This window comes from Eschrichtius robustus, chromosome 4, assembly GCF_028021215.1.
Source record: "Eschrichtius robustus isolate mEscRob2 chromosome 4, mEscRob2.pri, whole genome shotgun sequence".
Taxonomy (NCBI): Eukaryota; Metazoa; Chordata; class Mammalia; order Artiodactyla; family Eschrichtiidae; genus Eschrichtius; species Eschrichtius robustus.
In genome coordinates this window covers 80,189,450-80,737,758 of record NC_090827.1, presented here as the reverse complement: position 1 = coordinate 80,737,758, position 548,309 = coordinate 80,189,450, and the positions used below count along the sequence as shown (strand labels likewise).

The following is a 548,309-nucleotide window of genomic DNA, read 5'->3' as shown; positions in this document are numbered from 1 at the left end:
GGGTATATAAACTGTGGTACAACCAAACAATGGAATATTATTCAGCAATAAAAATAAATGAGCTATCAAGCCACAAAAAGACATGGAGGAATTTTAAATGCATATTGCTAAGTGAAAGAAGCAAATATGAAATGACTACATACTGTATGATTGTAATTATATGACATTCTGGAGAAGGCAAAACTATGGAGACAGTAAAAGATCAGTGGTTGCCAGAAGTTCTGGGGGAGAAAGGGGTTAGGGATGAGTAAGTGAAGCATAAGGGATTATCAATGGTTGCTAAAATCATTAGGTGCAATGTTGATGAGGGGCCTTATTATTACATGTAATGATGAATCAGGTTGACCACTTTTGAACCTATTGATTGACAATCAGCATTACGTGCCTTTTGATGTGATACAATAGGAAGTATACAGCATTATGAATGAAGTATCTTTGCCTAAATAAATAAACCTAAATCTAAACCAAGCTTCTAAATCTAACTGCAAGTTTATAGGAAATAACATCCCATACTTATCAAAATGATAAAACTTGACAAGTCTGACCTTAGCAAGCTTGGTGAAGATGTGAAACTTCGGGAACTCTCACACTGCTAGTAGACGTGCAAATTGACCATCCTTAAACTGTGGGTAAAATCACCTTCTTGCCACTAGATGGTGCCTATTGGCTTTTGAGTAGTTTATTGTATTGTCTTCTATTAGGTTGCTACATTTCTGTAATTACTCCGCATCATCATTGGAGGAAGGGACTAGGCACCAGCACTAGAGAAGTTGTAATCTGGACCCAGACAGCCATGTCTGCTTTCTGCCTGTCACACCATGTTGGCACTGGGGACACATCTCTGAAGCTTGCTGTTTCTCCAAGCCACTTATTTTGTTCAGTTCCTTAGCAATATCTATCTCTAATACTGTGTCAAGGATATTTTTTCTGAAAATTATGTTTTTCGATATTCAATAACTTCATTCCTATTTTTTAGTTTGAGATCAGAGTTATAGGAAATGGTACAAAGAAATTCTATACACCCTTCACCCAAGACCTAGATTCCCTCTTATTAATATTTCACCATTCTCTTGCCTCTTTCTCTCTCTCTCTCTCTTTCCCTCCCCTTCTCATTATCTCACATGTATAAATATATGAGATATCAATTATGTATAATTTTCTAAACCATTTAAGAGTAAGTTGCAGACATGGTGTCCCATTGGCCTTATAAACAAGGGGCACTGTTTGACAAAAACTACAGCATCCCTATCGAAATCAGGACAGTTTCTCAGACTTTCCTTATCTTTTATAGTCTTGGTATTTTTGAGGGCCAGGTACTTTGTATGACCTTCAGTTTGGGTTTGTTTGTTGTTTCCTCATGATTAGATACAAGTTATGGTTTGGGGGGCAGGAATATTACAGATGCGATGCTGTGTCCTCAGTGCATCATATCAGGAAGCACACAGTGTCAATGTGTCTTCTTACTGGTAATACTAACCTTTCTTATTTTGTTTCTCCACTCAGAGATAATTAATAAATATTTTGTCGTTACTAATTAACATATAATTTTTCAGTATTTTGTGGGGAGATACTTTGGGACTATGTAAATATCCTTTTTCTCATCAAACTTTCACCTGCTATTTTGCCTGAATAAATTATTACTATGGTTGTTACTAAATGTTGATTTTCTAATTCCATTATTCCTTCTACATTAATTAGCTGGCATTCTTTCCATTTATTTATTTATTTATTTATACCAGTATAGACTCATGGATTCCTTTTGTTCAATGGTTTATAATCCATTATTAATATTATTTATTTTGATGCTCAAAATGTCCCATATTTCACCACTGAGAGCCCCTTCAGGTTAAATTCTGTATCCTTTAACATGTTCCCAACATACTTTGGGAGCTTCCTTATTTTCTGGAGCAAGAAGATGTTTCAGACCCATCTTTACTTTCCATGGCACAGCCCTAGAACTGGCAACTTATCCAATGAACTCTGGTTCCTTTTAGTAAGCTACTTAGAAACCAAGATCTGGGTGTCATTGCTTGCAGGCCTCTCACCAAAAAGAGCTAGGATTACTCCTGTATCTACACCTATATCTGTTCTAACATTCTCTCTCTTTCTCTCTTTCTCTCTCTCTCTCTCTCTTTCCCCCCTTCTCTGCCCCTCTCTCATTTATATATGTAAATAACTCTGACTTCACAGCAATCTCTACAATTCCAATCCAATACCGCTAAGTTTATTCTAGCCTCCACCCTTTCCATATTTGTACCCCCTTCTCCAACAAGAACATTGTCTCCCATCATCATTAATATATTTGTTTTCTCTGTAAGTAACGAGTATTCAGATTAAGTGAGCCATCTCCTCCATCTCCATGGCTCACACAACCAAATCAAATGCACAGATTACCTCCTCAGGCCCGGCCCTACCATACCTGCCAGGTGTACCAGTTTAGTCCCTTTGACCCCAAATGGTCCCCAGTCATTTGCGATTTCTCCCTCCCCCTCACTGTGAACATATGATAAACCACTAAGCCCTGAATATCCTGCCTCCTAAATATTTCTTGAGTCTGTCTCTTTCTCTATATTCTTTATGTATGATTATATGACTGGGAAAACTGTACCAGCTGCCTAGCAAATCATTAATGTAATTGTGGGAGCTAGTATATTCTTTCTCCCTCTCCCTCTAATGTTTTTTGGATTAATAAGACCAATTATTAAGGGTCTTATTAATCATGGTTAAAGAGCAACATGTTCCCCAGCCCATGCTTGCTCTCATCCCAATAATTATTGAGAGGGCCCAAAAGTTGGATGTGAGGAGTTAAGCCTTGGTCCTGGTCCACAAAAATGAAGTGATACTCAGAAGGCAAAGCTCTCCTGATGGAGGAAGTGGCGGAAAGTGAGAGGCCACTTCTATCAGTCCAGCATCACTGGTGGCTTGGTATCTTGTAGCTTCCTAATCGTAATCTGCAACCTGAGTTTCTGTGGATAGGTGAGTGCACCTCAGTTTGATGCTGCACTCTCTTTTCTAGTAATGTGCTCCAGAAGTCCAGTTGGCTCTACTTGTCCTTTAAATATTTTGCATCGTCAGTGACCTTGCCTTATCACCTCAGAGTTGATCTAAGAGGTAGAAGTCAGGTAGGGTTGGGAAAAACACCTTTTCTCCTGATGATAAAAGAAATCATCACATTCTAGAAATTTGAGGAAAATGAAAGTAAAATGAAGAAAACAAACATCACCCGTAATACTATAACTCTCTGATATAATTTCTTCCAATGTTTCCTATGCTCTTATAAAACAAACTTGATTTTATTGTAGGCATTTACTTTTATATCCTGTTTTTTTCGTAATGTTATCATATAAGCATTCTTCCATTTCATGTAAAAGTCTTTGTAAGCATCATTAATGAAAACATAGATGTGTCCTAACCATGTCCTAATTTTTACATTGAGTTTGTTTCCTGTTTTTTACAATGCTGAGTAATGCTGGAATAAACATTTGTGTACATAAATCTCTGTTCTCATTGATAATTATCTTCTTAGGTTAGATTGCCAGACGTAGGATATCTGGTCAAAGTCTATGAATACAGTTAAGCTCTTGGAGCATATTGCCAAATTGTTTTCCAAAAAGCTTGCTATAATCTACCCTTTCAGCAGCTATATATAAGGGTGAATGCCTTTCTCACTCTGACACTGCATCTTAAAGGATAGGATAAGAAGTAAGAATAGGATGATAAAAAGGGAGATAAATGGAAAAGAGAGATCAAGTAGTCGCCTGAGGAAGAACATTCATTTCTAACTTTTATCTTTTTACACTAGGATGTGAGGTGATGTTTAGCCATTTTGATTTTCTTGGGAGCTTTTAGCCCAGTCTGATGTACACAACTAGGGAAACAGAAGATCCTAGATTCTAAGATACTTTGGTGATACTGGGACATTCAGCTTTATCATTTGGTGGGAAGGTGAAAGAAATTGAATTGCCCCATCTGGACACTTTGGAGCATCCTTCCTGCCTCTTTTTCTCTCACCCTTCACAACTGATCAATCAACAAACCCAGCCATTCTGCCTTTTCTCTGTCTGTCACCACCTTTTCACCCCTATTAGCTTCTCTAGTTCAGGCTGTCATCCTTCACTTGAATAAATGCAATAACCTCCTAACAGATCTCTCTCAAATCATCCTTTACATAAAGTAGTCTGTCTAAAGCATAAATCTAGCCATCTCATATTCCTGTTTAAAAGCCCTCAAGGGTACCTCATTGCCTACAGAATAAGGATCAAGCTCTTGACAAGGGTCTGCTGACCACTCCCCCACCTGTCACTACTGCTTCATCTCTTACTTCCTCCTGTCCTGAGCCTTATACTTCATTAATAGCAAGCTATTTATAGCTACTGCATAAACACCACTTTGTTTCTTGCCTCTAATATGCTCATTCCTACTACCTAGCATACCACCCCTCCCTGAAAATGACTTTAATTCTTTTTCCAAAATAGTACAATAATTGCCCCTCCTTGGAGTCATATCATACTTCCCTGTCCCACAGATATCAGGTTTGGCTACATGGTTTGTTTGGACTAGGAATATGTGAGCAGAAGTTATGTTTGTCACTTCCAAGCATAAGCTTTAAGAGTCAGAACATGGCTGGCTGTGCTCCTTTTTTCCCCCCATGCTATGAGATTCGTAATGTTTCCAGGTAGAAGCTGCTTCACCAGCCTGGGTCCTAAAGTGAGGACAATGTGGACAATCTACAATGGACGTGAACGAGAAGTAAACCTTTGTTGCTGTGAGCCACTGAGATTCTGGAGTTATCCGTTACTGCAGCATTAAGAATCCTATCTTGGGGACTTCCCTGGTGGTCCAGTGGTTAAGACTCTGCGCTTCCACTGCAGGGGGCGGGGGGTTCAATCCCTGGTCGGGGGAACTAAGATCCTGCATGCTGCGCAGTGTGGCCCAAAAAATAAGTAAATTTTTAAAAATAAAAATAAAAAGAATCCTATCCTGGCTGATACACTGGCCATCTCCTAATCATTCTTTCACACAGGGTACTACCTCCACTGAGGTTCTGTAATAGATGTATGGCTACCCAGTACTTGATACAAACAGACTTCCTGTTTGGAGAAGCTGCCATTGCATGAATTTTGGCAGGAGGCACTTTCTGCCTCCCACTGGGGAAGCCAAAAAGAACTGACCCTTGTTCTCCCAGATTCCTCACAGCTAGAGAATAGGCATGCGACCTAAGGTCAGCCATTTGGAAGCTCTCGACTCAGGACTTTGAGTCTTAATACAAAGAAGCAAGAACAGTATATTATAGTATCATTTATGTTGCTCGTGGCAGCTGCCAGTGTCCAGTGGAGTGACAGCAGTGAGAGTGCAGTCAGGGGTGTAACAGTGAGTGTCCAGTAGTGACAAGATAAGCAGACTGTTCCGGTGGCGTGACCTAGCTGTCTTCCAGACTGCCAAGTCCCCTCATTCCTGCTCATTTTCTGAGCCTGCTTTTCTAGTTGTCCTACCAATTCTTTGATGTACCTAATATCCTTCCAATCAATCCGTTTTCTTCTTAAATTATCCAGAGTTGCTTTCGGTTGTCTGCCATCAAGAAACTTATTCCTACCAATTCCCAGGGCTCAAAGTGATCTGGTCTCCACATGGAGTCACATTTTATTTTTATTTTTTCTTTTTTATTAATTTTTGGGTTTTTTTCTGTCTTTTTTTTTTTTAGTCACATTTTAATAGCCCAATCCTGCATCCAAAAAGAACTGTAAAAAGAGTTCCAATCCCTGTCTGATTTTTCTGAAGAACATTTAAAGGGATCTCTTTCATGACCCATATTTACTGATACGCATGGTCTTTCCTCCCCCACCTCCACCCTGAGAATGTTTCTCACTCAGAGCTCCTCTAGAGCATCACACTCACAAACTTCCCACCTCTCCACACCTGGACTGCCCAACCCCGGGACCTCTTTCCCTCTTACCCTCTCTCTCTCCCAGCTCTTTTTTTTTAATTTTTATTTATTTATTTATTTATTTATTTTTGGCTGTGTTGGGTCTTCGTTTCTGTGCGAGGGCTTTCTCTAGTTGCGGCGAGTGGGGGCCACTCTTCATTGCGGTGCGCGGGCCTCTCACTGTCGCGGCCTCTCTTGTTGCGGAGCACAGGCTCCAGACGCGCAGGCTCAGTAGTTGTGGCGCACGGGCTTGGTTGCTCCGCGGCATGTGGGATCCTCCCAGACCAGGGCTCGAACCCATGTCCCCTGCATTGGCAGGCAGACTCTCAACCACTGCGCCACCAGGGAAGCCCACGCCCAGCTCTTTGTTATCTAGATCCTCTTACCTCATCCAGTTAGGTCCTTATGTATTTTATTTCACCTCCCAGACCTTGCTTCTCTCTACTCATTTTTTCAATTCTGCAAAAGGTCTGGGAATCAAGCTGGCCAAGACAAAACTCTCCTTAAAGTAGAGGTGGCAAAATGGCAGCCCACAAGCTACCCCTAGCCCTCCAACCTAGTTTAAGTTGTAGAGTGTTGCTGTTGTCTTTATTGAGTTAGTTTCCAACATTTCACAGTGGGTGAATTTCACCTAAACATCTGGATTTCCAGATCTTCTGGAAAATTAAAAGACCTGACAACATTGGGATCCCATTTTCTCCATGGTGAGAATCAACGGGAGCTTGATAGCAGCCGTCTCCGTTTGTGGGGCATCACTCCAGTTCTCCATGATCCCTTCCCACTTTTCCTCATTCAAGTTGCATTTCTACCCCCTGTGGGCATTTGAATTTACTACCCCTGCTCTGTAAGGCACACCAGGAAGGACAGGAAGCATCTGTGAGATGAAAGAGCATATCTTCTTTAGGGATGGGGCATCAAGTGAAAGAAAGCATACAGGAGGGTAGCACTTGCACATTGTAAATCCTGTCCTGCCACAATAGGACAAAGGAGGAGAGACTAGTGAAAGACGAGCACAGAAGGAAGTGAGGCAGTTTCAGAGAGCATGGTGGGTAGGGGGACAAGACAAATGGATTAAGGTGCCTAGCTGGCCTGAAGAATAAAAGTGCAGTGTTTACAATCTTCCATGAGCTTGTGTTTTGGAGGCTTTCTCTCTCTCCTCCCACCCTCCACTCCTGCTAATCCTCCCCCCTTCTCTATACCTGAAAGGCATCATCCCTTGATGTTCCTCCAAGCTGCAGAGGAAGCAGTATAGTGCTCTTAATTTAGAAGCAAACTGCATTTGATTCTACTTTAATGCATAAGGGAGAAAGCTTTTGAAAGGAATCTTTTTTTAAAATCTATTTATTTATTTATTTATTGGCTGCATTGGGTCTTTGTTGCTGCGCACAGGCTTTCTCTAGTTGTGGTGAGCGGGGGCTACTCCTAGTTGCAGTGCACAGGCTTCTCATTGCAGTGGCTTCTCTTGTTGCAGAGTGCGGGCTCTAGGCGCACGGACTTCAGTAGTTGTGGCACGCGGGCTCAGTAGTTGTGGTTCATGGGCTCTAGAGCGCAGGCTCAGTAGTTGTGGCACACAGGCTTAGTTGCTCCGCGGCATGTGGGATCTTCCTGGACCAGGGCTCGAGCCCATGTCCCCTGCATTGGCAGGCGGATTCTTCTCCACTGTGCCACCAGAGAAGTCCCTGAAAGGAATCTTAAGGTGAAATATTTTGAAAAGAATAGTTACCTTCCAAAGTTTGCTTATATTTCTTTTATATAAGAATTTTTCTTATGCAGTGTTAAAGTTAATGTAAATTATCAAACAATTGGACTAAAATTTCTTACACTAAACATATTGTTTGCTTACAACTTTACAAGTTCTTCACTGAGAAAACTTACTTGAGACCTATATCTCTATATTATATCTGTATCTGTATGTGAAAGAGAGTTTCAACCCTTTAGTACTACATGATTGCGAGTATAAAACAAAATAGCAAGTTTCAGACTAGTAGAGAGGAAATCTATGGCAATGTTTAAGGAAAGAGGTAGTCAATGAAACACTGGATTGTGAAGGCACTCCTTTTTAACATTATTCACTCCTTCCTCTGGAAAGAATTCAGGGATTTTAATATTTATAGTAATACATCACATTCGTGCTTTTCAGGGAAGATCCAAGTGTTGAATATAGCTTGGAAGGAAAGGGAAAGGAGATGACGGTGGAGAGGGGAAAAAAAGCTGTGTTTCATCTTTGTTGCATGCACTTGGAAGGGAGAATTGATAAATGGCAGATTTGGGTTACTATACTATCCTGTTTAACTTCCATTTCTTGTCACCTTTCTTGGCATTTTATTCCACTTTCTTGTAGTGCTGGGTTATTTTTTATATTGTAACCAGAGACAGCAGAACTTTTTACAAGCTGATAAAGTAAAATGATATCATCATTATGGAGAATAATTAGAAATATCTAGTTAGTTTGAAGATGCACGTACCACGTGACCCAGAAATTCTTCCCGTAGATATATACCCTAGAACTCTTGCATATATGCACAGGGAGACCTGTACAAGAATGTACTTGCAGTATTGTTGGTTATAATCTCTATTAATAGTAGAATAAATAACTGAATTGTGGCCTATTGATTGAACAAAATACTGTGCTGTAATGAAAAGGACTGGACTATGGCTTCATGTATCATTATGGAGGAATCTTGCAAATATAATGCTGATGAAGGGAAAAGCAGGTTGCAAAAGAAACATAGTATAACAATATAACAGTATTTGAAACAGTGTGGCTTAGTCATGCAGATACTCTGGAGTCAGACTCCTGAATTCAAAGGCATCTCCACTATTTACTACATGTGTGACATTGGCAAGTAACTTAACCCATCTTGGCCTCAGTTTCCTTCTCTGTGAAATGGGGATAATAATTGTTCTACTTAATGTGGTTATTATGAAAAGAAAAATGAGTTAGTACTAAAGTACTGAGAGGAATATATAATACCATTATTTTTCTTACAGTGTATCTTCAGTCTAAAATCATGCAAAAAATACTGGGTATTTTGTAAGAATGTATACATGTAAAAGCACATAGACATGAATGTGAATGAAAATACAAATTAATGATAGCAGTTATCTCCTGGACAGAGAGCTATTTCTTTTTTTTTTTTTTTTTTTTTTGCTGCACTGTGCAGTTTATGGGATCTTAGTTCCCCGAGCAGGGATTGAATCCAGGCCCTGGCAGTGAAAGAGCCATGTCCTAACCACTGGACCACCAGGGAATTCCCAGAGGAACTTCCCACATCTATTTCTTGAGCTGTGGTAGGTACATGATTTTTTGTTATTATAATCCTTATGCCTTTGTGTATGACTAAACTATTTCATGATAAATTTTAAATCAAATAAATAAAGTTTAGTTTTAAAACTATACACACAGTGTAACCAAATTTCCAAAAAAAATTGGAAAATAGAGGAAAATTCACCCCAAATTATACCCTTAACCCACAATTTTTAAAAATTATGTAATTCTTATTATCCAGCAATCCCACTCCTGGGAATATACCTGGACAAAACTATAATTCAAAAAGATACATGCACCCCTATGTTCATAGCAGCACTATTCACAATAGCCAAAACATGGAAGAACCTAAATGTCCATCAACAGATGAATTGATAAAGAAGATATGGTACATACATTCAATGGAATACTACTCAGCCATTAAAAAGAACTAAATAATGCCATTTGCAGCAATATGTATACAACTAGAGATTATCATACTAAGTGAAGTAAGTCAGAAAGAGAAAAACAAATACCATGTGACATCACTTACATGTGGAATCTAAAATATGGCACAAATGAACTTATCTACAAAACAGAAACAGAATCATAAACACAGAGAACAGACCTGTGGTTGCCAAGGGGGGCGGGGGAGGGAGAGGGATGGACTGGGAGTTTGGGGTTGGTAGATGCAAACTGTTACATTTAGAATGGATAAACAACAAGGTCCTAATGTATAGTACAGGGAATTATATTCAATATCCTGTGATAAACCATAATGGAAAAGAATATAAAAAAAGCATGTATATGTGTGTATAACTGAGTCACTTTGCTGTACAGCAGTGATTGGAACAACATTGTAAATCAACTATACTTCAATTAAAAAAAAATTATATAATTCTTTCAACAACACAATGAGGTTGGTGAATAAGAATGTTATTTCTGCAGCATTATTCATAATAGCCAAAATCAACCCAAATGGCCATCAGCAAGCAAATGGATAAACAAAATGTTGTATATCCATACAAAGGAAGGAAATTCAGCAATAAAAAAGCAATGAAATGTTGATATATGTTACAACTCAGATGAAATTCAAAAACATTATGCTCAGTAAAAGGAGCCAGACACAAATGACCACATATTGTATGTTTCCATTTATATGAAATGTCTAGAAAAGGCCAAAAAAGTGCCTAAAATAGATTAGTGTTTGCCTGGAGCCATGGGGGAGGAAACAAAGTGCCTGCCAATGGGCACAGAAGATTTTTAGGGGGTGATGGAAATATTCTACAACTGGATGGTGATGATGGTTGCACAACTTTGTATATTACTTTGTGAGTTATTAAAATTCATCGAATTATAAACCTAAAATGGTTGAATGTTAGAGTACGTAACTTATATGTCCAAAAAAAACCCCACTGTTTTTAAAAAGTCTTTAAAGAAGAAACACTTATGCTTGGGGGAGAGGGAGGGAATGTTATTTTAGATTACAGACATAAACATAGATAGATATAAATCTGAGAAAGGACCCAGAACTCTACCCCATTAAACTATGTCAGTAAAAACCTTCCAGGTAGGTTGAGGCGGAGGCTGAAATCAAAGGCACCTTTCTGTCAGCGTCTCTGGGAGGAGGCCACCTTACAGGAAGACCCTCACCAACCTGGAATAGCCATAATAGAAAAAAAAAAAAAAGTAATGGTGGCACCATTAGGCAGAGAGAAATCTGGAGATGGTGCTCCCGGCGCTTCATGTTCTGTGGGTGGTTTGCAGGAGATTCAGAAGTTCCTGCATGCCCCAATTTGGGGAGGGTAGGCACCAAATCCTGGAAATTATGATCCTGGGACCATATACCATGTATCTGTTGATGACCCTCAAATTTATATCTCACATCTAACTCTAGGCTCCAATTTCCAATAGCCAACCTGATATCTTCCCTTGGGCATTGCACAGAAATATACAACTAAACATAGCCCCAAATGGCAATCTTGATTTCTACAGCCCCAAACCTCCCCACCCACCATTCCCCCAGGTTGCCACCTCCATCCACATCCACTGTCCCAGTCTCCCCAGTACACAGAATCCACTTTCTCTATCTCCACTGCTACCACTTGTTCTTGGCCACCATAATTTCTCTCCTGGACAAAGCAACAAACTCTTAACTGGCCTCTCTGCTTCCACTTTTGCTTTCCTTCAGCCTGTCCCACACACAACAGCAAAACTTGTTTTCTTAAATGTAAATTGGGTCCTGTCACTTAAATGCTTAAGACTCTCCAATAGCTTCCCATTGTACACAGTAAATCCCTGAATAATCTGGCCTAAGTCCCCACCTGGCATTCTTCCCATTCCTCACTACATTTATTCACATTTGTTCTTCTCTCAGTTTTCATATTTCCTAAGCTGTTCCCATCTCAAGGCTTTGGCACTTACTGTTCCTTCAATTTGTACCGATCTTTTGCCTTCTCATTCTTCACATTTCAGCTTAAACATGCCTCTCGCAAAGTCACCTTCTCCAATCACTTTTTGTAAAGTAGCCTCCCTTTTTATTCCCTTCTTTCATCTCCTTTTCGTTTTCTTCACAACACTTCTCACAATTTGCAACTATTATGTGTTGCTTTACTTATACTTTAGGCTGTTTCTCTTATGAGAATTAAACCTCTATGAACCACATGCTACTTACTATTGTAGCCCCAGCATACAGCAAAATACCTGGAACGGCTCAATAAAGATTTGTTGAATGAAAGCACTTAGAAAACCACTTGAATATTTCCCCCTATTGTTCAATTTTCAAAAAGAAACAGATTTTCTTGGCTGTATCAGGACTATTTTGTTTATAAGTAAAGGAAGCGCATTTAAGATGCAGATACAGAGATGGGAATAAAGATGCAGACCTACTAGAGAATGGACTTCAGGATACGGGGAGGGGGAAGGGTAAGCTGGGACAAAGTGAGAGAGTGGCATGGACATATATACACTACCAAACTTAAAATAGATAGCTAGTGGGAAGCAGCCGCATAGCACAGGGAGATCAGCTCGGTGCTTTGTGACCACCTAGAGGGGTGGGATAGGGAGGGTGGGAGGGAGGGAGATGCAAGAGGGAGGAGATATGGGGACATATGTATATGTATAACTGACTCACTTTGTTATAAAGCAGAAACTAACACACCATTGTAAAGCAATTATACTCCAATAAAGGTTAAAAAAAAAAAGTTGCAGATACAGGATTCTCTCAGGAAGCTGAAGGGCAAAGGTATAGATGTGTCTTAGGAAAGAACTCAACACAGGAACTGGGGTACTGTAGGGAACCTGGGGATTTTACCCTACTTGCAAGCTAACTAGTTAGCCTGCCGCCGTTACATTCTGGTAGAAGACAGAAGGTTCCTGAGTCAGAGACAAAGAACAGTATATCATTCATACCCATAGCAGTAGCCAGAGTATCAGCATTTGCACTGGTTCTGAGCTCCAGTTCCCACAGGGCGACATGAAGAGAGCCAGGTGGTGCTTACACACCCAGTGTGTTGTGTTACAGGTGAGAAACTCCAAGTTTACGGAACCCAAATCTTTTATAATGGGCAGGATGCATGCCTGACCTTGGCCCTGGGAGGAAACATTATTTTTATTGTATTGGATCGTAAACAAACCTTTTTGCTACAGAGAGACATTCTCTTTGTGTTCCAAGGTTGTTTGTTGTATAAACATCCTTGAAAAGATAATCCAGAAGAAGGGTGGCAGTGCCTCACTCACAAGATATGCAGAAATGCAAGAGATCCAGGGAGAAATGGCTCCCACCAGGCAGGTGAGGGGGACAGGATGCCCTAAGCCCAAAAAAATAACAGACATCCGCCAAAATCTCTGGAGCGTGGTAGCTTTTAGAATGGTTGTGGGGATAAGTTTAGCACTTTTTACAAATGAATTCAGAGAATATTTACTAGTTTTTATCTTATAGAACCTTACCATTAGAAACTGTTTTTCTTTTTTCTTTTTCGGCTGCGTTGGGTCTTCGTTGCTGCGCTCGGGCTTTCTCGTTGTGGCGAGAGGGGGCTACTCTTCATTGCGGTGCAAGGGCTTCTCATTGCGGTGGATTCTCTTGTTGCAGAGCATGGGCTCTAGGTGCGCGGGCTTCAGTAGTTGCAGCAGGCGGGCTCAGTAGTTGTGGCACGCAGGCCCTGGAGCGCAGGCTCAGTAGTTGTGGTGCACGGGCTTAGTTGCTCCGCGGCATGTGGGATCTCCCTGAACCAGGGATCGAACCCGTGTCCCCTGCCTTGGCAGGCAGATTATTAACCACTGCGCCACCAGGGAAGTCCCATAGAACCTGTTTTTCTTAAAAAAAAAAACTCTTCCCAAAAGGTATAGAATATTTTGAAAACAATATTAATGTGTTTTCACAACAATTGGTATGGAGGAGAACAATTTAAATTCCTGGCGATGATGCATTTGAAATAATTCTTTAAAACTAATTTCACTTTTAAAATTTTCTTTTTCCAAAGAGTATACTGTGGGGACTTCCCTGGTGGTCCAGTGGCTAAAGACTCCGCACTCCCAATGCAGGGGGCCTGGGTTCAATCCCTGGTCCACATGCCACAACTAAGAGTTTGCATGCTGCAACTAAAGATACTATTTCCACAACTAAGAGTTCACATGCAACAACTGAACATTCCACATGCCGCAACAAAGGAGGATCCCATGTGCTGCAATTAAGACCCAGTGCAGCCAAATAAATAAATAAATATTTTAAAAATAAATAAATAAAGAGTAGATTGTGGCAAAGGGTCAAGAAAGTTATTGTTTTATGTTTTTCCTGCTTAAGGGAATCTGAACTACTCTGATTCTGTGTGAATAAAAACAAAACTTGGAACATCTATAGCTGTCTTTAAAAGAAATTCGAGGCAGTACTAAGGGACTTAAATGCCCTCATTTAATCCCTCATGACCATTTCAGATTTTTAAAATTATGTTTGTACATGAATTTGAAATTCTGGTTACCCAGAACTCTGTAGATGAAGAAAGTCGTACAGTCTTAGGAAATAAACCAGCTATCAGAGTAACCTTATTCTATGATTTCCTTCCAATCAGTGATTATGGTATGGTAGTTTGTAAACAAATCAATGATTTATTTACTGTTTCTTCAGTTACACTTATTGATACATATGTCTTAGATGACGAAACCATAAAATACTGAATTAATCAGTTTAATTCACTTTATAGAGAACTTAGCATAGCAATTGAGTGCTCAAGTATTAGCTAAATTAGAAAATGGTCCACAAATCAATTATAGAACCAAGATTTTCAATCTTAATGAAAGACGAATACTTAGAAGCACCATTTCCTCTAATTTAGTGTTAGTACTTTTTTGTTGTCTATCTCTGAAATTTAACAAAATATATTTCCCTTTTCCCCTTGTTTGTCCCATTTCTAACCCAAGAGAAACTAGAATTTATTTCAGCTATATTTAGCAGTAGAGTTAATCTGTAATAGCAAATTTAAATAGAACAAATTACATGTTATCTTTTATAAAACTGAATATATTCTTTTTTTTTTTAATTTACTTATTTTATTTTATTTCTTTTTGGCTGCTTTGGGTCTTCGTTGCTGCGCGCGGGCTTTCTCCAGTTGCAGCGAGCGGGGGCCACTCCTCCTTGCGGCGGGCTTCTCATCGTGGTGGCCTCTCTTGTTGCGGAGCACGGGCTTCAGGCGCACAGGCCTCAGTAGTTGTGGCACGCCGGCTGTAGAGCACAGGCTCAGCAGTTGTGGCTCGTGGGCTCTAGAGCGCAGGCTCAGCAGTTGTGGTGCACGGGCTTAGTTGCTCCGTGGCATGTGGGATCTTCCCGGACCAGGGCTTGAACCCATGTCCCCTGCATTGGCAGGCGGATTCTTAACCACTGTGCCACCAGGGAAGCCCTGTTATGTATATATTGAAAACCCAAAATATTTGAGGTACCTGATGAAGTTCATGTGCTAACTATTGCCTTTTTGCCCATAATCCCTTCCTGGAAATACTATAGGATTCTGTTCACCTCTGCCCCTACCCCCCCCACCTCATCTTGTTCTCCCTCAGTGGACTAATCTTAGCCTAGTAGTACGTGAGTCTAATATTATGTCACCCAAGAGTCTGGAATTGAGGCACTGAGAGACTGAGTGATTAGGTCACAGTAGGCACACAAATGTCAACAGTTGTTACAACACCAAACAAAAACCCACATGTAAACTGATGTTGTGAAGGGAACTCACAAGCCATGAGTAAGCAGAAGTTTTGAGAGAGAATTAGGGGAATGGAGCAACTGGCAAACACACAAGAAGCAGAGACGAGAGGGCTCTTGTTAAAATGTAAATCAGGTCATGTCACTCTTCAGCTCAAAATCTTCCCTTTCCTTCTCATTTTAGCTGGAGTAAAAGCCAAAGTCTTTACAAGAGCCTAGTAGGTCCTATAGACTCCTTCCTCCGTCCCTCCGACTTTCATCTTCCAAGACTCTCCCCATCACTCACTCCAGTTTAGCCACATAGATGTTGTTCTTCCTTGAAACCAGGCACATTATTGCCTCAGGGCCTTTGCACTTGCTATTCTGTTGGCATGCTCTTCCTAAGTTACATGCATGTCTTGCTCTCTCACCTCCTTCAGACCTTTGCTCAAATGTCACCTTCTCTGCAATGCTTTCTCTAACCACTCTATTTAAAATTTCAATACCACCCCTGCCCACACTCCTTATTCTCTTCTCTGATTTATTTTTCTCCATAGCACCATCATCATATGGCATACTCTACATTTTAATTATGTGTTTATTGTCTGTCACCCATCAGTAAAATGTAAGCTCTGTGAAGTCAAGTCTTTTTCCTCTGATTTTTTTTGCTATATGCCCATTGCCTAGAACAATTCCTGGTACATAGTACGTGCTCAATAAATATGTTGGATAAATAAATGAATGACTCATTAAAGGAGATGGAGGACATTTCCTTGGTTTCTTACTTTGTAGTTCTGTTCCTCAAGTGGCCTGGCCACACTGTATTACCTACTCTCTGATGTTATAATACAACATTTTTTTTTTACTCATTAGATTTTTTAATAGTTGACATATACCACTAGCATTATAATATCCAGAAAAATCTTTTTTTTTTCAAAATAAATGAGCACACATGATACACAACTATAATGCTTATTTCTCTTACATGTTTTGGCTTCATCATCTCTGACTGCTTCTTAATAGGATAGCAATTTTGTAATATTAATATCTCAAGTGATAACTGGAAGATAATTTGGTCTTGTAGCTAATACAATTTATCTTTTTGCTGTTATTATTATCTTTTAAAAAAATTTTAACATCTTTGTTGGAGTATAATTGCTTTTCATTGTTGTGTTAGTTTCTGCTGTATAACAAAGTGAATCAGCTATACGTATACATATATCCCCATATCCCCTCCCTCTTGTGTCTCCCTCCCACCCTCCCTATCCCACCCCTCTAGGTGGTCACAAAGCACCGGGCTGATCTCCCTGTGCTATGGGGCTGCTTCCCACTAGCTAGCTATTTTACGTTTGGTAGTGTATATATGTCCATGCCACTCTCTCACTTTGTCCCAGCTTACCCTTCTCCCTCCCCGTATCCTTAAGTCCATTCTCTACGTCTGCGTCTTTATTCCTGTCCTGCCCCTAGGTTCTTCAGAGCCATTTTCTTTTTTTTAGATTCCATATATATGTGTTAGCATAAGATATTTGTTTTTCTCTTTGTGACTTACTTCACTCTGTATGACAGACTCTAGATCCAGCCACCACACTACAAATAACTCAATTTCATTTCTTTTTTATGGCTGAGTCATATTCCATTGTATTTATGTGCCACATCGTCTTTATCCATTCATCTGTCGATGGACACTGAGGTTGCTTCCATATCCTGGCTATTGGAACTAGTGCTGCAATGAACATTGTGGTACATGACTCTTTTTGAATTATGGTTTTCTCAGGGTATATGCCCAGTAGTGGGATTGCTGGGTCATATGGTATTTCTATTTTTAGTTTTTTAAGGAACCTCCATATTGTTCTCCATAGTGGCTGTATCAATTTACATTCCCACCAACAGTGCAAGAGGGTCCCCTTTACTCCACACCCTCTCCAGCATTTATTGTTTGTAGATTTTTTGATGATGGCCATTTTGACCGTGTGAGGTGATACCTCATTGTGGTTTTGATTTGCATTTCTCTAATGACTAGTGATGTTGAGCATCCTTTCATGTGTTTGTTGGCAATCTGTATATCTTCTTTGGAGAAATGTCTATTTAGGTCTTCTGCCCATTTTTGGATTGGGTTGTTTGTTTTTTTGATATTGAGCTGCTTGTAAATTTTGGAGATTAATCCTTTGTCAGTTGCTTTGTTTGAAAATATTTTCTCCCATTCTGAGGGTTGTCTTTTCATCTTGTTTATGGTTTCCTTTGCTGTGCAGAAGCTTTGAAGTTTCATTAGGTCCCATTTGTTTATTTTTGTTTTTATTTCCATTTCTCCAGGAGGTGGGTCAAAAAGGATCTTGCTGTGATTTATGTCATAGCGTGGTCTGCCTATGTTTTCCTCTAAGAGTTTTACAGTGTCTGGCCTTACATTTAGGTCTTTAATCCATTTTGAGTTTATTTTTGTATGATACAACTTTTTAATATCTCCCCTTTTTTACTTTTAATTTTTGTTTGTTAAGCATGTCAATATTTACATGGTTCCAAAGTCAAAACCATGTTACAAGATAAACTCAAGATAAATTCTATTTTATTGATGAAAAATTAATCAATCAATCTAAAAATGAAATGGAAATTTTTATTTGAGCCAAATTGAGTATTATCACCTGGGAACGGCTCCTCAGAAAGCTCTGAGAACTGTTCCACCTATTAGAAGCCAAAGTACAGTTATGAAAATTTTTTGAGACAGAACGCTGTACATTAAATGATGTATTATCGACAGTTTACACAATCCAGATCTGCAAGTACACAGTGGTGGATCATTGAGACCCCTTTAAAAGATTAAGAAGGAATGTTATCTTTAAAGGTGCTAGGAGAATGTTGCTCTTTATGCTTGAGCAGGTATTTCTGCCGATGGGGAGCTTTGGTTGATGCATAATGCAGATACACCATGCACAGTGAGGGGAGAGAGGAGGCCAAAGGGCAGAGAAAATTTTTTTCATGTTTAAATTTTTCTTGTCTTGCCATAAAATATGAAGTTTATTTCACAATTTCTATGCCCTTCACTCTGTTTCCTCCTTCCTCATTGGGTCACCATTTTTTAAAATCGATTTTTGGTTTAGGCTTCCATTGTTTATTTTTTATTTATATGTATATTTTTGTACATATATAAGCATATATGTATATATTTTATATCCCTCCTGCTGTTAACACTAAGCACCATTCTGAACCAGTTATCTTGGAGACATATGGAGATTTTTCTCTTTCCTTTTTATTGAGGCTTAGTCCTCCATTGTGTGGATGCTTCATGATTTTCTCAACTAGTCCCATATTGATAACATCAGGGTTGCTCTCAGTCTTTTGATATTACAGATAATGGCGTAAAAATAGTAAACGGCCTTGTGCATATTTCTGTTCATATTTGTTTCCAGTTTCCTTTTGGAATCGATTCTTACAAGTGAGATGAGATTAAATTGAGATTATTCAAGTGGTTTTCTGTTCTTTGCAACCAACAAGTCAAGATTAAAATAGCTACCTATCCCTGAAGGCCCATCTGAAATCACACTTCTTCTGGGAAAGCTCTTATTATCTCAAGGAGAAAGACTCCACTTCTATTCCCTTAATACTCTCAAAAAAAAAAAAAAAAATCAGAGGAAAAACAAACACACCAAAAAAGCCCTTATATTCTCTCTTGTCCATATGGCTCACATGGCACTTTTCACGTGGTTCTTTGTGTGTATTGTTATCTTGTGTACATTTCATCCCCTTAATTGGACAATAAGCTGCTCCAGAGCGAGGAGCACAGTCCTTATGACCTTTATCATCTCTGGCCCTTAACAGTGTACCTTGAACTAGTAACAGTGACCTTCAAGGGATGACTGAATGTTCTTGCCCAAATATAAGGCTCCAGAGCCAAGCCCATTACTACAGTCATGTGGAAGATCTGGCAACTACATTATTGTGCTCAGGGAGCACATCAGCTTCTGTGTGGAGGTGGTGGCCTTTATCAGCCCTTTGACTTAAGTGTAGGAGGAGTTGTTTTATCTGCCTGGAGTCTAATAGGCTACGCCCACTCTTGGAGGGGACCTTGTGCAACATTATGATGTAGCTCTGAATGCATCTGTGGTGGAGAAGTAGAAAAGCATCTCTTTTATCCTGCCAGGTGGAGAGGTTGAGAAATTTATTGCCTTCCACGCACACTGCAATCCCATCTTTGAAAGCAATACGCATTGCCCTGCTATCCCGTAGAATACATACCCTCTCCCTGTCAGGACCATTGCCAGCAACACCATGATCTGTCCTGCTGCCAATGCACAGCAGAATTTTGGTGGTTTTCTCAAGAGTTGTTTACAAAGATATCACATCATAATTTGGGTCCAGTGTTGAAGGACCAGAGGATGCTGAAGCAGAACTGCGAACTGACAGCTGTGTGTGACTGAAGGTTGCCTGACTACCTGGCCACACCTCCTGATCAACTGAGGGGGGCTGCAAAAACCAGCAATAGTGAAAGTGCAATCAATTTGGGAGAATGGTGATGGTAGAAAAGAGGAAACAAGTCTTCCATAATACTGGGGTAGACAACCGTGCCGACAGACAGAGCAGCTCTGTTTGAACTGAGAGCCACCTCTTCATGTGCAGGTGCCCTATCTGAAGGAAACCATACCCACTGATAACAGGGGAACCACCTGTGCCATGCCCTACTAGTCATCTCTTCCCTGCCCGACACCCTACCCTCGTTTCTCTAGACTAGAGTGCAGATGCGAGATGAGAGCTATCTGGTTTCCAGGAACTTTGGGGAGATGGAATCTGTTTACAGATCGACACAATGGTGGGTGGACTCCTGTGCATCAGGGAGCTCTAAAGAGCGGGCCCTAGTCCAACATATCTGGTTACCAGTGTGTCCCAAGACTAGCAACTCTCAACCCAGCCGGGCAGCAGCATCACTGGCCCTTTAAATGCAACTCTTCCTCCCGCACAACCTGCTAAAAAGCCTGCAACCACTTGGCTTTAGCAGAGAATCACCCCTCTCATCTACTGTTGAGACCATTCCTCCTATTCTCATCTGTTTCCCTGGCTCTACACTTTGCCTTTTGATAGCTGCTTTTGTCTCGCTTGTTTCAGGACCAGTTCAATTTTTCCTTCTCTCATGTATAGGCCTAGGACTCTTGCCATTAAATTCTGACCTTTAAATCTCCCTGCTTTGTTGATTGTGGTGGTAATATTACTGCCCTAGGTAAAAGACTCCCTCTGCTAACTTCTTCCCCATAAAACTCCTACACGCTGGACTAGTCTACCAGCCTTTCCAGTAAGAAGCTCAGATGCGGAAGCTTCATCTTAGTAAACTGCTGACTGGGGGTGGGAGGGACATGGTCTTCAGGACCCTTCCACCCACCTCTCTGGAGTATCTGGAGTACTATCGGAGTAAATGGCCTACTAGGAAGTCTTTTGAGCAAGAGATAAAGGAATTGCTCCCCTCTCTAGGGAACAGATTGTTTCAATGTGTTGAGTCCCAGAGGGGCTGAGACTTCACAACTGGCAAACTTGCTCTTAGAGCAAGAGGATCAAGTTGTTGGGTATCATAAAAGCAATAACCCTTGCTCCCAATCCCCACCCCAGATGGTAGCTGACTGAGGTATCAATATTCTTGTAAGGAGAACAATGGAGAACTCATCTTGGTCATGAACTATTGGAGATTATGAGTGCAGATTCTGAAGTCCGACCACCTGTGTTCAAAACCAGCTCTGCTACTTCCTGGCTATGGGATTCTGGGAAATCATTTAACATTTCTCTCTCAGTTTCCTCATTTGTAAAATGGAGATGATGATACTAATAGCTGCTGCCTCAAAGGACAATTGTGAGTTTTAAATGAATTACTACATATCATAAAAGTGGTCAATAATTGTTAGCTACTATTATTATTGGGCTAATTCAAAAAGACCTAGATATTTACAGAATTACACTTCCAGGGTACATATAACTTTGTTTACATAAGGATGATGATGAATAAGTAAGGAAATTTCTAGATGTGCTTCAGCAAATTGAATAGTTGATTACATCTTTCTGTCTGTGTAATATTCCAGGAGTATCCCAAAGACTCAGGAATGGAATTCTCTACAACTTCTTAGATAGAAAAGTAACTGTATAAATATCTCTATTACAGCTTAATTTACTTTAGCCTAATACAAGCCTCTGTTCATAGCCTATTATCTCTCTAGCATCTCTAGGTCAATACTCAGAATAATATATTTAAAATCTTAGATCAGATTACTGGGACTTGTATCAACTTGGAGATTTAGATGATTCTTAAGTTTTCTCCTATCCTTGAATGGTAGGTTCTCTAGAACATCATGGATATCCAGAAGTGGTTCATATTCTACTTTTCCAACTTCACTGTCTGATATACTACTTAAAGAAAGGGGGAAATAATAAATTTTATTTAACAACCTTATCCTCCCTCTTGCTACCACAAAAAGGGTGGGGGACTAGGTATTGTTCTATTTGGGGTTAAGACAGCAGCCTTCTAAGAGTCTGAGAGCCTGTTTACCTCTGCCCTTATCGTGGACCTTCCCATTTTACATCAATATAATACATGCCCCCAACAGTGTGATAGGGGGCCACCCTTGGCCGGAGGACCTTCTTAAGGAAGTGATGCCTGCCATTATGGTTACTTTTGAGGCAACCCATAACTTTAAGTTTTGATCGATGCTGACTGGAAAAATTCTAGGTTCAAATCCTGTGCCCCTCTTCTTTTGGTCCCCAAGATTTCAATTCAGAATTTCTTATACACATAGCCTTTAAAGTTCTTGAGATTCCTTCTTAAAGTTGCATGTGCCAAGACAGTAAAGAAGAGCCCTCTTGATAGACCAGAGGGAGATAGGTCTCTGGGAAGAATGCTGGTGAGGAATAGGTGAGAGGGAACATGTAGGAAATGACTGGTCCGGTGTGTGCCTGTGACGACAAAATAAATGTACTGGATAGTAAAGCTTTCGTCAAAGAATTTGAGCATTTTTTAAACAAATGCAAATATTTCTGTAAGTGCCTAGCAATTTCTATATTCCTTTTGGGCATGTGCTCGTATGCGCGCACCCATACACACACACACACACACACACACATCTTTGTTTAGGATTTTAGGATAGCTAAATACCTTTAAGCCATTGAGTAACAGTTTATTTACTTAAATAATTTTAATGGTTGTAATATTTTCCACTTTGTCAGGAGTTTCACCAAGAGCTAACATACAAGTAGAAACAAGTTATGGAAAGGGACACACCTGCTTAGAAAAAAAGCAACTCCTTCGTCCAGGAACAAAGCAAGCTTATCAAAAAGACCACACCTGAAGAGCCAGCTGGGATAATTGTGCATACTGCAGACACCTCCTAGCTTTACTCCTTATGTCTACCTGAGAGTCACTTTTAGAGTGACTTTTAAAAAACATGCTCTAACACTTCTGAGTCACCAGAGAATTGTAGTTAACCCGAAAGAGAAAGACAGGTTTAGGATGGAATGGAAGTATTCTTGTCCTTATACGTCTCAGTGAGAACCTAAGACTTTCTCTCCCCAGCAGTTCTTAAGGGCTGTTGGCATTCAGGATGTGGAGAATGACCTAGTTTTGAAGATGACATATGTAGTGTGACATGTTGCTCTTTTGAAAGAGGAAAATATAATTAAGAAAATCAACCATTCAACATTATTAGGAATCTCCACTTTAATGATTTGAGGCATAATGAACGCATTTATCTGAAATTCACTTGACCTAAATCCATCCATGCATTCAACATTTACTGAACACCTACCACACAGTAGGCACTATTCTAGGCACCAAGGATACATCAGTGAATCCTGTTTTCACACAGCTTACATTCCACTGGGGAGAGATAGGCAATAAACAAAGGAAGAAATAGATGATGTGTCTGAGGAAAAACGAAACAGGCTAAGAGGATGGGGAATGATAGGGATGTTATTTTATGAGGGTCATAATAATGAGGATAGTGAACTTAGGTGGTGATATTTGAGTTGAGATCTGAATGAAGGGAGAGAGTTAGTAATGTGACAGTGTGGAGGAAGAATTGACCCTAGACAGTGGGGATAGCAAGTGCAAAGTTCCTAAAATAGAAACATGCTTGCAGGTTTGAAGAACATCAGAAAGGCCAGTGTGGCTGGAGTAGAGTGACGGAGGGGAAGAATCGGGTAGTCAATGAGATACCTGCAGAAGTTGCCAAGTATCAAATCTTTTAGGCCAAGGAAAGGACTTGGGATTTTCAAGTATGTTGGAAATCAAGTAGAGGATCCCTAGCAAAGGAGTGACCTGATCTGACTTACACAAAGGATCATCTGGTTGCTACGTGCATCGCGGATTGTAAGCAGCAAAGTGGAACAGCCCATTAAGAGAATACCACAATAAGCTACACAAGAAAAGATGGCAAGTTGAACTACAGCTGTACCAGTGGTGGTGCTAGGAAGTATTCAGATGTATTTTGAATATAGAGCCAGAATGACCTGTGTAAGGATCAGAGATTAAAGTCAAGTACCAGATTTGTGGTATAGCTAGAACCTGCCATCCAGTGTTCTGATGCTCCATTCATGTTTCCACATTACACCAACCTCTCCTTGCCCCCATGAACTTCATAATGTTATATGAACTATTCTTTTCAAGGAATATATTTGAATGTTCTTGTTACAGAACCTGGCTAGTTGGGATCTATTTCACAAACTATTAAATGCAAGTGAAAGTGCTATACGTGAAGCAGCCGTGTTGTTTAACCCTCTGGTGACTAGTTCAGCTGTGCCAGAGACAGCAATAACATTTAGATGTGCATTATACAGATAATACAATTATTGTGACGCAAAGATATCCTTTGACGAGGTGTGCATAGCTAGGAAAATATTCTACTTATTTATTTATTGAGGCAGCTCCGGGTCTTAGTTGCAGCACACAGGATCTTCGCTGTGGCGTGCGGACTTCTTAGTTGGGGCAGGCGGACTCCTAGTTGCTGAATGCATGCGGGATCTAGTTTCCTGACCAGGGATGGAAACTGGGCCCCCTGCGTTGGGAGCGTGGAGTCTTAACACACTGGACCACCAGGGAAGTCCCGATATCCTACTTATTTATAGTTGGTCAGCAAACGTCAAAAATACTCAATGCTTTTTTTGCTATGAATAACCATCTATCTGGTCCTTGACCTGTCAGAATTTACATTCCTCATAACTTTCAACAAACCAGATATTGAATGTCCACTGTGTCAGACTCTACTAGACATTAAAAACTAAAATGAATGGTCCCTTTTCATCAGGTACACAGACAAAAACAATTGAAAGTGACAGAAAAAGAAGCAAAAATTTTAAAAGTGCAGACACCTGTTGAAAACTATTGATCAGGCAATGCTAGAGTAAACAGAACCACTAGATCGTTGTGGAATTGTCAGGAAAAATTTTCCTAGATGGGTGAGCATGAGTTTTAAGAAAAGGAATCAGATTTAGCAGAGTTTTATGAAAAGGAATCAGATTTGGTAGAATATTATAAGTAAGGAAAATATAGCACAGGAAGGCTAAAGGGTAGAAGCAAGTAAGACATGGCATGCGAGTCCCACACCCAGGTGTATGTAATAGGACTGGATCATTATTAGCAAAGGGTGGAGGAGGCAATTAGAGGAAAGCTGCAAACACAAACCAGTTCACAACTGACAACTCAAGAGCAGTGAATGTGATTAAAACAAAGAATTTAGGTGTTTTGTTTTGTTTGCTGTCAGTAGTACGAATTATAAACGGGTGCGACTGAAGGCAGATTCTTAGTCATACTTCTCTCAGCATTCATCAGTATTTGTCAACATGTTTATTAAGTACTTTCAATACACAACTTTTTTCAAGACTATGAAAAAGATTTTCAGAAGAAAACGATACAAAGAGCAGATTCTGCATCAATTAACAAAGTTGAGGGCTTCCCTGGTGGCGCAGTGGTTGAGAATCTGCCTGCCAATGCAGGGGACACGGGTTCGAGCCCTGGTCTGGGAAGATCCCACATGCCACGGAGCAACTGGGCCCGTGAGCCACAATTACTGAGCCTGCGCGTCTGGAGCCTGTGCTCCGCAACAAGAGAGGCCGCGATGGTGAGAGGCCCGCGCACCGCGATGAAGAGTGGTCCCCACTTGCCGCAACTAGAGAAAGCCCTCGCACAGAAGCAAAGACTCAATACAGTCATAAATAAATAAATAAATAAAAGAACGTGAATTTCTTTTAAAAAAAACAAAAAAAAACAAAGTTGAGAGAGGAGTTTTCTATCGCCGCTTCCGTGCCAGTGTGCAGTAAACTGCAGTGAAGTCGGGAAAACTATTCTAGATAATGCCTTTAAAGTGTACAGTGTCTCCCCGTAGTAAGCACTTAACAATTTATGGTTATTATTTTGACCTTAGACCTCTCTTAACCATTGCGATTCTACTTTCTCATTTTCAGAGGAATAAATGGGTCACAGATGGTCTGAGGATCCTGCCAGCCCCGACAATTTCCTATTTCAAGGAGGCATCGAATAAATATTCGCTGAACAAACAGACGAAGCAAACTGTCTCTCCACGGAGCCGGGCTGCGCGCCCACCAGAGAACCAGCCGGGAGGGAGGACAGCCTCGGATACAGAACCCAGAAGCGGGTGCTCATCCAAGGCCAACAGGCGGGGCTGAGGGAGAGTCTCGATTTGCAACCTTAGCCCCACCCGCCGCCAAGTCCACACTCCCCTGGGGCCCCGCCTGCGGCCGTAATCGCTCTTCTCAGCCACCAGGGCAACGACCCGCCTCCGCCGACGCTCCGGGCCGCCCCTTCCGGTTTAAGCCCCGCCCCCCTGGCCTCGCCCGTGGCACCGCCCCTCCGCGAGATCGGCGCCGGGTCCTCTCAGCGCCCGCTGCCGGCCGGTCCACCCTCCGACGCTCTGAGGTCACCGACGGGACCGGGCTGAGGGGGGCGGAGGGACAGAGAGAAGATGGCGGTCGAGGCCGGATATTGGCGCCGCCTCCCCCAATCCTGGAGCCGGCGCAGATGAGGCGGCTCGGCTGGGGCCAGCGGCGCGTCGGAACCAGAGCAGGGGGGGACCCTGGCAGTGGGGCCTGACCCTGATATATGCCGGCGCCTCGGCTAGAGTGAGCGGCGGCGGCGCCTCTTTCCTCGGCTCTTTCCTTGTCGCTGTGAGTCTGAGCGGGTGGCGGGCGGCCGAGGCGGCGGGGCCGGGATGGAGGACATTAACTCCAATGTGAACGCGGACCAGGAGGTGCGGAAGCTGCAGGAGCTGGTGAAGAAGCTGGAGAAGCAGAACGAACAGCTGAGGAGCCGCTCCGGGGCCGTGCAGGGCGCCGGCTCCCTTGGGCCTGGCAGCCCGGTTCGGGCCGGCGCGTCCACTCCCTCCTCCGGAGCGGCGTCCCCTAGGGGCTTCCCCTTGGGCCTCAGCGCCAAGTCGGGCTGCGGGGCCGGGTCGGGCCCGAGGCGGACGAGTAGCGAGGAGCTGCGGGACGCCACCTCCTTGCTGGCAGCGGGCGAGGGCGGCTTGCTGGACGAGGTGGAGCCGCTGCGGCCCGAGGAGCTGGAGCGCCTGTCAGGCTGGGAGGAGGAGGAGGAGAGCTGGTGAGCGCGGGGCTCCGGGCCGGAGCTGGGCGGGGACGGGCCCGGGGGCGGAGAGCGTCTTCCGAGGGCCCCCTGGTAAGACACCTCGCTTTGTGTAGCGGGGTCTGATTCGTGGTTTTCTTGCTTTGGCTGCGGAACGGTCAGCGAGAGTTGGGGGTTCGAGGCTTGCGAGAGGAACAGGCTTTGTAGCTAGTTCTCCTCTGGGTTGGGGACCCTCTGAGCTTTGGACCCCGTTGGGGTCTGGGGGCTGGCACAGCCTAGGAAGGGCTGCTCGCCGTGGGAGGAGTCGGAGATGGGAAACTGCTTTGTAGGAAGGGGTCCAGCTTTGTGTGAAATACTGGCTTTCGGATGGCGGCCTGGGCATTTTGGGTGTGATGAGGTGTCACCCGGTGCGCGGAGCAGACCAGGGTAACCTAAGTCCGGGCAGTGGTCAGTGTTTTGGACCCGTGGGAGATGGGTACATTTTTGGCGGCGATGGGGAGACCGTGTGGATCAGCACTCCCCCGTGGGTAGTAGGGTGACGCTTGCTTTGTGTGAAGAGGGCAGAGGATGGTGCTGCTTTGTGTGACGAGTCAAGGGTGGAACAAGAGCCCTGGCTCTCATTTTTTAAACAAGAATTGGGTCTGGCATTTTTCGAAGCTGTGAAGTGACAGTTACTTATCTTTCATTTCCATGTCATCCTAGGGGCAGAGAAAAACAGCCGTATTTAAAAATCTAAACCGAACTGTGTTGTCATAAGCTACTTCTTGATAAAATAGTGACCCACAGTGTAATATCACTTCTATATGTAGAAAGGACATGAGAGGCAGTTTCCCTCATGTATTATTGTAATTGCATAAAGATGTCAATGGGAAATTGTTAATTTGTCTTAATTTATCCTTTTTTAAAGTTTTAATTTTTAGCTAAAGTATCTCTGCTCTTTGTTGAAACTGAAACTTCTAACTTAGTGAAGTTGAAATCCTTCATAGACTCCGGTTTTGCAGGGCTGCAACCTTACAGAGTGTACTGAGGTAGTTAAGAGCTTTGCCTGGATTCAGGTCCTGGCTCTGCTACTTAGTAGCTGTACAGCTTTGGGCAAGTTAATCAGAGCCTCATTTTCTTCCTCTGTTTGATGGAGAAGATAATAGTTCTTACCTCTGTAGAGTTGTGAAGATTATGTGAGGTAATCCATGTATGCATGGGTCTGGTATATAAGCTCTGTGAGACTAGCCAGTATTACTCTTAAGCCTAGTTGTTTAAATCAAGAAATATTTAGTGAGTGCTTTCAGGATCATGTGGGAGATTCTTAAATGTTGATCCCTGTTCATTAAGGAAGTTATAGTCTTGTTGGGAGCCAAGTTTTATGGAGGAATAAAGAAATAAGCTAGGAAATACACAGTGAATTGCTTAAAAGAGTGATAGGGACAAAAACTACTGAGAGTGCTCAGAAATTGAGAAGAAAATAATAGTCTAGTTGGGGCAAACTTTGAGGAGAGGTGGTTTTGGAGCCTGAGGGTGGAGAAAGAGTGGGAAGGGCATGTTATGCTCTGACAACTGCTAGAGCAGAGTCAGAGATATTTGTAACTCTCAATTAGAAAGGTTTGAGTTACAGAGATGCTCTTGAATATATGATGTCAAGCCTTTATTTTATTGCCAAGTGATACCAAATATTATTAGAACGGACTGTGGTAGTGACAGTTTTCATATTAGTGTGAAATCACGTCCTTACAAAGGAATCCTAGGTATGTATACACTTTAAAAGAAGTCGGAATCATCTAAATATCACATGCCTCTTCCAAGTGATGATGATAATGATGCTCTTAATAATAATGAAGATTAGCTGCACTCAGCCCATTTTAGACTATGTATTCTTAGAACACATTGACTCCCCTTGGAGAAGCTGACTAAGTCTTTTGCTGCTTTGGTTTCTGATCACAGTGTTTTTGTTCAGGTAAAGCAAGTCTTTTAAAATACTATGCCAGAAGTTTCTTTTGGCCAGTTGGTTCCTGCTTACTACTTTGATCCTGGTTACATATCTTGATGTTATAGATGTCCTGTGCTTTTTCTGAAAATGTGTGAATTGAAAGTCTGAAAATCATATTTAAAGTGCTTTGGAGTATGTGTATGGAGTATAAGTTATAAGGGGTGGTGGGTGTTAGTAGCAGTGAGAGGAAGATTTAAAGAGTCAAGAGTTTTTCTTAGCAAGCTGAAAGTCTACTTTCTGTAACTTATACCCATTTCCTTCGTTTTCATCTAGAAGAATGTTTTTTCCCAAATGTATACCACAAAATGCCAGTCCTGAAGGTGTTAGTAGATATTGTGTGAAAAAAATAATTGTGGGTCTGAGATCAAATATATCTGGGAAAAACGAGGTTCAACAACAACAACCAAAAAAAACCCACCAGATTTCTTTAATGCTGGGCTTTTTTAATATGCTAGTATGTATTGAATATAGTAAGTCTCTAAGTGGTATGGTTTGTTTCCTAAACTTATTTGCACTCCCAAGGAACTAGAATCTGTAGAACACACTTAGAAAACAGCATTATACTTACAGCAGTGGCTTTCACGGTTTTGTTTTGTTTTTTTCTCAATCCCAGCTTCATGATAAGAAATACATTTTATACCATAGTATAATACACACATGTTTATGAATAATTGAAACAGAAGTTTCACAAAACTATACTTAATATATGTGGTAAAGCGCTAATGTTTTCTGTTCTGTTTCTTTAGAAAAAAATGCTGGTTACAGCCCACTGAGCTGATGTGGTGACCCATTAATGGCTAATTATTAGTTTGAAAAATGCTCTTATAGAACAACTCAGAAAAGTCTAGAGAAGGGAACTAACATTATTGTGTGTCACAGTGTGTCAGTCTATGCCAGGCAACATATAAACATTTTTACACTTAATTGCATTTAATTTTTATCCATTTATGAGGTAGGTATCATTTTCTAGGTAAGGACACTTCTCTCTCTAAGCATCAAATAACAGATGGTAAATGATGGAGCCAGGATTTGAATCTAGGTCTTTATGACATCATAGCTTATGCTGTTCCCACTATATTTTGTTTTCTCCCAAGTCTGATTCCTTTTCCACATGAATGGCCCCTTAGATATTTGAATACTACCATCATGACCCTGCTGACTCCTCCCCACCACACACTCTGAGCATTGTCATCTCTTCTTCAGAGTAATACAATCCCAGTTTACTTAATCATTCCTTAGATAATGTCATTCTCTGATCTTTCAACTGTAGTCATTTTTCTCTTAATGAATTCTGGTTGCTCCTTGTCATTAAACGTGGTACCCAGAACTGTACTCAGCATTTTAGATGATATTTGACCAGACAGTGTGTGGTGGATATGTCTTGCTTGAGCTAAATGCTATTATTTTGAAACCAAATATTTCATTAACTGTTTTAATTTCTGTTATTTATGCTTAAAATAAGTGAGTAGTTTCAATTACACTCCATATATTTTATACATAGGCTGTTACACTAAGTCTTCCTAACCCTGGTTTTCTGTAATGAATTTTTTTAGCTTGAATATTAGGCTTTTATATTTCATTTTGTTAGTCTTGATTTAGGCATTTAATATCTGTTCCTTCCAAATTTTTTTGTCATTTTCATATTTCATAGGCATACCTACTGGGTCTTCATTTAAGTTGTTGATAAAAATATTAAAATGACAGAATAAAGAGCTCTGAAGTATGCAGCTTGACTAGACTCCCTCCAGATTAATGAACATCATTAATCAACTCACACAGTGGTTGTTCAGTAACTGTTAGTACTACTTATTATTATCAAGCCCATATGCCATTTTGCCTGTATGGATATTATGAAAGATTTTGCCAAGTGGCTTGCTATAATTAAGCTATATGGTGCCTTACAGAGTTCTTACCTGCAATGAAGTAAACTTATCAGCATAGACATTGCAATTAATTTGGTTTGACTTGTTCATGATGAATCTTCTGGGTTTTTCCTTTTCTAACTTTACAAACATTTTGTTTAACCTAGTTTAGAATTTTGCAAGGAATCAGTCTGGTCTGGAATTTCTAGACATTGCTTGTTTTTCTCTTAAGAAATTATCATATTTTGTCTTATCCAGGCTTTTGAGCTTGCCATAATACTGATATTTCAGATCAACAGATTTCAGGTCAACAATAATTTGGTGGTAAAATTTCAGTTATCTTCCATTATTTGGAAGAGTAGACTTAAACCTGTTTCAAGCTACCTTTTGGCTTACTGTGTATCACCTTGCCTCATTTGAACTACAATTTCCTCAATTTAGCCTCCCCAAAATTCCAAGTTTATAGTTCAGTACTGTCAACTACATGCACATTGTTGTGCAACAGATCCCCAGAACCCTCCCATCCTGCATGACTGAAACCCTACACTCACAGAAGAGTAACTCTCCTTCCCCCTGCTCCTGGCAAGCACTGTCCTACTGTGTTTCTATGAGTTTATCCCCTTTAGATACCTATAAGTAGATTATGTAGAATTTGTCTTTTTGTGACTAGCTTATTTCATTTAGCATAATGCCTTAAGGTTCATCCATGTTGTAGCATATGACATGGTTTCCCTCTTTTTGAAGGCTGAATAATATTCCATTATAGTATATAACACATTTTCTTTATCCTTTCATCTGTTGGTGGACACTTGGATTGCCTCCATTTCTTGGCTGTCGTGAATAATGCTGCTGTGAATGGGGACCTACAAATAATCTGTTCAAGTCCTTGCTTTCACTTCTTGTGGGTATATACCCAGAAGTGGAATTTTTGGATCAAATGGTAATTCTGTGTTTATTTTTTTGAGGAGCCACCATACTGTTTTCCACAGCAGCTGCACTGTTGTACATTCCAACCAGCATTATACAAGAGTTCCAGTTTTTCCATATCCTTGCCAACACTTGCTTTGATTCATTCTGAGTTTTTATATGGTGTGAGGTAGGAGTCCAACGTCATTTATTTTGTATGTGGATATCCAGTTGTCCCTGTACCATTTGTTGAGAAGACTTTTCTGTTCCGTTAAATTGTCTTGGTACCCTTGTCAAAAATCAGTTGCTCAGAGATTGGTTCAGATGGTGGAGTAGAAGGACGTGCTCTCATTCCCTCTTGTGAGAACACTGAATCACAACTAACTGCTGAACAATCATTGACAGGAAGACACTAGAACTCACCAAAAAAAGATGCTGCACATCCAAAGACAAAGGAGAAGCCACAATGAGACAGTAGGAGGGGTGCAATCACAATAAAATCAAATCCCATAACTGCTGGGTGGGTGACTCACAAACTGGAGAACACTTATACCACAGAAGTCCACCCACTGGAGTGAAGGTTCTGAGCCCCACGTCAGGCTTCCCAACCTGGGGGTCCGGCAATGGGAGGAGGAATTCCTAGAGAATCAGACTTTGAAGGCTAGCGGGATTTGACTGCGGGACTTCAACAGGACTGGGGGAAACAGAGACTCCACGCTTGGAGGGCATACACAAAGTAGTGTGCGCATCGGGGCACAGGGGAAGGAGCAGTGACCCCATAGGAGACTGAACCAGACCTACCTGCTAGTGTTGGAGGGTCTCCTGCAGAGGTGGGGGGTGGCTGTGTCTCACTGTGAGGGCAAGGACACTGGCAGCAGAAGTTCTGGGAAGACTCCTTGGTGTGAGCCCTCCCAGAGTCTGCCATTAGCCCCACCAAAGAGCCCAGGTAGGCTCCAGTGTTGGGTCACCTCAGGCCAAACAACCCACAGGGAGGGAACCCAGCCCCACCCATCAGCAGACAATCGGATTAAAGTTTTACTGAGCTCTGCCCACCAGAGCAACACCCAGCTCTTCCCACCACCAGTCCCTCCCATCAGGAAACTTGTACAAGCCTCTTAGATAGCTTCATCCACCAGAGAGCAGACAGCAGAAGCAAGAAGAACTGCAATTCTGCAGCCTGTGGAAGGAAAACCACATTCACAGAAAGATAGACAAAATGAAAAGGCAGAGGACTTTGTGCCAGATGAAGGAACAAGATAAAACCCCAGAAAAATAGCTAAATGAAGTGGAGATAGGCAACCTTCCGGAAAAAGAATTCAGAATAATGGTAGTGAAGGTGATCCCAGGACCTCGGAAAAAGAATGGAAGCAAAGATCGAGAAGATGCAAGAAATGTTTAACAAAGACCTAGAAGAATTAAAGAACAAACAAACAGAGATGAACAATACAATAACTGAAATGAAAACTACACTAGAAGGAATCAACAGCAGAATAACTGAGGCAGAAGAATGGATAAGTGACCTGGAATACAGAATGGTGGAATTCACTGCTGTGGAACAGAATACAGAAAAAAGAATGAAAAGAAATGAAGACAGCCTGTGAGACCTCTGGGACAACATTAAACGCAACAACATTTGCATTATAGGGGTCCCAGAAGGAGAAGAGAGAGAGAAAGGACCAGAGAAAATATTTGAAGAGATTATAGTTGAAAACTTCCCTAACATGGGAAAGGAAATAGCCACCCAAGTCCAGGAAGTGCAGAGAGTCCCAGGCAGGATAAACCCAAGGAGAAACACGCCAAGACACATAGTAATCAAACTGGCAAAAATTAAAGACAAAGAAAAATTATTGAAAGCAGCAAGGGAAAAATGACAGGTAACATACAAGGGAACTCCCATAAGGTTAACAGCTGATATCTCAGCAGGAACTCTACAAACCAGAAGGGAGTGGCATGATATACTTAAAGTGATGAAAGGGAAGAACCTACAACCAAGATTAGTCTACCCGGCAAGGATCTCATTCAGATTCGATGGAGAAATCAAAAGCTTTACAGACAAGCAAAAGCTAAGAGAATTCAGCACCACCAAACCAGATCTACAACAAATGCTAAAGGAACTTCTGTAAGTGGGAAACACAAGAGAAGAAAAGGACCTACAAAAACCCAAACAATTAAGAAAATGGTCATAGAAACATACATATCAATAATTACCTTAAGCGTGAATGGATTAAAAGCTCCAACCAAAAGACACAGGCTTGCTGAATGGATACAAACACAAGACCCATATATATGCTGTCTACAAGACATCCACTTCAGACCTAGGGATGCATTTGGATTGAAAGTGAGGGGATGGAAAAAGATATTCCATGCAAATGGAAATCAAAAGAAAGCTGGAGTAGCAATCCTCATAACAGATAAAATAGGCTTTAAAATAAAGAATGTTACACGAGACAGGGAAGGACACTACATAATGATCAAGGGATCAATCCAAGAAGAAGATATAACAATTATAAATATATACGCACCCAATATAGGAGCACCTCAATACGTAACGCAACTGTTAATAGCTATAAAAGAGGAAATCAACAGTAACACAATAATACGGGGTGTGGGGGACTTTTAACACCTCACTTATACCAATGGACAGATCATCCAAACAGAAAATTAATAAGGAAACACAAGCTTTAAATGACACAATAGAACAGATAGATTTAATTGATATTTATAAGACATTCCATCCAAAACCAGCAGATTACACTTCTCAAGTGCGCACGGAACATTCTCCAGGATAGATCACATCTTGGGTCACAAATCAAGCCTCAGTAAATTTAAGAAAATTGAAATCATATCAAGCATCTTTCCTGGCTACAACGCTATGAGATTAGAAATCAATTACAGGGAAAAAAACGTAAAAAACACAAACACGTGGATGCTAAACAATATGTTACTAAATAACCAAGAGATCACTGAAGAAATCAAAGAGGAGGTAAGAAAATACCTAGAGACAAATTACAATGAAAACATGATGATCCAAAACCTATGGGATGCAGCGAAAGCAGTTCTAAGAGGGAAGTTTATAGATATACAAGCCTACCTCAAGAAACAAGAAAAATCTCAAATAAACAATCTAACCTTACACCTAAAGGAACTACAGAAAGAAGAACAAACAAAACCCAAAGTTAGCAGAAGGAAAGAAATCATAAAGATCAGAGCGGAAATAAATGAAATAGAAACAAAGAAAACAATAGCAAAGATCAGTAAAACTAAAAGCTGGTTCTTTGAGAAGATAAACAAAATTGATAAACCATTAGCCCGACTCATCAAGAAAAAGAGGGAGAGGACTCAAATCAATAAAATTAGAAATGAAAAAGGAGAAGTTACAACAGACACCGCAGAAATACAAAGCATCCTAAGAGACTACTACCAGCAACTCTATGCCTATAAAGTGGGCAACCTGGAAGAAATGGACGAATTCATAGAAAGGTATAACCTTCCAAGACTGAACCAGGAAGAAATAGAAATATGAACAGACCAATCACAAATAATGAAATTGAAACTGTGATTAAAAATCTTCCAAGAAACAAAAGTCCAGGACCAGATGGCTTCACAGGTGAATTCTATCAAACATTTAGAGAAGAGTTAACACCCATCCTTCTCAAACTCTTCCAAAAAATTGCAGAGGAAGGAGCACTCCCAAACTCATTCTATGAGGCCACCATCACCCTGATACCAAAACCAGACAAAGATACTTCAAAAAAAAAAATTACAGACCAATATCACTGATGAATATGGATGCAAAAATCCTCAACAAAATACTAGCAAATAGAATCCAACAACACATTAAAAGGATCATACACCGCGATCAAGTGGGATTTATCGCAGGGATGCAAGGATTCTTCAATATACGCAAGTCAATCCATGTGATACACCATATTAACAAATTGAAGAATAAAAACCATATGATCATCTCAAGAGATGCAGAAAAAGCTTTTAACAAAATACTTCACCCATTTATGATAAAAACTCTCCAGAAAGTGGGCATAGAGGGAACCTACCTCAACATAATAAAGGCCATATAGGACAAACCCACAACAAACATCATTCTCAATGGTGAAAAACTGAAAGCATTTCCTCTAAGATCAGGAACAAGACAAGGATGTCCACTCTCACCACTATCATTCATCATAGTTTTGGAAGTCCTAGCCATGGCAATCAGAGAAGAAAAAGAAATAAAAGGAATACAAACTGGATAAGAAGTGAAACTCTCACTGTTTGTAGATGAGATGATAATATACATAGAGAATCCTAAAGATGCCACCAGAAAACTACTAGAGCTAATCAATGAATTTGGTAAAGTTGCAGGATACAAAATTAATGCACAGAAATCTCTTGCATTCCTGTACACTAATGATGAATAATCTGAAAGAGAAATTAAGGAAACACTCCCATTTACCATTGCAACAAAAAGAATAAAATGCCTAGGAATAAACCTTCCTAGGGAGGCAAAAGACCTGTATGCAGTAAAGTATAAGACACTGTTGAAAGAAATTAAAGATGATACCAACATATGGGGAGATATACCATGTTCTTGGATTGGAAGAATCAATATTGTGAAAATGACTATACTACCCAAAGCAATCTACAGATTCAATGCAATCCCTATCAAATTACCAATGGCATTTTTTACAGAACTAGAACAAAAAATCTTAAAATTTGTATGGAGACACAAAAGACCCCGAAGAGCCAAAGCAGTCTTGAGGGAAAAAAACGGAGCTGGAGGAATCAGACTCCCTGACTTCAGACTATACTACAAAGCTACAGTAATCAAGACAGTATGGTACTGGCACAAAAACAGAAATATAGATCAATGGAACAGGATAGAAAGCCCAGAGATAAACCCACGCACCTATGGTCAACTAATCTATGACAAAGGAGGCAAGGATATACAGTGGAGAAAAGACAGTCTCTTCAATAAGTGGTGCTGGGAAAACTGGACAGCTACGTGTAAAAGAATGAAATTAGAATACTCCCTAACACCATACACAAAAATAAACTCAAAATGGATTAGAGACCTAAATGTAAGACTGGACATTATAAAACTCTTAGAGGAAAACATAGGAAGAACACTCTTTGACATAAGTCACAGCAAGATCTTTTTTGATCCATCTCCTAGAGTAATGGAAATAAAAACAAAAGTAAACAAATGGGACCTAATGAAACTTAAAAGCTTTTGCAAAGCAAAGGAAACTAGGAACAAGACGAAAAGACAGCCCTCAGAATGGGAGAAAATATTTGCAAATGAATCAGTGGACAAAGGAGTAATCTCCAAAATATATAAACAGCTCATGCAGCTCAATATTAAAAAAACAAACAACCTAATCCAAAAATGGGCAGAAAACCTAAATAGACAATTCTCCAAAGAAGACATACACATGGCCAAGAAGCACATGAAAAGCTGCTCAACATCACTAATTATTAGAGAAATGCAAATCAAAGCTACAATGAGGTATCACCTCACACCAGTTAGAATGGGCATCATCAGAAAATCTACAAACAACAAATGCTGGAGAGGGTGTGGAGAAAAGGGAACCCTTTTTGCACAGTTGGTGGGAATGTAAATTGATACAGCCACTATGGAGAACAGTATGGAGGTTCCTTAAAAACTAAAAATTGAATTACCATATGACCCAGCAATCCCACTACTGGGCATATACCCAGAGAAAACCATAATTCAAAAAGACACATGCACCCCTATGTTCATTGCAGCACTATTTACAATAGCCAGGTCGTGGAAGCAACCTAAATGCCCATCGACAGATGAATGGATAAAGAAGATGTGGTACATGTATATATACAATGGAATATTACTCAGCCCTAAAAAGGAACGAAATTGGGTCCTTTGTAGAGACGTGGATGAATCGAGAGACTGTCATACAGAGTGAAGTAAGTCAGAAAGAGAAAAACAAATATAGTATATTAACACATATATGTGGAACCTAGAAAAATGGTACAGATGAACCTGTTTGCAGGGCAGAAATTGAGACACAGATGTAGAGAACAAACGCATGGACAGCAAGGGGGGAAGCGGCAGCGGGTGGGGATGGTGATGTGATGAATTGGGAGATTGGGATTGACATGTATACACTGAGGTGTATAAAATGGATGACTAATAAGAACCTGCTGTATAAAAAATAAAATTCAAAAATTCAAAAAAAGAATCAGTTCCTCATAAAATGTATGGTTTTATTTCTGGACTTACAATTCTATTCCGTTGATCTATGACTCTCCTTTATGCCAGTACTACCCAGCTGTGATTACTGCAGTTTTGAAATTGGAATGAGTGAGTCCTCCAGTTTTGTTTTTTTCAAGATTGTTTTGGCTATTCAGTGACCCTTGTATTTCCATATGAATTTTAGGATCAGCTTGTAAATTTCAGCAAAAAAATAAAAGGCAACTGGAATTTTGATAGGGATTGTATTGAATCTGTAGATCAACTGGGGATCTTAACTATTGAGATCTTAACAATATTGATTTTTTTCAATCCATGAACATTGGATGTCTTTCCATTCATTTAGGTCTTTAATTTCTTTCAACTGTGTTTTCTAATTTTCAGTGTATAAGTGTTACATTTCTTTTGTTAATTTTATTTTCAGTCATTTTATTCTTTTTTTGATGCCACTGTAAATGGAATTGTTTTTCTTAATTTCATTTTTGGATTTTTCATTGCTACTGTATAGAAATACAGTTGATTTTTGTATATTGATATCATTGTTTCCTGCAGCCTTCCCCAAGTCATTTATCAGCTGTAATAGTTTTGGTTTTTTTTTTTTTTTTTGGTGTGGATTTCTTTGGATTTTTTATATAAAAGATCATGTCATCTGCTAATAGAGATAATTTTACTTCTTTTTTTCCAATCTGGATGCCTTTTATTTCATCTTCCCACCTAATTGCCCTGACTAGAATATCCAGTATCATGTTAGGTCCAAGTGGTGAAAGTGGACATCCTTCAGTGTGATTTTTATTGCTCTTTCATTTTTAATAATTGCTAACAATTATTTATTGCATTAACATGATAGATACATGCTAAGCAGTTTATATACAGTATTTCATCCTTTTAATAACCCAATATGGTCAGTCTATTATTAATCCCCATTTTAAAGATGATGAAATTAAAGCTTAGGTTAAATAATTTGCTTATAGTCACTCAAGTATATGGATGAGCTAGGATTGGAACACAGTTAGTCTGACTATATTTAAACATTTTCAGCCCTTACCTAATTCTAATTATCTGTATTTTTCATGTTATTCTTCGTACATTTGTATTGTTATTCACCTTTGGCTATTTTATATTCCCTAATTCTGTTTTTTGATCATTTGTCTTTAATGACCTGAGCCCTGTGTACATTTTTGTTAATTTCTTTATCTGATGACCTCTTTTTGTACTCACTATTCTTGTGCTGAATTGGCCTTTGGAGCCCCTGGGAGTCAGATTGTAGCTAAGAGCCATGACTCTGGAACTAGGTAGCCTGAGTTGAAATCCTTGCTCCCACCTTTGTCAACTGCATGACCTTGTCAGCCACTTACTCTCTGTGCTTGAGAGTTTTCATCATCTGTAAAGTAGAGTTAATTATTGTTATCAACCATATAGAATTAAACGTAATATATGTAAAGCGTTTAGAACAGTTGTTGATACAAATTTAATATATGTGTTAGCTTTGTCTTTATCATCACCATTTTATTTTAGTTCTAGACTGGTCTGTCTTTGAAGTGAACTTAAAAAAAAAAAACTTTTTGAAAAATTTCAAACATATACAAAAATAGAGTGAACAGTAAAATGAACCTCCACTTAACTTACCACCCATCTTTAACACTTACCAACTCATGCCATTCTTGTTTCATCTATACCATTCAAACCTCAACCCTCTGGACTATTTTGAAGCAAATTTCATCTCAAACTTCGTATCATTTAATTACTAAATATTGTAGTAGAAGATAAGGACTCTTTTTAAACATAACTACACTACCAGTTTACCCTCCCCATTAAAAATAATTCTTTAATATCATCAAATGTGCTCTGAATGTTTTTAGATCAAATTTTCTAAAAAATGGTTTGCACGTCTGTGTTTAGAATTTTTTTTCTATTTTGCTATAAACTCCAAAATGAAATGGCCTCTTTCTTCCAGTATTTTGATCATTTTGTTATCCCCAGTTAATTTGTTGGTGATGGTCAGAACAGGTCCATTTCTCATTTCTTCCTAAGCCTTTTGAGAAATTAATTGTTGGGAAAATCAAGAATTTCTTAGGTGTTCTCTGTGCAGGGTGAGGTTTTCAGCAGATGTCTAAAAACCTGAAGTGATCCCATATCATTATTACATATTTTCTTTGTACTAGAACTGAAATTTGAATTAGATGGGTAACATCATTCATATCTTCCTTTGGCCTGTTCGCCTGTAATCAGCTCCTGTAATATCATCCTTATTTTTACAGTTATATAACATTTTTAGTTAAATTTAGTTTTAGTGTCTCTGTGCTTTCATCCATGTACTTGTACTTTTATGCGCCCAGGTTTTTGTAAAACAAAATAATTTTAGTCGAATTTTCCATAAATCCTCATGTTCTTCATTAAATTTACCTAAAACAGGTATACTTTTACTGAGGAAAGAAACAGTAGTGGGTCTCAAAGAAAGGACCCTTTTTAAATGGTTTTTATTAGAATTTCTCAAGAGCCTCATATTAAAGAATAAACAAATGCATATAATACATAAAACATCTTTATGTTACTATTTAAAATATTCATTGTTGAGGGGGAGGATTAGGAACTGACCTCTCCATCTCTCCAAGTCTCCAGATTATTTTCTCCATTCCTAGTGTGAATTGTGCTAATTGAAAAGGAATTTACATCTGGGCAAATGGGGGGTGTATGTGTGAAATACTTTCTAAATGAGTTTTAGATTGTTTATTCATCCACTCTGCTGCATTTTTGTAGATGAGAGTTTAGTATTGCGTATATATGCATAAAGACTGTATTATCTAATCAGTATTTGTTAGTTAAAATTATTTGTCAGTATCTAGAAGTTTGTTGCCTTATTATTATTTTTTTCTTTGAGAGATTCATTATTGCTGACATACACCCCCTATATCTGTAGAGGAGACAACAGATTGAGAATAATGATTTTAGGGAAAATAGGCTTGAGCTGTCTGACTCTTTGTGGGACCCTTAGGAACTTTTGCAGAACGTAAAATCATAGAAAATAAAATTAGAAATGGACTTTGAGATGAGGTGGTCATGCCTCTTGTTTTTAAGCTGATTTAATATTCAGGCTGGTCAGGACAGATGATTATTCTTTTCTTAAAAGTTTTTGAGATTGGAAATCTAATAAGTTCCTTGTATCCCGTTAAATCCATTTTACTTTAAATCAGTTTTCTTTTAAGTTTATGAAGACACTTTAAACTCATGCTGACTTCTCATCAATAAATTTTATGGATAAACTTCCCTAACTCAGAGGTAGATAGGTCTGTGGTTTTTACTTACTGTGGTTTTTTCTCTCATAGCCCTTCACTTCTGAGAATGGACTTTTATTACTTGAACTTTTTGTTTTATGTATGCTTTTTGTAGGGGACCATTGGTAGAATCTGCCTGTGATTTAATATGATAAGCCTAGGTTTATAAAGCAATTTAATTTGTATAATTGCCACCACTTATAATTTGGCAGTCATTCACTGATTAACATCTTGAAGTTTTGTTTTCTAGACTCTTCTGTACCAAGGAGATGTTACTTTAAAGTAACGTGGTTCTTGTGAATGTGTGTCTAGATGAGCATTTTATTCCCTTCTTAGCAGTGCTTTTCCACTGATTCTAACATGGGTTTACATTTTTTTTTTTCTTTAATGGAAAAAATACTTAGAGCGCCTATGTGTGAGCATTGCAATGCTGGGAACACTTCGAGACATAATAATGCATTTCCTTGCTTTCTTAAAAAATTGAATTTGGCCAAGAAGGGCCACATGATTGGTAAAATATATTACAGTCATTATTGTTTAAGCATGTTCTTTATACCAAGTATTGTATAAGGCATTTTATGCATGTTAAATCATTTAATCTGCACAATTTTGAGTTGTAGTTATTGTTATCCCCATTTTTTTCAATTGGGGTAAAATATACAAGACAAAAATTACCATTTTAATCATTTTCAAGTGTACAGTTCAGTGGCATATAAATACATTTACATTGTTGTGCAGTCATCACCACCGTCCATCTCTAGAACTTTACAAACTGAAACTCTGTATAAATAGTAACTCCCCATTCCCCTATTCTGCCTGCCCCCAGCCCCTGGCAACCACCATTCTACATTCTGTGTCTATGAATTTGACTATTCTAGGTACCCCATATAAGTGGAATCATATAGTATTTATCTTTTAGTGTCTGGCTTATTTCACTTTTCATTGTCTCTTCAAAATTCATCTATGTTGTAGCAGGTGTCATATTATCCACATCTTACAGGTAAGGAAACGAAACTTGAAGTCACATAGCTTATATAGTGATCGAGATTCATACCAATCCTGAAAACTGTGCCTGATAAAACATTTGATCTTGATTTATTTCACCTGTAGATAGATTTTTTTAGACTTATTCTGTATAACTCTGGAGATCATTACTAGAACAATAGGTATACATTAGAGGTAAGCAAATATTTATTTAATATAAGGAAGAATTTTCTAGTAGAGCTGTTCCTAGATAGTATAGACTGCCTTTAAAAAGCGTGAGTAACCTTTAGCAGTAAAGACTGCTTAATGGTCCTGTGACAAGGGATGTTTCAAAGAGGTAAAAGTTGAATTTGGTTACTTCTAAGTGTTCTTTTAATCTGTGTTTCTGTGATTAAAATATTGTCATCTATTTTGGAACATAAGATACCCTCAAGACAAATTGCTAAGCTTAAATGTGGGAGAGATCTTTAGCAATGTAAGCATCATGGATTTTTCTTTTCCTAAATCTATGGCACATTTCTCCGAATAGCCATAGTAATAGCAGATTCTTTTCCTCTTGAGGGTAGCTTTGAATTTTGAAAACTGTTAAAGTCATTATTATGCCTTGTGAATAAAAATGGGGTAGCAAGATATTTGAAGTCCTCAGCAGTCCAACTCCAATTCACCTTTTTCCTAGATTTACTTGCTGTTGTCAGAAAACTTCATAAACGTTCATGCCTGTTACCTTTTAATTTTCGTTCTGTATAGAGTACCTTTTTTCTTTCCTTTCTGAAGTTCTAAACTTCCCACTTGGTTTACTTCCTCTTCAGTGTTACCCATCACTGTTTATATATCTTTTTAGAGTATATGTAACACCACAACCTCATACTTTGATCTGTCTTGTCTAGATTGTGAGCATTTTAAGCAGAGGGAACAGTATCATATTCATCTTTGTGTGTCGGAACAGGCTCTCAGAATCTTGTGTGTAGTAAGAGTTCAGTTATATTAAATTGAATCAATCTGATTGTCAATGATGTTAAGTTGAAACGAGGTGAACAAGGTAAAATAATGAGACCAAATTTCTTGCATGACTTGCATGACCTCTATGCCAGTTACAAATGAGGAATTTCATACATACTCTGCATAATGGCAATATTGAAACTGTACTCTCCCATGAATGAATTAAAGAAAATTCTGTCCAGATACAGTATCTGATGTTTAAAATCAGTTTTAAAATTCTCTCTTTTGTAGATAACAGTTACACCTTGTTTTATACTTCTTTGTACTTTTTGTAATTTCTCAATTTTCTGTTATGAACACAAATTGCTTTTATAATTTAAAAAAATCCTGACAAATATTACTGATTTAAGTCAGTTTCATTACTCTGGAGTCACATAGGGTAGGGATCATAATACAACATGATACATTAAAAAGCCATTGATGTTTTCCTTGTTACTTAGAATCAGTAAGATTATATTTCACAGATGAACAAATTTTGTTTAGGCATGTGTTTTTGATAGAACTGGAGCCCAAGTCAGCTGATGTGTATGATATTATCCGTTATTCTTGTTTTTAACTTTGCATTTTAAAAATGAGATTCCACAAGTGTAAATATTAACAAGTTTATCAGATTTACCTGAAGTATGTAGTCTTTTTTTTTTTTTAATTTTTATTGGAGTATAGTTGATTTACGATGTTGTGTTAGTTTCAGGTGTACAGCAAAGTGAATCAGTTATACATATACTTACTCTTTTTTAGATTCTTTTCCCATATAGGTCATTATAGAATATTGAGTAAAGTTCTCTGTGCTATATAGTAGGTCCTTACTACTTATCTATTTTATATATAGTAGTGTGTATACATCAATCCCAATCTCCCTTTATCCCTCCTCCTCCTTTCCCCCCTGGTAACCATAAGTTTGTTTTCTACATCTGTGACTCCATTTCTGTTTTGTAAATAAGTTCATTTGTACCATTTTTTTTTTTTAGATTCCGTATATAAGCAATATCATATGATATCTGTCTTTGACTTCACCTAGTATGACAATCTCTAGATCCATCCATGTTGCTGCAAATGGCACTGTTTCATTCTTTTTTTATGGCTGACTAACATTCTATTGTATATATCTACCACATCTTCTTTGCCCACTCCTCTGTCGATGGACATTGATTGAGGTTGCTTCCATGTCTTGGCCATGGTGAATAGTGCTGCAGTGAACATTGGGGTGCATGTATCTTCTTGAATTACAGTTTTCTCCAGATATATGCCCAGGAGTGGGATTGCTGGATCGTATGGTAGTTTTTGTTTTTGTTTTTTAAGTATTTATTTATTTGGTTGCGCTGGGTCTTAGTTGCGGCAGGCGGCCTCCTTAGTTCTGGCATGCGAACTCTTAGTTGCAGCATGCATGTGGGATCTAGTTCCCTGACCAGGGATCGAACCCCGGCCCCCTGCATTGGGAGTGCGGAGTCTTAACCACTGTGCCACCAGGGAAGTCCCCCGTATGGTAGTTCTATATTTAGTTTTTTAAGGAACCTCCATACTGTTCTCCATAATGTTTGTACCAATTTATGTTCCCACCAACAGTGTAGGAGGGTTCCCTTTTCTCCACACACTCTCCAGCATTTATTGTTTATAGATTTTTTGATGATGGCCATTCTGACCGGTGTGAGGTGATACCTCACTGTAGTTTTGATGTGCTTTTCTCTAATAATTAGTGATGTTGAGCATCTTTTCATGTGCTTTTTGGCCATCTGTATGTCTTCTTTGGAGAAATGCCTATTTAGATCTTCCACCCATTTTTGGATTGGGTTTTTTGTTTTTTTGATATTGTGCTGCATGAGCTGTTTGTATATTTTGGATATTAATCCCATGTCGGTCACTTCATTTGCAAGTATTTCTCCCATTCTGTGGGTTGTCTTTTTGTTTATGGTTTCCTTTGCTGTGCAGAAGCTTTGAAGTTTAATTAGGTCCCATTTGTTTATTTTTGTTTTTATTTTCATTACTCTAGGAGGTGGATCAAAAAAGATATTGCTGTGATTTGTAGTCTGTTTTTGTTGAGGGGGAAAAAACCCAAACTTCCTTATTTTCCAGGAATATCAGATAAGGAATTTCAAAGCTCACATTTTGTGAGTCTTCGGGGTTACTGATGTTGCTGTTCTCCTCAGTCTCATTTTTGGGACTACTCTGCATGCAAATCCCTATGCCAAACTTTCCAGAGTCCCTGGTGGTGCCGATGCCCTGGTAGCCTAAAAGGGCTCCTTCCCTTCTCTTTTATTTACCCAGATCCCTGCCTCCTTGCCCTTCTGCTAGGAACATATCTATAAGTATATCTGTAAATCAGTTTAATTTCGACATGATTTAAAATAAAATAATTTGGATAGTAAATAGCATTAAGTAGTGTCTCAATGTAAATGAATTGAGTTACAATAATGTTCTGTTCCTTATAGTAATGACTTGTACTAGCCAAAGCACACTGCATGTTGACTCCTGTTGTGATAGTTTAGTAGCAAAAATGAACTTGTAGAAGCATTTAGGTTTTAAGGCTTTCAGTAATATAAGTTCTTATTTTGCCTGTTCTATTTACGTAAAATCACATCCTCTGTGCTCTTTTATTTGGGAATCTAAATTATGGAGGAAATGGATACCTTTAGGAACAAATTAGCTTATTTAAGAGGAAGGCTCAATAAATACAAAACATGCAGTTTGCTTCGATCTTGGAAAAGGTTCAAATTCTGGAGTAAAATTGAAATTTCTTGAGGGTATTAAGGACTATAGGGAGGAAAAGAAAAAGTGATTATATCTCCTTGAAATGTGGGAAATAATAGAAGCAAGATAATGCAGTACCATGAAATTTATGAAAATATTTGGAAAGAGAGAAATAGTGTTTAGTTAAAAATTAGAGGTTTAGAATTCATGAGGATGAATCAAACCATGTCCCACTTCTACAGTTACTAGAAGGAAATCTCTCCCACACACAGCCCTCCACTACTCCATTCAGGAACTTCTGCTCATCTGTCTGTGAGAGAATTAGAAAGTACCCAACCATGTGTGGCTGTTAAGGGTTGTTTTGTTTGAAAAGCGTGAATAAGAAGCAGGGGTGGGGCTTCCTTGGTGGCACAGTGGTTAAGAATCTGCCTGCTGATGCAGGGGACACAGGTTCGAGCCCTCGTCCGGGAAGATCCCACATGCTGTGGAGCAACTAAGCCTATGCACCACAATTACTGAGCCTGCGCTCTAGAGCCTGCGAGCCACAACTACTGAAGCCCACACGCCTAGAGCCCATGCTCTGCAAAAAGAGAAGCCACCGCAGTGAGAAGCCCGCTCTCTGCAACTAGAGAAAGCCCACTTGCAGCAACAAAGACCCAACACAGCCAGAAATAAAATAAATAAAATAAATAAATTTATATATACAAAAAAAAAGAAGCAGGTGTGGGCCAGGCTAAGTCCACAAATGACCTGTGAGTCTGATAAATTTGAGGAATGGAATTTAATAGATGTTATCAAGTTAGTGAGGAGGTTTTTAAGTATATGCGTTTAGTGCCTAATTCGTACTGTATTTTATAATTATAGAGATTATATTTTATGTCTTTATTAATAACTAGTAGATATAGAGAGAGTACTTTAGTAATTTTAGGATGTGACTATCTTTTGAGTGAGCCTGCTAATTTCCCCCCTGGGAGGGAGATAATGGGTCTTGCGTTGACTTCTCATAGTGAAACTCTTGTTTGCCATTGGTTATTTTTAGCTGGGGTTTATCTGGAGAGGATTAAAAAATAAAATCCAAAAAAACAGATAAGTTCTAGAAACCTGAATCTAGAGGTTTGGAACTTGTTGAGCAGGCGCTGTAGGTTTCTATGGTAGTACAGCCTATGACTGAGAGAGCTAACAACCAGCACTATGAGAAGTATAATCATTTAATTTTGTCTTAATTCATTTTTGAATTCCTGTCGAGCACCATGCCTGGCCAGTGGTAGCTGCCACATAAACGTTTGTTTAAATGACTGATTGTGGCTTGATACTAAGCCTTCAAGTGCTTAGAGTTTAGCTTGGAGACAGAATGAACACAGAATTCAGTCCTCTCTGAAATCAGCAATGAGAGTTTACAGCAGAAAGGTTTATATGGACTTGAATGTGAGAGCTGAGACTTAGGATTTAGGTACAGATAGGTGGAAGGGTATTTCTTGCTGCTCTGTCAGAATCAAAAAATGCAGGGAAAAGAATGAGTGCTTTATTTGAGTAGGGTAAAGCGAAGCCTGTGAGGATACAGGTTTGTTGGGGAACAAGTAAGAAATTTGAATCATTGAGTTGGAGACCATACGGTGGATGGCTTGTGAAATCTAGGAGGAGATTTTTGAGTGTCGGAATATCCTTAACAAAACGGTGTTTTGGAAAGATTAGTGTGGCAATAGTATGTAGGTGGGAAAAGAAGGCGTAGGTACTTTTGTGGGCTAGAAAACTGAGCCTCTGATCTTTACCAACCTCTTGGGCCCAGACGCACATAGCAAAACTGGAATTCAAGCTAAAGTATTGAGTCCATAATGATAGTCTTTCCATCTCATCCCAACCACTTACAGTTGATTGCATGAAAACAATCATATCAAGCTAAATGAATAAAGATCAGATTTGTTTAGTTCCTCTTATAAAACATCTACATTGTTTAAAAATATCATTTTGATCTTGCTTTCTTATATAAGGGTATTGACATTTGGGGCCAGATAAATTCTTTGTTGTGAGGGCTGTCCTGTGTGTGGTATGATGTCTAGCAACATCCCTGGCCAAGCAAAAATGTCAGACATTGCCAGATGTTTCCTGGGGGCAAAATCACCCCAAGTATTGCCTTAAAGCATACTTACGGTGTCTACTTGACCAGAAATATTTAGTGCTGTATTGCAGGAATAAGTATCTTATTCTAGTAACTTTTCTCCATTTACATTTCTAAGTCATAAAATAATGTTCTGAAAATCAGGTAAAATTAAAATGATTGTGTGATTTATTGTACAAACTATTTGAGAGTCAAGGGAGTGCTGAGATGCCAAAACAACAGGTTTAAATGAGGACTTATACCTGGGCAAACTGGGATGAACAGTCACCATGGGAGTAATCATAAAACATTTATTGAGTACCTACTATGAGTAGAGCGCTATGTTAAGATGATAAGGAGTAGTCAGAAGAACTGTGGCAGTTGGAAAGCCTCATGAAAAATGGAAAGTCTTGAATTGGTCTAGAGGTAAGGCTTGGGTTAGACAAGGAAAATGGAAAGGAAATTATTTTTGCCCCCATAGTAAAAAGAGCTATAAACAAAGACACATCTGTGGTTTAACAGATGTGTGAAGTGAACATTTACTTGGCCATTTTGGCTGGACAAGAGGGTTTTTTACTGGAGTACTTGAGAGAGAAGATCAAGGATGTAGTTTTGCATCTAAAACACAGGATCTTGAAAATTAAGCTGGGGAGTATATCCAGTGAGAAAGTTTTTGAGCTGTGAAACAATGTTTATCCTGACCTGTGTTTTGGAGAGCTAAATGGTAGAATATAGAGGATGGATTGGAAGGTTGAAAGTCTGGTGGGTGTGGGGAAACCAGTTTAATGAATCGATAGAATGTGTTGATTGAATGTATGGAGTGAGAAAACAGTCAAGGTCATTATAAAAATTTTCATTTGTTGACTGGAAAAAATAATGGTGTCATTTTAGGTTTGTTTGAGGATATTTGATTTTGAGACAATGTCTATAGTAAGCACTTACAGCTCTGTGACTGACACCCAGGAGAAAGATTAGGACTAAAACTATTAGAACATATTGTATGTCCAAAAAATGATGATTGGTTATGATGAAACAAACAAAAGACTTCTTCAAATTAAAAGAGTTTCTGGGAATTCCCTGGCGGTCCAGTGGTTAGGACTCAGCACTTTCACTGCCAACGTGGCAAGGCCAATAAAAACCCAATAATAATAAAAAGTTTCTGGTAAACATAAAATAAAATAGTAGGAACAAATATATGGTTATATCTTGTGAGGCAGCAGTTGATAAAATAACAAAAATAATGTGATGTAGGAAGTGTGTGAAGAGCTCAGGTTTTACACTTCTAATGTGTATTTTCAGATCCTCATGTCATCACTTCTAGCTTTGGTAATTAATAGGTGATCTTAAGAAAACTAGTAGGAAAGGGAAGAAAGTTAAGGGACTGGAGAATAGGTTAAATTTAGCCTCATAAAGACACTGGGATAATTTGATTAGTGTCACTTGAGAGAGATCCTGGTTAGTGGTTATGGGTATTTTGAAAGGAATGAGGAGGGTAGAAATGGATATGAATTAAAACAGGAAGAATTTAGTTCTGCTGATCTTACAACTGCGGTCACCAACTGGTACATCAAGTATAACTGTAGAATTTCCATGATTATAATTTTTCAGGAAAAAGGCAGTGCTATATTACGAATTTTTTTATAATTATTTCCTTCATTCATTCTGCAGTATGGTGTTCCTTTTCTATAATACTGTGTGCCGGGCAGTCTTCTTTGGGGGTGAGGGTGAGGCATAAGGGATGATGTGAAATATTCCTGTCCCTGAGATGCTTGGAGTGCTATGTGAGAGAGAGTTAAACAATTATATATAGCTTGTATATACACACACAACTACTTTCCCCCATCCCCCCAAATGTATTTTATGTATTTTAACCATCTTGGTATACCATACACTTTAATAATAAGGAATCCTCACTTACCCATTCTTATCTTTCTGTGTAACTCAAACGAAAAAGAGAAGAGATGGGACTTCCCTGGTGGTCCAGTGGTTAAAACACCACGCTCCCACTGCAGGGGGTGCGGGGTTCGATCCCTGGTTGGGGAACTAAGCTACCGCATGCTACGCAGGATGGCCAAAAAATTAAAAAAAAAAAAAGAGAGAGAAAGAAAAGAATGTCTGGGCTGCTTTTTTTTTTTTTCTTTAAAGCGTTTTTATTTTATTTTATTTTATTTAGTTATTTTTAGCTGCATTGGGACTTCATTGCTGTGTGCGGGCTTTCTCTAGTTGTGGAGAGCGGGGGCTACTCTTTGTTGCAGTGCACGGGCTTCTCATTGTGGTGGCTTCTCTTGTTGCAGAGCACGGGCTCTAGGCACGCGGGCTTCAGTAGTTGTGGCACAAGGGCTCAGTAGTTGTGGCGCACGGGCTTAGTTGCTCCGCGGCATGTGGGATCTTCCCGGACCAGGGCTCAAACCCATGTCCCCTGCATTGGCAGGTGGATTCTTAACCACTACGCCACCAGGGAAGTCCCTTGGCTGGTCTTAATATTAACTTTAGTTCTATAAGCAGAGTATAGTGTATTATTCCCTCTTCCTATTCTGGCATGTAGCGTAAAGATATTGCCAAATTTTCTTCAGCACTTTAATTACCTGATATTTCATTTTTATTTATTTATTTATTTATTTTGTAATTGCTGTCTATGTATGCAATTGTAGCTAAGCAGGTATGTATTAGTCAATAGACATTAAAACTGTCTCTTTCTTTGCAGCTATTGCCACAATTTGCAGTCTGGTATAGTTTGAGACTTCCAGTCTTCCTGATGTCTTTTCTCAAAACGAAACAACTCATTTTCTGATTGCTACACTCCCAGTTGGTCTCCCAGCAGTACACAATTATGCCTCAACACTAGATGTTTGCCTATTTAAAGAAGTAATTTCCAACTTCAGTTCTGTGGCATCCCAAGGAATATCAAAATTGTTTTGATACTCTTAAAATTAAAAAACCCATGCCATACCAGAATGAGAATCAAGAGAGTCATGAAATGAAAATGGAAGCAGAGAGTGTCACTGTCTAAAAGTTTGGGATTTACTACTTTAAAACTTTTCTTCAGTCTGTTCTGCTTGCTCTGCCCTGTTTTTTGATTCACCATGTTGTGTTCTGCTCTCATACCAGCAATTTATATCTGTATCCTGCCCTGCAGCTATTGTCACTTCAGGGCTTGTAAACTGTTCTAAGACTTTATTAATGAATTTGCCTTGTAAATAATTACCACTATTATTTATTACTAAAATTTCAAAAAGACTCTTAACTACATATGAACTGAAGATATTTTTCTTCAATTGAGTTGTGATTTTTTTATTGTATTTAATAGTGGGATCTATTACAACTTTATATTTTGTGGTTCATAAGGCTTAGAAGAGAGCAGGGAACAGCAGGAGGCCATTAGAATGATTACTATATTCAAGCCTTTAAATCAAGGATCTTGTGCATTCTTTTAGAACAGTGGTATTAGTTGGTAAAATATGTAAAGTATTAGTTGGTAAAGTTAAGAGCTTAGGTTCTGAAGCAATCCTGGTTTTGCCACTTAACAGCTATGTCACCTTGGGCAAGTCATTTAGCTCACTGTGCCTCTGTGATCTCATCTGTAAAACAGGGATTATATTAGTACCTATCTCATAAGCTTATTGGGAAGATTGAAAGGGTTAGTATATTTAAAATACTGAGGAACTTCCCTGGTGGTCCAGTGGGCAAGACTCTGAACTCCCAATGCTGGGGGGGGCTGGGTTCGATCCCTTGTTGGGGAACTAAAACCTGGCGCAGCCAAAATAAATAAATAAATAAAATACTGAAACCATGCCTGGCATGTAATAAGCCCTTGATTAATAATAATAATAACAATTATTATTTCACATTGACTCAGGAAGCTTGTTAAATCATTATAAAGCAATGTATCCTAATAGTTTATTAAATTATATTTAGGTGTGGGTATGGCCAAAGATACTTTTATTAATGAGAGTTTAAAAAAAAACAACATATACAATGGAATATTACTCAGCCATAAAAAGGAATGAAATAGTGCCATTTGTAGAGACGTGGTTAGACCTAGAGCCTGTCTAGGCTTTTCACTTTCATATAAAGTGAAATAAGTCAGAAAGAGAAAAATATTGTGTAATTTCTCTTATATGTAGAATCTAGAAAATGGTACAGATGAACTTATTTGCAAAGCAGAAATAGAGACACAGATGTAGAGAACAAACTTATGGATACCAAGGGGGGAAGGGGGAGTGGAATGAACTGGGAGGTTGGGATTGACTTATATACACTACTATGTGTAAAATAGATGACTATTGAGAACATACTGTATAGCACTCGGAACTCTACTCAATGCTCTGTGGTGACCTAAATGGGAAGGAAATCTAAAACAAGAGAGGATATATGTGTTCGTATAACTGATTAACTTTGCTGTATAGCAGAAACTAACACAACATTATAAAGCAGCTATACTCCAATAAAAATTAACTTAAAAAAAACAGTAAATGAGTTCAGCATACATCTATTTCTTGTTCCTCTGCTCCCTTGTGTAGCTGACCAACTTTAGCCTTCTGCACCCCTTTGACATATCTGTCCGTCTTTACTCAACCCTCGGTCTTGTTCCCAGTGCCCTTTCTGAAGAAGTTACTCCACAGACCACCAACTCTGATCCATTGATTCCACACTCTGGGCAGACCTTTAAGCCTTTCCATCACTCTGATTTAAATTCAAGCCTTTCCTTGACCTACTGTATAGTACAGGGAATGCTACTCAATACTCTGTAATGACCTATATGGGAAAATAGTCTAAAAAAGAGTGGATATATGTATATGTATAACTGATTCACTTTGCTGTACAGCAGGCACTAACATAACGTTGTAAATCAACTACACTTCAATTAAAAAAAAAAAAAATTCAAGCCTTTCCGGATGGACCTAGAGATTATCATACTAAGTGAAGTAAGTTGGGCAGAGAAAGACAAATATATGATATCACTTATATGTGGAATCTAAAAAAAAAAAGTGATACAAATGAACTTATTTACAAAACAGAAACAGACTCACAGACTTCGAAAACAAACCTGTGGTTACCAAAGGGGAAATGTCGGGGGAAGGGATAAATTAGGAGTTTGGGATTAACATATACACTCTACTATGTATAAAATAGGTAATCAAGGACCTACTGTATAGCACAGGGAACTCTACTCAATATTCTGTAATAACCTATATGGGAAAAGAATATGAAAAGAATGGATATATGTATATGTATAACTGAATCACTTAGCTGTACACCTGAAACTAACACAACATTGTAAATCAACTATACGCCAATATAAAATAAAAATTAAAAGTAAATAAATAATAAAAATAAATTCAAATTTCCAATCTGAAAAAGCACCCCATAAAATTATAAGAATAGAAACAAAATTACAATCTCAAAATGGCCACTTTGAACTTTGTTATATTTCCTTTATCTTTTTTCATATGCACTTAAAAAACATTGTAATCATTGGTGTTTTGTTCAGGGTTCATTCAGACGCAAATATATGTCTGTAAATTTCATTACTATTGCAGGGAATATACATTGAACTTTGTGAAGACAGAGGCTCTGTTCTTTTGCCTTGAATACACCTTACTCAGTAAATAGAGAAGTATGATTTTGAGGTATTAAAATCTGATGATTTTCCTTAGCCTGTAAAAAGTTTCCATACCAATCTACAGAAATTTATTTCAATAACAGTTTTGATATAATTTTTATTTTTACTCTAAAGTTAAATCTTTGTTGTTCTTAGCTTTATTAGCCTACTTTCAGCTGACTGCAACATGAAAAGTGATTACTGTGGTTACTATAAATTCAGTAAAGTGTCTCCAGTCTCCCATCCTATCTCCATCTTTTAATAATATGTCTGCTATGTGTATGCATAAAAAAGTCACGAGAGACGTACTGCAAACTGTAAGTAACTTGGGAGGATAGAATTGGTAGGGGGAGGGAGGTTATTATCACTCCTTACATTTATACATTTCTGTATTACTAAAGTTTTTTTTTGTTTTTTTTTTTTTAATTTTTGGCTATGTTGGGTCCTCAGTGCCACGCTGGCTTTCTCTAGTTGTGGTGAGCGGGGGCTACTCTTCATTGCGGTGCACGGGCTTCTCATTTCTCATAGCAGTGGCTTCTCTTGTTGCTGAGCACAGGCTCTAGGCACGCGAGCCTCAGTAGTTGCAGCACACGGGTTCAGTAGTTGTGGCTCGCAGGCTGTAGAGCACAGGCTCAGTAGTTGTGGCGCACGAGCTTAGTTGCTCCACGGCATGTGGAATCCTCCTGGACCAGGGATCAAACCTGTCCCCTGCATTGGCAGGCAGATTCTTAACCACTGCACCACCAGGGAAGTCCCTGAAGTTGTTACTTTTACAAAATAGTTATATTCTTAGTTGTTTTTATCACCAGTCACATTATACAGGTATGTGTGACATATCGGACAAAATATGATTTGTTATGATCAGTTTCATAATCATATTCTTAATTACATCTTTACTAGTTCTCTCACTATTAACAATAGACATAAATTATATTTAATTGTGTTTATTAATTCCTTTGTAATAATTGTTCTAAGGGAAAAAGCAACATCTTGAGAGGCCAGTTATTTCTAACATTTTTTTAACAGCTTTATTAAGATAGAATTTACATACATAAAATTCATCTGTTTTTAGTATTGAGTGATTTCTAGTATATTTACAGAATAGTACAGCCATGACCATAATCTTGGTTTAGAATGTTTTCAGTATCCCAAAAAGGATCTTTGTACCCATTAGCAGTCATTTCCCATTTCTCTCTCCCCATCCCCTCTCCCATCCCTGGGCAACCACCAATCTACTTTGTCTCATAGATTTGCCTATTCTAGACATTCCATATGAATGGTATCATGCAGTATGTGGTCTTTTGTGGCTGACTTCTTTTACTTAGTTTAATGTTTTTGTGGTTGATCCATATTGTAGCATTTTTATTGCCCCAACACATTTTTTAATTTTTATTTATTCATTTTTGGCTGCGTTGGTTCTTTGTTGCTGAGCGCAGGCTTTCTCTAGTTGCGGGAAGCGGGGGCTACTCTTGTGTCGGTGCGCATGCTTCTCATTTCAGTGGCTTCTCTTGTCACGGTGCACGGACTCTAGGCTCTCGGGCTTCAGTAGTTGTGGCACGAGGGCTCAGTAGTTGTGGTGCATGAGCTTAGTTGCTCCGTGGCATGTAGGATCTTCCTGGACCAGGGCTCGAACCCGTGTCCCCCGCATTGGCAGGTGGATTCTTAACCACTGCGCCACCAGGGAAACCCCTAATGTAGTCTTATGACAGGTACTTAAGGAAGGTTTCCTTGAAGAAGCAACATTTGAGAATTAGCAGAAAGTACGAATGGGCTGGCCGAAGTTGGGCAAGGGAGGGTGAGGTAACCAAGAAGTGGAATTGAGTTTGTTTAAGGCAAGGGGAACAGCATGCACAAAATGACCTAGAAGCAAAAGTGTTGGGTTTTTCAGGAATAGAAATTAGTACCATATGGCTATTATTTAGATTTGAGTGGTGGAGAGGGTGAGAAATGTAGCTTAAAAAAAAAAGGTACTGCAACAGTTAGATCACTGCTGTGTTTCAAGGGCCATGGGGGCTCTGTTTTGGAAAAAACTATCATAAGAGCAAAAGGCAACTGGCATAGAATTTTTAGCAGAGGAATATTAACAGTCAGATTCATATTTTAGAAAACTATTTGGCTGCGATATATAGAATGGATTGGAAGGGAGCAAGACCAGAGATTTTGAAATTTAAAAAAGATTTTTCATTTTCAAAATTCTTCTGGCCATTCTTTGTCTTTACATTTTCATGTAACTTTTAGAATTAGGTTGTCCATTTCTATAAAAATGCCTGCTGGCATTTTTGTAGGGATTGTATTCTGTTGATCAGTTTGGAAGAATTGACATCTTGACAACATTGAGTCTTCAGATCTAGGAACATGGTACATCTCTCCATTTATTTAAGTCTTCTTTCATTTCTCTCAGCAATGTTTTATTGTTTTCGGTGTACAACTCTTGCACTTCATTTGTTAAATTTATTCCTAAGTATTCTTTTTGATGCTGTTGTGAATGGAATTGTTATATTTATTTCATATTTGAGTTGTTCATTGATATATAGAAATAAATTGATTTTTTTTTTTGGCCTGTTGATCTTATATCCTGTGACCTTCCTAAACACATTAATTAAGTCTAGTTGATTTCGTTTGCTTTCAGTAGATTCCTACAAAGGATTTTCTATGTACAGGATCATAGTGTCTGTGAATAAAGACAATTTTACTTTTTTCTTTCCCACATGGATGCCTTAATTTCTTGTTCTTGCCTTTCTGCACTGGCTAGACACTGTAGTACCACATTGAATAGAGATGTTAATAGTGTGCATCCTTAACTTTGTTCCCAGTCTTAGGAGAAGCATTCAGTCTTTTACCATTAGATCTGTTTTCTGAAAGAGTTTGTATAGGATTGGCATTACTTTTCCTTAGTATTGATAAAATTAATAAGTGAAGGCATCTGGGCCTGGGCTTTTCTTTGCAGGAAGAGTTCTCATTACTAATTCAATTTCTTTTTATAAATCTCTTCAGAGTCTCTATTTCTTCTGGAGTCCCATTTGATAACTTGTATCTTTCTAGGAATTTGTCTATCCAGTCCGTTTTGTTGGCGTAAAGTTGTTCAAAATATTCCTTACAATTCTTTTTTTTTTTTTAAAGATTTATTTTTATTGATTGATTGATTGCTATGTTGGGTCTTCGTTTCTGTGCTAGGGCTTTCTCTAGTTGCGGCAAGCGGGGGCCACTCTTCATCGCGGTGCATGGGCCTCTCACTATCGTGGCCTCTCTTGTTGCGGAGCACAGGCTCCAGACGCGCAGGCTCAGTAGTTGTGGCTCACAGGCCTAGTTGCTCTGCGGCATGTGGGATCTTCCCAGACCAGGGCTTGAACCCGTGTCCCCTGCATCGGCCGGCAGGTTCTCAACCACTGTGCCACCAGGGAAGCCCCTTACAATTCTTTTAATATTGGTAGTGTTTGTAGCAATGCTCACTCCTTTTTTTTTTTTTTTTAGTTTTATTGAGATATAATTGAGATATAGCACTGTATAAGTTTAAGGTGTACAGCATAATGACATGACTTACGTATTTTGCAAGATGATTACCACAATAAGTTTAGTTAACATTCATCATCTCATACAGATACAAAAAGGGGGGGGGGAGAAGAAAATTATTTTTTTCCTTGTGTTGAGAACTTTTAGGAAATGTTGGGCTTTTTGGTTTTGTTTTGTTTTTTAATTGGAGTATAGTTGATTTACAGTATTGTGTTTCAGGTGTACAGCAAAGTGAATCAGTTATACATACACGTATGTCCACTCTTTTTTATATTCTTTTCCCATAAACGCCATTACAAAGTATTGAGTAGAGTTCCCTGTGCTATACAGTAGGTCCTTATTAGTTATCTATTTTATATATAGTAGTGTGTATCACTCTTTCTTTCAGAGTTTGGCAATTCATGTGAAAGAAGCCAGACACACAAAACACACATCGTATGATTCTGTTTATATGAAATGTCTGGAAAAGAACATGGAGCAGAAAGCAGATTTGTTATTGCCTAGGGCTGGAGGTAGAAACGGAAAGGGGGTTTCTTTTTAGGGTGATAAAAATGTTCTCAAATTACATGGTGGTGATGGTTGGGGTAACTAAATATTAAATTCATCAGATTATACAATGAATTTTATGGTGCAGAAATTACACTGGCAAATTTTATGGTTGTAAAATCTTGAAAAAGTTGGTTTTAAAAAAAGTTGTAAGGTACTTTTAGCATCTTTAAAAATACAGAAACTACTATAAACTAAATGAATAAAACATCAATAATTCAAAATCAGTTAAACTAAAACATCATAATCTCGCCTATACCAGGTGAATGGTAGCTTTCCTGTTTTTGTCAATGGCACTATGATTCTTTCAGTTACAAAAGCTAAAAATTTAAGAGTAATTTTGTATTCTTCCATCTTTTTTTATTTCCTACCCTTATCAGTTTGCCTACTAAAAACATTTTTTTTCACTCTGACGCTTTTGAATTTCTTAAATAATAATATACAGTTCAGTCAAGAGGGACTGTGTTCTGATGGACACAGCCAATTTATTGATGGCTAATGTAACTTACAACAAATTGAGATTGTCAAGTTTTTACTTGTCAAGAAAACTTGAAAAATATTGCTTTATTCCCCTATTTCTGCTAAAATTATGTCATAGAGGCCCAGTGGGAGAGCTGAACCTCCACCTCTATGCAGCATCAACAAGACAGAAGGAGGCAATGTCAAATGGAGCGCTTTTTCTCCCTTTTCCCCATCCTCCATGAGTCAGTCAGGTGCAATAAAGGAGCTGATTTTACATCCCATCCATCTGGAAGTGTAGTAATTTTGTTTACATCATAGATTTCACTTAAGTGTCTTAATTTGGAAACCACTCTGGTTAGAATTCAAGTAACTTCACATTTTTCATATAGAGTCACATTTGAAATAAATTAACATCAATTGATGTAATCTGAATTAATCTGAGGAAAAACAAATGAAGTAGGAAGTATCTTCTCACCTTTTTGTTTTTATATACCTTCCCCCAGGAGCTTGTAAAATACTTTTCCTTTCTTCTTTACTGAAACTGAAGTAATTTCATAAATTGATTCATATTGTTATTAAGGATTTTTTAATGTATTGCTTTTCTCTGACGTATCATTTGAAAAAAGGGCTACAGAGTGGGTACTGCTTAAGTAAAAGGAATGCATTACTAATGGTGAATTTTTGTGTGGTTTGTGGTAGGAAGGGAACTGGGAGTTGGAAAGCAAGGCATTTATCTGCCTTCTAGACAGGACTTAATGATATGGTTATATTAGGGAGTTAAGAACTATTGAAAACAGAAAAAAAATATTGTAAAGACATGTTTCTTCATAGTTTTTGAAATGAGAGTAAAAGAGAAAAATAAGACACATTTTAGGACTGGACAGTTGGCCTCATTTGGGTTCATTTAATAGTTGAGATTTGGGCTTATATTGATGATTGTAGTGCCATTTTCTTCCTGTGCAGAAAGTAAATGTGGGTGATTTTAAACATACTCCATCATTTTTACTCCCCATCCCCCAATTTAAATCTGTTCCAAAGGATCCCTATTTTATAACCTTGTGCTTAATAATTAACATTACCCTTTTTTGTTTTTGTTTTTTGTTTTCTTCTAGGCTGTATTCATCACCAAAGAAAAAACTTACACCAATGCAGAAATCAGTTAGTCCTTTAGTTTGGTGCAGGCAAGTTTTGGATTACCCAAGTCCTGATGTTGAATGTGCTAAAAAGTCTCTTATCCACAAACTTGATCAAACTATGTCAGGTATGTCTATAATTTTACTTGTAAATTCATCTCTTTGCTTTGTTTAATCAAAAAACAGATAAATGTTGACTGGTATGTTTTTAGGAAGGCAGTTCTTTGCTTGGGGGTGTTTTCCAAATCACATTGTGCATGCCATCGTGAGTTTTTGCCATATGCACATAACCCTGTTCTGTTATTTTCTTAATAGCTTTTTAAAAAAATCTCCATATTTTTATTTAGCTTCATCCTAAAAAATATCCATGAAATAATGGATTTTATGTAATAAGGTTTTTTTGATGCAAGCTAAAATAAATAATTATTTTTTAAAAATGTTTTGTCTGGTATCATCTAAAATCATCTCACCAGCCTCAGGGAAATTTTGATGTGGTAGAAAGATACAGGTTGAGAACCAAAGAGCCCTCATTCTCACTCTGTCACTTAGTTGCTATGTGACTCTGCGAATTATTTAACTCCTATAAGCTCAGTTTTCTTATAAGCATGATGAACCCTGTAAGTGTTATTTAAGGATTAAATGATAATGTTGAAAGAGGCTAGCATGTTTTTCTGGCTCATGGTAGTGCTTAATAAATGTATTCATTTCCCCTCTCTTTTTTTTTTTTTTTTTAACTTGGCATTTTAAGTTAAATTGCTTTTATGTTCTATTGTTTAGTAGCATTCGCAAAGCTGACAAAATGTATGTGTCACTATTTATGGTATTTAATGTAGCATGCCAGTGTGTTAGAAATGTAGGAAAAATATTATTGACTCTTTCTTGGAATTACTCTCAGTCTTTTAAAAATATGTTTCAAAAAAAAAATTTAAAAAAAGAATATCAGTTTCTGGGAATTCCCTGGGGGTCTGGTGGCTAGTACTCAGCGCTTTCAGTGCTGGGGCCCTGGTTCAGTCCCTGGTCAGGGAACTAAGATCCTGCAAGCCTCGCAGCGAGGCCAAAAAAAAAAAGAATATCAGTTTCCTGGAATACTCATGTAGTAAAAGATTGATACATGATTACTAATCCTAAATAGAGTTTTGTTTTTTGCTTTACTTGGCATCCATGTCCTTAAAATTGCTTTTTTTTGGCTTTATTATTGAAGTATGTGCTCTTTTGTTAGAGTGTAAGCTGCAAATGGTCAGGGGAGGCAGGGGGGAGCCTACACAGTTAAACTGTCATATAGTAAAGTGTAGTTTGTTCGGCAGGAGCAGTGGTTATTATAAGAAAATAATGTATGGGATGGACATAGGGGAGAAAACCAAAGCTGTTGCACTTCAAAAGTAGCAATTGGAGTGAGTAGCTTTTTGCTTTATTATAACAAAGGTATTAAAGATAGTAGGAGCATGTAAGAAAAGCTGTTATTCTTGAACCAAAACTAGGTGTAATCAAGTACTGGATCTGCTTAACAGTGTTTAGATTTTATGGCTGTATGCACAGAGCAATAGCTATAGCTGTATATATTTAAAGAAAAATAATTTGGCTGTTGCAAGTTTGAACCTTGTAGTCCTAAACCTCTCTTTTCCCAGGTTAAAGGGAAGATTGTTTTTTAAGTGTATTTTTTTGATAAGGCAAAGCTTCCTAGGAACTTAGCTATTATATTCTAGCCCAGCCGTTTCTACTCCATCATACTCAGCTTCTCTTTAGTGTACCAGCACATGTTCCTAAGGTATTCTTCTCTTGTTTTTTTGATAGCGCATTATCTTTTTTACCCTTATTCTCCCTCCAGTTTTCTTTTCAGTCTTCTTTAAAGTTTCTCCCTTCTCTGCCCATCTTTTTGTATGTGTTTTGGGGGGGGTGGTAAGATTTATATAGCACAAAATTTCCCACTTCCACCATTTTTAAATATACAGTTCATACAGTTCAGTGGCATTAAGTACATTCACATTGCCATCACCACTGTCTATCTCCAGAACTTTTTTGTTATCCCATACTAAAATTCTGTACCCATTTAACTTCCCATTCCTCCTACCTCCCCCTCACCCCCGCCCCATCTGCCCAGGTGTCTCTTTTGCCCCATTTCTCTCTGTTTTGATGATTTCATCCATTCATACTATATCCAGTATCATCTTTATTCAAACTAATCTCCTTTATTTATGCATATATTCAATTAATATTTTTTGAGAGCCTGTTATGTATCAGGCGTTGGGGAAAGGGTAGCGGATACATGATGAAGAAAGACTAACACTGTACCTGCACTCATGGAGTTTATCATCTAGTAGGGGAAACATGTTAATACAAATAATTTTTATAACTGGTGATATGTAATAAAAGAATAATCTACAGTGCTTTGAGCTTGGAGAAATTAGAATTTTACTTCAGGAAGTAATGTTTGGCCTGAGTCCTAAAGATTCAGGAAAATTTAAGTGGGCTAAAGGGGAAGGCGACAGAGGGAGTAGAGTGTTCCAGGTGGTGAGAACAGCGTGTGTAAAGGCTCTGTGGGAGGCCTGTGGGAGCATATGGGCGGGAGCCTGGCGTACATGAGGAACTGGACATGAGATCAGAACAGTATGTAGGAGCCAGACTCTGCAAGGCCTTAGAGACCATGTTAAAAGTTTTGGACTTTATTCTAAAAGCAATGGGAAGATACTGAAGGGTTTTATTCAAGGGTATGGTATGTGTTGGCAAGAAGAAATTATAGGATTTGCACGTTGATGAGGACATGCTTAGCTGTAGTATGGAGAGTAGATTGGAGAGGGCCAAAAGTGAACCGTAGGATGCTTTTGAGGAGGGTTGATGATGATAGCTGGGTAGTGTGTGTTGGGGGGAAAGGGTCGTAGTGGACATGAAAAGGTGTGAAAGGAAAAAGGAATGAACCAAATATGAGGAAATGAGGGAGAAGAAAGTATCAGCAGTGATTTCTGGGTTTCCAGCTTGTGTAATAGGATGAATGTTGTTATCATTCTGAGATAGAGATCCCAGGAAGAGAATTTGTTTTAGCTCGAAAATGATGAGTTTGGATTTGGACTTGTTGGCTCTGGGGTGCATTTACCATACCCTCAGGGGAGACATTAAATGGGCAGCATATATGGGACTGAAGCTCATGGAAACTTAGGCCTGGAGATATAAGTAATGGATATTTGGGGGAATAGAGATAATAACTAATGTTGGGAGTACGAATGAGATTTCTCAAGAAAAAGAATATGGTTTAGAGTGAGAAGATAAAAGAGTTGAGAACTTGAAATGCTAGTGATTAAATAACCAAATAAAGAGAGACTGCACTTCAAAGGAAATAGAAGAGTAAAGAGATAGGAAGGAATGAACACCCCTATTTCTGCTCGTTGATATATTGAGATCATGCTACATACTACATACTAAATACGTTTAGTGGTGTCTTGTCTCATGGTGAATATGTAGAAAACTATACTGGCCAACTTAACCACACTATCCAACTAAACAGAAAACTAAACAGAAAACATGTGTTCCTCCTCCCAAAACCAGTGCTCTGCTTATAGGCAAACCAGAAACTTCAGAACCATCTTATTTTTTTTCCCTTTAGTAATCCTTACCGGTTTTTAATATTTATCCTTTTCTTCCTTTTTTTTTTTTTTTGGTCACTTTTATTGCCTAGTTCAGTCTAATCTATTTAACATTAGAATTTCCATCAGTTTTTTTTTCCTTAAGCTGATTTCATATTGCTCTTGCTCAAAAGTCCCTGATGGTGTTATCACTGCTACTGAACAAATTTCAGACTCCTGAGCATAGTATTCCAGGCCTCCTGTGACCTGGCCCCAGCTGGTTTTTCCTGTTTTGTCCCTCACCATGAGCTTTACCTTTCTAGATTACTCACTGTTATTCCCTGGACACACTATGCATTTTCAAGACGTGGCTTTAGTTTATGTTATAAACACAGATGAAAACATATACTTTCCCCATTTCCAGTGTCCTATCAAATTATTCTCTCAAGACTGCTCCAGTGCCTCTCCTTCCAAAAAGCCTTACTACCTACTTTCTCTCAGTTGTAATGAATTACTCCTATCTCATCATTTCCATTAGCCTCTTTGCGCCTTTATGATAGTACTCATTTCATTTTGCCTTGAAATCACTGTTTTTTCTGCCTGCGCTACTTGGCTTTAGGCCTCTTGAGAAGAAGAACCATGTCACATTTGTGTATTTATTCTGCATAGTACTTTGGTGATGGTCATAAATATGAATAAGCTGTAGATCTTAGAATAGGGTGAAGAAAAGAAAAAATATTTTAAGTATTAATTTTTCTTGTATATAATTGATATCTTAGCCCTACTTTCATACTATTTTTATAATTTTATATGCATAGCACACATTTTTCCCCTTTTTTGGCAGAGGTATTCTCCTTGGCCCAGAAAATGGGGCGGGGTGGGGGGGTTTCTTTTAAAAGAATTCTTGTGTGTTTGACCTTAATCTGGCCTAAATAGTATTGCTTTATTTTTTCAAAAATCCAAACTTTGGAAAGACTATTTTTAAAACTCATTATTTCATAGTTTTTTGTTGTTATTAGCAGTATGTATTTGTTATAGAAAAATGAGACAACATAAATATGCTTTTATATTCATTTTATTTTTAAAGGCCGTTCAAGGTTGATACAGTTGGAATAAACTTTCCAACAAGATAGAAGTAACGTAATTTAGTAGCTAATAATTTGTTGAGGAGATATTCTTCCTATAGTATTATTTCTGTTTGGTGTGGCTCCTGTTTTATTTGCATAACAAAATTTAAGATAGTGGAAATATTTTGTTGGGATTATTAATGTGATATATTTCTCTCCACTAGTATAGAAATGTTTCTGTGTTTAAACTGAGATAATGACTTACTGAATTTCCTAATTGGAAATTTTTTTTTTTATAAATTTATTTTTATTTATATTTTTTATTTTTGGCTGCGTTGGGTCTTCGTCGCTGCGCGCGGGCTTTCTCTCGTTGCAGCAAGTGGGGCCTACTCTTCATTGCGGTGCGCGGGCTTCTCATTGCAGTGGCTTCTCTTGTTGCAGAGCATGGGCTCTAGGTGCATGGGCTTCAGTAGTTTTGGCACATGGGCTCAGTAGTTGTGGCTCGCAGGCTCTAGAGCACAGGCTCAGTAGTTGTGGTGCATGGGCTTGGTTGCTCTGCAGCATGTAGGATCTTCCTGGACCAGGGCTCGAACCTGTGTCCCCTGCATCGGCAGGCGGATTCTTAACCACTCCGCCACCAGGGAAGTCCCCCTAATAGGAAAATTTTTGAGATGTTATTAGCCTTTTCTTCAATTTGATTTTTCCCCTTGTCATTAATGCAGCTCTCAAGAGGCAGAATTTGTATAATAATCCTTTCAACTCCATCAGTTACACAAGTTCTTACAGTCCAAATGCCAGTAGCCCATACAGCAGTGGTTTCAATTCTCCGTCCTCAACCCCAGTGCGACCTCCTATAGTCAAACAGCTAATACTTCCTGGAAATTCAGGTAAGGAGAAATGAAATGGAGTAATTAAGAAATGGTTTTTAACTTACTGCCCTGCCTCAGAAAATAGCTTACTCATCAGTAGTTCAAGTTCCTTTATTTATGAAACCTCCAACTGGTTAGAGAAGATATCATTGAGGTGCTACTTAGCACCAGGTAGTACGGTACTAGGCACCAGTGATACAGATAAGCCAAGTTACATTCATAAAGTTTTCTTTAGCATGTGTGTAAAAGTTTTTTAATGTGGCTTGATAAAATAGGGTCACAGGCTTTATTCTTTTAACCAATAGATGCTTACTGAGTAGCTTGCTTAGGTTGTAAAAGCTACAGAGTTAAAACTCTTTTAATAGGAATTTTAATAAGCTTTGATATTGTAGTTAAATAATAGTACAAGGCTGTATATGAATGTGCCAAGAGGGTGTTTAGAGCTCTAAATGATACGGGAGAGGGATAGATTGCTATAATTGGGGGAAGAATGTTCTGCTGTGGTTCTGTGACTGAGACTGTTATTCTGTAGCTTACTGTTCTTTAGATTTCACCCATTCAGTTACTCTTATTACTGCTATTGGTATGATTAATTATCATAGCTTCCTTAAAAATTAAAGTATTATTAACCACCTCAAACTTTTGACTTGCATACTCCCTAGTCTCATCACTTATTGACCCTGAAGTGTTCTGTACGTAGGTTGTTACTTGCTACTTATTTCACCCATGACTGTTGTACTAAAAAGGTTGATCTGCCATATTTGTTTAATATAAAGAATTTTATTCAGGCACTATTTGAGACTGACCTTATAGTACTTTTCCTGTCATGTGCACTATGCTCTTCTTGATAACATAAATATTAACTTTCGTATTCTTCTTGCTCTTTTTATGTGCCATTCGTGTTGGAGCTGACTCTTATGGTGAAGAATTCTGGAAAACAAGTTTCAAATAAATCTGTATTAGAAATATTAGTGACAGTCTTGGGATTTTTAAAATTCTTCATTAGAAGTTGATGATCTGATGAAAGCATTTCCTTAGAAACAAATTAGAATCTTTTGGATATGTAAATCCTTTATTCCTCTGACCTGTCTTCTATCCCCCTTTTGGTTTACAGTGATAAAATGAGTTTTTTCATCCAGTCATTTTCTTCATCCCATCTTTGTGCTTCGCTAGTAAACTTCAGAGAACTCCTTGGATCCCCATTACTAGTTTAGCAAAGGAATTTTGTAAACATGGCATAATGTAGGAGAAATGAGCTTAGTGTTCTTTTTTTGGTTTGTCCTAAATCTCTAAGGAGTCCTGATTTTCCTCAAATTATAGCTTTCTTGTTTAGGAAAAGTAGGTGCTTTTATTCAAGGGAAAAGATGGTGGTATTTGCTAGTGACTGAATTTGGGAGGAGAAAACACATCTTAAATTCATCTATTGATAGAGTAGTTTCATTGGCTACCTTGTAAAAGTTGAAATCCTCTAGCATGTATTATTGAACATTAACTACTTGCCAGGTACTGTTTTGAAAACTTAATTGTTTCATAAGAATATAGATAAGTTATAGCTATAAGAAAATGGGTTCTGTATTTCTCATTATATATGAAGGAGTCTTTGTAGCCCTTAACTACTTGCCAGGTACTGTTTTGAAAACTTAATTGTTTCATAAGAATATAGATAAGTTACAGCTATAAGAAAATGTGTTTTGTATTTCTCAATATATATGAAGGAGCCTCTGTAGCCCTCTTTATTCTTAATCAGGTCAATTTTTAATTTTAACATTTGGGAATTTTATAAACAGAAAAGGCAGAATAACAATGAACTGAATCCAAAGATATAATATCAAGTTAATTGCAACAGATGGTTATTCAATTTTTGTTTCACTGAAGTTTGAATCATTTTCTTTTTTAAGGTAATTTGAAAAGTTCGTCAGACAGAAATCCTCCACTCAGTCCTCAATCCTCTATAGACAGTGAATTAAGTGCTTCAGAATTAGATGAAGATTCAATTGGATCCAATTATAAGCTAAATGATGTAACTGATGTGCAGATTCTAGCTCGGATGCAGGAAGAAAGTAAGTATTTTAATTGTTAAAGTTGTGGTCTTTCATTACTGTATAATTTTGTTGTCGTTATTAAATATGTCAAAGTGTTGTGGAATAATAATGTAGTAAGAATAGAAATGTTGAAATTTCAGAGGCTTTTTCAACAAGTGGACTGGTTTGTTCATTAACTTGTTTTTAGAGTCCATAGTATGTAGAGCAGTTTGCTGTGTGAGGAGCAAAGAAAAACAGGCTATGCTCTGCTTCTGTGACTGGTAATCATACCCTGCATGTTACTCTACACTGTAACTCTGTAGTTATTACTCGGTTGCTCTGTGTTTTCTTAGTGTAGACCAGAGTTTCTCAACTGTTCTTTCATTATTGCCTCCCCAAGGAGCCGATTTAGACATTTTTTCCCCTTTTTACCCACCCCCATTCCCGTTAAATTTTAATACCATTGATATACTGTATATCTCTTTTTGTACTATAAGGGCCACAAACTATTATGATATCTAAGATTTTTTCCACACCCCCCCAAATCAGTTTTTTTCTCCTTGAGGGCAAATTTCATCTTTCTTAGAATGTTTGGTGTAGTCTGTATAAAAGACCTTCATGGGAAAATTGGAATTGTGACATTAAGTTAAATGAAGCATGTGATGTTGCTTTGCAAAGTGGTCCTTGCAACTTTTTAGGTCACATATACCTTTGAGAATCTGATAAAAGTGTTGTCCCCTGTCATTCCCAAAATATGCATATGCACAAAATTTTTCATACTATTTCAAGGGCTCATTAGTGCCCTGACTCTCATCTGAATGTAAGATGTTGGTGATAGTATTATTCTTGCCTGTATATTTTATTGTATGATGCCATAGGCTTAACTGTGAAGGAAGCAGTCTGTCTAACCTTCATAATGAAAAGGTCCTTGAAACACAGATTTCAGAGTCTTGACAGTTGGCTGAGGTAATGGAGCAATGCTATAGTTTAGTTCAAAAATTTTCTGTTTAGGTCCTTTCTTTTATGTAAATATGTAGTAAGTTTTATCAAGCTATAACATTTATTAAGAAACTGCAGTGTTTCTCACTCTGCTAATTCTTGTCTGATTTTCACACATCTTCCCTTAGAAAGATAGAAAGGTTTGGTGCTTGTTTTATCTATCTTTAGCCCTAAAAACTAATAACATTTTACCCTTTTCTTCTGTAACTTGTATATATAACTCCTCACTGGGAGTATGGTATTGTCAGCTAGTGAGGGGTTACTTATTATCATGTATGTGAAAAAAGAATGAAGAATGCTGTGTAACTACCAGTTAGAATAAACTCACTCATTTCTTCTTTGAACCCTGACTTTTTAGACTGCAGTATTTTGTTAGTAATTCAACCAGCTATTTGCTGTAGTTTTCATATTGTGTGTTGGTAATGCATAATAGAAATTTTAGTCTTACTTTAAAAATCCTTTCTAAGCTATTCACACGCACAAATATTTCTTTTCCTGGTGAATTAAAAAAAACAAAACAAAAAATGCTGAAAATGTGTGTGATACCTCCTTGAAAACACCAGCTTTTTTTTTTTTTTTTTTTTTTAAAGAGAGAATGATTTTCCTTTTTACAACATTGTTTCTCCCGTTCTTTGGTAACAAAAATGAAGAGTAACAGATTTGCGCTTTTGCCTGGTTAAGCTCCCTCATTTTTAAAATGAGAAACACACAATCCCATAGTGGTTGTGACTTCCCTAGGACCCCCTTGTTAATGGGGAACCTGCATTGGGATCTGGATTTTTCTTTTCTAAAACACCGCTCTTCTCACTGGTCTGTCATCTTTTGCTAGGTGACTTTAGTGCCATGTTTGCTATAACATGACACTAAGTAATTTGTTGGTTACTACAGTGGTCCCCAAACCTGACCAAAGGGCTAGACAGGCCCTAGGAATCTGTAGTTTTACAGGTACCCTGGTGTGATTCTCATCCACTACTTTGGGGAACCATGTTGATATCACTTTCTGTGAATGAATATATAACTTAAAAGTTTGATACTCCTGTAGAACAGATCTTTTGGGCTAAACTGCCAATAGTTAGCAGGACTTCCTCAAAATGTTATCTAAATTCCAGACGTTTTTTTCAATTGTAATTTTTTTTCTCGTTGAATATCTATCAACATTTGTTTTTATTCTAGAAGTTTTTATACTATTTGAAGGGCTCCTAAGGTTGCTTGGGTATTTCTGGAGATATCAAGATAAATAAGGGACTCCTTTGAAAATTCTTACTTGATGGCTTAGAATTTATCTTGTGTTATTGAAGTCTCTTAGGTTATGAAACAACTGAAATTATGTTTGTGCCCAAGTATTGAATTCCTAAGAGTGGAATAGAAGTTTCCTTCATCATCTTCTTGAGTAAGATTAATGCAAGGATTCAGTATCCAGGGAGTATATTTACTCACTGATGTATTCTTTACACTGGTTGGGCAGTAATTGTTTTCCTTCAGTATTCCTTTAATATTAATCTCAAATTTGGATTACTGTCTTTTGGAGTAGAAATATTTTTAAATTTATGGTTCTATTTTTAATATAGATTTTGGATTCAAGAAGAAATGTTGAAATTGGGCAAAAGTTTATGAATTTCATTTAATTTAAAAATAGCCTTTTAGATGTGGTATATGCATCCTTATGTGTGGGAAAGTCTAAGGTGAATCAAGTGAAAGGGAGTTTTCCTTTACACGTTATACCCTATTTGAATTTCTCAATGATAATCTTTTGCTTTTAAACCTTAAAAATATTTAAATGTTTAAAAATAAAACTAAAGAAATAAAATAACACATTCATTATTGTCAGGTCTCCGGCAAGAATATGCAGCCACCGCATCTCGGCGCAGTTCTGGTTCATCTTGCAATTCTACAAGACGGGGTACTTTTAGTGATCAGGAACTTGATGCACAAAGTTTAGATGATGAAGATGACAATATGCATCATGCAGTATACCCTGCTGTTAACAGGTTTTCACCATCACCACGCAATTCACCTCGACCATCACCTAAGCAGTCACCCCGAAATTCACCTCGTTCTCGATCTCCTGCTCGGGGAATAGAATATAGTAGAGTGTCCCCACAGCCTATGATTAGCCGCTTACAGCAACCTCGCCTTTCCCTTCAAGGCCATCCCACAGATTTACAGACAACCAGTGTTAAAAATGAAGGTAACTATAACGTATGGAAAAAATTTGTCCTTCATATTTCAGTATGAAAGTAACACAGTTTTTACCAAGGTTCTGTATTTCAGAAAGTAGATCAAGAATTTAGACAGTTTATTGTTTTATTAATACTGAGTCAGGGACTTCCCTGGTGGCACAGTGGTTAAGAATCTGCCTGCCAGTGGAGGGGACATGGGTTTGAGCCCTGGTCTGGGAAGATCCCACATGCCATGGAGCAACTAAGCCCGTGCACCACAACTACTGAGCCTGTGCTCTAGAGTCCCCAAGCCACAACTACCGAGCCTGCGAGCCTAGAGCCCGTGCTCCATGACAAGAGGAGCCACCGCAGTGAGAAGCCTGTGCACCGCAAGGAAGAGTAGCCCCCGCTCGCCGCAACTAGAGAAAGCCCACGCGCAGCAGCGAAGACCCAACGCAGCCAAAAATAAATACAATAAAATAAATAAATTTATTAAAAAAATACTGAGTCAATGCAAAAATAAAGGAAGAAGTGAATTTAATTTTACTTGATTATGTTAGTTTTGCTTTGTTATACTCATGAAGTGATCTGTGTATAGATTTTTTTTTTTTTTTTAATTTATTTTTGGCTGCTTTGGATCTTTGTTGCTGCGTGCGGGCTTTCTCTAGTTGTGGTGAGCGGGGGCTGCTCTTCGTTGCGGTGCGCGTGCTCCTCATTGTGGTGGCTTCTCTTGTTGCAGAGCACGGGCTCTAGGCACGCGGACCTCAGTGCTTGCAGCATGTGGGCTCAGTAGTTGTGGCTCGAGGACTCTAGAGCGCAGGCTCAGTAGTTGTGGTGCACGGGCTTAGTTGCTGTGTGGCATGTGGGATCTTACCGGACCAGGGAATCAAACCCGTGTCCCCTGCATTGGCAGGCGGATTCTTAACCACTGAGCCACCAGGGAAGTCCCTGTGTATAGATTTTGATTTAAGTAATTTATGGTTCTTTTTAACAGTTCTGCCCATTTATAGAAACTGTATTGTTTATTTTTATAAGACGTGTACTTCCTGTTAGCTCTTCTAAAATATGCAGAACACTTAAATAAAGAATTTGAGTTTTTAAAAATTTATTTATTTTATTTAATTTTTATTTTTGGCTGTGTTGGGTCTTCGTTGCTGCACGTGGGCTTTCTCTAGTTGCAGCAAGCAGGGGCTACTCTTCGTTGCACTGCTCGGGCTTCTCATTGCGGTGGCTTCTCTTGTTGCAGAGCACGGGCTCTAGGTGCACGGGCTCAGTAGTTGTGGCTTGCAGGCTCTAGAGCACAGGCTCAGTAGTTGTGGGGCACGGGCTTAGTTGCTCCATGGTATGTGGGATCTTCCCAGACCAGGGCTCAAACCTGTGTTCCCTGCATTGGCAGGCGAATTCTTAACCACTGCACCACAGGGAGGCCCAAGAATCTGATTTTTGAATGTTAATTAACATTTTAATTTTCTCCATTGGAAAGAATGTTTTGATTTTTTCTTTTAATTAAATTTCTGTTGTCATAGAAAAACTAAGACGCAGTCTTCCAAACCTGTCCCGAACATCTAATACACAAGTTGACTCAGTGAAAAGCAGCAGAAGTGACTCAAATTTTCAAGTGCCAAATGGAGGAATACCTCGCATGCAACCTCAGGCTTCAGCCAGTAAGTATCTTTTATGTATCAGTTATTTAAAGATAAATGAAAATTACAGATTTTAATTTTGTGCTGAATAGCTGTATTAAACTATAGTAAAATGTAGTGATTATCAATTGCTATAAGATGATCATAGCTGTATTAAAATTTAAAATTTGTCCCTATAAAATACCCAATTGTATCAATACTTAAATCTGTATGAAACTGTGGTCTCTCTAGAATTCTAAAATAAGCAAGTTCTAGCTGTTTAATATATAAATATATATGCCTTAAAAACCTTATATTCTGCAATACTGCACATTAAAAATGACAGGATTTTGGGGGGAAGTAGTCCTGAAGCAGACCACTTAAAACCCAAGGAGCTTTCTTACTAGAACATTAATAAAAACAATAATGATCCCATAAAAATAATAGCACAATTAAAGGCATGTTAAATTCTTAATAAATAAAATAAATACTCCAGCAAATGTAGAATTTCCTTTTTTAAAAAAGTTGAAGGTAACCTGATGGAAAGGAACGTTGAGACTGTTGAATTAAGGAGACATATGCAACATAAACAAAGATCAGATAATCATGCAGAAGGAACGTCTAAGACAAAGTGGCCAAACTGAGCCAAGAAGTGATGTGGGAGTAGATGGGCACTCTGTACTTTACAGAGTGACTAAAACAGAATTGAACACTTTCCAAAAAGTATTGCGTATTAAGTAGGGTAGATATGAGCATGCAGTCAAACCAATTTTAAACAACAGAGTTATTTCTACAATCTTAGAAATGCTCAATATGCATGCCTTCTATCCCACAGTTCACATCAGTTTTGTAGTTTGATTCATTCAGTTCCTTTGTAGCATGTTTACTGTCAGTGGTTGAAGTGGTCACTGTGATGTGTTCCTTCATTTCCTCAAAGCTGTGACAAAGGAGTGATACAAACATGAGGTTATTGACTGTCCATTTATAATTTGTGTATTGAGTAACACAACTTTGAAAGCATTCAACTCTTTTTAAATCCCCTTTCACTCTTCCTTGGCTCTATTGTGTTTAGCTGACTTTGTGTAGTTTGTATTAAGCTGCTGTTACTTGGTGGCTCAAAAATCCACAGTCCAGAAAAAAATACATTTGAACCAAAATGACTTTTGTGATATATTGATAAATTTTCCTTATTTACAAATTGCATATGATATTATTTATATTATAGAACTCACATTGTATGGTACCAAACATTCATAATTCTGTTTAATCCTCTGAACAATTCTATGAAGTAGGTTCAATTACTAACACATTTTACAAATTAGGAAATTGAAGCTTTGAAAGTTTACATAAGTTATCTATGATCATACCATGCAGCTTACAAGTAGCAAGTTAGGATTCAGACCCATGTTGATCCTGATGGAAAGCCGAAGCCCATTTAGAGAGATTTGTCACATCAGTGGTTTAGTACTAAGACATAAAAATTATCCAGAAATATTATTCTTTTTTTTCCTAAGATAAACTCTAAAATTTAAGGCGTTGTAGAAAACTGATACCTAGAGATTTGGGTACCTCATTTTTTTAGATGGAGGTGTGCAAAAACGTGTTTTTATACCACATTAAATTTTAAACACACAGACCACTTGAACTGTGTGTTTAAGAGTGCCATTATGGTACTCATATTGTACTCACAAATGGTGTAGAAAATAGAGATTCACAAAATTTTAAAAATGAAAGTAAAGGTACAGTTTGAACTCTTTAGTTATTGCTGAAGTGGTGAGGGATAGGTTTTGTGCCTTTAAACCTGCAAATTAAGTTAATTTGATTTAATAATATCCTGTTTCTGGGGTTTTCTTCCCCCTTGGGAAGAGCAATCCACAGTGTTAATACAACAGGAAAGAAACTTTTACATCATTAAGAATATTAAGTAACAAAACTCATGTATATTATAAGCTACACTTTTACAGTCTATGCACAGATAATCCAGAACACCATTTTCACTCGGCTTTCAGAGGTGCTTTAATACTTAGTTTGAATTGTTAAATTCTGAATTTCTCAAATCTTTCCATGACATATTTTCAGACAGCTTCCCAGCTCTTTGATGAAACCAGCTATATCTATGTCCTTTTTACCTCATTCCATTATTGTCAGTACCAACTCTTTACTCAGATTTGTTCCCTCATGCCCTCATACATGCTGTTTGTTTATTTAAACTATTCTAGCATCTTAAAGCTGTATGGAAATGAAAAATAACTCTTTACAAAAAGAGAAGGAACAATAGAAGATTGAGAACCTAGGATAAAAATGTTAATAAAAGAAGAATATATTGACCATATCTTAAACTTTATGATAACTACTCACCTTCTCTAGTGGTAGAATTACCGTTGTATAATCACCTGCTGATTCCCTAGAATTTTTTTTTTTCCTGTAGGTGAATTATTTTTTCTTTTTCCCCAGAAGTTGATAATTAAGGAAAATATGTAAAGAAACATAGTGAGATTCTAATCACTAATTTACTTTTAAGTGGGATATATGTATACCGTTTCATATTCGTGTATTTCAATATTTGAATAATGTATAGGCAGAAGAAAAAGTAAGGTACCATCCTTTTTTAAAAATTGCATATACTTGTTTATTTTTTATATATGTAGCTATAGTGAAGCTTATTTATGATGAAAATGTCACAAATATTTTAGTATAGAATCACACTACTCACAAGAATGTATTTGGAAAGTAGTAAATCCAGAATATTAGCAGGTTTAAAATTTAATGAAGTTTACTTTATAAAAATATTTAAAACTTGGGAGTTCCTTGGAGGTCCAGTAGTTAGGACTTGGGCTTTCACTGCCGTGGCCCCAGGTTCAATCCCTGGTTGGGGAACTAAGATAACGGAAGCCGTGCGGCCCGGCCAAAAAAAAAAAGAAAAAAAAATTTAAAACGTTTTGTTTAAAGTTAATACATTATGAAGCAAAATAAAATGTTACCTATTTTTCTGAAAATTTTACATATATCTTTGATACATAATATATATGTGCGTTTTAACTAGTGTGTGTATATAGGTGTACTGTTTTCATAATAGCCTTTTTATTTTGATATATAATTATGTACAAATATTACAATGGCAAGTTTTATACATGAATTAGCATTTTAAATATTTTATATAAACCAAATTTATATATTTGCTGCATTTTGTTTTCTTTTAAGTATTTTTCCAGCTCTTAAGTGGTAAAGCTTTGGTTCTTACTTGCTGGTCTGCATGAACCTAACTTTGCAAGGTTGCTTTATTTCCACCTAAGGGACCACTTCTTTTGCCTTGTTACTATGCCAATCACTATTTTTATATGCTTATTTGCTATGGCTGCATTATTGTGGATGTTGGCATTCAAATATGAATATTATGAGAGTTCTAATGTATTTTCATTTTGATAGCTATTACCAATTCTTGACTTTTATATTTGGAAAATGTGAGTAACTTAAAAAGTTTAAGAAAACCAGAGCATTGCAGAGGTCATGGATAACATGTAATTTTCTCAGATTCTCCAGTTAAAGGAAGGAATGTTTCTCAGGGACAGTTTTTCAAAAGACTAGTGCTTGCTTTCTAAGACCACTAGAGCACAGGTTTAATAGAAAGTTTAATTTTCAGAAAAATATAGGAATTACTGGTTCAGAAATAAGAGAAGAAAGAAAAACCCAAGGCAATCTGCTGGTTTTAAAAGAAGTAGTATGAGTTTACTTTCACATGTATTGTCCCATTTGAACCTCACAACATCTCATTTTTCATTTTTATAGAGAGGGAGAAGAGATCCATATAAATTATACGTACAATGTCAAGTAACTAGAAAAGTGACAAAACCAAGCCAAATTACTCCCTGTTCTCAACTCCTCCATGAGTCTCCTGATTTTCTCCCAATCATTGTTTGGATTACATCATGCTGACCTAATTGCAAATGAGGAGGCATCTTGGAAAATATTCTTGGATGACTCTACTGGAGCATGATTTGAGACTGAACTATAAATACTTTGTGAATTACCACAAAAGAGTAAAATAAGTCAGTGTAACATTTATCCACTTGCTTGCTTACATTTAACTAAATATATTTGAATAGGATACAGAGTATACTCCCAGAGAAGAGATGTATAGGATCAGTATTGTACTCTGGACCTCTCGCTGAAGAGGAAGTGTCCAGGGCAGTTGTCAGCTTATGCATAGGCCAGGCTGCACTTAGGCCCATGGGGAAGGAATTCTCATCCAGATTTCACTTGTAACCAAAACACTAAAAGGTTACACTCGAATTTGATATAATTATGAAACATAAATTGAAATAAATAAGTCATGATAAATCTGTGTAATTGGCTAATGTACAAATGAGTGAAATACTTGTAGAACTCCTGTTTAAGGATAAGTAGTGTAATGATGTTGTCAGTTATCACAAAGAGATTTTATAAATGTAGTTTTTCTGACCTTTACTTCTGGAAATGTTGATTGAATACATCTGGGATGGGGACCCAGAATCTATTTTTTAGAAGTGTCTTAGCTGACTCGGGCATATTTAAATTTGAGAACCACTCAATTGGACCTCAGCTGTGGAGGATCTCGAATATTTAGTTTGAATCTCTGGATTTTATCCAGTACTCAGTCACTTATGTGTTTCTTAATTATTCAACAGATATTTATTGGGTGTATATGTTCCAAGCACTGGGAATATAAATGTGAAAGAGACAGCTTATGCCCTCCAAAAGAGGAAGTGATAGGCAGGAAGTGATGTGGGAACAGGAGAGGCATTACACAGCAGTATGAAGAGGTTTTCAGGAAAGGTATTGAAAGATATCTCAGCCAACTCTGGAGGAGCTGTCACACGAGGAAAGGAAGTACAGCTTTTCCAAACAGTGGGACCAGTAATGAAGTCTTAAGAATGGCACCCTGATTATAGTGGTTTTGTTTGACTGAAGTGTGGGTCACAGGATGGTTAGTGGGTGCAGTGACCAAGGACGAGAGATGTAGGTAGGGGTTAGGTTGTGGGAGCTTTTAAATATCATGTTGGGAATTCCCCGGTGGTCCAGTGGTTAAGACTCCACACTTTCATTGCCGAGGGTGCGGGTTCGATCCCTGGTCAGGGAACGAAGATCCCACGAGCCGTGCGGTGCAGCCAAACAAATAAATGAATCAAATAAATATCATATTAAGGAGTTTAGAGTTCATCTTATAAGCATGGCGAGCCATCATAGGCTTTTAATCAGGGTTACTTCTTAAGAAATTCAATCTGGTAGCAATGTGGAGAATAGATTAAAGTTCTAGAAGGATTTGGAGACTTTCAGTTTAACTACTATAATTTATCTTTAAAAAGTGATTTTGGGGACTTCTCTGGCGGTCCAGTGGTTAGGACTTGACACTTTCACTGCCGGGGCCTGGGTTCGATCCCTTGTTAGGGAACTAAGATCCCGCAAGCTGTGCGGACAAAATAAATAAATAAAAAGTGATTTCGTCATTAGAAAACAGATCAAATTACGATTGATAATTCAGATTAAAATGTAGTTTTTGTTCTTATTTGAGTAACATTATGTGACTTTGTGGTATCTCATGAAAATCATTCATTTCATTCCATCTGTATCAGGCAAATTTAGAGTATACTGCCTGATCCTATTTGCTATAAACAGGATCCTATCTGATTCTTGGACTTACTATTGGACAGTTTTCACTTGTCTGTAGATGCTGTTCTTGTGGCATCACCCATGAAACTTGAGGGATAAATAAGGTCCATTGGAGTTATTGTAGCTATTAATTTAAATAAGATCTTTCCAGGACAGTTGATTAGAGATGATATGTTAAACCCTCGTTTAAAAAATTTTAGTGGTTAATAGATACTGTGGATTGCCAATATATGTACAGTTGGTTACCTTTTGCCCTCATTTACTCCACTCCAATCACCGTGGCCTACTTCTGTTCTTCAGATATACCAGGCACACTCCTACCTCAGGTCCTTACTGCTGCTTTTCCTTCCATATATAGAATGCATTCCCCTGATATCTGTATGGCTCACTTGCTCTCTTCCTTCAGATCTTTGGGCAAATGTCATCTCAGGGAAATATTTCCTGATGACTCTATTTGTAATTGCAACTTAAATCTCCTACTTCTTGTCTCCCTTTCCTACTTAATATTCTCCTTAGCAGCTATCACCATCTCGCAGGCCATATATTTTACTCTTTGTTTATTGTGTTTCCCCTTCCCTAAAATCTTAGTTACATGAAAGTAGGAACTTTGTCTATCTAGCTGGCTACTAAATCCATTGTTCCTAAAACAGTGCCTCTAATAAAGTAGATAATTACTTGAAAGAATGAAAGAAAGCAGGAATGAATGAATGAGTGAATGAATGAAAATATGAATGGTTGAAAGCATGTATGAATAAATATGTAAATGAAGAATATTCAGTGACGATAGCATCCTATTTTTCTGTGGGATAGATATGAGGTAATGCATTATAAAATTGGTATTTTTTAGGTTTGGAGAATTTTTTGCTTGTCTGCCTGGCAATATATTTAACTTAAACTGGCATACAATATTATTTAGCAGCAGTAATGTGTTGTAGTAAGTGTTACAGAAATTGAAATCAAATGCATTTGGTACTTTTTAAAAATGTTTACTATTAGGCAGTGAGAAAATCCTATCAGCATTGATACGGTTAAGCAATAGAGGGAAAGAAAAATTCTCCTTAATTCTTTTTGGTGATATATCAAGTAATCCATTTATCAACCCAATGTTTGTTTAAACTCTGGCCAGATTTATGGTTTGAGATCTCTTTTTGGGGGCGTTGCTTATAAATCCTAGAGGTATATGAAGTCTGACTTTCAAATGGGTAGAATGACATTTTAGAACCACTTAAATAGGTGACTGCACTGGTACATGTGGGAATCATCAGTTCATTGGAGCCAAAGTGAGATTTAACTCTAGATGGCTTTGAACTGCTGCTTAATTGCCAGTTACGAGAGTTTCGCTGCAGTTAATAGATTAGGAGTTCTGAAGAATGCTTAGAATTCCTCACTGATCACTTTAAAAAACAGATGCTCTGACTTTTCCAAGTCCCTCAACCCCAACACACACACACCCCTCCCCACCCCGTATGCATGTGTGCATAGTCCAGATATGTTGCTACCCAAAGTCTAAAGTGCAATTAGTTGAATTCTACAGCAAGAGGATGTTGAACATATTAAAGAAACTAGATTGTTTACTCCCTTGAGGACCTGCCTGGTTCTGAGTTTTCTTCTCCTTTTTGAGTATGGGGATTACTATTTCATGTTAGGACAGTTCATCTAACAATAACTGCTTTGCCAAAGTCTGCTTTTTGCACTGAACAAGTACTACATTTATTTTTTTTTTCTGTACTGTGTGCTTGCGTTCATCACTTATTAGCTTTGTATTCTTTGCATCCTGTAGCATGTTTGCTGGTGGTTTGTTTTCTCTTTGATATTTTGATTGGTTTACATATTATAGATGTTCTCATCTATAAGAAATAACTTTGGAAAGTATGCACTTTGCTCTAAGATTTCCATTCCCTTTCTTTTCCAACTTAATGCACTAAGCATCACTTTAAGATTCCTCTGCTTCTAGGATTCTAACATAGTCTCACCTTATCTGTTCCTTGATAAATTTTCAAGTTTGTATTAAAATATTCAAGTTTACAGAAGCTATAGTCTTTATCTTGTCCTTCCAGGCAAATATTACAGTTCCTTATTTTTCAACAGCTTCGCAAAGGCTGAAAAATTTGCCTCGTACTTCCCTCAAAGCCAAACAGTTGCTTCAAACTTCATCTACAAAAAGAGGTAACTACAGCCTCTTACTAAGTTTTAAATTTCAGCAAATGGTCAAGTTAGTTAAATCTTTTACCTTTTGGCATACTGAGTCAGTGATGTCTATAAGGCACATTTTAGTCTTTTTTTTTTTTTTTTTAATACTAAAATAATGTGTATTCATTCTCTGTTACTTGGATAAATCCAGAAGAAACTCATTTTCTACAGAGGTATGTATCGGGTTGCGGTTCTAAAAGGAATAAATGATATGTAGCATTTAATATTAGAGAATTTATCATTTTTCTTACCTAAAACTGAAGGTTATTGTTTTAACTTTGTTAGATAAACTAATAAATGCTTTAAAATGAACCAAATGCCAGGCATTCTGTATGTTATGTTTTTTCTTCTGTCTTTGGTTTTGGGATTTACTTATCTCTAGGATGAAACAGGCGTGTTTTCATATTAGAAATTGATTGACGTTAAAGCAGAGTTGTTAACTGATGATGTTTGGAATATTTATGGAATGGTAGCTTTTGTAAGAACTGACAGCTGAAGAAATATATGAAGGTTGACATCGAAGTTATCATGTTGGTTCCAAGAGATTGGATGTATGGACAGCTAGAAAGAAGTAGAATTGGGAGAAACACTGTGGGATTAGATAGACCAGCAGTAATAAGAATGAATAGAAACCTCAGAGGAAATGGGACAGAACAAATATAGGCAAATATTTCCCCTATCCAGGACATGTAGATTTCCTGCTAGCTTCAGAACTCAGTAAATAACAAAGCTATATAAGAAGGATAAAACACTAACAGGACATTATATGGAAAGAGGAGGTTTGGGATTTGATTTGTTGAAAAAACGATTTAGTTAATATGGTTATAAAAGTACTGAAATAGGTACTTTAGCAAGTTCATTAATGCAGATGTTTTAGCAATGATTTGGTGGATTAAGTATAATTTAAGGAAATAGTTTTAGATATTAGAATCCAAAGAAAAGAGAATAGTCAAATAGAAAAGTAGAATGTTGGAATGTTTGTGTTTTGGATGTCAGGGGCTGATTATAGGCCTCTAGTAAGGGTGTGTTTTGGTGCCACTGTCAGAAATAATAATAGACTGAATAGATTATGCTCTTTTGATGGAGAAGAAGGTGGCTTGTTAAGTATCATTGTAGAAAAGGTTCTTAAATTATTTGAGGACCTTAAACCTCTTTTTTGAGATTTCCAGATACTTTTGAGTACTTCTAGGGGTAGAAGGTAGGTGAAAACAGATGGTTATAAAAGGATTGTAGTATCTATACCAGGGCAAGAGAGGATTTTAAGTTTATATAAATTTTATTTTTTGTATGCCTCTATAAGCTGCTTCATAATGTTTTTTGGCATTAGGTACACTTAGATAATTTAAAATTTTTACTTGAAGATTTTATGTTGCTATTTATTAGATCGAGAAGATCATAACTTCTGGCTGATTTTTTTTGGGGAGGTGGGGGATGCCTGTGGAGGTTACATTATTTTTGTGATTCTGAACTACCAAACTGCCTACCCTCTGTGATAAGATAACAGGAAAACCCAGTCTCGTAATTCCTGGTACCTCTAGCTGTCTAGATGACATGGTAAAGAGAGAGAAGTTTGTGCGTGTACATGTTTGATTTTTTGTTCCTTTTTGTTTCATTTTGTTTAATCTCTCATTTATCTTAATCCAAACTCCCTTATTTTCTGGTCGTACTGTGGCTTGGTGATCATCATTTTATACTATAAGTTCTAAACCAATTGAAAAAGGAACAATATATGATAGGATTTAAAATACTAGTTTAATTACTGGTAAAGCTGAGTTGGAGAATATCTCTTGGATCCAAGGTCAAAATGGATTTTCTAATTTACCCTCATGTCTAGACTTTGAGAGAGAGGAGTCTGCATTGGACTGTGGGATTCTCTGCTATTGTGGGGATGTGAAGCAGACAGGATTCAGACACCACGTTTTCTTAGGTATCTTTGCACATTAATCCCATCCAATAGGGAAACATGGACTAGATAGTAAATTGCCACATAAATCAGTTGTTCCTCATCCTGGGGATGAGCCTATAACATTTTCTAGAAAGCTGATTTACTTATTTTAAGGGCTCACAGAATCATGGGAAGAGGAAGAAGATGGTTTCCTTAACTATTGGAAAAATGGTCACTTTGATTTTAATTGCATTTAGTAGTAGCTGGAGTTTGAAGATGTGAAGGGAAGTAAAACTGTGTTGCCTGCCACAAAGAAACACACCATAAACATTTGTTGATGAACACGATCATGCCACTAACTCAGAAAGGGCTGGACACATCCCTCATTGCGTTTTCTTCTTGCAAAGCTTTTGTGTTTCTTCAGCCCACTTTTCTCTTTGAGGGAAAGAACGCAGTGTTTTTTTAAGACTTCGTAGAAGTGACTGCTTAAACTGCTTTGATAAAGATATATTTTATTTATCTCCAGTTGCTGGGAACTCAGTCAAGCAGAGATAAACAGGGTAGAAACCTCAACAAGTCAGGGGAAGAAAATGAAGACTAATTAGAGAAGTGAATGTAGAGATACGGACAAATTTAAATGTACAAACATATTTTTATTTAGAAGGAAAGAAACAACTAAGGAGGAGTTCATGATGGTAGTTGTCTAATACTGCTTTAATTTTCTAATTCACTATGTTTTGAGATATTTAAGGTGACATAAGCAATATTTATAAGAGGCCTTATTGATATGAACCCAGGAATTTTGTCATTACCCTGGATCCGAAATTTAAAATTTCATGTTCCCTTTTCTGTCAGCTAACACATATTGAATCTGAAGCATAAACATTATATTATTTATGCATTATTATATATTGTTATATTATAATGCATTATTATGCATTATATTCTTTTCTATTTTTTTCTCTGTTCTAGTCCCTCTTTACTTTTTCTTCTGTTAACAGTTGTGATCAAAGCCAGCCTCTGCCATAAACAGTTGTTAGATACAGTTAAAATGATAGGAGTTGCTCTCCCTCCCATGACGGTTATATACAATTGGGAGAAGGAAAGCAGAGAGCATGGGGGCTGTTCTTGGCGCTCCCTCCAAACACACAAATTTCTGTTAGATCATTTCATGCTATCTTTGGAATGATACTTGAATAGGTTTTATTTACATTTAGACTTGCTAAGGCTGTTATGATTTTCTAAGATTCTTTTTTCCTCTTTAGTTAAATCTTGACTACATCTGTCAATTTCCTTTGCTGAAGAAAGTCCTAGATCAAAATTTCCACCTCTCTGAAATTTGTGCCTTGATTTTCCTGATTAAATAGGACTGCATTTTAAAATATTAAAAGCCTTTAACATTCTGTGGTTTTAAAAAATCACCTGATTCCAGTTAACCCTCATTATATTTTTATTCCTCCCTAACTCCCAAGTTTATAGATAAGGCAAAATGCTGCTACCATTAGAGGAGGAAACATTTTTTACAATAGTAAAACTACAGCTTAGTGCACCTCTTCATATACTCTAGTTTTCCCTCAATTTATACTTTAACCTTATTAAAGTATTTCTCTCCATATCTGGAGATTGTAGAACTTTTTGTCTTGTCCTTTCATAAACTCTAGTACATTTGTCTAAGAATATAAGGATTAATAAATTTAAAAGGATTTCTAATTTATAAATCTATTTTTTAATCTTTGTTATTTTAAAATATAGCACAAATTCAGAAAACCATATAATACGTAGAGAGCTTAATGAATTCCTATAAGGTGACCCCCTTGTAACTACCGGTCAGATCAGGAGACTAGAACTTACTACCTCAGATGCTCTATACCCATCTGCTTCCAAACACAACCCTCTCTTGACCCCCTCTCCCAAGAATAGCCATTCTTCCAAATTTTTATAGCGATCACTTCCTTACTTTTCTGTATAATTTTTATCATCCAAGTAATGAAATTATAGTTTTGCCTCTTTAATATATGTCTTTTTTAAGTTTCTCTTAATTTATAGTTTTCCTCCAACTCTTTACTCCCCCTTGCTGTTTGAAGAAACCAACAAATCACTTGTCCTGTAGATGTTAACACAGACTGGATTTTCCATGGTGTCATTTATCAGGTTCCTCTGTATTTCCTATAAATTGTTAGTTATCTACATGCTTAATTAGATTCAGTTATGTTATTTTTGGCAAGACTACTATATAGGTGGTGGTACTTCTTGGCCGTTGCCTGTTTCATGTGATATTAGCAGGCATTGATGCATAATGCCTATGTCCTTACTTTATTAGGAATTGCAGAATTGGGTTATTTCAATTCTAACATTCCTAAGAGAAACTTTTCCTTATTCTTTGGTTAACCAGCACTGAGGTTTTATTTCAATACTTGTTCTTTCCCTTTATTTACCAGTTTACAAAATAAAAAATTGGCAATCTAGGATCCTCCAAAGGTGACCAATATTTTTCATATATATATATATATACACGCACACATACATATATATATCTCATTATAAACTTACAGATTTAAACATTTTTTAATGTGTTTCGATCTGAGTATTTTCCCAACTTTGGTAGAAGCATCTTCAATTTGGCGTTCAGGTCTTTTTGACACAACCCTGGTAGTCTTTGATAACATCTTGATAACTGGTATGACAAGATAGGCTCATCTTATACATTTCCTGCCACAGACCTGAATTTAGTTATTTCTCAAAAAAAATCCTGATTTCTTTTGGTAGGAAATGGAATTTCAAAACTAAAGTCTGAGTTTTTAGTTGTGCTCTTTACTATCCAGTTGGTCATTGTTTCTAGTTCTTTTCAGTTACTAGAAATATATATGTGTAGATTTGTGTTTGTATATTTTTTAAGATTGAACGCCTTAATGAGTTCATGCTGATACTTCCTAATCAAATTTAGGGCTTGAGGGCAATTACTTAACCTCTTTTAACTTAAAGCTTTCTTTATTTTATTCTTCTCCGAGAAGCCTATCTCTCAGAAACACATAGAAATAGAGTATCATTTAATAATTGTTTTCTCCCACGTTTTACACAGAATCTTCTGGGGATAACATTAGTGTAATACCATACAATATGGTTACTAAAAGCAGTTTATAAAACTTTTTACATAAATAGGTTACTAGGGGATGAGGGGGGAAGGGATAAATTGGGAGATTGAGATTGACATATATTCACTACTATATATAAAATAGATGACTAATAAGAACCTGCTGTATAGCACAGGGAGCTCTACTCAATACTCTGTAATGGCCTATATTGGAAAAGAATCTAAAAAAAGAGTGGTTATATGTGTATGTATAGCTGATTCACTTTGCTGTACACCTGAAACTAACACAACATTGTAAATCAACTATACTCCAATAAAAATAAAAAAAGCTTTTTCCATAAATAACTATTATATACTCTCCTTTATATGCCTCATTTAGTCTCAGCCCTACATTTAAATAATATTTGATGCTTGCTACCTGTCTGTTGATATTGTCTCACCAGTGAGTTTTCTTGTTTAAAGCTTATCCTCTGTTAGATTCCTTAAGGAGTTAATGGGAACAATATCCGCTCCCTCAATTTTTGCATGTCGATGACAGCTTGTCTGCTCTTTTTATATTTGAAAGTCTTTAGCTAGATATGAAATCTTTGGCTCACATTTTCTTTCCTTGAGTATCTTAAATATATGACTCCATTTTTGTCAGGAATAAAAAATTGTTTCCATTACAATCGTTTGGTCTTTTTATCTGGATGTCCAAAGGTTGTTTTCTTCTCCTTCGAAGTTCAGTAATTTATGAGACTATGTCTTAGTGTTTGTCATTCTGAGTTGATTTCCCCAGATATGTGGTGTGTTATTTTAATTTGAAATTGCAGAGTTTTAAAAATTTTAGGCAAGTTCTTTACAATTATAGTTTTTTTTAATTGTGTTCTTTTGCTTTGGCTTTCTTTTTTTGTGGGGACTCTTCTTGTACACATGTTGGGTGTTCTTTGCCTTTCTTCTGTGTTTGTTGCCTTCTCTTGAATCCTTTTCATCTTTCTTCATTTCTTCTTGTTCTATAAAAGTTTATTTTCATTGTTTATTTCTTTTAAAGCATAAGATACTGTATATGGTGACTCTTGTGTTCCTTCTTTCTTAGACTTCATTTTGAAATGATTTATTTTATGTCTGATTCTTTTCTGTGTTCCACCACCTCCCTTTTGAGTGTTTTTTCATTCTGATTTATGTTCTTTCATATCTTGTTATTTTCATCTTTTTGTGCATGTGCATGGTGGACGTATTTGGCAAGGTTTCACCATTAGTAGAAATATTATTCTATTCCTTATTCTCTCTATTTTTTTATTTAGTAATTTTATATGGGATTTTGCCTTACTCTTTTTCTGTTGCTCATTTTTCTGTGAAATTGGTTTTTCTAAACGTTTAGAAAGGGAGTTTTAAGATTTTCTAATTTATGGCTCTAGTGCTCCCTCTTCTTTTGTTTTAGGAAACTGTTCAAAAATATGGCTGTTTATTTTCTGAGATTTCTTGCTTTTACTCCCCTCCCCTGTTTTAAAATTCATCCTTTTAAAGTGTATAAATCAGTGTTTTTTAGTACAGTTGACCCTTGAACAACAGGGGTTTGAACTGTATGGGTTCATTTATACACGGATTTTTTTCACTAAGTATGTGCTACAATACTACACAATCTGTAGTTGGTTGAATCCACAGATGCAGAACCATGCATGTAGAGGGCCAACTGCAAAGTTATATGTGGATTTTCCACTGTGCAGAGGGTCAGCACCCTTAACCCCCTGAATTGCTCAAAGGTCAACTGTATATTCACAGAGTTGAGCAACTGTTAACCACTGTCTGATTTTAGAGATTATCATCACCCCATAAGAAACACCATGCCCATTAACAGTCACTCCCATTCCCCACTCCTTCCAGTCACTGGCAACCACCAATCTTTCTGACTCTGGATTTGCCTGTGCTGAACATTTCATGTCAATGGAATCATACAATATGTGATCTTTGCAACTGGCTCTTTCAAACAAATTTTGTTTATCCATTCATCAGTTGGTGGACATTTGAGTTGTTTCCACTTTGTACCTGCTGTAAATAATGCTGCTAATGCTGCAAATGTTTGCTGGTAGCTTATTTATTCTTATCTATCAGTCTTTTTGTATGTATGGAAGAAAAGCTAGCGAAACCTGTTCCCAGGGGTTTCTTCTGCCTCTTATGTTTAATAAATATTCTCTTGATAAATATATGCTTACAGAAATAATGGTAAGTACTGTACCCTAATGAAAGAAGAAATCAAGGGATTCTATGTCTTGTTATTTTTTTATGATTACTTGTCAGCCATTACAAATTTGACATGCCTTGATGTTGTATCTTATAAAACCTGCATAGGATAGTAGCCCCACAAATAAACTTTCTGAGTCTAGTTGAAAATTAAAATGGTGAAAAAGACATTTTAATGTCTACTCCCAGAGGTGTTTCTCTTTTGGTATTACCGAGAGGTAAAGAACACCAATCTGGGAATCAGGAGACCTGAATTCAAGTCCTGACTTTCCTGTTTATTTGCTCAGTTGATTTCTGTGGTTGTGGCAATTTTCCTTCTCTGTAAAGTGGAAGGGTTGTAATAGTTACTAGTATCTCTTTTAACAAGGATGTCTCTTTTTTTTTTTGGCTGCGTTGGGTCTTTGTTACTGCGCGTGGGCTTTCTCTAGTTGTGGTGAGCAGGGGCTGCTCTTCGTTGTGGTGCGCAAGCTTCTCATTGTGGTGGCTTCTCTTGTTGCGGAGCACAGGCTCTAGGCACACGGGCTTCAGTAGTTGCAGCATGCGGGCCCTAGAGCACACGGGTTTCAGTAGTTGCAGCACGCAGGCTCTAGAACACACGGGCTTCGGTAGTTGTGGTGCTCAGGCTCAGTAGTTGTGGCTCGCGGGCTCTAGAGCACACGGGTTTCAGTAGTTGCTGCTCATGGGCTCAGTAGTTGCAGCACGCGGACCCTAGAGCACACAGGTTTCAGTAGTTGCTGCTCATGGGCTCAGTAGTTGCGGCACATGGGCTCTAGAGCGCAGGCTCAGTAGTTGTGGCACACGAGCTTAGCTGCTCCGCGGCACGTGGGATCTTCCCAGATCAGGGCTCGAACCTGTGTTCCCTGCATCGGCAGGCGGATTCTTAACCACTGTGCCACCAGGGAAGTCCTAACAAGGATTCTTTAACTCTGTAATGAGAGAATCATATTTACTTCATCTCTGTGGTCTTTAATAACAAGAAATTATTTTAAAGTCCTTATTATGTCAGTAACCTGTTGCCATCATTTATGGTGCATAGACCATTGAGTGACTGGAATGATATACCTATAAAGTAAGGGATAGTTGACAAGGAAGTATTTTTGTCTTTATTTTTTAAATAATTGAATGGCATATGTACTTTGCTCCCCATCAGTCCTGGTAGCCAGTGTTTGGCAATGTGTGTATTTTTATTGCAAACTGTGCATTTATTGGATATTTACATATTTTTTAAAAGTATACAATTAATGTAATTTGTAGTTTGGTTGACACATGACTGTGAAGACAACCACTTGGAGTGTCTAGTTTTTATATTGCAAGATAGTATTTAATATTGAGATATGTTATTTGTAAAACATTTTGTATTCAGTGAGTATCAAGCTAAAAACAGTATACAGTTTACTCAATTTCTCCATTTTAGAGTTAAGTGCCTGCTGAATTATACAAGCCTTAATTAGAAAATAAACTTACCATTTTTATTAAATGCTTATTGAAAGACAAAAATGAATATTCAAAAAATAAGAATCCTCATATCACCCACCATTCCATTTTAGAGATGACTTAGACACCACAGTTAACATTCTTAGTCGTATCTCAGTTTTATAAATAGAATTCTAATTCTTGCTTGGAGCAGATAACATTCCTTCATTTTGTGCCTTGATTCAGGTGTAATTCTCGGTATCCACAATGAGTAAAGAGAAACTGTAGCCTGCTGTCATAATTAATTTGGGTAATGGAGCCTAATTTACTTAATCCCTGTATTTTAGTTAATTTATAAGGACAGCTTAGGAGACTGTCCTGAGTGGCATTGTTGAATATCTTTCCAGATAACTGAGCTGCAACAGGCTGAAAAGCACCATATTCCTTAGATAAGGGAGGCATGGATATGATACGCCTTACAAATCCTATAATATTTTACATTTTACCAACAGTTTACTTACACATTGCTCATTTGATCTTTGCAGCTAACCTGTGATATTTGCCGAGATTTGTTTTATTAGATTTACATCTATATATCTATTTTCTCTTTTTTGGGGTGCCGTGCAAATGGTATTGCATTTAAAATTTTTACTTCCATGCATTTATTGCCAGCGTATAGAGATACAGTCGATTTTTGTATGTTAACCTTCCATCCTGTGACTTTCCTGAACTCAAAATTTCTGGAAGGTTTTTTTTGTTTTGTTCTTTTGTTTTTAGATTCCTTGGGATTTTCTGTGTAAACAATCGCGGAGAAAGTTTCTTTCATTCTTTCTAATCTATATGTCCGTTATTTCCTTTTCTTGTTTATTGCACTGGCTAGAACTTCCAGCATGTATTACATAAGAGTGGTGAGAGCCTATATCCTTGCCTTGTTCCGGATCTTAGAGGGGAAGCATTCAGTCTTTCATCATTAAATATAATGTTAGCTGTAGATTTTTTGTAGGTGCTCTTTATCAAGTTGAAGTTCCTACTCCCTGTTTTTCTGAAAATTTTGTCATGAATATGTGTTGAATTTTGTCAGACACTTTTTTTACATCAATAGATAGGCTCATGTGATTTTTCTTCTTTAGCCTGTTATTGTGGTAGATTACATGGATTGATTTTCAAATATTGAGCCAACTTTGCATCCTGGAATAAACCCCACTCAATCATGGTATATAATTTTTTTTTATGTATCACTGAGTTCTGTTTGCTAATATTTTGTTAAGGAGGCTTATGTCTATTTTCCTGACAGATATTGGTCTGTAGGTTTCTTTTCTGACACTATCTTTTTCTGTTTTTGGTACTGCTGGTGATACTACTTTCATAAAATGAATTGTGATGTGTTCCCTCCTCTTCTGTTTTCTGATAGAGAGTATATAGAATTGGTGTTAATTCTTCTTTAAACCTTTGGTAGAATTTTCCAGCAAAACCATCTGGGCCTGGAGGTTTCTCTTTCAGAGGGTTTTGAATTATGAAATCAGTTTCCTTAACAATTATATGGCCATTCAGTTTATCTGTTATATACAAGATGAGTCGTGCTAGTTTGTGCATTTTGAAGAATTGGTTCATTTCATCTAAATTGTCAAATTAATGTGTGTAGGATTGTTCTTAGCACTCCCTTATGATCCTTTTGATGTCTTCAGGGTCTGCAGTGATATCCCATTTTCATTACTGATATTGGTAATTTGTGTTTTCTCTCCTTTTTATTTTGTCAGGCTTGTCAATTTTATTGTCCTCTTGAAAGAAATCTTTATTTCTTTGATTTTTCTCTGTTTTTCTTTATTCAATCTCATTGATTTCTGCTCTTTATTATCTTCTTCTGCTTGCTTTGAGTTTACTTCTCTCTACTTTCTCTAGCTTTTTGAAGTAGGAACTTAGATTACTGATTTAAGACTTTTTTTTTCCTAATTATGACCCACAAACTTTGATATTTTGTATTTTAACTTTTATTCAGTTCCATGTATTATAAAATTTCTATCAAGAAGTATATCATTTAGTTTTCAAGTGATTTTTTTCATCTTTTTGTTACCTTTTAGTTATTGATTTCTAGTTTGATTGTATTATGGTCAGAGAAAGTACTCTTTGTAATTGCAGTTTTTAAAAAATTGTTGTAATTTACTTTATGGCCCAGGGCATAGTCTATCTTGGCTTATATTCTGTGGACACTTGAAAAGAATGTGTATTCTGCTGTTGTTTAGTGGATTGTTCTATAAACGTCAGTTAGATTCTGTGGTTGGTGGTGGTGATGTTGAGTTCTTACATGTTCTATCAGTTGTTAAGAGGGGGGTGTTTAGGTCTCCAACTGTTGTGGATTTGTCTATTTCTCCTTTCAGTTCTGTAAGTTTATCCTTCACGTTTTTATAGCTCTGTTTAGTACATACACATTTAGGATTGTTTTGTCTTCTTGATAATTTGACCCTGCTTTCATTATGTATTATCCCTCTTTGTCCCTGATAATTTTCTTTTTCATTATCTGATGTTAATATAACCATCATGCTTTCCTTTTGTGTTATTTGCTTGATATATTTTTTCCATCCCTTAACTTTCAACCTCCCTATATTTTTATATTTGGAGTGAGTTTCTTAAAGACAGCATAAAGTTAGATTATGTTTTAAATGCACTTCTACCAAATCTCTGTCTTCATAATTGGTGTAGATGGACCATTTACATTTCATGTAATTATTGATATGCTTAAGTCTGCCATTTTATTTGTTGTTTTTTGTTTTTTCTACTTTTCATTTCTCTATTTTCTTTTTCCTGCATTCCTGTGGGTTATTTGAACATTCTTTAGAATTCCATTTTGACTTATATATAGTGTTTTTGAGTCCATATATTTGCATATGTAGTGGTTGCATTACATTACATTATGTATACATAACATCATATATACATATCACTGTCTGTTAATGTTATCATTTTATCAGTTCAAATATGTAAACCTTACCTTTTTGTTTATTTTTTTGTTTGTTTGTTTTTTTGTTTTTTTTATTTTAAACCTTACCTTTTTTCATGTACCTTTACCCTCACCCCATTTATAATTGTCTTAAATATTTCCTTTAAATAATATTTCCAACAACATCAGTGTTATAATTTTTTCTTCAACCTGCACATATAATTTTGAAAACTCGAGGAGAGGGAAAGCCTATGTGTCTGCCCATATTTTTGCTTACCTTGTTCTTTCTTCTTTTCTGATAGTCCAAGTTTCCATGTTTTTATCATTTTCTTTCTGTTTATAGAATTTGTTTAGCTAGGGATTTTTTTGGGGGGGTGGGGGGTGCGGTCTGCCGGCCACAAATTGTCTTTGTTTTCTTTTGTCTGAGAATGTCTTGATTTTCCTTTAGTTCTTCTAGGATATTTTCTCTGAGTATAGGATTCTGGGTTGACATTTCTTTCAACTCTTGAAAAATATTTGCTACTTTTCTCCTGGCCTCTGAGGGCTATGATGAGAAATCCACTGTTCTTACAATTCGTTTTCCCCTATAGGTTAGGTGTTATTTCTCTCTCTGATTTCAAGGCTTTTTCGTGTGTTTCGTTTTCAGAAGTTTATAACTATGATGTGTCTTGGCATGGATTGCTTTGGATTTACCTAGTTTAGTGTTCTCCTAGTTTTTTGAATCTGCAGGTTTATGTCCTTTGACAAATATGGGAAGTTTTTGTATATGGGAAGTCATTATTTCTCACGGTACTTTTTGTCCTCTCTTTCTCCTTTCCTCCCAGTACTCCAGTGACATGAAAATGTGGGTCTTTTCTTGTAGTCCCACAGGTCCCCAAAAATTCTGTTCATTTTTTTCTTTTTTTTATTGAAGTAGTTGATTTACAGTGTTTTGTTAATTTCTACTGTACAGCAGAGTGATTCAGTTATACACATATATATATATATACACATTCTTTTAAAAATTCTTTTTCATTATGGTTTATCACAGGATATTGAATGTAGTTCCTCGTGTTATACAGTAGGACCTTGTTGTTTATCCATTCTAGATATAATGGTTTGCATCTGCTAATCCCAAACTCCCAATCCATCCCTCCCCTACTGCCCTCTCCCTTGGCAACCACAAGTCTTTTCTCTATGTCTGTGAGTCTGTTAATGTTTTGTAAATAGGTTCATTTGTGTCATATTTTAGATTCCACATATAAGTGATATCGTATGGTATTTGTCTTTCTCTTTCTGACTTACTTCACTTAGTATGATAATCTCTAAGTCCATCCATGTTGCTGAAAATGGCATTATTTCATTCTTTTTTTACAGCTGAGTAGTATTCCATTGTATATATTTAACACATCTTGTTTATCCATTCATCTGTTGATGGACATTTAGGTTGTTTCCATGTCTTGGCTATTGTGAATAGTGCTGCTGTGAATATAGGGGTGCATGTATCTTTTTGAATTGTAGTTTTGTCCAGATATATGCCCAGGAGTGGGATTGCTGGATCATATGCTAGATATATTTTTAGTTTTTTGAGGAACCTCCATACTGTTTTCCATAGTGGCTGCACCAACTTACATTCCCACAAATACTGTAGGAGGGTTCCCTTTTCTCTACACCCTCTCCAGCACTTGTTATTTGTGAACTCTTTAATGATGGCCATTCTGACCAGTGTGAGGTGGTACCTCATTGTACTTTTGATTTGCATTTCTCTAATAATTAGCAATGTTGAGTTTCATTTCATGTGCCTATTGGCCATCTGTATGTCTTCTTTGGAGGAATGTCTATTTAGGTCTTCTGCCCATTTTTCAATTGGGTTGTTTGTTTTTTGTTTATGAGCTGTTTGTATAGTTTGGAAATTAAGCCCTTGTCAGTCACATCATTTGCAAATATTTTCTCCCATTCTGTAGGTTGTCTTTTTGTTTTGTTTATGGTTTCCTTTGCTGTACAAAAGCTTGTAAATTTGATTAGGTCCTATTTGTTTATTTTCACTTTTATTTCTATTTCACTGGGAGGCTTTTTGTTTGTTTGTTTTTAAGTCTATTTTCTCTATGTTCAGATTGGGTAATTTCTTTTTTTTTTTTTTTAATTAATTAATTTATTTATTTATTTTTTGCTGTGTTGGGTCTTCGTTTCTGTGCGAGGGCTTTCTCTAGTTGCGGCAAGCGGGGGCCACTCTTCATCGCGGTGCGCGGGCCTCTCACTATCGCGGCCTCTCTTGTTGCGGAGCACAGGCTCCAGATGCGCAGGCTCAGTAGTTGTGGCTCACGGGCTCTGTTGCTCCGCGGCATGTGGGATCTTCCCAGACCAGGGCTCAAACCCGTGTCCCCTGCATTGGCAGGCAAATTCTCAACCACTGCGCCACCAGGGAAGCCCCAGATTGGGTAATTTCTTTTGTTCTATCTTCCAGTTCACTGGGGTTCCGCCAGCCCCCATTCTGCTACTGAGCTCATCCACTGAGTTTTTTATTTTGGTTAATGCATTCGTAAGTTTTAAAATTTACATTTGATTCCCGTTTCTCTGTGTCTTCTATTTATTTGCTGAGACTTTGTATTTTTGCATATTTCAAGTGTTTGGAATTACTCATTCAAGAAATTTTATGATAGCTACTTTATTTTTTGTTAAATATCTTTATTGGAGTATAATTGCTTTACAATGTTGTGTTAGTTTCTGCTGTACAACAAAGTGAATCAGCTACAAGTATACATGTATCCCCATATCCCCTCCCTCTTGAGCCTCCCCTCCACCCTCCCTATCCCACCCCTCTAGGTCATCACAAAGCATCGAGCTGATCTCCCTGTGCTGTGCAGCAGCTTCCCACTAGCCACCCATTTTACATTTGGTAGTGTATATTTGTCAGTGCTACTCTCTCACTTCGTCCCAGCTTCCCCTCCTCTCCCTGTGTTCTCAAGTCTGTTCTCTACATCTGTGTCTTTATTACTGCCCTGCCACTAGGTTCTTCAGTACCGTTTTTTTAGATTCCTTATATGTGATCGCTACTTTAAAATCTTTGTCAAGTATTTCTAATGTCTCTGTCATCTTGGTGTTCACATCTCTTGATTGTATTTCTTTATTTAGTTTAAGATCTTCCTGGTTCTTGGTATGGTAAATTGTTGTTTTGGTTTTTTTTTAATTGAAATCTGGACATTTTCAGATTATGAGAGTCTAAATCTTAATTAAACCTACCCTTTTATGAAAGAGTATGTCTTTCTCTGACACCACTCAGGCATTTGGTGGATGAGGGGCAGGGGATTTCATTACTGCTATGGGAATAGACGCCCAGGTTCCCCACTCAGTTCCTTTTGACACCCAAGGGGGAGGGACCGACTGGGTGGAGGTAGAAGTTTTGGCTACCCATATGGTCTCCACTGAAACTGTGATGAGGGTGGTCTTACTACCAGTGAGCAATCATCAAAGTCCTGACACTCCACTAGTCCTCCTCTGACACCAACCCAAGAGGAGGGAAAAGAGCACCTCATTACTTCCTTCTCTCTTACCTCCCTGGATAAGGTGTTTGTAGGCCTTGTTCAGTCTCAAAAGGATAGAAGTCCAGGCTCCCCACTAGCCTTTGTTGGCATGGGTGAAAGTAGTGCCACAGTTTTTTCTGTGGTGTTTGGCTGGAGCAGAGCACTTATTATCTAAAAGTTTTCTTTCCTAGTCCTTTGGCTAGAGAGAGCAGATTTTTTTTTGGTCTGTCATACCCAAAGGCCTTTTTGGGTTGCTGCCTTCTTCAGCTTTAATCTGGGATATATGAGGCAAAAGAAAATCCTGGGAACTCATTACCATGTCACCCCTCAGGTCTCAAGGTTCCTGAGTAGTGTTTCTTCTTCTCTCCATGTTTCAGTCTTATGTCTGTTTTATATACAGTGCCCATGGTTTTAAATTATACTTACTGGGAGAAATAGGGAAAAGTTCATCTATTCCATTTTCCCAAGTGGAAGTATGAGATTCACATTCTTAAAAAATTTCAGGAGACATCCATTTCCCTGGCATAACTATTAATAGTTAAAATGGTGGTGAGAAGTTTTTCCAGAGGAAAAGGCTTTCACAAAGCCTATTTTCAAGATAAGATTTGGTGAGACATTCCAAACATTATAGATATATTCCAGTATTTATAAAGCTGTGATGTAGAAATGAAGCACTCTCAGGGACTTCCCTGGTGGCGCAGCAGTTAAGACTCTGTGCTCCCAATGCAGGGGGCCCGGGTTCGATCCCTGGTCAGGGAACTAGATCCCACATGCATGCGGCAACTAAGAGTTCACATGCCACAACTAAGGAGCCCGCGAGCCGCAACTAAGGAGCCAGCAAGCCACAACTAAGACCCGGTGCAACCAAATAAATAAATATTATTTAAAAAAAAAAAAGAAAGAAAGAAATGAAATACTCTCAGCCTCATCAAGATGATCTGCCTGATTTCACCATACCCTCTACATCAGTCACCATAAGAAAGAAGCCTAGGACTCCTTGGTCATCTCTCATCTACCAGATTGTCATTCACAATGTCTTAGTGAATCTCTTAACCTGACCTCATTTCTGTCTATCCCCAGCTCTCCAGACTTTTCCAAAATACTCCTTGAAACTCAGTGATCCTCCTCTGAACTTTACTGTTCTTGCCTCCTATCTGAAACCTGCATCCCCACCAAAACAAAATCCCAGTCAAAAGGCTGCCAGTATGGTAAAAAAAACTAGGACTGAAGGTGGCTTTTCTGGAGTTGGTACTGGAAGAAGCAGGTCTAGGCACTACCCTTAGATAGTGGCTAGAGGATAACTTAGGCATAGAGTCTCAGTTATCCAGTGAGCTTCCAGGAAGACAGTGAAACAACTTGGGCAGAGACAAAGGTGGGACTGTAGGGAATGGAATTGAGAAAACACTTTCATAGTCACCTATAGAAAGGGGAAGATGGATTATGTAAGATAAAGAAAAAAAAAAAACTTCTATGAAGATCATGGAATTTGCAATTCAGGGTACTTGGGTCCTGTGGACATCTTGTCTTCAGTTTTCTACCAGAAGAGACTGTAACAGTTTGTTGGATATAATTGATTCAAGATATAATTGGTTCATAATTATTCTCAATTATGGTCCTACTTTAGAGCCCCTTATGGAGTTTTTTTGGTTGTTTTTTTTTTTTTTTTTTTTTTTTTTTTTTTTTGGCTGCACCCTGCAGCATCCGGAACTTCCCCAACCAGGGATTGAACCTGCACCCACTGCAGTGGAAGCCTGGGGAAGCACGGAGTCTTAACCACTAGACCACAAGGGAAGTCCTGGAGTTTTTTTTTTTTAATCAGCTTTACTCAGGTGGAATTTTAAATGCACAATTTTAATTACAAGAGTATAGATTCATGCAGCCAGCCCAGTAAAGTCATCGAACATTTACATCATCCCCCAAAGTTTTTTTTGTACTTCCTCCCAGTCAGTTCTCCCAGCCTCAGGCAAATATCTGATTTGTGCTTAGTTACCATAAGTGAGATTTGCCTAATTTTTGAGAATCATCCTTGTTGTATCAGCAGTTTTCTCCTCTTTGTTGCTGAGTGGTATTCTGTTGTATGGATATACCACAATTTGTTTACCTATTCACCTGCTGATGGACATTTGAGCTGTGTCCAATTGAATGGAGTGTTCTATAAATGTCAGGTTAGCTTGATTGATGGTGTTGGTCATGTCTTTGTCCTTTCTGATTTTCTACCTATTTGTTTCGTCTATTACTAAGGAGTGTTGAAATATCTAACTAATTCTGGACTTTTTTAGTTCCTTTCAGTTATGTCTGTTTCATGTGTTTTGTATATTTGTTTTTGGGTATACATAGTTAGTATTCTTATGTCCTCTTGCTGAATCGACCCCTTTAACTTTATGAACTCTATCTCTGATGGTAATTGCTTTCTGATATTATTATAAACACTCCATCTTTTTCATAATCGGTTTTGTATGAGGTAACTTTTTCTATCCTTTTACTTTTAACCTGTGTCTTTATATCTAAAATGTGTTTCTTTTAGATAGCATGTTGCTCTTGCTTTTTTGTCCATACTGGCAATATTTACCTTTTACTTGGAGTGATCACGATTCACATTTAATGCAGTTATCAATATGGTTGGTTTAAAATCTGTCTCACAACTTGTTTTCTCTTTGTCTCTTCAGATTTTTGTTCCTTTTCTCCTCTGCTTTCAGTCTTGCAATATCTGAGTACTTTTTATATATTGCATTTTATTTTCACGGTTGGCTTACTTTCTATCTCTTTTTTTTTTTTTTGCTTTTTATTAAGTGGTTGCTTTAGAGTGTGCAGTGTACATATTTAACTTATTACAGTTATCTTCAAGTAATATACCACTTCACTTATAGTGTAAGAACCTCAGAACAGTATATTTCCATTCCTTCCCATTCTTTGTGCCACATTTAACATTTACTTTTACTCTCTTTATATATATTATATTAAATTGCAGAGAATGTTTTCGTTAGTTTTATTTTACAGTTATCTTTAGGTGAAATTAAAAATGATTTATTAAAGATCTTTTATGTTTCCCAAAATATTTACCATTCCTGGCTCTGTTTATTGCTTTATGCAGATCAGGGTTACCATTTGGTATCATTTTCCTTCCACCTGAAGAACTTCCTTTAGCATTTCTATTAGTGAAAGACTTGCTGGCAACAAATTTTCTCATATTTTGTTTGTCTTTAAAAGTCTTTACTTTGATGTTAGTTTTGAATGATAATTTTGCTGGATATAGAACTCTAGATCGAAGTCTGAGGTATTTTATCTTTGTTCCTCTGTTTAAACATTTTTAAAAAATTTATTATTCACTTTTAGAAATCTGATGATGTTCCTTGGTGTGGTGTTCCCTTTGTTTGCCCTGCTCGGGTTTTTTTTGTTTGTTTGTTTTTTAAACTACTTAGATACATGAGATTATAGTTTTCATCAAATTTGGAAAATTTTCAGCCATTCTTCAAATCTTTTCTGTCCCACTTATAACCCCCTTCATCTGGGACTCCAGTTGCATGTATTAGACCCACATGATTTTGACCTGTAGATCATTGAGGCTTTATCATTTCTTTTTAGAGTCTTTTTCATTTCTTTTTTGAGTCTTTTTATTTTCTGTATGCTTTAGTTTAGATAATTCTTATTGTTATGTCTTCAGGTACCTCTTCTTCTGCAACATCTAAATTGTTATTAATTCCCATCCAGTGAACTTAGCACTTGGAATATATTATAAGTTTTTCATCTTTAAGAGTTCTATTGGGGGGCTTCCCTGGTGGCGCAGTGGTTGAGAGTCTGCCTGCCAATGCAGCGGACACGGGTTCACGCCCTGGTCTGGGAGGATCCCACATGCCGCGGAGCAACTGGGCCCGTGAGCCACAATTACTGAGCCTGCGCGTCCGGAGCCTGTGCTCAGCAACAAGAGAGGCCGCGATAGTGAGAGGCCCGCGCACCGCGATGAAGAATGGCCCCCACTTGCCGCAACTGGAGAAAGCCCTCGCACAGAAACCAAGACCCAACACAGCCATAAATAAATAAATAAATAAAATATTTTTTAAAAAAAAAGTTCTATTGGGAATTCCCTGGTGGTCCAGTGGTTAGGACTCTGTGCTTCCACTGCAGGGGGCCCAGGTTCGATCCCTGTTCAGGGAACTAAGATCCTGCAACCTTCAGGGCATAGCTAATAATAATAACAATAATAACAGAAAAAATGGTTTTTTTTAAAGTTCTATCTAGCTCTTTTAAAAATCTTTTCTTTCTCACCTCATATTTATATATATTTTTTATATCCTTAAGCATATGTGTAATAGTTCTTTTTAAAGTCCTTGCCTGGTAATTCAGTCATTCCTGTGACTTCTTAATCTGTTTCTCTTGACTAATTTTTATCCTAGTTTTGGTTATCATTTTACTATTTCTTTATATGTCTACTAATTTTTTATTGGTTAGTGGACATGGTGAAGTTTTATGTTCTGTGCTGGATTTTGTTACCTTCTTTTAAATCGTGTAGACTTTGTTGTGGTAAACAGGTAAGATTTTCATGGGTTAGTTTAATCCTTTATAGCAGGGATCAGCAAACATTTTCTTAAAGGGCCCGATAGTAAATATTTTAGGATTGTGGGTGATATGGTCTCTGTTGTAAGTTTTCAGCTACTCTTGTAGCTGGAAAGCAGCCATAGACAATATAGAAACACATGAGTGTTGCCATATTCTACTAAAATTTTTTTTTAAAAAGCATTTTACTTTTCCATGGTGGTAGCTTGCTGACCCCTGCTTTAGTGGCTTGTTTTTAAGTTTTGTTTGAGTGGATTTGGGGTAGCTTTATTCTAGAACTAGTTTATTCCTTTTGGAGTGTCCCCTGATTGCCCTGGATGTTTACAAGGATTCTCTACTCTAATTGGTTGAAACTCAGATGTTTCCTAGTCCTGTATGAGCTTTGGAAACTGTTCAGTTTACAGTGCTCCAGGCCTCCTTTGCCCAGTGTCATGGAGCTTCACTTGGTGCATTCACAACTCAATATTCCAGCAAAGGTTCAAGCAGACCTCTAAGCTGAGTTATAGAGGTCTTCTGGAGCACCTCCCTCCTCTAAGGTAATCTGCCCCTCAGATTCCAAGTTTAGTCTTCTCAAATCAGCAAGATAACTTTGATCTGCTCTGAATCCTCCTCCTCACTCTATAATCCAACCTCCCCCCCAAAAAAAGCCAGGGTGCCAGTAGAGCTCACCACATTTATTTTCCCTCTTTCAGGGATTACAGTCCCGTACTGCCTGTTGTCCAGTATTTGAAAACTGTTCTTATGTATCTTAACTGGGTAAGCCCTGTCCTATTTTTGTCAACATGGTTGGAAGTGCCTATGGTAGTTTTAAAATAAATATCTTGATTTCCATTCCAGACTAGATTCTCTAGGGGAGGTGCCTGGGCTCCCCCCACACACACCTTTTTTTAAAGTTTCTTGGGATTCTGACACACAGTCAGACTTTCCTCTACTCATATCCGTGGCAAACTAATGGAGGTTGAGAGAGAATACGGTGACTCTGATTCATTTCTCCCCTGCACTCTCCTCCCTACCTCCCCCCGCCGACCATTCACTCTGAACCTCACCCCAGAGTTCTTTGCTAGATAAAGCATGTTAAGGTAATATTTTTTTATTTATATTGTATATAGCCATTCATGGGCATTTGAAGAAACCTTCCAGAGATGATTTATCCAAATAGAATAAACAGGAAAGGATGAATGTCCCCCAGGACATCTGAACTTACAATGCTAAGGGACCACTGCAAGAATAAAATTTATCTGAAGTCTTATTTTGACTTAAAAATTAATGCAAATTGTACATTTAATTCTTTCATATATCATTATTTGTCTCAACATGTATTTTAAATAACCACTTAGTAGAATTGACATTCCAGCAAAATGTACCATCTTTATCCTGTGACTTCGTATACCTCTTGATATGCCCCTAACTAGATTTATAACTTCCCTACTTGGTGAAGCACAACAATAGAAGCAGGTTTAGTTTCTAAATTATAAGTTACACTATGGATGATGCAGGGCTTGGAGGTACACTCTCCAGATACTTGATACATGTTTACATGAATGTTTCTTTGACGGGAAAGTGTTTCAAATTCTAGTCAGCTGTCTAGTAGTCAGCATTTTTTTCACCTCTAGAATGTGGCTCAGGTTGGTTGCCACAGTAAAACAGAATGCTGCAGTGCCTTTTCTGGTATTGTAGATTCCTAGCTGACCTAGTTAAAACACTGTTGTCAAGGATAGTTGCAATCCTCTGAGTAAGGACTTGGTTACTTAAGAGCTACCAGTGATCGATCGATCGATCGATCTATCTATCTATCTCTCTGTTTCCCTAGAAATATTCTTTATTCCTTGCATTTCTGTAGAGTGAGTTTTCATGAATACAGATGTACTGCTGCCCAGTCAAGAAGCAGTGGTTTCACTTGCACTTGGTTTCCACTGAAAACATTGATTTTTCTTTGCCATTCTACAGTACCTTCTCCAGGCAAATTCCGCTCCCCTGCAGCACCATCTCCTTTGGCTCTCCGGCAGCCAGTAAAAGCATTTAGTAACCATGGCTCTGGTTCTCCTGGTAGCCAAGAAACAACACAACTCATGCAAACCACCTCCTCACCTGGGCCTCCCATGGTTCAGAACACAGTCCCAGCAAATCCTCCCAGCAATATCAACAGCACTACTCTAACCAGACCTGCAGGGACAACTGTGATGAGAAGTGGCTTGCCCAGACCCAGTGCCCCTTCTGCTGGGGGTATACCAGTGCCTCGCAGCAAACTTGCACAGCCTGTTCGCAGGTAAGTGGCAAATGCCCTGCTTTGACCTTCTTGAGCGTAGGGAAATGGGTAGACGGGAATTATCCTCATCTCTGCATTTGATAGTGAAGATCAAGAGTCCTAGTGGGTTCCCACTAGCATCTTAGTACAATTTGAATAAAACATTACTTTCCTTGCTTAAGAAATTCGCACTTGGGACATTGGGGTATTATATCACTTTGGTTCAGGTTAAATTTACCCAGATGCCTAACATGATTAAGCATCTTGGTGAACTTCTAGAAAAAATTGTTAGAACCACTTCATTTGGATGTGGTATTTGTTCATTTTGAACATAATGATATTCAATAAAGATACTAAAAGCATAATAGAACCTAGAATGAGATTTAAGATAAAACTTCTAGCCATCAGGTCTGAGTATATAATCCAGGAGGGTGGTTTTCAAACCTCGCTACAATTCAGAATCTTCTGTGGAATTTATGTAAATATAGAGGCCTAAGTTTTACCCACAGAGAGGAGATCTGGTGTGAAGCCCAAAATCTGTAGGTATGCTGTTTTTAAATTTGTTTGTTTAATCTTCAGATGATTCTGAGCCAGCCAGGTTCGGAACCATGTATCTGTAGTCTTCATCTACCTTTCAGGAATGTGCTTACCGCTATCAGTAAACTTAGGTGTCAAATATAATTAAACTTGAAATATTTATTTGCATGAAAAAAGTGCTTTTGTGCTGTAAGCATTGAAACTGAATTACCCATACTTCTTTTATTCTAAGATAGCATATTATGTTTCTGAATTCAATAGAGTATAAGCTTTTTGCTACGTACTATGCTAAATAACATATCTGTACCTTATTTAGTTTTTACAATAGCATTAAACATGTAGGTACTGTTATTATGCCTGTTTTTCAGAGGAGAATATTAAAATTTAATGAGGTTAAGTAATTTGCCTAAGACTTCAGCTAGTAAGACCTTCAGTTCCAAGTATGTCTGACTTCAGAGTCCTTTTAAGCACTGTCCCATTCTGCCTCTCTCGTGATGGTGACACTACGCCTCTAATATCACATTCATCAATTTGCCCCTCAAATAAATAAGTAAATAATAAGCTTGGTGATCCATTCGGTTGGAAAAGACAAGACAATCTTTTCTCTTACTTAAGTGGCTATGTTAACAAAAAAAAGGTTAGTGCAGTCACCTGATGCCCAGTGAAACTTGAAAGTTGTGGACATGTTGAGTGTGGGATGGTTGCGCTAATAGCTGTTTAGAGCTTTGATCTCAGCAGTGCCCTAGAACATTGGATCGTGATGCCATCTGCAAAGTAATTAATATATATGGAAGATAAAATGGTAATGTTCCATAAAACCTTGCAAATCACTTTATAAATTGCTTTATTTCAGATCCTTGCCAGCTCCTAAAACCTACAGTAGCATGAAAGATGACAGTTGGAAAGATGGCTGTTATTGACCAGCAAAGACAAGAATGCAGAGTCCACAGCTTCATGGATACCCCTTCACCAGGCTAAAAGACAACTTTTATATGCAGACTGTTCAGATAAGACTCTTGGGATTTATAAAATCCCAGCCCTCTCTGTCTTAATTAGCACAAACTGACAGAGATGATCAAGCAGCACTTTAATGACATTTAACATCAGATGTGTTTGGTAATCATACAATCACTCTCCATGGAATCACTTTTAGTTTTGTTTAATAGAAACTAGGTTGATTTTTTAATTTTTGACAGAGGCCAATATCTGGGCAAAAAACTAATGGATGCCAAAGAGAAATGCCCATTTGTAAATGAGAGAGTACCTTTGTGCACAAGAAAATGGTGAATTCAAGCTATCCAAAACTTCACATTCAACCTAATTTACTGTATAAATAGTATCAATAAATATTTGTGTTAATGAGAACTAATATTCTGACTACTTATCTAAAATGTTTCACTAGTGTTTCACTAGTTCTCCAGGAAACTAGATTGAGATGGCAAGGGGGCAGGGTGGGAAGAAACCTGGGCTAGAGATTTAAAACATGATACCTAAATTTGGAAGAATCCTATAAGTTATTTTTGCAGATTCATTAGAAAAATTATTTTGTTTAATCTTAAGTTTTGGGTGTAGCTCACATATCACCACCACCAGATAGTGTTACAGCATGCATCCATCATGTTGCATTGACACATCAGACTTCTGTGTGTTTGTTTTGATTGCCAAAAGGGCTTAATATCAGTTGTACAATCTTTCTAAACTTTATAGCTCCTGGCTCAGGAAAGATAGCCTTTGCTATTGAAGCCACCTTCTTTCACATGCTGTCATCTGTTACAGAACTAAGAGTTCTTGTTTTTATTAGCAGGTTTCCATGATGGGAAAGAGCAAGTAGTATGTGTGTTTATTATTGATATAAATAACACCACCTCAGTGCTTACAACCTGGAACAAAACCATACAATAAGAGGGGGGGAGGGAAATCTATGCACTTACCTTACAAAATCTCTGGTAATGACAGTAGTATTGTTACTGTTAATTGACACAATAGCCTATTATGTGGTGGGAAATTATAGCCTGCTGAATCCTACTTAAGTCGATCCACTTTAAACTGTTTCAAAACATCCTTTGAAAATACTGCCCCTTTTAGATTCTGCCTGACATCAATTTTTTGCATTTTTGGTAACAAATGAAACCTACTACATATGACTGTAACCTGTTAAACACTTGCTCTATGATGGCCCTTATGTATATCTTGGAAATCACTTATTTTGGTTTTATTCGACTATTAGCAGACTAAAACTTCCTTCTTCAGCAGGCTTCTCATTTTTCATGGTGAGGTCTGTTTTTAAGTATTTAATTTGAACAGCTCTAAAATACTGGCAGCTGGGTCACTAAAGGATTTTAGATATTTGAACATAAGTTCATTTCCTATTAGTCAAACACATTCTGTAAGTTGGCAAAAGAAATTGAGAGAGAAATGGGAAGCTTATATTCAGGATAGCACTGAGGTTGATAGGTTGAGAGAATGATAAAACTTTTAAAACCAAGACCCCTGTTCTGCCATGACGGACCCCATGGTAGACTTTATTAGCTTGACCAGTAGGTAGTCATTCAGTTAGCACAAACAGCTGGAGATTCAAAGTGCCAGTGCTAATGTATTTTGGTGTATCATGCAAGGAAGAAATTTTATTCTTGGATTTGAGGGTGATGGGGATGGGTCAGGAAAGGATGGCGCCAGAATTCCACATGATGATGAGCTTAAAAATGTTGCTTTTCAGAGGAAGATAAAGCATCTGTTTCGGGTAGAGGGGTATCGCGTGTAAAAACTAAGTAAGTAAAAGAAAGAACTAGCCACTGTCTCTTTTTGAAACCACATATACACAAAAGAAAATAGGTCTCAGTTTTCAGTGCAACATTGGAAAAAAAAAATGCTGCAATCTACTAATGAAAAGGAATTTTAACCCTATTACAAAACACCCATTACATTTTTAAGTTAGATTATCAGCTTCAAAAGGAATATTCAGGTTATTTAACTTTGTTTTTAAATGGCTGCATCAGAAAAAAAAATGTCTATTTTTTTTAATTAAAATATTTCATCACTTGTTAAAAACATATTTGGATCTGAGTTGGGTAAAGTATTATTTTACCTGCTGTTGTACTACCACAGACTATTGGCTTTTAGTTTCCTAAAGAGAAAAATTGCCTATTTACTAGAAAGCCTTTGTGTATTGCCAGTTTTTCTGTTTGGGAAAAATCTAAGGATTCACTGTGGTTAGTCTTACAGATGAAGTGTGGATTTGATAAACTAGTGCCTATGATTTTAACTTATGTTTGATATATAGTAGTAAGGGTTTTACGAATGTTGATTATTTTTTTGTGCCAACAGCGCAGAATTGTCACTTATATGTAAGCAGAAATCTGTGAGCTCTGCTTCCAAAGTTATTTAATTTTCTCAGTGTTTGAATGTTATTTTTTGTAAGTGTGTTAATAAAAGTGTAAAGAATTGGAAAAAATATAAATATTCTTAACTCAAGCATTTGCTGGATCATTTTTCTACAAAACTTGTTTGTATAATATAAAACACTCTCTGAAGGGTTGGCTTTTTTTGGTTTTCATACCCTGGGAATCACATTTTGTAATACTGGGGACCATTCATAATTGTCAGATACTTTTTAAAAATTATTATCTCAGTACGTCACTTTTATAAAAAAGTTTTTCTGAAAGGAAATTAGATACATGTGTCCCCAGATGTTTGTATAACTCTAGAATGATCTAGACTATGTATATTTAACTTTTTATTGAATGTACAGGCGTCCATTTTTGACGTTATGCATGGTCCTTTTAGATCACATGAAGTTTGATTTGCAAAAACATTTCTATAGCCGAACTTGTATGTGTGGTTGCCTCCTTAATAAACAACCTGACCATAATGTTTATTATTAAATTTATATTTGTTTTTTTAAGTGTTTTATTAATTTCTGGATATGGTAAGATCTGCCCCCCCTTCCCACCAGTTGCCTACAATTGGTAATAACAAATAGCTCAGCTGATTTTTTAAAAACACAAACCCAAATCATATTGCCCTTCCAGACTTGATCTCTGTGAGGTTGGAATGTATCATGTTCTATTCTCTCTGCCCTAGTTATTTCATATGTGGATTATTTGGGGGTAAAATTTGTAGTTTACTCAAAATTGCTATTTTCCTGGAACTTTTTAACTTGCTGTGAATTGATATCTAGTTAGAAAAAGGTAGCATACGTAAAACAAGCAAAAAACTATTATATAAGAGTATCCAGGAGGGAAAATTACATTTTCAAACCAAATATGAATATTTGTTTAGTTGATCATGTGCATCTTTCTCTTATGGATAAACAGAAAAAATCAAGACTCGTACACTGTTTTATTAGTTCCCCGCATCCCTTTTGGAAGTTTTTACTGTCCTCCATGTTAAAATTAGTCTCACTAATGAGTCATAAGAAATGACACCTTCCTGCTTGAATTTTCTCCCAAGCCAACCTAAAAACTTTTAAGAACCATTTAAAATTAAATGCCATTATACTTGTAAATTAATGAATGAAAAGTTTACTTAAACTTGTTATATACCCTGTGTAACAGGAAAATGTATATGGTGGTTCTTGTGAATTATTTGCTGTATCAAAGTTTAGCTTTGAATTACAAAATAGAATAAGAATAAATGATAGTGAAACTAACTTGGAGGGAGGTAGTGAACAGCATGTTCACATGAGCATGAAGCCGAAGTTAGCAACCACTAACATATTTGAATGATCTAAATAAAAGTCTGAGTAGATTAAATGGCCCTCTGGTTACTAGTATACAACTCAGTTAAAACTATTAACTGCATGCTAATTTCACACCAATTCTTCACACTGGATAACTTTAATGTTTTCTCTTTAAAAAGAAGGGGGGAAAAGCTTTATTTCTTCTGATTTTAAAAATAATAGACCCATTACTTTTTTACTTAACTGAAAATACTAAGAAATATAAAAGGGGAAATGATCCCACATTTCACCTTGGGATCCTGCAATCCCACCTTCCAGAAATAAATATTTAAGTGCTGACCTTAACATGGTTATAAAATGCAGGTATCTCCCGCATTTCAAAGGTTCACTGTATGCCACTTTGCTTTTATGAAAGACCTATTAGTAGATGTTTTCACTAACCAAAAGAAATCTGAAGAGTATTTTTGCTTTTATGAAAAAAGGGGAAAGCAAAAATAGCATTCAGTGTTTATTTTGCAGGGAGCAGTCCGCCCCACACTGTGAAGCTCCTTCATCAGGAACTACTCAGCATCTCAGCATCAAGCCACCATAGCTTGGAACTGTGTGAGCATCTGTGCTTTATCTTGATTTATTTTGTATACACAAAATAAATTAGTAAGTAAGATGTGTCCTCAGGTAATTGCTTCTTCACTTTATGCCATTTCAACTTAGGAAAGGTTTCATAGAAATGCTTCTACTTTCAGTAGCCGGGGAAAACTGTATTAAGTGGAAGGGTAAGAAGTCTAATGTTTAAGATGAGAAAATACTTTTCACTTACAATGCTGACATGAGTTTGCTTTTGAACAGAGGTGTATATTAACTGCCTACTGAAAGCATGACACATTTCTCAATTCCTGATTGTAGATATTCCTTGATTAAAAAAAATATATTGTTTGTATCCTTATAACATCAATTGGTTTCTGTTATGAAATATTATTTTAGGAAAGTAGAGAAACAGTAAATTATAAAGAAGAAAAAGCACTAATTCCATAGGTAATCACCCACTTAAATTTCAGGATATTTTTTTTTTTCCCCCTAATGAAATTGTGATTATATTCATGATTGACATTGTAACTTTTTCTTAACTCTGAGATCACTGAGGACTGCCATCATTTAGAGTGGTTCTGCTGGGGGAGAAATAGTTGCAGAAAGAGTATACAAATATTCCAAAACTTTACCAAATTTATATTCTCGTGTTCTTTATATAGTATCTTTTATTGACACTTGAGCTCCCCCCCACCCCCACCCCAGCCTACCAAGCCATGAATTGACAGTATTGGTTGAGTACAACTCCAGTTTCAAAACAAAATACCTCTGAAGAAATAGGCACAACCAAATAAAGAATCAAGATAGTCTAGATTAGAGTTCTCAGACTTTAGAATCACCTGACAGACTGCTAAAATGCAGATTTCTGTACCCTACCCCAAGCATTCCTGTTTAAAAATAGAACCTGGTCCCAAGAACAAAACATCTAGGAATAGGATTCCCCAGCACAGGTCAGGTCCCCATTACTAGGCTAATTGACTATGGCAGGTGATTGGGGTTAAGTAAAAACCACGTAGCTCTTGTGAAAACCATATGGAGAGAATGAGGGAAGACCATTTTCCCTGAAAGTGGTGCTATCCCCATTAAGTAGGCCTAGTCTTGAGCAAACAAAACAGTAGGTACTTACACAAATGTCTCAGTGTATATCGTATAGAATGGTTATTTCATGTCAGTGGTCATGTTTTCCTGGAGGAAACATTTGTAGTGAGAGGGAAGGTTCCGATAGTATTTTTGAGCCCTTGGCTCAAATTGTTCATGCAGCCTAGCATCATTCCTGCCTTGAATTCCACAAAGCACCTCAGTATCCTTATTATAAGTTCCCCTTAATACAAAGGTTGATTTAAGCTAAGATTCTGGCATCTGCCACCAGAAGGAAGAGTTAATTTTTAAAATTTTTTAAGTGTTTTTTAAATTGATACATAAAATATGTACAGAAAAGTGTACAAAACAAATTTTCAGCTGAATGAATTGCTGAGTAACTATAATACATGTGTAACCACCACGTAGGCAAGAATTAGACTGTTCACAGCACCCAAAAAAAACTCCCCTAATGCCATCTGCCAATCACTACTTCCTTCCTCCCCTTCAAAGATAACAGGTATCCTGACTTCCAACATTATAATTTAGTTTTGCCTATTTTTGAACTTCACCTAAATGTAACCAGACACTTTGTAACTTTTTTCTGCCTATCATTTTGATTAAAGGCTAAAAATGGTCTTTCTGTCAGACTTGGCAGTAAACAACAAAGATAATGTGAGATTCACCTATGTTGCTCATGTCACTGTAGTGTGTTCATTCTCCTTGCCATATTATATGCCATTGTATAAATATGTTATGATTTGTCCATTCTAATGTTGAAGGACAATTGGGTTGTTTCCAGTTTAGGTCTCTTGAAAGTAATGCAGATTTGGACTTCAGGGATAACCAAGATGGAGTAAGCCCTCAAAAGCCCTTCTCTCCCACTTACAACTAAAAATTTTGGACAAAATGCAAAAGACACCTACCTGAGGACACTGAAAAGTAAACAAAACCAGGTGGATTTGGAGGACAGTCAAACCTGGAGAAGAGACCCATACAGGGTTGAGTTTTCCATTTTTTTCCTCTTTTATCTCAGCCCTGAGCTCAGAGAGGGCACCCAGCAGAGCTGTCATAATGACTCCTCTGATAGTTTGAACCAGAGGAAATTCTGAGGGAAAACCTATGAAAGGAAAACCCCCAAAAATGAGGGGAAAAAATAGCTCTTGATAGCTAGGACATGTTGGGGGCTTTTATTTTTGCTTTTCTTTCATGATTTGTCACCGGTGAGCACCCCAGTTAAGCCCTGGTAGCAAACAGTGCCAACAGTTAAAATTGATGGGAACCGTGTTTTTCTGACAGAGGAAATGGGAAAAGAACCTCTGCAGTTTGAAGAATGTGAAGATAATCCCCATTTTTCTCTACTCTCTTTGTCCTGAAGGTAAACTGAGCTGTGGCAACTGCACAGTAATAGTGATGGAGCTAAAATTCTGAGAGAACCCTTATATCTGGTCAGAGCACAGGGCAAAGGTGCCCTTGGGGCAAGGGGGGAACTGATGAGAGAGCTGGAGAAAGCAGCCCTTTATGTTTTGATTAGTGCAAGCTCCAGGCTTAACCCTGAGCTACACATACTCAGACCCAAAACAGCACAGCAAAGCCTTTGAGAACTGAACTAATTTAAACCACTGAACATGACACAGCCTAACTGTGTCTGTCATGCACTGAGCAGTGCATGTATGAGGTAGATCCAACATAGCATGACGAAGCCTTTGTAAACTAAACTGACATTGGAACCACAGCCCGCAGAAGATGGAACAGAAGTTGCATTCTGAACCTATCTGGGTTGACTGTTCAAACAAACAAAAATCAACATTGTCCAGAACATTTTAATGGGACCTAGAGTCTAAAGTATAATATTCAAAATGTCTAGCATATAATCTAAAATTACTCAGCCTGTAAAGAACCAGGGAAATGAGGTCATTTCTCAAGAAGTAAGACAACAAATGTCAACACCGATATGGTTCAGATGTTAGAATTATCAAACTTTAAGGCAGCCATTATAACCATAACATGAGACAAAGGAAAACACTCTTGAGATGAATGGAACTATAGAAGTTCTCAACAAAGTAGAAATTTTTTTTCAAAAGAAAAAAATTTTAGAACTGAAAAGGTATCTGAAATTTTTAAAATTTGCTAGATGGATCCAATAGCTAACTGAAGATGACAGAAGAGTCAGTGATATTGAAGAGAGAGCAATAGAATTTATTAAACCTAGAGAACAGAGCGACAAAAGATTGAAAAAATGAGCAGAGCCTCAGGAACCAGAGGACCAATATCAAAAGGCCTAACATTTGTTTCACTGGAGTCTAGTAGTAAACTAGCTCTCAAAAAAAGTCACTTGTAATGTTTTCCAATGTCCAGGTAAATATTCCCACCATGGCCATTTTCAAGCTATCAACATGATGTCACTGAACGTAGTATTGGGAAGAGTTGTGCAAAATCAGCTTGTGAGTTGGTACAAGCTGGCTCTAGCAGAGCAATGTTGGGATCCCAGAAAAGGAGGAGAAAGAGCTAGGTACGGGGCAATTATTTGAAGAAGTAATGGATAGAACTTGCCAAATTTGATGAAAGACATAAATTTACAGATTCGGGAATCTCAGTGAACTGAACCTACCTGGGTTGATAACGGGATAAACTGAAAGAAAACCACACCAAGACACATCATGATTAAACTGCTTAACTCAAAAAGGAAAAACTCAAAAGAAATACACACAGAGACACATCATAATTAAAGTGCTGACAACCAGAGATAAAGAAAAAAAATCTTGAAAGCAGCTAGATTAAAACACTTTATGGGGACTTCCCTGGTGCAGCAGTGGTTAAGGATCTGCCTGCCAGCACAAGGGACACGGGTTCGATCCCTGATCCGGGAAGATCCCACATGCCGCAGGGCAACTAAGTCCATGCACCACAACTACTGAGCCTGTGCTCTAGAGCCCATGTGCCACAACTGCTGAGCCCATGCACCGCAACTACCGAAGCCTGTGTGCTCTAGGGCCTGCATGCTGCAACTACTGAAGCCCCTGTGCCTAGAGCCTGTGCTCCACAGCAAGAGAAGCCACCACAATGAGAAACCCCCACACCACAATGAAGAGTAGCCCCCGCCTCAACTAGAGAAAGCCCACATACAGCAACAGAGACCCAACACAGCGCAAAAAAAGAACCACTTTATGTATCGTGGAACAACAATGTAAATGATCACAGATTTCTCATCAGAAACTCTGGAGGCCAGAAAATACTGAAAAAGATCTTTAAAGTGCTGAAAAAAAGAATAATCAACTCAATTTTCTATCCATTGAAAATTTTCTTCAGTAATCAAAGCAAAATAAAGACATTTTCAGGTGAGGGAAAACTAAGAATTTATTGTCTGCAGACTTAAAGGAAATGATGCCAGAGGGAAACTTAGAACTGCAAGAATGAAGGAAAAGCAGCATAAATGTTAATTATGTGGTTAAAAATAAATGAAAAATTTTCTGAGTTCTTTAAATTATGTATGACTGTTGAAAGCAAAAACTAACTTTGTCAAAAGAAGTTTTCAATGCATTTAGCAATAATGCATATGACAACTATAAGAATAGTAAAGAGACCTGTATAGTTGTAAGGCTTCTATATTTTACTTGAAGTGACAAAATACTAACTCTAAATAGACTGTGAAAGGTCAGGTGTATATATCGTAATCTCTAGAATATGTGTATTGCAATTGCAATTAGAGAGAGAGAAAATAGATGTTATAATTTAAGTTCAAATAATCTAAAAGAAGGCAGGAAAGGTGGAATAGAAGAACAAAAACAGGACAAACAGAAAACAAATATTGAAATAGAAGACCTAAATCCATCCATACCAATAATTACATTAACTGTAAATGATTCAAGCACACCAAATTAGATTGTCAGATTGCATAAAAAGACTCAGCTATATGCTTTATAACTATATGTTGTATATAAGTATGAACATATAGGTTAAAAATACAAAGATGAAGAATGACATACAATGCAAACATCAATCAAAAGAAAGCTAGAGTGATTGCATTTGTCGAAGTAGACTTCTGAACAGGGAAGATTAGCCAGGAATAAAAAAGGGAAATTACATAATGATAAAAGGTCAATTCACCAAGAAGCTGTAACAGTCCTAAAAATGTACGTACCTAACAATCTTCAAATTCATGAGGCAAAAACTGATGGAGCTGAAAGAGGAAATAGACAATATTAGGATTTGGAAGACTTGAACAACACTATCAAACAACTTGATTGAATTGACATTTAAAGATTACTCAATCCAATAACAGCATAATACATATTTTTTTAAGTACAAATGGAATAGTAACCAAAATATATGCTGGATTATAGAAAACAAATTAAAAAGAACAACTTTTTAACACATTTTATTCTCTGAATAAAACAGAAATAGGCGCTTCCCTGGTGGCACAGTGGTTAAGAATCCGCCTGCCAATGCAGGGGACACGGGTTCAAGCCCTGGTCCGGGAAGATCCCACATGCCATGGAGCAACTAAGCCCGTGCGCCACAACTACTGAGCCTGCGCTCCAGAGCCTGCGAGCCACAACTCCTGAAGCCTGGCGCCTAGAGCCTGTGCTCTGCAACAAGAGAAGCCACTGCAATGAGAAGCCCACGCACCGCAACGAAGAGTAGCCCCCCGCTCACCGCAGCTAGAGAAAGCCCGTGCACAGAAACAAAGACCCAACGCAGCCAAAAATAAAATAAGTTATAATAAAATAAAATTTAAAAATAAATAAATTACAGTAAGATTGATAACTGGAAAATACAACTATCTGGAAATTTTATATAAAACATACATTTAAATAACCACACATCAAAGATAAAGACACGAGAAATTAGGAAATATTTTGAGTTGAATGAAAATGAAGGTACAAAACATTGATATTTGGGGAAAGCAGCTAAAGTAACTTGAAGGAAATTTACAGTATTAAATGCTTATATTAAGTAAAAATGTGGTTGGCAGAATAATAGCTCGCCAACGATATTCACATCCTAATCCCTAGAACCTGTGAATGTGTTCGATTTCATAGCAAAGGAGCATTAAGTTGTAGATGGAATTCAGGTTAATCGGCCGACTTTGAGATGGGGTGACTGTCCAGGCGTGTTCAGTGCAAGCACAGGGGTCTTTACATATGGAGGAAGGAGGCAAAAGAGGGAGAGATGGCAGCATGAGGACTCAGCCCAACACTGCTAGAGGAATGGAGCCATGAGCCAAGGAATGCAGGCCATCTCTAGAAGCTAGATAATCAAGGTAACAGATTCTCCTTAGAGCCCGCAGAAAGATAAGAGCCTGCCGAGGCCTTGATGTTAGCCCAGCGAGAGTTGTTTCCGACTTCTGGACTTCAGAACTGTGAGATGATAAATAAATTTGTGTTGTCTTAAGCCACTAAGTTTGCAGTAATTTGTTACAGCAGCAACAGGAAACTATAAGAGGTCTCAAATCAATGATCGAAGCATTTACCTTAAGAAACTACGAGAAGAAGCCAAAGGAAAGAAATAATAAAGAGCAGAAGTCAGTGAAATTGAACACTAAAACAACGGAGGAAATCAGTGGAGTCAAAGTACTGCTGCTATGAACTTTCTTGTACATGTGCATGCATTTCTGCTAGATATATGTATATAAGTGGAATTTCTGGAAAAAGTGATGTGCAGCTGTTTTCCACAGTGGTGTGCCAGCTCCCATTCCTACCTGCAGTGCTCCATATTGACAGTCTGTTTTACTTTAGTCATTCAGAGTGTGTTGTGATATCTTTGTGGGTTAAATTTTCATTTCTTTGATAATTTATGATGGTTGAGTACTTTTTCATATGCTCATTGATCATTTAGATATCCTCTTGTGAAGTTTGTTCAAATAGCTTGCCTGATTTTCTATTGAGTTTTCTTTCTCTTACTGATTAGTAGGAGTTATATATGTATCCTGGATAAGTACATTTAGATAGTTTTTAGTAAAGTTTTTCATGATTCTTTTTAATGAGTATATAATCTGAAGTGATGTCCCTTTCATTTCATGTATTGATATTTGGGGATTCTTGCATTCTCCCTCTCCTTCTCCCACCTCTCCTCCCTTATCAGTTTCACCAAGAGTTTCTCAATTTTATAATTGCAGCTATTAATTTGATGTATCCCAGGACCCAGTCCTTATTCCACTTCTCTCTCTGTACTCACTCAATGGTTCATAGCTTAGAAATCATCTATTATACGTCTGGAATTCAGACCCATCTCCTGAACTCCAGATTTACACACCCATCTGCTGATTCAGTATCTTCACTTGGATATCCAACAGAAATCTCAGGGTGTACATATGCAAAACAAACTTCTGATCTTGCAAACCTTCTGCATCCATCTTGGCTGATGGCAACAGGCTGAAAACTTTGGAGTCATTCTTGATAACTCCTCTGTCTCTCTGTCTCCGTCAGTCTCTCTCTCTCTCACACACACACACACACACACACACACACACACACACGATATAAGTTTCACAGGAGCAGAGATCGTTGATTTGTTTATCATCGTACCTCAAGTGCCTAGAACAGTGCCTAGCACATTGTAGGCACTTAAGTATTGAATGAAAGCATTGCTGGTGAGAATCTCTTGAGAGAGCAATTTGTAACACGACAAAATTTACAATGTAGATTAAAATGTAGATCCAGTGATTTCCAAGAATTTATATTACACCTGTATGTGTGCTTGTGTAGATGTGAATATAGAACATTTATTATAGTGTCATTTGTGGCAAAGGCTGAACGTAAATGACAATCAATAGGACACTGGATAAATTATGATACATTATTCACTGAAATATCATGTAGCCATAAGGAAGACCAAGATACAATAATTCTATATAATGGTGTGGAATTAGCAAAGATACAGTGTTAAAAGTGAAAACAAAGTGCCAAACAGTGCCATTTGTGGAGTGAAAAGGTTTGTGTGTGATATTTGTTTGATTAACAATGACTGTCTCTAGAGGAAAGCAAAAGAAACTGGTGACTGACCTGTGGAGAGGGGAACTGGGGACTAGGTTAATAGTAGTAAAAAGACTTATTTTACCAGCATACTTCTTTGTACTTTTGAATTCTTTACCATGTGCATATGTACACCTACTGGTTTTTCAAAAAGTAAGAGAAGTGTAGCTCTCCTTCTAACTTCCCCACCCCTCCTAAAAAAACTAAAATTTTGACTTTAGTTTAACGAGTAGAATCTGGTTTGTGGGACATGCTCTTCTTTGTCTTAGCCTTCTCATTTATGTCATCTTAAGTTTATATATTTGGGCCACAGAAGGCATTTTTATAAATTTTACTTTAATGTTATGCTTTGGGCTTTATCCAGAATTTTATGAAGAACAGCCACAAAAGCTGCTTCTCTCTGGCGTAAAATTATCAGGAGCATTGCTCATCATACGGCTCAACATCCCCTATATGAGGGCCCATGTGAGAACTTTAGTCTAGAATGCAGTACCTGGAAAATCATAGTCTCTCTTGAGGAACTGAGGGTGCCCCCTCTTGATTACAAGACCTCTGTGCTTTGTCATGTTTGCAGTTTTCTCCCTGTTGCCAGAAAGAGTAGATCTATAAATGATGCTTAATTGTAGTAACTGAATTTATTTCTTTATAGCCTACCTTGGTCCAAAAAAATATAAGGTGGTTTACATAAATACAAGAAGAAGTTTTTATTAGACAGGAAAAAATCATGAAGCTGAAGAAAATAGGAGAAACCTCATGTGGCATATTTGCTTCCTCTTCCTTTTCAGAGCACTGATTGTATTTTTATTTTATAATACAACTATTCTCTTAGAAGTAAGGTGAACATAAGTGAAGAATCCATATTTATATTTTTAACCTAAATGTTAAAATTTTCCACCTATTTTCATTCTTCAGCAAGCCAGAAAGTCTTCTGTAGGTTTAACTTATTCTGCACAGCCCTAAGCTGTGGACTGAGAAATTATGAAATTATATTCATGTAATTATATAATATAATTATATGAAGTTATACTATTGGTTTATAGTAAATAAAGGAGACTCTGACTACTAAATAAGTGTAAGCAAAATCTGTTAAAGTCCCTTACAAAAAGTTTTGCTATAGGAGTTTCTTTGTCTTGATTCCTTTAAAATAACATGAAAAAGTTTTAATTAGAAAACTTGATTTTCTATGGTAGACATCCTTCTTTTAATATACACTTTTAGAAATTTGCGGGGGAGAGGGAAAGTTATATTTGAGAATTGATAACTTGGCCAGCAGCTACTTAGAATGTTTACACTTCATCTTTCAGATAAAAGGAAGTACCTATAGGTTATTCCCATGTAGATGCTACCAAACCAGGCAGACTTACAAATAACTAGAAAGAGTTCTTTTTAACACTGTCTCTTTTATTTATCTATTTTTATTTTTATTTAGATATAATTGACATATAGCATTATATTCATTTCAGGTGTACAACAACATAATGATTTGGTATTTGTGTATATTGCAAAATGACCACCACAATAACTCTAGTTAGTTAACATCCATCACTATACCTAGTTACAAAAATTTTTTTTCTTGTGAAGAAAACTTTTAAGATCTACTCTCTTAGCAACTTTCAAATAGACAATACAGCATTATTAACTGTTGTCCCCATGTTGTACATTATATCCCTATGACTTATTTATTTTATAGCTGGGAGTTTCCACTTTTTAACCCCCTTCAGCCACTTCACCCACCTCCCACACCCCCTCCCAATTCCCCTCCCCACCTCTGGTAACCAGCAATCTGTTCTCTGTATCCATGAACTCGGTTGTTTGTATTTTGGATTTGTTTTGTTCTGTTTTAAATTCTATATATAAGTGAGATCATACAATATTTGTTTTTCTCTGGCTGACTTATTTCACTTAGCATAATGCCCTCAAGGTCCATCCATGCTATTGTAAATGGCAAGATTGCCTCCCTTTTTTATGGCTAAATAATATTCCAGTGTGTGTGTGTGTGTGTGTGTGTGTGTGCGTGCGTGCGTGCGTGTGTGTGTGTGTATGCCATATTTTCTTTATCCATTTATCTATTGATGAACACAGGTAGCTTTCATAGCTTGACTATTATAAATAATGCTGCAGTGAACATGGTAGTGCATATATCTTTTCAAGTTAGTGTTTTTGTTTCCTTCAGATAAATACCCAGAAGTGGAATTGCTGGATCATATGGTAATTCTATTTTTAATTTTTTGAGGAACCTCCATACTGTTTTCCATAGTGGCTGCACCAATTTATATTCCCATTAACAATGCAAAGTTTCCCTCCACATCCTTGCCAATGCTTATTATTTCTAGTCTTTTTGATAATAGCCATTCTAACAGGTGGGAAGTGATAGGTCATTGTGGATCTGATTTGCATTTCCCTATTGATTAGTGATTTTGAGCATCTTTTCATGTGCCTGTTGGCCATCTTTGGGAAAAATGTCTATTCAGATCCTCTGTCTTTGGGAAAATGTCTTTCAGATCTGCTGCCCATTTTTTAATAGAATTGTTTGGTTTTTTTGCTATTGAGTTTTACGAGTTCCTTATATATTTTGGATATTAACCCCTTATCATATATGATTTGCAAATATTTTCTCCCATTTGGAAGGTTAACTTTTCATTTTGTTAATGGTTTCCTTTGCTGTGCAGAAGCTTTTTGGTTTGATGTAGTCTCACTTGTTTATTTTTGCTTTTGTTGCCTTTGCTTTTGGTGTCAAATCCAAAAAAATCATCACTAAGACTGATGTCAAGGAGCTTGTGGCCTATGTTTTCTTTCTTTTTTAAAAAATTTTATTTATTTATTTGGCTGCATCGGGTCTTAGTTGTGGCATGTGGGATCTTTTGTTGCAGTATGGGCTTCTCTCTCGTTGTGGTGCATAGGCTCCAGAGCGTGCAGGCTCGGTAGTTGTGGTGCACGGGCTCTCTAGTTGTGGCACACGGGCTCCAGAGCGTGAGGGCTCAGTAGTTGTGATGCGTGGGCTTAGTTGCCCTGTGGCATGTGGAATCTTAGTTCCCCAACCGGGGATTGAACCTGTGTCCCTTGCACTGGAAGGCAGATTCTTAACCACTGGACCACCAGGGAAGTCCCCTATGTTTTCTTATTATAGAAGTGTTAATTGTTTCAGGTCATGTTCAAATCTTTGATCCATTCTGAGTTAATTTTTATGGTGTAAGATAGTGGTCCAGTTTCATTCTTTTGCATGTGACTGTCCAGTTTTTCCAACACCATTTATTGAAGAGACTGTCCTTTCCCCATTGTATGTTTTTGGCTCCTTTGTTATAAATTAATTGACCATATATGTGTGGGTTTTTTTCAGGGCTTTCTATTCTGTTGCATTGATTTATGTGCCTGTTTTTAATGCCCATACTATACTCTTTTGATTACTATGGTTTTGTAATATAGTTTGAAACCAGGGAGTATGATGCCTCCAGTTTTTTTCTTCTTTCTCAAGATTGCTGTGGCTACTTGGGGTCTTTTATGGTTCCATACAAATTTTAGGATTGTTCTATTTATGTGAAAAATGCCATTGGAATTCTGATAGGAATTGCATTGAATCTGTAGATTGCTTTTGGTAGTATGGACATTTTAACAATATTAATTCTTCCAATCCATGAGCATGGAGTATCTTTCCATTTATTTGTGTCTTCTTCAACTTCGTTCATCAATGTTGATGAAAATCTTTTTCTGACACTTTTATAAACAGGAGATGCTGATTATGATGTGAATATTGCTTAATGATTTAAGCTCATCAGTAAAATCAATGACTATATTCTGTGTTTGGTAGATTTGTTTCTTCTCTGGCTACCAGTTGTCAGTCCTACTGCCAGAAAGCCAGTGTTGAAGCCACCCTTACAAAGATGCTGTCTTTCTTCCTGTGGACCCAAATCAAACCATCCTAATTATTAGAGTTACATATAAGAATAGCCAGTAAGTTCTAAGTCCTTGACTATGTCTATTTCTGCATGGATGCCAAGTTTCTGTTTCTCTTTCTTTGGGACAGTTATTTCACAAGCCTCCGTTGCCATGCTTTTTGATTTTTCACTATGTTCAAATGTTTGAATAGCCAGAAATCTGATATCCAGTCATTGGGGGTGGGGAAGGGGAAGAGTGCTGCTCACTATAGTGCTCATCAAGACTAGTGAAGCAGACAGCACAGGCGTTGAATGCCTTACCTTTTATATTCATTAATCCTGATTAGATTAGATTATAATGAACATAAAAAATGTAAGCCCACAGAAAACTGCTCATTCAGTCCTTGATTACCTATTAGGAGGCGTGATACCGGGCCCCGTAGAGGATACCTGCTCGCCAACCCTGCTCGCTTTTACACGAACCCCCTACCGGGTCTGCAGCTCCCTCTCTCTTCAAGGACATTTTGTTGTTGAGGTTGTTTGCCATTTTTGTTAGTAGTTGACTGTGCCTTCTCTTCCTGTGGGTGATATTTAAACTATGATGTTTATCATCATTTCCAAAAAAACTTTTTTAGGAAGATTTGTTCTGTATTAGTACTAAGTTGGGAAGTCAAGGTGCTGTTTTCTATTCTAAACACTAGGGGGAGATCTTGTTTTCTCTTGGAGTGGTGGTTTTTTGTTTTTTGTTTTTTTGTTTTCTTTTCCACTCCCTCTCCACCAGCCTTACCCCCACCCCCCACAAAACTCCTGGAGCGTTTTAAATACCAACTCGCAGTCAGCTAGCTCTGAATTCAGTTTATTTTCAGTACAAGTGAATGTGTGAGATTTTCATCTGTATAAAAATAAAATGGTGCTCGCTTCGGCAGCACATATACTAAAATTGGAACGATACAGAGAAGATTAGCATGGCCCCTGCGCAAGGATGACACGCAAATTCGTGAAGCGTTCCATAAAAAAAAAAATAAATAAATAAAATAAAATGAAGATGCATGATGACTAAATGCAATGTGGTATCTTGGGTGAGATCCTGGAAGAGAAAAGGACATAAGGCAAAAACTAAGGAAATCTGAATAAAGTATGGACTTTAGTTATTAATAATGTATCAATATTGGTTCATTAATTGGGACAAATATACCATACTAATGTAAGATGTTAACAATAGAAGAAAGCGGGCATAAGGTATGTGGGAACTTAGTATTTTTGTAACTGTTCTGTAAGTCTAAACTGTTCCAAAATAAGTTTATTTTAAAAATACATTTTAAAAAGTGAGACCAGAACCTAATTTCCCTTCTTTTTCTTTTTGGAACCATGGAAAATATTTTAAAAACAATATATTTGCAGAACAAGTTGAATATTGGAAAGAGGGACTTTGTTAAATGAGCCATAAATATATGAAGATGTAATTAAATGGGATTAGATACATTTAAAGAAACCTAACGAAAGTCTGCTAAGTTTTCTTGAGGAGCTATCAGAGGGTTCCTCTCTGATATGTGTTGTTACATGGCAATCATCTAACAAGAATTCCTGTCGACCCTAGTCAGACCTCTCTCATGTTCTCTAAGTTTCTACTTCTCATAGGAAATCATACATTTCTCTTCTCTCTCTCAGACTCCAAACCTGTGTCCCTGGACTCACGGCTCCTTGCCCTCCCTCCGGCCTTCTCCTTATTCCCTCCTCAAGGACCCATTTGTTCCTCCCTTGAGATGGTGCACTTCTTATGTAAAGTTTCAGATTCCTTCCCTGTGGTGGGAGGGCTTGGGGGTCTGTGGTGGTCAGTAGAGTGTCTTTCAGCATTCTCGTCCTTCTCTTCCACCTGGACATAAGGTAGAGTTGCCTGTCCCTGCCTGTTCCTTGCTTTAGCCAATGGAACGTGAGCAGAAATGACATGTTATTTTCGGACAGAAGTCTTTCAGAGCTGGTATGTAACTCCCACTTTCCTTTCCCCTACCACAGAAAACACTGTCATTCCAGGTGATGGGGACTCCCTCCGCTTGCATGCTTAAGTGTGGACCCCCAGCCAACCCGCAGGACATACAGCATGAGAAAGAAAAATATCTTTGTGGTTATAAGTCATTGAGATTCCAGTGTTGTTAAGAAACACAACCTAGCTCATCCTGTCCATCCACCAGCCCTCCCAACAAAACATACTGTAATCTTCCTAGTTGTGCATGTGAAGAAACAGAAGACTGGGAGATTAATATTACTCAGCTACAAAGGAGGAAAGCCAGGATTTAAACCCAGGAAGTACGGCTCCAGCGTCTGTGCCCTTAGTAACCGTCCTGCAGAGACTCTCTGAGAAAAAATGCAGGAATACATCAGAGAGTCTATCTTCCATTCACTTCCCCTGAACAGCGCCATCCTGCTGCTCCTGTCTGCCCAGGTTGCTTCCTCTGCCTGCTGCATTGCTATTGCCCTGAGACTCACCTGTGAGAACCTTTTCCTGGATCTGTGGCTTTCCTTTCTTAGTTTACTCTCTTGTTTTCTGAAGCTTTCTAAGGGGCTCATAGGAAAGGATACATGGGAGGTTAACTTTTGGAGGCCTTGAATTTTTAAAAATATTTTTTTCTTCCCTCATTGTGATGGTTAATTTTATGTGTCAGCTTGGTTGGGCCACAGTGCCCAGATATGTGTCCAGCCGTTTTTTGGATGTTTCTCTGAGAGTGTATTTGGATGAGATTAATGTTTACGTAGGTGGATGTTCTGTCAGTCTCTGCCTGTTGATAGTGATGCTGTCAGCTAGGGATGCCTGAGGCACTTGCCTGGTCCATACTACTTGTGGTGAGGCCCCCACTGACATTTCCTTGACTGGAGCCAGTGTTGTGGCTGGACTGGCCCTTGTGGTTCTTACTATGATCAGAAGACACACCTAAGCAGACACCATGAGGGAACTTTGAAGAACAAAATGTATTACTCACAGGTCCTGAAGGGTACATGGCACACCCAATGGCCACACACTGAGGTCAAAGGTAGAAAAAGAGGGAGGGGGGCGCAGACCTGGGGCTCTGCCTTAATTGGGGTCTGAGGGTGAGGTGCCTAGGGTTCACTTTTTATTGGCGAATTTAAAATGTAAAAGTGGCAGTTAGGACACAGGAAGGGAAAAGTGGAACCATTCAAGTGGTCAGTCATCTAGGTTACCAAAGGCTTTCTGAAAAGGGAACTTCATAGGTAGGGTGGCCTGGGTTCTTATCTAGTTGTTTGACTAGTAGCTGTGTCATAGAGCTGGCAACATGCTTATTCGGCATGGAGGTCTTTGAAATGGATGTCTTGGCAATCAAAGCTTAATGTCAGGCAATACATTACAATTTAAAAAAAAGCTTAATGTCAGACACACTACGGTGGACTTGGAGTAAAGCAGAATGCACTCCATAACATGGTGAGCCTAATCGAATCAGTTGAAGGGCTAAATGACACCAAAGACTGATCTCCTGAGCAAGAGGGAATTCTGCCAGCAGATGGCTTTCTGACTTGAATTGGCTCTTCCCTGGTCCCCAGCCTTCAGGTGCACCCTAAAGATTTTGGACTTGCCAGAATCCATAATCAGATGGGCCAATTCCTTAAAATAAATCTTTTTATATATAAATACACAGACTGTTGTCTCTGTTTCTCTGAAGAAGCTGACTAATACACTCATACATAATTGCTAGTTTGAAAGACATAGTAATCTCCCTTGAAAATAACAATTCTTCGGAATGTTGACATTCTTCTATGGTCTTCAAATTTTACAGTTGGTACTAAAAGTCTTATTGTCATTCTAGTCCAGTTTCTTTGAATGAATGTGAAAAAAAATACTTTCTTTGTTCCAAGTCTTTTGGTATTTTATGATTTTTTTTCTTGGTCAGTCTTAAAATTTTATTGTTCTGGGCCCTTGGTGGGTCTTTTTAACCTGGAGATTCATGTTCTTCAGTTCTGAGAAGTCTTCTTCTTTTCTTATGAATATACTTCACTGAACTAGAAGCTTTATGAAGGCAGGGACCATATATATCTTGCTCATTATTCATCTTACGGTGCCTAGTGTAATGTAGTACCTGGAGCCCAACAGCTATTTGAATGAGTGGATGAAGGAATGAATGAATGCAGGAGAAGAACATGTATGCCTTTGGGAAGAACAGATTGTGCTGAGTTTTAGACCTGTAAAGCTTGAGGTGTAAGAGCCTGGAGCCTCAGAAAGATACCAGGGCTATAAATGTTAATTGGAGAGTTAACTGAATATATTTGGTAACTGAAGCCCTGGTCTTGAAATGATCCCCTGGAAAAGTGTATGGAGAAAGCTAAGAAAAGAAGGTGGGTAGTAGAAGACTATAAAGTAAATGATTCCTTTGAATAAAGAAATAATTTTGGGGACTTCCCTGGTGGTCCAGTTGTTAGGACTTCACTTCCAATGCTGGGGGTGTGGGTTCGATCGCTGGTCGGGGAGCTGGGATCCCACATGCCCCGTGGCCAAAGAACCAAAACATGAAACAGAAGCAGTATTGTAATAAATTCAATAAAGACTTTAAAAAAAAAAAAGTCAACATCAAAAAAATCTTTTAAAAAAGAAAAAGAAAGAATTTTGTTTCCCAAATCTTCCAAACAGAAGTAAAACTTGAAGAAGATGTTCCCTTGTCCTATAGTTTTCTGTACCTCCCAGCAGAACTTTGCATATTCTTTGAGAAGCATGATACTAGAGCACACTAATTATTAGGATCTGCCATCAGAACTCACCTCTATTTATATCCATAGTTCAAGTAAGCAGAGAAAAGCAGACCTACATGGGCAGGAAACAGAAATGGCAGAGAGGAAAAGCTGTTGGTAGACAAGATAAGTTGCCAGAAGAGAGGTACAGGGGAACAGTTCTAGCCCACCAAGCCCTTGGTCTCCTCTAGGCTATTCAGACCCTCATTCCCAAGCCTTCTGCACCTGAAAACACTGCTGCTAAACACTTCTCCCACCCCCAGATAACTCCCATTGCTCCACCCCTGCCAAAAGCAAATAGCTCCTGCAGACCCAGGTCTGTTCTCTTAACCACACCACACCACGCTTTCCACCAAGTCTTATTCCTTCTCTAAGAAGGTTCAAGCCTCTTGCTTGTTAAGCCTAGCTTCAACTGAAACCAATCTCCCCAGTTCCAGGTGAAGTTAGCTACCTTCTCTAATCACTGGATATTTAGGGTCCCCTCTAACTGCCTGTATCACCAGCAAGATCACCTGCCAGGAACTGACTCTCAGTCCAGGTTCTATCTCTGTCTCACCCTCCGTATGTCTCTGCAAGCTCCACACTCTCAGAAAGAAGCTCTCAGGGAAACCCCCCCACCCGACCCTGCATAGTATCTTCCTGCTAGAACATGCTTGTAGATGAGCTCACAATTGAATTTGTTTATTTTAATGGTTGGGGTTTGGGTACCTGGAAGCCAGTTTTAGAAAATGTATTGCCTGTTGGATGAAATGATGAAGTACAGATCTAGCATGCAGTTCTAAGATTCTTCACTCCCAGGCTAGCTGACTGGGGAGTGTTAAAAGGAAGTCGAAAGTTAGTTTGTGTGTTGTAACATCCTATACAAACAGTAATTCAGTTTCCATCATGATGGACTAGATAATAATTTTCTCTAAAATGAAAAATGTTGGATAAAATATATTTAAAATCACATTAAAAACAATAAAGAATTGAAAAAAGAGTGGGACCTGCCATGCTAAATTTGGGGGGAAAGCCTGAACCTAAAAAGTCAAGGGAAAGTATCTGAGCACCGAAACCTCTTTGTGCTCAGGTGTCTCCTAATGCTGAACACTCAGTCTTGAGTTCCCTGGTCTCATGTGGCAAAGGAGACAGTCAAGGTTCAGGGTCCACCCAAGAAGAGGAAACTAAGAGGGGATATAACCTACATCATAGGGACCCCAAAGGACTATTGTGATATTGTAATTTATAATAAAAACATATATTCTTTGTCCCCATTTCCAGCAAAGAGATCCTAAAACCCTTAGAATTTCCTAAGCGAAGAGAGCAACATAGGTGTCTTCTGTTATGTTAATGAGGTGACATTTGGATCCACCTAAGTATGAGGGCTGGTTGCCAGGAGAACAAACCATAAACAGAGGGTTGGAACTTTCAGTCCCATCCACCACCACCCCACCCCACCCCCCCGATTTCTGGGGATGAAAGAGGGGTTATAGATGGAATCATTCACCAATACCAATAATTTAATCAACCATGCCTACATAATGAAGCCTCTATAAAAATCCAAAAGGATGGGGTTTGGAGAGCTTCCAAGTTAGTGAACATGTGGAGAATTGGAGAGAGTGGCACATTTGGAGAGGGCATGGAAGCTCTGAGCTCTTTGCCCATACCTTGCCCTATGCATCTCTTCATCTGGCTGTTGATTCATACCCTTTATAATAAACCAATTATCTAGTGAGTAAACTGGTTTCCTGAATTCTGAGAGCCACTCTAGTAAATGAGTCAAACCCAAGGAGGGAGTCATGGGAACCTTTGATTTACAGCCCATTATTCAGAAGCACAGATAACAACCTTGACTTGTGTTTGACATCTAACATGGGGACAGTCTTGTGGGAATAAGCCCTTAACCCATGGGATCTGATGCTATCTCTGGGTAGCTGGTGTCAGTATTGAGTTGAATTGTAGGACACTAAGTTGGTGTCAGAGAGCTGCTTGGTATGGGGGGTGCAGGGGTGTGTGAAGGGGAACCCCACACATTGTAATTGGAGACAGAATATTAGCTACATAATTAAAGAAATGGTAAATCAGAACAAAGCTCCTACCTCCCTGAAGTAACAGAAAGGAAAAAAAAAGCAAGCAAACAAAAACAAAAAGTAACAAGGAAAGAGTCCCTAAGAAGTTATAGTGGACTTCCCTGGTGGTGCAGTGGTTAAGAATCCGCCTGCCAATGCAGGGGACATGGGTTCGATCCATGGTCTGGGAAGATCCCACATGCCGCGGAGCAACTAAGCCCGTGTGCCACAACTACTGACCCTGCGCTGTAGAGTCCATGAGCCACAACTACTGAGCCCACGTACCACAACTACTGAAGCCCATGTGCCTAGAGCCCGTGCTCCGCAACAAGAGAAGCCACCACAATGAGAAGCCCGAGCACTGCAACAAAGAGTAGCCTCCGCTCACCACAACTACAGAAAAGCCCGCTCACAGCAACGAAAACCCAATGCAGCCAAAAATAAATAAATAAATAAATTTATTTTTTTTTAAAAAGTTATAGTCATAGACTGGTCCTTAAAAGTATTTGTATCCTGCATAAGCATAGCCTGGGTGAAACAGAGAATCTCAAGGTGAGATGGTCCATGTCTGGGGTGCCTGTGCACTTGGCAGAAAACCTCTATGAGATAAGGTTCATTTAGCCTAGAAACCAGAGAACCCACCGAGTTGTTCTTAAAGGTGATGATCAGCAAGCAAACAACCACAAGAAAGCAAGGTAACATGAATGAAAACCAGTAGAAAAACGTGACAGCAGAAACAGACTCAACTAAATCTAAGATGTCAGAATTATCAGGCACAAATTATATAAATGACAAGCTTGAAAATATCTGAAGGAAATCATTAAAAGTGACATAGCAGATTTGGGAAATAAAATAGAAATTCTAGAAATGAATGCTACAACAATCCAAATGAAAACTCAAAGACATGTTTGATAACAGAAGAATTCATGAGCTGAAAGATGGATCAAAAGAGACTACTCAGGGGACTTCCCTGGTGGCGCAGTGGTTAAGAATCCACCTGCCAATACAGGGGACATGGGTTTGAGCCCTGGTCCGGGAAGATCCCACATGCCGTGGAGCAACTAAGCCCATGCACCACAACTACTGAGCCTGAGCTCTAGAGCCCGTGAGCCACAACTACTGAGCCCATGTGCCACAACTACTGAAGCCCATGTGCCTAGAGCCCATGCTCCACAACAAGAGAAGCCACCACAATGAGAAGCCCACACACTTCAACAAAGAGTAGCCCCCGCTCGCCACAACTAGAGAAAGCCCAAGCACAGCAACGAAGACCCAATGCAGCCAAAAAAAAAAAAAAGAGAGAGAGATTACTCAGAATGTGTAACAGATGAAAGGATGAAAAATACTGTGGAGAAGTAAGAGACATGAAAGACAGGGTGGGTAATTCTTACCTATTTGTGATTGGAATCCCAGAAGGAGACAGAGACTGGGAAGAGGCAATATCTGAAGAGATAATATATAGCAGAGCATTTTTCAGAAAAAAAAAAATGAAAGATACCAATCCACAGATTCCAGAGACTCAGAATATCTTTTTATTTTTGCCGCTTGGGATTTTCACACCTAAATGCATCATAGTTGTAAAAGAAGCCAGAGGGTGAAGGAAAGAGAGTACATCTTCAAAGCAATAGCAGTTAAACTGACAACTGAGTTCTTGACAGAAAAAATGAAAGCCAGAAGACAATGCCATAATGTCTCAAAGAAAATTAGCTGAAAGAAAATAACTGCTGTATTAGAGTTCAAGCAGAGAAGCAGAACGAGCAGGGGATACATATGAAGGGACTTGTTGCAAGGGATCTGCTTACACAGTTGTGGGGCCCGGCTAGGTAAGTCTGAAATCTGTATGGCAGGCCCTCAGAAGGGTGGACTGGAACTCACTGAAACAGGCTGAAACAGCAGTCCATTGGCAGAGTTTCTTCTTCAATCTGGGAAGCCTCAGCTCTGTTTGTAAGGTCTTCCCATTATTGAATCAGGCCCACTCAGATTATCTAGGATAATCTTCCTAACTTAAAGTCAACTGATTATGGACTTTACACATCTATAAAACACATTCAGAGCAATCCCACTTTTTTAAAAAATTAATTTTTATTGGAGTATAGTTGCTTTACAATGTTGTGTTAGTTTCCACTGTACAGCAAAGTGAATCAGCTTTATATATATGTATACCTATATCCTCTCTTTTTCGGATTTCCTTCCCATTTAGGTCACCACAGAGCACTGAGTAGAGTTCCCTGAGGTATACAGTAGGTTCTCATTAGTTATCTATTTTATACATAGTATCAATAGTGTACATATGTCAATCCCAATCTCCCAATTCATCCCACCCTCCCTTCCCCCCTTGGTGTCCATACATTTGTTCTCTACGTCTGTGTCCCTGTTTCTGCTTTGTAAATAAGATCATATATACCAGTTTTTTTTAGATTCCACATATATGTGTTAATATGCGATATTTGTTTTTCTCTTTCTGTCTGACTTCACTCTGTATGACAGTTTCTATGTCCATCCATGTCTCTACAAATGACCCAATTTTGTTCCTTTTTATGGCTGAGTAATATTCCATTGTATATATGTACCACATCTTTTTTATCCATTCCTCTGTTGATGAACATTTAGGTTACTTCCATGTCCTGGCTATTGTAAATAGTGCTGCAGTGAACATTGGGATTCACGTGTCTGTTTGAACTATGGTTTTCTCTGGGTATATGCCCGGTAGTGAGATTGCTGGGTCATATGGTAGTTCTATTGTTAGTCTTAAGGAATTTCCATACTGTTTTCCATAGTGGCTGTATCAATTCACCAACTGTTCAAGAGGGTTCCCTTTTCTCCACACCCTCTCCAGCATTTATTGTTTGTAGATTTTTAAATGATGGCCATTCTGACTGGTGTGAGATGATACTTCATTGCAGTTTTGATTTGCATTTCTCTAATAATTAGTGATGTTGAGCATCTTTTCATGTGTTTGTTGGTCATCTGTATGTCTCCTTTGGAGAAATGTCTATTTAGGTATTCTGCCCATTTTTTGATTGGGTTGTTTGTTTTTTTGATATTGAGCTGTGTGAGCTGTTTGTATATTTTGGAGATTAATCCTTTGTCAGTTGCTTCGTTTGCAAATATTTTCTCCCATCTGAGGGTTGTCTTTTCGTCTTGTCTGTGGTTTCATTTGCTGTGCAAAAGCTTTTAAGTTTAATTAGGTCCTATTTGTTAGTTTTGTTTTTATTTTCATTACTCTAGGAGGTGGGTCAACAAATATCTTGCAGCGATTTATATCAAAGAGTGTTCTGCCTATGTTTTCCTCTAAGAGTCTTATAGTGGAATGAGAGCCAAACAAAGATATTTTTAGATAAACAAAATCAGAATTCATCACCTGCATTCTATCACCAAAGGAAATACTAAAGGATGTATTTCAGGCAAAAGGAAAATGATCCCAGATAGAAGGTGTGAGTTACAATAAGAAAACCAGGGACTTCCCCGGTGGTGCAGTGGTTAAGAATCCGCCTGCCAATGTAGGAGACAGGGGTTTGAGCCCTGGTCTGGGAAGATCCCATATGCTGTGGAGCAACAAAGCCCATGTGCCACAACTACTGAGCCTGTGCTCTAGAGCCCGTGAGCCACAACTACTGAGCCCGCGTGCTGCAACTACTGAAGCCCACGCACCTACAGCCCGTGCTCTGCAACAAGAGAAGCCACCGCAATGAGAAGCCCACACACCGCAACGAAGAGTAGCCCCCGCTCGCCGCAAGTAGAGAAAGCCCGCACACAGCAACAAGGACCCAATGCAGCAAAAAAATTAATTAATAAATAAATAAATTTTAAAAAAAAAGAAATCCAAAGAGCAAAATAACTAAATAATGTAACAAAAGAAAAGAAACAGAGTATATTGTTCTAAACTATTGGGGAGTAGGGATTTGAATGATAAAAAAGTTCATTCAAAGGAAGGCAAGAAAAGCACGCTGGCCTCTGCTGCCGCAGGCTCTCCCCACACTCCATACCCCTCCCTCCCCCCAGCCTGAGTGAGCCAGAGCCCCCGAAGCAACTGCTACTTTAACCCCGTCCTGTCTGAGTGAAGAACAGATGCCCTCAGGCAACCTACACGCAGAGGCAGGGCCAAATCCAAAGCTGAATCCCAGGAGCTGTGCGAACAAAGAAGAGAAAGGGAAATCTCTCCCAGCAGCCTCAGGAGCAGCGGATTAAATCTCCACAGTCAACGTGATGTACCTGCATCTGTGGAATACCTGAATAGACAACGAATCATCCCAAATTGAGGTGGTGGACTTTGGGAGCAACGATATATATATATTTTTTTCCCTTTTTCTCTTTTTGTGAGTGGTATGCGTATGCTTCTGTGTGTGATTTTGTCTGTATAGCTTTGCTTTTACCATTTGTCCTAGGGTTCTGTCTGTCCTTTTTTTTTTTTTTTTTTAATATAGTTTTCAATGCTTGTTATCACTGGTGAATTTGTTTTTTGGCTTGGTTGTTCTCTTCTTTCTTTCTTTTTTTTTAAAATTACTTTAAAAAATTTTTTTAATAATTATTTTTTTGTTTTTTATTTTAATAACTTTTTAAAATTTAATTTAATTTAATTTAATTTTATCTTTATCTTTCTTTCTTTTTTTCTCCCTTTTATTCTAAGCCATGTGGATGACAGGCTCTTGGTGCTCCAGCCAGGCATCAGGGCTGTGCCTCTGAGGTGGGAGAGCCAAGTTCAGGACATTGGTCCACCAGAGACCTCCCAGCTCCACGTAATATCAAATGGCAAAAATCTCCCAGAGATCTCCATCTCAGTGCCATGAGCCAGCTCCACTCAACGACCAGCAAGCTACAGTGCTGCACACCCTATGCCAAACAACTAGCAAGACAGGAGCACAACCCCACCCATTAGCAGAGAGGCTGCCTAAAATCATAATAAGGTCACAGACACCCCAAAACACACCACCAGACGTGGACCTGCCCACCAGAAGGACAAGATCCAACCTCATCCACCAGAACACAGGCACCAGTCCCCTCCACCATGAAGCCTACACAACCCACTGAACCAACCTTACCCACTGGGGACAGACACAAAAAAACAATGGGAACTACGAACCTGCAGCCTGTGAAAAGGAGACCCCAAATACAGTAAGTTAAGCAAAATGAGAAGACACAGAAACACACAGCAGATGAAGGAGTAAGGTAAAAACCCACCAGACCTCACAAATGAATAGGCAGTCTACCTGAAAAAGAATTCAGAATAATGATAGTAAAGATGATCCAAAATCTTGGAAATAGAATGGAGATAATACAAGAAACATTTAACGAGGACCTAGAAGAACTAAGGAAACAAACAATCATGAACAACACAATAAATGAAATTTAAAATTCTCTAGAAGGGATCAATAGCAGAATAACTGAGGCAGAAGAACGGAGAAGTGACCTGGAAGATAAAATAGTGGAACTAACTACTGCAGAGCAGAATAAAGGAAAAAGAATGAAAAGAATTGAGGACAGTCTCAGAGACCTCTGGGACAATATTAAATGCACCAACATTCGGATTATAGGGGTCCCAGAAGAAGAAGAGAAAAAGAAAGGGACTGAGAGAATATTTGAAGAGATTATGGTTTAAAACTTCCCTAATATGGGAAAGGAAATAGTTAATCAAGTCCAGGAAGCACAGAGAGTCCCATACAGGATAAATCCAAGGAGAAACACTCCAAGACACATATTAATCAAACTATCAAAAATTAAATACAAAGAAAAAATATTAAAAGGAAAGGAAAAACAACAAATAACATACAAGGGACTCCCCATAAGGTTAACAGCTGATCGTTCAGCAGAAACTCTGCAAACCAGAAGGGAGTGGCAGGACATATTTAAAGTGATGAAAGGGAAAAACCTACAACCAAGATTACTCTACCCAGCAAGGATCTCACTCAGATTTGATGGAGAAATTAAAAGCTTTACAGACAAGCAAAAGCTAAGAGAATTCAGCACAACCAAACCAGCTTTACAGCAAATGCTAAAGGAACTTCTCTAGGCAGGAAACACAAGAGAAGGAAAAGACCTACAATAACACACCCAAAACAATTAAGAAAATGGTAATAGAAACATACATATTGACAATTACCTTAAATGTAAACGAATTAAATGCTCCAACCAAAAGACATAGACTGGCTGAATGGATACAAAAACAAGACCCGTATATATGCTCTCTACAAGAGACCCACTTCAGACCTAAGGACATACAGACTGAAAGTGAGGGGATGGAACAAGATATTCCTTGCAAATGGAAATCAAAAGAAAGCTGGAGTAGCAATTCTCATATCAGACAAAATAGACTTTAAAACAAAGACTATTACAAGAGACAAAGAAGGACACTACATAATGATCAAGGGATCAATCCAAGAAGAAGATATAACAATTGTAAATATTTATGCACCCAACATAGGAGCACCTCAATACATAAGGCAGATGCTAACAACCATGAAAGGGGAAATCGACAGTAACACAATAATAGTAGGGGACTAACACCCCACTTTCACCAATGGACAGATCATCCAAAATGAAAATAAATAAGGAAACACAAGCTTTAAATGATACATTAAACAAGATGGACTTAATTGATATTTATAGGACATTCCATCCAAACACAACAGAATACACACTCTTCTCAAGTGCTCATGTAACATTCTCCAGGATAGATCATATCTTGGGTCACAAATCAAGCCTTGGTAAATTTAAGAAAATTGAAATCGTATCAAGTATCTTTTCTGACCACAACGCTATGAGACTAGATATCAATTACTGGAAAAAATCTGTAAAAAATACAAACACATGGAGGCTAAACAATACACTACTTAATAACCAAGAGATCACTGAAGAAATCAAAGAGGAAATCAAAAAATACCTAGAAACAAATGACAATGAATACACAACAACCCAAAACCTATGGGATGCAGCAAAAGCAGTTCTAAGAGGGAAGTTTATAGCAATACAATCCTACCTTAAGAAACAAGAAACATCTCAAATAAATAACCTAAACTTACACCTAAAGCAATTAGAGAAAGAAGAACAAAAAAACCCCAAAGTTAGCAGAAGGAAAGAAATCATAAAGATCAGATCAGAAATAAATGAAAAAGAAATGAAGGAAACGGTAGCAAAGATCAATAAAACTAAAAGCTGGTTCTTTGAGAAGATAAACAAAATTGATAAACCATTAGCCAGACTCATCAAGAAAAAAAGGGAGAAGACTCAAATCAATAGAATTAGAAATGAAAAAGAGGAAGTAACAACTGACACTTCAGAAATACAAAGGATCGTGAGAGATTACTACAAGCAACTCTATGCCAATAAAATGGACAACCTGGAAGAAATGGACAAATTCTTAGAAAATCACAACCTTCCAAGACTGAACCAGGAAGAAATAGAAAATATAAACAGACCAATCACAAGCACTGAAATTGAAACTGTGATTAAAATCTTCCAACAAACAAAAGCCCAGGACCAGATGGCTTCACAGGTGAATTCTATCAAACATTTAGAGAAGAGCTAACACCTATCCTTCTCAAACTCTTACAAAATATAGCAGAGGGAGGAACACTCCCAAACTCATTCTACGAGGCCACCATCACCCTGATACCAAAACCAGACAAAGATGTCACCAAAAAAGAAAACTACAGAGCAATATCACTGATGAACTTAGATGCAAAAGTCCTCAACAAAATACTAGCAAACAGAATCCAGCAGCACATTAAAAGGATCATACACCATGATCAAGTGGGGTTTATCCCAGGAATGCAAAGATTCTTCAATATATGCAAATCAATCAATGTGATACACCATATTAACAAATTGAGGGAGAAAAACCATATGATCATCTCAGTAGATGCAGGAAAAGCGTTTGACAAAATTCAACACCCATTTATGATAAAAACCCTCCAGAAAGTAGGCATAGAGGGAACTTACCTCAACATAATAAAGGCCATATATGACAAACCGACAGCCAACATCGTCCTCAATGGTGAAAAACTGAAACCATTTCCACTAAGATCAGTAACAAGACAAGGTTGCCCACTCTCACCACTATTATTCAACATAGTTTTGGAAGTTTTAGCCATAGCAGTCAGAGAAGAAAAAGAAATAAAAGGAATCCAAATCGGAAAAGAAGTAAAGCTGTCCCTGTTTGCAGATGACATGATACTATACATAGAGAATCCTAAAGATGCTACCAGAAAACTACTAGAGCTAATCAATCAATTTGTAAAGTAGCAGGATACAAAATTAATGCACAGAAATCTCTTGCATTCCTATACACTAATGATGAAAAATCTGAAAGTGAAATTAAGAAAACACTCCCACTTACCATTGCAACAAAAAGAATAAAATACCTAGGAATAAACCTACCTAAGGAGACAAAAGACCTGTATGCAGAAAATTATAAGACACTGATGACAGAAATTAAAGATGATACAAATAGATGGAGAGATATACCATGTTCTTGGATTGGAAGAATCAACATTGTGAAAATAACTATACTACCCAAAGCAATCTACAGATTCAATGCAGTCCCTATCAAACTACCACAGAACTAGGCATTTTTCACAGAACTAGAACAAAAAATTTCACAATTTATATGGAAACACAAAAGACCCCGAATAGCCAAAGCAATCTTAAGAAAGAAAAATGGAGTTGGTTGGACCTTGCTTGGTGGTGTGGGAGAGCAGTGGTCCCAGACACGCCCATCACCCTCCTCTCCCCGCCACCCCCCCCCACCCCCGTGCCCAGCTGCCCACTGACACTCCCCACCGTTGGAATTGGCAGTCAGAATCGTTACCTTACAACTTCTCATCCTGCTTTTTAAAAAGTCTTCATTTTTAAAATAAACCATTATCATCATCAGGCATTTATTAGACAGCAAAGTGAATGTTTCATAATTTTAATGAAAGACTTCAAGGAAAACGTCAATGAGACATTTTACTTTCAAATTTAAAAGTCTGAAAAAGTAAAAGTAACCCAATTATTTAAACCATTTAAAATAGCTTGCTTTCAATTAGCAAATCATGATTCAACTCAGTTATGTAATCACTTTAACCCTTGAAATATAGACAGATGCACCTGGGACTTTATTTCCTCGGCAAACTTCCAACCTGAAGCATAACAATTGTTTAAAAATTGTGTGTGTCAGGGTCATATTAATTCATTTAAGACTAGGAGAATTTCTTGGCAGAATTTCTTCTAATGGTGTGGGCGCTAAAATAAGTATCTAGTGAAATTTATGCGGTAATTGACCCCACCTGGCTTTGTAATGCCGCTAAGTGCAGCCCGTCACAAGGAGGGAACCGAATGGCTGAGACACGTGTCAGCACAAATTGACTTCATGAATCTTATTTCCAGGAACTACTTGAATCATCAAACTCTAACTCACCAATCAGACAAGAGGAGGAAAACATCTGGATATCCTGAATTTCTCAGTGAGCCTTCCCCCTCCCCCATTAAGGCAGCCTTTATTTTGGATGGTGGAAACTCCCAGGAACAAAGTTGATAGTAGGCCTTCCCTCCTGCTGAGTCTGGCTTGGCGTTCAGCTCTGGGTGATATCACCGAAGGAAGGATTTCCAGGGCACAAGGCAGCCGGCAAAGTGTTTCTCTGGTGATGTTTTCCTGCTGGACAACCCCTTGGCTTTTTTTTTTTTTTAATTTATTTTGGCTGCGCCGGGTCTTGGTTGTGGCACGTGGGATCTTTTAGTTGCAGCATGTGGGCTTCTTAGTTGCTGCATGCATGCGGGATCTAGTTCCCCGAACAGGGGTCAAACACCGGGCCCGGTGCATTGGGATCACGGAGTCTTACCCACTGGACCACCAGGGAAGTCCCCCAACCCCTTGGCTTTTAATACTCCAACTTCACAGAGTGCAGCCTCTCAACACGTTTTTCAGCTGAAGTTTGTGGAGAAAAAAATTTTATTTATGCCCCTAAATCCAATAGCTTAAACAAAATTATACATAGGTAAAGTCTCAAATTACTTCCCCCAAACAATTAGGAGATGGCAGAATGACTTGAGGATGATTTGAAAAGGGCACCAAGTGTGCAGGTTGGATGTCGCTGGATCTCACAAGTCAAGGGTTTGCAACAGTCTTACTCATTGTAAGGTCCAAATAAGTGGTGGTTTAATTATCATACATCCTAATATCAGGGTTTACTTTCATGTAGGTATGTTGGTGTTTTACTGTTTGATTTTAGGAAATTGAGTTCTGAGAACTTTTAGGAAAAGAATGAGTTCTGGGAAATAGATGGCTGACCACAGTTGGAGCATCTGGCAGGGCAGCAGGGTGGTACATACAGATTGTCATAAAAAATAGTATCAAAGGAAGTGGGATGCCCTATATTTCCTACTTCTAAGATCAGATGACCTGCCTCCTGCTCTCAGGAGTAGGTCAAATCACCTAGGAATGAATGAGCTCCTTAGTGGATCCAAGCAAAAAACATGGAGGAGAGAACAGGAATTTTTATAGCAATGGTCAAAAAAAGTTAAGTATATATAAGACTATGGCCAGACGTTCTGTCTTCAGGTTAAACAAAAAAGGAAAAGAAACATAGAATGTTGGCAGAGATTTTGGTGATGATGGTTTTCAATATGTCTGTTTCTTGTATTGCACTGCTCCCGTAGAGATAGGTTTCCTCTGTATCTGGTGAGTGGCTATCATACTAGTACCTCCTTTCAACATCCTCCTGGAGATTCCCTTTGCCTCTCTGGTGTGTTGGATCTTCTGTTTTTTGTTTCCCATATCTTCTTTGTCTAGGGTTTGACTTTGATGGACCACACCCTACAGTAACCTCATCAGAAAGGGTGCATGAGAGGTAAGTTTTTTGAAATATTGCCTGTTGAAATTCTCATTATCCTAGCCTGGTAATTTATGAATAGTTTAACTGGGTTGAGAATTTTAGATCAGCAATCCTTTTCCTTCTGAATTATGAAGGCATGACTCTACTGCCTTTAAAAATTTTTTTTTCATTTCTGAAAATTCTCTTTGGTTCTTTTTCAAAACTGCTATGTCATTCTCACAGTGCCTTGTTTTCTGAAGATATTTTTAAGTTTAGTTCTTTAAACTTGATAAGCATAGTTTAAAGTTCATGACTGATCATTCCAACATTGATTCTCATTCGGGTTCATGTTCTGTTTTCCGGTGTGTTTCCACTGCTTACTGGACATCACCCTAGAAAAATGATTTGTTGTGGTTCTCTGAGTCCTTGATTGGATGTGCCTTCTTGCAGGGCTTTGCATATGTTTCTGCCAGGTGCCTACGGGCACTGTCAGGAAGGACCACATCAAGGTTTGAGAGTTCCTGGCCCAACCAGGTTGGATATATTCTAAATACAATTTCACGTGAGGACCAATCCATGGGTACCTCCCTAGGACACCTTCTTTTCCTTTTCCCCCCTTTTTCCTCTGCTGTCCTCCCCCCAGGTCCCTGTGGCTCAGGGGAAGGAGGGCGAGTCTAGTTCAGGTTTGCCATTATTGCTCTGATGTTCTGCTTGCCTCTCTGGCTACAAGCTCTAGTCTGAAAAGTGACCTGAGAGTTCCTAACTGCCTTTTTATATCTTTACTGTTTTTAAAGTGTTTTTATTTTCAAAAATAGATTTTATCCAGTTTTTCAGCAGGACGATGGCTCAGTTTCCTGGCGTGCCATTAACTGGAAACAGAAATGCTCCACTGATTTCTTGCTTCCAGTATTACTGTTAAGAAATCCAAAGCCATTCTGATTCTTGATCCTTCATATGTGATCAGTTATTTTTTGTTGTTGCTGTTATTTTTACTTTATCCCTGGAAGCTCATGTTAGTATTGTGAAATTTCATAATGTTGTGCTTTGATGTGTGTCTGTTTTATCCACTGTGCTGAGCTGTCAGTGGGCCCTTTCAGTCTGCAGATCACATCCTTAGATTCTGAGAAATGTCCTTGAATTACTTCACTAAATATTTACTTCACTCAGCTTTCTATGTTCTCCTTCTAGGAATGCCTATTAGATATTTTACCTCATATACTGGCCCTCTGTTACGGATTGATGTGTGTGTCACCCAAAATTCATAGGTTGAAATCTAATGTGATGGTATTAGGAGGTGGGGTCCTTAGAAGGTAGTTAGGTCGTGAGGGTGGAGCCCTCACGAATGGAAATAGTGCCCTTATAAGAAGAGACCAAAGAGCTAGCTCACTCTCTTTCTGTCATGTGAAGATATCAAGAAGTCTGCAACCCTAACCTGACCAGGACCAGAACCAGAACCCGACCATGTTGGTACCCTGATCTCGGACTTCCAGCCTCCAGAACTGTGGGAGATAAATTTCTATTGTTCACAGACCTCTCAGAGTATGCTACTTTATTATAGCAGCCCAAACTGACAAAGACACTAATTTTTGTAATCTTTTTCTCCTATGTTCTGCCTCTGTCATTTTACTTTACTTTTGTAGAAAAATTCAACATTATGTTCCAACTCTGCTATTGAGTGTTTCATTTCTGCTTTCATATTTTTAAATTTTAAGACCTCTTCTTTTTTTCCTTCTAAATGTTCCTTTTTATAGCATCCTGTTCTTATTTTGTGATTGCAATACCCATGTCTGTAAGGATCTTTTTCAAATTTAAAAAGTTTTATTTCCTCTGCTTGGTTTCTTTTTTTTTTTTTTTTTTTTTATGTGGGATCTTCCCGGACCAGGGCTCGAACCTGTGTCCCCTGCATTAGCAGGTGGATTCTTAACCACTGCGCCACCAGGGAAGCCCGGTTTCTATTTTTGTATGCTGCTTGTTTGTTTGCTTTCTTGCTTGGGTGGGCCTCTATCTTCCACAGTGGAGGTTTTCTTTAGATGTCTACTAATCTTTGGTTGTCTGCTTGTGCTTAAGAGAGAAAGACTAAAAAGCTGATTGGAAGCTCTGAGCACAGGGTGGGATTTGCCTTCCCTTTAGGGTAAGCTGGCTGGGCCATTTTATTAGGGAGACTGAAGGGTCCTTATCTTTTGACTCTAGCTGCCAAGTTCTGGGAACAAAGTGGGGGAAAGAAGACTAGGGTAGTACACACGCTCACCTATTGTTTTTGCACCCTCAACTATGCCTGATGTTCCCCTCTACAGACAGTCTTTTGCCCTCTCCAGAGAGGAAACCTCTAGTCTAGGGGAGGTTGTCTAGAAACCTAAACCAGGGAATAGATCTGGACATTTAACTCCTCCTCTTCCTCCTTCTCCTCTTTCTCCTCATCCTACTCTTCCTCCTTTCCTTCTTCTCTGAAAAAAAACTTCATTGAGATATAATGTACATACAGAGAAATGCACAGATTTTCAGGGTGGACCTAACTAACTGCTTCTCAAACAATCCTAATTTTAGCCCATCCTTCATCCTTCGTGAAGTATGTGGTACTGCCCATTCTTGAGCCTTTGGGGATTCTGGGGTGTATATTGAGTTAGTAATGTAATCAAACCCCAGTCTGAGTGAGGGGACTTATTCTGGTTACTACTTCTCTCAGGAGACCTATCTTTTCCTTTTTTTTCCTTTCCCAGCACCAGGACTGAGACAAACAAGTTACATTTTTTCATGCTTTGCCTTTGTTAAGGGGCAGAGAGTTTTCTCTCCTACCTTTGTGAGGAGGGTGTGACTCTTCAGGTTCCTGACTTTATGTGGGTGTCTCACTTCCAATTCCTGTCTCCTGTGTTCTGTCCCCCAGAAGCCCCCACCCAGCCTTACCCAAGGGCTCTGGGTTCCTAGTTTCAGCAAATGCCTTCAATAAAGCAAGGACTTCAGCACTGGTTCACCATTCTACGTTCCTGATTTTCAAAGGATAGTTATTGTATTTAATTCAACAGTTCTGGTATTTTGTAACTAGAGGATTTTTTAGGATATTTATTCCACAGTATTGCTGGGAACAATTCATCTTTTTAAATCCTATTCATCTTTACATGTTCAATGCAAAGGTCACTTCTTATGTAAAAGCTTCCTGCATTCTCCTGGAGGAGTAGACCTTCCTCTGAGCTTCCATGGACCCTTGTGACACTCCCACTCCAGGGCTGTAACTCACTTGGAAGGTTGCTTTATCTGTGTGCTCACATATCTGTCTTCACCACCAGTTATGAGTTACTCAGGGAAAACACTTCCAAACGCACCTCTTATCATCTGCATCTAGCATAGAGCCTGCCACCTGAGGGGTAATTAATACTCATTGAATTAAAAGAAAAGCAATTAATAATGTGTTAATGCCACAGTTCAAATTCTCATGAGGCTCTAATCACATTTTTCAGGAGATATTAGACATCCACATATTTAATGCAAACACATATTGGGTGCCTTCATTCTGTCCCTGAAACATGCCAAGCTTGTTCTCATCTCAAGGTCTTTGCGTTACTGTCCTTCTGCTGAGAATGCTCTTCCCCTGGATGTTTACATGGCTACCACCTTCCCCTTATAGAGATCTCAAGTTGAATGCTACCTCCAGAGAGAAGGCTTCCCTAACCACCCCACCCATATGCCCAGTCATCGTATCCTGTTTTCTCTTCCTAATAGTATCTACTAGTGTATGATTCTATGATCAACTAAAATCAACTTATTTATGTTTAAAAAATAAACACATAAGTGCAGTCTCTGCAGTAGCATCCCCAGAGCCTAGAACAATGCCGCAAATAACTTGTTGACTACCTAGCCTAATATGTATGGGTGCAAGAGATTTTAGAAAATGAATAATTGGCCCTAAGAGGTTCATTGAAAAGTTTATTTGATCAAAAATGGATCTTCTTGAGGACAGAAATGTCAAATAGAGGCATCTTTTACAGTGTATTGACCTAAGAAATACTTGTGGACAAAATGATGTGGTCTTTTTTATATTTGCTTCAAATTATTCCAGGGAAAAAAAGGATTGACAAAAATCCTGATAATTGCTCCTGGGGACATGAAGGTGCACTGTGCTAGGCTCTCTAAAGTAATTTTGAAATTTTTCCAAACAATTTTTTTTTTTAATTTTTATTTACTTATTTATTTATTTATTTTTGGCTGTGTTGTGTCTTCATTTCTGTGTGAGGGCTTTCTCCAGTTGCGGCAAGCGGGGGCCACTCTTCATCGCGGTGCGCGGGCCTCTCAGTGTCGTGGCCTCTCCTGTTGCGGAGCACAGGCTCCAGACGCACAGGCTCAGTAGTTGTGGCTCACAGGCCCAGTTGCTCCGCGGCATGTGGGATCTTCCCGGACCGGGGCACGAACCCGTGTCCCCTGCATTGGCAGGCAGATTCCTAACCACTGCGCCACCAGGGAAGCCCCTCCAAACAATTTTTAAATGAAAAAGTAAAATGAATTTAGCAAAGGGGGAGAAAAGATCTTCTTTTGGACCACTTTTGAGATTTTTCTATGGCTATGGTGGACAACTAGTAATATCTTTCTAGGCTAAAGTCATCTAAGTCATACTCTGTAATTCATACTCTGGTCATTTAATCATGTGTTAGAGCAGATTTAACCTTGTTTCCTAAGTACAGTCCTGGCTTTGTCTGTAGCTTGTACTAGCTTTGGTCCCTCTAGTCATGGAGTTAGGTCGGATCCTTCGAGGTGGGACTTTGGTTCAGCCTACCCACTTCTTCTAAAGGATGCACACCTCCCCACCTGCTTATCCCTACACCTCTACTGAAGTAGCGTGTGTGCTAGGTAGGAAGGAGGATGAGACTGTAGATGAGGGAGAACACCTTGCAGTGGGGTCTAGAAAAACAAGGTAGCACATGGCACCAGGGGGTGAGAAGAGAGGGTAGGCCTGAGAAGTGGGATAAAGGGGAAAAAAGACAAAGTGGAAAGGCCTCAGAAATAACTTGGACCAACTTTGATATTCAGTCCAGGGTCAGCTTTGCCCAGAATTGGTCTGAAAAGATGCAGTTCCTAACTTATCTTCGTGAGAAATCTTGTGTGAAAGTGTGGAAGCGGGGGAAGGAGGCTGGAGATGACACTTTTTGTCCTGGAACATGAGCTGCTTACCAGACAAGGAACACAGGGAAGCAGAGCATAGATTTCTCCTTCAATTCTAAGAACGTTATAATCTCTGTGGCCCAGTGACCACACTGCCTTTCACCTTTCACCTACTCCAGGAAGCCAGGTCATGGTATAAGCCAAGCTCTACCCTGCGTGCTAAATCAATGTTATTTGGAAGTGGTCTGATCAAGTCTAGCCACACATGCACGTAGCTTCCAGCAGTGATCCTTCAGCTTTGGTGTGCAAAGGGATTTGTTAAAAATGTCGGCCAGTCCTCCCTCAGAGGTTCCAATTCATTAGATTGGATGTGGGGTCCAGGTGTCCACGTCTTAACCCAGCACCACCAGTGATTCTGGTAAAGGGGATTCATGGATCACTCTTTTATAAAATTGGTTTTTAGAAAATAATAATAATAGTTACCGGTTACTAAATGTTCGCTATGAGCTAGGCATTGTGCTAATAGCTTATGTGTATTGTCTTTCTTAACCCTCGCAACCGCTCACCAGCTAGTCCGGTACTGTCATTAGATGAGGACTTAGACTCAGAGGTCAGCTGTAATTTGTAAGTGGTGAATCCTGGACTTAAATCCAACATCTCTGATTTCAAAGCCCCTGCTGTTTCATCGGGCTGGGAATTCTCTGTAGATTCCCTGATACCTTGCTACTCAAAGTGTGGTCCTTGGAGGACATATCTCCTAGGAACTTGTTGGAAATGGAGGATCTCAGGTCCCGCCCCAGACCCTGGGAATCAGAATCTGTACTTTAACGAGATCTCCAGGTGATGTCTATACACAAAAGTTTGAGAAGTGCTATTCTCATTTATTTTATTTATTCATTTGTACCCCATCTCATGCCAAAATAAATTAGAGGCATGGTTTCCTATTACATATATCATGGAAATACCTTATATCTAGGCAATATGATTCATATTGGTTTATGAGGTTTAATTCATCTATTCAACTAGATTTAGCTGAACCAGTTTTATTATTCTCACCCAGACTATTACAATTATCTCCTATTTGATTTATCTGCCTCCAGTCTCTCCCGTATTCTATCCATTTTTGCAAACAAGGTTTTTTCATAGCAGTGGAATATCTTATTGAAACAAATGTTGCTGAAAGACCTACAATAATAAGATAAAGGTGCGGCTGCTTTAGTTGAAATGTGTTTTGTGTGTGTGTTGTGGGGTGGGGAGGGGGGAGGGGGGTCCGGGCTCTGTCTTCTAACATGCCGCCCCCACCCCCAGTTCCCTAGACGCCTTCCCTGAACCCCCAGGTGTCCGTGAACACAGATGACCTTCCTTGCTCTAGCAGTTCTGAGCCGTGGTATCGTAACTCTGTCATGATCAGTTATGAGGTACATTGTAAATAATTTAGTAATAAAGTGCCAAAGTTTGTGATAAATTTAGATTAAAATCATCTGCATTTCAGTATGCTTTCCTGAAGATGAAAGCCCCCATGTTAGTTACACATGGGGAAGTGGGACAGTGTCATCATGGATGTCATGGTGGAAGAGGGTCAAGAGTCATGGATTCGGACTGGCCTTCACATTGCTGCCAGAGTTTCCTTAAAAATACAGCCCTCTTTGCTTAGAAACTCAGCCCTCCACAGCCTTCAGACTTAAAACCTTGCGAAAAGTGGATTCCTGACCTTCAGTGCCTGCCTCTAGTCCCTCCTGGGTCCAGCGGTTCTTCCTACCTTTGCGCTCTTTGCTGGTCTTTGATACCCTCCGTTGGGCCCTATCTCATCCTTTTACATTTGTCTGTGAGTTGCAGAGATCTCAGCTAACTCATCTTCGTACTCTCAGGGCCTGGAAAGCAGTGGGACAACAAGTCACGTATTTCTTCCTTTCTTTTTTTTTTTTTTTAATTGAAGTATAGTTGATCTACAATGTTGTGTTAGTTTCAGGTGCACAGCAAAGTGATTCGGATATATATTCTTTTTCATATTGTTTTCCATTATGGTTTATTACAGGATATTGAATATAGTTCCCTGTGCTATACAGTAGGTCCTTGTTGGATGTCTATTTTATATATAGTAGTGTGTATATTTTAATCCCAAACTCCTAATATAGCCCTCCCTCCCCCCCTTTCCCCTTTGGTAACCATAATTTGTTTTCTATGTCTGTGAGTCTATTTCCATTTTGTAAATAAGTTCACTTGTATCATTTTTTTTAGATTCCACATATAAGTGATATCATATGACATTTGTCTTTCTCTGTCTGACTTGCTTCACTTAGTATGATAATCTCTAGGTCCATTCATGTTGCTGCAAATGGCATTATTTCATTTTTTATGGCTGAGTAATATTCCATTGTATTAATATATATGTCACATCTTCTTTATCCATTCATCTGTCGATGGACACTTAGGTTGCTTGCATGTCTTGGCTATTGTAAATAGTGCTGCTATGAACATATTTCTTCCTTTTTAAATGGAGCAAAGCAAAGAAAGCTACCCTGTATTTTAGATCCCATTTTCTTTCCATTGTTCGAGGTGACACTTAGACATACTCCTTTGAGTAAAAATAAAATAGCACATGCTCCTCAGGGCTCTAACTTACCATAAAGATTTTTCAAGTTCTAGTTTTTCTTTATGAACAAGAATTATTTATGTTGATTCCCTAAAGAAGCAGCACCAATTTATCACCCCAGGCGTTTTCCATTTGCGTGAGATGCACGTCAGAAATTTCCGTCTTTGTGCTAAACCTAGCAGCTCACAGAGCCAGGCTTTTTAAACAGTAATTCATTAGTTTGGAAATAGGAAGTGACAAGCAGTAATTGATCTGTTTCAATTTGTTCTGGCAGGGGAGAGATTTTATTGCTTTGCCCCGTGGCCCCTTTTGATTTAGTATATGTATTTTCTAGAAAATTCTTGTCTTTTTTTTTTTCAATTCAATGGGGAGCAAATTTTAGACTGTTTCAAATCACAAATGTAGACCTCTCAGTCTCAACCTCTACTTTCCTACTATAACTAAATATAGAAATTAGGCAATACCAATGTCTCCCTCCCCTGCCTGGCTCCATCTCAGCATTCTGCCCAACCTTGTTTATTCTGTTTTCCCCTCCCCCACAGAGATTTTAATTTTGTTAAAACATTTTTACTGCGGCTGTGACTCAAGCGCTCAGCTAGCTGCAGAAACACAACGTCATTTAATATTCCAGCCCACAGCCCAGACAGTTTCACATCAGGTCATCTGGAGCAGAGCTGTTGCGATGGCTTTATGACAATGATTGACAACACCCTGCTGCGGAAATCAGACAGCCTGGAAACCCACTAGTGTGCTCTGTGCGTATTTCCATTTTCACACCAGACTGCAAATCACAGCCAATTTAACCAAAGTGAGTGTGGTCACAAGATGACGGTATTACAGTAAAGCCACACTCTTGATTCCCTCTGTGTTGGTTGGATAAGACACATCCGTTCATTAACCCACAGCCCATTCATTCAGCTGTATTCAAAGTGGGCCTCTTTCGAGATGGGACCCACACAAAGGCATTGCTCAGGACACAGAACAGCACTAGCTTAGCTCCCGCTGCTACAGACCTGTGTCTACTGGAGAAGGTAGACTTCAAAAAAACATTACGGGTGGGGGCGGCCATGATGGTAACCTGGGGAACCAGAGAAGACGGCACCCTACTCACAAGGAGACCAAAGTCACGTTACAGGGCCTCACAGAGGAAGTGAGGTTTGAAGTGAATTTTGAGGGATGAACTGGCTATTACCAGATGAAGAAAAGGAGTAGATGTATTTCCGTCTATGGAAACGCATCCATAAAGGTGAGAAACTGATGACGGCAGTGTCGTTAACTGAGGTCAAGAAGAGAGGACTGGGGTGGAGAGAATGAATTCTGCTTTATGCCATGTTTGCAGTATCTGTGATGGGTTTGGGGCTTAGAAGAGAGATGGGGCTAGAAGTAGAGATTTGAGAGTCAGTCTCTATAGTTCAGGGCTAAAGGCAGGTGAATGAATGAAGTCATCTAAGAATGTGAGGAGTGAGAGGAAAAAAGAGCCCCTGACTGAATCCTAGGAACGGCAACATTTAAGGAGGTGACAAGGGACACACAAGAGAGGCTGAAGAAGAATATAGATGGAGTACAAAAATAGAAGTGTGTGGTGGAGAGAAGGCACTGTTTTTACAGAAGCTGTCTCCCTCACTTTTACATCCCTAATACCTGATATTCACCCAGATATCCACTAAATGAATGATTTTACATATTATCCAGCTTAATCTTATCTAAAAATGAGAAAAGTAAAGCCAAAAGTTATGTAATTAAGATATTCTCTCTCTTTTTTTCATTTTTGCTATGATGTGTCTAGGTATGGATTTATTTCTATTTACCCTTTTCAGGACTCATTATGCTTCTTGAGTCTGGAATCATGTCTTTTTTCAAGTCTAGAAAATCTTTAACCATTACATTTTGAAATATTACTTCTTCTGCCCCCATCTCCAGCTTCCATAAGTCCTTCTGGAATGCCCGTTAGATGTACATGGAGGTTTTCCATTACTCTGTTGTGGACTTATCTGTGCCTTTAAAAGGATGTTTGTTACCTTTTATGCAGCGTATCTGGGTGTTTTTTGTAAATGAAAGATTTTCAGCTAGCCGAATCAATCATATTATCAGAAAGTGGAGGTAGGTGCGACAATTGCTATAAGTCTGACTGCTAATTTACATCTGTTCCCAGTTCTCTGTCTTAGGCTTCAGAACCAAAGTCCATTTGCGTATTAGACTCCAACTGGATGATCCAAACATCCTATACCCAATTATTTAAAACCCGAGTCTCAAACTTGCTATTGAATACTTTGCCTATGTTCTGTAGCTCAGTTAATGTTATTACCATGCACCCAGTCTTCCAAATTAAAACCTAATTTTGCTTTAAGTCATCTCTCTCCTTCACTACAATTATATCTTTTCTCAATTTCCATGCTTATTTTCCAGGATAAGCTGCCATTATTTTCCATTGACATTATCATAATAGCCTCCTAGCTTGACTCTCTCACTGTTCTTTATGCCTGTTCCTGTTCATTTACCCTAAGCTTCTGGAACTGTGTTTCTGAGTCTTGAATCTGGATATGTCATTTCCCTGCATAGAAAACTTAGCTGACTTTCTGCTGTCCACAGAATAAAGTTCAAGATCTTTACATGGCAATAAAGGTCTTAGATACTTTACCTCTACTACCCACATTTCCACATCTTGTTTCCTGTCCTTGCCACTTTGTATACAGTCTCTGTTCCTCTGAGGAGGTAATGTACCCATGACTTTGTTCAAGCTCTTCTTCTCTGGAATGTCCTTCCCTTCCTTCACAGATTGAAAGTCTAAGCACTCGTTGGTTAATGAGGCTTAGACTCCACAGCCAGAGTTTATCACCACCATCTCTATTTGAACTTGAATATATACAGTTCATCACAGTATGCCTTGCAGTACAGTTAGCTGTATATTTAGATGGAGCAGCAAGGTCCTTGAGAATATGAAACAGATCATATTTCCACCTCTATCATCCTACTGTCTCAAAAATTGTTGGGAGATTAATACACAGTTGTTGAATTGAGTTATTATAATACAATATTACAGGGGCTTCCCTGGTGGCGCAATGGTTAAGAATCCACCTGCTAGTGCAGGGGACATGGGTTCGATCCCTGGTCTGGGAAGATCCCACATGCCGCAGAACAACTAAGCCCATACGCCACAACTACTGAGCCTGCGCTCTAGAGCCCGTGAGCCACAACTACTGAGCCCGTGAGCCACAACTACTGAGCCCACGTGCCACAACTACTGAAGCCTGCACACCTAGAGCCCTGCCCTGCAACAAGAGAAGCCACCGCAATGAGAAGCCCGTGCACCGCAACGAAGAGTAGCCCCTGCTTGCCGCAACTAGAGAAAGCCCGCGTGCAGCAACGAAGACCCAATGCAGCCAAAAATAAATAAATAAAATTTTAAAATACAATATTACAAAAAGAACTCTGCAATTTTCAGAATCTATGTTTACTAATTATAGACAATTCTAAAGGGTCTAGAGTAATAGAAGAAAGCATATGTGTATATATATATATACACACACACACACATATATACATATGTGTCATATATATTCCAAAATATCAGAGTTTTTGAAAAGTCATTTATATTTGATCAGTTAGGAGAGAGTCAAAACACGTACAATAAAAATACTAGTACCAATTTTTAATCCCCCCACCTCCAGCCCCATACATCCTGTAAGCATGAGTTTGCAGAAGCAGTGTGGGGGAAGCAGTGACCTTATCTACTCTCCCCCAGTCAATATTCTAGACAAAGTAGGGCAATGGATAGTAATGGCATACTGGAAAGCAGCATCCAGGGGTAATAATTCTCAGATCTCTTGGATGGCAAGACTAATGCAATATTGAGAGTAAGAAAAGAACGTATGGAGTATAAAATTATTAACAGACCTCAGTCTTTTCTTAGGAAAGAGAAACCAGAATTCACTGTCATTCCACCAACACATATCACTACTTACCAAGGTTAAATGAGTGAGTAAGAGGTTGTTTTCATGATTTGCTTCTTGCGTAAGGGGCAAGATGCTTTAAATTATTCCAAGAGAAATCCAGCTTTAAAGAATGTTTCAAAATAACACTTTCTAAATTCAAAAATGTTATTGTTTTCTTCAACTTTGTATGGAGTGTTGGAAAAAAATTTTTTAAACCAAATTCAAACTAATTAGTGGTGTCTAATTTTAATAAAACTTAAATTTCACTTTTGCTATTTATCGTGTTGTCTGGTTAACAAGAGGTAATCTTTCCATTGGGAGCTTTTAAAAATATCACTGGAGTTTTTCATGTTTAGATCAAATAAATTCTCAGTTTAATATCCTGCTAGAGCTCTGTAAGATACTGTTTATTTCTTTTCAGTTTATCAGATGACAAATGCCTCCTGATACAAGCCTTTATGCCATACAAAGACTGCTATGTGAAGTCCCCAGGAAAGTCTTCTACGTATCAAAAGCACGTTGAAATATTAGAACTTCAAGAAAGCAACAGACTTCTCACCTTACAGGTTAGTTGACAGTGATAGGAAAGTTAAAGCATAGGTGAAAACAAGGATGGGACTGGTTAAAGAATGGAAGATTAGCAGAGAAAAGAAAAAGAAAACAGTCTAAACAATCTTCTCCTGTAAAGCAAACCCCTATTATTAAATCACTGAGGAGGTGAGTAGAATACTGAGGGCCCCTCTGGTACAGACTTTGAGATAACATGCAAAGGAGGACCTGGATTAAATCAAATCTCAATTGATGCCTTCTGTAGGGACTAGGAAGTGTGCATTGAATCATGTGATTGGAGAGCAGATGAGATAGTATTTTTACAAAGATGACTATTGGATGAGATCTGACGTGTTATCAGAGCCAGTAGGATGGGCTGGAAAAAGTCATGGGAGGACACAAGGAATCAAAGCCTCAAACAATGTAGCAGAAGGAAGACGGATCAGCTCACATAACCAGGAAGGTGAGGAGTGTTGTTGGGAAGGACCAGAACAGGGACCCGGTGCTGCCTGTGTTTTCTCTCTTCACCTCTCATCTGCTTTATTTAGGCTTTTATTTTTGGCTTTATTCTCCCAAGCTGGGTGGTTTTACAAAATGGAGCCATGGTTAGCATCAGTTTCTGGGTTCACAACTTCCCAACTTCTTAACATGTGAAGAAAGGGCTTTTCCCTGTGACTCTCATTTAAAAAAAAAAAGAATCATAGGGAAGAACCCTAATTGACCTGGGTTGGATCAATTTCCACCTTCTGGACCAGTCACTAAAGTTAAGAGGTTGGTTCCTGGAGTCACATCATATACACACTTTAACATTTACAAATTCAAGTCTGAGAGTTAAATGGGGGGAAAATAAGAGAGAGAGGGTGGTTGTGTGTGGGTGACACTGCTGGCCACTGAGTACAGTGGATGTGAGCCTGGAGAAGAGCATCTGCTGTGCCCGAGGCCCCAGTGCTTGTCATGGCCTGAGAACCTGGAGCAAAGGCCCAGAGAGTCATTTCATATAACCTGACCCTGAAATGCAAGCCGGCTACTTCATCCGGTAGTCAGCTGAAGAAACAGCCATCTGTTCCAAAACTGGGGGGACTTGTCACTGCAGCCTTCATGAAAAAAAAGTATACTGTTATGGGTGTTTAAAGGATTTTCAAGGACAATTTTACATGTAGTGAATTTCTCCTCAGAAGCTGACATTAAAACCTACCCCCTGCCTAGGATTGCTCCAAACTCTATTAAGATGCGTCTGGGGGCCCATCCCTCAACCAGCCCCTGACAGCTCAGAGGTGGGGGTCCTTTAGGAAGGCAGTGGCTTCCATATGGACTTTATGACAAGAGCTGTTGGACATGCAATTCCCCCAAAAAAGGAGGGTCTATCTTCCAGGAGAAGAGGGGAGGAGCACTGGGGAGCAAAACAGTTGGGATCCACTACACTGGAGTGACCATGTGGCATAAGGGTCGAGTGTCTACAAACACCTTCCTCCACTTTGACATCTTGGAGTCCGCCTCTCTCCTCTGGTCCTCACGGGGGCCTCCTTCATGGCTTCCTGGCCCTCTTTAGAGCCACTCTGTTAGTGTCTAATTAACGTGCACTTCATTCCCAGACTACTGCCTGCTATAGTGCTTGTGTATGTCAGTGGCTTCCTCCCGCTCTATGAGGCTGGAGTTCAGCTACAGAACATGTTTAATTGGAAACTGCAGTGCTTCTCTCCACCTGGAACCAGGCCAAGTTCCTCAGCGGAGGAGGAGGGGCCTCGCTGTCTCTTCATCAATCCCCAGGCAGCACCCCTAGCCCGAGTCTAGCACCTCCCCTTTGTTCCCTGTGATTTGGGGGTTGCTTCCTAACCACGTGGAGCTCTTAGCCCCCAGAGGCCACTGCTCCGTTTCCGTTTTCTAATCATCCTCTTTCTCCAGGTAAGGTTGCCTGATGAAATATTTGGGACATCTTTATACCAAAAACTTTATTGTTTATCTGATATTTGAATTTCACTGGGCAGCCTATATTTTTATTTGCTACATCTGGCAAATCTATCAGTAAGGCTTCCATAAATATGACCTCCGCCTGCCTGGGGCACCAGGCCACCCAGACATTCCTCAGCAGGTTTCAACGTGCCTGCACGCACCAGGAGCGACAATCCAGGCTTAAAATATTCAGATTTTCATCACATAAATGTAATACGGGTGTCCCCCACTTTTCCAAAGTTCACTTTACACCACTTCACTTTTACGAAAGCCCTACCTATTAGTAGTACTTGTTTTCGCTAACCAAAAGAAATCCAAAGAGGATTTTCACTCTCAGGAGAAGAGAAAAGCGAAAATAGCGTGGGTTTTGCAGCAGCCATTACAGAGGCAGTGCGTGCCCCAAGCAGCGAGAGCGGCCCCGCCAAGCTCCTTCCCGGGAACGGCACTCAGCATCAGGCCGCCAGAGCTGTGAACTGTGTCAGCGTCTGTGCTTTTTCTCCATTGACTTCGTACAACCGTTAGCAAGATGTATCCTAAGGTAAGTGCTTCTTTGCTTTATGCCATTTTGGTTTATCAAAGGTTTCGTAGGAAGCTCTGCTTTGGGAGAGTGGGGAAACCTTTATTGCAGACCAGCATTTTAAGTGTGGAATGCGTTTTGGACACAGAAGATAGTCCCTGGTTATATCTGTCATTAGCTAGTTATGAAGTATGATTAACACTGTGAGAAACTGACATTTATCTGTAAAATAGGCTTAATTATGTAAATCAGGCGTAATCACCAGGCCATGTTGCTTTTAGGTACAAACCAGCTGAGAGGAATATTCCTATCAACTCTCCCATTTGACAGCTTCTATTAAAAGAAAATCTTCCCGCTTCCTTTCAACGAAAGTGGCCAAATGTTATTGCAATTCAAGTTGCTTCAAGGAATTTAGAAAACCTACGTGTTTTATTACTTAAAACACAATAAATTACTATATACTCAATCTACTTGTTTGACAATTTCAGTTTCTTTGAGAGAGTGGTGCTGAGAGTAGAGATACAGCAAGTATAAGAATGCAAAAATCATCCATCATCCAATATATTTTGAATACATTGGCCCAATCTTTTTGAATGCAAATATATAAATATTTTTAAAGAAACTGGGGCCAAACTGTACGTACATTCTGTTATATAATTTACTTTCTTCCTATCAGATTTTTAAGCTTTTTAATAGTATATACTGTTCTATTATATGAATAAAGCATAATATACTCAACCAATTGCATATTGCTGAATATTTAGGTTTTTCTAATTTTTTTTTTCTGTTGCCACAGTCTTATTTTAGCTTCCTGCATAAATTGTCTGCAATTCAGATGATTTCTCTAAGTCAGCAGAGTGAGCATCTAATGTTTCTGCCAGCCCAAAATCCATTTTTCCTCTGTCTGTTAACAGCACCCAATATTCTTTTGGGGAATCCCTGGCCCAAATCTGAGTTCATGTGTCTTGAGTGGGGATGAGACTACCCCCAAGTTCAAGGGAGAGCATTCCATCTTGTGGCTATAACAACTTTTTCAAGGATAGGCACAGTTCCTCTGCCTGGGTCAAATTTATCCCAGGACTTTTATGAAAAGTGTTGGGAAGTAAGCATTCTCATTCCATGGGTGGTTCTGAGCTGGTGGATATTGTCCAGCCCCCTAGGGAGAAAGTGAATGTAAAAATGAAGATGACATAGTAGAAAGCAGAGCTGAGAAATGGACAGAGACCAGTCCTCACTATAACCTGGGAGCCAGCCACACCAGGAGATTTTTCATTCTCATGAGTCACTAAATTCCCTTTTTGGCTTAAACCAATTGGAGTCAGTGTTTCTGGCACCTCACTTGAAATAATCCTAATTTTTAAAAAAAAATGTCCATCAGAACTGTATTATCAAATTGCTTTCCCCAGAAGTTGTATCGAATAACCCCTACCATCAAAGCTGTGCTTCTATTGCATTTCCACCATTAAATGTTGTTACTTTGAGACGCTATTTGACTTTTTTGAAGTTTCATATTTTATGTTTACTTAAATACTAGTGAGGTAAAATTTTTCCTATTTAATAAATAGAATGTAATTTGTCTATTGTAAATTGTATCTTTTGCCTATTTTTCTCTATCAACCTATGGCCTATGGATTGATTACATGATTTGCCCTTTGATACTTGTGGAATGTATTTTTCCTCTAGATTTTAAGCTTTAAAAAATAACATTTACATTTTTCTGATTATAAAATATATTTACAGAGGAATTTGGAAAACACAGTAAAACACAAAGAAGAAAATAAAAATCACTTTTAATACTACCACTCAGATATAATATACACTGGAGAAATTCCCTCTAAGTTTACATATATTTAATATACTTACTAGAATATAAGTGTATGTTAATATGTGTTTATACTTTTTAAATTGCTTTATCACTTAAGATTATGTCAACAGGGAATTCCTCCCTTGTCATTAAATATTCCTCAAAATGGGTCTTGGACCCTCTGAGAAAAGTCATGAACTCACATTTCAGGAAAAAAATGTACATATATAGAGAAGTTGATACATTATTTCAGGAGGGTCACATATTCACCCTGGACCAGATTAGGAACTCTGGTTGTAAACACGATTCTTAGCATCTGCATAGCAGTCTTTTGTATTAGTACATTTGTATTTAATTATTTATTTTTATTGAAGTATAGTTGATTTACAATGTTTCAGGTGTACAGCAAAGTGATTCAGTTATATCTATATCTATATATCCATATATCTTCTTTTTCACATTCTTTTCCATTATAGGTTATTTCAAGATATTGAATACAGTTCCCTGTGCTATACAATAGGTCCTTGTTGTTTATCTATTTTATATATATTAGTGTATACCTGTTAATCCCAAATTCCTAATTTATCCCTCCTCCTCCACCCATTTCCCCCTTTGGCAACCATAAGTTTGTTTTCTATGTCTGTGACTCTATTTCTGTTTTGTAAATAAATTCATTTGTATCATTTTTTAAGATTCCACATATAAGTGATATCATATAATATTTGTCTTTTTCCATCTGACTTACTTCACTTAGTATGATAACTTCTAGGCCTATCCATGTTGCTTAGGCCTATCCAAATGACATTATTTCATTCTTTTTAATGGCAGAGTAATATTCCATTGTATATATGTACCACATCTTTATCCATTCATCTGTCGATGGACATTTAGGTTGCTTCCATGTCTTGGCTATTGTAAATAGTGCTGCAGAGAACACTGGAGTACATGTATCTTTTTGAATTAGAGTTTTCATCCTTTCCAGATATATGCCCAGGAATGGGATTGCTGGATCATATGGTAACTTTATTTAAGGTTATTCCTATTTAATGACATCGTATTCGGTTTAGGAGGACAGACTTTGGGATCCAAAAACTTGGGTTCAAAGCCTAGCTCTATCCCTACTAGGGGGTGACTTGGTAAATTTCTTTTTCTCTCTCCTTTTTTTTTTTTTTTTTTTGACTTGGCAAATTTCTAACCTCATTAAGCCTGTTATGAAGATTGAGTGAGATGATTCATGATTAAAAGCTTAGTAGATTGTCTGTATGTAAGCATTCAATGTAGCTATCATTTTTTTTTAAATTCCCTGATTGTTTTCTTGGATAAACACCTAGAAATAGAATTGCTGGATCAAAGGAGATGCACATTTTTAGGACTACTGTCATCTACATCAAGTTTTCTTCTAGAAAGTATACACCACTAGCAGGATGAGAGGGTATGCAGTCGATAGTATCCTTGCCACCATAACATAATTTATGTCAGTTTTTTCCGACAGTGGAAAAATGGCATCTATAGGGTTGGCCAAAAAGTTCGTTCGGGGTTTTCCAGAACAAGGAAAACCCCGAACGAATTTTTTGGCCAATCCAATCGTTGCTTCAGTTTAATTTCTTTGGTCTTTCCTTTTTGTGATCTTGTGTGTCTATTCATATCATTTGCCTTTTTCCCTATTGTATTGCTTGTTCTTGTTAATTTGTAAAACTGTTTTATAAATTAATGATATTAGCTCTTGGTTTTACATATGTTGCAAATATTTTTCTCATTTTATAATTTGCTTTTAGTTTTTTAAATGCTCTTCTGACTACACCAAAGGTAAAAATTCTTATATAGCCATATCTACTGAGCTTCCCATTATGATTTCTTCTGTTACTTTTTTGCTTGGGAAGATTTTCCCTATCCAAAGATGAGATAAATACTAGCTAATATTTTTCTCCAACATTTTGTTCCATTATTATTATTATTATTACTATTATTATTATTATTATTATTATTATTATTTCTTTAATCCATCTGGAATTAATTTTGGTGTATGCGGTGCAAGAAGGCTCTAAATTTATTTTCCCCCAAATGGCATATTTTCCATCTATGTTGTCATCTCTCCCTTCTATGTATTTTCTCCCTTCTGGGTGGGCCAGACTCTCCTTGGTGGCAGCAAGAGTAAAGGTAAGGCAATTGAGAAAGCGAAGTGACCCATGCCAGCTTGCCAAAATCACCTCATCTGGAGAACTAGCTCTGTTTTCTAATCCTTGGCTTTTCTCCTGAGCAGTGAAGGAGATCAGAAGGAAGAGGGGAGGCAAGAACATCTGCTTTATTTACAACAATCACACCAGGTGTGCAGGCCCCAAGAAGTCCTCAAGGCTGCAGGTTGAGCATGATCCTGCTGATTTACAACCCAAGCCCAACACTTTCTGATTTTTGCTCTTCACCCACTGCACAAATCGCCTCCCGTATCCCTCCCCAAACCCCAAGAGGAGCTAGTTGGATGAGTTTGCCTCCCTTTAACTATAGCTTACTTAATTTGATTGTGGGTTTTAATATCATTAACACAAGGAGGGGGCAAATTGGAGTGGTGTCTGCAGAGTTGGGCTTCAGCTCATGCTCTGCCATTTGTGTTCTTGGCTTATCTCATCCTGTGGTTCAAAGAATGTAAAGGTTCCGCAGTCCTCCTCCTTATCTTGTCTGTCTGTCCACATGTCTCCCCTGGATATAGTCACTTAACCGAAGTATTTGGGTAGCATGTTTCTTTGTTTATCTGCACATAAGCCTAAATGAAATCTTGGAATATTTTTGGTCATATCCCACTTCCTTCAAAGGTCTACAGATATTACTGCATTGTTTTCTTGGGTTTATTGTTTTGGGGAAGTATGAGGGTATATTATTTTCTTAAATGCTTGCAGAAGCACTGCTCTCATGGAATGTATGGTCTGATGGAGAAGAAAGAAATTATTCATTTGTTATTGAGTGCAGTATTCTGTGAATTTAATCATATTTTTCATATTCTCTGTCATTTTCCTGAGATTTGGGGAGGAGAAAATATAAACACACGAGCTCAGTCCACCATTGGGAAATGGAAGTCACCCAGTCTCCTCTGGTGTCAGAAAACAGGGTAGGGACAAGTTTCCGCGAGGAAGAATTCACTCTAGGATCTTGGCTCCACACAGACTAACCATGGGCTAAGACTTCACCCTAGAAATTCCCACTGTTGGCTTTCACAGATCAACTGGCTATCACTTTATGGTCACAGCCTTCTCCAATGGCTCTGCCTCCTTGGTATGAAGAGAAGTCCCTTTCCTTTGTAGATGCATCTAGAGACGCCCATAAAGTTGTTGAGTCAACATTTCCAAGAACTCTGCATTTGATTTGTTTGGGGATAAAGCTGTCTGAAGCAGGGAACCTCACAACTTTATTTCTCTTCAGTCCTTTAATCCTAAGGCCAGGGCTATACTCAAAACACTTCATAAATCTGTGGCCACTGAAGTAGCCTCTCCCCATCTGCCAATAACTTCCCAAATACACATTTTTCACGGAGACTGTACTTAGCAGAGCTCTTCAATGCACGCTTTAATACCATATCGCGGCGCACACTGAGCCAGCTGCTTCTGGGTTTGGCTGATGAGGCTGAGATTTCCCTGTGCCTCGGATTCCTGGTGTGGAAAAATCGAGCTAACAGTATCTCTCCCACGGCTCTGCTGTGAGAAAATCAAATGAAATAATGCACACACACATGCACAAGACCTGGCTCAAACCCCACCAATATTTTTATTACTTTCTACTTTAAGTTGGAACACAAAAATCTTATTTAAAAATTGTTTGTAAGTTAAAACCAGATATTGTGTCTTGCTACGAGAGAGCAGCTCCTATCAAGTCAGGCACCCCTCGGGATGCTAGCGGTTGCAGGCTCTTTGAACAGTGTGTATGATGTATGTGCGTCCATAGACAAACTCCTCTCTCTCTCTCTCTCTCTACGTCTGGCTCTCCAGATTTCATTATCAAAGACGCACAGCCCATCAGAGAACTTGGTCAGCAGCCAGGCACGGTTTTTTCTTCTTCTTGTCCTTTGTCAGGTCTTTGTTCCGCCCCTGGCTACACTCTAACAGAACCACTTACTGGTGATTAAAAGGAGGGGACTCGGTGGCGGGGGCGGCGCCTGCGGGCGCGGGGGCCCAGCGATTGGGTTCACCCTCGGGGGCTGCGCTTTCTTAAGTGCCAGCCAGCGGCCTTCGGCCGACCCCCAGCCGAGCACCGACCCGTTGCCCCGGACGTCAGACGCGCGCAGTCCGGCCTTGCCACCGAGTCCCGTTTGGCGGCTGCGGACGGGCGGACAGACAGACGGACGGCGGTGGCGACCAAAGGCGCAGAGTCGCGCGCGGCGGGAGGGCAGAGAAATCCGCAGGGCGGTAAGGAGCCAGACCCGCAGCCTCCCGCCGACAGCGCCATGGACGGCACCGGCAATGCCACCCTGCTCTTCGACCCGTCCTCGCTGCAGCCGGACAACTACACCTTGTCGCCCAACGCCAGCAGCCTGAGCCCCGGCCCGGACGCCCCCCTGGCGCCCGCCTCCAGCGCCGGCCCCAGCCCCGGGCTCAGTGTCGCGCCGGGGCCCGGCGTCAGTTTCAGCCCCGGCCCCACTCCGACCCTGACGCCGACGGCCGGCTGCTTCGCGGGTGGCGCCGCCGGCCCGAGCCCTACCTCGTTCGCTCACCCCGAGGCCGCCCACGAGCCCCCGTTCTGGGACACGCCGCTGAACCACGGGCTGAACGTGCTTGTGGGCGCCGCCCTGTGCATCACCATGCTGGGCCTGGGCTGCACGGTGGACGTGAACCACTTCGGGGCGCACGTCCGTCGGCCGGTGGGCGCGCTGCTGGCCGCGCTCTGCCAGTTCGGCTTCTTGCCGCTGCTGGCCTTCCTGCTGGCGCTCACCTTCTCCTTGGACGGGTCGGCCGCCATGGCGGTGCTCCTATGTGGCTGCTGTCCCGGCGGGAATCTCTCCAACCTTATGTCCCTGCTGGTTGACGGCGACATGAACCTCAGGTACGGAGCTGCTGTCCGGTAGGCATCTTTCTTCTCCCAGTGAACCGCGTGTACAGCCATGCGTTCAAGACCAAGGAGGGAGGAAGCAGAGGCGCGGAAGAGGGGAGAAGAAACTGGAGATGATGGGGACGCCCGGGCTTTGGAAGTCCAGGCAAACATGAAGAGGTAGGGTTGGAGGGGAGAAGATCTAGACAGGGACAGAAGTGCTCTGAGGGTCTTGGGGTCTCATCCACCCTCCCTGAGTGTCGGGCTGTCAGTGCAGGTTTGCAGGCCCCGGAAGACAAAGGAAACTGGGAAGTCTGAAGCCAGGACTCACGGGAAATGTAAAAGCAAAATAGGACTCTTGGCTCCAATAAAGAAAGTAATCTCATATATAAGACAATATAATTGAGGTTAATCCAACAAGTAGTATTCAATAGCTTTACCATGCCTTACAGGGTGCTTTGGAGGATTAAAAAGAAAACAAAAATGTTCCTTGCCCTCACAGTCATCCAGACTGTAACCAGCTCAATAAGGCTGTATAAAGCAGAGGGCAGCAGTCCTGAGATTTTTCTTCTCCTGCCTGGAGTTCATGTTTCAGTTGGGCTTAGCCATGCTGCTCTCCTGGTGCTCCCCTGGGATGAAGCAGGTTCTTCCCTGACTTCAAGCTGGGGGACTTGCAGGCTCCCCCGTTTTCTTCTACCCAATGTTCAAGCAAGGGTCTTTGGCTCCAAGCCCATTCCGACTTCTGTCCATTCCCTTTTCTGCAGCATCATCATGACCATCTCTTCCACGCTCCTGGCCCTGGTCTTGATGCCACTGTGCCTGTGGATCTACAGCCGGCCTTGGATCAACACTCCTCTGGTGCAGTTACTGCCCATAGGCACAGTGGTCCTGACTCTCTGCAGCACTCTCATCCCTATTGGTTTGGGCGTCTTCATTCGCTACAGATACAACCGGGTGGCTGACTACATTGTGAAGGTAAGGTCACTCTTCCCTTTGCATACTTCACACACGGAGAGAGTCCTTGGTCTCTGACCCATGGCTGAAACAGTGAGAAGTTTGGGAAAGAGAAGTAAGGAAGAAAAGGACTGGGTAGCCCTTGCATGGATAAACTTAAAAAAAAAAAAGAAAAGTTTATGCCACAAATATAACTTCTGTTCCATCTTTTGGAACTTCAAAAATAATAGCTTTAATTAAGACACTGGGTTAATTTAAAACAGCATAAGAGAACTATCAGTATTCATAGGAGGAAACAGATCACAGGGGGTAAAGATGACAGTGCAATTAAATGGCAATATGTTTTCCACTAAGAAGTCATGTATTACTAAAAATCAAAGCAGGTGAAATAAAATTAATAGGATTTGTGCAGTACTTTTGAAATGCATTACAGTACTTTTTAAAAGTGGAACTCTAATTCTGAGAAACTCTGTAGAAGTTTCCTTTAAAATGTTTCATTAATTTTCTAAAAGTAAGTTTACACTAATAAGACAAAAAGTAATTTAAAAATTACATCATAAAAAAATTACATCGTAGAATATAATAGAATACACAAAACATTGGCTTTAAAGCACAAAATAAAATCAGGTCCCGGGTAAATAATGCAGAATATATTCACATTACTAAATTTGTGTTTCTTTTTCCTTCCCCATTGCAATATTTCATATGGTTTCTAAAGGTAGTAGAAGAATGGGATTTCTATTATTTTGTGCAATATTTCCAAAATTGCTTTATTTTAAAAAATTGATGCTTTTGGTAGCAGTAGAGATTTTGTAATAGTTGACTGGAGAAAAAATTTAAATATTTCTAAATTAAACTTTCTTTGAAAACTCAAAACTAGTAGTAAATAAGAGTAAATCATGAACAGGATTCTCATTTTAGGAAATTAATCAAATAAAATACATAACGAATTAGTCTAATTAGTGTAAAATGTACATGCAAATTCCTTCAGACAATGAAGAGAAAAAGGATCACTCTAATGTTTCAATTATGTAGATTTAAGAAGACAATCTTTTGTGTTTTACTTATATTATACCAAAGTAATCTGATTATACAGAGGGGCTAACTTTTATTAATATGAAAAATAGAGGGCTCTTTTCAGTACATATATCCAGCCTTGAGTAAAAAAATTATGCTCTATTGTAAGTATATATATACTCTGAATGTAATAAATATATATGTACATGTAAATATACATATTTGTTATATGTTATACATAATACATCTATAGATCATCTTGAGATCATTAAGAACTTACTAAGCTTGATCATTAAGGTAATACTATTAATGTGATGGCATTTACTATAAAACCTTGGGAATTCTAAGAGAAAGTCAAATAACCTATTTCCATGCTAAAAACAGGTAAACATATTTAAACAACAGACAATTCAATAAGATAGTGTAACTTTGAGTTTAAGCTGAACGTATTCCATTGCCAGCACACTCATTAAGATCCACTTCATAATATTTTTATACTTTTGCAAACACTTTAAAATGAGCATTCAGTGTCAGTGCTCACCCAAATGATTTTAAATTGTTCAAAGGAAATGTCAGAGCCAATATTTTCACAACGAAGAATCAGATTTCCTCTCAAAACTATTGATGGTAGACACACTTTGAAACTTAATATAAGTTTTGATTTATAAAAGTTTGGTTTCTGCTAATTGTACATTTGTAACATGAGTATCTTATATAATAATTACTTCAGCACCATTTAGGGTAGACTTTTTGACCAGCCCAGATAAATTTTGAATAATCTTTTAAAGAATATAAAGTATATGCCAATCCCATAGACTCCAAAGGGGTATCCTCCCAGATATGTAGGGAACCAGAAACAACACTTAAACTGTTCTGGATCTGTAGTCTCCCTCGCAGACACCCACCCAATCCCCCTCCCCCATTAAAAAAAAAAGCTACCGATCTGAAGGAGAACTAGGAGAAGAATTTTTAGGTTTCCACCTTACTATTTACAAGCCTGTCTTATTTGCATGAGTGAAATGTACCAGTCGGACATCAAGATGACACACTGTTTTATACAGTCAATTGTTTTTATCTAAAATCCTTCTATTATATATAATAATTCCTAAGCGTCATTAGAGACTTACATGTGGGAGTATTCTCATGAACAGGTGAAAAAGCAGGGAGTTGCAGGATTACAAAGAATTCCTCACATCTTATGTTTACATTTTTTTCTTTTCTCTTACCTAATCTAAGAGTTGGTAATTGTTTGGGTATTGCTAACAATTCTCTGAGCTATAAAGTGTTTTGAAGGTTAAAAATATCAGACACTCAGTTTCATAAATCAATAGCCTTTTATGACCTGTGTAAAACCAGAACTAATTTCTTATGGAAAACACTGGGTCCTGTTCAGGGAAAGCAATGTCCATCTGTCCACTCTATTCATCAGACCATACCTGGTGTCTTGGGCTCAATCCTAACTGCTCTGTTTTTAAGAGGCACATTCACAAATTAAATGAATGCTTAGAACAGTCAGGACTCCAAAACAGAGTTATGGAATGGAGGCTGAAAGCCTGGGACAGTCTGCCCCCAGAGAAGAGTAGCCTTCCCCTCACTAACTGGTTTTTAAACTTTTGGAGGCTGTTTTGCAGGAGGAGCAGTCTGTCTGGTCTGTGCTGCTCCTGAGGGCCTATCCAAGACAATGGCTAGCAGTTATAGAAGGCAAATTGTCACTAGACATAAAGACAGGTTGCCAAACAATTAGAGCTGTCTGACATGGCCTGGATGCCTCCTGAAGAGGTGATCTACCCATCTTCAGAAATACTCTGTCAAAGACTTTTAATGGCGAAGATCTCCATTCTGTGTGGGAGGTCAGACTAGATGACTCTCCTCTTCCAAGAGCCCAGGATCCCCTTGCCTGAATCCCTCTTCAACTATCTTATTTCTGATGGCTTGTTTATCCATGTTCTTTTACTAGGTTTCCCTGTGGTCTCTGCTAATGACGCTGGTGGTCCTTTTCATAATGACCTGCACTATGTTAGGACCCAAACTGCTGGCAAGTATTCCTGCAGCTGTTTATGTGGTAGCGATTTTTATGCCTTTGGCAGGCTACGCCTCAGGCTATGGCTTAGCTACTCTCTTCCATCTTCCACCCAACTGCAAGAGGACTGTGTGCCTGGAAACAGGGAGCCAGAACGTGCAGCTCTGTACCGCCATTCTAAAACTGGCCTTTCCACCGCAAAACATAGGAAGTATGTACATGTTTCCCTTGCTTTATGCCCTTTTCCAGTCTGCAGAAGCAGGGATTTTTGTTTTAATATATAAAATGTATGGGAGTGGAATATTGTACAAGCAAGATCCTCTAGATGAGGATGAAGATACAGATATTTCTTATAAGAAACTAAAAGAAGAGGAAATGGCAGACACTTCCTATGGCACAGTGAAAGCAGATAATTTAATTATGATGGAAACCACTCAGACTTCGCTCTAAATATGGAGATACACAGGAGAGTTTATCTTGCTGAAATATTACTTCATGTTTATGGTCTGTGGTAGTGTCTATGGTTTACATAAAGAACAACAATTGGTTCACATTATTATACATGTAACAATTTTGATCTGCCCACCATAAGGTTGCGTTGGTATATTAACCAAGCGTTTTCATAAATTACAAATCAATGTCGTGATATAACTTGCACCTGGGACTGCTAGGGTGCCGCCTGAACAAATGTGCTTTTTGGTTTTTCACCGTTACCGATTTCTATGATTGTTTCAAATATGTTAACTCGTAGAAAACAGGGTCTTGGAAATGTAGAATTTTGATGCACTATCTTATATGAGTAAAAACACGCTATATTTGTAAAGCGTAATTGAGTTTAATGTAATTGTTGTTTAAAAAAAAAAGCGTGCTTGCTCAGCTTATAAATACTTGACATTGTTAAAATTTGACCTGTATTCAGAAAAATCCCCAAACAGGTCTATTAAACAATGAAATATAGTATTTTATTGTCCAGCCTGTATCAAATCAGAGAAGAATTACATTAACGTATTTGATTACTTGACCTGATACCTATTTGTAACGAGCGGCCAACATGTTTCTAGTGGACAAGGCATTTGCTTTCAGCTGGGGACTGATTCGGTCTTCTGCATTTATGTAAACACACCCTAAATCAGTTTCTCTTTTGGAAAGATTATTTGGTTAGGAAAACCCGTAGAGCGACTGTCTACCCCAGAGAAGAGCAACAGCCATCAGACCCTCGTGGTACTTAGCAGCACCTCCTGGTCACCGTTTGAGGTGGGGGGTTGGGGGCGCGGCGGGGGTGGAGTGAGTTCTCCAAGGGAGCAAACGATTAGCCTAGACACAGATGCCCTGGAACGCTTTCCCTATGCACTTGCTGAAAGGGTTCAACGCGTAGATTTCTCAGGGCAGCCCTGAGATGATGAAATAACCTACAATCTGAGATCGTAGGTATCAGACCCAAAGCAGTTCCCCCAAAACCTTCGCAGTTTTGCTCACTAGCCAGAGGCAGTCAGCCTCGCCTCAGCTTCCCGGGCGGCGCCGACGATCACGCAGGGATGGGGACCACCTGGCTCAGCGAATCGCCGTGATGGTTCTCCTGCTGGTATCCTCTTCACCTGGAGCCAGTTCACTTACAGACCAGTTCTGCCTCGCAAAGAAAGCCTTCTTTGCAGATCATCTCAGGGTATTTGTGCCAACCTCCGGGTGTGGAAAGTTCCCACACCGAGAAAGTCTGGCAGGGGCCCCTCCGGCGGGGACACCAGCGGGTGGCGGGGAGGGTGCGGTGGGCCGCGCAGCGCGGCCAGCGGGGGTGGGGCCCGCGCCCGGCTGCCCCCGGGAGGTCGCCTATTTAGGACGCAGGGGCGGGCAGGAGCGGCAGGGGTGTGCTGATGGCTGCCCTGGGGGACGAGGTGCTGGACGCTTACATGTACCCGGCGTGCGCCCTCTACTCGTACCCGTACCCCTACCCCTACCCGGCCGCCGCCAAGGGCAAGGGAGCGGCGGGCGGGGGAGGCTGGCGGCACCGGGACGGCGGCTACCCTCCCGTTTCCTCCTCCTCTGACGGCGCGGCCTCGTCGTCTTTCCCGGGCTACGGGCAGCTGGCGGCCGCCGAGTACTTCCACAGCTACCAGCGGGCGCAGCTCATGGCCCTCCTGTCGCAGGTGGGCCCCGGCCTCGCCCCGCGGCCCGGCCGGGCCAGCATTCGGGACGTGGCCGTGCAGGTGAACCCGCGCCGCGACGTCTCCGTGCAGTGCTCGCTGGGGCGGCGTACGCTGCTGCGCAGGGCCCGCGAGCCCGGCCCTGACCCCGAGGGCGCAGCGGGCGCGGGCGGCAGCTGCCCGGCCTCCCCGCAGCTGGTCCGCCGGGGCCCCGAGCAGGGCAGCCCGCCGAGCGGCGTCCCGCGGCCCGTGCGCTTCCCGCGCACCGTGGCGGTGTACTCGCCCGTGGCCTCCCGCCGCCTTGCTACCCTCCTGGAAGGGGCCGAGACTGCGGCGGCCGAGCAGAGGCCCGGGGCGCCGGACGGAGAGCTAGGGCCGCCAGCTGCGAGGCCCCGAGGCCCCGAGGAGGGAGGGGGGTCGGCGAGGAAGGAGCCCCAACGGCCGCAGTCCGAGGAGGACGAGGCCCAGGCCGGGGTACCGGCGAGCAGGGAGCAGCCCCCGCTGGTGGCCGGCGCCCCGGACGCCGCGGGCGAGAGGTGGTCGCCGCGGAGCCCCCAGCCGGGCAAGGAGCGCCTGCGCTTCCAGGTGAGTCCCGAGTCGGCTAGGGAACCGGCGGGGGAGCCCCAGGGCTGTGCGCCCTCCTGGCTCGCGTCCCGGTCCCCGCCCCGCGGCTGCTCGCGACACGTGGAGGCGCGCGCTCCCTTAGGCGCGGGCACTTCTGTGTGCTTTTCGGCAGCTGCTGAAGTCGTCTTTCTCAGGCAGAATTCAGTCCAGTGTAGCTTGCGTGTTGCTGCGATGGTAAAACACCGGTTGCACAGGGGTGGCCGAGGAAACGCCCTTTTAACATTCTTATTCCGAGCGTATTTGCTGTATAAAGCTCTGACCACGGGAGTGTAGTCCTGTGTTGATCCTGCACTGGATGATCTAGGATGGGTCTCGGAACATCAGAAGGTGAACTTAACTGGCAAGGGGAGTTGATTCCCAAGGATCCCACTCACACTTTCTCATTCAGTGTGTTAGAAACCGTGAACAATTGACTACTGGGGTCCTAGTCAGGATCTTCTCTTGCGCTTAAGACTCACTCCTCTTCAGAAATCTAGTAGCACTGCTGTAGCATCTCCGCTGTGCTGCATTGCTGCCTGAGAGGAGCGGGCTTGGAAGGCCAGTTGGTACTTGCCTGAAACTTAAAGGGCTGGAGCACACTGAGGGGCTGTAACCCAGGGGAGTGGAAAGACATGAGAGGTAGGAAGAGGCCCGGAAGAGTCCTTTTGGGGTCTCTTCCAGGCTCCCCAGGGCTGTTTAGTGGGGGTGGGGAAACACAGAGGGAATCAAGTTTGCGCACAAGCTGTGCGTGATCTTAAGTCTTTACCTTCCTGGGCTTCAGTTTGCTCACCTGTGAAATTGCTCAGTGTCCTCCAAAGTTCCTTCCAATTCTAAAGGCCTGACTCCAAAAACTTGTTTATAATTTGTTTCTCACTGAGAGAGAAGAAGAACTTAAGAATAAGGTAATACTACTTTTGTTCATATTATGTGTGAATTGTGGCTTATCCGTATTTTAGATTCCCAGCACCACTGTTTGGTGGAAACTTAATTAGCGTAGAGAACTTTTTTCAAGGTGTTCACCCAAGATCATTTTTAGGATGCAGAGTCTAATTTCTTTTCTTGAGTTTAACCACTTCATGTGTGTTCTAAGATTAGACCTATTCTACAGAGAGAAGCCCTCCCTAAAGAATCCCAAAGTTCAGGAACCCTATGTGTTTGGCTTTCCCCTTGCCTGCCTGAGGGAAAACACCTGCTTAGTAATCTGTTAATTTGCTTTATGAACCAAGTTAATCTGGTACATAAATTCCGGTGGGCCCTTGCTTTTCTACTTGATTAAGCCATTAGCTTTCCTAATGATTACGTTGTGGAGACGGACTTGAACCTGATTCTACTTTCCTCCAAGATATGGAGTGGAGTTGCCAGTTTTAAGTATCAGATCCTTTCCAAGCTTCTGAGATGAAGGCTAATTCAGATGTCATGTTGGTTAAACTCTGCTATCCTTTTGCTCAGTTCTTAGAACAGAAGTATGGCTACTATCACTGCAAGGACTGCAACATCCGATGGGAAAGTGCCTACGTGTGGTGTGTACAGGGCACTAACAAGGTAAGAAGTGCCCTGTAACTGGCATCATCCTGACAAAAGGTTCAGGAGGGTTTTGCTCTAAGTTTTTCCTCTTTCCCATCACAGGTTTACTACAAGCAGTTTTGCAGAACATGTCAGAAGTCTTATAACCCTTACCGAGTGGAGGATATCACCTGTCAAGTAAATTGAATGTTTGTATTTTGTGTCTGAACTGGGTAGTGATTAGAAGATTTGGGGGTATGTTTCTTGAATGTATTTCCTAAAAGAGCCTAGATTCCCAGTGACCTGAGGTTTTGATTTCTTTCTGGAAGGAGTTGTAGAAATAATACTTAACTGGGAAACAAGGCCTTGGTGGTAGTTTTCTCCTGCTCTTGCAAACCTCGGTCATGTGAACGTCTCTAGAAGCTGTTGCCTCACTTGCAGTGTGGAAGAATGTTTGCTTTGCCTGCGACTCAGCTGAATGTAGGAGAAAGTAAACTTAGAAAACAGATTATCTTTCTACTAATATGAAGTAGTAAAGGTTGATGCTTTTACCCAAATGGCGTTTTATGAAGCACATACCCAAGTTAAAGTATTTAGTAAAAGCACGGGTTTTTTAAGTTTCCATTTTGCCTGTGAGTTCAGAAAGGGATTCGTTTTAAAGTAAACCTAAGTTGCTTTAGCTTTAACCCTAAGCTTTATGGGATTAACTGGTAACACGTTGCTTGTTACTATTAACTGAGCACGGCACTGTGATAAAGGGCTCTGATAATCGAAGATGGAAAAGTGACTAAACTTGCCTGTTAATTACACAGCTAGTGGAGCTTGACTTGCCAGTAGAGACAGCCTAATCAATGCACTTGATTCCAGGTGGATGCCGGAAGCATGAACACTGCAGGGTGGGTGGAGAGAGATTCAGTATGGAAAACTTAGACTAATCTAGATCTTGGGAGAGTAGGGTACATTCTAAAGTAGGAGAGAGGAGTTTGACAATGAAAGCGAACTTTCTAACCACTCTGCTCTTGGCCCAGCAGTTGCCGCTCTGCCTCCTGCCTCAGCTTGAGGTCCTTCGGAGCAGGGAGAGGGCCAAGGTTAGCCACTGGTGCCAGGCCTGCTACTAGTTCCCGGCCTCACACCTTCGATGTTGTTAAACTCCTCTCTCCTGCTTGCTTGTTCTCCACCCTTCAAGGGCAGGGAAAGATTTCCTCTTAAACTGTTTTAAAAGGAACTTCACAATTCAGAATTGAATCCCATGCAACATGGGAGCAGGACTGCATGATAAAATGCTCTACTCCTCCCATCCTTCTCCTTGCTAGGAAGGGATGTAGACAGAACAAGATTAGCACAGGACTTGTGCTTAGCGTGCATTCAGTTAGTATTTGAATGGACTAGAAAAATAACTTTGAAGTTCCAGGACATCACCAAGCGTTTATGTTCTGTATATACTTCTCACTTTTTTTTCAGAATTGTAAACAGACTAGATGCTCCTGCCCAGTAAAGGTTCGCCACGTGGACCCCAAAAGGCCCCACCGTCAAGATTTGTGTGGGAGATGCAAAGGCAAACGCCTATCCTGTGACAGCACTTTCAGTTTCAAATATATCATTTAAATGAATGTGAAAAAACCAAAACACTGGTCCTGCTGAACGTGTGCTAGTGGAGCAGACAAGTGAGCTTTTTTCCCTGCCCCTCCTCCTCCTCTCTGCCGCTCCCTCATAATACTTCGTGAAAGGCTGTATTTGACAAAGCTGTCAAATAAAAGCATTGCAAAACAATTGATACACTGCGTAAAATCCTTAAGATTTAGGAGAGCCTGTCTTGTCTTAATAGTCTGGGCCTTTTACTTTAATATTTGTCCATTGCTTACAGAGCAACCAGGCTCTGAACGAGGTTAGTCACTTGAGAGAAAAGTGTAGAGGGACGCACATGTGAGGTTTACTACTTGTAGGTCTTGTAGGGCTGATGCCTGTAAGAAATTAATTGAATAAAAAGCCATCTATTAAAATGAGCATCCTTCTGGGAGAGGTGGAGGCTAGAGCCAGGCCTTGATGTTTGAGGGGACTCTGGGGGGGGGCGGTGGGGATGGGTAACGCAGAGTCAGAACCCAGAATGGATGGCCTACGGATGATCTCGGTTTAGTAGGTGCTGAGGGAGAGAGGCTGTGAGAACTGGTGACTTGCTAATCACAGTGTCACAGGTACGGGTGGGAACAGGGTGGCTAAGGGCAGCTTTAAGATGTTAAATAACTTCACGTGGACTTCAGCTGGTAATTTGTTAACTTTAAAAAAAGGCCTCCTAAATGTATTTAAAGATTCAGTTAAAAAAAAAAAAAGATTCAGTTAGAGGCAGCTTTATTTAGCCTTTGTCATTATGGACTTGCAGTTCTGTTAAGTGGAAACAGTGTTTGGTGTCATCTAACACAGGGATTCTCATCCTAACCTGATTACCAAGCTTTCTACCTGATGACCAAGAAAACACGGAGACCCGGCACCAGCGCTCTCCCGGTGCAGGGATGGGGGTGGGGGATGACATGAGGGATTTTAACGAAATCAGAGTTGAGAGCTGTTGATTTCTTGGTTACAGAAACCACATAATTGGAACCAGGTGCTAATTAGGCCTCCTTCCAATTTTCTAAGCATCCCATTTTTAAGTTAACCCTTACTACCTTCTAGGCCCTATATAGTAAGTCTGTTAACATCTTGGATGCTTGTATATAGACAAATATGGAGAATAAAAGAAACGAAAATGAGTTTGAAGTCTCTAGAACCCTTTATAGCAAGGGGGAAGGCCTCTAACCATATGGCTTGGTAAGGTGTTTGTAAAAAGGCAGATTCCATAGGGTCCCTATCTCTACTGAATCACTACATGGAGGTGAAGCATTGAATAAGCGCCCCAGGTATTGCTTATGGAATTGAAGTGTGAAAACTACAATTGAGTCAGCCTTGCACTTACCTTAGAAAAACATGGCTGTGGGCTCTGCCCTCATAAAACTTCCAGTGTAGCGGGTAGACAGCCATTAATTCCTGCATAAAACTTGGCTGCCATGCACTATGTAAGACCTACTTGGTGCCTGGTAGGAGGAAAAAAAAGGATCTGACTTGGGGAGGTCAGGGAAGCCTTGCCTAAAAAATGACACTACAGCTGAGCTAAAGTTTGGATGAGTTGAATTAGACAAAGAGGGGAAGAAAGAACTTTTCCAGACTAAGCTAATGTGTGCAAAGGCCCAGTGGTAGAGAGAGCCAGGAGGCCACAGGGGCAGGGATGGGGATGATGGCAGGTGCAACTGATAGGCCCAGGCTGGGAGGACTCTTTGGACCTTGCTCAGGATGACTGGTTTTCATATGTCATCAGTAAGAATCCACTGAAAGGTTTTAAAGCTGTGGTGGGGCATGGTGACAGATTCACCTTTTAAAAAAAAATAATCACTCCGGCAGTACGGGGGATGCCTGTAAACCTGTAAGGAGTCTTGCAAAGATCAGATAAAATGGTGGTGGGACCAAAGAGAAATGAAGGATGAGAACTCTAGGTGTGGGTGAAGGTGATGTGTTTTGTACTAACACTGTTAACTCCTGATGTGGTTGAGGGTAGGTACAGGGATAGGAAAACCGATCTGACTCACAGGACGTGCAAGGGGTACATAATATTCACTCTAAGCATTTGCTGAATGAATGAGGAACAATAGAAATATACCCTCAATGAGTCCTAGGACAAATTCAGTGGTTATTAATACAGCTATTAAAATGCCTATTAATCATTCTTTAAGCTTAATATTGTTTGCCATTAATTTTCCTAATAGAGCAGCTAACCCTATTTTACAGCTGAGGAAAGCAAGGATCAAAATATGTGTCACTTTGAGTTAGTGGCCATTCAGACACTGAACAAAGTGGTATAAAAACTCATGATTCCTAAGAGTTAATGGTGATAACATTCTAGCAATAAGGCACTGTCAAACTGTATGTATAGTTGGAAATTTATAAAATGGATTTTTCTTTGAGAGATGGAGAGGCTAGAAGGAAATATCCCAGAATACTGTTCTCTCTGGGTGTCAAGAGAAGTGATTCTAGTTTTGTTCATATTTCTTACATTTGCTAAAGTGACAGTGGATTACTTTGAAAATTTAAAAATAAGAATGCCATGAAGTACAATTATTATCACATTGATTCTTATTTCCTCTAGTGTAGGTTATGCTGGTGGATGGGCAGTTCTCATAGACCAAAAGGAGGTGCACTCACTCTGGCTCTGGTGAGTCTGTTCCAAGAGAATGTCCGACGATTTCCTAAATTTAAGGTAGATTGTGGGGTGTACCACACCCTCCATCTTGTATCACTAAAAGTAGAAAATATTTTCTAAATTGTGTAAAAATCCTTTGGATTTTTCTTCTTTGGAGAAACCACCAGATATCTTTTTTTTTTTTTTTTAGGTTTTTAAAATATTTTTTTATTTATTTGGCTGCACCAGGTCTTAGTTGCGGCACTCGGGATCTTTTTAGTTGCGGCATGTGAACTCTTAGTTGCGCATGTGGGATCTAGTTCTCTGACCAGGGATCAGACCCGGGCCGTCTGCATTGGGATCGCGGAGTCTTAGTCACTGGACCACCAGGGAAGTACCCAGATCTCTTATCTTGTGTGATTTTACAAACGTACTGTTTAAAAATGATAAATTTAGTGGGGCAAAGGAAAAAGTTTGTATGAGCAAAGACTGGGCTCTGATTGGAACTAAATAAGGTGTTTAATAAATTAAGCATTTGATATATTTTGTTAATAAATGTAAACTTTGGACCCAGAGGACAAGGAGCAAAAAATTACAGGCTTTAAGGAAATCTGATTTGCAAAAGGACAATCCTAATGACTTTACATCTGCATCTTGCTTTCTGCATGTGTGTTAATCTTTATTACATTATTAATAGACTTAGTTACATATAAATAGGAAAAGGAAATTTCAACTGTTTGGAAGGTTTGGTTTGGGTAATTAGTCAATTGAACGGAATCTGTTCTCCCCTTTTGAAGGAAAATTATTTTTAAGAACAATGAAGGCAACATTTGAAAAGTTCCTTAATTATGCACACTCTAATCATTCATCCTTTCTTAAAATACAACACAAACCAACAGCTACAATGCTTTTTATTGTAACAAAAAGGATATAAGGTGGGTGAGAAAAATAGGGGATGGTAAGATAGGCTGTAAAGTGTGGTGTGTCTCCAGACACCCACCCCTCTCTTCCTGCCCCGCACCCAGAAGTTATTAAATAATTTAAAGGACGCCATTTACAGTACCAGAACACCATCAAAATAATTGTTTTTATCAGGGTCAAAAAATACAGTGATTATGAATGTGCTGTGACCAGTTACAGAATTTTACAGGTAACATAACTCTAGTCAGCAGTCCAGCGGCGTGCACAGGGCCCTCAGTTAATGCACTTGAGCATAATTACATTTCTGGCAGGGTCTGCACCACCAAGAAAAGGCAAAGCCAAGCATTTCATTTCTACATTCTAAACTCTGGAATCCCAGAGCCCAGTTTAAAAGAAAAGTCACAGTGGATAAGAGATGCATATAAAAAATACAAGGTGTTCCTTTCAAATCAGAGGAATTGTGGGACTACATTCATTTCTTTTACAAAATGCTATTATTTAAAAAAAGGACAGAGAATCCAGTTCATGTTATGCTACAGGCTTGGACAGCGAATAAGTATATTGCATGTTTTGGTAGTCAGTCTTCAGGCTTCCTTTCATCTTCCCCCATAGCCCCAGGTTCCTTTAGGGTTGAAACATGTGAGTCCTGAATAAACATATAAAAATGCATTTGCATCTCTCTCCTTGAATTCTGCAGACTTCAGGGCCTGCAAGTCATATATTTTACCATCAATGACCACAATTTTTTCTTTAGCTTTGTACACCTCTTCTTGTATAACAGTGCATTGCACAAATGTACAAGAAAATACTGGTTTTAATCTATACAGTTTCTATAATAATTATGGAGTAAAATAAGTTAACTTTTCTAATGAGAAGAGCTGACGGGCAGCATACATCTTTATTTTACATTTTAAAGTCTCTGCAGGCATCTACTTTGGTTAGTTATCAACAATCGTAACATAAGCACTGATCAGAGAACTGAGCAGCATTCCAATAACATTAACAGATATATTATTTCTTTTTGAAATACTGGGAAAGCCCAGTTTTAAAATATTATTAAAATGTTCTAACATTTACACACTATGAAGAGTTAGATCTAATAAAATAAAATTTTTTCAAAAATAATCTTGCAGTGCTCTTTTAGGCATGCTCTGAGACGTTATCAGCAAACATCCATACCTTGAAAATACGACTATCAATCACATATTCACACATCTCAGCTCGCACACACACACAATTCCTTATACAGACCAAAAACCAAAACAAACACCCACGCCCTTATCCCACATGTTGGGGGAAAAAAAAAAAAAAAAAATCAATGGTTTTTGCAAAGAAGTCTTTCTGTGTATATCTATCCGACTGTATGTTCTTCATGTAGATGATTAAGTATCAGTTGTCGATTATGCTTGTGACTACGAGAAATCCAAGCATCTCTGCAGGTCTTCAGCTAAAATGAACCAGCCTCGATTTCAGCCTCATTTCACCTGCTTTCCAATGTCTCAGTATTAGAGGCCATTATTGCAGACATTCTTAGAATTCTTTTCTTTCTCCAGAAAGTAATATATTTGTATGCATCACTTTTAGCCCTTTTCTTTTCACGTAGGTAAAGTAATTAAAAAAATTCTTTCTTCATACAGTTATTGTGGGAGGTATTGGCAGCTGTTAAACGATTCGTTTTTTTTCCCCTTCAGATCTGATTCTGACGTTCTTACTTTTTTACCTTGGTAAAGTCTGACAGTGAACTGCAAGGGTCCATAGAAGGTGCATGTTAATATTCTCGATCGCCTTCAGTTTAGTCTCTTCCTAAATGCCTGAAGTTTCTCAGAATCCAGTGCTCACCAAATTTCCAATTGGTTTGGCCTGTGCTAGGAGTTGGTATGATTGCACCATGCGTAGAGACTCTCTTATTTCTAGATTAAGTTCCATCAATTTGTAGTTGGCTTCTGACATGTCCAGGTCAGAGCCTATGACTGCAAAGCTTCCCGTCTGGCCCAGGGTCTGGTGATGGAAGTAGATGTGTAACAGTGTCTGGACAGGGTCATCTTCACAACTGCCAAAGATATCGCTGGGCCAGAGAGATCTGAAAACACACAGTATTTTTAAGTCCTGAGACTCAAAGTAATTATTAAAGATAACTACTTTTAAGTTAATACCTATAAAAATAATTTCCTTTTGAATCACTGAGGATCTGTTTTAATATTTGAGCAAACATTACTGAAAGTATCACAGAATGAACAAAATCTAAAATTGGTGTCATTTCATTGGTAACTGTACAAAATAAGGTCATGTTTTCCTTTCACAAAGATATAATATTGAAACATCAAACTGAAAACCAAACCCAATCTTTCTAAACTTCCAGTTAGGTATAAAGGCATCTCCTATAAATCCCTTCACAATTTACCTGAAAGCTTTGACTTGTGCTACAGCTGATATAAATTCCTTATTTTTCAAAGTTTCAATTAAAGTATGAATGGCAGTTTCTATAGTAGTTTGTGCAGCTTTGGAAATGTCAATTTCTTCATTTTCTGAGGCAGACTCGGCTTCTTTGAGGATACTTTCCAACTGGGCAAGTTCCTCTGACATGTTGAAGACCTAAAAGAAATAAATATACCTTAAAAGGATCAAATTGTATGTTCAGTAACAACAAGAGCATTTACTTGGCTGTGAAGATACATCTAATGGTGGTAGTATTTTCTCTTAAAGATTATTTTCAACTGTTAAACTTAGTCCTTATGGGCAGTTAATATTTCAAGTTCTCTATTCAGTTGGAATAAATAATTTCAGCTGCCAAATAGTAGTCTTTAAATACTCTTGATAAAACAGGTTGTCTTAAGTGTAATAACTGTTACATTGTAATAAGTTAAAATAATTGGTTGCAACCAATGTTTATATTGGTTTTAACATGTGATATATACTTCATCTTGGATAGTAAAAATACATTTATGTTATTTTTTTTTGGTAACAGTAGGCCTGGAATTATGGGATGATCATGAAAAAAAATTTTGACAGTAATGAGAAGTCTTTATATTTTAAAGGGTTACTTACCCAGGGTATTTTATATAAACCAGTACGTGTTTATTTTTTTAAATAAATTTAACCATTTTAGAAAGCGAAGTGATTTATTCGGTGATAGTTTTGGTACCAGCGGTTGACAAGGGGGAAAAAGACTAAAGTCCCTACTTTTGAATCGATTCATGACACGATTTCTAACATTCGCAGTGTTCTTGACATGTTTATTCTTGTGTGCATTACTTGAACTATAGAAATACTATGTGGACAAGATGTTAGGGGGGTGTCATAATACAATTTTGTCTTTATTGAATTGACGTGCTTTACTTCATTTTTGATTACAGATGATCTGTTGCTGCTACTGCGACCTTTAAGGTCTCGGATCTTTTCAGATCGCTGGATATCTGCTGTCAGATTCACTAACAGGTCCTGAAATAGCACATCATTTCAAAAACCAATAATGCTTAACTGCGGGGGGTGGGGTGGGGGAAGATTCACTATAAGCGACTTTTCACTTCAGCGCTCTTGCAAGGAGATATGTATGTATGTATTTTAATTTCCTAGGATCAGTTACTAATGCCTAGTACAACTGAATATTTACCTCTGCTTCATTTTTTATTGTGTTTACTTGATTGATTAGTTTACAGTAGGCTTGGAACAGAAGCAGCAATTGAAAATGCAATTTGTATAACCTTCGGCAGAGCTCCAGTTCCTAGAAAGAAATAACACTGTGTTAAATTTAGGTGTTATTTTCCATATTTGACTAGACAACATATTTCAAATAAAATTTTATAAGTAAATAATTGTTAAAAATTTGTTCTGAGCTTTATTTTTCTGCAGTAAGCAAGTTAATATGGTATGAAGTTGATGAAAGACAGATGAAAGATGCTCTGAAGACTGGTATTAAAATAAAAATGTAAAGATTATTGGTCACATAATTCATTTTTAGTGTGAAGCACATTTTCACATTAGACAAACAAACAGAATTTTTCAGCAGGCAATAAATAGAATGCTTTAAAAAGAACTCACTAGAACTTAAAACTTTATAACTTCATAACGAAAAGAATTTACAAGTGCATATACTCCTGCCACACTGAGATGTAAATCTCACTGCACTTATCGCGACAAGTGCTTGATAAAGCAAAAAGTAAAACTCTGGATAACCTCTCACCTAAAAAGTAAGAATGGTTTGTCTTTAAAATGAGTTCCTTTTTTTAAAAAAAAGCAAATTTGTAATCTCACTGAAACAAGACAATGAAATTAACAAATGCACTTGGATTTTTAAAATTAAGAAATATAAAAGGAGACATGTTAGAGATGTGTAAAAAGGCAGCCGCTAATTGTACAGATTAATTATAAAACCTCATTGTCTTTGTAGGACTGAAACATTTCATGGATTAGGGTTATGCAGAACTGAAGCACACACTACTCTTAAAGCAGTCCATGACAAAACATTGCTAGGTCACAAATGGCAAATGAAAACCAGTTTGTCTGACATGGATAAGTAGTCTATAAATTAAGACAGGTCACTTACTGCTAGAATTTCCATTTGCTAAGCAAGAAGGTGATCGGGTCACAAAAAATACAAAGGAAGAAAAAGACCAAGAATTAGTGTAACAAATCATTTTAACTAGGGTCACAGATGTCCCAGGCAAACTGAAGAACATTTAAAATTACACCCAAAAGAAAAATTTATGATGCTATTTCCAGAATAAAACTTTTTAGACATTTACTGTAACAATCCAGGGTGTTTTTCACTCTTTGCCAAATAACAGCTAAATTACATTTAGGCTATAGTTTATTTCTTGTGCAAAAGCTACAAAGAATAAAACTAGTGGGATATTGGGAAAGTTGGCTACTGGAAGTGGTCTTCTATCTGGGTTTTTATAGCCTTTCCAAAGAAAAAAAAAGCCAAATGTAATAAACTTCTGTTAGTAAAGGGGAAAACTTCTGATTAGAAAATATGAAATGATTTGCTCTTCTCAGAGAAGAATTGGTTTATAATTTTATGTAACATGTATTTGCCCATGAGAAGATTCTCTCTGGCATGGCTCATTCTGGGTTGCCTACCGTTTGCTGTCTAAGTCCTAAATTGCCATAATTAGTGCTGAGTCGGAAGGTAAAATATTGAGAGCAGTTGTGTGTTTTAAATTGCATTGCAAATGTAATTTAGTAAACCTCAGAAATTCAACCCAACTAGGTTTGAATCAAACGAGATAACGTAAAATACACAGTGAAACATCCAGTTCATGGAATATTTAAAAATTATTACATTAAAATATCTACAGCAACTTAGACCTAGTCTCATTAATGGAGGAGAATGACTTCTAATTAAAACAGCAATCGCCATAATGTAAATATTGCTTCTAAAAGTCCTTTTTGAAATCTGCTTTTCTAAATAGTTTCCTCTGAAGCACTGTTTATATAACATTTATTCCTATCAATTTAGAAGGGATTTGCTAAGCAAAGGTGAACTTCAGCTCCGCACTGCTTACCATAAATTATGTAGATGGTCATCCTGTGAATATTAGTTGAGCACAATCCAATGTCAAACATATTAGCATATCTAAATTTCTGAGGTTTTACTTCATACAGTTTTATATGGAAACTAACAACAATTTGATCTTTTAAATTTTTTTTTTCACTTCCATTAGCATAAATAAAAACTGACTCTACACACGTATTATCCAGAGCATCTACTTTGGGATGTAATGGAAAAGAAATCACTGATAAAGTTTACGATCACCACAACTGCAGGAAATAACACAGACATAATTAATTTCATAGCTCTGAATTACTAGAAATCACGCTAAATATGTTAACACTGTACATTTAAAAATATTGCTTTTTAGTGTACTGAAATTTGCATATACAGTCTTCATTTATTTTTAATATTTATTGATTGCTTATTATGCAAAAGACTATACTGGTATACAGCAAAAGACAATACATAATGTTGTGCAAAAAGGGAACCCCGCTCGCAAGGAGCTGAATGTGAAAGGAGACCTAAGATACCAATGAAAGTCTTCAATGTACAGAGTTCTCAGTTTTCACTTAGTAGAAAACCTCAAGCTATATTAATTGGACATAGACTCCTGGAGATGGAACTCATTTTCTTCAAGGTAGAAGGGGTATATAAGAAATCACTTAGTCTAACCACCTGATTTATATGTGAGAAAAGCAGTTTGTTACTTCCTTAAGCCATAGTGGCAAAGACAGAATTAGAACCAAAGGATCTAATTCTAGTCTGGGGTTAATTCCTTATCTTGCCTCGTTTCTTTCTTTACACAGATTATTTGACAATTTCTTTATGACAGAGCAGGATTTGGAGTCAGCTTTCCAAGGTTTGAATCTTAATCTATTTACTTACTGATTTTAGATAAATTAGCTTCTCTGAGCCTCAATTTTAATTTGCATATACTTTTTCTCATTTATTTTAAAATATTTATTAATTGCTTATTATGTATCCTCATCTGTGTAATGGGGCTAATTACAGCATCTACCAGACAGAGCTGTAAGGACAGAGCTCATAAATGTGAAACGCTCAGCACAGTGCCTGGCAAATAGTTTACATTTATGGAGAGTATACTGTTCTTTTCTCAACATTTCAGTTTTGTAAAACTTCACATTTTTATTACAATAGTACAATAACTTTTACAGTGACTAGAAATCTATAACAATCTGATGTTGTAAAAGGTTAGAATTCTCATGTCAAATGCAAAGGGTGTTAACTGATTAATACATGTTCCCCATATGAAGTTATACTTCTATTAGAATGATTCGTAGGTCTTAATTTTATCCTCATTTAATGTATGTGTTACATATGTGCACTTTTCTCTAAGCAAATATATGACTATTATTTTCACTGAATTTTATACTAGCAAAAACCATAATTTATGCAACCAGAATTTCAGCTTCGGAAGGGCTAGTATGAATGTATATAACATTACTCAGGTTTGTTATCCTGACCAGACTATTTATCTGTAGAGTACTAATGCAGAATGAAAAAATGTTTAAAGAGGCAGATGCAACTAAAAGTCAACTTGGACTGTCCAGATATTCATCGAGCTTATCTATGGAATGTTATTAAGCTTCAGTCATAAGCTGGCCGTTCATTTTTATTAAAGTGAATTTTTCATTACTAAGCCAATATTCCATTGAACCTAACTTTTACGAAGATTGTTCTGATAACAAAAATGAAAAATGTTACAAATATTCTTTACTTCTAGGAATATCAAGGACATTTGAGCATACATATTATTTTACCTGATACAGAAATATAGCAAAACTAAGAATAAGAAACTTACTTGTGCATCTGTGTTTATCCTATACATGTCTTCTTTGGCACCAAATGTCCTCTTACAATTGTCTAACCACTGAAGAAATAAATAACAGTAAATTTTAATACAGTAATTGCACAATGCATAATGAAGTTGGTACTGTAATGTCCTGCTCATATAAAACAACAATCTTGGACTCCCCTGATGGTGCAATGGTTAAGAATCCGCCTGCCAATGCAGGGGACACGGGTTCAGGCCCTGGTCCGGGAAGATCCCACATGCCACGGAGCAGCTAAGCCCGTGCGCCACAACTACTGAGCCTGCGCTCTAGAGCCCGCGAGCCACAACTACTGTAGCCCGTGCGCCTAGACCCCGTGCTCCGCAACAAGAGAAGCCACCGCAATGAGAAGCCTGCTGGCCGCAACTAGAGAAAAGCCAGTGTGCAGCGACAAAGACCCAACACAGCCAAAAATACTAAATGAATAAATAAATATATTTTAAAAAAAAATAAAACAACAGTCTTAAAAAGTGAACTTGAATTTCTAGGACTGGCTGTAGACATAGACTTTCATATCTCCATTTGAGCCGAATCATTTGTATGCAACAAACCCAAGCAGAGGATACTGTGTATGTGGCTACATGCACACGCTGGGGACGGTTTACTAATGGAAACACAATCAGCTGTCTTCTATTCCAGGGCCTTGTGGCACTCCATTTCAGTAAAGAATATTCATTTTGTAGATTTTATTGGAAATCTTCACAACCTATACCTGACCTTTGCCTAATGTAAGATGGGGAAATGAAAGATGGCCTTCCCCTCCTGTCAATTTAATAAAGGCAACTTAGAATTAACCAGGTCCGTTTGCTTATCGGAAGTGTAATTCTCAGAAGACTTGTGTCACTTTTAATTAGTGAAACAGAAACTAAAATACATTTTAAATCTTGTTTTTGTTTCTTTTTATTTTTTCTTCCTTTTTGGACAGCAATAAATGACAAACGTTATCTCCAATGAATATTGAATACAGAAGCCAAATGTGGATTTTCCTTTTCCAGGGGCTAGTCCTAAAGATGGATATTTATTTAAGGTACCTTTTCCTCGGTCAGATAAAAAGAAAATAATAGCACTATGGTTTAGTGGGGAAAAAACACTGGAGTCATAGAATTTCCAAGCTAAAGTGAAAGCTTAGGGCCTGCAAGTTAAGCTCCTAGGTTTCGACGGTTTGATATTATTAATATTACCAGTTCTTTTGACTTCCTAGTTCTTTTTGTGTGATAGGTTAAATATAATAAAACTAATATATATATATATATATATATATATATATATATATATATATATATATATATATATATATATATAGATGAAGTCATTAGGACTTTGAGAAAAACTACTAGCTACATTGTTTACTCTGAAAATATTTCAGTAGTAGACATTTGAAATTCTCAATTGTAGCTGTTAATGGTCTACGTGCAAAGAATGAAAATTAGATGTCTCGGTTGTTTCAAAACAATCTCTTTGACCTTATGTCCCTTTTATCCTGGTTCCTCAGCCTGCACGGGCCCTCAGGCTCTTTACTTGACAGCATCTCAGAAGAAAAACATGTTAGGCTTTCCTAGTAAGATACGGCTGCTGGCAGTCACTGTCAAAAGCTATCTAGCAGATTTCTTTATATGAGCAAAATTCTCTTGACATCTATCATGGAATCTGTACCTTAATCTTTATTCACTCAAAATGTTAAAATGCCTATACACTTCATCATCATAAGTCCGGCCCAGTTTGTCCAAGTATACTGATAAGTTTGAAAAAAATAATTTCAATTGCTTATTTAATGGCTTGTTCTTACTAAATATAATTTTTTATACTGTATGCCTATGATATGGCATTTGGGGGGGCACTATTCAACGTAATTATTTCTGATTTTTATTCTGTTACAAGAAAAGCCCCAACCCGATTGTCCCATGGCTGCACACTGGCCTGAAAAAGTACAGGTCCACACCTCCCCAGTCAGTGTATACAAGATACAGTAGAGAATACTGTGTACAGAATACTCTCCAACTCACATGTAACAGTCTTCCTGTCATGATGGATTTTTTTTTTTTTCCCCCAAGGGATTTTTTTTACTCAAGGCTCAAATAAAGGTTAAAATTTAACTGGAGAGGCTTGGCTTCTGGGTATGATGGGGTAGCTTGTATAAGGCCAGTCCTCCAAGGACAACCATGGAAGCTGAATACCACCAGCCAGGAGGATTTAGGGAGTTAGAGAAAAGTACTGAAGGGAGCTGTACACTGATTCCAGCACTACCCTAGGGGACTTGCTCATTGATGTCCATGGGCTCAGAAGCTGAACAAAAAGTAGTGGCTTATAGTTCACTGGGCTGGGAAAACAGGGCTATCACAGGTAGTGAGGTACTGAGGGCCAAGATCCTGGAGAAAAGATAACTGCAGAGAAGGGAGCCTACCAGTCTGTGTGCAGTTTGCTCCTGGGGCACTTGTTCCTATGTGTGTCATGTGCAGGAGGAGAGGCTAAGAAAGCAAGTGATAGCGTCTGGGAGGATGAAAAGGTAAGCAGAGACTTTTTGGTCTCGTGGTGCTGGGAGATGAGATAAAAATTGTTCAATTCCTGCCAAGAGAGCAGGGTCCTGATAAGTACCCCAGGCTTTCACCTGTGATCCTTAGAAGACTCAAGGAATAATAAAAGAATGTATAACTAAAAAACTATTAGAGGGGAAAAACTGAATAATGAAAAATGGTTGATAGAAAAGAAGTTAAGAAAGGAAGGAAAAAGTAACAGAATAGATAGGATAAGAAATGGTGAGATGGTAGCTTAGGAAGGAATCAAATTCATTTTTCTCTTCCATACAAATATTTTAATTGATTCGGCACAATTTATTGAACATTCTTTTCCCACTGCACTGCCATAGCGCCTTTGCTGTAAATTATATGATTATATATGTGTGGGTCTGTTATGTTCTATTGGTCTATTTGTCTATTTTTATGCCAGCACTACACTCTTGAGATTTTTAATAGGTCTTACTGGATGTAGGTCTAACTCTGTTGTTTAGACCTTGTTGTTGCTCTTTTTGAACAAGATTTGGAAGACACTTTCTGTCAAGGGCAGACAGTAAATATTTTAGGTGTTGCAAACCACAGATTTTCTGTTGCAACTATTCTGTGTCGCAGTGCAAAATAGCCATAGACAATAGGTAAACAAATGGGATGGCTATGTTCCAAAAAAGTTCATTTACAAAAACAGGCAGGGAGCCAGATATGACCTGAGGGCTATAGTTTCCTGACCTGTGTTCAAGACTGTAATCAGCCTGTCAATTACCATTAATATATTGTCTGAAATTTTGAATGAGATTGCATTCAATCTATAGATCATTTTGGGGAAAAATGACCTTACACTGTTGAGTTTTTTGATTCATAAACATGGTATAGCCTTCCATTTATTCGGGAGGCCTTTAGTTTCTCTCAGTAATAATTGAAATTTTCTGTGTGGAGGTTTAGCACATCTTTAAATAGACTTAATTTGTAGGTATTTGATGTTCTCCTGTTGTAAGTGGTACCTATTGCTGTATAACCAACCACCCCTAAAACTTAATGGCTTCTTAAAACAACAAGATAAATCTTTTGTGTTGGCTGGGAGTTTCTTCTGGTCTTGCCTAGGGTCACTCATGAGTCTACAGTCATCTGATGGCTTGACTGGGGCTGAAAGTTCCAAGCTGGCCTTCCTCAAGTGCCTGGCATGCTGGCAGTCAGCTGGATGCCTCCACTCTCCTCCACATGGCCTCTCATCCTCCGGAAGGCTGGAGGTCAAATAGTTTTCCAGAGTTTGTTCCAATTTACACTCTGACAGGCATGATGGCAAAAGCAGAAGCTGCGAAATACCTCTTAAGTGCTAGTCTCAGAGGTTGCACAGCATCACTTCTTAATTTGGTTGGTCAGAGCAAGTCACAAGGCCATCCCAGACTCAAGAGGTGGGAAAATAGATTCCATCTCTTGATGGGAGGAACAGCAAAGTCATATTGCAAAGAAGCGTGGACACAGAGGAGCATGATTCATGGGGACTATTATCACAGCAATCAACCTTCTAGGATAGACAGAGATTTCTGAAGACACAAAAGCACTAACCATAATGGAAAAGATGGATTACTTGGACCTAAGTAAAATGAAAAACTTCTGTTGATCAAAAAAATGCTATTGAGATAGGGGAAATGGCTAGCCACAGAGGGGGAAAAAATTTGTAATTCATACATCCAGTAAAAGGCTTGTGTTTAGAATGAAGAACTCCTACAAATCAATAAGAAAACCACAAATAACCCATTTACAAAACTGGGCAAGATACTTTAGGCACAATTCACAAAACAGCTAAATGAAGATATCTGTAAAAAAAGGTGCTCAAACAGTCATCAGACAGATGCAAAATAATATCATGAAATACTACCTCACATCCACCAAAAATGACAAAATGTTAAAAGTTGGCAATACCAAGTGGTGGCAGAGGTATTAGGGCATGGTAACTCCTGTACACACTTCTGATAGGATTGTAAATTGATGTAACCTCTCTTAGAAAACTGCTTGGCAGAATCTACTAAAGTTGAACAGATGTATACCCTGTGACCCAGCAGTTCCACTCCTAGATAGATATCCAACAGGTATGTGAACATATATACGTAAAAGACATGTATAAGAAGGTACACAGCAACATTATTTGTAACATGACCAGATCTTGCCCGATACTTTCCTGCTACTGAAAACTCTCCTCTTCTCCAATCTGTCATTACTATTTCAGTCCAGATATAAGATCACTACCCCCTTAATAAGTATTTTCTTATACCATATTCTTTTCCTGAGATTAATCCCCCAATCTAAAATTAACATCTGTCAAGGATTAAGGTTGCATCTCTATTCCATGAAGTTTTCCTATCAGCCAAAACTGACCTCTCCTTGGAAATCACAGATTTGGTTTGCATCCATTCTCTGTTAGACCTGTATGATTTGGGGAAGTCTCTTTCATTGCCAGTACTTTTATTTATAGCTATAATTTAAACATTTGTTACTAATTATTCATGCACAGTATTTGTGCTTTATATTCCTATCTAGAATATTTAGGGAATAAGAACCAGGTTTAACACTTCATTTTGCATAGGCCTTTACATGTGATAGATATCTAGTACTTATTAATGAAAGACTCATCTCCTATTCTAGGCAAAAAATGCCTGCTGTATGCAGTTTGTGTGAAAAGGAGAAACTTTTTTTCCTTTAAGTTTTTCTTTCCCTGCCAATTGAAAATACACTGGATTTACTCTCAGGGAATAGAACGGCTGTGTTTTGCAGTGCCAGACTGGAGTTAAACATTTCTTTGCAGGTAATATCTATAATATACTGCGTGCTTATTTCTCCCTTTGCTTGCCCACGTACACATACACATCACTGGAAAAAGATCACCACTTTGTCACAGGTTGCAGATTTTTCTGGACCACAACATCACTGTGCCTTTCTCAGGGAAATACTGCTTTTATACCCCCGCTTGCGATGTTGACAGCAGCTATTATAGTCTCAACACAGAAGCGTTTTATAAAGCTCATTTTCCATTGTGCTCTTAGGCTCTTAGAGGGCCAATTTCTAAAAGCTAAAGATAGGAATTTACTGGACAGAGAGCTCCAAGGCCCCAACATTCTCAGTATAACCCTGAGGCAAGTGTTAATAGGTTCTGTTTTCCATCTCAGCTATTATGCCAGGTTAGCGCTTCTAGTGTCACAAGCAACTACTTTATTTTACACGGTAAAAACAGACTGACCTGCTCAGCTGCTTCTCGTTTGGCACTGTATGTATCCAGGTGCTCTTGCAATTCCAAAACACTGAACTTGAGTGTTTCTAGCAAATCACAGGACATCAGCTGTCAAATCAGAAACACATTGATCCAGGTCACCGTTTCTGATCACAATCCTGAGACCAAAAACTTTGGTTTTCAGGCCAGCTTAAGCCGGCCTCCCTAACTGTACGCTGTCCCATGCTAAGGACTGACCTTTCACTGAAACAGAGGAGAAGTGCAGTGCAATTTCAGGGATGTCAGAAGGATAAGCATGCCTTCAACTGCCTTCAAAAATGGGCTCAGGCAAAAATGGCATGTCAGTCCAGGATATACCTTAAAGGTAATACCCTTGAAGCTTTTTAAACCTTCATTCTTTAAAGACCTTAATACATAATCTACAGGCGTGCTTGGACACAAGTGGGGAAGACCAGGGAGTTCTGGATTCTTCATGGGGGGAGGTCTAGCCCTCTCCTACCCGCTTTTACTCAGGAATCAGGAAAAGTACACATCTCTAGAGCATGATTCTTCAGCTTCCCCATCTAGGGCTCTGTGGAGGGTGAGGGCAGGGAGAGGCCAGAATCAGAAATAGTCACAAGCCACTGCATATGATACACGGGAATTATATTCTGCTAGATATTTATAATCAAGTTGAAAATATGAACCTTCAGGCTTCAAAATTCTGAATTACCTTAAAAAAAGACCATTTACTGAATGATGCCATTTCAATTTAGTTTTTATAATAAGCCCTCATGTTAAAACTTACTGTTTCAGCATCCACAAAGACTGTCGGGCATTCTGAACACATCATCATCACTTCCAGTGAACTTTTAAATTTGGTACCAAGGCGTTGCAGACTCTCACCAAGAAAGCTGACTGCCTCATTAGTTATGTCTCCAAACTTTCTTTGAATTGACTATGGAGAAAACATAAGAAAAATGTTAGTATGAAATGAAAATGAAAGCCTTTTTTCATGTTTAAGTAAAAAAGCATAATTTATAATTAGAGCAACCTTTTATTTTAAAACTATTATTGTAGTGATATATAGAACTCTTAAAACTGATCTGTTTTTAGGCACTTCTTTAGGAAACGTGGTAATTCCTAAAAATGATCAAAACAGTATTTACAGAACAGTATTCCTGAAAAAAGAAACTATTGATACAGGCCATTCATCTCCCCATTCCTGAGGTTTTTTTCATTAGGAAAGACAGAAGGAATACATGCTATATACGTTGTTGGAAATAAAGTCCTCACATGTGTGAGGAATTAGCTCTTCTAAAGTTAAGTTCTACCTGAAAGAAACTTTCAGTAAAAGTAGTGAAAAATCTCCTTGGCTATGAGCTGCCTTCTGACTTTAAGTCATCAAAATGCATCAAGGGTAATACCTTCTCAAAACTCAAGAATATTCATTCACATAAAACAATCAGACAGTGCCTGACCCATAGTGAGCACTCAATGAATTAGTATAATCAACAGTGTAATTACTGTACAAATACTTAACGTGTACCTACATGTATATGTGTAGCACCATTAGTTGTCATTATGATTAATTAGAAAAAAAAAAAAGCATAAGCCACAGTCTTCGGCATCAAGAAATTTATATCTCTGGCACTAAAAGAATATAAATAGAAAACCGAGTAGCAATGCAAAACTACAGAATTAAATAAATAAATGCTCCAGTTAATAAGCACTAAAGAAGTTCCAGGAGGGAGAGACCGAAGGTTGGAGTGGTTGGTTGGGGAAACCTCAGAGAGAATATGTACTGAGCTGGGTTTTCTAAGATGGGCAAAGTTGCTGAGGTAGGGAGGAAAGGTGGCAGGTAGTTTGGAAAATAATGACTTAAATGGTGGCATTTCTCTCTGCCTTGGTTTCCCTAGCTACAGAATGCTAAAAACACATCTACGTTACACAGGTCTGTTGTAAGAATTACTTAATGTAGAACATTTAGCCTAGCGCCTAGCATGTACTGAGTGCTCAATAAATGTCAGCTCGTATTATTTTTAGGGCTGGAAGCAACCCTGGCTAAAATTTTTAAGGTCCCCACACAGTGATGAAAATGCCAATGAATTTAACACTTTATGATAAGTTGTCTTATGATACTGACGTAAGCTCCTTGAAGGCAGGAACCATGCTTTATATTTCTTTGGTGTCCCTGAAAGTGCCTAGCATACTGCAGAAAACTTATCAGATGTTGTTCTGAAGTTTTACTCTAATTGCCTTAGGGGCGATATCGGTAGTAGTCATTGTATAATGTCCCAGCAGTGCTACAACGTTGAAGTGTAAATTTAAATATCACTATCTTAGGAAAAGAAAAATTTTTAAAGGGAGTCAGTGGGAATATTAAAATTTGATACTGATTTTAGCCAAAACCCCATAACTTTATCAGGTAACTATAATATGAATTCAGAAACCCTAAACCTCACTGACCTGAAACAGCCTAGAAAACACGTGAAAAGTAAACACTGCACAGGACCCATCGGTGTCAGACAGCATCTGATTGACGTGACAGCGCCAGGCTTCTTCTTCATCATCGTACGCTACTGGCTGAAAAGCGGCTATGATGGCAGAGAGAAATGGTGATGGCAGAGGTGATGTCTGTGCTTCTGGAAAACCATCTTGCTCTTCTTCATCTTGACTGTTAATACAGATATCATCATCATAATACTATCGCAAAAGAATACACTCAATTACTTAAAATAGTTTGTCATCTAACACAGATTATTTTTTACTCGTATGTACACATTGATTTAGAAAATGTGCCACCACCTAAACTTTGTGAGAAAGCACAAACAAGCAGATTTTCTTACTCATCCTGTTCTTTCTAGCATCTTGTTCTTTCTTAGCATCTTTGGAATTAGAAATCTAATTTCACATGACCAGCTTACAACAGCTCAAGTCCTAGCATAGGCCAGGGCTATGGAATAATTTCTGTAACTTCTATGAATAATACAGATTAGAATGCTTTCATTTTAAATGGTCAATTTTGGAGGCTTTTTATTTGAACAGGCCCAGATTGACAATGATAATATTTTTAAAGTTTTTGTCATGTACTTTTATGTCAAGGGCTATATATTAGGTGCTTTATACAGATTGTTTTCATTCAATCTTCACAGCAACTCTAGGACAGTTAAGTACTATTATTATCTTGATTTTTTTACCAGTGAGGAAACAAAAAGTTCAGCGAAGTTAAATGATGTGCCTAGGCTACTGGGTAGGAAATGACAGAGCCAGAATTTGAAGCCAGGACTTCAAATGGGACCAAACCCAGTGTTAAAGCCATGACATATACCATATGCCTAGCAGTATGGCAGTAACAGATCTGACTCAAAGAAACATAAGGCCTGGCCATTTTCTTTGAGAAATTTATAATCCCCACAGTCAGATAATACATACAAAAATGAGACAATGGGAAAAGATGGAGATGTATTTGGGTTGGGCATCCTATAAAGAAATGTGTGACTCTGGGTCTTAATATTGTGTATTTCACATTACAGGGTAGCTCCACGAGGCTTTATAGAAATTACGGAGTGATTCATATGGAAGAGAGGGACCTGAGAAGACTTGGGGGGGAAAAGATCAAAATGAAGCAGACATTTGAAGTGAAAAATTATATCTCAAAAAGTGTAATTTTTAAAATGTCACTGTGGTGACTGACTTGAACAAAATGTATCCTGTAAGCTTGAGTAGATATACCCCTATATTTAGTAAGGATGTTTAATTCTATTTCAACTTCAGTGCTTGACCAAAGTCAGCTCTTTGGCTGCAGCCTTTTAGAAAGCCAGACAGCTGAGTATCTACCCCTGCATCATTTCTGGTGTCCCTTAACTTGTGTATGATCAATGAGTGAGTGATTGCATAGGCTACTGTCACATCCAAGTCAGTAATATGAACAAGGTGCGTCACCAAGATTTGTTGTTAACATCTGAATGTGCACTTTCAAGTGTAGGTAGGCATTCCAGATACGCTGAGAGTGAAAAATCTCCTCATGTGCTATATATGTTAAAACTCAATTATCACTTGAAGTATTGATATAAATGAAAAGCTTTTATTGTAGGAGTAAAGCTCTGATATACTTGGTTACAAACTATTAATTTTTATATAAAATAATTATCAAGGAGCTTCAAACTGTTGAATAGAAATACACTGATAGAGAGTGCATTAAATTAGATGTGCTTATAAAGAACATTATTTTGAGCCACAAATATTTATAAAATTAATTTAAAAAGCAAAATAGTAGATGTAGATTATATCATAAGTCTCATCATTATAGAATTGTTTGGTATTTAAGTTACATAACAGCCACCAAACTTTCTTTTAAGAACTTTATGTAATAATTGATTATTCAATTTTGTCAGCCCATGAGTGAAAAAAAGTCCTATTTGAGAATTCAACTATCACTTTGTGATAATTTTGAAGCTATGGTGCATAAACATTTAAAAGGAGCACTGTAACATCTGACAGTAGTAAGAAATGGTCACTTTTGCCCATTATATAAGTCAAACTTTAAAAATATGACTGTTGATAATAAAACTATAAAACAATTTTTGGAACCTATTTCAGATTTGTTCTGGTATCACAGAGTTCATTCCATGATTTTGATACTTGGTTCTGGCCATTGGCCATGGCCCAATATTGATTTTAACACTCGGCCATTTGGCATTTTGCCAAAATAGGTATTTGGTGTACTTCTAAATGCAGAATGCTACTCACTATGTTCTGAGAATGGCCTACTTGTTTTTCTTTAAGTGAATGTCAATAATAGAAAATAAACCCATCGTAAAAATGAGGTAACTCATTTTACCTTGGAAACATACACAGGAATGAAAGGCCGTTTACTAGAACAGAGGGTCATCTTTGGGAGGGGATAGGAGAGAAAATATCACCTCATTATCGTGTCTGTGATACTGTACTCTCACCTAGACAGCCCAGAGAAATCCGCTTCCTCTTCTTCACATCGTTCATCCAGTTCTTTCAGAGCTAAGGTGACATCTTCTTCACAGACTGACCCGGGGTAGCTCTCGGGAGCCGAAGCCTCTGGCATGTCAGCTTCCTCTAAATCAAGAATCCCTTGACACACGAGAGAATCCTGCTGTTCTTGAATAATATACGACCCTTCATCTTCAAAGGCTGTAAGAACTTGTTCCTCCTTTAATACTGAGCTTGTATCCTGTAAAACAATTATGTTTTTTATGGACTTGAAAAACATTAAAGAGAATTTTACCAACACAGTATAAATGACTATTGCCACCGACCTACATCTATTTTACTAGGCAGTCTTCATTTACACAGTTTAAGTTTTTGGAAGTTTTGGACTCTGATCATACAAAATTGATTCTTAAAAATATTTCCAGCTTTAAAATATTTTGAAATTAAAATGTATCACCTATTGCCACTTAGAAACATCATGGAGATCTTTTTTCTCCTACTAGGATTTAGATGTTTACTTAGAAATATATCCTTATATAATACCTTCTCTCATACATATTCTAATTCTACATAAGTATAACTTTGTGTTATTACTATAAATTCTCTCTTATTTGAAATGTCATTTCTTTCATTATGCTTGAACCTTATATCCAGTGAATCGTGGATATAGGAACGGGAGGTAATTCAAAACGGTTAACCCACTGGTCCTGTGGGGCTACCGTGAATCAAGAACAGGTCCTGACCAACCAGGAGGCTGCTGAACGAAAACGGCGAGGGCCACCTGACTGGTTTAAGTGAGCCGAACACCAGAGATGTAAGATTTGCTTTCAGGTCATAAGACCACAGTAACTCATTTAGGTTTGAGTACTGAGACTGCTTCATCACCGAGTTAGAGTTCAGAGAACACTGGGAAATTTTAGACTGTTGTACTTTTGAGAATTAAATGAACTATAAACATTTGTCAAGGGGGGAAATGATAATGGAAATGTGTGTTATAAAGTATACAGTGTGGACTTCCCTGGTGGCACAGTGGTTTAGAATCCGCCTGCAGATGCAGGGGACATGGGTTCGAGCCCTGGTCGGGTAACTAAGATCCCGCATGCCACAGGGCAACTAAGCCCGTGTGCCACAACTACTGAGCCTGTGCTCTAGAGCCTGCGAGCCACAACTACTGAGCCCGTGTGCCACAACTACTGAAGCCCACATGCCTGGAGCCCGTGCTCCGCAACAAGAGAAGCCACTGCAGTGGGAAGCCCATGCACCGCAACGAAGAGTAGGCCCCGCTCGCCACAACTGGAGAAAGCCTGCACGCAGCAACAAAGACCCAACGCAGCCAAAAATAAATTAATTAGTTAAAAACAAAAAATTTTAAAAATATAGTATACAGTGGTATTTCCTTCCTATCCATTGTAACATTACTGAAATAATGTTGCCATGTGCCTGGCATGGAGTAAAAGTTCAACAGGTACTGGCTGAATAAATGAACTACTACTATTGAATAAGAAAAATACTTCCGGGGTGTATATCATGTCATATCAGCACCAGTTTTAATTTGCATGGACATTAGTTCAATCAGTTTGAAAGTAAGCACTAATAGTCTCACAGCTTTAGGAATAAAGATGAACTTCTTTCAGTACTTAGACCTAAGGTTACTACTTAGTTCTACAGTAGTTCCTTATCTCTTTTTCATGGATAAAAATAGAATTTTCCTTCCAAATTATGAAAAGTAAGTGAAATCCAGAGCCCCTGACCTCAGACCTCATCCGTAAAATTCATGTATAAAATGAAGGATTTTGACCAGCTTCTGGGCTGGGTGCTCTGGGATAAATTAATAACTACAATTAGTGTGCAAACTAATAACGAGGTTAGGCTAATGTACAAATGACGGTAATATACAGTAGAGTATGGTACATGTAAGGTAAATATAAGTGATATACAGAGGACTACTGGTACTCAAAGAAGGGAGAGATCACATCTGGTTGTGGCAATGAAGACTAGTCTCTTTGGAGGAAACAACATACGGTGGGCTTTGACAAAGGTGGGGTAGCAATAGTGCTACGGACCAAAAGTTTCTGTCCCCTCAAAATTCATATGTTGCAACCCTAACTCCCAACGGGATGGTATTAGAGGTAGGGGCCTTTGGGAGGTGATTAGGTCATGAGGGTAGAACCCTCATGAATGGGGTTAGGGCCCTTATAAGAAGAGGACGGAGAGCTGGCTTGTTCTTCTTCCACCACGTGAGAACACAGCAAGAAGAGCTCCCAGGAAGAGAGCCCTCACCGGACAACGAATGGCTGGCACCTTGATCTTGGACTTCCTGGCCTCCAGAACTGTGAGAAATACATTTTATTGTTGATAAGCACCCCTGGTGACAGTATTTTGTTATAGCAGCCCAAGCTAAGATAGATGGTGTCTCAGGGAAAAGGACTTAGAAGATATCGAAGCCACAGAAACATGGCAGGAAAACACAAAGTGTACTAAGGGAACACTGGTCTGGAGATAGTTATGCAGGGAAAGCACAAACTCTTTGAGTCTTCACAGGATAGTACTTTATAAATAATATAGTATAATCATTCCTTAATTGCTCCAATAGCGTATATTCAATACACTCTATTTAAGGTTTCCATGTGAATTTTTTTCTTAAAGATCTGGCCATTAAAGGGGTAAGCATTAGTTATTTGGAAAGATATTTTTCCTTCTACGTATCATGTTGAAATAACCCACCAAACTTCTTAGTTTAATGCCGTCACTTTTCATTAGTGTACACCGGTATTTTGTTGTCATTTGTTCTTGAATAGTAATTTGAAAATAGATGTTTTACCTAAAATTATTATTATATAGTATATGCTGAAATTTTCTAATAACACCTAGAATTCATGAAGAGAGTGCTTTTTGGTTAATGGAATGAATTCCACTATCATACACAGATGGTGAGAATCAAATTTTCTTGAACTTTACCTTATCACACAATGTCTGTCTCTCTCTCTCTCTCTCTCTCACACACACACACACACACGCACACTTCTATTCCAAGTTTCATTTCCTATAAGGAATAATTTCTGTCACACATGAATCGGTATCTAAACTATCATAGATACTAGAAGAAATCCCTCTGTGGAGGTTTCTCTGATAAACACAAGGACATAATCCCTTCTAGAGTAATTTGTATATATTACAGAGACGGGAAGGACACACTGGGCTCTAAATTTTCTGTCTTGAGGTGGAATGCTTTAGCCTATTACGTTTTTTCTTCCCGATGTTAACATAATTTAAAGGGAAAAATTCAAATAAACATTTCTAGGATTTTTTCTTTAGTTAGTTCATAAAATGTTTCATCTACTACAATTAATTGTATTCCTCTTCTTAAGAAACTGCTTTATAGCAATATGCATAGCATATGTAACTCATATATAACTCTATATAATAGAGTTATGGTTTTATTTCAATATATTAGTGCTTTCATACTTTTTTTAAAGGCACAATTTTGGGTCATTTAACACTGTTTGGCACACCAGGGAAAAATAAATTAGGCCATCATATCCAGCAGATACAAACTTGAATCATTCTCTGGTGGACAGCCATTCTTTTGGTGATAATTTTAATGTCAATAGAATTATTTCTAAAAGAAATGGTACGATTCAAAAATATCTCCTTCATTCTCATCTGCCAGTGTCACAAAGTTTACAGTGATACTGAAATGCACTACTGTAAAAGGGAAAAAAACTAGTAAATTAAAGTGTTTTTCCTTCATTTAAAAAAAAGTATCCTCAGGAACTTTATAGTACCTCAGAAGTAGGCCCATTAGATATTGTCGGATGAATGATCTCATCTGAAATAACACAATTTCCAATATGTGTGGAAATATATATGAATTTCCGATTCATTTCCAATAAATATGAATGATTTACAGGAGGTAGTTTACTCACCAACTATGATTACAGCTATTTTAATTACCAAAAATAAAAGATTTCCCTGTTTGTTAACTACACAAAATTAAAGCACATGACCATTAACCATACTGCTTTTGTTAAAAAGTTATTTCTAGTATCAGCCTGCTGTTTTCCATTGTTTCTAACGAGAATGTCTGTTGACCAGTAACATGCTACGAGGCACACCAGACACAGTAGTTTAGATTAACTAGTAGCTAATGCTCAGGTAACAAGCCTTCCAACACTGAAAGTAATACAGTCTACTTAAAGCGCAGCTCGGAACCCTGCCAGCTCCCCCCGTAAACGTTTTCCTGTCCACGCACTCTGTCGGTTCAGGACCCCTTATCTCCTGCTGATATTCTTCTCGTTTGTCTCCTCATCTCAGCCTCCTCCAATCCTTCCTCCACAGCTCAGTCAGAGACTTTACTAAAACACTGATCGGACTTTAACCTTCCTTGATGACAGACTGCAAGCTCCACGTGGCAGGTATAGGTACTAGAACCGACTTTCCCATTTCTACAGAAAAAGCCAAGATTGAAAAAAATACACACAATCAGATCATGTCCTCCTTCTGCTGAAAACCCTCCAACGGTTACCTGCTGTGTGGCCTCTAAGATTGCCCTTGAGGGCACCTGGCCCCCTCCAGCTCCTTCTCCCCGACTCCACTCTCAGGTTCACCGTGCTCCAGCCCCAAGAGCCGGCTTGTGAGGTCATCAGACACACCAGGGCCTTTTCCACTCCTGTTTCCTGGGCCCTGAACATTCTTTCTCCACACCTTCGAGGGCTGGCTCCTTCTCGTCACTTGTTTCACCTCAAATGCCACCCTAGCTAACTTTCTCCCTTACCAAGTCCACATTACGGTCAGATTTTCTTAGTATGAATAGTAAGATGATCACTTTCAGATATATCATTTCTATTTTATCTGTTTTACCTGTTTATTATGTCTCTCCTACTAGAATTAAGCTCCATAAACCAGGAGCCTTTGCCTGTTTCACACGGTGCTATGTGCCCATATGCCCAGGGCCTAGGACAGCGCCCAGCACACGGTAGGGGCTCTATAAATAAATATTGCTTAAATGTCTGACTGCCTGTGTGCCCCGTCTTCCCACGTTGGTATCTGGTACAGGGCTTGTCACATAACAGGCATCTCTGGGAAGAATGAAAATTCATGACTTCCTATCATCTCAAGATAAAGCGTGTCTTTAGCACGGCCTGCGGGACCCAGCATGTCTTAGACTCACCCGTCTCTCCTATTGCTACTCCTCCTCCTGCCATTTTATTCTCTAGAAGGACTGAATTTCCTGCTGCTGCCTGCACATTCCATGTTGCTTCACATGGCCATGTCTTTCTGCATGACGTCCCTCTGCCTGCAATGTCTCCATTGCCACAAAGCCCATCCTTTGCCACCATCACCCCTAATGCACAGCTGATCGGTTGTCCTTTGAGTTTTCCCAAAGCTTTGAGCATGTCTATTACTGAGTTTCTCATATTGGCATGTAGTGCCCTTTTTTTTTTTTTTTTAAACCATCTCTGCCTCGCTTAATAGACAGTGGACACTCTGAGGACAGGGTAATGTCTTATTCATCTTTCTAGCACCTAATGGAATGTCCAGCATCTAGTAAATCTCAATAAATATTTGTTGAATTGAATTACCTAAACTTCAGCCGTACTAATATGAGCATTTAAAAAACTCCCCAAATGCCTTCATTTCAAAATATATCTGCTTACTGTAAAGATCTACAATACATTGTCAGTGTAATAAGAACATGAGATTTCAACTTACTCAGATAATAAGATCTAACAACTAGATTGGTCTAGATCTAATAACTACATTAATTTGGTTAACACTGAAAAAAATATAGTATTTTCCTAATACCAAGGCATAACAGCATATATGAGAGAGCTATAGCAATTACAGTTTAAAAAAATATCTGTAATAATCTTAAAAAAAAAAAAAAAAACAACTAAGAAAACTAATACTTACTTATTTTTGGTCAGTCATTAGCTTGGAATCTGGCTTACTTCTCACACGCCTTTCCAGAAAACATAATACTAGTAGTTCCAAAATCTTCCTAAAAGGTTTCATTTTAACCAACTGCTAACACAGCTGGCCTGAGGTTTTCATCCCAATTATAGCACCAATCACAAAAACCCAAACACAAAGCAAAAAGAGAAGAAAAAACAAAAGCGGTCCTTCAAAGAAGGCACAGCGCCACAGAAGATGCTCCCCATCCCCAGAGAAGCACCTGCACATTAACCTCATCACATTCTGCAGCACAAAATGCTCATTAAAAACACTCAGGGTTATTTTTAACCTGTAGGTCATTTCCTTAATCTATCAAAGTTGTTTTTTTTTTTTTTTTTCAATCATCAGATCTGACTATTTCACTTAGACTATATCACTTAACCAACAGGTTAGAAATACTGGTAACAAATCAAATAATTAGCGTATCAGATGAAAACTCTTTCAAAAGAAAAGCAAGGGGTATAACGGATTACTAAAAAGAGCCCAGATTGGCCATGCACCAGCCCCCATGTCTCCCCACCTCAGGCAGCTGGCTGTTAGCATTATCTAGAGAAGCTTCCAAACTTGGGGTCTCATCTCTGATTTGCAGCACTTCTTCTGCTGAGATGCTGCCCGTGGAATCTTGAGACTGAAGAAGTAAATCAGGCTGGTCTGGCATGGTTTCATCTGCAGCAGAATCATTGTTTAACTAGAAAGAGAGACAGTAAAATAAGGAATTCATTTATGAGTCAGTGGCGGTCACAAAGGCCACAAGAAACATTCTATGTTGTAAGACATTCTGGGGCCATAGTTATAAAGAGCTCCTTTGACTTCCTAAAATTACTTTTTCCCCTCATTTCAGTCTATGCCAGAATTGGTGCTGTGAACCAAGCAGCTAACCCATCAGCAGAAATGAAGTATCCGTTAACAAGGGTTAAATTTTGCTAAATAAAGACTACCAAAGTGAAAGAGCTCCTTGTGACTGTGTTAATCTTGACCTAAAATTCTTATTTTTACAGCGACGTCTCGTGCTTGCAGTTGGTCTAAGGACTCGTGAAGGGGGCCCTTTCACCTCCCCCGTGGCTTTGGCGCCAAGCACTCAGTGGATTCTCAAGAAGCAGCATTAACTGGGAAGCAGGCACGTAAGTCTGAACTGGCCATTCACTTATTTAAGCAAAAATCAGTACCACAAAACTTCAGTAAGACGTAAAGAATTGGGACAATAAAGTTGTAATGGCAGGCCAGCCTCAGTGGGTTTATGTTCTAAGAAAATATTACAATTTTTCCTCTTTTAAGCAGGGCTATACATTTTTTTTTTTTTTAGGAATTATTTTTTAGGTGTGAAATGGTACTGTGATTATGATTTTATTTTATTTTTTTGAATTTTTAAAAAGTATACATTTTATTTAATATTTAGATATACTTTTTTTCTCTTCTTAAAAATTTTAATTTAATTTTTTTTTATTAAAAAAGAAATTAGCAGGTTCTTATTGGTTATCCACTTTATACATATTAGTGTATACATGTCAATCCCAATCTCCCAATTCATCACACCACCACCCCCCTCCCGCCACTTTCCCCTGCTTGGTGTCCATACGTTTGTTCTCTACATCTGTGTCTCAATTTCTGCCCATGCAGGGTTATACATTTTTAACGGTCAATATTTAACATGAGAAAAATCAAGTTCATGATTCAGAACAGATAAAGGCAAAAACTGATTTTTTTTTTTTCCCTGTGAGGAGGAATCAGCTTCAAATTCTTTTTTAATTTCACTACCGCTATGACTAGGGTCGGCCTTCTGAGGAGACAGTCAGTCAGTTCTGCCCTGAGGCTCTCATGGGAGCGACCCTTGCTAAGCACTTACTCTACTGTCCTCCCCATGAAATTCCCACGAGGCAGGTACTGCAGGTACTACTGGGAGAGGGCAGGTAACGACCAACCGCAATTACACAGCAGGTTGGCGGCAGGATGCCAGCCTCTGAGCCTCTAGTCTGGCTCCGGGGAGAGCCTGGGCCTTCTTCATTGAGTCGCTGCTACCAGCAACTCACTGTTCCTTTAAATGCACACAGTCCCTGGAGAAGACCGTCCCTTAGGTAGCATGCAGACCGCCTGGCTCAAATGCACTTACTAGCTGTGTGTCCTGGGACAAGTCACTTAATCTACAGAACTGCTGTAACTGCTTGTGTGGTTGGGGGGACAGTTATAGTGACTAATCCACGTAAAACACCTTGCCCAGGGCCTGATGAATCTCAAACACTCAGCGAGTGGTAACTACCGCTACTGATATCAGCAACACCTTATCACTTAATACGTGATAGGGAGTTAGTGGAAAGACATATTGGGGTAACGGTGAGATGCCAAAACAGGAGAGGCGACAGGAAGCCAACCACAAGCTGACAAGTGTACATGCTCGCTGTCTAAAGCCAACTCAGCCCGGCCATTCAACAGCACTGCCAGGGCTCTACCAGCAGACCGAGTGTGATGCGAATGGGCCCAATTAAAGAGAGGCATGTAAAGGGCCCTCATGTAAGAGCGCTGTAACTGTAGCTGCTGCCTGGTCTTCACTAGCTGACTCCTCGTCACGTGGGCCCCGGTGGCTCATCCACACCCCTTCTCTCTCCTCGTTCTGCCACCTTCAAGCTCCAAACCAGCTACCACTGCGTGTTCGGTGCCCCCCTCAATCCACAGTTCTGCACGGACAGACTACTCCTGCAGCCTTCGTTTTCTCATCTCTCTCTGTCTCTCTCTCTCTGCATATCTGCCATCTGGCCCTTGGAATACAAGTCAGAACCTCCATATGACTGACTTGATCTTGCAAAGAGAGCGAAGCTGTGCTCCATCTTTCCACGCTGACGAGGAAAGAAAAGCAGGTGGAGAATTAAGCAGTGCTGGTGCTCACACCGATACCAAAACATGTATCATTCAAGGCGAGGGCCTCTAAGAGTGCCCAGCACAGCTCACTGTTACCAGGAGAGAAGCAATAGAACATACGTTTCAGCGGCTAAGCGGCGCACAGTATCGAATGTTTAGTTCTGTCACGAATAATGGAACTCGGCATTGCGGCTACAATTTTGTATTTTCATTTCAGTGTGTGCATTTCACCCGCACTGAAATGAAAATCACAATATAGAGAAACAGTAATTACTAAGTTGGAAGGTAGGAGAAAGAGGAGGCCAGCTGTCACTGTACGAAAAGGTCACTGTACCATCTGCGTGCGTGAGAGTATCTGGCTTGCTGTGAGTGCTGCTTCTTCTTCCGAGGACTCGTCCGTATCCTCCTGGTTTGTCAGGTTCAGGCTGGGGGTGCTGCTGGAACACTGGTACTCCTGGAGGGATGGTGTGTCCCCTTTGTCAATACTGTCCAGTGAGCGCCTGCGGACTCCCCAGTTGAAATTGTCCATGCTTTCGCCCTGGAAAAGCAAGACATCGTTTCTAAGACCTCAAATACGTGCTTATAAATATAGGAAAGGCAATACAGCAGGAAAACATACACCAAGATGAGAAATACTTAATGCATCATCATAAGCAGAGTTTCAATCAGCCCTTCAATTTCTTGAAACTTTTAAAACATCATTCAATATTTATAATATTTAAAGGGATCAAAATATTTGGTCAATGACCTGTTTTAACTAAAGAATTCTCTTGACTTTCTATCTTATATTACTGGGGACCAACTAAATCTACCACCTAGGCCATTTCTATTCTAATACACAAACACAGATGAGACCACAAGGAAGACAAATACATCACAGATGACAACAAATAAACAATCCACAACACCAGGCTGCAACTTACCTGCAGCTCCTGGTTAGCAAAAAGGAAAACACACAGAATTAGAAAGAACGAAGACAAACATGTAAATATACACTACACTTTTGGGGAAAACTCTTTGTGATTTCTCAAACCCAAAGACTGATTCAAGCTCTGGATTAAGCTTTGTGCAGGAAGCCAACATGTGATTCAAACTACTTTTTTATGCAAAATATATTGTGAAAAAGTCAGAGACAGACACTTAAAACAACATTTCTATGATACACTTTGGCAACACAAACTTTAGGAAAATCTTCAAAATTTACATAGATTTAATGCTGGATACAATGTAAAACTGACTTAAAATACCCACATTCAGTTGACAACATACAGGTTCACAATTATTTTAGACTGTAGCATGGTTCTGGCTAAACCCAATGGTCATTTTTTGCTACAAAGTAGTTTAACATCAAGATCATAGTTATCAAAACATAACCTTTGCCAATCTCAAAAGGTCAATAGGAAATAAGACAAATTTCAATTTCGCCCCACTTACGGATTTATATAAGCTAACGTTTCTGTTATTCCAAGCTGATCCTCCTTTTGTAAGGATATAACTCTTAGGCTCCTCTTTCTTAAGCCCTGATGACAAATTACAGTGTGTTGGCTAGCAAAATATGACTTATGTGTATTCCTTTACTCAAGAGGGATTGTCCAGAATAGAGGTTTTCAGATTTTTTTTTTTTTTTTTAAATAAAGCAGAGGAATACTCATGTCAAATGAAATTTACGACGGAAGTCAACTGTGCAAAACTGATGAACAAAACCAGGGCTGCTCTGGTTGAAAAAGGTGGCCAGGAGTCCTCGGATCTTTCCCTATTTCTCAGGTATCCTAGAAGCCCTAAGGCTCTGCAGGTCAGAGTTTGAAAGCCACCTTCCTAGAATATATCATTTCAAATATTACGATGTAGCATAACACATAATAATGGCAACAGCCCTTGATATGTATCTGGTGAATGAATGAATACACACTGTGGGCTTTCAAGGTTGGGGGATATTTTAGAAGTTTCATTAGCAGTTAAGTTTGTTTTGTAGCAAAGTACTTCCTGTTACCATGTTCGAAGCAAGACTACCTTTAGGTTTTAGAAAATCTCTATCATTTGATTTGGCCTAATTATGAGGCATAAATTAGCACCACCCTCCCCAAATTACTGTGACTTGAATGAAAGATAGAACTACAATGAGCATCTTTCATTCCTTCTAAGGTTCTATTCAAAAGTCATATTCATTACTATGGACATTTCAGAGTACTGGATGAACCTGAAAGCATTTACAGTGTTCTTTAAAAAAAAAAAAAAAAAAGGCAAACAAAAAGAAAGAAACTGACCATTACAAAAATGTCAAGAGTCAGCCTTCAGAGATTCTAAATTCTGCGCTGATAAAAGCAAGTAACTACAGAAGAATTTAAAGTGGCTCATGCCCGTGAGGTAGGGCAGCAGGTCTCTCGAACCCACCACAATTCCTTGCCTGATTGTGCAAGTTTGTCCAATTTCCTACAACATGTTTTTCAAACTGTGGGAGCGACATCAATTTTAGAGGCTGGTGACGTGCTCTTTTTTTGGAAAAAAACTGAAATGAAAGGAACAGAAAATATCACTGTGCATAGCATAGAGTAAGGATGCATATTCTTGAAACTTTTATTTTAAAGGTGCGTCCATATATATACACTTGGATGTGATATGAAATGTACTAGCAATGGCCACAGTTAAAAAAAAAAAGTTTAAAAGCCACTGCCCTATACGATGCTGAATAATACTTGTTCTTGGGCTCCTGTGAACCTGCCCAGTGGTGTCTTTGGGCATATGGCAAACAATGACATAGGAGCCTGTGCCGCCCCTCAGCCAGTGTAAGGGCGTCTGCTGATCTCTGAGGCACCATGGTCGTACCCTCATATCTGCAGGGGTGGGGGGCCTGGGGGGCCGAAGCACACAGGAGGACCTCCCTAAACTGGCTTCCTATCCACAGCTAACGGTGTGACGTGGCAGAAGCCATTACGTTTTATTCCTCCACTTCACCTATATGAGCCAAAGGAAACATCCCTTCAAGAGGGTTGATGAATGCATGCAAGTTATATGAGTGATTTTAATGTCTTTGGACAGAGATATATCAGTGACATGGTATGGATACTTGACAGTAAGGCATTTGGGGCTCTTGAAGACAGACACTTATAACAATTTTAGAATGAACATTTTTGTGATCTGTTTGATGTAAACTTTTCAGATTTAGGAGACTGTTGTTTAGGGGACTGACATGAGCTACAGGAATAGGTCCTGAACAGCCTAACACAACCAGGGCAATGGGCAATCCTATTCTCTTTGCCACAATGATTGGTTTAGAAATTGGCAAATGTCCCAACTTGGGCCAATGAGATGTGACAAGAAGTGTGCTAAAAGCATTTGGAGAGTAACTTCTTTACTTTCATGAGAGCATTTCTGGAAGTGACCCCTGCTTCCTCTTAACACTGCTGTGTGTGGACATAACCAAGGTCGTCTGAGGTGAAGCTGACTTGCAGAGAAGGGCAGAGCCTACAGAATTGCAGAGAAACAGCCGGAAACCTCACTGAGCCTTATCTAAAATAAGCTCTAACTCTGGACTAGCTCAGTTCTGGGAGCGTAAATCTACTTTCTGAGTTGGATTTTCCATTTAGGAAGCATCTAAACTGACACAACTATCAACTTTCTCTAAACGGAGTCAATATCAAGGACAAAGTCCTTGGTATTGAATGAAATGAGGCATTTGAGAGAGCTGGCTCCAACCTAAAGAAGAAAGTGATGATCAATGTCATAGGCAGAATCTCAGCCATAGGAAAGTGTTCTAGAAGAGAGCCAAAGGCGCCTTAATCGTCAATTTAGTTTCAGGGCTACCCTCTTTAAAGTTGTCGGATAATTTTTTTAAAAATAACTAATTTTATTTTATTTTTTAAATTAAATTTAATTTTTTTGGTCACGCTGCTCGGCATTCAGGATCTTGGTTCCCCGACCAGGGATCGAACCTGTGCCCCCTGCAGTGGAAGCGTGGAATCCTAACCACTGGACTGCCAGGGAATTCCCCATGTCTGACATATTTAAATGTAATTTTTACTATTCTGCTGCACATTAATTTGTATAATTCATGCAAACATTTAAGTCTAAGCGCACCCTCAATTAAAAAAAATACTTTCGAAGAAATCCATTTTTACTCTATATTTTTAAATATAAAGATGAAAAATTAGATGTTCCTTTTATTTCAGATTTATTCTGCTATACCTAACTGTACTAATCATGTTTAGTTCCCAGTTTAGATTTTTACCTTTTGACCTTACACTGCCCTTAATCAGGAAAGATCCTGTGGTTAAATCCTTCAGTTTCATGCAGTTGTTAACTATTCTATAAATATTATAAAATGAAAGCCCATATCCTTACCTCTGCATCTTCCAACTCAACATCTAAAAAGTCAAAATCCTTAAAAACGCCAAACTGTTGTTCACTGCTGTTATCTTCCACAGCTACTTCTTCCTCTTGAATTATGTCCTCTGTTGCAGAAATGAGGCTAGTCTGCTGGTCCCCGACTTCCAAATCCTCATTAGAAGAAAATACAACCTGACCCCCAGCCAAAAACAAAGCAAAACAAAACAGAAAAAGGCCATCCATCAGCTTTGTCACTCTGAATATGGGACATCAGTGCCCTAAGAGCCATTGCAGGCCTCATCTGTCAATGAGCTCAGAGCTTCAATTTGGTCTAATGTCTACCTGGGTGTATGCTTAATTAGCATAGCGGCCAAGTGTCAGAGAGGCAAGTAATAGTTTTTTCATTCTCAGTCAACACCGCAAGTAAGGTAAGTTAGAAAAGGCAAGCAAGGAGACACAATAATTTCCGTTTCTTCATGGACTAACATGATTTTTAAAACCTTTACACAGGTTTTCATGATTACTCACTGATGGATTCTTCGGAAGACCAGACTCTGGACCACAGAGAGAAAGCACATTCATTAGCTTTTCCCTTGTTCTTCGCTAAGGAGAAGGAAAATGCAAACGTTACGATTCTTGATAAAATCAGACAAATTCTCAAGTTCTCATACATAGAATAAAATGGATTCTTCTATTCTATGAACCTTTTTTTTCATCTTTTCTAAAAATTTTATTTTATTTGTTTTTTATACAGCAGGTTCTTATTCTATGAACTTTTATGTACCTGTGATAACTGTGGCCTCTTCCAACTAACAGGCACCAAGGCATTAGAATTAGAACCAGAAGAAGTTGAGGAAGTGCTTCTCGTCACAGCAATCACTTTCGGCTTCCCGTTTCTTCCAGCTGCGCTATGCTGATCACCATATTTATTTCCAATAATTGGTGTCTACACGGAAATAAAACGCCAGTGTTTGACTCAAATAATTCAACATAAATGGGTTAATAGTGTATCTATAATGACATTTTTTATAAACAGCCAAAAAAAAAACAGCATAAGGAGAAAAATTACTTAGCATAAGGCAGATACTACAAAAATCAAAGGTAATGATGATATCTTTTTTTTTAAATCATAAGATTTCACTTTATTGGGAACAAGTCTCTGAGGAGATTATTGGAGAACTTATTCCTACTTTAAATGCAGATCTGCTTTCTTTAAAAACTACCATCTTCACCTTTCCCCCTGTGATTATAAAATAGGTCCTCTTTGAAAGCTCAGAAAACATGAAAATGATTTTAAAAAATCACCTGTCATCTCACCACTCAGACTTAATGTCTATTAATATTTTGGTGTTTTTTTGATGCAGGTTGTTAAGCGTGCTTCAATAAGGTGCTTTTGCAAATATTCAAGATAAGTAACAACTTCAAAGAGAAAGCTATCTACATATGTCTCACTGCAAATCTGATATATAACTTTTCCAAAATTGATTCCCGTAAAATTCCATGATGAGCCCAAACTTTGGATGATCCAAAACATGTGTATTTACTTGGCTTTGTGAAGTGTCTCAAATTCGCATTTGAATATAATTTTAAGCTCACCTGCATGTCACACAAGTCCCCTTATGATCTGGTTCCTGCTTATCTCCCCAACTTCAGCCTCCACCACTCCCTCCTGAACTTCACACTCCAGCAGAGCTGAACTTGCTCCCCAAGCATGTGGTGCCTTTGTGGACCTATGTGTTGGCACATGTCACCTCCTCTGCATGGAACACGCACCAAGCAAACCCCTAATCACTTTGAACATTGCCTCCAGACTTCCAAGGAGGCCTGTGCTGATACCACCACCACCTCTGGGTAATTATACGTGGACATTTACCAGGTGATGGTGATTGTTTCTGTGCCTCTCTCCCCCCTGCTATACGGGAGGCCCTGGACTGAGTGTGACTCATCACTGCTCCTCTAGTATATCTCCAGTGCCTACACAGAGCAGGTACTTGGGAATTTTTTGATGAAACAAATTGAAATTAACTATGTAATATAGATCAAATGTTCTGAGGATTCATATCACTGTTTTAAACAAAATAATTGTGACACCATCATTTTCTGACTCAGAAGAACAGCAAAGCCCAGTTTCTCTATCATATTCCCATTCTATGTATTCCATGTTACAAATTCTCAGGTGATCGTAACCAAAACATTGGCAGTAAACATACTTTCTATCTTAAAAAAATAATCAATAAGCTCTGGATAAATTCTAATATCAAGACTAAACTGCAAAAAAATTTTTAATCTATATAATCCTAATCAATTAAAACATGATAAAACATGAGTAGATCTTCAGCTGTTATCTTTCTCAACTCCCCCCCCGCCACCCCAATACTTGATCAATAACTTCTCTCTTGAAAAATTCCTGCCTTGGCTTGTGAAAGACCAGTTCAATGGCACCAAAGCCAACAAAAATGGGCTGAGTTTCTGGAGGAAAAAAACCAAAACTGACGTTCTCCGCTAGGGTCAAAAAATCTTTGCACGAGATTTGTATCGATATTAATATGTAACATAGTCAGGGCTCAGGTTCCCTCTGGACTGGGGGACCCTGCCTCAGTCTAGCCCTAAAATGTAGGGCTTCTCAAATCTCAGCTTATTTTAGCCTCATTTTTCCTTCCATGATTTCAACCATCCACCTGTATGACACTGAAAACCCTTAAACTTTTTCCTTCCGCCCAAGTTTTCCTCTAAAGCTTCAGATCTCTTTAGGTAATCAGCACCTCCGTCAGTATGTTTTTTAGTCTCTTCAGAGCCAGTATACCCAAGACTGAGCTCATCACGCCCTCCTTCCCTGCTAAGACCTGCCCTCCCTGCATTTCCATTCCCTTTGAAAGGTACCAACACTCACCAAGTTGTCACGGCAACTGTCCTTGTCTCTTCCTTACTTAGCACCTCCTCTCCTTCCCATCAAACCCCATCAATTACTTCCTCAGACTTCTGAAAACCATCCCTTCCCTCTTTGTTTCCTCTGCAGTTGCCTAGGGACACAGTCCAACATTATCTTTTACCCAAATTACTCTAACAGATTCCTTAAAAATTTCCACCCCGCTCCTCCCTGGTCTGTTTTCTATCCTGTTGCCAGAGTGATCTTCCTAAAATGCAAATCCTAATATTTCCTATTCCGGCTAAAAATCCTTTAAGAGCGCCTACTGCTTCAAGAGAAAACCATCTCGTCAGACAAGATGCCGGTGACCTCGCGGCTCCCTATGTCTTCAGTTTCCTCTCTCATCCCACTCTATATACCTCCATCCTCTGTACTCCGTGCTCAGGGTAGGCCACACTAATTGGATGGAAGTTTCCAGAGCGCTGCGCTTTCTCACACTTACAAGCCTTCATTCACACATGCTGCTTTTTCTTGGACTACTCCCCCCTCCCCAGACTTCCATATATACCTGTCTAGGGTTACTTATCTCTCAACATTCGGCTCAGATCAGGTTAGATGTACATGCTATATATTCCTATAGAACTTCAAACCTACTTCCAGCCAAAGTACTTATCACAATGTTTATTTGCCTATCTCCCCAAGAGGCTATAGGCCTTCTCCCCTGAGAGTAACCTTCTCCCCACTCCCAGCCCATTTTCATGACACCTGTCACAGCATCTACTGCTGAGTATGAGCTCAATCAATGCTTGTTGAATGACAGAATGAATAAATGAACAAATGAAAATTTCTAATAGAGCACCTTTATCAATCTCTGAGCATCTTACCTCAGATATATCAAAATGAAAATCTAAGGTCTTCCCAGGCAACTCCTTAGAGACATTATTAAAAATTTTAGTGAAGGATATTTCAGGAGAACCTGCATCTCCTCCGTAGGTCCTGGGGATATCGTTGGGCACGACAAGGCTTGCCGAGCGAGACACCACCAGTTTTAAGATGTTAAGGGCTTCCTTCCAATAAGGACTCTGGTTTCAGAAAATAATAGACAAATACATATTTAACTAAGAACAAAAACTTAAGTGTACACTGTAGACAACGAAAATATTATTTCTACAAAAACTCCTTGTAAATTATTCATTTTTACTTTGAGGTCCCTAACAGAGGGTCTGAATTACAAAAGGAAAGAAAATAAGTTATTATTTGTACTGTTAAATTTATGAGATATTGTATATATAATAATGCTACCAACTCAGAATATTTTGCATTTTTCCCAATAAGTGCTTTATAAATATTATTGGTTGAGAAAGTCTAATACAGTAATCTGGCAGTAGGGGTAAACAAAGGGGTTGTATACATATGTGAACTTTCTAGATGAATGAAGTATATGGCTTTAAGACTCTAAATGTTTTAACTCTTGGAGATAAACAACTTTTGATGCATACTTTTTAGACATAAAAATATTAAAATACTAAAAAAATTTTAGATTTTTCTTAATGACCCAAGCCCCAAATAATAAGCACAAGTGCTGTGCTAAAACGATGCTCTCAGTGACTCCTGAGCTGTATAGGGTGAACTTTTCTCCCTATATATGGTGGCTATGTTTGCGAGTTATTCTTCTGCTTTTAGTTTTGTATATTTCTACCAATATAATTTAGGAATGATTTACATGACAGATGTATATGTGGAGAGGAATCAATGTCTAATTAAAAATTTAGAACTTTGTTTTTTTTACTGTCTACTGAAAATCATATAAAAATGACATTTTTTCTTACTTGTGGTACCAAAATCAAACTTCAACCTTGTATTATACATATTGTTTCACAGTTGGCAGTTCTGAGCGAGGGGAACTACTACTTTAAAAAGGAAGTGAAAAATCTTTGGCAGAACTGAGTTATCCAATTTAGCTAATAACATCTTGATATGAAGACATCTAAAGCATAAAATATTACTAGTAATTAAAAATGTCCACATGATACTGTGACATTTTAAGCACATCATCGTAGAAAACAGTTTATCTTTAACAAAGTTAGACTATGTAAAAATCATCATCATTTTTTTCTTATGGAAATAATTAGGAGCTCTGGGCATTGCAAAATGCTAAAATCTCTTCAGAGATGTTTCCATAAATTATACTGGAACTTGTGTTCTAAATGTAAAAGATTATCAAGAGTTCAAGTATGTAAAATGTTTAATATTTGAATAAAGCAGAAGTCACTAACTGGGATGATCTGTCAGCTAAATATAACCTTGGTTTACCCAACATTTAAAAATAAATTTGAGGACTTCCCTGGTGGCGCAGTGGTTAAGAATCCGCCTGCCAATGCAGGGGACATGGGTTCGAGCCCCGGTCCAGGAAGATTCCACGTGCCGCGGAGCAACTAAGCCTGTGCGCCACAACTACTGAGCCTATGCTCTAGAGCCCGCGAGCCACAGCTACCGAGCCCACGTGCCACAACTACCAAAGTCCATGCGCCTAGAGCCTGTGCTCCGCAACAAAAGAAGCCACTGCAATGAGAAGCCCGTGCACTGCAACGAAGAGTAGCCCCCGCTCGCTGCAACTAGAGAAAGCCCACGCGCAGCAAAGAAGACCCAATGCAACCAAAACATAAATAAATTAAAAATAAAATAAAATATATTAATTAAAAAATTTAAAAAAATTTGAGACATTTTAAAGAAAAACCCAGATTTTGAGCTTCTCTTTATAAATTAGAAAAGAAAAATTAGAAGTTCTGGCCACAGTGGACCTGTACTCCAACATGGCAACCATTCTTGGTCGTGCTGTTCCTTTTAGATGAGGAATGTGCAGTTCACTTAGTCATAAATCTATGCCCTCTTATGGTTACTTGCTTGCCCAGTGGGCATATAAGCTTGTGGTTCTGAACAAAAGAAATGTATCTATGTTTCATAAATTAGTAATTCAATGTGCTATGTATTTCTGCGGGTGATCCAGCAAATATCTGATGAGTTAACTTCTTTAAGCCTTAAGGAAAAAAAAAGAGAAAAGCGCTTTAGGAAAAAAAATATAATTGTTGAGTGGTGAAAGCCTTGCTCCTTAAGAGATAAAAATAGAGAAGATACACAGAGTTACCAAAGAAACCTATGTTTTTTTTAATATTTGCAATCACTGATTTTCAAGGGAATCTAAAAAATAACCCAGATTACCCAATAAAAATACCAAAAAACATTTTAATACAGTTTTATTACTTTCAGATATGGACTAGAACACAAACTCATTGCAGCTTAGTATTTCCATTTGTAAATTTTGCTTTAGTGAATGCAAATATCACTGCAGTAGAAACACAAAGTATTCATCTGTTAAGGCTCTCAAAGAGTTTGCTCTGTTTGGTCAGTTGTATCCACAATACTGCTCTGCTTATCAAGGCCTTTCTTACAGGTAGTTCGAAAGTGAAATTCAGTACAGACCAAGTTGACTTGTCGCCATTTACAGTTAAACCAAGTCTGATTTTCTACTTTCTAAATATCTGGCACTTTTTACCAGACCCAGAAAGCAACTCTAAAATACAGACTCTTCAAAGAGTTCTTCTGTTTCTAAAAGTAATATCTGTTCATTATGTAGGATTTGGTTAAAAACAGAAAGGTACAAAGAGTCACAATCATACTGTCCAGAGGCGGTGACTGCTGCCATTTGTGTACATTCCTTCCAGTGATTCCTGAAATGTACATTCGTAGATGTAATCATTAAAAATAAAAATCAGGAATCATGCCAATCCTACCGTTCAGATTCTGCTTTACGTCACTCACATTGAGAACATTTTCTCATGTTGTTAACTATTCCTGAAAACATGATTTATGAACTAACCACTTCCCCTATCTTAGACATTTAAGGCGTTTCCAATTTTTTATGATTATAAATTGTTTCGAGAGGAACACTTCTATACATGAGATTTGGGGTCACTCACCTGTACATATTTGCCAATAATCTTTATGATCTCCAGATTAAACTGCTTGACTGGGGCAGCGGAGAGGTCAATATGACTCAAAAGACTATAGATGATCTGTAGTAATGATTGCTGCATACTGGACAGTCCTTTTTCTAACAACTGAAAGTAATATTAAAAAGTATACTTTAATCAGGTTAAAGAAAATTCCACAGGATTTACATTAGTGATGTTGAAAACCATAATAGATTTAACCTAAGAGTTTATGGTTAGAGTTATCAGAAATCCAGAGAATGATGAAGGTAAAAGGTAACGTCTATTACTGTTACTTGTCCTTGCTGCAGAAAGGAGAATTAGACAGATTACTTGTCATCTTAATCTTAGTGCTTTCTTTTATATCCTTAACTAATTTAGTTAAACACCATTTATTTTAGGTTAAGAGAAAAACTGCTACACCACCGTCACCAAAGAATAACTACCCGCAAGCCATTCACACCAGCCGCTTACTACCTATGTGATCTTAGATAAGTTTCTTATTTCTCTGAACCTTGATTTTTAAAAATAAAACTGATAGGGCTTCCCTGGTGGCGCAGTGGTTGAGAATCTGCCTGCCAATGCAGGGGACACGGGTTCGAGCCCTGGTCTGGGAAGATCCCACATGCCGCGGAGCGGCTGGGCCCGTGAGCCACAATTACTGAGCTTGCGCGTCTGGAGCCTGTGCCCCGCAACAAGAGAGGCCGCGATAGTGAGAGGCCCGCGCACCGCGATGAAGAGTGGCCCCCGTTTGCCGCAACCGGAGAAAGCCCTCGCACAGAAACGAAGACCCAACACAGCCATAAATAAATAAATAAATAAATAAAAATTTAAAAAAAAAATAGAAATGACAAAATTTAATTATTAAAAAATAAAATAAAATAAAACTGATAACACTTGCCTCATAGGGTTTGTAGGACAATTAAATTATATATGTGTAGTTTTAAATACATGTAACTAATTTTAGTACTGTTGTAATAATTTGAGAACTATTAATAATCATAAAATAAGGATAACTTACACTAATAAGAGTAACACTGGGGAAAAAGCATTCTCTCTGTAGACTGGAACTATATGGCCCATATGTGGTACCCAATAGGCTGTATTGTGCCAGTGCCAGACCTTAGAACGCCATGGGTGGGTCTTCAGGGAGCGCTAGTGTTACTTTAGTGTTGAACTTTATGGTGGCGCAAAAGTGAAAGCTAGACTAAGGCACTTAAATTCAAAGCCAGTTAAGGAGGTCTGGCTTTATGTTGGCTCTTGTCCTAAAGGTGTAGGTATAAGATAACCTAGCGATGCGCATTCATTCAGGTTAGGAAGCTCTCAGGCAGAGGGCTCACGCTGTTGGCTCACCTAAATATTAAGTCGATGGGGGTAAACCCGTCCAAACCAACACCTTAAAAATCCACACCAGTCCCGAGCACTTTATGATGCTCACTCACCATCAGTGACTGAGCTAAGTTAAACAGTGCTACGAGCAATACTTAAAATGTTTATTGAGTTACAAATAATTTAAGTTTGTACAGTGTGTTAGGTTTAATTGCCAGAGGTCAACTTTCTGGAAAGGAAGGTATCACTGACAAACATTTTTAGTGACTAGGAATTTCTTCCTTTTGAGGGTCTCCTTGTGGCTCTCTACTCAATAATTTACTTTTCTAGGCACGAAGTTAGTTCTTCAACAAATAAATACAGTCGACCCTTGAATAACAGGTTTGAACTGCATGGGTCCACTTATATGTAGATTTTTTTCAACAGTAAATACTACAGCACTACAGGACTCACAGTTGGTTGAATCACGGATGCGGAGGGCTGACTGTAGGTTACATGTGGATCTGACTGTGTGGAGGCTTGGCACCCTTAACTCCTGCGTTGTTCAGGGTCAACTGTATTAACTTTTCATGCTGTTCTATCACCAGATTTTAAAATTCTATTTACTCCCCCCAAAATCATATTTTACATTAGGAAGGAAATATATCATCAAAATTAAAACTTGCCCAGCAGAAATGACTTTGCATGCTGTATTACTATTCTAGAAAGGATCTCAAAGCCAAGAGCTGGTTTTGTAGTAACAAAAAGATAACCATTCCCTAGGATCAAGACCAGGAAAAAACCCATTTGCCTTTTGAAATAAAGGTGAGGTTTATATTAGTATGAGTTTTATGTCACTTAAGGACAGTGAATGAGGAAATAAACACTGAAAATGAAAAAAAAAAAAAAAAACCTTTATAAAAACTTCCTCCTTACTTGAAAGATATTACCTATATTTTTCTTCAAAAAAAGATGTTACCTATATTCACTCTCAAAGAAAATTTGAAGATTAATTAGCATCAGTGCTGCTTCTAGAAATAAATCTACTTGAAAATTCTGCCACAGAGCAGTTGAAAACTCCTTTTTTGGGGGGGTGAATTTACCTCTGCAAGATAAGTCACAAGACTAAATGTGGTATCTGAGAAGGAGTCGTGCAGGTATCTACACACTACGTTGATCCAGTTAGAACAGTCTCTGGAATACGTGTGCGTACTGTATAGACTCATCATGTGAGCCAGATTGACAAGCGTTGGGCATTTTTCTTCTGCACAAACCTGAAAAAGCAAACAAAAATTTCATTCACTTAAAGACAGTTAAGTTTAAACTTGATTTCATAGTAAATGTATTTATTTAATGAATCAATTTAGATATGTATGTTGAAGAGTTAATGCATTTTATTTCAATACGGTAGAGAAGTTAAACAGAAGAGGAAAAAGCACAAGGCATTCTTAAGTGAATGCCTTAGATCATACGGAGAGGATTAATATGTCAAGCACTTCCGTGGGTGTTAAAAAGTATGGCTTTTTTTCAGTCTGATGTAAAATGTCTTTGGTAAAAACCCAAATGTTTTTGTAAATCCTGTGTGTCATTTCGTAAAAAGTGTTTTGTTTTGTAAAATCTATATATGGTTCAGTGCACAAATAACTAAACAGGCAGGCTCAACGTGGGAATCCTCAGCGGGGTTCGGAGCTGCTATGCCAAAGAAGAAATGCTTTAGTCTCAAGCTGTCCAGGGTATCTCACTAGAGCAGTCAACTGCAGAAGCCTCAACCTGTGTGATATAGTCAAAGGACTTCACTGGAGAACTGATAAGACATTTGAGTCCTGCATCTCCAGTGAATGGCAATCTCCAGTGTGGACGTCAAGCTACTCTTAAGGAAATCACCTAAAGCTCTTGAGGTCCTTGGCCAATCATTTACAGGCTACTACAAAGTGTATTGACTTCCTAGACTTTGCACGATACGGTACTACAGAATCCGAATCAACAAATGTTTGGGAGGATCTTACTGACTAAATGCACCTTCATAGTCCGTCTGTCCCCTGAGTTAACTGGTGAGGATGTTCCTTAACCTCCTCCGAGGACACCTGAACAATGAAGAACTGGAAAAAGGCCACCCTCGTCTTATAGCCTGATCTACCATGAAAGGCCACCCTCGTCTTATAGCCTGATCTATCATGAAAGGCCAGCCTCGTTGAAATTTCCTTTAGTTTTCCTTTTTTCATTTTCCTCACTTATTCTTCCATCTTATTGATGTTCGGTATGTATTTTCACAAATTGCCTAGAGCATTTAATAAAGAAAGTAGAGTATTACCTACTAAAATATATGTATTTTTTTTCAACTTTCAGATGATTATAACTGACTTCTACTTTGAGTCGTCATGCAGACGGCATCACTGGACAGGCCCAAGATATGAAGGCATGCAAGACTATGCAGAGACTAATACAGTACCTTGGAAGTTATTTTATAAAATCATTAAAAGCAGTTGTTTTCATGCCGTTAGCCTTTTACTCATAAAACAGACACCAGGAAGAAAAAAGAAAAGTTGTTTGATATTTCTGATTCGTATTTCAAAATATAATAATTTATCACACTATTTTTAAAAAACCACATAACTTTATAATTTCAAAATTTGTTATCCTTCAGCAAAAATTTTTATAGTTTAAATTCTTTAATCTTATCCTGAGGAATAAGGCATTCCTATAGAATTCTTATATTCTTAAAGAATATTTTTTGAAAGAATGACTTTTTAAAAACCTATTTTTTGAAACAGAAGAAAGTTCTTTGGAATAATAGGCTGTGTAATTTTATAGTAAAGCAAATGGCTTAGATTTAATTTTGGAACTTTGGAATTACCAGGTTAAAATACGAGCCAGAAAAGAGTACGTTTTATAACAAACTTTTTTAGCATCCTATTTTTGCCATAATGAATAGCTTAAAAGGACAATATTTGTCCTAAGTGTTGCCTCATTTTGAAATTCTGTGCTCTCCAAGGGCAGAAACAGTAGAAAGAGTGATATTTGCATAATGAGGAAGCACATAATGGCAGAAAATTATTCTCAACAGTTTAAGTGAGAGAACAATTAAGGAATCAATTTAGTTCACATCCTGCAGCTTGCTGAAAGGCCACAGAGGGAACCTTTGTGTGCTGCTCAACAGGAAGAAAACAGACTTAATAGCAGTTTATGACTAACAGAAAGCCACATTACTTGATTTCTTAAAAACATAAAAGATATTTGGGACTTTCCTGTGCTTTGCCTCGGTCATGACAGCAGAGGCTTGCAGCTCAAGGGGCTTCTATGGCCTTCCGGCCACGCTGCGCTTCTCACCTGACCCAACACTTAGCAAATTACTCAGCACTTCAGCTGCCAATCTCAAGTGCTTCTACTTCCCCTATCAAGGGATTTATGCTTTTTACTTTCTTAAAATCCCCAAATAAGCCAATATACTTTTTTTCCTTATATTTTCTTTCTTACCCTTCATGTAGAAAAAAATAAAATCTTTGTTTACATTTTCCTATTGGTGTGTTATTAGAATATTAAAATGAAAGTCATTTTAATAAATTATTTTAAAAATCACTTTTAGACCTCATTAATGCAAATACATGTTGTTGGGTTTTTTAGTGCCAAACCATCATTTTCAAAACTAAGAGATGTCTCCATTAACTATAATAATGACTCTTCTTTTTAAATACATGCTTTTAAAATGGTTAAGAATTTCTCCATATCTATTTAGAAATTTAAATAAGGATGGATTCAACAGCAAATTTTATTAAATATTTTCTTGTCACTTATTAAATATTTTCTATCCAGATAATGAAAAGGTTTTTACTCTTGTTACTGTGTATGTGATTAACTGGGTTGGTAGTATTTTTTCACTCCATTGGCACCCAGAGATAAATTTGCACTTAACAGTATTGAAATGTGGGCCGTAGAGAGATGGATGTTTTATTTGGTTTTCTAGAAGCTTGCTCTTTCCATTTACTGCTGTGCTACTTGCTAACTGAATCTCAGGTTTGAAAAAAATTGCTTATATAAAAAGCTCTTCCAGAGAAATTTACTTGTTTGTTCCCTTCTGTTGCAGACTTCTCTGGTTTTTCTCTCAGTGCTTTAGCCGGGTTATCTTACTTATATTACCATTGAGTCACCCCCTCTAGTTCACCTGATTTCCTGTTGTATGTATATTACTTGTAAATTCCTATAACTCCTTCTTGTAACTGTTTGTATTTTCAAATACAAACTTTTCAGCCTGAAAAGTCTTTTTTCCAAGACTCAATGTGACAAAAAAAAATAAATATATAAAATAAAATTAGTTAAGAATTAAGTTTAAGCCGAAGGTAAGGTATTTGTGATCTCTTCACTGTTCTTAAGAGGAAGTTACTAAATAGATAAAATGTCAAAATCATATTCTTTTACAATTAAGACTAAGAGCTATAAAACTTTTAAACAAATGTTCACAAACGATTTAAAAATAGCTACATACGTGTTTAAGAAATATATGATGGGAGGGAAAGAGTCAAATAAGGAAGAAAAAAGAATGAAGGGAGCAGAGAGAGAAGATAAAGAGAATGTTAGAAGGGAAAAGGCAAACATAAAGGGAGAGAGAACTTTCAGAATCAAAAAATACATTATGCTCTCTTCTTCCGCAGGGCCTTTGCACATGCAATTTCTCCTGCCTGGAAAGTTTCTACCTTCAGCTCTGCGCTCTTGTTTATCATCCAGGGACCTTATTTTGGTTATTCTTATTTGCCCTTCAAGTCCGCTTAGATATGACTTCCCCCAGGCAGACTTTTGCTTTATGTGTCCCTAGAATATTTTGTTCTCCCATTGCAAAGTCACCAGACTCTACGGTGATTGTCTACTTACTTGACTGCACCGCCACCCTAAGGCCCATAGGGCTAAGGATTCTATTTACTCTGATTATCATTGTGATTCCAGCACCTGATCCAGTGCTCAGTACGTGTCTGGTGGCAAATAAATGAATGACTTGGAAACTGACAGAGGATAAAAGTAGGGAAACAGAGCAGAAAAAGATTCAGACTCAGAGGAGTGCTACTCTAAACAAATAATTTTATTCACTGTCATTTGAGCAGCTAACATATCATTACTATATTACGCCTTCATATGCATAAAAGAATAAAAATTTAGATAGGAAGTGACAGTAAAAGGATTTTTAAGAGATTTCCCCCCTTAAGATAAACTCCAGAGAAAATTCCCTAAAGTGTTATCTTCCAGCATCACATTTGCTTACCTTTGCTATTCGACTAGCTGTTTCTTTGCAAAACTGAGTTGGGCTGTCAAAATGCTGGATTAAGTGAGGCAATAAGCAAAGGATGTTAAGAGGAAAGCCTATCAAAAAAAAAAAAAGCAAACAATAACCAATTTTATTGCACATTATTTTAAAAATTAAAGGATTTTTTTTTCATGGTTCACAAAAACCATTTTCTTTTTATTTCCTGGAGTACTTGATCTTCTAAAAAAAAAAAATTCTTTTTTTTTTTATTTTTTTTTGCTTTTACCAAAGAATTTAAGCTATCTCACATATTAAGAAAACCATCACTGTTTGTGGAAAAGCAGAAATTAGTAGATTTCAAAACCAACGATTAGTTTACATGTCACTATATTAAAAAAAAAAAAGCAAAGAGTTGGTGCAATTCTAGTCACATCACCTGACAACTGGGAAGGATCCACCAACGTGTGTTTGGAGACAGCAATGAGTTTACTCAGGAGGTGCACTGTCATTTCCTGGGTGGATACTGAGGTAAAACCCTTAAGGAAGAGCTGCTGAAGGCCTGGGAAATTATTCCACTTCAGCTTGCTTTGCACGGTTTCAATCTTCTCTCGACTCTCTGACTTTTCCAAAGGCAGGTGTATCAGCAGTTTGTTGAGAAGTCTGAGAGCCAGGAGGTATTCATATTCATAATCCGATTCTAATAAAGATGCTGCTATCCAAAAAATGGTGGCCATCAAGCTGGCAGGCTCAGTAGTGGGCTGCACATCATACACGGCTTTCTCTCTCAGGGAGGAAAGGCTTCGAGTCCTCGCTAAGCTACTGCTGTGGTTGAGCCGTCCATCCATTATATCCAGTGTATTACTCCGCCGCCGGTCACCTCTTCGGTCACCAATTAAACTTAACCTCAAAGAGTTACTTCTTGCATTACTGCTATATCCCAAATAACTGCTACTATTAATGGGACTTGTGCTTAGATTGAGTTGTCCAGTGCTTTTCCTGTTAGCTGCATACTTGTTTCCCATTATAGGATCATGGTATGAGGTTCTTTAAAAAAAAAAAAAAGAAAAGAAAGAAAAAAAAATGATGAATCCATGCACAATCACTTCTTTTGCTACATTAATTGTACTCTTGAAAACACTGCAAAATGGTAACTGTTACCAGGAAAAATCATTTTTAAGTATATCTGACTTTGCTTAACCCAATTTCAGTTCTTTCCTCCCTATTAAAATGTACAACAGTATCTTTTCCACTGTGGCTGCTTTGGGTTGGGTGAGGTTTGATTTGAAGCGAAAATTCTGCTATAGTTATCGCTGATAACGTTGAGCTCTGGGATTTAGTACATATTACGTCCAAAGCAGGCCTCGTTTGTCTCACCCCCAGACTCAAAGGTCCTGCTGTCCCTATCTCTGTCAATTCACATTCTTTCCAAAAGAACCAAGCTCAAAAATTTATTTTTGATTTCTCCTTCTCCCTCACATCTAATTATCATTGATTAAAAAATAATTACAGAATACTTTCTACCTGTGCCAGCAGTATGCAAAATGCTAGGAATATTAAAGTCCATGGAAATGGATAAATTAGAGCCTGTTAGTTGCTGTTATGAAAATATTAAGAAAATACTGTGAGATCCCAAAGGATGGAATGCTTAGCATTCCCCTGGGGCAGTTAGAAATACTTAGCTAGGAGGTGATACTAAGATGGGACTTGAAGGATAAATCAATTTGGGATTTGCAAGGAAGACAAAGTTCGAAGAGAGGCTGGTCCAGGGAGAAGGAACAATATGTGGAAGGTGTGAGTCCTGAGGAGCCTGGCCTGCTGGGGTGACAAGAGGATGTTGAGTGTGGCAGTAATACAGCCTGTCACTGAGGCTGAAGCTGAGTAGCACAGCAGAAAGGTCTCTGACCAGGGTGTCAGAGGAACGGCACTGCCGCATACTAGCCCCGTGAGCTTTCACACGTCTCACTGTCTGAGGCTCATTTTCCCACCGGCAATCCATGTGAATTTAGGGGTAGTACTCTCACTGCCGGTATTAGAACAATATAGTATTACACATATTTAGCTCTTGAAGGTCTAAATATAAATCTACTGGTTGCCTAGTTTTTCAGTTCTTACTGAGAAAGGGCAGAAAGAAGATCGTAATGCTTCATGGTTTCAGCCAAAGTATCAATTGCAGATTCCAACGTGAGAAGAAGCTCAATCACAAATCCCTAGAAAAAAAGGCAGATCTCAATTAATCATACTCTGGAAAGAAGAAAGTGCAATGCACTTCCTGATGAGATTTCAAAATAGAACAAACTCCACATTAATATTACAAAATAAACTCCTGAGCAACATGATCTTGCTGATGGATGAGAATGCAACAAAACTAATGCTATAAGCTGATTATAATGGCAACACGATTCACCCAAAATTACCTGGGCCAGAAATCTAGGAGCCATTCTTGTTTCTTTCTCTCACACCTAAATTGAATCCATCAGCATCTTGAAAATATTACTTTAAAAATAAATCCTAAATCTGACTTCTTTCCTCTACCTCCATAGCTTCCCTTAATCCAAACTATCATCATTTTGGCCTGGACTCTTACAAAGAGCCCCTTAACTGACCTCTCTTGCCTTCCTAAGGATTCCACCTAGCCTCCAGAGTGAGTTTTTAAAAAAGCAAGTCACATCCATCACCTTCCTTTCAAAACCAATGGGTGGCTTCCCATCAATTCAGAGTAAACTCCCACCTCTCACCAGAACTTCCTCGGCCTCACATGATCTGGACCTGCTTACCTCATCAATCTCCTGCCTCTGGAGGTCCCCAACCAGTACGTTCTAGCCACACTGGTTTGCATGATGTTCCTTTATTTTGTTTTATTTTAATTTTTGGCTGAGCCATGAGGCTTGCGGGATATTAGTTCCCTGACCAGGGGGATTGAGCCCCTGTGAAAGCGCCGAGTCAGTCCTAACCACTGGACCGCCAGGGAATTCCCCTGATGTTCCTTTAAAAAGCCGATTCCTTCTGCCTCAGGCCCTTTGCACTTGTTAGTCCTATTTCCCTCTGCCTTCTTCCCCAGGTTATCACAGGGCTCACTTCATTTAAACATGTGTTCAAAACTCTTCTTCTCAGATGATCATATATATATATATTAAAAAAAAATCCTCTCCCTCATCATTCTTTAACCTGTTACTCTACCTTATTATTTTCACAGCATTCGTCACTAAGTAAACTTATATTATACATTATTGGTGGATTAAAGGCTTGTTTCCCCAATGAAATGTGAGCTCCAGAATGCCAGGAACTTTGTCTTGTTCATTACTGTATCCTCAGTGTCTAAAACAGTGTTAATAAAGTCATGAGTCTGTACAGACCTACGTAAGCTCTCTATTGCAGCATTTCACTTAATTTATCTTAACAAATGAAATTCAGTGTTCTAGTTTACATCTAACTTTAAATTCCTCTTTTACCTTGTGGGCATCTCAGAATAATATCCAGGTGTGTCTGATAAAGCTGTTTCTGATAGGCACTATTTAATTCAATTAGTATGTTATTAATTACACAACTTTGTTTCTTAATTCTTTGCTTGTTAGCACCTGACATCAGTAATTCTATACGACCATTATCTTGCTCTACCTGCCATGATTTACATTTGGCAATAAGTCCTTGACCACGAGGAGTGCTCCATACTTGCTGAAAGAATTGAATGAACTACCTGTGCATCTTCTCCTGGATCCCCTACAGTTTCTACAAGTCTGGAGAGAACATCAGAAAGTGTAGTTGCCGAAAGAGGCTGCTTAAGGGCCCTGAAAATCTGAAAGGATCTCCCAGCATAGTGTCGAGAAGAGCAAGAAAGTGCTGTCTGCAGAGCAACCTCGCTAAGATGATGTTCCAAATGAGTTCCTTCTGTGAAAGCAAAGGAAACAAGTAAGTGCTTGTTTTTCAGGATATATATAGGGGTTATGATCAGAGGCTAATAACCATGCTAAAGCCGGTTGCCAGCACAATACCTGGCAAACTGGGTGGGCACTGATATTTCAAAAGTCAATGCTTTTTCTTTTCATTCAATTCCATCTGCACTTTAGATGACTCTTCATTCTAATCTCCAGGGAAGTAATCCCTGAGAACAGGGTTTCTCAGCCCCGGCATTACTGACATTTTGGCCAGATAATTCTTTGTTGTGAGGGCCATCCTGTGTAGTGTGTTTGTGTAGCAGCACCCCTAGCCTCTACCCGAGTGGACACCAGTACTAACCACTTGCCCCGCGCCCCCTAATCGTGACAAAAATGTCTCCAGACATTGCAAACTGTCCTGAGAAGCAAAATCACCCCTAGCCAAGAACCACCGTTTTAGATACATTTTACTATAATTTTCAGAATGTGTCAAATTTTAGATCATCGAAGCCCATACCAGTATAAAAAAATAATTTAAAAGTTTGTCATCTCTACCTATGTTCCTTCAATATAACTGTTTCATAATAAACAATTGTATTGTAATTTTATTATGCCGTCTTACACCAAACTAAGAACCCCAGAGCGTCAAAGTAGCATTCTTATTTTTAAGTAGTAACAATTTTTCTTCAACCAAAACAAATCTGTTATCACTAGTAAGTTAAAAAAGAAAACCTGTCTAAAACTTTCGAAAATTTAGATATGTCAGCTTGTCAGCTTTTTGCTAAACATTATCAGAAGTTTTGACATCACACTAAAAGATCTGCTTGAAAGTAAATACTATCTGAAATGTTTATTAAAGGATACCTGAGCTTGACTGCTTAAAAACAGAAACCACATGTTTCAAAAATGTAGTTAACTGCTCAGCACTCTTTATGCTAGGATTCTTGGCAGAAACATCCTCATGGTTCCAAAGGGGCCCTCTTTTTCTGAAAACAGAGAACAGACATGATTCCCTTGGTTTTTAAACTTAATTAAGTTTTACTCATACTCACCTAAAATGTGCTTTTGCACTTAGAAAGGATAGTAGTTGAAGAAATCAAACAGCATGTCACACAGCCTACTGCTACTATTTATGTACTTGGATATGTAATGATCTAGAGCAAGTACAGGAAGATCCAAGTTACGTATAATTTCAAAGTCTTCCACTGTTACAGTCAAATTCTCTCAGAGGTAGCAGGAAAAGATGGCAAATTTTGCCAAGTGAGAAGAGTACTGGTTACTGCTTAGGTATTACAGGTCAAAACAGTCTAGTTTGTAGAGGCTGGACTGTACTTAGATTGTAATGCAAATAAAATAATTTATAAGTTAAAACTACCTGTCGATTCTTTCTTTAAAATATCTTTGCACTCACCAGCTTGGTTAGTTAAGGGTTAGGCCCCTTATTGCCACAGGCCCGAAGTGCCCTGGAAAAAAAGACGTGGTCACGCTGCCTCTAGTCCCTAACACCTCTAATTCATCACATACTTTGCTATGAGACTGATTTTCTCAACACATTTATTTAATTGGGTCCTCCACCCTCCCCATCCAGCTCAAAGATTTTTGCTAATGTCTCCTTTCTTAAAAGATCTATAACCTCCGGCCTGGGCTTCATGGCCCTCCAGCTTGTCTAGCAATTCCTCCGCATTAAACTCAGGCTGGATTACTCACCAGTTCCAAATATACTTTGTTTTCTCACACCTCTGTGATTTTGCTCTTGCTGTGGTATACTAGCCCCTTTCTCCCCACCTACGTTTCTTCTTTACTTATAGTGCTTTTGCAAAGAGTAGGCCATAAATAAATATTTGAAGATTGAATGTTAATGTAGCTAACGAAGGCAGAATATATATTCCGATAATACTGCATCCTCTTTGGGTACCTGGTATCTAGTCATGATTAAGGCCCTCCTTAGGTATAACGGTGTGAGCCAAAGAAGAAAGTCTTTGGTTGCATCAAATTTTCTAAATATCGCACAATACAAACCTGCCTATTCCAAATCAATGACCCTTTGGAAAACAAAATAGGGTTCGCGGAAGCTGACAAATGAAACAACGACTTAGCACAGCTATGTGTCAGGAATGGGAGGAGCTGCAAATGTTACCTTGAGGTAATGAATTCCATGAGGGTTTTGACTTTTCCATCCTGCTCTACTGAGATGTCAACCTCGCTGAGGACGGTGGTGTGCAGATGTGAAATGGCAGCGCTGTTATTTCCTAAGCTGATACTAGAGGAGGTAGAACTTGAGCTGAGCCCTGAGTCGGTCATGGGGGAGGGCTGGTAATCAGGTATAAAATCGCTAACACCTGCTGAAAGAGACAGGGGCGTGAATGCCCAGATGGAAGCAATCTCCCACAACCCTCAAAGAAGTGAGCCTCACAAGCGCCCAATTACACTGAGTGAGTTTTTGAGCAAACGTTGTTTTCGGAGCCTCTCAGTCAAACTTAACGATTTGGACTTACTATGCAGTCCTGTGCTGCCATCTGCTGAACAAAGTTGAAACTGGCAGTTTCCTAATATTTTGGCATATTTCCTCAACATAGGTTGCCATTCACACTTCTTTAATGAGAACTGATTTTTAATTTCTTATGTTAAGGATTCTATGCTTTCTGCTTCACTTTACTTAAACAAGGAAAATTTTAAAGTCTACTTGTAATATTGATATTATGTCCATTATTAAATAATTCTGAAGGTTATTACTAATGCCCACATTTACAAAATAGCAAAAGGAGCCTTAAAAACAAACCCCAAACTATGGAATTTTGAATAGAAATGCTTTAACATAAAAAAAGGCAGTAAACTTTATTCCGTTCATCTTTTAATCATGGTTTAAAAAGGCGAATAAGTTTACTAATAGATGTTTTCTCACTAACTACAGGTTTTTAAGTAAATAACAGGGCTTTAAGTAACTTTAAAACGTATTAACCCTGTATCTGGCATTATATGATTAGGAAAAAAAAGTAATTTTATTTCAATTTTTAAAAACCAATTATTTTCTAGATCATCTATTATAAACCTGATGATACTGATGAATGAAATAAATAAGTAAGGGCTATTAGGGAAAAAGAAAATATAACTTGAAAAGTAAAACAAATTCACATCAACAGTGAAATAAATTTTACATTAAAGTCTCATTAATTTGGACCTCACTACTTCAAAATACATAATTTGGAACTTAACTAGACTTCAAGATGTACAACATTTTAAGTGCAATCAGTATAACTGAGTGAATAAAAAAATTTTTTTAATTTTAAACGTCTTCCTTTGTCAATTTTTCAGATCTTGAGAGTAGGGGGAATCTAATACAAGTTCACCATCTTTGTCATAACCAGTGCTCAACAAATTAAGCCACTCTTTCATAGTACCTTCAACTTACATGTGGAGAGTTTAACATTTTTATGACAAAGACGCTTAAAGGTAAGAGAGATTCAAATACTCCAAGTTTAATTCCTTCTTCTATGAATTAATAAATAACGTCAATGGTACTTAAAATAATAAAACTACATTAAAAAATATTCTCTAGTATCTCAACTTCAGTTGATGTTCTCTAATGCAGGATCCCAAATTAACGAAGTACGGTTCCAGTTTCAAACTGTACTTTTAAAGCAAATACCTGTGAAAGTATAATCTAAGTGTGCAATTTGTTTGACTGTAAGCACCCTGGGCTCATTAAACTCCTTGTTCCTGAGAAGGACAGAAGCAACAGTTCGGATGTTACTGTTGGATCCCATTACTATTAACAAGTGCAGAAGCAGGCGTTTACAATGTTCATACACCTCAGGGTGGCAGTGGTCAAACCCTAAAGAGAACAGTAGAAAATCATCATCAGTAAAGAGAAATAATGATTATTCTTGCTATCAAACTCATATTTTAAAAAGAAAAGCAGAAATTATATAAAATATTTTGTGAAAGATGACATAGTACATCAATCAAGTTCTTTATTGGCCTAGAGTGTGCATACACTTTTACAATAGCCTATTGTCCTACTGGACTAGGGAGGATCAAGACAAATTTCCAGTGTGTTTTATGTCTAAAATTTAGCAATCTCTTAGAAACTATTACTCTGTTACATAACACTAGATGTAAATGAACTTTTAAAGGCAAGCATTTTTTGTGCCTAGAACACAATGGAAAGTCAGGAGATGTTTGCTCACTGAAAGAAGAAAGTAGTACCTATATAATATGTGTACATATCAGGAAAATTTAGGAGAAGATGGCTATTTTGACTTGCTTCAGGAGAGCAATCCTACAAGCATGAAAAGTGTTGCTGATGTGATGGATCCCACATGTTTGTTACAGAGGGCACAGTGGAGTTTTAGCTGTAATAATCAGACTGTCCACAATCTAATTCTTTTGGGAAACACTAAGTACCCGTCTCAATTTTCCATTTATTCGGAAAGTTCCCAGTCCCAGAGGTAAATTAATTTTACTCTTGCTACAGTTACAGAGTTTTTCCTGCTGGAGGGTATGTGTGTTTCTGTGTGCAGTGGGAGAGGCTGTATGATAGGAATGGGTATAATAGACTTGTTTGTGGTTGCTTAAAGGAGAGGCTAGGAATAACTCTGCTCTAGACCACAAGAATCACGGTAAAAAGTGTCATGGAAATAACATACAGAAAATAGAAAGAGAAATATGAAGAAACTTTCTTGAAACCATATCCTTTCCCACTGTGGAGAACAATATGGAGGGTCCTCAAAAAACTAAAAATAGAGCAACGATATGATCCAGCAACCCCACTCCTGAGCATATATCCAAAGAAAACAAAAACACTAGAAAAGATACATGCACCCCAATGTTCACAGCAGCATTATTTACCACAGCCAAGACATGGAAGCAACCTAAGTGTCTATCAACAGATGAATGGATAAAGACAATGTGGTCTATGTACCCAATGGACTACTACTCAGCCATAAAAAAGAATGAAATAATGCCATTTGCAGCAACATGGATAGACCTGGAGGGTATTATGCTCAGTGAAATGTCAGACAGAAAAAGACAAACACTGTATGTTATCACTTATAAGTGAAATCTAAAAAAATAAAACAAACTAGTGAACATAGCAAAACAGAAGCCGACTAACTGATATAAAGAAGAAACTAGTTGGTTATCAGTGAGGAGAGGGAAGCGGGGGTGGGCAAGGTAGGGGTAGGGAATTAAGAGATACAAACTACTGTATATAAAATAAATAAGGTACAAAGGTATATTGCACGGCACAAGGAATGTAGCTGATATTTTATAATAACTATAAATGGAGTAGAATCTATAAAATTTTGAATCATTATTTGTACACCTGAGACTAATATTGTAAATCAACTCTACCTCAACTAAAAAATAAAATAAAATGCAACATGTAAAAAGCAAACAAACATACTATACTGACTTTCAATTATCACAAAAATATAAAACGAAGGAATTAGCGCCGAATATGTATTACCTATAAAGATTGCATGAAGAAGAAGATGGAGGTAGCTTCCCCATTCCACCTTCACACTATGATCGATAATGAGATCCGTCAAAAGGATGACGGCTATGTTACACCTATGACAAACAAGAGCATTATTCATGTGTCACTAGAGTAAACCTAGAGAAAATCTTATGCAAATTACTTAAAGATTTTAATATTGTCTTTTATGGAAAAAATACAATTTCTCAAGAAAAAAAGAAGAAAAGAAATACAGCTGAAGAAACTGTTACGTGATAGTTTTAGATAAAACCTATCTGGCTAAGGGCTCCTTGAAGTCAAGGGCCATATTTTCTTCATCTTCAACCCTAAGGCCTAGTACACTGCTTGCCACACAGTAGGTGTTCAGTACATGTTTGGTACATTAATACATTTCGAAAGAATGCAGTAACTGTTCTATTGTGATTTTTGCTAAGTAGAAATCAACTTAACTCAATTCAAAATAATAGTGCCTACTACCGTAAAATAATATTTTTCAGATGTAGTAACTGGGTCCCAGAAAGGTCAAGTAACTATGCCAGACACCCAGAAAAGCAGCAGCAGCAGAATTAGATTTAGTAATACTAACTGTAAACAGTGAGAAGTGTGAGTTTTTAGATTTCTTAAAATCTAAACGCACGGATCGAATTTGTTGCAGTATCAAAAGAAAGAAGGTTGCTTATGTTGTGTGTTGTCAGACAGCGTAAAGGAAGCTGGAAGTGTTAAGCAGTGGTTTGGCTCATATGAAATAGGAATGACACTGTGGTCCACCTGTGAAGAGGTAATCCAGGTGATGACGTTTCAGGCAAGTAATCCACCAGTGGTGACCAGCAGCCTCCAGCTGGTGGGAAGGGTAGTGGCTCTCCTTCATTATGCTCCATCACTTTCAGTCGCCAATTAGAATAAAGTGGCATTGAGTCACCTATCAAGATAAAATGATCTCATTGTCTACACCATCTACTTTCCGCCAATATAAGCAAACTCTAGTAAGACACCAACTATTTATAGCACTGGAAAGTGATAAAAAGAATTTCCCACTATTTGGACATATGTTTGCTAGGTAGACATGGGTACAAATATTATCAGATTAAGCAAATCAGAGAGAGAAAAGAGGTATCAATTCAGGTTCCATCCTTTAAATCAAAGCAAAACTACACGAGCACTTCATCATGATTCCACAATTGATGTCCAAGCTATGAGACCACATTATAGGTAAAGCTGCCTTGTAACAAGGGCCTTCTGGTAAGTTACTCAGTTCTAAATTTCCTGAGATAGGGCCAACACAAACCCATCTTCAAAGGAAATCTGCTCTACCACAGTGGGGCTGCAGGGTGCAGTAAGAAAGGCCATCAGGAAATGTGAGTTCTGTGTGACGTGGGTAAGTCACTTAACCTCTCTGGACCTCAGTTCCATCGTGTGCAAAATGAGGAGATTGGACCAGATCATCTTCAGGGTCCCTTCCAGTCTGAAGGCTTGTGCTTCTATTCTACCCTACCTTAGTGTTATAATGAGACTCGGACACATTATTCATTTTGCAATTGCGAGGGAGAACGTTTTAGTAAAATGTGAATCCCATGAAAGTTCAAATCTGTTCAAAAAAGCAGCCTGTTGGTCAATGTTTGTTCTATGATGCTTCTTGAGAACCAATTCTTATGTTCCTTTTGATTTATCTACAGGGAACCTGTGCTTTTGAAACATATTCCCCCGACTTACGTTGCTTCTTAAAATCAAGACATTTCAGATTATGTTGGAACACCACTAGTGGCAGTTAAATACCCTTCTTAAAAACAATTTCTGGGAAGAATATATTTATTAACATTAATATAATGATAATACACCTTGCCATCGCAGTTATTAAAAAAAAACATTTGGAATGTATTACTTTTTTCTTCTTCATAAGATCCTCCAGAGCTGCTACTGTATCGAGATTCTAGTCTGTGATGTTGACGATTTAAATGACTGTTTAGTCCACTGTAGATGTCTAGGTGCACATAGCTATGGGAATGATCATTGAGTTAGTCACAGTCATGGTAAAGTGGTATTTGTACTTTATGTTTTACTTTCTATGCTTAAAAAAGAACACAGCACACAAAATACTAAAGTTTACTATGATATATGTTAATTTCCACATTACAATTCAAAAGCTTAAGCTTTGAAGTCAACTATTTCTACCTGAAGATTTTTCTTAAATTGTTGTGATAATAATGTGCTGATGAAACCTATTCCATATAAAACAGGCAGAGTAAATACCCATTTAGAAAAGTTTAAAAATGTAGCAACACAAAAAGTGACTGACCATACTCTACCTATTCATCCATTAGTGCACATTAAAAAATCTAGCATGCCAGCATCTTTAATGTTAAAATAGTCAATGTGGAAAATTTCCAATATGGAAATATATTTCCTCACTAGAATTTTAACACAATGAAATATACATTCCAATGCAGAAATTGTCATTTATGCTGATGATAATCTGTATATGTCAAACTGACAGGCTAATGAAGAACAGAGAAGTACTTACCTCTCTTCAATATTCTCTTTTATGGGCTTATTATCGGGATTGCCATCCGTGGGAGCTACCATTGTATTGCTACTAGAAGTAGTTCCTGTAATCATAAATAAAACAGTATCTATGAATTTAAAGCCTAGGATAGCTCAATAAGAACAAAAGATTTCAAATTATAGATGTCAAAACTCCACTAAAATGAGAAGAAGGTGATTTTTAAAAAGGAATGTACTCTTAACGACCAAGAGGGTAAGGAGACAACAGCAACAAAATTATGGATACTGGAAAACAAATGGACAGGAAGTAATCAAGTGTTAAGAAGGCTGAATCCAGAGCTGTTAGTGGGGGAAACAAGAAGCTTCCGTATCTATACTGCTGAAACTCCAAAAGGTCAGGAATTAGTGGCATCAAGTACCTCTGGAAGTAGGGGTTGAAGGAGGTGCTAAAAATGGCAAGAATGGTTGAAAATCTCTTTCATAAGTAGCTGGCTCCCAAGATCTACCCCTCTGCCTCTTGTAACTGGGTAGTTCTCTCGCCTCACTTCCAGAAGTCTTTTCTGATGAGAGTATATCAGAGGATTTCTGGACGAGGGCACACCACATACAGGTGAAGGAGGAAGTACTTTACTGAGGATACGAAGACTAAGCAAAAACATACATACATACATACATAAATTTGCCATTGGATCCCCCTGCACCCTTCTCACACCAATGGGCTACCAGAAGGCTTGAAGACTCTGTGCAAGTGTGTGTATGTATGGATTATATGTATTGGTATACACACACACACACACACACACACACCCCTACACCTTCTACTCTAGGCAGAGGACTAGAAGAGTTTTCTCTGGGGAATCTGATTACTGCAAGGGAAAAGACCTATGTATACTTGTATCGACGAAATCATCATACAACAGAGGACAAAATAAGTTCTGTATATACCTACAGAACAACCAATCAACTTTTTAATATGCCTGTTAAATGAACTGTTTATGAAAAGACAGATCCAGAATTGGTAGGCTTTTGAGGAAAGCTTTTACTAAGACAAACCAAAACAAAAACACAGTAATATAAAGAAAATAGGAACTTTCGCTGCTAGAATATTTTATCAAATATACAGAAGAGAGTCCAACCATGAAACATGAATAGGATGCTCCTAAAAAAATTCTAATTAAAAAACCTCTCTCTGGAACTAAAAACATTCTAGCAGATATGAAAAATTCAATAGAAGCATTATTAGAAACCTCTTGGAAAGTATAACAAAAAGATGAAAATAGATGACAAAAATAAATTATAAAGATATAGTATGAGAGATTTCTAATTATACAATGTTATTAACACCACAAAAACATTTAATATAAACTGAATGGCAAAGAAGTTCACAGAAATTTAATCTACAATAGCCCAGATATTATACTGATTTTCAATGAAAGTTATTCCCTCAGCGACGTAGTTTCTTCAACTCGAAATATTACACTAACTATAAGTATATGGGTATACATAAAAGTATATACACTCATGTGATTTGATACTATGTATAATACATGCCCAAATAATTATAATATGAAATTACACAGTAATTTTCAATAAGTGAGCATTTTCTATATTTACATACTAATTATAGTCATTTTAAAAAAGCATTTGTTGTGTAGAGATATATAAGTGTATATTCCAGTTCTAAATAAGTATGTAAGTATGCTTCCCTTTATCACATTATGAATCCTTACATTGTCAAACTTCTTTACTCATATGAGGATTTACAAAGTTTTGTCCGGTTAATTAGATATATGACTCATGTTTGCTTGTTTTCTTTATGATGATGTTTAAAGCAAACGCTTGCTAAAATGAACAATTATGGAAAGCTTCTCTTTTTATACAAAGTAGTCAGTTTTAAATGACTTCTCACCTGAGGTGACAGAAGGGATTTTATAGCTGGAAGTGATGCGGTAATATGGGGGATTATCCATGTGAGTGACGCCTGAACTGACAGGGTCGGTCAGCTGTAGTTCACTCACCAGTTCTTCTAGCAACTGCATTGTTTTGTCTCTACCTAAATACACAATAACTTTCTTCACCTGTCACAAAAGAAATTGTTCGGAAAAGAAAAAGCACAATTTTTATCTCACAAACTTGTCTTGAGACAAATTTTATCAGAGTAGGTTCAACTTTAAGCGGTAGATGAATAAGCACAATCTTAATTTGAATAGACACTGATCAGCAATCAGACATTTATCAGCTTTATAAGTACTGTTCTATCTTCCCTCTAGCCCTCAACATTGTATCTAATTAGGATGACCTAAATGTATTGTTTAATGGTGTCCATAAAGTTATCTACTTCCTTTACCTTTTTGGGGTTTTTTTAGAAAAGCAAAAGATAACTTGCCTTTCTATACATCAGTTTCTCTTTCCATGGAAACTTTCAATTAATATCATCCTAAGATTTTCCTCATATTTTTATTCAGCCAGCCTTCATACCCAGGATTCATCATTTATTCTGCCTTCCCCGTTCTCTACATTCAACCAGCAGTATAGACTGGAGATTAAGACTGAGAATCTAGAACTAAACTAGAACTCCAACGACACAGTCTGGATTGGAGTGTAGATGTAACTTTTACTAGCTAGGCGATCTGGAAAGTTCCCCTCAGTTTTCTCTTCTTCTGCAATTAGGGACGCCACCTACTCCATACGGTTGTTAGGATTAAGTAAATTAAAATTTATAAAGCACTTTAAAAAGGCCTAGTACACAGTACGAGTTAAGTAAGTGAAAAAAACTTTTCAGTAGTATGCTTTATGGGTATGTTTTAGTAACATGTATTATTGAAATGGGCTGATCGGTTAGTAAGCGATCTCTCTTTTTTCTCCCTACTTTAATCCTTACTACTCAAAATGTGGTCCTTGTAGAACATGCATCGTCATCTGAGCTTGCTAGAAATACAGAATCTCAGGCCTCACCCTCACCTCCAGACTCAGAACCAGAACAAGATCCCCAGACGACTCACGTGCATACAGACGTGTGAGAAGCTCTGTCTTATTAGATGACCCCCGGACAAACCTTACAACATGCTTTATCACATCATACCAAAAATCTGATAACGGTTCCCTAATGATAACTGACCGTCCTCCACACAGCTCTTGAGCTCTCCAAGCTGTTCTATTTGCTAATTCTCTGTTCCCAAGTCCAGTCTCCTCTGACCCAGGAAACGTCAAGCGCGTGTCTTCCTCTGTGCCTTTGCTCTGACCCAGGACCTCTGAGTTGACGCTCCTGACTCTTAATCCTGTCAGGTCTTCAAGCCCCATCCCCGCTCCAGCTTCACTGCCTGTCCCAGAAGCTTTCACTGACTTTTCACCAACAGCTCTGGGTTGGAATTCCAGCTCCACGAAGATAGAGCTAAATGGCTGTGCGACTTTGAGGAAATTACTCTTCTTTCTACCTTATTTTATTCATCTGTAAAACTGCAGTAATCTTAGCAAGGTCACAGATTTCTTCCGGAAATTAAGTAATGGAGATGAAGTGCTTATACCGTGCCTGGCCTCTAAGTAGTGCTTAAGAAATGACAATTAAGAAATTATTATTATTGTCATTAAAAATAGCTCTTTTAATATTTCTGGCAAATGGCTATGCCTTGAACTTCATCTTGGCTTCTTAGAATTATAGCTTCATGCCTGTTTCTAGTGCCAGCCCTGACTCACTCATTCATTCATCCGATTAAGGGGAAGATTCTATGTGTCAGGCACTAGTCCAGGCTCTGGCAAGAAGGCAATGAACTAAGCAGACCAAAATTCCTGCTCTTAAGGAGCTGACAATCCACTGGACTGATTGAGGCAAAAGTTATGAGCCAAAGAGGTAAAATATATAACAAGTTTGATGATAAATGCTAGGAAAATCAATGAAACAGGGAAAGGAAAAGAAGAGCGTACGTGTGGGGGGCAGGGCATTTGCAGTTTTAGACATGACGACCAGCAAAAGTATCAGTGAGCACGGACATTTGAGGAAACGTCTGAAGGAGGTACAGCAGTGAGCAATGTGGCTGTCTCGGACAGAGAGGAAAGTAAGTACCAAGGCCCCCGGGTGGGATGCCTGGTGTGAAAGCAGGACAGCAAGCGGGGTCAGCGTGGCTCAAGGGCAGGGGGCCTGAGGGAGAGCATTAGGACGTGCGGTCAAGAGGTAATGTGTGATGGTGTTGTTTGGTACCAAACACCCACCTTTCTCTAAGTGCTTCTCATTGAAGGTTAATCTTGTGACATGCCTTCAGAACAGTGCTTTCAGTAATCAAGTTAACTGGTTCGTTTAAAGTAGGATCCATAAGAACTTTCAGAGCAACATTCTGCAGAGCTAGTCTTCTGTGGACATACTTTAAGGAGATGCTACCATGTCACTGATAGCTGTATCTACATATACACACGTGTGTTTGCGTGCATGTGTGCATATTCAGTTTAACCTTCATGTTTGATAGTTTCACGCTGTTCTCTTAACTTGAGCAGATTTAAGTACTGCTTTCCCTCTAGAAGGCAAAGACTTATATTCTTCACTGTATATCCCTTATCATGCTTTTCCTTGCTTCTAGAAGCCTTAGGGCACGATTCCATAGGCACTGAGCTCTCACTTCCCATCCTGCTCCAATATCCCAACGCCAACTCCTGATAGGAAACACTACTAACATCTCTCCACTTCCATATCACTTTCTCTCCAGTATCATCTCTGATCCTCCCAGACAGTGGTGATTCCAAAGTTATCCACTCTCAGGACTCTTGCAATTTTCCTTTGTAGCCCTTACCATGACTGTACTTTATTAACTTAGATTTATTCATTAAATAAATTAGGTGTAGGTTCAAAGAATAAAATCTGTAGCATCCATCAGAACCTAGAAGAACACCTAGCCTGTAGTAAAGCCAGATGATATCTGTTAAATGAATCAATGGATAAATCCATGTGCTATTTCCTGATTTTCCTCATCTTGGCCCCTGCTTTGCCTCTGCTGGTCTAATGCTTGCCCAGACTCTGACATCACAAGACACTGGGTAAATATGTATATATTAAAAAAATAAATAAAAAGGAAAGGAACTTGAACACGTACGTAAGGCAAGAGGCTTGGTTCACTATTCACTCCACAAATGCTGATCAAAAAGTGCAAAATTATTTTCAGGTTTTTTGGCCAGCCATCTGCGAGCGTGGTCCACACATTCTCCACCTCCGACCAGGCCAGTTCATCACCATACTAGAGGCAGGAAACACAGCACACACTTTAGGAACGGCTGTCTTTTCAATATCTAACTTGCCATGTCATGAAATATTCGAAAATAACGCTTTTACAGACAGCTTTAATCTGGTCCACACTTTAGAGGAACAATCATTTCTTTCAACAAATCTAAACACAAGTATCATTAAGCACATATGATTTTAGCTCCCCCGCCCCCACCAAAAAAAAGATATTTTATATCTAATGAGAAGTTTTTTAAAGAAAGGAACTTATTGGTAACACATAACTTGTTTGGTTACCACAGGATTATCTAATCTCTTTGTCTATTTCTAACCTGTTTACTCCTAACTCGGTAATTCTGTCCAGCAACTGCAAATACAAAAACCATGTTACCTTTGCTGTCATGTACATCAGATTATTCAAAACCATGGCAGTGGCTTGTGGGGACCCCCAGCCTTCTCCTCGTAACCAGCGCCTGCTCGTCACCATAAGTTCTCGGTCTTTTAAGGAATCATCTTCATCCTCATCATGCCGCCTTGCTGTGGGCAACGGTTTTAAATCCACCAACTCGATGTTGTTCATCCACGGTAACAGGTAGTGCAGCATCACTTGCCTCCCAGCAGGGTGAGCTGTCTGAATTCTCTGGCTTATCTCTGTAATTAAGAACAAGTCAAAGAGGGAACGACTGATGTAACTGTGGTTTCCTCTGACTTGTAATGAATTTAAATTTAATTTTTAAATGTAACTTTTTAATTCTTAAAAAACAGCAAGCCAGATTTTATTCATTACATTTAAGAATTATGAGCACTGTTTCTCCTTTTAATGAATTTGACATTGATGACATCATAAAGAAAAGATAGCAGCTAACATATATCACACACTTAACCTTTTCTATAAAATATCTCTGGCGGTTGAGAAAAATAAATGTTTGCACACTATTGGTGAGATTGTAAAATGATGCAACTGCTATGAAAACAGTATAAGAGCTCCTCAAAAAATTAAAAACAGAACTATCATATGAGCTAGTAATTCCATTTCTGAGTATGTATCCAAAAGAACTGAAAGCAGGGTCTTGAAGAGATATTTGCACAACCACGTTCATAGCAGCACTATTGACAATGGCCAAGAAGTGGAAGCACTCCAAATGTCCATTGATTGATAAATGGATAAACAAAATATGGTATATACATATAATAGAATACTCTGCAGCTTTAAAAAGGAAAGAGATCCTGTTATTTGCTACAATATGGATGAATGTTGAGGACATGATGCTAAGTAAAATAAGCTAGTCATAAAGCCACAAATGCTGTGTGATTCTACTTATATGAGGTATCTAACAGAGTCAAATTCATAGCAACAGAAAGCAGAATGGTGGTTACCAGGAGCTGGGGGAAGTTCAGGAAAAGGATGGTTACTGTTTAGTAGGTATAAAGTTTCAGTTCTGCGGGATGAAAACTTTCTGGAGATCTGTTTCATAACAATGTAAATATATTTAACACTATTGAACTGTACAGTTAAAATGATTAATATGGTAAATTTTACTATGTATGCTTTTTACCAAATAAATAAATAAATGTAATTATAAGATAAAAGGCAATCTTTATACATGGATTAATTTAAAGTGATCCATGAAAAATCTCACATATTTCGGTTTTACCTAGGGGAGATGCTTATGATGTGCTTATTAATTTTACATTCATCTCATTTAATGCTCATGTCAAACCTGTGCAGCGGACAGTCCAAGTAACTTGCCCAAGGTCAATGATCAAGTGGCAGAGGATTCAAATACAAGGTCGATTCCAAAGCCTGTGAGTTGTTTTTTTTTTTTTTTTAATAAATTTATTTATTTTTATTTTTGGCTGCACTGGATCTTCGTTGCTGCGCACGGGGTTTCTTCAGTTGCGTTGAGCGGGGGCTACTGTTTGCTGTGGTGCACAGGCCTCTCATTGCGGTGGCTTCTCTTGTTGTGGAGCACCGGCTCTAGGCACGCGGGCTTCAGCAGTTGCAGCACGCAGGCTCAGTAGTTGTGGCCCACGGGCTCTAGAGCACAGGCTCAGCAGTTGCGGCGCACAGGCTCAGCTGCTCCGCGGCATGTGGGATCCTCCCGGACCAGGGCTCGAACCCGTGTCCCCTGCACTGGCAGGCGGACTCCCAACCACTGCGCCACCAGGGAAGCCCAGCCTGTGAGTTTTTATATGCTATTTAATTTCCATAAATCACTTTAAGTACAAACCTTCTTTCTCCTCAAGTCCCGTTTTGCCCACTAGGTCTTATACCTATTTACTCATTAGAAGGAATAAATACGGAAGCATAGTGATTTGGAACTTGGCTCTGGAATCACACACACCTGGGTTTGAACCCCAGCTCTACCACATACCTACAGGTTGACCTAGGGCCAACCTGTCAACCTCTGATGCTCAACTGATTATTCTGTAAGAAGGTAACAAAAACAGCTGCATCATGGGGTTACTGTGCAAATTCAACACAGTACCAGTGAACTGCTCAGCCCAGTGCCTTGCACATATTTATGCTCAATTCTAACTTTGTACAAGAAGCCCTTCTGTTAATAGGTCAATGTTATTGCCATGACTATGAAATATTAGACCTGGAGCTCTGAAAGTAGCTGAATGAAGAGATCCTGGCCACGGGGTTGTAAGTACATATAGCAGCCGGGGCCATGGCAACACCCACTGCCATCCTGACCAATTTCATGACCTCTGAGACCCAGAGGACTCCTCTGTTTTCTGTGCTGGAGCCTCCAGAAGAAGCCCAGCAGCAGCAAAATTAGTGTTGACAGTGGTTAGTACTTTGCGTTGATGACCAACCATGTCCATCTTGAAAGGGCTGTCAGGACTGTGGGAGCTGGGAAAAAGGAAGGGGCTTGACTGCTGCCATTTATCAGTGCAAACCAAACACGTGAGCTGCTTTAAAAACTGAACGTTAGGAGAACTGAAGTTGTTTTTTCCCCACTCAGGTCATTTAGGGATGGGAATCAAACTATCTCCACCACTAAAATAGGTACTGTGGAAAGATGTGCAAAGAAGGCTAAGGCTTCTATGCCTTGAGCCCAAATGAAGGAAAGGATCCACTTAAGAACCCTGTTATTCCCTGCATGCCAATTTTGGTGCATTTCTAGTACTTGGATTAGAACAAGATCTTGTTGCAGATGAAGAGCATAAAAACTAGCTGAGTGTCTTTTGTAAATATTATAATTAAAACCTTTCAGTTAAAGGATAAAGCATTATGGGGGCATTTGCAATAGTGTGCTCATTGGCCAGAGGTTAAGCTGGATGAACCCCCAAATTATCTTAAATCTAAATCCTGGGAGGTCCAGATATACGGGACATCTTGCCTGACACATAGCCCTGATGTTTTCAAAACTCCTGGCAAGAATATTTGTTGGCCCACAAGGAAAGGAAACTGGACCAGAAAGCAATGTGGGTTCCTAGCAATAGTTTTGCTTAAGGCAGTGCAGGACCTTTCCCTAAAATTAGAGCTTTTACTTATAGAAAGAAACTTGTATCTCTATCCCTGTCCATTTTTATTATTAAAGACAGACCAATACACAAGATAAACTGCATACCAGAAGATTCAGGAAGTTCTATGTCTACTAAAGAAATACTTTTAAATTGCCTGTGAAGAAGCCCCCTTCTACCTTTTTTTTTTTTTTTTTTTAAAGCTGGGGTAAGGTGGAGAATGGAGGCCAAAGTTAGAATCCTTGCAGAGATTTTTAATAAGCAACCTCAATATCATGGTAGATCAGTGTTAAGAGTTCATACTAAAGAAAAAAAATTCTCTTATATAAAGACATGTATTGTTTTGATTCAACCTCAAATTTCATATATTTAAATTTCCTAAAAGTAGTTTTTTTCAAAATGGTTGCTAAAGAAAAACTATTAACCAGTTGAATGATCATACCTGAGAATATGGCGAGAGTTAGCTCAGGATATGCCCTTGCTAATTCTTCAGACAACTGATAATATGAAACAGAATACAGATGCGGCAGAGGAGACAGCTGGCTGAGTACCCCATCTGTTCTCTGAACCTCCAATTTGTGAGCATAGCGAAACATCTTCGGTTCCAGGATCTACAAGAATGTAATCCATTAATTCAAGATTTTATGGGTCCTCTAAATTTCAGCTATAATGAAAAACATAAAATCTTCTCCCAAGAAATATTCCAGTTTAAAAGTTATATAGTTATATATGTTGTAAAGTTTTTCAGGTGCTAATTTCTAATTCCAAGAAATGTTTGCAAAAGATCTGTAACTCTTTACAAGGCTTTGCATTCCCTGTGTTGAATGCCAGTAGCATAGTTTGAAAATAACTTCAGCAACTTAATATACAATTACTTAAAGAAGATGACCACTTTTCCAGTTCAAAACTATGACTATATAAAAACATGTATACTTGAAAAAAAAATTCTTCAAACCTGTCTTGTTTAATAACAGATTAAATATGGAATGTAAGTTAAAAATTCTTTTGACATTACACTATACAAAAAGCTACACTACTCAACTTTCTTCTTAATTATTAAAGACATTAGGGTATAATTCCTAAGATGGTCCCTACCAGCCTCAATACCACTTCAAACCCTTTGGAAAAATGTGCATCTCCTTGAATCCCATTCTTAACCCTTGGTTAAGAGTGAAGAACCACACCCTATTATCAGTGGATATAATCATATATCCACACTTGATAAGTTTACTTTCTAGGTTATTTTCCTCAGTCTAATAAAGAAATATTATAAAAGGTTATCATAAAAGAGCTAATTACTTTTCACTTGATTCTCAAAAAAAAATTTGACTCGCATTATTCTTATCTGCTGAACAGAAATAATTAAATGCACACATAGGCCTTAACCACTCAGTTTTCATAAGTACTCACACTCACACACACACACACACACACACACACAGAGGCACACACAGGTGAGCGGAAGGGGGGTTGCGGGAAGGGGAGTGGTATCATACATAATCCCCTACAGGACACTTCTGAGTAGTTTGCATGATTTATAGACTTAAATGACCCATATTATTTTACTCTTCTGTTTCTAATGGTAATCAGGAATTAACACCATACCCCACTATTAAAAATAAAGCTGACTGTTAGCATACTTTCAAGGCAAGAATAGATTATTATGCTTCATTAAATCCCAAGCAAAACTATATTTTAATTAACATTTGTTTACAAACCTGTAAAAGCTGCATAGCAACTTCATAGATACTTCGAGAAGAATCAGCGGCTTTAAACAGTATCAGGTTGAGAAGCATCACCGTGTCACACTGACAATCCCTAGGGACAAATTTTACATGCTAGGTAAAATCATGTTTAGAGGCTTTCACACCAGTTAATAAACATGATATAAAGGGAAGGCTACAGGCATGCAGCTGCTAAGCCTATGAGATGACTGGGGTGTTTTTGTTTTTGTTTTTGTTTTTAAGGCAATAGGTACAACAGATGCATGGGGATCATTATCCGTATTTCGTTAAATTTTGCTAGCACTTAAGGAGAGAAAATACGGGTTCGTTATTATTCCTGAGTTCAAAAGGACACGTTTTCTCTTTTAAGAAAAGCTAAAAAAAAATATGAGAGACAGTAGTATCTGGAGCACCTGTTCTGGAATACATTAGCTATGGCCTTAAAGCAGCCAGCTGCCACTCTCTTGGAACCAGTGTAACAGCGATCCACCGCCCAGTACATCAGGTTGCTCTGATCCGGGTTCAGCTCCAGCAGTAACGTAACTGCTTCACAGCCCAACTGATGAACCTAAGTAGAGGTCACAAAATTGCCCAGAACACAGAAAGGGATATATTATTTGTCTACTCCTCTACATTTTAATTAAAATAATATAGTGCATACATTCACTGTATTGAATCACGAAACTCAAGCCTCCTTTTGTTCAACTCTTTCTCATTTCATTCAGCCAGCAGAAAAACCAACGTGGAAGAATTATGCTTGGTCTCCTGCTTTTTATATAAGACTCTTAGAAGTACAATTCTCTTCTCCAGCAGAGCCCCGGAGGTGGTTGATGAATATGAACGGTGATTAAGTGCTTTCAGGAAAGTGAGTTATTAACCTCTCCAGTTATTTTTATCAAGCTTTATTCTTGGTTTTGATAACCCAATAGAAAAATTATTCTGAGGGGAAAAAATGTTAAGTCCTATTTTAAATTGTGAAGTCTGTGTGTGTACAGAATGAGAGTAAGGAGGTCAAGAAAGAATGATTAATTGGAGAGTGGACAAAAAAATTCAGTTAAACATAGCAAACAATGTATTTTTCCATGGAGCTCAATGTATTCCACAATTAATATTCTTTTATTGACTTAGGACTCTATTGTGATATATATATATACATACTATTGTATTAATCCTATAATATAAAAGGGAAATTAAAATTATTCAAATGAGTACTAAATAAGAATTACAAATCTCGCAGTTTATGGTATCCTATTTAATTTTACATCATATATTTTTTTGCCTGTAATTCTAACCTATCTTATGTTAAAAAGACATGTTCAGTGGGCCATACAATAACTCTAAACAATGCAATGACAATTTATTATAGAATTTTAAGGGAACTGTCATAAGTACCTTTGTGTCCAGAGAGTCCAAAATGTTATCCAACCATTTGTACAAATATCCATCTGATGAAAGTCCTACATTATCTGCAACAGGGCCACAACATAGTACAGCAGACATAGCCTTCAAACAATAATATTAGAATTACATTTAAAACATTTAAGAGGTTAAATGTTGGTTGCTTAATGAGAAGAGGCAGGATATTTTACTCATGCTTATGTAGCCACAATATCGTTAATTTTTTTCTTTATAAAGAAAAGCAAAATAGTAACTTTTGAAATGAAGAAATTTACTATGAGTAGTATGTAAATATCGTGATACCAGATAAGACATGGAGTTTGAACAGTATTGGAGGAGAAGAGAAAAAAAAAAAAGACCAAGAGAAAGTACTTAAGTAGGAAAAAAAAATAGGTATTTCTCTGAGGCAATCCTCAGTTCTTTAAGAGAATGGCTTCCAATTTTGGTAGATTCTGGAACTTTTTTGCATTGAATTTTATACATTTAAATAAACTTACAGTATAAATGTTTGAATACAGCAGGCAAATGTATATTCTAATACTCCCAGGTACTCTGAAGAAATCCCTATCCTTTTTATAACACCAGGCACTGAGAGACAAAAAAATTTAACACCACTCTTAACATAAGAAAAAAGAAATCAGATTTTTAGGTAAATACCTTTAGTGCACAGTACTGATGTCTGTTAATTTGCATATTTCTATCACTGTATCTGTCCAAGGGCGTAAACATGATGCTAAAAGGACCTGCCCAGTGACTGAACAGCATAAACAGACTGTGACGAAGGCTCTGTTGAGGAAAAATACTTCTTCTCTGGTGTACTGTAAATAAAAAATAGGTAGAAAAAATTATTTCCATTTCTTTTTTCCTTAATATGCATGTCAACTTCATTATTGAATATATATTATAAAAAAAGAAAGCAAAAGCTTTCATTTTAACCTACCGCAAACCTCCAGAGTAACAGAAATTATTTATATATATGCAAATAACAGAAACAAAGTTGCAGTGTATGTCATCATGTAGTGCAGTGTTATGTGAGATGCAGCGTTATATGAAATACGGCATCTTGGCAAGCAGAATTTCACGGCAGTCACAATGCTGCCTGAAGGCTGGCACAGAGCTGAGAGTCGGGACCCTGTTTCTCCCTGGGCTGTTGCTGGCTACGTGGTAACCTTGCCTAAACATTAACATAACATACCTCTGGATCTTGGGTTCATTGGTAAGAGAGGGCTTTGGACCATATAAGCTCTTTTCAGCTATAAAAGGATCATTACATGGAATCTTGATATACATAACAGACAACAGGGGAGCTGATCTACTTGTAGTAAAGTGTGAGGCCTGGAGTCCAAACCCATTCTGCTGCCCTTTGCTGCTGGTTTAGATGATTTCCAAGGATTCTTTCCACTTTAAAAATCTATTCTACAAGTTCTCTGCATCAGTTCTTGTTGAAGAAACTCAATAGTACCATAATGAACCAATGTGGAAGTTGCAGACAAGTGTTGAGTAATGGACTAAATTACATCTTTACATCAGTGAGCTTCAGATCAGAAAATTTAGAGGAAAAAAATGCTCTTTTCCTCTATATAGCATCATTTGCCCCTAAAGTTCAAAATAGGTTTTCTGCACTTGAAATTAATGTATCTAAAGGAGTGCTTACAGGACCCTCCTATAAAATACAACCATTGTCTTACTTTAAAAGTCAACTATTTGCACATAGTTTTTAAGGTAACAAAGTAACTTTAATTCTTTTCTAGAAAGAAAAAGAAGCATTTGTATTTACATTTTATAACCAAGGCTATAACCACATTTTTACACTTGTAAAGTATTTATGACCTTTTAAAATGCAATTGCACATAGTAATCTTCCTGCTGCCTCAACCAGTACCTGGCACGTAGTATGTGTTCAATAATAGGCACACATCTGTTAAAGGAATCATGAGTCACACTGTATCCTTATTATACTCTACTTTTGTGCCTATACCCTTCTCCCATTAGTCAAATGTATCTCGTTAATTCTATTCTCAAATACCACTTGGAGCATTATGCTCTTCGCTCATTGTGCCTGGAACAAGTTTGTCCAAAGAGTTTATTCTACTGATTTCTTCAAATTTTTGTTAGTGTCTTGACTGTCGCTGAAAACCTATGTTGGGTTGCTTTTTGATTTCTAGTCATTGATACTAATTCAAAAGTAAAACAAATTCTTGCTATCTGTGTTACCCTGACATATTTTTCATATGTTCACAAGTTGCTTGTCAACATAGATGACAAAACCTCAGGGGGAGAAAAAAATACGATGGTCCCTTAATATTCATTAATGGTTTGAGGAGCTAAAAAATCGTACCTGGAACATTCTGAATGATATTCGCCACTAAGGCACTAAAATGGCATCGTATATCCTTCAGTGTGTCAGAGTCTTTCTCATTTTCTGCTTCCAGGAGTTGTCTAGTTAAATCTACATATTCCAATAAAGTGTTGTTGAGGAAATGTGTTTCACTATCAAGGCCACCGCTTGCACTGAAAATATTAAAGAAAATACATGGTAAAGAAAATGTGATTTTAAATTATAATTTAAGTCAAAATAAATTCCTAATAATCAAAATCAGAATAATATATATTAAAATTTGCATAGCCGTAGCACTATGCAACTTATAAAAAAAATTGAATGAACATGATTTTGCCTTACTGAAATATAAAAATACATGGTGCTTCATAATCAAGGAACTGCAAATGTAATTTACATTATTCAATTCCATATCCAACTTCAATCACCTATTGTGAGTGCTAAATGTTATTTTCTCTCCATCAAAATATATTGCTTTTTAAAATAAAGAAATAAGGAGACACATGGGGTAGGGAGGTTCAGTTTAGAAGGTAGAGAGATGAAAGACTAATCCTATATGTTTGCATAGTTGCCCCACATATTCATATTATGCCTTTAGCATAATCAATCAAATATCCATTAGGTACTTATTCTCAGCAAGATTCTGGCATAGGTATTACCGGGGATACAAAAATTTAAGAGAATTCAAGTAAGAGAGCTGGTTTTCAAATCTTCTATTTAGACTTTGGGAGTTGCCCCAAGAATCTCTACAGTAAGGTTCTCTTTGAGGCCAAGGTCCCGGGCCTGAAGCCTACTGACTGCAAGGGGATCGTTTGGTTAGAGTCACAAGTCCTGGATTCCAGTCTTATTCCATCAGTTATTAAGCACGTGACCAGTAGCTACTTCAGAGCATTTTAGTAATTTGGTTAACTTCTCCTTGTTATATTTGAAAAATACCTCTAAAATGTATGACTTTAAATATGCCTTTCATAGCTGCGAATAGTTTTTTATAAATATCCTACAGCCATGAAAATAAGAGAAAGGAGCAACAATAAAAATATGTTGAATGTATTCACTATGAAATTTTTTCCTTTATTCCTTAAATGAATGTTTTTTAAACTCTGGGTCATGACTTCTTAGTGGCTGGGAAACCAATTTAGTAGGTTGTAACCTGGCCCAGAATAAACTCTGAGTACCTACTATGAATCAGGCACATAGGATCGATTGGGTGAACAAATTAAAGATCCCTGCTGTCTTGCCATTCAGAATTCATCTTTTTTTCCTTAAGCAAGAAAATAAAAAGTCCATAATAGATAACTTTATATTGATTTCTCTTGGGGGGAAAAAAAAAAAGACAAATCCAAAAACAAAACATGCAACTGTGTTACTAACATTACATTAGAAGCAATCAAGGAAAAAAGGATTCAGATGTGTATTAGGTTAATTTTTTGCATCAAGCTCAGCAAGTGTCAAATTCACTTTGGCTAAACTTCCACTGTTTTATTTTTGTGGAGGACAAAAAAAAAAAAAAAAGTGATGTTTCTTTTTTCTTTATTTTCATTTGCTTTTCATTTACTATAATAGTAAATCAATGGTTTAAATTCTCTTTGATTAAAGCTATATTTTGAAAGCACTTGTCAAAAGCACTCGATGCTAAATATGAAAGGTGTTAGGCACACTGAGAAAAAATGATCAGCACAAATGGTAAAGTAACAATAAATACAACACTTGTTTGATTATTACTATTTTTTTCTTCAGGATCGTTTTCAGTTATCTTTTTTGGAAATGGTCCGGTTTATTTTTTTTCCCTCCTTCAACGGTCATGCAACACCATTACCTTCCTAAGGAAATAGTTATTTCTCAACATAAAGCTGATGGAATTTTCCTCGAGGGGATAGTCTTAGTGTCAACAATAAGCTCAGGTTTTATGTTTTTTATTTGTAAAGGGTGGAAACAAGAATTATGGTTTTGGATTTCATAATTTTTCTCAGCACAATAGATTAATAGTTGATTGAAATAAATCTGCAAACCTTACAATGTTTAGCCTTTAAATATATGATTTTTACAACTCCAGAAGAAATAGATCTTAAGAACAAGGTAAGACATAGATCAGACACCAAAAGGAAAAAAAAAAAAAAAAAAAAAAAAGGCTACTGTTCACTTGCCTAGATAACTAGATCCCCCAAAATATTAAAATCATAAGAACATTACACCCAATTTTTGCCTGAAGCAGTATGTACCAGTGGTAGATCTTCAATACATTTTTTAGCCATGGGTTAATGTACCAGATGCATCTTTGGTAAATAATGTTTATAGTGGTACAGATTTTTTTGTTGTTGCAAAGGTGCTTTTCTGTATTTCCTTAAAGAAAAATACTACGGTCCCTAGTTTTAAAAAAGTTCTAAAAATCAAAATCCAATACTGACCTGTGACTAATGACACCGGCATCTGCCAGCAGTTCAAATATTCGTACCAGTTGTACTCGTAAAATATCTCGACGCCTGCGTCGTTTCATGTTCTATTCCAAAGATAACAAAGACATTAATTAAAAAATCCTTCAAGGAAGTTGACAGAAAACTTGCTAGTGTAACTTGGAAAGAATAATGTGAATGTCTTAGAGTTTGGGGGCTCATTATTTTGCTTGTGCAAGGTAGATTTGGGGCACTCTGGTGGCTATTGCATCAAAAAGGTATGTGTGGATAGTTTGAAATTCACGAGCCAAATAAAATCAAATGACATTTTACACAGTATTAACACTTATGAGGGAAGAAAATAAAATTCTACACTTTACAGTTACTTTTAGGTCAGATTTGCTAATCTGACAACTTTAGAGGAACTGAAACAGTTAGTAAACTCTTCCCTTTGGATGGTAAAGAATCCCTAAGATACTCCCAAATAATATGACAGAAGGGCAGGGAAAATATCACAAAGGGGACTGAGAAACCCCACAGATTTTGCTCATGCCATGGTTTTTCACTTAACAATTAATTCTGACACACAAAAATACAAACAAAAACAAATTTCTTTGATCATCATGGCACGAATTAATGTTTGTCTTACTAGGGCCAAAGTACTAATGCCTAGGGTAATAGCTGTTAACAACTTGATTCTGCTTCTAACAGAAACTCATATAATGGTAAGATATAATTAATCTCCTATAGCACTTTCTTCTATAGCTCGTTATGTCATTTATGATATAATTTTCATAATACAGAGCAATTAAAAATCAGTCATTCACTTTCATGTCCACAATCCAGTTTTCTGCCTTCCAAAAGCAGGCCAATTTGTGGGTAACCAATTCATTAAATTTACTGTTTCTTTTAGCTCTTATGAAGTTTGCTGCAAATCATATTGAATGAAATGGTTTTTTAACCGTCTTTGAGGATTTTTGCAAAGTTTTAGTCGACCTGTTTTCATTTTGTGTCCATAGAAAGATTGTGAGTCTAATGCTCTCAAAATATATCACACATTCAAGGCACATCACTGTGCATATCTATTCACCTGCTAAGATGACTTTTTGCCCTGAAATTTGTAAGTACAAGTACTGCTACTTAATTTTATTTCCAATTCCACTTCGCTCTAATAAATCATTTTTGCACTGTAACCACACGATCATTCTGAAACAAAAATTAATCAATTACAAAATGGAGATACTATCACTACTCCACAGGGCTGAATTACAAAGGAGGAGTGAAGAATTACAGATGCTGTTTTAACGTCCCTATAAAAAGTAGCTATTGTCACCATTTCCCTCTCCTGCTAAAATTCCTCAGAGGATCTCCAACATTAATAGCAGTAACTCTCATTCAATGTTCTACATCAGACTCATCTAAGGTGCTTAAAAAAACAGATTTCTGAGTTCTATTCCAGGGATTCTCATTGAATAGGCCCAGGAATCTATAATTTTTAGCAAGCTCTCCCAGCTAATTCTCACATTCCACTGCCATATGGGGCACTGCCACTGGTCTACTGGATAAAGCTGAAACCAGGAGCCTTTCGTAAGATAATTCCTTTTTTGCTTTCCAGCTTAACATTCAGTCACTTTCCCCATAACATAATTACAAAGAAAAATTTGCCATGTCCAAAATTTTTAAATAAAGTTTGCAAATGCTGTTCCTCTACCTAGAATGTCTTTCCCTTGCTTGTCCACTGGGGAATATGCTTCAAAAATTCACCTCAAATGTCATGCTTCACCTATAAAGCATTCTCTTACACCACAGGCAGAATCAGAGGCTTTCTTCTCTGTAGCTCATACAATTCTTTATCTATGACTTTATTTGAGTGCAGAATAATTGTTATAATTATGGATTACATATCATCTGTCCCAAAAGACATGTGGCTTCTGAAAGGTGCTCTGAACCTGATGTGTAGATTTGGGGATCTAGACCTGGGCTTGGTAAAACACAGCCCTCAGGCCAGATCTGACCCACTGCTGCCAGTAACTATAAACAGAGCTTTATTGGACTATAGAGCAACACGCACTTGTTTAGTTGTCTAGGCAGCAAAACTGAGCAGCTGCGACAGAGACAGGATGGCCTGCAAAGATGGAAATACTATCTGGTCGTTTACAGAGAAGGTTAGAGGGCTCCAATCCAGACTCTGACCATCCTAACTTCAGGTAGAGCAATTAAATATCTGTATTACCGAATGGGTTTCTGAGTAAGACCTCTCGTGGGGGGGAAAAAGAGTTCTACACATTTTTAAAATGTTGAAAACTGCACTAGACTTATTTACTTCTGAACTTCTAACTTTTGTTATATTGTACTTTTGTTATATTGTACAGAATAGAGAAGCCAATTTTAAGTGTTTGCCAAATAAATATTTAATGCTAGAAAACTACACAGCTTACCTCTGGCCTTCGTTCCAGTGCTTCTTTAATTATGGGATGTAATTCCTCTATTAGTTCCCTAGAAGAAAAATGATATACATTCATTTAATTAATAGTTAAATATATAATCTGACATGTAGAAATATGTAAATATTAATATAATGATGTAAACTAACAAGTGTTAACCCTAATCCTACTGTTTTAAACACAGTTTTTATTGTTTTTTTTGTTTGTTTGTTTGGTTTTGGTTTTGGCCACACCGCGCAACTTGTGGGATCTTAGCTCCCCGATCCGGGATCAAACCCAGGCCCTAAGCAGGGAAAGTGTGGAGTCCTAACCACTGGACCCCCAGGGAATTCCCTGTTTTGTTTTGTTTTGATTGTGAAATAACATGCTCTCTGTAGAACATTTGGAAAACAGAAAAAATGGTATAGGCCACTTACTCTAATTTGTAGAGGTAAACACAATCTGTTCAATCATTTTCAACCCACATACATTTTACATAGTTGAAACTCTAACATATATAAAATAGTATCCCTTTTTCTTTAATTAACACTAGCATAACCACTTTCACATGCCATTAATTAATTCATAATGCTCTAGTATTGATAATTTTCCTAACCATATTCAGTTATTACTGTTTCATTAAATTTTATCTAACTTTTTAAATAAATACTGCCCAGTGAACATCTTTGTACATTAATCTTTGATTTCTGATTATCTCTGTAGGATTAATCCTTACAAATGAGATTAATGGGTCAAAGGGTATGAACTTCATGAAAATAATCTTTTTGTTGTTTTGCTTATATTCTGATTTTAAATTGCAAATGTACTCATTGTAGAAAATTGCGAAAACACAAAAAAATAAGAAGAAAATAAAATCCATCCACGATTTCATCATCTATAGAAACTGCTGCAGACATTCAAAGTATCTGCCTCAGAATTGTTTCTATTTATGGGGATTTGTTTTTTAAGAAATTGAGATCATTTTTGTATCTCATTTTTTCCATTAGCACGATCGTGTGTTCACTTGTCATAAAATTATCTTCCAACACTTCATTTATAATGAATGCTATCCCACACCTACAGACATATTACAATTTATTAACCTAGTCTCTGTTGTATATGTTATCTTGGAGACAAAACATCAAACATCACCCCATATCAATGGAGGACAACCTCAAAAGAATAAAGTCAGGATCCATCAGGCAATAACAAAGCAGAAACTCAGGCAAAAAATGAAGAATTTGCTTTATGACTATCAAAAACACCAAGAATAATATAAAATATGTACATAAATATTTCTTTTAAGAATAGTCATTCTCTTGAACAAGAAGGGGAAAAAAACTACAGTTTTAAGCAACAGATCAAGATTATAAACTAACAGAATCACTGTGTAAATAAATCAGTAGGAAAATATTACAAATTTACATGGCATTTTATAATTTCTAGAACGCATTTATGTATAATATATATTTGATTTCCATAATCATTCTTTGAAGAAAATATGGTGTTATTTACTCACTCAAAATGAGGAAATAAAGGCTCAGATAAATTAAATGACCTGTTAAATGGCTAGTTAGCTGGTGAAAGTCAGGACTGATATGCAACTATCCTGATAATAAGTACTCTACCTCACCTTCTCTCCAAGTAGCCACATTTGCTATTTTAGGGCATAGAGAAAACATGCAAAGATAATTACCTAAAAGCTCCTGGGTTGGTCCTGCCAAGACCTAGAACAAGGGATTCTGTGATTTCCATGCTCTCAGAGCGCATCATTGGAACTATATGCTTAAACAAAGATGAAGGGGATGGGATGCCAATAATCTGGAAAAAAAATATTATATTTATAGCCGGCACTAATGATAGTACATCCAACTAAATAATTTGACATTTCAACAGTATTTGGCAAAGGACGATGGATAGGTGACATTTTAGAATGAATGTCATTTCAAAATTCACTTGTGGTATACATAATCTAAAAAAGTTAAATGATTTATCCAATGGCTCACTACAAGTTCGTTAATGGAAGTGGGATTTGCAGGTCTCTTAATACCTTACAGACACTCATCATCATATAATAGGCTGACTCCATCAGCCTATTTCTTTCGATCTGTAAAAATGAGTAAAAAAATTACTTCTAAAAGAGTCATCAGTGTTAAAGTTAGACACCCAGATGTTAAGTTTTGTCAATTTCCTCCAACTACCTGATAATATTTTGTGTCATATCGTGAAGACTATGTCACTATTCTTATCAAGTTATTTGTACCCCTACATAATCCAGGGAAATTCTAAAAGAAAAACTTTATGTATTATTATTATTATTATTTTTTTCAGACATTACATGAAATTTCTAAAAATCTTATATTTGTATTTGTATGGAAATATGTATGGAAATATGTTAATATAAATGTTTCAGACATTACATGAAATTTCTAAAAATCTTATAGTTGTATTTGTATGGAAATATGTTAATATAAATGTTTCAGACATTACATGAAATTTCTAAAAATCTTATAGTTGTATTTGTATGGAAATATGTATGGAAATATGTTAATATAAATGTTTCAGACATTACATGAAATTTCTAAAAATCTTATATGTTCTGGTATAATGTTATAAGTCATAATCCTAGTTATTACTTTAAAATGTATATCTCAGAAATAACTAATTTTCTTGTCAACTGCATTATTATGAACTTTAATCAAATCTTTAACCGTGGTCATTTTTTAAGTCTTTTGTCATTTACAGACAGTTCTGGGTGTACTCTGATGATTTTGCAAATATGTTCCTATAAAAGGGTTTCATCTTCAAGAAATTCATGGAAAAGACTCTGACAAGTACAGGTTTCTGGTAACTGACTGTACTGCTGAACTGAAAGAATAAGCATTTTCAGAACTCTAATGAAAAACTGATGAACTCATAAAAGTGCTAACAAAAGATCAAGATTAAAAAAAAAAATTAATTACATGGGACTGAGTGAACTGATGAGGATGAGTATAATTTTTGTGACTTTCTGTCTGAATTTAAAAAAAAAAAAAAAAAAAATCCCACAAGGACTCAGAGGCAAAGAATATACAAACCAATTTTCACTGCAAAGTAAAGGAGCTGTTACAGTGGAGGATTACTGGACTGAATGTCAATATTATGACATAGTATGAGTGTGTTTCATGTTTGGTAATTGCAATCATTGTTGCTTTTGTTGTGGTCATCCATGTACAATGCTTGGTGTCAGTCTATTTATCTCTTGTAAAAATAAAATACAGTGTGTGTGTGTGGAAAAAAAAAAACAAACTTTATGTATTATTGATTCCAACTAAGAATCCATAAAAATAGTAATGGGATTTCTTGAACTATTTTCAGTATTAGTCCAAGTAACTAATACACTTTTCAACCAAGTTATTTTATTGTCCTGAAAAAGAAATTTTAAAACATTATTTTTATGCTGTCATTTGGATTCAGTGGCAGATGCGGAAAACTTACTTTAGAATCAATGCTGTAGCCACTATCAGGGGTGGACGCCAGCGTCTCAGGAGGAGAGCACCGCACGGAACCCGCAGATGTTGAAGATGCGGTGGAAGTCGCCGCACTGCAGCAAAGAAGCAGGTAGTTTCTCCACAGGCCCATGTATGAGTCACTGCTTGTGGTAGTATTTACTTTCTTAGCATTGATGGGGCTACTGAAAAAAAGAAGAAGAAGGAAAACAGGTAGACATAAACAATACATGTTTTGAAAAGTTTTTTTTAAAACTAAAGCTAAATTTCTATCAATTTAGGGGAGATGGTTGGCATAAAGTTTTTATTACTACCACTGAATCTTGGTGGAATAAGATGTAATGAATAAAATATTAGATTGAAAAATAAAACGCATTATAGGATCATTTTAACATAATCTATTATTTCTGTGAGTACAGTTAATATTTTATCAGGTCACATTTTATAACTTGTTATACATGCTCAATGTAGGAAAAAAAAGTGAAAACAAAATGAAAATCAAAATAAGCACTGTATAGTCTTCTACATATCTTCAATTCATATACATTAAAATAAAGGCATAAATACATCTCTTTAATTTATAAAAACTGAATAATATTGTTTCATTTGTTTTGTACGTGCTTTTTATACTTAACATATATATTTAAACATCTTCCATGTAAATTAATATACTTCCGTGACATCATTTTTGATGACCATATGTTATATCATAGAGATGATCATGATTTATACGCCACACTTTCACTGTCAGATATTTTAGCTAATAGTAATTTTTCCCTATTATACACAACACTATACATTTGAATATATGCTTAATTATAATAAATGTTTTATTATTTTCTTGAGTAAATTCCTGAAAATGGAATTGCAGAGTCAAAGAATATCTACATTTTTTTTTTAAACATCTTTATTGGAGTATAATTGCTTTACTGGTATGTTAGTTTCTGCTTTATAACAAAGTGAATCAGTTATACATATACTTATATCCCCATATCTCTTCCCTCTTGCGTCTCCCTCCCTCCCACCCTCCCTATCGCACCCCTCCAGGTGGTCACAAAGCACCAAGCTGATCTCTCTGTGCTATGCGGCTGCTTCCCACAAGCTATCGGTTTTACATTTGGTAGTATATATATGTCCATGCCACTCTCTCACTTTGTCCCAGCTTACCCTTCCCCCTCCCCTAGAGTATCTACATTTTTAAGGCTTCTATCAAATTTCTGTTTTGAGAGATTAGACCAATAAAATATTCTGGAACAATTCCATAAATCTTTCCAAATACCAAAAATTTTGTTGGGATTAAGGACTGAAAGCAAAACAAAGACAGGAAAAATACTAAGTTTTAGTCCTCACCTTCAATAGATTTATAATCTATTGATAAATAATACATATCGTTTCACTGATTCGTCAACAGTTTCTCAGTATTTTTAAAATGTTCAGAGCACTGTGACAGCAGTAAAAAAATCCAAAAACAGAAACCTGCTAAAAAAAAAAAAAATCACTGCCATCATGTGTGCTAGGGGAGATATATAATACAGAAATAAAACAATGTCAGATGGCGCTAAGTTTTATGAAGAAAAATAGAGCAGAAAGGGGATATAGGGACTGGTGGTAGGAGAGGGGCTTATAATTTAAAATATGGTAATTAAAGGAGACTAAATAAGTTCATAAATGTTACACAAGGTGGCAAGTGTCAATCTTCTTTAAAAAACCAGCATCCAATACACAATACCTGAGAATCTACATAGATATATAATTAACATGTATATATATATATATATATAAAAACAGTAAAAACAAATACAAAAAATATATGTGCGTATATATATATATATATGTTTATATATATATGTATATATAGATACACACAAATGCAAAAGAAGGAATAATTACTCTGGGTTGGAGATATAAGAGAAGGCTTTAAAAATAAGGTGGACTTTGCGATGCGTCAGATATGGGCAGAGCATAAAGAAAACAAAAGGCATTCTCAGTTCATGTGAACACAAGCTCACGGAATAGACACTGCAGACCACATTCAGTGAACTCTGAGAGGTTTATTTTGGTTCCAACATAGAGTACACGGATAGCATTGATAGAAAGTAAGGGAGAAAGTACAGACTGGAGGAGCCAGGTTTGTGCAGGCTTTCATATGAGCTGAAGGTGTTAAGTTTATCCAGGTGTTGGGTTTATATGGTCAAGTTATATGATAGGAGGACTCATGCCATGCAATCTGATCAATGGCATATTGGATAAGGTGAAATCAGGAACTCAAACTCAAACAAATTCTCTTTAAAATTTAAGAGCAAGACTAAGCTGCAGTTATAAAGCCTTGGTCAACTCTCCAGCACATCACCAGTTACTCCAACTCTTTACCATTATCCTCAGAACTACAACCAATGTCATTATCACGCATCCCTCACAGTGGACGGCCTTCCTTACAATGTTGTCAGGAAAAGTAAGGTCACTGAACTCGGTTTCCCTTTACTTCTCACCCTTTATCTACAAACTTATCTATACTCACATCCATATTCATCTTCGGATGATTTCCTCATTAATTCTTTCATTCACTAGACACAAACTACGTACCAAGCAGTGTGTTATTAAGTGAATGAACGATTACAATTTGGTGAGACCAAATTATACGAAAAGAATGAAAGGATAATGAGACTGGGTCCTTTACAACTTTCATCTCCCTTCTTCACATACCAGTATGTTATGGCATGTTATTTATGGGATTCTCAATTTGTAGAACTTTTCAAATGCATACCTTATGAAGGCTGACAGTCTATACATTTTAAAACTTGCACTAGAAAAACAACTTACTTTATATCAACTTGTGGGGATAACAACTGAAGTCTTGTGTATGCAAACATCCAAGCATAGCTCACAGCTGTAGGGCAGTGTTTTGGAAGGTTTTCTTGCTTTAAAAAACTGGAGAGACTTATAATCCATGGATCTTGGCCTTGGGTCACATGTGCAAATATCCATATGTGCGATGGACTAATCACATCAAACTGGTGGCTAATAGGAGAAGAGTTCCATTCTGCTAATGTCTGTAAATCTATTGAGCTAGGGCAATACAGCAAAGTAGTCTATGAAGAGAAAAAAAAAAAAAACAACCAATTGATTATTGCATATTTCAACAACTTTCAAAGTTTTGCCATATAAATTGCTTTTAACTATAAGTGGCCTATTGCTAGTTTCTAGAACAGAGGTTCTTAAACAGGGGTAATATGAGCAGAGAATTCCTGAAACTGCATATAAGCTGTTTTGTGCACATGTGTACATGCAATTTTCTGGAGAGAGATTCCATAGTTTGTGTTAGTCTCAAAAAAGATCCATAAACCAAAAAGTTTAAGAACCACTACTTATGTAATTCATGTATGAATATGCAACTTTCACGGGCATACTGAAGCTGCTAGAGAACTCAAAAATGAACCATTAACTTTCATGCTGATGTGCCCTATATATGCATAAGTGGAACAGATGGGGAAATGGGCTCCTCTCCAGAGGTACATATTCTCAAATATTTGCTCAGTAATATTCAAAGACTGAATATTAGACTGAAAGAGATAAAGACTTACCTTCAGAACAAATTATTTATGATTCAAACAACAACAATGACAACAAAACAACAACAAAAACCGGAGTCTTAAACTGAACAGAGGCCCAATTCACTCGATCATTCAACAGATATTTATAAAGTACCCGCTCCGAGTCAGGCACTGCTTTTGGCACTAGAGACAGCCATCTATTTCTCAATTCATGGTTAATAATCTAAAACAGAATGCTTTAAATTGCACAGGTTTATAACCATCTCTTAGGTTTATAAAATTTTATTAATATCTCTCTTGGTTACACATAACTCGTGAGGTATGAGAGCCATGTGTTACGTGGAAAGCACAGAAACCTCTTGTCCAGGTATTCCAAAACGGGAAGAAAATAATTTCAAGTAGTAAAGTGTGATGGTTATTCTTACATCAGTTTTGAAATCTTGATATATGACCTTTTCTTCCCCCAAGCCAAATTAAGAAAGCTGGCATGAGCTTTCTTATGTATGTGTTGACAAAGTGTTTTTCTTCATTTTAATGAGTCAAATTACGTATGACTCAGGCATAAAATACTATATATTTACTCTATGCACTTAAATTTACATGGCAAAGCAAACAAATACACTTACTGAAGGTGCAGAGCACAATTTTTTGCTTCGAATTTCAACAAAAATTTTCTCCATAGCCTTTTAACCAGCATATAGAGGTCAAGAATATTATATACCGTAATAAATAGCAAACAGTAGTCGATAGCAACTTCAGGTTTAAGAGAAACTTTTTAGATTGGAATGGTTGGAATTTTACAAAGATAAAATATCTTTATTTCTGTGGGAAGAGTACTGACCATAGCATAAACTAGTGCCACTTTGTGTGTGTGTGTATGCCACTTTTTTTAAAGTATTTTTTGTTTTTAAAGCACTTTACCATTTTCAAAAATACTTTCTAATGCATGACATTTGTAAAAGAAACTCATGTATGTATGTATGTCTTAAGTTCCAAAACACGACTGAAGAGCACAAAATCATTAAAGTTACCTGATCGGCCCCAGTGAGATGGATGAAGCTCTCAAGGATGGATGGGCTCAGCCTGTCCATCACATCTATGGCTAATTCGTCATCACCCTATAAAAAAGACATCACATGTCTAAAAAAGTTTAGGAATGTTTAAGAAAAGCCGTCAAACCTAGGTAAACATTAAAACTCACTTTAGCCCTATTTGTTACAAATGGAATCGAGGGCAGGTAGGTGGGTGAGCTCAGACCCTGTCAAAAAGATCTTGTTATAAAGTAAGTTATCCTTGCATGGTAAAAACAGAAATGGAATAAGGATGGACAAAAGGAGTTTTTAAGTACTTTCATTAGATAGCTGGATGAGATATCTAAATCTTACCTTAGGTATTTCCAAAAGTGCAAATAAAGCCCGTATTTCTCTAAGGACACTGACAGCTAATCTCCTAGTGGCAGGTCGACTGCTACAGAGAGTGACAAGTGCAAACCCTTCAACCACATGGAATACATTGGAATACGGGCTCCTTTCCAGAGGAGGGGGATGAGAAGCTCCATTAACCATACCATGCTTGAAAAATAAACAGAAGTTAAAAAATATATGTATGTATAGACATTCTAGTAAAGCAATTACTAAAGAGTAAAGCAAATCATAAAAATGATGGCTATAGGTCTGTCTCAGCTCAAGAAATTTAAATAACATTTAATTTATAAAAATGTCATAGTCACATAGTGAAAAAAGCATTTAATTGGCAGTCTGAACAGGAATTCTGTACCTAAGTTCTATCACTCTCTGGCTACTTTGTAAAAGCCTTAGAGCTGACACTTAAAATCACTACTGGTCTAACATTTCTATATTGAAAATGAGGGGATTGGATGGTATCCTTTGTACTCGAAGTGTGGACCAGCAACGTGGCATCACCTAGGAGCTTGTTAAAAAGAGAGATTCTCAGGCCCCTGTGATTTGTAGGCTCTTTAAAGGTTGAGAAGCTGGGTTGGCTTAGATGATCCAGCCCTAATATTCCAAGATTCTATGACTTAACACATTATCACAAATCAATAATTTGAGCACCTTTTACGGTTAAGAAGCACACGTACTGTATATGTGAAATGGGGACTGGTGCCTTTGAGAAAACAATCAAATAACTCATCTGAAAGGCTACCAAAATTTTTTATTATATCAGCTTTAAATATATTGGAAACAACCTAAATGTGAGCTAGAATTGCCTCTAGTTTCTACGTTCATTTAAAAATAATTATTACCGGGACCTCCCTGGTGGCTCAGTGATTAAGAATCCATCTGCCAATGCAGGGGACATGGGTTCGAGCCCTGGTCTGGGAAGATCTCACATACCACAGAGCAACAAAGCCCATGCACCACAACTACTGAGCCTGCGCTCTAGAGCCTGAGAGCCACAACTACTGAGCCCGTGTGCCACAACCACTGAGCCCGTGCACCACAACTACTTAAGCCCACGCGCCCTACAGCCCGCGAGCCACAACTATTGAGCCTATGTGCCACAAATACTGAAGCCCGCGTGCCCTAGAGCCCGCGAGCCATAACTACTGAGCCTGTGTGCCACAACTACTGAAGCCCACACACCTAGAGCCTGTGCTCCACAATACGAGAAGCCACCGCAATGAGAAGCCCATGCACCGCAACGAAGAGTAGCCCCCGCTCGCCACAACTACAGAGAAAAGCCCGCGTGCAGCAACGAAGACCCAATGTGGCCAAAAAATAAATAAATAAATATATTTTAAAATAAATAAATAAATAATAAAAACTAAAAATAATTATTACCAAAGAAAGAAAGTTGGAAAGGTTGGACACACAAATGTTATGTATTTAATATATAAACTATAGGAAAGTTCTGCTTAAGGGATTACAAACACTTTGAAAGGAAGTAAAACTAATAAAACTTTTAGTTTTTGAGAAAGTCAATATGTTTTAACATCATCATTGGTCATCTACCACTGACCACATACAAAGAGATACTACAAAAGAGTTTGGTACCTGTGAGTCCTGGTTTTTGTTATGCATTTGGGTTGCTTGTTTCCACTGATTTATTAATTGCACCAACATCTTTACGGCATTATCAAGAAGCGTGGGATGGACATCGGTCACTTCACGAACAATAAAATAAACAAATCCTGAAAGAACATCCTCCCGCCAATCTGGAAAATCAAGCATTAGTGCCTGCAGAGTATTGAAAGCCAGAGCACGTAGTTCTTCATCCATATGAATTGTGAGCCTACCAAGAACAAAATTCCATTAGCAAACCTCAAAAACCTTCCAAAGAGTTTTATCATCTAAAACGTAAAACTAAGAATTTAAAAAATATATCCTCTCAATTGGTTCATAAGAAGTAAGAAGATAGGAACCAATGTTCACTTTTTGTGCTATATTCATCCTTATGCTAAACTATATTCATTTATTTAAATTCACACGTCAATCTACTAATATTAGCTGGTACTTGTAATATAATTCAGAATAATAAGTTTGATCATAATTCAAATGTTGTACTTTAGAAAACACAGATTGACAAATCAGAATTACATTAAAAAAATTCTTTAATCCTTAAAATGCCATATGTTATCCTATAATCAATCAAAAATTACATCCAATCATATAATACCTTAGCGCTAGCTCATATTTATTTAGTCCTTTACTGGAAAGGACATGATTTATCTCTATCATTCCTTTCATGCTGCTGAGGTTACAGTTAAACATAAGATGGCTGATTATGAAGAAAGAAATACAACAAATCAAGATGGAATCAGTTTAACAGAAATAATTCTTGACAGTGAGAATGAGAATAAATTTAGGAGTAACTTCATAAGTGGGGTATGCCTAGAAAGAAAATGAGAAAAAAAAATGTGTCAAACTAACCCATAAGGTCTTCAAGAGTTTAAGTCTAAATAAATTATAGGAGAGGCTATATATAATTACCTTTTAAAGACATCAATACAATATGAGGACATGAATTAATATTAGTTAAAGGATTTTAATGGAACTTAAAGAAGAGAATGATAAATAAGAAAATCATAAAACATGGCTGCAGCAGTGAAGCTACCAATATATATTGCTATATGAATATGAGTTTCTGTTTGGGGCTGTAGAGTATTATTTTCATGATTGACCATCAAGACACATGCATCAGAGTTAGAAAGAGCCTGAATGAATAAAGAAAAGCAGGTGTATTGAAAAGTATGCCACAGTTACATGCTTGGGCAGCTGGAAAGATGCAGTTATCCTCAATGATAGAGGAAGAGAGCTGCGTGATTTAGGTGAGAGGAGATACACGGTCTTCGCCCTGCTGAGCTCAGTTCTCGTCTTCACTAAGCCAACGTTCAACTGACCATGAGACTGAGGAGAAAATGTATTACAGCTACAGAGACCTAGGAGTGAGCCACAAAGCAGCAGCAGTTAGAGCAGCGCACTGGAAGTACCACGTGGGGTCAGATCAAGGGTCTCTAGCCCAGTGTTCTGTCTCTGATAGTGGCACCAAAGGCGATACTGTGGGCTAGGAGAGTGACTGACTCTAAAGGTCATTTTAACATCCCTTAAATCCATGAATTTACACCTATCTGTGTGACTCGTGGTATAGCCATGAAGAGAATGGTGCCTGGATAATTTAAGGCAGGAGAACAAATTGACCTTCCCTAGAGACAGCAAGACAGGTCTGCAAATTTACAGTGTATCTTTGCTTTGTTTGTTTGCTTACTTTATTTCTAAGTAAATAAGATTTAGACATCACAATTCCAAACGATAGGAGTTGGGGACAAAGTAAGCAGACCCTAGAATCTTTCTTTCTGCCAAAATAAACTAATTGGTAAGTGAATACCACAGGGGAAAGAAGCAAAGTATTATAAATAGCAAAGCAAATTGTCAATCACTGTCGAGATGTTTGCTCCTTTACAAGGCTCCTCTATCCCTGCCCCTTGGAGATGCAACTTCATTTTGGTGGGGGATATGGACTGCCGTCCACAAAGATGCAGGTGAGTTATAAACTGAGGTGGGAGGAGTAAGAGCAGAAGTGAATGAGAGTTGTTTACTGCTTTCCCAAGGAACAGCATTATAAATAATTACAACTTATTTTCCCTCCCTAACACTGACAAGACCTCCGTAACTCTGCAATCTAATTTACAGCAAGAGTTAAGAGACAGAGTAGGAAGGGATGAATTTATCTCATGGTGCAAAGTTTCAAAGTAACCCCTTTCTTCTCCTCGTAATCCTAAAAGACACCAATACCATTCAAGGTCTGAGTGCAACCCGCAACCGCTGAGGATAGGTAGTGCGCGGGTGTGTGAAATGCTAGGTGTTTTCAAGGAGGTAGAAAAGGTTGCTGGTGTGGTCTATTAACTGTTTATCCATTGTGAATTTAACTTAAGACTTAGTGATAAGTACCCAGCGAGCAGTAAACGTCTTTCAATGTGATCAAGTATCACTGCCCTGATAGTCTTTGCACTTGGTTTTCCCTTTAGGCTGGGGCCAGCAAACTATGGCTCAAGGGCCAAATCCAGCCAGGAGCCTTCACAGGTGGCTGCTTCTGCACTACAGTGGCAAAGATGAGTAACTGTGACAGAGACCATGTGACTTGCAAATCTTAAAATATTTACTATCTGGTCCTTTAAGAAAAAAAGTTTGCTGACCCCTTATCTAAAGAGAATCCCCAACTATGTCAACAAAGCGGTTTTTCAAAAGGCCATCACCTCAAATCAACTTAGAATTACTTTTGGGAGCTGGTTAGTTTGGATGTCATGTTATTTATTCACTTATAGAGCCTAGTAGAGGAAAGAGATAAAAACTTGAATGCTATGGGCTCTGCAATAAGAGGAAAAACTAAAAATGAGACCTGGTTATCACCCTAGGTGCTAAAGAAATGACTGTAGGAGTTAACACACTAATTAATTGCCCAGTGGGGCTGTCATACACCGATAATGCCCATATGTTAAGAGACAACATGAAAGGTCCCAAGAAACAGTACTATATGGAAAGGCAAGGAATTTAAAAATAGGATTTGTAGGGGAATCCAGAAGAACTTTAACAGTTAAAAAATGAGGGAGGACTGCTGGTGGGAATGTAAATTGATACAGCCACTATGGAGAACAGTATGGAGGTTCCTTAAAAAACTAAAAATAGAACTACCATACGACCCAGCAATCCCACTACTGGGCATATACCCTGAGAAAACCGTAATTCAAAAAGATACACGCACCCCAATGTTCATTGCAGCACTATTTCCAATAGCGAGGACATGGAAGCAACCTAAGTGTCCATCGACAGATGAATGGATAAAGAAGATGCGGCACATATGTACAATGGAATATTACTCAGTGATAAAAAGAAACGAAACTGAGTTATTTGTAGTGAGGTGGATGGACCTAGAGTCTGTCATACAGAGTGAAGTAAGTCAGAAAGAGAAAAGTAAATACCGTATGCTAATACATATATATGGAATCTAAAAAAAAATGGCTCTGAAGAACCTAGGGGTAGGACAGGAATAAAGACGCAGATGTAGAGAATGGACTTGAGGACAAGGGGAGTGGGAAGGGTAAGCTGGGACGAAGTGAGAGAGTAGCATGGACATGTAATGTAAAATAGATAGCTAGTGGGAATCAGCCGCATAGCACAGGGAGATCAGCTCAGTGCTTTGTGACCACCTAGAGGGGTGGGATAGGGAGGGTGGGAGGGAGACGCAAGAGGGAGGGGATATGGGGATATATGTATACATATAGCTGATTCACTTTGTTTTAAAGCAGAAACTACCAAAACATTGTAAAGTAATTATACTCTAATAAAGATGTTAAAAAAAAAAAAGATACTTTCAGGATTTCACATTTAGGATATTAAGTCATTCGTTGCTCTCATTCCCTGGGGAAAGAAAGGCTTTGACCTCTCTGCCATAAAACTAAATAAAAGTCATTAAATACATCTTGAGATTAAATTTCATCAACAACAACAACAAAAAATGAGTGAGGAGAAAGTGTTAACAAAACGTAAAAGACAAAATGGGAGTTTAGAAAGTTATCAAATAAAGGATTAAAAATGTCTTTATCACTACTTTTTTAGTGATAATAGTAACAGGGGTGCATTAGAAATGTAAAGAGATTTAAAGAGATAAAAGATAACCTCACAAACAGTAATTCTCATTTACCTTGCTAACAATTCAATGAGGTCAGTTCTGCTCATACCGTCAGGAATCAACCTTGGAATAGCAGCAATACAAGTTCTAAACAAATCAATTTTGGGTTTTCTTTCCCCCCTGAAAAACAGATCACAAGAGGACTTAATAAGAAGAATCTTACATACACCAGACAATGAAAGCAAACTTGGAAAAATTATTACAGAAAATAAGCCCACCTCCAAAAGTTTAATGTATTTATTTTAAAAAGCATATACAAATCCAGTAAATAATTATCAGTTTATAAATGCAGAAAAGAATATATGGATAATTCAGGAAAAAAACACAGGTAGCCAGCAAAAAAGGTTTTCAGTGATTAAAAACAAGTATAACAACTATTATGTTTAAATAAGTATTATTTAAGTAAATTATTTATAATTGTTTCAAATAGAATTAAATATATAATATTTAACCTTTGAAAATATTTAATTATTAAAATAATAAAATTGACATTAAATAACCAAATATTAGTTATTTGGGGGGGGTCTATAAAATCAACAAAATTTTTTCTTTCTCTTAATCTCATATACTAACAAGGGTTTTAGAAAACAGACATTCTCATACACTACTGTTGGAGTTGTTTTTTCTTGTCTTTTTATTTTACTTCAGAATGTACACACACACACACAGACACACACAAACATATTTAAAATTTTTATGTAATAAAATATATGAAGTTTTGAAAACCCTGGTTCCTCCAGAGGCTTGATACAATTTAATTCTTCTGTATTTTCCCCTAGTTATTCAATGATTTTATTTATTTTAAATATCTAACCTTTTATATACTGGTTTTTATTTTGGTCTACATTTCAAGGGGAAGCTGTTAATTTATTTTACCCAAATTATTCTTCAATTGGCCCAATAAAATAATTCTTATATAGACAAGAACTTGGATGTTTTAAGAGTTTTCGGCTCAGTATCCATTATCATGGCAATGGACCTACTACTTACTTTCAGTGATTTTATATACAGTCAGTTTTCTCAGCTTGGTTCCAACATGCATGAATTTCAGTTACCACAATTTAGTTAAATAGTATCAGTCTCCAACAATGTGGTTCAATTTTCTGTTACCATTAACTGTAAGTAACTGTATAGCCAAGCTTCCCTATTAGCTCCTCAGTGCACAAATCAGGATGTAAAAAACAGATGTGTATCATAACCAGTGACTTAATCACATTAATTTTTTCAAAGTCTGTCATGATTGGTCACTGCACATCCGTTATTCGGTTCACACGTACATGGCAAATTATGTAGTTGTGTTGAGTCCTTGTCTCCAGGGGTAAACTCAGGTGAGTATCCATCTGACAAAAATGGATAATCAAAACAGGAAACTGGCCAACAAAGATTAAAGTACAGCAAAGAAAGGAAAAGTGAATACTGGGAGTGAAATATTGGGTTGGCCAAAAAGCTTGCTTGGGTTTTTCTGTAACATCTTATGGAAAAACCCAAACAAACTTTTTGGTCAACCCAATATGAATCAAACATTAATGGAGTTACAGAGGAACTAGCTGACCAGGGAATGCTGACACTGCTGTCATTGAAGCCCCTACATACGCAGCCAGAGGAACTCAGTGAGGGCAAATTTACAGGCAGAAATGAGGAAAGTGTGACAAAAAGGATGAAGACTTCCCAGAGGAAGAAACGCAGGAAAAAAAACTTCGCATTAGAGAAACTCTCAGAGATATTAAGATTTTCTAGTATATAGTAACTATGCATTAATTGAGAGATCCAATATCCAATTTGGTTATCTAAGATGTACAATGCAGATATTAACACCTTAAAAAAAGTCCTCTTATAAAGAATATGTAGACACTTCCTAGCAAGTAAAAGTTGTTGCCATAAAATATATCTTCCTGAGGAGGAAGTCCCTAACAATAAGGGAAGAAAACATGGGTTGACAAGCAGTGCAGGCAGTGGGATGGGGGAGAGATGAGGTACAGTTTCTCACACAAAAAGCCACTCATACATTATTCCCCTCTGCAGCCTCAGTTCCCAGGAGATTTTCAGGTTTTCTTTTTTTGTTGAACAAGGCTCTGGAAATAAGAGCATTTGTTTGACTTAATAAACCAACCATGTCCACACACATCTGGGGCCACTAGCATTTCTCTCTCGCTCACAGAATAAGTATAAGGCCTCATCACTGACAACAAACTGGACGGATCCAGGATGACTTTTGCTATCTATACTGGTTTGACAGCACTTTAAAGAGTAAAACTGAGCCTGTGGGAGGAATCGCTGTATTAAAAACTGCCGCAGATGGCAATAGGGGCGAACTCCAGAAGAGAAAGGAAGGAAACAAGGAAGGAAACAAGCAAGAATCAACCCACTTTACTTATGAAAACTGAAATAGCAATGAAGAGAAATAATTGACTACATACGTAATCATATCTTCAGGCTCCTTATTAGACATCTGCACACTAGTCATACACATTGGTCTCCCGACTTCTTTGTCCAAATGTCTGAGAATGCTGTCTAACGCTTTTCTCACTTGAGGATAGTAAACAGACATTCCTGGGAAGGGGGGAGAAAACCTCACAGTTATAAAATGTCAAAAATTAGATAAAGAATAGTTACAACTATTTTCTGTAAAAAATAAAAGCCTATCAACCTTTAAATTACATTAGCTTATTTTTGTTACAAAAGAAGGAGTTCTGACTTTGACATACTATTCTCCCTGATAATTTGCTTCAGTATATTGGAGAAAATGTGTAAAGATTATGCACACAACTGAAATTAATTTGAAGGAAGGACAAAATGCAGTGAATAGTATCATGTGAGAAAATATTTAACCAGAAGACTTTTAACATAACTTATGGACATTATAAAAAAAAGTATTCATTTTTGAATCACTCTGTACACTGGAATAACCAGGCAAATATATACTTTCATAGGCAAATATATACATGTGTGTATACATTTACACAGGCAAATGTATACATTTTAGATTTGATCATAACCTTTCACAAAAGAATATTAAACTGTATTATTGACTTATTCCAGTTAACACTAACCTATGACTTTTGCCTCTTCATCTGTCAAGGTTTTATTGAGAAAAATTTTCTTTACACGCAGAGTGTTTCCTGAGGGAAGAATAACTCCTGTTGTTGGCATTGGCGGCTCACCATCTTTCTGCTGCAAACTGTCCGCTATTACAAGGAACACTCTGAGGCCTATGTTCATCCTCTTCAGAGAAAAAAGTTTCAAAGTAAAGAAGTCAGAGAGTCAGAAAATTCCTTTTTTTTTTCATGCTAAAAATATCTCATCAAATAACACTGGGGGATGTGAGGAAGGAGGACAGAAGAAACACAAACCTTTCTGTCCAACTTTTTTTTTAACTAGCCCAGGCACTGGAGTGTGCTTTAATATCAAATTCCCAAGGGCCACCCATTCACTTATGAGGTCAACTGGCTCTTTTATTTTCTAGCTTATTTCAAACCTCTTCCATCCCTTCCTCAACTCTCCTACCCTGATACCATACTCTCCCCTCTATAAGCAGATGATCTGTCACCCACTTCACGGTCAGAAAAAAACCATCAACCTTCCTCAATCTCTCACTACAAAACACACTGATCTACTTATATCTGCACCTCTTCTTCCTCTACTTTGCTCCTGTTACAGTCGAGGGGTGCTGGTATTCCTAGTTATTAGAATCCCACCCGCTCTTGCATTATCAGGAAACTACACTATCAATTCTCCCTTCGCTTTCTTGCATCTTCAGCATTTCCCTTTTAACTGAATATATCTGATTCCTGTTAACTATACTCAACTATCTTAATGGAATGAGCCCTCCCCATAATACTTCCCTCTCACTCATCAGTGACAATACTGCTCAAAACAGTGGGCATTTTTCCTGCATCCTATCTGACTTTCCAGCAGCATGGGACACTGTCAAATATTCCTTCTTCCCTGAAACCCTCCCTTCCTTGGATACAAGTGTGCCACTGCTGACTGTGTCATCTCTGTCCACATTTCAAATTTACCCTCCTTTATCTGAATATTAAATGTTAGACTGCTTCAAGGCAAGTTCCTAGGCTGCCTTTTCCTATCATTATGTATTCTCTCCCAAAGCAATTTCATGTATTTACATGGCTTCAATTACCACCCATACCAGATGGCCTGCTAATTTTAAGCCTTACTTCTCCTCTGAACTTGGACCCTCAGACCAATCTGACACTTCTACTTGGATGTCAGAAAGCTGCCTCCGATTTGCCATGTTCAGACCAAATGCCCTCTTCCCCGCCAAACGCAGTATCTTCTCAGTGTTTCTTTTCTCAGTAAATGATCTTCTCTCTATCCACACCACACCATCTCAGCCCAAGATGTCATTAGTTATGACCTACACCAGTGGTCTCTAAAATGGGTATATGCATCCCAGTGGGTGTGTAAGATGGTTCACTGGAATACAGGGAGAAAATAAAACTTTCGTTTATATATTTTTTATCTAAATAAGATCAAGGTTTTAAGATTTACCCCTCTTTACATATGACATCTTGGAATGTCATTGTGGAAAATTCCACAATGTACCGTGGTTCACAGAGGTGTCCTCACTTATTCATTCTTTCAGTGTACTGCAATTTGCTTGATTTGATTAAGTGGATTAATAGATCATTTTATCTGGCTTTAACTAAACTAGCTCTCACAAGCTTAAAAAGATTCCTGAGAAGAAAATACAGATTGAAGAAAATCCTAATAAAGTAAGCCTGTAGAAAAACAACAACAACAAAACGGCACAATTGACATTTTTTCTACTCTTAGTATGAGCGTTTCAGTGAGGAAAAAACTTAATTTCAGAAATAAACTCGTTCAATGAAGAGGATATTTTTGAAAACGGATGATCAAGAAAACGCCTTTCATTATGTGATTTTTGTTGCTGAAAACCAGGTTAAGCATGTCATCTATAAAAAGTCTTTTCTGCTCACTTTAAAAATTTGGAAATAATTATCAACCTATCTTAAAAATCCTACAAATAAAAAGCTTCAATAACTTTCGAGCTCATTTGTTAACTACATAAATATATATCTTAGGATTTGATTATGAGGAGGACCAGCACAGGCATTTAAAAGAAATAAGAGAAAATATAACACGTATTTTGTCTTTTTACGTTCTCCAGTGTCATTAAATTCCAATAAGCAATTACTTCAAAAAATATTTTTAAACAATCTGAAAATTTAATATCTAAAGGATGAGTAGGAGTTTACAAGGGAATAACAAGGCCAAAGAAGTAGGAAATAACATTTACCTTAATTTGTCTTAAACTAGAGATTTGAGCCTAAGAGTTCTGATTCCAGAAATCGTGCTCAAAAAAAAATTTTTTTTAATTGTATAGGATAGTAAATTACTACATTATAATTTTTTTACCTCTGGATTAATGGTGAAAGTTTTGGTAGATTTTCCAACACTGAGAAGATCAAATATTATTTCTTTCATTGCAAAATCCAAACGTTCCTAGAGAAAAAAAAAAAAAAAAAAATCAATAAATCCTTATAACTTTCTACTGCTATGGGCATACCTTGGAGATAATGTGGGTTTTGTTCCAGACCGCAATAAAGCAAAATCGGAATAAAGCAGGTCACACAAATTTTCTGGTTTCCCAGTGCATATAAAAGTTATGTTTATACTATACTGTAGTCTATTAACTGTACAATAGCATTATGCCTAAGAAAGCAATGTACAACCTTAGCTAAAAAATACTTTATTGCTTAAAAAACACTAACCATCATCTAACAACACAGAGTCGCCACAAACCTTCAGTTTGCAAAAAAAGGCAATATCTGCAAAGCACAATAAAGCAAAGCGCAATAGAACAAGGGTCTGCCTGTATAAGTTAGGTATCATGTTAAGAATTATACAAATAATGGCAACAATACAGGTCTGTGCCCACAAGAAGTTCCTGAATCTAGCTGGACAAAAGAAAACTACATATGAATTAATGTTAAAAGTGTATTATTATAGATACATGATTTAATTATCAAATGATTGGTTTTATAGCCAAACCAGCAGGATAGAAGTTTTAAACACTCATTTGCCAAACTCATATTCAAGACCTAAGTGAAGGAATTCCCAAAATAATGATAAAAGGAAGTCCCATGATGATAGCGATGAGGCAGGTCTGGAGAGCAGGGAGTTCATACTGGGATAGAAAGAACAGGGCTCCAGGAAGGTAATCTCCAAGGAAAGAAAAGTTAACTAAGAGTAACTGATGTTTGAGAGGAGCTCTATAGTTCTGGAGGAGTGCTGGTGTGAGGTGATTAAGCAAAGGGAGTGGGTACGACCCTCGGGGAAGGGATGCAACCAAATAGCAAAAGTTCTCTCAACAACAGATCTAAAGCACAATCTGCTTTCATTCATCTTATTGACACATTTAGTCTTATCTAATTATCATTAATTCTGTGCTCCTGTAAATAGAAATGTATTAGTTTTATTTAAATATTCCTTATTTCTTCATTGTCAAAAATAATTACATTACGGGTCATCTTCGTTGTCATAGTTTTAGTTCAAAGAGAACTCAATGAACATTCTGGAACCGAAGTGTTTTTCCCAAACTGAGAAGGTAACCCTACCTATGCTTCTCCAGGGCTGATGTCCCAGAAGAGAATGTGACCAGAGCCATGGATTTGCTTACTCAGCCCCCATTTAATCCTCTTCAAATAAACCTTCCTTTACTGCAGAGGCTAGAAAGCTAAAATATTTCCCAGGATGCCTTTGGACAATAGGCTTCAGGATGTGATCGAGACCCAGTCAAGTGATATACTCACGGGAACCCTTGGGAACTGGGGTACGGGGGGAGGAGGAGGGGGAGGACAGGGACAAAGGAATCTATTTTACTGGTGGGGACTGTGGTGGAAACATGATTCTGAAGTGCTTGGGGCACTTCCTAATTTGGCAGGTTTTTGACTGTGGCAGAGGCAGCAGCTTCCTTGGTAGCCCGATGGTGTAGTTTCCTCTGGATTTCCATTTCGGCTAGAATCTGTTTCTTCAGTCCTCTGAGTGATTCTGTGAACGACCTCTATTCCTTAAAAGACCCCTTTGGGTTCAGCTAGCTACCACGGACTCTAGTGTCTGTGCCTGAGAACCTAGATTAATGCAGGTTATGAAAACAATGTTCCAAAATCTTTCAAGACACTCAGGAACTAATTAGTAAATAGACAAGAGGAGGATTATGAGACATTTTCTTGACTTTTCCTAAATTAAGTGTCTCCTCCTGTGAGTCTCCTTTCCAAGTGTGTAGATCAATCATCTAAATGTATTTTGCACACACACAAAAATCATTAGCATCATTTATTTTTTACTTTTTTAAAGCATACTTTTATTTTTCACTATTCAGTATTAATAAATGTTTTGTTATCATGCTTTTAGATGTGTAACAAATTCTATGACTCTAAGTTACTCTTACAATTTACATGTATATAGGTATTATGAGGTGAGGCACTCACCTGAGCAATGAACTGAATAATCTTCACAAATATATTGAGAGGTGTATCACGAGGAACCACACTACGTGACCCTTTTGGGAAAAGTGCTGACACTATGCTCATAAGACGACTGTAGGGAAAAAAGATTTAGTCATAATGAGAGAATGAAATCAACAAAACATTAGCAAAATATCCTCCCCATCCTTCATAATATGTCAAGATAATTCATATCCCTCCTCAAGGTATTTGTAATGTTAACTAAAATTCATAGTGTGGCATTTTTTACCAAGATGTTATTTTAAATATACTTTAAAACAAAGGCACTCACCTTTGAGTTACAGTGTTGCTTTCACATTTTATTCTAATTACATAGACCCACAACAATCTATACAAAGATTCCAGTGCAACTCGAGACATTTTAGGATCTTTATTCTGTTTAGAAACAAAAGAGAATAAAAATAAGCTTATTTATCAAAGTACTTGCAATAATTTAAGATCAATTATATTCTCTGTCAACAACTAAAAGCCCCCTCCATTCCCTTCTTTATTCAATCTAAAACAGGTTTAAATATGTAAGTATATATTTGGTATACAGTAAGTACAGAGAGCTCAAAAGCAACCATAAATAAGGAAATTGAGCCGTCCCTTATATTCTCAAAACAAAATACTATTAGTATCTCTAAGAACTCTGAAATTATACACACTTCAACTTACCTGATGGTAAATGGGACACAAAACAATACTGACATAATGATGAAAGGACTGCTCATCTTTGCCATAATTCACTGCAGCTCATACACAGTTAAAATTTGGAACACCAAATGTTGTTATAGATATTTGCACTTATGGAATAATACAAAATATTACTGAGTGACTATACTTAAAAGAAGGAGTACGGAATGGTGGGTTAAGAGCATAGACTCTGAAATTAGGAATGACTGGCCAAACCCCATCCTTGGATCAACTGGTGAAACAGTTTCCTCAGCTCTAAAATGGAGATAACACGGTACCTACCTCACAGATTAAGGGAGTTATTACGTGAAAAGCAGTTGGAACACTGCCTGACACATGTTAAATGCTCAGTAAGTGTCAGGTGTTTATCTTTAATTTTTTAATTTAGAATAAGAACATTATTATTTAAAATCAGAAAAGTATCCATTTCAATCGCAATTTGATCAGCAAACCTTTTCTTCATACTAGCTATTATAAAAAGTGAAGTACTTAAATGACAAGAGACATGTAATGAGATTTAATTGTAAATTTTGAAAATTAGCTAATAATCACCTTTAGTAGGAGAAACTCTTTATACATCTGTTAATTAGTTGTAGGATGCATTTAGTGCTATAAATTAGCATTTATTTAATCTGGTTTGAGAGATTTCTTATTGTTAAACAATTATTTTATATATAACAATGGACAAAAGGGAGTTTTTAAATACTAAGTAATTTACCATTCTATTTTATGTTTTCTCAGACTATAGAATAATAGACATCCACTACGTATGATTAAAAGCAATGCAACAAGATTACCACTGGACATGTTTTTAAAAAAGACAACCACTAGAAAATATAATTTTGTACATCTATGTATATGAAAATCTGATATAATTCAGAATGGAGTATCAACTATTCAGCTGGTCAGAGTCTCAAAGTCAGTCTCTCCCTCTACTGCCAAATCCGCGATTCCAAATTTCAGATACACTCCCCAAGTAGTTTTCTATTAATTTGTTACTAATGTAACTAAAGTAACATATAAAGTTACACACAATATATGTTACTAGTATAACAACCAAGCTTTTTGTAGTACTTTCTTTTCTATCACTTAAATGCAAGGTCTCAAATATCAAAATATGAGTTCAATTAGTTTTATGTACACTCCAAATAATACTTTCACATAGTTAAATTATCTTTTCAAAATATGAATACTACAAATTAACATATAATAAATTATATAATAGAAATATTTAAGTCCAATTCCACATAAAAATTCTTCTCATATAAATTGTTAGTAAAGTATTTGGATTATCTTATCTTACGTGCTGAGGTATCTGGCATGAAATAAAATTTGAATTTCAAACTTTCCAAGATGGACTACTATCTTTTACAAAGCAGACTTATTTTACAATGAACAATTCCAGAAAAGATAAAAAGTGATAAAAATTATATAATTGTTTACTCGGTAACTGCAATGCTGCTATATATCTCTGAATAATGAAAACATCCTAAATTGATCTGATCCTTAAACAAAGATACATAATTCCCTAGTTACAATTTTGGTCTAATTTGAATAATCAGATTACATTAATAAAATCCAGCAATATTAACGCATAATACAGTTTTTTAAAATTCTTTTTTCTTTCTTTTTTTTTAACGGCAGGTTCTTATTACTTATCTATTTTAAATAATACAGTTTTGATGTCAGGCAAATATGCTCTCTGGCAGCAATCATTTTAATGTTTCTTCATTTTTTTCCTACTGTGAACAACAACAAAAAAAGATTTGTTTAAAACTCAAACCAGTAGGATTGAAGTTTTAAAGTGTTGCATCAAAATCATATTCAAAATCTGAACTACAGTCTCCTGAATTTCATTGGAAAATGTTATAAAAAGCATCATTTATAACAGCTAATTTTAATTAAACAGAATATTTTAAAACTGAAGATTATGGTTAAAAATCAACATTCGGTATCACTTCTCTCTCTTAAATTCATCTTCTTGGGACCACATTAATATTAAACTTTCGGTAGAATGTTCCTGCTGTGTGCTGCTCTTCTTTTACAATACGAGAAGCAGACTTAAATAAATACGTTGGACATGCAATGCAGCCATGGGTAAAGGGGGAAAAAAGCCACACTTAAAGGAGATAAAGCAATATTTTACTTTGTAACATCAACACAACTCACCTGGAGTGTTTCTATTTGTTTTCTGATACTGTTGTTAGATGGCATCTAAATAAAGCAATGTGAGACAGCAAACATAAACATGAGATGCAGCACATGCATGTTAGATGAAAATAAGCACAAAACAAGACAGCTCTTCACCAAGGTCTCTATTTAGAAGAAATTTGAAATGTCCAAGACAGTGGCTAGAATCACTGAAGAAAAAAAAAATTCTATAATTTGGGCATCATAGGATACATCTACAACACTCAAACTGAGAGAAAATAGATAAATTTTTAACTATCTAATTTTTCCTCTACAAGTACTGCATTTGATTTCAGATAAGTTTCAATTTTTAAAAGAAAATAAGCATACACTGTAGAAAAAAAAGTCTAAATTATTTTTACATGGCATCTACTCTTACTCCTCTCTCTCTCTCTATTATTCTTTAGAAACTTTAAAATCATTTTTCACATAATGACCTTATTTGACATAAAGATTGGGGAATGGGAAACTACCAAATTATGTTTGGGACAAAAACAGCAGATACAACACTTTCGGTGAAAATAAACTGATGTTCTCTCATGCTATTTATGGACCTACAGACTAATGCCCATTTTTCATGGTCACCAACTTCAGAAACTAGTATGGTAATTTTTAAAAAATTGGGCGGTATATTAAAGTGCCTTGAAAATGCATCATATTTATTCTTATAACTCTAGGGAATAATGCCTTTTTACTATCCCAGAATTATAGCCAAAAATATTTTTAAAAATACTCAGTAAAGCAACATTCCTTATAGTACATTAGAAGGTAACATGGTAGACCAGAAAGAGCAAATTTTATTGAACTGGATGGATTAGACGCAAATCCTATCTCTATCACTTTTTTGGCTCCCTAAACTTGGGTTACTTACTTATCTTCTTTCAGCCTCAGTTATAGTAAGAATTAAATGAGATATTGTACTTAGAGAATCTAGCCTATAATAAATACTAATAAAAATCTATTTTAAGGAGTAGTAGGTCTAATAAATGGAAAAGTGTTACAGATTTTTTTTAACTCAAGAGATTACCTGAATCTCAAAACAAAATCAATTTAGGTAAGACCTTTATCTTGGACCAACTTTTCCTGTATACAAAACAAATAAATGATACCTGTCACAACAGATAATTAGCATAGTTTTTCTCTGAATGCTGGACTCCTTACCTCAACTATGTAGCGTAGCCACAGTATCTAAAACTTAACAAGCAGGAACCAAGTCATAAAATTTCTGCTGAATAGAGCCTTAATGTAAGTTAAAGGTTAATGGTCAAGACAACTATATTCCAAATATTCATGCTAAGTGGCTCTTATCTCCTTTAGCCTGGCAGATTGACACAGCCATTAATGAAAATGGACAATATGCCAGAAATATTTAACAGGAGGTAAGGGTTCAAAGAAAACAGAGCATTTTAAATGAAAGCCTTAAGCCAAAAAAAAAAAAAAAAAAGTTAAAGTACTGCGAAAGAACTGCAAATATGTTAGGTGGAAACGTGTATATATATAAAAACATTCCAACAAGCAACAGAAAAGTATGAATTGTCATGAAACAAAGCAAACTTCCAGGAACACTTAAATGCGTGTCTTAAAATACGTTATTAAAAGTTTGAAGAATCATACTACCCAGAAAATGATTAATTCCCTTTCAGTACCTAAATCTGTATGAATTATCAAAATAAGGACAGAAACAATATAATGTACTTAAATAAAACTTATTTTCTGGTTGCATGACATAAAGAATTTAACCAGCTTGATTGGTCCTGGGAATTTTCATAAACAGAGCAAAGAGAATATATCAATTCTCACCCAAATATGAATAACATCAGTGTATGTATATCTAGGAGGAAAATAGCCAAAAATATTTTTCAAAGACATATTTTAGTACACCTTACTAAGAAATCAAAGTATTTTTCAAAATGATATGTAAAATCATTAAAAAAAAAAAAAAGATATATAGGATAACGTTGTCCAGTGAAGCAATCCTGAAGTGAGAAAAAAAAAGCCAGTCCTATTTCTCACAATATCACGATGAGCTGCAGAGTCAGAGACAACTCATTTAACCTCTCTGTGCCTTGGTTTCATTGTCTTCCAAGTTTAAGTTTTTCAGTCTTAACCCTAACTTAGAGGAATAACAGAAAACGAAATGCCATGTCTATGTGTTTCTATAACATGTAAGCAAATATTCAAATATATTCATTTATGTATCAAAATGGTATTCAAATCAAGCATTCACATGACATGCAGATGAGGAATAGTCCCACGTTCTGTGTCAGATATTAACTGTGGTCCTATCCACAGAAGAAAAGAAGATCCTGTTAGATTCTGCCAGCAGAGCATCCTGGGCAGATAATGATCCTTCTATCTCACAGTTTTGTTTTCAATCCTAAGAGACTGGACATAGATGTGCCAAATAGTGTTAATAACAATTAATTATCCCTTGATTCAAGTCAGAATCATTTCAGGAGCTTTCACATCTATGTGGATCCAGTACCATACTTTTAGATTTGGCTGGGCATACTTAACACTAAATGTGCTTTTACTGATATTTTATTATCGAGGCTTTTTTCATATTATTCAGACTTGAGCCAACATTACTGAATTTTCTCAAGAGAAAACGCAAAATAAGCATCTGGAGAGTTTTATAAGATTAAACTAATACTTTGAAATTCCAAAGGAATTTATTTATTAACAAATATTGCTAGATCCAAGATAATATAAACAATCATTACAAATGTATAATTTTGCATTCATTAAGACCAACTAAATTTTTAATTAACAGTTTATTCATGTCTATAACATGATTCCCTATAGAAGGAATGAAGTATGTATAAGGAAAGGAATACGTTAAAGTATCACTATTCAAATGAACTATAGTACTAAAAGTTTTATTATATACTGTTCAATGTATATGCATAAGTGAATATACTACAGTCAGTATTTACAGGTCAGAAATGAGATTAAGTCTTACCTTTAAATGTGACAAACAGTTCTGTAGGAAAATATGCCAGTTATTTAAAAAAAACTGTTTTTGACTGACACATAAAAGGCAGGTAATTAATGGATATAGAGCCTATAGGAGACAGAAGAAAGAGAATAACATTTTTATGAAAAAGCACTGGACTTGTAAATTATATTTCATTCATTCTCATAAACAAAAAAAGTTCTATTAGCAGTTTTCCCATTTGTAATAAAAAAAATACGATCTCAGGGAGTAATCTAACAAAGAATGATAAAGGGTAGATTTTCTATAAGAACAATTTCCTGATCTATCACATCTCCCCAAGTGAGAAATGTGCTATTATTTCTCCCTAGACCCATTCCTCCTCTAACCAGTACAGTGGTCCTGGGATCAGAGGACAGACCGGCATTAATGTTGCAGTTTTCTATTCATCAGGTGTGTGACTTCAGGGAGGATACGTTAAAGTGCTCGAAGCCTCACTTTCCTAACATGTAAAGTGGAGAATGCTAATCACACACATGCTATAGGGTTGTGAGGCTTAAAGTAAGACAAAGAATGTAAAGCACTTGGCTCAATGCCTGGCACAACCAGTGTTTATTATTATACCTCTATCTTAAGCGGTCAAGTATTTGTCCAATTCTCCAAACATTCTCCAAGCTGCATACAAATTTACAGAAAAACCCCTCAAAGTTACTGAAGTGGATGGTGAAATGGGGAAAAAAATGCTTTAAATCTCTGAATAGAAAAGATGTAATTAGACAGACAATAGCTCCTAAATAATCAAATGCTTCAGAATACAATTTATTATAATGTAAAATAAAGGAATTTATGGTTTAATATGAGACTACACTTAACTTTTCCTTTATTCTAATACATAGTTTATAGCATCTGTCAAGACAGGTAAATACCTAGAATGAAGTCTGAATAACCTATCAAATACAGAGCTAATAAAATTAAGAATAGAAAGTTTTGAAAAGAGCAGGAGAAAATAGGTAAAATTTGCCCTTGTGTTACACTTTGGATATTTTACAATTTCAATTTTTACAATTCTCTCAAAACTCTACTAAAAAAAACAACAACTAAATTCATAAATCAATTACTAAAACTCCTAATTAAACATATGAAGGTTTGAAATGTTTCTCAATACCAATGAATGCTTCTTTCTGGAACTCAGTTCAAAAGTAGTCTGATAAAGCATCTCCACAAAATTTTTCAAGCAGGGAACATTCACTTCATTTTTAACAGCCTAGGTAAAAAGATAATACAAAAACAAAGAAAATGGTTACAAGTGTTAGATCAAACTATACAAGGATTACAATAACTTTCTGTAAGGTTTGAAATTAGTCAATAATTCACTGAGTATCTGATGAAGTCCCATAATATACCAAATTACCAAATGTTGAGTAAGTAAGATAAACCGGGTTCCTGCCCTGGGTGAACACGCAGATGAATGTGTGGTATAACAGGAGCTCTAAGAGGAAATTCTCTGTGCTCTTGGAGCACTCAGAAGAGGCCCCAATGGAAAAACTCCACAAGGAAGTAACATCTAAGCTGAATTCGGCATTTCTTTACCTAAAATACTGCAATAGCCTCCCATTTAACCTCTCTGGTCTTATCTCCCACTACTCTGGCCCCCTGCACTAGGATCCAGCCACACTAGCTTCTTTGTTGCTCCTAGAACACATCAAACATGCTCTTGCTTCAGGATGTCTGCACTGGTTCCTTCTGCCTAAGAAGCTCTTCCCCCAAATATAGCATGTCTTACTCCCTTATTCCTTTAGTTTTTGCTCAATCGTCACCATCTCTTTCAAGGTGGTGGTCTTTCCTAATTACTCTATTTAAAATTTCAACTCCCCTGCCCACTTCAAGAATTTTTAGGCCCCTACCCTGCTCTACATTTCTGCACAGTACTTACCACCACATCTGGCATATACTCTTGACACATAATTTTACATACTTGTTTGAGTTTTCTGCACTAGACGTAAGCTCTGTAAGAGCAGGGAGTCTTTCCTACCTTGATCATTGTTGTATTCCCTGTGGACGGAAGAGGCCCTGACACACAGAAAGCACTCAATACATATAATGAATAAATAAGTAGAATCTAACCAGGAAAGGACGCTGGAGGTTATTTGAGAGGCAAGAATGTTCCAGACAGAAGGAGTTCTATGTGCAGAGGCTGGTGTTATGGATTGAATTGTCCCAAAATTCATATACTGAAGTCCTAACCCTGCATACCTCATAATGTGACCTTATATGAAAATAGGTCATTGCAGATATAATTAGTTAAGTTAGAATGAGGTCATACTGAAGTTGGGGCGTGGGCTACTCCAACATGACTGGTGTCCTTAAAAAAGGGGGCGGGGGATGAATAGGGAGACTGGGATTGACATATACACACTATTGATACTAGGTATAAAATAGATAACTAATGAGAACCTACTGTACAGCTCAGGGAACTCTACTCAATGCTCTGTGGTGACCTAAATGGGAAGGAAATCCAAAAAAGAGGGGATATATGTATACGTATAGCTGTATTGCTGTACAGTAGAAACTAACACAACATTGTAAAGCAACTACACTCCAATAAAAATTAATTTTAAAAAGGTGGGGGGGAGAATTTGGACAAAGACATGCACACAAGGATAACACCATGTGAAGATGATGGCAGAGATCAGGGTGATACATCTATAAGACAAGGAAGATCAAAGATTTTCAGTAAACTACCGGAAGTTAGGCAAGAGGCACGGAACAGATCTTCCTCACAGCACTCAGAAAAAAATCAACCTGGCAACACCTTGGTCTTAGATATTTAGCCTCCATAAATGTGAGACAATAAATTTTTGTTGTTTAAGCCACCTAGTTTGTGGTACTTTGTAAGGGCAACCCTAGTAAACAAATAAAATACAAAAGCAAACATGGCATAAAAGAAGAATTAGGCAACACAGTAATAATGGACCACAGTCGAGGGTCTTTCTTCCCACAATCTGCTCCTTTTGATGAGTTACCTTAAAAACTACAACATAATCTCAGATATCTGGCAAAAACAGATTTTTCAGACAAGGGGGAAGCACAAATGACAATTTGGAATGGATACGCAGTGTTTCAAACCATTTCTAGGAAAAGAAATTGAAGTACATGCACTAATGATGTACTTCATTAAGTACATATCTACTTCATAGCTAAGCTGACGTGGTTTTATAAATGATCATCTGTTTTCTTCTTGGCAAAATGAACCTATTTTCACAGTTAAAACTGAGGTGAAGAGTGGGGGTGGGGTATTTGACTCAAACTACTTACAAACTTATAGTTCATGACTTCTGTTTGTACTCATTTAAAAAATCTTCAAGTATTTAACTCTAAGTAAATATTCAAAACTGGTCAAAAAAAATCATGCCAATCTCTACAACTGCTATGTCATTAATATTTTAAATTCTTAATTTTTCTTACAATTCCCTGTCCATCTTTTCTGAACATGTTCTAAAGATAGGACCTGAATACCATAAAGCATTCCATATGAACACATAGATCACAAGTCAATTAATTCAATATTTAAAAATAAAAGTCAAAACAGTTACATTTGATTCTCAGTATGAAAATAAATTTCTTCATTTTAAAATATTTTAAATAGAATAAAACCTGAATAAAGTGAATCTTACTAACTTCTATTTCTAGCCAAGGTGGTGTAAAGGGGGCTAGACTTATTTTACCATCTGAAACAACCAAAAAGGAACAAAATATATGAAATGATACACAAAACATTATACATCAGTCAACAAAAGAAAGTGACCCCTGAGGAATGGAAAAGAGATGAGGTGAGACCTTTGATGGCCCCAGCTTATTGCTGTGTAAGAATTTTCAGGGAAGAAATGAAAGTGTACCATTGTGTATGGTTTTTACACTACACATGAACAGTATAATATCACTTGAGGTAGACAACGATAAGTTAAAGATGTATACCATAAACAATAAAATGACAAAACAATCAGATATAGCTAATAAGCCAACAAAGGAGATAAAAGAATCACACAAATATTCAATTAATCCAAAAAAATAGTAGAAAAAGGAAACAAAGAACAGACGGGAAAATTAAAAACATAATCAGAAGATGACAGATTTAAAATAACTGTATCAATAATCATATCAAATGTATGTGGTGCCCAATTAAAAGGCAGAGATTGTCAGACTGGATAAAAAAGCAAGAACCAACCATATCCTGCCTACAAAAAAAAAAAAAAAAATATATATATATATATTTTTTTTTAATATAAAAACACAAGTAGATTAAAAGGAAAAAATGGAAAAAGATATACTACCCTTATACAATCAAAAGGAAGCAGGAGTGGCTATATTACTATCAGACAAAGTAGATTTCAGAGCAAATAATATTATCAGAGATAAGGAAGGTTTCACAATGATAATGGTGTTAATTAAAGAGGATATACAATCCTAAGCATACATGTGTTTCATGATAGAGCTTAAACATACAGCAAGCAAAAATTGACAGAACTGCACAGAGAAACAGTTGATCAGATTTCAATACTCCTCTCTCAGTAGTTGACAGAACAAGTAGAGAGGAAATCAGCAGAGTTGAAGAACACTATTAACCAATTTGCCCTAATTGATATTCATACAACACTCTATCCAACAGCAGTATACATAGTCTTTTCAAGTGCACATGGAACATTCATCAAAATAAATGATATTCTGGCCCAAAAAACAAATTTCAATGCATCTAATGGGATTCAAGCATACCAAATATGTTCTGCAACCACAAATTAAAAATGAATAACCTGAAGATCTCTGGAAAATCCCCAAATGTTTAGACATTAAATAAAATGCTTCTAAATAACCCGTGGATTTCAAAAAGGACAGCAGAAAGTATTCTGAGCTTTACAAAAATGAAAACACAAGATATCAGAATTTGTGGGCTGCCACTGTAGAATTACTTAGAGGGAAATACATAGCATTAAGTGCTTATATTAGAAAAGAGAAAAGGTCTTGATGACCTCAGCTTCCACCTTAAGAAACTAGGGGGGAAAAAAGAGCAAATTTAGAGTAAGTAGAAGAAAAATAATAAAAATCCAAGTAGAAATGAGTTAAATAGAAAACTGAAAAATAGAGAACATCGATAAAGTCAAAAGCTGGTTCTTTGAGAAGATCAATACAATCAATAAACTTCTAGCCAGACAGATCAGGAAAAAAGGAGAAAAGTCACAAACTACCAATATTTGGAATGGAAGAGGTCACTACAGATCCTATAGCTATTTAAAGAAATTAAGGGAATATTATGACCAACTTTACAACAATAAATTGGATAATTCACACAAAATGGGCAAACTCCTTAGAAAGACATGAAAGCATACTCAGGAAGAGATAGTCTGAGCAGCCCTATGTATTTTGAAGAAAATTATCTGGTAGTTAAAAAGCTTGCCACAAGAAAAATCCCAGGCCAGGTGGCTTTATTGGTGAATTCTACCCAACTCCAAAGGAAGACGTAGAGCCAATTCTGCACAAACTTCTTCAACATTAACTTGCTACTAAAAACAAAGACATCGCAAGAAAACCACAGACCAACAGCCCCCATGAACACAGATAAGTGCAAAAATTCTCAAAAGAATAAAACCTAGCAAATAAAATCTAACAATATATTTAAAAAATCTTATCATGATCAAGAGGAGTTTAACCCCAGGAATATATGGTTGATCCAACATTTGAAAAATCAATCAATGTAATTCACCATATTAATGAACAAAAAAGAAAAACTATATGATTACTTCAGTAGACAGAAAAAAAGCATTTAACAAAATCCAACATTCATTCCTGAAAAAAACTCTTAACAAACTAGGAATGGAAATAAATTTCCTCAATATGATAAAAGGCATCTGTGAAAAATCTACAGGTAACATCATACTTATTGGTAAAAGACTGATGACTTTAGCCCTAAGATGTGAATGGTGTCTGTTCTCATCACTTCTATTTATCCTTGTACTGAGAGTCCGAGCCAGTGCAATAAGGCAAAAATAAAATATGCACACTGGGGCTTCCCTGGTGACACAGTGGTTAAGAATCTGCCTGCCAATGCAGGGGACATGGGTTCGAGCCCTGGTCCAGGAAGATCCCACATGCCTCGGAGCAACTAAGCCCATGCGCCACAACTACTGAGCCTGAGCTCTAGAGCCTGTGAGCCACAACTACTGAGCCCACGCACCACAACTACTGAAGCCCGTGCGCCTAGAGCCCATGCTCTGCGACAAGAGAAGCCACCGCAATGAGAAGCCCGCGCACCACAACGAAGAGTAGCCCCCGCTCGCCGCAACCAGAGAAAAGCCCGCACACAGCAACGAAGACCCAATGCAGCCAAAAATAAATAAATAAATTTATATTTTAAAAAAACCTTGAAACAACCCAAATGTCCAAAAACAGATAAACACATAACCGAACTGTGGTATATCCATACAATGAAATACTAGTCAACAATGTATAAACTGCTGATATATTCTGTAACATAGTTGGAACTCAAAATAATTGTGCAGAGCGAAAGAAGCCAGAAAAAAAGAGTCTGTACTGTAAGATTCCATTAATATAAAATTCTAGAAAACCCAAAACTAAGTAGAGGAATAGAAAGATCAATGGTTACCTGAGAACAATGTGGAGTGAGTGGGGAGGGGATTAAAAAAGGAACATGAGGAAACTTCTGAAGTATGATAGGTACGTACATTATCTTGACTGTGGTGAAGGTTTTACAGGCATATACATATGTCTAACTGTACACTTTAAATATGTGTAATTTAAGTCAATTTTACCTCCATAAGTGTTTTTAAATGAAATTATATGTATATATATAAAGAATATCATTTATACAGCAGTATGTAGTATACTGAAAGTGAGTGGCATATCACATATCACAAAAAAAAAAAACCCAGGAAACAAAAAAGTCTAGCATGTCTAAGTATTCTAAAATCCCCGAATCCTATTTATACCATGCTATGTTACTAGTAACTACAGAGTTGTTTTTGAATAACACAATGAATTTAGACCTAGAAAAGCTTCTATAAATCTGCTTCCCTAGAAGTTATTGGAACCATATTTATAGCAGTCATATTTTCTAAATAAATTAGAATACATATTTTGACAGGTATGATGAAAGTCATGGCAGCTACAGAAATTAACTTTTAAAACTGAGACAATCCTGTAAACTCTAGGATACATGTCACAGTACTTTTAAATTCTTCAGAGGCATTAAAATGGCTGCCATTTTGTAAGGAGCAAATGCCATTAAATGCAGTGTGTTACACTGAGCTACTTGAGATAACCATTACTTCTAGGTTGCAAATACTCTGCCTTCCTAACAGTCTCTAAATCTTAAGGGCCTGGGCTTGTTCTTTTGATTAAAAGACTGATTGATGCTCTTCTGCTATGTGTCCAATAATGATTTACCCCATACTCCCACTACATTCAAAGTTTCCGCTTTATTGTCTATGAGATTACCAGAAAGTAAGAATATCACATGTGGTAACTTCTTCAGCAAAAAAGGTACTTTTAAAATGCAATATAAAATTAAAAATATACTTACAGCAGCTACAGGGATAAGAATCTCCACAAATAAACCAGCAAGTGCATGTTTTATATCTTTATCTTTTACTTCTAAGAAATACTGAGCACATTCCTTGAGAGGGGAAAAAGGTATATTCGATTAAAAAAGGAGGAAGATTATAGAAATGTTAATATCACAATAATTTTGTAAATACTCTGCAATTTTACCAGAAAGCTAAGTTCAAATCATGCTCAAATTTAAAAAGAAAATTAATTCACACTTCTGACAATTTAACGCTTGGGGTAAGGAATTAGTAACAATGTCATTAATTGTATTTATTTTGTTTCTTTTAAATAGTCATGAAAAGCAAAAACAACCACTGTTAGGCTAATTCTAATTATTGCACTTGAGAAGGTAGATCACCTGCATGAACTGAAATGATGCTTCAAAATCTTCTACAGGATACATTTTCACTCGGAAAAATTTCATTCCCATTATTAAGCTGATGACGCTTTGTACCACATGTGGACTTTGTTCCTTTTGTCGCAGTTCTTTTAATTCTGTCACAAACTTCTTCCTCACAGCCTGAAACCTTTAATGTACACGGATACACAATTTGATGTGAATTGAAAACACTCATTTCCCACATGATATTTAAGGTTGAAATCAAAAAGTATTTTACCTAAACACCATCTCCTTTCTCTGCCCTCATCAAAATTACCCAGAAAAACATACAGATGAAAACAAAAATACTTCTGATTCTAAATTTACTGTTCATTTATTTTTTCAAATAAAAAATGCCTTAAGGAGAAATTCTTATTTATTAGAATTTCTTATTCCTATAATACCATCAATACAGCATCATTACCACTTAATAGTTCATACTCATCATAAAAATAAGATCTAATAACCCACCCATAAAACATCCACATGTAAATCAGAGTGTCTCTAAATTTTAAGACTCATTTTGATCAAGTCTGCAATTTGAGTTACATGGAGAGCAGACTGGAGACTACATATTTGTTCAAAGAGATAAACCAATCACTTGTAGACTACTAATTATCTCTTAAAATTATTATCTCCTTACACTGTAGAAAAACTGAAGAAGATGAGTGGGAGGACACTGGTCTCACAATGTGAATCAGCTAGAGAATCAAAATGCTTTTGAAATGTTGAGCAACATCCTGGATTCAAATGACTACAACAGTTAAGGCTACTAAGTTTTTCTTTGCTTACAATGGAAAAAGATATCTGATAGTTTGTTAATCAATAACACTTCATTTTCCCCCTCTATCTATTATGAAACAACTAAAGGTTTTATTGCTGATGTTACTTGGGGAAACCAGTTCTTGAAAGTTATAATGACAAATGAAGCATACTTCCCAATGGGCACTGAGAACATATTAATATTAATTAAACATGGATATTAATTACATGTTAATGAAATATGGATCCATGATAGGAAGTATAACTTCTCCATTTCCATTTCAGTCTTGTAAAATACAACACCATTTTCCATGAAAGTGTTCTTTTACGTTTTATAAAGAAAATATAAAGTGGATAAAAATCTTCCCATTGCAATATTATTAGAATCCAAGGATTTTTCCTTCGATTAAATTTCTCATAATAATTATTAGTCACTATAATCAAAGGAAATGCATTGACAAGGTTCTAAAACACCCCCAACCTTTTCTTTCTCCCCACCCCTTTCCCACCTCACCATCTTTCCTCTCAAATGTTGGTGCCATCAGCCCAGCCTAATGTGGATCCATCCACGTTTTTTCCCATGCTCATTGTATGTATGGGTGGAAAACACCTCAATATTGCTCTGAGTGGCATTTCTCTTACAACTAGACCAGTGAGGCTGAGCATCATTTCATAAATTTACCATTGGCCATTTAGATTTACTATCCTTACCATCCTAGATTTAACTTCACTATGATGTAGGGTTCTTCTGGACCCAACTTGCTCATGTGTTATTTAGCACTTCTATATTCCTGACAGAAAATCATTTTCAATAAAAATTACAATATCATGAACTACTGTGCCATGAAAAGAAATACATTATTGCTCATGTTTTTGTAGCTATATTCCTGAAACAGGGATTCATTGTTGATTAAATATAAATACAATATTAAAATATTATTGTCTACATCTAAAGTCATTTCAAATACTCCAACTATGTTCTAAGTTCTATAGCATTGTGTGTACAAGGAAGGGTCCCTGGTAAATTACAAAGGATAAAAAATAAATAATACTAAATTAAAGGACAGTAACTACCAAATAATAAAATACATTACTTCATATTAAAATCTAAACTACTAAACATCAACAATAATTGTGTTTGGTTTCTTAGACTTGAAAAAGGTTGCTATAGGATGATTTCAGGGCCAAAGACTGACTCTTTAAATAGCACCCAAGAAAATCTAAATTGATACTTTTTTCCTTACAAATTTCCCAGTAGCAACAAAGGAAATTCAAAATCTTCCATAGTCTTTAGAGCAGGCACAAGATACTAAAGACAAACATCTTTTTTACCGTTTATGATAATGATGGTTCAATACAACTCAATGCATGTTAACTCCTAATGAATACCACCCTCTTTATGGAGTACTCTACTATCTTTATCTTTCCTTTCTGGTATGTCTTCTACCTATTCAAAACTCTGTTCAGTATTAAAATAAATAAGATGGTTAGAAGGAAGACACTGTATTGCTATCTCAGAAATAAAAGCATTCAAGTAGAAACTATTAAAAGTAATTATTAGCTTCGACAAGAGTTCTATAAAAAAGATTTTTAAAAACACTTCTCACAGAACTGTGAAAAATAGGGAATAAGGTAATGACCTGACTATTCTTGGCAATTTCTTACTTCCTCAGTTCAGGTTTTATGGAAAACCCCAAATAATGAAGACAAGTTGTGGAATTGAGGTATGGGTGTCACTTAAAAATCCTCTAAAGCAGGGGTTCCCAACCCCCAGGCCATGGACCAATAGCTGTCCACGGCCTGTTGGGAACCGGGCCGCACAGCAGGAGGTGAGCAGTGGGCGAGTGAGCGAAGCTTCACCTGCCACTCCCCATCGCTCGCATTACTGCCTGAACCATCCCCCCCATCACTCGCATTACCGCCTGAACCATCATCTGCCACCACCCCCCACCTCCCCCCCATGGAAAAATTCTCTTCCACGAAACAAGTCCCTGGTGCCAAAAACGTTGGGGACCCCTGCTCTAAGGAACAGAGCAGCAAAATAATAAAAGGTGAAACAGACTTCACAATAACTCTATGGAAAAAAAATAGATCTAAAACTGTCAGTGTCTATTCTGTTAGCTAGCAATGAGAATTCTAAAACGCAAAACAAATCAAAATCAGTGATTTATAAAACTTACTTTGATTGGGCAAGAACGCCTATCACTTCTGCATATAAATCTGCAATAATATGCACATTCCCAGTGTTGGTTCCTGAATATCTAAAATAGCAAAAGAACAAACATCTTATTTCATGAAATTTTTCTACAAACTCTCTTTCTTAATAACTCTGAAAATTCCTTATCAGGGTGTTGTATAAATTTTCTCTGAAGATTCATTTATAGGATGATAAAAACCACATGAATTTTCTTCTCTCTCTAGATTTCAATTTGCCAGGAAATTTAACCTGATTCTTATAAATTCAATCAATGGTTTTAAGAATCATTTTTTACAAAATCTTTCCCATAAGCATCTCCTGTGGACTAAAAAATACAGGAAGATAATTGCTTTGAAATTCAGAAAACAAATGATTTATGAGAGTTCAAATTAACAGTCTAAATCTGGACCGCAGATAAAAGCAACAGTCCCGGAAGTATTTTACTTACCCTTCCTTATGTTTAAAGTGCTTAAAAGCTAAGTTTAGAACTTCATGAACTAAGGGATCAGGCACAGGATGAACAGGAATCTAGAAAAAAAAAAATCAAGTGTCTGCTAAACAGGTTACAGGTCTTTTATGAGTATCCTCATCATTTCAACTAACCAAATCAATAATCAATTTAAATTTTCATGATATGATCTACTACTAGTCCGTCAATCTTCCCTTTCTAAGAATGCTATTATTTTTCTCTAAGAACTTAGCTGGACATCTACTTTAACAAGCTCTAAATTCATGAACATTAAGCTTTATAATCGCTAATCTTTAAACTACAGACTATGCAGATGAAAAAATAGTCATTGTTGTTACGACCATTGTCACTGTCAGAAAGTTAAACACACACTCATGGGTGACTCTCTGCAACACCTATAGGAAAGTAAACTTTGACTGAGCCAGGCTCCATATAGTCTGACTTTCTATCATAATACTATCCAAAAGGGACTCCAACTTTCCCAACAATTTAAAATTATTTATGGTTTTATTAGAAATTTGTTATTTAAATGTTTGTTTTGTTTAGTTCTTTAAAAATTACATGCCAGTTCCTAATATGGACAACACATCAAAACATTTAAACCAGAAAGTAAAATCCCTGCCCCTTCCCCCACGTATAATCACTACTGGTATATGTCTACTTCCAGGCTTTTTCCTACACACACTCATCCACACAGCTTATTTTTTACTTAATGGAATGATGCATCTTTCCCCATCAGTACTTAGCTCCTCCTTACACTATTTAGCAGCCATGTAATACTCAGTATATATATTATAATTTATTTAATGAGCTCCCTATTAATGAACATTTCATTCCAGATTTTCAATATTCAATATATATAATGTTATACAGTAAACATCTGTGCATTTAACATTATTTACTTGTATAGTTCCATGGGAAAGCGTCCAAAAGGAAGAACTGATGGGTCAAAGATTATCCAAGACGTCACTGATATAGATTCTAGTTCTTTATATGTGTGGGTCTGTTTGTGAGCTCTCTATTCTATCAATTTATACACGTCTGTACTAAAATCATGTTGTCTTAATTATTAGGGCTTACTAATAAGTTCTCATGTCTGGCACCACAAGTCCTCCCTTATTTTTCTTCAGAGATAGCTTGGCTATTGTTCTTCCCTATTCAATTTACAGACATCTTTTCAAGTTCCAAAAAAACTGTTATAGGTGAAGTATAATCAAATCATTATATAACATATAAAAACATTTTCTTCATTAGACCACAAGGTCTTTCTACACTTTTTTATCATTCTAATGAAGAAAAGCCAAGCTTCTCTTTTCACTAGTTATGTAACCTGGAGGAAGTTTCTACTTCTTTACCAGTAAAAAATGTAGGTAATAGATTAGAACCCCATAATTACCAGCCCTGAGAGAATGCAAAACTGGGTACATTACAGTTGGAGATTATTGGTCTCTCACCTTTTCCACCCTTCTCTGAAAGGGACTAGGACAAAATTCTTACTTCCTAGGAATGTAGGGCAGATGACGGAACTAGAATATAGGATGGAGATATTGAGGACAAGGCCTGGTAGGGAACCCAGAGCCCATTAGGAAGTGGGGAGGCAGATGTATTTTCCTAGCTTCATCTTCCCTGGATTGGGCCAAACAAAATAGGCCCCAAGGTAAGAAAAAGGTTACTGAAGTCACTGCTGTTGTCCCTTAAGTCCCAGTAAGCCCTATGATTATCCCATTGATGGTTAAAACAAAGTAGATATCTACCACTAGGTGATACCAAACTTTAGTCGGGAATATGCTGTATCTGGATCCAGCAGCCCGACTTCCAGAACTTACTCCAGAATTCACAGCGCTAATCACGCAGGCTGGCCCCAGACACTTCAGTGACCTTGCAATAATGTGACACTGCATTTTACGTGACTTAATTTTTGGGGCCCCATTTACTGTGCTGTGTTGTGGTTTTACCATACTGACTTCCTTATAGGGATGTTTGGTGTGCTCTAGGCCAGAGATATGAAACACAAGTTAACTTACACCTATACTTTCTCCTAAGTAGTCTTTATTTGCTCCAGTTATGCCAGAAGTCTCACAATGACAGCTAGGGACACTACTTAGCTATGTTGTGTGCTCTTTATTACTACCTTAATAATATTAATTATTAATAATGCCACCACCAACACTTTTCACGTGTCTGTGTGCCGGGTATTACTTAGGCATTTTATATACATTATTTATAACACTTATAGCTGCCTTACACAGTAGTATTTGTCCCCTGTTTTACAGATGAGGGGACTGAAGTTTAGAAGTCAGTGCATACTTCTCTAGAAAATACTGTGTGCCCAGTTTCTGATATATGAAAATGCATTTAATAAATGGAACAAATGAGGAAAGAAAACTTTCAGTTTTATCATATTATAGCTAGAAAAGAGATAGAAACAGAAGTGAGAGAAGAAATATTGTCTCATCTTTAATTTTTAGAAGAAAAAAAGCACAACCTCTAAAAATTTTATCTTAAGAATGAACGCTATCAAGATGCTCAGACGTTCCTGAAATTCCTACTTCTCCCCTTATTTACAATAATAACAAAAATTCCCAAGCTGAATCTCCAAAAAACGGGGGGCTGGGGTGGGAAAGAATCCCAGTTCAGTTTATAGAGAAAACGTTCTACTTTCATGGAATAGAATTCCCATCTATAGCATCAAGAATTTTTTAGATCTTGCCATTTGCGTGATTTTGGAAGCAGATCTAATTCTATTTGAACATTCAAGAAGGATATATCTAGCAGACTCTAAAGAATACCCAAGTTTTATTCCAAAGCTATTCCCACCACCACTTCCCCAGATCTAATGCTTTTAGCACATCATGAAAGTAGAAAACCACAAAACCAGGTTAAGACATGGACAGTGGGGAGTCAGCAAGGTGCGCTCATTATGTAAATGACCAGCCCTCAGTGCAAAGGACAGTGAATAAACTCATGACTCAGCAAAATCACAAATAACCCCATAACCTTCAGGGCTGCTCACCAACATCTAAAATGCTTATGTCATGTGATGAACTGGAAGATTGGGATTGACATGTATACACTGATGTGTATAAAATGGATGACTAATAAGAACCTGCTATATAAAAAAGTAAATAAAATAAAATTCAAAAATTAAAAAAAATAAAAATAAAAATAAAATAAATAAATAAAATAAAATGCTAATGTCAAACCTGAAAATACTAAGGATCTACTCCTCCTTCTGATACTTCACAATAAGCACCCATAAAACTAAGCCAAGAGCCTGAAGTGGCTCATAAGCCTGGTTTCCCAATCTTGTTTGTTTCAACGAATAAATGTATGGCTAAAATTCAATATAAAAACAAAATTGCTTAAACATACTAAATGCTATAGTGCTGTTTAAACATGCTTTTACCATGGATTTTAAAGCCTCTGGTACTAATATGCTAATATTTGTAGTTGGCCATGACCCCAAAATTATTCTTCTTTCTTGAAAAAATAAAATTAGTCCTTTTTCATCTTGAATTAATTTTGTTCGCATGGTGAATCACACTCATTTCATCACATTTATATAAACTCAATCCTTTGTCTAATTTGTTATGATTTAAACTTTAATTTTATAAGATGCTGGCCATTTCACCTAATTCTGTATCACTGATTTTTACCAATAAGAATAATTTTATTTACAAAGAGAACCAGGGGCTTCCCTGGTGGCGCAGTGGTTAAGAATCTGCCTGCCAATGCAGGGGACACGGGTTCGAGCCCTCGTCCAGGAAGATCCCACATGCCGCGGAGCAACTAAGCCCGTGCACCACAACTACTGAGCCTGTGCTCTAGAGCCCACGAGCCACAACTACTGAGCCCACATGCCACAACTACTGAAGCCTGCACACCTAGAGCCCATGCTCCGCAACAAGAGAAGCCACCGCAATGAGAAGCATGCGCACCACAATGAAGAGTAGTCCCCGCTCACCACAACTAGAGAAAGCCCATGCGCAGCAACAAAGACCCAACACAGCCAAAAATAAAATAAATCTATTAAAAAAATAAAATAAAATAAAATAAAAAAATAAAGAGAGAACTAGCTTTATAATCTTCAGCAGGTCACTTCAACTAAGAACATCGATGTATAAGATGAAAACAACAGATAGCATTTATTGGACACTTTCCATGTCCTGGGCATTATCGTATTTAATTCTCACCACTCTTTTACAGAGAAGGAAAGAATTAGTGGGTAATAACTTGCCCAAGTTACACGGCAAGTAAATGACACAGCTGGAATTAAAACACTTGCCGTGGGCTTCCCTGGTGGCGCAGTGGTTGAGAATCTGCCTGCCAATGCAGGGGACACAGGTTCGAGCCCTGGTCTGGGAAGATCCCACATGCTGTGGAGCAACTAGGCCCATGAGCCACAACTACTGAGCCTGCGCGTCTGGAGCCTGTGCTCCGCAACAAGAAAGGCCACGACAGTGAGAGGCCCACGCACCGCGATTAAGAGTGGCCCCCACTTGCCGCAACTAGAGAAAGCCCTCGCACAGAAACGAAGACCCAACACAGCCATAAATAAATAAATAAATAAATAAATAAATAAATAAATAAACAAACAAACAAACAAACCAACCAACCAACCAACCAACCAACCCAGAAGTTTAAAAAAAAAAAACCAAAAAACTAGCACAGCACATATTAAAAAAAAAAAACAAAAAAAAAAAAACCCACACTTGCCGTGGTTATCTCCCAAAGTTTATTGTAGTGACCAGCTGGTACAAGGGATACAGAGTTCTTCATCACGATATTTCAGAAAGTTCTATTGATTTTTACTTCATTTTCTATAGTTTAATTAGTTTTGAAGAAGCTAAAAAGACTTGCCTTTTACTGAGAAAGAGAAAACCTACATGGGATTTTTTTTTTTTAAGTCATTGTTGAATTTGTTACAATATTGCTTCTGTTTTATGTTTTGGTTTTTTGGCCCCAAGGCATGTGGGATCTTAGCTCCCCTACCAGGGATCAAACCCACACCCCCTGCATTGGAAGAAGAAGTCTTAACCACTGGAGTGCCAGGGACGTCCCGGGACTATTATTTTCTTAAAGGAAGAGGAGGAAAAGGAGGATGAAGACAAGGACAATGGGGCGGGGGAAAGGACAAGAGAGAAGGAAGGGGAAGAGGAAAACGAAAAACCTCCAAGGGGTTGTCTGTGCACTGAAGTTCTGAAGTCAGTGCAATTAAGGGCAACTTTTAGATGAGAAGAGAGACACTGCTAAGTAGAAGAAAATCATGGGAAACAAAGGAGAAAAGGCACAATAGAGCCTGAATGTCAGTGCACGGAGTTTGCAATTTCTTTTGCTGGAAGAAGAAATACCTCTATGATTTGACTAAGTCAAGAAGTGCAAATGCTGATCACCAAACCACTCACAAGACCTACATTTAGCACACGAGAAGTGCCAGGCATCAACCACAATGAGCCCTAGTCCAAGTCCGTTCATGGTGCAGTGTCTCTGGTCCGCAGCTCCTCCTATATCCCTACTGACTTCAGCCTTAGCATCTTAGGATCCCAGCTAAACTAAGAGATCACAGAAAGCAAATCTGGCTTTCAGAAAGCACAACTTTCAGAGGAAAGTTCTTTTCCACCTCTACTAAAAAAAAACCTTTATGGAAGGTACAAATTAAATTGTTTTTATCTTTGATTAACGCATTTATCTATGTCACGTATTCAAAATTATTTTTAAACAAAACAAAGCCAAAAAAAAATTTTTATTTTCAGATTTCGGATATTCAGATTTCAGTGTCTTTTCACATATATTGTAAAAACAAAGGCAAAGTATAAATGATTACATAATTCAAATATTTTTATATTAGCTATGTTAAAAAAGACTATCAAATCAATTAACTTTTATATCTTACATTTGCTGTTTCCTGCTGTATTATATATTCTATTCCATTTTATACAACAGAAACAAAACTCCCTGTCCGAACATGTCATGTGCTGTGCAAAATATGATCTTTTTTCTTTTAGGTAGCCTGACTTTTTTTCAAAACACTACAGTGTGCATGACTGGAAATATATGGAACATCTTTGAATGATGTATATAACTTTTCAAACACTACAAACTACAAAAACATTTTCACATCAGTACAGGTATTTTCTTTTTAATATGCATTTATTTATTTATTTTGGCTGTACCAGGTCTTAGCTGCGGTAGGCGGGATCTTTTAGTTGCAGCATGCAGGCTCTTAGTTGTGGCAATGGGAACTCCTAGTTGCGGCATGCATACGGGATCTAGTTCCCCAACCAGGGATCGAACCCAGGCCCCCTGCACTGGGAGCGTGGAGTCCCACCCACTGGACCACCAGGGAAGTCCCTCAAATCAGTACAGGTATTTATACATACACTTGTACTGACTGTGAATAGTAAAATTACATAACATGATATCTGACACTATTTACCTATTTATATCTTTACTATCTATGCCATTCAGATGTTGAACTCAGGAGTGCAGTACCTAGAACAATGCCACCCAACAGCAGGCATTCTAATATTCACTGGATGAATAAACATAAACAATTCATTATCCTGAGGTCTTCTCGCTTGTCTGAAAACCATTTGCACTTGACAATTCAGTCTTACTCAAGTCACATCACCCCCGTTCCTCAGCTATCACTGCACAATTATTACATGTTGAAATGCAGGCTTGAGGGCTACACAGAGAATTTCTGTGAAAGTGGAGGTAAAAAGGGATTGAAGTAGGTGAATGACAGATGGACTACAGTTGCTGCTAAAAGCCCAGATTTTACATACTTTTTATTCAGCTCCATTTTGCTAACATGATTTCATGTCTTGGATGGTAAACGAAGGTAGAAAAATGGGGAGTGATAGGTACGGGACACGGAACCCTCAGGCAATTGACAGAAGTATAATTAAATTATAGGAATTTTGTTTCTGTGAGCCAGAAGTTTAGATATAACATCCTAAATAAGGTAACTGAAACATGAAGGCAAAATTAGCAAAAAATAAGAAATACAGACTTTGCAGAAACAAAAGCGCTTACCTGCTTTAGAACTTCAACTAAAACTAAACAAAAAATGAAATCTACTGCTAAGTCTCTTCTTTCAAGAAGATAATCTCTTTCACGTTGCTGTTCATCCCTGAAACAAGAATCCCAAATTAGGATTGCATTAAAACTATAAGTTCTCAAATAGCTCTTGGTAGTACTTCATGTTATTTACTGAGTTCCTAGTACATATGGTGTCCCACAGCAATCGTTACAAGTTTTTAAAATAACCCAATGTATGTATTACACGTTCTTATGTTCTTTCTCTTTTTGTACATTAGGAACTTATATGCACATCTCACTATTACATCTGTCAGAAATTAAACCTAATCTAAAAGAATTAGTAAGAGGAAGAAAAACATGAAAATACAGTGCCAGGTCATTTTTTCACAAATCTAAGTTGAAAAATCACAAGTGGCATCTACTGAAGTACAATTCTAAACCATGGGCCATCACCTGAACACAAATAGATGTTTTACTTAAAGCCATGATCTACCTGGGAAATCTGAAGAAGGAGAAGACAAGTTCGAGGATTTAACACCAAGAAGAGTCTCGTGGTATGAGAATTTAGGGTTTTGGCAGTCTTCCTGTATCGCAACAACTGTTTCCCTTCACAAACCACGTGAACAGGACTTCCTTCGAATATTTTCTTAACTTCTTCCATGACTGTTAAAGCTCCTCACTGAACTACAGAAATTCAGTTTTGCATGACTAGTCCCAGTGGTGATTCCTGTAGGGCAGCACCTACTTTAACTGATATCTTTCCTTGATTTACAGTTTAAGTGTAGACTATCTTTTCCCCTTGTTACCACTTCATAACAAAAGTAACCAAACAATCACAATCGTCAGTTGATAACACTATTACCCGCTTCATTGGAAGTGTTTTGAGCCCAGGTTGAACAGCAGAAAATGAGCCACTTACCCCTTAGATTTTGTGCTAGACCGAGGCCTATACTCATAAGATTCATCTTCAGTTCCATTCTGGCGTCTGTACCAGTCAAACAAGGTGCGAAGTAAGGAAGGGAGACAGTGCTCTGCTACTGAGCTCATAGAGCTTATCAACTGAAAATACAAGATGTTACCAGAAGTAAAATACAACATCAAAGTGCCATGCTCCTCACGCTACTACCACTTAGAAATGAGTAACATTTCTAGAAGAAAAATACGCTAAACGCAGTAACTCCAAAGCAATAAATGTGTTTTAAAATAAAAGGGAAAAAAATAAATACAAAAAATGCCACTTACATTTAAATACTAAAAAATAAATAAAATAAAATAAGGGCTAGGGGTTTAGCCAAGTAATAAAGTAAAGTGAGCTAAGTTTCACCGGCTATTAACATTCACCCAAATCCATTCAGTTTAGCTCAGAGACTTTCCACCTTTTTCCTGCCTCCATATGCTACTCACATGTGTAAAAACTTGACCATCAGTAACATCCCTGATTACACACATGACACCTCTGGGTGAACTGTAACCAGAACATGAAACAACCACACCTACTTCCTTCCCCCGGCCAGTTCCTTCTCTGCTTATGTGAATGAAATGTTCTAAAATGTTGCCACTAGAAGGGATGACGAGATGCAGAAACAGAGAAGACTACGCCATGTTAGAACTGTGGGAAAATCTCCACTTTATTCTGTGCTGCTATGACACCGAACAGAGAATTATAATTACACAATTAATTTGTGATACTCACAAATAAACATATTAGAAATGTGTTGTATACATGCTTTTAAAGCTTAGAATATATAAATGAACAGCAGAAAGATAAATGAAGTGGGATGGACACCTGCAACTCAATTTGAGGCATCCCTTAAGTTTAAGGGATTGTAGGTGAGTTATCAGATTCATTTCATGAATGAACCCAACTTGCCTGTAGTGGTGGTAAGAGGTACACCAGCTACCATTAGTCATCCCTAAGGTCACTCTTCATCTTGAGGATCCAGAGAAAAAACACTCTCTCTTCATAAGAGACTCTGTATCTGATTCAACCCATTGCTCGTAAAATTAGTATTTTAAAATTAGCATACAGTAAAACACGTTTCACTTTGTTTTGCTTAACTAAAAAACTACGGGTTGCAGGAATACTTAAGGTCTCGTTCAGTTCCACGACTGTAGGAAGTATCAGTTAATGAAGATAAATTGATACCTCTAGGAATTAAACATTTATTTTTCCTAATATTTTATATTTTTCATATAAAAAAGAATGAAACAGTTTGATTATGTATGCTATTTTTCTCTTTTTCATGATCTCTGCCTTCCTTTAATCATGCTTTTATTTATAAATTACCATAATGTGACAGGTGAATAGTTTCTAATATAGGGAATTAAAGTAAAAACAAGATTCTAATTTTATTTAGCCACTTTTGAAAATTTATATTTCATTAACAATGAACAATACCACTCAAAGGAAATCCCTTTTAATACCTAAAAAAGGAACAACAAAACACCATCTGCTACTGTAAATACATATTAAAGCAGTTTACCCCACTCATAGCTTTTTATTGTGGAAAAAAATCAAGGTATGGGGCATGATAATAGTTCTATTAATCATTTACATAAAAAAAGAAATGGAAGTTTTCCTTAAAATGTTGTTTAATAAGATTTCATATTGATTGTTCATTCATCATTAGTAAAATGGATTCAAGATGTGAATAATCTAAATACCTTTAAAATAATATATTAATAATACATTAATAATTAATTAATAACTAGTAACAATTAGTACCTTTTGTAATGGCATTAAGATTTGAAAAGGGTTATATGAGGTGATCTTATTATTACTGTAACAGAAAACTAGCCTTCTTATTTATGGTTTCTTCTTAGACCAGTGGCTATTTACTAAGTGTGTGCTTCAGAATCACCTAGGGAGCTGTTGCAAAATACAAGTGCCAGAGCACTGCTCTTGGTGATTCGGAGTCAGCAGAACTGCAGTGGGATCCAGAAACACAGCATTTTGGTAAGCCTCCACCAAGTAATCCTAACCAGTCATCTTTATCTAATCAAGCAGACTAATATGAACATTAACTTCTATTTCCTAGATACATAATTATGAGAAGAGTAGCTCAGGAATACTAGATGGCAACAGAAAGCTGATCTGGGTTATTGGGTTTTGCAGACAATCAACATGTAATGAAATAAGTCTTGAACAAACATAATTATGACAAAAATAACACTTGATCTAACATTCAATATTAGCAAGAGGAAAGAACTGACATTAGAGGATTACCACTAAATTTTAGATATTGGTATTATATAAAAAGGTTTTTGGTTTTGCAGGGTTTTTTTGGAGGGGGAGGGTTGGCCATTGTATATCTTCCTTTTTAAGCTTCTTTGGCTTTTTGACACAGACAGTCCATTTGGCCTTTGCACAAGCACAGCTACAAGTAGTTAATGCCTCTTAGGGCAACCCTCAACTGCTGGAGATGGGGGCTGCAGATAAATGCTCCAGCCCTCCATTCTTCAGAAAGACAAAAATGGGTGACATTCTGTATGATTCTCAGAATGGAATGAACCCCCAGTGCCCAGAGCAGTGATCTCTATCAGTTCTTCCTCTTCCCTGCCTCAATCTCTCAAGTCTCCTCCTTGGAATCTCTTTCCAGAACCAAGTCCTTGTCTCTGGCTCTGCCTTCAAAATGGGGTGGAGAGGGAGAGAACCAGGCTGGATGTCTCAGTATAAAGGTTCTGATACCCCCAACAGGAAAAAATAAATGTTAAAAGGTCAAATATTATTATGTAAAAATTGTATACAAGGAAAGATTGAGGGATATGATTGGAAATCTTTTAAGAAATTTTCAAAGGGCATAGTAAAGAGGGTACCAGTGAAAAGCAAAGTTTTAAAATGCTTAATGAACAGGAATCAATAAAGTTCACAGCTCATTCTATGAACTATGAAGTTCACAGTTCATAACTCATTCTATTTGTTTTGTTAAAAAACAGACTACCAGTTCCAGACGGAATCTAGTGTATAAAAACATACAGGACCACTAAACAAAATAAATAAATTTCTTAATATTGGATGTATTTGGATCAGACTGTTAGGATAAATATTTTCCTTTCAGGAAAAAATATTCCCCCCACATTGGCATACCTGGTCAAACTGAAGATCTTCACCCCTCTGAAGAGATCTAGATAATGGCTTCTCCTACAATTGAAAAAAAAAAAAAGTATATATGCAAAATATTAGAAATCTTACCGATAATAAACAGTTGAGATTCGTGAGATGGTTTTGTTTTTGTTTTCATTAGTAATTAGATTGTTTCAAGGAAAGGTTCTAATCTGCTAATACAAACAAAATTTAATATTATTAGTTTAACTTAGAATAGCATACCTAGCATGACCCCTTCTGTCAGCCTTTCTACCTACTTGCCTTGCTGCTTACCCCACATATAGTTACCTAACTTACTGAACATAAGAGATGTCTCAAATTATGTTCACATATATTATGACTGATTCTTTTGTTGAGATTTTTTAGGATGATTTTCTAAACTTTCTACTTTATGCTTTTTTTATTGAATTTTTGTCTGAAATATATATCATAGGAAAACAAATGCCATTTTTCCATGAAAAAAATCGGAATTTAGCAATATGTATATTCTGAAGCTTATCTATCCAAGAGCCCCAATTTCCTTCTCTCATTTATTGCTATAACTTCATGAAAATAAACTCACAAATGTATCTGCCACTGAAATTTAAAAATTCCTAATCTAACTATCAGAGAATCACATTTCTAACTAATTTAATTGGGGTCAGTAAAATACCTGAATTCCATAGCGCTTGACTTTCTTAATAGGTAAAGGTTTTTGGCATGTCCTTGGCACTTGAGCCCTTATATGCTAAGCACACTTTGGTAATTATCTTTTAGACAAGTCGTCGACTTCTAAAACCGACTATTATACACTACAAACATGCAACATGATGAGGAGCCCGTCCAATTATATATATGCCCAATTAACTAGCTCTAAAATTTAAGTAAAACAGTAAGTCTCATAGCAAGTCCAATAGAACATTGTTTTTAAAAGTACCTAAAAGTTTGAAAATTACTGAGCTATCCTAATGTGAATTGTGTATTTAAAACCTGGGCTGGGGGTAGGGTAGGAGAGATAATAAGCTGTTTCTTACCAACTTATTTGACTTATTTGATCCCCCTCACTTGATCCCTCTTTTCACTGTAATATTTAATTTAAAGGTCTTCAGTAATATTATGAGGAGTGTTGATCTAAGTAGTTTATTACTCACATAGGGTGTTTATACAATAAAGTAATGGCCAAGCAGATTAAAAGAGAGCAATAACCTTCTCAGAAACACTTACACTGTTTTCTTATACCTCACACTTTTCATTTCTCAACAAACTCATGCTTTCTCAAAGATTTCTGAAGATCTGACATCCTCACAGAGCTTTCCCTAAACCAAAAAGTGAGGATGAGTTATTCTTTCCATAATAAGAACTCAGAAATGATGTTTGAATGCAAAAGAACACTCATGTTACCATCACTACGAAAATATGAAATTAGTGTACTGCACTAAATACTGTATAAATTACTAATCAAGGACTTTGTATTAACCTCTCGATTTGATTAGAGTATGGTTGAGGATGGCCTAATCGTTATCAAGCAGATGTACTTTCAATGTGAGCTTTTGAAAGGATAAACTATTTAAAACATGTTTATAGTACATGCAACCCATTGCCACAACAACTAAAAAGAATACAAATTATTCTCTATATTCACATATAGACGAATGCAAAGACGTATGTACCAGAATGTTTACTGTAGTATTTTTTTCACAGTAGCCTCAAGTTGGGGTAAGTCCCAAACAGCTTATCCATAGAGACTGGTAAAAAAAAAAAATTTATAGTACTTTCTTTTATTGAAATAATATTCAACGTTAGAGAGAAAGAGACAAATATATATGGGCTGATAATAGAACAATCTCTGATTTACATTGTTAAAATAAAAATAGGGACAGAAAAAATATACATATAAAAACTCCCATTTGTGGTTTTTTTTTTTTAAAAGATGGAGGGTGCTACAGAGATGGATAAATAATAGACATGAAAAATGGTATACTAAAAACTATGGACAGTGATTATCTTGATCCAGAATGGAAGGAAGGGTCATTATTTTTTTTATTACATAACCTTTAAAACTATTTCCACTTTTTATAATGTTATTATTTCATAATAATATAATAGATCAATAATGAATCTAAGGTTCACAATCCTTTATACTCTAATTTGATCCTTTAATTAGTATCTATGTATAGAGTACCAACAGCAACATGTAGCTTCCAGGGAAAGCAAAATAATTTACTGAAAAGATTTTCGCAGCATAACAATGATACTGAAACATTTCAATAATTTGCAACTAAAGAGGGCAATCTCTCCTAAACAATCCCTGTCCTTGTAGAGCTAAAAGTCTAATGACAGAGCAAAGAAAATATATATTATCTCAGACAGACTTTATAGGAGAGCAAGTTGCAATGGAGGTGAAGATTTTAGAATGACCACTGAGAAGATGACATTTAAGTCACAATCAGAGGGAAGTGAGTAAGCTTGCCATGCAGAGTGAAGGAAAGATAATCCAGTCAGTACCTTGGAACTCCCCAAAGGCTCAGGAATTGGAGAATTTCAGTACTATGAAAGTGTGGGTGCAGGTTAAGTTAAAAATAAGAGGACTGGTTGAACGATAGTTTAGGAAACATTTAGACCCTCCCTCCCATTCCCTTCACCCACTCTACTTAGCAGGTTGGCTGTCCCTCCAACCTACCCACAGAGGAATTGCCCTTCTTACGAAAGGGCAAAACAGAGATGTCGACTGGGGGATACTACAGTTGAAGACAAGGTACCACACTGAAGACAGGGAGCTTAGGTAAAAAGGTATATACTAAATATCAAAACCCCCAGTTATCTTCTGTCTCTACATCCCCAGAATGCTAGCAGCCAAGTCTAAACCCTCCCATTTGGGCTACTGAAGGACCCCTCCAGGGGACTCTCTCTAGTTTCCAACCAAAGATCTGACACTGATGGTTCAGATGATTACACACTAAAGACCACAGTCAAAAAGGCCCCTCCATGTACACAGAGCTTCCAATCAGCTGTTTAGTGCCTCAATCATAATAAATAACATATGTTATAATAAGCATGTGAGGAGAAGGGGAAACTAATAGAAAAATGCAGTTTGTGATGCTGGGGAAGGGACTAGGTCTTATCAATCTCCTTGACTGGCAGATGTCACTAACTGTAACATTATTAACAATAACTAATTAAATTACCTGGACTAATTAAAAAAAAAAAGATGTAGTTTGGAGGAAATAAGAGATCAGAAACTCTTTAAAATACATATTTAATATTATCAAAATAACAGTGGACAGTGCAGAGCTGTAAAAATGCTGGGCCTAAACCAAATACATACAGTCTAAATCAGCAGGTGATTGGTTAAAGCCCTTTTTCCTCTCTTCTTTTCTGGTCACTGGCAATCTAAAACAGTAACAGATAGGCTTGGATGTGCCTGGATCATTACCCAGGATTGATCTACCTCCTTTTAGGAAGAAAGAAACCTAAGGTATTGGACTGCATAGTTTGCAAGCTGCAATTTTAATCAGTGGTTGCCCTTCCTTCTTGAATCTTCCAAGATAAAAATGAAATTGTGGCCAAAGTCAAGCTCAGCTAATCTTCGAATCTTTTGCCTTCCTTAACCTCCTTTTATTGTGGCTTCTAATATGAGAATGAAAAGGCCAGTTCTCTCATTTTAGTGATTGATTAAATTCTTTTAGCAAAAGCCATTCACATTTGTGCTTCTAAGTTTTCATGTAACCTACACTCCATCTGACCATGACACATGCTAGCCTCCTTTTATGTAACAATTCGTGGATGCTGTTTTCTTTAAAGAGACCCCATGAAAGTTTCATTCAGGAACGCAAGAGAGTCATCTTGAATGGCTGTTTATTACTGGAAAGGGTACAAAATAAATTTCAAAATAAATGAGATCACAATAAACGCATTTGAAGCTATAATAAAAAACCTTGTGATAATGTTAGATTAAATGTATTTTCATTATCTAATCTTGATGCTGGGTAAACGATACACCATCTACTCAGACTTGGACATAAATGAAACAAAGCTGGCAGAGATCTGATTCAGACAAGAAGAAATTATGCCGGTATATAGGAGTGAGGCGGATAAAATCTGTAAAATATGATGGGGATTTTCTCAGCCAGTGTTTGTCCTTGGCTGCTATAGTCTACAACACTGGGGGTTTTCCTGGTGTGTCAGGAGGAGTAAGCAGGGATGCCTCATCTCTCTTAAGTGTGATGATGGGGTAAAAACACCTATTTTCTAATGGAATCCTCACCACTACTCACCATAACTTAATAATCTCATTTTAAATTACACAGCAGATGTTTCTGAAATTAACTGTTAAATGAATGAATACAATATAGTCAACATCAGACTATTCTGAAAGAACTATCAGAAGCTCTGGCTAACACCATGATACTAAGCTTTGTTAGAAGAAAAAGGGCACAGGCCACAGCAATGTTCTTAAGGCTACATTCAATTTAAAATACAAACTTTTACTAAGCACCTACCACCAAGGGCAGTGCTGCAGGTACTGCCTGGAAAGAGAGACCTGGTTCCTGGTATCAAGTAGCTCACATCAGAAAAGATAAACATGTAAGCAATTAACCATAATATGACAATGTCAGAATCGAGGAGTATGAACAAATTATTATGGTAAAACAAAGATTCATTTAGTTTGGGGAAGGATCACTATGTTAGAGGGAACATGTGGGAAGTTGGAAGAATGAGTAGAGGTTTAAAAACAGAGGAATTAAAAGCATTTTAAGACTTCCCTGGTGGCGCAGTGGTTAAGAATCCGCCTGCCAATGCAGGGGACACAGGTTCGAGCCCTGGTCCGGGAAGATCCCACATGCCATGGAACAACTAAGCCCGTGCGCCACAACTACTGAGCCTGTGCTCTAGAGCCCATGGGCCACAACTACTGAAGCCCGCGCACCTACAGCCCATGCTCCGCAACAAGAGAGGCCACTGCAATGAGTAGCCCGCACACCACAAAGAAGAGTAGCCCCCGCTCACCACACCTAGAGAAAGCCCGCGTGCAGCAACGAAGACCCAACACAGTCAAAAATAAACAAATAAACAACATAAAAATGACACTTTGAACAAAAAAGCATTTTAGATTGAGAGAAAAATAAAAACAAATACATCAGAACAACAGAATATATAGAGGATACTTTTAAGTGTCACAGCACATATCAGGATAGGAGAATCATGAGACATTATACAAACTGTAACGAGACTGTGAAGAGGCTGAAATGACTCACCAAGAACTTGAATTTAATCCACAGCAATGAAAAGGAAGCAAGATTTCTAAAGCAGAAAGGCAATAATATTTGTATTTTAGATGAGGAAAAGTCTGGTGAGAAGAAGGTAAATGGGAAGGAGATGGACCACTTCTTGACTGCTTAGAAGGCTAATGCAATGGCCAAATATGACAGAACCTGGCCCTGAGCTAGGACAGTAACGATGGCATTGGGAGAAAAAGGAAGGAGAAAGATGTAAAATCACCATATTATAGACTCATTCAAATTAGGTAATTTCACTCGTATTTTCTTTTAACTATTTTACTCTGAAGACTTTCACATTTCAAAATTAAAATTCCTTTAAGACTATAAAATATTTTAGAGCTCTTAGGACCATAGCACATGGTGCTGTTTAAAAATATTTTATAAAATAGGTAAAAGTTTTAAAAATGTGCTATGTAAGTTGCAAATTGCTGAAGCCAGCTGATTGCTGAGGGTTCATTATACTATAATCTCTACTTTTACATAAGTTTAAAAATTTTAATAAACATTTTTTTCAGGCTTATTGAGATATAAGTAATAAATGAAGGTGAAATATATTTAAAGTATACAACGTGATATATACATATATACTGTGAAAGGATTCCCACCTTCAAGTTAATTAAAACATCTATCACCTCACATGTTCACTTTTTTCTTTCTTTCTTTTTTTTTTTTTTTTTTTGGTGAAAACACTTAAGTTCTACTTTCTTGGCAAATTTCAGTTATACAATATAGTATTATCAACCATAATCACCATGCTCCATAAACTTTTTTTAAAGTATTTTTTAAAAAGTGGTTCCCTTTCTGACTGTACGTTATTTAAGTAGGCTAGTGTAACGATCTGTCATGTAATTCATAGACCATGGATGAAGAAAATAACATTTTATAGAGTAAGTACATTTCTAATCAAACCTTATAATCACTAATTCATATCTACAGACTCTTGTAATCCTTATTTCTAAAACAGAATTTTAAATTATATACATGCTGTAAAATATATATACATTGGTATAAAAACAAATTAATTTGATATGCAGAAAGCAGTCGTGGAATGATTTAAATTGAATATAGTGAGATGCACAGTTTTAAAATATACATTTTGGTTAATGATCTTTTACCTATTATTATTTATTAAACCTCAAATACATTATTTCATAGATGCTTTCTTCAGAGTAGTTTCCTCTATTTAATGATCAGAAACAAACTCGAGGCATGCATGTACCCACACACATACCATCATATTATGAGTAACGTTAAGTCCTACTTCACTAAGAAAATTAAGAACATATAATACTTCCTCAACTTCCCTTCTTTCTTAGGTCATCATTATTCTCTTTTCTGTTCCTTTCCTCCCTTCCTTCTGAGGAAGGACAGCAGATTGAGTAAGCCTAACTCTTCACTCTGCTGCTTATTGGCTTTGGGCTTCAGACAAGTAACAAACCCTCTGAGTCTCAAAGTGGCAGTGAAGACCTATCTCTAATCCCGTTGTGTAAGGAATAAATAAATTTTAGCTATTACATCCTCTACCTCCATCTTCATTATCATCACCGTACTTCTAACCTACCAGCGTGATCCTGATACATCACATATCCATTCCCTTCAAATCCAAAGAGTTGCTTCCTAAAGTTATATCATCCTGCTAAAACTGTTCTCAGGCTGCTTAATTTCCAAGTCCAATACCCTCTTCCTCAGTGTTCACTGTGTTCTTCTGCCTCTCTGTATTATTTGACAATAATAATGCTATCGTATACTCTCTTCCCTTGATATTATCATGTGCTCTTTTAGCTTTAACTATCACCCTCATGTAGATGATGCCAAAATCTATATTTCTTGTGAGTTCCAAAAGGAATCTCTAGCTACCAATCAAATAGTTCCACATGGTTTAGACTGCTAGTAGCTCAAGCTTAACATGCACAAAGGAAAAATTATCTTAATCACCTTGACTACCCCAATAATATTTCTGTTTTCTTTACCTAAGTAAATACACTACCATCTTTTCTAACACTTCAAAAAATCTTTAACCCTTCACTCTCACTCAAAACACCTACTCCTATTTAATTATGTGTCAAGTTCTACTGATTCTGCTTCTGTTGTTTATCTCACTTTTTTCCACAACCACTTCCACTGTTAATGCCCTAGTTCCAAGGCTCTTTTCATTCCAGCCTGAATTATATACAATAACTAAACAGTCTTTGCCTTTCATCTATTCTCCCTCTTACTGTCCAACCACTGTATTATCTATCATAATAGCCACCACAATTTGTTAGAATCCAACCCAGACATTTGTTTTTGGTCTTTTTCTTCCTTCTTCTTCACCATAAGCTCGACTCACACAGAGCTTCTCACATTATTCAAGTATCCTCGTGTACTGTAAGTTCAAAGCTGTTTACGTGTTCATTATAAGTTTGGCTACTGTCACATCATTAACTCACAGAATGTTTTAGGTTTTCTCTTATGTTTTATCTGCCTCAACAATTCCCATTGGTGAAATCCATTTTTGTTCTTTGGTGACCTGCAGTAACTTATCAAAGTGGGTTCTAGAGTCATTACAGCTCTTTAGATCATCACTTTAGGGCTTCCCTGGTGGCGCAGTGGGTGAGAATCTGCCTGCCAATGCAGGGGACATGGGTTCGAGCCCTGGTCTGGGAAGATCCCACACGCCGCGGAGCAACTAGGCCCATGAGCCACAACTACCGAGCCTGCGCGTCTGGAGCCTGTACTCCCAACAAGAGAGGCCGCGATAGTGAGAGGCCCGCGCATGGCGATGAAGAGTGGCCCCCGCTTGCCACAACTAGAGAAAGCCCTTGCACAGAAACGAAGACCCAACACAACCAAAAATAAATAAATTAATTAATTAAAAAAAAAAAAAAAAAAAAGATCATCACTTTACTACTGGCCTATCCCTTAATTTTTTTTTAAGACTTTATTTTTGAGAGCAGTTTTAGGTTCACAGCGAAACTGAGTAGAAGGATAGACTTCCCATATTCCCCTGTGCCCTTACACGCATAGCCCCCGCCGTTATCAACATTCTGCACCAGAGGGGTGCCTTTGTTATAACTGATGAACCTACACTGACACAGTCTAATCATCCAAAGTCTATAGATTGCACTACAGTTCACAACGGGTGTTGTATATTCTATGGGTTTGGACAAATGTATAATGACATGTATCCACCATTATAATATCATACAGAATATATTCATTGCCCTAAAAATCCTCTGTGTCTGCCTATTCATCCCACCCCTACCCCTGCTCAATCCCTGGCAACCACTGATCTTTTACTGTCTCCACAGCTTTGCCTTTTCTAGAATGTCATATAGTTGGAATTACACAGTATGTACCCTTTTCAGATTGGCTTCCTTTAATATTTTTTCAAGTATATTATTTTCTTTGAAAAATTTGTAATATAATGGTTAATGCAAGTCAAGAATATACTTGATTTATAGGTCAGCTCTACTCACCAAGGGTTCAGCCATTACAACTTCAATTTTCTTTTCAGCTTGAACAGCAAATTCTGCAAAGAGGCTCTTGATGACATATTCACCAGGCTTGACATCTGGGTCAATCGTAATGCTTGACATGATGATATTCTTTTTCCCCAAAGTGGAATGAAAGTTGGAAGAAGTGCAGTACTTATTCACTTTGCTGACTTGTGCTGAAGCTGAAAATAAAAGAAACAAAAGAACTCTACTTTAATAATCAACTCAATTAGGCCAACCATAACCACCCTATTTAATATGTATCCTCCCCCTAAACCCCATCCGGATCTCCCAATCTGTATTACCAGACTCTATTTTTGTCTATTACACTTGTCACCTTCTAACACACTGCCCAACGTAACTATAATTTAGTTATATGTTTACTATGTACTATTTTTCTCCCTACCATACCGTTGTAAATGCTATAAGAACAGAGATCCTCTTCTGTCTTTTTTGTTCATTGATGAATCCCAAGAGCCTAGAACAATGCCTGGTATATATACTAGGTATACAATAAATATGTATTGAATGAACAAATGAATTCTAAACAAAGTTATATGCAATGAAGGAAATAAAACGTGACTCATAGGACTTTTCTTTGAATCATTCAAAGGAGAGATAGGGATGATATCAATGGTGCCTGGCAAACAGTGCTTCGCTTCAAGTGTGGCACAAAAAGAGCACACACCACTACTTGCTGTTTATCTTCACCTGTTCTGTTCTCTTGACTGCCTGGGCATTCTACCTGGCTTTTATCTACAGTTTATCCAGTCACCTCGATCTTCCAGGCTGTTGTATGATATAGACCCTCCCATTCTCTAACCTCAGCTTGTGACATCCCTTTGGCCTGGAATATTCACGGAGAACCTGCAAGAATGTACTTCTCTCCCTCAAGCTGATCTCTAGATACTACCCTTTCAATATGCTGTCCTATAAATAACTCCCTCCTTGAAACAGGAAGCAGAACACAATTTTTCAAACACTGAATTTCTGCTTACGTGTATGTGTGTATATAACCACAGGACAATAAATTTAATCTAAATAAATACATTCCCAACTTATAAGGAATTGTTCCGTCAACTAAGAAAAAAAAAACAAACCCTACTCTACCAAACATAGTATGTGCCAAGATATCTAAAGGTGACTGTGATAACACCCAAAGAAAATTCTAGAAAGTAATATAAAGTCAGGTTATGGCAGTCACTTCAGAAAAAATAATTTGCAAATTTAAGAAAAATAAATATTTTTGAAAGACTGAACTTCCGGGAGTTCCATGGCAGTCTGGTGGTTAGGACTCCACGCTTTCACGGCTGAGGGCCCAGGTTCAATCTCTGGTCGGGGAGTTAAGATCCCACAAGCCGTGCAGTGCAGCCAGGGGGAGAAAAAAAGACTGAACTTCCAAATACCAAAGAATGGTTTACTTTCATGTCCTATTCATTATCTTTGTTTACTTACTTATTTTTTATAGAATAGAATATTTTCCTCCAAGGTTAAGATTAGAAATTAGTCATACATGATGCTTAAATATTTAAAATAATAATCTAAAGAATGTTATAAACTGTTAATATTGCATCTAAAATAAATATCTTTGTATCACATAAAATTAAAATATAATATGTAATGTATTCTAGAACTAAAATTATATAACAAGAACACTTCAAAACAAAAATTCAGTCCTTTGAACACAGTGCACAGTATTTATTTTAAACAATGACTTGTTTGTTTACTCTGTTTCATGATCCAACACTGTGTATTATAAAGGAGAGAATGTGTTAACAAATGTCATTGTGGGGAAAGGAGATCTTAAATTTTAAAAATTTATTGAGTCATTAAGAATACTCTATATTTTATATCCACACATGTTGAATAACTCTTGGGAATCATAAAATAGTGGAAAAGCCTACCCAGATAGTTTCTAGAATTTTAATTTACATTTTAGAAATAAAAATGAGGATGCAACATTTTTAAGATTTTGACTTATGGTAGTAGATACAAAATATATCTTTTAATTAAGATTCATAAGATCATAAGAGAGTTACAAAGTTTCTTTGGCTTTAACTTTACAATAAACGTTTTAAACAAGAAGCTATGATAGACTTTGGCACTTGAATTCTACACTTTGATGAAGTATAATCTTAATAACATTGTAACCTTTAAAGTCTCCTCAAAAAGAAAAAACTTTAGTTAAAATGACCTCTCAAAAGCTAACCCTTACTGTTTTCTACTTCCTAAAAAATAATAAACATAAATTAAACATAAACAAATATTCCTACGTATCATAATTGCATATTTCAAGAAATTTGCCAATACAGCCAAAAGTTTAAGGGAAACCAGTATTTATCTTCCAGATAAAGGTTTATCTTCCAAAGACCTGCATTATCTTCCAAAATAAAAATACTTCAATTTTTTAAAAATTCAAATTTTAATGAAAATTACTTATTAAGAGTTAATCACTTCTACCTCCATCCACAAAGCTCTAATGAAATCAGTTAGAAAAAGACCCACACCCCCAAACTGAAAACTGGACAAAGGACATGAAGAAACACTACAAAAGATATAATAGAAGAAGCCAGTAACCATGAAAATAATATTTAACCTCACTAATATTTTTAAAATAAATAAAAATTAAATAATACTTTTCGTTTATCAAAGTGGTTTCTCCCAATTGTGTATTTCACTATAATGTTCAGCTTTGGTGAAGATATGTGAATTTGTCTCATATTCTGCTAATAGTTAAGAAAAAGAGACGGTCACTCTAAGGAGGGTAAGAAGGCTAGTTTACACATAACTAGAGTATCTTGATGTCACCAGACTGCTTGAGTTAAATATTTTATGAGGTTAAACAATCCTATTTCTCTACATGTTATTAAAATTTTTTGAAAATTTTATATAAGCCTACGGGAGAATAAAGACATAAATGTTAGAGTGTAACTCTTAACACAATTCAGGCATTGAATTACAAGTTGTAAAAACCCAATGTCAGATTAAACATCCTTGGAATATAAATCTATAAAACTCTGATAATAATAAGAATAAAGCAAGACCCGAATAATTAACATATAAAATTAAGATAAAATATAAAAATTAAACTAGCATGTATACTCTTTCTCTTAGATAAGGTGCAAATAAAATGTAAATACAGTATTTTTAGACATTTTTATTTCTAACTCTCTATATAGCACTGTTCTCAGCATGTTTCATTTAAAAATTACCTTTTTCATGCTCATAAGACTCTTATACCTTTATAAGATAAATTGAACTTCAATGAAGGAGAACAGACGAGGGAGAAGAGACACAAAAACCCTAAGTCGATACATGTTTGGTTTCATTACTTTACAGCAGCGGTTCTCAGTGTTTTCTAGCTCCATTATATTCTTAATGCACAACACTAAACAGTAACATCCCCCAAAATGCAGTGACTCTCAATGACTGAGGTGTTTTAGATAAGGATGAGCAGGGGTGGGTGGATGCAGCTTTAAAAAGACCCCAGTGGAGTCTATGAAAGCTGCCTGCAGTACCCTCACCCCCAAAAACAGGTCTTTAGGGATAAAAAAATTACTACTTTGTGGTCATAATCTTATATATACATGCATATTACACACATATTTACGAAGAGATTTATATAATACAGAAAAGTAACAAAATACCACACAATTGCTTACTTATTATAATTATTTACTTATATTGGTTAATAGGAAACATGTTGATGACAACCTAAGAAAGAAAAGGTATAAGGTAAATGGCCTTTGAACAAGACCAAAAGTCAAAAATCTCTCTTATTTTAAAAGGCAAAAGCAAAATTCTTAGTTTAAAAAGCAAGCCTATCCCAGCAAGTTATTTTATGGCTATCAACAAACCGATTCTGAAGTTTATATAAAGAGGCAAATGACCCAGAATAGCCAACACAATATTGGAAGAACAACAAAGTTGGAAGACTGACACTACCCGACTTCAAAACTTACTTTAACGCTACAGTAAACAAGATAGTATGGTACTAGTGAAAGAATACATAAATTGATCAGTGGAATAGAATAGAGAGCCCAGGAAGAGACTCACAGAGTCAAGTGAAACTAATCTTTGACAAAGAAGCAAAGGCAATCAATGGAAAAAGGAGACTTTTCAACAAATGGTGTTGGAATGACTGGACATCCACATGCCCCCCCCCCCAAAATCTAGACACAGAACCTACACCTTTTACAAAAACTAACTCAAAATGGATCATAGATCATAGATCGAAATGTAAAATGCAAAACTATAAAATTCCCAGACTATAAAAAGGAGAAAATCTAACAGTTCTTGGGTTTGGCTATGACTTTATTAGATACAACACTAAAAGCACAACCCATGGAAGAAAAATTGATAAACTGAGCCGTATTAAAATTACTAACTTCAGCTCTGCAAAAGATACTGTTAAGAGAATGAAAAGACACAGACTGGGAGAAAACCTTTGCTAAACACATATCCAGTAAACTGTTATCCAAAATATATAACAATTCTTAAAATGCAATTAGAAGATAAACAATCCAATTAAAAAATGGGCAAAACATCTGAATAGACCCCTCACCAAAGAAGACATACAGATGACAAGTAAGCATATGAAAAGATGTTCCACATCATACGTCTTCAGAGAAATGCAAATTAAGACAACAATGAGATACCACTGTGGATGGAAAATGTCACCTGCCATATCAGTAAACAAAGGGTGTTGCCAACATCAAGCCATCAGCCACTGCAGCCCCCCCCAACGTGCATCCTGAGGGGATTCAGGATGGAGGAAAAACAGGATACTGGCCCTAGATAGTTAAGGTGCATATCAAAGGAATGATTTCAATAAGCCCAGACTCTTGCATCTTTCTATGTGCTAATGAATTTAGCACATAGGAAAGTGCTAAATTCATTAACATGAGATGTCTGGTTTTTTTTAATTAACAGTAATCTTTTGATGTTCCAACTACCCGGTTTTTTGTTGCAAAAACTCCTATATATCCTAGCTCCTCCCTTACCTCTTAGGAGCAGTCCCTCAGAGCTATCTTAGAGGCTGCCTCCTAGGCTGAAGTCCTCAGCAAGTCTGCCAAATAAAACACAATTCTCAACTTTTAGGTGGTGCTTTGTTTTTTTTTTTTTTTTTTTTCAGTCAACACCACTACACACCTATTACAATGATCAAAATCTATAACACTGACAAAAACAAATGCTGGTGAGGATGTGGAACAACAGGAACGCTCAGTCAACACTGGTGAGAATGTAAAAGGGAAGACAGTTTGAAGCTTTCTTACAAAACTAAATATATTCTTACCACACAACACAGCAACTGTGCTCTTTGGTATTTCCCCAAAGGAGCTGAAAACATATACACACAAAAACCTGCACACGGATGTTTTTAGCAGCTTTATTCATAATTGCCAAAACTTAGAAGCAACCAAGATGTCCTTCAGGAGGTGAATGATAAACTGTGGTACATCGGACAATGGAGTATTATTCAGTGCTAAAACGAAATGAATTATATAGCCATGAAAAGACTTGGAAGAAACTTAAATGCATATTACTAAGTAAAATAAGCCAGTCTGAAAAGGCTACATACTGTGTGATTCCAACTATTTGACATTTTAGAAAAGGCAAAACTATGAAGACAATAAAAAGATGAGTGACTGCCAGGGGTTGGAGGGAGGGAAGGATACATAGGTGGAGCACAGCGGATTTTTAGGGGCACAGTACTATTCTGCATGACGCTGTAATGATGGATACATGCCATTATACATTTGTCAAAACCCACAGAATGCACAACACCAAGACTGATACTGTAAACTATGGACTTTGGGTGATTATGATGTGTCTATGTAGGTTCATTAATTGTAACAAATGAATCACATTAACGTAAAATGTCAATAGTAGGGGGAAATGGGTGGGGCTGGGAGGGGCGGGTAGCAGAAGCAGGTACATGGGAACTCTTTGTACTTTCTGTTCAAATTTCTGTAAACTTGAAACTGCTCTTTACAAAAAAAAGTCTATTAATTTTTTAAAAAAGAAAGAAAAGCCTACTCTATTCCTGTCAGCCAGAACCAAAGGTGCCTGAGAAGAGTCACAATAAACAGCAGACCAAGCCAAAGCTTAAAACAATAATGTACTTGGATCAAGAGAAGAAAACAGTTTACTAAGTCAATTACAATAAAATGTCAAAAACACAAATCAGTTTATATGGTAGACAAATTGAAAGCAGAAACAAAGATAGCAAAATCAGATTAGGGAATAAAAGAAAACTTCAACTTCTGGGGAGGCCAGTTGGATTGGTGTGTCTTTCAACCAACTATCCAAAGCAAAACTGTACATTTGAAAGCAACTGTTTCTGAAGAGAAGAAAAGAAAAGAAAAGGAATGTGCATGCTGTACATGTTGAGAGGTACAATATGAAAGCATTGTTTGATGGGTTCAGCGCACAAACACAATTTGCTATATAAGGCAAGGTATACCTCAAAATTCCTTCATGAATGAAGGAATCTCATACCAGACACCATTCACTTCTTATGGAAACAAAACATTATTTAATATTTATTAAGATATTTTGCATGTTATCTTATTTTATGCTAACAAACCAAATCTTATTTCAAGCGATAAGCTGGTAAACGCCTCTCTTTAAAAAAAAAAAAAAAAAATTGTGTCCTGATTTGCAGCATTTGCTAATTTCCATCATGGAAATTCTCCCATCATGGCTGATTTCAAGCCACCAATAATTTAACAACCAGATGGTAAAATTCCTGGCAGGAACCAGATGCAAAACACCACATCAAGTTATTGTTCATGTATGACAAGGAAACTGACTTCTAATCAAAGTCGATTGTCCCATTTGAACGGAATGTGAACTTAGGTTCTCAGTTTAAGAACTTTCAGATCAGTGGCTTTATTTCCTCCACAACTGCCAGATTTTGATATATCATTTTTTCTTCCTTAAAAGTCTATATTATTAACATACTATTTGCTTAGAATAACTATTTGCCAAATCAAGTACTTTTGTTGCTCTTCAAATTCATTTATATAAAATGGGCTAAAAAGAAAAAGCTTCCCCATTTTGATCAGATATATATTTACCTCTATTTTCTTTTAACTCTCTTTTAGTTATATTTACTCCATTTAAATCTATCTTGGGGTGTTATACAACAAAAATTTAAAAATTTTTCCTCAACATTTCATCAGTTCTTCTCAGTACCTTTACTAAAATTTTGTCACTGATTTTATTATCATAAACTAAATTCATACTCAAATATGCTTCCTATTCTGCTCATTAACAATCAGTTTTTGTATCAGTACCATTCTTTTAATTATTGTTAACTTTTCATAATAGTTTTTATCATCTGTTGGCACAAATACTCCTGGTGTACTCATTATCTTCAGGAATTTCTCACCTATTGTCATTCACTTATACGTCCAAGCTTATGCATACTTTCACAAAATAATTAGAAGAAAATTGACATTTTAATTAAGACTTCTTATCTAGAACCTGGCATACCCTCACTAATTTGTCTTCTTTCATGTACCCAAAGGAAAATGTATACTTTCCTTCATAGGGGAATCTCTCTAATTCTTATTAATTCTGTTCCTAAATACTTTGTCTATTCTGTATGAATGAAATCATTTTCCTCACTACTCAGTCCAACTTTTTTGCTTCTGGATGAATTTCAATGGATAGAAAAATTAAGACTTTTGCTTGTTCTTTGGACAGCTGTTCCTAAAATGTTTATTTATCCTAGGCTAAAGTATTCCCATTGAAAACAATTTCTAAACACAGAAGTCCTATGACATCTTTGGCACATTTCCAATGTTTTTTACTTGAAATCTACTACAGAAATATCACTTATTATAAAGCTTAAGAAAAATGACCTATCATCTAAGTAATCCATTATTCACTCAGCCAGAGTCTCCCTGAGGTTATTATTTTCCTGTACTCTTTTGAACCTTCAGAAGCTCGCCTAAGAAACTCTTCTAAAAATTTAGAAATGATGTGGTATTTTTAAAATATGCATGGACCTAGGAGTCAGAAGACAAGAGCCCTGGACTTGGCTACTGAATAGCATTATAATCTTGGTCAAAATATTTAACCTCTCTAAGCTCTGCTTCCCCTCCAGAAAATGAACGAGTTGAGTTATATCTCAACTGTGGGTGTGGTATCAGAAGCAACAAAAAAGTTGTTTTCATTTTTGTTCTCCACTCTTCTACCCATAAAAATATTCACTGCCAATGAAAAACCTATTGTGGCAAAATCTTCTCCTTTGGCCAGACATGAACCAGGGCCTTACCACAGGATAGCCCTAAAGTGAAAATATGAACACCAGAATCCTGCAGAATACCCAGTTGTTTCATCCAGCAAACATACCTAGACCCAGGGCTTGGCAGAGGTAAATAACTGCATATGGTTGTGTAGCCATTCTTCTTTGACTTCCAAGAAGGTGAGCAGAATCTAAATAGGTGGGCTGAGTCCTCTATACCCCTGAGGCTGATATGACTTAAACAAACCAAGAACAAAGGGGCTTCCTCTTAATATCTTAATTGATAGCTAACTAAGGCTCACAGAGACTGAGTCTGCTTTCCCTTCCAACACTCTTGGGATTACACTTTAAAATAGTACTGTAGCTGTATGGCTCACACACTTAATTAGCTGACAAAGAAATATAACTGCACACCTACTAGTATCCAGCAGCCAGAGACAAAGGAAACAAATAAAATATTTACCAGGGCTTCCCTGGTGGCGCAGTAGTTGAGAATCCTCCTGCCAATGCAGGGGACACAGGTTCGATCCCTGGTCCCGGAAGATCCCACATGCCACAGAGCAACTAAGCCCATGCGCCACAACTACTGAGCCTGAGCTCTAGAGCCTGTGAGCCACAACTACTGAGCCTGTGTGCCGCAACTACTGAAGCCCGCATGCCTAGAGCCTGTGCTCCGAAACAAGAGAAGCCACTGCAATGAGAAGCCCGTGCACCACAATGAAGAGTAGCCCCCGCTCGCCACAACTAGAGAAAGCCCGCGTGCAGCAACGAAGACCCAGCGCGGCCAAAAATAAATTAATTAATTAAATAAATTTTTAAAAAAAATTTACCATTCACCAGCAGCAAATATTATTATAGGTTTCAAAACACCAAATCTATTTCAATTAAAACAAATTAAACAAAGATGCTGATTCTTGCTTTATTATTCAACACCATCCTGAAGGTTATGGGATAATATAAGTAAATGCAATAATACAAAAAAATGAAATCATTGTTATAAATATTGAAAAAGAAGACATGAAATTTCTTTATTAACTAGCAATTATGTAGGAATGAAAATCAATAAAAACCTATTCACAAATATAAATAGGTAGGGATAAATTTAATAAAAAAGCATAGGACTTATATAAAGGACAATTCAAGAACTTCTTAAAGAACATAAAAAGAAGACATGAACAAAGGTAAGGACATACTTATAGATAAAAGCATTTGTTATTATGTGTCAATTCTCACAAAATTAATATATTAATTAGTACAATTCCAATTAAGATTTCAGTACTATTTTGTTTAGGTTGTATTGGATAAAATTATCTTAGAATATACTAGGAGGAATAAATACCTAAGAACAGCTAAAAAAAAAAATTATTTAAAAAGAATACAAACACTATTCTCTAAATCAGAAGATAATATAACTATAATCAGAACAGATTATAACTATAATCAAAACATATATCAAAATATAACATAAAATGTTGAACATCACTGATCACCAGGGAAATGCAAATCAAAATCACACTGAGATATCATCTTACACCTGTCAGAATGGCTATCATCAAAAGGACCACAAATAACAAATGTTGGCAAGGATGTGGGGAAAAGGGAACCCTTGTACACTGTTGGTGGGAATGTAAATTGGTGCAGCCACTGTGGAAAACAATATGGAGGTTTCTCAAAAATCTAAAAATAGAATTACCATATGACCAAGCAATTCCACTCCCGGGTATATATCCGAAAAAAGCAAAAACACTAATTCAAAAAGACACGTGCACCCCAATGTTCACAGCAGCATTGATAACAATTGCCAAGACATGCAAGCAACCTAAGTGTCCATCAACAGATGAATAGATAAAGAAGATATGGTATATATATATGTATGTAAGTATGTGTATACGGAATACTACTCACCCATAAAAAAGAATGAAATTTTGCCATTTGCAACAACATGGATGGACCTGGAGGACATTATGCTAGGAGAAGTAAATCAGACAGAGAAAGACAAATACTGTATGATATTACTTATATGTGGAATCTAAAATACAACTAACTAGTGAATATAACAAAAAAGAAGCAGACTCACAGATATAGAGAACAAACTAGTGGTTACCAGTGGGAAGAGGGAAGGGGAGAGGGGCAATATAGTGGTAGGGGATTAAGAGGTACAAACTATTACATATAAATAAGCTACAAGGATACATTGTACAACACAGGGAATATAGCCAATATTTTGTGACTATAGAGTACAACCTTTAAAAATTGTGAATCACTATATTGTACACCTGTAATTTATGTAATATTGTACATCAAATATACTTCAATTAATAAAAACTTAGTAAAATGGGTAAATATATATATAATGACTATATCAGAACACAATGTAAAAGTAATCAACTTAGTGAATATTAAGTACAGATAAATTAGGTTAATATAAAAGATTAGAGAACCTCCCAAAAATCCCAGAATAGGAATTCAACATAGGCAAAATTAGAGGGAAGGGGATGATTTAGTAATAATGTTGGATTATCTTCCTACTCATCTGCAGAAAAATAAACATAATATATTCAAAAACCAAATTCCAGATGGATATGAAGTAAAAATGTTTTAAAGTCTTAGGAAAAAAAATTCAAAGTCAACATGTATAATCCAGGAGAGAGGAGACTTTTAGCCAAGATAGAAAGCCCAAAATTATTTTTTAAAAAAAGAAAGAAAGAGAGAGAGAGAAAGAAAAAGATGAATGTACTCAACCAAATAAAATTTTTAAATATTTATAAGGCAAATGATACCATAAACAAGAAAGGACAAAGTCGGGGGAAAAAACAATGCAGATGACAGAAAATATAAAATACTCAAAGAGCTCTTACAAATTTATAAAAAAAAGACAACACAACAGAGAAGAAAATGGCAAAAGACATAATTAGACAATTCACATAAGAACCAATCTAAGAAGACAACAAACATATGAAAAAATATTCAAACTTTGTAATGCCCAGAAAATGAAAATTAAACTAGCAGTGAGCTTTCATTTTATACACAAATGTTAAATTTGTGCCAAATATTAAAAAGAATAATTGGATCTATTGCTGGCAAGGTTTAGGGAAATTAACACTTAGCACACTGCTGATGGAAATGTCATGTCCAACTAAGTACAGTGCAGTAGGGTGGACAAAAGGATGAGTATTCTGGCCCCTATAGCAGAGCATGACAGATACAAATTTCTTAGATCTTTAGGCTCTTCCATGCAACTTCCTGATTACAATTTAGCTTTTATGACCTACCTCACAAGGAGAGCAAAGAATGGCCTGCCAGCTCCAGCATTAACGTTCATTCACTTGGCATATTTCTCACTGTAAATTAGTAAATTGGCAAACATAAAAGCTTGCCTCTGTCAGACTGTTTATAACAATTCTGCCCCCTGGAAAAGATTTCATATCCACTCGCAGCATTCTGGCAAAGTCAAGTTTTCTGACCTGATGCTGGTCTTTGCTGGCCTTCTCTGGCAATTCCTTAAATCAGAATCAAAATCTTTGGAGGGAGGCCCAGGCACCTGTATGTTTCTGAAAACTCCCTAACGTGGCTCTACTGTGCAGCCAGGGTGAAAACCACTGCCTTCCACTATTCTTCTAAAGCAGAACAGTTGGTTCTATACAATGATTTTATTTAAAACTAATTCTGATGATAAAAAGTTTGAAAAACACCATAAACAAGGAAACCTACTTATATAATACCACAAATAATATCCATCAAGCAATTCAGAGAGAGTTAAATGAATGCATGTCAGGGACAAAGCTCTAGGAAGCAAAGTGAAGGATCGTTCATAAGATAACTCAAAAACCTAATTTTAAAAAGTCATACAGAGGACTTCCCTGGTGGCGCAGTGGTTAAGAATCCTCCTGCCAATGCAGGGGACATGGGTTCAAGCCCTGGCCCAGGAAGATCCCACATGCCACAACTACTGAGCCTGCGCTCTAGAGCCCGCAAGCCACAACTACTGAAGCCCGCGCACCTAGAGCCAGTGCTCTGCAAGAGAAGCCACAACGAGAAGCCCACGCAATGCAACGAAGACCCAACACAACCAAAAATAAAAACAAATAAATAAATAATTTTTTTTTTTAAAGTCATACATAGTTCTCCCAGTTCATACTAGAAATCTTGATGAACTGATTTCTCTCTCAGGGTTTCAGCCACTTCACTTTACTCACTGTCCGTGACCCAAACCACATATCTTGGTGCCCAATCAATCCTCTGCCTTTCATTAGCTGTGATTTCAAAGGGTAAAGTTTCAATGATCTAAACTTCATTGATTCCTCCCTGGGCCCTATATTCCATATCCAGTCTACCCATCAAATCCCATCACTACTAAAAGTAATCCCCCCATCCTTTTTCTGCATAGCTAAATTTTAAGTTTAGGTCCTAATAACAGTCTATGTAAACTCCTGAAAAGTCTTCCTTCACAGTTATCCCTGCCTCTTAGCAGACGCAATATCGACTTCACATAGCAGCCGAAGGGACTACTTTATATTTGAACCATTACTAGGCCCTTATATATCAAACCATGGTAATCCAGTGCCTCTGTACTCTGCATAAAAATGCACCACTAATTACCTTCAGGAATATTACTAAAGCCATTTTATTGGAACATCATTTTCTTTTCTTCCATAGTCTCCCTACGATAAAAATGGCTCATTCATATACTGCTCCAAAATTTTACATGAATTTTCTTCAACTTTTTTTTTTTTTCAAAACAATTTTTTAAGAGCAGCTTTAGGCTCACAGCTAAATTGAGAGGAAGGTACAGAGATTTCCCATAAGCCTCCTGCTCCCACACATGCATCCTTCCCCCATTATCAACATCTCCTGGTACATTTGCTACAGTTCATGAATCTATATTGACACATCATCAGCCAAAATCCATAGTTTATATTAGGGTTCACTCTTTATATTGTACATTCCATAGGTCTGAACAAATGTATCCATCACTGTAGTATCATACAGAGCAGTTCCATTGCCCTAAAAATCCTCTGTGTGCCACCTACTCATCCCTCCCTCTCCCCAGCCCCTGGCAATCACTCCTCATTTTACTGTCTCCATAATTTTGCCTTTTCCAGAATGTCATATAGTTGGAAACATACACTATGTAGGCTTTTAGACTGGCTTCTTTCACTTAATAATATGCAATTTTGCTTTCTCCATGTCTTTTCATGGCTTGATAGCTCATTTCATTTTACCACTGGATAATATTCCATAGTCTGGATGTACCACAGTTCATTCACTTAGCTACTCAAGGACATCTTGGTTGCTGAGTTGTGGCAATTATGAATAAAGCTGCTATAAACATCAGTGAAGCTTATTTTAAACAAAAAAGAGCCATTAAATGCATCTAATGTAAATCTGTTATTTGTTATTATGTAACATTGTTACTATATTGCATGTTAATGGACATTAATTTATTCTTCAATTTTTATGAATGCCTTTGCGAGCTACTTTCTTTTATCACATGGATCAATAAACACAACTGAAAAATATAAGTTCTAAAACATTTCATATAATTTTCTACTATGAACTACCATCACACTTATAATTCATCATCTTCTAGTAGAAACAGGTCTGACATTTCAGAATTTGGTTTCTATAGCCTTCCCCATTCAAAGGGATTTCTCTTTTTGTAAAAACCCTTAAGATTCTCCTGGTTGAAAATAAAATCCCATGTGACTGGCTCTGCTCTCAGGCCATCATGGCGTCTCCCAGTGGGAAGGGAGCCAGGGCACCGGAGGCTCCTGGCTGCCGGCCCCAGCCGCTCACCCGGGACCTGGTAGACTTCATGGACGACGAGGAGGGGCTGTACATGGCGGTCGAGCGGTGTCCGCTGTGCAATACCACCCGCCAGCAGCTGACCTGCACCAAGTGCGTCCAGAGAGGTGATTTAGTCTACTCCGATCGCCATGACCGTGAAAGGTTTATAGACAAGGAAAGGTTAAGCCAACTTAAGAGCAAGCAAGAAGAATTTCACAAAAAAGTGTTAGGGACTTCCCTGGTGGCGCAGTGGTTAGGACTCCGCTCTCCCAATGCAGGGGCCAGCATTCAACTCCTGGTCAGGGAACTAGATACCAAGTGCATGCTTCAACTAAGGGCTCACATGCCACAACTAAGGAGCCAGTGAGCCGCAACTAAGACCCAGTGCAACCAAATAAATAAATAAATATTAAAAAAAAAAAAAAGAAGTGTTAAAGGCTATGGAAGGAAAATGGATAACAGATCATCTGGGGACGCAGGTTCAATCCCTGGTCGGGGAGCTATGATCCCACACGCCGCGGGGCAAGGAAGCCCGCGTTCCACAACTACAGAGAAGCCTGCGCAACGCGAAAGATCCTGCATGTCGCAAGGGAGAGCCCACGTGCCGCAACTAAGACCCGACACAGCCAAATTAATTAATTAATTAATTTTAAAATATATATGCATTTAAAAAAAGAATTATTTAAAAAAATAAAATAAATACTCATCAAAAAATAAAAAAACCTTAAAATTTCACTCACTTTAGCAAAATTTTTTAAAATAGCATGCATAATAAAAACCAACTAGTGGACCCAAAATACAATTTTCAGAAATAACAGGCACTGTCCGGTAACATCCTGCATTAACAGATTAGGAGGAGGAATAATTAAGAGAACACAGCCCATTCCATCCTGCAAAATGTTAAGCAACTATGACTTTTCAATGTGATAATGAGATTGTAAACATGGTTACCTCCAGAAAAGAAGTCTAAGGGTTTGGCCAGTAGTGAAACAGTCTAAAACTCAATGATTTGGGGTATAAACACTATAACAAGCCAGATACCTGTCAGATGTTATATTTAAAATATTCAGCAATCAGGACAGAGGGACAGTCAGAACAGCTTCTGGCTGTAAATACCAGTACAGCCATAAGGATGCATTATAGCTGAGTATCAGCAACACTGAAGGTAATGAAAAATCTAGTAATGGAGGCAGAATGTGGTATCTAAAGAGTCTGATAACAGGTAAAAAGCACCAGGGGATCCAAGAAATAACAAGAGATGTGGCAGTTAGACAGATTCATAATGCAAAGTCTAAGAACAGGATATATATGGCCATGCACCTAGGGAGGTGGGTTTAATCATTAAAAAGGTATGTCAGCAGAACTTGATTCTCATCCAGTTTTACTTCTGTTTTCAGATGAGAACTTCATTCTCTTGAAGGGCAAAGCAGGGTCTCATATTTGGAAGAAACGGAATACCAAAGATTTTGACAAGGGAAGGCTCAGGAAGGAAGAGGTACCATTATTAGAGGTGGAGCCTTTGACACAAGAATGGGTAGCAGCCCAGACATTGGAACTGATGAATAAAACCAAGCCAAAACTCACAGTGAGGTTAGGCTCATGCTGAGCTGTCTAGACTAGTGAGCTAGGGCTCTCCCAAACCAACGTCCCATCTTAGCATAGGACTGGACCCAGGACCTGATTTAAGACTGAGTCTACACATGACTACAATAGAAGGTACAAACAGGAAAAGGTTGTGACATCAGGATTTATGGAATAGTGGGTCTGAAACTTACCATACATATTACACTGACCTTTTTGAATACTCTCAGACACCTAGGAACACTGTGACCATCTGTGTTGCAGTTTCCTGATTTCAAATTTCCTATCTGATTATTAGACTATGTATCAAATTTAAAACAACTCATGAAACCAAATATTTAATGAGTTAGATAATCAGCTGCACTTCTCACAACACAAAATGTTTAGACTTGAAGATAAAATCTGTCTTTTGTCAAATGAAGTAAACCTAGCTTAAGGAGTCAGAACATTTAAAATAAAATTGGAGAAAGCAGGCTCATGATTCCTAAACTCAATGATATCTGCAGCTCGGAACTCCAAACTCAGGGACCATCACAGACTTCACACTGTTCCCTTAACAGCACACTGAGTTGGCTGCCTTGTCTAGGCTTCATTTTTTAAAGCAGACAGATTTTTCTGAGGGATGAGAGGGTATCTGGGCACTAAGCAGTAGGTGATTCTTTTTCACTATGACCAATGGATACATCTCTGAAGTTAACGTCAATGAGAACATAAATTACCCTACCAAGTTCATTTTATAAAAGCCTAGTTAAAAATCTCCTTTACCTCCCATATCTAACCCAAGACCTATTGTTCCTAGTCTTAAATAGTCCCCATATCCATGATTAAGTGAGTTAGTATTTTGTAAAGCATTTAGAAGAGCACCCACCCACCCACGTGGTAGGCATTACATACGTGTTCGCTAAAGAAATAACATTTGTTCCGCCTTCATCTCACATCTGGTCTACTGTAATAGCAACCTAATGCATCTCCCTATACATGCTGCACCCCTCTCTCTTCCCCCTTTTCTGTCCCCATCCCATGAAAAGTGGAAGTCTAATGAAATCACCCCAACCACTGTCACAAAGGCCATCAATGACTTCCCATGTGTTTTACGTTTAAGACCAAAATCTATAAGACAGTCTTCAAGATTCCACGTGGTCTGGCCCCTGCCGACCTTTGCAGCTCATTCCCATCACTGCCCCCATACCTCTCTGCTCCAGCCAAACTGGTCATATTTCCTCCCACCCCCCCGGCACATCATATCCCTTCTGCCCACCCACACGCTCCCCGAAACTGTTAACTATTTCTTCCTTCACATTTTGCTAAAGTCTCACTAGATCAGGGAAATCTTTAAACTGAAATATGAAGGATTAAAAGAAGTTAGTTGGATAAAAAGTCTGAGTGTGTGTATGTGTATTTGGTTTATTTGGGGGGGGGTGTTCTTTGTGCACTTTAACTTATCCGAGCCCCCTTTTACTCTACTATAAAAATGGCAATTTATCAACTGATGAATGGCTAAACAAAATGTGGTATATTCATACAATGGAATATTACTCAGCCACGAAAAGTAATGAAGTACCAATATATGCTACAAATGGATGAACCTTGGAAATATGGTAAGTGAAAGAAGACAGTCACAAAAGAACACCTATAGTACGATTCCACGTATATGAAATGGCCAGAAGAGGCAAATCCACAGAAACAGAAGTTAGATTATAGGTCTGAGGTTTCCTTTTGGTGTGATAAAAAAGTTCAACAATTAGAAAGTGGTGATTATTGTACAACTCTGAACACACTAAAAACTACTGAATCACACACTTTAAAAGGATGAATTTTATGGTGTGTGAATTATATCACAATAAAGCTGTTATTTTTTAAAAAGCAGCAATAATAATAGTTTTCCTCAGATTTTCAGGATAACACGAGATTTAATAAAAGTATGTATATATGTGATTGTACACACACATACATACACACACACGCACATTTACAATATGTACTTAACACAATACCAGACCCATAAGTACTTTAATAAATGGTACGTATTATTTTAAGCAAATAACACAGATTTTAACTGAAATTAGATGATTGCATAATTGTGCTTTTAGGATTTGGCTTTGACTATTTTTGCAATCCAGGAAAAACATCTGAGCATTAAAAACTCTGTTTATGAATTTTTTTCACTGTGCAAAAATTCAAGTAAATTATGCAAATTTAATTTCTTAACACACTGTATCTTATTCACATTTTAATTTATAAAATTGTGGTTAAAATAAGTCAATTTATTTCTTCTATGTCTGTGATAAAAACTGAATTCTTTGAAACACTAGCTCTCATAAAATCATGTATGCAAAATAAATTCTACAAATTAATATATTTATGAAAGGTAGTATATTGATAATAAATGCATCTGTGACCTTACATTGCAGATAAATGACTAGATAGATCTCAGTACTGAATCTTGCCTTGTCTTATCAATTTTAGGGAACTAAGCCAATCTTTAAAATGATAACATCTTCACTACACAGCTGGTTTAACAGAATGTTCCTGATTCAGTTTTTAGAAGAAGTAATGCCTAAAACTGTTGGCACAAAGACAAAATCCTGAATTTAGGCCATATGAATGTCACTTCATTGTTGTTACTGAAAGAAATAAGCTCAACAATAATCAAACTTCAGCAGCACTGCATCAACATTCTGCCGGCTAAGCAGGCCTTGAAACCAGAGGGCCTCTAGCAATTAATATACAATGTAGCATTGAACATTAATACAAACCATGGCAAACGTATCTTATAAACATGAAACATTATCACATTTAATGATAAAGAAATATAATATACACTGCTATTGTTTTCAATAACAAAAATCAGATTTTTGTCTCTTTTTCCTTTTTTCTTTGGAGGATAGGGGCAATATTTGAAATATATAACTTATTTAATGGAAAAATTACTTTCCATTTCTGTTTTCTCCCTAAAAGCTATTAACAAATCAAGTTTTTCTCAGTTTTTCCCAAGGAATTCACTAAATAGAATATCGGAAAATGTTATTATTATTTTTTTAATCACTGAGGTATCCTATGCATTCCTGCTTCAGGAACTGTTCCCCTGAGAAACATCGGTAATATAATAATAATTACATAGTCTAAGGGGGCTCGTATATTTATCCTCCTGCCTTCTTTCCTATTATTAATCCATTCCAACAAAAATGACTGCAGCCCTAAGCTTTATCTCAGTTGCCTGCACATTTACCAGAAGTCAACTAAGCATTAAGTATACAAAGAAGAACAAAACCACAATCAACCTATGCCCTCTAGGAGCTTATACTCAAGTAGCAGAGGAAGACATGAATAGCGTGCTAGGTGTAATGATACGGTAATGTTAAAGTGAAGAACAGACCCAGGGAAGCATTTAGTTATCTGGCTGACTCAAGAAAGGGAGGGTCTTCAAGCATGAATAAGAATTCACTGTGAAGCAGACAAAGGGGTGAGGGGTAGGAGGTGAATTCTAGGCAAAGGCAAATATGAAGGCATAGCATGCTCCAGGAATTGGATGAGTATGGCTAGAGAGGAGACGGACAAGGTGAGCAGGGGCTAGATGACGAAAAGCTTCATCACACAGGGGACAGGAAGACTGAAGTAAGGAGGGGAGAGACTCTAGGAGCAGGCATTTAGAAGGAACCCCTGGCAGCAACGGGAAAGATGCAGAGAGGACAAAAAAGAAGCAATGGCAATAACCCAGGTGATACTGAAGGCAGAGGGCTGAACTAAGGCAGGTTAAGTGGCTGTGGAGCAGAAAGCAGGAGAGACTAAGGACGCTTTAGAAGGTAGAATGACAAGTCTTGGTGAATGAGGGCTGAGAGAGGGGTGTTCACTCACCCCTGGATTCTGGCTCAGGGAGAATGTGGATGGCTGTACTGCCTACCACCACGGGGAGCATCCTGTCACTCAAAACTAAACTCCAATGAACTCCTTTCCTGCTAAGTAAGTCTTCTCCATCCCCTGTGGTTCAATGTGATTCCTTCCATCCCTGTACTCCCTCCGCCTGTTGTGTATACCAGAAATTTGGTAAGTCATAACGCATACTTCATTTAACTGCCTTACTGTGAACTTTTCATGTATATTCCCTCTCTCTGAGTAAACCAGAAGTTCCTTATGATCAAACATCACGTCTATTTGTTACAGAACAGTATATGTTCAATAAACGTTGGCTGATTCAAGTGTTGGTATCATGAAAACATCCCTAGGAAGAGACAGATAACCACTGTCCTTTTCTAGGGTCTTAAAAGTATTCTAATCCTCTGTCTCTCTTTTTAAATACAATAGGGCTAGGTGAAGAAAAAAAAAAAAAAAGACATCCACAGATGCTGGTGAAATAAAAACATTCTCCCACTTTCCAGGCCTAGGGCAGACATGGTTAGGGCCTTATTGAACCGTGAGACTTGTCACTTCTTTTCAATATTAACCAACTGCTTTATAACTATAAAAACATCTTCAAGAGGTTTATACTATGAATGCCCAAGGGTAATGGGATACCCACAAACTGAATCATTATTTTACTAACAGCTAACAACAAAGGCTTTACAAACATCGGTTTTGGGTTCACTCTTGGATTCAGGGACTATGACTACATGAGATTTGGCTGTGGTTGGTTACAGGGTTCAGGCAATGACATGTAGAAATGTTTAAATGGTCACAAAACAAAGTAACCACATAGTTCACAAGCATCTAAACAAAGTTTTTACAGGACAAGCTGCTGTGATATAATCTAATACACTGTTCCTCTATAAGAACCCATTTATAGCTTCATTCTCACTATAAAACCGTCTTTCTATTTTTAAAAAAGTACATGGTGAGGATGGGGGAAGGAAGGAGAAGAAGGGGGGAAGGAAGGAGAAGAAGAGGGAAAGGGTAAAAAAAATGATTAGAAACCAGAGTCTAGTTTACTTTAGTAAAAATATATTCTATAGTATCCTTTTAAGTAGTAAAAGTAGTTAATTTAAATTAGTCAGTGATTATAATTCTCCCACTATTTTAACTATGTATATTCACTTAGAAACCTTCCTCATACTAAGATAATTTTCTGCCATCTGGCACAACAATATCTCCATATGGAAGCATTACTTACAAGTCAAAAATAAAAGAAAAACAGAGATTGTAAATGCAGTATACTTGGCATAATACAAATCTCCTCAAATTATATTCTATAAAGTTTTAAGAGGTTCCCCCCCCCCATATCAACATTTGCTCTTTTATATTATTTGATTACAAAACAAAACTACATCAAATATTTTGGTTAGAGAGTTAGCAGGAAAAAATTAAATTTAGTCTCTCATATTTTATTCATTAGTTTGCTCAGGCAGCGGCAGCACAGTTGGGACCAAGTACAACTGGGTTCGAATTCCAGTTCTTGGCCACCATATGACCTTGGAAAAGTCACAGTTTTTCTACACTTCAATTTTCTTTGGGCAAAACAGGCATTATAGCAGAATCTTTGCTTGCTTACTTCATTAGTCTGATATCATTTTATTAAGATAATTTTCACAGAAAAAAAGAAAGAAAAGAATAGAAAAACAGACCATGGTGATAAATAATTTCCAGAAGTGCTTTGAGAGCTTCAGAGAAAAGTGCCATTGGAAATCACTGGGAAGACTGAACAAAATCAGTGTTTCTGCCAAATCCACATATTAGGAAAGGAGTTAATAAAATAAGAGCTCAATGATATTAGTGGTAATGACTTAACTGTGAACTCTGAAATACAAGTACATCATCCTGAATGCTCTTTATCAGAAAATTCACTACATATGAAAATTATTCAATGTTAACTTCAATTATAGGACTAGAGGGAAATTACGATCATTATATTACACTATCTGATGCCCGAAGATAGCTGATGTTGCTTCAAACATTTTGTGCTAACAGAACTATGGAAGAGTACTGGTATCCGATATCCCTGCAGACAGAGATCAGAGTCTATTTGTCATCTTTTTTCCCCGTTTTTGACCAATGGAGAGAAACTTTGCCAGAATGACACAAATTAACAAGAAAAGCCAAGGCTGGTCAAAGAATATTTAACTACCCATACTACAACTGCCCAGTGTGTGCACATCTAGGTTTTTCTATCTATCTTACTGATTACTATTCAAGAAAGTATTCTTCATGTTATTTCCAACAGCTTTAATTCCATTTGAATTGGGCTAAGGAATTAGCATGCAAGGAATGGCAATGATCATACCTCAGCATTTCTCCTGTTTAGGCAAATATACTTACAGCTGCTGCTCCAGGACTTTAACAGGGACTTTATGCTAATTTCAAAAAACACAGAATCCTGTAGACTCAACATTGTGTCCCAACCGGCTGCAACAGCAGCAGCAGCAGTAGCAGCAGCAATGGATTCGTTGATCTCTCTCCGAGCCGCTGTCCCTTCTGCTCTCACGGGCAGCAGAGTTTTGGCCCACAGTGCCTCGGCTTCATTACCATGCAGTCTCGCAGTGACGCACAACTATAGTGGAAACGCTGCTGAATGCAGATGAACTATCCAGCTGAATAAAAGCTTACAAGTTTATCACGAGTGCCCTGAAGGACACCCTCACCTTTCTTGCTGTAGATATACACGTGGCCGCAGTTATCGGCTCTGTTTATGTCCCTGTTATCAGTTTTGACGCTGCTTTCAGTGTAGTCACTACCGCTAGTAAACAGACAAGGGGGGAGCTCTGCCCTTGGATGCCAACTTTTCTCACTAGCTGAGAGCCTTCGAAATAAGAAATGAATTTGGATCTAGCATAAGATCTTTAAGGCTCTTCCTGTAATAGCTGACCCCCTCCCCCCCGCCAAAAAAACATCGGTGGTATTTATCCCACTCCAACCAGTTTTCTCTAGGTGATTTTAGTAGTAAATTCTCTCCACTCCTCTACACGCCCAGGCAGTAAGCGGTGACTTTCTCAGCGTGCTCATGATGATGCAGAGTCCACTGCCTCACTTAACCCACCGGAGAGAACGCTGGCTAATGGAATGAAAGGATGATGTAATGAACACCGTGGCTGAGCTTCCATCAGCCTCTAAAACTGCTCAGCTCAGGACAAAGTTTCCTCTGCTACAGGCAACTTATTCAAAAGCGAGAACTCTATTTAAATAATGGGATTATTTTAAAACATAGGGTCTTCTATTCTTAACATAGCACATAATTCCCCTGAAAATCTTAAGAGTCAGAATATCAATGAATAGCAAGAAATCCTCTGGCCAAATAAAATGCACATTTTAAAAACTTTACCCTACAAAAGATATTTTAAAATGGAAAACTGACACTATTGAAAGCCTGACTGCTCTTCAAAAAGTAGAAAAATTCTAAAATCAAACCTGACAAATAATATTTTATGTTAATATCTGAAGAAAAATGTCTTGACCTCACAATTAGTTTACTGTGACTTTGAAGGTCAGTGGGGGGGGGGGGCGTGTTTTTCCATATGTGGCAATACATTTGTATTGATCCATCTATATTTTTTATCCTTTAAATACCACAAGAAATAAGTAAATTCAGTGATCAAAGTCATAACTGAATAGACTAATTCACAGCCAAATGGCTAGGTGCTGTATTAAAAGCTAAAAGAATATCCTTCTACGCACAAGTATCATACACCAAGGGATAAAGATAATCATATTCATTAAGACACATTCAGTGGTAATAGTAGTATTGAGAGTGTCATTTAAAGCTTGTATTTTTCTTCAGAGTAGTCCAGGAACTCTGGAATAAGTCTGTGGCCACTCCTACCCCTGAACAGGTCCAAAATCTAAATTTAAACCAGGGCCACAAAGGCTAACCACGCAAAACTCCAATATCACAATACTGTTGTTTGGGCACATCTTGATCAGAGACATCTCAGGATCAGGTAAGAGCAAGGTTTCCCCTGGCCTAATGGAACACAAATGCCTCATGGAGTTGCATGAATAAAGGGTATTCCACAGTCCAAAAACACTGCCTACTACATCCATTCTTGTACATTAACAACATATGTCAACAAACAAAAGGCTCTCGGTTATACACAAACCAGTTCAATTTCTCTTTTTAGTTAAAGTATTCCCCAAAGTGATTTGACAATACAATCCTCTTTTCATCAAACAGCTGTTAACAGATTCAGGGAATAAGATGATCTAGACCCAAACAAACTACACCAGTAAATGCCAAGACTCAGAACTGAACCATGTCAACAAGCAGACAAGTTAGAAGGCATACACACAGATATTTTACCATAGTTTTTCTATCCCTACTGAGCTAATAAGACTTTTAGTCTCACACAAATCTTGAAAACTACTTAATACTATTTGACTATAACGTCCCACCAAAGTAACCAGGGTTCATTCTTAGTAAACCTTTATAAACTATAACAAGCAGAACCAACTGTCATACAGAACGTCAGAGTAGGATATTTTTTTAAGGGATGGGGGTTAAATAATAGGTGATTTTCTCACAACCTTAAAAAAGGATTTTCTTCTGCTGAAGTTTTGTGTACATGGATCTAAAAGAATAAATCAGAACCTAAAGTTTCTCTTATACCTAATGAGTCTGTGTATGTATACACGTGTATACACATGTATCCTATGTGTATACAGCCAAAGCAAATCAATAGTTTCTTGGAGACATAGATGCATAAAAATTAATTTCAGGGCTTATTTTGGAAGTTGCATTTACACTAGGACTTCCTTGTAGACAGAGGGTGAGTGAAAATTGCGTTTTCCATTTATACGGAGAATAATTCAACAGGCCCATGTGGGCAGAGCCTGGGTTCTGAGCTTTATCCTGAAATGTAAAAACTAAAATAAGTAGCATTATTATTCCAACTCTTAATCACAACTAACAAACATTAATGGATTAAGTATCTCCTTTCTAACCCTTGCCAAACATTTATCACCCAAATCGCGAAAGTAGTAACTAGGAGAACTACATACGCACCCAACAATTCTTTTAGAAGACTGGGGCAGAGTCCCACTGTATTCCAAATGCTTTCTCAATCCCTCAACTACTAATCAAATTTTTAAATTACACAAATAATAATACTCCTATCATTCTTCAAGTGATTTCTCTATCCTTAACCTAGCAATTAATCACAGAAACAAACACATAGCCTAAAGCTCTTGCAAGCTTGACAAAAAGCCAGTCAAAATGTCAGTCAGTCTTCTACTTTACTCCTTCTATAAATTCAGAATTCTCCAAGTTGCATCATTCATATATATTTTTTTTGTCTCATCACCATAAAAAGCACAAATCATTTCTCGATGGCATATCCTGGGCAAAGCAGAAAAATCTATTTTGTATAATTCCCTTCAACAACTCCTCTCTACCTTTCAGACTGTAATATTGAAGAGTGCTTTCAAAACGATAAGATTTAGAACATTTTAAAGAAATACACAGTTCCAATATTATCAGCCTTTGCTGAGGTCCTCTTGGCATGGGCCACATACTGTGAAGCACTGGGTACAAAAGATGACCGTGCCAGTCCTCTTGCCCCCAGGGAATTAGAAAGTAGGTGCCCTTCTTTCTTTTAATCAATTTCCATTTAATTCTATGCCCTTTTCACTGGCATTTTAAGGATTCATGGAATTGGTTACTTGCTTCACATTTCTAAGTAGAAGATAGATAGAGGTACATCCTAGTAAACCAAGAGAATGTGTACCAGGAAAACTTCTCAGTAAATCCTACAAAAATATTGCCATTTAGATATGTTCTAAATGGATCCAAACAAAATGTTCTTTAATAAAAAATGAAGTTTGGATTTAACTGACTATATCATACAATATAATCTAATAGAATTTAATGTTCCACCAACCCAAAAGGAAATAAAAGTCTTCAATTATTAACATTCTTAGGAAGAGTACAAATATAATGGATCATTCCTTATATTAACACCTTTTACAATATCTAGAAATTATTAAACTGGTAACCAAACAACCGTATTATGGAAAAAATAGAAACATGGCAAATTTTTCTACATCAAATATCAAATATCCTATCACTCCTAGAGCCTTTCACAGTCCCCATACATTTCAGCCTCTTCAGAAAGTCCTCATCTCTTCTGTTTAGGAAAGAGATCGAAAAGCTTTAGGTATGGAAGGAAAGATGCTCTCAGGTCTATTAGGTATTAACACCACACATGAAATGCAAAAAAGAAAAAACAGAAAAGGCTGTAAAAATCACTTCATATTGTTTTGTTGTATTAAATAATACAACAAAAAATTAACAATAATTATCTATAATTATAACAGTAGTTAACATTTACTTTTTAGTGCACTTAATTCTACTTTCTTCTTTCTCTATTTCCCAAATTTTCTACCATGAATTTGATTTAACATTTTAAAACTTCATTACAAAAAGAAAGCAGAGCTCCTTGGAGAAATGACTGATTCTAGGGCTAGAGCATGGAACACACAAGATAAGCCTGGAACATCTTGTAGGGCCAGAAAGTGAGAAAGGGCTCAAAACACAAAATAATGTGGGTATGTCAAAGGGATATGGGAGCCAAGTGATAGAGCTGCCCACAGCCAAAGCTAACACTTTGAGCAACAAAATAAACAATGTAGTTTTGGAATACAACCCAAAGTAAAAGATAAATAGCCACTGAGTCTATACTTATATAAACAAATGATTAAATAAAAGAGAAGAGACAATTGTCACACTATACAGAAGAGTTAACCTAGCAGGCTTGACTGACAGTCTTTGAAAGGCCTGTTTACAAGATTGGCCCTTGGCTAGCATCCAAGAACTTCAATTTTAAGAGGGGCCCACCATTCCCATGATAAGAGTGGCTCACCATGACTAAATTGTTGGTACAAACAATATAGTTTACGCTGAACAACTGCTTTCCCTTCAGGGAGTCTAAAACTGGGTATGTGCCATGTCATCAGCCCCAATAAAAATCCTGGGATCTGAGTCTCTAATGAGCTTCTTTTCTATGAGGAGAAGATAGAAGATCTAAAAATAGACTCAAACAGAACTTTGAGAGATAAAATACCTAAAACAATAAATTTAATGGGTGGGACCAAGAAAAGATTAGATTCTGTGGAAGAAAAGACCAGTGAACTTGGAGAAATGGAAATAGTAACTCTCCAAAGTGAAGTCCAGATGATAAAACAAAGGGAAAAAAATGCACAAAGCCTCAGAGACCTTTGGAACAACATCAAATAGTCTAATATATGTTGGAATATGCCAAGGCATACCATACGCAAACTGCTGGAAACCAACGACAAAGAGAAAAATCTCAGAAGCAGTTGAAGAAAATGATAAATGATACGTTACATACAGAGGAACAAAGATAAAAATGAACACAGATGTTTCATCTTCGTTGCCGCGTGCGGGCTTTCTCTAGGTGAGTGGGCGCTACTCTTCACTGCAGTGCACGGGCTTCTCATTGCGGTGGCTTCTCCTGTTGTGGCATGCGGGCTCTAGGGCACTCGGTCTTCAGTAGTTGTGACACGTGGGCTTCAGAAGTTGTGGCTCGAGGGGTCTAGAATGCAGGCTCGGCAGCTGTGGCGCACGGGCTTAGTTGCTCCATAGCATGTGGGATCTTCCCAGACCAGGGCTCAAACTCGTGTCCCCTGCATTGGCAGGTGGGTTCTTATCTACTGCACCACCAGGGAAGTCCCAGGAAAACACCTTTTATTTCTCGTTTTAAATTTTCTTTACGTTAACTGACTGCTTAAAGCAAAAGTGCTTAACAACGTACTATCAGGTTTATAATGTGTGTAGAAATAAAACATTTGACTACAGTAGCAGAAAGGATGGACAGGAGAAACAGAAGTATAAAGTTTCAAGTCCCTACATTCTATATAAAATATTATGCTATTATTTGAAAGTAGACTGTAAGTTGAAATTCATTTTGTAAACCCCAGAGCAACTAATTTTTAAAAGAGAGAGATAATAAGCCAATAGTAGAATAGATTAGAATACTAAAAAATATACAACTAATTCGAAAGAAGGCAAAGGAGGAAGGGAAAACAGATGGGACAAATAGGAAACAACCGCAAAATAGATTTAAACCCGACCAAGTCACTAATTAAATATAAATGGTCTAAACACGGTGTGGAAGCATCACGTCAGGTACAAAAAGGATAATTTAGTGAATAAAACAAAGCTTTGTGCCCTTGGGAAGGTTAGGATCCAATGGTGGTGATAAAGAGTGTGTGGTTATGTGTGGGTGTGTGTCCCCACATAAATCCATCCAAATATAAACTAACCAGTTGTGATTAAGTGCTGTGAAGGCAATAAAGGGGGTATAGTGACAGAGAAAACCAGAGGAGGCCCTGCTGAGTTAGGGTGATCAGGGTTGGCCACTCTGAGGGAACAATATCAAATCTGAAATCTGTTTAGCAGCGGATCTTCTTCTGAAGAATGAATCTTTATGCTTAATCCCCAAAAGGAAAACAGACTGAAATCAAAGTAACCCTGGCTGACCAGGGTTAGAGCACCAGAGTCCTACCCACTTGCCTGAGGAGATTCTCAAAGAATCCCTGAAATACCCATAGGGACCCAAGAAATATTGAGGTCAATAATTGGATGCTATAGAAGAGTTCTGAGCAGGAACAAGGTCAGACAGACCAACCTGATTGGTGAGGTGGAGAACGGACTTTAGGAGAACACAATGAAAGTCGATGGACTATCTAAATTGCTGAGGTGAGAGATAAGGACTAAACAGATAAATAGTATACATACTTAGAATACAACAGAAAAGGGCAAAAAAGATGGGAATAGGAAGACAGATTCCATTTTTTCCTAATAGATACTTCTTGATGTATCTGGTGACTGACAGTATAGGAAAAAAAAAAAAAAAAAAGCGGTAAAGCTGAAACACTCAAAAGTGACCCCTAGGCTTAGGTGACTGTGTGGACAGTGGTATTTACCATGGACTAACCAGGTGTGGGTCACATCAAGAAGGGTTTGGACAACATAAATCTAAAGTACAAAAGGGATGTCAGAACTAGAGATAAGAGGAGGACAAAGACAGAAGAGAAGCAGACAGCCAGCCAATCCCACAAGCTCTCCAACTTCTTCTCCATTTATGAGGGGGGTAAACAGAATTCACTATTTTCAAATACATGCTGGCCAACAATAACCACAAATTAACGAATTCAGCTGAAATGAAGAAAAGTAAAAACAAACATAAGAAGAGACAATAATTCAAACATGGCACTATGAAAGAGCAAATGAAATAAACAAGTGAGTAATGAAGGGACTCTGCTCCTGAAACACAAGGATCAGAATTCCATCTAGATTTCTGGAGAGAAAGGTTTCAGGTCATGACCAAATGAACTGCTTATTTTAGAAGTATAAATCAAGTTTCTGAATGAATGATCATAGCTATAAAAGGGTCTCATAAAAATAAGTTTTAGACAAATGTCACAGATGGGATTAATGCATCAGTATATTCACAAATTAGCAGCATAAAACCAATAAAGAAGCATTTTAACTAAGCTCAATAACTTGGGGAGTGGCTACCTATACAGCAATTATATTACTTGTGAATGCCGTAAGGTACAATTACCGTTACCTTCCTGACACAAGGTATTTATTAATAGCCCAACTTATTCCTAGCTTTTGGTTTAAGTTCTTTTCTATATATTTCACATGTAAAACAAAAAAATTTCTTCCTCTGCTTAAAATGAAGTAGTCCAGACCCTGTAATCATACTTTATCCTCTGCCCTCACAAACCATACCAATTTGCTATCATTTGGCCCAATGCTAAGATATTATTATTTCTTGAATGAAAAAAATCTATTTCTGAATATACTTAAACTTGATTCTTGAGATCTTAAGAACTCTAGACATCAGAAATTAAATTTAATTGCCTGAAATAATTTTTGAAGATACTGGTGATAAAAATCCAGCTACAAATTTTCTATTCAAAAGGCTTGTTATTGGATTTGTAGTTTTACAACATGCACAATGTATATTCACTGCCCCAAAAGAAACTAGAATTGTTAATACTAAGATACTTTCATTGTCAATACATGGTATACAGATATATTGAGAAGAAAAGAGTATATGCATTACAACTGGTCAATCCTACTGGGAAAGAATAGGTAAAATTCTATGAACCATGAATAAGGGAGAACATAGAATGTACTGTCCAAGGCAGGACTTTTTTGAGCGTGAAAGTAGGCACGAACTATTAACAACATGTCAGAACAGAGATGTAAACCATTAACTGTCCAAGGTCAGTGGAGACCAATGGTCACTTTATCCATGAAGCACCATCACAAAGTAAAGGCTCAGGACTTCCTGCCAACACTTCCCTTTCTGAATTTTTCCTACCTTGTCAGTAGCACAATAAGCTTTCAATCAACTAGAAATTTTTATTGTTAGAGCCACCTTTTATATCACTCAGTTTTAAAACAAAGGGGTGAGTTGGCAAGGCTGTAATAAAGTATAACAGGAACAGTCTAAATCAGTAAAGGAAAGGAAGCGTCAAACTGCAGAGGCACTCAAATGTAAAGACAAAAATTACACTTAGGAAGTAGAGTACCAGCAGTGTTAGGAAGAAAAGATGAAGAGACTGTCCAGTGTAGTTAAATGGGCAAGCCCAAAACACAGGAAAATGTTTATGCACCGTCAAGCTTAATCATAATGTACTATATTAAAACTAATTTGGAAGAATTTACCTTCGTAATCTTAATATTCTTTAAAGCCTCTTCCTAAACCTTATAAATCAGAACCGACTTCTTTATAAGATCCCCTAGGTCATTCTTAAGCATGGTAAAGCTTAAGAAGTGCTACTTTAAATTATATTAATACAAAAACATCATTATCTTGCTTATGTTATTTTTAGCACACATCTATACTTATTTAAAAATAGAGATTAAGAAAATTCAGGACTTCCCTGGTGGCGCAGTGTTTAAGAATCCACCTGCCAATGCAGGGGACACGGGTTCGGCCCTGGTCCAGGAAGATCCCACATGCCGCGGAGCAACTGAGCCCATGCGCCACAACTATTGAGCCTGCGCTCTAAAGCCTGCGAGCCACAACTACTGAGCCCGCGTGCCACAACTACTGAACCTGCGTGCCACAACTACTGAACCCGTGTACCACAACTACTGAAGCCCATGCACCTAGAGCCCATGCTCCACAACAAAGAGAAGCCACCACAATGAGAAGCCCACGCACCGCAACGAAGAGTAGCCCCTGCTCGCCACAACTAGAGAAAGCCCGTGTGCAGCAATGAAGACCCAACGCGGCCAATAAATAAAATTATAAATAAATAAATAAATAAATAAATAAATAAATAAATAAATAAATAAAATAATAAATAATAAAAAAGATATATTCATTAAAAAAAGAAAGAGAATTCAGAACCCTGAGAAATGATAAATATAAATTTTCTGCATTCCTTACGAAGAACTTTTTAGAGTTTTTTTTAAAGTTTCTCTATCATGTAGACTAGAAATATATGCCAGCTTATACTTCTTCTTGAGGACAGTATAAGAGATTGTCAGATGCCTTACCTAAGCTTAAACAAATCACTCTCTAGAAACAGAAAAATCTGTCAAAAGTCTAAGTAAAGGGGTTTCCCTGGTGGCGCAGTGGTTAAGAATCCACCTGCCAATGCAGGGGACACGGGTTCAAGCCCTGGTCCGGGAGGATCCCACATGCTGCGGAGCAACTAAGCCCGTGCACCACAACTACTGAGCCTGCACTCTAGAGCCTGCAAGCCACAACTACTGAGCCCACGTGCCACAACTACTGAAGCCCGCGCGCCTAGAGCCCGCGCTCCACAACAAGAGAAGTCACTGCAATGAGAAGCCCGCGCACCGCAACAAAGAGTAGCCTCCACTCGCCGCAACTAGAGAAAGCCCGCACGCAGCAACGTGCAGGCCAAAAAAAAAAAAAAAAAGTCTAAGTAAAAGTAGAATTCAAGATTTAGGTAAGGTGATAATAATTTACATCTGTAATATCTAAAATTATTTTGGATTATTGTTTAACAGTTTAAATGAATAAATCAATGATGGAATGTTCACTTGCTGATACAGCATTTAGGAAAACATAATTCTCAAAGGCAGACTGATCCTCATTTTGATCGCCATCTTTCTATAAAGAATCATTGTCTTTCTAAAAAAAAAAAAAACCTACAATGAATTACCTTTAGAGCTAATTTATTCTATTAAAAAATGACTAGGCTTAATAAATTTTATGATTAAAGTAAGGCAAAGTGTGTATTGTATCCACACATGTGGCAGGATAGGGTGATAAAGATGGGTGAAAGGTACCAGTATAACCTAGTGGACAGTGAGTTCCATTATGGAAACGTCCATAAAACAAAATGATTGGTAAAAAGCAACTATTTCAGAATCACAGCAGGATATTAAAGGCATACAGGAAATGTGTTAAGCCAACAATTGTTATCTTTAAAGAATTAACCATCTGGCCTTCCACAAACAGAGAATTGCAGATTTTTTTTAACTGGAGAGTCTTTAAAGATCACGTAACATAATCCCTTAAATTTTAGATAAGATAACTGAAGCCCAGGGAGAATAAGTGAGAGAGTTGGATCCCAAATCAAATTAATAAATATTTATTGAACACCTACTATGGATAAAACACTACTCCAAGGGTTACAGAAAATAAGTGTAACAGTGAACCGCTTCTTCAAAGTTTCCATTCTCTATTTCCCAGGTAAATTACCTGCATGTAGCTCTCTGATGATAGCAATATCCTTTTCCATATTCCGGCTTAGGGTTGGAACACTTAGGCCCCCAGGCCAAATCTGGTTCATCACCTAATTTGTAAATAAAGCTGTACTGAAACACAGTCACACACATGCATTCACATTACATCTAGGCTCCTTTTGCTCTACGAAGTCAGAGCTGAGCAGTTGTGACAGAGACTTATGGCCTACAAATCCTGAAATATTTACTATCTGGCCCTTTCCAGAAAAAGCTTGTATTCTAGATCATCTTTTGCTTGATTTGAAGCATTTTTTTTTCTTTTTTCATTTTCAAACTAATGGGAGGCTGCTTTTGCCTCAGGAACCACTGCCCACTGAGCAATGTGCTAGATGGTTTTGAAGGAAGAAGTCAGTGGGCTAAATATGGCAACTGACAGCAGCTCTTCAGAACAAGTGAAAACTTGCTCTGGCACATAAAGGACGAGCACCAGAGGACAGAAGACGCTAACCTTCAACAAACATTTAATAACTGCTTCCTAAGTGCCTGCCATGGGGCTGAGCTCTGGGGCTACCCATATAAATAAGACCAACTCAGTTCTGAAAGAACTCACTATCTGGAAAAAGAAACAATGCTTTTATATTAAATGGAATAATAGAAGCCAGTGGACAATGACAGAGAATAAGTAACTGAGGTTGGGGGCGAGGGAAACTATCAACCCCAAGGACAGTCACACAGAGACTTCTATTCCCCCTGCAGAGTTCCAGTTTCAGGAAGTAACCAGGATTGGAAGCTTATAACTATGTATGGTTGCCTCAACCCAAAGGCCACTACTTATAGGTGGGTGGAGTTAACCCTTGGGCTGTATGTTGCTTCCTGAATTCCTTTTATAGCACACTTTATTTTTGTTTAACCCTCCTAGTATATTCTTTTAGTTACATTTTAAATTTACATTCAGCTTTAGTCATCTTAACCTATTTTACTGTGCATTTTAACCTCTGTTATTTTTTTAGAATCTTTGGATATAGATATTATTTTCTATCATTTTATTCATCTTTTTACACATTATTTCAGTATTTTTTCCTAATATTTATTTATACTTTTCTTATACCCTTTTGTTTCAACTATTTTATCTTATCCATAGTATCTCCTTCCTTTTGCTTCTCTAAGTGAGAATAAACAGGGGTGATCATCAAAATAGTCAGCCACCAGGAAGGTACGGTAACTGAACAATTTAACAAGCCCAGCCTCAGAGTGGAGGTGGGTCCTGGAGTCCCTGGTATGCCTAGGTCTCACCCTTTAGTTGATGAAACCCGGGGTGATCAAAGAGGGTCCTGGGGTAGGACAGGAGGGCTGAAGCAGCAGGAGCACGTGGGGGAGGGACGTAGGAGTAGCTAAGTATCAACTGATACGAGAAATTGTAATATTTTAACAACCAGTATCACCATACTAGATAAACATCAATTCTGTGATTAGGAAACGAGAGAGTAAGTGGGATAGAGAGGAGACTATTCTAGGCCTCTTAAAATGGAGACAGATGCATTTTTATTTCGATTAAGTTTCTTAAAAGTCCTTTCTAAGAGCCAAAGAAGTAAAGACCCTGACCCTAACTCTAGTCACACTTAACTGCCCCAATTTCTAAAAATATACATCCACGTAACTTGAGGAGACAGTCCAAAATGACCCTTCTTAAGAAGCGTTAGGCTGGGACTTCCTAGTAGCGCAGTGGTTAAGGATCCGCCTGCCAACTCAGGGGACATGGGTTCGAGCCCTGGTCCAGGAAGATCCCACATGCCGCGGAGCAACTAAGCCTGTGCGCCGCAACTACGGAGACTGCGCTCTGGAGCATGCGAGCCACAACTACTGAAGCCCACGTGCCACAACTACTGAAGCCTGCGCGCCTGTAGCCTGTGCTCCGCAACGAGAGAAGCCACCACAATGAGAAGCCCGCGCACTGCAAGGAAGAGTAGCCCCCACTAGCCGCAACTAGAGAAAGCCCGCACACAGCAACAAAGACCCAACGCAGACAAAAATAAATGAAATTTAAAAAAAAAAAGTGTTAGGCTAACTTTAAAAACAGCCAAGAGAACCTACTGAAGTAATACTGCTACACTAACTTCTAAAAACCTTTGTATCAGAATCACAAGATCTTTTGGCAGTAGCTATTTGGAAGAGCACACATTACAGACAAAGAAGGAAAGCACAGGAGAAGGTGTTGCAACTCAAGTTCCCACGAACTGTCATGTAGCTATAAATCACATGCTAAAATGGTTCGGAATTATGCACAACGAAAGACCTAGATCCAAATTCCTAGAATGTTTTCTACGATGGAATGCTCCAAAGATAAATTCTAGTTAACTTTGATTCATCTATCTCCAAGTCAAAAATTCAAAAGTTTTCTTAAACAGTAATAGCCACTATGTATTGAATCATGTATCAACTTTGTTACCATTTTTGGTAATCTTGAAAACAATGCTACAAAGAAAATATCATTCAAAGTGATCGGTGAGGTCAACTGGCCTAGAGAGATTAAGTAGCCTGTTCAAAGACACATAGCCAGTCACCAGTGGAGCTCAACTCAGTCTGGATCAAAGCCCCACTCCATGCCATTCTCAATACTTACTTCACTGCCTCTCTCCCATCACGCCTGTAGGTCTTTTCCAATATCTCTCCTCTATCATGAGAATTCTCACAGACTCAGAAAAGGCATGAATATAACCACCCATACGGCTTCTCCTGCAATCGCCAATGAAAACCACCTGAAAAGTACTCCAAAGGCCCTCTACGTAAGGGATCCTACTTGATTTCAGGACACTATGAAAGCCCAACACTTCCAAATCCCATTTATATAAACAAGAAGAATTCATGAACTCCTTCACACACTTACACAGTGAGAACAAGGTATCATTGGGGTCAAGCCAGAAATTCCATAGCAGACTGATTATAATTTGGAGCTCAAGTTCTTCCATGACACTGTCCTGCCCAAGAATCTTTTAATGACATTTGAATTCCAAAGGATTCTCTATCTCCTTTGGTCTGTTATCACTTACAAGCATTTGAAGCGGCAAAAGAAAACCTCAGAGTCCAGCCTTGGATGAACACTTAAAACACTCTTTACTCATCTCATTCCCTTCTAAAAAGAAACTGGCCTGCCATGCTATTCCTCTACCCAACATAGGGTACATCAAACAAAAGCGAGCTATTCAGGAGATACAAAATCTAATAACCACTGAGAGCAACGGTTCGACAAAAATAAAACTAAAAAGATCACTTATTAAGGAAATCCAGTTAGTAATAGTTGGCATCCCCCATTCTTCACTAGTCAAATATAAATAGCAGCCTTTAAAACTCAACCAAACGACATTTGGAATTTTATATAACAAGTGCTACGTTTTGGTCTGTTCCTGCTAGTAAGCTGTGCTGAACACCTCAAGAGAGGTATACCAGTATACTATTTAAATGTTTATATCCCATGGAGTCATTAACACTTTATAATGAAATGAAAATGGTATCTTAATGTGAGTCTCAACTGTTTTTGTAAAAGTCATGTGAAACAGCTATTTACTTAACCAGCTTACATAACCAGAGTGTTAGAGAAATAATTATCAACTGTTCATTAAACCGTAACACAGGATCTGAAAGAGATGCAAACATATTGGTATTAAAGTGTTTTCCTATTGAAATATAGCTCTTAATTAAAATGAAAGCACCAAAAAATAAAATAAAATAAAGTATGTGTTCTTTGGTGGAACAATTAAACTTGATAGATACACTAGTCTTTTAAAAAATATTTTATACATAAAGATTCAAAAACATCAAACACTGCAGTGAGGTGGAGTAGAAGGACAAAATGCCTGACTTTAAAACAATGGCATGGGTTTCCCTGGTGGCACAGTGGTTATGAATCCACCTGCCAATGCAGGAGACTCGGGTTTGAGCCCTGGTCTGGGAAGATCCCACATGCCACAGAGCAACTAAGCCCGCGTGCCACAACCACTGGGCCTGCGCTCTAGAGCCTGTGAGCCACAACTACTGAGCCTACACGCCACAACTACTGAAGCCTGCGTGCCTACAGCCCATGCTCTGCAACAAGAGAAGCCACCGCAATGAGAAGCCTGCGCACCGCAACGAAGAGTAGCCCCCGCTCGCCACAACCCGCGCGCAGCAAAGAAGACCCAACACAGACAATAAATAAATAAATAAATACATTTAAAAAACCAATACACTTTCTGTGGGGATGACAAATATCAGTATTAGGAAATCCAATTATCCAAAAAAAATAAATTAAAAAAGGCGTAACTATACCACTGAGTAGCCAAAAAAACCTCAAATAATTTGGTTAAGCCTCTCTGAACTTCTAAAACTTTGTATAACAACCTATCTCACACGGTTTTCATGACAACTTAGATAACATCTGCTCAGTCAACCAATATTTATTGAGCAACTATTATGTTCCAAACCCTGGAACACATCAGTAGACAAAGCAAAGTCCATGTTCAACTTATATTCTGAGAGGGGAAAAGGGACAGGTATGCACTAAATGGGTAGACAAATGAGACCATTTAAGTTATTTGTAAATCAAAACAAGAAAACAATGCCCAGAATACATAAGGTGCTCAAATAATGTTGACATATATTTAGTTCTGTTCAATGTCTCATTATCTCTGTTCTTGGTGAATTATAAAAATCAATCATAATATATTTACACTACCTTATTCTTGACTCCAAACAGAATGAACAACAACAAAATTAAGGTTGATTCCATCAGAATAAAAATAACCCAGTCCTGGAGATACAAGGACTTTGCAGCTGTCACAACAGAAGCCTGTGGAAACACACTGCCTGATTCTTAGGATCTGACGCATAACTATGCCTAACATTCATTCTCCTTCAATGGTGAGACAGCACTGAAGTATATTCTGAATCAGTGAAGGGCATTTTCTCCCCACCAACTCTTACGCCTGAAGATAAATATTAGTAGAACTGGCACAAATAGTATCTATCAGTGAAATCAGTCTTTGATAACATTATTAGTACTGTACACAAAAAATATTGGATATTTAAGCATCTATGAATAAGATTACATAACATGAACACATGAACATTTTGATTCCTTTTTTTTTATTAAGGACAGCAAATAAATGATTTACTTCTTTAACCAAATTGCAACATTATACAACTATATAGAGTCCCCTTATTATAAATTATAACTGTTAACTAATCATTTAATCAAAAAGCTCCATTAAAAAAAAAAAAAAAGCTCCATTAAAGTAGGAATCAGGGGGGTTGGGGGGGAAATCAATAGGTCTACTAAAGGTTTAAAGGTTTTAACTTAATAGAAAATCCATGTCTATTCCCTAGCCTTTTGATGTAGTGCCAAGTCCCTATCTCTTAAGGTGAATTTGCTGATTACTCTGTTGTCTTTCTCACCTAAAATACAGCCCGTGTACATCACCTATGATACCTAGTTTCAATTTCTTCAAAGTGGAGTGGGAAATTGAAGGTATGTGAGGGCAAAATCCTTCCAATCTTGTATATTTCTCTGGCCTACATGTAATTTAAAAGCAAACTTTTCTAGTAGTTCACTTTTATGGAGTATGACCAAAGTATTCAACTTTTTTACACCGAAACAACTTTCTTTTCAGCCTCATACTTTACTGAATTATGTGATACCTAATTAAAATACATGATCAGAACTACAAGTATAACTGGCATAAACAAGTTTGGTTTAAAACGCAACCAACTCTTGGTAAGCCCACACCTGAATCTGCTCGGAGCAGATGCGGTGGCAGGGGGTTTGAACAGTGTGCAGTGAACTACAGGCATTTGTTAATATATTTTACAGAGAAATAGAGGATTTCTGGTAAATCCAGTGTGTTGTTTGCGAATTTCTATCAAACTCTTAAAACATTAGGTTACTTAATATTTAGAGAAAGTTAAAAAATGAAAAACTTTATCAAAAGTGAAGAAAAATGTTCTTCAAAATATCAACCCCTGCAAATACCTCAAAATTCTATGCATATTTTTGTTAAAGAAACCATAAGCATCTATAAACATTTCTGGAGTTAAAAGTAGCAAGGTAAATTTCTATATCCTCTCACGAAAGTACAATTATCAATCCATATTACAATTTTGTCTAAAATTCCTTAGAAATCATTTTTTGTAATTTTGAATTAACAATTAAAGAAGTTGGAAACAACTGATCCAAATACAAAGCTATGAGATTACATACCAGTTTTTCTCTAAAAGAATACTTCCTTCTTTGCACTACTGATATGAAATCTCTTCATACTCTTGATTTCTCCTTTCATTAAATGAGCAAACTGTAACGCCCTTTAGAAGAACTGTACCCAGTTCTTTGCATGACTTCTGGATAAACTACTGCATTATCTCTATCCCAGAACCACCAGCAAGCAGGAGGTAAAATTCATTCATGCTGAGTTGCAAGTAATCAGTGTGTAGACTGGTGTGAATCATGTGGGTTTTATTCTTACATACAATATAAATTTAGTATCAAATTTTGAGATTCAAGAAAAGGACTTTATCAGTAAATTGAAATTTCAGAAACCAAATCTTTTTACAGATATTGCCAAAGAAGTCCCTTAAATTAATTTTAATAGTCATTCCCTAAAGTTGAATTTTATTTTTGAAGAGAAAAACAGGGCAAGAGTTATTCCACAAAGGACCTGTGGCCTCTGAAATTTCAAACAGATTCTTCAGTTGTTTCAGTTCCATGATTTTGCTTTATTTTGACTGATTGGTAAAAAGATATATAGCATAGAAAGCCCTTAATCGTTAAATTGAGTGCTATTTGCAAATTAATGTAAATTATAAAATCTCATTATTATACTTCATAACATATACGCTATGTTCAAAAATGTGTAAGACAGTCTTAAAAAAAAAAAAAGGAGCCATATTAAACTAATGGGCATAGGATATTACACTTAAACACCAGGTCCCTTATATATGCTGTGGTACAGTGAAGAAAGCAACTAAATGATTCAAGACTGAAAGCTAAAGAGTAAATTTTTAATAACATAAATAACTGCACATATTAATACATTCATATTCTTCACTTATGCATATATAGATATGCATAAGTTGAACACAACTGTTGAACACAAAACTAAGTACTGAATGATTTAGATTTTAATTGAAATTAAGAGGCACTAACCCATCAGTAGTCTCACCTCCACTTTATCCACCCAAATGAGTGAAGAGTATAAAAATAAAAAGACTTCTAATACCAGTATATTCTAGATATGAATATTTCTTTTTAAAACTTAAAAGTTCCTTCTCCTTTCTTTTACACAATATATTTAAAACAGAAATTTTAGTTTCTCCTAAGTATGACCCTATTTTTTAAACTGACAAGAAACAGTGTTAAGGAGAGTACAAAGAAATAGAGATACTGCCTTGGGGAGCTTAAATTGAGAAAATTCTGAAAAGTAACTTGACATTGTCTATCAAAATTTTAAATGTACATAGAAATGTATACTAAGAAGCAATCATACAAAGGCATAAAGTAATACAATAAATGGATAATAAAGTAATAAAATAAATGGATATTTATTACATAATTACTTTTAATAATTAAAAATTAAAGTCACTCAGTGTTCATCAATAAGGACTGATTGAAAAAATTATTATGTCATACAATGGCATGCATTTTAAAGAGACAGAAAGATGGTTATGATGTATTAAATGAGAAAGCAAGTATCAGAACAGTTTAGATAGTAAATCTCATTTTTAAATTCTATAAGTAAAAATGTATATGTGCATATTAAATATGCATAAAAAACTGCTGTAAGAATATATATCAAACTTGCAGAGGATTTACAGAAAATCTCTTCTTTCTACTAAATATTACATTAATTTGTATGAGCAGTTATGTATTCCCTATAATAAAAATTCATAATCATACAGAACATTTTAACATTTTTAAGTGTTTTAGTCAAAATTTTAAAGCAGGAATTTTTTTCATCATCTTCCTAAAGGATTTTCCTTTTTTTATTTTTTCCAACATTTTCTAGATACCATATGCAAACCTGATTTTTCTCCTGACACATGAGTATCATCCTCTCAAACTTTAAAAGGCATTATATTCAACTTTGCAGAATTATATGAAATAAAGGTAGTGACACAAAATAATCATTATTATATTCAAAGATTTTTTTTAATATTTCATCCCAAATATTCTTTATCTTTAGAACAAAAGAATGGGACTTTATTTTTAAGTGATTTCTGTAGTGATAGATAAAACTCAGTTTCTTGTTTTTCAGGTGTATACCCTACCTTGTTTTTACTGATTGTAAAATAACACTTTTTTCAATAAGTATAATCCTTCATCATAAAAATATTTTCCAAGATCACTAAACTGTTAACTTTATTAATGGCTTTATCTTGACCTATAGCAATCAATATTTCTCCATCTAAACTCAAAGCAACATTTTGATACTAAGAAAATTTAGGCCAACTATATATTTACTCTTTTTAAATTCTTTTTAGTATTTAAACTTGATGTTCAAAATAAAGATTTATGCTCACTAGAATTCATACTTATAAAAATAATTTTACTTTCCTAAAATAGTTTTTATTAAAGCATTGAAAATACATTTTTACTTTACCTAGTTGCTGCTGTTGGTGTTTGTCATAATTACTGTGACCACTCTCCTCATCTACAGTCTTCTCTGATGAAAGCAAACTAAGAGGTTTCAACTTCAGCAATCTTGGAGGACTTCCCCGAAAACTCTCTCTAGTGTCCAAAACCACATCTCCCGAAAGAATGGGAGGAACAACTCTCTTCAAAAAGTCCATTTTAAGGTTCTTCTACATTACTGGGCCCACGAGCACACAGAAAGGTGCTTGTACCAACTTCCTTGATGAGAAGGTAAGGTCCACTCTTTGTGTCAAAGAGCAAAGAAACGTCATGTGAACTTAGGTGGGTCGACTGCCAGCTGTTTTGAAGCTGATTTTTAGGACATTTGCTGTTCATACTGATAAGAAGTCAAACAGCTACCGACTGTGAAACTGCACTTCATATATACATGTACATGTACAATGGGTGTTAACAGCAATACCGGGACTATAAAATGTTTAGCATCCATCTAGCTTAACATTTAGACTTTGAAAACCTACACTGTGATAATGTTAAGACAAATTTACTTTGGTCTGAGGTGTGTCTTACTTTTAAATACACTGAACAACTTAAATGTGAAACAGTAACTTGTATTCAAAAGATAATTCTTATCATTCTGAAAATTCACTAATAGACCGCAGGAACATCAAGTTTTACAGGAGGTGAAAAGGAGTAATTTAAAACTATACTGTATTATGAACATCCCAATGTACTTTTAAACACACACAGAAAAACCTCTTCATTATAAGCAATCATAAGTATCAACAGTAGCAAAGGAAACCTTGGCATGAATTACTAAAAAAATTGATAATTTAAAATGTATGAATCTAAGAAAATAAAGTTGAACAGTTTAAAGTATAAATATTTAATTCAATAAACCCAGTAATCAACCTTACACAATTTATTTCCAAATAACTGAGCATTCTACTAAATATTTTAAAATAGCAAAAGTAGCTGATCCTACTGCCTTACTACAATCCAGAAGCATGACAAAATGTGCCAGTAAAAGGTGCCTACATAAGACTTTGTGAACTTAATGTCTTTTCTCCCTTCCTTTGCCTGCCCTCTGGTGGGGTTAACGAAGTGACAAGAAAGAAATGGAAAAAAAAAATGGGAACAGATAAGACGTAAACATCTCTAAACTAATCAAATTGATAACTTTGAAAGATACACATTTTAATAATAAAAAAAAAATCGGATTCACTTAGTGAAACACAAACACAATCTCATTCTTCCAACACTCAATATGAAGAAAATGGTCTACATATATTAAAAGATGAAGCATTGGGCTTCCCTGGTGGCGCGGTGGTTGGGAGTCCGCCTGCTAGTGCAGGGGACACGGGTTCGGGCCCTGGTCCGGGAGGGTCCCACGTGCCGCGGAGCGGCTGGGCCCGTGGGCCACAACTACTGAGCCTGCGCTCTAGAGCCCATGCGCCACAACTGCTGAAGCCCGCGCACCTGGAGCCTGTGCTCTGCAACAAGAGAGGCCACCGCGATGAGAGGCCCGTGCACCACAACGAAGAGTGGTTCCCACTCTCTGCAACTGGAGAGAGCCCGCGCGCAGCAACAGAGACCCAACACAGCCAAAAATAAATAAAATAAAAATAAATAAATTTAAAAAAAAAAAAAAAAGATGAAGCATAAAATTGTCTACACAGATATCAGGGAAAATTGTTATAATATAAAAACAAGGAAATTTCTGGTCTGAACTGTAGAGTTTTTAATCCTTATTCTTCTGCCACGTTAATAATGAAGTCAATTATTCTCTATTTCATTCATTTAAAAGATGTTAAGTAAAAGTCCTCTACACATAAAGCATTAATATAGTATTAAGGTTCAGAGAAAATTTAGAGGATTTATTAATGCAAATCCTGTCTCATGGAATCCTACAGTAAAAAGGAAAAGAGGAAAAAGAAAACAACAAGAAGTGAAGTAAAGGACTCAAATTTCTTGCCCTAAAGCAGGACTGTACCAACTAGAAAAAAACACTGACTTTAAAAAAGCCCTTCTCAAAAAAATAAAATAAAATAAAAAAATAAAAAAGTCCTTCTCAGAAGTAGATTCTCTCTTAACCCTGGAGCATAAGAGGATTAAAAATTCGTATCTGATCAGCCTATTCCCTACACACAGAAAAAACAAACTGGTTAGAACCATAATCCATATCCCTTAATAGCCTAGGAGTTATCACTGTATCTTACAGGGTTTTTGTTTTTTCCATCTTACCTCATTCATTCTTTTTTTTTTTTTTTTTTTTTAATTTATTTGGCTGCATTGGGTCTTAGTTGCAGCACGTGGGATCTTTGTTGCAGCATGCAGGATCTTTCGTTATGGTGCGCAGGCTCTTCTTTGTGGCGCAGGGGCTTCTCTCTAGTTGTGGCGTGAGGGCCCAGTAGTTGCGGCGCACGGGCTTAGTTGCCCCACAACATGTGGGATCTGAGTTCCCCAAATCAGGGGTCAAACCCACATCCCCTGCACTGGAAGGCGGATTCTTAACCACTGGACCACCAGGGAAGTCCCTCGTTCATTCATTTTTTTTTTAACTGAAGGATAACTGACTTACAATATTATACTAGTTTCAGGTTTACAACATAGGGATTCGATATTTTTATAATTATGAAAAGATCACCATAAGTCTAGTTACCACCTGTCACCATACAAAGTCGTTACAATATTACTGACTATATTCCCTATGCTGTATGTTACATCTCCATGACTTACTTATTTTATAACTGGAAATTTGTACCTCTTAATCTCCTTCACCTATCTCACCCATATTGCCAACACCCTCCCCTCTGGCAAGCCCCTGTTTGTTCTCTGTATCTGTTGAGTCTGTTTCTGTTTTCTGTGTGTTCCTTTGTTTTGTTTTTGAGATTCCACATATAAATGAAATCACATGGTATTTGTCTTTCTCTGCCTGACTTACTTCACTTAGCACAATACCCTCTAGATCCATGTTGTTTTTTTTGTTTGTTTCCTCTTTACTGATACAGTCTCATATTCTTTAAAACAGGTGTCCCCAACCCCCCGGGCTGCACAGCAGGAAGTGAGCGGCGGGCAAGCGAGTAAAGCTTCATCTGCCGCTCCCCATCATTCCCCATCGCTCGCATTACTTCCTGAGCCATCGCTCACATTACCACCTGAACCATCCCTGCCCCTCATCTGTGGAAAAACTGTCTTCCACGAAACCGGTCCCTGGTGCCAAAAAGGTTGGGGACTGCTGCTTTAAAACTTATATGTGTGGTTTTCCTCAGGTCCCATTGTAGGTCTTCCTTATCTGTGGAGCCCAGGAACACAGTGGTATGCAACACATGCTGATTGTGGAGGACAAGTTACCTTCATGTTTGTTCATGATGTACAAGAAAACCATGTGTGTCACTGTTAACCTCACTGTTCTAAACCACACTTTCAACTGGAAAAAGGAAGGGCAAGGATTAGGTGTTACAGGAGGGACCACAAGATTTTTCTCAGATTTCCTTCATTCAACAAATATTTGCTGAGCAGCTTCTTTAATGGCCTGTGCCCAATGCAAAGGCATTAAGGATATGTCTCCATCCCCAAGAAGCTTAACTCTCACAACTACAAGACTCCCTGTCTCAGTTGGCTAAGGCTTTGTTGAGCCTACATTACACTTCAATTTCCACTGCCCAGTAACCTCCTCTCTTTATAGGTTGTTGATCCCTAATAAACATCCGGGAAGCCAAACTCTCTTCCAGCACCAGTTTTCGGAGGACCCACCCTGAGACATACAGCAAGAGGGAAAGCATGGCACTCCAGTATCTGTTAGTAGCTGAATCTATGACAGGGAAATACCATAAAGCCTTGTTTGCATGTTGATATTTCTAAGATCTTTGGTTGATTATCACAACCTTGAACTCTTGGTATAAGAGTTACAGGACTGAGAAATTATAATAAAGGCTAGTCACTCAAAGACAGCATTCAAAAATCTTTTTAGACCTCATGGTCACTATTTAGCCTTTAGAACATTTATTATAATCTTACCGAAGAATTCAAGACAATAATTTCTTGGTGGTAAGCTGGATCATCTAATCCTGGCTGTGGGACTCTTGAGCAGTTCTGAGAATTAAGCATTTAGGTGTTAATCATCCAAGATTCAAATAAACGGCTTCAGCTCTGAAGAAAAACAAAACATGAGATTGACACATTAGATATGTTTATAAAAAGTACATCTGTGTGTGACTCATATCTACCCTTACTTCTGAATATATTATATTGCAGTGTCAGCTGGTGCTACAGTTATCCTCTTTCAATTAATGTTGCATTACACTTTTTTCTAAGTTTTTATTATGAAAAATTTCAAACTAATGCAAAATTATTAAGACTAGTATAATGAACCCACCGTTGTTAACTCACAGCAAGTCATGTTGCATTTATATTTTCACACCCCCGCCCAACCTCTAACCCACCACTCTGGATCATTCTGAAGCAAATTCCAGGCATTATACCACTTCATCTGTAGATAATTCTGTATGTATCTCTCTAAGACAAAGATTTGCTTTTTAAACATAAGGCAGTATCATTATAATATCTACAATAAATTCAAAATAATTTCTTTACAACATCAACTACCAATCAGTGCTCAAATTTCCCCAACTTTCTCATAAGTGGCTTTTTTGGGGTTTTTTTTTTGTTTTTTTAAAATTTTATTTATTTATTTTATTTATGGCTGTGTTGGGTCTTCGTTTCTGTGCGAGGGCTTTCTCTAGTTGTGGCAAGCGGGGGCCACTCTTTATCGCGGTGCGTGGGCCTCTCACTATCGCGGCCTCCCTTGTTGCGGAGCACAGGCTCCAGACACGCAGGCTCAGTAACTGTGGCTCACGGGCCCAGTTGCTCCATGGCATGTGGGATCTTCCCAGACCAGGGCTCAAACCCGTGTCCCCTGCATTGGCAGGCAGATTCTCAACCACTGCGCCACCAGGGAAGCCCATAAGTGTTTTTTTAAACAGTTTGTTCTAATCCAGATCTAAAAAAAATCCATACAGGCAATTGTTATTGTCTCTCCTAAATCCCTTTTAAATCTATAGTTTTTTTCCTTTCTTCTCTTTGCAGTGACAAGCCATGATGCTTTTACTAGGCTATGATTGAATGAATACGTTAATACCTTAACTGTTCAATAACACATTAAATCCATTTTCATTTTATTCACTAAATTAATCAGATTTGCAAAATAGTTCATATACCCACTAGGCCTAATATTTATCCCATCTACAGACAGTGTTTAGGATGTATATTTTTCAAAGTCCTATTATAATAACTCTGAGCGGGTCATGGATTGTGAACTACTATACTTTATATGTAATAATTTGATGGCTACTAAGAATGAAACCAATGACCATAGGGAGTTATCCTTTTACCACATATGAGGCCTCACATATAATCATGCGTATTCCATGTTTTTATTACCATGAAAGGTCTGTGCATTTTTCAACAGTTAAATAGGACACATTTTTAATTTGTCATTGAAACTCTAATCAACCTCATTTTAAATCACATCTGGTTTCCTACTATTTTTTCTGTTTAATGAATTTAATCCCCAACCCAACAGAAAGAACTACTTGCTGAAATATTAATTTTGTACTTAAAACTTCTTAATCTGAAATTCCTTTAGCCAACTTAGAAAAAAATATAATGATATTTCACTTATTCAGAGGTATAATCAACTAAATCATGACTAAAACCAAATCTTCGAAGCCCCAAAACTGGTAAATACGAACAAAATAGTAATTTAGATGCACTTGTTCATAATCAGTTATCATTCAGACTTATGGAATTTTTGACTGCCCCACCAAATATTTCTGAATATATTAACAAGCAGATATCTACACTTCTGCCATAACTTTTTATCCTTTATTTTATATAAGGTTAATGGAATTATTTCTCCCTCAAAGCAAATAAAGTTTATGTGACAAATAGCCTACCATTTCTTGTACATAGTGAGCAGAGCACAGTCATGTGCTGGTCTGTATTTAATGAAATTTAAACTATTTTTCACTGTGTCTTCTAGGACAAATCACAAAACCAAGTACTCCTGGAGGACAAAGCAGTTTTAGGAATATTGCAAAAATTGCATCTAGGATTGATTTGTACTACCATGTCTATGTCTTTCGTTTTGCTTCATGTTTGAATATCCTTTTGCTCAGACACAGCAAGGGCTAATGCCATGCTGTTTATATGTGTTTTCTCTTCTTATAACCACACTGTCAGAGCACAGTCATTTTAAGATTTCCCAATGTTTGCCTAGAATTTTCAATACCTCTCTAGTAGAGATACAGCCTTCCTATTTTCCACTTTCACTTTTGATAAAATAAACAAACTTTTATCTTTAGTTAAATAAATTAATCATTTTTAGCAGGGATGGGTTTTTGTTTTCATTTTGCTTGGGTGTGGTCTGGGCTGTTGGTTTTTTGGGTTTGTTTTTTTTTTTATATCAATTGCACTTTCACCTTGTCTCCATATATATTATCTAACATGGAACTCATTTTTATTTTTCATTTCACTTGATTAATTTGGAGAATATTTTATCTACAAGAAGAGTAATTTTTATTACCATTTTTAGACTACTGCTTTTGAGATGATCAAGGTCAGAGAGGTTAGGTAACTGTGGTCACGGTATACACATGACCAAGCCTGTTGTTTCTTATTTTAAAAGAAAAAAGTCATATAAACAAGAGTGACTTGAGGAGGTCAGTTGGTATTTGACAACACTGAAGATAAGACTGTAAACAGTCAAACAGCACAAGCTTTAAAGGACCAAGGCTTTAAACCTTCAGCAAGACTAATGATCTAGAAGCTTCCATGTGTAATAAATAAAGAGAACAGTGGCCCAGCTCTGGGGCTTGGGAGGATTCTCAGATCAAATGAGGTCCTTCAGGGACAACCCTGATTCGCTTCAGTCTAGAAAGTAAAAGAGAAAGTTGAATGGGTGCTCAGATAACACATTAACCTCATTTCCTTTCTGAAAAGAATTATAAAGAACAGAAATGCCAAAAATCTAATGTATCCTAATTGTAGTAAGACATGTGATATAAAAGTCTCTGATATACATTGATACAGAAAATGATAATCTCAAGCAAACAGAGTAGAAATTAAGAATAAGTGAATCTCAGTGATGTTCATTATAAGTACTCACAATACTTACAGACTTGGAATAGTTCATAATTTGAAAAGGAAAACAGGAAGTTATGGTGCCTAGCACAAGGTAGATTTGAGCTCAACATAATAAAAAGAATAAATTATTATATAATTCATTTTCAAAAGCTGCTTCATAAAGAAATAGAGTTCCTACTCACTGAGTTTTTAGGCAAAGATTGTTAGAAATGCTACAGAAAGGGTTACACCACTGGGTCAAAAGATTAAGCTAAATTACTTCACAGATTCCAACTTGAAACTCTAAATTTCACTTCAAAATGTATTTTGTACTTATACTTGAATAATGGAATGTGTGGTGACCTAAAGATTCAATCATATTTCAACTAAAGAAAGAAACCACACTGCAAGATATGAAATCTATATGGGAAAATTCCTGCCCTTCTATTGAAATTATTCTGAGAATATTGGAAGGCCTCTTAAAATGATGCAATGATTTTTGAATAAATTAGAATAATCTAGCTCCTATTTGTAATGGCAAAATAAGTGTGGAAAATGTAAAATGCAATGACTTTTTAAATCTGCCAAAGATTATGGAAAATGTGAAAAATCTATTCACAAAGACTCAAATGCAGGCAGCAAATAATTACTCAAATTATCTTTTCTGTCTGGCTGGCAAAAGTCATTAAGATAAAGAATTTACAGTCATCCCTTTAATTAAGAAAGAAAATTAATGATTTATAAATTAACACTGGTTCCATCACACTTCAATTTTTAGAAATTCACTTTTTCTCTTATTTTAGAAATGTTATAATTTTTACAATTTTTAAAACAAACCTGCATTTTAATCTTTTGTCATTCTTTTAACCTTCTTCTACCAAATTTCAATTTTAAGAAGTATGGAAACTTATGATGCTGACTAATGCAATCACAGATTACACTATATCACCTGCTAAAAATGCCGTATAATGGCACTAAAAATGCCCCACTGCTTTGTCTTTTAGAATAACTGGGCTTCACTGCAAAAATCTAAATCTCTTGCTGATAAAGCAATGTTCTCTGCAGGTAAATTTTTCAACATTTTGTTGATTTTACATTTTTAGCCACAATAGCAGTTACTGCCATACCACTTGGTTTAATGAAAACAATTAGAAAAATTTTCCATTCTCAAATTTAAGGGGAAGTTTTTCTATAACAATTACATTCATTGAATCAAATGAAAACAGAGCCAAAGTACATTTTCTAATAGACTGATGAATGAATATGTATTGTTTAGAACAATTTTCCTGTTACATTTCTACAGCACTACATTTCTATAGTATTTCTAACCCATTCTACAGCATTTCTGTTGGCACAGACAAAACAGGAATTTGACCACAAAATTATCATACAAATGCCCTACCTACTCATCTAGACTTAAACAAAAAGAAAATTTTTGGACAAATATAGAAACAGCCAAGCAAGACATCAACCTCACTAAACCTGGAATTTTCTTCCATCCCTAATTTCTAAAAATCCATTGTTGTAACTATGCCACACATAAATTTACAAAAATCATACCTTTAACAAATACTTATTGAGCAGAACTATGTGCCAAGAACCAGGGACAGAGGAGTGAACAGAACAGACAAAAGTCCCTAGCCTCACGGAGCTTACCTTCTAGTAGGAGCTTGAATTTTGAATTTGAATTTTTTTGAAGTCATTCTTTTGAGAATCTGAAAAAAGTTTTAGAGGCCTCTCCTTCCAAAATGCACATATACCTAATTTTGCAGGGTTATGAACCTTTATAATCCAATCATTAATTATGGATTAAAAACCCCTGATAAAAATCCTCATGCCTATTTTCTATATCTACCATTTATAGTTGATAGTTTCATAATTTTACTATTCATAGTATAAAGAAGTAGTACAGTCATCCCTCAGTATCCAGAGGGTATTGGTTCCAGGACTCTTTGTGGAAGCCAAAATCATCAGATGCTCAAGTCCCTTATATAAAAGTGTGTAGTATTTGCATATAACCCACTCAAATCCTCCCATATGCTTTAAATCCTCTCTAGATTACTTATAATACCTAATACAATGTAAACGCTATGTAAATAGTTGTAAATACAATGTTAATGCTGTGGGAAGCAGCAAATTCAAGTTTTGTTTTTTGGAACTTTCTGGAATTTTTTTTTTCTAAATATTTTTGATCCAAGGTTAGTTGAATCTGTGGATGTGGAAGACTCAGATACAGAGGACCGACAGTACTTTTTTTTTCCCCATTAAAATACTTAAGGCATTCAAATTTCAATAAAATGTTTTCTATTTATTCCATTTGTCCCTCTCACAAATTTATAGACTGTCAGAGTACCCTTTATCAACCTTGGTTTTTCCAGAAAAAAATTGATCCTAACCTCTTCGGTAGCTTCATAGGTAAATTTTCTGATTTCGTTAATTATTCTCTGGACCTTCTTAAGTTAAAATCCCCCTCCCTCTGCTCATATCTTCAGCTAAAGTCTCTGTAGAAGTCACCACAGTCCCTGGAAGAAGATATATGCTCAAGAGAAACCACAATAAAACCTTATTTAACCCTAACAGAAACCACCAATTACCCCCAAATTTTTGTTCTTGCTTTTCACAAAAAGAGAGTGACCCCCTAGAAAAAAGCTTTCTTATTTAAAAATACAACATCTAAAACACTTTTAGGGTTATTACTGTCTCTAATCAATGTCTTATGCCTTTTATACCTATAAGTTTTTAAATTATACATTGGAAATTTCTCTACCTAATTATGATCCTGAGGTCCTAAATGATCAAACATTAAAGAAAATTCATGAAAATCTGATATGTGTATTTTAGATGTTATATAAAACAATTTACAGTAAAAAGGTTTTAAGGCTAATCCAAATTTTAAGTTAATCATAAAAATGAATAAGTAGTTGTGAAAGGTCACAGAGCAAGTAAATGGCCACAATTTAATCTCCAAAGTTTGTCTTTTCTCTTTTTCTCTGTGTTTATAGTCTCCAGCAAGCTTAGAGAAGCCTCACTTTTGTAAGAGCAACTGTGAAAGCACAAATTCCCACTGATGTTTAGATGACCTATTTCTCTCAAATTTATAGCGCCAAAACAATTTCTCTAAGTTTAAGGAAGAATGATCATTTGTTACCTGCAGTCTCATAACTTGTATCAAAAGCCTTAAAAATGTTTATGCTCTTTGACCCAATAATTCCACTTCTAAATGCTTTTTCTAGGAAGATAATCAGAAATGCACACAGAGATTTATTCACAAAGATACCATTGTACCATTATTCCTATGAGCAAAATACTGGAGGGGAGGGGCAGAACAAAAACAAAGGACCAGTTGAAAAAAAATCATGGTATATTCACTAGACGAAATGTTATCCATCAATTAAAAATCATATTTTTTAACTAATATGCCATAATATTCACCATGTATCTTTAAGTAATACGTAGAAAAACAAAACAGTATTTATAGTATCTTCCTAATTATTGGAGATAAAACTACATTTAGAAGCAAACAAACTTAGAAGGATAGACTCAAATTGTCAAGGTATTCAATCTCTCTATGCCGATTTCCTCATCTGCAAAATAAGGATTATAAAACCTCTCAGGGCTATTATGAGAATTCACTTTTAGATGAAAAGTGCTTAAATAGTGTTTGACACATAGTAAGTACTCAAATGTTTATTATTATTTATTAACTCATATAACATAACGCTGATAGACAAAATCTGCAACATTTCTAAAAAAAAAAAAGAAATGGGGGCTTCCCTGGTGGCGCAGTGGTTGAGAATCTGCCTGCCAATGCAGAGGACACGGGTTCGAGCCCTGGTCTGGGAAGATCCCACATGCCGAGGAGCAACTGGGCCCGTGAGCCACAATTACTGAGCCTGCGCGTCTGGAGCCTGTGCTCCGCAACAAGAGAGGCCGCGATAGTGAAGGCCCACGCACCGCGATCAGGAGCAGCGACCACTTGCCACAACTAGAGAAAGCCCTCGCACAGAAACGAAGACCCAACACAGCCATAAATAAATAAATTAATTAATTTTTTTTAAAAATGAAGAAATTTAAAATTACTCATAATTCTAACACCAAGAGATAGCCACTATTAATTCATGTAAATATCTGGGTTAATTTTTTTCAGGTCTTTTAATACACATTCAATATTTTATACAATTGGTATCATGTTTTACCATTTCTACTGGTTACAAAATATTGTAAAATTTTATAAATATACTATGTGCATTGCATCCTTCCCCTGGTATTGAACATTAGGTTCAATTCTTCACTCTATAAATAATATTGCAGTGAATATCTTGATTGGCAGTCTTTGTACACATCTTTGATTTTTCCCTCAAGAAAGAGTCTAGAAACAGAATTTCTATCTCAAATAGTATGAAATACACTTGGCCTTACTCCCTAGTGACCTGTATAGAATGTAGACACATACTAAGTATTCAGAACTGCCAATTTCTCCACTTTCTCCATGGATACTCAAAAGCTATTAACTGGCTTTTTCATTGTAACCTTTCTATTGTGTTTTGATACAACTGCTTATCAGGTATATCTCTTTTTCCATTTATTCTATTTAAAGGAGCTCACTTTTCCTTTATATCACTCTAACATCCCAAACACAATTTGAGTGTTCATTAACTTCAGTACATTCCTCAAAAAGATTAAGATTCTACTTTGTATGTCTAGAAATAGAAGTCCTTGTCTTTCAGAAATACATCCTGAAATATTTACAGATGATGTGTTATGACAGAGGAACTGCATCAAAATAAGTGGGAACTGGGGAATGGGAATGGGTAGAGTTAACAAAGAGTTGATCAAGGTTGAAGCTGAGGAACAGACACATGAACATTCATTCCACTATCCTCTCTGTTTAAATATTTATCATTAAATATTTAAATATTAAATTTAAATGTTAAATGTAATATTTCTCTAAAGATATAGTATAAATATCTATAAGCATGTTTATATGTTTATATTTCTATATAAATATTTAAATATTAAACATAAATGTTAAATATTAAATATCTTTAGTCAGGGGAAATTGTTTTAAAATAAATCTTTAAGAGATAAAATTATTAAAATCTACAGAACAATTATGGTTAAACTTCTATCATAATAATTCAATGATTATAAAAAAAATAACAAGACCAAAAATAGTTAAGCCAAATTCAAAAGTGAAGTAAACAACTACAGTATTTAGAATCTCTCAATTACACTTGCCAGTAATTCCCACAGATAAAAACATACTACAATGCCTTTTTCCAAACCATGGCTTCAGCATACCATGCTGATTCTCCAAAACAATATTAGTATTTATACTGTGCATTACAAGAATACAATTATGCCTCTGTATGTGCCCACATGAACATTTGATAAGTAGTTTTATTATGTACTAGTATTAAATAATCCAAATTCTCTTGGTGCTTAAATCACATCTTGGTACCAAGTTAGGCACATCATAAACAATTCTTACAGATTAACAGTTAAGATCCACCAAAGTGTTTATTTGTACCCAGAGGCATGCAAGCAAGACCAGTGTAATGAAAACACCACCTTGCTGCACATCTTTATGTACTGGGGGAAAATATCACCTCTGTATATTTCTAACTGGTTAGAAAACACTTTACCTTGGCGTCAGGTCATGATGACAAGAGAGCATAGCAAAAAGAATAAGTAATATATTTGGGCTGTTCCCCAGGTTTAAAGCAAGGGTGAAATAGACTAGGGACATGTTTTCTAAACTCTTTGCACTGCAGCAGTAAAGAAAAAAAATGCATTTTACATAAATGAACATGTAATACATTTTATGTAACAACCCAATATATATACAACCACATGATACCTTTGAAATAATATGTAATACACTGTGATAGTCTCCCACCTATTTTTAAAAAGTGTTATAGTTAAAATGATTTCTTGACTTCACAGTTTTAAATACCTGAACTAAGAAATTGGCCCGAAAAAAAAAAAAAAAAAAGGCCTGTATCTCCTCCTGTTTACCAAATAAAGAAGATGAATTCCTGTCAACCCTTCATAGAAAAATGACATTAGTACTTATCTGGGAGGATAAGGAGTGGGGGACAGGAGACACTGAAGTGGTCAGGAATCAAAGGACTGCTGCTTAAACACACACACACACATACACACACACACACACACCAAGAGAGGAGACTCTCTTTAATCTCTTCCTGTTCTAAAACACACTCCAAGAGAGGAGAATCTCTTAAATCTCTTCCTGTTCTAAAACACACACAACACACACACACAAACCAAGAGAGGAGAATCTCTTAAATCTCTTCCTGTTCTAAAATTCTGTGGTTCTAAGAGATAGCTCTGAGATTATGAACCCCTAAAGAGCAAGAAATTCACTTTACATCTCCCACAGTGCCTAGAAAGCCAACTTTCATAAGAATAATAAAGCACTAAATAAAGATAAAATTCAACTAATAATGTACAAAATAAGCATAAATGTAAAGGTTTCTGTCATTTAAATGTATGTTTTCCACACTATTAAATGTAAAATCAATGCTATTTTATATTATTTGCAAACTCGTAAGCGTAAAAGTGTTAAAATGTATATGTATTGTGCAGGTATATATGTGTGTATATATATTAATATACGTGTCACAAAACGAATACTATTCGTGTTACTTTGCCCATAAAAGGTATAAAAACAATTCACTGTAAAATTACTCTAAAACTCAGAATCAAATTAAACTGCTAACTTTTAGTTTCAATAATACCTTTTTTTCCCTACATCCTTAATGATATTATTTGTGAGCAAAGAAATGAGCTATGGGCCCAGTATAAAAGCAAAATAACAGTAGAGGACTGGACAATGTATAACTTTTATAACTCAACCATGATTTTTTGTATTCTAAAGTCTACCAGTTCTTGGTTCAAACAGTGTCCTCTGCTTTTGTCTTCGAAGGATAGTTTTCTCCCCACCCCAAAAAAAAAAAAAGAGTCAATGACATTGAAGATTTTTCCTATATACGTTAACTTTCAATAAACTACGATGGCTTAATTCAAGTGGGGGGGAAGATGAAAAAGGAGTCTATGTAAAAGACTTCCAATTTTAAAGCCCAATAAAACCTTTTATAAATAAGGACAATACGGTCAATCCTTATACCTTTTATAATGTTATAAAATGCCATATGATACAATAAAGGATACCTTTCTCACAACAACCTGAAAATTGTAACACAACTGTCACTTTCTTTCTGTAAGCTTTACCCAAATTTCCCATTTCTCTGAGGTTTTGAATTAAATTATTTGGAAAAAAAATCTAGAATTTTACCAAAATTAATATAACTGCTGATTTTTAAGAGGAAAATGTTTACAAATATGTTTCTGTTACTTAAAAGAATAATGTATTTTAACAGGCCAATTCCAAATTTCCAGTTCTAGTTAACATTTCTCGCTTTTTCTTGGATTTCTGAATTTTGATTACTACTAACTAAAATTAAACATACCTTTAAAAAGCTACATGGAAAAGGACTTGAATTGTTCCTTGAAAGAAATAAAGGAAATCGAGAATTTGCATTGGCAGAAGAGAAAGAAATAAGAATGGAAATACAGGATACACGGTAGAATTAGCCCCTCTAGAGGTTTTTCATTAAAGAATTAGAGAGGATGTGGAACAATATAATTGGACCAGTTAATGTTGAGGAGTCCCCACAAGCCACAGGGAGACATGCACTTAACACAGACTGAAGATCCACCCTGAGCTCCCAGAATCTGCACTAAGTGACACTAACACAGACACGGCCACCACCAACCAGGAGCTTACAGACAAGCTGGAAGAGAGACACATGGGACAACCCTTTTTAGATGCTTTGAGAGAAGTTACCTAAATATGTTCAAGCTACAACTGGGTACAAGGGAGACAGCCATCAATTTACGTGGAGGGTGGGACAGGAAAGACATTGCCAATGAAGCGGTGCTCATAGCCTCCATTGCCAGGAAGTAACTGGAGCTACAATCTACAATGACATGAATGGCTTTTTGCCTCTCTTTGAGGAGCTGGCTAGCTGTTGATAGAAGAGCCATTTAAGTGACATATTAAGGCTTAATAAACATGACTATTTCACCACAGGCCTCCAAGCCATGATTTCCCGTTGTGACAGGCTCCAAAGTTGGGTGCTATCACACACCCTCTGAATTGCCCAGCCGTGCCCGGCTTTATCACCCGAAAGGTTATCCTGGGATTGCTTCCTCCCTGTGTTTATGAAAGAAAGTACTGTGTCGGATGAGGTTTACACCGATTGACAATTCGTCTCATTCTAGATATTTATAAAGGATAATAAGCAATTTATTCGGATCAACATCCTCTGTACAGAAAATAACACATTTCAAAGTTAGTAACAAAACAACATTCCAAATCAGTTTGGTCACTATGGACGACCATATAGAACATGCCACAAAGCTTAATCTTTCACATTCCAGTACATCCAGTAACTCTAAAAGGACTTGCACACAAAAGTCAAAAAGCTCCACCCCACCAATAGGCTTTATTCTTCACAGTGGTTAAGTCAGTCTAAACAAATTACAAATATGGGAAGGTAGAATTCAGAATTGGTTCACTGCACTCTAAGAAATGGTGCCCTAGAAATCCAAATTAATTAAGTGACCAATAATAATAAAAATAACCACCACTAATTACTGAGGGCCTACTATGTGTGAAAAACTAGGTTAGGTGCTTTACATACGTTACTTCATTTTAACCTAAACAAACCCATAATTTCTGTAAATGTTCAACTTTGCAGCTGTGGAAACTGACAAGACTAGTAAGTAAACTGAAAAATACTGCACATCCGGATTCTTTTATATTTTAAAAGAATAAGCTGTTATACAGAGTTATATGAGATAAAGTTCTCAAATTAAAATGCAATTATGATTTCAATGTTTTTATATTGATTCTGAACCTCAGAACAAAAGCAAGAGAACTTTCAAAAAAGGATAATTAAACATAATTAACACATAATTTATCTTGAATATTTCATAAAGAAAGAATAAATTTGCCTTATCAAAAGTAAAAAATAGGAGGAAAGGGAGAAATCATATTATGGCTAACAAATCATAGAGATGCTTATTTAAAACTAAATTCAATCCTCTTCTGCTAATGTCTCACTATTAATTTAAAAGTCCAGCAACAATTTTATAAAGGAAAGTGACATTTCTCTGTCTCAGCCAGAATTATTAAAATAATCTTTAATCTAAAATATATGTTTCCGGGCTGTCCTGGTGGTCCAGTGGTTAAGACTCTACACTTCTACTGCAGTGTGTGCGGGTTCAATTCCTGGTAGGGGAACTAAGGCGGCCAAAAAATTAAAAAATAAAAATAAAAATAAAAATAAATAAATAAAATATATGTGTCCCTAAGATGGATGCTCACAGGTACAAAATTCTGTGTCAGCAATTTCTACATTACAGGGAAAACCTGACCAAGTATGCAAGTTGCTGTGTCTGTGGTTTAACTGCAACTTCCCTCCACTTAAATCATCCTTTTTCTCCTGGGTCCCTGGCATGCCTCTTTTCCTTTATTCCTGCTCTATATTGAGAAAATTTTTGGTCCCTGGCTCAATTTAGTGGATTCAGGGTCATTGGAATTATGCTTTTTGAATGTTGATTCTGGACCAACTTCCCAAAACACTTTAGCATTTCTAGAAACGTAACACCAGGTACAGTATAATAAATGAAAACAGACATAATTCTACTACCTTTACTAGCCCAACTTGATAGATATATCAAGCTATGTAGTGAAGGACACAAACACTGAATAGACATAAACCTTAAGGAATTGGCAGTGTGGTGTGACTCATCCAGCTCTACGGCCACCCCTAAACTGTCCTAGAAGGAGACTGTTCTAGAAAGTTCCAGTATGGTACAAATGGAGTTATTATAAAACAACAAAAGCTTACCTTTTAATATATCAGGCTTCTGAATTAATGTTGTGTTTATATTTGAAGCTGTAATATTCATGCAGGATTTAAAATGGAGAGTGCAAAGTGAGGAACTGAGTCATTTCTCCCACCTCATCAGGTTTTTTTCACCCTCACTTACTTAGTTACATAAATCCTACGTTGAATGCAATATTTCACTTACAACAATTTTATCTTTCAAGGCTTTCATAAACCTGTCAAACCATGAGCTGCTTGAAACATTTTTTGTTTTACAGATACTTAGTTTTAAAAATAAAATCCTTCATCACTCTAAACTTGAAGATCACAGTACCAAATGATAATTTGATTCTTACCTATAAGCACCTGCCCTAGTTAATATTTCACAGTGATTTTTAAAAATTCATATTCCAGAAACTAAGACTTAATGTCCTAATTTAATCTGAAGCAAGCTCATTTAAAATTTCTATTAAGATATTTTTACCTTAAAATAATACAACCAAAATACTTCTCATTAGTTAACATTGCTGAAACACCCAAAATTTGAAATGTGACTTTAGGAAATTTAATTTAAAAATAGCTTTAAAAGGTTTAGTTTCTACTGCATTTCCAATGACAAAATTAAATCCCATTTAGTATGGAGGCAAAATGATTATAATCTCCCAACCCTTTTATTGCATCAATAGGTATTAGAAATCAAAAACAGTCATTTAATTCAAGAGGTGATCCAAAGAGACTTAAAAGTTAGATTAATATCTGAAAAGTACATGTAAGACAAATCTGTAGAAACCCCATTTCCCTTATAAGTTCAGAGAAATGACCTCATATGAGAAGGCAACACAATGTATGTAGCACAGTTACGCAATACAAAGCTATATTAACTTAGACAAAGTGACTTAACCTCATTTATAGGAAGAAAAGGAGAGAGGGAAGAAGGGAGGGAATAAGAGAGGAAGAGAAGAAAACCTGTTAGAATTTTAAAAGGTGGGACACATAAAATCATTTTGCAAGTGTGTAGGTAGTAATGATAGGACCCTTCTCTTCACAAACGAAACATACTGGCTGGCCCCGATATACAAACAAAATCACATATGAGAATCAAGTATATGAAACTTAGCCAACACGCAGACCACTACTTTTAACCTAGCGAGGTACCCGGTCAGAAGTTGTCTAAGTGGACAACTAGTCAGCAGGATACCTCAGGTAAAAGCAGAGGTACATTTAGATATGCTACATAGTCATGGTTTTATTGACCCCTCCCCACCAGCATGGAAATTGAGTATTAATCCTCTATATACCCCCAGTAAGTCAGAAGAACTCTCTGATATTGCCATACAAACATATTTTTGCCAAACTAGTATACAGAGTTTAAGTATTATCTGATATCCACTGAACTGTAAAGACTGTTTCAAAAGGCAAGTCAGATTTTACTATTTCTAAATGAGGTCACTCCCTGAAGGTTCAATACAAGATATTTATAAACTTGTACTTGAGACTTACCTCTTTTTAAAGAGATTTCAGTGAGGGATCTAAGCACATGGAATGATCCCTAATCTCCTACAATTCAACACATCTACTGAGTTCTTGTCTGTTAAGAAAATGAAATATGCACAATACTTTGCACTCCAAATAAATACAGGAGTGCTTCTAATACAACACAGGCTGTGATGAATCTTAGAACTGACATATCAACAAAGGTTAAAAGTCAACCTGACTGAGGAGATTTAAGGATTAGGGGAACAGTTAGGATCTGAATGGAGACTTTAGGGGAAAGAAAAAAAAAAAGAGAGAGAAGGGTTCAAAAGGCAGAGATGTCATGACAGAAGATGAAGATGAGTTTAAAAAAAGAGGTAGAATAATATCAGTCTTGGCTGCCTAAAGAAAAGTAGTCTCAGAGGAGTAGACCTTGAAGCTTAAAGAAAATGAGAAAGGCTTCAATTTCAGGTGGGCTTTCATTTTTCTGCAATGAGGGAATGTGTTAGGGTTCAGAGACTACAGAGAAACAAAATCAATAGGATAATATAGATATAGAAGAGGATATTTATAATGGGAATTGGCTCCCACAATTACAGAGGCTGAGAAGTCCTACGATCTGCCACCTGCAAGCTGGAGACCCGGGAAAGCCAGGGATAAAATTCAGTCTGAGTCTGAAGGCCTGAGACACAGAGGAACTGATGGTGTAACTCTCAGTCTGAAGCCACAGGGGGTTGGGGTCGGGGGGTGAGGGTGATGTGCTGCCGGTTGAAGTCCCAGAGTCCAAAAGCCCAAGACCCAGGAACTCAAATGTCTGAGGACAGGAGAAGATGGAAGCCGCAGCTCAAGGAGACAGAACAAATTCACCCTTCCTCTGCCTTTTGGTTCTATTTGCATCCTCAATGATTGGAGGACGCCCACCCACACTGGTGAGGGAGGATTTTCTTTAGTCTACTGATTCAAATGCTAATCTCTTCTGGAAGCACACTCACAGACACACCCAGAAATAATGTTTTACCAGCTCTCTGGGCATCCTTCAGCCCAGTCAAGTGGACACATAACATTAACAGTCACAGGGAGCCACCAAGAGTTTTCGAGAAAGAAAGTGATATGAACAGACCTCTTCTGAACCAGATTGGCTGGCGAACAGAGACTAAAACAACGTGGGACCAATTTGTAAAAACCCATCAGAGTAGTCAGGAGGTGACTTTCTGAACGAGGGCAGTAGATATAAAAATATGGGAAGAAAGAACAAAGCACCAGAGTAGAATTGAAAGAATGTCACTAAGAGAATGAATGCGACACTTCCACTTTTCCCGGTTACCACCACAGCCTCCACACCAGGCCTTCCTCACCAACCTCTACACACACCCCCTCCACCCCTAGAGCCAGAGTGATCATTTTACAAAGTAAATCAGATCACATCTCATGGCCCTCTACCCCTTCTCCCTACATGCCAGCCAAACTGGTCTGATCATTTCCTAGAAGTTACTTTTCTGCCTCAGGATCCTTCCACATGCTGTTTCCTATATCTGGAACCCCAATTTTTTTTTTTTTTTTAAAGGCATTCCTTTATTTTTATTATTTATTTATTTATTTTTGGCTGTGTTGGGTCTTCGTTTCTGTGCGAGGGCTTTCTCTAGTTGCGGCAAGCGGGGGCCACTCTTCATTGCGGTGCACGGGCCTCTCACTATCGCAGCCTCTCTTGTTGCGGAGCACAGGCTCCAGACGCGCAGGCTCAGTAGTTGTGGCGCATGGGCTTAGTTGCTCCACGGCATGTGGGATCTTCCTGGACCAGGGCTCGAACCCGTGTCCCCTGCATTAGCAGGCAGATTCTCAACCACTGCGCCACCAGGGAAGCCCTGGAACCCCAATTTTTTTCACCAGGTGAACCCTAATAGACCTTCAAATCTCAGTTTAAATGTGACTTTCTCTAAAAGGCTAACTCCCTAACCTCTCCAATCTAATCACGTGTCCCAGCCCATAAATTCTCTCTTGAAATACTTACCACCCATTGAGACGTGGGTTTGTGTGTATATTTGTTTACTACCCATTCCCCCATCAGACTGTTCCCTGAGAGCTAGGATTGTGACTATTTGTTACCTAGTGCCTAGTCCAGTACCTGGCACTTGGTAGGTGCTCAACAAATACTTGCTGAATTAATAATAAATAAACCACAAAAGATCACTCCAAGTTTCCAAGTAGGAAAATGGTAAAGCCATACCTGACAAAGGGAACACAGGAATATCAGGTTTGTGGATAAAGTTGAATCCTATCTGGGGCATGTTGAGTTTGAAGAAATGGTGGGATAGGTTTGAGCTGCAGAAGTGGAGTCAGCAAATACTGAATAATGATTTAGCCAGAAGAAAAAATGTAACACTAATGGAAAAGGATGAGAAGCAAAACAAAGCAAACTAAAAGCAGATTAGAGACTACCTCTATTTAACTGGCAGGAAGAAGAAAGCAAATGGACAAAATGTTGATATTCCTAATATGTAAAGAGCTTATAAAATAGAAAACACCAAAAAACCTAGAGAAAAAGAGCTAAAGAAATGGACAGTTAACAAAAAAAAGAAATGCAAATGCCTCTTAACCATATAAAAAGATACTCAGCCTAATATGTCCAAGATAAACATGGTATGTTATGTCTAAAAATATCCATAGTTGATTTAAATGGTTCTGAAATGTCTATGAATAAAACTTTAAAGTTAAAAAAAGATATTCAATCTCACTCATAATGAGAGATGAAAATTAACACTACAATGAGGACAAAAAACCCAAAATTCTAACAATATATTCTGTTGATAAGGTTATATATACACAAAGAGGCACTCTCGTACATTACTGATGGGAACACAAAGAGACATAATTCTTATCAGGATAAATCTGGCAATATCTATAAAACTGTGTACTCATTTACCCTTTGACCCTGCAATTCCACATCTAGGAATCTGCCCCAAATGTACAATGGCAAAAATATAAAGACATATATATGAATTACAAAGTTATCCATTGCAGCACTATTTACAAAAAATTAGAAACAATCCAAATGCCCATCATTTGGGAACTGGTTAAATAAGCTTTGTTTTTTCATTCATGCAATGAGATATTATGTAGCTATAAAAAGGAATTAGTAATTTACTACTAAGGAGTGATCTCCAGAATATGTTAAGTGAAAAAAGCAAGGCATATAACATTTTATCACTTGTCTAAGGAGGAATATGAATACATAGCCTACTTATATTAAACTTGTTTTTAGAATATAATTACTTAGAAAGAGAAAGAGAGAAAACAGTAGAGAAAACAGAGATAGAAGTTAGACTCCTTTGAATAAACCTTGTTTTGTGGATTTGACTTTGGAAACATGAAACTATTATACAGGATTATAAAACAAAATTACGTTTTAGAACAGTCATTAAATATCAAAAATAAAATAAGTTAACTTAGGGACTTCTCTCGTGGCACAGTGGTTAAGAATCCACCTGCCAATGCAGGGGACACGGGTTTGAGCCCTGGTCTGGGAAGATCCCACATGCCACGGAGCAACTAAGCCCGTGTGCCACAACTACTGAGCCCGCACTCTAGAGCCTGCGAGCCATAACTATTGAGCCCGCGTGCCACAACTACTGAAGCCCACATGCCTAGAGCCCATGCTCCACAACAAGAGAAGCCACTGCAATGAGAAGCCTGCGCACCGCAACGAAGAGTAGCCCCCACTCGCCACAACTAGAGAAAGCCCGCGCACAGCAACGAAGACCCAATGTAACCAAAAATAAATAAAATATAAATAAATTTATTTTAAAAAATTAAATAAGTTAACTTAAATGTATACCCTGTTGGTGGCAGAACTATACAGAACAATTATTAAGACTGACTTAAACAGTGTGGTGGCAGCCTCTAGGGACCCAATGATCCCCACATCCTGGTATCACACTGTTATATAACTACCTCCTCTTTAGTATAAACTGGATTTGGAGACTTGCTTCTAAGAAAAGAATGCAGTAGAACACCAATATTCATAGAAGTGTTATTCACAATAGCCAAAAGGAGGAAACAAATGTCCATCAACGGATGAACGGGTAAACAAAATGTGGTATATACGTGCAATGGAATATTATTCAGCCTTAAAAAGGAAGGAAATTTTGACACATGCTGTCATGTGGATGAACCTTGAAGACATTATGCTGAGTGAAAAAAGCATGTCACAAAAGGACAAATACTGTATGATTCTACTCATGAAGTACCTAGAGTAGTCAAATTCATGAAAACAGAATGTAGAATAGTGGTTACCAGGGGATGTGGAAGGGAAGACTGGGGAGTTAGTGTTTAATGGGTAGAGTTTCAGTTTGGAAAAAGTTGTGGAGATGGATGGTGGTGATGACTGCACAACAACGTCAATGTACTTAATGCCAATGTACTTAATGCAATGTACTTAACTATACTTTAAAATGATTAAAATTGTCATTTTATGTTATGCATATTTTACCATAATAACTTAAAAAATAAATAAAAGAATGCAGCATACGTGTTGGGCTGTCACTCTAAGAACAGGTTACTAAAAAGGCCATGGGTTCCATCTTGGATACCCTTTCCTCCCTTGCTCCAAGCTAACAACCAGTGCCATGTTGTTAGCTGCCCCATGGAGAGGCCTGAGGGACTGGTCTCCAGCCAATGGCCAGAAAGGACCTGAGACCTACCAATGATCACATGAGTGCATTTGAAAGCACCCCAAAAGGCTCCTTTGTGGCTCCTCCAACTGAGCCCTGGGATATACACAGCCCTAGTTAACACCTTGATTGCAGCTTTATGAGAGACCTTGAGCTAGAGGCACTCAGTTAAGCTGCACCCCACAGAAACTGACCCACAGCAACTGTGAGATAATAACTGTGTTTGCTGTGTTAAGTCACTAAGTTTTGGGGTGATTTGTTACACAGCAACAGATAATGTTTCATACAACAACATGGATTGAGAAAAGAAGGCAGACAGAGACAAAATGCTGGTACTGCTATTCTGAGACTGTTGTGTGTATTATGGGGGTACTATAAATGAGTAATTATGAAATATTCTAATTGTATTATTCTTAGTATCACTGAGAACTAGAATTTTCAGTTGAAAGATACAGATGTAAAATAAAAAGATTAACTAAAAATCTTATAGTATTGAAACTGAATTGGAAGTATCAGTATGAATTCATGAGGTACTCTATCAAAAAAAAAAAAATCCCTAGTTCTGACTACCAGAAAGACCTAGAAACAATGGTCAACCCACTAGGAATGAGAATCCCTAGAGCTCAAACTGTGGTCTTGAAATTCCATTCCCCAGTGAAGGAATCAGGGCTCCTTGGAGAAACTATTGACACCAGGTGTGGGGAGGAAATGTACATGATGAGCCTGGAGCTCCTTGTTATACCAGATAATCAAGAAGCTATCAAAAACTACTAGAGTCATGCCAAAATAACTCAGTAAGCAAATTTAAAAGGCTCCCACTGGCCAAAGATTAAATAATTTGAGCATCAATAAGGGTAATTACCATAATGATTTTTTTAAAAATCCAATATGTTTAAATCTAGGAGTATATAGTGAATCTGGAGGAGAAGGGGAGACCTTAATTAGTCACTGTTGGAGAAAGCTAATATACCCGATTCATTATTTTGAAATTTGTAAGCCAAGGGAAATTGTCAAGCTTTTGTCTAACATTTCCTATATAAACTGTACTACCATGTAACAAACAGTACACATGGAATAGCTTCTCTTTATAGAACATTTCACCTAATAAATGAACAGTAAAGTTACAATATTAAAATTTTCCAAACCCTAATGATTTAATAGACCTCAAGTAGGGAGCCCATCACCTGTTTTTGTAAATAAAGTTTTATTGGAACACAGCCATGCCCATTCATTTACATTTTGTCTATGGTGGCTTTCTCATTACAACAGCAGAGTTTAGTAGTTGCAGCAGAGGAGACCAGATGGCTCACAAGGCCTAAAATATATACTATCTGCCTCCTTACAGAGAAAGTTTGCCAACCCCTAATCTACAGCATGGAGGCGAAATGGCAACTAATCAGCAGAAAAAGAGAGACAACTAGGCATTGTGTGCACCAGAGAGACACTTGCCCAAAGACAAAGACGTGCCAAAAGAATCTGAACTTGAGTCTGAGCAAGTCTCTAGATCCAACGACCAATTAACAGGAAATACAAAGGTCAGATGTGTATGCTTAATCACTTCACAGGAATGTAATCAGAAACATCCACATCTACAAGACAAAGACCCAATTTGTTCAACAAATAAATTTTAGAGAAAAAAAGGGAGGGGAGATTGAAACTTTAAGAGAAAAATCAACCAACTGCAATGGAGGAAGGGCTTATCTAGACCCTGATCCAATCAAGTCAACTGCTTTTAAAATGTGTGAGGGGAATTCCCTGGGGATCCAATGGTTATGACTCCATGCCTCCACTGCAGGGGGCATGGGTTCGAGCCCTGGTCAGGGAACTAAGATCCTGCATGCCATGTGGTGTGGCAAGCAAATAAATAAATAAGTAAATAAAATGTGTGAGAGAATTGGAATTAACATTGATTGGATATTTGATTATATTGGAATTGTTGTTTTTTTAAGATTAATAATGGTATCATGGTTATATTTTTTTAAAGGGTCTTATACATAAGGATATGTACTGAAATACAAATAAATTTTATGATATCTAGGATTTTCTTTAAAATAGTACAGGAATGGGAGGGAAGTCAGTGAGAGATTGAAAATTTGGCCATGACATGATAATTACTGAACCTGAGTCATGAATACAAGGGGATTCATTACACTAGTCTGTTTACTTTTATATGTCTTAAATTTTCTGTAATAAGAATTATAATAAGGTACATAATTTCTTCTTTAGACACAGAAAAAATTCTGAAGCGAAAAGAAGAACAGGTCAGGAAGTACGCTAGATAGCCCCAAAAAGACAACTTGGGGCTTCCCTGGTGGCGCAGTGGTTGAGAATCTGCCTGCCAATGCAGGGGACACGGGTTTGAGCCCTGGTCTGGGAAGATCCCACATGCCGCGGAGCAACTAGGCCCGTGAGCCACAACTACTGAGCCTGCGCGTCTGGACCCTGTGCTCCGCAACAAGAGAGGCCGCGACAGTGAGAGGCCCGCGCACCGTGATGAAGAGTGGCCCCCACATGCTGCAACTAGAGAAAGCCCTCACGCAGAAACGAAGACCCAACACAGCCATAAATAAATAAATAAATAAATAAATAACAATTAATTAAAAATTAAAAAAAAAAAAAAGACAACTTGACTGTGACAAGGTGTGGGGTCTTCTAAAGGAAGGGTAAGAAGCCAACCTTGAAAAGAACCAGTTTAGAGATCAAGTAAATGGCTGCCTAGTAGATCCAAACTTAGTTATGTGACCTTTTCCAACTGCATCAAGCAGCTGGAACTAGGAAATATATACATGGCAAATTAACTTAGGTTTGAGATTTGGACAGGTTCCTCACAATGTTAAAAAGGCAACAGAACATAAGATGCTGCTGCAAATATGATCATGGGGTTTGGGTGAGTAGAAAGCAAATGAAGCTAGGAGATAGCTAACTTAACTATAAAAACAAAATGCCAAGAAACTACAAGTCATAATAAAGACAAAGAAGAGATTCAAAAAGTGTGGCATGATAGAGGGTTATGATCATGAGAGGAGACTCCAAGACCACAGAAATTTAACTAAGTGATGATGTGATCTAAGGCAAGAAGTGACGGGGTGTAAAACCTGGGGGCTCCAGTCCTGGTGAACTAATAATGCTGGTTTACTAGTAGGTTTCAGCTACCTGCCAAAACATCGTACCCTTCTCCCAAGCTCATTTTAGAAGGTATCTGTATTTTTTTAAAGGGTCCCAGGATTAGAATCACTGGTGTGAGATGTAGTGATCCTGGAAAATACTAAGATGAAAACAATGGATGCTAGACAGGTCAAGGAAACATGATGAGAGCCACTAATAAGATACAAGAAACAGAAAGGGAACAAATGAAGAGTCAAATGAAGGAAAATTCCAGAGGTCAAGAGAAGAGAAGGATAAGAACGTGGAGAAAAAAAAAATAAAAGATATGACCTTCAAAAGAAAATGACTGAGGGATTTCCCTGGTGGCACAGTGGTTAAGACTCCGCCTGCCAATACAGGGGACATGGGTTCAAGCCCTGGTCCGGGAAGATCCCACATGCCATGGAGCAACTAAGCCCATGCGCCACAACTACTGAGCCTGCGCTCTAGAGCCTGCGAGCCACAGCTACTGAGCCCACGTGCCACAACTACTGAAGCCCGTGCGCCTAGAGCCCGTGCTCCACAACAAGAGAAGCCACCGCAATGAGAAGCCCGCGCACTGCGACGAAGAGTAGCTCCCACTCGCCGCAACTAGAGAAAGCCTGGGCACAGCAACGAAGAACCAGTGCAGCCAAAAATAAATAAATAAATAATTTTAAAATGTATTTCTAAAAAAAAAAGAAAAGAAAATGATTTTTAGTGGGGACCTTATTCTAACCCCACAATTCAAAGAAAGTAGTCTAAAAATATCTCTATTGGAAAGGCTAGAGAAGAAGAGGTATCCTCAAAAAAACAAACATCTATCAATTTGTTCATAACAAAGTGTTAGGTGTATGAAAGCAGCAAAAAACCTTATAAACCATTTAGTTAATTCACTCATTTCATAGATGAGAAAACCAAAGGCTACTAAGACTAATAACTTACACTCAAGAACACTGTGCAATTAATAGTTAGAGTTAGAGCTAAAACATACCCCATTCTTCACTCAACCTCCCTGCTTTGCATCCTCATCTAATGCCATGGTTTCTATTTGATGACTTACCTCTTCACAATGCCAAATGTCATTGTGTATTTTTATTCATAAACAGCAGGCATTTGGTAACTATTTGTTGACTGACACTCAAAATGAGTGTTCGATATTTTACAGCAATAATTTTATTTTAAAGGTTTCCCACTTCAGCAACTTGTTCTGCTCAATTTTATTCCTCTGCATCCCCCCCAAAATGTGTTTTGAGTAAATCTCAGAGATGTTCAAAAAACATATTGGCTAACTAGCACTTATGCTTCCAAAAATTCTTAGAATATGAAAAGGGACACACAGTGCCATGCTATAAAAAGAAGAGCTGGCATTACACACCTCTCTCATCAACTCCATAAATGTGCACATAATTTACAATTGCTAGGAACAGGATGTTCTTGACCCAATGGACTCAAGATACCTAAGTAGGTAGGAAAAGAGAGCAACAGGGAAAACTACCTCAGCCTTATAATAAGAGAATATACAGACCTAAAGTTGGAATCTGTGGCTCTGGCAAAATGAAAACAGAACCAATAACAAATCATAAAATACTAACATTTACAACTCACTTAACATGCAATTTCTTGTTCAGCACTGAAATTACTCTATTTTCACAGCTTTTTTATTTCTTAAGTCCAAAATTTTATCATTCCATAAAACAGTTTTCTTCCCAAATCAAACTACTTTTAGTAAGCCCAGTTTTATAAGTTCACTTGTGGTAATAACCACTAAAAGTGGTAATCACCTATAGCAGTAAATATATACATAAATTTAAATCATTATTTAAAAAACACTTGGAGTTAAAATCTCTAATTATGAAATAAATATAAACTATAATCTTGTGACATCAATAACTGCCACTTGTATCTCAAAATGAAACTGAAACTATTTGTAAAATATCAATATATAATACAGAGCATGTAAAGTACATATACATAAAGGTGTTTACATATTTTTATATTTATTCCTAGCAATTGTAAATTATGTGCACATTTATGGAGTTGATAAGAGAGGTATGTAATGCCAGCTCTTCTTTTTATAGCATGGCACTGTGTGTCCCTTTACATATTCTAAGATTTTTTGGAAGCATAGGTGCTAGTTAGCCAGTATGTTTTTTGAACATCTCTGAGATTTACTCAAAACACATTTTTGGGGGTGCAGAGGAGTAAAATTGAGCAGAACAAGTTGCTGAAGTGGGAAACCTTTAGAATAAAATAAAATATTTTTATTCCATACCAAAAGAGAATGCAGCATAAAAAGGGGGAAGGCAATCCAAACAAAAATTGTTTTACAAATTTCTATTAGTCTTTTTTAAAAGTACATATCACTTACCACTTAGAAAGGGTTGTTGAGGCACAGAGCTTGTAGAAAAGACACCAAATTTGGAAAAGATCCATCTAAAAGCTTTTTTCGGTCTGGAGCTTGTACTTTATAGGCACGCGAGTGGGCACACTGGTGCAAAGCAGTAGTGATTCACCATGTACAAAGCAGAATGTGTAATGTTAAAGGCTGAAAGACAAAAAAAAGAGAGAGAGAGAGAAAAGAAATATGGTTGGTTATTAGTAACAGCCATGTTTAAAACAAAAGTTGTAACATTTTAACAGTTTTCGTATAACATATATCATTATTGAAGTTAGTTTTTATAACTTGAGAATTTGGCCAAGAAGAACTTACTTATAAAAAAATGTCAACTGTATAGGGAAAGCATCTATCTGGAGAGAAAAAACAAGAAAATGAGAATTTGTCTATTTTTTTTTTTTTTGGGCCGCGAAGCATGGCTTGTGGGATCTTATTTCCCCAACCAGGGATCGAACCCTGGCCACGGTAGTGAAAGCGCCAAGTCTTAACCACTGAACCGCCAAGGAATTCCCAGAATTTGTCTTTAAAGGTTCTAATTTAAATTTTTTTCACCACCTATAATATCTTTCTCAAGTATATTACAAATTTCCTCACCATCTAAACATAATTACCTGTTTCTTGATGACACAAGGGTCATCACCATGAGTTCTTCTATAGTACTTGAGGATACATACATTATGGGATTTGAGGTAATGACCCTAGGACTATCGTTTTTCAAAAGGTACACCGAGGAACCCCAAGAAATGAGCACTCTCCATTGCTGGTGGAAGTGTCAATATCTACAAAACCAAGAATGCATTTATTTTTTGACCCAACAACTCTCCTGGGACATTCTCCTGCAGATATAATTACACATTCACAAAATAAAGTGTGCAGCAAGATTATTGTGGGATTATTTGTAAAAGTGAAACACACTGAAAACAACTTAAGAGGACTGGTAAAATCACCTGTGATACATCCATTAGAAGGAATACGGTGCAGCTGTAAAAATAAATAAGGACACACTCCGTGTACTTCTATACAAACATCACCAGAATATGTTAAATAAGCAAAGTACAGAAAAGCAAGGTATATGTATATATATGTTATATTCTGTGTTTTTAAAAAGGGGAGGGAAAGAGGGAAGTAAGAATATCTATTCTTATTTGTTAATTTTTATTAAAAAGCACTGTAAAGATACATAAGAAATTGGTATAAAAAAAGGGGGGTTACAGTAAGGAAACAGGGATGGAAGTTAAGCCTTTTCAAAGTGTCATTTTGACTTTGAAACACGTAAATGTTCAAACAATATAAAATTTAAAACAAGTTCCCCAAATAAGCTTAATTTTACTCTTTCATCCCTTTTTTATAAACACATGAGCTATTATATGATCAGTGTAACAAGGCTACTTTCCTGGAAAGTTGAATGGCAAGTTATTTCCTTGTCCTTCAGAGAAACCCTTTTCTTTCCTACTGGTAGCATTCTACATATATTCAGTGCCTACTATCTTCCAGCAATACATACATCAGTGAACAAACTCAAAAAAATCCCTGCTCAATTCACCTTAAAACTCAATTGTTACCCATTTACTCATTGCTAGTGAAGGTACAGTAAGAAAGGAATACATATACACTGCTAGAGGAAATATAAATTCTGAAAAGCAATTTGTCAATATGTAACAAGAATCTTTAATACGTTCATAGCTATTGATTGACCCAGTAACTTCATTCCTGAGAACTCAAAATGCAGACCGAATTTTACATACAAATTTTTTTACATTATTTATAAAGAAAAACTGTAAGAAATATAAATGTTTGAAATAGGGTAACAGTTGGCTAAGTTATGGTTTATTCAGCAGATAGAACATTATGTTGCAGTTAACCTAGAAGTAATTTCTAGTTAACACGTTAGATTAACCACAAAAATTTATTCCCACTCCACCTCCGGGCTCCTCTGAAATAATTGTAAAATTTGAAAAATTAATAAAAAATAAGAACACAAAAGCCAAAGAGAACAAAAGAGACATTCTCTGATAGGATAAAATTAAAATACAACTTCAAAAAACATGGGGAAATGCTGTTAAACAACAAAAAAAGGCAGGACTCAAAATCATATGTACTTTTAGCCATATTTTAAAAATTACTTTACAACATGGAGAAAAAACCCACTCAATATTATTTCTAAATAGTGATTTAAAAATAAATGATTTTTTCTTTTATCCTTTTCTATATTTTCCAAAATATCTACAAAGGGCATTTATTACTATTATAGTCAGAAAAATAAAATCACTTTAAAAACATATATATACCCACTAGGATGGCTATAATCAAAAAGACAGATAATAACAAGTGTTGGCAAGTGTATGGCTGGAACCCTCTCACACACTGCTGGTAGGAATATAAAATGGTACAGCCACTGTGGAAAACAGTCCGGCAGTTCCTCAAAAGTTAAACATGACCAACCATTCTCTCCCAGGTATACAGCAAGAGAAATGAAAAAATAACATCCATGTAAAAATATGTGTACAATAGCATTATTTGTGATAACCACTACACTACGGAAACCATCATAATAGCATTATTTGTAACAGCCAAAAGGCAGAAACAATACAAATGTCATCAACTGATGAATGGATAAATAAAATGTGATATGTCCATCCAATGGATTCTGCCATAAAAAATATTGATACATGCTACAACATAGATGAACCTGAAACACATTATGCTAAGTGAAAGAAGCCAGTCACAAAAGGCTACATATTACATTATTCCATTCACATGAATAGACAAATCTATACAGTATAGAGAGAAAATAGATTAGTGGTTGACTCCGAACAGGGGGGAGGAGATGGGGAGCTTATGGACACGAGATTTCTTTTGGGGATGATGAAAATATTCTAAAATCAATTGTGGTGATGGTTGCACAATTCTGTCAATGTAAAAAACCTCAAATTGTATACTATAAATTGGTGGCTTGCATGGTATGTGAATTATATCTCAATAAAGCTACTGTATTAAAAAATATATACATATAGTCTGTAACTTCACCACCAACCAATATTTCACATATTATTCCTTATCACCCTGCAACACTACATAATAGGACAAACATTAGATTCAAGATAAAACCAGACTCTTGCCAATCCTAAAACCATGGACAAACCATAACTCCCAAGTTTCAATTTCCTATTTGGGGGAAATGGGGAGTCCTCTCTGGTACATCATCTCATTTTTCTCCCAACAACTGAGTCGCATGCCTACCAAGAGCAAATTATCTTATATTTGTTCCAAAATCTTTTTATGCCAGTTGTATTTACTATAATTATATAATTTAGTTAAATATTACATCAAAAACATGAGTGCAAAAAAGAAAATGCTTTGTCTCTGAAAATTAAGCTGTACGATTTGAAAAAGGCAAGTTACTTTTAAAATATCCTTAAGAGAAGGTCTCAGCTGTACGTCAAAAGATTGATGACGTATGAGCATTTATACACTAATCAACTATAAAATATTTAAGGCAGATATCCTTCCTATTATTCTTCATTTCAAACAAATTTTTTATTTAACCATTCTAACTACTGGTGATTGTACAATCAATATTGTATAAGAGAGATTCTACTGCATGTAGATTATTCGTATAAAAGACTAACGGAAGTATACTACTATTACTATTATTCTATCTCACACTCTAAAGACTGATGGTTGACCCTACTAAGTTGTCTCTTAGTGAGGTTGAAACTTTTCTATCCTTCAAGTTCCCAGGCCCACCATAGCCCTGTACTCTCTACAGATACCCTCCTCTCTTAAACTGAAAGAAGATGCCCAATGTAAACTCTTCAAGTTCAGTTCAAGGCTGCTAAAGTCCCTCTTCCTGTCCTCTTGGACCCTCCAAATCCTCCCTTTTCAAAGCCAAACTTATATCTGACCTGTATATTCAGATGACCATTAAGGAAAAAAAAAAATCTTACTTAACGCTCATGCACCATAGACTTCTCTTTATTGCCTCTTACTACACATTTGGGCCTCTACTTTCTCATCTCTCAACTCATCAAGTCAGTCATTTACACTCTGACCCCAACTGCTGCAATACTAAAATACTCTTCCATCAAAAAAATTCTAAGTGGTCTCTGACCTCCTCTCTCTCACTACTCTGATGCATCTCAGATATTGCTGCCAAGTACCTATTCCAAATGCACAACTCTGATCACAAAACTCCCTGCCTTGGTAATTCAGTGATAGTCCCAATGCCTATAGAATAAAATCCAGAAATTCCTTAGCCTCAGAGTCAAGGTCCTAATGGAAGAGAATAAACTGTTAGCCCATCTCCCTAATGTTCTCTAGACTAGTCAGGCTGAACTCTGCTCTATGCAAACATGTCCCATTCCTTCCTACGCCCAGATCTTTCTTCCATCTGGAATGCCCTCCCTTTGTTTCTATGCATTAAATTCCTCTAAAATCATTTTTAAAGTAGAAAATCACTTTTTAAATCAGAGCCTTGGGTTTCTCAACTATAAGACTTTTTATAAGGATTATAAAGTGTTAGAAGTATTATAAGTATTATTAAGCATAAACTTAGAACAATAGCCAGCAGATAGCACTCAACAAATGTTGTTACTGTTGTCCATTCAACATAATGAGGACTCAATAAATATTTTTTAAATTGACATGCAAGACAAAGCAAAACAAAACAAAAAAGTCTTTTCTATACTAAATACTATACTCTTTGCTCTCAAAGCAACAGTTTAAGATCTGACACCTCTGGAAGTTAAGATGATGAAAACTTCTGATAATCAATAGTTTTCAGTTTCTGGGAATCTCACACAGATTTATGATATAAGAACAGCAACCCACTATTTCAGATTTAGTCAAGAACAACTTGATTTATAATCACTTCACAATATATTATGCTGCACACCCTAAACTTATACAGTGCTGCATGTCAATTATATCTTACTAAAATGGAAAGAAAAAAACAACTTAATTCACTAACATCTACCAAAAATGAGGGCAAGCCTTACCAAAATAGAGTAGTTTTATTATTCACTTTTTTTTTAAACTGTGTAAAATACACATAACATATAATTTACCATCTTAACCATTTTTAACAAATTTTTTTTTAAATTTATTTATTATTTATTTATTATTTATTTTTGGCTGTGTTGGGTCTTCGTTTCTGTGCGAGGGCTTTCTCTAGTTGTGGCAAGCGGGGGCCACTCTTCATCGCGGTGCGCGGGCCTCTCACTATCGCGGCCTCTCTTGTTGCGGAGCACAGGCTCCAGACGCGCAGGCTCAGTAGTTGTGGCTCACGGGCCTAGTTGCTCCACGGCATGTGGGATCTTCCCAGACCAGGGCTCGAACCTGTGTCCCCTTCATTGGCAGGCAGATTCTCAACCACTGCGCCACCAGGGAAGCCCCCATCTTAACCATTTTTAAGTGTACAGCTCAGTGGCACCAAGTACATTCACATTGTTCTACAAATACCACCACCATCCGTCTCCAGAACTCTTTTCATCTTGCAAAACTGAAACTCTGTACTTAATAGACAATAACTCCTCTTCCGCCCCCTCCTCCCAGGCCCTGGCAACAAGCATTATGCATTCTGTTTCTATGAGTTTGACTACTCTAGGTACCTTATTTAAGTGAAATCATACAGTATTTGTCCTTTCGTGACTGGCTTATTTCACTAAACATGAGGCCCCTTCAAGGTTTGTTTGTGTTATTTACTTTTTCAGCAAGAACTTCAAAACCACACGAAGGACATGGTTTAAACATACTCTAGTTTAAACTCATGGTTTTAACGCACACTGTATTATACGGCACTAAACTGCAGATTTGGATGACTCAAATTACAGAAAGAAAGGGAAAGTAGAATAACATGTACCCAATCACCTGGTATGATACCAGGTATCAAACCAGGTGCATTTCACACACAATTAAGTCCACACAACTCTAAAGAGGTAGGTTATTATTATTCCCAGCTGGTAAATGAGAAAAAGGAGATTCAGAGGACCTTCCATGCTACTGCCCTATTTCCATTTTGTTTTCATCATAGAATTTATCACTATCTGACATACATACATATGCACATACATCTATTTCCTTATGTGCAAATTGTATGTAGGCAAAAAAAAAAAGTTGAGAATCACATTTATGCAACAAAGTTGTATCTATAATACAACATAGCTTGGAATCTGAACATTTTATAATCTCTAGCTTTTCTGAGATGCTTGTCCATAGGTACATTTCTTAGATACTCAGCAGTTGGGAGACTTTATTACTGCCAAAGATATATATATATATATATATATATTTTTTTTTTTTTTTTGGAGCAGGTATGGGAGGTGGCAGGCACTGGAGGACAGAAGTAGGGGATAAAATTCCAACTGAAAAGTCCAAGGGTTCAAGAAGGCCAGTCTCCAGTAAACCGAAACCTATTATTACAATATCCTCATCTTCTATGAATTTTATTGTTTTAAATCGAACTTCACCTGAGGAATCTTCTAGCAAGCATGAATTTACAATGGGAGGGGAGATACTAGTTTGTGATGGATGTTCTACTTACCCCTTGAATATATTCTCACTATAATATTAGCCATATTTACAGTACTGTGGATTTCCTTCTTCTGCTTCAGAGTGAAAAATATTCCCACCACCCGGTATTGCTACATTTTCTCCCTTAAAATTAGTTAAAACTTTTTATTACATTACAAGAAATTAAGAACTAGATACCTAACTTTTAAATTTGTTAAACTATATTTTTTCATAATTTAAATGACAACTATCTCCACCATTAGAAGAGTTTTAAATGTTCTGAAGAGAAATCAAAAAATGTTAAGGGCTCCCACTAAATAAATTCCCACTTGTAACAAAAGTCTACATTTCCCATTAGCTTACTGTTTTCATAAAATAATTTCTTTTGATCACAGTATGAAAAATGCTACTCACAAAAGGAGTACTGTATTCACAAAATAATTTTATCTTTACTGATATAACAAGAAGTCAGCGGTTTCCTTTTTGTGGTAAACAATGGGCCTTGGGAAACACGGTCCCTGTTAAATGTCTTTCACATTTTTTTAAATACACAATTGGTTCAACTTCCTAATAATCACCATTTACCAGAAATGTGAAAGATAAAAATCTATCAAGATACACAATAAGACTAAGCAAGCCAAAAAGAGGAAAACAAAAGAAAATCACAAAGGCTCCCTGAAGAGGGTGGGGTAGAGAAAACTTCCAACCTAACCTCAACCACCTCCAGACTACTTTCTAAAAAACAGGAGAACATCAATGTCAAGATGACAAAAATCTCACATCTTTTTTCTCCATTCCTAAGGGATCATGCCCATTAGCATACAAACATACCATAATGATCACTCACCTTAAAGAGAATAAAAGGGGGGAGCCCTCCTCCCTCCTCCACCACAAAACCCCTGTCATGACTGCCCTGTTTCTCTGCTCCCCTTTACAATAAAGGTCCTCCAGACAACTGTCTCTATTCAGTATTTCACTAGCTCCCCTTCTTCATCTCATTCTCTCCTCTCTTCTACCCCCAGGGCCGCTGGCCAGTGTCACTGATGACCTCCAAGCCTCATGAAATCCAAAGGTCAATAATCAGTCCTCATCTTAGTTGACTCCACGGCAGCATTCCTCTCCCACCTTTTTGAAACACCTTCTTCACTTGGATGGCAAGATGCCACACTCTCCTGGTTCTCTTCCTCTTCCTCAAGAGCTGCTTTTCCTCTGCCTCTTTTCCAACTCAAAATGTTGGAGAGCCCAGGGCCAGTCCTTGCCCCTTTTCTCCACTGACATTTACCCCTGGACCTTATCCAGGCTAAAGGCCTTAAATTCGAATCTGGAATCTGTTAGCATACAGATGGTATCTCTAGCCCAGACCTCTCTCTACTGAGCACTAACCTTGCAAATTCAAATACCTGTCTGCACATCTAACGAGATGTCAAACACAACTCTTAATACAGCCCCCTAAATCTCTGCCTACTCCCAGCACTTCACTTCAGTAAATAACACCACGGTTATTCTAGTTGCTCAGGCCAGAAATCTGGCAGTCACTTTTATTCCTTTCTTTACCTCACACCCTCATATCTAATCCATCAGCAAGTCTGTCAACCCTGCTTTCAAAATACTGTATACCTTAAATCTGGCCACTTCTCTCCCATCCACTGCTACCACCTAGTCAGAGCCATCATCATCTGTGGCCCAAACAATTCATACAGCCTCTTAGCTGATACTCCTGCATCTACTCACCCCGTAATTCTCCACATAGACACCAGAGTGATCTTTTTAGAATATAAATTTATTCACTTGCGCTCAAAAATCCTCCACTGGTTTCCCATCAAATGCAGAAAAATATACCATGGTCTCCCTAACATTTCCTTTCCTCTATTCTAGCTACACCAGCTTTCCTGCTATTATTCAAGTTGAAGAAGCTTATTCCCATATCAGGGCCTATGCGCTTGCTAATTCCTCTGCCTGGAAAGTTCTTTCCCTTGAGTATGACTTGCTCCCTCCCTTCCTTCCTTGGCTCCCAGATGACTGCAAATGCTCCCACAAAGAAGCCTTCCCCACCATGCTACCTGAAATAACCAAAACCTATCACACTCTAGACAAACTTAGTTTTTCATCATAGAGTTTATCATCCAATATTTGTTTAATCTTTGCCTACATGACTAAAAAGCAAGCTCCAGAAGGGCAGAGACTGTCTTGTTTACATTTATAATCCCTAGCACCATCTCCTAGCTCACAGGTACACAATAAGCATTTGTTGATTAAATAGATGATGTTAAAGGTAATACATGATATGCACTATAAAAAAAAATAAACCAATATATAGACTTTCAAACATTTTATTAAACAAAATGAATATTAACTGCTTCATAAGGTTCCATTTTACAGCCTTTAGAGGAGATGAGTAGCACAGAATGACAAAGGAAGAGGTAAACTTCTTGTCTTCAGTATTTAAATCCAGTATATTTGCATACTCTACCTTATATACATTTTGAGATGTAACCTAATGTTTCCAGAAAGTAACAGGTTTTAAACTGTTTCTTTTCTTCTTGTTAAAGACCTGAATCAACCTACATCCAAACAATTAGCTTAAAAGGAGGAATAATACTTAGAGGATAACCTAGGAATACATATTTGACAAGGTCAGCTCCCTGTTCAAATAGCCCCTGAGATAACTTAATCAACATAAAAGGGAAAACTCAAGCAACATTAGAAATTAAAAAGGGGTATCACCCCACCCCTGAAATTTTGAGCTTCCACAAAGATATTCTAAGGTAAGAACAATGGGAAAGGAGAAGTAATCTGCCCTGACATCAACCATTATTGCTGTGCTCGAGAGCGGCTTACAAGTCTACTCCACCAAGGTGCACCCCAGAAGATAATGCTCAATCCCTCCCTCCATCAAATTCACTGGGCTAAATACTAACTGCAACCTTCAACAGACTCTAACTATCCTTTAAGAGCAGGATAAGACAATAAAATCTCATGCCAGGCTGTGACAGAGCCTGTACTATTTATCAACACAGAATAGCATGTACACAAAAGAAAAATCACCAGTCTTAAGAAAAGAATTGGAAGATACAAGACTGATCAAAATGTTCTGAACTGCAAGGATAATGATCTTGGCAGAATTCTAAACAAAGGGGTGAGATGTGAAACCATTTGCTTTTCTAAGATATTCACTCTCTTGGGGGGATAGAGTGGTAGTCAGGCTTACCAAAGGAATGTCTACAACCAGGCTTAGGGACTTGAGGAGACTCCTTCTCTCAAAAAACAACAAATCAACCAGTAAAAAATGATAATAATAATAAAGATATAGAGGATATTAACAATATTACTCACTTTCCCTCTCCTTCTAGGCTTTCCTTCTCTCTCTTGAAGTCAGGCATGGTCATGTGATTTGTGTTGGCCAATGAAATGTGAGTAGAATTGATATATAAACTTCCAATGGAAGCATTTAACTGTTGGCACTGGGCTCTGTACCTCTCTTCCCACTGTCTCTGTAATTATGGAGGCAGGTGTTGATATGGAAGTGCATTGCCAAACCTGTAGGCAGAAGACAACTTGCCTAAAAGGCATGAACTTGACATGAATGAGAAATAAATTTTTGCATTTTAAGCACTAACAATTTGAGGATTGTTTTCACTGCAGCATAAGCTAACTTGATTATTTTAAAATTCCAATAAAATTAATTAAAATTTGGCAAATCCAGAAAATCAGACAAGGGGAAAGATGTTTCAGAGATAGAAAAACATACAAACATGACAGCATAATGAGAAATGGTTTATAAACATAGAAACAGAAGATTTTAATGGAATATCCCTTCAAAAATCAATAATTTCATCTTAATTTAAAAAATTTTAAGAATAGTAGGCTAGCTCTGGAAGGATGCACAAGAGGCTGATAATACTGGTTGCCTCCAGGAAAGGAAACTGTATGGTAATAGAAAAAGTGAGGAGAGACTTCCGGTTTTCATTCCGGCATGAAAAGACACTTAGAAGTCACCACTCCGTCTTAAAAAAGTAAAAAGATAAACATATTGAAAAAGCAACAGCTCTTTTTAGATTCATAAGAGGAGTGAGGTCATAGGGCAAACCACTAATCCCAAAACTGGAGACAGGCAGGTGCAGAGAATCACAACTTACGGGAACAGAAACCGATGAGCAGAAGCTTCCATGGGAACCAGTGCCAGGGTAAGAAAACCTGAACTTTAACTGACAAACTGCTAGAGGCTCAGTGTGGACAATGAGAGTTAAAAACTCCAAGGGGACCAATAATAGGGGGAATCCCATACTTGTGAGTTTTATCTCCAAGAGCTCCACCTGGTTCTCATAGTGAATATCAAAGAAAAATCCCCTCAAGTTTCTGGCAGGGGGAGGGGAAAAATATTTTGAAATACTCCAAAGCATTCTGTTCTTCTTAACAAAGTCTGCCCTCAGGAGAAATTAAGAAACTGTTTAACCAGAGCCTAACTGAGCTAGGAGAAGGGAAATACCCAACCCCAGCTCCCTCTGGCCATCCTGTGCCACCTAAGGTAGGGAAGAAAACTGAGAAGCACTTGTGAAATCCACAGTCTGGAGGCAAAGGCTGACCCCCCCACACACACACACCTCACCACCACTTTACTGAGAGCCTACTTAAATCAGTCTCTTTCACTTGGTACTGTAAGTCCATGTCCAGCTACCAAGAAAATATTACAAGGCATGCTAAAAGGAAAACAAAACAAAACAAAAACAGTTTGAAGAGACAGAGCAAGCATCATAACCAAACTCAGATAAGGCAGGATGTTGGAGTTCCCAGACTGGGAATTCAAAACAACCATGATTAATATGGTATCTAATGGATAAAGTAGAAAGAAAGCATGCAAGAAAAGATGGGCAATGTAAGCAGAGAGAAGGAAATTCTAAGAGTCAAAAAGAAATAGTAGTGATCCAAAACACTGTAACTGAAATAAAGAGAGCCATTGATGGGCTAAAGAAAGAATATCTGAGCTTGAGGCTATATCAATAGAAACCTGAAAAGAAAGAGAACACTGAAGAGCAAAGAGAAAAAAGACTGAAAAAAAAAAAAAAAAAGAATATTCAAGAACTGTGGGACAACTACAAAAGATCTAACATACATGTAATAAGAATACGAGAAGAAAGAAAGAAAGAAACAGAATATTTGAAACAATAATGACTGAGAATTTCCCCAAACTAATATCAGATACCAAAACCACAGATCCAGGAAGGTCGGAAAACACCAAGCAGGATAAATGCCAAACAAACAAAAAAACAAAAACACACACCCAGGATATCCTGTTCAAAATCAAAGATAAATTAAAAAATCCTGGAAGAGGCCAGAGGAGAAAAAATAAATAAACCTTACCTGTAGAGGAACAAAGATAAGAATTATACCCACCTTCTTCCGAGAAACCATGCAAGCAAGAAGAGAGAGGAGTGAAATATTTCAAATGTTGATAGAAACAAACAAACAAACCGAGAATTCTGTACCCTGCAAAGTTACCCTTCCAAAGTGAAAGAGAATAAAAACTTTCTTAAACAAAAGTTGAGAGAATTTATTGCCAAAAGACCTGCCTTGCAAAATATGTTAAAAAAAAGTTCTTTAGAGAGAAGGAAAATGATATAGGTCAGAAAATCAGATCTACATAAAGAAAGGAAGGCATCGAAGAAAGAATAAGAGAATGTAAAATACAAACTTTTACAATTTTTAGTCTTAATTGATCTAATAGACAACAATTTGTTCAAAATAATAATAGCAACAATGAATTCAATTATGTATGCCTATAAGTGAAATGAAGGACAGCACTGATATACAGGAAGGGAGGGAAGAATTAGAATTATTTTACTATAAGGCACTCACTCTACTCATGAAGCAGTATAGTATTATTTGAAAGTGGACTTGAATTAGTTGTAAATAGATATTGGAGACTACAGGGCAATGACTAAAAACAGTTTAAAAAGAAGTATAATTGATATGCTAACAAAGGAGACAAACAGAATTAGATGAAATACTCAAAACCATAAAAGGCAGAAAAAGACTGGAAGGAAAAAAAAAGAAAAGAAAAGAAACAAAGAACAAGGGCAACAAACAGAAAACAAATATGATAGAAATTAATCCAATTGTTTCAATTATCACTTTGAACATCACTGGTCTAAATGAATCAATTATAAGACAGAGATTGTCAAAGTGGATCAAAAACCAAGACCCACCAGAAACCCACTTTAAATAAACAGACACAAAGATTAAAAGTAAATGGATGGAAAAAAAATTTACCATGCTAACACTAATAAAAGGAAAGACAGAGTAGCCATTCTCATTTCATACAGAGCAGACTTAAAAGGAAAGAAAGTTATGAGGGATAAAGAGGGGCATTAGAGAATGATAAAGAGGTCAGTTCTCCAAGAAGACATTAACAATCCTCAACATGTATCTACCTAACAAGAGAACAAAGTACGTGAAGCAAAAACTGATAGAAATATAAGGAGAAATAGATGAATCCACTATTATAGTTGGGGACTTCAACACCCCTCTATAAGAAATGGACTGGTATAGCAGTCAGAAAATCAATAAGGACATAGTCGAACTCAACACCATCAATCAACTGGTTATAATTGACATCTATAGACTACTTCAGCAACAGCAGAATACACATTCTTTTCAAGCTCACATAGAACATTCACCAAACAAATTTAAAAGAATAGAAATCACACAGCATCTACTCTCAGACCACAATGAAATTAAGCTTGAAATCAATGACAGAAAGATAGAAAAAATCTCAAAACACATGGAGATTAAACAATACTTCTAAATAACACATGGGTCAAAGAAGAAATCTCAAGAAAAAATTTTTAAATATTTTGACTGAATGAAAATGAAAACACAATTACCAAAATTTGTGGGATACAGCAAAAAAAAAAAAAAAATCCTTAGAGGGGAATTTATAGCACTGAATGCATACATTAGAAAAGGAGATCTGAAAATCAATAAACTAAGTTTCCATTTTAAAAACCTAGAAAGAGCAACTAAATGCAAAGAGAAGAAAAGAAATAATAATAATTAGGGCAGAAATCAATGAAACGGAAAACATGAAATTAATAGAGGAAAATCAATGAAACCAAAAGTTGGTTCTTTGAAAAAAAATCAGTAAAATCCATAAACCTCTAGCCAGGCTAACTAAGGAAAAAAAGAGAAAAGACACAAATTACTAATATCAGAAATAAAAAACAGACATCACTACAGATCCCATGAACATTTAAAAGAATGAAGAAATACTATGAACAACTCTATGTCCACCAATTTGAGAACCTAGATGAAATGGACCAATTCTTTGAAAGACATGCAAAGAAAATTGCAAAAACTCACACAAGAAGAAACAGAGAATCTAACTAGGCCTGTATCTATTAAAGAAATTGAATCAGTAATTAATAACATTCCAAAATAGAAAGCACCAGGCCCTTTACAAAAATTAACTTAAAAGGTGTCATAAACCTAAATGTAAAATGCAAAACTATAAAACTCTTAATAGATAACATTAGTACAAACCTAGATAACCTTGAGTATGGCAATGATGTTTTAGATATAACACCATAAGCACAATCCATGACAGAACTAATAAGGATATTGATCAGCCGCACTTCGTTAAAATTAAAAACTTCTGCTCTGCAAAAGACAGTATCAAAAGAATAAGACGACAAGCTACAGACTGGGAGAAAATATTGATATTTGCAAAACACATGTCTAATAAAGGGTTGTTTAAAAAAAAAACAACAAAGAACTCTTAAAACTCAACAAAAAGAAAAGAACCAGATTTAAAAATGGACCAACTCCCGGGCTTCCCTGGTGGCGCAGTGGTTAAGAATCCTCCTGCCAATGCAGGGGACACAGGTCCTAGCCCTGGTCCAGGAAGATCCCACATGCCGCAGAGCAACCAAGCCCGTGCACCACAACTACTGAGCCTGCCCTCTAGAGCCCACAAGCTACAACTACTGAAGCCCACGTGCCTAGAGCCTGTGCTCCACAACAAGAGAAGCCAACGCAATGAGAAGCCTGTGCACCGCAACGAAGAGTAGCCCCCACTCACCGCAACTAAAGAAAAGCCCACATGCAGCAATGAAGACCCAACGCAGTCAAAACTAAATAAATTTTAAAAATTAAAAAATAAATAAAATAAAAATAAAAATGATCCAACTCCCAACAGTGCACCCTAAGGGGACTCAGGATGGGAAAGAACAGGATACTGGCCCTAGACAGCTAAGGTGCATACCAAAGGAATGATTTCAATGAGCCCAGACTCTAGCATCTTCCCGTACACAGAAAAGTGCTAAGTCACAGGTGTAGAAAGCAAACTTATGGTTAGCAGGGGGGAAAGTGGGGGTGTGTGGGGAGGGATAAATTGGGAGACTGGGATTGACATCTACACACTACCACATATAAAATAGATAACTAATAAGGACCTACATATAAAATAGATAAAATAGATAACATATAAAATAGATAACTAATAAGGACCTACTGTATAGCACAGGGAACTCTTCTCAATACTCTGTAATGACCTATACGGAAAAAGAATCTAAAAAAGAGTGGATATATGTATATGTATAACTGACACACTTTGCTGTACAGCAGAAACAAATGCAACATTGTAAATCAACTATACTCTAATTCAAATTTTAAAACATTTTTTTAAGAAATGGGCCAAAGACCTTAACAGACATCTCACCAGAAAGGATACTCAGATAGCAAATAAGCATAGAAAAGATGTTCCATAGCATACATCATCAGGGAAATGCAAATTTAAACAACAGTGAGATACCACTGCACACCTATTAGAATGGCCAATTCCAGAACAATGACGATACCAACTGCTGGAGAGGATGTAGAGGAACAAGAACTCTGACATACTGCTGGTAAAAATGCAAAGCGACACAGTCACTTTGGAAAACAGTTGGCAGTTTCTTACAAAACTAAACATACTTTTACCTTATGACTCAGCAGCTGGTGCTTTGGTATTCACCCAAGTTGAAACCACGTCCATGCAAAAACCTGCACATGGATGTTTACAGCAGCTTTATTCATAATTGCCAACCAAGATGTCCTCCAGTAGGTGAATGGATAAACTGTGGTACATCCAAACAGTGGAATATTATTCAGCACTAAAAAGAAATGAACTATCAAGCCATGAGAGGACATGAAGAAATGTTAAATGCATAATGCTAAAGTGAAGGAAGCCAATCTGAAAAAGCTACATATTGTACATATTGACATTCTGGAAGAGGCAAAACTATGGTGACAGTAAAAAGAAAGTCAGTGGTTGCCAGGGAGGGGTGAGAGGATGATTAGGCAGAGCACAGAGGATTTTTAGGGCAGGGAAAGTACTCTGTGTGGTGCTATAATAGTGGATATACGTCATTACACATCTGTTCAAACCCTACAATGTACAATACCAAAAGTGAGCCATAATGTAAACTATGGACTTTAGGTGATTATGATGTGTCAGTGTAGATTCATCAGTGGTAACAAATACACCACGCTGATGGGGGTTGTTGTTAATACGAGAAGCTATGCATGAATGGGAGAAGGGATCTATGGGAAATCTCTGTACTTTCCTCTCAATTTGTTTGTGAACCTTAAACTGCTCTCTGAAAAAAAGTCTTTATAAAAAATAAAGTCTACAGGGACTTCCCTGGTGGTGCAGTGGTTAAGAATCCGCCTGCTGGGCTTCCCTGCTGGCGCAGTGGTTGGGAGTCTGCCTGCCGGTGCAGGGGACACGGGTTCGAGCCCTGGTCTGGGAGGATCCCACATGCCGTGGAGCAGCTGGGCCCGTGAGCCACAATTACTGAGCCTGCGCGTCTGGAGCTTGTGCTCCGCGGCGGGAGAGGCCGCGACAGTGAGAGGCCCGCGCACCGTGATGAGGAGTGGCCCCCGCTCGCCGCAGCTGGGGAAGGCCCTCGCACAGAAACGAAGAGCCAACACAGCCAAAAATAAAGAAAGAAAGAAAGAAAGAAAGAAGCTTTTTTTAATCCGCCTGCCGATGCAGGGGACACGGGTTCGAGCCCTGGTCCAGGAAGATCCCACGTGCAGCGGAGCAACTAAGCCCATGCGCCACAACTACTGAGCCTGCACTCTAGAGCCCGTGAGCCACAACTACTGAGCCCGTGTGCCACAACTACTGAAGCCCGCGAACCTAAAGCCTGTGCTCCACAATAAGAGAAGCCACCGCAATGAGGAAGCCCGTGCACCGCAACGAAAAGTAGCCCCCGCTCGCTGCAACTAGAGAAAGCGCATGCGCAGCAACGAAGACCCAACGCAGCCATAAATAAATAAATTTATAAAAAATAAAATAAAATAAAAAATAAAGTCTATTAAAAAGACTTTTTTTAATTAAAAAAAAGAAAACCTTGCCTTATGTGATCTGATTCCAATTATTTCTACAAATCTTAAAAATTACGTTTTCTGCTTTGGTTGACATTAAAACAAAAACAGTTTGAAAATGTTTAAATGACATATGTATTGCTATATCAAAAACAATGCCACAATTTTGACTTATTATAAACCAGTCTTCCCATTAAAATTAACTTTTGAAAATAAAACGTTCAATGTCTTTAAGCAAATATTTGGATTTTATTCTTGGATGTGGCATATAATTTTACACAAAAACAAAAACTCGACTTTATAGAAATCTTTGCAGAGACTGGTTTTATATGGCCTGTGATGGAAATCAATTTACAATACAATAAGTTGTATAAAATTTTTAAAGCGTGTGTTTATAGGCATTTTTCATGTAAGAGGTCCATAGCTTTCATTAGATTCTCAAAGGGGGCCATCATTCAGACAAGATTGAGAATGGCAAGTTTTTAGCTATCAGTTAAACCAAGACATTCACCCACTATTTAACACTGAGGCTTCTACTATGATTAATCATGAAACCCTCTCTGACCCCCATCCTGTATCTGTTCCCCCTTCCAAGAACATAAAAGGAAAATAATTTACTGTCACCCAAGTATTTAGGGAAGTACTAGGGAACACCGTAAGAGTTCATTATTAGATGAAAGCGGACGATCAGAAGTCAATTAAATCACCCCAATAATCTTTTTTTTTTAAAACGATACATTCACATATGGTTAATGGGATCCTGGAAAATAATTGGGCTACACACATCAAGACATTAAAATGGCCATAACCTCTAAGTTAAAAAAGGGGAATTTACCAAAAAGATATAATCTAAAATCAGGTTTAAAAACATATATGCAGAAAGATGCTTAACTGCATACAGTTAAGAACACAGGCTCCAGGGCTTCCCTGGTGGCGCAGTGGTTGAGAGTCTGCCTGCCAATGCAGGGGACGCGGGTTTGAGTCCTGGTCTGGGAAGATCCCACATGCCGCGGAGCGGCTAGGCCCATGAGCCACAATTGCTGAGCCTGCGCGTCTGGAGCCTGTGCTCCGCAACGAGAGGCCACGATAGTGAGAGGCCCGCGCACCGCGATGAAGAGTGGCCCCCGCTTGCCACAACTAGAGAGAGCCCTCGCACAGAAACGAAGACCCAACACAGCCAAAAATAAATAAATAAATAAATAAATAAAATTTAAAAAAAAAAAAAAAGAACACAGGCTCCAGAGCCAGCTTGCAAGGACTCACTTATGAGCTAAGCAGCATGAAGCAAGTCTCTTAACCTCTGTTTCCACGTTTATTTTTAAAAGGGATAATAAAAGTACCTATTTCAAGAGGGTTTCATGAAGATTAAATGAATATACGTCAAATGCTCAGTGTACAATAAGCCCTCTGTAATTGAGTGCGCACTTAAACCTACTAAGCATCAACCATGTGTCAGGCACTGTCCTAGGCAGTTGAGATACATCAATGAACAAAAGAGAAGAATCCTGCCCTTCTTAGAGCTTACATGCTAACAAGGGAAGACAATAGACAATAGAAATAATAAGTAAATTATGAGGCATAAAAAGATTAGAGAAGCTATGGGGGGGAAGAAAGGAAAAAGAAAAAGTAGAGAAGAATCACGGACTGGCAAGTGCCAGAGGTGGCAGGCGTTGCAATTTTTAAATAGTCAGAGTACATCTCATTAAAAAGGTGACATTTAAACAAAGATCTGAAAACTCAGCCAGGTAGCTATCAGGAGTAAGCATATTCCAGCCACGGGAAGAGCAATCACAAAGGCCCTAAGGGGGGAACATGGCTGGTACATTAGAGCAAGAACAAGGATGGTTAGAGCAGATGAGTAAGGGAAAGAGTAATAGGAGAAAAGGATTAGAGCGGTAACGAGGGACCAACTCAGGTAAGGCCTGTAGGCAGCTGTGCTCTGGGGAGCCACTGCACGGTTTGCAGAAGAGTAACATGACTGTCATACATTTGAAAGGACTGCTCTGGCTACTGTGCTGAGAACAGAGTACAAGGGAGAAGCACTGATGCCGGGGAACTCTCACTGCGAGGCTATTTGTGACTGAAGTGTTAGCAAAACCCTTGTCTTTGAGCCTGAGAAATTGCTCTTGGATTCAGTTCATCTTCTAGCTCTGTTCCCCTGGAAACCATACAGGCAGAATGGCAGCTGTGTTACTAGGCAACGTTGCTTATGGTAAAAATGACTATTGGTAAGTTGCTTCTGACCGAGAGAAACAATAAATACCCGGTGAGTGGCTGTAACTGTGGGCTTCCCTTACTATGGTGACTCCTATAATTCGGCACATACCTTGTAGAGATCCTGGAAGCTATGCTCATGGCTTGTATCTTGTTACACAAGATAATGGCTCTTGTGGAACATGGGGCTCCTAAGCAAAGTTAGTTACATATCCATCATGTGAGCCTCATTACTCTTACTTAAGCTTCACTTGGAAGAGGGGAGAGGCACAGAGAATGGTTCCAGCTGTTCTCTTTGTAGACTGCTACAAGGACTCCTACCAAAGAGAGTATCTGATTCTTCTCTGCTGGTAAGCTGTGTTTCCTGTCCCATATCCTCTTAAGTAAATCTGATGTCAAATATGGCCTATGGCAATCCAAACATCTGTCTAGTTGAACCCTAAGAAAATTCCCTGGGTAACCACTGCTCTGTTGTGGTAACCCAGGCAAGAAATGGCAGTGACTTGGACCAGGATGGTAGTGATGTCAATAGGAAACAGTAGTTAAGATTGCAAATATAATTTGAAGGGGGAGCTTTTAGGATCTTCTAATGAATAGGATGTGGGATGTCCATATTCTATGTGCATACAATAAAGTTTGGGATAACGGCAAGATTTTTTGGCCTGAGCAACTGGAAAGATGGAGCAAAAAACTGGGGTTGGGGAGCACTGAAGATCAGGAATTCAATTTTAAACAAGTTAATTTTTGAGTTGGGGGTCATTCATCATCTTGCTTTCTTCTCAATGACCCAAAATGGCTGCAGCAGCTCCATGTATCATGAGCTCACGTGACCACATCCAAAAGAAGGTGTGTGCCTTCATAAATTGAAGGAAACCAGACTCCCAGAGGACTTCCTTTATATGTCACCATGCCTGAACCAATCACTGGCAAGGAGAATGAAACTAACACTATTGACTTTAGGCTGCTTTACAAACTGCCCCCTTTGGTTGGGGAGGAGCCCGTGAAGCAGGTGAACCCTAAATACCTGAAAAAAACTAGTCTTAAGAAAGAGAAGAATGACTAATAGGTGCAGTGTCTGTCAAAGGTATTGTCAAGGGCTTTGAATGAACCATCCACACTGATGTTAACATCACCCAGAATAAAAGAAGGTCAGTAATAAAGTACAGGTATAAAATAAAACAGGGAGCCAGGTAATGAATAATGAATGAATAAAACAAGTGACCTACCCTCTGTTCCATGAAAGAGGCACGTAGACAAATCCTGGGAAATTTCATAGCCAAAAATTATTCTAAATGATTTGAGGAAAAAACAAGTAAGAATCTGACTAAAATCAAACTCTCAATTGTAGAAGACAGAGCAATGTCTTGAAAACTTCCAGAATTAAGTAATTTTGACCTAGACTTTTACATCCAAATGATCAATCGAGAAGGCAGAATAAAGACAGTTTCAGACACGTTAGAACATTACTTGAGGGCGTTCTTTAGCAAGCGAGAATGAAAACCAATAAAGTGGATGTGAGCACACAAGAAACAGTGGAAATGATCCAAGAGTGAAATGAAAAAGAAATCCCAGAATGGCAGGTGTACAGCAGGACTAAACTATAATTCATCCTATTAATACAGAAAATTAGTGAACTCCATGAAAGGAAGAAAGGCTTATGGGTTTGTTCAGGCTTATGTCTGTTCTAAAGACAGAATAACTAAGAAGTTGGTTTTGACAGGAATGCATGTGTTTCTTTTCTTAACAACAACAAAAAAAGATATGCAACAGAAAACTCCAGCAGAGTGCTATCTACCTACAGCTTTTCCTTCCTTATTCCTTGCTAAAGGAATCCAATCTTTTTTTTTCTTCTCTTCTTTTTTCTTTTTTTTAAGGCATCAGGTGAGAAGCACAGGATTAGGGAAGGCAGACTCTCGCCCAGACCCATGGGATAAATCACTACAGGTCTAAACAAGCCCTGGAAATCCCATTCTCCTTTGCCAGCAACTGGCCTGAGCAACTGAGGTGAACGAGCAACTCAGTTTAAGCCAATGAGACTTACAGGAAAGTCATCTGGGGAGCTTCTTGAAAGACTTTCCTCCAACCAAGATAAAAAGAGAGATCTGATGGTGGGAGGGAAGATTTGCCATAAAGAGCATTACTGGGCAACTGGTGAATTTGAACATGGACTGTATATTAGATAATAGTACTGTGTTGTGGTAGACATGGAAATCTACCACTCACATCCAAAAGACTCACTACCAGGAGTGAGGAGTGTGAGGAGTGTGGTTAAGCTGTTAGTTTCATCAGAGTTAGCTTCAGCCTTCACGAGAGGGTCTCGATATTCTCCGGACAGCTCCCAGCCCATAAATGAAAAACGCAAGTTACAGGCCAAGCAATTTCTGTCCAACATGGAACTCCCCTAATGGACAGTCTTAACTCCAGATGTGCTCCTTGTGCTGGCAGACAGGGTGTCATCACAATCTGACAGCTCCACGTGTCCAATCCTGCTTCCTTCTTCCACTTTTGTAAATACAATCCTAATTCTGGCTCAGCATCTGCTCCCCAGAGATCTCAACCTGTGACAATTACATTTCCTGAATTTAATCATTGTTCCATGATCACACCTTTTCTTATGTGATATGTGATGAAGTATTTAAGGGTAAAGAATCATGATCTCTGCAACTTTCTCTCTAAAGATTCACCAAAATAAAGACAACTGGATCTAGATTTATAGAAACAAAAGATAAAGGAAGGAAAAAGCAAATACAGCAAAATGTTTGTAACTGATGAATCTAGGTGAAAGTTAGACAGTTCATATTACTATTCTCACAACTTTATGTTTTAAAATTTTTCAAAACTATATTTTAAAAGGGGGAAGATCCAAAAAAAAAAAAAAGAAGCACTCATCCTATCCCCTTCCTCCTGCTTTTTAGTAAGTGAAAAAAAGATGCTTGGAGTTACAGCAGCCGCTGGCAATAAGAGAAAGATCAGAACCACCAGATATGTCACCTGTGGGTGGATATTCTGTAAAATGCTGCCCAAAACAACCAAAATGATACATTAGGAAAAACAAAAAAGCTATTCAAGGAAGTAATGGTTCAAGTGTGAAAACATATACATATGACATGATTTTGAGCAATTGATAGATTATAGGAAAAGATAATCCATTCGTCTTTGATACTAGGAACATCATCCTTCTATTGGCATGGGATCATGACACTGGTGTGGAGAGAAGGAAATGTAACCATAAACTCACTACTCCATTCTGCAATTAATATTTGCATGGTAATTAAAAGATGTATGACCGATACAAAAACAAAGCACCAAGGATTTCATTAAGGTTACAGAACAGAATGTAAATGTTTACAACCTTGTAAGGATAAAAGGTACAGCTGATAGAAGTTGGGAGATGGAATGGGGGAGGGCAAAAGGCAAAAGGAAAAGCAGTGAAAGAGTAGGATTTCAATTTTTGATTCCCATAAGACTAGAAATCGCTAAACATATTCCACTTGACTCATTTTTTAACAGTTTTTATTGAGATAATTCACTTACCATAAAATTCATCAACTTACTCATCATTTTTAATTAGGATGTTTGCCTTTTTATTATTGAGTTGTTAAGAGTTCTTTATACATCCTAGATACAAGACTTGCAAATATTTTCTCCCATTTTGTGGGTTGTCTTTTCACTTTCTTGATGGTATCCTTTGAGGCACAAACGTTTTTAATTTTGATGAAGTCCAATTTACCTATCTTTTGTTGCTTGTGCTTTTAGAGTCATATCTAAGAAGGCTTTGCCTAACCCAGGTCACTAAGATTTATTCATATTTTCTTTGAAGAATGTTGTAATTTTAGCTGTTACATTTAGATCTGTGATCCATTTTTAGTTAATTTTTGTGCATGGTGTGAGGAAGGGGTTCAAATTCATTTTGTATGGGGATCTCCAGATGGCTCAACACTGCTGAAAAAGCTGTTCTTTCCCTATTGAATTGTCTTGGCACCTTTGTCAAATTTTTTAAAAACTTGATTGATCATAGGGTTTATTTCTGGACTCTCAATACTATCCAACTGATTTATATGTACTGATACTTTTTTTAAATTAAGCTAAAATCCACATGATATAAAATTAACCTTTTTAAGTGTACAAATCAATGGCATTTAGTATATTCACAGTGTTTTGCAACCAACAACACCTCTACCTAGTTCCATGATGAAATGAAAAACATTTTCATCACCCCCAAAGGAAACCCATACCCATCAAGCAGTCACTCCCCATTCCCCATGCCCCTGGCAGCCACCGAACTGATTTATGTCTCTATGGATTTACCTGTCCTAGATATTTCATATCAATGGACTCATACAATATGTGATCATTTGTGTCCAGCTTCATTCACTAATCATAACGTTTGAGGTTCATGCACTTTGAAGCATTTATCAGTACTTCATTTTTATGGTTGAATAATATTCCATTGCACACATATACCACATTTTGGTTATCCATTCATCAGTTGATTACATTTGGGTTGCTTCTACCTTTTAGCTAAAGTAAACTGCTATGTAAGCACCGCCATGAACATTCATTACAAATATTTCTTTGAATACCTGTTTTCAATTCTTTTGGGTATGTACACAGGAACAGAACATGTGGGTCACATCATAATTTTTGGTTTAACTGTTTGTGGTCAAACTATTTTCCACAGTAGCTGTACCATCATAAACTCCTACCAACAATGTACAAGTGTTCCAATTTCTCCACATCCTCGCCAACACTTGTTATTTTCTGTTTTCTGACTCGTCAAATGTCACATCCAGAACTCAACACAATACTCCAGGTATAATTTGGACAGTACAGTATAAAGTAAGACTGATACCTTTCCTCTTCTGAACCTCCTCCCCCAGTAGTCCAGATGACAATTCTATGAAGCCTTTCTTATAGTTGCAGTACATTTTATATCTATATTGAGTTTATCAGAGTAATTAAAATACCTAAGTTGTTTGTACTCAACCACATCTCCTTCACCCCTATAATTATGCAGCTGTTTTCTGAACTCATATACAGGACTTCACATCAAGCTCCATTAAGTTATCATGTTAGCCTTAGCCCACCATTTCAGTCAGAAACATTATTTTCAAAAGTCAACCCTAAAAAATTAATTTCATCCAAAAATTTGATAAGCATGGTATCAATGTTTTCATTCACATCATTACAAAAATATGGACAGCAACTTTCAGCATGTCACTAGAAATTTTTCTCCAGCTGTCATCAATTCATCATTAATTTTAGAGGTGCTACTCAACCAATCACACTTCCACCTAATTTTATGGCCATCCAGCCCACAGCCTCCCCCTGTCAACAGAGAGAAATCTCATAAAATGTTTGGCTGAAATCCAGTTATACTGTACCTTCTACATTCTCTTGACCCACAGTCCAATAATCCTATCTAAAAAGTAAGGTTAGTCTAACATAATTATCTTTAGCAAGCCCATGTAATACCTTTCCTTCAAAAATGTAATCATGGTCAATGTTTTTAGCACTTATAACACGATGAACTCAGATTAGATCATACTAGGTTTCCAATCATATTTTGAGATTTAAACATTAAAATACAATGAAAAAACAATATGTATCACTCAAGGCAATATGTATCACTCAGGCAACACAGGGAATACAGATATCTCAGGTATTATACTTCACACTATCAAGACAAATATGTCATCAATTTACTGTAGTTTGCATTTACAAGTTTTTAAAATTCTACAAGAGTCTCTCCTCCACCATAAAAAGTTCAATATGAAAAATATATTTCTCCCATGTGTTCACAAAAAATAATAAAATAATAAATAAAATAATAATTAAACCAGTAAACTTTAAGTTTTGTGTTTCTAATAACATAGATTATTTTGTTGGAACCAATTTCCCCAATACCTTTAAGAGCATATTCCTAGCTCAAAAATCTCTTTCACAAAGCCTTCAGAGGTTGTTCCATTCTAAAATAGCTGCTCTCTGCTTTGCTCTTTCATGATACCTACTACTATCCCTACCACTCACTTTGGCACTCAGTCATCTGATGCTTGGTAGTTAACTGTTGTTAACTGTTTGATTATTATCTACAATAGGGTCCTGCCACATTCTTTTCTAACTTCATCACGACCAACATAGAAAAGGTAAGCACTCGGATTCTTTTATTAATTTATACTGCATATATTATAAACCTATAAAGAATTAAAGTGAAATTGATAAATCTGAAGACATTTTAGGATCTCCTGGTTCTTCTCTTTCTGAAAAGGGAAAACCAGGTACAGAGAAAGAGATGTTGAAATAGACGAGGGTAAAATTCAGCAGGCTGTGTTAAGAAAGAATGTTTACTCCTAAAATGTATTAAGTAAGCACTGTATCAGTTTGCTATTGTTGCAATCACAAATTACCATAAATTTAGTGGTAATGAATATATGTCTTACAGTTCCGGAAGTCAGAAGTCCGAAACAGGTCTCACCGGGCTAAAATCAAAGTGTCAGTAGAGCTGCATTCCTGTCTGGAAGCTCTAAGGAGAATCCATTTTCTTGCCTTTACTGGTTTATAGAAGCTGCCCACATTCCTCGGCTCACGGCCGCCTTCTATCTTCAGTGCCAGCAACGCCCGGTCAATTCCTCTTCATGATACCATCTCTCTGGTTCTGACTCCGCTGCCTCCTGCTTCTTCTTTTAAAGGCCCTTGTGATTACATTAGGCCCACCTGTTTCTAAAGCCCTCATAACTCTATTTGTGTCGGGGGGGAGGGGAGGGGGTAAAGGGAAATGTACAAAAAGTAAGGCTTTTCTTGCCCCCTACATCAACAAAAACCATCTCTCCTTTCATCACTTTATATTAGCGATCTCTGTGCATGATTTTGTTTAAACAAAAGGTTTTAAAATCTCTACAAACCATGCTACATTCCGCTTAGGCTTTGGCATACGAAGAGAGGTCATTAGTTAAGAAACAAAACTAAAACTACGTGAAAATGTGACATATCGGATGTGAAAATCCAACACATTTATGTATCTCTGAATCATCTCTTACCTATTTTAAATGAATTACAGAGTTTAAGTTTGTAGATTCCTTCCCCATTTGTACAATTTTAGGCTCTAGAGTTGAACATAAATTATTTTTATAACTATTTCAAGCATTCAAATAAATCCCCCAAGATGTAATATACTGGATTGCAAATATCAACAGTTTACTATGTCTTGACATGTATAGCACATTATTTTTCAGGAAACCATCAGCCATATGGGAACATATCTTCTTAAAAAAAAAAATTATTGGGGTGATATAATTGACTTCCAGGTGTCTCTTCTCATCTAATAATGACCTCTTATGATGTTCCTTGGCCCTTCCCTAAACACTTGGGTAACAATAATCTTCTTTTCATGTCCTGAAAAAAGTCTACAGATACAGGATGGAGATCAGGGAAGGGATCTGTGACTGACGGCAGAAGCCCTGGTGTTAAATGTTTGGCAAATATCTTGATTGAATTTATACCTCTAGAGCAGCCGTTTTTAATCTTTCCTGGGTCATGGCCTCTGTTTTGAGAATCTGATGAACCTACAGACTTCTCACTAGAAAAATGCACATGAACACATACTCAAAATTTTTAATATAACTTATTTTATTGTATTTTAAATTGACTGTCATTACAGACCATATAAAACCAGTCTTTGCAAAGATATCTGTATGTCTCAATTTTTGGTTTTATGCCAAAATTTGTTACACCCAGGAATAAAATTCAAAGTATGCAATAAAACAAACCAAACTTTAATTATTTGCAACAAATAGAAACCAAAGTACTGCTGGCTGCTGGCTGGAGTGCCTCTGATACCAAAGCACAGTTCTAGGAGAAAATCCACTTCTTTCACAGAATTCTCCAGGGAGAGCTGGGGAAAACATAGGTGTAAGAGGGAAAGCTCAGGTCCAGACAGTAAGAGAATAATGTTGACTGAATTTAATGAGTGTTCCCCAAAACAGTAACATTTTATACTTGTATATATTTATTAAAAAAAGGAAAAATATGGTTTCAAAAATTGCGAGACATTAAGAATAAAATTTAAATATTTGGGAAAAAAATCATACCAGACCTGCTATGTTCCTACTACTTAGTCATGCAAAATGTATTAAGTTCAAAGTGGAGTAAATGCAAGCCTCAAAAGAAGGGTTCTCAAGCCAATAAGGTAAAAAGAAAATACTAGAAGATAGTATATATGTGTTATCTTAAATTTGAAATTTGAGGTTTACTAATATTCAATGTGTCAGACTGACACCAGCACTTGCTCTTGGTCCTGCATCAGGCTGCTTCCGTCTTACGGCATTTACATGAACTATGCTGGACACCACAGATTGGCGCACTTGACCTCCCGCCTACCTATGAGCAATTAGAAAGGAGCCTTTTTAGTTGTTTGAGGGGCAAGCACAGTTGTGGAAATATGAGATTTCTCTACAGCATAATTCCAGAGTCCATCCCCCAGCTTCTTGGGTGACGAGAAGTGGGGCGCCAGGAGCACCAGCAGCAGAGGTGTCTTGATCTGACTACCTAATCCAGGGCTGCAAGTTGGGGTCTGTCCTGCAGTTTTCAGAGTATCTAGAGGCAAATGCAGCAGTGGCAGAGGTGGCATGAGGTCTGGATTCCAGCACGGCTCCCAGGGTGGCCTCTGAGCTGCCCTGGTGAGTTACCTCTGGATTGACCCCCTAAAACCTGCTGTTAGGCCCTTCTAACAATTCTGTAAGCACCTAATACCTTGTATGAAATCTCTTCTAGCTTAAAATATTCAGAAGGGTTTCTGTTTGCAACGCTGACTACACACACAGTATTGCAGTAGATAAAAGTCTCCTAAGGGAGAGGTAGCAGTTTCACACCCTGGAGGGGTTGTCTGTGATGTCCTCACCTGTTCACTTTCAGCAGATCACAACATGCTGCAGCCCGCATGGGCCCAAGTAAGTAGATCTGCCGATCTCAGTAGAATTATGATATCACTCATGGATGGATTTTTAAGATTTTTGCAAAGAAAGGGAGATTAAACATAATATTAATAAAGCAAAATACAAGCAAGCAACAAGAAAATGGGAGAGCTGACAACTGCGTGTTACCAATACCAGTGCTTTAGCAAAAACTGTAAGGTAAAAATGTGATTACCTTTTAAAACATAATCTATAAAACTTTTAGAAGAAAACACAGGGGAAAAAAAGTCTTTGAGACCTAGGACTAGGTGAACAGTCCATAGACATGACACCAAAAGAACAATCATAAAAGAAAAAACAATGATTAAATGCACTACATGAAAATTTAAAACTTTCTTGCCTCTGTAAAAAATCCCTGTTAAGAGGATGAAAAGACAAGCTGTGGATGGGTAGAAAATTTGTGCCAATCGCATATCTAACAAAAGACTTACATCTAGAATATATAAAGAACTCTCAAAACTCAACAATGAGAAACAACCCAATTTGCTCATTAGGGAAACAATTTGCCCACTAGGGAAAGGCAAATTGAAACTACAATGAGCTATCACTACACAACTATTAAAATGACTAAAATTTTTTAAAAACAGTGAAAATAACCAAATTCTGGCAAGCATGTAGAGAAGCTGGCTCTTTCATACATTGCTGCTGGGAATATATAGCCAGTCTGGAAGATAGTCTGGCCATTTCTTGTAAAACGAAACATACGCTTAGAATACAACCCAGCAATTACACTCTTGGGCACTTACACCAGAGAAATGAAAACTTATGTTCACACAAAAATCTATATACAAATGTGCAGGGCTTCCCTGGTGGTACAGTGGTTGAGAGTCTGCCTGCTAATGCAGGGGACACGGGTTCGAGCCCTGGTCTGGGAAGATCCCACATGCCGCAGAGCAACTAGGCCTGTGAGCCACAATTACTGAGCCTGCACGTCTGGAGCCTGTGCTCCGCAACAAGAGAGGCCGCGATAGTGAGAGGCCCACGCACCGCGATGAAGAGTGGCCCCCGCTTGCCACAACTAGAGAAAGCCCTAGCACAGAAACGAAGACCCAACACAACCAAAAATAAAAAAAATAAAAAAAAAAAGAACAAATGTGCACAGTAGCTTTATTTGTAACAGCCAAAAGCTGGAAACAACTCCTATGCTCTTCAACAGGTGAAGAGTTAGCAAACTGTGTACTGTTGTACATCCATACACTGAACCCCACTCAGCACTAAAAAGAAATGAACTACTGATACATACGACAGCTCGGATGGTTCTCTAGGGCATTGGGTTGGGTGAAGAAAAGTCCATCTCAAAAGGTTACATACAGTATGATTCCATTTATGTAACATTCTCAAAATGACACAATTATAGAGATGGGGAACAAATTACAGGTTGCCAGTAAATAGGGATGGGGAGGGTGGGGAAGGAGGAGACCTTGAGCTGCGTGAGGGAGTTTCTTGGCAGTGACGGAACAGTACTGTATCTTGATTGCGGTGGTGGTTGAATGAATCCAGACATGAAATGTTATCAAATTGCACAGAACTATACACACACATACACATGAATGAGTGCATTAAAAAACATGAAATCTGAATATGGCTACTTAACAGTACTGTACCAATGTTAGTTCCCTGGTTTAATGTTGTTATAAATATGTTGTGTTATATAAGATATTACAACTGAGGAACACTGAATGAAGGTTACACAGGACTCCTTGTACTATTTTTGCAACTTGCCATGAATTTATAATTATTTCAAAATAAAAAGTTTTTTTTTAAGTGAAGACATTCAATCATACTTATTTTTAAAATTACTAATATTTTACGTGGAATCAAAAACATGGAAATAATACATTTTAAATTGTTCTAAAATATTTTTCATCTTTATCTCATTATTTTTGTTAATGTCTTCTTATGTACATAATATTATAGTACATAGTTTACAAAAAACATACACATATTGGGAATGCAGATACATTTTTTTATGCTGCTGGAGTGTGACATAAAACTTTTGCAGACCTCTGTTACAGAGGCTACAATAATCTAAGACTCTATCTTTTACATTTTTTTACTTGGGCAAGCATATGCCATAACAGGAAAAACATGGGATTGAGAATCAAAAAGAACTCAATTTTTATCCATAGGTTAAACAAGTCACAATCTCATCCTCGTCTACAAAATGTAGGAGTCGTATTAGATCATTCCCAAGGACAGTCCAGCTCTTAAACATTATGACTCCATGAGTTCTACAACAGGAAAAAGTGAAACAACCATAAAGAAATGTATGACTAAAACTCTAACCAGTATTCACTGAAACTGGATGGATTCAGTATTGCCAGGAATATTAAATACAATACACAGCCTAAGTTACCATCAACATAAACACAGAAAAGTGCATCTACAAAGATAATTTTACCTCAAAGAAAATAGATTAGCAAAAGATCCTGTTTAAATATAAATACCGAGATAACAGGCACATGTGGCTATTTTACATGCAACCTCACAGTTATTTAAAGTCTCTAATTTCTGCTCATGGTATTGTATTAGGTTCTGAATTGCAACAAACAATATACCAATGCATACAGGTATCCTGGTATACAAGCTTGTGGGTTGGGTTCTCACAAGAAGTAGACTATCAAGACATCCAGAAAAGAATTATTTTCCATCCACTTAATTATTCTCCATCCACTTGAGTTAGACTTAATAAGACAATTTTAAGAGATCCATTATTCAGGGGAAGTTAAATATACCACCCTGTTATACCACCTTTTACTTCTAAGCAGTAAAAACCAACACAACAAGGTCCTAGCACTAAAGCTCCATGCACAGGAAGTTCTTCAGTTTCTCACCCAGAACCTTCTATCATTTTTATCCACCATTCAACAAGTGGTTATGGGTTCTAGTCTCATATAGCACATGGAAAATACCAAATCAGAAAGGTGAGTAAACTACTACAGGTGGGTGCAATGACAGCAAACAAAGAGATACAGTTAACAATAAAGTAATAAGCAAATCTACCCCCCAAAACCAGACATGCTTTAGAAAAGAATGGTTTCACCAACAAATGAACAAAATATGGTGGTCTGTATATTGCTGACTGAGGAGACTAATGGCTGCAGATTCTGCAAATACACTGTGATGAGTTCACTGACACCCAGGACACATGAATGGAACCACCAAAGTAATATTTTTTTTACTAGTATTATAGACAGCATTATCCACCTTAAATTTTTTTAATGGAGAAGAAAACTGAAAATCACATTTAAATTATCTTTCCAGCATTCTTTAGTATTGAACTAAATTACATCACATCTGAATGTTACCAGGAAATAGAGACACACCTAAAAAAAAAAAAAAAAAACACACAAAAGAGGACAAAACAAAACAAGGAGTCCTGAGAAGTTGAAATATTATGTTGAAATTCATTCAGGCAACAAGGCGTATCTGTGAATGTTTTACAACCTAAAAAAATGAAGCTGCACTGCAGTAAATGAACAAACTAATATCCCCTTCTTCAATTCCCAGATGCCCTTTAAAAAAACACCACCACCACCACTTGAACCTCTCTGAAGTATGGTTGTTCTAAAATAGAAATGTATCTCACAACTGCTGCCACCCAACAGCGACATTTAGTTGGTAAAAACTTTATGTTGACATTTCCTAAAAGTTCAAAAATGCAGTGGCATCAAAGTGTCTTAGGTTTGATCAAAAATGGTCATTCAAAATAATCTTAAAAAAAAAAAAGAAAGGATCAGAAGCCTGTAAAACTACAATCAATGGAGATACAGAAAATTCTCAAAACTAAATTGCATCCTTTTACTTTAAAAGATAGTACATATAAAGAACTTATTACTTAGTAAGCACTCAATAAATGTAGTTGCTATTATTACTACAAGACAGAAAATAAGGACTAGAGAGCTGATGAAAATATCTATAATCATAGTGGTCAGGCAACCAATATACACTTATTAAGTGCCTACAAGGTCTCCAGCACTGTGCAGGGGCAATACAAGTTCATCACAGTCAACTTACACAGCACTATCTCTGATCAAATAAATGACAAGTTGCGCAATATATTCTGAACCAATAAGGTAAACATCAAGTTATATTCAACAATGATTAGAACTTACCAAGTACTTTCAACTTCTTTCAAAGTACCGTCCTTTATTTAAGTCCAGTATACAGAACTTGAAACAAATTACTTGTAGAGTCACCAAATGATTAAATGAACATAAAAAAGTGTCACCAAAATGAGTCTTTTTCTTTCTTTCTTTCAAAATGAGTCATGATTTTTATAGGGGGAAAAAAATCTCTTTTTCCATTTCTCTCCAGGCGTAGGTAGAATAAGGATTTAGATAAATTCCCTCTTTAAAAAAATCTTTCTAAACTTCTAGGGTCATGAAAAGACCCTCTCTACTCCTAGGATTTATGCACATTAGAGGGATGGATTTATACAGGAATGCACATTTATTAAAATGTTATCTTTCATTTATATGAAAGATCCAGAATAGCAAACGTGTAGAGATGGAATGTAGATTAGCAGTTGCCTAGGGCTGAGGAGGGAGGTAAGGAAGGTGATGGGGTGATGAAAAAGTTCTAAAATTGGTTGTGATAGAGGTGTACAACTCCGGAATATACTAAAAAACATTGACTTGTACATTTTAAATAGGTGAATTGTATGGTATGTAAATTATATCTCAATTAAGCTGTTATTTAAAACTTTTAACTCTTCTCAAAACTCAACAAATCACACTTGCTGCATTATGGTCAAACTCCATAGGATGTATCCTTGGTCAGATATTCTTCCTAGCCTGGTTGACTCCATCACTGACAACTCTACAAGGCCCCTTTCTCAACAATCTGATTCTTTCCCCACAAATACAAAGATCGAGCAACAGAACAGGCTTGCGGGGAAAGGAGGCAGTCCATTTTGTAAAAGTTAGAAATACTTCACACTATATTTTAATACAAGTGATTTTTCAAAACAATTATTTTCATAACATAAAAAAATCCTGATAAAGCTATCTACTTATTATAGCATTTTGAGTTTAAAAGAATGTGTTACTACTCTGTCAGTAAACTGTGAATTACCTACTAGGATACAGATACAGTGTCATAACAGTGGTCTATGAAATGGACGATCCTTGTAGGGTATAAGGAAAGACACATCAACATCTGCAGAATTTCTGAAATATTCTGCCTCACAGGAATAGCAGTGCTTGACATTAAAAAAAAAAAAAAATTCTACAGCTCACAGATTTAACAGGCTCCATGGACCCCAACCCACCTCCTATGGAATACCAGGTTTGTTTGTTAGGATACTTTGAAAGAAGCTATACAGAACAACAAACAAGGGTGAATAACAAATCACCTAAAAGTACACATCATGTACGCTACTTTTCATCCACATGTACCACTCTGTCTATTTAAGGATCCTACTCAGAGGAGCTCATAGCTTGTGGCCCAGACAGACTTCATCATCCTATTCTCAGTGCCTACATGGTGCACAAATTAGGTGTAGTTTTCAATAAAAACTTGCTGAATAAATGGAGATTTCTCACCTGATTAGCCCTAGCTGCTTGCAGCTGGGTTTCCTATTTAGGAACCTTTGGAAAACCTTTTTTCCCACCTGGGCTGGCTTAAAGAAGCACCCAGAACAACAGAATCTTATCACCTCCTTCATCAGCCTAAATTGTAGCTCCCTTTTCATAATGAGCAACATAAGGGTAGAGTAAAACCTCTGCGTGTGAACTGATGAGAAACAAATATCTTCCTACATTCCTCCAGGGGCTACTGTGAGCAGTGCCAGTTGGCAGTCTCTGAGCAATTTTTAATGCTCTCTAGAGACGAGAAGAATCAAGAAATGAGAAGAGATTAGGCTTACGGTATGTACTCCAAAAACATTTTCACGTAAAGATACTTAAAATGTTCAGGGACACAGGTTTTGACCATTTTTGAAATGATTATGATTCTAATAGTCTGTAAATCATAGACTATGTTTTGAACACAAAAATACTGGTGGGAGCCTTGTTTCTCAAGAACAGGTAAAATAACCATAATTGAGCCTGGAGAAGTTAATAAATAATTATTTTATTATATAAAACAAAAAATAAATAAGTGTATAAAAATTGATTACCTTTCTCCATTCCCAGTAAACATACCTTACTCATTAAAATTTTTCAAGTATGATAGTTTAAGGCACTCCTATCTGAAGGTAATAAAAAAAAAGAAGGGGAAAAAAACCCTGGAATTAAAAGTCAAACCATTGCCAATAGTTATAATGTGATAGGGGCCATGTTAGAGGGGATATTTAGTTTCTAAGTTATACATTTCCTTCATAGCAATATTTTACAATGAGCATGTGAAACAGGTGATAAGGAAAAAACTGGTATTTCCTTTAAACACTCATATACTCTTTCCCCAAACAAAACAATATGAACTTTTTTATTGCTTATGGTTTTACAGACTCTATTGGGCTAATAATAATAAACCTGCTCAAGTACTTTAGGCAACAGTAAAAGGGACTGGGCGGGGCGGGAAGGCTCCAACTTTTGCTAATGGTTTTTACCAAAATCCACAAGCTAATGAATAAATACATAACTATACTGTAAGTCAGAGCATGGCTTGTGCTGTAAAAGGACTTTACAGGAGCAAGAGAAAAGAGCCATCACTTAGGATCAGGAGAACAGGAGAGCTTGCAGACAAGGTGACATTTGAGCTGGGTTATATAGATGATTCCTCTGATGAGGTAACAATAGGTGAAATTCAGAGTACATGCTCTGCCCCTCCTCAATATTTTATAGATTAAAAATAGTTCAAGTAGTGAACATACACAGCAAACATACTTTATTTTTTTAATTTTTAAAAAATATATTATAGGGCTTCCCTGGTGGCGCAGTGGTTGAGAATCTGCCTGCTAATGCAGGGGACACGGGTTCGAGCCCTGGTCTGGGAAGATCCCACATGCCGCGGAGTGGCTAGGCCCGTGAGCCACAACTACTGAGCCTGCGCGTCTGGATCCTGTGCTCCGCAACAAGAGAGGCCACGATAGTGAGAGGCCCGCGCACCGCGATGAAGAGTGGCCCCCGCTTGCCGCAACTAGAGAAAGCCCTCGCACAGAAACGAAGACCCAACACAGCCAAAAATAAATATAAATAAAAATAAAATTAAAAAAAAATATATATATATATTATAATATTTGCTACATAAAGCAATGAAAACTTTCCCACATCACCTAAGTTTCTTCTATCATTCCACTATTCCTTTACCATTTGGCATGAATCCTGGGTCACTGTTAGTTTGCACCTGTTACTGCAATGGAATACACATTATCTTTTCCCTATGGATGATAATTTTGCATCTTCCCATTAAACTCCATAACTTTGAGAGCAATGACTGTCATCCATTTCTACTTTACCTTTCCATAAAACTCCTCAAATAAATGGGTACGCAACAGATGTTAACAGATTAAACCTAATTCTAATAATTGGGACAAGAAGCAATCACCATCACAAAAGATGTCTGTGGAACAGAAATTATAAACAATTAAATCACAGTTTTGTACACAGAACAAAAAGCACCTAGATTAATATATCTTCCCCCAGACACTAAACCAATTGCTATTCTTTGGTGTAACTTGCTCAGAAAGGTGTTTATTTAAAAAAATAAATATATAAGCCTCTCAAGCAGCCTCTATAGAACATTATCGTTTTCTGTCACAAAGACCTAAGTCAACACATTAATTGGCACTAGAAAAGTACTAGGTGACACAGTGAATCTGCACAGAAATAGAGGACAGTCCTAGTTCCCAGGGATCTCAATGGACAGTTCACAATTCAAGAAATGCCCTGGCAATGTGTATATTTAGGACAATGTGTTTAAAACAATGTGAAAAGCACACAGGAAAAATATGTTTTCCAGGAAACATAGCCTAGATAGTTCAAAGATAATTCTTTCTGAGTGTTTTCTTTACATACGATCTTTTAAAAGTTCAGGAATTCTCTCCTCTATTGTTTAAATAAGCTGGTAAGTAAACAAAAATAGAAATTTGGAAGCTTGCTTTAATCTTCTACTTTCTATTATGAGATGGAAAAGAAGATTATGCCAGCAGGCCTGCCTGACATACTTATCAAAGAAGAGGATCAAAGAGAAGAGGAGGAAGGAGGATATTAGGTGTAACAACGCCAGATACCATCAAGATTACTACGAAAGATCATGTGTTTGTGCGTCTACACTTCCTAAATTCTATAGGAAGAGTCAAGTATCTCTCAAATATTATTACCTGAAATTGGTTTTTAGATTCCCAAGTATAGCTTCTCTGTTGTTATTGCTGAGCCTGTGAACTTATGTTATAATGCTGCACACCACTCATATAATCAATGAACACTTTGGAAAGTTGTTAGTATTGCTTAAAAAAGAAAAAAAAGAAAAAAACCCCGCTGGGCCAGAGGTTCCAATAAAATTCACTTTTCTAGAGAAGTAATTTTACAAAATAACTCAGAATGGAAGAAAAGACAGGATGGAATGCTATCTTTGATAATGAGTAGCCAAAAAAAGACTACAGAATAACACACACACCGTAGCTTTGTTTATAGGGTTGTAACTTGCACATGCGAGTACTCTACAAAGTACTGCACAAGAAGAAACTGTCAAAAATGAATGTTCATGAAAACATTCCTTTTCTAAATAAGGTCTCTAACAAGGAGGTACTGTTTCTAAATATAATTTCTTTAGCAAGTATTGACAGGTATAGAATAGCAGCAGTGCTCAAGATGAAAAAAACTACTTACATTTGTCTTATCAATAGTACAAGTTACTCTTACTAATTATAATGCCTATGGGCTCAGTAGCAGAAATTTACGGAGATATCTGCTGGGCAGAACAGTTACAAAACTAACTTTACTTTAATCAAAAGTTTTTTTTTTCCTAATCCTATAGACCCTAGCAACCTGGAGTTTTTTGTTCTGTTTCGTTTTGCAATTTTTTTTCCTTCCAAAAGAAGCTCCGCCAGTAAAGTCGAGGTAATACTTTCCACAGTTCAAAGGTTAAGGCGCATTCGGCTCTACATAGAGCTCTAGCTCCTCATCAGCACCGCTCCCTTTTTTTTTTCTTTTCAAATTATCTTGACCTGAGAGAGGTTAATGCTCCCTTACAATGCAAATCCACGAGAGAAGCGATTTTAGGTGCCGAGAAATGAAACTGGGATGGGAGGAAAACACCGACAGCGATCAAGAACCATTTCGCCGTAGAAATCAGCCTCTCCAGAACGCAAGAAACTGAGGTTTTGTCCAAAGAACCTGCCGCCCGGAAGCCACAACTTCCAGCAATTGGCAAAGAAAAGTTACAAGTAAGAGCTCAGCGCCCAGGGAGCCTGCGCCGGTGTGGAGACTGAGAGCTGCAAGGACACTCACTGGCCCCGACGGCCCGCAGGCGATGGCTGCGGCGTCGGTGGGGCCGATTCCGGCTTGGGCAAGCTCGGGGTCTGGGGGTGCGCGGAAGGCGCGGAAGGCGCGGAGCGGCGCGGGCACGGCGCCCGCGCCCGCACCCCTCCCCACTACCGCGAGCAGTGGGCGGAGAGACGAAAGCAAAGGAAAATCAGGACAATGCTGGGCCGGGCTGGAGACTCCGCGCGCTCAGCGGGTCCCCAGCGTCCTCCTCGCCTGGGGCCGCCAGCTGCCGCGCTAAGTTTGCTCCTCAGCCCTGCCTTCCTAGCCGGGGCAGTAAAGCAGTGACCGCCGACCTCCCTCCGCCTCGCCACCACAGCCACCGCCTTCCTCCCCGCGGGGCGGCTCCCGCGAGTCCACGAGGACGCGGCGCGCGCGAGCGGAATGGGGCGCGCGAGGGAGAGGGGGCGCGCAAGGAAGCAGCGCGCGCGCGGGGGAGCCGGGCGCGCGGGGGAGTGGGGCGCGCGGCGCTCCCCGAGGACCCGCTGCCGCTCCAGCGGGTTTTCGGTTGAGGCGGGGGCTGCGCCGCGGCTAAGTGTCCGTTATGAGTCTTGGCCCGGGCGGCGCAGCTTGCCAGCCATCCTGGCCCGCCCCCACCTCGACTCCCATCAGAAAGGCAGCGAGCGAGGGCCGGCGACCTCGTCTCCCGCCAGGGCTGTGGCCGCCAGTCGGCGGGCATCCCGGCGCCTGCCCCTGGGGCTGGAAGAGAAAGTGAAATGAAGCGCCTTTCCCCAGGCAACACCTACCCGTCCCCAGTCCAAGTGCAGCTGCCTCACTCCTCAGGCGCCGCCGGTCCCCGCCCTCGGGCCCCAGGCTCCGTTCTCTTGACAATGGCGCGTCCCCTTTAAGGAATAATCCGATCGGAACCGATCTGTGGTTAAACCTCCCTCCGACTCTGATTTTTACCGGATTTCTCTCTCTCTCCCCCCAGAGCCCGACGGGCGCCCGGCGGTGCTGCGAGCTCTTCCCACCTCTTCCCCGCCCCGCCCACTCCCTAGCCTTCCTGATTGGCGAGAAACACTACTACAGGAACAGCAGTTCTCGCATCCCACTCGCCAGTCCAGCCGCCGCTCAGAGTTACCCCCCACCTTCACCCCGCCCCCTTTCCTGGGTTGGTCCTACCTCTAATCATTCTCCGTCTTCTACTCTATCGTTGCTTTGGAGAACTGGCAGTCAAGGCTCACCCTCCCGCCTCCGGAAAGCGAACTTTATTTTTATTGGTAAAAGGACATCTTCCTGTGCACCTGATTGGGCAAGGAAGGAGTTAGTCTGCACGCCCCTTACCCATTATCGCTCTCTCTCTTTACGGGTTTCAGAAACAGCCGCAAAGTCCTCCCCCCCACTTTGCCTTGTTCTAAGCGCCTTTCCCTTTAAATATTGGTAGGGGTGGTAGACAAACTCACAGCCTGTATTGGAGAAAGACGGAAAGGGAGAAGAGAAAATTTCAAAATCTTCTCCAGATGAGTAATATATCGGGAACTGGAGCTGGGATACTGCGGAATCTCATCCTTCGGTCTACTGAATGGAGTGGTTAGAATGAGTTAGAATACCTGAAATTCTAGTACTAACTTCTGAGATGTACTCAACAAATTTTCACTCACCGTCCACTCTACTCCTACTGACGATCCCACTGGCATTTCGCTACTCCAGAGAGCTTTAATAAAAGTATCTGCAAACCTAGAGGTGTCCTTGTTTGTCCCGCATTCATTTAAAAAAACCCTTTAAATCGCTTCCATTAAAAGTTCTGTTTAGTTCACGTCCTCTGTTGTTATCTCGGGGTTTGTCACGAGAGCTAAGTTACTCTTCTGAAAAGATTGAATAGATGCCCACCCACCATGCCAGCCTGCAAAGTTGAAGAAATCCATCCCCCTTGCTAGAACTGTGCCAGGGGGGAGCCCAGGTTGAGCCCAAGCGGGCACCAGAAGGCTATTTCTTGAGAGAATGGGGCAGTCTGGCACCGGAAGCTTAACCCTGCCGCGAAACCTCACGCATGAAAAGAGGAGGAATTCTGCTGCAGCCTGGTGTGGTCTGCGTTAGGAGTTCCCCAGTTTCCCATGGGAACTGCAAGAACCGAAAGTGTCGTACCTACAAAATTGGGTACTCAAGTGCTTTGGTACCCATCTGTGAATGTTAGGGGTAAATGGTTAAATGTTCTGCCCCTCTTTGCCAATGAACTTCGAGAGACTTTGGACCTCAGGATGTTTAGTGCATTTGCAGTGAGAGCCCAGTGGAAACCAATGATGTCAAGATAGTGGCAGCGCTCAGCAGTACCCTGGAAGGGATTTATACCAGAAAAGGGGGAATAAACATCGGTAGTCGATAGGACTTTTCCTTGAGTTCAGGGGGAAAATCTCCTGGGGATACCTATAAATATGGAAGAGTGAGAAAAGGGAAACGTTGTAGGTGGTTTAGGTGTTTCTAGTAGGAGATAAGGAAATATCTGGATTATATTTATATGGCCTTCATGGTATTTTTTAAAAATCAAGATCTAGGCAATGTTTTCAAGTTCTTTGTAAATCACTTGCTTTATAAGGCCAAGATTATTTTGTTACACTAGCACATTGGGCTCATAACTCCAGAAGGCTGTCTACAGTAACCTCTAGATTCTCTTTGTCACACCCAACCAACCACGTTGAGATCATCACCTTACAAATATAATTTATATTATTTTTTTCTCTATTTCATACTTGCCCACTATAGGATTACTTATTACTTTTTAGCCCATACACCCAGACTCCTGGTACTAATACTGCTATTGGTATTTCACATTGAGGAAGAATTTAGGAAATCTGCAAGCATGGATATGCAGGTCATTCTTAAGAATGTTCAGTATTATTGAACACAGCTGCAGTTCTAACCCTGGAGAAATTGACAATTTGCACTTTTCCCTTCAGAGGGACTTTATGTCTCCTACCTTTGTTTTATATCTCTAAGCCAGATCCCCATTCTTTAAAAAGAAATATTCCCCCAATGTGCCAGTATGACTAAAGCTTTTCAACATCCTTGTATATAGATCTTTGTTAAACTCTTTTAAAGGTGAAATTTCACACATTATGATCACTTATTCTCCCTTTGTTTATATATAAAGGTAAGCCATATCAAAGAACTACCAGGTAAGCCATATCAAAGAACTACCAGTTAAGCCAGTAATTCAGTTTTCCTCAGAAAAAAATGTTACCATGTATATTGCAAATTCTTTTCAGTTCACCATAGGTTTATATAGTAACTATTATGTGTTGAGTAAACAATAGGGGGTAAATTGATGAATATGACTCTCCAAATTCTACCCATAACTGGCACAATTTTACCCCTCACTCAGCATGTAGGTGGATACCATCTATTAATCAGTGATTTTCCATAGTAAAATTAAGAAAAAATCCAGTCAGTAAAAGCTGTCAACCAAAATCTTTCCCCAGACCTTTATAAGCATTAACAAGAATGAGACAAATTAAGACAAAATACATTCATAGTAATTTGTTTTATAAAGAAAACTTCAAAAAATATTTCCTGGGTCTCTAAAGAGGAGGAAGTCCTACACCTTCTATATTTCCATGTGTTCCTTTATAAAATGAGAACTGATGTTCATTGAGAAGATCACTGAAAGATCTTCAGTTATCAGTAAAAGGTTCAATTATGTTCAGTATATTCTACTTAGGCAGAAAAAAAAAAGATACTAATATATTTTTTTAAAGATTTCCAATTCTCTCCTACTTAAAACCCTTTGAAGATTCTCCAAGCACATATTGAATATAGTCCAAGCATCTAAGCAAAACATACAAATCACTTTATAATCTGACTCCAGGCTACCTCTCAGATTTATTCTCTGGCCACTCCTTCATTTGACACTTGAAATGGCTGCTCTTTAGATATCAAAGATTCTGTTCTTTCAAGCCTCAGTGCTTTGGGGCATGTGGGTCCCTTTTTGTAGAATAGCTTTCCCCTCCATGCTCACCTGGAGGATGCTTCCATCTGTCCATCCAAACCCAAAAGAAGCTTTACCTTTTTTGTGAAGCTTTCTCTGATTGCACCCCCTTCCCTAATTTAATTATTTTTCTACTATATATATATATATATATATATATATATATATATATATTATTCTGATTAGAATGATGCCTGACATAACTGAAGGCTTTCAATAAATGCATGTCAAATTGACTGAGCAAGGATGAGACAAAAAGGTTAACCTACAATGTGAAAATCTAATTAACCAGAACACTATTCTAGGAATATTCTAATTACTTAATATTTTACTGTAAATCTATCTCATCAATTAGTCTAGATTACTGGTTCCCAGGCTTTTTTATTTCATGGACCAGTAAAATTTGCAAGGAATTTTTGGGAACTGATATAGGTTTAACAACTTTTTTATTTTGCGAAGCAAAGGTATAAAAATAAATATAAATAAATCGCTATCTATTCTCCCCATTATTTCATAAAATAAGAATATTTTAAAACCCAAAATTGGGAAGGTTGTTTCATAAAACAAGAATACCTGAAAACCAAAAATTGTTTGGGAGGGTTATAACTTCAGAATGAAAGTCCTCTGAATAAATTTGACATTATAAAGAACTTGTACAGGGGACTTCCCTGGTGGCGCAGTGGATAAGACTCTGCACTCCCAATGCAGAGGGCCCAGGTTCGATCCCTGGTCAGGGAACTTGATCCCACATACATGTCGCAACTAACAGTTCCCATGCCCCAACTAAGGAGCCCAAGTGCCGCAACTAAGACCCGATGAAACCAAATAAATAAATAAATAAATAAATAAATAAATAAATATATAAAAAGAACTTGTACAAACATCCAGTTGGGTCCAGAATACTCACTGCATTTCACAGTACTTGATCTGATGCTCTTTTTCATCTATTTTAAAAGATGGCTTAAAAATGAAAATATTCCTAAGATTTTTTTCCCTCCATAATGTTTATGGACGGGAGGAGAAACTATTTGACTTTTTGTTAATTTCCACTCTACCCATGAGTCAATGTTAGAGCATCATCACTAATTGACTTGCTAGCTTCCTGCCAGGATATTTGTAGAGAAACTCCCATTGTTACTGGAGGCCCTTGCAAAATGCTTCCTGAATTCCCTTTTGCATCTACCATATCTTACAGAGTTTCCCTCCTTTCCTTTTTGGGAAACTTACAACTCTTTAAGAACCATTGTTTAGTCCTTAGAAAGTTCCCCCTTGTTTGTCAATGAGTCAAACAATAAAAATTCAAGTGCTCTTTTAAAAAATTTTTGACCCATATAACATATTTTCTGAGCTTCCAAAAATTTAGGTTAAGTGCCCAATAACCATCAATGAATATCATAGTATCTATCCTGCGTCACAGTTATTGTAATGCTAATATGAGCCTACTACAGCACATGGAGAAATGTTTGTGTTAGAGTAATTCAAATATATATATTTAAATATATTTGTTTATTTATATATAAAAGTGCTTTTTTAAATCATGCAACCCAATCAGATATAAATTCTTTATGATGGGATGGCTCATAATGGCTAAGCAACTTGTAGAAGAAATCTGATGCCACGGTAAAGGTCTAGAAATACCACCTTCTAAACTGGGTCAAATAATTGATTTGTTGTTTCACGGAATATATGATAATGTATATTAGATCATCTTCCATTAATAAAATATTATATTTATTTTGCATTCAAATTCTATACCTATTTTAGATCATTTAGGAGCTTCATAATTGTGATACTTTTATCAATAAGATCTTAACTTTATCTAAAATATTTTACTGCTGGTATGTTAGCATTCTGTCATTTTTCTTTCCTTTTATCATTACAAGGGGACTTCCATTCTAAATAGATCCATTGTATGAAAATATGAATTTAAAGAAGAGATAAATCAAGGATTAAATACTGACTTTATAAGTGATTTACTCTGAGAGAATTTTTAGAATATTATTCAAATGAGATCTATTTCCGATCACAAAAAACTTCTCAGAAGTAAAAGGCATGATATAAAGAAAGACACCTAGGGAATTCCCTGGCGGTCCAGTGGTTAGGACTCCTTGCTTTCACTGCCAGGGCCCAGGTTCCATCCCTGGTCAGGGAACTAAGATCCCAAAAGCTGCCTGGTGCAACAAAAAAAAAAACACCTATATTCACTACAATCCTCTTTGTCTACTCTGTCACTAAAAATATCTTTAAATTCAGCAGCCACGAGCATAAACAGTGGTTACTTTTCAGATTAGATTTTTTAATTTAATTATTTAAAGGAATGAACAGTTCATCTGTCCCTCTTGGGACAGTTATCCAGTACTATGGTGAAATCACTTTGAAACTATCTTAAAACCTTGTTAGATTTTAATGTGTATTTTAAAGTGTTGCTCTGGTAAGTATGAATTTGTAACTGGAAAGGGATATAGTCCATTTATAAGAAAACAGAAAACATTTTTTAATCCATTCCCAGTTTATGAGTTGCAGGAAAGTTGATGGGAAAACGTAGGCACTCTATTTAAATTCATTGTTACCACCTATCAACTCATTATCTCATTTGGGAAAGGAATTCGTAAATTATCTGAAAAACCGGGAAATCTGATTGGGGGGGAAAATTAGTTACGCCATCATACCACTGGCAAAAGGAGTTTACCATATGACTGACCGCCTTTGGGGGCTTCTGTCTGTTGATAGAAAAGCAGAAAAACAAAGGACAAAGGAAAGTCTCCTTAATTAATCCTTCCAACTAAGCAAAATAAATAGATCACTTGTTTCAGCAACAGAGGCAAACTGTTAACAATTGAGAAAAGCCACCTGCAGGTGCTTTTGAACACAAAGTGCCCCAGAGCCCAGAATTACTATTGTTTAAAAGGGTCAGCTAAGTGTTTCTGTAAAGGACCAGATAATAAATATTTTTGGCTTTGCGGCCCTATGGGCTCTGTCACAACTACTCAACTCTTCTGTAGCACAAAAGTGGCCATAGAGAATACATAAACGAGTATGCAGAGCTATGTTTCAATAAAACTTTATTTATGGACACTGAAATGGAATTTTATTTAATTTTCATGTGTCGATATATCATTCTTCTTTTTATTTTGTCCTAATCATTTAAAAGTATAAAAACCATTCTTGGCTTGCAAACCATGTAAAAAGAGGTAGAGGGGGACTTCCCTGGTGGCACAGTGGTTAGGAATCCGCCTGCCAATGCAGGGAACACAGGTTCGAGCCCTGGTCCGGGAAGATCCCACATTCCGCGGAGCAACTAAGCCCATGTGCCACAACTACTGAGCGCATGTGCCACAACTGAAACCCACGTGCCTAGAGCCTGTGCTCGGCAACAAGAGAAGCCACCGCAATGAGACGCCCGCACACAGCAACGAACAGTAGCCCCTGCTCACTGCAACTACAGAAAGCCCGTGCGCAGCAACGAAGACGTAACGCAGCCAAAAATAAATAAATAAATTTATTAAAAAAAAAAAAAAAAAGAGGTAGTGGGCCAGATCTGCTTATGGGCAATAGTGCTGACTGCTGGTCTAATATAACCTTAATTCATTAAAAAATATATTTTTTGGTTGAGTACCTAGTATGTGTTCAGTACTATGCTGGACCTGGGGACTATAATGGCTAACAAGATGGACATTGTCCCTGTCCTCATGGAGCTTATGATATAATAACCATACAAATATATAGTTAGAAACTGTAATTAGTGGTTATGAAGGAAAAGTACAGGGTGCTCTAAACTGTGACCTGTAATCTAGACTAGGAGGTCAGAGAAGGCTTCACTTTTGACAAGGACTGGGAAATGAGTATGAACTGACATGGTGAAGTGGAGTGGGGAGAAGGGAAATATTTCAGGCAGAAGGCACATCATGTAGGGCACCTTAATGGCACTCAAAAATCTGTGTGCCTAGAAAATACAAAGTGAAAGGAAGAGAGACAGGGTGTTAAATTGGCAAAATAGTTTTTAAAAGAAAAAGCATTCAGGGCCTAGTAGGTCTTTATTCAAAGTCCTAGAAAACCTTGAAGGCTTTATGTCAAAACCATGACATGGTCAGATTTGCATTTTTAAAAGATCACTCGTTATAGTGTGGAGAATAATTAATGAGGGAAAGCCATGGTGACTACAATAGTCAAAGGCTTCTAGACCCTAGACTCTAGGCCCTAGAGTCAAACACTACTATTTTACCTAGTAAAATAGTAATAGCCAGTATGTACTTTTTTTTTTTGACAGTTCAGATAACATTTATTTATTTATTTATTTTCATATTGTAAGTCCATAAGCTTTATTTATTTTTTTTTAAGCTTTATTTTTTTAACATCTTTATTAGAGTACAATTGCTCTACAACGGTGTGCCAGCCTCCGCTGTACAACAAAGTGAATCAGCCACACACACACATACATCCCCATGTCTCCTCCCTCCCGCGTCTCCGCCCCACTCTCCCTATCCCACCCCCCAGGTGGTCACAAAGCACCGAGCTGATCTCCCTGTGTTATGTGGCTGCTTCCCACTAGCTACAGTATGTTCTTAATACTTTCATGTACATAGGTCCCCTACATACAAACCTTCAAGTTGCGAACTTTCAAAGATGCGAACGTGCATCCACATGTCCAATCACTTGTTAGTTCACGTGTCTGGCGCACATTGTCACGTGCATGCATCCCCTACAACTGGTTGTGCTTTTGTGTACTTTACTGTACAGTACTGTAGAGAGTACAGTAGTACAGTATCTTTATTTCAAGCTAGATCTGCAAGAGGACGACTTCATTAAACTCCTTGCTGTGCAACACGAGGAGCTTACTGATGAAGACTTGATGGAAGTGGAGGCCCAGAGAATGGACGAAGAGAGACAAGAGAAAGAAGTGACTGAAGCAACAAAGAGATTCACAACTCAGGAAATGACAAGGGGATTTTCTTTATTTGAGGAGGCACTGTTAGTTTTTGAGGCACAGGACCCAAACGTAGAACGGTACAGGAAGGTTGCAGCAGCCGTTCAGAATGCAATCCAGTGCTACCGTGTCATCTATGACGAGAAAAAAAGAGCTACTACCCAGACATCACGGGATTGTTTTTTCAAGAGGGTAGATAGAATGAATCCAGCAAGGAACCAGAACCTGTGCCATCAACGTCAGGCGTGAGTGAAGTTGAAGCTTGCCCTCCATCTCCTATTGCTGACGATCCTTCAGCTCTACCATCTCCCGCCTCCTCTCCCTCCTCCAGTCAATAATTCTTCTTGCCTCTTCACTCGATGCCAGTCCCTGTATGCCAAGTATTGTACTGTACTACTGTACTTTTCAAGGTACTGTAGTGTAAGATTAAAAATGTTTTATTTCTTTTTAAATTTTTTGGTCGCGCCGCCCGGCATGTGGGATCTCGTTCCCCGACCAGGGATCGGACCCGCTCCCCCTGCATTGGAAGGGTGGATTCTTAACCACTGGACTGCCAGGGAAGTCCCCCGTTTTCTTTATTTTTTGTGTTTGTTTATTTTTTATGTATTATTTGTATGAAAAATATTATAAACCTATTACAGTACAGTACTATATAGCCAGTTGTGTTAGTTGGGTACCTAGGCTAACTTTGTTGGACTTATGAACAAATTGGGCTTACAAAGTCACCCTGAGAACGGAACTCGTTTGTATGTAGGGGACTTACTGTATTAACAGATTGAATTTAACAACCCCATAAGTAGGCATTATTATCTTCCCTTTATGGAGGAGGAAACTTAACCATGGGCTGCCTATCAATTTCTTCCCTTGCTGCAGCCCCAGTTGAGTATACAAATCATGGGAAGGAACTGTAGGAGAAATGTAAGAGTGAGGAGGAAAGAGGGGCAGAAAGAAACAAATAAGTGTGTTCTATGGGACCATAGCCTTGGCTCAGACCCTAGCCTCTTCCCCAAGAGGTAGTATTGTGTTGTACTGGGAATGAGTCCCAAATTCAGCAAGGTGACTGCCTTGGGTGTCTGTGGAAGCCCTTGTAAGAGTACTCATTGCTACAGAAATATACCCAATGCAATGTTTGGTACATACTTACACTAAAAAAAGCCCTCCCTGTTTATCTAAAATTCAAATTTAACTGGGCATCCTGTATTTTATCTCCCAAACCTATACTAAGGAAACAAATACATTCCCTCCCATAAAACCAAGATGTCAGCTGGAGACACCTGGCTCCTAAAGACTTAGAAAATCAGCCTGAAAACCTTTTCTTCATCCAAAAGCCTTCCCAAGGACATTGTGAATTACCAGGGCAGGGGTATGGGATGGAGGATTGTGTTACCACTTTTGCCTCCAGGCTCATTCTTCCACCTGGAAGACTCACTTTTGAGCTCTTCCACTATCAAGAAAACAAACGGAGTATGGAAACATTGTGAGAGTGGTAGATTTCACAGGAGACCTGGGAGTTGATGGGAGCAGTCCCATCAGGCACAGCCTTGCAAACAGTTCAAAGTAGTATTTTATTATACTCGCTTGTTTAGACTCCTTTCAGCCACCTACCACCAGTGGTTTTTCATAGCCCTCTGCCATGATCCCTGGGTCATATTCACCCTCTTAACCAGCCGTTTTCCCTCCCCTATCTTCTCGACATTCTCTCAGTAGCCAAGAATTTCTCTCCTCCTAACGAGCAAATTCCCAAACAAAGCAGTTTTGACTCCACTCTAAAGCTTTGTCACCAGCTGATGACCAAGACCGCAGGATCTCACTTACTGAGGCATTCTTCCAAAACAAAGACAGTTTGAAATTCTCCCTAAGAAGAATTCTCCTGCCAGCATTTAAGACAATAATCACTTTTTCTTAAGTTTTTGCAATATCATTTTTTGCCAGCATTCAGGAAAAAGAAGGATATTTCTTTTGGTTGCATCCAGTGGGGCCCACTTTTACCAATTACATCATCATTTTCTTGGGAAAGCTCAACTGTTTTTCACTATTGTAACTTAGTACATCAAAAGTTCAGGAAAAACCTAATGGGCAGCACTTTGGATTCCATAATGGATTCCAGAAAAAAACTTTTTCTTCCCCCTCTGTTCTGCCTTTAAATCTGATTCAAAATTAAAGCTGATTGCTTTTTCCAAGGTAAAGAGAGAAGGTTTTGGTACACATACTACAATTTGCTATAGCTGGAAGCACTGCCTGATTTAAAAAAAAAAAAAGAATGAAATGTACTATCAGGTAAACTCTCAGGAAAGAGTGAGGGGAAAAGAGGAGGCAGAAAGATATGAAAAAAGTGGGTTCTGTGGAACCATAGCCTCGGTTCAGGCCCTATTCCATTATCTTTTCCAAGGTTTATCTTCTAAATTTAGCTTTACTTCCCTATTTTCCAGGTGGTTCCTAGATACTGCAAAAGCCACATAAAGATACACAGATATTAGTAATCCTGCTAGCCAATTGAAATAATAATAAAAATACAAAGGTTGATGAATACATATTCCTATGAGGTCATCTATAGCAAAATGAAACAGGGAATTTGGTCAATCATACTGATACATTTAAAAATAGCTTTGCCACAATTATCTTGATATTTAGTCATCTATTGACTAGTGTCTTTTTTTTTGTTTGAAGTATCCAAATAAAAGTATTCATGTTTTACTACTTTTCTGTAAGTATTAATTTGACCTGAATGTTAGTGTATTAACAACTGACATAGAATATATTAATTATTAATTATGTAAAGGACAAGCAGATTAGTAATATAGTAGCCACACTGGTAATACGATAACAGAGAAGCAGAGGCTCAAATTCAAGCAGCAAAACAATATGTAATTGATTTGTCATTTTTTCAGGATGTTTACCACAACAGAAAGTGCTTATCTTCTACATATAATAAAAGTACCAACATAGCAAATATTTTTACAAATCTACTGAAAAAAAAGATCTTATTTCAGTAAATTACTCTTTTAACACAGAAAAAGTCCATAATAACCAAACAATATTCTAAATTGTCCTTCAAAGAGACATCTTACCTTTAGGGAATTATGATGTTTCACTCAATCAATGAAGCAATGTAAATCTTATCTGTGTGGGTATTTTCCCTTCAAGAAAATCCTCAACTTTCCATGGGCCAGTACTTTAGCAGGTCACATTTTCCATAAGACGAGTTTTACAAACCATATGTAGATATCTGATGGCTGTTGTGAAATCTCACTCCACGCAATTTAGTATTTTGGATCTATTTATAGAAGTCCTGTTATGTGAACATTTTCAGTCTGTACGATGTCAGCCTGGTAATTTTCATGCAAGTAAGAAAACAGTTTGTTCTAGCCTCCAAATGGTACTGACATCAAAAGTGTCCTTCACACTGGAGAAATTGTGACTGAAGAATTTTCAGCAAAAGCAGTAAAAATGGTGGCAGTAGCAAGTCTGAAGTGGCAGTGCTAATGGGAGAGCTCTTCCCCCCATCAGCATAAGGGAGTCAGCAGTCATTGTCAAGTGAAGGCCAGAGAGAAAGCACCTGGCCTTCAAGTTCATTCCTTTCCTAACATGGAGATTCTGCCAACCTCAGAGAATCCAGGCTGTTGTTTCTAATGGCAATCCCATTACAGACCCCAATGTATTTTTCTAGCGCCATCTCCCACTATTCAATAATCTTTGATCAAATTGGTTTATATGCTATTCCCCAGATTCCTTCCTTGCCCTTGCGTACATCACAGAGAAAGGTCTCAGAAGAGCAGGGTCCAAGAAGGTTAACAGAGAAATCAAGAGAGGAGTATTTAATCACGAAGGCATTGAGAACAACTGAGCTAGAGAAGCCTGGCTGCAGCCCCTATGAACTGCCCTAAGAAACCTGCAAATGAATCTGAACAGGGAGAAAATGAGCCAGCCAACAGGGTGGTTAGGACCTCTCAGCTTATTCAGTACCCATCAACAGACAAGTCAAGTGGGCCACAAACTATTGTCAGTGTTTGGAGACGGCATTGAAGTGTCCTTAAGGAATTTGGAGATGAGGGGAGTCTAAAGGTCCTCTTGAAATTCATTGGAAAACCAACACATCATGAATCAGAGAGGAGAAATCCAAAGTCACCATAAAGAGAATGGCTCCCAACCCTACCAGACTTGTCTGAAAAGGATAAAATATGCCATCATATCTAAAAAAAAAGACAAGAGTCCATCAGAATGGGGATGGTTATCCATGAAGGCAGAGAAATAGGAGAGTCACAGAAAACTGAAGCCACCTTCATCCAAGCCCTTATGGAGGGCGGATGCCATGATTGAAGGAATCAATTTGTCAATCCCAGTGGCAGGAACACTATTATTATGGGTGCTCTACGTGGTTTTTTTTTTGGCCGTGCATTGCGGCATGCAGAACTTCCTCAACCAGGGACAGGCCCCTCCCCCCAACCATTAGAAGCACGGAGTATTAACCACTGGAACACCAGGGAAGCCTCTACATGTCTTAACCTACTGACATCTTAAAAATACGACATAGTGCTTTACTGGTCAAGGTCCTTTTGTTGCAAATGGCAGAAACAACCCTAACTAGCTTAAGCAAGAAGAGGAGCTTTATGACAGAACACAGGGATGTCTCCATAAAAGGTAAAGCCACTGAACCTCTGAAGGACCTGGAACAGGGAGCCGGCAGGCACTGCCCCAGGCTCTCTCTCTGGTGTCTATGGCCCTAGTTTCTTCTTTTCTTGGCAAGTCTGCTTTATTCCCCTCTCCCTTTCTCTGCAGGCCAGCCTCAACTAGCTCTGGCAGCACATGGATAGGCAGCCTGCGGTCCCAAGTTTACATTACTTCGTTCAAGAAAATAGACCAGACTGGATAGAATCTCTGGGTCTAAATTGCAAGTTCCTGAGAGAAAAAATCTGATTAGCCACACCTAAATGAGGAGTCCCCTTCATTCATTTCCCGATGAACAGTGGTACAAGATCATACTGTAAAACATAGATACGAGAGGCCCACATTTATGGAAGGAGGGAGGGAGGGAAGGTGGTTATTCTTAGAGGAAGTGAGCCAGTGTGACCTGTGAAGATATCACAAAAGACATCTTCTACAGGTATGAACCATTATTATCCCCATTTTAAAAATGAGGAAATTAAGGCATTCAGAGCTTAAGTAACTTGCACAAGGTCACAGAGCTAGTCACTGGCAGACTCAGGATCTGAAGTCAAGTCTGTCTGAGTCTTAATCATTATGTTGTAATGTGTCTCCAATCCCTGTTCAGCAAGTAACCTTCTTATTGACATAGCTTCTTATGAGGGTCTACCTGCAGGGATGCATGATTATACAGACTAATATGTTCCAATTCTTTTTTTTTTCTTTTTTTAAAAATAAATTTATTTTATTTTTGGCTGCATTGGGTCTTCGTTGCTTCATGTGGGCTTTCTCTAGTTGCGGCGAGCAACTACTCTTCCTTGCGGTGTGCGGGCTTCTCATTGTGGTGGCTGCTCTTGCTGTGGAGCACGGGCTCTAGGCGCACGGACTTCAGTAGTTGTGGCATGTGGGCTCAGTAGTTGTGGCTCGTGGGCTCTAGAGTGCAGACTCAGTAGTTGTGGCACACGGGCTTAGTTGCTCTGCAGCACGTGGGATCTTCCCGGACCAGGGCTCGAACCAGTGTCCACTGCATTGGCAGGTGGATTCTTAACCACTGCGCCACCAGGGAAGTCCCATACATTCCAATTCTTATGATGATTATAGTTCTCATTATAAACTAATAAATTGCCTTTATGGTTCTTATATCATTACTATGAGTTTAGGTAATGTAAGCCCAGTCATAAGAAATGGGTGGATTCTTTGAATGTTAACAACATTGGTTTTTAGAGCCTGTAAGGCTAAGGCTGAGCCCCCAACTATCATGGCCATGATGGTTGTAAATCCCACCATTCAGGTAATTCACGCTCCTAGGAAATTTCTTAAGGAACCATTGCTGGCCTTTCTGTCGTGACAATCCTTTTTTTTTTTTTTAATTAATTTTTATTGGAGTATAGCTGCTTTACAATGTTGTGTTAGTTTCTACTGTACAGCAAAGTAAATCAGCTGTATGTATACATATAGTCCCTCTTTTTTGGATTTCCTTCCCATTTAGGTCAGCACAGAGCACTGAGTTCCCTGAGCTATACAGTACGTTCTCATTAGACAATCCTTTTCTTACCATATGAAACATTTTTTTTTAACATCTTTATTGGAGTATAATTACTTTACAATGATGTGTTAGTTTCTGCTGTATAACAAAGTGAATCAGCTATACGTATACATACATCCCCATATCCCCTCCCTCTTGCGTCTCCCTTCCACACTCCCTATCCCACCCCTCTAGGTGGACACAAAGAACCTAGCTGATCTCCCTTTGCTATGCGGCTGCTTCCCACTAGCTATTTATTTTACATTTGGTAGTGTATATGTGTCCATGTCATTCTCTCACTTCGTCCCAGCTTACCCTTCCCCCTCCCCGTGTCCTCAAGTCCATTCTCTATGTCTGCGTATTATATTCCTGTCCTGCCCCTAGGTTCTTCAGAACCTTTTTTTTTTTTTAATTCCATATGTATGTGTTAGGATACGGTATTTGTTTTTCTCTTTCTGACTTACTTCTCTCTGTATGACAGTCTCTATGTCCATCCACCTCACTACAAATAACTCACTTTCGTTTCTTTTTATGGCTAAATAATATTCCATTGTATATATGTGCCACATCTTCTTTATCCATTCATCTGTTGATGGACACTTAGGTTGCTTCCGTGTCCTGGCTATTGTAAATAGAGCTGCAATGAACATTGTGGTACATGACTCTTTTTGAATTATGGTTTTCTCAGGGTATATGCCCAGTAGTGGGATCGCTGGGTCGTATGTTGTTCTATTTTTAGTTTTTTAAGGAACCTCCGTGCTGTTCTCCATAGTGGCTGTATCAATTTACATTCCCACCAACAGTGCAAGAGGGTTCCCTTTTCTCCACACTCTCTCCAGCATTTATTGTTTGTAGATTTTTTGATGATGGCCATTCTGACCGGTGTGAGGTGATACCTCATTGTGGTTTTGATTTGCATTTCTCTAATGATTAGTGATGTTAAGCATCCTTTCATGTGTTTGTTGGCCATCTGTATATCTTCACTGGAGAAATGTCTATTTAGGTCTTCTACCTATTTTTGGATTGGGTTGTTTGTTTTTTTGATATTGAGCTGCATGAGCTGCTTGTGTATTTTGGATATTGATCCTTTGTCAGTTGCTTCGTTAGCAAATATTTTCTCCCATTCTAAGGGTTGTCTTTTCGTCTTGTTCATGGCTTCCTTTGCTGTGCAAAAGCTTTTAAGTTTCATTAGGTCCCATTTGATTATTTTTGTTTTTATTTCCATTTTTCTAGGAAGTGGGTCAAAAAGGATCTTGCTGTGATTTATGTCATGGAGTGCTCTGCCTATGTTTTCCTCTAAGAGTTTTATAGTGTCTGGCCTTACATTTAGGTCTTTAATCCATTATGAGTATATTTTTGTGTATGGTGTTAGCGAGTGTTCAAATTTCATTCTTTTACATGTAGCTGTCCAGTTTTCCCAGCACCACTTATTGAAGAGGCAGTCTTTTTTCCATTGTATATTCTTGCCTCCTTTATCAAAGATAAAGTGACCATGTGTGCGTGGGTTTATCTCTGAGCTTTCTATCCTGTTCCATTGATCTATATTTCTGTTTTTGTACCAGTACCATACTGTCTTGATTACTGTAGCTTTGTAGTATAGTCTGAAGTCAGGGAGCCTGATTCTTCCTGCTCGGTTTTTCTTTCTCAAGATTGCTTTGGCTATTTGGGGTCTTTTGTGTTTCCATAAAAATTGCAAAATGTTTTGCTCTAGTTCTGTGAAAAATGACATTGGTAGTTTGATAGGGGTTGCATTGAACCTGTAGATTGCTTTGGGTGGTATAGTCATTTTCACAATGTTGATTCTTCCAATCCAAGAACATGGTCTATCTCTCCATCTGTTGGTATCATCTTTAATTTCTTTCATCAGTGTCTTATACTTTTATGCATAAAGGTCTTTTGTCTCCTTAGGTAGGTTTATTCCTAGGTATTTTATTCTTTTTGTTGCAATGGTAAATGGGAGGGTTTCCTTAATTTCTCTTTCAGATTTTTCATCATTAGTGTATAGGAATGCAAGAGATTTCTGTGCATTAATTTTGTATCCTGCTACATTACCAAATTGATTGACTAGCTCTAGTAGTTTTCTGGTAGCATCTTTAGGATTCTCTATGTATAGTATCATGTCATCTGCAAACAGTGACAGCTTTACTTCTTCTTTTCTGATTTGGATTCCTTTTATTTCTTTTTCTTCTCTGATTGCTGTGGCTAAAACTTCCAAAACTATGTTGAATAATAGTGGTGAGAGTGGGCAACCTTGTCTTGTTCCTGATCTTAGTGGAAATGGTTTCAGTTTTTCACCATTGAGAATGATGTTGGCTGTGGGTTTGTCATATATGGCCTTTATTATGTTGAGGTAAGTTCCCTCTATGCCTACTTTCTGGAGGGTTTTTATCATAAATAGGTGTTGAATTTTGTCTAAAGTTTTTTCTGCATCTATTGAGATGATCATATGGTTTTTCTCCTTCAATTTGTTAATATGGTGTATCACATTGATTGATTTGCGTATATTGAAGAATCCTTGCATTCCTGGGATAAACCCCACTTGATCATGGTGTATGATCCTTTTAATCTGCTGTTGGATTCTGTTAGCTAGTATTTTTTTGAGGATTTTTGCATCTATGTTCATCAGTGATAATGGCCTGTAGTTTTCTTTTTTTGTGGCATCTTTGTCTGGTTTTGGTAACAGGGTGATGGTGGTCTCGTAGAATGAGTTTGGGAGTGTTCCTCGCTCTGCTATATTTTGGAAGAGTTTGAGAAGGATAGGTGTTAGCTCTTCTCCAAATGTTCGATAGAATTCACCTATGAAGCCTTCTGGTCCTGGGCTTCTCTTGTTGGAAGATTTTTAATCACAGTTTCAATTTCAGTGCTTGTGATTGGTCTGTTTATATTTTCTATTTCTTCCTGGTTCAGTCTCAGAAGGTTGTGCTTTTCTAAGACTGTGTCCATTTCTTCCAGGTTGTCCATTTTATTGGCATAGAGTTGCTTGTAGTAATCTCTCATGATCCTTTGTATTTCTGCAGTTTCAGTTGTTACTTCTTTTTCATTTCTAAATCTATTGATTCGAGTCTTCTCCCTTTTTTTCTTGATGAGTCTGGCTAATGGTTTATCAATTTTGTTTATCTTCTCAAAGAACCAGCTTTTAGTTTTATTGATCTTTGCTATTGTTTCCTTCATTTCTTTTTCATTTATTTCTGATCTGATCTTTATGATTTCTTTCCTTCTGCTAACTTTGGGGTTTTTTTCTTTTTCTTTCTCTAATTGCTTTAGGTGTAAGGTTAGGCTGTTTATTTGAGATGTTTCTTGTTTCTTGAGGTAGGATTGTATTGCTATAAACTTCCCTCTTAGAACTGCTTTTGCTGCATCCCATAAGTTTTGGGTCGTTGTGTTTTCATTGTCATTTGTTTCTAGGTATTTTTTGATTTCCTCTTTGATTTCTTCAGTGATCTCTTGGTTATTAAGTAGTGTATTGTTTAGCCTCCATGTGTTTGTATTTTTTACAGATTTTTTCCAGTAATTGATATCTAGTCTCATAGCGTTGTGGTCAGAAAAGATACTTGATACGATTTCAATTTTCTTAAATTTACCAAGGCTTGATTTGTGGCCCAAGTTATGATCTATCCTGGAGAATGTTCCATGAGCAATTGAGAAGAAAATGTATTCTGTTGTGTTTGGATGGAATGTCCTATAAATATCAATTAAGTCCATCTTGTTTAATGTATCATTTAATGCTTGTGTTTCCTTAGTTTTATTTTGGTTGATCTGTCCATTGGTGAAAGTGGGGTGTTAAAGTCCCCAACTATGATTGTGTTACTGTCGATTTCCCCTTTTATGGCTGTTAGCATTTGCCTTATGTATTGAGGTGTTCCTATGTGGGGTGCATAAATATTTACAATTGTTATATCTTCTTCTTGGATTGATCCCTTGATCATTATGTAGTGTCCTTCTTTGTCTCTTGTAATAGTCTTTATTTTAAAGTCTATTTTGTCTGATATGAGAATTGCTACTCCAGCTTTCTTTTGATTTCCATTTGCATGGAATATCTTTTTCCATTCCCTCACTTTCAGTCTGTATGTGTCCCTAGGTCTGAAGTGGGTCTCTTGTAGACAGCATATATATGGGTCTTGTTTTTGTATCCATTCAGCCAGTCTACCTCTTTTGGTTGGAGTATTTAATCCATTTACATTTAAGGTAGTTATCGATGTGTATGTTCCTCTTACTATTTTCTTAATTGTTTTGGGTTTGTTATTGTAACTCTTTTCCTTCTCTTGTGTTTCCTACCTAGAGAAGTTCCTTTAGCATTTGTTGTAGAGCTGGCTTCCTGGTACTGAATTCTCTTAGCTTTTGCTTGTCTGTAAAGGTTTTAATTTCTCCATTGAATCTGAATGAGATTCTTGCCGGGTAGAGTAATCTTGGTTGTAGGTTTTTCCCTTTCATCACTTTAAATATGTCCTGCCACTCCCTTCTGGCTTGTAGAGTTTCTGCTGAAAGATCAGCTGTTAACTTTATGGGGATTCCCTTGTATGTTAATTGTTGCTTTTCCCTTGTTGCTTTTAATATTTTTTCTTTGTATTTAATTTTTGATAGTTTGATTAATCTGTGTCTTGGCGTGTTTCTCCTTGGATTTATCCTGTATGGGACTCTCTGAGCTTCCTGGACTTGATTGACTATTTCCTTACCCATATCAGGGAAGTTTTCAACTATAATCTCTTCAAATATTTTCTCAATCCCTTTTTTTCCCTCTTCTTCTTCTGGGACCCCTATAATTCAAATGTTGGTGCGCTTAATGTTGTCCCAGAGGTCTCTGAGATTGTCCTCAATTCTTTTCATTCTTTTTTCTTTATTCTGCTCTGTGATAGTTATTTCCACTATTTTATCTTCCAGGTCACTTATCCGTTCTTCTGCCTCAGTTATTCTGCTATTGAGTCCTTCTAGAGAATTTTTAATCTATTTATTGTGCTGTTCATCATTGTTTGTTTGCTCTTTAGTTCTTCTAGGTCCTTGTTAAACGTTTCTTGTATTTTCTCCATTCTATTTCCAGGATTTTGGATCATCTTTACTATCATTACACTGAATTCTTTTTCAGGTAGAATGCCTATTTCCTCTTCATTTGTTTGTTCTGGTGGGTTTTTACCTTGCTCCTTCATCTGCTGTGTATTTCTCTGCCTTCTCATTTTGCTTAACTTACTGTGTTTGGGTTCTCTGTTTTGCAGGCTGCAGGTTCGTAATTCCCATTGTTTTTGGTGTCTGTTCTCACTGGGTAAGACTGGTTCAGTGCGTTGTGTAGGCTTCTTGGTGGAGGGGGCTGGTGCCTGTGTTCTGGTGGATGAGGCTGGATCTTGTTTTTCTTGTGGGCAGGACCGCATCCAGTGGTGTGTTTTGGGGTGTCTGTGAACTTATTATGATTTTTGGCAGCCTCTCTGCTAATGGGTGGGGTTGTGTTCCTGTCTTGCTAGTTGTTTAGCATAGGGTGTCCAGCACTGTAATTTGCTGGTCGTTGAGTGGAGCTGGGTCTTAGCGTTGAGATGGCGATCTCTGGGACAGCTTTTGTCATTTGATATTACGTGGGGCCAGGAGGTCTCTGGTAGTCCAATGTCCTTAACTCGGCTCTCCCACCTCAGAGGCTCAGGCCTGACACCTGCCCGGAGCACTGAGACCCTGTCATCCACATGGCTTTTGAGAAGTCTGAGGTCTTCTGCCAGCGTTCAGTAGGTGTTCTGCAGGAGTTGTTCCACATGTAGATGTATTTCTGATGTATTTGTGGGGATGAAGGTCATCTCCACGTCTTACTCCTCCGCCATCTTGAAGCCACTCCACATGAAACATTTTGAATTCTACAAAGATTAGGTCTTTTTACCTATTAGGCCCTAACAACAACAACAAAATGCTAGGTTCCTGTTTGCAAATGAACTTCTATTTTCCATTCATCCATGCATTCTACAATTATTATTAATGCCAGTTATGTGCCCAGCAATGTGCCAGTGCACAACACAAGCACTGTCTTTGCCCTCAAGTTGCTTGGAGTGTAGACTAGCTTAGAATTTTAGGCAAGTAAAATTTTTCCTAACAGATTTTGAAAGGAGAATGAGAATGAAGGAAAAAGAGCAGAAAGTAGACAAGAGATGCATGGGCCTTTTCCCACAGGAGAGATGAAGAAAGAGGAAGTAGAAAAGAAGAATCCTGGGTTGATCCAAATATAATCCAGAGATAGATTTCATGAGTGGTTATTAATATATTAATCATGAAAGCAATATCTTCCATCTCACATCCCACTGGAAAAAAGAAGTACATTGTGACATAAATAACCCAAATCAAGGCAGTCTTTGCTAAAGAGCAACTAGCATCTGCAACAGCCAATGTACCAAATGATTATCAGCTTTCAGAACTGTCCGTGGGGTTCACTACTTCATCGACAATCAATCCACAAAAATATATATAAGATTGCAAATGCAATTTGATTCAACTGACAGATTCATCTGAACTCCAACATGTTTAATTAACCAGAACACTTCTAAGTTTTTGTTTACCATGAAACCAAGATTCTCTATTCTCTATTCCCCCATGATAGGAACAGGTTTGGCACATTCAAAGAAGAGGAGGAAGTCCAAGTTGCTAAATCAGAGTGAAGGAGAGGGAGAGTTATACAGGTGAGGTCAGAGAAGTGGGCCAGGTCATTAGGGCCTTGTAGACATGGGTAAAGACTGGGTTTGTATTCTAAATGCAGTGGGAAACCATTGTAGGGCTTTACTCTGATGAATGACATGATCCGATTTACCAACTAAAGAAGATAATTCTGGATTCCATATAAAGAATGAGTTTTGTGAGGGCAAGAACTGAACCAGAGAGACTTAGAGAAATATTGCAAAAGATTGGAGGAGAGATTATGTTAGCCTGGACTTGAGTGGTAACAATGGAGGTGGTGAGATTTCACTGAATCCTGGCTATATTATGATGATAGAGCTGACAATACTTGCTGATGGATTAAATATGAAGGAATTTAGAAAGGAGTCCAGGATGACCCTCAGATCAATGGCATGATGGGTGAGTGCCAGATACTTACTCAGAAGGGGAACACAGGGAAAGGAACAAGTTTGGGGAAAGAAGTAAGAGTTGGAGTTGGAGATACCAAGTAGCCATCCAAGTCATACAAGGGGAGTTATCAAGTAGAAGCTGGGATATGAGTCTGGGCTCAGGGTTAGGACTGGAGAGATAAATTGGGAGGCTTCAGTGTATAGATGGTATTTAAGGCCATGGGACTAAAGCATCTAGAAAATGAGCATAAATAAGCATAAATAAATAAAGGTCAATGACTGAGCCCTGATGTGCTCCAACATTTAACAGTCTTGGAAGCAGTGGTCAATGAAGCAGGAGAGGCAGGAAAGAGATCTGATGTGGAAGCCAAGTGAAGAAATGTTTAAGGATGGAATGATCACCGATTCAAACGCTACTAAGAGGCCAAGCAAGATGGCAACTGAGACATGACTCCTGGATTTGGCAAGATAGAGGTTATTATTTGATCTTGACAAGTGTAAATGCCAGAAATGGAGTGAGTTGAGTTGAAAATATGAGGTGACAATGTGGAGACATTAATAATAGTCAGTTCATAATGGACTATTGCAATAAAAGGGCGTAGGAAAATGTGATATTAGTTGAGAGGGACAAGGACACTAGGGAGAATTTATATCCTGCTTGTATGTTGATGGGAATGATCAAGAAGAGAAGGAAAAATTGTGGATGCAAGAGAGGGAGGGGTTATTGCTGGATTGAAATTGTTGATGGGTCAGAAGCACAGGATTAGGTGTAGGTGTATATGTGGAAATGCTGGCTTCAAATGGGAGCACTGATGGTTATGCAGGATAACAGAAGGGAAGGCAAAGTACTTAGGTACAGATGCTGGCAGGCTGACAGATTTAGTGAAGAAAAAAATGAGGTGGTTTTCTTCCAATTCCTTCTATTTTCTCAGTCAAATCAAAAGAGTGGTCATTATCTAAGACTGAGAGGTGGGGTGGGGTGATGTTTGATGTTTGAAGGTAGAGGGAAAGCTGTGAAATAATTACCTAGGAGAGTGGAAATGACCAGGGAAATGTAGCAAGACTGTTGAACAGGGTAAGGCTGACTTGAAATTTAAAATTCAAAAAATTTTTTGAAGTAAGAGCAGTCAACATGGTTGCACACTCTTCCCGAGCCATGTTTAACTGCTCAGTGCTGATGTGAAGTAGATAAAGAATTCTGTTTAATATAGGGTTGGGTTTTTCTAGTGAGTAAGACGGAAGGTGAGAGGGGCGTGGCAGTTGTGGTGTACGCAATGGAGTGATTCGTTACAGTAAGCCACAAAAAAGGAAAAGACAGTTACACAGGAGGAAGAATAGACAGTGAAGAAGTGGTAGGTCACTAGTTGGCTGCTCCAAAAGGGTTGATTGAGGATGGTAGTGATGGTAGAGATAGAAAGTTAAGAGATGATTGATCAGAAGAGTATGGAACGCTGGAAATCAAGATTTTGAGAAGTGATACAGTGATGTGGTAAGAAGTTCTCCAAGGTATGTGACCATGATAGTGTTTTGCTGAAATGTAGTGAAGGAAAATAATATTGGAAGTAAGAAGATTAAGGAACTCAGAGGCTAGGGTGTTTACATGGATAATTTTTGTGAATGCTGAAGTTACCCAGCAGAGGAGTGTAGAGTAGTGGTGGAGAGAAAGACAGAAGACCAGAATCTAAAATCTTTACTGAATAAGGAAAAGTTAGCAAGAGGCTGGTAGACAGCTCAATAAAGAGAGATAGTGGTCTGATAGCTTGTACTTCAAAGAAACTGAGTTTGTTGTTGTTTAAGGAGAAAGAACAATAAAAATACCTAAAAGTAGCATTGAGAATCAAGGACTTCGCCTCTAGCTCCTCTGTAAGTGGGGTGTAGGAGAAAACTCAGCTACTACTTGCTGAAGTGGATATAATGTCTTCAAAGCCAAGTTTCAGTTAAAGAAAGAGGTATTATAAATTCCAAGGCACACAGTGGAAGGGTAGGTCTGGTTGGGGAGGAGAGAGTGACTGATTCAGATCAGGGGATGTACTAAACTCTATGAATGATAATGAATGACCCAGGAGCTTATAATTCTGTCTGGCCTGCTGAAATATATAAGGCATTTGACATAATGAGCTTAATTCTGATGGTCACTTAAGAGAAGGTGGGTATCAATCTTCACTGTAGCCTGTGCTTTGGGCCTGATTTCTTGGCAGTTTATAGGAGAGAGACTGGTGGTATCATGATCATTGTGAAGTGGCAGCCTTGCAGGATATGTGGCCTTCACTTCAATCCTGCTGAAGGTAGTATGACAGTAGGGAGAGGACTGATTTTGCCAAGGTCAAATGAATTCTCATGGCCTTGCTTGAATCCTCTGAGCCTTTCAAAAGATATATTCCATTAAGCCACCAAGAACACATTCCCTTAGAAAATTCCTTCCTTCAGTGTCCAAAGGCATATGATTTGGCTCCCAGGAACATCAATCAATGGCTTAATCATTTCTACTGTAGCCTGCTTATCCTATGAATCCTCCAGTATTGAGATGAAAAAGCATCCATCTAGGAATGGCATTGGACTTTCCTAGGTTACACCAATGAAAATTGATGAGATGGAATGGCTCTGTCCCAAAGGACTTAAATCAAGTCACTAAGAAAAAAAGTGTCAGGACCTCCCTGGTGGTGCAGTGGTTAAGAATCCGCCTGCCAATGCAGGAGACACGGGTTCAAGCCCTGGTCCGGGAAGATCCCACATACCGCAGAGCAACTAAGCCCGTGTGCCACAACTACTGAGCCTGCGCTCTAAAGCCCGCGAGCCACAACTACTGAGCCTGCGTGCTGCAACTACTGAAGGCTGTGCACCTAGAGCCTGTGCTCCGCAACAAGAGAAGCCACTGCAATGAGAAGCCCACGCACCGCAAGGAAGAGTAGCCCCCGCTCGCTGCAACCAGAGAAAGCCCACTCGCGGCAATGAAGACCAACGCAGCCAAAAATAAATAAAGAAATAAAATTTTTAAAAAGGTTCATAACTGACGTTCATTAAACTCCTTAAATTCCATGATAAAAAAATTAGCATATATGAAATTAATAATTGTTTAAAGTATGTAATTTTCTTTTTGACAGTTATAATCTTACTTCCCAGCATACTTCAAACACATATTAACATTCACCTTTTGTCTGGATATAGTTTAAAAATACAAAGCAGCTCAGTGCTACAGAAATTAGCAACACTTTTAAAAAAAAAATAAGAGAGAAAACAAAACCTACAGGTGTTTATACAACAATGAACTATTCAGGATGAATAGTAGGAGGACTTGGGTTCAAAGAATTGAAACTCACATCTCAACAAGCTAGACGTTATTAAAAGAATCTGAGTAATAACCTTACACCCATACCCCAACACCTCTTAACATAAATTCACGACACAAAATGATGTTTGAAACAATAGGTGTTTTGTTTTAAAATTTCAAGTCCAAGGTGTTAATGCTTACTACTGGAGTCTGGAATGCCCAGATGGTTGGGCTTGACAACTGATTCAACATGCCTGAATCTTGTTGGGACGCAACACATGGTGCAGATGGTCAGAGCAGACAGTCAAATTTAAAATACACTGTTGTTACAATGATTTCGAGTAGGTCTTAATGAAAGCTAAATTTAAAAGTATAGGGGGGAGACAGATGAAAAACAAGATTTGATTAAAAGAACCTGACAGGAAAGATTCCATAAAAGTTTAAAACAGATAACTCTTGTATGCCTAAACATTTCCATTTTTACGACTTCACCTGTATATGTTGTACAATCACTACTTCCCTTGAGAAATGCTTCTTCTCCAGATTTTTTCCCCCTCAAGTCCTTTCCCAAAGCTGCTGCCAAAATCAACTTCCTCTGTTGCCATTCTGACAATGTTACTCCCTTCCTAAAATTCCCTTTAATGGCCTTTGCTGGTCTTTGTTTGAGTGGCAGGCTTCTTGCCCTGCCCTTAGGACAAACACCCTATTTCTGCCCAGATTTATTTAAGGCTCTTACCTATTTTTACAAATACATGTGTCATTTTCCTCTCCATATAGACTGATTACCTTTCAGTGTCTCAACTTATGTTCATTAATGTTTAGATTGTAAACATTTTATTCAGTTTTGCTCAGTAAGAGTTCCTCATTTTATCTCAACCTTCCCCTTCACTTCCACTCCAACACAAATACATACACACTAAAAATCTCTAGAGCTACTTGCCTTATTCAAATTTCTCCAGAAATTCAATTATTTTTGTAAGAACTACGCAAGAAATCATCCACACTGAAAAGTTTTGTCCAATAAAAACTAAACAACAGCAAAAACAAAATACTCTTAACAGATGAAAATAATGTTGTGGAATTTCCCTAAGAGGCAAAAAGATCTTTCAGAATGAATCACAGGAAAAAATATCTAATATTTTTATCATGGGCAACTTCTTGGAAAAGATTCTCCAGATTCTGAAACAGCACCAATGCTATGTCCTTTTTTCTTCGTCGTCCTTGTTTTTTTTTTTTTAACCTAAAAGAGCTGAATTCAAGTCCCAGCTCTGTTATTTGCAAATTTTGTTATTTTTGTCATTTAATCTCTTTGAGCCTCAATTTCTTGTTTGTAAAGTGGAAATAACAATACCTACATGAGCTTTTCTGAGGATTCAATACTATTTGTAAAAATGCTTTGTAAAGTAAAAAGTACTACACAAATACAAGGTATTATTATTACTTCCTTCAAATGTTCCCTTTTGACTGAGAACTTTCCCAGGATTTCCCCTTTCCCATGTATTTTTATCTGGAGACAAATCTGGTAGTGTAGTTATAAACTTACCTCCTAAATGGGAAACCATGCTAAATCTTTCAGAGATGTTGAATATTGTCGTCAATAATTTCTTCTATCATTATTGGATTTTACAGGAAACGAGAGACACTAATGTCATTTTTTATTATTATAATTTTTAAAATATAGAAAGTATATAAAAGAGGGACTTCCTTAGTGGCACAGTGGTTAAAAATCCGCCTGCCAGTGCAGGGGACACGGGTTCCATCCCTGGTCCAGGAAGATCTCACACGCTGTGGAGCAGCTAAGCCCTTGCACCAAAACTACTGAGCCTGCCCTCTAGAGCCCGCGAGCCACAACTACTGAGCCCGAGTGCCACAACTACTGAAGCCCACGTGCCCTAGAGCCTATGCTCCTCAACAAGAGAAGCCACCGCCCTGAGAAGCTCGCACACCACAAAGAAGAGTGGCCCCCGCTCGCAGCAACTAGAGGAAGTCCGTGCACAGCAACAAAGAGCCAAAGTAGCCAAAAATAAATAAATTAATTTTTTAAAAAGTATATAAAAGAATATAAAATTTATCAGTAACCTCACCACTCAAAAACAACTATTAAAATTTTGGTGTTTTTTTTTCTTATCTTTTCCTAATGCATATGTATAACCTTATGGGGTGTGTGTATATGCCAGAGGCTTTATATGAATTGTCTAATTTATTCTTCACAACAACTTTGTGAGGCAGGTACTATGAGCCTCTTCTACCTTTCACAGAGGAAAAATCAGTTCAGAGAGATTAACTTGCTGAAAGTTACATAAATAGGTGGCTGCCTGATGCTGAAGTCTCTACTGTGAAGCACTCCATTATTTTTTACAACTCTGCAATCCTACTGTGCGTGCCACTTTCTTCACTTGTAAAATAGTGACCATTTTACTGTGTTATTATAGACTAATTAGAAACATGATTTTTAATAATCTTTGTTGTTTGGATGAGTCATGATTTATTTAATTAGTCCCCTATCGTGGGATACTTATTTCCAATTTCTCACTAAACATTCTCTTTTTTTAAATGATATTCACATATATGCTTAATACCTAAAACATTTTTAAAATAAGGAAATATATCATAAAGAAAATCAGGACTTCCCTGGTGGTCCAGTGGCTAAGACTCCACGCTCCCAATGCAGGGGGCCCGGGTTTGATCCCTGGTCAGGAAACAAGATCCCACATGCTGCAACTAACAGTTCGCATGCCACAACTAAAAGATTCCGCTTGCTGCAACTAAGACCCGATGCAGCCAAATAATAAATAAATAAAAAAAAATTTTTAAAAAAGAAAGTAAAAGTCCTCTGTGCACTCTTCTCCAAAGAGAAATTCTACCTCTACCTCTCTCTCTCTCTTTTTTTTCTTTTTGAGATAATTGCTCCTAACAGTTTTGTATATATTTTTGCAGGATTGTTTTTCTTATTTTAATCTTATTTAACTTTTTGACCAAAAAAAAAAAAAATGGAATCATCCTATATGTGTTTTGCCCCTTGCTTTTTTTGTCTTTGCAGAATTTCATGGACATCTTTCCATGTCGGTCCATGTATTTATCAGGACTCTTTCTGCAGCAAGAATTAGACACCAGTTCAAACCAAACTAGATTAAAAAGGGATTTCTTTTTTGCATATGTATTTGCAAAGTCCAGAGGTAGATCTATACCTCATGTGCAGCTGGGTCCAAGTCCTCTAAAGACAGCAACAAGAAACGTTCTCTCTCTTCCACTCTGGTCTCTGCCTTCCTCTGCAATGGCTTCCTTCCCAGGCAGGCACCAGCAGCTTAGCAAGCCTGGTGGAAGGAGCGTGTCTCTTTCCCAATACGTTCCCAGAATGGACAATCATCAGCCCAGTTTGTGTCATGGGTCCATAGCTAGAATTGAGGGGTAGAATCAACCTCAGCTTCACCACACTAACTGAAAATGAGCAACACTTGGTTTCACAAAGAAAATCAGGGGCCTGCTACCAAAAGGAGGAAGAGAGGAGGCTGGGCAGGTGCAACAAAAAATGCTTTCTACAGTATATATAGATCTGTCTCACAGTGGGTGATGGTTTATTTTTCAACTTGGCAATTGGGTCACAATTTGTTCCATAACTAATCTATTGATGAGCAGTTCAGCTATTCTCATCAAATAGTCTAAACTAATATATTTTATACTTAACATTGTCTGATTTTTTACAAAAGTTTTAAGCGTCTTTAGCACTCAACTGATTTCATATTTGTTACATAATACATCACAGCCTTCTTATTAATTTGGCAATACTTCACATGGAAATAAACACACCATGTGTTATGGATTGATTTGTGTACCCTCAAAAATATGTGGAAGTTCTAACCCCCAGTACCTCAGAATGTGACCTTCTTTGGAAATAGTGTCTTTACAGAGGTAATCAAGTTAACATGAGGTCATTAGGGTTGACCTCAACCCAGTATGACTGTTGTCCTTATAGAAAGGGGAAATTGGGGGGTAAAAGACAGTAGTTTGAGGAGTGAATGGGAAGCAAGACACTGGAAATGTGGAAGGTAGACAGCTTTTTCCAGAAATACACATAATCATCCATTTGCAAGACAACCCTGATATCAAGCTATAATTTTACACAACAGGGACTTGGTGGATTTAAAATATGTTCATAAAACCTTGGATACTCCTCCCTTAAAAAGGTAGAGTTCAGTTTCCCCTCGCCTTGGGTGTAGACTAGACTTAGTGCTTCTTTACTAGACTTATTTGCTTCTAACAAATACATATGGAGGAAGTCGTGGTTATGACTTCATATACTAGATCATGAAAGGCATTGCAGCTTCCTCCTCTTTCTCTCTTGGAATACTTGCTCTGCAGGATGAACTGCCTGATCACGAGGACACTCAAGCAGCCCTATGGAGAGGAACTGAGGCCCTTGCCAGCAACCAGGAGAGTGAGCTGTCTTGGAAATGGAGACCCAGCCCCAAGTGAAGCCTTCAGATGATTGTAAACCCAGACTACATCTTGACCAAAGCCTTATGAGAGACCCTGGGCCAGAACCACACAGGAAATCCACCCCCCAATTCCTGAACCACAAAAATTGAGACAATAAATGTATATTGTTTTAAGCTGCTAAACTTAAGGATAATTTGTTACACAGTAATGGACAGCTAATACATGCACTACAGACAGTGAACAATTTGAATCCTTTTATGGCTAATACTCTGACTTATTTCAGATAGATCTGAAAAAAGACATATCATATAAGAGTTATCAGAAATATCCCTTTCTCTCTTATTCAAATTTTTCTGTGTATCCATGCATGTTTAGTTTGCAGTTATTTAGAAGAAATTATATCATTTAAGTGGTGAGCAATTTTTTTATTACATGGGTATGTGGATATATGCATTTTATGCTGGTTTTATAAATTAATGATCTCTAGAAAAGACAATTTCCCTGTCTTCTAAAATTAGAAACATGCACATTTTATTCATTCACAGTTTCATGTTTGGCTTTAGCATTTGTCATTTTAAATTTGGGAAAACATTTGAAAGAAAGTAATCTATTTTTATTGCTTTCATTAGAACATTTTCTTTGTCAACTTGGGGAATGGACTTTTTACTTTGTTGGATTTCAACCTTTCCCTAAACTGCCTTTATAATTTTCTTTATCTTTACTCAGACTCTACTTTTTCATTAGATTTAGAGTATGTTTTAAAAAATCATTTCAAATTATGTCTTTTTTTTTATTAGACCACAGATACACAGAATTAGATCGATTTGACTAATTTCACTCTTTGGTAGATGGCCCAGTATCATCACTCCCTCCACTCCACCCCACCCCACCCCCATTTTAAAAATTAATTTCAGTCATTTTTAATGTTCCATCCCCACCCCCAGTTTCTTCCATGCCCAGATCCCACATCCAAAGATTTAAATCTTTGGGTGTGGGACCTGGGCCTCATTACTTTTACAAATCTGACTAGATGATTCTAATATGTAACCAAGTTGAGAACCAGTGGTGTGGTGGACCCTTGCTATTCAAAGGCGATCTTAAGATCAGCAGCATTGGCTTCAACTGAGAGTTTGTTACACGTGCAGAATCTCAGTTCCCACCTCAGACTCAATTCAGTCAGAATCTGCTTTTTAAATAAATCTCCAGGTGATTTGTAAGCACTTAAAAAAATTTTTTTTTAATTGGAGTATAGTTGATTTACAATGTTGTGTTAGTTTCTGCTGTACAGCAAAGTCAGGTATGCATACAAATATATCCACTTTTTTAAAGATTCTATTCCCATATAGTTCATTACAGAGTATCAAATAGAGTTCCCTGTGATATTCAGTAGGTTCTTATTAATTATCTATTATATATATAGTAGTGTGTATATGTCAATCCCAATCTCCCAATTTATCCCTCCCCACCCCTCCCATAACCACAAGTTTGTTTTCTACATCTCTGACTAAACTTCTGTTTTGTAAATAGGTTCATTTGTACCATCTCTTTAAATTCCACATATATGTGATATCATACGATATTTGTCTTTCTCTGTCTGACTTACTTCACTCAGTATGACAATCTCTAGGTCCACCCCTGTTGCTACAAATGACATTATTTCATTCTTTTTTATGGCTGAGTAATATTCCATTGTGTGTGTGTGTGTGTGTCTGTGTGTGTGTGTGTGTGTATACCACGTCTTATTTATCCATTCCTCAGTTGATGGACATTTAGGTTGCTTCCATGTCCTGGCTATTGTAAATAGTGCTGCAATGAACATTGGGGTGCATGTATCCTTTTGAATTATGGTTTTCTCTGGATATATGCCCAGGAGTGGGATTGCTGGATCATATGATAGATCTATTTTTAGTTTTTTAAGGAATCTCCTCACTGTTCTCCACAGCAGCTGTACCAATTTACATTCCCACCAACAGTGTAAGAGGGTTCCCTTTTCTCCACACACTCTCCAGCATTTATTGTTTGTAGATTTGTTAATGATGGCTATTCTAACCAGTGTGAGATGATAACTCATTGTAGTTTTGATTTGCATTTCTCTAATAATTAGTGATGTTGAGCATCTTTTCATGTGCCTCTTGGCCATCTGTATGTCTTCTTTGGAGAAATGTCTATTTAGATCTTCTGCCCATTTTTTTGATTGAGTTGTTTGTTTTTTTGATATTGAGCTGCATGAGCTGTTTGTATATTTTGGAGATTAATCCCTTGTAGGTCGCTTCATTTGCAAATATTTTCTACCATTCTGTGGGTTCGTAAGCACTTTAAAATTTGAGAGGCACTGATTTACAGCATTGGCTAGATTCAAATCCTGCCTCTATCACTTACTAGTTATGTGATCTTGAATAACTTACTCAACTTCCCTGTGCCTCAAATCCCTCACTTGTAAAGCAAGGATAATAATAGTACCTACAACCTATAGGGTTGTTTTGAGGATTTCATATGATATTGCACTAGAATGTTTAGAACAGTGCCTGACTCATAGTAAGTGCACAAAAAATGTTAGGTATTATTAGTAGTAATTACCTCTTCTTGCCTCTTCTTTCAAGTAATATTACTACTTCTTGGACTCTTTTATCCATCATTTAAATCACTGGTTCCTAGTTGCTTCTTTGGCATGCTGCAGGCTAGCCCCAGCAGAATCAACTGGGAGCTTTAAAAAATCTATAGATCCCCCTGTCTCATCTCTGAAGATTCTGATTCAGTAATTTTGGGGAGGAGCTCCAGAAAATCTGTATTTTAAATCCGCCCGAGGTGATCTGATGCTCAAAGTCCTGAGACTGGGAATCACTACTTTACATTTTGGTGTTGCCCAGCATTCATCCCACTCATCCACTGCTATAACATCAACCCCATTAATGACCTGATGACTCTAGCCCAGAGTTTTTTCTGAGCTCCAGACCGATATATCTAACTGCCCACTACAACCCTCCACTTGGGTATCCTGTAGACATTGTAAAATCAGTATTTCCAAAATTCATCCCTCCATCAAAATTTCTCCCTCCAGTACTATTCTGTATGTCAGTCAGTGGCTCCAGCATCCAACACTGTGCCCAAAGCCAGAAACCTGGGAGTCACTCTTGTCCTCTTCCTCTTTAACTGTCCTACTTCCTTCATAACAATGTCCTTTTGATCATACATTCTTATTATTCCTGAATTCTGTTCTCCTGTTTTGTTAGCACTTCAACCTTATTAGTTCAGGCTTTCAGTTTTTCTTTTTTCGATTAAAACAGCTTTAATTAATGTAGCTGCTCTCCTTGCCTTTAATTTAATGTTACCTACACAGCTGATAGTGATTTTTCTGAAATTCAAATCAGATCTTATTTCCATTCCCATGTAGCAAATCCATCTATGCCTTCCCTATTGCCTTCAAGATAAAATGGAAAATCCTTTCTATGACATATGAGGCCCTGCATGGTATGGTCTCTGTCTATTACTCTTAACACTTTCTCTCTACTACTTCTTCTCTAGCTATAACTAATATCATTATTTTTTGGATGCCCAAAGCACCCCACTCTCTCACCTGTTGGTGCATATGCTGCACTCTCCTCCTTGAGCACCCATTCCCTTTTTCTTCCTTCAGCTAACTCATTTGTCTCTCAAAATTACTTCTGCCAAAAACCTTGCCCTACTATGTTTCCCTACGATGCCCTAGGATCCCCTTAGTTACAGTAGTAACTTTATTGCATTATAAACTGCACACTTAAGTAGTTAAGCATATGGATTCCAGAGTCAGAGTGTATAGATCTGAATCCTGGTATCACTGGTTACAGCTCTATGACACTGACCTACTTAATTTCTGTGCTTCAGTCCCCTCACTTGTAAAAATATTATTTTAATAGTAGTCATCTCTTACTTTGTTTTGAGATTTAAATGATGTGACATGGAAAATTCTTAGAACAGTGCCTGGCACAAAGTGCTTGACAAATACCAACTATTATTATTATCGCCACTGATGAAATTAGCTTTTTAGCAGCAGAGGCTGTGTTTGTGTTTGATTTTGTTTTTGTCTTGTTTTGTTTTTTTTAACGTTTGTGCTCTTTATCCAGTCCCTGGCATATTGTATATACTCATTAATGACTATAAATCTTTTATTCATTCTGTCTTTTAACAAATATTAGTTGAGCACCTAAGTAAGTATCAGGCCCTTTTCTAGGCACTAGGGATACATCAGTGAAAAAATTAAAATCCTGCCCACATAGTGCTTATCTAGAGACAGAAAAGGCATAAGTAGAACATAGGTCAGGTGGCAGTAAGTGCCATGAGAGGGGAAAAAAGTCAGGGAGTAGGAGAGGGAATGGGAAATTGCTAGTGACGGGCAAGAGTTGAGGATGGGAGAGAAGAAAGAGAAGTGCTGCAATTTTTAAACAGGATGATCAAGAAAGGCTCATTGAGAAGATGACAGCTCAGCAAAGATCTGAAGTAGATGAGAGGTTGATATCCTAGGGCACTCAGATACCCCACCCAGAGGAGGAAACAATTACATTGGTCCCAAGATGGGTGCCTGCTTGGCCTGTTTGAGAAAATGCAAGAGCAGTGTTGCTGTACTGTAGGTAGAAGGGGAAGAGCAGTAGAACATGAGGTCAGCGGGAGTTCCCTGATTGCCTAGTGGTTAGGATTCCGGGCTTTCGCTGCCGTGGCCCGGGTTCAACCCTGTTCAGGGAATTGAGATCCTGCAAGCCACATGGTGTGGCCAAAAAAAAAAAAAGAAAATGAGGTCAGAAAGGAGGCACAGAAAGATTGCAGAGTCTTGTGAGCCATCATAAGGATTTTGTCATTTCCTGGAGAAAGCCAGGAAGCAACTGGAGGGTTCTAAGAAGAGGAGTGAACATGTGACCTGGATTTTAACAAGATCAGTGTGATTGCTATGTTAAGAGTAAACTGAGGCAAGGCAGAGAGAGCAGTTAGTGGACTTGAGCAATTATTTGGGCAAGAGATGATGATGATGTGGACCAGGGTAGTGGTAGTGGGTCTAGTGAGAAGGACTCAGATTATGGAGATGTGACTTGAAGATAGAGACAATAGGATTTACCAAGTGAGTGTATGTAGGGTGTGAGACAAAAAGGGAGTCAAGGACAGGATGCCTCCAAGGCTTTCAGCCCAATAAATTAGGAAGAGGAATTGCCTTTAAGTGAGATGGAGAAGATTAAATAAGAGGTTAATTTTTTTCTGTTGTGGAGTTGGAGATCAGAAATTTGGTTTGGGATATGCAAAGTTTGAGATGTCTATTAAACATATATGTATAGACAGATATATGAGTCTGGAGTTCCAGAGAGAGGGGTCTGTACTGGAAAACTTAAATTTGGGAGTTATCAGAGCACAGATGTTATTTAAACCTCAAAACGTATGAGATTACCAAGAAAGTGACCACAGAGATGTCCAAAGTCTGAATCCAAGTGTACCCAAAATTTAGAAGTCAGGGAGATGAGGAGGAACCAGCAAAAGATACTGAGAAAGAATGACCAGTAAGATTTTTAAAAAGAATCGAGAAGTGGGACATTTGGAATCAAGTGAAGAAAATGTTTAAATAAGGAGTGATCAACTGTGTCAAATGCTTCTCTTAGAATAGGTCAAGTAATACAAGAATTGAGAATCGAAAAATCAGTTTAGTAACATGGAGTTCATGGGGACTTTTACAAGGGCATTTACAGTGGAAGAGTAAGGGAAAAAACATGCTTGAAGTAGGTCCAAGAGAGACTGGGAGAAGAGGAAATGGAGAGGGGAAGTATAGAAAATTCCTTCAAGGAGTTTTGCCATAAAAGAGCAAATGAATAGGAAGTGAGCTCAAGAGAAATTTGGGGGGATAGGGTGTCGTTGTTAAAGGTGTGAGAATTATAGCTTGTTTATAAGCTGATGGGAATTTTCCAACAGTGAAAGGAAATCAGTGACGTGGGAGAGAGTGAATAGAACTGCTGAAGGGATGTCCTTGAGTAGATTGGAGAGGATGGGATCTACCTTACAAGTGTAGGGCGGGTCTTGGATAGGAACACAGGCAGAAGATCCACAGTAACAGGAAGAAAGACAGACTATATGGGCACAGATGCAGGTAGGCTGGCAGATGTTGTGATGGGAGCCTCTGGCTTCTCATTGCATCTCTTAAAAGTTCCTTTCAAGAAATACCAGAACACATATTCTATTACATACATAAATGACTTTTCATTTAACAATTTAAAAAAGAGCCTAGTATGAATGATACTGCTGATATAAACATGGAGGGGTAAAGTCCCTTTTCTTGCAAGAATTAGTCCTGTGGGTCAAACAGGTAAACAAATAATTGTGGTGGTGTAAGTGTTATCAAAAAGGAATTTGAAAATGCTACAGGAACTAAGACTGAGAAAAACATTGAACAAAATTTTCAGAGTATATAAGCATGCAGCCATGACTAATTTCCTATGGTTTAATATTCTGGGTCAGTAAACTTTCAAAATTCTGTGTTTTAACATCATAAGAATGTGAAAGTTCTCATTTCCTGCATAGATGAATAAGTAAATACTTACATTTGTTTTTTGGTCCATTTAAAGTTGAAATAGGGAAACTGCCCTGAAGCTGGTAATACTTTAGATTTCTAGACCTCAAACTTGCTTCCATATCAGAAACTCCTTGACTCTTGAGTCAAAGTTTTAAAAACATTTTTTTTTCATATAATACTTTTTCTTAAAAGAAACTCATGAGTCATTATTTAAATATTTACAGTTGGCTTGAATCTTAAACATTTTGTGGGAGTTGTTAAAATATATATTTTTTCAACTTTAAAAGAAGTTTACGGCTCACTCTCTTAGGAGTTATTATTATAAAATGAATTATTCACTTTGTGGTTCTAATTTCATAAAAAAAAACTTCAAAACTGAGATTGCCATATAGAAGCCAGCTGCAAAAATTCAAAGTCAGCTACATGCAGCTGCACTCTGGTTCCCCTAATTCATCTAACAGCTTTGAGTGGGTTCTATAAGTGACATTAGAAAAGGCACAGCAGATGTGCAAGATAGCTTCTGAAATCTAAAGTAGGACAGATGATTCTCTAGTTGATTGACCGCATGAGGAGCACTACAGCAAGGGTCACCTCCTGTGGAGGACTGCCCCTCCCAACCCCCACCCCTGCTTCTGCCTGCAAATGAAAGGGTCATAACAAAAAGAAAAGCAGGGATGGCTATTCAGAAAGTCTTTGTTTATGAATGTTCATTGTAGTGAAAAGATTCTCAGTAAAAGAAAGAATCACCTAGATGTGGAAAAAATTCTTCTTCTCTAACCTTTCACAAAGAGTTGACTCTGCATAGTTACAACAAAGTAGATTCGGGACTTTCCTGGTGGCACAGTGGTTAAGAATCCTCCTGCCAATGCAGGGGACATGGGTTCGAGCCCCGGTCCAGGAAGATCCCACATGCCGCGGAGCAACTAAGCCCGTGTGCCACAACTACTGAGCCCGTGTGTCACAACTACTGAAGCCCGTGCGCCTAGAGCCCGTGCTCTGCAACAAGAGAAGCCACGACAATGAGAAGCCCTCGCACCGCGACGAATAGTAGCCCCCACCCACCGCAACTAGAGAAGGCCTGTGAGCAGCAACAAAGACCCAACGCAACCAAAAAAAAAAAAAAAAAAGTAGATTCATATTTGAACACAACACTCATGATACTGGAGGTAAAGATGAAAGAACAAAGAAATAATATAATTGGAATTTATAAGCTACCAAACAGCATTGGTTAGTACTAGACTAGTTCACCATTGGAAGCCCCATATTGCCCTTAAAAATAAACTTCTTGGGCTTCCCTGGTGGCGCAGTGGTTAAGAATCCCCCTGCCATTTCAGGGGACACAGGTTTGAGCCCTGGTCCGGGAAGATCCCACATGCCGCAGAGCAACCAAGCCCATGCGCCACAACTATTGAGCCTGCACTCTAGAGCCCGTGTGCCACAACTACTGAGCCCACGTGCTGCAACTACTGAAGCCCATGCACCTAGAGACCGTGCTCCACAACAAGAGAAGCCACCGCGATGAGAAGCCTGAGCACCGCAACGAAGAGTAGCCCCCACTCGCCACAACTAGAGAAAGCCTGCACGCAACAACGAAGATCCAACACAGCAAAAAATAAATAAATTTAAAAAATAAACTTATTTTAATTAGAAAGCTGGACAATTATTTGTGATTGTTAGCCAGGAATTAATACATCATGTGTATACTTAGCCCTCTCTGTCTCTCTCTTTTTTTTTTTTCAAGTTCCTTTCCAGTACTTCAACTCTTCAAGGAAAGTAAAAAGAAATTCATATTCATTGCATGTAAACTAAATGTTGGGCCCTGTACTAGGGGCTTTCTTATAATTTTATATGATTTAGGATCTCAGTGATATGAACTGACTCTTTCTTCTTAGGTTCATATTAATACAGAAACATTGGCCACTGATTTTACTGATGCTTCTCTTCATCTCTTCTGCTGTTAGAGGGCAACCAAACACAAAATATGCCCCAGGAAAATATGTCCAAGCCTAAGTTCAGATGCATGGTAGGATTCCAAGATTTCTGCCTTCCACCCAGCTCCTGAAGAAAGGTATACAGTAGCAGATGCAAGATTTCTCCATAGAAGAGACTGAGGAATGGTGATGTGCTTGCAAGGAAGAGCTGGGGATAAGTCTTGGAACTTCATTTGCCTAAAACTATGCTTATGTGGAGCAAGCTGCCAAATCTGCCAGTGAATTCACATCCCCCTTGAAGCCTGCTTTTTGGAGAGTCTTCAAGAAGTGCTTGATTAGAGTCTGAAAACTATAGTGGACCCTATATGTGGATAAATTTAGACTTTACTCCTGAGGCTCAGGAAGTAAACTGGGTTTTGACCATAAGGACAACAACCTCCCAGGTACCTCTTTCCATTCTCAAACAATTCTAGAAAACAATGAATAGCTGACTAAGTGACACAGAAATATGAATAAGTGATCTGGAAGACAGAATAATGGAAACCACCCAATCAGTACAGCATACAGAAAGACAAATTAAAAAAAAAAAGAAAGCAACATGTGAGATCTATGGTATAATATAAAGTGTGCCGACCTACACATAATAGGGGTTCCAGAAAAAGAAGAGAGAGAAAAGGGGATCAAAAATGTATTTGAAGAAATTATGGATGAAAATTTCCCAAACCTAAAGAAGGAAACAGATATCCAGTTACAGGATGCATAGAGGGCCCCAAATAAGATGAACCCAAACAGACCCACACCAAGACATACCATAATTAAATGACAAAAGTTAAAGACAGGACTCTAGAGTCAGCAAGAGAAAAACAAAGAGTTAGTTACAAGGCACCCCCCATAAGGATATTGGCTCATTCCTCTGCAGAAACTTCACAGGCCAGAGGGAGTGGCATGATACATTCAAAGTCCTGAAAGGGGAAAACCTGCAACCTAAGATGTTTTACCCAGAAAGATTATCATTGAGAATAAAAGGAGAGATAAAGAATTTCTCAGACAAGCAAAAACTAAAAGAATTCAGCAATACTAACCCTACCCTAAAAGAAGTATTGAAGGGTCTTCTCTAAATGGAAAAGAAGTAAGAATCTATTGGAAAGGGAAAACCACAATAGGAAAGGAAAATATAAAAAAGGATTGAAGATCACTTAAATTAGCCAGTACCTAGACTAAAAACCAAAAAAAAATTTGTAAAGGCGATTATAACTAAAATTAACAGCAAAAGGATAAGCATGAAGATGTAAAATAGGTCAGCAAAATCACGAGATGGGGGAGGGGAGTATAAAAATGTAGATCTTTTAGAATGTGTTTGAACTTGTATGACTATCAGTTTAAAGCAAGTAGATATAGTAATGCGTCAATATACTTGACCTCCATGGTAATCACAAATCAAAAACATACAACAGATTCACAAAAAACAAAGAATCTCAAGCATACTACAAAAGAAAATCATCAAACCACAAAAGGAAAAACAAAAAGAAGAGATGAACAAATAACTACAAAAACAACTGGAAAGCAAGGTTTAAATGGCAATGAGTACATACCTATCAATAATTACTTTAGGTGTCAATGAAATATATGCTCCAATAAAGAAAAAGAGTGGCAGACTGGATAAAAGAAAAAAAGCAATCTACAATATACTGCCTACAAGAGATCACTTCAGGGTGAAAGACACAAACAGACTGAAAGTGAGAGGATGGAAAAAGGTATTTCATGCAAATGGAAATGAAAAGAAAGCAAGGGTAGCAGTACTCATATCAGACAAAATAGACTTTAAAACAAAGGCCATAAAGAAAGACAAAGAAGGATATTATATAATGATAAAGGGATCAATACAAGAAGAGGGTATTATACTCATTAACATATATGCACCCAATATAGGAACACCTAAATATATAAATCAAATATTAACAGATATAAAGAGAGAAGTTGACAGGAATACAATAATAGTAGGAGACTTTAACACCCCACTGACATCAATGGACAGATCATGCAGACAGAAAACCAATAAGGCAACAGAGGTCCTAAATGACACAATAGATCAGTTGAACTTAATTGATATCTATAGGACACTACATCTAAATACACATTCTTTTCAAGTGCACATGGAACCTTCTCTAGGATAGACAAGATACTAGGTGACAAAACAAGCCTCAAAAAATTTAAGAGGATCCTCCCTTATCCTTGGTGGGGCAGACCGGATGAGGTTCACTGGCATTTCTCTGCTGAAAAAGTCCAGCCAGCAGCTCATCTCAGAGATGAGGAGAGGGGAGCCCCACACTTTTGAACAGCCATAGGGTTTTCCCATGTCACCTAAGTTCCTACAAAGGAAGCAAAAAGTTTCCTTTGTTGGGCTATACCCTTTCTGCTGAAGATATCAGATAAAATCGTGTGGCTGACAGGGTCTTAGAGCTCAGGCCTGGTGTCAGGCCTGAGTCTCTGAGATGGGAGAGCCACATTCAGGACATTAGACCACCAGAGACCTCCCGGCCCCATGCAATATCAATCAGCAAGAGATCTCCCAGAGATCTCTGCCTCAATGCTAAGACCCAGCTCCACTCAACGACCAGCAAGCTACAGTGCTGGACACCCCATGCCAAACAACTAGCAAGACAGGAACACAACCCCACCCATTAGCAGAGAGGCTACCTAAAATCATAATAAGGCCACAGACACCCCAAAACACACCACTGAATGCGACCCTGCCCGCCAGAAACACAAGATCCAGCCCCACCCACCAGAATACAGGCACCAGTCCCCTCTACCAGGAAGCCCACACAAGTCCCTGAACCAACTTACCCACTGGGGGCAGACACCAAAAACAATGGGAACTACGAACCTGTAGCCTGCGAAACAGAGACGACAAACACAGTAAGTTAAGCAAAATGAGAAGACAGAGAAATACACAGCAGATAAAGGAGCAAGGTAAAAACCCACCAGAACAAACAAATGAAAAGGAAATAGGCATTCTACCTGAAAAAGAATTCAGTGTAATGACAGTAAAGATGATCCAAAATCCTGGAAATAGAATGGAGAAAATACAAGAAACGTTTAACAAGGACCTAGAAGAACTAACGAGCAAACAAACAATGATGAACAGCACAATAAATGAAATTAAAAATTCTCTAGAAGGACTCAATAGCAGAATAACTGAGGCAGAAGAACAGATAAGTGACCTGGAAGATAAAATAGTGGAAATAACTACCACAGAGCAGAATAAAGAAAAAAGAATTGAGGACAGTCTCAGAGACCTCTGGGACAACATTAAATGCACCAACATTCGAATTATAGGGGTTCCAGAAGAAGAAGAGAAAAAGAAAGGGACTGAGAAAATATTTGAAGAGATTATAGTTGAAAACTTCCCTGATATGGGTAAGGAAATAGTCAATCAAGTCCAGGAAGCGCAGAGAGTCCCATACAGATTAAATCCAAGGAGAAACACGCCAAGACACATATTAATCAAACTATCAAAAATTAAATACAAAGAAAAAATATTAAAAGCAGCAAGGGAAAAGCAACAACTAACATACAAGGGACTCCCCATAAAGTTAACAGTTAACAGCTGATCTTTCAACAGAAACTCTACAAGCCAGAAGGGAGTGGCAGGACATATTTAAAGTGATGAAAGGGAAAAACCTACAACCAAGATTACTCTACCCAGCAAGGATCTCATTCAGATTCAATGGAGAAGTTAAAACCTTTACAGACAAACAAAAGCTAAGAGAATTCAGCACCACCAAATCAGCTCTACAACAAACGCTAAAGGAACTTCTCTAGGCAGGAAACACAAGAGAAGGAAAAGACCTACAATAACAAACCTGAAGCAATTAAGAAAATGGTAATAGGAACATACATATCAATAATTACCTTAAATGAAAACGGATTAAATGCTCCAATCAAAAGACACAGACTGGCTGAATGAATACAAAAACAAGACCCGTATATATGCTGTCTACAAGAGACCCACTTCAGACCTAGGGACACATACAGACTGAAAGTGAGGGAATGGAAAAAGATATTCCATGCAAATGGAAATCAAAAGAAAGCTGGAGTAGCAATTCTCATATCAGACAAAATAGACTTTAAAATAAAGACTATTACAAGAGACAAAGAAGGACACTACATAATGATCAAGGGATTAATCCAAGAAGAAGATATAACAATTGTAAATATTTATGCACCCAACATAGGAGCACCTCAATACATAAGGCAGATGCTAACAGCCATAAAAGGGGAAATCGACAGTAACACAATAATAGTAGGGGACTTTAACACCCCACTTTCACCAATGGACAGATCAACCAAAATGAAAATAAATAAGGAAACACAAGCATTAAATGACACATTAAACAAGATGGACTTTATTGATATTTATAGGACATTCCATCCAAAAACAACAGAATACACTTTGTTCTCAAGTGCTACCTCACACCAATCAGAATGGCCATCATCAAAAAATCTACAAACAATTAATGCTGGAGAGGGTGTGGAGAAAAGGAGGGAACCCTCTTGCACTGTTGGTGGGAATGTAAATTGATACAGCCACTATGGAGAGCAGTATGGAGGTTCCTTAAAAAACTAAAAATAGGGGCTTCCCTGGTGGCGCAGTGGTTGAGAATCTGCCTGCCAATGCAGGGGACATGGGTTCGAGCCCTGGTCTGGGAAGATCCCACATGCCGCGGAGCAACTAGGCCCGTGAGCCACAATTACTGAGCCTGCGCGTCTGGAGCCTGTGCTCCGCAACAAGAGAGGCCGCGATAGTGAGAGGCCTGCGCACCACGATGAAGAGTGGCCCCCACTTGCCGCAACTAGAGAAAGCCCTCGCACAGAAACGAAGACCCAACACAGGCATAAATAAATAAATAAATAAATAAATAAATAAATAAATAAACCCAAAGTTTAAAAAAAAAAAAAAAAAACTAAAAATAGAACTACCATATGACCCAGCAATCCCACTACTGGGCATATACCCTGAGAAAACCATAATTCAAAATAGATTCATGTACCACAATGTTTATTGCAGCACTATTTACAATAGCCAGGACATGGAAGCAACCTAAGTGTCCATCGGCAGATGAATGGATAAAGAAGATATGACACATATATACAATGGAATATTACTCAGCCTTAAAAATATGAAAGTGAGTTATTTGTAGTGAGGTGCATGGACCTAGAGTCTGTCATACAGAGTGAAGTAAGTCAGAAAGAGAAAAACAAATACCATATGCTAACACATATATATGGAATCTAAGAAAAAAATAAAAATGGTTCTGATGAACATAGGGGCAGGACACGAATAAAGACGCAGATGTAGAGAATGGACTTGAGGACACGGGGAGGGGGAAGTGTAAGATGGGACAAAGTGAGAGAGTTGCATGGACATATATACAGTACCACATGTAAAATAGATAGCTAGTGGGAAGCAGCCGCATAGCACAGGGAGATCAGCTCGGTGTTTTGTGACCACCTAGAGGGGTGGGATAGGGAGGGTGGGAGGGAGATGCAAGAGGGAGGGGATATGGGAATATATGTATACGTGTAGCTGATTCACTTTGTTATACAGGAGAAACTAACACAACATTGTAAAGCAAGTATACTCCAATTGAGATGTTAAAAAAAAATGTAAGAGGATAGAAATTATTTCAAGCATCTTTTCTGACCATAACAGTATGAAACTAGAAATCAACCATAGAAAGAAAAATGGGAAAATAACAAACACATGGAGACTAAACAACATGCTACTAAAAAACCAAGAGCTCAATGATGAAATCAAAGAAAAAAATCAGAGAATACCTTGAGACAAACAAAATGAAAACACAACCTTACAAAATATATGGGATGCAGCAAAAGCAGTTCTAAGAGGAAAGTTCATAGCGATACAGGCCTTCCTTGGAAACAAGAAAAATCTCAAATAAAGAACCTAACCCACCACCTAAAAGAATTAGAAAAAGAAGAACAAACAAAGCTGAAAGTCAGCAGAAGGAAGGGAATAATAAAGATCAGCGGGGAAAGAAATAAATGGAAGATCAAAAATAAAAATAATAATAATAGGAAAGCTCAATAAAACCAAAAGCTGGTTCCTTGAAAAGATAAACAAAATCAACAAACCTCTAGCCAGGCTCACCAGGAAGGAAAGAGAAAGGACCCAAATAAACAAAATAAGAGATGAAAGAGGAGAAATAACAACTCATAACACAGAAATACCAAAATAAATAAACAATAAAAAAGAACAAAGAAAAAAAGAAAATACTGTGAACAGTTATATGTCAGCAAATTGGACAACTCAGAAGAAATGGATATGTTTCTAAAAACATACAGCCTGCCAAAACTGAGTAAATAGGAAACAAATAAGTTGAACAGACCAATCACTAGAAGTGAAATAGAATCTGTAATAAAACAAAAACAAAAAGAAAGAGAAACAAACAAACAAAAAACTCCGTGCAAACAAAAGTCCAGGACTGGATGGCTTCATTGGGTAATTCTACCAAACATACAAAGAACAACTTATACCTATCCTTCTCAAACTATTCCAAAAAATTGAAAAGGAGAGAACACTCCCAAATTCATTCTATGAAGCCACCATCACCCAGATACAAAAACCAGACAAAGACACTACAAAAAAAAGGAAATTATAGCTAATATCTCTGATGAATAGATGTAAAACTCCTCAACAAAATATTAGGAAACTGAATCCAACAATACATAAAAAGGACCATACACCAAGATCCAGTTTGATTCATCCCAGGATCACAAGGATGATTCAACATACATAAATCAATCAATGTGATATACCACATTAACAAAAGGAAAGACAAAAACCACATGATCATCTCAATACATACAGAAAAGGCATTTGACAGCATTTAACATCCACTCATGATACAAACTCTCACCAAACTGGGTATAAAGGGACATATCCCAACATAATAAAAGCCATTTACAACAATCCCACAGCCAACATAATACTCACTGGTGAAAAACTAAAAGCCTTCCTGCTAAATTCAGGAACAAGACAAGGATGCCCACTCTCACCACTTCTATTCAACATAGTACTGGAAATCCTAGCCACAGCAGTCAGACAAGAAAAAGAAATAAAAGGTATCCAAATTGGAAGAGAAGAGGTAAAACTGGCATTATTTGCAAATAACATGATACTCTATATGAAGAACCCTAAGGTTCCACAGAAAAACTACTAGAACTAATAAATAAATTCAGCAAGGTAGCAGGATACAAGATTAATATACATAAATCTGTTGCATTTCTTTACACTAACAATGAAATATCAGAAAGTTTTTTTAAATCCCATTTAAATTGTATTTAAAAAATAATAAAATACCTAGGAATAAACTTAACCAAGGAGGTGAAAGACCTATACACTGAAAGATATAAAACACTGATAAAGGAACTTAAAGATGATTCAAAGAAATTGAAAGATATCCCATGCACTTGTATTGGAAGAATTAATATTGTCAAAATGGCCATATTACCCAAATTAATCTACAGATTTCATGCAATCCCTATCAAAATATCCATGACATTTTTCACAGAACTAGAACAAATAATCTTAGAATTCATATGGAACCACAAAAGATTCAGAATTGCCAAAACAATCCTGAGGAAAAAGAACAAAGCTGGAGGCATAACCCATCCAGACTTCAGACTATACTAGAAAGTTAGAGTAATCAAAACAGCATGGTATTGGCACAAAAACAGACATATAGATCAATGGAAAAGGATAGAGAACCCAGAAATAAACCCGCACACCTATGGCCAATTAATCTACAACAAAGGAGAAAAGACTATACAATAGAGAAAAGACAGTCTCTTCAACAAGTGGTGTTGGGAAAGCTGGACAACTACATGAAAATCAATCAAATTAGAACACTCCCTCATACCATACACAAAAATAAACTTGAGGGTTTCCCTCGTGGCGCAGTGGTTAAAAATCCGCCTGCCAATGCAGGGGACACGGGTTCAAGCTCTGGTCTGGGAAGATCCCACATGCCGCAGAGCAAGTAAGCCCGTGTGCCACAACTACTGAGCCTATGCTGTAAAGCCCGCGAGCCACAACTACTGAAGACTGCGAGCCTAGAGCCCGTGCTCTACAAGAAGAGAAGCCACCGCAACGAGAAGCCCATGCACCGCAATGAAGAGTAGCCCCTGCTCGCTGCAACTAGAGAAAGCCCTTGCACAGGAACGAAGACCCGACACAACCAAAATAAAAAAATAAATAAGTGAATCAATAAATAAATAAACAAACAAACAAAATAAACTCAAAATGGTTTAAAGACCTAAATATAAGACATGAAACCATGTAAGTCCTAGAAGAGAACATAGGCAAAACATTCTCGGACATAAATTATAGAAATATTTTCTTAGATTAGTCTCCTAAGGCAAAAGAAATAAAAGCAAAAATAAACAAATGGGACCTAGTCAAACTTATAAGCTTTTGAACAGTAAAGGAAATCGTCAACAAAATCAAAAGACAAACTACGGACTGGGAGAAAATATTTGCAAACAATGCGACTGACAAGGGATTAACATCTAAAATATACAAACAGCTCATACAACTCAATATCAAAAAAACAAATAACCCAATCAAAAAATGGGCAGGGGCTTCCCTGGTGGCGTAGCGGTTGGGAGTCTGTCTTCCAGTGCAGGGGACACGGGTTCGAGCCCTGGTCTGGGAAGATCCCACATGCCCCGGAGCAACTGGGCCCCTGTGCACAACTGCTGAGACTGTGCTCTAGAGCCCGTGGTCTGCAGCGGGAGAGGCCACCGCAGTGAGAGACCTGCTCATGGCGGCGAGGGGTGGCCCCCGCTCGCCTCAGCCCGGGAAGAGCCCGTGTGCGGCGGTGAAGACCCAACACAGCCAAAAATAAAATAAAATAAATAAATTTATTAAAAAAAAAAAATGGGCAGAAGGCCTAAATAGACATCTCTCCAAAGAAGACACACAGATGGCCAACAGGCACATAAAAAGATGCTCAACATTGCTAATTATTAGAGAAATGCGAATCAAAACCACAATGAGGTATCACACCAGTCAGAATGGGTATCATCAAAAAGTCTACAAATAGCAAATGCTGGAGAGGGTGTGGAGAAAAGGGAACCCTCCTACACTATTGGTGGGAATTTAAATTGGTGCAGCCACTATGGAGAACAGTGTGGAGATTCCTTAAAAAACTAAAAATAGATCTACCATATGATCTAGCAATCCTGCCATTGGGTACATCCAGAAAAGATGAAAACTCTAATTCAAAAAGCTACATGCACCCCGACGTTCATAGCAACACTATTTACAATAACCAAGACATGGAAACAACCCAAGTGCCCATTAACAGACGACTGGCTTAAGAAAATGTGGTATATGTACATACAATGGAATATTACCCAGACATAAAAAAGAATAAAATAGTGTCATTTGCAGCAACATGGATGGACCTAGATAATATTAGAATTAGTGAAGTAAGAGAGAGAAAGACAAATATTATATGGTATCACTTATATGTGGAATCTAAAAAATACTACAAATAAAGCTATATACAAAAAAAAAAAAAAAAGCTATATACAAAACAGAAACAAACTCACAGACATAGAAAACAAGTTTATGGCTACCAAAGGCAAAAGGGAAGGGGGAGGGATAAATTAGGAGTATGGGATTAACAGATACAAACTACTATACATAAAATAGATAAACAAGAATTTATTGTATAGCACAGGGCACTATATTCAGTATCTTGTAATAACCTATTGTGGATAAAAAATGTTGCCTGCCATATGAACAAACAAAGGATGCTGTGGCCATCAAGCCATCAGCCAGTACCACAGCCCACCACGAGCCTGAAGGAACTCAGGATGGAGACAAAAGGGCTGCCCAATGCCAGCTACCCCCAACAGTGAACGCTGACAGGACACAGGATGGGAAGGAATAGGATACTGGCCCTAGATAGCTAAGGTGCATACCAAAGGAATGATTTCAATGACTCTTGCATCTTCCCATACATAGAAAAGCACTAAATTCATTAACCTGAGATGTCTGGTGTTCTTTAATTAACAGTAACTTTTGGTGTTCCGACTACCTGGTTTTTGTTGCAAAAACTCCTATATATGCTGGCTCCTCCCTTACCCCTTTGGAGCTGTCCCTCAGAGTTACCTGAGAGGCTGCCTCCTGGGCTTGATGTCCTCAGGAAGTCTGCTGAATAAAATATAATTCTCAACTTTGAGGTTGTGCATGTTTTTCAGTCAACGCTATAATGGAAAATAATCTGAAAATACATATATCATTTATATGAATATGTGAATCACTTTGATGTACACCTGAAACTGATACAATATTGTAAATCAACTATACTTCAATTAAAAAAAAAAGTCAAAGGTGAACCAACTTCCAGTAAGGCTTTGGATCTTACCCAATTTATATTTGAATTCTTTGATTGCCGCATTGCCCAAATTACCAATGGACTCAATAACCTCTAAATGCCAGAAGAGAAAATTCCAGTTTACCTTGAAATGTTTAGAATCTTATTTTTTCCCCACAGAAAGAGTACCATACTCTTTCTTCAAAAGAAATCCAATTTTTCAGTTAACTTGATCGCTGAGAAATATGTGGGCAACAGAAAATATACTCATCAATATCTACCATGTGCCAAGTGTTAGGCCTGGCTTAGTAAATATAAAGAATATGATAAAATTGGATTCTGTACCCTTACAATCTAGTCAGAAAGCAAAGAGATTTTGCTTCAGCATAAAGCTCATTATTTCTAATTTTCCTATTTTTGTTCCTTCTTTTATAAAAAATGTACTCGAATTCATTTAAGAAACATTTATTGATTTCATACTATGCACCAATAATTTTGATGCCAGACAGGCTCCTACTGTTACGGATCTTTCATTTTAGTGAGTGGGGAGAAAGAGAGAGAGAGTTTAGACAAATAATTGTTTTAGAGCATAAATTCTATGAAAATAATAAATGGAGTAACATGGAGAGTGACTGGGGAGCTATTTTAATTGGGTGATCAGGGAAGGCCTCGGATGTGGTGACACCTGGTGCAATGACAGATAAGAAATCATGTGACCATTTGGAGCAATAGTGTTATAGAAGCAGGAACAGCCATTGCAAAGGCCCTGAGCCCAGAACCAGCTTACCATGTCCCAGGAGCAAAATGAATATTAATTATTAATATTGATGATCTTATTTGGGAGTATAACGATTTATAAGCCAAGGTCTCCGTCTGAAAGGAGCTCTGTAACAGAGACAGAAGTAAGCACAAAGATCACAATACAGTGGCAGAACAACATTGCCTTGGCAGAAGTATGTACAAAGTAAAGAAGTAGTAAGAAGAAGGAGTAATTAATTCTCAGGGTGTGTTGCAGGGAAGGCTTCACAAAGGAGGTAATGGAAAAGCAGGATTCGAAATATCAATAGCATTGACAAGGCAGGAAGGATGGTTGTGCCAGGAGCAACAGCACACAGGGAACTGTGAGTACAAAGGGCTGCAGGCTGCGTTTCTACAGTGAACACTAAAATAGAAGAAAGTGAGGCTCAAGAGGACAGAGGCCAAGCCATGAAAGGGCCTGATATTCTGTGCATGATTGTAGCTATCAAAAGGCGCTAAGGAAGCAACCACAGGATTGGATTTGTGTTTCAGATCCATCACCATAGGCTGTCTCTCTGAAATATGTCTGTGGGAGAATAAATTTGAGGCAGTAAAAAAGATGCAATGAGGATGGTGACAGCGCGGCTCAGTAAGAGATAAAGATATCGGAGAGGTTTTTCGGAGTTAATCAAACAAACGGACAGGGCCGACTGTTCACTGTTGAATGACCAATAACTTTCAGTATCTGGCTCACGGCAGGCACTCAACAAATATTTGCAGAATGAATGAATGGTGGCTGAGTGCGGCAGCACGGTCTGACCAACAGAAGCCCGGAGACCCGCACTCAAATACAAACTCTTCCATTAATAGAGAACATCGAGCGCTAAAGCCTCGTTTAAGTGTGTTGCTTTAATCCTAACAACCCTATGAGGTAGGTCGTATTTCCATTTTCCAGATGAGAAAAACCTGAGGCTCAGAGAGAGCGAGAACTTACCATGCCTGAGGTTTCTAGAACTAGGGGGAAGCCAGGCTCAAAAGTCAGCCAGCCAGCCAAGTGAGCATGTTTAATAATTACTCGCTACTACTTAGCCTAGAGGCTCAAAGAAATAAATGAACTACGTAAAGCCTAAAAGCAGAGAAAGCTAAGACAAGTCGCTCTCAACAAGCGGATAAAAGGGGCTTCCAGAACGTTCCTGCCAGCCGGTCACTGGAAGCTCAAGACCGCACGTCCCAATTGCCTAAAGCCAAGCCTCCCGCGCGGTGCAGGAAGGGTATGGGGAGGGAGGGGGCTCGGGTCCGCAGTGGGCGAACGCGCAGCCGCAGTGCAGCCCGTGAGCGCCGCCGGGAGGGGGGAAGGGTGGAGGAACGAACCGAGGAGGACGGCGAAGATTAACAGAGGCCTACGCGTGTATTCCGAAGCTGTTCGCCTTTAGACTCCGCAAGGAGGTCTTGACGTCATTTCCTTCCGTAGGTAGCCAGTGCTTCCGGGTCGCGGTCATTTTGAGCCCGTATCTGGGTGAGTTCTAGGCGGTCGCGTCGTTGACCGCTCCCCACCCCCAACTCCGCTGCGGTCCTGCGCGTTTCCTGCTCCCCCTTCCCTCCCCCCACCCCGACCCCTCTCGGGTCCCCTCTGGGCCTTCGGCCCCTGGTCGTCCGGGCTCGCCGCGCTGTGGCCCGCCGCTGTCGTCGGGAGGTGGGTGAGGTGACGCAGAAAGCCCCGTTCCGCCCCCCACCTACCCACTCACCACCTCTGCGCGGGCAGCCGCTCCCCTGCACCTTTCGCCATTTTCCCGCCTGCTAGGGTGAGCAGATCGCGATCCTCTGGGTCTCGGGCTCCTGGGTGCCTGTGACCAGGGTTGGTGAGGGAGCGTGTCTGGTGGGTGTGGATGGGAGAAATTCATGGTGACGGATGTGCGTAGGTGTTGCAGGTGGGAGACGCGGTGGGCGGGGGATGGGGTGCAGGAATCGACGGTCTCTTAATGCGGTTTTTTTGGGGGGGATTAAGAGATTAAAATGATGTTGTGTGAAGGGGTCTTGTCAACCCTGGCAGTCTCTCTGTTGGGAGAAGTAAGAGGTTTCCATTGTTTTCTTTCACGTTTGGTTTAGGGTATAAGTAGTTTATTAAGTAGTCTCCATCCATCCATGAATTCATTTACCCTTTCAGATCATGTTTCTTAGCGAAGGGACTGGCATGTAGTAGGCCTTCAGTGATGAGTTATTGAATAAGTGAATTGTGGAAGGGCCGCAGTTGCTATTCTCATCGCGTATGACGTTTCCTGTTTTCATTTACATTGTTTTTAAGATGGGAGTAAACACGATCCTGTGTGAACATTCTGTAAAATGCGTAGCTGTCTAATCTATTGGTCTCAAGTTCGGTCGCATGGGTTAGAAATAATGATAAAGTGTATGTTCTTGAAATGCTATGCATTTTTTGTATCTTGTATGTTTTTCTAGGTGTCTGTTTGGGGAGGGAGGAAAGTTCAGAGGCTACAGAATGTGCTGTTAGCTTCCCACCACAGGGAGAATGATATGACGTCTTTGTTATTTCATTTTTTTGTGGTACTGCTTTGTAGAGGGGGTTTCCTGATGATTATTTCATTTTTTAAAATGGAAGCCCAGAAAAGACTTGGGATTTTTCTTCCTCTATTTGGAGAATTATCCTAATCATTGGGCGTATATTTCTGAGAGAATCCAAACATAGGATAATGTGAAATAAACCAGCCTCCGGAGGAAAAATATGTCTTTTTTAAAAATTGGTAACCTTTTGTTATCTTAACTTGATATAATCAGTTGATAAATACTTATAAGGCATCTTTTCTTTTTCAATTACAGGACCTAGTGACTAGTTCTAAAATAGTTAATAGGTCTGTGACTTTTTTATTTAGGTAGCTTTTTAAGTACGTCAGATGTAGTAGTGATTAGTAAATATTTGTTGATTGGTTGCCATGTAGACTAGTAATTTTACGATGCTATATCTTGATTTACTTTGGCCAATCTCAGTCGTTTCTAATACTTAACAGAAATGTTTTTGATGCAGGAAAGATGAATGGAAGGGCTGATTTTGGAGAGCCGAATGCAGAAGTTCCAAGACCAATTCCCCGTAACTATCAATTAAGTATTTATAATTAGAAGCACTTTTTATGTAGAGAAATTTTCACTGCCTTGAATAACAGTAGCCACGGGGCTGGCTTCAAGGGTGTGTGACCTGTGCAGTTATACAGGGACCCATTAATGATCTACTGTGGCATCTTTAAATTCCTAATAATTTGAACAGAGGGTCCCAAATTTTAATTTTGCACTGGACCCAGCCCATTTTGTAGGCAGTCCTGACTACATAGCCAGTAGAACAGTAGCACTAATTTTATGTTTGAAGTCAAAATTTGTTAAAAGTTCACAAGCCACGTATTCCATTACTTCATTAAAAAAAAAAATGGTATACTTTGTTAATGTTTAGACTAAGGTATTTTTAGACTTAGTTTTTCCATGGGTGTTTTAATGTTTGCCAATTTTCCTTGGTGAAAAGACATAGGGGCTGATTACATTCCAACAGAGGAAGAAAGAAGAGTCTTTGCAGAATGCAGTGATGAAAGCTTCTGGTTCAGATGTAAGTTAAATTTTCTAATCAACAAAATTTGACCTTTAGTACCTGAAATTATGATTTCACATAGGAAAAATGGGCACACTTTTGGCATTAGTGTGGTTATTGGTAAAAGAGGTTGATTAAGGAAATAGAGTTGAACACGTTTTATTTCTTTGTTTAAAATTTTTAAATTGAATTGTAGTTGATGTATGATAATATGTTTCAAGTGTACTATGTAGTGGTTTGACATTTGCATATATCATGAAATGATCAGAATTGTGTGCATCTTAAAGTAATAATTTCTAGAACTGTTTCCAAGACCCTGAAGTATTTTTGTTGGTAATAGTAATAGTATTTACTGAGTGCACATGGGTTATATAAAAATAACCCAATAAGGTTGATTACTATTACCCTCACTTTACAGATGAAGAAATTGAGGTTTAGAGATGTTAAAGGAGTTACCTAGTGTTCCACAGCTGGTAAGCATGGTGTCCGGACTTGAAGCCAGGTCTGTCTGAAATAAGCTTATGATTTTAACTCTTAAACTTTTAACCATTATATGATAAAAACTGGTTAGTTTCTGTTTTATCGTTGTGAAATGCTATTGCACTACCAGCTCTTGATTTCTAACTAGAGACCATATACATGAGGATTTTATTTTTTAAATACAGAGAATGTTGAAAGCAACACAAAACATAATTTTCCTTTTGAATAGAACCCTGTTGTTGCTTCATGGGGTCACTGCAGTCCTTTCAGGTAAGAAGGTAATTCTAACAAAAAAGCAGGATGGAGGGGGTGAGAAGGATCAGTCACCTGGTATTTATGCATACAGTGTGTAAGGTACTGTGCTTGGAAGTCTTTGTCCTAAAGTAGTTTTATGATGTAGTTGAGACAAAGCTAACTCATGAAACACTGAGAAAGATTAAGTGCATAACAGCAATAGGAATTTTAAAAAGAGATAAATTAATTGGAATTGATTTAGCTAAAAAAAAGGCTTTATTAAACAAATGAGACTTAACAACTAATAGGACTTCAGGCAAATGAAGAATGGTGGAGGAGCATTTAGATGAAAGGGATAGTGAGCAAAGGCAGAGTCTACAATAACTTGATCTCTACTAGAGCCTTGAGGCTGAGTGGATTGGAGCAGAGGTCTTTTGTTGGGGGTAGAAAATAAACATAATAGCAAGGAGTTAAAAGTTTGATTCATTATATATGGTAGGTTCTTGGGCCAAGGGGATGATATGTAAATTTTTTAAAGGAACATTAGTTAGCAGTGTGCAGAATGGGTTAGAAGGATGAAAAGGAGTACAACTAGTTGTATCTGCCCAAACATACAGATAATGAAAGAATCTACATAAAAGGCTTAGTTTAATGTGTATTGTATGTTACAGTAGTTCTCCACCTCTGGAATTGCTGAGAAGGTGTATGAATTCATATTTGTTTCATATATCTTTTATTTTGTGAATATTTCATACATGTGTACTACTGGTTTCCGAATGAGACAGTGTAGTGACTTACTGTGTAGTGACTTACTTAAGGGCATAGACTCTGAGGCCTGACTCTCTGGATTCAAATTACAGCTCCATCACATATTAGCTGTGAGATTTTGGAGAAGTTCTTGATGTCTGTGTGCCTCAGTTTCCTTATCTGTTAAATGGGGATAATATTAACCTATTTCATGGGATTAATTAATTCAATTTAACTTATTATAAGTGTTAAGCTATTAAATGGCTGTTAGTGCTATTGTGATTAATGAAATAAAAGTTTCAATTGAAAACAATTATGAGTTTAGAGAAGCATTTTGCTAGTGTAAGAGAAGAGTTAAAGGAATTTTAGGGGTCCTTGTGTTGGATGTGAGTGGGACCATGGTCATAATGTAAAGTAGCATTTGGTCAGCAGTGTTATTGATTTGCCTAAAGAAACATTATTTAATAGACTCTGGAGTGGGAGTCATTGTACAGTGGAAAAGGCCACTGACTTGGGAGTTAGAAGACTTGGATTTTGATCTAAGCTCTACCACAAACTAACCATCTGTGTTGCTTTGAGCAAATGACTTGTTCTTTCTGGATATCAGTTTACTCTGATTAGGATGAAGACTAGATAATCTCTGAAGTCTCTTTGAATTTTACCATTCTCTTTTTCTGTGACAGAATATATGTATTTGAAAGAGACCTTAGTTCTAATCCATTACCCTTTATAACATGAAGTTAAGAGATTTATGCAAAGACATAGTGGTGAATGGCAGAACTAGTACTTGAATCTCCTTAACCAGACTATTACTCTTTGCATTGTGCCGTCTTGACCTAAGAAGCAAAATGGGGAAAATATTGTCCATTGTAGAGATGGCCAACTAACTCATTGCCTTTTACCTTTATATGATTCATCAGTTCTTCATGTTGCAGTCCTTGAACCAAGCTGAAGGAGAAGAATGATTGCAAATTGTACTGATGCTATAATTTTAAAAGATTATCCTTTGAAAAACCTTAAATAATAGTATATGAAGGCATTTTAACCAACTAACTAATATTAGATCATTCTTCCAGCAAAGGTAAAATCTGTTAGTATGTAATAGAGCAAGGATTTAAACCTTAGGGTTTCTGCAAATTGTGTCTGATGGCAAAGCTAATGCCCTATTCCCGAGTTATGGATTTTAATCATGAATATTAATAATTCAAATGCTCAATGATTTTGGTTCTTAAATTGCCCATGTACAGTCTAGACCAGGGATGTGCAAACTACGGCCCAAGGGCCAAATCTGTTTTTGTATGGCTATGAGCTAAGAATGGTTTTTACATTTTTAAATATTGAAAAAATCAAAAGAAGATTTCATTACATGTGAAATTCCTATTTTTGCATCCATAAATAAAGTTTTATTGGAACACAGCTGTGTTCATTTGTTTATGGATTGTCTCAGTGCTTTTGCTTTAAAATGAGTAGTTGGGACAAAGACTGTGTGGCCGACAAAACCTAAAATATTTACCACGTGGCTCTTTACAGAGCATTTCCCAACCCCTAGTCTGAAACTGCACTCTCCAATGTGGCAGCCACATGTAGCTATTTCAGTTTAAAATTAATTTACAACAGAAAGGATACAAAGGAAAATCAGCAAAGGGAAAGAAGTGTGGGTGAAATCCAGAGGAGACCAGGCACAAGCTTCTAAGAGTCCTCTCCCAGTGGTGTCACACAGAAAGAACGTGCTACATTTCTCCAGTTCCATGTTGTAGTAACACATGTGAAGTGTTATCTACCAAGGATTCTCATTAGAGACTCGGCACCCACGGTTTTTATCGGGGTCTCGCCACATGGGCACCCTTGGCCTAGCAGGTGACAAAATTCCAGACTCCCAGAAGGAAAGGAAGTGTTCAGTATGAACTGTATTTGTACAAGCAGTTTGGGCAGAGTGAGCCACTTATCGTTCAGGTAAAGATTTATATCAGTTTACCAGTCAAGCTCCCAAATAATAAGCTAAGGACCAACCTTGAAAGCAGGCCTTTGTAAGGAAAGCAGTTTTAGAGCTGTTATGTTAAATCTTTCCTGCACACTACCTGAAAAACACAGATATAGACTGCTCTCATCATCAAAGAAAATTCTGTTGGGCACTGTGGGTGTAGAAGACTGATTTCTTAAGTTATGAGCCTCTTTGAGATTATGATGAGAGCTTTGGATTTTTCACTCTGGGTTAATATGCATATGTATGTCATATTTTCATTTAGTTTCACATAATTCACTGGTTTAAGAGAAAGAGCATTAGTATTTAAAACATATGCTTTCTAATTCTTGTCCCAATCACCATATGATTTTGGGCAAATAATATGTCTTGTGTATCAGTTCACTCAGTGTAATAAAACTTGAGATCTAGCATCAGACATAATTCTTTGGAATCTGGAATCTGTCATGGAAGTGGCTGTGTGGCCTTGAGCAAATTACTTAACATCTCTAAGCTTCAGTTTCCTTATCTGTAATAATAGTAAATAGTAATAATAATAATAATACCTATTTTATAGAGATGTGGTAAAAATTAATGATAATGTACTGCAAGAACTTAGCATGGTACATGGACTTTAGCAGTTTGTAATATGCTTCTTGCTTCCCTCATCATTAATTCTTTCCCCCTTTAACTCCGGAAGTAACTTTTGGTCACTATTTCTATGTTGTTTTAATTGATGGTATTAGTGAATGGCTTTTTTAGATCCTAAATCTGGGTGGCTCTTAAATTATACTGTTTAATAATTTGTGATATTTTCTTAAATTTAAAATACATTTTATATTTCCCTGAGTATATACAGTACAGCTTTGAAAAGTGGAGAAATCTCTTTTAAAGATCTTAATTTTGCAACATAACTTCATAGCTGGTTTTACTGATATACATTTATCTATCCTAATGAACTCAAACAAAATCTTTTCCTTTTGTTGGTGTTGACAAATTTTTTTTCCCCTTATAGCTGTACCTTTGGCTGCAACAAGTATGTTGATTACTCAAGGATTGATTAGTAAAGGTAAATATTTTAAACTTTGAATTTGTTTAGCACTTTGGATACCATTGTGTTTTTATGTGTTCTTTTCCTGATCTTTAGATGAAGGACATATGGTAATGTATCATATTAAAAATTATCACTAAAAAATTACTACAACATCAGAAGAGTTATGTCTCCATGAACCCAGACTCACATATCAAATTTGAGAATTTGATGTCCATTAACTGTAGCACTGTAGCAGCATTAACACTGTAAGAGCAAGAAAGTAACTGAAAGCCAGTGGTAGTTTACAGGAAGGCAGAGAGACAAACCTGGTCTAGGTAGACCATCCATACAACTTATCACCTAGGAGCTTATAAGAAATGCAGATTCATGGGCCCCATCTCTGACCTGTTGAATCAGAGTCTTTGAGTTAAGAGCTCCAGCTGATTCTTGTGTACCAGTTTAAAGACTAGGAGTTCCCTAGCTTTCTCAACCAGCTTTGTCTTATAATAATGGGGGGAGTGAGGGTCCTTCCTTGTCCAAAATTCTGTTGGTTTAAATAGTGAAGTTGAGTTTAGATTAGGTATTAAATGTATCAGTCTCTACATCTTTAAATTTAGTAGTGTAAGCGGTAGAAATATTCATTACATTTATTTTGTAATAAATAAGTTACAAATTTATGGGAATTAGAAGGTATTTCAGAAAAGGACGGTTACCTTAGGATGGCCTTTATATATCCTAGAAAACTGTTCTTTAAATTAACTAGTTCCTCCTAAAATATTACTAAGATAGGAAGTTTTCGCCTTTTCATATTAGCAGTATGAAGTACTTAGACAGTAGTATTGACACAACTAGTTGAGAAAAAGTAGTTTTGGAGGGAAATGGGAGGATTTTTTGAGGTAAAATTTTGTTTTTGTTTGGAGAATTCCCAAAGAACCTCGTTACAATGTGCTACCATGACAGGAATTTTTAAAAGGCAAACAAATCAAGATATATACTCTTATTTGTATATATACTCTTATTTCTCTTTTAGGACTAACTTTTTTTATAGACTAGAATTGTTTCTATAGTGTGAAACAGACATTTTATTCAGATTACTTTTTTTTTTGGCTGCGTCGGGTCTTCGTTGCTACACGCGGCTTTCTCTAGCTGCGGCGAGCGGGGGCTACTCTTCGTTGTGGTGCGTGGGCTTCTCATTGCTGGGACTTCTTTTGTTGCAGAACACGGGCTCTAGGTGCATAGGCTCAGTAGTTGTGGCACCCGGGGTTCAGTAGTTGTGGCTCGCGGGCTCTAGAGCGCGGGCTTAGTGGTTGTGGCGCATGGGCTCAGTAGTTGTGGCGCACGGGCTTAGTTGCTCCACAGCATGTGGGATCTTCCAGGACCAGGGCTCGAACCTGTGTCCCCTGCATTGGCAGGCGGATTCTTAACCACTGTGCCACCAGGGGAGTCCCTAGTCACATTACTTTTAAGGAAAAATTTAGGACTGGAGAAATTATAGTGTCTGTTATTGTACTGCCCATTTTATCTATCTTAGTCTTGTCAGTCATTAATGATTGGAGTTAGACCTGGGGGCAGGGGTGGATTATACAAAAGAAATTAAGAGCTGCTAGTGGTTCATGTGAGGAAACAATGTGAATACAATGTTGAAGCAAATGGAGAATGTAACTTAAATATTTAATAAGCTTCTAAGTTTTGTGGTAGAGACTCCCAAGAGCTGTAGGTTTTCAAAGAAGGTCTCTGCAGAGGTGCTGTAATGAAGGAAAATTTCTTGAAAGAAGTGGGTTTTGAAGATGGGCAGGATTTAGATTAAAAGAGATGGAAGAATATCTCAGGAAGGAGGGACCTGGTTATCAGAATAATAAGCATGACTATTTGGGTGGACAGTCAGGAGACTGACATGGCTAGAGTGGCAGAGTCATGCAGGGAGGAATGAAAACGTATAGCTAAGGTAGAACCAGGAGAAATGGTAATTTTGAAAAGGTTACAAAGAAGAGAAAATTTTGGAACTTTGGGGCTGACGTAGAGTAGGAGACTTTGGACAGCTTGAAGGTAAGGCAGAAGCAGTAAAAATTGGAAGGGTCAGATTGTACCTACTCACTTAGACCTTATATCTTCAACAATAAAATCATACCATTGCTGGGTTTTTTCCCTGGCTTGGGAATGCCTTGCTCCTACATGTAGCTAGTTATACACATAACCAATCCAGAGAAATTCCCTTTTTCTAGTTACACACACATCTTTTTTTTTTTTTTTTTCTTTAAGTACCTCTTTATTGGAGTATAACTGCTTCACATGAATCCTACTGAAAATATCAGGACCTAGTACTGAGGTGACAGATTATTCTGTCAAGAGCCAAAATCCTCTAGGACTCCTAGTCACCATCTGGTGATTATTTGACTTGACATCAATGGTGATCTATGCCTCTGATTTCATTTGCAAAAGTCACGCCATGAGCAACAACAGTGATCAACGTCTTTCTCTATAATTGTTCATAGTGACTGAGCCTGGAGCCTTTCAGTGGAATTTATAATCCATTTTTTGGAAAGGATAAGTTGTTGAAAATGACTTAACCTGATGTGTGGAATAACATTTTCTATTCAGCGTGTCACATATTACCTTTATATTTTTGTCAGGGTTGTTTTGTTGTTGGGGTGTTGATACTTTGACTAAAAAACACAGAAAAGAATATTGAGTAATATGTCACTCATGTAACTATCTCCCAGAATTAAGGGCTTTCAGTATTGAAACTGTACTGGGTTCTTGTTTTCTGGGGGGTGAGGTGTTTTAATTAAGAAGTCAATCTCAAAAAAAAAAAAAATTGAGAGAGACTTTAGAAAAGGAGTTCAGAATCCACCAAAACAATTTGCATTTAATCAAAACACCTAACATTTTGTGTATGATTTTATCCACAGGGTCATACTCTACATAGTCTTAGCTATTCCCTCTCTACTCATTCTTTTTCTGTCAAAACACTTAAACATGCTTAAGTCATTTCTAACTTGACAACATAAAAAAGAAAAATTTTCTTTTATATCCCTTTACAGTTGCTCCTAGATGTCTTGCATTTGAAGCCAGACTTCATGAATGAGCACTTCACTTTTTTTTTTTTTAATTTATTTATTTTATTTATTTATTTTTGGCTGCGTTGGGTCTTCGTTGCTGCGTGGGGGCTTTCTCTAGTTGCAGCGAGTGGGGGCTACTCTTCGTTGCGGTGCGCGGGCTTCTCATTGCAGTGGCTTCTCTTGTTGCGGAGCATGGGCTCTAGGCACGCGGGCTCAGTAGTTGTGGCTCGCGGGCTCAGTAGTTGTGGCTCGCGGACTCTAGAGCGCAGGCTCAGTGTGGCACATGGCCTTAGTTGCTCCGAGGCATGTGGGATCTTCCCGGACTAGGGACTGAACCCACGTCCCCTGCATTGGCAGGCAGATTCTTAACCACTGCGCTACCAGGGAAGTCCCGAGCACTTCACTTTTTATTTCTTTAAACCCACTGCAGTCTGTGTCATAGATTTTGCATATAGTCTGACATGTACTAAAACTCTTAACCAGTACAACCTCTTTGTTGCTTAAATTCAATGGACAGTTTTTGTTCTTGACCGTTATACAACTTTAACCAATCCTTGGGCTTCCCTGGTGGCGCAGTGGTTGAGAATCTGCCTGCCAATGCAGGGGACACGGGTTCAAGCCCTGGTCTGGGAAGATCCCACATGCCGCGGAGCAGCTGGGCCCGTGAGCCACAATTACTGAGCCTGCGCGTCTGGAGCCGGTGCTCCGCAACCAGAGAGGCCGCGATAGTGAGAGGCCCGCGCACTGCGATGAAGAGTGGCCCCCGCTTGCCACAACTAGAGAAAGCCCTCGCACGAAACGAAGACCCAACACAGCCAAAAATAAATAAATAAATAAATAAATAAATAAATAAATAAATAACCAATCCTTAAAATGTTTTCTTCCCTTGGCTTCCATTACAGCACATTCTTCTGGTTTTTCTCCTGTCTCAGGCAACTTCTCCATTTTTTTCATATGTTTTTTGAGTGTCTGATAAGCACTATACACTGTTTTTGGTATATAGCACTAAAAGACAAAAACCCACGACCTCTTGGTACTTACATTGTAGTCTGGGTTTTCTTCCTTCACTTGTGTTGTTCTTCAGAGTTGTACTTTGCCTTTGAGTTTTTAGTCTATATAGTATCCAGCAATAATACGGGCTTTGGTGACCATTTATTGTTCTAAATCCCCATCATTATCTCTAACCTAGATAATCTGCTCCAGAATCATATTCTGCATATCTCCACATGGATGGCCCTCCTACAGCCTCCTCAGATTGAACTCAAGTTCAATCCCAAACTGAATTCACTTCTCCATAAATTAATTCCTCCATTTTCCCTATGTCTGAATGGCATCACTCTCCATCCAGGAAACTGAGACATTATTTTTCACTTCTATCCTTTACCTGCTGTGTTCAACAAATGTCCATTCTCTAGTACAGCTCTTAAATATTTCTGTCTACTGTCTCCATCTGCACTCCTGTTGTAGTTAATGCAACCATTTGTTGCCAAGAGTATTACAGTAGCTTCAATAAATGTATTTGCCTCCATTCTTGCTACTTCCCTTTAGAATATGGGCTGTCTCTGGCACCTGACAGAGGGCATAGTGCACGTAGTAGACACTCAAATACAGGAATACCTCATTTTATTGAGCTTCACAGATAACTGTGTTTTTTACAAATTGAAGGTTTGTGACAACCTTCACTGAGCAAGTCTTATCGACACCATTTTTCCAACAGCATCTGTTCACTTCTGTGTCTCTGTGTCACATTTTGGTAATTCTTGCAACATTTCAAACTTTTTCATTATATTTGTCATGGTGATCTGTACCAGTGACCTTTGATGTTACTATTGCAAAAAGATTACAGCTTGTTGAAGGCTTAGATGATGGTTAGCGTTTATAAACACAAAGTATTTTTTAATTAAGGTATGTACATTGTTTTATAGACAATACTGTTGCACATTTAATAGTATAGTGTAAACATAAATTTTATATGTGCTGGGAAACCCAGAAATTTATGTGATTTGCTGTATTGCAATATTTGCTTTATTGCAGTGGTCTGGAACTCAACCTGCAATATCTTCGACTTATGCCTGTATTTGAGTGGATGAATAGCAACCATCACACCGTATTCTTTCTGTCTTCATTCGCTCTCTAGACTGTAAACTCTGTGAGGGTAAAGGGAGTGTCTTGTTTACTGTTATATTCCTACTTCCTAGGGTGTAGTGCTTGTGTGTTGTAAGTGGTCTGTAGCTATTTGGTGACAGAATAAAAGAACGACTTTTTTGTATAAATGTAGATATTGTTACCATCCCCCCTTTTCTTCTCATCATCTCCGTTCATTTATACAGTGAAGGAACTGAGGCTAACAGCATAAATCTGTTGTCTGTTTTTTATATAAAATGAAATCATAAAATTATATATACATGATGACAGTCTTTTGTGTACCTTCTTTCAACATGGTGAGATTCATCCAGTAGTATGCTAAAACTGGCTTGTACCAGCTCTGGAGAGCTGATTATTAAAATTTCAGGAACTTGGCAAGCCAATTTTTAAACCATTGGTAGCATGAAATTGGTCATGGAGCAAGTATTTACATCACAGAAATCGACTAACATTACAAATTAGGGCCTTTTATTTGGAGAGCTGGTTTACCAGCACATCACTGGATTCATCCACATTGTTGCATGTAGTTGTAAATTATATATTCTCATTGCATATAGTTTTCTGCTGTGTGAATATGTCATAGCAGTTTATCCATCCTTTTGTATATTGATGATAGTGTAGTTTCTAGTTTTGATACATGTTTTCCTCGTACAGATATGTGGCTGACCCAGCACTATATTTTGAAGACTAATTTTTGTTCACTGCAGTGCAATGTTACCTCTGTCATAAATCAAGTGACTGTGTGTGTGGATCTGTTTCTAGACTCTTCTGATTTTGATTAGTTTATCTGTTCTTACACTTACAACACACTGTCTTAATTACTATAGCTTTGTCATAGATATTGATATCTGGTGGTCGTCAGTTCTCCGTTATGTTCTTCAATATTGTCTTGGTTTTTCTTGACCCTTTGTGTTTCCACATGAATTTTAGAATAAGCTTTTCAATTTAGGGAAAAACTTTCTTTGATTTTAATTGGGATTGCATTGAATTTATAGGTGAGTTTGTGGAGAATTACCATCTTTACAATATTTAATCTTTCAGTTCATGAACATGGTGTGTTTCTCCATTTACTTAGCTTTCATTTCTCTGAGTAAATTTTGTAGTTTTCAAGATCTTTCATGTTTTTCATTAGATTTGTTCCTGGGGCTTTGATGTTTTTTGGTGCTATAATAAATCGTTTTTTAAAATATTGGGGGTTTTGTTTGTTCCCGGTATATAGTGGATTTTTTAAAATTAATTAATTAATTAATTAATTAATTATTTTTGGCTGTGTTGGGTCTTCGTTTCTGTGCAAGGGCTTTCTCTAGTTGCGGCAAGCGGGGGCCACTCTTCATCGCAGTGCGCGGGCCTCTCATTATCGCGGCCTCTCTTGTTGCGGAGCACAGGCTCCAGACGCGCAGGCTCGGTAGTTGTGGCTCACGGGCCTAGTTGCTCCGTGGCATGTGGGATCCTCCCAGACCAGGGCTCGAACCCGTGTCCCCTGCATTGGCAGGCAGATTCTCAACCACTGCGCCACCAGGGAAGCCCTATAGTGGATTTTTTCATTTTTGTTTTTATTTTATTTTGTATATTGACCTTGTATCAAGTGATCTTGCTAAATTCACCTATTCTAATAGAGTCTTGATTTCTTCATATTTCTCTTGATGTTGAATTCTCTTTTAAATAGCTTCAGACTTCTTTGATGTTATGGAAAGAGCTAATGTTATCAGATGTTTAAAGATCATGTGTACTGATCTTTCCTTGTATCTTTGTGGGTTGCTCAAAGCTGCTGAGAAATAGATACATCTTACTTTATACTGCACTGCTAAACGTATTGCTACTTTTGTCTCACATTATGAAAGACCAGATAATGACTAGCAGAAGTAGTTTCTTTGTATTTTTTACCATAATTTCTGTGCCATTCTCTTTTATACTCTTAGCATAAACTTGGCATAAAGCTTTTCTTTTACCTCAATAAAAGATAAAACATCTTAATTATGTAAATGGAACAGTGTTACTCAGAAATATTTACTGTTTTATCTTTAGGAATCCTTTCAAGTCATCCCAAATATGGTTCCATCCCTAAACTTATATGTAAGTATGAACAATACTAGTTCTCTTAGCTTTTCTACCTAAGTAAAATAACTAGCTTTTATCAAATGTTTTGTGTTACTAATAACAGTTATTTGGTTATTTGTTTTGACAAATCATTTTGTTTAAGCTTTTCATCAAATGGACTACTTGGGCATTTTATTGTTAGCATTAAAAATCATGAGCTACTTGAGAGATGCTTTTTTTTTCTCTTTTTATAATGCAGTGGAACTATTAATTTTAAATTATTTTGTTAAATAATTATATTATTTAAATTATATTAAAGATATAATAATTTAAATTATATAATTGAAGATACAATATTTGAAAGTAAGTTATCTTGGTCTGTGAGGAAAGAAAGTTGTCCAGCTATTCTGATTAATCAAAATAAAGTATATTTTAAAATTAAGCATAATTTTTTAAAACCTCTTTAATTTACAATCAGTAAATAAACATAACTTACATTTATAAGCATAGCTTCTTTACATTTTATAATATGGTTGATAGAAAAGATACTAAATTGCCCTGAAAAAGAGTACCTGAGGCTTTCTATGAATCTTTCCAGGGTAGTCTCTATTGAATAAATATGCAACAATAGCCATATTTAGGTACACTTCATAATATATTATTTTAAGGCATTTGTTGCACCTGATTTAAAAAATAATCTTATGAAATTAGCTGGGCAAATGGTGTGATTCCCATTTTATAAGGAATGAAATGGCCTAAATCCCTGTGACCAGGCTAGAACTGTGTTGTTTTGATTCCTCATTCCATTATACTGTTACCACATTTTTCCTATCTGTATTAATAAAGTAATTAGTAAAGTAGAATTTATCTTATAGCAGCTTTATTTTAACTTATTTTGTGAAAGTGAATTATATCTACCGAATCTTTCTGTGAACTCTGAATGTGATTTAATATGGTACTTTTACCATTATTTCAGGAAATCCCAGTTTTTCCACACCAAAGACATATTTAGAACCACATTTTTGTCTTTTTTTAAAATTTTTATTTATTTATTTATTTATTTTTGGCTGTGTTGGGTCTTCGTTTCTGTGCAAGGGCTTTCTCTAGTTGCGGCAAGCGGGGGCCACTCTTCATCGCGGTGCGCGGGCCTCTCATTATCGCGGCCTCTCTTGTTGCGGAGCACAGGCTCCAGATGCGCAGGCTCAGTAGTTGTGGCTCACGGGCCTAGTTGCTCTGCGGCTTGTGGGATCCTCCCAGACCAGGGCTCGAACCCATGTCCCCTGCATTGGCAGGCAGATTCTCAACCACTGCACCACCAGGGAAGCCCAAGAACCACATTTTTTAAAATGTTCTTTTAGAAAAGGTTTTTGTCTAAAGAGGCGTATTGAGTAACACTTTTTGTTTATTTTTACTAAAAGTTGCTTGCATCATGGGATACTTTGCTGGAAAGCTTTCCTACGTGAAAACTTGCCAAGAGAAGTTCAAGAATCTTGAGAATTCCCCTCTTGGAGAAGCTTTACGATCAGGACAGACACGACGATCTTCACCAACTGGGTAGGCCATTCAGATCTTATTAAAGGTTTTTCATTTTAGGTAAAAAAATTCTAACTAGATGTTGCCGTAATTGAGGGCATGAAACATGGCCTAACTGAAGGAACATTTGAAACTTGCCGTTTTGCTGCAAGCTAAAGCTAATTTTGTTTTCAAAAGTAGAACAAGACTTGTTTACTTTTGTTTTAAATACAGAGTTGCATCCTACTGGGAGTTCATGTCCCAGAATGAGAGATTTTAATTTGTCAAACACGTTTGGTTACTATACTTTGACTTTTTTTTTTTGAATTCCCAAATATTATCAATCCCATCTCTTAACAGATTTCAGCTTTGTAATCCTTCTGTTGTTTAAAATTGTAGGGAAATTGTGTAAGTATAGATAAATGAATCTGTCTGTCTTGATAGGTAGGTAAATAAATAATAAGGTAGTTAAGTAGATTTGGTAGATTGTCCTATCATAAATGGCAAGCAGCATAAATCCCATGAAAGCTAGTATTACTTACATCTACTTCAGCAAAATAGTGTTTATATGGACTGCTACCTGTGGAAGTAACTTCCCAATTAATGTGGGAAATGGACATATTTTCTGATCTGAAGTACTTTTTCTTTCCAAGAACTTTAAACACATTAAAATGATGTCTAAAGCCTAATAGTTAGAAAATTGGATATATATTTTCTCTTCTCTATAGTAAGATTGACAATTTTTAAGTTGTATAAGTGGATCAGAAGATATTTTTAATGTTTTTGTGGCAGAAACAGACTTTATTTTACTGTTTTAAATAACTATGTTAAAATTATATGATTCCTTTAGAAAATGACTAGTTTTCATACCTTAACACTCTTCTTTAAATAAGGTATAGACAATAACCCATGTTTTTTATACAGTATGATTTTCTTTTACAGGCACTATTCTCAGAAGTCAAAATATGACTCGAATGTGAGTGGTCATTCATCTTTTGTGACATCCCCAGAAGCAGACAACATAGAAAAAGAGACGCTTCCTCGTTATGAGCCAATTCCATTCAGTGCTTCTATGAATGAATCTACTCCCACTGGTATTACTGATCATATTGCCCAAGGTAGAAACTTCTCTTGAAATGAATTTCAGCATTTTATGGTCCAACGTATGTATAAACTTTATTTGATGACCTTTTCTGCTGGATATCACCTATATGTTCCACCATCAGCCTAAACTCAGCATGTTTGTTTGCTCTTTTGTTCATTTGAATTCATTCTTCCTTCATTCAACATTTTTTGAGGCCAAATAGGTATCAGGCACTCTGCTAGGTATGGAAATAAAGATGAATAAGACCTAGTTCTTGGCCCTGAGAAACTCTCTGTCTGCTGGAAGATATAGAAATATAAGGATAAATTATTAATATGTTCCATTAATTGAAAATACTAACCGTGTTTAGTGAAATAGCAAAGAAGAAATGATAAACTGTGCCACAGAGAGGCTTTAAAAATGTTACACTTGGTAGTGTGGTCTTAAAGGCCACCTTAGCTTCTTTGTAATATGAGAAAAATAATAATTACCTGCCTAACAGAACTGTTGTCAAGTGAGAAAATCCATGTGAAAGTGCTTTGTGAAGTTTGTGTGTACTAGTTTTGAAGATCACATAATGTTAAGTGAAACAGCATCACCTTTGGATTAAGGCCTGGATATGAACTACTGACATTTGCTAGCTATTGTAACTTTAGGCAAGTAACTTGTAATTTGTGATCCCTGCGGTTTCCTGATCTCTTGAATGGAGATGATAATACCCTTCTTAAAGAACTTTGGGAATGAGATGAAATACAGAAATCAGAAGTAATGCCTGGAAAGTAATAGGCTCTCAACAAATGTTTGCTAGCTTGCTTGCTTTCTGGCTTCCTTCCTTGCTTGCTTTCTTCAGTCTAATTTGCAGTGAAAGATGAATTAAAAACAGAAAGTGCAAGTTTACAGTTCCTTACCTAAAATCCTAAAATCCAAAATGCTTTTTAAAAAAACAGGTTTTAAAATAATTAAATTAGTGAGAAAAATCTGACCTGAACTCATTTTAAGCCCTGACCTAAACTGATATAACTCTATTGATAATGTTTATTTATCTTAATACGATTTTTTTCTAGATTTTGTTGTAGAAATACTGTGTTTGCTTGTTCATTGCTACTTCAGTGGACATTAAGTAATAAGGGATATATATGGTAATGTTTTTCTAAAATCTGAGAAACTCTGAGTTTTGAAGCATTTCTGACTCTGAGGGTTTGGAGAAGGGATTGTGGACCTCATAGAGTATTTGAAAACGTGTACTTTGAAATAAGTACAATCAGCCAGTAACTATGGGGAATAAACAGGGTTAAAGGAACATTCGGGTCTTCGTTTCTTTTGTTTAAGACAGGAGAGATTTGATTCTATATGTAGGTTAAAAGGAGGGAGGGGATATAGTGGAAAGAGAGGCATTGGTTATAGGTCAAGTAAGGTTCTGAATGATGTGGAAAGGGTTCTAGGTAGGTCAGGGTATAAAGTAGCCATTAGCTATAAGAGGCTGTTTTAATTAATTAAAACCAAATCAAATTGAAAATTCATCAGTTCCTCAGTTGCTTTGGTAGCATTTCAATTGCTCAGTAGCCGTATGTGCTAATGGCTACTGTGTTGGACTGCACAGATATAGATATAGAATATTCTCATCATTATAGAAAACTGTATTGGACAGTGCTGCTTTTAGAGCAAGAGTCCGGGTTGGTGAGGGGGGTATTAACTGAAGAGACAGGAGAGGATGGAAGTTAAGATAATTAAAGAGTTTCTTAAGTGGATGAAAGTTGTTGATAGTCTCTTAATCCTCAACTAACTTTTTTTTTTTTTCCTGAATGGTTGGAGACAAAGACATCTGATTAGTCAGAAAGGGAAGGAGGTAGGCAGCTTAGGAAGAAATGGTTAAAGACATTATTTTATCTCCAGAGTCAGCTGTCCTTGTCCCTCACTGCATCTCCCATTTCCCCGGTCTCCCAAGTTCAAATCCATTCTACTTCTGTTCTAGCCATGCACCAACTCTTTCCTTGCTATGTCTTGCATCCTTCCTTGCATTTGCATTAGAAAATTTCATTCCACACTACATAATTTCTTTGCCAAATGAAAACAGACGAAAAGGCCTTTGGTATCTGCCCACAGACTACAGCAAGGCCCAAATTTTAATATATTTTAAGTCCTCCACTGCAGCCATCCATCCGTGCATGCTCTGCTACTCTGACCCCCCTTTTTAACTCAAGATTGCCACTCTTAGTTCCCCACATGGGCCCACAGTGGCCTCCTTTGCTTTGCCCCAACTGCAGTCCTCCCTTAAATTAACCAGGACATCCTCGCTTTTTGTTTAAGCCCTATTTATCCTCTGCTTTCTCTTACCAGGAATTGAAAGAGTTATTAATCTTTCAAAGCAGAAGGCATTCTTTCATAGTTGCTATGAGACTTACTATAGGTAGTGTGTTACAGGTAGATTTAAATCAATGCTTTTTTACATTTTCCTGTTCCTTCCAGCTCTTTACAGTAAATCATGCTCCCTACACAATGCAAGATATTTTCATTTGGCTTTTATAAGTGGAAAAAATTCTCCCTAATCTTCTAATTTACGTTTTCATTATTTGTCACAGAATTTCAGAACAATGAAATACTTTTCTTTTTGGTAAGAAAAAGTATTCGACCTGGAAGGAACTTTAGTGATAGATCATCTAGTTCAAACTTCCATATTTCACAATTGAGAAAACCAAGACTCAAAGAAGCTTAGTGATTTGCCCAAGGACATTCGTTAAATGTCGGCAGAGTGGGAATGAGAACCTAGAATTCCTCACTACTAATCTAGTATATACTGTTCCCTTCAGAATTTAAAAAATATCATTTGTGGTGAAGGGAAATGACTTAAATAATTACTTATTACTAATGAAATGCAAAGTGCTTTTAAACCCGGTATACAGTTTTAATACTTTTCTTTTTTAGCAAGAAAAATACGGTTTTCAACCATGCTTTATAATATTAGAACTAATTAGAAATTTAAATCCTCTGTGCTTTGTATCAGTGCAAGTATATTTTGTAGTAAAATAAAAGATTGTAGATGAATGCATTCAGTGTATAGTTATGTTGCTTCGAAAATTGTGATTATTCACTGGGACCTTACCATTGAGTTGCACAATAGTACCACTTACAAAAACTGTTTTTTAAAAAATTATTTTAATTGATATGGTTATATTTTTAAAATGATAGGTACCATTTCTGTCTCATTAAAAACCTCTGGAAAATATTACTTTTAGAGTGGTCTGTTAGATTTTGTAAGTTGAGTAGTTCACTGAATGTTATGTTAGCATTAGTTAATTTCTTTAAAAATGTTTATATGGCCTTCCTTGCTGTCTATTTTATAAACTATGTTCAATATTTGGTCCTGTCAACCAGTATTAAGAATAACCATTTCTTTACTTTTATATCACTGTTTGACTCTTGATAATACATAATCATACTTTGATTTTCTTTCGGAGAGATAAAGAATAAATGCTGGTTCTCCAGGTAAAAGTTGCCACTTTTTTCTGCCTCAGTATTGCATCCATTAGACCTGAATATGAAAATGATGCATACTCTGGTGAAAGGCTATGTAATACTTTTCCATAGCTATTTTCAAGTGTTTTTATTTAAATATAAAGAGGGTAAGATAAATATCTTTTTAATAACTGGAGTTGTTTGCATATATGGACTCTGGATACAGGAACATTTACCTATGAAAATATTACTAAACAAAATCTATACTATGTCAAGTTTTGTTCAATTGTCACTAGTAGAATGTATTTCTCTTTACTTATATAAGCTGTATGAATAACTTCCCAGTTTAGAACACTGGCATTTTAATGAGTGAATTGTTCTGGTTTATATTATATCCATTCTTCTTCTGGCCATGGTTAGTTTTAAATTTTTTTTGTATTTTAAATTTTAGAAATAACAGCTTGAATGTATAAGAGGAAGTAGATTTTAGTTTTATAATTACCTTGGGGAAAATACAGTACCTTTGGAATGCTGGTAATAATTTGATCCTTTGTTTTACTTTATTTTTTTTGTAGGTAAGGAGCATTTGTAAAATTTAGCTGCTTTTGGATTTATTCACATCCTTTTATCGCCATTTATTAACTGTTTGTTGTTTTAGGACCTGATCCCAACATTGAAGAAAGTCCTAAAAGAAAAAATATAACATATGAGGAATTAAGGAATAAGAACAGAGAGTCATATGAAGTTACTTTAACACATAAGACTGACCCCTCAGTCAGGCCTATGCAGGAAAGAATGCCAAAAAAAGAAGGTATGATAGTCTAGTCTGAATCACTTTACGCTTTAGGATTGGAAATTGCAGCATTAGTTAAAAACTTTAATTATACTAACGTGTGATTTAATGCCTCAAGCAATTAACCAAAATAACATTTTTTTTAGAGAATAGCTACTTAACAGTTATTAGGTCTTCCTTTTTTCAAGTATTCCAAAGGCCATTTTGTGTTAGAAAATAATGAAGTCCAAATAGTAGTATAACTTAAGACGGTAAGACTAGTTTTGTAATACAGTGTAGAAATTATACAGACATTTGACTATTTTCCCTTATAAGAGGCCACCTTGGGAACTGATACCATTTTTCAAATGATGCATCTATTGCATAAAACCAGACCTGGTGACCTAGTGGTTGTGATGCCACTTGTGGCAGAACCACAGAGTCCTGATTGAGTAATAAAATGATTTTCTTATATACTATCTATGAAGTCAAGATAGAGTTATATGCCTTACAAACCAGCTTTTAGGGCATTTCCAAAAAATGAGTTTGACTTTTTTTAACAGTACTTTTACTCTATGATTAATTAATATATACAGATTTTTTAAATGACAGTTTCTTTTAAGTCCTTTTGGAACAGCTGTGCATTACCCAAAGTAAATTTTCTGATACCAAAAATTTACCGCTAACAGAAGAGGTCATTTTGAATAGGGGTTTGAAGCTGTTTCAATATAGAATTTTATGATGTCTTTCTTGAGGAATTTTAGAGGATGTATCATTGTTTCAAGGTTTTCTATTTACTACTTTAAAAATCGAGGGAGGGAATAGGTACCTTCTTGAGAGTCAGTATGCCACAGAGAATGCAAAAATACATAAAAATCCTTAGTATTTTTTATTATGATCGTTCCTTTAGCGCCAGTTTTATTTCTAATTGTTAGTAGTTGTTTCATTTAGAATTCTGTTTTATAACAATGATCCACACCTCTGTCATGTTATTGATGTTTTTTACACCTTTAAAATAGATTTGTAATCAATTATACTTGTTAACGTTTGTCATAAAAAATTTAATGTAAACCTTTTGCATTCAGTGGTCATTACTCTGTAATATGTAAAGACTTACCAGTACTCTGTTCTGCTAATTAATTTGAGGATTTAGACTGTAAGCTCCATGAGGGCAGGCAGTTAGTAGTTTTCTCATTTTTGTAACCATTTCTATTGTATGTCAAGGCTAAGAAAAAAGGGAATATGGTAGATGTGTGGCATTCGTTGAATTTGGACATTTGTGGTTTTGGCTGTGAACAGTCTTAAAGTTCTGTTATGTGACACAGTAAAGTGAAAAAAATTTTTTCTTTGTAAAAAGAAAGTTGATTTTTTTTTTTTTGGCACTTTATATAATTTAAAGAAAAAACAGTTATGAAACAGTTTGTGATTTTCTAGGATGTTCTGTTTTAGAATCTAGACAGAAATTTGACAGTACAATGTAGATTGACTAGGTCAGAAAGTGTCACTTAAAAGTTTTCAGCTTCAGTTTATGTGGATTATATTTATTGGTATTTACCTAATTAGAAATTATGGCAGAAATTTTAAATACCTCAGCACATTTTCAGTTAGCTGTCAGAGCAGTGATGTCACCACACATTATGTAGCTTCATGAGAATTCTGCCAGATGCTCTGCCTTATACACATGAGGGAAGGAAAGCAAGGGGAAAAGGCAAAATATGAGGGGAAAGTTTATATAACGTCTTGGTATAATAACGAAATAGTTTTGACTTCATAGACTTATACTGAAAGAGTCTTGGGGAAGGGGTCCCTAGTTATATTTTGATAACTGCTTCTTTACATTGTTATGAATACTTCTGAAGAGTTATAATTCACAGGTGAAGGCTATGTAGAAGAGAGGCTAAAAGTAAAAGAGTAGAAAAGACAGAAAAACATGTTTCAAAATATAATTTCATATAAAATGCAAGAATATTGGAGAGCATTTCCTTCTTGTACTGGTATTACAGCTCCTGGGAGAGATTAAATTAATCAAATCTGACCATTTCTGTTACTATATTTTTGTGAAAAACAACATTCAAATGTTTATCGTTGTTATTTTTCATTTGCTGGTAACTTTTTTGTATGTGCTATAATATATACCACACTCACTTAGGCGGTAAAGTTGTAAAGGCACCCAGGCTTTAGACCTAAACATAACTGTGTCCAAATTTCGGTTCTACCTGTTTGATTAAGCTTGTACCTTGGGCAAGTTACTAATCTGTTTTCCTTAGAATGGGGATTGTGTTTTCTTTATAAGGTTGTTATGCAGATCTAATATGTATGTAAAGGTCTTGATACAGTGCATTAGAATTTATGTCTAACCTCCAGTTCACAAAAGTCTAGCCAGCCCCTTTTTATAATTACAATTTGACTCTCATGTGCATTTATTCAAATCAGAGAGAAACATAACTAAATCATAATAATAGCAAACATAAAATAGTGCCTTTTACTTATTACTATTTGGAATCATCAATTATTTGTGCTTTTTTCCTAGTCAAAGTAAACAAATATGGAGATACTTGGGATGAGTGAAAAATTGCATCATTGGACCTACTGAAGGAGTTTCAATATACAGCTTCATCTAGGTGGTCATGAACATCTGCATGCTTTGAGCTCAGCAGCAGTCTTCATAAACACATTTAAAACTAGAACCTGGGTTTTTGTGGTTTGGCTTATGAAGATGATGTCTTTAAAAACTTACATTTTAATGTTCATATTGTGTGAATATGCATTTGGGGGAACTCTTTGAATGATGGTAGTATACCATGATTGTACACAGTTTGTGAAATTGTATTAAGTTAACAGGGCAAGGATGCTCTGTTATAAAACTATCCAGAGAGTGTAATGCTCTAGAATCACTGTATCTGGAAATAAATGAAATCTGCATGTTGAATTGGGGGGGCAGGGGGGAGCAAACATAATTTTAAGTGTTAAACTTTACATCAGAAATTATTAAAAAGCCTTATTCCAGTGTTTGCTGTATTCTCTTTATGGTAAATAAAATATAAAGGAATATGCATCTTCATTGATTTTATGGTTTTATTGTTTGCAGTCTTATTTAAGTACGATTATAAGTAAGTGGTGTTTTGTAGGGATAGAAAATAGTCATCTGAATATTTAATGATATGATGAATGTGACTCAGGTAAATAAAGCAGCATACAGTGAATAGCTCAATGCCTTAAAAAAGCAATGTTTGAAAAATTTGCAAATTCCAGGGGAATAAAAATTTGGTATACTTTCTTCATTATTAACCTAATATTTCTGGTTCAGGTGAATGGAAAATGAAATTGTGGTTTCATCTAAATTATACTTAACTCGTATTACATTTCTACCAGAAACATAGTGTTTCAGTTAGTTACTGCTGCATATCATCCCCAAACTTTGTGGCCTAAAACAACAATCATTTATTGTCTCAGTTTTTCTATGCATCAGGAATTAAGGAAGGATTCAGCTGAGTGATTTCGTGCTGGGTCTCAGGTTTGCAGTCAGGTGCTGGATGGAGTGGAAACAGCAGGGAGCTAGGCTGGGGCTGGCCAGGGCTTTTAGTTTCAGGACCTCGTTGTGTCTCTCCTTGGGTGAGTGTGGGCTCCGTGCTCAGGGCCATTAGACTGTTTACATGACCACTTAGGGCTCTAGTGTGAGTCCAGCAAGCATGTCAAAAGCTGTTGCCTGTTATTTATGACCTTCCCTCAGAAGTCACGTAGTATCATTTTTATCATTTTTTCGTAAGCCTGCCAGAGGGTGGGAGCATGGACTCCCCACCTAGTCACATTTTTAAAAGAACACATGGGATGGAAGATGCTGAGCTATCTTTTCGGTCCCCCATTTGACCACAGTAATTCATACCATTCCCATGTGCAAAATAAACTCATACTTTTCCCAGGTCCTCCATTATGACAGCTCAAAGTCTGGGAGCTCATCATCTAATCAGGCCCAGGTATAGATGAGGTACTTGGGTAAAGATCCTTTAGTACCATTCCTCTCAGTCTGAAGACTTATGAACTTAGAAATAATCTTCCCTGTTTGCCCCAAATTCCTATTAGGAATAACATCGCTTCTCTAGACTTTCCCATTTTAAAAGGAGAGTGGGGAGAATGAGAGGCATACACCAGTCAGTTGTCTATTAACAGTTAAGCCCAGCCAGCCTCTTGTTGCTTTGACTAGGATTTAGGCATAACCCCCAGGGCTTATTCTCCATGGCTCTTTGTCCTGTCCTCTGAGTCACCCTTTCCCACAAATCACATGTTTGCCACTGAGTAGTGTTCTCAGCCTGCCTCCTGCCCACAGGAATTAGAGATCCCAAGGTCTCTTTCTAGTATCCCTAACCAAGCTGATAGAAGTTTTTAAGCCTATGGAGTTATGTCCATTCAATTACACAAAAGCCCTCCATAAATCTGTTGGAAACAGTCTCTTCTATGTTGGACTCCCTGTGAGGCTAATGAACAACATCCCTAAGATTCTTGGAAGCCTTGGGCAGGGTCTACAAAGTCATGCCTTTAAGACTTGTAAAGGCCATTTGTGTCTGAAATGTCCTGAGGCACTGTCATCTTTCTCAGGTCTGAAACAAATCTTAGGGCCTGGCTCTGGATTTGATCTTTGCCTGGAAGCCATTTCTGAATATGAGAACCCTTTCCTGGCTTAAAAGACTCTTCTGAGCCTTTATATTTTCTCCAAATCACATTTGAGAATGGAGTAATTTGTTCCTTATGCCATGTTTCTCCTCTCATTTTACTTTAGACAGCTAGAAAAAGCCAGGTGGTACCCTCAGCACTGCCCAGAAATCATAGCTGGATCAAGTTTATTAGGTACATTTTTTATTTTCCATTTTACCACAGGTGACAGTTTTGCTGAACTCTACTGCACAATCAAGGTCTCTTCCAGCTTCCAATAATGTTTTCCTTTCTTTCCTCTAATCCCTCCTTGACAGCCTCCTTGGAAGCTCTTCAGGCTTCTTTAACACCCTCATCCAGGCCTTTCAGGTTTTCACTAACAACCTTCTCAGGGTCCTGCCAGTATCCATCTGCCACTTGTTCCCCAAACCAATGCCACATGTTTTAGGTTTTTGTTATGGCAGCTCCCCACTTCCAGCTACCCAGTTTCTGTATTAGAGTTTGATAGAAAAGTAGAGTTGCTCTGAATGATAAAGAGCAAGGGATTTATTATAGAGAGAAGATTTTAGTCAACTGTGGAACTGATGGATCAGTCTGCAGGCTATTTATTGCCTCTGCAACTAGTATCAGGCATGTTCTTATGGTCATGATAAAGACCTAAGTGGAAACAGAGGTCTCTTTAGGCCTAAATTTGGAACTGGCACATCTTTTCTGCCTCGTATTTTGCCTAAAGCAAGTCGTATGGACAAGGTCAAGAGATAGGTAAGTGTGCCCCACTCACAGTAGGAAAGAAATGCAAAATTACACCACAGAAACCATGCATATAAGGAGAGGTAAAGAATTGGGCCAGTAATACAATCTACAAGGGCAACAGAAGTAACAAATGCTGCCCCTAAATTCTAAAGGCATTTAGCTTGTATCTATCTCACACAGACATTGCATTACATTACATTGTATTGTATCTATTTATTTACATATCTTACCTCCAGCACTTACCTCTTTGAAGGCAGGGACTATCTTATGTATGTATGTATGTATCCCTATTTCTTCTAACATGTTGCCTTGCATATTGTAGGTCCTGAAAAATATTTGTGGAATTATTGAATGAAGCCATTTCTGGGCTTCCAAATCATAAGGTCTTTGGTGACAGCCCTGATTCTCAAAACCTTATTCAGGGAGCTTCCTTTTTGATATGTTTCCCCACCATCGTTAACTTATACCTCCCAGGTCCCTCCTCTTTTGTCACCTTCCCATTTCCACCCTCATTCTTGCCCCACCCACATCTAGAGATGAGAGAATCTCTCTAATAAACCAAACGACTGAGGTTTATATTTTGTAATAAATTCTTCAAGACGGTCCTTCAGGCAACAAAGATTGTTTGCACACTTAACCATGAACACTATACATTAAGAAACCAAAGGGCTAAACAATAGTTTTCAGTGCAGGTGACACAATACGCAACTGTTGAATCACAAAGTTTGGACTGAAAAGTACAGATAGTTGGGCCTGAAAATAGCATCAAGAAATCGAAAAGTGGTAAGTATATAATGAGTTATACTGAAGTTCAGAACAACCAGATGCATAAGCATAAAACAGGGAGAACTGACTTAAAGGTAGGTCATGTGAAAAAGCCTAGCAGGGGCCAAAAGTGTGACACAATTGCACACATTTGGACTACCGCAGTAGTAGTCGTCATAGCTAATATCTATTTGTTACCAAATTAGGTTGTATGGACTGCACTTGGGCCCTAGCCCAGCCCAGGCCCCTGCCTCAGTGGGGAAGGTTCTTTTTCTGTTGGGGTTCATGCAGCCAAAAATGAGGTCGAAGCTGAGATCAAAGCTTTATTCAATGGCCAGAGAATGGAGACTTGGGAACTTAGTTCATAAATCAACTTCTTACCCAGGGGACGACTGAGGTAAGATTTTAAGGGCAAGGTTAATGAGGGGAGGCATATGCAGTGCTTTTCTGGAAATAGGGTTCTTCCTGGAACTGGGGTGCCACCTCTTTTCTGCCCCTGTGTGGTCCTTTGGCATCTGTGTCAGAAGCAGTTGGAGCCATCATGGCGTGGACAGGCGGAGATCTTACTCAGCCTGATTGGTTGGTGGTGAGGTAGTCGGGAGTCCACATCATCAACCTTCTGGTTCCAACCCATCTGGGGTCTACGTGCTTGTGGTCAGCATGCAGTTAACTCCTTCCACCTGGTGGGGTCGTAGTATCTGCAAAACAGCTCAAAGGACATGGCTCAGAATACTATCTACAGCCCTTGAGGAGGAACTAAAGGTCCTTGACTTTAATGGTGCAACTAATTATTATTTTGTCTTGCTTGACTGTTTTCCTTTGTTTCTGCATTTTCTCACTTCTCTGATTAAATTTATTCTTTGTAACTCAGGGAAGGCCTAGGAGGCTAAAGTTTTTCTACAAACAAGAGGCAGGTGGAGGACATGGACGAGTCTGTCCTGGGAAGGCCCCATAGAGTCCTGCTCGGTTACACACTGAACGGTTACTCTGAGCCATGCACTGTTCTAAGCACTTTATAGGTATTAGCTCATTTACTTCTCATGCACAACCTGTCAGGTAAGTCTATTTCCATTTTATGGATGAGGAAATTGAGGCCCAGGGCAGATAAATAACTGACTCAATGTCAGGTGGCCAGTAAGTAGTGGAGCCTGAATTTGAGCACAGGGCTGGACACAGAACCACTCTTGTTACCAGTTCAGCGGCCTGAAAAAATAAGCCTGTTTAATCCTGCCCTCTGAACTGGTCAGTCCATTTCTGGGGTGTTGCTGTATGTGAGGACACCACAAACCCAAGGGTGTCCCAAGACCAGGATGTGATAGGGCTGGAAACTCACTCCAGTGGTTGAAAAACCTGGGGCTCTTTAGCCAGAATTCTGAAAGAAACATGCCTTGCAATATTTAAAAGCTATTATGTGAAAGAAGACTAAGAATTCTGTTTTGTAGTTACAGGGAAATTACAGGTTTAGGTTGACAAACATTTACAAAGTGCCTATATCTGGCCATGAACGCTTGTGGGGCTGAAGATTGAGAGATAAGTTTAAAAAAAAAAAAAGATATACTTCCTGTCCTGGAGGAGCTCCCAGTCTAGATGGGGAGGGAGGGAACCCTGGGCTCCCACAGACCTTTCTGAAGAGGTTAGCTTCTGGGCAGGGTACTGTGTTGCATGTGGAGTAGCAGGGGGCCTTCCCCTGGAAGTACACATGTAGGTCCCGAAACTCACCTGCCCAGACAACAAAGGCGATTTCCACAGTCAGGGAGAGGTTGGGTTGGATCTCAAGCCACAAACTGGTGATGAGAATATAAGCTTCAGGGAGACGGAATTTTGTTGGTTGTGTTCACTGTTACATTCCCAGGACCTAGGACAGGGCCTGGCACAGAGTGGGCACTCAATTGTTGAACATTTAAACCAGGACATGTCACACAAAAACCTGCACTTGTTTGTTTTGAAAAATTGGAAGATTTGACAACAGTGGGCCCACATATTTGTGTGTGTGGAAGTGAGGAATACCCTGGTGTTTAATATGCCACTGGTACAGCTTCACTCAGTTACACTGTCTGGTCCTGGACTCTGCAGCCTCTGGGTTAATCACTGAAATCTCTACCAACTCTAAATGTCTATGAAATCAAATTCTGTAGTTGAAATTTGGGTGCAGAGTTCCACAGTGGAAAATTTTTCTGTTGATTAACAAATTGCATTATTTGAATATCAAGAAAATTACCTACAATGACATTTTCATTACTTAATCAAGTCATTCAATATAAATATTATCACTGTCATAATGTTAACAGAAAATAGAAAAATTATTCTGACAGCATGGGAAGAGAATGTCTTTGCTTAAAGGAGGATTTTAAAAATATATTAGCATCATATACATTATGTCATTATATATAGTTACACATAGATAATATATAACATATATTGGAAATTCTGATCTATTTTGGTAAATGAATCAGACATAAAAGGATTTTGCTACTATTTTTTTAAATTGTGAACTGTGTATTTCATGCAGAATATAGTGTTAAGTCCAGCAATAACTTTTGAACTCCAGGATCACAGAGAAGCAAAATTTAGAAACAAATGTTCACCTTAGCTAACAGTGGGGGGAACGTTTGAGCAATGTCTCAGAATTTAAAATATCTTGACAGAATCCTTTCCAGTCATCCATTCATATGTAACCCAAGACAGAAACACACTTCTGGCATCACTGGAGTGTCACATGGAATTAAAATAAACCACTTCGATGTTGTTTTCTGGTTGGATAAGGATCATCCTTACTCTTATTAGTGCCATTCTCCACTGTCAAGAACATTTTACAATGTTGTAAAGTAAAAATGCAGGTAAAGTTAATGCAGGTAATGTACTAGGTAAAGTACAAATGCAGGACAAGGCTTATTTTAGATATCCAGTTTGTCTCTTCTTATAGGTACATCCAGGGATAAAGTATCTAAACGTTACACTTTAAATTCCATTAACCAAATGTAAAATAATAGAATATTTTCCATTTTCTTCATTTTTGAACATCAGTCCAACAAGGAATAAGGAAAGTTTTGCCAATGAAGTTGGTTAGACATCCAACATTTACCGTGTAGTCTCATCAGTTCTTTCTTTTATGCAAGTTTATCTACAACTTTTTCTTTGCCAAGGTTTTCTTTTTTTTTTTTTTTTTTTATCATGAAAGTACTGCTTTTATAAACTTATGACCACCTTGGGGATGGGGGTTGGTAACTGCTAAATGCTAACAGACAAGTAGATGCCACTCCTTTAACATGTCTTCCTGGAAAAACAGACATTCTGCCTCAGATACCTGCTTCCTAATATATACAACAGATAATGCAGCAAAATATTCAAGATTTCTTGGGTGACCTTCCAGGTTTTTTTCCTTGACTGATTTTCTTTCGCACTAAGATCACTGCGATAAAACTGCTTTAATAGAAACGTATCCACTTAGGAAGATCAGAGAGCCCAAACCATAAACCCAATTGGAGTCAGAATGACTATGAAGATGTCAGCAGTTAAAAACAATGTTCCCTTTTAACAATAATAGATTCATCTTTCCCCACTACCCCAAGATGGGTTTTAACATTGACTTGCTGTGCTTATCAATGTGAAAATGTTCTGATCCCTGGGAAATCATCTTCTGGAACGCAGGAAATAAAAGTACCCAATTCTGAATTTCTGCAATAGCTGAGATAACACAGAGTCACCAGTTGCTAGTTGTTGGAGCCAGAAGTTAAACTGCATCCAGGAAGCTAGGATATTGGCTCTGCGTTCTGATTTACAGAAATAGAACTTTATCGACAGGAAAACACCAGGATATGTAATATAAAAAGAGACTTGGTCAAAATTACTCCATTTCATACACATAATGTTCATGTAAAAATAAAAACTTCCAAATATTTTTGATACAGAAAATAAAATATATATCAAGCATTAACTTTCAATGAGGTTTCCCTTTTTACCTCCTCGGTACAGCTTTCAAGATGTAAGTAAAATGCAAACGAGTACACACACACCCCCGGTATATAAATGGTGACACATATATAAAGTATTTTCCTGAGAAAATGCAAAGATGCAAGAGAAGTTTTCATGTAGGGCTCAGACAATCTGTCATAAAGACAAAAGGTCTCCAGTGGAAGAGTTTGTTTTCATGCAAAAAACCTGGCAGGAGAAGAGGAATGCAACTCTTGGGGTTGGATTGGCAGCCTCTGAGCTCCCTGAAAGCCCTGAAGTTTATCATTCTCTGAATTAATTCTTCCAGTGAGTCCTCCCAGAATTACGTAAACTGTTCCTGAGGGACATTTTGGGAAGTTGTGTTTATTCTTTTAGGCCACCAGCAGAATATAAAAGAACGCAGTTCTTGAGAGCTGACCATGAGCATGTAACCATTAGCTAAGCAAGGTACCTAAAACAATGGGCTTTTCTAAAACTTCACCATACCGAGGAGACATAAAAGTCACCAAGGTCATCAAAAGGACAGTTGATTCGTATTGTGACTCTTTAAAATGAAATATTTTTCATTAAAAAATCTTGGCCCCTACATTTTAGAAAGCACTTCCCATAGTCACAGTCTTTCTTGCCCTGTATTTCTACCTCCATACATACACACTGGGGCATGATTCCCAAGTTCCTCAACATGCATTCCTATCCTCCATCAGGGATCTTAAAACCCTGAACAAAAGCAGAGTGAAAGAATGGATGGGGGTGAATCAGAGAAGACTCTAAATTCTTTTATTTAGCTGTAAGCAAGTAAGAATGCAACAGAATTTCTTTTGGTGTATGAATGCTCCCAACATGTTCTTAAACAACAGAAAAACATGGAATGCTCAATTCAATGGAGAATCAACCGCGAAAGCATTTCAATAGAGTGAGAGAATCACCATGTTTCTGTTCTACTATAGGTAAATTATTTTAAAGTACATTTGACATTTTAAAGGTGTACAAATTCAGATGTTTTTAGAAACTTCAAAACCCACAGACACAGAGTTTAGGAAGTCGAAGGCTGTGAACTTCCCTCCTAACTTAATCCATGCTTTGTTTTGCATTCCTCACAGGTAAGCAGGCAGTGCCTAAAATAGAAGCAAAAATGTTGGTTTGTACTTTGACACTGGAAGCTCTAGTCTGAACACAATATTATTTAGAGATTTTTAAAAAAGTTTTAATTGATGTATAGCTAATTTACAACGTTGTGTTAGTTTCTGGTGTACAGCGAAGTGATTCAGTTATATGTATACATACGTTTATATATATTCTTTTTCATATTCTTTTCCATTGTGGTTTATTACAGGATATTGAATATAGTTCCCTGTGTTATACAGTAAGACCTTGTTGTTTATCTATTTTATATATAGTAGTGTGTATCTATGAATCCCAAACTCCCAATTTATCCCCGCCCCCTTTCCCCTTTGGTAACCATAAATTTGTTTTCTATGTCTGTGAGTCTGTTTCTGTTTTGTAAATAAATTCATTTGTATCATATTTTAGATTATTTAGAGGTATTTTCTACACTAAAGTTCTCAAGCCTAATTTTTTTCAGGAATTATCAGAGCTGTTTCTTGGTTTCAGACTCCCCGAATTTCTTCCACAAAAAGGCTAATAATGATTTTCCTGTCCAATGTTGTTTTCACCATGTTGTGCTGCATCTCAAACAGAATCCACTGTGACAAGTAAGGGCTCTTTAGAGAAATGTGTCCCCAACACTAGTCTTATAATACCATGGTAGAAATAGCTATTATTTACTGAGCTCTCACTGAGCGTCATGAACAATCATTTCTATCCCTTACACCATCCCATGAAAAAAATTCTGATCACCATATTATACAAATGAGAAAACTGAAGATTTGAGAGTTTAAGAAACTTGTCCAAGGTCACGCAGCTTAGTAAGTTAGCAGTTAGAACCCCTTTTGATCCCAGCGACTCTAACAGCAGAGGTAATGCCGCTTACTCCAGAGTCCTACTGCTTGTATCCCTTAATGAGAATCATGATTTATATTAATATAGTAAAGGCTCTGAGAAGTCCTGCAGTCAAGAGCCCTGGTTAAATTTGTGTAACCCCGTGACAGTAGAAGCTGTGTCTGCTGATCAAGGCATTCTTTAGAGACTTGTACAATGCTTTGAATATAGTAGGTACTTACTAAATGTTTGGTGAGCAAATGAAATAGGTAACCCAGATAAATCATAATTATTATTGAGGTTGAATAGCAACAACTCAAACTTTGAGTTTTTTTTCAACATATGGATGTTAAAAACTATTTTAATATTGTAAATGGTGAATGATCTTTCATTTACTTTTTAGTAATTATCTTTATTATAATCCCTTAATCAAACAGAGTACAGGGCTTCCCTAGTGGCACAGTGGTTAAGAATCCGCCTGCCAATGCAGGGGACATGGGTTCGAGCCCTGTTCAGGAAGATCCCACATGCCGTGGAGCAACTAAGCCCGTGGGCCGCAACTACTGAGCCCGTGTGCCACAACTACTGAGCCTGTGCTCTAGAGCCCACGAGCCACAACTACTGAGCCCGTGTGCCTAGAGCCCGTGCTCCGCAACAAGAGAAGCCACCACAATGAGAAGCCCGCGCACCGCAACGAAGAGTAGCCCCCGCTTGCCACAACTAGAGAAAGCCCGCGTGCAGCAACAAAGACCCAACACAGCCAAAAATAAATAAATAAATTTATTAAAAAACCCCCCCAAAACAGAGTACAAACCTGTTATGCCCTGGACCAAAACCAGCCCCACGCAGCTGACCTTCAAAGGAATGGAATTTACTCTGGCATACTCTTATGTATGATGCCTTTCCAAGGCCAAATCCCAAGACACCAGCAACTGCAAGAGCAGGTTAGGAAAGATAAATAATTTCAAGGTTTGGAATCTCCTCCATTAATGGTCTTCTAGAACTTTATTAGCAGCAGTAATTCTTATAACAAAAGTACCTTGATGAATCAATGAACAAAAACTCTGGGAATGAAGTTCCCTACTAAAGAGCAGGATTGGGAACTGGAGACTTTTGATCTCCTCAGTTTTGAACTGGAGGTAGAAGGGCCGGGACAGAGCAAGCAAAGGTGATGCCCCAGACATGGGCAGCCAGAGGGAGGCCCAACTGGCAAACAAATCTCTGAGGCCATGGGGAGGGACAGATGTGACTTGGGTTGTGGCTCTAGGTAGCCAAATCCAAATCACTGGGTAGGAGAGCCCCTTAATTTTCTTTATGGATCGGAGTATGGGGAGCTGCAGTTCATCTTGCGTGTCAGGGAGGAAGGTCACGAGGCAGAACCATGGAAGACATTTTCAACCTGCTATTCTTGCTGGGAATGAGGTTTCAGATCATAAACCGGAATACGTCCTCTGTGTCCATAAAAGGTCTATGGATAACCAGTATAAGAAGGTGAAACCCTAAGTTTATGGTAAATGTTCTATTAGAAAGCCCTGATTTAAAAAAACTATTTGTTTGTTATGCCCGTTATAGAAAATATTTGGAAAAGACTGGCCAAAAGAAGGAAATTAAAATCTCTCGTGGCGCTATCATTCAGAGACTCTGCTGTCGATGTCCTCTTTTTATCCTGCCAGGCCCTCCTAGTCCATGCTTTAGAGGGGAGTAAGGTGAAGTCCCTACTGCTCAGCTTTCCATCAGAAAGTGTCGAACGAACTAAAAACTGCAAGGTGGCAAAAAATGGAGACTGGTTTTTCAGAGAGTCAATACAGGCAATTTGGTTAACCTGGACATTCCTATCTCCAGTTGCTATAAACATCTTCTTTTTAAAAAATGAAACTTTTTTTTCCTTCTATGACTTACGTGCAACTTTAGGCAATGATCCAAATCTTGGATTAGCTGCTAAATAACCTAAGAAGTAATGTATAAACACATTATTATTTCATTTTATAACTTATTTAAATTTATAAAGTATGAAGAAGTCTTCAGGGTTTAAGATATACACAGATTCTTAATCTAAAGAGATGATCTTAAAAGAGATAATTCAAATCTTGATTGAATTTAACTCTCAAATAGTAGTCATTTTTGGCAAGTAACAAGTAATGGCTTTAATGTATAGAAAAAGAACATGAAACAGACAATTCATGATGTATTTAAAGATATCAAGGCAAGGTGGAGATAACTTAGTTCTAAGCGATTAGTCACTGCCCCCTCCCCTTTTAAAGTAACTCAACACAGAGTTTCAGTTTAGAGATTCACAGTATATATAATCACAATTTTATTTATTTATTTTTGTTTGTTGTTTTTAAGATTTTTTTAAAATTAATTTTTATTGGAGTATAGTTGCTTATGATCACAATTTTAAAATGAAAGCATTTCCACCTATGGTGGGCAGAATAATGGACGTTCCTACAGATGTTCCCATCCCAATCCCTAGAAACTGTGAATACATTACCTTACACAACAAAAGGGAATTAGAGTGGAAAATGGAATTAAGGTGGCTAATCGTAGGACTTTAAAATAGAGAGATTATCCTGGATTATTTGGGTGGGCCCAATGTAATCACGATGACCCTTGAACGTGGAAAAAGGATTCAGAGACAGAACCAGACAGACGGCAGTATGGGAACTTGGCTCCACATTGCTGGCTCTGCAGACAGAGGAAGGGACCATGTGCCAAAGAATGTGGGTGAGTTCCAGAAGCTAGAAAGGGAAAGGAAGCCCTAGAGCCCCCAGAAAGGAATGCAGCCCTGCTGACACTTTGATTTCAGCTCAGAAACACCCATTTTGGACTTCTGGCCTTCAAGACTGCGAGCTAATAAATTTGTATTGTTTTAAGCCACTATGTTTGTGGAAATTTGTAGAAAAGTAACATACAACCTGGAAAAATATATTTGTACAGGGCTTCCCTGGTGGCTCAGTGGTTAAGAATCCGCCTGCCAATGCAGGGGACACGGGTTCGAGCCCTGATCCAGGAAGATCCCACATGCTGCGGAGCAACTAGGACTGTGCACCACAGCTACTGAGCCTGCGCTCTAGAGACCGTGAGCCACAACTACTGAGCCCGCACGCCTAGAGCCCGTGCTCCGCAACAAGAGAAGCCACCACAATGAGAAGCCCGTGCACCGCAGCGAAGAGTAGCCCCCACTCTCTGCAACTAGAGAAAGCCCGCGTGCAGCAACGAAGACCCAATGCAGACAAAAATAAATAAATAAATAAATAATGTTAGAAAAGAGAAAATCAAAATAAAGTAAAATAAAAATTTTAAAAAATATATATTTGTACAGATGTAAGACATGGTAGATTTTGAGCAAGTAGTTTAATATTCATAAAACATAATCCCTATATATAGATGTCATGGCCATATTTTTCTTTGTGTCAAAAATGTTCTGAAAAAGGCTTATTACTGACTAATATATTTCCACAAAAAGACTATCTTCAAGTTATAAAAATGAAATCATATTTAATAAATCAACTTTAAAGACAACAATAATGCTGACTGAAATGAGATTCTTCTAGATATATGACGTGGTCTTTCAGACCCCAGAAAGAGCTGAACATCTTCCCTCATGTTTGCTGGGTACAAGTACTCTCTAAAATCCTAGTAATCAGCAGTGTTCAGTATAATGGGCTTCCACAGGGTCAGGTGCCTTCTTGCTGTCTGGGGACTAAGCAATGCTATATAGGTTCTCTGGTTGGATGGAGCCGCGGGGAAAGAAGAGAGCAAGGAAGGACGAACAGAGGGGAACAATGGACAGTGCTAAGAGGCACGGAGAGGGTATGTGGGCGATGCAGGGCGGCCGCCAGTCCTCATGATCTGCTGCGCACGGGTGCCCCGCCTGAGGCAGGTGCAGCCTCTCTCCAGGACAAAGGGCTTGGTGTTCAGAGCTTGGGTGAATTTCAGCTCCAATTACCTCTTCCCTGGAGCACCCTTGTGCAGGGAAGTATCTGTCTAACCATATACCAAGGCCCTGGGAGACACAGGGACTCTGGTACAGAGACAGGCACTACCACAGTTTCCTGGGGCTGCCGTAACACATTACTACAAACTCAGTGGTTTAAAACAACACAGGTTTGGGACTTCCCTGGCGGTCCAGTAGTTAAGACTCTACGCTTCCACTGCAGGGGGCACGGGTTTGATCCCTGGTCAGGGAACTAAGACCCCATGTAGCGTGGCCAAAAACAAAAACAAAAAAACCCACACAAATTTAATACATTACAGTTCTGGAGGTCAGAAGCTCAAAATGGGTCTCACTGGGTGTTTTTTTTTTTTGTTAAAGTATTTGTTTATTTATTTATTTATGGCTGTGTTGGGTCTTCGTTTCTGTGCGAGGGCTTCCTCTAGTTGTGGCAAGCGGGGGCCACTCTTCATCGCAGTGCGCGGGCCTCTCACTATCGCGGCCTCTCTTGTTGCGGAGCACAGGCTCCAGACGCGCAGGCTCAGTAATTGTGGCTCACGGGCCCAGTTGCTCCGCGGCATGTGGGATCTTCCCAGACCAGGGCTCGAACCCGTGTCCCCTGCATTGGCAGGCAGATTCTCAACCACTGCGCCACCAGGGAAACCCTCACTGGGTGTTTTAGTCCATTCGAGCTGCTATAACAAAATACCACAGATTCGGTGGCTTATAAACAGCAGACATTTATTTCTCACTGTTCTGGATGCTGGAAGTCCAAGATCAGAGTGCTGGCATGGTCGACTTCTCATTGTATCCTCACATGGTGGAAGGCGCCAGGGCCCTCTGTGGGGTCTCTTTTGTAAGAGCACTAACCCCCTTCATGAGGGCTCCACCCTCATGACCTAATCACCTGCAAAGGCCCCACCCCTAACAGCATCACCTTGGGCTTTAGAATTCCAATATATGAATTTGGGGTGGGCAAGGGAATACAAATATTCAGACCATAGTACAGGGCTACATCAAGGCATCAGCAGAGCTGCAAGCCCTTCTGGAGGCTCCAAGGTTTCTTCCTTTCCAGCTTCTGGAGGCCACTCATTGCTTGACTCATGGCCCCTTCCTCCATCTTCAAACTCAGGAATGTTGAGCTGAGTCTTTCTCAGGCTGCCATCTCTCTGGTTCTGTCTTCTGATCCACTGTCACATTCAAGGACCCTTTTGATTATATTGGGCCCATCTGGATAGTCCAGAATAATCTCCCTATTTTTAAGGTCAGCTGATTATTGACCTTAATTCCAACTGCAAATTTAATTTCTCTTTGTCACGGTCACTCATTCCGGGAAATAGGACATCTATGGGAGGGAGAGCTGGGGACGTAGGCTAGAAACAGGCAAAAGCCTGCATAAATAAATCTTTCACCAAAAAATAAATGCCAAGTACCAAACACCGCCAGGAGGACCACAGAAAACTGGATTCTCTTCATTTAAACTATGTACCAAATACTGAATCTTACCATGGTGGACCAGTCCTTGGGTGACAAGCATGCTTACAAGAGAAAAAGGCAGAGCTGTAAAACAAAAACACCCTTCAATATTGGTATTTTAAAACTTGGCACCTCACCTGGAGGAATGAGGGAGAATTACTCTGAGTGTTTTCTCTTCCTGCTTTGGCAGTGAGATTTTAGTCATTTTTTATTTTACCAATTTGACAGATATTAAGCACCGCAAGGAGCATTTTCTTGGGGTCTGCCCCAGGCACTCAACCTAATGCACAGCATTAACGTGACAAAACCTAGACCCCCTACCACTCCGTCTCTGAGACCCACCACGCACCGGATTCTGATCACTACATACAACACAGGCATCTTCATGTGTGTGCGCTGAGCTGCTGAATTTGGGAGTTTCCATTCACTATATATTTTGAAATTTTCAATCCTGCATGACAGTTAAAAAAAGAGGACAGTAAACTGCACACCCTACCTACTATAGTTCCCTGCTTTTGTCTTTTATGACATTTTGTCACACAATTTGGATACGTTTATTTTCTGAAGATTACTACATTCGAGGTAAACAGATGTTTACAGATGATTTTTATCTCTAAACAGGCAAGTTAGTCCAGAAAAGGCAGTTTCTAGTTCTGTCAAAATGTGTCAGATGACTTCTTCCCAAAGCACAGAGAAGTGATAAAAAAAAATTGGTTGCTATTTGATTTGTCTTGGTTGCTAGCTCTTCCTAGTAACCAAGACAAATCAGATAGCAACAATTTTTCCACTCAGAGCTATCTACCTGATGGTAGGCAAATGGGTCATACTGAAATGTTAATCTACTAAGGCTTAAATAAATTACTCACTCATAAGTTGTCAGAAAATTTCTAGCAGCACAAGCAATAATCAGTAATGCACAGTAAACATCAACTTCTAAGGAGTGTTACTTCCAAAAACAACTGATACTGGATTTGAATGATTTAAGAAATCAAAATGAGCATTTCAAAGTAAAATTATCCCTGTGCCAGCAATATTGGGACTATATCTATAGGCTCTATTATGACATTTTCAAGTGACAAGTCACGAATTTTAAAAATTAAACGGGACCTTAATGCATAGCCTCAGTTCACACCCTTGTCTCATATAAAGCAGGCCCAGAAAGAGGAAGAGACTTGGCAGAAAAGGTTACTTCAAGACATCGTAAGGGAAGTATTAACAGAATGCTGCCACTCTTCATTCATTCCACGAATATTTAATAGGTACTTTTTATTTGTGAAGCAGTGTGCTTGGCTCTGGGAGGGAGAAATGAACCTGAACTTGAAGGTTAGAGCCCAGTGGAATTGAGGAAAGTCTACTCTTTCAAGAAATTCTAAATAACACTCTTGGTATGCGTTCTCGGTCACATGAAAGAAAGTGTTAGGTGTGCATCACTTTTTGCCAAGGGGGGTAAACAGCTCCTAAATCAGATATTATCCCTGCCCTTAAAAGGGTCTCAACATGGATTTAAATTCCAAGCAGCCTCAGATATCAATGTCTTCAGGGAATTATGCAAAGTCCCTGCTCAAAAATAAATCAATACCATAATTCTAATATGATATTAGGCAGTTTATTGCAGCAAATACAGTGTTAACAAAGATTAAGAGGGGTGCAATTACCTCTCTTCCAGAAACTTTCTTCTTGACATTCCCGGATAATCTTTGAAATCTCTGATTTGTGGATGTGCAGTTTTGATTTTGGACAGAACAACAGACTCTGCAAGGAAAGTTACATGATGACTTGACTGAAATCATCAGAAGAGCATCTGCTCTGTCTTCCCTGGAGGAGCGCAAGGAGGTCTCTTCACTCTGGTCACACAGTGTGCGTTCTGTCCCGGCTGCCAGCACTGAGCAATGGCCAGTTTCAGCCAGTGCTTTCCAGCTGTGAACGCTGGATGGACTTAGGCAAGAAAAGAATCACAGTTGGAGAAGCAGAGTGATTCAGTGACTAGTGAGCATGAAGCAGATATCTGGTCAGAATGCATTACTGCTGAGGCCACATTTTCTTTCTTACTTTCAGCCTCTGTCCATGCAGTCCCTGTCCCTGCAATGACACTCACTCCCTTTGTCTACCTGGTCTTCTTAAGACCCAGTTCAAGGTCTCCTCCTGGGTGAAGAGAGAGACTTCCCCTACAGCATAATATTTACACATCTGGGATCACACTCAGAGCGGTATTACAAGTTATCTATTTATAGATCTGTATTCCAATTTACCTATTTATACTTCTATATGCATTTTTAGACTATGAGAAACTATAGTCTAAAAAGCATCAGCAGACTGCTTTTTGTTTTTCTACATACTTTACTTTTTATCTTAACAGTTTTTTTTAAACACATTTATAAATGGTCTGCACAAAATATCTGGGGGAACTATTGACATGGTTGACATTATTTTTATTAGTTCTACAGTACTTTTTTTAATCATGTTGATGTGCTACAATCTGGACTAACTCCCATCTTTTTATTATCCTCCCCTTTTGTAGGTATGTATGTAGTTATTCACTTACTCTCACCCACATTCTCCATCCTCGTTCTCTGCCCATCACCGCCATTCTGGGTGTTTAATGTGGATCTTTTGTTTGTATATATGCTTGCAAAATGTTCATTGCTTTGGGTGCCTGCATTTTTTTAATGCAAATGGCATTGTTTTATACATTTAGTTTTATTTTTTAAAATGTTTTCAACTCAGCTCTACACTTTTAAGATCTATCCATGTTGCTATATTTATCTAGTCCACTGTTTCTAACTGTGGCATGATTCTCCAGGATGCTTCCGAGTCCCCATCACCAAATGTCCCCTTACAGACCCACGTGAGAACACTTTTCAGATATGTATCTAGAAGTAAAATACAGGGCATGCATATTCCCAGTTGAACAAAGTTTTGCGAGAGTGCTCTCCCCAATGGCTGCACCAGCATCCACTCCCATCAGCAGCGTGTGAACATTCCTCTATATGCCTAAGAACCGCATAAGAGCTAGTTAAGCTGGATTCCAAGCAGGTTAGAGTAAAGAAAGGATTTTGTAACACTTGGCATTATCCAGTTTTATAAAATTTAACAGTCTAATAGGTATAAAGCAATATTTTATTGTCTGATAACTAATGTGTTTGAGCATCTCTATGTAGTCTTCAGCCAGACTGTCCTTCTCTGTTGAGGCAATCCCTGCAACTAGACCTCGGTTGTAATCTTTTCTTGTTCAGTGACTCATTAATTTTTTTATTGTGGTAAAATACACTTAACATAATAGTTACCATTTTAACCATTTTATATATTTTTTCATTTTCCCATACACTTTATTTTTTTTTAATTTTATATTGGAACATAGTTGTTTTACAATGTTGTGTTTAACCATTTTAAAGAATACAATTCATGGCATTCAGTATATCTACAATATGTGCAGCCATTACCGCTATCTAGTTCCAGAGCTTTTTCATCACCCCAAAAGGAAATTCCATACCCATTAAGGAGTCTGTCCTCATTCCCTCCTCTCTCCAACTGCCTAGCAACCACTAATCTGCCTTTTGGATTTGCCTATTCTGGATATTTGGTACAAACAATATCATACAGCATGTGACCTTTCGTGGCTGGCTTCTTTTCCTTTGCATAATGTTTTCAAGATTCACCCATGTGGTAACATGTATCTGTGTTTCATTTCTTTTTATGGCTCAATAATATTCCATTGTATGAATATAACACATTTTGTTTCTCCATTCATCCACTGATGGACATTTGGATTGTTTCCACCATTGGCTATTGTGAATAATGCTGCTATGAACATTCCTGCACAAGTTTTTGTTTTCAGCTCTGCTGGGCCATACTGCAACTCTACGTTTAACTTTTTGAGTTTTGCACAGGAGCTGCACCATTTTCTAATCCCACCAACAATGTAAGAGGTTTCCAATTTTTCCACATCCTTGTCAACATTTGTTATCTTCTGTTTTGTTTCTTTTTTTGGCTCCGCCATCCGGCTTACGGGATCTTAGTTCCCCGACCAGGGACTGAACCCATGGACCCACGTGTTTTGTTTCTTTTTTTTAAATTAGCACATTAAATGTTTTTAATATAAATTATTCAATTTATTTAAACTAAATAAACTAAATTGTTTCTGTTTTTGACTGTGGTCATGCTAGTGATTGTGAAATGGTGGTTTTAATTTGTATTTCCTTAATGACTAATAACATTGAGCATCTTTTCATCTGAATATTGGCTATTTATATATCTTCTTTGGAGAAACACCTATTCAAGCCCTTTGCTCATTTTTCAATTGGGCTGTCTTTTTGTTATTGAGTTGTAAGAGCTTTTTATATATTCTGGATACTAGACCCTTATCAGATATATGATCTGTAAATAAATTTTCCCTTTCTGTGGGTGGTTCATTTGTTTTTTAGAAACAAATTTTATTTAATTTTTTCCTTAAGTCACACTGCTATTTCCTTGTTTGTGAATTACTTATGTAGGTCCTCTGCCATTCATCTCTTGGAGTTTTAGTGTTTTTCTTGTTGAGGTGCAGTTCCATGGGTTTTGAAGTTCACCTTGCTGATTTTGCAAATGTTCTTTTTTGACTCTTTGTTTGTAGTAGATGTCAATGTGGATGGTGATCACTATTTCCTGAGCACTTGCGCACAGGCCAGGCACTGTGCCAAGCACTTTACGTGCATGATAGTGACAGGCAAGGATCCTGTGGCACCTGTGCCTTCAGAGCTCTACAAACAGCCCAAGCAGGCAACCTCCCTCTTCTTCCTCTACAACTCCCCATAGCACAGCGCACGGAAGTGGTGGTCAGGGTGAGTCACAGTGACCAGGGAAGAAGCTGTTCTCACACACCACTTACGTTAGCTCAGCAAGCACTCCTCCTTATCCCAGTGTAAATATTTTTTCTTGGTTCTGCCTGTGGCTGCGGCAGAAATAAGCAACACCTCCCTCCCTCTCCTCCCGCAACACACACACACATACACACATCCATGGTCAGGGACCCCCAACTATCACAACTGCTCTGAGTCCTGCAGTCAAGACTGAAGCTCCTGGAGTGTCCCCAGGGAGCTCTGGCGATCCTTTTCGGTAGAACCATAAATGTTTTATGGCTCTCCATTTCACAGAGGCAACTCGGGTGTCTAAATTCCTTATGATGTGATATCATTTGTCTATTTGCCTCTCCTAAACTTTGCTTCTTAAATATCATCTCCTCCATAACCCATTTTTAGCTTGAAAAAGTTGACTCCAGAGAACATGAACTCTATTAATCCATCACAATACTTTCTCTTTTCTTCACTTATGTGTCCCCGAAACAAACAGTATTCATTCTCAAGAAGTTGAAAAACTGTGTCCCTGTTAACACTGGGGTTCTCAATCTGATGGCTAATTTAGTAGTTAAGGACTCTGCCATCCCAAACAGGAACACCTGTCAGCAGCATATCCTTAGTATGATTAGCCTTGATAACAGAAATGAAAAAACATGCATCCTGTAGCATTCTGTTAGATTCTATTAAGAGTTTTGTTCTGGTAAAGGAAACCTCTTCAGTCACTGACAACCTATGGAAGAGTTAGTTAAGCTGAATTCTAAACAGGGAAGAGTAAAGAAAGGATTTTGTAAATAACTTAAAAGGCTCCCTTTCAAGGCAGCCAAAAACACACTTTCCTTCCCCATTCTATTTTCCCTGAACCCATCCTACAAAGTGCCAGACTGAAAAAACTAAGATGACTGATCAAGGATGAGGTTTAAGGGAAGTCCTGTATGATATTCCTCTTCAGATGGCAGACTTTCAATTTAGAAATATACCTGCTTGCTTGGTGCTGGCAAATGGGGACCTTTATCTTGGTTTTCATGCGTAGACACTGAAGCCATGATGACTTTGTCTTTGCTTCTCTTCTAGTTGAGTGGACTCAGCTTCCTCATTTGACCCAATGTCTAAGGAAAGTAGAAGAGAGTCACCATGCCGTGACTGAACATTTATGTCAACCATAAAAACACCCTTAGGATCAACTCCCCTATTTGGCGAACTTATTTTCATTTTGTCATTAACCTTCATCTCCAACCACCTGCAAACTCACTTTCTAATGCTCCTCCTCTACCAACACACGCACATTAACTGACTAATGGTGACAGATCAGAGGAAGAGTGGAGTGAGATGTCACATGAGGCACAGTGAAATGTTTTATGACCTATAAATTGTCCTCAAAAAATTTCAATTCATTACAAGGTCATTAGCTACACAAATATTTACTGTCTATTATGTGCCAGGCCAAGGGATACAAAGGATAGGACAAAATCAGTGCTAAAGGAACTCACAGGGGAAGACAGACAAGTCAGCAGTTACATAACATGCAAAGGGCTTCCCTAGAGGCATGCACATGGTGCTAAGGAAGAAAGGCTTGTTCTCTCTGGTCAGGTCTGAAGACACCAAAGACCAAGACTCTTGAACTTTCAAGAGGGTCTGTGGGGCTGCTGGAACATCACGCTGGCCTCTGCTACCACAGGCTCACCCCGCATTCCGTACCCCTCCCTCCCCCCGGCCTGAGTGAGCCAGAGCCCCCTAATCAACTGCTCCTTTAACCCCATCCTGTCTGAGAGAAGAACAGATGCCCTCAGGCGACCTACATGCAGAGGCAGGGCCAAATCCAAAGCTTAACCCCAGGAGCTGTGTGAACAAAGAAGAGAAAGAGAAATCTCTCCCAGCAGCCTCAGGAGCAGCGGATTAAATCTCCACAGTCAACGTGATGTACCTTGCATCTGTGGAATACCTGAATAGACAATGAATCATCCTAAATTGAGGCGGTGGACTTTGGGAGCAACTGTAGACTTGGGGTTTGCTTTCTGCATCTAATTTGTCTCTGGTTTTATGTTTATCTTAGTTTAGTATTTAGAGTTTACTATCATTGGAAGATTTGTTTATTGATTTGGTTGCTCTCTTTTCTATTAATATATAGATATATATATTTTTTCCTTTTTCTCTTTTTGTGTGTATGTATATGCTTCTTTGTGTGATTTTGTCTGTATAGATTTGCTTTTACCATTTGTCCTAGGGTTCCGTCTGTAGATTTTTTTTTTTTAGTATAGTTTTTTGTTTTTTTTTTTAAACATCTTTATTGAAGTATAATTGCCTTACAATGGTGTGTTAGCTTCTGCTTTATAACAAAGTGAATCAGTTATACATATACAATATGTTCCCATTTCTCTTCCCTCTTGCATCTCCCTCCCTCCCACCCTCCCCATCCCACCCCTCTAGGTGGTCACAAAGCACCGAGCTGATCTCCCTGTGCTATGCGGCTGCTTCCCACTAGTTATCTATTTTACATTTGGTAGTGTATATATGTCCATGACACTCTCTTACCCTGTCACATCTCACCCCACCCCCTCCCCATATCCTCAAGTCCATTCTCTAGTAGGTCTGTGTCTTTATTCCCGTCTTGCCACTAGGTTCTTCATGGCCTTTTTTTTTTTTTTTTTTTTTCCTTAGATTCCGTATATATGTGTTAGCATACTGTATTTGTTTTTCTCTTTCTGACTTACTTCACTCTGTATGACAGACTCTAACTCCATCCACCTCATTACAAATACCTCCATTTCATTTCTTTTTATGGCTGAGTAATATTCCATTGTATATATGTGCCACATCTTCTTTATCCATTCATCTGTCGATGGACATTTAGGTTGCTTCCATGTCCTGGCTATTGTAAATAGAGCTGCAATGAACATTTTGGTACATGACTCTTTTTGACCTATGGTTTTCTCAGGGTATATGCCCAGTATTGGGATTGCTGGGTCGTATGGTAGTTCTATTTGTAGTTTTTTCAGGAACCTCCATCCTGTTCTCCATAGTGGCTGTATCAATTTACATTCCCACCAACAGTGCAAGAGTGTTCCCTTTCCTCCACACCCTCTCCAGCATTTATTGTTTCTAGATTTTTTGATGATGGCCATTCTGACCGGTGTGAGATGATATCTCATTGTAGTTTTGATTTGCATTTCTCTAATGATTAATGATGTTGAGCATTCTTTCATGTGTCTGTAGGCCATCTGTATATCTTCTTTGGAGAAATGTCTATTTAGGTCTTCTGCCCATTTTTGGATTGGGTTGTTGGTTTTTTTGTTATTGAGCTGCATGAGCTGCTTGTAAATCTTGGAGATTAATCCTTTGTCAGTTGCTTCATTTGCAAATATTTTCTCCCATTCTGATGGTTGTCTTTTGGTCTTGTTTATTTAGTATAGTTTTTAGCGCTTGTTATCATTGGTGGATTTGCATTTTGGTTTGGTTGCTCTCTTCTTCTTTTTTTAAATTACTTTTTTTTTTTAATTTTTAATAATTTTCTTTATTTTTTATTTTAATAACTTTATTTTATTCTTTCTTTCTTTCTTTCTCGCTTTCAATCTTTCTTTCTTTCTCCCTTTTCTTCTGAGCCATGTGGCTGACAGGTGCTCCGGCCGGGTGTCAGGCCTGTGCCTCTGAGGTGGGAGAGCCGAGTTCGGAACATTGGTACACCAGAGACCTCCCGGCTGCACATAATATCAAACGGTGAAAGCTCTCCGAGAGATCTCCATCTCAACGTTAAGACTCAGCTCCACTCAACGACCAGCAAACTACAGTGCTGGACACCCTATGCCAAACAACTAGCAAGACAGGAACATAACCCCACCCATTAGAAGAGACGTTGCCTAAAATCATAATAAGGCCACAGACACCCCAAAACACACCACCAGACGCGGTCCTGTCCACCAGAAAGACAAGACCCAGCCTCATCCATCAGAACACAGGCACCAGTCCCCTCCACCAGGAAGCCTACACAACCCACTGAACCAACCTTACCCACAGGGGGCAGACACAAAAAACAACAGGAACTACGAACCTGCAGCCTGCGAAACGGAGACCCCGAACACAGTAAGTTAAGCAAAATGAGAAGACAGAGAAACACATAGCAGATGAAGGAGCAAGGTAAAAACCCACCAGAACAAACAAATGAAGAGGAAATAGGCATTCTACCTGAAAAAGAATTCAGTGTAGTGATAGTAAAGATCCAAAATCTTGGAAATAGAATGGAGAAAATACAAGAAACGTTTAACAAGGACTTGGAAGAACTAAAGAGCAAACAAACAATGATGAACAACACAATAAATGAAATTTAAAATTCTCTAGAAGGACTCAATAGCAGAATAACTGAGGCAGAAGAATGGATAAGTGACCTGGAAGATAAAATAGTGGAAATAACTACTGCAGAGCAGAATAAAGAAAAAAGAATGAAAAGAATTGAGGACAGTCTTAGAGACCTCTGGGACAACATTAAATGCAACAACATTCGAATTATAGGGGTCCAAGAAGAAGAAGAGAAAAAGAAAGGGACTGAGAAATTCTTGAAGAGGTTATAGTTGAAAACTTCCCAAAATAGTCAATCAAGTCCAGGAAGCACAGAGAGTCCCATACAGGATAAATCCAAGGAGAAACATGCCAAGACACATATTAATCAAACTATCAAAAATTAAATACAAAGAAAAAATATTAAAAGCAGCAAGGGAAAAACAACAAATAACATACAAGGGAATCCCCATAAGGTTAACAGCTGATCGTTCAGCAGAAACTCTGCAAGCCAAAAGGGAGTAGCAGGACATATTTAAAGTGATGAAAGGGAAAAACCTAAACCCAAGATTACACTGCCCAGCAAGGATCTCATGCAGATTCGACAGAGAAATTAAAACATTTACAGAGAAGCAAAAGTTAAGAGAATTCAGCACCACCAAACCAGCTTTACAACAAATGCTAAAGGAACTTCTCTAGGCAGGACACACAAGAGAAGGAAAAGACCTACAATCACAAAACCAAAACAATTGAGAAAATGGTAATAGGAACATACATATCGATAACTACCTTAAATGTAAATGGATTAAATGCTCCAACCAAAAGACATGGATTGGTTGAATGGATACAAAAACAAGACCCATATATATGGTGTCTACAAGAGACCCACTTCAGACCTAGGGACACATACAGACTGAAAGTGAGGGGATGGAAAAACATATTCCACGTAAATGGAAATCAAAAGAAAGCTGAGTAGCAATTCTCGTATCAGACAAAATAGACTTTAAAATAAAGACTATTACAAGAGACAAAGAAGGACACTACATAATGATCAAGGGATCAATCCAAGAAGAAGATATAACAATTGTAAATATTTATGCATCCCACATAGGAGCACCTCAATACATAAGGCAAATGCTAACAGCCATAAAAGGGAAAATCAACAGTAACACAATCATAGTTGGGGACTTTAACACCCCACTTTCACCAATGGACAGATCATCCAAAATGAAAATAAATAAGGAAACACAAGCTTTAAATGATACATTAAACAAGATGGACTTAATTGACATTTATAGGACATTCCATCCAAACACAACAGAATACACTTTCTTCTCAAGTGCTCATGGAACATTCTCCAGGATAGATTATATCTTTGGTCACAAATCAAGCCTTGGTAAATATAAGAAAATTGAAATCATATGAAGTATCTTTTCCGATTACAAGGCTATGAGACTAGATATCAATTAAAGGAAAAAATCTGTAAAAAATACAAACACATGGAGGCTAAACAATACACTGCTTAATAAACAAGAGATCACTGAAGAAATCAAAGAGGAAATCAAAAAATACCTAGAAACAAATGACAATGAAAATACGATGACCTAAAACCTATGGGATGCAGCAAAAGCAGTTCTAAGAGGGAAGTTTATAGCAATACAATCCTACCTCAAGAAACAAGAAACATCTCAAATAAACAACCTAACCTTACACCTAAAGCAATTAGAGAAAGAAGAACAAAAAAACCCCAAAGTTAGCAGAAGGAAAGAAATCCTAAAGGTCAGATAAGAAATAAATGAAAAAGAAATGAAGGAAACGATAGCAAAGATCAATAAAACTACAAGCTGGTTCTTTGAGAAGATAAACAAAATTGATAAAGCATTAGCCAGACTCATCAAGAAAAAAAGGGAGAAGACTCAAATCAATAGAATTAGAAATGAAAAAGGAGAAGTAACAACTGACACTGCAGAAATACAAAGGATCATGAGAGATTACTACAAGCAACTCTATGCCAATAAAATGGACAACCTGGAAGAAATGGACACAGTCTTAGAAAAGCACAACCTTCTGAGACTGAACCAGGAAGAAATAGAAAATATAAACAGACCAATCACAAGCACTGAAATTGAAACTGTGATTAAAATCTTCCAACAAACAAAAGCCCAGGACCAGATGGCTTCACAGGCGAATTCTATCAAACATTTAGAGAAGAGCTAACACCCAACCTTCTCAAACTCTTCCAAAATATAGCAGAGGGAGGAACACTCCCAAACTCATTCTACGAGGCCACCATCACCCTGATACCAAAACCAGACAAAGATGTCACAAAGAAAGAAAACTACAGGCCAATATCACTGATGAACATAGATGCAAAAATCCTCAACAAAATACTAGCAAACAGAATCCAACAGCACATTAAAAGGATCATACACCATGGTCAAGTGGGGTTTATTCCAGGAATGCAAGGATTCTTCAATATACACAAATCAATCAATGTGATACACCATATTAACAAATTGAAGGAGAAAAACCATATGATCATCTCAATAGATGCAGAAAAAGGTTCCGACAAAATTCAACACCCATTCATGATAAAAAACCCCCAAAAACAGGCATAGAGGGAACTTACCGCGACATAATAAAGGCCATATATGGCAAACCCACAGCCAACATCGTTCTCAATGATGAAAAACTGAAACCATTTCCACTAAGATCAGGAACAAGACAAGGTTGCCCACTCTCACCACTATTATTCAACACAGTTTTGGAAGTTTTAGCCACAGCAATCAGAGAAGAAAAAGAAATAAAAAGAAACCAAATCAGAAAAGAAGAAGTAAAGCTGTCACTGTTTGCAGATGACATGATACTATACATAAAGAATCCTAAAGACTCTATCAGAAAACTACTAGAGCTAATCAATGAATTTGGTAAAGTAGCAGGATACAAAATTAATGCACAGAAATCTCTTGCATTCCTATACACTAATGATGAAAAATCTGAAAGAGAAATTAAGGAAACACTCCCATTTACCACTAAAACAAAAAGAATAAAATACCTAGGAATAAACCTACCTAAGGACACAAAAGACCTGTATGCAGAAAACTATAAGACACTGATGAAAGAAATTAAATATGATATGAACAGATGGAGAGATATACCATGTTCTTGGACTGGAAGAATCAACATTGTGAAAATGACTATACTACCCAAAGCAATCTACAGATTCAATGCAATCCCTATCAAACTACCAATGGCATTCTTCACAGAACTAGAACAAAAAATTTCACAATTTGTATGGAAACACAAAAGACCCCAAATAGCCAAAGCAATCTTGAGAAAGAAAAATGGAGCTGGATGAATCAGACTCCCTGACTTCAGACTATACTACAAAGCTACAGTAATCAAGAGAGTATGGTACTGGAACAAAAACAGAAATATAGATCAATGGAACAGGATAGAAAGCCCAGAGATAAACCCATGCACATATGGTCACCTTATCTTTGATAAAGGAGGCAGGAGTATCCAATGGAGAAAAGACAGCCTCTTCAATAAGTGGTGCTGGGAAAACTGGACAGCTACATGTAAAAGAATGAAATTAGAACACTCCCTAACACCATACACAAAAGTGAACTCAGAATGGATTAAAGACCTAAATGTAAGGCCAGACACTATAAAACTCTTAGAGAAAAACATAGGCAGAACACTCTATGACATAAATCACAGCAAGATCTTTTTTGACCCACCTCCTAGAGAAATGGAAATAAAAACAAAAATAAACAAATGGGACTAATGAAACTTAAAAGCTTTTGCACAGCAAAGGAAACCATAAACAAGACAAAAAGACAACCCTCAGAATGGGAGAAAATATTTGCAAACGAAGCAACTGACAAAGGATTAAACTCCAAAATATACAAACAGCTCATGCAGCTCAGTATCAAAAAAAACAACCCAATCAAAAAATGGGCAGAAGACCTAAATAGATATTTCTCCAAAGAAGATATACAGATTGCCAACAAACACATGAAAGGATGCTCAACATCACTAATCATTAGAGAAATGCAAATCAAAAGCACAATGAGGTATCACCTCACACCAGTCAGAATGGCCATCATCAAAAAATCTACAGGGCTTCCCTGGTGGCGAAGTGGTTGAGAATCTGCCTGCCAAAGCAGGGGACACGGGTTCGAGCCCTGGTCTGGAAAGATCCCACATGCCGCGGAGCAACTAGGCCCGTGAGCCACAACTACTGAGCCTGCACGTCTGGAGCCTGTGCTCCGCAACAAGAGAAGCCGCGATAGTGAGAGGCCCGCACATCGCGATGAAGAGTGGCCCCCGCTTGCCGCAACTAGAGAAAGCCCTCGCACAGAAATGAAGACCCAACACAGCCAAAAATAAATAATAAATAAATAATAAATAAATTTAAAAAAAAATCTACAAACAGTAAATGCTGGAGAGGGTGTGGAGAAAAGTGAACCCTCTTGCACTGTTGGTGGGAATGTAAATTGATATAGCCACTATGGAGAACAGTATGAACATTCCTTAAAAAACTAAAAATAGAAGTACCATACGTCCCAGCAATCCCACTACTGGGCATATACCCTGAGAAAACCATAATTCAAAAAGAGTCATGTACCACAATGTTCACTGCAGCTCTCTTCACAATAGCCAGGACATGGAAGCAACCTAAGTGTCCATAGACAGATGAATGGATAAAGAAGATGTGGCACATATATACAATGGAATATTACTCAGCCATAAAAAGAAATGAAATTGAGTTATTTGTAGTGAGGTGGATGGACCTAGAGTCTGTCATACAGAGTGAAGTCAGAAAGAGAAAAACAAATACCGTATGCTAACACATATATATGGAATCTAAAAACAAAAGGTTCTGAAGAAACTAGGGGCAGGACAGGAATAAAGACGCAGAGGTAGAGAATGGACTTGAGGACACAGGGAGGGGGAAGGGTAAGCTGGGATGAAGTGAGAGAGTGGCATGGACATATATACACTACCAAATGTAAAATAGATAGCTAGTGGGAAGCAGCTGCATAGCACAGGGAGATCAGCTCAGTGCTTTGTGACCAGCTGGAAGGGTGGGATAGGGAGGGTGGGAGGGAGGGAGAGATATGGGGATATATGTATATGTATAGCTGATTCACTTTGCTATAAAGCGGAAACTAACACACCATTGTAAAGCAATTATACTCCAATAAAGATGTTAAAAAAAAAAAAAAGAGGGCAGGAGGACCAGTTTGGAAGGTGCTATAATAGCCCAGGCAAGGATGTGAAGAGACCTGAACCAAGACCCTTGTGGGAAGGCTAGAGATGATAAATTTGTATCTGGAAATATTGGATTTGGGTGCCTTGTGGGCATACATTGCAATTAGCCAGTAGGGATTAGAATATTTGAGGATTTGGGTCTGGAGTTACAGATTAGGGGTAGGCTGGAAAGATCAATTTGGGAGTTGCCATCATTGAGATGATAGGTAAAGTAGGAAACATCGATAAAATTGTCTAGAACGAGTACTGGAGAATGTGAACACTGAGGCCAAGGGAATACCAACAAGAGGAAAACAAACAAACAAACAAACAAGCCAAGGAGATGACTGATAAACAATAGCTGACACATAGGGGAGGGCGTTTCTGAAGAAGGATTGTGAATCACTGGTGTCTCAGGGCTGAGAAAAGTGATTTTGCAACAATGGGCATAGTCCAGGTGGACCACGAACGCTACTGCACCGCCTGCCGCGCCAACGGCCACTGCACTCTGCAGATCCGCACTCCATGACAACCACTGATTTCATGCAAAATGAACCTCTCATCATACACAATTCTGTTTCCTACTAAGCTGCCAGAAATACAAGCCAAGCGGACCCGTACGTGTACCAAGTTTCACTTTCAGCACCTAATGTTACTGTAGAGGCAGCGTGATGCCCTAGAGTAGAAAGACCTGCTTTCAGATCCTGACTCTACTCTTTGCTAGCCCTTGCTTTGGGGCAAGTGACTTAAAGTGCCTGTGCCTCAGCTTTCTCACCTGCTAAGTGCAGGTGATGGACCTTGACGGGCTGTTGCAAAGATGAGGGATGAGGTCCATAAGTAGCAGCTCAGCACAAGCACAGAGTGAGTGTGTGAGCAGTAAAGGGCAGCTGTCAGAGCCCTGGGCGCTCTATTTCTTGAGGACCTCCAGGAAGTGTTTGCTGACCTAAGGCCAAATTAGATTATCTTTGCTTAGTTAGGCCATTGCCTCAAATCTGGAAGCAAAGATACCACAACACAGCTTTGGTGGTCAAGTCCCCTCACACCCAGTTAGTCACTGGTCCACATCTAAGCAGGTCTTCTCAGGGTCTCGCCTTCGGGGTGCAGCCCTCACCCCATGCCCAGGTCTGGTTTGGGGTCCCTCTGCTTCTTCCGTTGTTGGCAGGGGCAGGAGTGCTGACAGGTGGGCAGTGGGAGGGAGGCGCTCAGCAGGATCGGGGTGTGTGTGTGTGTGATCGGACCCACAGCCACAGGGGGGGTCACTGCACTTTCTGCTAGGGGAGCGGGGGCGGGGGTTTTGGGGGGGCCCCCCCGGGATCAGCCTGAAGGAATCCGCCGCCATCCCAGGGTCGCGGCTGGAGCCCGGGCCAGCGAGGAGGGGTTGGAAGGGGCGATGCGAGGCCAAGTACCTCCGTCCTGAGGACCCCGAAGTAATGCGGGCAGAGGAGGCCATCCCCTCTCGCCATCCCTTCCGCTGTCACCACACATCCCCCCCCCCCCGCCCCCGGCCAAGGCGGGCTCATCCGCGGGGCTGAGGATCGCCTCGCAGGCCGCGTCTCAGGCGCCCGCCCAGCCGAGCTCGCCTCCCCGCGCGGCCGCCGCTGTAGCCCGGATGCTCCCGCCTCCCCGGCGCCCGCGCCCGCCCCTGGCGACCCCCCGGGGCCCGTGGTCCCCTTACCGCGCTCGCCCCCGGGACCTCGCCTGTGCTCGGTAAGCTTCCCTCTGCATCTTTCTTCCTTTTGCTCCGCCCTCAGCAGCGCACCGCCTCTCGCTTCCTCGCGTGAGTCACTCAGCAAGTGCACCCCACCCCCCATCCTGCTGTCTCCGATGGTGGCCTCACAGCCACACACAACTGCCCAAGCTGAAACCCGGCTGTTGCTACAATCTCCCACCCCACCCCCAAGTCTTGTCCTGACACCTGGTAGATTCTTTTGACTTTCAAATAACTCCTTTCTTCCCAACAAAGACAGCGACAACCATTTATTGAACACCCTCCCTGGGCCAGGAGGCTACATCCTGCAGCCTTGTCTTGTTTTTTCTTTATTTGAGGTGTAATTGACATATAACATTATATTAATTTTAGGTGCGCAACATAACAATTCGATATTTGTATACACTGCAAAATGATCACACAATATGTCAAGTTCACATCTTTCACTATATGTAGTTACCAAAAAATGTCACCCCCCGCCCCAGCCTTGGGATGAGGACTTTTAAAATCTACTTTCTTAGCAACTTTCAAATATGCAATATAGTATTAGTAACTATAGTTGCCATGCTGTGCATTACATCACTGTGACTTACTTATTTTATAATTGGAATTTTGCACCTTTGACCCCCTTCACCCATTTTGCCCATCCTTATGCAATCCTTTCTACAGCTCTTTTTTTTTTTTTTAATTTATTTCTTTTATTTATTTATTTTTGGCTGAGTTGGGTCTTTGTTGCCATGCGCGGGCTTTCTCTAGTTGCGGCAAGCGGGGTCTACTCTTCGTTGCGGTGTGTGGGCTTCTCATTGCCGTGGCTTCTCGTTGCGGAGCACAGGCTCTAGGCATGCGGGCTTCAGTAGTTATAGCGTGTGGGCTCAGTAGTTGCGGCGCACGGGCTTAGTTGCTCCGTGGCATTTGGGATCTTCCCGGACCAGGGCTCGAACCCGTGTTCCCTGCATTGGCAGGTGGATTCTTAACCACTACGCCACCAGGGAGGCCCCTTTCTACAGCTCTTTAGGGTGAGTACTGTTACCTGCATTTTATGGACTAGGCAACTGTGTTGTGCAAGGCCACACTGGGAGCTTGGAGTCAAAGCCTGGTCAACGTGGCTCCCAAGCATTCTCTTTCCGTTGTTCTTTGTCCATGTCCTCCCCGTTCCTGCCACTCCCAACCTCTACACATAGGGGGAGCTGCTGGGTGCTTTTACTACCTGTATCACTCACCCCAACCTCAGCTGCGATTGCTCCCTGACATGCCACTGGGACTCCTGGAGTGTGCTGAGTTGGAAGAGAGAAGTTGTGGATCACTGGAAGGCCCTCATCATTTCCCATCTTTTCTTCCTGTCCTAATTTTGGTCTCTACTCCTCCGGCCTCAGCCCCCTCGCTGGCCCCTCTGCCATCCACCTTGCCTTCCTTCTGTTCCTTGAGTTCACCCAGCTCTTCCCACCTGAGGCCTGGCGTGGAGCCTCCCCCTGTCTGGACTCCTTTCCCCACCAGTCTTGTCCTGGCTTTTTCCTACTTATCCTTCTCTGACTCTTCCTCAGGAGGACCTTCCCCAGCCCCAACCCAGCCTAAAGTGGGTCTTCCTTCTCCTCGATCATAGCACTTATCATGAGTTGTTATTATATAACTTTTAGTGTGCTTATTCCTTTAAAACCTGTTCCCCCTGCCTCAATGTCATCTTCATGAAGTACAGAACAAGATGGTGTCTGTTTTGCCCACCATTGTATACTTAGCATTTGGAGGGGCCCGGTAAAGAGCTGCTGAAAGAATGAATGAATCAGTGAGCCTGAGTTCAAAGGCTGCCTGTCAAGATACTGTTGTTTTGGGCAGAATCTGTATCCCCCCAGTACATCCCCCAGACCACATTCCTCCATGTGATTCACCGCTTTCTTTTCACTCCCACTTGCCCCTCCAAATGAAAGGGGATACAATTCCATTGCTAATTTTACTTTGTGTTACCGGAAGTCAGAAATAACCCTCTGCCATTTCATGGTCTAAAAGGAAAAACTTTCTAATTGGTTTTGTTATAAAAATGAACAGCTCTCCATTACACCGAAGTTTATCTTCTGACAAACATGCTATGGGCAATTGTCCTTTTAACATCTTGATACAATAAAGTCTATGTCCCCACCCTCATTTGTACTTTCCACCAGAATGTTTTTTGTTAACGGTCTTAAATAACTAGAAGTTACCAATATGCAATGTGCATTATGTGAGTTCATCGCTTGCTACTGGTTGGACAAATCTGAGGTGCCCATGTATTGTTCTAGGCACTTTCAGAGATAAAAGAGAAAAGACAGGGGTCCCTCCAACAAAGGATTGATAACTTCTCAAAGAATGAGGATAAAATAAAATATCCTTGGCCCTAGAAGTAGATAACACTGAACAGAGCTTTTCTTATTGTTTAATTTTATTTTATTTTTAAAATTTTTATTGAAATACAGTTCATTTACAATGTTGCGAGCAGAGCCTTTCTTAGGCAGTGCTTCAGCAGCTGACGGGGCCTCAGGATCATGATCACATAGTTGATTGTCGCTGGCTAATGCTATGAAAAATGTGGCTGATTTAGAAAGTGCCAAAACGTTCGTGGTGGGCTGCAGCTTGAACAATTTCCATAGCCCCACACTATCCTCAGGAAAGATCCCAATTCATCGGCAGGGCCCTGCAGGATTCAGCTCCTGCCTGTCTCTTCAGCACATCGATCTTCCGCCCTCTAGCCCTACAGAGTGACTGAAGTTTTCCCTTCTCATGCTTTTGCACGTGCTAGAGCTTCAGCTTCTCCACCCCTCTCTCACTCATTCTTTTTTTGTTTTTTTGATGGAAGTATAGTTGATGTACAATATTATATCTTACAGGTGTACAAAATAGAGATTCACAATTTTTAAAGTTTATACTCCATTTATAGTTATTATAAAATATTGGCTATATTCCCTGTGTTGTACAATATATACTTGTAGCTTATTTTATACATAATAGTTTGTACCTCTTAATCCCCTCCCCCCTTCCCTCTCCCCGCTGGTAACAACTAGTTTGTTCTCTATATCTGTGAATCTGTTTCTTTTTTGGTTACATTCACTAGTTGGTTGTATTTTTTTAGATTCCAGAAATAAGTGATATCATACAGTATTTGTCTTTCTCTGTCTGACTTATTTCACTTAGCATAATGTCCTCCAAGTCCATCCATGTTGTTGCAAATGGCAGAATTTTATTCTTTTTTATGGCTGAGTAGTATTCCATTGTATATGTACCACACCTTCTTTATCCATTCATATTGATGGTTGCTTAGGTTGCTTCCATATCTTGGCAATTGTAAATAGTGCTGCTATGAACATTGGGGTACATGTATCTTTTCAAATTAGTGTTTTTGGTTTTTTTGGATATAAACCCAGGAGTGGAATTGCTGGGTCATATGGTAGTTCTATTTTTAGTTTTTTTGAGAGCCCTCCATACTGTTTTTTACAGTGGCTGCACCAATTTACATTCCCACCAACAGTGTATGAGGGTTTCCTTTTCTCCACATCCTCGCCAACATTTGCTATTTGTGTTCTTTTTGATGACAGCCATTCTGACAGGTGTCAGGTGATATCTCACTGTGGTTTTTAATTTGCATTTCTCTGATGATTAACGATGTTGAGCATCTTTTCAAGTGCCTGTTGCCCGTCTGCATGTCCTGTTTGGAAAAATGTCTATTCGAGTCTTCTGCCCATTTTTAAATTGGGTTATTTGTTTTTCTGATGTTGAGTTGTATGACCTGTTTATATATTTTTCATATTAACCCCTTATCAGTCATATCATTTGCAAATATTTTCTCCCATTCAGTAGGTTGTCTTTTTGTTTTGTTGATGGTGTTACTCATTCTTAAAGACTGGGCCTAGGGATCACTTCCTCTCGGCAGCTTGGCCAGACTCAAGTTTGCTTTCCCACCTCCTGGGCTCCCATTGCACTTTGCAGTGGATACCTATTATGCATATGTAGGTGTGCGTATGTATGTATCTGTTATGCATATATATGTATAAAAGCTTAACATTTATAACTAACATGTATTAAACACTATGTGCCAGGTACTCTTCTGGTCTCTCTTCACCTTTTAACTTCATCCCCACAGCAGTCCCATGAGGGAGATGCTAGTAACTTAGCCAGGAAGTGACAGGATCAGAATTTGAACTCAGGCTCTAGAGCCATGCGTTTCAGAACTGTCCCTGAGCTGTCATCATGCTGTGTTACAAGCACTGATGTCATTCATGGTCACCCCTCTTGACTGTGAGCTCCTTGAGGACAGGGACTGATCTTGCTGAGTAACTAGAACATTGTATGACCTCAAGAGTGAATAAATGAATGTAATGAGGCACAGAATAAAAAATGAATTATACCTGGTGCTTTCTTTCAAGGGACTCACAGTCTCTTTTTTTTTTTATATATATAAGTTTAGCTGCACGCGGGCTTTCTCTAGTCACGGTGAGCGGGGGCTACTCTTCGTTGTAATGTGCGTGTATAATGTGTAATGTAATCCACTCATTGCAGTGGATTGTCTTTGTTGTGGAGCACAGGCTTTAGGCACGCAGGCTTCAGTAGATGTAGCACACGGGCTCAGTAGTTGTGGCTCGTGGGCTCTAGAGCGCAGGCTCAGTTGTTGTGGTGCACCGGCTTAGTTGCTCTGCAGCATATGGGATCTTCCCGGACCAGGGCTCAAACCTGTGTCCCCTGCATTGGCAGGCGGATGCTTAACCACTGTGCCACCAGGGAAGTCCAAGACTCACAGTCTCTTTTTCTCCTTTTTTTCCCTCCTTCCTTCCCCTAATGGTTGCAGGGCCTTTTAAACAACCTGAGAAATAGGTATTATTATTCCAACTTTACATGTAAGAAACATGAGGCCCAGAGAAGTTACGTATCATGGCCAAGGTCATAGCTGGGAACAGGCACAGTCAGGATTCAGACCTTAGTGGCCTGGCTCCAGACTCATGCTCTTAACTTCTATAATATGTATGTCTCCAGTAGCCTCAGTGGGCAGAAAAGACACATAAACAGATGCAAAACAAGAGACAGGTAGAGAAGCCTAGGCAGCAAGGGAGGGAGAGGGACCCAGACAAACAGTTTGGAGCAGCCTGCAGTGTGGCTGGCTGAAGAGCAGGCCCTAGTAGGGAGGGCAGGGCAGGGGATGCATTAAAAACAGAATGCTGTGGAAATCTCAATCAGCACCACAGGGAGCCCTGGGCTCGCTCAGCCACCTCTCCCCTGCTGGGTAAAAGGGGCTCTGACTGGCGTTCTGGCGGGGGAGTTTCCTGGTGTGTGTGTGTGTGGGCATCTTGGATGACCTCGGAGTGGCCAGAGCAGCCCTCACCCTCCAGCTCTCCATTTTCTTGTCCCAGCTCTCCACTTGCCAGCTGCCTAGTTCTGTGAATCACAAGATCTCGTGAGTCACTCGTTCCCTCTCTGAGGAATAAATAATGTCAAGTCTCACAAAAGCCAAGCAGTCCGGTTTACAGGAGGCGTCACGCAAAGGCTGAGCCTGGGTTCTGCTTTCCTTTGTGAACGGGCACCGCTGTCAGGAGAAGTGTGTTGCCAGGCTCTCAGCTTGAGCTTCTGGGCCATCAACCAAGAGCCCTGGCTGCTTTAGCTTCATCTGGATTTGATGCTCAGACTGTCAGACTCAGCGAGAGGCAAAGTCAGCCCCAAGGATCATAATTTTGGCCCAAACGGGGAAAATCTGAAATATGAAGATGAGTGTACATCAATTTGCTTGTGTCTCCAGTGTTCCTGAGACAGGCCTATCCTTTATTTCGCTCATGAATGCCCATGATAGATATCCTGAAAGTTAATTTAGTACATTAATGTTCCAGAGCTGCTTCCCATAGCCTATAACACCAAAGCCCTTTGAAGGCAAAACCCAGAAGGCTCCTGGTATAGCAGAGAGAATATGTGAGCGGGCAGTGACCAGTAATATCTCGGGGCAAGTATTTTTTTTTTTTTAATTTTTATTTATTTATTTATTTATTTATTTATTTATGGTTGTGTTGGGTCTTCGTTTCTGTGCGAGGGCCTTCTCTAGTTACGGCAAGTGGGGGCCACTCTTCATCGTGGTGCGCGGGCCTCTCATTATCGCGGCCTCTCTTGTTGCGGAGCACAGGCTCCAGACGCGCAGGCTCAGTAATTGTGGCTCACGGGCCCAGTTGCTCCGCTGCATGCGGGATCCTCCCAGACCAGGGCTCGAACCCGTGTCCTCTGCATTGGCAGGCAGATTCTCAACCACTGCGCCACCAGGGAAGCCCTCGGGGCAAGTATTTTGACCTCACTCCAAGGGTGCATTGTCATCTTTGTGTACTGGTGTCTGATCCAAGCCTCTCCCTAGAAGAACCTCCCCACCTGGCTAGAGTCGGGGTAGGAGAAAAGCACTTACTTTTAAAAAAAAAAATAGACTTTCTTTTTTCGAGCAGTTTTAGGTTCACAGCAAAATGGAGAGGAAGGTACAGAGATTTCCCATATCGTCCCGCCCCTGCTCATGCACAGCTTCCCTGTTATCAACCTCTCCCAGCAGAATGGTGCATTGGTTATAACTGATGAACCCATGTTGACACATCATTATCACCCAGAGCTCATCACAGTTCACTCTTGGTGTTGTAGAGCCTAGGAATGTAGGGCATGGACTCTGGAGCCAGATTGCCTGAGTTCCAGTGATAGCCCCACTGTACATCTATAGTCTATAGTTATATAAATAATGGCTTGGAACAGTGCCTGGCACATAAGTGGGGCATGCGGTTTAAGTGTTGATATCCTCCAGAAAAACCCTCCTTAGCCTCTGGTACAGGGATCTCTCCTGTGTGCTATACTTTAATGACCTCTTTATTTGAGATACCTGGAGGCAGGGACTGTCTTTCTCACCTTCATGTCTGTGGCTGGAAAACCACCTTGAGAGATTAATTTCTGTTTCATACTCATTCAGCAGCCTGAACAAATAGCAGGACTTCCCCATTGCGAGAAACTCCTCGAGGGTGGCCTTACCTCCAGGATTGTTGATGTCTTTTGAATCAGAGGTATAAAGGGAGAGATCATAAATAAAGCATGAAACAGGGATCCATAACATCACTCCTCCATAGAATTTTGTTGCAGGAAGAAAGCCCCAGCTGGGAGAGGAAGAAGTGGACTGATCCTAGGGGGAAGATTTTGAGCTTTTTGAGAGACTGGAGAGGGAACAGGGGTGTACAGGGCCTGGAGTAGCAGAGACCAGCACTTCTCTCCCTCCTGTAGCTCTGGTCTGTGGAACGACCTCATGGCAAAAGAGCTCCAGTGTGCCCTGAGAAAGGAGGTTCACTAAACATTTAGTTTACCTGTCTTCAAAAGTTCTGGTGTTGGGTTGGGACCGCCACTTTCAAGGGACCATGTGGATTTTGACATTGAACATCTCGACAGTGGCCAGAGGGGATCAGAGGGCCTTCTAAAATGCTCTGGCCTGTGCCGGAGCCCCAGAGCCTCTCTCCTGACTCTAGGAGAAGGGTTACCTCCCCACTCTGCCCCCATCAAATTCACGAGATTGAATTTTCCTGAGTGGATAGGCTCTGAACAAATGCATCTATTTAGAGACACAAGAACATGGCTCTTTTTGAACCCTGGTGAAATGAGCTAAAATTCACTATAATGCATGAATGAGTCCTGTAATGTGTCCACGGTCCTGGCCAAAGTAGGCCTGAGAATATTTGGTGAGTGGATCAATGCAGGAAGCATCTTGAAATGGAGCCAGTCTATTTTAATAATACTATAGAAACAGCAGTTTTTGTTTACCTACCTTGAATAAAGGTTTTCCAGGGCAATTTCCTGAGCATTTAAAGCACATTCAAATGAGTTGTCTTTGAACAAAGATTCAAAGGACTTTCGTGACTGCAAGTTAGCAACAAGTTGAGTTTACAACTCACCAGTCTTACATTGTTGGTTGCCCAGGAAACTAAACCTGGCTGCTTTACATTTTGACCCTGGAAAGATTGGAGTCTCCAGTCAGAATTTGTATCACAAAGCCCCACCTAATATGATAAAGCTTGTTAGGCAATAAACAAAAATCCTATTTTGTATATTGGCCTCCATTTCACAAAGCTGCCTTGTACCTACAATTCCTAGTCTTTGTTCAGAATGAAAGTTGTTTAGGCTATTGTACTCTTGATTACTTGTAGTCATTCATCCAGGAATTACTCAAATGGATTAAGTCTAGAGATAATACAAAAAATGTTCCTTCAGTCCTTAGTGCCTCCTCATTCCCCTCTTAAGTCTTCAGAGACTTCCTTTCTAGATTCCTCTAACAGCCTACAGACTTGATTTATTTTCTTGCCCTTCTAAGTATCAGAAGAGTATCTAAAAGGCAGAAAATAAATGGAAAAGTAGGAACAGGCTAAACAGTACGAAAAAGCATTCAGGCAAATCTTGAAAGGTGAGACATTCCAGTGGACAAATGTCTTGGGCTCTCAGCAAATCAACACCATAAAAACATAGGCTGGGGACTTCCCTGGTGGTCCAGTGGTTAAGACTCTGAGTTCCCAGTGCAGGGGACCTGGGTTTGATCCCTGGTCAGGGAACTGGATCTGGCATGCCACAACTAAAAAAAAAAAAAAAACCAGAGGATGTTAGAGAGGAAAAGAAATTTAAGGGACCCAACCACCAGTGTAACATGTGGTCCTAGATTAGATCTTAGTTTGAACAGTTTTGAACAGCTACGGAATCAATTGGGGGAACAATTATGGAAATTGGAATATGGCTTAGGTCATAAATGATATTAAAACTCATTAAGATGATTAATATTGTGGCTTGTTGGGCGTAATAAATATTTATTTTGGTTACATAGGATGTCCTTATATTTGTGAGTTATATACTGACGTATTTAGGGGTGAAATGTCATGAAGTCCAGCATAAAAAGAAATAATGTGAGCATAAAAGAATAAAATCTGGAAGAACTGAATTATATCTCACATTAGATCCTCCTTACTTGACCCAATTAACTTGAAAGTCTGCTTTACTACATGAGTACAGATACGGTACATGTGTACCTAGGTAGGGAAAGTGCATGGAATCCAGGGTATGTTTTGCCATTTAGTAACTGTGTAATCTTGGGTGCTTCTCTCTGTGCCTGTTTCCCCAGCTGTAATATAGGTATAGTATTAGTGAACCTACTGCATAGGGTAATTATGAGGTTAAACGAGTTAATATACATAAGCTCATTAAAACAGTTCCTGGCACAAAGTAATTGCTAATTAAGTGTTAGCCCTTATTATTCTTGTTATTGTTTCTGTTTTAAGGAGTATGATCCTAGAAGATGCTGGGTTGGCAAAAACTGATATAATCAGCACAGCTTCTTGGATTTTCTGGTATGTTATTAGTAGCCGTGGGAGTCCCATATTCCTAGGGACCCATCTTTGAGTTCTTCCTTACAGTACATTGAAGTGTTCCAACCAATGTTTTAGGGGCTGGGGAACAGTGGTGAGGCCTAAAAACATTTTTTCTCGTTGGTTATAATGGGGCTTTCGGGTTAGTATCCTATTAAAAATCCAAAGTTTTTCTGCACAGCAAAGGAAACCATAAACAAGACGAAAAGACAACATTCAGAATGGGAGCAAATATTTGCAAGCGAAGCAACTGACAAAGGGTTAAACTCCAAAATATACAAACAGCTCATGCAGCTCAATATCAAAAAAAACAAACAACCCAATCCAAAAATGGGCAGAAGACCTAAATAGACATTTCTCCAACAAACACATGAAAAGATGCTAAACATCACGAATCATTAGAGAAATGCAAATCAAAACTACAATTAGGTATCACGTCACACCAGTCAGAATGGCCATCATCAAAAAATCTACAAACAGTAAGTGCTGGAGAGGGTGTGGAGAAAAGGGAACCCTCTTGCACTGGTGGGGGGAATGTGAATTGATACAGCCACTATGGAAAACAGTATGGAGATGCCTTAAAAAACTACAAATAGAATTACCATATGACCCCGCAATCCCACTACTGGGCATATACCTAGAGAAAACCATAATTCAAAAAGACACATGCACCCCAACGTTCATTGCAGCCCTATTTACAGTAGCCAGGACATGGAAGCAACCTAAATGCCCATCAACAGAGGAATGGATAAAGAAGATGGGGTACATATATACAGTGGAATATTACTCAGCCATAAAAAGGAACGAAATTGGGTCATTTGTAGAGACATGGATGGACCTGGAGACTGTCATACAGAGTGAAGTAAGTCAGAAAGAGACAAACAAATATCGTATATTAACGCATATATGTGGAATCTGAAAAAATTGGTATAGATGATCTTATTTACAAAGCAGAAATAGAGACAAAGACATAGAGAACAAACGTATGGATACCAAGGAGGAAAGGGGGGTGGGGTGGGATGAATTGGGAGATTGGGATTGACATATGTACACTATTGTTACTGTGTATAAAATAGATAACTAATGAGAACCTACTGTGTAGCACAGGGAACTCTACTCCATGCTCCGTGGTGACCTAAAAGAGAAGGAAATCCAAAAAAGAGGGGATATATGTATACGTATAGCTGATTCACTTTGCTGTACAGTATAAGCTAGCACAATATTGTAAAGCAGCTATACTCCAATAAAAAAAATTGTTCTGATTCTTTAATTAAAAAAACCCAAAATTTTAAGTGTAATTAAATAATAGGTAAGTGAAGCTACTACTAGACCTGGAATCTTCTAATAGGAATACTTAACTTCTTTATTAGGAATGTTAGAACTAGAATTCATCTTTTCCATACAAAAAATTAGTGAAAACAAAATGTGATGATTAATTTTATGTGTCACCTTGACTAGCTGTGGATGCCCAAACTAAACATTTCTGAGTGTGATCCACTACATTTCTGGATGACATTAGCATTTGAATCAGTGGACTCAGTAAATTGTCCTCCCCAGCGCGGGTGGGCATCATCCAATCTGTTGAGGGCCTGAACAGAACAAAAAGGGGGAGAAAGGAGTAATTTGCTTTGTTTTTCCCTGCCTCACTGACTGAGCTGGGACTCCTCATCTCATTGTCTCTGGCCCTTGGCTTGAAAGTTACACCATTAGCTCCTCTGCTTCTCAGGCCCTTGATCCAGCTTTCCTGTGTCTCCAGCCTGCATGTGGCAGATCGTGGGTCTTCTCTACTTTGATAATCACATGAGCCAATTCCTCATAATCTCTCTAGATAGATAGATAGATAGATAGATAGATAGATAGGTAGGAAGATAGGTACATAGATATCTCCAGAGAAATAGAACCAGTAGATTATCTATCTATCTATCTACCATATCTAATCTATCATCTATCAGTCTATCTGTCTCTCTATCTATATGTATCTATACCTGACTATCACACAATATAAGATGCCTTTATAAATATATCCCTTCAAGCAAATCTGACACATGATGATTTAGGATCCTAGGATCTGTTGATCCTTGTCATTAACAGAATAGAAAGACAGTAACTATGATTTGGTAACTATATTTTCAGGTTTTCAGTTTAGGTAAATGCTGTCCCTCAATAAACGCTCTAAATGGCTTTAGTTTTCAGTGTTTCATGTCAATTTTGATCTTTAGTACAGCTTAATAACTTCTTTTCTGTATATTTCTTCTAATATAAACACAGAGAGCTTTTGAACTTTAGACACTGCAATGTGTTACAACAGCACATTTGTCTTAGATTCTAGAGTAAACTGAAATCTCAAGATTAAATGAGCATGTATCAGAGAAAATCCTAAATGGCTAGGTTAAAGTTTACAGTTATGAAAAATTAGGAAAATCATTCATCTTGTAAGGTCTGCACTATCAAACTGACAGTCTCAGAAGTGAGAAAAATGTTATGATGTTACCACATCATAATTTCATAAAAGCAAAACTTTATTTAAAATATACATATAAATAATTTTTAAATGACCTCACATTGAATGACAAGTACTTTGCTAAGGTACTTTACACGAGAAGTCTCATGTAAAGAGACTTCTCACAACACTCAAGGTTCTTTCATACCTCTGTCTCCCTTGAGGTAACTGATACGCTGACAGGTTAAAAATTGGCCCAAGATCACATTGGCAGCGGTGATAAAGGCAGGATTGAAATTTAGAATCAATGATTTATTCTTCATCCAACCAATATTTACTGAGTGCTTACTAGGTGTCACGCCCAGTTCTCGGTTCTGGGGATACTGAGGCGAATAAAACATCAAAATCCCTGCTGTGAGAATCGGGAACACAGTTGAGTCTAGCAGTTAGAATTGATAACTACTTCTTCCAAGGTTAGGTAGCATTCTAGCCTGGCTTTTTATAAGTTTAGCCCTATAAGATGATTTGTTTTTGCTGATGGAAAAAGGTCCCAAAACTCATCTTAAGTCTACGAAGAGTGGAAGTCTGTACTAAAGCTAAACTCTTCCAGAAAAACAAACAAATGAACAAAAACCAAAATAAAAAACTCTCTTTGAAGTAGCTACTTCCTTAAAAAAATAAACCAACCAACCAACACACACACACAAGTTCCTCTATATCTTTGCAAATCATCATCCATGCTCTACAAACTTTATGAGCCTGGGGGAATACCCTTTACAATGCATGATTGCCTGGCCAGTGGACTATTTTTCTCTGTTACAGATATCTGGTTGCAACAATTTTCATGTGATCCAACAAAAAAAGACACCACAGTGCATTTCCATAATACGGTGACCTGAATTTGCTGGGAGAGACTGTAGTCCATCAGGTAAGGCTTTTACCCCCTTAGCAACCAGATTGCCTTTGTGCTGCAAAATATAACAACCTTTGCAGTAGCCTGACCTACTTGCGGAGCCCAAAGTGCATACAGAAGCACCTGTATCTCCAAACACCATGGCCCATATGCACATCTAACCCATAGCTCATGGTTCAAGGTTGCTGCTTGTTATGTTACACTGGCAAGTAGTCTCAATAAGAAATTTTGAAACAGTGACATTTCCCCATAGATAGTTTCTGTACCCGTCTAAACTTTCTATAATTTAAAATACAGCACAAGCTTTTCATATGGAAAAGCATTGGGATAGACAAATAATTGGATGCCTTCAGCAGTAATCATGAATATATAAAATTTTAAAATCATCATTATTACTATACTATATATTTATAACGATGAATACATTCTTTATTTCTATTTTCACACACGTTGATTTATGATCTTTATTTTTGAGTCCTGTTTTACAGCCTTAACACATACATATTATATTAAAGGAAGTGAAAGAGTCTTGAAATAACATTTCCCTCTCCTCCAGGTCTCTGAAATAGCACTCATTTCTTTTACCATTTGTTGAGAAAAAGCTTATATGATTCATAGTAATGTTGGATTTTTTTTTTTTTTTTGGCTGCGTTGGGTCTTCGTTGCTGCGCGCGGGCTTTCTCTAGTTGTGTCGACGGGCTTCTCATTGCGGTGGCTTCTCTTGTTGTGGAGCACAGGCTGTAGGCATGCAGGCTTCAGTAGTTGTGGCATGTGGGCTCAGTAGTTGTGGCTCGCGGGCTCTAGAGCACAGGCTCAGTAGTTGTGGCTCAAGGGCCTAGTTGCTCTGCAGCATGTGGGATCTTCCCGGACCAGGGCTCGAACCCGTGTCACCTGCATTGGCAGGCGAATTCTTAACCGCTGTGCCACCAGGGAAGCCCATAATGTTGGATTTGTAAACAACAATGCCCAGGAGGTTTGAGCTGTGCATAAATAATTTAAAACAGACATCATTAGAATACTGGAGTTTATATTCATATTAAAAAACTACCTAGTTCTCTTGAATTTTATGGAAGTAAAAAGTGAAGTCTTTCTGAACAGTCTTAGGTAAACACAGCACCATGGACAGGGGTAAATGGGAAATTTCAGTGCGAGGTATCATGAAAGGAACAGTGAGAGTTGATGAGGCCCTCATCTTACATCATTTAGTGAAACTGATAGCTGTCTTCTCCTTGAACACCTCGTCTTCTTATTGCCACCTCATAATCTTGACTGTGAAATAGACATGTATGTTATGTTTTTGCGTCTTATTATTGGTGGAAGTTTTCTCTTTCCTCTCCTTCTTGGCACTAGGGACAATTTGATGACAAGCTGAAAAACAGGCCATTGGATAAAGGCTTTGGACTGAGAAGAAAGAGAACAGGGGGTCCGAGTTCTGGCTCTGAATGACCTGCGTACATTTTTGTAATAGGACAAAATATCCCACATTCTGGACCTCAGTTTCATTATCTGTAAAAAGGAGAGCAGTAGACCAGATGATCTTTGAAGTTTCACTTTTGGCTGCAAAATTCTATGATTTAAATCTGGTTTTAGCTATGGTAACTATGAAGCAAAATGGTAGCTGTAAGAGGCTAATGATTACATATTCTGTAACACCAAGTTGATAAAGCAAAAATATAATTGAAATTCCTTCAAGAGTCATCCAATTGCTCATGGGGCAGTACCGTGGCAAGTATAATATTATTCCCCACTCTTAATGTTTCCTTTCATTGAAGGGATATCCATCATGCAACACTCCTGGCATCTCTCTGCACTATCACTCACTCTTTTCTTGGGAAGATACAGTGATTTGTCTAACAGGTGAGTTTAGAAGGAGAATCAGGACAGGGTCGCTAGCCCTTCCCCTGGAATCCCCTTGGGAGCTGGTGTCCCTGCAGAGAATGTGTGTCCTGCTCTGTTCCTTCATGCTATCAGTTAATAGGGCCAAGGCCCTACCTGGGGAGCTCTGTAGTCACCGTGGGTAAATTTGTCTAGTTCTGGGGTCTAGTGTTAGGAAAACATTTGGCTCTTAAGTCCAAGCCACATTTTGCAATATCCGCTTTCTTAGTAGCAAACACGATATTTTGATTTCCTTGTGTCTTATTTTTGGGGTCTATTTCTAAAGTAGTTTGGAACTTGGATGACATGCTATTTTGGGGGTTCCCTGAAGTCTCAATGAGCAGCACTAGATTGTAATAACAGATGACTTTGGCCATGAACTTTCCACTTAGATTCATGCAGGTCTTCTCCCAGCCTTGATTGTCTCTGGTAAGGTCTCAACATCATCACTGCAAATTCTGGCATTTGGTATGCCAGAGATCATCTCAGCCAACAATTACACAGCTGCATGGCACCCACGGTTCTAAAATGGAAGCCAAATATTTAAACAATCACCATGTGCCTTAAATATATTGCATCCAACTTATTACAGAGCTGAATCAGGATGGAAAGGAAGAAGCATTTATTACATGATGTGGATGTTGGCTGAAATTTGAATAATTGATCTACCCTTACTACAATTTGTTTTCCCCCTGAATCCAGAAAGAAGAACAGCTTGAAGTCACAGAAACTATGTAGTTTAATAAATATTTGAGGGCCTAGTATAATGCCTGGACTACTTTAGGTACTAGGGGATACAGCAGTGGACTGAATACACAAAAATTCATATCCTCAAGGAACTTGTATTTTAGTGGGAGGAGACACAATAACCAAAGTAAACAAGCAAATACAAGAAATAATTAAATAATGTAAATAAATGCAGTATAGTGGTACAGTGTCTGGAGTCAAACAGCCTAGGGTCAGGGCTCTATCACTTATAAGCCATATGACCTTAACCTCTATGTACCTCAGTTTCCTCATCTGTAAAATGGGGTTAATAAAACTTTGGAAGGTTTATCATGAACCAATGCCCAGGGTTCTAAGAACTGCAAGAGGGACATGTAACTGAAGAGGAGAATGCAATAGAGAGGGGTCGTGGATTGGGACTCCTTAGAAAAAGAGCCTAAGACAGGAATTCAGGTGCCTATGGTTTATCGAGGATGCACTCTCAGGAAAAAGGGAGAGAGAAAAGCAGAAGAGAGCAGATGAAGGAGTTAAGCAAGGATGAGGCCTCAGCTGGTGCACACTGGCCCATGGCGAGCTCTGGAGCATGAACTGCACCGCAGAGTGTGTCCCCTGCTTGAGACCAGCAGGCCGGCCTTTTGTACCCCGAAATCATTGAGTCATTGGAAGTGGGCTGCCAGGGGAGATAGTTCTCATTCCCTTCGTGCTGCTATTACAAGAACCACAGACTGTGTAGCTTATAAACAACAGAAATTTATTTGTCTCAGTTGTGGAGGCTGGGAGTCTGAGATCAAAATACCAGCATGATGGGGTGAGGGCCCTCTTCTGGGTTGTAGACTTCTCCTTGTATTGTCATGGGGCGAAAGGGGCTAGGGAGCTCTGTGGGGTTTCTTTTATAAGGGCACTAATCCCATTCATGTGGGCTCCACCTTTTGACCTAATCACTTCTCAAAGAACCCACCATTGCCTTGTGGGTTAGAATCTCAGCGTATGAAGTTTGGGGGCAGGGGGTGAACACAAATATTCAGACCATAGCACTAGGCTAAAATCAAGGTGTCAGCAGAGCTGCATTCCTTTCTGGAGGCTCTAGGCAAATGCTGAGAAGAAAAGCTGCAGGGGGCACCTAGCTGCCTCACCTCCACATCCTCAGTGATTCAGGTCTGGCTCCAAACCAGCACGTCCGACACACAAAGCAACAGCCTTGTGGGGAGCCAGCCCCACATCCTCAGAGACAGCATAAGGTAGCCACAAGAGAAGTGTGCTATTTAAGAGTCAGGAATGAGGCAGCAACCATCTGAAGGTTGGTAGAGGCAGTTAGGGGCAGTCACTGAGGTGCTGGTGGGTTCCGCTTTGCTCTTGGTTTTCCCACTCCAAATCCATCTCTTCTTCCCAAATGCTGGCCCTACTGAGCAGCAGTGATCCCAGACCTGCCAGGAGATGTTTTGCTGTGACCTCACAGAGGTAGAAGCCGCAAAGGGCAGACAGCCTTCCAGAGACCTCTCTACCAGTCTCTCCCGCCATTGATTTCCACTGCACCAGGTACTTTTCTCTGGTACTTTTTGGACCCGTTCTTCCTCAGATCCTCCCAAAATTGTGTAAGGTCTAACTCCATAATAAATAGTCTATCCCATAATACTCATAGTGGTCTTACTTCTCTGATTGAACTTTACTGGTACAGGAGGGAAACATAATTAACTTCATCTTATTACATTTTCAGGGATATTGTATCATTCCTTATAAATTGCCACACCAGACACCTTTCTGGCTGGCTGTCCTTGAATATAATGAATGCGTATCAATATAATCAATGTGACACTGTATATCATGTCCTCAAATATCTGATAGGGTAGGCACGAAAGAACTCTTTTCAGGAGAATCTTAATCAATATAGAGATCTTTGTCAGTGAGACAAACAGAAACTGGGGGCTAGAGAGACAGCAGAAAAATAAATTATCTGCCCTTGTATCTTGCAGAAAACTGAAAAATCTTCTCCCATCTCCAAGGCTGTTACCTCCTGGTTTCTTTTCCTCATTCTTGGCTTGAGTCTTTCTCCTTCATCACACAGCAAGATGCTGAAGAGAGGCCAGAACGACTTAATTCAGTCATGAAATTGCTAAATTTACTCATTCATAATCTCATGGTGTAATGGGAAGCGTGTCGGCCTGCGGCTCAGAGGATCTGGTTTCTGGTCCTAATTGCCAAGAACCCTCTGTGGAATTAGGGGAAAGGCATCCAGCCTCTCTGGGCTTCAGTATCTTTGTAACGTGTTTTATAATAGACAGCTAATTGAACGGATGGTGGACCTTCTGCTACATACCTAAATTCATTGCTCTTGTAAAAGTCTTTTTAGAAACCTGCATTTTAGTTATCTATATTAGAGTTCACAAAGTATGGAGCATGCCTCCCAGAAATGATATAATAATAAACACACGAATTGACACGGTGCCCTCACTTGGTCCCAAGGTCAGATGGTCTTGTGTCATGGTGGGATCACACACATGGAGCCATCCTGAGGAAAGAGTGGCCATTCCAGAACACAGAGGAGTTGATGGAGCTTCTCTCACTCTTTCATTTGCTTTCGGCACAGTATGACATATTATGTATGCCCAGGTGTATTATCACAACTGTTTTTAGATAATATTCACTAGTTTTAGTTCAATTAACTCTCATAAAATAGACACATGACTTAAAAAGATTTCCTGCAAAGGAACCATGGACTGAAGTGTCAACAAGGGCATGAACAAATAAACAACGAGCAAGTAAACAACAAAAATGACAAAGCAGACACTTTTACTCCTAGAACAAACTCCTTCCTATTCACATGAAAAGGTAAAAATGAGGATCAAATCAGATCTGAAAAAAACTCTAACAAAAATATTCAAAATTATCAAGAAGATGGTTTAAAATTTGAATTTACAATCTATTGATTCATGTCTACCATCATTAATAAGGAACCTCTACATAAGGGCCTGTAGTGTCTTGAAATATTAACTAATGTAGTAGAGTGCCATATGATTAGCAAGGCATTTAAAAATAGTAGTTATTTCATCTTGATATCATCTTTTTATTTTCTTTTTTGTACATTTGTTATAATGCTCGTAACACCTGGGCAGGTATACATATTGGAAGCATATACTAAAAATGTTTTACTGATTAGCGGGATGTGACAGCAGAAAGCTGCAGACCACTGATTTGGACTGAAACTGACATGTCCACTTGTCCATCTGACTTATGAAGAAGAGGCGTGGTGGGGGGCAGCCTTGATTCTGCACTTCAGAATGGTAAGATGTTTACCACTCTACTTTTTATGACCTATGACATAATTACAGGAATTAAGGTAAGGATTATACTTTAGGTATTCACACGAATGTTTTCATTTCAATTGTCAGGACCCCACCTTCCCACCCCTGACTTCTAGGAAGAACAGGACTAGGTTTAATAATCTGTCAATGAGTTGCTCATTTTCTCTCTTAGCTGTCACCTGGTTCAACATCTAAGTAAATTAACATCGCTACCCTGTTAGCTTTTGGGAACAAAGGGAATCTGTGAAGATTTTTCAGATTCAGGAAAGAATCTTGTTAGGGTGTTGAATATGTGCAATATTTATTTTTAGGTCTAGTTTACAGATCTAAAGTTACTTTTGTTCAGGAACAACAACCAAAAAACCCCCCTGGGTTGCTCATAGATTGTTTATGGTACACTATTTTTAAAGTGTACTTTATGCAGAAAATAGTAGTATAATACTTTAAGTTATTTAAAAATTTTTCAAAATATAGACAGGCGACAGAAAAGAAACAGGGTATAAATGTGGACTAAATTGTGCATCAGTAACAACCCCCTGAATCTTAGTGACTCAATGCCATAAAAGTTTATTTTTCACTCATATTGCGTGTCTAATGCAGCTTGGCAGGTGGGGCTCTGCTCGCTGAAATGTCTCAGGGACTGTGGTAGACAGAACAAGGGCCCCCAAAGATGTCCATGCCCTAAAACCTAGACTGTGTAAATATATTACCTTACATAGCAAAAGGTGCTTTGCTGAAGTGATTAAGGATTTTGAGATGGGGAGATGATCTTGGATTATCCAGGCGGGTCTAATGTAATCACAAGGGTCCTTTTAAGAGGGAGGCAGGCAGTAGTAGGAGATGTGACCATGGAAGGAGGAGCTTGGAGTGATGTGAGGGAGCGTCACAAGCCAAAGAGTGCAGGCAGTCTTAGACATTTCAAAAAAGCAAGGAAATCGATTCGCCCCTGAAGCCTCCAGAAGGAACCAGCCCTGTCGACACCCTGACTTTAGCCCAGTGAGACTGATTTTGGACCCTGACCTCCATAATTATAAGATGATAAATTTGTTTTAAGACACTTAATATGTGGTAATTTGTTATAGAAGCAACAGGAACCTAATACCCAGACCAATATTCAATTTTGACAAATGCTTTCATGGTCCCTAAAGCAGAAAACAGAAAAGTGGTAAATTATGTGCCTGCTCGTAAAGCTTCAACTAGAAGCAACGCTTATTGCTTCTGCTTACATTTCATTGGCTAATGCAAGTCACATGGTCACACCATCTCCAAGGAGGTGGGGTGTGCACAAACAGGAAGAGCAGAGCTGGAGAGAATAGGACTTAGGACAGTGAAAGAGTGACTCATCCCAGGAAAACCGATGCACACAATCAGGATTAAAAAAAAAAACAACAGTTCAAAATTTCTCAGTAATAGCTTTAGAGTAGGCGCTGGTGAGTGAGGCAGTGGCGACCAAGACTTCACCTGAATCCCAACAATGGGAAGATTCAATCTCTCCTGGGTTCCATGTAGCTACAAGAGACGGCCCAGGGACTTCCCTGGTGGCACAGTGGTGAAGAATCCGCCTGCCAATGCAGGGAACTCGGGTTCAATCCCTGGTCCAGGAAGATCCCACATGCCGTGGAGCAGCTAAGCCCGTGCACCACAATTACTAAGCCTGCGCTCTAGAGCCTGTGAGCCACAACTACTGAGCCCACGTGCCATAACTGCGGAAGACTGGGTGTCCTAGAGCCTGTGCTCTGCAACGAGAGAAGCGACCGCAATGAGAGGCCTGCGCACCGCAGAGAAGAGTAGCCCCCGCTCGCCGCAACTAGAGAAAGCCCGCACGCAGCAACGAAGACAAAAATATAATAAATACATAAATAAAGGAAGCAATGTTATTAAAAAAAAAGAGAGACAGAGAGACAGCCCAGCCTTGACAAGAGGAGATGGGGCTCTGAGGATCGGTGTCACTGGACTCGAACTGCTTTAGACCAGTTGGAGTTCCCAGGTCCCTCGGTAGCTGGTTTTTGGCTGGGTTTGGCCAATGGGAAACACTGATAGGAAGTTGGTTGGTGGGAGGAGCCAAGGTGTTTCTCCCTCTGCTTTTCTCCTTGGGTGAACACAGGGACTGTATCTCTTCTTATCTGCTTCTGCTGAATCAGCCCGTTTTCAAGTTCCAGCTTCTGCAATGACCCTAAGCCATGAGTTCTGGTAACTCTACCTCCTCCTTTTGTCCCTCCAGCCTAGGGATGGGTATAAACTTTAGGTCTTTGCTAATCTGTGAGTTACATCATTTTTTTAAGCCTCTTACATCATCTGTGTAACTAAGTCCCTACATTAAAATTCCAGTTTGTTTCTGGTTTCCTGGTTGGACCCTGGTTGAAACACTGAGTAACCCAGAATCTGACAAGCACCCTACCCACACGGGCAACTCTGGATAAGAGAATGTCCTTGTGGTCCCAAGCAGTAGGTGAGGAAAAACTAGTGAAAATAACAGGATTCAAGGCAGAGTAGGTACATCGCATGCAATATATAGACTGTATAATTCTTTGTGGTCAGGGCTGTCTTGTGCATTGTAGGATATTTACCAGTATTTGGGACATACTTATACTAATTCAAATTGAACTAGGTGTCCTGCATTTTCATTTGCTCAATCTGGCAACCTTAATAGAGAATGAGCTCACATGGAGAGCTGGCTTCAGTGCTGGGCTTTGCAGGAATAAATATGGGGGCAGGCAGAATCAGTTTTGGAAAAAAATCAGGCACTGGAATCAGACCTTGGTTGAAGTCTTTGTTACAGGCAACAGTTACTGTGACTGAGGCAATCATGAAATATGGATTAATCCAATCAGAGGACCCGGGAGAGTGAAGGTTCAGAAAGATGCCAGTGCATGTGTGTGTGTGTGTGTGTAAATGAATTACAGAAACTTACCTGAAATAATGGCCCAAATTCAGCAGTTGCTAGTGCAATGTTCTCAATTATTTGGGAGTCTAAAGATATATAGATGGTAAACTAACATGTGTTTTTTGAGGACAGTGATGGAAGACAACAGTATCTTGCAAAGACCAAACGTCCAAAGCTGGTGAGCTGTCTAAACCAGTGGTTCTCAGCTGGAGGCAATTTTGTCCCCCAGAGAATACTTCACAATACCTGAACACAGTTTTGATTGCCACAGATGGAGGCAGGTGCTTCTGGCATCTAGTGTGTGGAGGCCAGCTCACCACCCTACACTGCAGAGGACAGCTCTTAAACTCCCAAACAGCTCCCAACATCCCCCCAAAGAATCATCCAGTCCAAAAGGTCAATAGAGCCGCCGTTGAGAAACCCTGGTATAAATACATATGGAAAGTCAGTAGTCAGCACACATTCCGTAAAAGCATATACAAAATGTGACATCCTAAGAGTGAAACCAGATAATAACGCTGAAATTCCATGAGGACAGATTCCAAACTAAAATAGAAGCAGCTGGCACCACACAGGCCCCTCATTTGTCATCCCATATCTGGGATTTAGCCACCTCTGCCCAGAGACAATAAATCATCACTATGTGTGGTGTGTGCATGGCATTGCTATCCTGTGTATATTTAATCCGTATCCCTAAATACAGTGCTATTGTTTCTTCAGGGTGATTTATTTTTGCATGATACAGGAGATGGATATATGCCTGACAATGTGGTTCAAGTTCAAGGAGTTCACTGGGGGATGTTGTGAGCTAAACCAGGGCAAGAAGACATAGCTGAAAACCAGTGGAGTTCTCAGTTCTTGGGAAAGGTAACCAAGAGTGTTTATTAAAGCTCTGTCAGTTCGAGGGGATGTAAAACCAATCCAACTGGCTTAAAAAGCAAAAGAAGATAAACTGTGTCTTATAACTGGACTGTTCCTGGGGTATCTCATAGGACCAGAGGAGGAGCTGCATGCGCCAGTGCCTGTTCCCAGGACTGGGCACCACTGGAATCATCTGATTCTCTCCATCCATTTCTCCATCTCTGACCTCATTTTGCAGACAGGCTTTCTCCACAGGGTCCTGGTAGAGAAGATGGCTACTGGCAACCTAAATGTCACATCTTCCCAACTTAAAACTTCTCTTTCCCGTTATCTATATGTCAGACTCAGAAAAGGTCTCTGGCCCTACTTGGGTCATTGCCCATGCTCCTGGATCACTCGTTATGTCCAGGGAAATGGATACTAAGATTGGCCAAGTCTGTGTTATGGGTCCATCCCTGTCATCAGGAGTGAGGTTACACTTCCACAGAGTAGAGGTGTTTGGTCCAGGGTAGTGTCTCCAAGGTAACCTGCACAGCCAGGGATGAAAGCCCTCACAATCCAGCTCCTTCCAGCAGTTGGGTACCAGTTAATACAGTCAAGAAGTGTCAGGACTAGAAGAAGTATAGTAATGTGGTCCCAGGACAGTGATTCTAATTCCCTCCTCTACTAACAAGCACAGGTCTGTCTGCAAGGGTCAAATTCTACTTTTCACTCTGGAGTTTCAAATTATCTATAAATGTATCTCCTCTAGTGGTTGAACTGCCAATAGGTTGTACATGCCTTAACCAAATGCTGACTTGTAGGACTGCCTGTCAGAGCACCATCCCAGTTTAATAAGAATAAAGAACATGGAGCTTTTCTAGAGCAGTGCTCTTTGAATAAAAATTCTGGGAAAAGCACTTTGAGAACTGACTGTATTTCTAAAGATTTCTTAATAATGATAATTTCTCCCAGCGTGAGCAAGAATAGAGATCTGTGTTTCAGAATAAATGGATTATGTGTCCTAGCAACCTGGAATTTTAAACTTCTTAGTAGTCTTCCCCTGCAGTTGGCACATGAAAGGGGAAAAACACAGACATCATTAAAGAGAGAGTTTATGTGTGAAGTGTGAGATATAAGAGCTCTTAATTTCCTCTTGCAGCTGAGTAAATCTTTGGAGTCTTGGCTGAATTACCGGAAATGAAATGTACAATTCAGTTGTGGCTTGACAAGTTTATTTACCCAAGGAGGGTCTTAATTATTGTTGATTTTTCTTGCTGTTTTAATTAACTTAATAATAAAGTTGATATACTATATTTATGTAATTATGTTGAATTTATGAAATTTATTTCTCCTTTTATCGCCCTACTTCAAAAGGAAAAAGCAAATATACAAAGAAATGCATACGATGAGCTTAATTATTTAACTGGGCAAGAGTCAACAGGGATATTAATTTATAGGAATTATCTGGAATTCTTCATTGCCTTACTTGCAACTGGGATTGATTTTCCTCTTAAGGAAAAATTTCCCTCTTTTCTTCTGAACCAAAGACTTATGATGATTAAATGAGATAACATATACTCAGTATTGGCATAGAACAAGTTTTCAATAAATGTTTCTCTTTTCAGCTCCTTCCAATAACTAGTCATCAGGCCTGATGATTTAGCAGAACAAGTAGTTCTCAAATTGCAGAGCATATTGGGATCATCCCAGAAACTTGTGAAATATTCCACCCCCTGGTGCCCACTTTGGAACCACAGGATCTGAATTTCCAGAGCTATGTCCAACAAGCTCTGCTGAACGCCAACTATCAGAACCGCTGATCATAAGCTTTGCTTAAGTCGGAGCCTGCAACAACTTCTGGGTTTGTTTCTTTGGCTCCCAAGAATTGAATGAATTCCGTATCCATTTTAAAGAGAAATTTGGAGCTAGAAAGGAACTTAGAGAGTATTTATTCCATTTCCTTCTATTGCAGTTGGAACTGAATCCCAGAGAGGCTAAGTAACTTGCCCCATGGGGACACCCAGTCAATTGCTGTGCATGGTGTGTTTGCCCCTGGGCCCCGTCCCACACCAGAGCTGAGTTTGAGCATTAAGTTCTCCTTGGCTTCATGTAGTGGAGACATTGACTTTGGGATCAAATTTACCTACTTGTGCTGCTAATACATAGACGACTCCATCCTGAATACGTCACACACATCCTATGTTTCATACATCGTACAAAAGTAGCTTCCCAGTTCTAATGCTGGCTATTTCTCACTTTTATTACCTGATATAATTACCCCTTGCCCAGTCTTCTGCCTGGTGATGTGATTCATGACTGTTATTAGCAGCAGGCCTGAATGAACTTTGAGAGGAACATTATGAGCAAATATCATCGATCAAATACCGTATAATCCCATTTGATTATTTTAGTGTCGCAGGAGAGTGAGAGATTTAGGTAGGTAACTTTGGAAAGGATTGTTTCCTTTTTATAGCTTCAAGTCAAGTTGGCTTTGGGGAGTATAACGTCCCATTTTTCAAGTTTAGGGGCAGAAGTTTTAAGTGCCCACCCATCTATCTTAGAACTGCTTGATACGAACATTGGATGAAAGACCACCATATATGATTTACGGTGATGTTTTTGAAGTTCAAGTCCTAAAAGTGAATGAGAAACTCAAGATTAGGTGTAATTAGTGTCTCTTTCAGTTATCTGAATTGATCTATCCTACCTGTAACTCAAATTATTATTACTGGAAATTAATACCTCTCAGGCTACGCCTTACTGATTTCTGAGCCATTCCCAGGGTGTACTTCATGTCTTCCCATCTGTTTCTCCAGCTGTGGCCTCGTCTGTGGCTGACCTTAATGGGATTCTTCCCTGTTGGCCGAGGCAGTCTTCCACTGCTAACTGATGCTCTTCCCACCACTATGCATGGCTGAAGGGGCACAGCCTACACTTCTGTCTCTTCATTCCCTATACATCTGTTTTAAGGATAGTTTCCTGAAGATTTGATAGTAGTGAAAGGGAGGTACAATACCCGCAGAGAAAGACCAGATCAGCACTCAGCTTCTCTAAAAAGTCTAAGCCCCTGCTTAACCCCAGGTCTCCCTTTACCAGGCTGGGACAGCTCACTTCCTACTGGAAAGTTCTAAATGCTTCAAGGTTTGTGCCAACTGTCTCCCATCCCTAGAAAGAAAAGGGAGTTTCTTCCTCACTTCTGTCTGTGGTCTACTTGCCTTAGACAATTAATCTATTGCCAAAAGATTGAGAATTAGAAATGCTCTTTCCCTCGTGGGCAACGATGATACAGGAGAGAACGGCGTGGCTCTCACGCCCCGACAGCACGGTCATACCATGGCCTGGTGTTAGTACATTTCCCAGAAGCTGGGTTATTCAGTCCCAAACCGTGAATGAAATATCAAGAACCCAACCAGTTTGAGCTGTTCCAAGCTCCATTTAGATAATTCCATCTCTTTATCAACGCTTCATAAACGGGCATGCATAGGGGTCCAGTCTTCCCTGAAGTCATCTTGTTACACAGAGAAACATTCCTCAATGCAGTACTTTTCTTTTCTTTTTTTTTTAATGCTGTACTTTTCTGAGTGTGGGTATTAATGTTCTTACTGTGAAAACCACACCCCAGGGATCCCTCCACAGCATGGCTGATATTTGGGCGCCCTCACGTCCCTCGTGTGCAATCCTCCTAAAGCTGCAGGCCTGGCTGGACGGGGAAGCCCAGTGGGGGAGGCCCTAGGAGTCAGCCTGCTGGGACACAGAGCACAGCAGAAAAGGGCAGAGGACAGATCTGAGGGGCACGTGGAGAATAATCAGCACAGTGCCTGAGGTTAGAGATTCAGGGAGAGTCTGATTCCCTGCTGGAGACTTTAGAACGTCATAACTCAACAAGAACTAGGGTTTTCCTGAAGACTGGGTTCAAAAACTGTAACCTGGCTATGTCTGTGTGTGTGCATGTCTGTGTGTGTATGTGTGTACAGAATCTGTGTGTGTGTATGTGTGTGGGTGTGTGTCTCTCTGTGTGTATGTATGTCTTTGTGTGTATTTGTTTGTCTGTGTCTGTGTGTGTATGTCTATATGTGTCTGTGTGTATCTGTGTGTGTATGTCGTGTGTGTGTGTGTGTGTGTGTTTCCCTGAAAGCAGGGTCTTGGGCTGGGACAGAGAAGAAAGGAATTTCTGGGGTGGAGGACCCAGAACTCACACTGTGATGATTCTGAGTCTGAGAGGCAGTGGATACCCATCCCTGGCCTGTCCGGGCATCTTGGGGCTAACTGGCACCTGGGAAAGCGGTCTTGGGAATCTGAATGACTGTGATTTTGATTAGGCAAGGCGGGCTTTGACATGGCATAGTAGCATCACCCTTTTAAAAGAACCATCAGGCCAGGACTGCCTCTAATATTCGAGGGCCTCAAGGCGATAGACAAACAAAAGCCTGCATACCACATGTCCAAATCTTCAGAAGTCACAAATCAAGCTATGTCACAGCTTAGCCCTTGTGCCAAACACGGCCACAGCACTCCCCAGGGATTGTCCTTGCAACCTGGAAGCTGAAGAAGCCACACCCTTCCCCTGCCTGCTAGTGGCAGCCTAGCTCTGCTGGTGCGGCCACGACAGACAGGCCAGGGCAGACTGGGGTCTGGGCTCAGACTCCTGTGGGCAAATCCACCTGCCTGACCAGGGACAAGGACGGACGTGGGCCCAGCTGACTGGGGAGTTCTCAGCCCTCAGCACTTCCACCAACAGAGCAGAAGGAGTCTATTGTCAAATTGCTTTGGAAAATTCCACAAACCAACTCTCCTGCCCACGCCCTTGGAGAGTCGCAATTTACATTACAGCATATAGTAAAGATTCTGATGGATAATATGAGAAGAAAATCTGCTGAATTTTGTTTAACTCAGCATTTCCCAAATGGGGCATTTTTTTGGGAACCTTCCTTTTCTCTTTAAGCCTTATTAATATCCCAGGGCACCAGGGTTCTCCAGCACACCTAAGGAACTGCTTTTCTGGGAAGGGTTTCTGGACCTCAGATGCAGAGGATGGAGTGAATCATAACTCGGTCTGTAGCACATGATTGTTCCTGGTTCATGCCAGGCCCTACTCTCATTCACTCTTACATTTATCCAGAGCCCATGATCACTGGGGTAAGCATGGTGCTTTAGGGCTCACAGTACTTTTAGGGGTCCACAAAATAATTTCTTTTAAATCAGAAGTAAACAAGTGCTTTCAGGTCAAAGAAGATTTTTTGGTACATAATATTAATATATTCACCTTTATTCCAAAACAGTTGTAAAATATGATTTTATATATATGTATATATATATAGTATATATTATATGTGTATATATACACACATATAATATATATATATTTGGCTGTGCCCCGGGGCTTGTGGAATTTTAGTTCCTCAACCAGGGATTGAACCTGGGCCTACGGCAGTGAAAGCCTGCGTCCTAACCAGTGACCACCAGGGAATTCCCTTTAATATATTTTGTCTCGATGAAATGATCCATGAATGCAAAAGGACCAAGGGCCTCTGGAAATCAGAATGTGGCCCTGTATTTATGTATTCTCCTTATCTTATATCCCAGTCCTATTGTCCCCAACAAGCAATGCTTTTAACGTGTACACTTATTTCTATTTGTATGTTTTTGAAAATATATATTGTTGCTTTGTGTAATGTATTTTTCATTTACATGATATTGTATTGTTCTGTTTCCTGCAATTTTCACTGAGCACCATGTTTTTATGACCAACCCATGCTGCTATAAGTACGTTCAACTCTATATTATTGCGTCTACCTGCTGCAAAATACTCCATGGTACATCTGCACGTTTTACCAGTTCACTCTCCCAGCAATGCACGCCCAGACTCCATCTCCATCTCTGTACTGCAGTGACCACCATGTACATTCCCCTCATGGTCCCGGGTGGGAAAGTCTCCAGGATATATTCTCAGAAGTTAATTTCTGAGCCAGAGGGCACATACATACTTAATTTGGCTAAGTTATACCAAAAGGCTCTCAGGGAGAAATGCTGTTTTCATATTTTTCCTTTTTTTGAGCTGGTCATGTCAGGGTTTGCTATCCATTATGTTAGCTTCATAAAATAAATTGGGTAGTTCTTCTTTTATATTCTGGAGCAATCTATATTGTACTGGAATTCATCGTTCTTTGGAAGTGTGACAATATGGGCAGTATGACTGCTTGGGGTTAAAGCCAATTTATATAGGCAGTTCTCTGAAAATGTTTTATATTTCTTCCTTGGCTATTGGTTCTAATAAATTTTAAGAGCTCTCAATCCAATGTGGGCACCTAGGCAAGAATAACTAGGTCCATGTGACACCAAGATGTGTATTTCTGTTACTGATGACTTTGTAACTTGGTGTAACGCCTGTGTACAATGGTTGCTCAGTAACACTATTGATGGGCTTGCAGTTCTTAGCTTCCTACTGCAGAGCAGGATTTCATTCTCTGTATGTGAGATAGGTCTGCCCTGGTCCAGGAATGGGATCTTTTTTTTTTTCATCATCTCAAAGTTTTGCTTTTAAGTTGACAGTGATGTCTTATACTTTTTGGCATAAGTTTTTACATATTTAAATTCTCAAAAAGTTTTCCCTACTGAGGAAGCCAAGGCTGGCAAATGATGACTTATAAATCATGTGAATCATTCTGATTACCCAGAGGACATTTTTTTCCCTTAATATTAGTCATTCCAAAATTGCACTTGTATCACAAAACTGTCCTTTCCTGAATTGTGTGTGATAAGTGTGTGACCCGTTCCTTTCTAATTACTGCAATTAAGATTAGTATGTTTTCAAAAAGGGAGCTATCTGTAAAAATGATGTGAGAGTTTTTCATTTCTCAAGTTCACTTGGCAAGTTACATTACACAGATATCTTCCATTTTAAATAAACCCACTACTGTACCTATGTTAAAACTTATAGAATTATGCCAAAGGAGGCTCATGTGTTTCCTAAAGAGTTTTCTCTTGGACCTATCAAGAAATAATTCCCGCCCCCCGCACCCAGGATATATACCACGAATTTTGTCAGTCATTGAGAGAATAAGATTTACTTTTCTGATATTAATATTATAACTTATTTTGCTGGAATACAACTATTATATAAAAGAAAAGATATGACAATTGGATTCTAGGATCCAAAGTGACTCAGAGGTCAACTTTTCTTCCTTTCTCTCACTTTTTCCAAATGTAACCTAAAGTCCCATAGGCTTAAAGAAATTTTCCAGAAGAAAATCTTTATATGAAAGCAACTGTGTCGGGCTTCCCTGATGGCGCAGTGGTTAAGAATCCGCCTGCCAATGCAGGGGACAAGGGTTCAAGCCCTGGTCCGGAAAGTTCCCACATGCCGTGGAGCAACTAAGCCCGTGCACCACAACTACTGAGCCTGCGCTCTAGAGCCCGCGAGCCACAACTGCTGAGCCCGCGTGCCACAACTTCTGAAGCCTGCGTGCCTAGAGCCCGTGCTCCGCACAAGAGAAGCCACCGCAATGAGAAGCCCGCGCACCGCAACGAAGAGTAGCCCCCGCTCTCCGCAACTAGAGAAAGCACGCACGCAGCAAGGAAGACCCAACGCGGCCAAAAATAAATAAATAAAATAAATAAATTAATTAAAAAAAAAAAAAGCAACTGTGTGGACTTCATATCATTAATTCTGGAAAGAAAAGCACAAAGTCCATTTTCTAATCTTAATTTGTTGTACTTGAGTATCTTGTGCTGACTTCTGGCATCAGTGGGAGTTTGGTGCTTTCGTCCATTAATTGATTTTACAAGCATTTATTGATATCTGCTTTATGGCAGGGATATAGTGGTGAACAATTACAACCACAAAAAAACAGACCCTGCCCTCCTCAAGCTTACATTCTAATGGAAGAACTAGACAGCACACAAAGGATCAGGGGTGGTTTTAATTCTCTGGGGTTGCTGTGTAGAGTGTGGAATGAGATGGGGGTGAGGGGGAAGAGGCACAGTGGTGACAGCAGACAGAGATGACCAAGACAGAAGTGGTGGCTTGGCTGAGAGCAGTAGCAGTGGAGAAGGAGAGAAATGGACAGATTGAGGATAAGATTTGAAATAGAGCTACAGATCTCCAACATACTATATGTAAGGCTACCTTGGTCCAGCTTCCCAGAAACAGACTGAGATGGAGACTTTGGGGCAGGAGTTGCTTGAGGAGTGTTCTCAGAACACCTGTGATGGAGTGAAGGAAGCAGGGTAGGGGAGTCCAAGTTGAACTGCAGTTACAGCAGAGGCCTCAGCTGACCTCAGGGGGAGAGCTGAAGTTGGGCTGGCCCTTCCGATATGTCCCAAAATGAAGCGAGGAAGGGGTGGGTCTTTGTCCCGCTCATGAACCAGTCATTGGAAATGAGCTGCTCAAGGAGAGGACCTGGGCCAGGCAGCCCCCTTCAAAACAGGCAATTCTTGGAGAGGAACTCAGCTGGGAGTTGTCAGGAACCAGCATTCAGTGGCTGGGAAAATAGGTGCCTAGGTCCTAGTGGGGGGCATTTGGGTGGTGCATCACGCCATCCACTAGAGTACACGTAGCCCTCACTTCCCTAGCAGGTGTTGTGTTC

General features: G+C 38.1%; 6 protein-coding genes and 1 non-coding gene across 15 annotated transcripts; 5 read left to right on the top strand and 2 right to left on the bottom strand.

Moving 5' to 3' along the window:
* The first annotated feature begins 26,234 nt into the window (after nucleotides 1–26,234).
* On the top strand, nucleotides 26,235–105,517 carry SLAIN2 (SLAIN motif family member 2). 4 transcript variants are annotated; one of them, XM_068543005.1, is made up of 9 exons: nucleotides 26,236–26,478; nucleotides 59,136–59,284; nucleotides 64,500–64,664; nucleotides 66,545–66,706; nucleotides 69,495–69,854; nucleotides 71,352–71,489; nucleotides 79,182–79,259; nucleotides 100,826–101,144; nucleotides 102,514–105,517. In XM_068543005.1, the coding sequence occupies exons 2-9, from the start codon at nucleotides 59,170–59,172 to the stop codon at nucleotides 102,578–102,580; spliced, it is 1,404 nt and encodes a 467-aa protein (XP_068399106.1). In that variant the 5' UTR covers nucleotides 26,236–26,478; nucleotides 59,136–59,169; the 3' UTR covers nucleotides 102,581–105,517. The 4 variants fall into 4 exon arrangements, with proteins under 4 accessions (XP_068399105.1, XP_068399104.1, XP_068399106.1 ...); XM_068543002.1 differs by having other exon boundaries at nucleotides 26,236–26,911; XM_068543004.1 differs by lacking the exon at nucleotides 64,500–64,664 and having other exon boundaries at nucleotides 26,235–26,911.
* Nucleotides 105,518–119,756: 14,239 nt separating this feature from the next.
* Nucleotides 119,757–119,863, top strand: LOC137764510 (U6 spliceosomal RNA). Its single transcript, XR_011074012.1, has one exon. It is a non-coding gene; the product is annotated as a U6 spliceosomal RNA (small nuclear RNA).
* A 37,408-nt stretch (nucleotides 119,864–157,271) lies between these two features.
* SLC10A4 (solute carrier family 10 member 4) lies at nucleotides 157,272–162,296 on the top strand. The gene is made up of 3 exons (XM_068542219.1): nucleotides 157,272–157,870; nucleotides 158,620–158,830; nucleotides 161,784–162,296. The coding sequence occupies exons 1-3, from the start codon at nucleotides 157,275–157,277 to the stop codon at nucleotides 162,294–162,296; spliced, it is 1,320 nt and encodes a 439-aa protein (XP_068398320.1). The 5' UTR covers nucleotides 157,272–157,274.
* Nucleotides 162,297–163,714: 1,418 nt separating this feature from the next.
* Nucleotides 163,715–167,794, top strand: ZAR1 (zygote arrest 1). The gene is made up of 4 exons (XM_068542218.1): nucleotides 163,715–164,569; nucleotides 166,037–166,129; nucleotides 166,214–166,288; nucleotides 167,552–167,794. Exons 1-4 carry the CDS (start codon nucleotides 163,715–163,717, stop codon nucleotides 167,693–167,695), a joined length of 1,167 nt encoding a protein of 388 aa, XP_068398319.1. The 3' UTR covers nucleotides 167,696–167,794.
* A 3,393-nt stretch (nucleotides 167,795–171,187) lies between these two features.
* On the bottom strand, nucleotides 171,188–413,386 carry FRYL (FRY like transcription coactivator). 4 transcript variants are annotated; one of them, XM_068542998.1, is made up of 64 exons: nucleotides 413,161–413,386; nucleotides 374,902–375,078; nucleotides 350,243–350,374; nucleotides 305,342–305,541; nucleotides 296,608–296,661; nucleotides 293,440–293,579; nucleotides 292,515–292,611; nucleotides 285,456–285,535; nucleotides 284,991–285,071; nucleotides 282,028–282,196; nucleotides 281,644–281,736; nucleotides 275,218–275,316; nucleotides 274,080–274,181; nucleotides 268,524–268,627; nucleotides 268,217–268,325; nucleotides 266,142–266,228; nucleotides 263,795–263,966; nucleotides 263,162–263,294; nucleotides 260,757–260,864; nucleotides 256,613–256,850; nucleotides 254,984–255,169; nucleotides 254,630–254,716; nucleotides 252,868–253,136; nucleotides 250,037–250,232; nucleotides 248,256–248,380; nucleotides 246,575–246,632; nucleotides 244,152–244,243; nucleotides 241,747–241,919; nucleotides 240,067–240,227; nucleotides 239,404–239,514; nucleotides 238,425–238,579; nucleotides 238,006–238,105; nucleotides 236,730–236,898; nucleotides 233,205–233,464; nucleotides 232,689–232,829; nucleotides 229,520–229,688; nucleotides 227,630–227,714; nucleotides 226,991–227,103; nucleotides 225,880–226,030; nucleotides 225,103–225,206; nucleotides 223,282–223,467; nucleotides 221,773–221,977; nucleotides 220,500–220,621; nucleotides 219,458–219,648; nucleotides 217,876–217,970; nucleotides 216,200–216,807; nucleotides 215,782–215,879; nucleotides 211,637–211,807; nucleotides 209,214–209,354; nucleotides 206,121–206,318; nucleotides 203,155–203,316; nucleotides 202,899–202,973; nucleotides 202,386–202,562; nucleotides 198,382–198,585; nucleotides 195,718–195,885; nucleotides 189,233–189,483; nucleotides 186,744–186,951; nucleotides 185,083–185,232; nucleotides 184,305–184,403; nucleotides 178,532–178,600; nucleotides 175,759–175,776; nucleotides 174,826–174,936; nucleotides 173,617–173,807; nucleotides 171,188–173,295 (listed from the first exon to the last, which is right to left on the bottom strand). In XM_068542998.1, exons 4-64 carry the CDS (start codon nucleotides 305,459–305,461, stop codon nucleotides 173,037–173,039), a joined length of 9,048 nt encoding a protein of 3,015 aa, XP_068399099.1. In that variant the 5' UTR covers nucleotides 305,462–305,541; nucleotides 350,243–350,374; nucleotides 374,902–375,078; nucleotides 413,161–413,386; the 3' UTR covers nucleotides 171,188–173,036. The 4 variants fall into 4 exon arrangements, with proteins under 4 accessions (XP_068399099.1, XP_068399100.1, XP_068399101.1 ...); XM_068542999.1 differs by having other exon boundaries at nucleotides 221,773–221,974; XM_068543000.1 differs by having other exon boundaries at nucleotides 250,037–250,229.
* A 49,777-nt stretch (nucleotides 413,387–463,163) lies between these two features.
* On the top strand, nucleotides 463,164–486,917 carry OCIAD1 (OCIA domain containing 1). 3 transcript variants are annotated; one of them, XM_068542997.1, is made up of 9 exons: nucleotides 463,164–463,270; nucleotides 464,792–464,854; nucleotides 465,278–465,358; nucleotides 469,777–469,830; nucleotides 477,024–477,071; nucleotides 478,454–478,589; nucleotides 479,490–479,665; nucleotides 483,743–483,895; nucleotides 486,387–486,917. In XM_068542997.1, exons 2-9 carry the CDS (start codon nucleotides 464,797–464,799, stop codon nucleotides 486,422–486,424), a joined length of 744 nt encoding a protein of 247 aa, XP_068399098.1. In that variant the 5' UTR covers nucleotides 463,164–463,270; nucleotides 464,792–464,796; the 3' UTR covers nucleotides 486,425–486,917. The 3 variants fall into 3 exon arrangements, with proteins under 3 accessions (XP_068399098.1, XP_068399096.1, XP_068399097.1); XM_068542995.1 differs by lacking the exon at nucleotides 463,164–463,270 and adding an exon at nucleotides 463,277–463,556; XM_068542996.1 differs by lacking the exons at nucleotides 463,164–463,270; nucleotides 483,743–483,895 and adding an exon at nucleotides 463,277–463,556.
* Nucleotides 486,918–492,520: 5,603 nt separating this feature from the next.
* Nucleotides 492,521–517,439, bottom strand: OCIAD2 (OCIA domain containing 2). The gene is made up of 7 exons (XM_068542994.1): nucleotides 517,353–517,439; nucleotides 507,130–507,258; nucleotides 502,976–503,072; nucleotides 501,351–501,404; nucleotides 497,810–497,857; nucleotides 496,725–496,842; nucleotides 492,521–495,087 (listed from the first exon to the last, which is right to left on the bottom strand). The coding sequence occupies exons 2-7, from the start codon at nucleotides 507,193–507,195 to the stop codon at nucleotides 495,036–495,038; spliced, it is 435 nt and encodes a 144-aa protein (XP_068399095.1). The 5' UTR covers nucleotides 507,196–507,258; nucleotides 517,353–517,439; the 3' UTR covers nucleotides 492,521–495,035.
* Between the last annotated feature and the right edge of the window lie 30,870 nt (nucleotides 517,440–548,309).

Excerpts from the sequence above, each read along its gene's own strand:
- OCIAD1 (XM_068542997.1), top strand. The coding sequence starts at position 464,797 with ATGAATGGAAGGGCTGATTTTGGAGAGCCGAATGCAGAAGTTCCAAGA. Across the intron at positions 478,590-479,489 it reads CGACGATCTTCACCAACTGG|GCACTATTCTCAGAAGTCAA; the intron begins GTAGGCCATTCA and ends TTTCTTTTACAG. Across the intron at positions 479,666-483,742 it reads TACTGATCATATTGCCCAAG|GACCTGATCCCAACATTGAA; the intron begins GTAGAAACTTCT and ends TTGTTGTTTTAG.
- SLC10A4 (XM_068542219.1), top strand. The coding sequence starts at position 157,275 with ATGGACGGCACCGGCAATGCCACCCTGCTCTTCGACCCGTCCTCGCTG. Across the intron at positions 157,871-158,619 it reads GACGGCGACATGAACCTCAG|CATCATCATGACCATCTCTT; the intron begins GTACGGAGCTGC and ends CCTTTTCTGCAG. Across the intron at positions 158,831-161,783 it reads TGGCTGACTACATTGTGAAG|GTTTCCCTGTGGTCTCTGCT; the intron begins GTAAGGTCACTC and ends TTCTTTTACTAG.
- FRYL (XM_068542998.1), bottom strand. The coding sequence starts at position 305,461 with ATGTCAAGCATTACGATTGACCCAGATGTCAAGCCTGGTGAATATGTC. Across the intron at positions 285,536-292,514 it reads TAGTTGAAGTTCTAAAGCAG|ATTCCTGTTCATCCTGTGCC; the intron begins GTAAGCGCTTTT and ends TTTTTTTTCTAG. Across the intron at positions 215,880-216,199 it reads GGATCCTTCCCAGTTGTCAG|GCTTTCCTCTTAACATCCTT; the intron begins GTGATGTGACTA and ends TTTTTTTGATAG.
- ZAR1 (XM_068542218.1), top strand. The coding sequence starts at position 163,715 with ATGGCTGCCCTGGGGGACGAGGTGCTGGACGCTTACATGTACCCGGCG. Across the intron at positions 164,570-166,036 it reads AGGAGCGCCTGCGCTTCCAG|TTCTTAGAACAGAAGTATGG; the intron begins GTGAGTCCCGAG and ends CCTTTTGCTCAG. Across the intron at positions 166,130-166,213 it reads GTGTACAGGGCACTAACAAG|GTTTACTACAAGCAGTTTTG; the intron begins GTAAGAAGTGCC and ends TTCCCATCACAG.
- OCIAD2 (XM_068542994.1), bottom strand. The coding sequence starts at position 507,195 with ATGGCTTCAGTGTCTACGCATGAAAACCAAGATAAAGGTCCCCATTTG. Across the intron at positions 503,073-507,129 it reads TGCCAGCACCAAGCAAGCAG|AGTCTGTTGTTCTGTCCAAA; the intron begins GTATATTTCTAA and ends CTTTCCTTGCAG. Across the intron at positions 497,858-501,350 it reads CCAAGGACTGGTCCACCATG|GTTATTTAGCAGCTAATCCA; the intron begins GTAAGATTCAGT and ends ATTACTTCTTAG.
- SLAIN2 (XM_068543002.1), top strand. The coding sequence starts at position 26,523 with ATGGAGGACATTAACTCCAATGTGAACGCGGACCAGGAGGTGCGGAAG. Across the intron at positions 59,285-64,499 it reads ACTTGATCAAACTATGTCAG|CTCTCAAGAGGCAGAATTTG; the intron begins GTATGTCTATAA and ends TCATTAATGCAG. Across the intron at positions 69,855-71,351 it reads AACCAGTGTTAAAAATGAAG|AAAAACTAAGACGCAGTCTT; the intron begins GTAACTATAACG and ends CTGTTGTCATAG.